At 43.1% G+C, this 576,716-nt stretch overlaps 3 protein-coding genes across 3 annotated transcripts; 2 read left to right on the forward strand and 1 right to left on the reverse strand.

Annotated features, from left to right (window-relative positions):
- The first annotated feature begins 45,920 nt into the window (after nucleotides 1-45,920).
- TTC6 (tetratricopeptide repeat domain 6) lies at nucleotides 45,921-293,085 on the forward strand. Its single transcript, XM_089680254.1, has 31 exons — nucleotides 45,921-47,015; nucleotides 53,832-53,933; nucleotides 72,710-72,907; nucleotides 78,921-79,036; nucleotides 87,486-87,668; nucleotides 106,184-106,343; nucleotides 107,196-107,300; nucleotides 117,177-117,281; nucleotides 125,437-125,511; nucleotides 131,900-132,279; nucleotides 136,676-137,153; nucleotides 138,229-138,358; nucleotides 140,273-140,448; nucleotides 140,561-140,697; nucleotides 144,421-144,590; nucleotides 146,017-146,137; nucleotides 147,361-147,511; nucleotides 149,804-149,886; nucleotides 161,935-162,011; nucleotides 167,037-167,188; nucleotides 177,846-177,977; nucleotides 183,460-183,609; nucleotides 193,516-193,656; nucleotides 202,741-202,854; nucleotides 225,594-225,713; nucleotides 227,768-227,841; nucleotides 235,188-235,398; nucleotides 273,430-273,582; nucleotides 282,656-282,826; nucleotides 290,202-290,427; nucleotides 292,819-293,085. Exons 1-31 carry the CDS (start codon nucleotides 45,921-45,923, stop codon nucleotides 292,956-292,958), a joined length of 5,826 nt encoding a protein of 1,941 aa, XP_089536380.1. The 3' UTR covers nucleotides 292,959-293,085.
- Nucleotides 293,086-440,674: 147,589 nt separating this feature from the next.
- Nucleotides 440,675-443,580, forward strand: SSTR1 (somatostatin receptor 1). Its single transcript, XM_089680255.1, has one exon. The coding sequence runs from the start codon at nucleotides 441,244-441,246 to the stop codon at nucleotides 442,351-442,353; it is 1,110 nt and encodes a 369-aa protein (XP_089536381.1). The 5' UTR covers nucleotides 440,675-441,243; the 3' UTR covers nucleotides 442,354-443,580.
- Nucleotides 443,581-506,466: 62,886 nt separating this feature from the next.
- Nucleotides 506,467-507,588, reverse strand: CLEC14A (C-type lectin domain containing 14A). The gene has a single exon (XM_089680256.1). The coding sequence runs from the start codon at nucleotides 507,547-507,549 to the stop codon at nucleotides 506,593-506,595; it is 957 nt and encodes a 318-aa protein (XP_089536382.1). The 5' UTR covers nucleotides 507,550-507,588; the 3' UTR covers nucleotides 506,467-506,592.
- Between the last annotated feature and the right edge of the window lie 69,128 nt (nucleotides 507,589-576,716).

Consider the following 576,716-nt stretch of genomic DNA (forward strand, 5'->3'; position numbering starts at 1 on the left):
GAGTTTGACTTTTAAGAAAATTGTAATAGCTAGTCATTTCCATTTCATTTAACAGATGTAATGTGAAAATGAGAATTTGTGTTTTTAACTGATTTCCTGTGGTCATTGGGATGTGAATATTTGAACTTGATCTAGAGATTCTTTACCTTTTTTTTATGTTCTGTCTTCAAGCACCAGTGTGCTCTTCTAAGAAAAAACTGAAAACCATACATTTTCAATAGTTTTGAACCCCAGTTATATGTTTTAAAACGGGTCATTACAAAATTTGTATTGCTTCCAAAAACTGGTGGAGGCAACAAAATATATAGCAGACCCCATCTGGGGTCCAAACCCACAAGCTTTGCTGATAGGATAAACATCCCTAGGATAGAGATTTTTGACCAGCTCTAAGAAATAGGACTATACAATTGGGGAGCAGTAGCAAAGACGTATGGTAGTGAACATTGGTTTTCTTATAGATAGGAAAGTAACATATTTCCAGAGTAGGGGGTGCACAGGCATACTTGTAGGGTTGCACACATTTTCTTTAGGAAAGGAAGAGCACATGGAAGTAGCATTCATTATGATGGTAGCTTAGTAGAAATCGAATATTGGTGGTGGCTCTATATTGGTCTGGAAAAATCTGTAAAATGATATTTTCTATATGTTTAGCATCAATATTTTAGGCAGACCCTTACATGTTTAATGACAATTTCATAATCTTATTATAAACAGACACAGCAGGCCCAATATAGGGAGAATGCCAATTAGCCTACTATTAAGCCTTTTAAGCGTGCATGGAATCAGTGTAGGTGATGTGGATGTCAAAAGTCTGATGTGAAGGCTGTTCTGGTTCCTTCTGTTCATGACAATATGCCAATGCCATCATCTGTCCAGTGGGAGATATGGTTATATCATAGAACATAGTACACAGTAAGGGTTTCCTATGTACTATTATAAGTCCAAAGACAAGTGGGCTTGGAGGGCTTTGAGTGGATGCCATTATCAGTCCCGCAATGGGAGTGAAAGGGGGTAACAAATTACAAGGCACCACTAAATATATTTAGAGAAATGAGGCAATACAGATAGTGGGGCTGACTTACAAAAACTGCAACAAGGTAGACGTGGGGTACCAAATGTAGTTTTGAAGCAACGGGAGACCACAGGTTGTCTGTCTCTGTGACAGAAATGTAAAAACCCACATACCCTGAGGTCTAATGATACTGAAACCCAAGGGATAAACTATATATGGGAACAAGTATAAATATTCAATAATTAAGTCTGTACAATAATTTGTTGCTGAATATTCAGATTCTGAAAAACTTAGTTGTCACTGGTTCTCTTTACAGCTGTTTTTTACAGTTAATTTCTTCAAGTCATTATAATAACTAGAGTATAATTTGCAATAATTTAACTGCGTTTGCTGAGGGCCGGACTTACCCTTGGTGGCCAATGTTTGGGGTCTAAATGACACCACTGATCAAGAGTTTCAGTTTGCATTTACCTATTTAGTTTAATGTTTGCCTTGTTTTTCCACTGCATATTACAGTCACATGCCTGCTGAAGTAATAAATGGTCCTTTCCTTTCTGGTATCTCTAGATTGGAGAGTTGTACAATCCAACAATATCTCTTCAGAAAAAAGTGGACAACATGAAGTATCAAATAGCACATTCTGATTTTACATTTTGCATATAATATAACTGATAACAGAAAGTATGGGATCTATATGAAAAACAATCAAAATGCACATCTGCTAGAGCACCAAAGTCCCCAGTGGCTGTGATCTTCCAGCATTATGCAAGCATCTCTCCATAAAGGATACAATTTTTCAATTTGCACTTCTCAAGTAAAGTCTGAAAGGAAGGTGGAAATATTCTGTCATCGATGAAAAGGTAATTGACTAAAAACAAATCTTTTAGTCATCTAGACTTCATATCAAAGGCTTGCCAGATGGTACACAGAGACATAAGATGATGGTGACCTGTTAAGCCCTTATTTTGTGGACAGTCCGTTGCTGTCTTAGAGAATGAGCTTATAAACCAGTTAGAAAACCCTGACCCAATCATTGTTGTTTCTCATTACAAAGCCAGCTCTAGCAGTGTCTTCTCTTCTTCTTCTTTCCATCTACACTGGCATCAACCTGTATGTGTGGCATAAGCAATATTTTAGCATGAAGGAGGTCTAATCATGTGTGCTCATACACTGCCCGTACATTTAGATCAGACTTACTCTGACCTTTCTGATCATACTTATAACCCACTTAAGGTACCATTGACATGCTGTATGGTACTATTTCATCAGATGATTATCTAATGTCCATGGGAACCTTAAATGTTGCCACAAATGTATTCTGCTCCAGCTGTTTTGGTCAGATTGGAGGAGTTTTAATGTTGTTCCATGTTAATGGCAGCACCTCATCTGTTGACTGCTGTTGTGTTGGAAGATCTATCAGACAAAAGTGAAGATCACGTCTGGCCCTGGGATAGGCCAGCACCTGGAGGGGTCTATCCATGCTACATAATCTCTCTTCCCTTCTCCATTTACTTAAACATGTAGACTTGGGGAGTTGAGCATGCATGGTTATAGAATACCAAGCTGATATACATGACTCTGATTGTTAGGATCATGCTTGGAGTGGCTGATTATGCTGTGGCCATAAACTTGTCATGGGATCAGAAATAACTAAATATATTTATACTTAAAGCCCAACTCCAACTAAACCACCTTGCTTTGTGACAAAGGCTTCCAATCTTGGCTTTTACTGCTGCTCCATGTTCTCAATGGGGAAATCTCCCCTCACTTTCTTCCCCAGGGGTCTCTCCACATTTTTAGAGGGAGGAACAAGCACCCATGGGGCTTTTTATGGCTACCAATGTCTCCTGTCCCAGTAACCCCTGCTTCTCTCATTCTTTTGTCCTGGCATCACAAAGATAAAACATGAGATGAAATTTCCCCAATGGAGTCACAGACAGCAAGAAATGTCTAACAGGCTTTCTAACTATTCCTCATGCTATTAAAACTAAAGAAATTAAAATGTTGGCTAAGGACAGCCTTTAAAGTATTGGCATGAAAGCTCTTGTCTTGAGTTGAAACAAAACATTTAACACATTCAATGGCAGATAAGCCTTACCACAAGTGTTGGACACATGAATTGTGTTCTTTAATGGGTTAAAAGTTCACAAGCTGTGAAATTCCAGTAAGCTCCCATAAAAAAAATGGTTATTCTGTTCCACACAGGAGAGCAAACAAAATGGAAGAGGTTTTCAGAAGGGAGCAGGGTTAAATGTTCCAGATAGATACAGAAGAAGAAGCGGAGAATGTAAATAATGGGAAATAATTGGGGGGGGGGGGGCTGGAATGTGAGCAAACCAGTGGCCTCAAAGCTAAAGTAAACTGCAATGCAAAACAATGCAAACAAGCCCCTCAAACAATGCTGACAGTTATCGAACTGTGGTCTCAGAGGTTACAGATGCTGAGGATTTCTCCCCTTCAGCTGCAATATAATTGAAGAACTGTTGACTCTTGGAGGTAGTAGAAATCCTTGTACGAGTGGAAAGGAAAAATTTGCTATGTCCCAGCGCCTCCTGCTGATCGCCTGCAATCTGTTGACATAAGCTGAAGACACACAGCTATAAGCTGCATTTACCTGCACATGAGCATTACAAAGTCAAATAAATACATTAGAATGTATATAACTTCTATTTGTAGTCTTGTTTATTTTATCATTTTGGCTGACAGATATTCATAGGGGGGAAAAAACAGAGGAATCAGCTTAGGCTTGCTGCAGAGGTGTTAATACAGAAATAAAAAGACCTGGGCCACCGTTGGGCACCCAGACAGCAGTTCCCGGTAAGCAAAGCAAAGGCACTCAGAAGGATTCTCAAAAGGAGACTTCCTCATTACTAGTCCCATCATACCTTATACTACCTACATGTCGTTTAACCAAATAAAAGCACACAGATGCTTGACAATAAATTTCATTGCCATTGGAGGACAGTATTTTTAATATGAAGCCAAGATCATGAAAATGGGGATACAACTTCAAACCAGCAGGAGAAAAGTTCAAAACTAATCTTAGAAAGTATTATTTTACAGAAAGAGTAGTAGGTGTGTGGCATAGACTCCCAGCAGAGGTAGTGAGTCGGTCAACAGTAGGTTGATTCGAAGATGCTTGTGACAAAAATAGGGCAGATTTACAAAAACCAGTGCACTCAGAATCTGGTGCAGCTGTGCACGGTAGCCATTCAGCTTCTAACTTCAGCTTGTTCAATTAAGCTTTGAAAATAATACCTGGAAGCTGATTGGTTTCTATGCAGACTTGCACCAAATTTTTGACTGTCCAGTTTTAGTAAATAACTCCCGCAGATCTTTACTCAGACACAAAACGTTAACAAGAAAAAAACACAAAAAAGACATAAAAAACAAAAATAACAAAAACATGCATAAAAAAATGGAAAGATTGGATGGGCCACTTGATCTTTTTTCTGCCATCACTTTTCTATGTTTCTATGGTATAAAAAAAAATCCTTATTAGATCAGTTCTGTGAATTCAGAAATAGGGTGGCATAACTGAATTAGAAAATCAAATGCATCACATACTTAAAAAAAGGAATAATAAATTAATTTAAAAGAAGATAAACTGCATAATATTCCAAATAATATTGTAGATTGAATGTAAAAAAGAATTGTTCACTGGTGCACAATAATTTATGAAATTAAATATACATTGTGAAGTACAAGTAAATGTAGGAATCCAGCAGTTGATTAAAATAAAAAAAATAAAAGTCCAGATTCCCTAATTCATTAAATTATATACCAAAATAATCCATCACAACTGTGGGGCAACATTTCCTTTTTTAGCACAGGGATGTGAAAAAAAAGGTTTGATATACTTATGTCTATAGAATCATACTTGGGATAATGGAAACAGTTACTATAAATACATCTAGAGCACTCAATAGAAGATCTGGGCATGAGCAACGGATGCAAAAATCTAGTAACACTCCCACCCGCCACCTGACCTATTATCGAAAATTCAGAATGGAAGATTTAAGTCCAACACATTTCTGTTGGTTTTGTTTCTTACATTTTCTCTACTTCCCATTTCTCGGCATTTATAGTGAGATGCACACGACATTCAGCATCTTATAAAAAGATAGATTTCCATTCTCAATGTGTCTCTGCGGGGTATTTTAGGTATCTCTGTTTTACCTGTATATAAAGCAGATAGCATTCTGCCTTTGATACAGTACTCAATTTCACCTACCATGCTTTGTGACAAATGGGGTTAGAGCAAATGAATAAATAGCTTGAAAATGTTAGACTTTATAGAAAGGGGTTAATTTACTAAAACTGGAGAGCGCGAATTCTGGTGCAGCTCTGCATAGAAACCAATCAACTTCCAGGTTTTATTGTCAAAGCTTAAGTGAACAAGCTGAAGTTAGAAGCTAACTGGCTACCATGCACAGCTGGACCAAATTGTGCACTCTCCAGTTTTAGTAAATCAGCCCCACAGTGTCTTGTTGTCAGCATTCTATATGAGTTCTCAGGTGCCCCAAAACTCAGAGCACTGTTTTCTGCACCTTTCAACCTAAGCCTGGCTGGATGGGTCCTCTCTACAAATCAGTAATACCATGTATCCAATTTAACTGCCAGTAAAAAGATGGGGATAAGAACAACCCAGAGTCTGACCTTCTCCTAGTCAAAATTTGCATAATAATTTGCCTTGAGTTTTAAGGCTCCTGGGGCAATATGTAAATGAATAGAAACAGCTAGGTTACCTGCTATAGAGTATGCCATAGGTACAATTTAAAAAACTGTCACAGACCTGAGCAATTCAACCTAAGAATGAGATGAACAAATGGACAAGAAGACGTAACCTTCAGTGTAGTACACATCAAAATTATAAGTAGATCAATAGATACAAGTGGCTGAAATCAAACAAATTCCGCATTTTCCTCTAAAATGGAGCTTGGCCTTTAATTGGGCTTCTATTGGTCATTTAGGCGGCCTCATACATTAAAGGTTTGGAGGGTAGAGCTAAATATCTCTGGATATACTGATCATTTTAAATGCATGTTTAATAAATTAAAATCTACTTACCAATGAAGAGAAAAAAAAACCCAAAAGGTATACCAAATATTGTATGTAGTGAACAATCCTTCATCTATTTGAGAAAGAAGTTGTATATATATATATATATATATATATATATATACATATATATAGATATAGGATTGTAATCCCTGTTGTATTTTTATGCTTTATTACCCCTTGAAATTATCATAGAAAAATGCAATCATAAAAGAAAATCTTATTTTTTTACACTTCTCCGTCTCAATCGCCCAGTTTTGTTACTTTAAAGTGTTTTTCCAGCTTGCAGCTAAATTTGAGAAACCGCCACTATGTGTTTTTTTATGTGTACCTCTTTACAAAGCATACTTTTTTACCTGTCTAGTTGTTTCTGTGGTGCAGTATTACATAGACTTCTATAGGCAGCTTGCATTGTTCAGAAAAATGTGCAAGGGACAGATTTAGACACTGACTAGTTTAAAAGAGTATTAACATGCAATGTATCACCCAAGCAGGGGTGGACTGACAACTCATGGGGCCCTCGGGCAATAGGGGATCATGGGGCCCCTGTGTCCTTGCCAAAACTCAAATAAGCCTATGAAACAGGTACCAGGGGCATCTCATGGAGCCCTCTACTGACCCCGGGCCCTCGGGCAGTGCCCGAGTTTCCAAATAGTCAGTCTGCCCCTGCACCCAAGTCTTGAGATCTCTAAACCTTTGTGAAGACAGAAAGTGTGCCCGTCTAGATTATAGCTGATAATGGGATCTGCCAGCAAAGCGCAAGCAAGGTTTATTATGGTAAGCATAACTCCCCAGCCCCCTCCTTAATATTACATTGAAAGGGAAAACTTCAGCTTTGACATTTTCAGAAAAGAGCAAGCAACAATTTCTAAAACTAATTTCTAAAGCTATGCTATGTGAATAGTAACACATAACAAATATAAAGTAGGTGTTATCCCAATTTGGCTGCAAAAGCTTTTATAAGATGTTCTAGATCAGATCACTTGTGCTTTGGAAAATAAATTAATTGGAATATTAAAAATTAATAAAATCTCTTGTTTTCACAATTTGGATGCTGAATGCGTAAACTAATATCCTAAACTTGCAGATGTAGTCAGTCTTATGAAGTCCTGGCCGTGTAGCAATTTTAATTTTCTGTTCAGAGTGTTTAGTGGAATACGTCATTGGGTTTGTACTTTGAAATTTTATATACTTATACAATAAACTAAATTACATGTTCCTCTTGTATGGATTCCATTCAGGGCTCAGTTACATAAGAGATTTCTCTCTTCGCACTGCTTTGCAAGTGTCCCATGACCAATGGCAGTCTTTGTGAGGCAATTAAAAAAAAACAAAAAAAAACCAAGCATGTCATACTTACCTTCTCTGTGCAGTGGTTTTGCATAGAGCAGCCCCAATCTTCTTCTTCTCTTGTCCCCCACTGGCAGTCCTGGTCCCTAACTCCTGCCAAGTGCAACCAGAGAAATCAGCTTGCTGTGGGGGTATCCACCCAATGAGGAGGGAGAGTCCCCGGAGAGCGAAGGCTTTTGTGCACATCACAGGTTTGCGAAGGGGCTCAGGCAAGTATTGAGGGGGCTGTGGGCACTGCTGCACAAAGAAGATTTTTTTTTTACCTTCCTGCATAGAATGCATGACGATAAAAAACCTTGAGCCTTTACAACCACTTTATTACACAGCTCCTAAGGACCAGCTCTACTTGTAAGCAAGTTCAGGTGCAGTTAGCTAGTCTTCTTCTATATGGCTCTGTCCCAAAATTGTGTGTGGTAACAGGGAATAGTGTAATTGGGTGTTGGGTCATATTTAGCTAGAGCCGTCATGTAGGATGTCATGAGTAAAGTTAATGCATTAGGAGGAGCCAAGGGCAGATGGGGCATGGAAGCCAGATAACCAACCAGCATGTAGATGCAGTCAGCTATGCAGAGGACCTGGACAGGGCAGGGAGGTAAGGTTGAGATAGTTCTCTACCCAGAAGAACCAGCTGTAGTCTTACTGTCTCTTCATGGTTGGTGGAGGCTAAGAGTGGGCTGTAAAAGGCCTTTTAGGCCAGGCCAAGTGTTCTCTGTCATGAGTGCTAATCTCCTGGAAGTCCAGGGAGAAATTTGCTGAGCTAGACGAACAGCTGCAACAGTCCTATTTCAGGAACAACATGCAGGGATTCGTGAGATGGATGCAATGGGCCTATGGCAAGTCATAACCTCTCAGTGAGTACTAATGAACCTGGGGAGCAGAAAGACTATGCCAAAGCAAAGATGGCTTGAGCGTGATGTGTTATGTGCTGCTTTTACATAATGATTGTTACGATACGTCCACCATATGTGTGATTGGCAAAGTAATGGCAAGCAACCCTGGATAATATGTCTATGTGATAAAATGGCATCTTCTGGAGAACACAGTAAAGTGCAGAAACTATATCATTTGTGTGGGCTTTTGAATATAAACTCTAATAGCCAAAGATGGCACATGAAGGCATCTGACAAGGAGATGGGCACAAGATGGTGGATGTATAGGGGCTACCAGCAGGTGGATTGCTGTCCTATCATAGAAAATGTGGGACAGGTACTTGTACCATTTGGCACCAACCATCAGCCAATCACAAGCTCCCAGGCCCGGACTGGCAATAGGGCACACCAGGCATTTGCCTGGTGAGCCAGGGCTGCTGGGCTTAAGATGTCTGGGCCGCACAGGGGGAGGTAAGCAGCGACCACAGTCTGGACGGGGCTAATACAGACTGCAGCCGCCGCTCACCTCCCACTGTGCGGCTATGCCTAAAGCAGGGCCTACAGGAGGAGCAGCAGTGACGGCTCCAGCGACAAGCAGGAAGCGCCGCTGACACATGGACACCTCCTTTGCCTACCGCTGCTCTGAAGGGACAACAGCGGCCTCTCTTCTTCACCAACTGGCACACTGTGACAGCTCTGTAGCAGCGGTGGTTGGGCCTGTCTCTGCTGGATGGGCTGTCTCTTTGCTGGCTGGCTGTTTCTTTGCTGGATGGGGCTGTTTCTTTGCTGGATGAGCTGTCTCTTTGCTGGACAACAAGAAGGGACATTCCCATCCAGCAAAGAGACATCCCTGTCCAGCAAAGAGACATCCCGTCTTTGCTATATGTGGATGTCTCTTTGCTGGATTGAGCCATCTCTTTGAATATATAGGGGGCATTGTGATTAGATCTCTAGGGGTACTGTAATGGAAAGGGGCACTGTGATATAAAGGGGACTGCACTGTAAAAGGGCACTGTAATCAATACAGTGCCCCTTTACAGTGCAGTCCCCTTTATGTCACAGTGCCCCTTTATATTACAGTGCGGAGGACCGACTCCGTGAATATCCTGTCACCAACTGGCCCTGCGAATGCCCTTGCACACATGCCCCCCCCACCCGGAAATTGGCTACTCAGTATAAAATGCCCGGCCTATTTTTTGTTCCAGTCCGGGCCTGCAAGCTCCCTTACATACTCATGATAAAACTCAAGCCTTCTGTAGCCATTCACAATTATCACTGACCACTGCAACTCATGTGCACATTAGTTGAGGGAAAGTAGCTGCAATTTCCAGTTATCACTATAGTAGTAGATTCTGCCATTGCCATTCCATCCTGTCCTTTGCTTGTAGGCTCTTGAAGTTGCAGAATCAACTTGTGGATCTTATTGCATTATGTGAGGGACTGATGCATTTTCTATTTTCTAGATCAGGGGTTCCCATCTTGGGGTGCCTTCAAGATGGAATCTCAAAGCTTGAGACAAAGAGTGTCTTGTGTCCCTTAGTGACAAGTCATGAGTCACTCAAAATTCATAGAATTAAGAACTTCAGAATATCGGGGTGCTGTGAAGAGGCTCTTCAGCTTACACATGTATTTGCAAATGTGTGCTAAATAAACCCCTGTTTTTAACACATACTGTTAGACAGGCAAATTCAGTGTGTTTACAAGCTTGTTGGTAAGTTGAGCTGAGAATTTTTCTCTTTTATTGTTTGACATGCCTCGCCCTTCCAAGTGCTCCTTGCTGTGAAGGCCAGTTATAGACTGCGGCAGTGGCTATTTTTGTACTGTTGACTTGTTGGTAAGGGGGTGCACTGGGCACCTTGGCTGCTATTGTGCTGTATGCTGGGTGTCCAGTTCGCTCCTGTACCTATAAGGAGGGGTGGGCTCCCTCAGGTTCACCTGCCCTTAGTCTATCCATTAAATACATGTGCCTCTACTATGGGGCTCTCAAAATTCATAGAGTTAGGAACTGCAGAATATTGGGGTGCCGTGAAGAGGCTCTGCAGCTTACGCATGTATTTGGAAATGTGTGCTAACTAAACCCCTGTTTTTAACGCATATTGTTAGACAGGCTAATTCGGTTTGTTTGCAGGCTGCTTGGTAAGTTGAGCTGGGAATATTTCTTTTTTATTGTTTGACATGCATCACCCTTCCATGTGCTCCTTGCTGTGAAGGCCAGTTATAGACTGAGGCAGTGGCCATTTTTTGTACGCAAGTCACTCATCCAGCTGCCAGTTTGCCTTGACAAGTGTTAGTAGGTGGTTTTGTTGCATAGTAGTTGTTGTTTAACTTCTTGCCGACCGCGCATAGCCGAATGACGGCTTCACCACGGCCGGCCAGTTCTGAGTGGACGTCATATGACGTCCTCCCAGAACGCGCTCTCCTGCGCGCCCCAGGGGGCGCGCACCCGGCGATCTCCGTGATTGCTGTGTCCTACGGACACAGCTGATCACGTGATGTGGTGAAAGGCCGATCCCACCGGCCTTTTACCACGTGATCAGCGGTGTCCAATGACACGCTGATCACAGGGAAATGCAAGTGCCGGTTCTCGGCTGCACTTTCCTCACGCTGTCAGATCGTGAGGAAAGTACTGCCGAGAACCGGCAGTTGTCAGAGCGGGGATCGGCACCGATCATCAGGGCACTGATGATCAGTGCCCTGATGATCGGTGCCCAGCAGTGACACCGAGAACCGGCAGTTGTAAAGTACTGCCGAGAACCGGCAGTTGTCAGAGCGGGGATCGGCACCGATCATCAGGGCACTGATGATCAGTGCCCTGATGATCGGTGCCCAGCAGTGCGCCCACTAGCCCCACCCACCCATTCCCAGCAGTGCCCCCACCTGTGCCCAGCAGTGCCCCCACCTGTGCCACTCTGCAGTGCCACCTACCTGTGCCCAGAAGTGCCACCTACATGTGCCCAGCAGTGCCACCCACCTGTGCCCACCAGTGCCACCCACCTGTGCCCACCAGTGCCACCCACCTGTGCCCATCCACCAGTGCTGCCCACCAGTGCCACCCACCAGTGCAGCCCAGCAGTGCTGCCAGTCAGTGCCACCAGTCAGTGCCCAGGGGTTGTGCCAGTCAGTGCCGCCAGTCAGTGCCCAGAAGTGATGCCAGTCAGTGCCGTCTATCAGTACCCATCATCAGTGTCACCTATCAGTGCCGCCTATCAGTGCTGCATATCAGTGCCGCCTATCCGTGACCCCTAATTAGTGCTGTCTATCAGTGCCGCCTATCCGTGCCACCTCATTAGTACTGCCTATCAGTGCCCTTTAGTGCTGCCTATCAGTGCCCATCAGTGCCGCCTATCAGTGCCCATCAGTGCCGCCTCATCAACGCAAATCAGTGAAGGAGAAAAAATACCTGTTTGAAAAATTTTATAAAAGAAACAAATAAACTTTTTTTTTTTTTCAAATTTTTTGCACTTTTTTAAATTTATAGCGCAAAAAGTAAAGCGCCCAGTGGCGATTAAATACCACCAAAAGAAAGCTCTATTTGTGCGAAAAAAATGATCAAAATTTCATATGGGTACAATGTTGCATGACCGCGCAATTGTCAATCATAGTGCGGCAGCGCTGAAAGCTGAAAATTGGCCTGGTAAGGAAGGGGGTATAAGTGCCCGGTAGGCAAGTGGTTAATCAAAAGGAGAAAATAACAGAATTAACATAAAAGTAATATAAGTAACTGATTGTCAGAGCATTGCTTTTAAAATCATTATATAACAGCAGCTGATATAATCATTGTAAATTGTTTCACTCATTATTATTATTATTATACAGTATTTATAAAGCGCCAATAGTTCGCTCAGCGCTGTACATTACAAAGGGGGACAGAACATGTGACAGAACAATATTAATACAATGCAAAACATGAGGGGATCGAGGGCCCTGCTCTTTCGAGCTTACAATCTAGGAATAAATTCATAAATGTATATTGTTTCACTTTTAAAATGTGATGGATATTTCCTGCTGGATTTCAGAAGAACAGATCACGAATTCTTAATCTTACAATTAGGAACATATTTTTTAAATTCAGTTTGTTCACCTGCAGTATTATATGTGGTAAACTTTATGGTTCAAAAATTGGGCATTAAACTTCTTCATGATGAATGTGATACTACTTTTTTAACGGGTGAGAGTGTTAATCAAACATTTCCTGGGGGTGTGGGGCATAGAAAGGGTTGGGGATCACTGTTCTAGATTAAGGAAACTCCAGTCTGGGCTTTAAATAAAGACTACAATGAATACATTGCCAACATTCCAGACCACAGCCTGATGAACAGGAGCAAGATGTGCGGTGTGAGTCTGCCATAGCAACAGAGCAAACAGATGCTTCAATCCCAAAGAGAAACTGAAAAACATGAGCATTCAAACTATTTAGGACTAAATACATTGGAGTAAATACACTTAGGTCAGCTAATTGTATTCAGCTAAATTGCTTGTTGTGCTTCTGTTTACTGGAGCATACCGCGACAATTATATTAGGGGTGCCCTTTCATTGTTCAATAGAAAACAAATGGCCATCGCTATATATCATCCAAAGGTTTTTCTTTATTCAAGTATTTCCTTGAATCTTTTGTACATATCTATAGTGTGTATTTACATCTCAGAGCTCTAGGAACAAATGGAAAAAAAAACCTGTCCCAGTTTTCCACTAATGAAATATGATTTATGAGGACCATTCAAACTTAAAGTGTAACTAAACTCTCCTATCCTTTGCAGCCAAGGAAGCTGCCATCTTAGCCTTTCATTGACCTGAAGTTGCCATGGTGCTCAGTTATGACAGTTCAGTTGAGAGCACAAGTAACTGTGACAGTTATCATTCAAGGCATTCCTCAAATGTAACTGTTTGGGGAAACAGTTAAAGTATAATTAATGGCAAAACTTTTAAAACAAATTTTGGATAGTGCGGAGAGGGATTACAACACATGTCAGTTTTTATTGCTGTCTGTGCTCCCGTTAAGGAGATTCATCCACTGTTTGTCCTGTTTACCTTTAACATAGACAGTGAAAGAAAAAAAAATCCCTAATTTTGGGTTGTCCCCAGAAAAATATTAGAGTAGAAAACTTCCAATGGGTCACTAGTTCTGGAGACCTGGGGGTCCCCAAGGATTTCCCTTAATTTGCAGGGATTTACTCTTACTGCCTTTTTGGCTATGGAACAGGAAGTGAAGGGAAATCTCCCCAATGGGACACAAATGGAGAAAAAAAACCTGACAGGGGTTATAACCCTCCTTTGCTCTATCCCAAATGAAAAAAAAAAAGATTTTGTCAAAAGTTCTCCTTTAAATCAATGGGTTCTATTTCAATTTAAAGTATAAACAAGGGCAAAATGTTTCTTTTTGTTTCAGATAGATTGGAGAGGTATTAGAACATCTGTTAGGTTTTTTATTTCTGCCTGTGTCTTCATTAGGGAGATTCGCCCTCTGTATTTGTACTGTTTAGTGTTACTGCTAAGTGTTTAGTGAAAGAAAATCATAAATTTCAGGATGCCACCAATACAGACATAAGGGAAATGTTCCAATGAGGACATTAGTTCCCTTTGGAGGGATTTCCGCTCACTTCTTATTTTGGCTTTGGGCAGGAAGTGAAAAGAACCCTTTCCTTAAAATGGAGTTCAACCTGAAAAAAAAAAATTAAAGTCAGAAGCTACAAATACTGTAGCTGCTGACTTTTAAAATACAGGCACTTACCTGTCCCTCGGTCCATCGGTGTCCTCACCACTGCTGGTTTCACTGGCCGTCTTCTCTCCCTGGTGCCGGCATCTTCAGTGTGGGCACCCGGCTGTGACAGCTTGAGGCTTCACAGCTGGGTGCCCATTGCACATGTGCGAGAAGTTCTGCACTTTGTGAATGGCCCCATAGTCTTCTGGGACCTGTCACGTGTCCCAGAAGACTATGGGGAGGGAGGGGGAGAGGACAACTTCTGCTTCCGATCGACTAGGCGATTGCAGCAGAAGTGGGAGCTGGTACCTGTCAAACTCGGGTCTCGGGTACCACCTCCCCCCTTGCTCCCCAAAGGTGCCAATCCTTAATGGGGAGTGGGGGACAAATGCTTAAAGTGGAACTTCACCCTTTGGGTGGAGCTCTGCTTTAATCTATCCAAAGTAAAAAAAAAGGATTTGCCTATTGTGTTGCCTTAAGAACCACAATTGCACTGAGCTCCAAGGGAACAGTTGACTCAGCTACTACCACCTTCTGGCTGCTTGGCTGCTGGCTTCATAACTTTATTACATTTCTAATTAGTGGTAGCTTGATGGCATTGTAATTAGCACTGTGGCTTTGTAGTACTGGTATCCTGGATTCAGGTGCTGTGAGGTAGGAACTTTCCCTGCTAAAGTTTGTATGTTCCCCTTTCTTGCTTTGAAGTCCTCTGAGTGTTCCAATTTCCTCCCACAATGTAAAAGCACATTCATGGTAAGTTAAATGACTTCCACCCTATCTGTACAGAGTGTATGTGATGTATGATTGATGTACCTTGTATGATTCTGGGTACTGCCTTTAGCCTCAGAGACACAGTGCTATGGACCTACACTCACCATTGCGTAAGACATAACATCACAATTCAGCTTTGGTTTATTGTATATTGAAAACTTCAAAGTGTATATAAACCCAAAAACTAATTTTCAGTATGTTTGGCATCATGCCTCACTCTATGCAATCTTCTTAAGCCAATATTTATTTGAGGATCTGTAGAAAGTTTATTACTTGGAGATCCTGCCAACTACATGTAAGGCTACATCTGCAGGAGCCGCTAAGACTTATCTGGTGCTTTCCCAAGAGTTGGTGCAGAGGCAGCCAGGAACACAACATTTTCTTTTCACTCCAACTCAATAAACAATCTATGGGGAATGTCTTTTATGTGATTTTATTGCTGGAATAACTTGGACGGGGTGAAGGGTTATATGGGATACTCCAGGAACACTAAATAATAAGAGGACTCTTCATCTAGCTCAGTCTCTCTAAACAGACTCTTTGTAAAAGTAGACAGGGTAGCTGGAACCAAGTTCTTCTGTTAAAGCAATTATGGGACCTTCCATTCAAAAAGGGAAAACTGCACACAGCTACTAGGGCTGTCAGGGCTCCCGGGTGTGACCAGAGGTGTGTGACTGACGCAGGGAAACGCAGACTTCAGATATGTTATAAACAACGTAATTTATTAACACTAACCATACAAACATAAACGCAGTGCAATACTAAAACATAACACAGTGCAAACAAACCAACCAACCACCCACAGATAACAGTACATACAATGCAAGCGTCGTCAGGCAGGCCGGGTCAATATCAGTCGGGCAGGTAGGTACAGGGGGAGCAAGCGGAGAATGGTCGGGGTCACAGGCCAGGTTCAGCAGGTAGCGGGCAGCGTGGTACAGAGGGTCAGGCAGAGGAGAATGGTCAGACAAGCCAGGGATCAGAGCAGGGTCAGCAGAGAATAAGACAGGAACAGAGAGCAGGAACAGGATACAGGGCCCAAGAGAAACACAACACCAATGCAGAGTCTGCAGGTCTGAATGTCCCTTAAATACACCAGTATAATTAGTTCCAGGTGTTTGACTGGCTGCAAGGTTGAGTCTCTGATTGCTGGGAGCACCCGCTGGCCAGCCCTGGTACTGCAGCTCATAAGGCAGCTGAGTCCCACTATTGCTGGCCAGTCCATTCCTGACAAGGGCACTGAGTTCAGGTTGGTACTCACAATGCCACAAGTTCACTCGATGCCTCCTTCCACTATCGACCAGGCACTCGTAAGGGAGAAATCAACATTTACAATGCCACAGGACAGCTGAACATACTCCTCCAAGTTCCACTGGACACTCTTCAATGAACTTTCAGGCTGCAATGTTCCAATGATTTGCCCAAATAGGCATAGTCCCCACAGGCTAGAGACTCCACCTGTAGGACTGGACCCTGGACTAACATACACTGCTCCAGGCCTCAGACTATTTTGGGCTCTCAAGCCACTTGCTGTGCTCACTTTCTCAGAGGCTGGCTGAAACCCCAAAAATATTCAGACTGCCCATCTGCCTGCTTCCGCCCACTGTGATTCTAGAACCCTCTAGATTCCAGGGGTAAGTGTGGCAAATAAATGAACAAATCTTGCATTAATGTTATTACTAGGCTGCAGCTAGAGGGAGCTCTAATGATTTGTAATGTGACTTCTGGAGACTGATACCAACAAGGTCACATTAAACTTGGAGGGCAAGTGAGCAACACTTGCTTTGTGCTCTCCTCTTTGATACAGGTTAGTCACACTTTGTTTATGCTATCTTTCTTCGGTTTTGTGTTTGTTCTGTTCACTTTCTCTGTTTAGTATACTATATATTAGTAATGGTAACTCTCTAATACAAATTGATGCACTTTTCCATGTGGCCTCCGCTGCAACTATAAAGATAATAATTATCTGTATAATGGGATCCATGTCTGTTTGATACATTAAACTTGCAAAGCAGGTGAGCAACACGTGTTTTGTGTTCTCCTCTTTGATACAGATACTGCAGTCTGCATCTTTGTCATACCCCGCACTCAGATCACCAATAATCCTGTAACAGAAGCAATCAGACCAGCAGCCTGTGAAGCACTTAACAATCTAAAGCAATCAACAGCTGCTCCACTGGTTAGAGGAGCTAAACTAAAGCAACTGTCAAGTACCGCCCGGCGGTACCTCTAGCGACCCACAGAACAGGATTCCCCAGGGTGCGGGGTCTAAGCCTCAATCTGCTTATTCACCAGAGCCCCTGATGGTGGGGATGGACTTGGAGCAGACTGAAACCAGGTCAAGGTCCCTGAGTACACCCAACTGTGGTAGATGGAACCGCCGGAGGTATGTAATGGAAGAGAGCCTGATGTGAAGAGGCTGGCAGGCCCGGGCAGTAGTGACTGGATCCGTGCAGGATGGATGGATGGATGACAGTGCAAGTATAGTGTAATCAGACAGGCCAGGTCGGTAACAACGGAGGCAGAACGATACAGAGCAGCAGACAGAGAGTAGTCGGGTCACAAGCCAAGTTCAGCAACAGGAGGTCAAGTAATTAGGAGTAGGCAGAAGAGTAGTCAAACGAGCCAGAGGTCAGAGCAGGAGACCGTCAACAGGGATCAGGATCAAGCAGGGTCAGCAACAAGGTATATCTCTTAGGAACAGACGAGCAGGGAACAAAGACCATATGGCAACTTGAGTATGCACAGGGCTGGTTTAAATAGCGCGCTCTGCGCTGTCATTGGTGCCAGGCGTGTGTCCGCGATCGTGAGTGCGCATGTGCGGGTGCCGCTGTTGCCCCGGATGCCTATGTCGTAGTGCCCACCGGCTAATGCGCATCGGCGTTCTGCGCATGCGCCGACCCGTGCACCACCGCGAGCCCTGGGATTCCTGACAGTAACATCCTAATACCCTGACTTTGAGGGTGCTACATATGGCACTTCCTGTTGCAGGCAGACAACGCTAAGCACAGACCTGCAATTAGCAACAGTTTTGCACTTCTTCAGTTGGTAGTGAGCTGCCTATCAAGTCTATCAGGCCAACAGCCAAATGAAAGAGAGCATATGACAGGCTGACAACACTGCTGCTAATTGGGAGGAGGTGTTCTCAGCCTGCAACAGGAAGTACTGTAATTGACAGCTGAAAATAGGAAATTATGTTACTCATAGGATCTCTCTATGTAAATAACTGCTGCTGGTTGATTGAACTCCAAACCTGTGTTGTAAGCCCTACTTTCTGTACTTCAGAATTTCTCCTATCTCAGTCCCTTTCTGCCTCTTCACATGCAAACATTGTTTTTTTTTTCTCAGCAAAACCATTATACTTCCTTGACTCCCAGCAGCCTACCCACACACTTTGTTTAAGGAGAGGGCTTTTTGGGAGATGTAGTTCTGGGTGTGTGTCTATGTCAGTGGTAACTGGCCTCCCAGCAGCTGCCCCTGCTAGAGTTTTCAAATCTTGGTGTTAATGTCACAGATAGTATTAAACGGTTTTCTTTGCTACAGGAACAGTTAAAAGGAAAAGCAAGTAATGCTGGGACATGTTCTGAAGGGAGAGTTTAGGGGGGTAAATTTGAGTAATGCCTTGGACATACACATTCTTTACATACTTTTAAAATGTATTCTGACATCATGTAATAAGAAAAAAAATAATGATGTTGTACCTACTCACTACCACAAAGTGGACACCTCTCATATTTTTCTTCTTCTCAACCAAGGAGGACCACCATAGCTGTGTAATAGCCTGCCCTCATCTACGTTCTCATAAAGAATGCCAGTAGTTGGGTTCAAGCTGGGGAAACGCTGTCTAAGGACCAGTTTTTGTCAAAGGGACTTGCTGAAACACTAGCATCCAATTAGCACTTGCAGCCAATGGCTGCGAGCACTGATCAGTGTATTTTGTATTCTGTTGTGGGAGGGAATCTCCCTGTCAGAATGCAGTGATCTGTCAAGTTTTTTTTTTGTTCAACATGCTGGTGTTCAAAACTTAGAGTGTGTACCCAGCTTTATTATAATGCTATTGCATTTAGTGGCACTTTTAGAGCAGTTAGAACAAAGATGATTTCCAATTGGTTGCTGTTACTATTGGTCATAGTTTACACAATGCTCTTGTCTTATTAAAAAGCCTGAATGATAACCTCTATATGTCTGGTAAGATTTGCATAAAAAGAAAGAATAAGATGACAGTAGAAAGTTTGCTTTAGCAAATAGTAGTTCCTGCATTCTCACAAAAAAGGTTCATGGCCAGGTCTTCACCTGGAGAGATCAGATAAAGCTGAAATGGCTTTTAGGTCCTATGAACATCTGTTTATTGGCTGTCATGAAGCACATTTTATTGAGCATATTTACTAGGAAGCTGTGCAATGCATAATAAAGTTAAAAACTAAGGGAATTCAAGTGATGTAAATTGCAGCTGTCTTTATGGGAAAACTCAGGTAATTACAGCTTTAAGTTTTCTACAACTGTGTGTGTGATCATTATCACTAAGATGACCTCATTTTAGCCATGCAGAACTCTATACCAAATATAACCATTCTATGTTCTATGGCTTACTGTGTGGAGAAGCATTGGTTACAAATTTATATGTGTGTGTACATGTAAGGGTAGGTGGGTTGTGCTTCCTCCATATCCCCCTCCTTGTTGGGTGCCAAGTATGGATAACATAGGAGGCCTACCCTGGGGTGGGTTCTTCTGGGCTGTGCTAGGCACCTGTGACAGGATTGCTCTACTTTACACATGGGGTATCTTTACTCTGTGTTGTTTTCATCAACACCCAGGGACAAGACTGAGTCCGCCATAAGAAAAACTCGACCTTATGGCTGCCAGTTAAACCTCGGGCCCCCATGGCAATGTACACTCTCACTGTTGACTTGCAATTTGGAGGGACATACTGAGCCTTGTCCACATCCACTTCTCCAGCTTTTTCCACTACCTCTCTTGGTAACAGAACAGACCCTGCCATGCACAAATTCCGTACGTGCACTTGACTTAATTCTTGAGCTTCTGTACAGGATGGGGGCCCCTGTGGTGTGAACACTGCTGGCAAAAGTAGTGCCAAAACATCTCCCTCGCTGCTAGAGGCCATTCCACCTGCAACAGGCACATGCTATGGACAGACTGCATTCACTGACTGTAGGCTTCCATTACACATGGCAACCATTTGCTGTCTTCATACCCCAATGTGCTAGTGACCCACAAAATGTAGAAAGGTGCTGGATACTCATTAGGCTCCTTTAAATAACTTCAGAACAGGCAGAAAGCAAAATTTCAATGATTTACTTAAGAAAAACTCTGAGCATACAAAGTCCTTAATAAGAATAGTTCTTGTCCCTGTATCCCTAATCCTAATATGTGCTGCCCGGCATACCTGCAAAGGTAGAGGTTATGTATAAAAAGGTCCATCAGTGGCATTCCCCAAAAGTTGGTGTCTTCAGAGGGGCACCCCGGGTCAAGATGACCTCCTACATCACAACAAGCAACCAGAAATTAGCTTCACACTCTCTCTTCACAACCCTAGGGCTCAGGGCACCCTGCTCTGGACTACTGTCCCTCTTTTATATCACAGGTCCAATAGATTGGACCCAAAGAAACCCACCAAGCAAAAGACCTGGGTAAAACATTAACTCTAACCCTCCTGTCCAGGACAACACCTAACTAGCTCAATTACAACCCTCTTACATGCATGTTCCTAATACCAAACACAGAAAAGGCTCTTCTCCACATTGGTGATCAGTGTAAAAGTTACTCCTTACATTAGATGTCAGTGAAAAATTGCCCCCTTAACATCAGTGGTCACTGTAGATGGGAGATAAATCGACCACTACTCAATAAACCCCTAGCAACCTCTGGAAGAACCATGGTTGAAAATATCTGACCTAGGCTCTGCACTTGCTGCCCAACATATTTTTAATTGCAGTGCATCACAATATACATACTGTATGTAAACTCTCTCTGTAAGGGGGTTAATAATATTTCCACTGACCACCAAAGAAAAGGGGAAGGCTTTAATATTACTATCACTAACCACCAATGCTGGGATTTATTATTCTTCTCACTAACATCAATGCTGGGGAGTACTTTTATTGCCACTGACACCAATGTTGGGGATACTGTTTTGACACTGATACCAAGGTTGGGTATTATTATTACTGCCACTACCACCAAGGTTGAGTGTTAATATTACTGCCATTGACGCTAATGTTGGGGGTTACTTTTAGTACCACTGACACCAATGTAGGGCATTACTATTACTGCCGTTGACACCAAAGTTGGAGGTTACTGTTATTGTCACTAACACCAATGTTGTACATTACTATTACTTTCACTGACACCAATTTTGGGGGTTACTGGCACCAACATTGGGGGTTACTGTTAATGCCACTAACACCAGCAATGAGACTCATTTTACTCAAATTTTCCACACTTATGCTTAGCCTCCATTATTGGAAAAACTAAAATCCAATGAATGAAAGGGGCACGCCAGGGACAGTAACCCCTGGTTCACATATCCGCATTCCTGTGGTCCGTGTTTTGCATGGGCACGTGAGCCCATTCATTTGAATGGACTCCTGTGCCCTGGGACACGCAGGGAAGAAGTCCCTGAACTTCTTCTGAAAACGCAGGCCGCAACCTCAGTTCCCAGTACGGTTGCGAATTTCCAGTGCGGGTGGCGTGCCATTAGAATTAATGGCACCCGCCCACGGGTCAGCATTCCTCTGTGCAGGTGGTGCGGCTGCACTGATTTTTGTGCGGATCCTCAGCGGCACCACCCGCACATATGTGAACCTAGCCTAAAGCTGGGGAGGAAAGTCTAGATAATGGTGGACATTCTCAGCCAGGAAATTAGGTGGGCTCTATCTTACTTCAACTAAATCAGAGTAAGCATTTTCAGTGCAAAAGAGGAACCTGAACATTTGTACAAAACTGAATATAAGACTGGTAATGTATATCTTCTCTTAGACAGTTGCCATTGGAACAAGTATTTCTAATGGAATGTAAGCAGGTGCTTCTAAAATGTTCTGTGTGGTAAAGGTTTTCCTTCAGTTATGCTTTGGGTTGGTTATTTCCACTGTATCAGTGTACAAAAGCCATCTGCTACAATGTAAGCCTATTACACTGTGTCCTTAGTTGACCTGTGAGTTAATGGTTCCTGAGAGGGAAGGACTAACACTACTGGCCAGGTTTTCCAGCTCTTTTCAAGAAGGTTAACACCGCCTACAGATCATATCATATATATATGGGTCATTAGAATTTTGAGGAAGTTGGCTAGGGGCAGGGGTGGACTGACAACTCATGGGGCCCCCGGGCAATAGGGGATCATGGGGCCCCTGTGTCCTTGCCCACACTCAAAGCACACCCAAAAAAGCCTATAAAAGGTACCAGGGGCACTTCATGGGGCCCCCTACTGACCCCGGGCCCTCGGGCAGTGCCCGAGTGCTTGAATGGTCAGTCCGCCCCTGGCTAGGGGAAAGAATGCCAAAATGTAAGCTGTTATGCTGTCAGTCTGAGGGGCAAACCCAGTCGGTGTTCCCAGAGTGGTAGGAAGTCTATGGACTCATACGGACTTGTGCTACTCTATGTTGGACCATTCTTATGGATTATTATTACCACATATGGATCACCGCCAATTATGCACTCTTTCATTGAAAAAGACATTTTTATGGACTTACTACTTAAAGAAGGTATAACAACTTTATGAGGCACTATTCATGGGAACTAAGAATGTGTTCAAGATGCTATCGAATACTGCTCAAATGTCTCATCTAACTACCTTACTAAAGATTTGTATTGTTTATCTATTTGGTTCTGGTTCTATCTGGTTTGTCTCTAAAGGGGTGCATGCATGACTTATCAAAAGAACAGGGCTTACAACAAGGGACTGGAGAGGTTTAGAGAAGATACAGTTCAAATATCTAATGAGCAGGGAAGCTATCCTAAGGAGGCTAAATTGCCATTGCTAATGACTACCATATTTGTGTCACATGCTAAAGCATCCAACCATCCAGGAAACGGGTGACATGGCAGGGGTGACGGATTCTCTGGTAGTGAAGGGGTGTTATGTTTGACCCCTTTACTAGTGACTGGTTTCCCATCTACTGGGACCGATCTTGTGGCACAGAGTACCTAGAGACCTAGCCCAGGAGTAATAGTGGAAGATGAAGTGGGGCTCCAGGGAGAGAAGAAGCATGGATCTATGAAGAAGTGTGTTTCCTCTATCCGCTAGTAACATATGGAACAATGTTACTGGGAGTAAGGTGGCGGAACTGCTGAGTTGGTAGAGCCTGGTAAACGTTCCGTGGTACTGACTCAAAAATGCTGCACAGCTAGGGAGGGATGAACTCTAACAGAAGTTGTGTCCATAATGCAGTATTGCCAACAGTGTGTAAATTATAGCCACGGACTACAAAGTGTTAACTGTGCAAGCCATCTGGCTCGCTTCTGAGTTTGAAGTGCCACCTCAATGCTGAATCCACATGACTGCGCCATGCAGGCATCAGTGTCCCCACTGGGGTGTGTTAAGCCCCGCCCACAGGAAGATTTTCTAGGACAGGCAGAGCATGCAGGACATTACAAGCTCCTTGAACTTATCAAACAGACTTAACCAAATGCTTGAAGCATAACTAAAGACAAACCTTTTTTTTTTGGGTAAAGTGAGGGATGGTTATAATTAGGGTTGCCACCTGTCCGGGTTTTTTTTTTTTCCGGGTTTTTGTCTGCCTGAGACCCAGAACAGACCGTTGGCAGAGGCATGCTAACCTGTGACAAGGTGACAAGTCTGCTCTGCATTTCACAGTATCCCGCTCTTCTATCTCCTGAATGTCTCCCCTCCCCATGGGCAGCCCATCTCAGTCCCAGCAGAACAGACTGAAGCTGCCTCCTCCTCGGCTCTGTTCACACAGGAGGAGGGGAGAGGAGGGACACACACTGATCTGAGGTCTGTAGAAAGTTTATTATATTCTGTAGATGGGGGGGGGGGGGGCGGGGAGTGGATATGTGCTGGGGGGTGCTTTGGTAGGGAAGAGGACCTATGCTAGAAGTGTAGGTTGGATTTGAAATCGGCCCCTTCCTTCTAGCACAAGCCCTCTTCCCTCCCAAAGCATCCCCCAGCGCATACCTGAACCCCCCAATAATCCCCCTTCTGCTAGGACTAGTCCTCTCCCCTCCCAAAGTTCCCCCCCAGCACATACCCAACTCCCTCCGCCCCACTGCTAGCACTAGCCTTCTCCCCTCCCAAAGCACCCCCCCAGCACATATCAGACCTCCACCACTAGCACTAGCCCTGTCCCCTTTCAAAGCACCCCCCAGCACATATCTGACCCCCCTGCTAACACTAGTCTTCTCTCCTCCCAAAGTGCCCTCCCTGTTGACTGTACAGTCTGACGAATTTTATATATTTGATTTACAAGCGTTCATACTGTTACTATTATGACTTCATACAGGGACCTATAGTGGCATCTGCAAAATAGATAATAATTTCACCAATCTATTTGGACAGCCCCTGGTTTGTCTGCATTTGCCTACAGCATATCCAAAGGCTTTGCAAGTACTATTTGATGTGAGCACCTAGATCTGTGGCTGATATATTTACCTGGATCGGAAAGGTGAACAGACAGAGCATCTGGCGCTGAAAGTCTGCCGATTAAAAGCGTTATTGGATCTATGTGGTCTGATCTTGAACTGAGAGGCCACCTAAGAGCACAGTGGGTTTGAGCATGAAGAATTTTTATATTTTTGAGCACTTGGTGCATTTGGAGCTCTTTCACATTCAATACAATGAACCACCTATAAGAATTACAGTGCATAAAATAGACTATTATCACAGATTTTCACTTTGGACTATGTTTTTTTCTATCTGAACATATCTTATTGCTTGATGTTGTTTTTGTTTGTTTGTTTTTTATTCACGTCTATATATATTTATTTTATAGTTATGTACATTCACCATTTGTCGCTTTTGGAACGTTTACACTTACCTAGTTTTGTGTAGGTCACATCAGGTGCGACTTGGCATGTGATTTGCATGTCATGCGACTTGCAAATCGTATGTCAAGTCGCACCCTATTGTCCGCTTTTAGAGCGGTCATATAGGTGCGGTTCGCACAAATTTCTACAGTAGTGCATGCACTACTTTTGTTGCGATTTGCATAGACATCTATGTCAGATGTCTTGCAAATCACAACTGAAATCTGTAAGTCTCACGATTTCAAAATTGGCTTTGATGTGACCGGGATGTTAGATAGGCAGTGCCACACATCTTATTGGATTATTTATTTATTTACTGGTTTGGAAACAGTTTGTGGAGGCAGCAGCTGTGAGGACTTATTTATTTTTGATTCACTTTGTTACATTTTTCATTTGGGGTAGGCATTGTTTACTTAGTTACTATATGCAGCACACTCGTTTATTTTCTATTATAACCCTAGTTATAACCCCCATCATTTTTTTGCCATCTATATCCATTAAAGAGGAGTTCCACTTAAAAAAAAATAAAAGTCAGCAGCTACAAAAACTGTAGCTGCTGACTTTTAAAATACAGCCACTTACCTGTCCCTCGGTCCAGCGGAGGTGAGGTCCGCTGGTTTCACTGGCCGTCTTCTCTCCCTGGTGCCGGCATCTTCAGTATGGGCACCCAGCTGTGACAGCTTGTGGATTCACAGCCAGGTGCCCAATGCGCATGTGCAAGAAGCGCTGCACTTTGTGAATGGCCCCGTAGTCCTCTGGGACCTGTCATGTATACCAGAAGACTACAGGGATGGAGAGGGGAGGACAACTTCCGCTTCTGATCACCTAGGTGATCGCAGCGGAAGTGGGAGTGGGTACCTGTCAAATTCGGGTACCCGCTCCCCAAAGGTGCCAATCCTTAATGGGGAGCGGGGGACAAAGGCTTAAAGTGGAACTTCCCCTTTTGGGTGTAGCTCTGCCTTAAGGAGATTTCACTTCCTGTCCCATAGCCAAAACAGGAAGTGAGAGAAAATCCCTTTAAAGTGAGAGAATCCTGGTGTGTCACCAGAACTAGCATTCTCATTGGAAGATTTCCCCTCTATTAGTGTTCAGATGTCAACCCAAAATTTGACATTTCCTTTTACTTTCACTTTCAATGATAATGGTAAACAGGACAAAAAAGGAGGGTGAATCTCCCTTAACAGGGGTCCAGACGACAGTAAAAAGTGACAGTTGTTCTCAGGGGCAGAATGACAACTCATGGGGCCCCTGGGCAATAGGGGATCATGGGGCCCCTGTGTCCTTGCCCAAACTCAAAAAAGCCTATGAAAAAGGTACCAGGGGCATCTCATGGGGCCCCCTACTGACCTTGGGCCCTCGGGCAGTGCCCGAGTTTCCAAATGACCAGTCTGCCCCTGGTTGTTCTAATCCCTCTCCTCCCTAGCCAAAACTAAAAAAAAAAGTTTTGCCTTTAGTTACATTTTAATAGTCCAAAAGTGAGCAAATAAGAGAAGTGGAATGTTAGTGCTTTCATACCCTCTAATATCTGGATGGAACACTGTGAACTAAGGACAAGCAGTCACTCATTGCAAATATGATGTGCATTGATATGTCCTTCATTTTGACTTCCGTTTTCAAATCCTGCAATTATCGCTATGTACTGAATCTTGTCTACAACCAGGTTGAAAGTTACCCCGGATCTGTAATATCTCACAGGGTACTCCAATGTTGATGTTTCTGACCTGCTAACATAGAACTTGTTCTGTTTTAGGAATTCAAATGTTTTTCTGATTAATGGCCAAATGGCTAAATGTTCTATGACACGTACAACGTTCTAATTTTGCATCTTTTTAGAATTGCAAAGAACAAATTTTACAAACTGTGACAACAAAACATTAATGGTTCTTGTTGTCAGAAGACTTAAGAAATATACTCAGGTAGTTCAGATTTCCTAATGGATTTCATGTTCAGTGCCCAGTTTCTACAAGGACGGTTAGTCTTTTTAAAATGGAAATCTCAGAGCTTGGTTTGAAAAACCAGGTCTAGTTAGAACAGTTCTGTATATTTGCAGCCAGCTGGAAACACCAAACTTTATCCTTTCATAAAATTTCCTTCACCTATTTGATATAAGAATACAGTGGCCCTTTTCAGTATCTAAAGCACTTTAAATTATAAAAACAATATTTTGCATAACTTAGTAAATAGATGATGACTTTACTCACTGTTAGTCTATGCTACTGTATAGAGAAGCACAGACTGACCATCAAACCCTACCTGAATGTATTCCAGAAAATGTTGTATAATCAAGGGGTATTCCTTTTTAAATTAATTGTAAGATTGTCATACTGAACCTTCTATTATGGATGCTTTGCCATTATCTTAATTAATTGAAAATACATTTTTGGTGATTCATTAAAGTGGTTTTACTTTAAGTAATGACATAGAAAAATACCCAACACAGAGTGACAAACTGTAAAGGCATATAACAGGCTCCTATGTACCACGTCCCATAATAATGGATCAAATGAACCACAGAAAAATGAAAAAGACCAATTGATAACTTTAGAGGCACTGCAGCAAAGATATCTTTAAAATCACTTTATTATTTGAATGTAGACCATCACATAGCAATACATACAGATTATTCCGCTAAGAATGCAAGACCCCCAATCCCGGTAAGAGTATCAAAAGACATAGATCAGATGTCAATAATAGTAATCACTCTGTAGTTACTCGACATGTTTCGCGAGAGTATCGCTTCTTTAGGAGTTACTACATAAAGGAAGGGTTAAATGTAAGTATAACATAATATAACATAGTATAATGTTATTAGTTGTTGGTTATATAATCCCATAAATACCTTGAGGTATCAGCTACAAAGCAGAGAGTGTGTTGAGATAGATGGTAATAGTGCATGGAGCAACCACGTGTCAGGCAGGTCAGCAGGGGGATCCCACAAGGATGATAGACCACTAGGTAGTCCCCGAAAGGAGGGTCTCCTGATCTTAAGAATGACAAATTTTGCAGTGTCATTTTTGGAAGGTTAGCACATTTTTTTACCTTTATCACAATTGTTACCTCTATTGGGGAAGGGGTGTATTTATTTCATGGTCTATATACTTCTCTTAAGATCAGGAGACCCTCCTATTGGGGACTACCTAGTGGTCTATCATCCTTGTGGGATCCCCCTGCTGACCTGCCTGACGTGGTTGCTCCATGCGCTATTACCATCTATCCCGACACACTCTCTGCTTTGTAGATGATACCTCAAGGTATTTGAGGTATGTTTGTGTGTTTGTGTGTTTGTGTGATATATACTTTTGGGAATATTGGTATTAGCATATTCATATTCACAGTTTTTTACACTTTTTGGGGGGAAGTGTATCTTTATGCTATTTTTAGCCTTATTGTATTGAATGATTTAAGGAATACCGTAAAATTCACATATATTAAAAAACTGAACTGAACTTATGAAAAAAACAGAACGCCCATGTGAAAGGACCCTAATGCTTATTCCCCCTCCCCCAAACAAATTAGTTTTTTTTATAGGCGTGGGTACCTTTTTATGACAAGTATCGCTCCCACTTCCACAATTCTCACACAGATGAGAATAACATCAACTTGGCTCAGCCTCACCCTCCCGTCCACAACCTCCTGGGACACGTCACATGTCCCAGGAGGCTGCAGGACAGATCCCACAGAGCTGTGCAGTGGGGAGCCGGCTGTGAGACTTCAGAAAGCAACCATGTCCAAGACATTGGCCATGGAGAGCCGAAGCCCAGAGAAGAATTGGCTCTGAGGAAGAGAGAGCTGGACTCCACAGGCCAGTGGGTTTCTATTTCTTAAAAGACAGCAACTACAGTATTTGTAGCTGCTGACTTTTCATTTTTTGAAAGCCAAGCAAAGTTCCCCTTTATCTGATTACAATATTGCAGTTTGATCTATAGGAGAGAGGAGACTGAGGAAATGCTGTCCACAGAAGACTGGTGGCATAATTAGGTAATATCATTTGGCTTGAGCCCATGGATAGCTTTATAAAAAGTATAGCTTAAGCTGGCTATATACTAGCAGAATTGTGTTGCAAATTTTTCATTTTCTGAATGTCTGAATTTCTAATCTAACGAGAAAATTTGAAGAAGCAGGATGGAAACTTTTTTTTTAAGAAACACATTTCTAACAGTGTATGTGTTTTTTGTTTGGGAAATTAGATTAATTCTAAAATTTAATGCAATAAAACATTTTGAAGTACTTTTGAACAATACTCATCAAGTCAAAGAATTGTACATTGTACAAATGTCTCAAATGTGACAAGGAATTTTGGCACAAATGTTGGTATGAATATTTGTACAAATGTGCGTTTGAAAATCTACTAGTGTATAGCTAACTTAAAAAACACTTACAGATATGGTCGGTCATTAATAATCAAAACAGTATACTACATCGCACACATTGAAAACAGTCACATTCCATCGAGTGACGCTTGGAAGAGATTGCTAGGGGTTTCTTGATTAGTGGTGGATTGATTTCTCACTTGCCTGCATTGTTCCAGTCCCAACATCACCCAACAAGAGGCACTTCAGTGGCCAGCAATTAATGGCATGCCTCTCCTACTGTCAATCAAAGTGAAGTAGAACCTTTCCTAGCAACCAGCAATGTAAGGGGCACCACTCTTATTGAAGGGGGGTTTCCAGTGTAAAGGGGTACCTCTCCTACTGACCACGAATGTAAGAGGGCACCTCTCCTACTGACCACGAATGTAAGAGGTCACCTCTGCTACTAACCAGTAATGAATGGGGGCACCTCCCCCTACTGACCACCAATATAAGATGGCACCTCCATCTTATGCTATCTTATACTGACTAACAATGCAAGTGGGCACTGCTCCTACTGTCCACTAATGTAAGGGGGTACTTCTCCTACTGACTATTAAGAGGGCATTGTTCCTACTGATCATTAATGTAAGGGGGTACTTCCCCTACTGATCATCAATGTAAGAGGGCACCTCTCCAATTTACCACCAAAGCAGGGGGCACCTCTGCTAATGATTAGTATTGTAAGGGGGCACCTCTCCTACTGACCACCAGCATAAGGGGGCACCTCCCCTGCTGACTAACAATGTAATGGGGCACTGCTCTTACTGACCACTAATGTAATGGGGCACCTCTTCTACTGACCATTAACGTAAGGAGACATCGTTCTTACTGACCACCAATGTAAGGGCCATCTCTCCTACTGGCCATTAATGTAAGGGGACAACTCTCTTACTGACCACAAATGTGGGGGGGAGTACTCCTGTTGATCACCAGTTTAAGTATACACCTTTCCTACTGACCACTAATGTAAGTGGCATTGCTCCTATTGACCATCAATGTAAAGGTATAATTTTCTTCTAGTTTCCAATGTAAGTGGGACTTTTGGTCATCTTTTTGGATGGAGGGATACTGACCCTTTGGCCTGAATCTGTATAAGTTTAAGGTGTGCTCAAATGCAGGTCTCCTCCCATATATGGGAATGCAAATGTCTGGTTAGCACTCTGTAGAATAGGAGCACTATACCTAATAGTGAAAGGCATGCACTTCCTCTTTTTTCTCTCCTCTTTTCTTGGGAACTTTGTCAAAATTCTTTGGGTCTTCACTTCTCAAAATTCTTTGGGTTCTCTTCACAAGGGGGGCATGCTGTGGATTTGTGGTTCCCAGGCCCTGAATTCCATGTTTGATCATTAATAAAGTTTCAGAGCACCAGGGGAAGCGGGTTTTATGGTACCCACAAAATGTATCCTAACAAATCGGTACCCAGTTAATGCGACCAAAGAAGTCAAGTGTTAATAAGTAGGGTTGAGTTAGAATGAGAGAGTGAGAGATAAAGAGTGATAATGATATATTGCTGTGAAACATTGGGATTCCTTTACTAAAACTGCAGAATGCAAAATCTGGTGCAACTGTGCATGGTAGCCAATCAGCTTCTAATTTCAGCTTGTTCAATTAAGCTTTGACAAAAGAAAAAAAAACTGGAAGCTGATTGGTTTCTCTGCAGAGCTGCACCAGATTATGTACTCTCCAGTTTCAGTAAATTAACCCCATTGCCTACATGTTTGCATTTATAAGGAAATGTTTTTGTAATATGTTGTATACTTTTAATACTTTTATGGCTTTAATAAATACTTTTTAACAGATTTTAACAGATGTGTAGAAATAGTGTATATAGCACTACCCCCTCAGGGGTCGCTTAGTAATTTTTGGATTCCCTGTCTTGCCTGACCCCACTCTGGAAGCCCAACCCCTGCCGACACCACCTTTAAGCTCCAGTCAGAGGAACCCTGTGGCTGAAACCATAAAATAGACTCACACACAGTTTAGAGCGAACTGATATCTTATAATAATAATACTAATAATATTGTATTGAAATCAAATGTAAACACAGTAAAACAACACAGACGTTTGTGCATAAAATAACAGCTATCACTTGTAGTAATTTCAAGTAAAAGTCAAACACAACAAAATCTCAATCAGTTATGGACATCCTGCAATTCAGAATTTAGCCAGTAACTCCTGAGATGTCTTTCAAAGTGAGCAAGAAAAAACTACCAAACAGAGCAGCTAGCTCACTTTGGGCTCTCAGAGGCAGGTGACAGGGTTCAATTCTGAGGCACAGAAAGAACTCTTAATTGAATACGTCAATGTCACTTTAAACTGCAGTATAAAATTTTCTGTGGGCTTGATGGGGCTCGAGTTGGTGCACTTTAAGAATACAAATCTCTTTGAAAGCAAAGATTGAAGTTCCTTAACCACTTCATGTCTGGACACTTTCACTTCCTTCCTGTCCAGGCCAATTTTCAGCTTTCAGTGCTATCACACTTTGAATGACAATTGCGCGGTCATGCAACACTGTACCCATATGAATGTTTTAGCATTTATTTGAGACAGATAAAGCTTTATTTTGGTGGTATTTATTCACCACTGGGATTTTTATTTTTTTTGCTATGTAAATGAAAATGTCCAAAAATGTTGAAAAAAAGTGTTTTTCTTATAAAATTTTGCAAATAAATAATATTTCATCATAAATCTTGGCCAGAATTTATTCCGTTACCTTTTTAGTAAAAAAAAAAACCCAAATTAGTTTATAACCAAAATTTATAATTTTTAAACATTTTTTTTACATTTTTATTTTATTTTTTCTATATTATTATTTATGTTTTTTTTTTTTTACATACTGTCACCCTAGCAGTACAGTGTCAGCATGGTGACACTGTACTACTTGTGGGGGGTGATGAAGATTTTTTTTTTTCTTACACTGATTGCTTTTACACCCATAAAGGCTGTAAAAGCAATCATTTCTCCTTCTCTCTGGCTGCATTCTTGCAGCCATTGAGAAGTACTGTTTGAGCTGTGATTGGTCACAGCTTGTCACATGGTGCAAGGCTGTTGTGAATAGTCTTGTACCATGTGACCTCTGTGATCATTCACAAGTGACATCATTGCTTACTACTCTGCATGTGATCACTGATTGGCCAGTCAGTGATCACACGATCGAGACCATGCAGAGAGGTCCTGTCCGACGATCGGTGTTCCACTGTGTCTGGAGGACACAGCGGGCACCGGATTGTGGTGCTTCACACTTCCAGGGAGCACGCAGAAGCAGGGGGCGGGGTAGCTATTTTTAAACGGCCACCCAACCCTGCACTGCCACCGTCTGGCCGTTTTTATACAACGGCCGGACGGGAGGTGGTTGATAAGGGGTGAACATAAAGGAAAGGAGCTGCCCCTTTAAATGGTAGGTAGCTTAGATAGTACCCCTGCAATGCACAAAGGATACAATGCAGATTTAGTCAGGGGTAAACAAATGTGAGAAACAGCCCTTTCTATAAGGATTAACTCCTCTTAGGATCTCAATAGCAATCTGCAGCAAGGCAGGGGCACTTGTCATGTGGGACCGACTGCGGTGAAAGCAATGATGTGGCTTAGCTTGCAGAGGGCAAGGCATGGCAGTGAGCTCCTTTGATTGGATTATGAAAAAGGTGTAGTAACCAGTAGGCTAGGTGAACTAGGTCTCAAAATGTGTAACTTCTGAACAATGTCAGTTAAATTAGGAAGAAAGCAACAGACTTCAGCAATGTCATTGGCAACTTGAGTGGCTTGAGAATGGATCTCTCTCACATGATCTGTTGCATTTGTCAAGTAGTTGATGGTCTCTCTGCAGATGGGGCTCCCAGTGTTCCTGCGGTTCCTCCTTCAGAGATCACTCCAGATCTCCAGACCTCCTTCTCCATTCACTCTCTGTGCGGCCTAGCCTGGCCTGGTCCTCTGGCGTTCCACACAGCCTTCTACTTCACACCTCTTCTCCAGCTCTCACCCCCCACTTTCTATCCTGGGTTCCTGGGCTTCTGTATTTATTTGCCTCCGCCCACATGCCAGCTTCTCTGGGAAATGTAGTTTGTTAGCTTGCTGTCAAACAGCAAAGTCCTGCAGTCAGGCTACAAATCCCACAAAGCTTTGCAACAGGGACTGTACAATTGGGCTTCAGGACACTGCCATCTTGTGTCCATTTAACATCCTGCAAGCAGTATCATGGCAGGGTGTTACATGTTTTAGTGGGCACCTCAAAAGTCCAATTTTTTGGAAACGTTTGTGTAAGTGGCACTTTTATACTGACCATCAATGTATAGAAGCATTTTCCACTGACCTGTAGAATGAGAGAGTAACTTTTTCAACTGACTACCAATATAAACGGACATTTTCCCACTGGATACCAATATAAAAGGGCTTACTGCACTCTAATTTTTCCACTTAACAGTGGAGGGGGCTCTACGTTTTTCACTGCCTGAGTTTAATTTCTTGTCATTATTATTACTTGTTTAACTGTATGACCACTACTGAAAGTAAAGTTGTAAAGTCAGGTGGTGGTGGAGGTGGTGGGGAATGTGAAGAATGCATGTCTTGCTTGTGGTGCCATTAATTCCTAATTGCACAACAAACATGGCCAGCAGATGTGCGTATTGCCATGTGACAAATGCACCACAAACATGTAAAAATGCATGACAAAAAAAGCGCAAAGCTCTACACCTGAAAAGATGTGGGAGTTTCTTTGGTGCATTTGTCATACATAGGGCAGCCCATTAACGTTGATGGGCTGCCATATGCGTGACATGCAGATATGTGCAAAAAAAAAGTATGCAAAAACACTCACGTTCAAGCTATGCTAGGCGTGAATGGGGCCTAATATACCAAGAGCTGTAAGTATATAAATTATAGTAGGGGTTCCCAGAGACCAGGCATTAGATTATTAGATGATTTCAAGGGTTCCTTGTAAATACAAATGTAAACTATTCCTGAACTTTACTGAAAAGTTGGTGGTCCTCCTTACCTACTTCCACCTTAGGTAAGGACAAGATGATGTGGTTTATGACCAATGAAAAACTTACTGCCAGTCTTCCTGATAAAACCCATACATTTTAGAAAAGCTGGTCTCCTTGGATTGAGTTATACCTCCCAAAAGACTTTGATAAAATCCTTGTTACGCTTATGACCCAAATAGGCTAGGATCACAGGTATGCAGGTTGTGATTGATGCATTTTTCTGGAACATTTTGCCGTGTGTTTTTTGAACACCCATTTTTTATGCATTTTGCACTTTTTTGGCTATTAGGGGTGGACTGACCATTTGGAAACTCGGGCACTGCCCGAGGGCCCGGGGTCAGTATGGGGCCCCATGAGATGCCCCTGGTACCTTTTTCATAGGCTTTTTTGAGTTTGGGCAAGGACACATTGGCCCCATGATCCCCTATTGCCCGGGGGGGCCCATGAGTTGTCAGTCCGCCCCTGAGTATGACACTTCATGTAGTGCAACTTTGATGCGACATTACACTCTCTGGCACTCAAGTAGCATCAAGTCACTTAAAAGTAGTGCAAGAACCTTTATGTGTCCAAAGTTGCATTTTTGTGGCTAATAGGAAAGTATGACAGTTCTGTTCATGTAATGCAACTTTGATGTGACGTTACACTCTCTGGCACTCAAGTAGCATCAAAGTCGCATCAGAGTCACACTACATGAGCACAACTCTTATACTTTCCTACTAGATAAAAAGAATGTGACTTTGGATACATAAAGGTTCCTGCACTACTTTGATGCTGCTTGAATTCCAGAGTGTAAAGCTGCATCAAAGTCTCACTACATGAACATAACTGTCATACTTTCCTATTAGCCCCCCCGAAAAAGTGAAACGTATCAAAAACGTAAGGGAGAATGTCACCAGCACACCGAGGATCACCAATATGGGTCCAAAAGTTCTAAGGAATGATCACATAGTTACAGCAAGGCAACGTTTTGGAGTCTCGTAGCATCCCTTCATCAGGTATGTGACCAAGGGGTTCTGCGAGACTCCAAAACGTTGCCTTGCTGTAACTATGTGATCGTTTATTAAAACTTTTGGACCCATATTGGTGATCCTTGGTGTGCTGGTGACATTCTCCCTTGCTGATTATGTTCGGTTCCAGCCGACGGTCGCTGCAGCACCCACTTACACACACAACCATTTTTAATGCAGGAATGTGTGCGTTTGGATTGTACACTTACGTATCAAAAACGTGACACTTGCTGCGGGTCCATTGAAGTCTATTACCTGCAAAATGCAATCTGCTTGGGGAATAAATGTCCCTGACCCTTTCCAAAAAATGCACCGGCTCAAAAGTGCATAGATGTGAACTAGATCCACAGGAAACTATGTTAAATGGACTGTAGTGTGTTTCTGAAAAAACATAAAATGCACTAAAACACACATAGGTGTTAACCACGGCTTAATTGCTCATATTGATGTCCACTCTCTTGGTCCTTGTTCCCGACTTCCTCTCCGGCCCTTTCCTTCTTTCTCTTTCACTTGTCTTCGATCTTCATATCTATACCACCTTAGCAGAACGATGGGTATACCTTTCTATAATTCTCTATATTATTATTAATGATACTGTATGTTCCTTAATACATTGATTATAATTCCATATGCTTTATATTAATAATCCTTTATGATTGTGTGTGATTCTTTAATTTTCCATTATATACAGTCATGGCCAAAAATATTGGCACCCCTGCATTTCTGTCAGATAATGCACCACTTCACCCAGAAGATTGTTGCAAATGCATTCTCATATCTATTTATTTTGTTTGTATTGGTATGACACAAAAAAGTGGATAAACAAAAATCCAAATCTAACACATTCCATGCAAAACCCTAAAAATTGACTGGACAAAATTATTGGCACCCTCAATTTAATATTTGGTAGCACACCCCTTGGAAAACATAACTGAAATCAATCGCTTCCCGTAACCATCAACCTCTCTACTGGAATTTCGGGCCACTCTTTATTCACCAACTGCTCTCTGAGGCTGGAAGGGTTCCTTTTCCCAACTGCTGTTCTGCGATTTCTCCACAGGTTCTCTATGGGACTAAGATCTGGACTCATTGCTGGCCAGTTCAGTACTTTCCAGTGCTTTGTCCTAAACCATTTCTGGGTGCTTTTGACGTGTGCTTTGGGTCATTGTCCTGCTGTAAGACCCCTGACCTCTGACAGAAACCCAACTTTCTGACACTGGGCTCTACATTGCACCCCAGAATTCTTTGGTAGTCTTAAGATTTCTTAATGCCATGCACCATTCAAGACATCCAGTGCCTGAAGCAGCAAAGCAACCCCAAAACATCAGTGAACCTCCACCATGTTTGACTGTATGGACTGTATTCTTTTCTTTAAAGGCCTCATTGCTTTTTCTGAAAACAGTAGAATGATGGGCTTTACCAAAAAGCTGTAATTTTGTGTCAACTGTCCACAGCACTAGGATTTTGGCTTCCTCAGGTAAGTTTTGGCAAACTCCATTCTGACGTTTTGTTTCTGTGTCAGAAGTGGGGTCCTCATGGGTCTCCAACCATAGTATCCCTTTCCCTTCAGATGGCGACATATAGTGTGAGTTGACACAGTTGTACCCTGTGCCTGAAGGTCAGCTTGAATTTATCTGGAAGTTGATTGAGGTTCTTTATCCACCATTTGAACAATCCTTTGTTGAATTCTTTGATCGAGTTTTGTCTTTCATCCACATCCAGGGAGTTTAGTTACAGTACCATTGGCTATAAACTTCTTGACAATGATGCTCACAGTGGACACAGGAACATTAAGATCTCTGGAGATGGACTTGTAGCTGTGAAATTGCCCATGTTTTCCACAATTTTGTTCTCAAATCCTCCAACAACTCTTTGCTTCTCTCCCTCTTCTCCATGTTCCATGTGACACACAGAGAAGCACAGCAGAAAGGTTGAGTCCATTTTTCACCATTTTAACTGGTTGCAGGAGTGATTTCTATATTGTCAGCACCTGTTAATTAATACAGGTGAGTTTAATTACAAATTACAGGAGCATCACAACCTTGGAATGCAATTATTTCTTACAATTTTGAGAAGGTGTCAATAATTGTGTCCAGACCGCCTTTGGTGGAATGTGTCAGAATTGGCTTTTTGTTTCTTCACGTTGTTGTGGCATACCAATACAAAAGAAATAAATGCTGAAACGTTTGTAATTGAAACAATTTTCTGTGGAACGTGGTCATGGGCGGACTGACCATTTGGAAACTCGGGCACTGTCCGAGGGCCCGGGGTCAGTAGGGGGCCCCATGAGATGCCCCTGGTACCTTTTTCATAGGCTTTTTTGAGTTTGGGCAAGGACACGGGGGCCCCATGATCCCCTATTGCCCAGGGGCCCCATGAGTTGTCAGTCTGCCCCTGTACGCGGTGCATCATCTCACAGACATGCGGGGGTGGCAATGGTTTTTGCCATGAGAGTTTCCATAGTCACATATACGTACCCTTTAGTATGCTGCCAATCGTCTCGCTCATCACATGTAACTACAACAGTCATTATTAACAATGTATAAAGAAGAACAATTCCTAAAGTCGTGTCCGGTGATGTAATCTATGGATCAGTCAATCCTCAGCATACATCGGATGACAGTATACACCTCCCCCACCGCTGGTGATAGCGGGGTCACCCACCACATGCCTATCAGAGGACCGGAGCCCCAAGTAGGACATGAACACCTCCTCTATGTATTCTTATAGCTTGCAAAGAATCGGGGGTGGGGTCACCGTGAAGAGGATCACAAACAGTACCAAAGATCGTCCAGCTGCCCCGCCCACCCCTCCTTACTTCCCCGCCCACCTCTCCTTACTTCCACTGTACATAGACGGCCGGGGGGTGGATTCATCCAGAGGAGGCGGGGTTATCCGCTGCGATGACAGCTATGGGCGGAGCGGGACAAAGTTGGTTGCCAGGCGATAAAGTTTGGGCTGGAAAAGGGTCTCGGATGTTGCTAGGAAACCGACAACACTGCCCGGGAAGGCGAGGGGCTCCGGAACCGGCAGATCGGACAGTCTGTCCTCTCAGGTGACCATCACACACCTAGAACATGAGACACTCTGGTAGTCAGTGAGAAGGACTCCCATACAGCATCACCATTATACGACTTCCTATTACTGGCCATAGTGGTGAGTGGGAGCGGAGGGTGAGGTTCAGGGACATGGGGTGTGTGGGGGGAGGGGCTTCCAGCAGGCACAGGGTAAGGGGGATGGGGGAGGAGTACAGGTGCAGTGTTGAGGGGGAGGGGCATGCAGGGTGCAGGTATAGGGTGGGAGAGGGGTAGGTGGAGGTGCAGTGATGAGAGGAGGGGTACAGGAGTGCAGGGCTGTTTTAATGCATGGGCACCCCTGGGTACTGCCCAAGGGCCCTAGGTGCATAGGGGCCCCATGATAAACTGGCATCACATCATACTTGCCAACTGTCCCAGATTTGCCGGGACAGTCATGTTTTTCATTAAACTTTCCCGGGATGGCACAGGCAACATCCCAGAACCTGTGCTCTGCCCTCCTGATCCCAGTACTGTGCCCTCCTGATCCCATAACTGTGACCTCCTGATCCCATTATTGGGCTTCCTGATCCCAGTACTGTGCCCTCCTGATCCCATTACTGTGCCCTCCTGATCCCATTACTGTGCCCTCCTGATCCCATTACTGTGCCCTCCTGATCCCATTATTGTGCCCTCCTGATCCCAGTACTGTGCCCTCCTGATCCCAGTACTGTGCCCTCCTGATCCCATTATTGTGCCCTCTTGATCCCAGAACTGTGCCCTCCTGATCCCAGTACTGTGCCCTCCTGATCCCAGTACTGTGACCTCCTGATCCCAGTACTGTGCCCTCCTGATCCCATTACTGTGACCTCCTGATCCCATTATTGGGCTTCCTGATCCCAGTACTGTGCCCTCCTGATCCCAGTGCTGTGCCCTTCTGATCCCATTATTGTGCCCTCCTGATCCCATTCTTGTGCCCTCTTGATCCCAGAACTGTGCCCTCCTGATCCAATTATTGTGCCCTCCTGATCCCAGTACTGTGCCCTCCTGATCCCATTATTGTGTCCTCCTGATCCCGTTATTGTGCCCTCCTGATCCCTTTACTGTGCCCTCCTTATCCCATTATTGGGCCCTCCTGATCCCAGTATTGTGCCCTCCTGATCCAAGTATTGTGCCCTTCTGATCCCAGTATTGTGCCCTTCTGATCCCAGTATTGTGCCTTCCTGATCCCAGTATTGTACACTCCTGATCCCAGTATTGTTCCCACGTGATCCAAGTACTATGCCCTCCTGATCCCAGTACTGTGCCCTCCTGATCCCAGTACTGTGCCCTCCTAATTCCAGTACTGTGCTCTCCTGATCCCAGTATTATGCCCTCCTGATCCCAGTATTGTGCCCTCCTGATCCCAGTACTGTGCCCTCTTGATCCCAGTATTATGCCCTCCTGATCCCAGTATTGTGCCCTCCTGATCCCAGTATTATGCCCTCCTGATCCCAGTATTGTGCCCTCCTGATCCCAGTACTGTGCCCTCCTGATCCAAGTATTGTGCCCTCCTGATCCAAGTACTGTGCCCTCCTGATCTAAGTATTGTTCCCTCCTGATCCAAATACTTTGCCCTCCTGATTCCAGTACTGTGCCCTCCTGATTCGAGTATTATGCTTTCCTGAACCCAGTACTGTGGCCCCCTGATCCCAGCATTGTGCCCTCCTGATCCTAGCATTGTGCCCTCCTGATTGCAGTACTGTGCCCTCCTGGTCCCATTACTGTGCCATCCTGATCCAAGTACTGTGCCCTCCTGATCCCAGTACTGTGCCCTCCTTATCCAAGCATTGTGCCCTTCTGATCCCAGTATTGTGCCCTCCTGATCCCAGTATTGTGCCCTCCTGATCCAAGTATTGTGCCCTCCTGATCCCAGTACTGTGCCCTCCTGATCCCAGTACTGTGCCCTCCTGATCCCAGTACTGTGCCCTCCTGATCCAAGTATTATGCCCTCCTGATTCGAGTATTATGCTTTCCTGATCCCAGTATTGTTCCCTCCTAATCCAAATACTGTGCCCTCCTGATCCCAGTACTGTGCCCTCCTGATTCGAGTATTATGCTTTCCTGATCCCAGCATTGTGCCCTCCTGATCCCAGCATTGTTCCCCCCTGATCCCATTATTGTGCCCTCCTGATCCCATTACTGTGCCCTCCTGATCCAAGTACTGTGCCCTCCTGATCCCATTATTGTGCCCTCCTGATCCCAGTATTGTGCCCTCCTGATCCCAGTATTGTGCCCTCCTGATCCCAGTACTGTGCCCCCCTGATCCAAGTATTGTGCACTCCTGATCCCAGTAATGTGCCCTCCTGATTCCAGTACTGTGCCCTCCTGATCCCATTATTGTGCCCTCCTGATCCCATTATTGTGCCCTCCTTATCCCAGTACTGTGCCCTCCTGATCCCTTTACTGTGCCCTCCTTATCCCATTATTGGGCCCTCCTGATCCCAGTACTGTGCCCTCCTGATCCAAGTATTGTGCTCTTCTGATCCCAGTATTGTACCTTCCTGATCCCAGTATTGTGCCCTCCTGATCCCAGTATTGTTCCCACGTGATCCAAGTACTGTGCCCTCCTGATCTCAGTACTGTGCCCTCCTGATCAGAGTACTGTGCCCTCCTAATTCCAGTACTGTGCCCTCCTGATTCCAGTACTGTGCCCTCCTGATCCAAGTATTATGCCCTTCTTATCCCAGTATTGTGCCCTCCTGATCCCAGTACTGTGCCCTCTTGATCCAAGTACTGTGCCCTCTTGATCCAAGTATGGTGCCCTCCTGATCCAAGTACTGTGCCCTTCTGATCCAAGTATTGTTCCCTCCTGATCCAAATACTTTGCCCTCCTGATTCCAGTACTGTGCCCTCCTGATTCGAGTATTATGCTTTCCTGAACCCAGTACTGTACCCCCCTGATCCAAGTATTATGCCCTCCTGATCCCAGTATTGTGCCCTCCTGATCCCAGTACTGTTCCCTCCTGATCCAAGTATTATGCCCTCCTGATTCGAGTATTATGCTTTTCTGATCCCAGTATTGTTCCCTCCTAATCCAAATACTGTGCCCTCCTGATCCCAGTACTGCGCCTCCTGATTCAAGTATTATGCTTTCCTGATTCCAGTATTGTGCCCTCCTGATCCCAGCATTGTTCCCTCCTGATCCCATTACTGTGCCCTCCTGATCCCATTACTGTGCCCTCCTGATCCCAGCATTGTTCCCTCCTGATCTCATTATTGTGCCCTCCTGATCCCAGTATTGTGCCCTCCTGATCCCAATACTGTGCCGACCTGATCCAAGTATTGTGCCCTCCTGATCCAAGTATTGTGCCCTCCTGATCCAAGTATTGTGCCCTCCTGATCCAAGTATTGTGCCCTCCTGATCCAAGTATTATGCCCTCCTGATCCCAATATTGTTCCCTCCTGATCCAGATACTGTGCCCTCCTGATTCCAGTACTGTGCCCTCCTGATTCCAGTACTGTGCCCTCCTGATTCCAGTACTGTGCCCTCCTGATCCCAGTACTGTGCCCTCCTGATTCCAGTACTGTGCCCTCCTGATTCCAGTACTGTGCCCTCCTGATCCCTTTACTGTGCAATCCTTAACCAATTATTGGGCCCTCCTGATCCCATTATTGGGCCCTCCTGATCCCAGTACACTGTGCCCTCCTCATCCAAGTATTGTGCCCTTCTGATCCCAGTATTATGCCTTCCTGATCCCAGTATTGTGCCCTCTTGATCCCAGTATTGTGCCCTCTGATCCCAGTATTGTTCCCACGTGATCCAAGTATTATGCTTTCCTGATTCCAGCATTGTTCCCTCCTGATCCCATTACTGTGCCCTCCTGATCCCATTACTGTGCCCTCCTAATCTAAGTACTGTGCCCTCCTGATCCCATTATTGTGCCCTCCTGATCCCAGCATTGTGCCCTCCTGATCCAAGTATTGTGCCCTCCTGATCCAAGTATTGTGCCCTCCGGATTCCAGTACTGTGCCCTCCTTATCCAAGTATTGTGCCCTCCTGATCCAAGTACTGTGCCCTCCTGATCCAAGTATTGTGCCCTCCTGATCCAAGTATTGTGCCCTCCTGATTCCAGTACTGTGCCCTCCTGATCCAAGTACTGTGCCCTCCTGATCCAAGTACTGTGCCCTCCTGATTCAAGTACTGTGCCCTCCTGATCCAAGTACTGTGCCCTCCTGATCCAAGTATTGTGCCCTCCTGATCCAAGTATTGTGCCCTACTGATCCCAATACTGTGCTCACCTGATTCCAGTTTTGTGCCCTCCTGACCCAAGTATTATGCCCTCCTGATCCCAGTATTGTTCCCTCCTGATTCCAGTACTGTGCCCTCCTGATTCCAGTACTGTGCCCCCCTGATCCCAGTACTGTGCCCTCTTTATCCCAGCATTGTGCCCTCCTGATCCCAGAATTGCCCACCTGATTCCAGTATTGTGCCCTCCTAATCCCAGTGTTTTGCCCTCCTGATCCCAGTACTGTGCCCTTCTGATCCCAGTACTGTGCCCTGCTGATTCGAGTATTATGCCCTCCTGATCTCAGTACTGTGCACTCCTGATCCCAGCACTGTGCCCTCCTGATTCCAGTATTGTGCCTTCCTGATCCCAGTACTGTGCCCTCCTGACTCGAGTATTATGCCCTACTGATCCCAGGATTGTGCCCTCCTGATACCAGTACTGTTCCCTCCTTATCCCTATTATTGTGCCCTCCTGATGTCAGTACTGTGCTCTCCTGATCCCAGTACTGTGCCCTCCTGATCCAAGCATTGTTCCCTTCTGATCCCAGTATTGTGCCCTCCTGATCCCAGTACTGTACCCCCCTGATTCGAGTATTGTACCCTCCTGATCCCAGTACTGTGCCCTCCTGATCCCAGTATTGTGCCCTCCTGATTCCAGTATTGTGCCCTCCTGATTCCAGTACTGTGCCCTCCTGATCCCAGTACTGTGCCCTCCTGATTCCAGTACTGTGCCCTCCTGATTCCAGTACTGTGCCCTCCTGATTCCAGTACTGTGCCCTCCTGATCCCAGTGCTGTGCCCTCCTGATTTGAGTATTATGCCTTCCTGATTCAAGTATTATGCCCTCCTGATTCCAGTACTGTGCCCTCCTGATCCCGGTACTGTGCCCTCCTAACTCCAGTATTATGCCCTCCTGATCCCAGTACTGTGCCCTCCTGATCCCAGTATTGTGCCCTCCTGATCCCAGTATGGTGCCCTCCTGATCCCAGTACTGTGCCCTCCTAATCCCAGTATTCTGCCCTCCTGATGCCAGTACTGTGCCCTCCTGATCCCAGTACTGTGCCCTCCTGATCCCAGTATTGTTCCCTCCTGATCCAAGTACTGTGCTTTCCCGATCCAAGTATTTTGCCCTCCTGATCCCAGTACTGTGCTCTCCTGATCCCAGTATTATGCCCTCCTGATCCCAGGATTGTGCCCTACTGATCCCAGTACTGTGCACTCCTGATCCCAGTATTGTGCCCTCCTGATCCCAGTATTGTGCCCTCCTGATCCCTGTATTGTGCCCTCCTGATCCCAGTACTGTGCCCTCCCGATCCCAGTATTGTGCCCTACTGACCCCAGTAGTGTGCCCTCCTGATCCCAGTATTGTGCCCTCCTTGCTCTGCCTGCACTGTGCCCTTCTGTCTACAACCCCCCCACCATACTGTGCCCTTTGTGTTGGTAAGTCTTTGATTTATGGCATGTTTTCTTATTGTTTAATATCAATTTTATTGAAAGTACTAATAAATATATGTTTAATTATATCAACTATTTATACTTTAATTCTTTAGAGTAGGTGTGTAAATTGGGGCAGGCTGGTAGGGACCCCAGTGAAATACTTTGTCCATGAGCCCATAATACTTTTAAGACAACCCTGCAGGAATGAGAGGCAGCATGCCAAAACTGGAGAAATGAGAAGGTTGGGACAGAGCACTGTCACCCTCAGGGCTGGGACAAGGGGTGGGCAGGAGGGCCAGCTGCCCTGGGCACAGAGGAACAAGGAGGCAGAGAATGGACACAGGAATTGAATCCCATTCTATGGCATGCATTAACAGTGGGGGTAGGGGTACAATTCCACATCCTTGCCCTAGGCACTGGATGAACTTGTCCTGGCACTGGTCACCCTTGTACCAGGAGGGGCCTAAGAAATGAACTTCTTGTCCCCATTACCAGGTGTTATGTTAGCGAAAGCTGCAGACTTATAAAGATTAACATTTATTTTTAAATGAGATGAACAAGATAAAGATTTAGGCCTCATTCACACGTGTTTCTGGCCTTTTGTTTAGAAAGTTTTGAAACCTCTGGCCTAGATGTTGCTGGAGGTCCTCCAGCCAGGGAATGAGGTAGGCTTTATTTAACCTGCTGCAGTTTATAATGCACACTGTGAGAAGCTCAGAGTGTGCAGTGAAATCAGAGTAAAGAATTCCAAGACAAAAGAGGAGCCTTTATACCTACACAAGGTAAGGCTGGAGTTCATCTTTAAGAAGTATTTGAAGTGGTTGTAAAAGTTCAAGGTTTTTTTTACCTTCATGCATTCTATGCATGACAGTAAAAAACCTTCTGTGTGCAGCAACCCAACCCAAAATTTACCTAAGCCCCATCTTAATCCAGCAATGTGCATGAGAGCTTCGGCTCTCCCAGGTCTCTCCCTCCTCATTGGCTAAGACAGCAGTGGTAGCCATTGGCTCCCGCTACTATCAGTCATAGCCAGTGAGCCAATGAGGAGAGAGCTGGGGGTGGGACTGAGCCGTGCTACGTGTGTGAATGAACACACAGAGCAGAAGGTCGGGAGTCAGCCTGCTTGGGTGTCCCCATAGCAAACTGCTTGCTATGAGGGCACTAGGCAGGACAGAGGTGCTAGTAGCGCCAGCAGAAAACCCGAAAAGAAGAGGATTTGGGCTGCTCTGTGCAAAACAACTGCACAGAACAGGTTAGTGTGACATTTTTGTTATTTTTAAACAAAAAAATATCTCCCTTTAATATCACTTTAAGCAAGCATGACAGTTAGGCAGACAAAATATACTTGGTACAACCCTTCTGGGGGTTAGTCTGGCTTGTTACCATTACAAAAGTACTATCAGAAGAATATGACATCACATACAGTACTGACAATGCCACACAATAAAAATCTTTATTGACAATTCAACAGAGATGGAAACTCCTATAAATTTATTGCTTTTAATTTTATGTGCTGTCATTTTCTTCAGATGACAGCACGGTAACTAGCATTTTTTTAAAGGAGAAGTCAGCAGTGGCAGTCTCCATATTTCACATTTTCAGGTCAGGCTTTCTATTTGCATGTATGATCCTAAATTCTGATCATCTACATGGTTAATACACAGGGCAGCAGCAAGTTTCTCTGTACTTGTCAGCTCAAAAGTTGCATTTAAGGAATTTTGTAGTAAATATGTGTGAATTTACAGATATGTTGTGCTTCTTCGGTAAATCAGTCTTTAAAAATGCCCATCCAAGTGAGCAATAAGGCCGTTAAAATTATTCACAAATAGTGAAATAAGATTGACCTACTAAATTGAGAAATCTGTGACTGGAATTAATGCGGAATGAATAGGATTATCCCAACAGGGCAGGTTTCTATGAGATGATCAGCAGTAACTGCGGGGAAAATTAGATTTAACAGTGCATTAAATTGCGTATTTAGGAAGCATCTACCAGTAGATTATTTCCAAATACCGAGTCATGCTTCTGAAAATGAAAAGCAAGCCTGGTAGAAGAAAGCTAATGCTTTTGTTAATTTATTATACAGGAAGAGATAGAAGAGATGTCAGACGGAAGGGGGCATTTGCATTTGAGACTCAATTATGCAGAGGAGTTGAGAATCAAGAAAGAGCTGGAAAGATTGCTTAAGCCTCCTCAGAGGACTGTCAAGCAGGACACGGTGGAATTCAAGAGTAGCTCGCCCCTGTCTCTAATGCAGGGTCCTGCTTTATCCCAAATTAAACAGCTTTATTCTACCTCATGCCCAAGATCTAAGGTCACAGGCAGACTGGCTCAACCCACTTGCCAATCTCCATCAGCCTCTGATTTGCCTCAAGACTCTATGGTTGACAGTACTGAGAAAAAAGATCAGAAAGTTGGTGGATTAGTAAAAAGTTCAGTGCCTAGCTCAAAAGATGCAACACGAGAGTTACAAGAAGAGAAATATTTGCTGATTGACCATTCACCATTCATCCATGAACACTTTGAGAAGACCAACTATCGAGTACAGAAACCTGCAATTGCATCATTGGTTGGAACCACCAAGCCTATACCAATTTTCAAACGGCCAAAACCGCCTGAAAAGCTCAGGTCTACCATGCCTCAGAGTTCCCCCAAGCCACGCCCTTCTGTGAAGCCTACAGCAGTTCAGAAGAAGGTGACACGAATACAGAAGGTGACAGGAACTCCTTCCAACCAGATAAGGAAGGCTGTTGATCAGAGGTCAAGTGAGGGCAGTGATGACAGCAATTCTTCTCCAAGCTCTGACTCAGAGTACAGCGATGACTCAGAGAAAAGAGCAAGAAGTACAAGCAAGAAAAAGAAAAAACTTTCAAAGAAAAAAAATAGGTTGGCTGTACCAGACCAGGAAAATGTTGATGTTGGCAATTTAACCCCTAGTGTGCTGATGCCAGAGAAGCTCAAAGAAGCTACCTCCGCATCTGCTGTATGTGAAAACCATGAACTTGATGCAATCACTCAGCAAATTGCAGAGGGCCTAAATACCCCATACTTAATACCACCGGTGAAGACCACAGCTAGGTCGGTGGATGAAATAATTGCATCACTACATTCTCCACAGACACACACGGAATCAGATATAATGATTAAACAGTTGATGGAGAGTGTTTTGGGCCTTAACTATAGCATCACATTTGGGGTAAGTTCATCAATATCCAAAAACATAGGACTGGTTTTGTAAGAATGTACAAAGAGTAATAATGTTTCATGGCCCATCAAACAAAAATCAGTTTTCACTAAACTAAGTCATTATGTGATAAATCAGAAGTAGAAAATTAAAGAAAGCATTTAGAGGTACCTTGCAGATTTCTCTGGTCATCCCCAAATCCATTATTCTCCATTATGCATATCTCATGTTCGAGCTTAAGCCCAAACTAATATGGGCAGCCAGTGACAAGAAAGTGAGGAGCAGGGGGTGGGAGGGATTTTGGCCATAACATGATCACTGGAGGTGGTCAAGTTTTGCATGATAGAAAGTCCTGGGTTTGGGGAATGCTGAAATTGCTAGGCTAAGATGACTCTTATATGCCTTTCAGAGTCTCCAGGGATCCCTGAAACTTGTGGTTGTCTTGACGAGATGCTGTGGTTGACCTTTGGCCCTGTTCTTCTCAGCTTCTGTTTCTCACTGTTAGCCAGCAACCCATCTTAGTTATGGGCCAATAGTCATGGGAGGATGATGAAGTCAGGAGGTTATGGGGTTTGCATAATAGTGTTTCATGGGTTTTGAAACTCATATGACATTAAGATATGTGAAAGTACATGCAGGCAACTCTAGTTTGTTTCCAGTGTATGCTGCCGACTTGGCATTCTTTTTTTTTTTTCTTTAGTGCAATAATTTTTATTGAAAATGGAAAAGAAATACAACACCAAAATCACCCACACAGGGGGCCATATACAGGCATGCATACATGAAAATCGATTATTCCTGCAAATTAACAAAAAGGTGGGCGTGTGCATGACTGTTTAATGAATAATATGGCAGAGATTGCACAGCTTGCCCACACGGTGTGGGCTGCTGATCTAAACAACTCAAGGTATAAGGCCCAGGTATAAGAACATGTGCAGAAAGTACTGAGAAGGAGCCAGAAGAGAAAAAAAAGAGGAGAGATGGGTACAGAGCAGGAAAATGAGAAAAAAAGGGGAGGGAAATCCGGCAGGTCCGGGTCTTCAGATAACCAAAGTAAGATAGATAACCAAGGGCGTAAGATAGCCAAGGTTCCCATATTATCAAAAATTTAAAGTCATGTAAGATGCTGGACATCTATTTGTTGAGCATCATAGCCAGCTTAGCATTTTTAAAGTGGCCATATGGTCACTTTAAAGCAAATGTGCAGGCAAATATTAAACACTATTTTTTATCTAATTATGTATTTCATAAAAAATCATTGTGCACAGTATGCTGCTAGTATGAAATCTATTGTTATGTTAGCTCCTTAATCAAGCAAGGCTTGCTGCACACTGTTAGCTTATTTTTCGTTCAGCCAGATTCTTCCATCTACACAAACGAGGTGGATGGAGGAACTTTGCCAGGACATTGCATGTTGACAGCGGTGGGTCAGTGGCTGCACCTGCCAATTGATAAAAATTTTCTGTAGAGTGGAGGCGGCTGAACACTGCTCAAAATTCAAGTAGTATATGGCCAGCAGGCGACAGCTGCAGGCTGGGTGACGTACCTGTGGGTTGCAATCTTTCTACGGGGGTTGGTGTGCGCCCCCTGCTGACCTGTGCTGTGATTGGACACAGCATGAGTTTGGCAGCTGGTTTCAGGCAATGATTTTCGCTGAAATCAGCTGATTGCTGTGGCCAGGGGCGGACTGACAGCTCATGGGGTACCTGGGCAATAGGAGCTCATGGGGCCCCATGTGTCCTCATCCACACTCAAGCCAGACCTACATAAAGCTCCACCTACATATTGCACTGCCTACATTACATGTGTTCATGCCAGCCATCCTCCACATATTGCATCCCCGCTGCACAGAAGGGTCCGTCAGCAAACTGCAAAAGCTTTTGGGCCCTCTGGTTCAGGAATGAGCCAATGCTCAATTCTTGTCTGCAGCTTAGGCTCACAGAGATTCCCCTTGCCATTGCTGGGAAGCCACCAAACACACGACATGTTCAAAGGTGGCGGCCATTTGAGAACCTGTAGGTGCCTGTAGGTTTCCCAACCATGCCTCCAGGAATCTCTGTGAGTCTGATTATATGGTTATTATAGCTCAGTTACATAGATGGGGCATTTAAATATCCACTGCAGCATAGCCTGCATGGAAGTTCCTGGCTTCCTTCTGTAGCAGCGGATGGGCACTTTCAAGCTTAAAGAGGAGAGGGGGGAGGGGGAGGAGAGATATGAATAGGAGGGAGGGAGAAAGAGAGAGATGGGGAGATGGGAAAGTAGGAGAGAGAGAGAGGAAGGGGAGGGGCAGAAGGGGGGGAGGGCAGTGAAAGAGAGTGAGAGGTGAGAGAGGGGGGTGATAGAGAGAGGAGGGATGAGGGGACGAGAAAGGAGTGAGAGAGAGAGAGACAGGGTTGAGAGAGCGAAAGGGGGGTTAAGAGAGGGAAGGTGAGAGAGAGGGGAGGTGAGGGGGGGGCAAGAGAGAGGGGGGGAGAGAGATGAGGTGAGAGAGGGAGTAAGGTGGGTGAGAAAGAAAGAGAGGAGGATGTGAGAGAGGGGGTGACAGAGAGAGAGAAAGGAATGGTGGGGGTGTGAGAGAGAGGGGTGAGAAAGGGAAAGGGGGTGTGAGAGAGAGGGGGGTAAGAGAGAGCAGAGAGGTGAGAGAGAGGAAGGGGTGGGAGAGGGGAATCAAGAGCGAGAAGGGGCAGGAGAGATGTGGGGTGAGAGGGAGAGGGGGGGAAAGGGGGTGAGAGGGAGAGGAAAGCAAGAGAGAGAGAGGGGGTGAGAGAGGGGGGAGCGATTGAGAGAGGGGGCGAGAGAGAGAGAGAGAGGGGAGGGTGAGAGAGGGTGGGGGGGGGGGGTGAGAGAGAGGGACAGAGGTGAGCGTGAGGGGGATGAGAGAGAAGAGCAAGATTGGGGGCGGTGTTCAGTATGTCTGCTACTCATAACTATGGCCCCAGGCTGCTCTCAGCTAGTCTCAGGCAGGATCTAGAGCTTCAGTGTTAAATCTACCGCCTTCATAGCCCCTTTCACAACAGCGTGTGCACTGTACTGTGGTCCAATATTCTTTTATGCTCTTGATTTGCAGTCAGAAGAGAAGATTATCCTCCATCCACACACAGGATAATCTCCGAATCATCCCAGCCAGGGACACAACACAATAAAAAAGGAAGATCAGGGCTGCAGATTCGGGGCAGTGAGTGATCCCAGTGACCAGGCTGCAGAGGAGGAGCGGGGCTTGTCATGCATGTGTTGATTGGAGGGTGTGTTCACTGTTCTATGGCCGGACACCGGGCTTTCCGCGCTGTCTGCTTTCGGCTGTCTCCATTCTGTCCTCAGGTTAGGGGATCTGTGTGTGGGGACCATCACGTCACTGATCTTTAGGGATGGACAGGAAACTGCTGAGGGGATCACCGTGTACAGATGATTGGTGCTCTGCTACAAGTAGAAGGGCAGTGACAGAGCCTTTCATGGAGCCCCCTACTGGCCCAGGCCCTCGGGCAGTGCCCGAGAGCCCGTATGGTCAGTCCACCCTTGGCTGTGGCCAATCACACACAGAGCTCTGTGTTTACAAAAACACAGAACTTTGTGTGCTGTGAACAGTGATCTGCCTGTTTCTTCAATCTGCAAACCAGGGAGAAAAAAAGGCAGTAAAAGCAGCACATATTACACATTGTTAGGCACACAGTTAATCCTTTGATTGCCCCTAGATGTTAACCCTGTCCCAGCCAGCGTCATTATTACAATGACAGTGTACAGTATTTACACTGATCACTGTATTAGTGTCATTATTGATGTCAGTTAGTCTGTTGGTATACCTCCCAGCCAGAATCCGCTAGTGTCAGATTGCCAGCTACACTATCACAGTCCCACTATAGGTCATATACAGTTGCAAGAAAAAGTATGTGAACCCCTTGGGATTACGTGGAGTTTTGCATGAATTGGGCATAAAATGTGCTCCGAACGTCATCTAAGTCACAACAATAGAAGAACACAGTCTGCTGAACATAATACAACACAAACATTAGATGTTGCCATGGTTTAATTGCACATAACATGTAAACATTCACAGTGCAGGGAGGAAAAAGTATGTGAACCTTTGGACTTAATAACTGGTTGACCCTCCTTTGGCAGCAATAACCTCAACCAAACGTTTCCTGTAGTTGCAGATCAGACCTGCACAACGATCTGGAGTCATTTTGGACCACTCCTCTTCACAAAACTGTTTCAGTGTAGCAATATTCTTGGGATGTCTGGTGTGAATCGCTCTCTTAAGGTCATGCCACAGCATTTCAATGGGGTTGAGGTCAGGACTCTGACTGGGCCACTCCAGAAGGCGTATTCTGTGCTGTTGCAACCATTCTTTTGTTGAATTACTTGTATGCTTTGGGTCATTGTCCTGTTGCATCACCCATCCTCTGCGGAGCTTCAGTTGGCGGACAGATGGTCGTACGTTTTCCTGCAGAATGTCTTGATAAACTCTGGAATTCATTTTCCCATCAATGACAAAAATCCGTCCAGGCCTTGAGGCAGCAAAGCAGCCCCAAACCATGATGCTCCCTCCGCCATGTTTTACAGTGGGGATGAGGTTTTGATGTTGGTGTGCTGTGCCTTTTTTTCTCCACACATAGTGTTGTGTGTTCTTCCCAAACAACTCAATCTTGGTTTCATCTGTCCGCAGTATATTCTGCCAGTAGTGCTGTAGTCCAGGTGCTCTTTTGCAAACTTCAAACGTGCTGCAATATTCTTTTTGGACAGCAATGGCTTCCTCCGTGGTGTCCTCCCATGTATTCCATTCTTGTTTAATGTTTTCCTTATTATAGATGTGTCAACAAAAATGTTAGCATGTGCCAGAGATTTCTGTAGGTCTTTAGCTGACACTCTGGGATTCTTCTTTACCTCATACAGCATTCTGTGCTGTGCTCTTGCAGTCATTTATACAGGACGACCACGCCTAGGGAGAGTAGTAACAGTGCTAAACTTTCTCCATTTGTAGACAGTCTGTCTTACCGTGGACACAGGAACATCAAGGCTTTTGGAGATACTTTTGTAACCCTTTCCAGCTTCATGCAAGTCAACAATTCTTGATCGTAGGTCTTCTGAGAGCTCTTTTCTGCGAGGCATGGTTCACATCAGACAGTGCTTCTTGAAACCAGTAAACCCAAAACAGGTGTGTGTTTTTTAAGGGCAGGACAGCTGTCAGCAACACATCCAATATCATCACACTGATTGGAGTCAAGGTTGGCTCACTCCTGGCTCCAATTAGCTCTGGAAGAAGTCATTAAGCTAGGGCCTCACATACTTTTTCCTCCCTGCACTGTGAATGTTTACATGTTATGTGCAATTAAACCATGGCAACATCTAATGTTTGTGTAGTATTATGTTCAGCAGACTGTGTTCTTCTATTGTTGTGACTTCGATGACGTCCAGAGCACATTTTATGCCCAATTCATGCAAAACTCCACGTAATCCCAAGGGGTTCACATACTTTTTCTTGCAACTGTATCATCGCCATTACTAGTATAGTGTCATAGCTGCGTAAATTCCAGTATACATAACATAGCTTGTATACACTTTCAAACACAAACCAAATAATACACACTTTTTGAGAGTTTTTTTTATTTACCAAAGCATACATTTTGTCCTACATTATGAAGAAATTAGATTTTTTTATTTTTTTATTGGATATGTTTTATAACAGAATGTAGAAAAATATAGGTTTTTTTTTTTTAAATTTTTGGTCTTTTTTCCATTTATATCACAAAAAAACCCAAAAAACCCACTTAAGAATTGATACCAAACAAAAGCTCTATTTGTGTGAAAAAAAACAATATAAAATTCATTTGTGTACAGTGTGACATGACCGGGCAGTTGCCAGTTAAAGTATCACAGTGCTGAATAGCAAAAATGGTTAAAACCTTCTGGAGCTCAAGTGGTTACAGCAGGTTAAACACTGACAGATTCCCACATCCACGCAAGTATTGTTGATATGGAAATCTTCCCCGCTGCGCTATTGTATTATGAAAGCGGTACTTTCCAACTCCCCAAAAGCTGTATGCGCTGATCGAATGCTGATTTTCCAGCAGGTCCATTCAACAGAAGCCAGTCAATAGACCAGCTTCTGTTGAACAAAGAGAGGTACACACGGTCCAAAATTCGTCTGGTTCTTCCTGAACTGGCTGAATTTTAATATGTGTATAAACAGCTTACGCCAGACTAAGCAGTATACATAAACCAGGCTTTAATCATTGTTCAGTGCTATCATTCTAACATACTGTACTTTAGGCTCTCTAGGTGGAGGGGAGAGCTAGTTATCTGCCTGTCTCCTTTTTTTTAAATATGCAGCAAATGAATTCAGAATTCCCGATCTACATACTTTTTTCTAGTAAACGGTGTAAGAAGTATTTGTGGCACTGGATCATCATGACAACCAGAAAACTAGCATTTTCAGAGGGCATCAGTAGTGACAGCCTCTGTGTTCCCTCACACCCACACAAATTAATGCTGGACCCGGGTGGGTACCATTATTCCTAATGGAATGCTGCCCGCACTGGAAAACGCACCCGTACTGGGAAGCTCATTTCCTGTGCAGGCTGTGCAGGGACTTCTTTACTGTGTGTCCCTGGGCATGGCAGCCCATTCAAATGAGTGGGCTCTAGTGCCCGCGCAGATCGTGCTCTGCCCGGCGCCCACTGGTGTGACCCTAGCCTTTGAGCTTGAAGTCAATTGTCATGGTAATATGCAGAGGATGGAGCAGAATCTCTACCTGCTGGATCTCATGGCTGCCACTCAAGAATTGGAATGTCCAAGTTGCTTAGCAAACCAGATTCTGTTGCATCTTTTCAGATACCAGAAGAAGAAAGGAATGTGACGCATGAGTCAGAGATATCACAACCAGTGCTGGAAGATCAGGAACGGTCATCTGCAGAAAGTCCATCTTCACAGCAGGTAGCAATACTTTGCATTGGGAAAGGTGAACTACAACCAGAATGTGATGGAGTAGGAGTGGATATGTGGTATACATGTGTACACTGTATTGCCAACTGTATTGGGATGCCTGCATTTACATGCACATGAACGTTATTGGCATCCCTACTAGTCCGTAGGGTTCAATATTGAGTTGGCTCACCCTTTACAGCTATAACAGCTTCAACTCTTCTGGGAAGGCTGTCCACAAGGTTTAGGAGTGTGTCTATGGGAATGTTTGACCATGCTTCCAGAAGCGCACTTGTGACGTCAGTTACTGATGTTGGACGAGAAGGCCTGGCTCACAGTCTCCATTCTAATTCATCCCAAAGGGGTTCTGTCGGGTTGAGGTCAGGACTCTATGCAGGCCAGTCAAGTTCCCCCACTCCAAACTCGCTCGTCTTTATGGACCTTACTTTGTGCACTGGTACACAGTTAGAACAGAAAGGAGCCATTCCCAAACTGTTTCCACAAGGTTGGGAGCATGAAATTGTTGAAAATGTCTTGGTATGCTGATGCCTTAAGAGTTCCCCTCACGGGAACTAAGGGGCCAAGCCCAACCACTGAAAAACAACCCCACACCATAATCCCCCCTCCACTAAACTTTACACTTGGCACATTGCAGCCAGGCGAGTTCCGTTCTCCTGGAAACCACCAAACCCAGACAGATTAATCGGATTGCCGGACAGAGAAGTGGGATTCGTCCCTCCAGAGAACACGTCTCCACTGCTCTAGAGTGCAGTGACGGCGTGCTTTACACCACTTCATCTGATGCTTTCCATTGCATTTGGTGATGTAAGGCTTGGATTCAGCTGCACGGCCATGAAAACCCATTCCATGAAGATCTCTGCGCATTGTTGGTGTGCTAAGCTGAAGGCCACACAAAGTTTGGAGATCTTTAGCTATTGACTCTGCAGACGCTGACCCTGCTGTCATTTTACGTGGGCTACCACTTCGTGGCTGAGTTTCTGTTGTTCCCAGTTGTTTCCACTTTGTTATAATACCTCTAACAGTTGACTGTGGAATATTTAGTAGCAAGGAAATTTCATGGATGGACTTATTGCACAGGTGGCAACCTATCACAGGACCATGCTTGAATTCACTGAGCTCCTGAGAGCGATGCATTCTTTCACAGTCTGCATGCCTAGGTACTTTATTTTATACACCCTTGGCCATGGAGGTGATTGGAATACCTGAATCCAATGATTTGGAGGGCTGTCCCAATACTTTTGGCAATATAGTGTATCTACTCTGCCTTTACTGCATGCAAGTGTCTAGGTGGACGGCCATGTCTTGGTAGGTTTGCAGTTGTCCCATTCTCTTTCCATTTTTGGATGATGGATTGAACAGTGCTCCATGACATGTTTAAAGCTTGGTATTTTTTTATAACTTAATCCTGCTTTAAACTTCTCCACAACTTTATCATTGACCTGTCTGGTGTGTTCCTTGGCCTTCATAATGCTGTTTGTTCACTAATGTTCTCTAACATACCTCTGAGGCCTTCACAGAACTGCTGTATTATACTGAGAATAAATTACACACAGGTGGACTCTTTTTACTAATTAGGTGACTTCTGGAGGCAATTGGTTTTACTAGATTTATTTAGGGGTATCAGAGTAAAAGGGGGTGAATACAAATGCACACCACACTTTTCAGATATTTATTTGTAAAAAATGTTGAAAACCATTTATCATTTTACTTCCACTTCACAATTATGTGTCACTTTGTGTTGGTTTATCACATAAAATCCCAATAAAATACGTTTACGTTTTTGGTTGTAACATAACAAAATGTGGAAAATTTCAAGGGGTATGAATACTTTTTCAAAGCACTGTATATATCAGTCATCAAGTCAGTAGAGCATTAGGCACATATTCCGCATTGACACAATGCATTGTAGGAGGGATTGTTTAAACTACTGCCTTTTTAAAAAAAAACAGAGCAAAAAAAAAAAAAATCCCAGCAGAGTGGTAGTTGTTTGTATCTGGAGTGTTGTTTATATTTCTGGGAGAAGTCATTAAGCTAGGGCCTCACATACTTTTTCCTCCCTGCACTGTGAATGTTTACATGTTATGTGCAATTAAACCATGGCAACATCTAATGTTTGTGTAGTATTATGTTCAGCAGACTGTGTTCTTCTATTGTTGTGACTCAGATGACGTTCAGAGCACATTTTATGCCCAATTCATGCAAAACTCCACGTAATCCCAAGGGGTTCACATACTTTTTCTTGCAACTGTACTGCTACAGGGTGGCACGGGTGCACAAATTCACGTATATATATATATGTGATTTTGCAATTCCGGGTAGGAGGCCATCCCCTAGCCACAGCTGTCAATCACTGGGTCCCGGTTGGTGATTACTTGCCGACGCTCGGTGATTCACAAGCATCACCGACGGAGAGAACTGTATGTAAACAATGAAAAATTAAAAAAAAAAATCCCAGTATATATTCCTCCATAAATGCTATAACTTTCATGTAAACCAATTAATTTACAAGTATTGGGATTTTTTTTAATAAAGACATGTAGTAGAATACATTTTGGCCTAAATTTATGACGAAATTTGATTTTTAATTTTTTTTTGCTGGACATGTTCAATAGCAAAAAGTCAAAAATATTGTTTCTCAAAATTGTCGGTCTTTTTTTTTTTTTTTTTTATAGTGCAAAAAAATAATCATCAGTTAAAGTAACGCAGCGGAATGAATGAAAGGGTGTTACAGGCTGGCGCTCTAGTGATTAACCATCTGGGACAAAACTACTTGGAACACCCCAAAATGATATATTTTTCAAGCAGAGGCCCTAGAGAATAAAATGTGGGTGTTGCATATTTGTATGTTACATGGCATTTGCTCAGCGGCTTTTCAAATGCAGGTTTTTTGGAACTTTAATGAATTTTAATACACAAAAACACAATATAATACCCTATATTTTTGGTAAAGTATAAAAGATGATGTTATGCAGAATAAATGTCACACTTTAAAATTGCGTAGGCCTGTGGAACGGTGCAAAACCACGGTAACATCTCCATAGGCGATGTTTTTAAAGCCTTTACGGGTTACCAATTTAGAGTTAAACAGGAGGTCTGGTGCTAGAATTCTTGTTCTTGCTCTGACGTTTGCGTGTGATACATGTGTTTGCCTTTGCATGCAAACACTGTGGGACAGGGGCACTTTAAAATAAAAAAAAAATTATTGTTATATTTTATTTGACTTTTTTACACTGTCCCTTAATTTTTTATTACTTTTATCGCTATCACAAAAGAATGTAAATGTAGCACTACCCCCTTAGGAGTTTCAAAGATTTTGAGTCCCCCTATAGCCCTGCATAGCCAGGCAACACACATTTTCATGCAGACTTGCATCCAGGAGTCAAACATCAGTCCTTGAGCTTTGCTTTTGTGATATTATTAGGTGGATTTGAACTGGGATAGGGTTACGGGTGTACAATATGCCCTATGGAACTGATGAACTGAGGACAATTTCATGGAATTACTTACAAGCCTCCACTGCAACACAGTCTCTGTTGGAGAGCTAGCCAGCGTCTCCTAGTTTACCACCCCAGACCGTAGATAAACTCCTCTTCCTTTACCCAGCTATCTGGAGGTATCCCTGACCTGGGGATTCGGGGTCTGTCACTTTAAGAGATTAGACAGTCCCAGTAGGTGGCAAATCTGGTTTCCCAACAGAGTGCTCCTTCCCCTATCTGACCCAGGGGGTGCAGGTCTACTCTCTGTCTTTCTCCCGTGTGGCTGGTGGGTTAGTGGCTGCTACCAGGCCTTACAGATGGGCCACTTCTTCCCTGCTAAACAGGTGGTCCTCGTTCTGGGGGCTGGTGAGGGTCTGAGTTTTCATCCTTCCCAGCTTCACTGCCTGTAGGTGAGCCCCTCTCTCCATCTGGACCCTCTCCCAGGCTCCTGCCTTCAGCCTCACATCTTCCTCTCTGTCCACCCAAACTCCCCAGCAGCTGAGCAGGCCCACTCACTTTTAAGGGTTGTCCTGGCTCCTTGCCAAGCCTCCTGTTGGGGATTGGCCAGGATCCAAGCCAGCCACTCCTCAGATCCACTCACTGCTTCTAGACCTTTCTAGAGCAGGGGGAAATTCCAGAGGGTCTTGCCTGCAGAGCCTCTCGGCTCTGACCAAAGTATGACCCCTGCTAGCTATCACACCCAGGCTGCTACCCAGTCTTCCTAGCTAACAATCAGGCTCTTAGTTGCCCTCCCTCCTAGATTGTAAGCTCCAAGGAGAAGGGCCCTCAAATCCCTCTTGTATTGACTGTATTGTTGCTGTATTGTCTCCCGTTCGATTGTAAAGCTCTGAGCAAACTGTTGGCGCTATATAAATCCTGTATAATAATAATAGTTCCCCCTAGCTGGCTAGGAGGGTGCTACGTAAACATCCCTTGTGGTAACAAGAAGCAGTTCTATTAGACCCCAGATGTCTCCTCTGGCACCAAGAGCCGTATGATCTGGTGCTTTATCAAGCTGGCAATGGCTTGTTTATGTGAGACCAAATCCGGTAGGGACAAAGTCCTCATCACTTTCGGTTTCTGATGTCATACAGTGGGAGAAAAGACATCCGTTCCTCCCTCAATGCCTCAGGAACAGGATGCCGCAAGTCTCATCCTTACCAGGCTCCACGGCATCTGGGAGTGTCAGAAGTCTTTGTCCCCTTCCACACACTGTGGCTCCATCCTTTAAACTGTAAGTCACTACAGGACTCGGCAGTGGTGGTTTGTGGTGCCTTCAAGTTCCTGTGTTTATTTTGAAAATCAGTTTGGTGTTCATGGGGAGAACCCTGGCTCTTAGGCCAAAAAGCACACTGCACCTAGACACTTATGTCTAAGTTAGTACCATGCTTTGCCCTCTTCTGAAGGTAGGCCCTGCCCCACGCCATTTAAAGGTAGGGAGCACAGCCTACTGTTCATTGGATCAGTTTGTCATCCAGACATCACTGTAGTGCACCAATCCATCCCACTGTCTTTTGTCAGTAATCTTGTGATTCTGGAATGCGCCTGCTAGTGATCGTGGAACACCCTTATTGCTGCTTCTCACCCACAGAAAGCCTGATGTCTTTGTGGGACCTGTAGTTCACAGACTGAAGTATGCAGTGCTGATAATATTATTTATAATTTAAAAGCAACACTGGCAACTTAATCATTATTTTATTGAAACTAATTATTGAACAGATATAACAAAACACACTCTATGCACTTTCAAATAAGAGAAGTGCATTGTTAGGTTTACAGACACCTTCATTATCAAGGCCCTCTTTCATTTTGAACAATATTTTTGTATTACCTTTTTTGTATACACGGCTGTGCATTAGTTGACATATTGTATATGTATTTGGATCTGAATGATTTGAAGCTGGCAGACATTGATTAATGGGCACTTCATTTTAAGTACTTGTCCAGTTTTGACAGGCGATGGAACAGCTCAACACAAAGGCACATTGCTTCCCAGAACCTAATGTGTGTATTTTACATCTAGCCTTCATTGTGACATTTGTATTTCACAGAGGTGAATTTGTATGTTTAGTGAGCAGTGACCTACATTACTAATTAAATGTTATTTTAAAAGCATCTATGTGTGTCTTGTGTAGCTGACAGATCTTTCTCAACATTAAAGGCAAGGAAGTATGTATAAAGTATTTTCTCATATTAGTTTAGTGATAACTTATGTGCTAGGCCACATTTCTGGTGTCAGAAAATAACTGGGCCCAAGTACTACCATGGCATTACAGTGTTTGCCACAATTGCATGATCTTTGGACTTGGATAGCTCCGATTGTCCATTTTAGAATCTCACCCATTATTTACAACTGTAATACCTATGCAGGAGAATCCTTTGGCCTTAGACTGCTTCTCTTAGATCAGACATGATGTTAGACTAGTGTTCTTGAGGGTTGCATGCATCCCATTTAGCCCTTCCTTACAGTACTCTGCCAAGATCTAAAAGTACTGTACAGTATGTTTAAAGTGAAACTAAACGTTCAATGGTTTTGCACAGAGCAGCTCCAATCCTCCTCTTCTCGGGTCCCCCACTGACGCTCCTGGCCCATAACCCCCCTGCTGAGTGCTCCCAGAGCAAACTGCTTACTCTGGGGGTACTCATGCATGCTTGCTCCCAAGCCACCTCTGTGTGTCTATAAGACACACAGAGGATGGCTCGGCCCCGACCCTGCTCCCTCTTCAGCCACTGCTGTGCCCCAGCCAATGAGGAAGGAGAGACCCAGGAGAACCGCTTCTCTGGTGTACAGTACTGGATCGTGATCAGGCTCAGATAAGTATTGGGGGGGGGGGCTGAGTAGAGAATTTCACATTGAAGGCTTTTTATCTTCATGCATAGAATTCAGCCTTTAGAACCACTTTAAAGCTAACGCTTTTTTTAGATAAAGTGCGGAAGAGTTAAAACCACTGTCAGTGAGTTATTGCTTTCTGTGTCCTTCCTGAAAATATTCGCCCTCTGTATTTGTCCTGGTGACTACTATCCTTGAGACAAAATGTAATGCAAAATAAAAAATTTCAGAGTTGGGGGTGCATGCGCTGCCGGCTCCAGGATGACAGCTTGATAGAGAGAGCTCCATCCCGCCGTCAGCCTTAACCGCGGCACACAGCAGACCCAGGGATACTGCATCCTCTCCCCATAAATTCAAGGGGACACAGAAGATCATAGCACCCTCCAGACCATGCCTGACGCCGCAGATCACCAGGGCAGCCAGGAAAGCTGACGAGCTTCTTCCCAGCTCTCAGCCCCTGCATCCAAGATGGCGCCGGCTCCTCACAATACAGTCTCCTCACACAAGCAGAGGGAGACACAGCACAAACCATGGACCCCAGGGTCAAGGCATCACTATACCCAGGAGACCCGGGTGAGTCCTCTCCGCCCCTGTCTCCTTCTACTAGCAGTCCTGCTAAGTCCAGACCCAGGCTGGACATACAATCTGTTTCTGACCTGCAACCTTCATATCCTCATGCATTTACTGCTACTTCTACTCCATCTTTAATTGAAAACTTTCCTGCTTCTGATCATCCTATCACTGAAATCTCAATGAAAAGTATGCTACTATCCCTGCGACAAACACTACATGACGACCTGACAGCAACTATATCGCAAATCTCATCCGCGGTACAAAATCAGGATCAACGCATCCACCACATTGAACAAAATGGGGGAAATGTTCACGGCACACAATGACCTCATAGACGCACATGCAGACCACAGAGCTGACATAGAACAAATTAACGTAAAATTGGCAGACCTAGAAGACCGCTCCAGGTGCACAAATATCATCAAAACACTCCCTCATAACAAATCTCTAGGAAATGACGGTTATACGAACTAATTTTACAAATATTTTGCTCCTAATCTATCACCATACCTATCCAAACTCTTTAACCATGCAGCCACCACTGGGACATTCCCCAAAGATATGCTAGAATCGATAATAACGACAATCCCAAAACCTGGCAAAGACCCGCAACTCATCCAAAATTATAGACCAATTTCCCTACTCAACATGGACATAAAACTTTATGCAAAAATTATAGCTCGCAGACTACGCCCTTATCTTCCTAACTTAATACACCCAGACCAAGTAGGATTCATACCAGGCCGCCAAGCACCCGATGCCACCAGAAGACTTATATCTCTTTTCCACCATTTAGAACACACCAAACAGCCCTCAATACTCTTATCCTTAGACGCAGAAAAAGCATTTGATCGAATACATTGGCTATTTATGAGACTGACATTACAGATTTTTGGTATTACAGGATGGATGTTAACAGCCAATTTATCACTATATTCCCTCCCCTCAGCCAGAGTATTAACAGACGGAACGTTATCAGACCCTTTCGATATCACCAATGGTACTAGACAAGGCTGCCCACTATCTCCCATCATATTTGCATTGCTCATTGAACCCCTAGCCTCTAAACTTAGGGATGTCCCAGCATTCACTGGCATCAAACACCTTAACACTGAACACAAAATTAGTCTATTTGCAGACAACATCATATTGATGATTACCAACCCAACAAAAATTCCTCAAAACAATACGCACGCACCTTCATCAGTATTCAACGGTTTCTTATTATAAACTCAATGAACCCAAATCTTCAATCCTAAATCTCCACACACCACACCAAACCCAAATATTACTTGCTAAACAATTCCCCTTCTCTTGGGAAAAAAACAACATCCCCTAGGTAGGAATCAAACTCACCGCAACAACGGACCAACTATTCTCTTCAAACCACAAAATACTACTCGAAACTATACCCCAAGAAATTGCCAACCTCAGAACTTCCCAAATTAGGCCGAGTTGCGACCTTGAAAATGTACATCCTACCAAAAATCCTGTGCATCTTTCGCACACTCCCCATACCAGTTCCTAACACCTTTTTCTCCAAATTACAATCGATTCTCTAAAAAACCTAGATGCACTACCAATCTCTTAATACGCCCATCTTCCAAAGGGGGCGCAGGCCTCCCACATTTAAAATCCTACTATAATGCCACTCTTCTGGACCAAATATATTTTTGGTGGAATCCAATCAGAGAAAAAAATCTGGTCTGCAATGGAAACCTTCCCTTCCATCCACTAAAACCCCCAAAATTTACTTCTAATTCCACCAATGTCACAAACAAATTACCAATTAAAGCATCCATGTATCCAAGCCGCCCTTCAAGCCTGGCGCAATCTTCCGACCATGGAATACACAGACCCTAAACTAATTCTCACCCCAATTGACTTATTACACTCCATCACACCCTCAATAGACCTATTCCAATGGGAAAAACGAAACATACACAAAATAACAGACCTCTATAAAGATCACGCCCTACAACCATTTCAAAATCTCCAATCGACGTTCAATTTGCCTACCACTGAATACTTCACTTATTTAAGAATTGTCCACTGTATGCGAACAAAGAATATACCGTATTTTTCGCTCCATAAGACGCACCTGACCATAAGACGCACCCTAGGTTTTAGAGGCAGAAAACAGGAAAAAAAAATTCTGAGCTAATGGACTGCAGACATAGTAGAGGAGATGACCAGAGACTGCGGACAGTACAGGGATGACCAGAGACTGCGGACAGTACAGGGATGACCAGAGACTGCGGACAGTACAGGGATGACCAGAGACTGCGGACAGTACAGGGATGACCAGAGACTGCGGACAGCACAAGGATGACCAGAGACTGCGGACAGCACAGGGATGACCAGAGACTGCGGACAGCACAGTGATGACCAGAGACTGCGGACAGCACAGGGATGACCAGAGACTGCGGACAGCACAGGGATGACCAGAGACTGCTGACAGTACAGGGATGACCAGAGACTGCGGACACAGTACAGGAGATGACCAGAGACTGCGGACAGTACAGGAGATGACCAGAGACTGCGGACAGTACAGGAGATGACCAGAGACTGCGGACACAGTACAGGAGATGACCAGAGACTGCGGACACAGTACAGGAGATGACCAGAGACTGCGGACACAGTACAGGAGATGACCAGAGACTGCGGACATAGTACAGGAGATGACCAGAGACTGCGGACACAGTACAGGAGATGACCAGAGACTGCGGACACAGTACAGGAGATGACCAGAGACTGCAGACACAGTACAGGAGATGACCAGAGACTGCAGACACAGTACAGGAGATGACCAGAGACTGCGGACAGCACAGGGATGACCAGAGACTGCGGACACAGTACAGGGATGACCAGAGACTGTGGACAGTACAGGAGATGACCAGAGACTGCGGACAGTACAGGAGATGACCAGAGACTGCGGACACAGTACAGGGATGACCAGAGACTGCGGACACAGTACAGGAGATGACCAGAGACTGCGGACACAGTACAGGAGATGACTGCTGACCTTTGGGGAGGGAGGGGGAGCGGGTACCTGAATTTGACAGATACCCGCTCTTCTGCAGAGTTTTTTTTTTTTATCTTACCTGTTCCTCTATCCAGCCGCGCGCTGTCTTCCCGGCTTCTGTAGTGTGGGCGCTCGTCGGACAGCCGGATGCCCAGTGCGCATGCGCGAGAAGCGCTGCGCTTTGTGATTGGTCCGGCGGCTTCTGGGATCTGTCATGTGTCCCAGGTACCGCCTTACCATTCACAAAGAGCACTGCTTCTTCCGCATGCGCACTTGGGACCCGGCTATCACGCACACTACAGAAGCCGGGAAGACAGCGCGCCGCTGGATAGAGGAACAGGTAAGGTCCCACTGCAGAGCTGAGCGGCCGGCCCGGTATTCTGACACGACGGCGGTGGAAATACCGGACCGGCTGCTCTATATTCGCTCCATAAGACGCACTGACATTTTCCCCCCTTTTTTGGGGGAAAAAAAGTGCGTCTTATGGAGCGAAAAATACGGTACCTCACACCACAAAAATCCATAATACTGCCTACCTTTTCTTTACCAAGCCACAATACCCAGGAAAATGCATCTCCACTTTCTACAAATACATAACGAACCTGCAATTTGCTCTAAAATCTACATCTCTATCCAACTGGGAAAAAATGCTTTCATAAACAATTACAACACACACATGGAGCACAACATTTAATACCACTTACAAATCATCAGCTCGCATTGGGAAGCATATTTAAAAATCCTCCATCAATCGTACCTAACCCCGGTCAAACTAGCTATGTATTACCCAAAACACTCCTCCTCTTGCTGGCGACAATGCGGAGACATAGGCTCAACACTACACATATTATGGTCATGCAAATCAATTAATCCTTTTGTAAAAGTGTCTTCCAACTAATCTCTGAAATAACCCAAACAGTGATAACCCCAAACCCTTCACTCGCACTTTTACACATGGGGATTCAAAAATTCCCCTATACCTCTCGTACCATCATTGTCCACATACTTTTCGCAGCAAAAATCACTCTAACCAGATTATGGAACACCACTACTGCCCCTTCTCTCAAATCACTAATTACAGATCTTAATTTCCAGTGTGAAATGGAAAAAAGATCGGCCTTCAACAACTCCACCCAATCCAAATTTAATTCTCAATGTACTAGCTGGTTACAACATCCTAATTGCTCAGTACAAGCCTGATTTCGTACAAACAATTGAACTACCCACCCATTTTAGACTGGTACTCCTCTCTCCACCCCATTACAATTTCCCCCTCCTCTCCCTACCCTCTTCCTTATCCCCCCTGTTTAACCCCCCTTTACCATTTCCTACACCTCACCAAGGTTCAGTATATATCCAAGTCTACCTCTGATGCTATTGCCTTACTCCTAAGTTTGACCCCAGCCAAATGGTGGGGTAAACCCGTTACAATACTGTATTGTATGACTGCAATTTTTACTGAACTGAACGTCATTATTATGTTACTTTGTTATTGAAAATCTTCAATAAAAATATATTGAAATAAAAAAATTTCAGAGTTGTCACCAGAAAAAGAAGTTGAAGGAACTCCTCCAATGGGAATGCCTTAAGAGATTTCCTCCCACTTTCTGTTTTGTTTCTGGAACACAAAAAAAACCCGATGACGTTTAACCACATCCTAGTTTATCGTACATTAAAGAAAAAGTTTCAGATTTAGATATACTTTAAAATTAGGGAATGTCTCCATGCATGTCTCCATGCATATCATTTTTAAATATATGAAAAATGCTAATCCCTATGAAGATACAAATTTCAGTGTAAGTGAGGTCTTCAGTAGAATTAAAGATGGAACCTTCTTGGGTTATCCTACTTAAAGTTTCACTAAAGGCAAAACAATTTTTAATTTTTAATTTTGGATACAATAAAGGGAGGGTCATAACCCCTGGCAGGTTTCTGTGTCCCATTGGGGAGATTTCACTTCATTTCTTCTTCCATAACCAAACCAAGAAGTGAGAGGAAAGCCCTCCAAAGTGAGGAAAACCCGGGGTGTCCCCGGTGTCACCAGAACTAGTACCCCTATTGGAAGATTTCCCCTTTATTACTGTTCTATGTCAACCCAAAATGTGGGATTTTCTTTTGATTTCACTTTTGATGATAATTGTAACCAGGACAAATAGGGTGAATCTCTCTAATGGGTCTACAGACAGCAATAAAACCTGATGAGCTATAATCCCTGTCCGTTCTGTACAAGACAAAAAAAAATGCCTTTAGCGACTCTAGAAATAAATTTAATTTCAGTGTGACAGCATGGCCTAGGTCAGGGGTGGGCAACTGTTTTTTCCTTTGGAGGTACACAGCATTCTTGGAGGTACACAGTGATTATGAATCAGAACTTGGATGAATAATTTTTGAATTTTTGGAGTTTTTGGAATTTTTTCACTGACACTAAAAAGGTTTCATTTTTACTATACATGAGTTCTTGCTGGAAAAAAATATTTTAAGCAGCAGACAACATGGATTCATGAAAGACAGAAGTTGTCAAACAAATCTGATTTCTTTTTATGAGGAGGGAAGCAAAAGCTTAGACAAAGGAGTGGGTGTGGACATGGTATACCTGGATTTTGCAAAAGCTTTTGACACAGTTCCCCACACACAGCTCCTGTGTAAGGTAATGTCTACAGGCTTGGAAAAACAGATTGTAAATAGATGGAAAACTGGCCTAAAATACCGTATTCAGAGAGTAGTGGTTAATGATTCATACTCTGAATGGCCTAAGGTTGTTAGTGGTGTACCCCAAGGTTCAGTGTTGGGACCCTTACTTTTAATATATTTAGAAATGTCTAGGATTAAAAGTACCATTTCAGTGTTTGCAGATGACACCAAGCTTTGCAGTGGAATAACGTCCTTACAGGATGTCCCCAATTTACAAGCCAACCGCAATGATGTTTAATTGAGCAACTATGTGGCAAGTGAGGTTTAATGTTGATAAATGTAAAGTTATGTACTTGGACGTTATGAATATGCATGCATCATACAGACCAGGGGGAGTACAACTGGGTGAGTCAATGGTGGAGAAGGATTTGGGTGTTCTTGTAGATCAGTGGTCACTAAATACTGGACCACAGTCTGGAACTGGACTGAGGGACAGTCCCATCCGGACTGCAGCCACACCCCTGCCGAGTGCCCTCCCTCGGGCCCAGGGCCCAACTGGCCATAGGGCACACTGGGCCACCGGGCTTAAGATGACCAGGCCGCATAGCAAGAGGTAAGTGGCGACCGCTGTCTGGACATGACTAATACAGACCGCGCCTGCTGCTCACCTCCCGCTGTGCAGTTATGCCTAAAGCAGGGTTGACAGGAGGAGCAGCAGTGACAGCTCCAGATGACAAGAAGGAAGCGCCGCTGACACAGGGACAACTCCTTGGCCGGCCATTGCATTAAAGGGACAACGGCGGCCTCTCTTCTTCACCTGCCCTCACACTGTGACAGCTCTGTAGCTGCCGTGGATGGGGCTGTCAATGCTGGACAGGCTGTCTCTTTGCTGGATGGGCTGTCTCTTTGTTGAACAGGATGCTTTTTGCTGGATTGGGCTGTCTCTTTGCTGGAGGGACTGTTTCTTTGTTGGAGGGGCTGTTTCTTTGCTGGACAAACTGTCTCTTTGCTGGACAAGCTGTCTCTGCTGGACAGGCTGTCTCTTTGCTGGATGGGCTGTCTCTTTGCTGGACGAACTGTCTCTTTGTTGGACAAGCTGTCTCTGTTGGATGGGCTGTCTCTTTGCTGGAGGGGCTGTCTCTTTGCTGGATGATCTGTCTCTTTTCTGGATGGGCTGTCTCTTTGCTGGGCGAGCTGTCTCTTTGCTGGCGGGCTGTCTCTTTGTTGGACGGACTGTCTCTTTGCTGGGCAGCTGTCTCTTTGCTGGATGGGCTATCTCTTTGCTGGATGGACTGTCTCTGCTGGATGGGCTGTCTCTTTGCTGGACGGCAATGTCTCTTTGCTGGACTGGGCTGTCTCTTTGCCCAGTTGGGTCCAGCAAAGAGACATCCCAATCCAGCAAAGAGACAGCCCAGCCCAAGAAGGGACATCCCAATCCAGCAAAGAGACATCCCTGTCCAGCAAAGAGACATGTTAAGGGGCGCTGTGTTGTGTTAAGGGGTGCTGTGTTGTGTTAGGAGACGCTGTGTTTTGTTAAGGGGCGCTGTGATGTAAAGGGGGGCAGTGATGTGAAGGGAAAAGAGGACACTGTGGGACTTCTTTAAAGAAGGGACTGTGATATAGAGGGGTTACAGTGTGAAAGGTACGCTAAAGATCGTAATGTACCAGGGGACTGTGATGTGTTATATCGCTAACAAGATTCAGACCTCTGCTGGAAGGAAATTAAGCTGACCGGACCTCCGTAAATTTTAATTCAAGACCCCTATTGTAGATCATAAGCTTAATAATGGCATGCAATGCCAAGCTGTGTTTTCAAAGCAAGAAAAATCTTTCCTTGTATTAAAAGAGGTGTAGACTTCAGAGACAGAGGCATCATTTTACCACCTGTACAAATCATTAGTAAGACCTCATCTGGATTATGCAGTTCAGTTTTGGGCACCAATTCACAAAAAGAATGTCGGGGAACTGGAGAAAGTACAGAGAAGAGCAACCAAACTGATAAGAGGCATGGAGGAGCTCCGCTATGAGGAAAGATTAGAGGATCTGAATTTATTCTCTCTTGAGAAGAGGAGATTAAGGGGGGATATGATCAACATGTATACAGTGCCTTGAAAAAGTATTCATACCCCTTGAACTTTTCCACATTTTGTCATGTTACAACCAAAAATGTAAATGTATTTTATTGGGATTTTATGTGATAGACCAACACAAAGTGGCACATAACTGTAAAGTGGAAGGAAAATGATAAATGGTTTTCAAAATTTGTTACAAATAAATATCTGATAAGTGTGGCGTGCATATTGGATTTTCTGGCATTTGTTTGTTTGCCTTCCTCTGGATCAACTGTGGGTATAGGATTGTGTATATAGGATTGTATAAATTTAAAAAATAAGTCCTTCTTTTTATTGGTTGAACTAGATGGAGTTTTTTCTGGTTCAATAATGTTTTTTTCTGCAAAGAACTTACAGTAGATCACCCATGCAGGGAGAATACAATAAAAATTGAGGTAAGCAAGCGAGATGACGTGCAACAATTGTTTTACTTTAAATTCACTAAAGGACGACTGCACGAACAAAGTTGTCAGACTACACATGTTCCTCGTGCCCTAGGGTCCAGGGGTATACCAAAAAATAATAGGAAAAGTAAAGGATGAGAAGGGGGAGGGTAGTGAAACGGCGTGCCAGTCCATAGGGGGGATAGAGAAGAAGGAGAGAAGGAAAAAGATTTTAGTGGGGAGAAGGCGAGGGGAGGAGGGGGGTTACTGCAGGCTTGAGCGATGGCGTCAGCAAATAAAGGCCACCAAGTCTAGATGGGTGCAAGGTAGGCAAGGCATACAACCACCAGGGAGTCCAAACTTTCAGGAATGCAAGATGCTGGACACCTTTTCATTTATCATCAGGGTGGTCAGGTAGCCTTTCACCGCTGCAAGCGATATGAAGGGTGCCTTCCAAGCCCTGGCTATGTCACGCTTTGTGGCGATAAACAAATAGGTAGCACATTTTTGTTGATATGAAAATAAGCCAGGGATTTGACAGTGCAGTAGTGCTTGCTTAGCATCTTTTCGAACAGGTACATGGAATAACGTATGTAGGAGCCAGAAGACCCGAGACCAAAATCTTGTTAGGCGTGGACAGGACCACCAGGTATGGACCACATCCCCATGTTGGCCGCATCCTCTGAAGCATCTATTACTGTAAGAAGGGTTTAAACCTGTAATGTGTGCTGGAACCTAATACCACCTCAGAAGGACTTTTATAAGCCACTTCCAACGTAGTCGTGTTGAAAGAACATTTAGCTATGAACAACCAGACCTTGCTCCACTCCTCAGGATCGATAGAAGTCTCTAAATCCCATTCCCAACTTAGCTTATAAAATGTGGAAGAGGGACGGTCTATAGCATTCAGGGATGAGTAGATCAATGAGATAGTGCTTGAAGTGCCCAGGGAGTGGCGACAGATGTGTTCAAAAGTCGTAGATTGAAAAGGGAATGTGGAATTGCATCTCAGGGAAGTCATCCAATGGCAAAGCTGTAGGTGTCGAAAACCGTTTGTAGGTGGGGCCTCATGGTCCTCCTGAATAGAGGGCCAGGAAGGGAAAGTACATAAAGTGAGAAATTTTCGGACCTGCGTAAAGCCATGGGATAACCACCATGAGAACACCCTTGGGTGTTCTAAACCTGGAGGGAAAAGGGGGTTATTGAATAGAAGAAGAAGGGGCAGGAAGGGGTACATAAGATTGCCTGAGTAATGGACCGAGTCCCAACATCACAAGCTGTGGAGCATAAGGGGAATAAGTGGCGAAGAGCGAAGCCTATGAGGGAGCCAGAGAAGAGCAGTCATGGGGATCGAAGCACAATTAGGTAGCTCCAGGAGAACTCAAACATGGATGTCAGTTGTGGCATGAAGAAAGGTGAGCTAAGAACTTTGCGCTGTCATGTAATATTTAAGGATATTAGGAACCCCTAACCCTCCACGCAATCTGTGGGCGTATAGGGTGCAGCGTGAGACTCTGGGACTCTTGTATGCCCAAATGAAGGAGAGGATTCTCCTCTGCATAAAAATAACAAACAAGGTATAGAGTTTCAGAATTTCTCCTCTGCATAAGGCGCAGGTGAAAGGAGGTAAATTGGACTGGAAGGGTTCTAAAGTAGTATAAGACTTTAGGTAGAGAGGTAATTTTGACCGCATGTATACGTCCATCCACGATAAGGAAGGGAACTGCCAAGATTGCATAAGAGTGGTAATAGTTTTCAGAAGTGGGTAGCAGTTGGTCGCAAAAAGAGTAAAATAGGAAGGGGTCAACTTGACCCCAAGACAAACCAGGGAGGAAGTAGCCCAAAGATATGGAAATTATGTCTGGAGGTGCATCACTGTAGGGGTAAGTCAGGGAGATATTCAGCGCAGTTGTTTCCTGAGGACTGATACGCAGACCCGACAATTAAGAAAAATGTGGGAGGAGGAGTTGTAGATTAGGGAGGGTAGTGAGAGGGTTAGTTAGAGTCAAGAGCGCATCATCCCTAAATAGGTTCACCTTGAAATGCATGCCTGCATAGCTGACCCCAGAGATATTAGGGCTCTCCCTAAGTGCTATGGCTAGAGGCTTGAGTGCTAAAATGAATAAGACCGGGGACAGAGGGCATCCCTGCCTCGTGCCTCGGTGTATAGGGAACGGGGCTGAAAGGTGGCCAGCATATTTGACCTGGGCTGTGGGGGAAGAGTAGAGGGCCGTGATACATGCTAAGATTGAGTCCCCAAAGCCCCATTTCTCCAGGATGTAACATAAGTAATCCCAAGAGAGAGAGTCAAAGGCTTTATAAATGTTCCTTAGAAGGAAGCTTGGTATCTTGCATTGGTTCAGTATATGGATCAAGTAGATCACTTTCCTGATATTGTCGTTTGCTTGACGATCAGGCACAAGACCTACCTGGTCTCTGTGAAGCAGAGAGCTCAGGTACCTATTGATACGGAAACTTTAAAATTTCCTCAGGATCTTAACATTCAATAAAGAGAGTGGCCTGAAAGCTTGGGGATCAAACGCATTCTCAGAAGATTTTGGGGATCATAGTAACATGTGTCCGCAAAGAGTCCAAGGAGGGCAGGGAGCCACGCTTTAAGGCATTAAAATATGAGGTCAGGTGTGGAGTTAAAATGAATGAAAATTTCTGATAATAAAGGCCCAAGAAGCCATCGGGGACTGGGGGCCTTTGAAGCACGAATGGATTTAATGGCCCAGGCCACCTCTAGATCAGAGATTTTAGCGTTTAGAGCCTCCTGGGCAGTCTTGGTGAGAGAGGGTAGGCGAAGGCTTTGGAAAAATTGGTCTGCAAGGTCAACCAAGAAGGAGGCCAGTTTGTCATATAATGAGGATAGAAAGTTAGCAAAGGAGGAAGAAATCTTAATAGGGTAAGAAATTTAAATCACCCTTAGCTGTACACAGGCGAATCAAAGTGTGAGCATGTCTTGTTGCATTTAGTTTCCTGGCCAGCATTGTCCGTGGTTTGTTGGCACAGGTATAGAATTTGTGCTTGGCCCATCTGTGGGCTTTTTCAGCTTGTTCAGTGGGCAAAAATTCTAGCTCCACCGCTAAGGAGCTTTTCCCAGTTGGAGGTCATATTGTGGGATTTCCATACTTCATCCGCTGAGGCTAGTTGTCGGGATTGCTCTGCGAGTCATTGCATTCTTTCTTGCTTCCTCTCATAAGTTAGCTGAATCAAGTGGCTCCGGAGGGTAGCTTTATGGGCCTCCCACAGAGTGACTGCTGAGGAGACAAGCCAACATTATCAATAAAAAGGTATTTGATGCGAGACTGAATCTCGGAACAAGAATCCTTAGGGGTTAAGGAGGGATTTGTTGAGCCTCCACTGAAAAGATGGATGGATGAGGCCCGAAAGTATAAGAGAGAAAATGATGGGATCATGATGTGACCGCGGAGAGGCGGGTATGGTGATAGCATCAACCAGGGAACGTAAATGCATAAAGATGTGATCGATTCTACAGAAGCTATGGTGCGGGTTTGAGTAAAAATGTATTCACGGCCCCTGGGAGACATGTGTCTTTTTTCAACTAGACTAACTGTAACTATGTAATTACATAGAGCTAAAAAAAACAAATAATGTCCTCTACAGAATTTCCAACCTGGTCTTTAAAATAAAGCCCTGGGTATGTTTGAAATCACCATAGAGCTCCTACAGCCTGAAAATTATATAATTAATAGATTGATCTTTTCTTTGCAGCAGAGACTCCTCAATCCAGGCCCAGATGTCACATTAACTGATAGCAAGCTGTCTATAGAATTTTCTTTCACAGATGAGGATGAGGAAGAGACAGTTCAACAAATATCTATCTGGACTCAAGAGAACCCTACCACACCAGCACTGGAAGAGGAAATGACAGATGAAGAAGCTAAACAAGTACTAAAATCTGCTGCACAGGTATGAGACTTTATGACCTCAAGTTGGACATACACATGAAGATTGCTCAAAAGCCAGATTCATGTCCTCTGGAAAGCTTGGAATATAAGAATGACAAGTTGTAATGTCTGCTGATTTATAAAAACAAAGTGAGGATATATGTTGACAAGTGGGATATATGTTTTAAATTCATCTGTATGACATTATTGCATAATATGGGTGGGATGTGGAAACAGAGAGCAGTCAGTGTATCCCTGACATGACTGAGGCATGTTCAGTTGTAGCTAAAGAATTTGTAAAGCAGCACAATAACATACAATAATGGGGTGGGAATTTGTGCAGGAGAAATTATTCAAGAAATACTTTATTGAAGACATTTGCCACTGAACCCATCTCAAGTGATTCACCCAGCAATGGTAAAGAAGTTGCCAAATTGTCCATATTCCATAATAGGTGGATCCATGATTCGGTCAAATATGTATAGTATAATTGAATAGGATGTCATCTGCACTCTGTATTATCTATTTGGACAGTTAACTATAAACACCTAAAGTCATGTAGTCAATGCATCATTCTAAGAAAAGACAGTAATAATGTCAGAGTACACAAGCAACAAAAAAATGGGGGAGATTTACTAAAACTGGAGTACTCAGAATTTGGTGCAGCTGTGCATTGTAGAATGTCAGCTTCTAACTTCAGTTTGTTCAATTATGATTTGAAAATAAAACCTGGAAGCTGATTGGTTTCTATGCAGAGCTTCGCCAGATTTTGCATCATGCAGTAGTAAATAACCCCCACTATATTTTGAATGGAGGGAATAATCACTAAGCACTAGCAATGCTCTATTCTAGCAATATGCAGCTGTATGGGTAGCCTATACTTAGTACCATGAGGAAAAAAAAAGATAAATATAGCGGCTAAACAGTCCCTTCCTCACTGGCCAGTGTGTGAGATAGACATGTTGGCCAGCAGCAGTGGGGCCCTTTAAAAAATATCACAGTCTCTACAGAGAAGAAAGTCAGCTTGCTAAAGTTTGAGCTTTAACCAATCCCATGCTCATTCTATGTGTTCACACAGACTCAGCTCGGTATAACTTTGGCCATCGTCAGGGGAAGGGGAGGTTGTCTCAGGCAGTCCAGTCACACATAATGTTAATTTCCAAGTCAAAGTTCCAAACAGGAGCTTGGCCTTTGGCTTCCTGGAAGTGTCCTTGGGTGACAGCCATTCACAACAGGGTCCTGGGCACACAAGGCTACTGTCTCCTGCAGCGGAATTTTAAATTCACGCAGGGATTATTTCCAGGGGTGGCGTACCTTGCAGATGGACTACTCAATCCCCCCACGCTCCTGCACCTGCTCCTCTACCCCCATCAAACTCCTCCTCTTCTCTTTTTACTTCCAAAATGGTTGCCCCACATAGCCCATAGATAGCCACCACATTCCTGTGTTATTGAATGTTCAACTATTGGTCTTCGTTAAGATGGCTGCTGCATTTGTACCAAAACAAATGTTCTACTGAACTCTATCAATTCCACAGAAGAAGAAAACAGTAACGAAAGGAGGGAAATTAAAAGTCTGCAGCAACTATAGTCCTGGCTACATACATATTTTTAACAAACCGTAAACAACTTTAAAACAAACCTTCCCTGACCATTGAAGGTGCTCTTAATGTGAAGGTGTTCATTCTCCAAGATCCTCAAAGATCACAACAATGATTCTAAAGTTGGGTTTCAGTTGGGTTTCTAACAGCTTAGAATTTTAGCACTTTAACCTCCTTGGCGGTATTCCCGAGTGTAGCTCGGGGTAAAATTTCAGTACCAAGAGCGGTAACCCCGAGCTACACTCGGGCTTACCATGCGGCGTTGCTCAGGGAGTCCCTGCAGAGCTTACCTTGTCCTTTGCTCCCGCGATGTGTCCCCTGCAGCGTCCCCGGCCATCTCCTCCGGCCGATGCCGGCATCCGGCTTCCGGCTTCCGTGTTCCGGTCCCTGTGACGTCGGGACGTCCGGGCGGCAAATTTTTAAAAAATGTCATTTTTTAAAAAATGATTATTATATAGTAAAACATTGCTGTTTCAATGCATTTCACATATATTTTGTCCCTACTGCTTTGTCCTGTGCCCTGCCTGCATTTTGACTGTTCTTTCTGCCTGGAAACTTATAAAAGTCCATGGCGTCCAAAAAGCGTCCCTTTATGTCAAAAGTGGTTTTAGACCGGCTAGAGAACAGCGATAGTAAATCAGAACCACTTGCAGAATTGAGTGATAATGATTTGTGGGGAAATTCGTCATCAGACACTGAAAACGATTTTACGACTTTGCTCAGCGATGTCCGAATTTGCCTCTGTATTTCAAATTTCAGTGTTTTTGGTTTGATTTATATTATTGAATTAAATATATTATTATTATATTATTATTTTTTATGATTATTTATTAAATTATAATTTATGATTTCGTGTTTCAAGTTTTATCATATCCGGAATGTTTACTAAACTCTTGTTCGGACAGATTTCAGTGAGTTATTCCTAAAAATTACAGCCTACAATAAAAAACTACATATTTCCATGCAAAAAAATGGTACCGCTTTCAGCACAAAAAATCGGAAATAATCATACCGCCGAGGAGGTTAAAGTGGTTGTACACTTCTGAAATGAAATATGAACAAAGCATATTCCTCTATAGTGTGTACTTGTCTGAATCCAGAGCACTAAGTGTAATTTCTGTCTGCTGTCGCATTCCTGTTTTTTCTGCATGAGTCACTTCTGACAAATTTTCCTGACACCAAGACAAAAAAGGTGACAGGTTGGCGCAGACTATGATTGACAGCCTCAGCTCTGTTCCTGTGTGCTGTGTGAAGGGGGGGGGGGGTCAACTCTCAGAGTCCCCTCACTGATTTAACTTCTGAGCTGAGAGATCCTGTATAGATTCTGCACTTTGAATGGCTGGAGGGGAAAGATGCTGTGGATAAACATGTACAACTTATGTAGGAGGATTTGTTTCTTCTCTGTGTATCACCTGAGGCCAGTCACTTTGCTGGGTAAGGGTTTACAACCACTTTAAGGGCTATGGCAAATTAGTAAGATGCAGTTGTCAAATTGTGGAAGTCACTCCTTCATTTGCCACTGTGCTGCAAAAAACTCAATCACTAGTAAGGGAAAAGACATCTTGATACTGGCAAGCATGTGTGCGGTGCAATAGGAAAAGATGAGTGGACTCATAGCAGTCCTTTTACTGGTCATTTGTTTCCAGTGGCAAAAATCTCTAGTGTGATATGGATGGCCTGAATGAAGATCACCAATTATGAACAGAGAGGAAAACTACAAAAAAACTTTTGTGGAGCCTGCAGTAAACTGTGTGTAATGGTGATTTAGGTTGTGTACTTTTTTATAATGTTAGTGCTGTTATCATGTGATTCATTCATTGTGGTGATTACCAGTTATTCTATAAGTCTGATCATTCTGGGTGCCACATCCCATATGTAGAATAGTATACAATTGGTCAGGATTAGGGACTTTTTAGGCACTTACACACTAAATATCATAAAAGTGCAACTTTATTAATACAATTTCATTAAAAATGTCATATAAAATCTGCAGCTGATCAGCCACAAAGATATTTATATATAAGAAGACCATCCTCACATCTACAGGAAACAATCACATGTGAGTAGATGAAGTGTTTAAATTTTTCAGAAAATCTTCATCAGGGAGACTTGATGGTCCATGAATTGTAAATAGAAGACTTTCTTTACAGTAAGATACAGCTGAATACCATAATGTGTCAAAGGAGAGCAATGTCCCAAGGGAGTGTTTAGCCAGAGGAGAAAAAGGGGACACTATAGGTTCCCACAGCTGGTTTGTGGAATGCTATAGATCAGGGGTGTCGAACTCAATTTCACAATGTCGCGTATCAGCATTATGGTTGTCCTCAAAACGTCAGTTGTATCTGTAGGACTAGATGTCCAGAGCTCCATCAGAAGTTTAGTCAAGAGTCCTCCACCTTCCCTTACATCACATTGCACCCCCCTTATTTTGTGAGGCTGCCAGGAAAAAACTGGGGGTGGAGCTGGGAAGAAGAAAGTGTTGGGTCTGCCGGAGTCTGTTGGATGCCGAGACCAGGGGAGGTGGAAATGAGGGGGTGTATCAGCTGCACAGAGAACCGCAGGATCTGTAGGTGGAGTTCTGTCCGTCTCTCTGCTGATGACTGCTGAGACAAGGTGGGGGCTGAGAAGAGGGAGGTTCTGCAGCTGCAGGAGAGGTGTGAGGGCCACATGTAATGGCCTAGTGGGCCGGATTCAGCCCGCAGGCCTTGTGTTTGATACATGTGCTATAGATGGTGGATGAAAACAGTGTGAACAAGCCTATTTGAAATCCATAAATACCTTTGTGTTGGAAATTGGGCTTGTTGGACCCTCTAGAATCCCAATTAGTGGACAGTCCTGTTGGGACCTATAGCGCTCTCTTGTGCTCCCCTGGTTAAACACTCAAACCTCAACTTTGCTCAACTTTGAAACATTGTGGCATTTAGCTGTTACTGTAAAGAAATTCCTCTATGTACAAGTTACTGATCACTATGTTTCCCTGATGAAGATTTTCTGAAAAATTGAAACGCTTTGAGGTTTCATCTACTTGCATGTGGTTGTTTCCTGTAGATGTGAGCATGATCTCTGTGCATATGCACCTGTGTGGTTGATCATCTGTTGATTGTATATGATGTTTTTAATGAAATTGTATTGATATCAGGGGCGGACTGACCATTTGGAAACTCAGGCACTGCCCGAGGGCCCGGGGTCAGTAGGGGGCCCCATGAGATGCCCCTGGTACCTTTCTCATAGGCTTTTTTGAGTTTGGGCAAGGACACAGGAGCCCCATGATCCCCTATTGCCTGGGGGGCCCCATGAGTTGTCAGTCCGCCCCTGATTGATACATTTGTACTTTTATAATATTTTGTGTGTAAATGCCTAAAAAGTCCCTAATTCTAGCCAACTGTATACTGTGGTGAATACTACTCAGCTGCAAATGAATACAAAATCCATACAGAGACACAAAGGGTTATCTACTAAACCTGGAGGGGGCAAAATCTGGTGAAGCTCTGCAAAGAAACCAATCCGCTTGCCAAAGCTTAACTGAACAAGCTGAAGTTAGATTAGCTGTATATGTGAAATATTTTTATAACTGAATTGATGTCCCTTTTCTATGAAAACCAAATAAAAGTTTAAATTAAAAAAAAAAAAGAAACTGATTGGCTACCATGCACAGCTGCACCAGATTCTGATTGCTTCAGTTTTAGTAAATAAACCCCACAGCCTACAAAAAGGTAATTCTGGATGCATCTGTGGTGCTGTGATGAACCCCAGTAGTGTGAATATATCAAACAGTGAACAATACTTTCAATATAGTGCTTCTACAGTCATATCAGAGGAAATGTTATGGGCAGCACAGTGGCTAAATGGTTAGCACTTCCGCCTGGCAGTACTAGGGTCGCTGGTTCAAATCCCAACCATGGCACCACCTGCCTGGAGTTTGCATGTTCTCCCTGTGAGTGCGTGGGTTTCCTCCGGGTACTCTGGTTTCCTCCCACACTCCAAAGACATGCTGGTAGGTTTATTGGCTCCTGTCTAAATTGGCCCTAGTATGTGTATGTATGAATGTGAGTTAGGGACTTTAGATTGTACGCCCCTTGAGGGTTAGGGACTGATGTGAATGTGCAATATATGTGTAAAGCGTAAATTGACAGCGCTATATAAGTTCCTGAAATAAATAATGTACAGCACACCGATGATTTAAATTATGTTCAATGCAATAAACACTTCTATTCCACTGCATACAATCGTCATTAGACTGTTAAGCTGACACTGAGGGTCAGATAGCTTTTGTGAGTAGTGGCGACTGCCTGGCTGTGTTCAGCGGGAGGGGCAGGGGCTAGTAATCACCAGGTGTTGAAAGAACAACTGTTTGTATTTTTACTGATTGGAAAATTCTTGTTTTCCCTTTTTAAACCCCTGAATCCTTTGTCTTGACTGCATTGTGTTTCTCCAGGTCACCATCTCGGACATCATTAATGTGAAAGGGGATGCAGTGCCACTGACAAGACGGGAGACAGCAAAGACACGCCCTCCTGTGGCTCTTCTTGCCACCTGGAAACCAAGAACCAAGTAATTATTACAAGTGGGCTAAGGATGAGGGATAAGTAGATCTTCTGACTCGTTTCTTCATTTCTACACTGTTTAGTGATCTTACCTTTCCTTACAAAATGCTTTGCCCTATCCTTGGCAGGCTAAGCTGGAACTTTTTGTATATTATTGGAAGTCAAATCAGGGACAGGTACCTATGCAGTCAATGACTTAAATCAGAGTTTCTGTATAGGTGTATAATTAAGGTTAGTAAAATAGAAACTTTGGTCTTTTTACAGCTTTATCTACTAGAGTACAAATGTAGTTGTTTTCCATGGGAAATGTATGCAAATGAGCCCTACAGAGGAATCTCAGTGTTGGTCTATGGATTGGCGTCTATGACCAGTAATGAGCCTAGGAAGGTAGGGCTGGGGTTATTATTATTATTATACAGGATTTATATAGCGCCAACAGTTATCTCAGCGCTTTACAATATAATGGGAGACAATACGGCAACAATACAGTTCAATACAAGAGGGTTAGGAGGGCCCTGCTCCTTTGGAGCTTACAATCTAAGAGTTAGACTAATGATGAGGAAATGTAGTTAATATTTGCATGTTATTACTTTTGAGGATTTAGGACATCTTGGTTTCTGAATAATAAAAGGGTCTTGACATGCAGGTGCTTGGAGGTGCCTTCTACATGGGGCAACTATTTTATCAGATATTCTTTGCCACTTCAGGTTCACTTTTCTCATTCAAGGGCTTTTATTAAGTACAGAAGAGATACATCCAAAACATAACAGTTTATAAGGCATCTGTACATTTTAGTAAATAAACGTAAGGCACTGCGAACCAGAAACTTGATGAGTATAGATAGCTCTTGACAGCTAAAGGGATCTAACTGGGTTGCTGGGGGTAACAGCCAGAGGTGGCGATTATAGTGGTGGCAGAGATTGACTTTGAAAGAATAATCTTTGTGTAACTAGGGTAGAGAGGAGGGTAAGCTAGGGGAGGGGTTGGGGGGATCCCTGGGGAGCAACTATGTATTATATGGGAGATTCACAATTTAAGTAACTTACAGTACAGGGTTCTCAGGCTCACTTTTATTGAAATCTGCTCTGATGAGTGTATGGAGGTTATCAATACTGACCTTTTACTGAACACGGAGGTTGTCTGGCTGTCTCAGGCTTGAAGTCGTTGTAAACCCCAGAGATGAAATATGAACAAAACATATTCTTCTATAGTGTGTACTTATTTTGATTGAAAGTGCTAAGTGTCATTTCCGTCTGCTGCTTCGTTCCTCTGCTATCAGCATGAATCACCATTGACAAGTGTTCCTGACACCAAGAGAAAAATTGTGACGGGGAGGGAGCTACAGCAGATTGACAGCCTCAGCTCTGTTCCTATGAGCTGTGTGGAAGTAGTCCCTTTCCTCCAATCAGCTCTCAGAGCTGTCCTCACTGAGCTCTGCAGAGCATATTTTCAGCTCTCGGCCCCTTTTTTTCTGCACTGTCAGAAAAGCGTTATGAATTCTGGACTTAGAAAGGGTGTAGAGAAGAGAGGACTGCAGATAAACAGGTACAACAGGTGATGGGTTGGCACAGACTATGATTGACAGCCTCAGCTCTGTTCCTGTGTGCTGTGTGAAGGGGCTGTTTCTTCCCTCCAATCAACTCTCAGAGTCTCCTCACTGATTTAATGTCTGAGCTGAGAGATCCTGTATAAATTCGGCACTTTGAATGTATGTAGGGAAAAGACTGTCGTTGTAGATAAACAGGTACAACTTATGTAGGAGGATTTGCTTCATCTCTGTGTATCACATGAGGTCAGTCACTTCACTGGATATGTAAGGGTTTACAACCACTTTAAATATATTCTGAGTCACTGACCCGAAATTTGCAAGCAGTATTCATCATTTAAGGTGCATGTGAGCAAAAACAAAAATAGTAGATTTTTGCAATACATTCACATTTACCCCTGTTTTTTGTCTTTAAAAAATCAGAAAATACTTTTTGCCCTTGTGATAGAGCCCCTTGAGCAGTGTAAATATTTGGCAGCACATCACAGCCAAAGTCTGAGCTGTCTTTTATTAAAGAAAGATCACATCACAACATAAGAGTGCAATGTTTCGGAGCTGAGCAGGATCATCACATGCCTGACGAGGCGGTCTTGAGCGGCTGTGAAAGCTGCACTCATATGTTGAGATGTGATCTTTCTTTAATAAATGACCATTCAGACTTTGGCTTAAGATCCGTGGTGTGCTGGCAAATATTTACACTACAGTGCCTTGAAAAAGTATTCATACCCCTTGAAATTTTCCACATTTTGTCATGTTACAACCAAAAACGTAAATGTATTTTATTGGGATTTTATGTGATAAACCAACACAAAGTGACACATAATTGTGAAGTGGAAGGAAAATGATAAACGTTTTTCAACATTTTTTACAAATAAATATCTGAAAAGTGTGGTGTGCATATGTATCAGCCCCCCGAATCAATACTTTCTAGAACCACTTTTTGCTGCAATTACAGCTGCAAGTATTTTTTGGGTATTTCTCTACCAGCTTTGTACTTCTAGAGAGGGACATTTTTGCCTATTCTTCTTTGCAAAATAGCTCAAGCTCTGTCAGATTGGATGGAGAGCATCTGTGAACAGTAATTTTCAAGTCTTGCCACAGATTGCCAATTGGATTTAGGTCTGGACTTTGACTGGGCCATTCTAACACATGAATATGCTTTGAGCCAAACCAGTCCATTGTAGCTCTGGCTTTATATTTAGGATCATTGTCCTGCTGGGAGGTGAACCTCCGCACCAGTCTCAAGTCTTTTGCTGACTCTAACAGGTTTTCTTCTAAGACTACCTGTATTTGGCTCCATCCACCTTCCCATTAACTCAGACCAGTTTCCCTGTCCCTGTTGAAGAAAATTATCCTTACAACATGATGCTGCCACCACCATGTTTCACGGTGGGGATGGTGTTTTCAGGGCCAAAAAGTTCAATTTTGGTCTCATCTGACCAGAGCACCTTCTTTCACATGTTTGCTGTATGCCCCACATGGCTTCTTGCAAACTACAAACAGGACTTCTTATGGCTTTCTTTCAACAATGGCTTTCTTCTTGCCACTCTTCCATAAAGGCCAGATTTGTGGAATGCATGACTAATAGTTGTCCTGTGGACAGATTCTCCCACCTGAGCTGTGGATCTCTGCAGCTGCTCCAGAGTTACCATGGGCCTCTTGGCTACATCTCTGATTAATGCTCTCCTTGTCTGGCTTGTCAGTTTAGGTAGACGGCCATGTCCTGGTAGGTTTGCAGTTGTGCCATACTCTTTCCATGTTCATATGATTGATTGAACAGTCCTCCGTGAGATATTCAAAGCCTGGGATATTTATTTTTTATAGCCTAACACTGCTTTAAACATCTCCACAACTTTATCCCTGACCTGTCTGGTGTGTTCCTTGGCCTTCATGATGCTGTTTGTCCTCTAATGTTCTCTAACAAACCTCTGAGGGCTTCACAGAACAGCTGTATTTATACTGAGATTAAATTACACACAGATGGACTCTATTTACTAATTATGTAACTTCTGAAGGCAATTGTTTTCACTAGATTTTAGTTAGGGGTATCAGAGTAAAAGGGGCTGAATACAAATGCACACCACACTTTTCAGATATTTATTTGTAAAAAATTTCGAACACCATTTATCATTTTCCTTCTACTTCACATTTATGTGCCACTTTGTGTTGGTCTATCACATAAAATCCCAATAAAATACCTTTACGTTTTTAGTTGTAACATGACAAAATGTGGAAAATTTCAAGGGGTATGAATACTTTTTTAAGGCACTGTATTCTGTGCATGTTCCAGTCTCCAGCTGGCGGTTGCTGCAGCACCCATTACTTTAGAGCCTATTTCAGGAACTTGTGGATGGGAACATGGACAAGAGCCCCTACAGCAACTTAGAGAACACTCGGATATACCTGGTCCGACTATAGCAGGACACCAACATATACTGAGTCATGCTATTCATCACCAACCCAACTATCAATCCTCCCTTTCAGGACATTTTATTCTCACAGTGGGCCTTGCCACTGTTTGAATACACTAATCAGCTGTTGCAGATGCAGATTGAAAAATGTTTTCTGGTACTGTGTGTACCTTTTGACAGAAGTCAATCAAATAATCGACTTATGCCGAGCAGGGATGGCCACACACTGATGAAATTTGTTCAGTGTATGGTCAGCTTAAAGAGGAACTACAGTCTTTGAAAAAAATAAAAGTCAGCAGCTACAAATACTGCAGATGCTGACTTTTAAGCAGAAACTCATCAGCCCAGGAATCTAGCTCTGTTTTCACCCAGACCAATTCTTTGATGATCTTCGGATCCCTAGTGCTGCCATCTTGACTGTGGAAAGCTGGCTGTGACTTTCTGCTGTTTCATAGCCAGCTCTTCACTCTGCATGCATGACATTACGCTGACAGATTGGTCTTGCAGAAGGTTGCTGGTGGGGGCAGAGTGAGTACCTGTTAGAGAAAGGTAACCCCCCTGCCCCCCCCCCAAAAAAAAAAAACTTCCAAAAAAGTTAGAGAAGGAGGAGGAGGGGGCACATTAGCAGTTCTATCACTTTTAAGTCTCATCAGCTATTGGCATATCTTGTAATCACTTGAAATAATTTTTGAGAAGTTTTCTGCAGTGTCCTTTTGTGGGATAATTGAAGAGGAAGTCATAAGTTCGGGAAATACTTAGACCTTTATTTTATTCACCTCCAGTTTTAATACATTATTGTCATTTCACATATAGATCAGGAATTGTTTTAAAATATCTCTTCTATAAAATGAATTATAATCCAGATATATTTACCCTTTAACGTCATTACGTCATTACCTAGTAAGAGATGAATTCCAGATATTTCCTGACTTAAGTAGAAGAGGATGTTTGACCCTTACGGACCAATAAAATGCTTTCATTGAGTCACTCCAAGACAATAAGATAGCAGGCCTGCTTTTCTAAAGCAGTCACCTTGGCATGTAGGTGACCCCGTGCATGTCCTTACTTATCTGCAGTCCTATGGGGTGGTTTCAGCAAGGTCAGATTTTACACAAATATCAGCAGAGACAATGGAAGCCCCTTCCATATACTTGCTGTCATATTATCAATGCACTGACATTTCTATCTCTCCCCTCCGCACTCACAAAGCAAAAACAATTTTTCTGCTGAGCATTATGGAGAGATCGGCCACACACAGAGTTACAGCACTCCTCTGTCTCCACACATAAAGAATGATAAATAGCTGGAGCGAGGAGACGTGAGACTGTAAAAACATGCACCTTTTTACCTGCAACATACCAAAAACAACTTTTTTTTTCTGTTGATAGACTTCTGGGAATGTTTACCAATGAGGAAAGTTCCCGGGGCATCTGTCAGGCTGACTATGCCAAAGGGAGACGCTCCTGCCTTGTCATTAAAAGAAAGGACGGAGGTGACAGGGTGACATCCCAACTGGGGTCAGCTACATGGTTTCTACTAGAGGGAAAACACTAGACATTAGTGGAATGCTTCAGGCTCCGTAAATGCTATTCACTATTCATCTTTAAAATTGATTGTTTTTATGGCACCATCCCTTTTATTGGTCAGTTCAGAGGTCCTAGCCATTAGCTTTATTGCCTGAAAAATGTCAGATTGTAGTCTAAATTGCACTTCTAACAAATACATAAAAATAAGCATTTTCTTTTTGCTCCAAAAATGGGCAATTTTAACCACTTACGGCCAGCGCTGTGTTCAATATACAGCCTCGCAGCCGTTTTGTAGTTCTGGGGGGGCAACCCTGGACATCCTTCCATGTGCGTGCTTCCTGTTCAACTCCTGAGGCATGCATTCGGAAATCTCCGTGAGCACTGTGTGCCTTGGACACAGTGCATCACAGAACGGGGTAAAGGGCCAATCACAGGGGCCCTTTATCATGTGTGAACTGCTAAAAACCTTTTCTCATCAGCAGTTAGAGCAGTCTTGTGACTTCTATCAGTATCCAGCAGAGCATTGGTTAAAGCTTGTAGGATGAGTTTTCATTCTCTCTGACTGTGCTAAGAGGCCGCATAACCCCTGACCTTCTGCCTGGACAGTGCTGATTGGCCCTGTGCTAATCACATGCACTCTCCCAAGAAAAAAAAACCTCTCTAGTGATACACACCAAACTTAGCATGTGCAGCATGTCCCCAAGGCTCTGTTCTATCAGCTGATGGATTTGGGGGGACAGTAGAAGAAGGGGAGGACCAGAGAAGACAGAATCAAACATCCTTTTTACACAATGTAGAGGATTAACCCCTTAGGTTCCACAGTGAGTATAACAAGCATGCTTTACTGCATATACAGACTGATTTTACTGTTTGGGTTTAGTAACACTTCAATCACTCCCCTTCCTTCACACAGAGACCATGTGAAGGAAGGAGAGCTAGATCTGTGAGGGGAGCAGTGAGTACAGTGTTTTACAGTGCTACACAATGTCCTGATTATCAGTGCAGCCACATCAGTGCCAATCAGTACAGCTTATCAGTGCCTAACAGTGAAGCTTATCAGTGCAGCCTCATCAGTGCATACCAGTGCTGCTTATCTGTGCCTATCCGTGTCCATCAGTGCAGCCTCATCAGTGCACATTAGTGCGTCATCTTCAGCGCCCATCAGTGAAGAAGAAAAATTACTTTTTTGCAAAATTTGATAACAGAAACTAAGAAAAACATTTTAGTTTTTTTTTCTAAATTTTTGGTCTTTTTTTCACTTATTTAGAAAGAATTAAAAAACCCAGTGGAGATTGCACACCACCAAAAGAAAGCTCTGTCTCAAAAAATGATAAAAATGTCATTTTGTTACAGTGCTGCATGACTGAGTATTTGTCATTCAAAGTGTGTCAGCACTGAAAACTGAAAATTGGTCTGGGCAGGAAGGGGGGAAAGTGTCTGGTATTGAAATAGATAATATCTTGCTACTGGGAGATTTGAAGTGTACCTGAATCTTAAAAGTGAAGATGTGCTATGTCATAGGAAACATAGAAAGGATAACTGTCTTTAAGCAATACCCCGAAGAATGTATTTTGTGTCCTAAATTCCTCCTGAAAAATGGCACTTCATTTCCTGATATGTATCAGTGCCTGTGCCTAAAGCCTCACAGCTGTATGTTTATTATAGGTACTTATATAGCGCTGTCAATTTACGCAGTGCTTTACATATATATTGTACATTCACATCAGTCTCTAACCCTCAAGGGCTGTACATTCTAAAGTCCCTAACTTACATTCATACACATACTAGGGACAATTTAGACAGGATCCAATTAACCTACAAGCATGTCTTTGGAGTGTGGGAGGAGACTGGAGTACCCAGAGGAAACCCACACAGGCACAGGGAGAACATGCAAACTCCAGGCAGGTGGTGCCGTGGCTGGGATTTGAACCAATGACCTTAGTACTGCCAGGCGGAAGTGCTAACCATTTAGCCACCGTGCTGCCCATATATATCTACAGTACTGCTGCCTCTGACTGTGATTTGGAGTGATTTTTATAGATACCGTAACCCTACTCTGCCATTCACTATTCCCCCAACTGAAAGCTCTGACATAAGAAAAGCCCTACCTCTACTAAGATTTCTTCTTCCACAAAGAGACAAGGTGCAGAGCAAATCATGTATATCAGTAATGGGGAAAGAACAGCTGTCCTTTGCCCTCTGTCTGACTTTGTGTTTGGTCAGATCTTCCAGAATTCAGTTCCTTTTTAACCAGTTGGGGGTCAGTCACCTGATTATGGCTGTAGAGTAGATTATTGGAAGCTCAGTTGTGCTGCTAAATTTTCTTGCAATTAATCATTATACATATGGAACAAATAGTTATTTATGAAGTTAGCTAGATAAGTTGCATGTACAGTTGTAGCATCTTGTAGTGATTGGAGCATTATGCGACCATGCAAGATTGATTGCTATTACATGCTACTTGTGTGTAAATTTCAGCATAAGCTATTGGGCTCTGTAAAAACAGGCTTTTTTACAACAGGAAGTAAGGAGACTGAGAAAAAGGAGCCTAGTGCTCCACCCACTTGCATTTGTAAATACAATATATTAATATGAAATATTTTATATTTACTTGACTGATGTACACATCCTAATAAGAAAAATATTTTTAAATGGTATATTTTAGCCCTGCCCATATTAAAGATAAATATACAGGAATATAAAAAAACTACTATATATTCCCTTGAATACAGTTGCAGTAGAGGTAGTGGTGCTTACTAATTTTGCATGTGATGACCTTGTTATTCCAGCAAACTGAATGTAGGAAAATGCCTTGTAAGGAAGCACATTTGTTTGCTTAGCTATAAAATTAAAACCGCGGGATAAAAGGGACCTCAGAAAGTGATCACAAAAAACGTGTCATTGTATTTACATTTAAAAAATAATGTTCTCTTCAACTTATATATTTTTTAAACTTTTATTTCTCATTTCCAGATTTGCTGCCCGTCAAACAATCCATCATCTCTGCACAGTGTCTCCCAGCTATGTCCTACCAAGCACCCTGCAGCTGGCATCACGAGTGCAGCACACGATGAACAGAAGAGGCCATTGGACTGACCTTGAGTTCTTAGCAGAAAAAGACAACTCCTTACCAGATGATTCCAAAGACAGGATTCGGTAATGTCTACTTATCCTACGCTTATACTGTAATCATTTTGGGTCGATTGCATTTGTCTATTTTGTTAAGTGAAAAAAATGTCAGGTTTTTACTTTTTACTATGCTTACACAACTTTGGTAGGGCAGACACAAGTAATTGACATAATCGATTATAATCGATAATAAAAATACTTGTCAACAATTTTCATTATCGATTAGTTGGTCAGCCGATTAGTTGGCCTGCATACAGAATGCATTATTTGTGCACATGTCAGTATACACAATGCAGCAGACATACAGTTCAGTACAACGTCCATACATGTCAGTAAATGCATGAGAATGTGAATGTGTGAGGAGTAATTCCTCATCGGACATGTAGTCATGGCCAGGAGAAGGAAGTGATTTAAAGTGATTCTAAAAGCAGATACTGGCCTGATAACAATCTCGAACAAGCACTGTGCCCGAGAACAGCAGCACTACTCTCTCCCTCACAAGACTCACAGATCCTGCAGCTGTCAATCAAATCTTGTGAGGACGGAGCAAGGGGCGGTCCTGAGCTGCACTGTGTGTGTGAACAGAAGCACACAGTGTGTCTAGGGATCAAACCTGCACAAGTGACCCCATAGAAAGCAGCTTGCTATGTTAGCACTCTGAAGGCAGGTGGAGCTAGGAGCACTGACAGGGGACCCCAGAAGAGAAGAATTGGGGCTGCTCTGTGCAAAACAATTTCACAGAGCAGGTAACGGTGACATGTTTGGTATTAAAAAAAGTCTGTTTACAATCACTTTAAGGACTCTATGCAGGGAAGGTCAGTATCTGAACCCAGAGAAGCTGGTGGCTGGTTGACTGGAGGTAAATTAAGGCATTACAATTCTTTTTAAAGTATATACAGTTAGGTCCATATATATTTGGACACAGGCACAATTTTAGATTTTTCAGGTATTCACCAAAACATATTCAAGCTATAGTTATAAAATGGATATGGGCTGAAAGTGCACACTCTCAGGTATAATTTGAGGATATGTACATCCAAATTGGAGGAGGGGTTCAGGAACTACAGCTCTTAAGAGTAGCCATCCCCCCTTTTTCAAGGGACCAAAAGTAACTGGACAATTGAATCAGAAGCTGTTTCATGGCCAGGTGTGGGCTACGCCTTCGTTATTTCTTCATCAATGAAGCAGGTAATAGGTCTGGAGTTGATTCTAAGTGTGGTATTTGCATTTAGAATCTATTGTTGTGAACCTAAATCATGCGTTCAAAGGAGCTGCCCATGCAAGTGGAACAGGCCATTGTAAGGCTTCAAAAACTAAACAAATCCATCAGAGAGATAGCAGCAACACTAGGAGTGTCCAAATCAACAGTTTGGTACATTCTGAGGAAAAAAGAATGCACTGGTTACCTCAGCAACATAAAAAGGCATGGACCTCCATGGAAGACAACAGTGGTGGATGATCACAGGATCCTCTCTATGGCAAAGAAAAACCCATTCACATCATTCACACAAGTGAAGGACACTCTCCAAGAGGTGGGCGTATCATTGTCAAAGTCTACAATCAAGAGAAGGCTTTAAGAGAGCAAATACAGAGGGTTCACCACAAGGTGCTAACCACTCATAAGCCTGAAGAATAGAAAAGATAAGATTAGACTTTTCCAAAAAACATTTAAAAAAGCCAGACCAGTTTTGGAAAAGCATTTTTTGGACAAATGAAACTAAGACTAATCTGTATCAGAATGACGGGAAGAAAAAAGTGCGGAGAAAGCTTGGAACAGTTCATGATCCAAAGCACACAACATCATCTGTAAACCGTGGTGGAGGCAGTGTGATGGCATGGGCATGCGTGGCTTCCAGTGGCACTGGGTCATTGGTGTTTATTGATGATGTGACAGAAGACAGAAGCAGCCAGATGAATTCTGCAATGTTTAGAGATATACTGTCAGCCCAGATTCAGCCAAATGCAGCAAAGTTGATTGGACGGCACTTCACAGTACAAATGGACAATGATTCAAAACACACTGCAAAAGCAATCCAGGAGCTTTTGAAGAAAAAGAAGTGGAATCTTCTGCAATGGCCGAGTCAATCACCTGATCTCAACCTAACTGAGCATTCATTTCACTTGCTGAAGGCAAAACTAAGGGCAGAAAGACCCACAAACAAAGAACAACTGAAGACAGCTGCAGTTAGAGCCTGGCAAAGCATCAGAAAGGAGGAAACCCAGTCTGTGGTAATGTCCACGGGTTCCAGACTTCAGGCAGTCATTGCCAGTTAAGGATTCTCAACAAAATATGAACATTTTATTTATGATTATATTCATTTGTCCAATTACATTTGAGCCCCTGAAAATGGAGGGACTGTGTATGAAAATGGTTGCAGTTCCTAAAATTTGTACTTGATATTTATGTTCAACACCTTGAATTAAAGCTGAATGTCTGCACTTCAAATTCATTGGATTGTTTTCTTAATTTATTCTGGTGGCATACAGAGCCACAAGTATGAAAATTGTGCCTGTGTACAAATATATATGGACCTAATGGTATAAAAATGATTATATCCATGCAAAAAAAGTCTCAGTCTTTAGTACAACTTTAATAGAAAACGATTTATATCCCCCCCCACCTTTCATGTAGAAATATTTTTTTTATACTTTAAAGGACTAATTTTTGTTTTTTAACTCCATGATGGGAGGTGATACAAAAAGCATTCTGCTGCTACTAAATATCTTAGTGACAGCAGGCACAGGTAACTTGTATCAAGCTACCTGCCAAAGACAGGGGAGTCTGTCATGCATAATATTATACTGTATTACAGTCCTGCCTGAAAATCTGCAAAATGGTGTTTTAGGTTTGTTTTTGTTTTTTTTCTTCAAATAAAACTTGAGATCTTTGAGTCTGATGATATGTACCAGAATAACCCTCTCAGATGAGTTGCTCTGTGACTGCATGGAGACGCGTAGTTCTGTCACCCTCTCTGCAACTGACTGAGGAGACGAGGGGGATGCTACAGCGGCATGAGAGGTACGAGGGCCACATAAAATGGCCTGCCGGCTGGATTCAGCCACGGGTCTTGTGTTTGACACATGTGAGTTACAGGGAGGAGTCACTGTAACGAGTCATCCACTTCTGTGGGACCATTTTAGCTTCAAATACTGAGATCTCAAACTAGTAGGAGGAAAGTTCAACACTAACCTTATAAAGTATTTTTTGCTGAAAGAGTAGTTACTGCTTGGAACATTCTTCCCTCAGAGGTAGTGAGTCAGTCAACAGAAAAATTTTAAGTTAATTCTTCTTCTGCTTTCTTTTGTCTTTTTATTTTTCTACTTTATTTGACCTTTTTTTTTTTTTTTTTTTTACTGTTTTACTATGTGACCTTAGAAATGGCAATAGTGAGGGATAGGTTCGTAAACTCCAAGCATGTAATAGTTCTGCATTGACTTATTTAAGACAGGGATGCTCAACCTTTTTGAAGAGTGCAGGCTACTTAAAGCGACATTAAAGCTTCCTTTTTTTAAATCAAAATAACAAACATGTCTATACTTATCTGCTCTGTGCACTGGTTTTGCACAGAGCAGCTCCAGTTCTCCTATTCTCGGGTTCCAAGCTCCTTCTCTTCGGCAAGTGCCCCCATGGAAAGCTGCTTTCCATGGGGGCACCTGTGTGGGCTCTCTCACAAGCTGCCCTGTCTGCGTCCATTGACACAGACTAGGCGGCTCAGCCCCGCCCGTCTGCTCACTCGGCACAGCATTCGCTTGACAGCAGCGGGAGCCAATGCAGCAAAGCTGGTATCAGTCTGTCTAGAGAGGAGGGAGACGGCAGCAAGGGCCGCTGATCAAATGCACATTGCTGGATTGGATGGGGCTCAGGTAAAAATAAGTGGGGGCTAGGGAGGATTCTGCAGTACAGAATGTTTTTTTCACCTTTATGCAAAGAATGCATTAAGGTGAAAAACTTTAAGGCTTTAGAACCACTTTAAGTGATTTGGTAATCGGTCTCGGGCCACAATGAAATTAAATGGTTCAGAATATTTCATTTTTTTTTTTGAATAGCATAATGAAGATTTTTAAAAACAATCAGGATCATTGTTTTCCGTGGGACCAATTGCTGTTGGATTTTTAGCCTCTGTTTAATCACAATCACAAAAATCGCATTTTTTAATTATCCAGATCACCATTAACCCCACTCGTGCTCAGGTGTGAGCAGCCAAAAAAGCTCCGAACCAGTGTTGCAGCCTTCACTATATCAGGGTCTTTTGAACCGTCTCTTGAATTGCCAAAACAAGGACTGTGGACAATCTAAACAAAAATAACAGACCAGGAAAGCCCACGCCCTAGTAGAGTAATAAACAAATCCATACTTCTTAGATTGTAAGCTCCAAGGAGCAGGGCCCTCCAATCCCCCTTGTATTGAACTGTATTGTTGCTGTATTGTCTCCCGTTATATTGCAAAGTGCTGAGCAAACTGTTGGCGCTATATAAATCCTGTATAATAATAATAAAACAGTACAGTGCACTACAGGTCCCAGCCTTAATGTCCAAAGTTCAATGTACCAGCAGAGTTTGGGATGTATAACTCAGGGCCACGCAAACAAAGAAACAAAAGAACAGCAATGTAGTATAAATGTTTTTGATAAAACAAAAGAGGACACTCACATGTAAGTATCTTGACAGTCAGCTTAGGTAGTGAATCCAACAGGATAGAGGTACCGTCAAGCTGTACTGAAGCAACAGCTAATCTTGCTCCCTGGCCATCACAAAAGGGACCCCAGATCTGACAGCTGTCAAAGACCGCCAATGTACGGTGTCCAGCACCGCTATCACTCCCTCGTGGAAACCTCTATAGCCTGATGGGAAAGCGAGGGAGAGGGCGATAATGCGTTTCAAAGGACACTCCTTCTTTTTCAGATGAGGAGTGTCCTTTGAAACGCATGTGCTCTCCTGTTTCTCCTCCACCAGCTCTTATGCAGCTGAGAACAGGGGAATTGTGATAAAAAAGGGTAAAAATAAAGGTATTTATAATTTTTTTTAAATATCTATACACAAATGTTTTGCCTCTCATTTCTATCTTAAACTGAATGGGTTGTTTTACAAGGTGAGGGTTTACAATCTCTTTAAGGGTGGAGGAGGGATTCAGAGTTTCTTATACCATAAAACTATACATGCTTACATTTTTCATTTTTTTGAGTTAACATGGTTTTGCTTTAATGATCAGAAATGTGGCTTCCACTGTGCAAGAGTGTGTTTTCATCCATTGCTACATGTCGATGTTGATTTGTTGGGTACATTATTGATTGTTAAAGGGAACCTTTGCTGAGGGAAATATACTATATATGGACAGCCATTGTTGACCTTTTAAATATACAAATTCCCTGGCTGTCATAGCAATCGATACTTGCTGAGATACCAACCCAGAACAAGTCCTGCCGCTTCAACCTCCGGAACATTTCCAAAATCCGCCCCTTCCTGACCAATGACACCACAAAACAACTTATCCACGCCTTGGTTATATCCCGCCTCGATTACTGCAACTCCCTCCTCACTGGTCTACTGTTACACAGGCTATCCCCTCTTCAGTCTATTATGAATGCTGCTGCTAGACTCATACACCTTACCAACCGATCAGCGACTGCTGCCCCTCTCTGCCAATCCCTTCACTGGCTTCCACTAACCCAACGTATAAAATTCAAAATACTAACCACAGCTAACAAAACCATCCACAACACTGCCCCTAGCTACATCACCAATCTCATCCACAGATACCGCCCAAATCGCCCACTCCGCTCCTCCCAAGATATCTTCCTCTCTAGCTCCCTCATCACCTCCTCCCACGCTTGCCTCCAGGACTTCTCCAGAGCCTCTCTCATCCTCTGGAACTCCCTACCACAGCATGTCTGGTCAGCCCCCATCCTGTCTGCCTTTAGGCAATCTTTGAAAACTCACCTCTTCAGGGAAGCCTACCCCACCTCCACCTCCACCTAAGAACTGTACTTTAATCACCTCCACCAGATCATCCCCCGCAACTATCACCATTTGTATCACCTCCCCCTTCCTTTAGATTGTAAGCTCCATGAGCAGGGCCTTCACATTCCTTCTGTACTGAAATGTATTGTAATGTACTGTCTCCCTTATATTGTAAAGCGCTGCGCAAACTGTTGGCGCTATATAAATCCTGTATATTAATAATAGCAATCGATCCTTGCTGAGATACCAACCCAGAACAAGTATGCAGATGAGTCTAAAATCCACTCTCTCTTTTCACTTGCTGCATACTTGTTCCAGGTCAATCACTCAGAATGTGTTAAGTCATTGGATCAGTGTGACACTTGGGCAACTAGCATTTTCAGAAGCAGGTCAGCAATGGCATCCTAGCCTGTATTTTAAGCAAAGGTAATCTTTAATGAAACCTTACAGTACCAAGTTTGATCCTTGCAGTTATGGTGCAGGCTGACCCCACTGCAAGATCATATCACAAAGGCCCCTAGAAGTGATTAGCAGTCAGTGCTGAAGACAGGTGTAATTGGTTGACAATCCTTATCTCTCCTGTAGGAATGTGGTCTCTCTTAAGAAATCACTTATCCATGACTGCCCCTCCCTGACAGACAAAGGGCCCCTTACAGAAAGCGTGTGCAGGGGATGCTCAGGTCCCAGTGTGTGAAGAACTGCCATCAGCTGGCTGGCCCACACATGTCCTCGCTCCAGTGAGTGATGAGTGTTTACTTTCACCAGCCACTATGTCCAGCTAGGATCCCTCCATAACAAAGTGGTGAGGATTAGGAATGCCTCTTCACTCACCTGCTACTCCGTGCTATATGCTCTGATCTTTCCAGCTTTCTATAGCAATATGCCCAGATCTTAACATTATGAAGAAGACCGGCTTTCCATTGTTTTATATAAAGTACTGTTGAAGTTTACAGAATGATTCCAATTAACAGCTTTACCATTTTGGACATAGAAAAAGGGAGGATAGGTAGGGAGTTCACCATGATTTTTAAATGGCATAGCATCTAATAATGAATAAAATAATAGGCAGGCTGCTTTTATGCACCCACAACACCACGTCAGTCTGGATCAGATCTGGGAAATAATATGTTATTTCATAGGAGCAGGGGCGGACTGACCATTCGGGTACTCGGGCACTGCCCAAGGGCCCGGGGTCAGTAGGGGGCCCCATGAGATACCTTTTTATAGGCTTTTTTGGGTGTGGTGTGAGTGTGGGCGAGGACACAGGGGACCCATGATCCCCTATTGCCCGGAGGCCCCCTGAGTTGTAAGTCCGCCCCTGCATAGGAGTTGCTAATTTTTCGGTTAAGGTGTATGTAAGCTAGACATGGCCAATTTGTTTCATTAGGAATCGAAATTCAAAGTTTTCGTTATGTGGGGATTCGGATGTATCCAAATTTACAAATCACAACTGTAACAAATCTTTAAAATAACTTCTAGCGAAACTAATCCAAATTTGAAAATTAATTTGAAATGGAAACATTTTGCAATAAATACAGTAAGGAATGAAAGGGAAATAAGGTGATGATTCCTACTTAGGCTGCTGAATAGAATAGAATAGAAAATAAAAGAATAGAATAGAAACAGAATATAACAGAATAAAACAGAATAGAATAAAAAAGAATAGAATAAAAACTAAGGGAATAGAATAGAATATAAAACAAAGGCATAGAATATAAAATAAAGGCATAGAATAGAATATAAAATAATAGAATGAAACAGAATAGAATAAAAGAATAGAATAGACTAAAACAGAGTAGAATAGAAATAAAAGAGTAGAATAGAATAACATAGAATAGAAAAATTAGAATAGAATAGAACAAATATAGCCATTTTCTGAAATTCGAATTTTGAAAATCGAATTTCAAGTCAATTTGCAATTAAGAAACATACAAAATGAATCTGAATATACAAAACAAATTCCAAAACGAATCATTCCAACATAACAAATATGACAAAACAAATTTATTAACTTAATGAATGAATCCGAAATTAAACATTTAAACATCCGTTAGCCATATGGATTGTGAATAACAATCTGTTCATATATTGCAGCATTGAAATAATTATAAATACCATTTTTTAAATCTTTATTTCTCAAGTCAGGTGATTTGTCTTTTTTTCCTCCATGCTGCCTGGTTTAATATGTGGGTGAGGCTCAGCCACAGTGTATGATTCAACACGTACTGCTCTGTTTTCCTGTCCTTTGCCCAGCTCAGCACAGAGCCAGTTGGATCTAATGCGGTCATGCAGGGCTGTGTTAAACTGGCCATACATTATACAATTCAGTTTCTTTTATATTTACCTTCACCTATGTAGTGCAAGGGCTTGCCTGATTGCATACAAATTGCAAGTTCGTAGGTTTGAACTCATATTATATGGTTTTGGTAAATCTAAAGGAAAATTGTATAATGTATGACCAACCTTAGATAAGGGAAACAGGGCAATCCATGAATGCATGGCTGATTGGAAGAAAAAACAGGTGGATGTGCAAAGAGGGGCGGCAACACTGCAGAGTGTAGATCAGTCAGAAAAGTGTTAACAATGGGATTGAGGATAGCTAGGTTCACATCTATGCAGATTAAGGTTGATGCATTTTCTTGGTGCACTTTGCATTTTTTTCACACCAGTTTTTGATGCATCTTTTTATGCATTTTGCGTTTTGTGTGACTTTACCTGATTGCCATGGTGCGGGCGGCCGCCGGCATCCTTAACATCCAGTAAACCACATGGTTGTTAAAGAGCGAGCTGTCGCTATGTCCTTAAAGCAGTGCTCCACCCAAAAGGGGAAGTTCTGCTTAAGGGCTTCGTCCCGCTCTCCCCATTAAGGATGGGCATCTTTGGGGAGCGGGTACCCAATTTTGACAGGTACCCGCTCCCACTTGCACTGTGCTCGCCTAGGCGATCGGAAACGGAAGTTGTCCTCCCCCCTCGTAGTCTTCTAGCACATGTGACAGGTCCCAGAAGACTATGGGATCATTCGCAATGTAAAACGCTACTCGCAGTGGGCACCCAGTTGTGAAGCTATCACAGCCAGGTGCCCACACTTAGGATGTCGGTGATGGGTAGAGAGGACGGCCAGTGAAACCCGCTGAATCGAGAGACACGTGAGTGTCTATTTTTTAAAAGTCAGCAGCTACAGTTTTTGTAGCTGTTGACTTTTTTTTTTTGACTGGACATTTTGACTGGAGCAACTGTTTAGTCATCAGCTGTCAGCTGAATATAAACAAACCTATTGCTGGCAAATAAAAAAAAAAAATGGAAAAAACCAGCGTGGGGTCCCCCCAATCCATACCAGGTCTGGTATGGATTTTAAGGGAAATGCCACACTAAAAAAAAAATTAAAAATTGTGTGAGGTCCCCCCCAAATTCAACACCAGACCCTTATCCGAGTATGCAGCCCAGCAGGTCAGGAAATGGGGGGGAGGCAAGTGAGCGATCCAACTCCTAAACCATACCATGCCACATCGCCTCAATATAGGGTGGTGCTATTGGCCAGCGGGGCTCCCCTCCCAAAGCAGCTTGTCCCCATGTTGATGAGGACAAGTCCTCTTCCCCACAACCCTGGGCTGTGATTGTGGGGGTCTTCGGAGGGTGACTTATCAGAATCTGGAAGCCCCCTTTAGCAAGGGGGCCCCCAGATCCTGGCCCCCCAATGTGAATGAGTATGGGGTACATAGTCCCCCTACTTATTCAGTGTCAAAAGTGAATAAAATTCAACAACAATTTTTGGCAAGTCCTTTATTTAAAAAGTAACAAAAAATTAAAAATTGTTCCCTGAAGTAGATCCAATGTCAGTCACGATGAACACCGCCTCCCAATGCATCTTGTTCCCGTGTTGATGAGGACAGAGGCCTCTACTCAACCCTGGGCTGTGGTTGGGGGGGTCTGCGGGGGGTGACTTATCAGAATCTGAAAGCCTCCTTTAACAAGGGGGCTCCCAGATCCCCCTTCTCCCATATGAATCAGTATGGGGTACATAGTACCCCTACTCATTCAGCAAAAAAGTGTCAAAAATTAATAAAATTCAAAGACAGTTTTTGACAAGCCCTTTAAAAAGTTAAAAAAAGTTGTCCCACGAAGTAGATCCAGTGTCACTCATGATGAACACTGCCACGGCCACCAACCTGAAGAAAAAAAAAAAGATCTTCATTCAAGATGAATTCTCCCGCCGTCTGACAGCTCTTAAATAAGCCAAGGGGCAGAGCCACCCAGTAATGTCATCGGGTGACCCCCGCCCCTCACAACGTCATCAACCCAGCATGCCCCAGTCAATGGTATCACAAGGGGGTGGGGTAAAAAGCTGCAGTTGAGTTTTTATTCACTTTTGACACTTTTGTGGTGAATGAGGGTACTCAATACTCATTCACATGGGGGGGGGGGGGGGGTGTGTGGCCGGGAATAAGTCTGTTTATATTCAGCTGTCAGCGGGTAACCCCGCTGACAGCTGTTGACTCATCGATTCTTAAGGACATGGCGGGCAACTGCTCCTTATCAACCATGTTGTTTACTGGTTGTTAAGGATACTGGTGGCCACCTGCTCCTTAACAACAAGCTTAAAGTCACACAAAGCACAACAGCAAAATGCTTCAAAAAGTATCAAAAACGCAATACTTGCATTTTTGATGCGGTTCTATTGAAGTCTGTTACACACAAAACGCAATTTGCTGTGGGAAAAAAGGCCCTGACTATTTCAAAAATCCGCACCAGCACAAAAAGCAAAGATGTGAACTAGATCCATAGGAAATCATGGTTAATGAACTGTAGTACATTTCTGCAAACTGGAAATCGCACTGAAATCCGCATAAGTGTGAGCCTAGAGGAAGTACTAGTGCTTGGCAGAATTGCAAGGTATTTATTAATAAATGAATGTGTTTATACAAAAAAAGGAGAGCATGCATAATCAGAGAAATGTGTTTGTGATCCTCTGAGAAAAAAATAATATTTTGGATTTACTGACACTTTAAGACCTAATCAGATAGACACACTGAGAAGGTGGGGTTGTCCACACGGGAACAAAGATTCAAGCTTATACACAGCCTCCTGAGGTTAGAGACAGAGGGACGTCATAAAATGAGTTTTTATTCCTGAAAAGGCTGTAGATTTTATTATTATGTATTTTATTTTACTTTACATACAAACAATGCTATGCAAGTTGCGTTTTTTACTTATTGAAAACTTCCTATGAAGATTAAATACAGGCGTACCTCGGTTTACGAATTAATTTGTTCTGAGGGACCTTTTGTATTGTGAAAAATTTGTGAACCGAAACGCGGTTTCCCATAGGAATGCATTGAAAACCAAATAATCCGGAGGTCAGAAAAAAGTAAAGAAAAAGTTTTTTTATCTGTACAAAACTCTTTATAAAGTGCACTTTAAAGTCATAAATACTTTACAGGGACATGATTAAAAATGAATTCATAAATGCATTGAAAAGAAATTAATCCGTTCCGGAGGTCAGAAAAAAGTCAAAAAAGTTTTATCTGTTCAAAACTCTTTTTAAAGTGCACTTTAAAGGCATGAAGGGACACGATTAGAAAAAAAATTGGTAAATGCATTGAAAACCAATTAATCCGTTCCGGAGGTCAGAAAAAAGTAAAAAACAGTCTTATCTGTACAAAAAACTCTTTATAAAGTGCACTTTAAAGGCATAGTACTGTACAGGGACATGATTAAAAAAAATTGTAAATGCACTGCAAACCAATTAATCCGTTTGTATTGTGAAACAAATTCGTAAACCGAGCCATTATTTTTAATGGATTTTCATTTGTAAACTGAAAATTACGTTAATCGAGGTGTCTGTAAACCGAGGTACGCCTGTAGTTTATTAAAGATATCAACAAAAGGATTGTAAGTAGCAAAAGTCAAGCTAAAGACAGTTCTTTGAGATTTCAGTGTTATATAGGTCCTTATATAGATGGCTTCTGCCATTGTTTAGGAATAGTCACTCTTTTAGAGTGTAGTCTTCATTTGTATCATTATCTGTGAATCCTGCTGCTGCTAGCTTATCATTCCACTTCCAGCAGCAAGCAATGTGCTCGTGCTGTTAGGTCCGACTGTCATACAGTTATGTTGCAATCATTGATATAAAGCAGTACCTTAAAGCCGTATTAAAGTGTTAAACCCACAACAGTAAAATCAATCTGTATATGCTTTAAAGCATGCTTGTTATACTTACTATGGAACCTAAGGGGTTAATTTCCTGTATTGTGTAAAAAAAGCTGTTTGAGCCTGACTTCTCTGATCCTCCCCTTCTTCCAGTGTCCCCCTCTTATCTCCTGATAAGACATATGGTGTGGAGACACTCTGCACATGCTCAGTTTAGTTTGTATTGCTTGAGAGGTTTTTTTTTTCTTGGGAGAGTGCATGTGATCAGCACATGGCCAATCAGCACTGTCCAGACAGAGGTCAGGGGTCTGAATTCTCGTAGAGCAGAAAGAAAATTCCTCCTACAAGCTTTAACCAGTGCTCTGCTGAACATTGATATAAGTCACAAGACTGCTATAACTGCTGATGAGAAATGGTATTTAGCATTTTATATTTACTAAATTATTGCATTTCCACATTTCCAAGTAGTGTGTACTGTGGGAGACCAGATAGCGTGAATGCAGTATCCTGGGTTTAGTAACACTTTAAACTCAAAAACAAATATTTAATATATTGCAGCTTACCAATCATTAGATGTACTGGCTGCATTAATTCAATTTTTTTAGGCTTTTCTTCCATTTTTTACCTAGGATTCTGGCCAGTAACCCACCTCCTGTATTAGAGTACCTCCACTGTAGATGAAGGGGCACAGGGGGCACAGGGGGCACAGCAGACAGCAGCATTGTCAATCTGGGGAGGAGGGCAATGTTATATGTACTAGCTTGGAATTCACTGCTAAGTAGACTTATAATATAGATTCAGTCTACCAGCATGCTGGATCATTTATACATATCACTAGTAATATGCAACACCCATCATTTTATTCTCTAGGGCGGGGGTCGGCAACCTGATGATCGTGATTGACCGGTAGACCACGGAGAGGCAACAGGTCGATTGTGACTGCGGTTCTGCCTCCCCCCAGCCTCCGCTGCTTTCATGTTACTGGCAAAGTGGAGGCAGGAGCAGAAGGCAGCATAGTGCTGGATGGAGGGCCGGGGGTGGGGAGCGCAAACTGCTCAGTGATTGCTAAGCTGTCCTAGCAACCAATCACCAGCTTGGTATTATGAACTCCGGCAGCTCCTGCTCCCACCTTCCACCCAGCACTGTGTTGTCTTCTGATCTCCACTTTGCTGTACACACACTGACAGGTAGGAAGTGCTATCTGTGCATGTGTGATATGTAAGGGACACAAGAGACACTGTAGGGGGGGCAGAGGAGACACTGTAGGGAGGGGGAACACAGGAGACTCTGTGGGAGAGGGGCTTAGGAGACACTGTGGCAAGGGGGACACAGGAGACATTGTTGGAGTGGGGACAGAGTAAACTTCAGTGGGGAGGGATTTTGATGAGAAAAGGACAGGGGACACTGCTTTGGGGGATGGGGAGTCAGAGGACACTTTGTGGGGGGCAGTGAACACTGCTATAGGGTAGGGTAGAAGACACTGCACAGTGGGGGGTTATGTGAAAGGGGGCAGATGACACTAGTTTGGGGGGGTACAGGACACTACTGGGGGGAAGGGGGCAGGGGATATGACAGTGGAGGGGAGGTGGTGTGAAGGGGGGCAGAGGACACTGCTTTGGGGGGTAAAGGACACTACTCGGGGGGAGGGGGGCAGAGGACACAGCATTGGGGGGTACAGGACACTACTGTGGAGGGGAGGGGGTAGAAGACACTACAGTGGTGGGGGAGTGATGTAAAGAGGGCAGAGGACACTGCACTGGGGGGTACAGGACACTACAGTGGGGGGTGATGTAAAGTGATACAGAGGATACTACTGTGGGGGGTCGGGGGGGATTTTTTTTTAAGGGTGCCGCCTAGTAATCCCTCCTCAGTGGATCTTTGCTTTACGCCATGTTGTCCAGGTAGACCTCAACCTCTGAAAGGTTGCCTAACCCTGCTCTAGGGCCTCTGCTTTAAATAAATTATATAATGTTTGGGTGTTCTAAGTAATTTTCTAGCAAAAACACTGACGTTTCCATGTGAACAAAAGTGTCAGAGAAGGCCAGGTCTTAAAGTGACTATACATATCACTAGTAAATATCGCCATATCGATCTACCTGACATCTCCCTTCACATTCTTGGTATGGATCTACCATCCACTGAGATTTTGCCAAATGCCTGCATTGCACTGGAGAGAATTTGAATTAGTCGTAAAAGAGCTACAAACATGCTTTATTGCTCATGTGGCAGCTCTTGATCGGACTATATTTTTTTATTTCAGGTACTTATATAGCGCTGTCAATTTACGCAGTGCTTTACATATATATTGTACATTCACATCAGTCCCTAACCCTCAAGGGGCGTACAATCTAAGGTCCCTAACTCACATTCATATACAAGGGCCAATTTAGACAGGATCCAATTAACCTACCAGCATGTCTTTGGAGTGTGAGAGGAAACTGGAGTACCTGGAGGAAACCCACACAGGCACAGTGAGAACATGCAAACTCCAGGCAGGTGGTGCCGTGATTGGGATTCAAACCAACGACCCTAGTACTGCCAGGCGGAAGTGCTAACCAAGTAGCCACTGTGCTGCCCCTATATCCTTGAGAAATGAGGGGAGACACATGCAGAGATAAATTACTGGAATTAAAATAATTTTTCTCTGTTAATACTTGTGGTGCTGAGTCCATGTTACCTGTATGACATCAGAGTGTGGTCTGGGTGAAGACCTTCCAAATGACAGGCTTTAATTACACTTGTGCCCAGCTATCAGTCACATTGTCTGTGTCCACAGTGCAAACCAATGGAACAATGGCTTTAAATGACAGTCCTCAGTGATCCTTAACCTCCCAGGGTTTATTACCATCTCTGTCCAAATACAGTGCAATCCAAGTGGCTGATACTGGTCTGCTTATCTCTGGATGTTATCCAAACTACTAAAACAATGGTTTCCAGTTACAAAGCTCTCTGCTGTGATCCGTAACAAGCCAGGTTTAAATGACCCCTTAATAAAATGCATTCTGCACCCATAAATCACTGGAAGGGTTTGACTATCACTTCAATTGGCCATAGACTTTGTGAATTGCGTCTGATTCCTAATAAACCAGCTTAAATTCGCACAGTGGGCAACCCTGACACCACCCTCCAGCCCAACATCCTTCAATTGAAAAATTAAAGGAACCAAAGTGGTCGAGCAGTGAACGGCTGCATCGAATCAGATGCTGTCGCTGTTCATGTATCCTGACAGCCGCTGGCTGTCAATATACAATAGGTTCAGCAAGAGATTCGTCCATTTGCATTGTATAGCGTGGATGAAGGAATCTTTTAGATTTTTTTTTTTCTGTTCAGCCTACACAGAAATTAAATCCTGACAGGGTTGATAACCCTTACCTATCCAAAACTAAATTAGCTTTTGATATATTTTAAGCTCTGGTTCACACATATTCGTTTTTGGAGCCGTTTTGAACAGCAGGATTCGCATGACCAGAGAAATAACATGTGCTCCTATGGAGGGCGTTCAAATATATGCATTTCAGCTGAAGTGCGGTTTTGGAATAAGGTCATGTGTGAGTTTGGAGCTGTGAAATCTGATTTTGCAGCCTATAAAGTTCAATTGAAAGAGATAGAGAATGAAAATCCAATTTGTTTTTCATAGCAGTTCCCTGACATGGAGAGAGAGAAAATCACAGCTCTATGAAAATCATATTCAAAAACACATTAGTATTTGAACTGAATTGCAGTTAATCCGACTGCACCTACTTTTTGCATGGTTTACATTTATGAGTGAAGTGGATTGCCCTGTTTTTGCTTTGTTTCTCAGTCGTTACTGCTCACCTTCACCATCACAGGAATGAGCTCTCAAACCCCCGCCCCACATATGTTGTCCACTATTATTATTTTACAAAGAATTTACTGACATTTTTTAATATAGTGCAACGAACCACTATTCAAGGCATAAACAAGAGAGCATATTACACCAAAGAGAGCAGAGCACCTCACAATCTGCAATGAAGGGAATGCAAGTATGAAGACCGATTAGACGTATCATAAATACACAGAATAAGACATTAATGAGAGACTTGTAGACTCATGAGTAGTCCTCTGTTAGCCGACAGACCAATGTCACCATGTAAACGGGAAAGGGGAGCTCACTAACTAGCAGTTTGGTGAGGCATTATGGGCAAAATGATTAGAAACTAGATAGGAGAAGGAAATATATTTATAAACAATATAGGGTCTGGGATTAAAAATCCTATTTCAGTCTTTGTAGATGACACCAAGCTGTGCAGTGGTCCTTACAGGATGTCTTCAAATTACAAGCTGACCTCAATGCACTGCTTAATTGGGCAACTATGTGGCAAATGAGGTTTAATGTTGATAAATGATAAATGTAAGGTTATGCACTTGGGGGCTAAGAATATGCATGCATCATACATACTAGGGGGAGTACAACTGGGGGAATCAATGGTGGAGAAGGATCTGGAAGTTCTGATAGATCACAAGCTTAATAATGGCATGCAATGCCAAGCTGCGGTTTCTAAAGCGAGCAAAATCCTCTCTTGTATTAAAAGAGGTATAGACTCCAGAGAGAGAGATATCATATTACCCCTGTACAAATCATTAGTAACACCTCATCTGGAATATGCAGTTCAGTTTTGGGCACCAATTCACAAAAAGAACATTGGGGAACTGGGGAAAGTACAGAGAAGGGCAACCAAACTGATAAGAGGCATGAAGGAGCTCAGCTATGAGGAAAGATTAGAGGAACTGAATTTATTCTCTCTTGAGAAGAGGAGATTAAGGGGGAACATGAGCAACATGCATAAATACATCAGTGGTTCATATAGTGAACTCGGTGTAGAGCTATTCACCCTGAGGTCATCACAGAGGACAAGGGGGCACTCTTTACGTCTGGAGGAAAAGAAATGTAATCTCTAAACACGGAAAGGTTTCTTCACAGTGAGAGCTGTGAAAATATGGAATAGACTCCCTCAAGAGTTGGTTCTGGCCAGCTCAGTGGATTGCTTTAAAAAAGGCCTGGATTGTTTCTTAGATACACAGAATATAACTGGATACTAACATTTATAGGTAAAGTTGATCCAGGGAATATCCGATTGTCTCTCGGGAGATCAGGAAGGAGTTTTTGTCCATGCCGGAGCAAATTGGTTCCTGTTTTTCTGGGTTTTTTTTGCCTTCCTTTGGATCAACTGTGGGTATAGGATTGTAAATTTTTTTTTTTAATGGTTGAACTGGATGGACTTTTGTCTTTTTTTCAGCCAGACTATGTAACTATATATGAAAAGAGGAGAGAAAGTGGGGAAGGTAAGCGGTGTAGATGGTAGTAGTGGTTCGGGATCGATATTGTGCCTACAATTTGTGCATTCTTTACAAAATGAAGGAAGACAGTATAGTTACCATACAGTTCAGTACAAAAGAAATCAGAAGGCCCCCTGTTGCAGCATCACTGAGCTCAGCGCTTGTCAAGGTCCTACCTTTTCCCAGAGGTTAGGCTGCTCCATGTGCTGGCATCCATCTTGGGTTTCTGCAAAGCACGGTGGGAGCCTTTTATGCTTTTACCCAGAGGGGTGTGGATGATCACATTTAAGCCTGTTGTCTGCACTTGCTCTTTGCATTCGTGTCCTGTATGATAGTGTTGTTGCAAGCTCTTGTTCTACTCTCGTGGCTCTCCTGGAAACTGACTCGGCTTTGACTAAGACTATTCTCATCCTTATCCCTGTATCTGACCTCCCGTTGCTGAACCCGGCTTGTGACCTGTGTATTCTTGTCTACCGTTCTGTACTGTCTGTCCCGCTGTTATCGACCTGGCCTGTCCAACTACGCTATCGTTCTTATCTGGTTCCTACCAGCTACACGCCATTGGCGGCGACCATTACCACAGCTGGGGTTACTCGGGGGCCGCGACCTGGTCCCTGGCTGCGTCAAGTCCATCCCCACCATCAGGGGCCCTGGTGAAGGGCAGCCTGGGGCTTAGACTCCGCGCCCTGAGGGACTCTGGTCTGTGGGTGGTGGCTGTTGTCAGTCGGTACATGACCCTACCATTAGGCCTGCCTGTCCATTCCACAGCTCCTGCCCTGACAGCGCTACGGTAACAGGAGAGAGAGAAGGCATGTCAGGAGGTTTGAATCAGCGGAGACATCCTAGCAACAAGAAAGGATGGGAAAATGCCACCTCGTGCAATTTTTCAGCCAGGCTTTGGGAGGTGTGTAAATATAGCAAAAGAATTATTTGACTTTTGGTGAGAGCTGCACAGTTTTTTTTTTTAAATACAGACACTCCCTACCTGCATAGGCAGTTTTTTGGTAAAGGTAACATAACCCTTTAAAGAGTATAAAACAAACCATAAACACAGAAAGTAAGAGTTTACTTTTCAGAAGAGAAACACATGTGATGCATTGTGTACATGTTTTAACTAACTTAATATTTTATTGTTAAAGAATTTTGCAGGACGGAATCCCTACTTCAACACTTCGGTCACAGGACCAGAGCGGTGGTGTTGTCACTTTGCCCCCTCATAGTGCACGTAGCTTAGAGGAGTGGCAGAGAATTGCCGAGTATTATGTGGAAGGACCTCGTATGGAGCTCATGGGAGAGCAGGTAACTTTCAGAGGAAAACCTTGTTCAAACATATCACAGATTTGGACTGCCATTTTTGGGAGCTAGGGAGCTCTTTGGAGGTTGGGCGAGCAAACTGTATTAAAAGCCTGTGAGAAAGGAGTATTCAAATCAAAATTCTACCAAGCTCCAATTATACACTTTACATTGCCTCATTATAATTTTAAGTAAAACTCAAGCTTTCCTGTGAACCGGTTATAGTGTCTTGACTCTTAACTGCAGTGCACATAATAACATTGAATTGGTTCAACTCTTCGATGACTTTTCAGCAGGGCAATATTGCTGAGCAGGTCTGAACATTGAAGAAAAACCCGTAAGATGCAGGGCTATCGGGAGTAAGAAGCATCATATAGATGAGCTGGCGCATGCAAATACGGTTAGGTTGATTTACTTTAGGCAGTAAGAGACTTTTCTCCAGAGATTAGCGAATGAGGTGAAGTTCTGCTGATTAACATCATCCAATCATGTTATTTTCCCTTGCATGTGATTCTGTATTGTTTGCAATGTGAATTTTTACCACATTCTCTTAGCTAAGAGAGAAAATTCCCTTGCAAAGTGAACAGTCTATTTGCCTTTCATAATTCAGCCCCAGTGTATATAAGAGCATCATGTAACAGACAGTGTACTGGTTAATTGTTTATTAGTTGTTTTAACAGTTTTTCATTTTACATAGTTTTGTGAAGCACTCATACTTTATTCTCTAATGACCGTAAATGTTAAGACGTGTAAGACATTGGACATGTATAGCTGTTGGGATATTGGTTTGTTGATGGAACCTTATAATTTGCTGTCATAATGTATTAATCCGTGACAGTATGTTTTGTTATTTTACAGGCATCTCTGAACCCTGAAACCTTGAAGATGTTTTGGGCGCCAGCTCCTCCAAAATTCTCTGCCCCTCTGTCTCTAATGCAGGAAACCTTGTTCTCCAAATATGAGGTAATACTAAGAAAATAATAATGTAGATTGCTGGAATGAGATCTGCAGAATAATTCCAGTGATAGCAACCATGTTTTCTGAGGAAGACCACTAGGTGTGCGAAACTATCAACCTTCTCCTTTTTGGACCCTGGTACAAAGGCATGTAGGTCTGTTCTAGCTACTTATGTTTGCTATGATGAATAAGAGCAGAGGAGTGTTACGTTTATAGGTAGATAAGACCCACCCATCTCCAGTCAGTCTTCTCTCTTGGGATATCTGTACCAATTTTTCATGGATACTTTCACTGCTGAAACAGGCTCCCTCCCTGTCACTTACTACGTCTCCACAGCTCCACAGTAACAACCAATACTTTTATCACAAATTTTATTTATATATATATATATATATATATATATATATATATCGCTACCCCTAAGGAGCTACTGGATCTTGGGTCCCCCTTTGTCTGCACAGCCAGGCAACATGCATTGTCAGCAGGCACATGTAGTCAGAAAACCTGTCATTGGACTTGTTTTTATGTTTTATTGGGGGGGGGATATACCTTGAATAGGGATATGGGGTTATGGGATGCTCAAACAATTTGGAGGTCAACCTCTCTATGTACAATTTGCAGAAAAAAATGGATCCTAGACTGTGCTCCCTCTGGAATAAGCTCAGTCCTTAATGGATCAGTAACGAATATGCTTTTTGCTTTTAGGAGCTCTATGTCTCCTTAGTAGAAAATAACAAAGTTTCAACTGTATGCAGGAGCTCTGTGTCCCCTTAGTAGAGAATGCCAGCGCCCCAGGCTTCAACTGAGAATTCCCCAAGCAAGGGTAAATGATAAACGTATGCTGTCCCTTTGAAATCTAGCTGAATATTGCACTCAGCTGTAATCTCCCTTTTGTAGGCTTTGGGGGGTGAAAAGTGCAGAAAACATTTGAGGACCACTGTGGCTACACTGTCTTCTTGGCACAAATTCTCCTATAGACTTTGGGTGCTGAAGTTAGAGGTACTCAATCTGTCCCTTGAAATCCTGCTGCTATGTAAAGACTGCTGTTCAGGTCTCCTGCTGCACAAGTCCTTCCCTTGCAATACACGGTGTCTCCTGGATGAGACTGAAGGTGTTGAAGATCACTCTGCTCAAACTGCTCCTTTCCTTACTTCCTCAGCTCCTGCCTAGAGGCAAAGCCCCCAGCCCCGGGGTCTCCTCCAGGCTTTACGAACCTCGACTCAGCACTCCATCCTCTCAACCAGCAATCAACCCCTGCTGGCCAGGCTCTTCAATATTTATGGGGAGATCTTACCACCATGCCAGGCCTCCTGCCCAGGGATTGGTCAAACTCTCATGAATATTCAGATTCCTGCCCCTGTACCTCTGCCCACTAGCTTCTAGAAGTTTCTAGGAAACTTCCAGAACCAGGGGGAGCTGACAGAGGCCTGACCTGCAGAGCACTCCAGCTGACCTGAGCTTGAACCCCACAGACATGCGTGCTTTAGCTACTCTGTGAGCAAAACTAAATTACCTAACTATGCACACTAGAGGATGCTACATATTTACTGTTTTACTTGCCAAATTATTTTTATTATGTTCAGTCAGTCTTGTGATAAGCAACCAGGCTTGTTGCCACCTGTCACCCGACTGTTATTGGACAGTGGAATAGAAGCACCACACTGCTCTCTCCTCCCCTAAGCATCTTAAAACTGTTAACTGAGAGTCCTGTGCAAATCAATAGATTGCTGTTTGGCTGAGAGTGCTGCCCCCCCAGTCTGCCAGTCATGTTTACAGGAGGTTGATATGAAAACGGATTTAGATATTTATCATAGTTCTTTGTAAAAATGCATATATTGCTTTATAATGAAATTATAACTGGATGAAATTGTGGCTTTTATATCTGCCTGAAATGTAGCTCTAAATAAACCATGTTATGTGCAATACCACTAATGTCCACATGATGTCCCCACTGCATTGGAAATATTTTAGCTAGTTTAGAGCAGCCTTTCTCAACCAAAGTTCTATGGAGCTCTAGAGATCCTTCAGAGATCACTAGGAGATCCTTGAGCAGTGGGCAGTGGTGGATGGATTTTCCATCTGACAGTGCCTGCATAGTTCTGGTACTGATGACACTCAGCAGAAAGTACTACTCTGAACAGGTTCCATAAGTCAACAGATTGGAACTCTGCTTACATATAATTGCCAGTGAAGTGCTCTATAGGATTTGATTAAATTACTGCAGCAGCATGTGTGCCAGAAGTAAAAAAAAATCCTTACTGAATTCAGAACAAATAACAACAGCACTAGCTCTGATTTAAAAGAATAAAAAATAAACATAAACAGTGGCTAAATGGTTAGCACTTCTGCCTAGCAGAAACAGTGGCTAAATGGTTAGCACTTCTACCTAGCAGTGCTAGGGTCATTGTCTCAAACCCCAGCCACAGCACTACCTGCCTGGAGTTTGCATGTTCTTCCTGTGCCTGTATGGGTTTCCTCTGGGTACTCCAGTTTCCTTCCACACTCCGAAGACATGCTGGCAGGTTAATTGGATCCTGTCTAAATTGGTCCTAGTATGTGTATGTATGAATGTGAGTTAGGGACCTCACATTGCACCCCCTTGAGGATTAGGGACTGATGTGAATGTGTGTGTGTGTGTGTGTATATATATATATATATATATATGTAAATGTATATATATATACATTCACATATATACATCTGTTCCTGTCTGATAAAAAAAGGAAGGGAATCCGTTGCTCTTCCATCCAGTGGATTGGATCAGATGTTTGAGTGTAAATGGGCAGGCGGTCCGTTTACATCCAACCGCCCATAGAAGAGAGCAGGCTATGTCTATGAGCTTTGCATAAGTGGAGCAGACACGGACCTGTCATCTGCCTGCTCAGCGGGAGTCAACAGACCGATCCCCTCCTGAGCAGGCGGATCGCAGGCAGAGTACATCTGTTCCTGTCTGATAAAAAAAGGAAGGGAATCCGTTGCTCTTCCATCCAGTGGATTGGATCAGATGTTTGAGTGTAAATGGGCAGGCGGTCCGTTTACATCCAACCGCCCATAGAAGAGAGCAGGCTATGTCTATGAGCTTTGCATAAGTGGAGCAGACACGGACCTGTCATCTGCCTGCTCAGCGGGAGTCAACAGACCGATCCCCTGCTGAGCAGGCGGATCGCAGGCAGAGTACGCCACATGTGAAACGGGCCTTCATCTGTGTCAGAAAAATCTATTTTCTTCAATAAAATGCCTTGTGCAAAACTTAAATCTTGCGTCTGATCCTTTATTTAACTCCACCAAGTGTTCATGACCACCTCATGTTCAAACACTCACCAAACAAATTTACTGGTATGAATCAAAACACCAGCAAACATCACATGTGGATGGAAATCACTCTAAAAGATCCTCCGAAGGCTCTCTCAGCATTGGACAACAACACTGATTATTCTCCAATTAATATACAAATATAAAATGCAGCGCTGTGCAATATTGCTCTAGTATAGGTAACAGTAATATAGACATAAAACCAAACATGGAATGTGGAATTTATATCATAGGCGGATAAAATGCAGTCCTGTAATAGTGCTCGCTGTTCTCCAGTGCAAATGATAGAAATGCGCACTAACCAGAAGCATATTGGTAAAACCCATGTATATAAATGATCCTGAAGAATCCCCTCTCTTTCTGGTCAGAAACTGGATAGGAGCTGGAAGATGTGGAGATGAAGCGCCCTCGTGTGGTAAAGATGAAGTCCCACAGGCCAGAGATATCCTTGCAAAGATGTGTGGAGTAGATAATCCCCCTTCTCTGGAACTGGTGCAAAGGTCACTCTAAGGCTGCAAAAATGGAAAGCTCCTTGAACAGATAAAACTTATGGTGGTCTTGTTGTCCTATTTTTTCTTGCAATCTTAGTAAGAGTTGTTTTACTTGCTGGGTACGGGAGGCAGTAATGAGAGGCTCAGCTTTCTGTATTTCATCCACCAGCAGATCCACATTAGTGTCAGGAGAAAGTTTCAGTAAATCAATAGACTTGGTCTTCAGCTCTCCACCTCTTTCATACTCCAAAATGATCCCTGGCGGATAATACCGGAGCAGAAACCTCTTCAACCGCATCTCGCCGAGATGCGGTTGAAGAGGTTTCTGCTCCGGTATTATCCGCCAGGGATGAAATACAGAAAGCTGAGCCTCTCATTACTGCCTCCCGTACCCAGCAAGTAAAACAACTCTTACTAAGATTGCAAGAAAAAATAGGACAACAAGACCACCATAAGTTTTATCTGTTCAAGGAGCTTTCCATTTTTGCAGCCTTAGAGTGACCTTTGCACAAGTTCCAGAGAAGGGGGATTATCTACTCCACACATCTTTGCAAGGATGTCTCTGGCCTGTGGGACTTCATCTTTACCACACGAGGGCGCTTCATCTCCACATCTTCCAGCTCCTATCCAGTTTCTGACCAGAAAGAGAGGGGATTCTTCAGGATCATTTATATACATGCGTATTACCAATACGCTTCTGGTTAGTGCGCATTTCTATCATTTGCACTGGAGAACAGCGAGCACTATTACAGGACTGCATTTTATCCGCCTATGATATAAATTCCACATTCCATGTTTGGTTTTATGTCTATATTACTGTTACCTATACTAGAGCAATATTGCACAGCGCTGCATTTTATATTTGTATATCCATTTTGGGACTTTTTATGCGTTTTTCCTTGAATGTTCAGCTGCTGACACTTTGGAGCGCTCACTGTAACCTTTCTATTTTACATATTCTCCAATTAAGCCAGCAAATCTTTTCGGCTTCAGAAAGGAAGAAAAAGAAAGGCCTAAATAGTGTAAAACTCTTTTTATTTGAAAACAGGAATTATACCAACCACTTACATTAAAAAGTGTCGCATCAGACATAGGTATATCTCACATTCATTTGTCACTAGGTGAGCTCCAGCTGCTCTCCCTGGCTGCAAGCACAGACCCGAAACACCATGGTGATGTAAGTCCAAAAACCAGGGGATCTCTCGTGAAGATGTCAACAGACAAAACGAGCATAGGGTGTAGCTTGTAGATCACTGTGTTTTGGGCTCTCTGGCTTTTCTGCTTAGGCCAAACAGGCTCCAATCCAGACACACACTCCTCAAGTGTCTGCAGCCAAACTGCTCCCACAGCTCATAGGAGCACTTACATATTTGTGGGTAAGTATCACCTGTTTCCAATCAGTCTTCTTTCTTGGGACATCTGTTCCAGTCTTTCAGCGACACTTTCACTGCTGAAACAGTCTCCCTCCTTGTCATTTACTGCATCTCCACAGTGACAGTCAATACTTTTATCACAAATCATATATATATACTGTACATTTTAGCCACCACATTCTATGTTTGAGATAAATGCCAAGGTGCTCACCCACAAAGAAATCCATATAAATCCAAAACTGTTTAGAGGCACTCACAGGTCTTGCAGAGGAGGAAGATCAAAAACAGCAGTGTTTTTATTGTCAACGTTTTGATGAAGCTCAGTCCATCTTTCTCAAGTCTTACCCCTCTGCAAGACCCATGAGTGCCTCTAAATCAGCTTTGGATTTATAGATACAGTGCTCGCAATAAATGAGTACACCCTTTTTGAAAAGTAAGATTTGAATCAATATCTCAATGAACACAAGAACAATATCCAAAAGTTTGACAAAACTGAGTTTTATAGAACATTTGTTTAGCTCATTACATGAAAGTAATGTTAATAATATAACTTAGATTACAAAATCTTCAGTTTTACTTAAATTAGTTGATGCAAAAGTGAATACACCCCACAACAAAAACTACTCCATCTAGTATTTTGTATGACCTCCATGATTTGTAAGGACTTCACCAAGTCTTCTAGGCATGGAATGAACAAGTCGGCGACATATTGAAACATCTCTCTTTTTCCATTCTTCAAGAACTACCTCTTTTAGAGCCTGGATGCTGGATGGAGAGTGATGCTCAACTTGTCTCTTCCAAATTCCCCATTGATGTTCGATTGGGTTCAGATCAGGAGACATACTTAGCCACTGAATCACTTTTACCCTCTTCTTCTTCAGAAATGCAGCAGTGGTCTTAGATGTGTGTTTTGGATAATTGTCATGTTGGAAAAGTGCACAACGACCAAGGGCACGGAGTGATGGTAGCATCTTCTCTTTCAATCTAGAGAAGTACATCTGTGAATTCATAATACTATCAATGAAATGCAGCTCCCCGACACCAGCAGCACTCATGCAGCCCCATAGAAGGACACTGCCACCACCATGTTTTACAGTGGGCGCCATACATTTTTCTTTGTACTTCTCAGCTTTGTGATGCCATACAGTTTTGAAGCCATCAGTTCCAAAAACATTTATCTTGGTCTCATCACTCTAGAGTACAGAGTTCTTCTTTTTCAGCATGAGCCCTGGCAAATTCTAGGCGAGCTTTTTTGTGCATGGGATTTAGGAGAGGCTTCCTTTGTGGACGACACTCATGCCATTCCTCTGCAGTGTACGCCGTATTGTGTCACAGGAAACAGTTACCTCAGTTTGGCTTTCTACTTCTTTAGCTAACTGCAGTGAACTTGTATAGAGATTTTCTTCAACTCTTCTCATCAGAAGACACTGCTGTTGTGGTGACAACTTCTCTGGATGGCCTGGACGTCTTTCTGAAATGGTTGCAATTCCATCTTTGTTAAATTTTTGTATCACTCTTGCTACAGTATCCTGACTGATAAGTAAAGCTTTGCTGATGTTCATGTAGCCTTCAACTTTCTTGTGTAAAGAAATTATTTTCTTTCCCAGGCCTTGTGACATTTCTCTTCCATGTGGTGCCATTGCTGACAGCATGATATGGGAAGAAGTTTTCTTTGTTAAGTAACACCCTTTTATAATCAACTGTCTGCTGGAAACCAGTTTCATGAATAATCAGACTCAGCTGTAGTTGATTTCTTGGGATTAGGATTTTGTTGTCTAAAATTTAGCTTTGTTCTTAATGCAGGCCATAGATGGGGAGAAAAACGGCAGATTTTTCTTTTAAAAAACGAAAATTCGGTCGTTCAAGCGGCCGACGTTACCATCAATGGTAAAAAAAATCGGCCGATTTTCATCCCTTCTACAGCCGGCAAAAAGTGTCCCTGCAGAGAGCTCCACTATTTCTGACAGTTCTCTGACAGTTCCTTCACATTTACAGCGGTTGAAACATTGTATCTATTTGTTTCCATTTAGGATACAGATGTTTTTATTCGGAAACAAATAGATACATTTTTGCAACTGCTGTAAATGTCAAAGAACTGTCAGAGAACTGTCAGAAATAGCGGAGCTCTCTGCAGAGACACTTTTTGCTGGACTGGAATTCTTCTTATTTTCATCCTACTTCTTCTTCTTCTTCTTCTTCATCCTCATCCTCTTCTTCTTCTTCTTCTTCATCCTCATCCTCTTCTTCATCATCATCATCCTCATCCTCTTCTTCTTCTTCATCCTCATCCTCTTCTTCATCCTCTTCTTCTTCTTCTTCTACATCCTCATCCTCTTCTTCTTCTTCTTCCTCATCCTCATCCTCTTCTTCATCCTCATCCTCTTCTTCTTCATCCTCATCCTCTTCTTCTTCTTCTTCTTCTTCCTCACCCTCATCCTCTTCTTCTTCTTCTTCTTCATCCTCATCCTCATCCTCTTCTTCTTCATCCTCATCCTCTTCTTCATCCTCATCCTCTTCTTCATCCTCATCCTCTTCTTCTTCATCCTCATCCTCTTCTTCTTCTTCCTCATCCTCATCCTCTTCTTCTCCTTCTTCTTCATCCTCATCCTCTTCTTCTTCTTCATCCTCATCCTCATCCTCTTCTTCTTCTTCCTCATCCTCTTCTTCTTCTTCTTCCTCTTCATCCTCATCCTCTTCTTCTTCTTCCTCTTCCTCATCCTCTTCTTCTTCATCCTCTTCTTCTTCCTCTTCTTCTTCTTCATCCTCTTCTTCATCCTCTTCCTCTTCTTCTTTTTCTTCTTTTTGTCTTCCTCTTGCAGGTCACTGCTCATGCGCAGATTTTTTATCGGCAAAAAATCGGCCGATTTGCCCACTAATTGCCGTGAAAATCGGCCGATCGGCAAAATCGGCCAATTTTTTTCCAACTTTACAGAAAAAAAAAAAACGGCCAAAATACCGAAAAACGGCCGACCAAATAGCCCACTAACGATCCGAAAATCGGCCGGTTTTATTTTCGGCCGAAAAATCGGCCGATTTTCGACCCATCTATGGCCTGCATAAGACTTTCATTGGGGTGTATTCATTTTTGCAACATGGTCTTGAATGAATTTGTAGGAAAAATACTTTTTTGTGTGCAAATTAATAAATCTTGTTTGCAATCAATGGCCCACATTTGTGGGAGTATTTTGTAGTATAGTGTCCCATAGAAAATATTGATTCTGAAAGTAAAGTAAAGTTTTTCTGACAAATCTGTTGGGGGTGTACACATTTATGCTGCGCACTGTGTGTGTGTGTGTGTGTGTATATATATATATATATATATATATAGTTACATAGTTAGAATGACTGAAAAAAGACAAACGTTCATCCAGTTCAACCATAAAAAGAAAAAAAGTTATAATCCTATACCCACAGTTGATCCAGAGGAAGGCAAAAAAATATATATACACACATACACACTATATTGCCAAAAGTATTGGGAAATTCCTCCAAATCATTGGAATCAGGTTTTCCAATCACCTCCATGGGCACAGGTGTATAAAAACAAGTACCTAGCCATGCAGACTGCTTCTAAAAACACTTGTGGAAGAATGGGTTGCTCTCAGGAGCTCATTGAATTCAAGCGTGGCACCGCGATAGGTTGCCACCTGTGCAAGAAGTCCATCCGTGAAATTTCCTTGCTACTAAATATTCCACAGTCAAATAATAGTATTATAACAAATTGGAAGCAACTGGGAACAACAGCAACTCAACCAACCAAGAAGTGGTAGGCCACATAAAATGACAGAGCAGGGTCAGTGCGCAGAAGTCACCAACTGTCTGCAAAGTCAATAGCTAAAGACCTCCAAACTTCGTGTGGCCTTCAGATTAGTACAACAACAGTGCATAGAGAGCTTCATGGAATTGGTTTCCATGGCCGAGCAGCTGCATCCAAGCCTTACATCACCAAGTGCTATGCAAAGCGTCGGATGCAGTGGTGTAAAGCATGCCACCACTGGACTTTAGAGCAGTGGAGACCTGTTCTCTGGAGTGACGAATCACGTTTCTCTGTCTGGCAATCTGATAGACGTGTCTGGGTTTTGTGATTGCCAGGAGAATGATACTTGCCTGACTGCATTGTGTCAAGTGTAATGTTTGCTGGAGGGGGGATTATGGTGTGGAGTTGTTTTTCAGGGGTTGGGCTTGGCTCCTTTGTTCCAGTGAAAGGAACTTTTAAAGTGTCAGCATAGAAGACATTTTGGACAATTTCATACTGCAGTGACAGTTTGGGGATGTCCCTTTCCTGTTCCGACATGATTGTGCACCAGTGCACAAAGCAATTTCCATAAAGACATAGATGAGTGAGTTTGAGGTGGAGGAACTTGGCTGGCCTGCACAGAGTCCTGACTTCAACCCGGTAGAACACCTTTGGGATGAATTAGAGTGGAGACTGCAAATGATCAAACATTCCCATAGACACACTCCTAAACCTTGTGGACAGCCTTCCCAGAAGAGTTGAAGCTGTTATAACTGCAAAGGGTGGGCCAACTCAATATTGAACCCTATGGATTAAGACGGATGCCTTTAAAGTTCATGTGCGTGTAAAGGCAGGTGTCCCAATACTTTTGGCAATATAGTGTGTGTGTGTGTGTATATATATTTATACATACATACACTCTGTATATATATTTGTTGCATGATATTTCATGATGTTGCATATATTTCAGAGCTGCTTGGATGAAGAGGAAGTCATGGAAGGATTACTGTTGATGGAGACTGAAAGTGAGTCATCAGAGGAAGAGAATATGGACCCGGAAGACCTTGCAAAGCTGGTAATTCCATGGTGTGAGAATTGTATTAATAATACTATGTGGTCATTCCAAAAGAACACTGAAAGACAAGTTCTTACAGGCCTTGTTATCTTCAAATTTGTACATACTCAGACATGTGGCTGCTTAGAAGCTTTTTGTACAAGGATATGAACATATGATATGATGTGAAGTTATTCATCCAGCTGTAAATCATGGGTATTTAATCATACTGTACATTCTTTGTTGTGTCAGTCATTGTTTCTCCTGCTCACGGTGATTGTAGCTGTATTAGTGCCTTTGCGACAGGAACAATTGAGTACTGTCCGTGATACTGCTTAGACCTGAAGAAGGGGACATTCCCCGAAAGCTTGCTCTCAAAATTGTATGTTAGTGCAAATAAAAAAAGTATCACGGACAGTACTCAATTGTTTCTTTCTCCTGCTCAGAATGAGAAATTTTAGCTTATGCTTAGAGTATCTATAACCAAAATGTTTCTTTATTAATGATATTGGCCATCAGTTCAAATAGAAGCAGTGAACTCCCCAGCAGGGACAGACAGTAGTATAAACTTGACAGGGGTTCTAACCCTTCACACTTCATTCAAGAGAAAAAAGTAAGGTTTGGCTGTAGACATACGTTAAAGTGTGAATTCACCTTTCCGGAAGATTTTCAGAAAATCCAGGAATCTTTCAGGCAGGTTTAAAAAAAAAAATCCCCCCATTACAATTATATATCCAATGAATGGTACACACTATAGCTCCTCCTGTTAGAAATAGTGAAAGCCCATCAACTGCTGATGCAGCTGTTTGGGGTCCTCTCCTGAAAAAGCCCAGGGCAAGAGAAGGAGACCACGGACAATCACAGATTGAATGCCCCAGTGTAGCCCCTAGGGGGCACATTTTTGTTAATTTCAGCTTGTCCTGTAAACGGCACGATGGAGATGAATGAAGAGCCAAGGGGCGAATCTCCAACAGTTGCATCTGTAATGGAAGGACCCTCATCATTCCACTAGAAGGCATTATGTTTTATACTCTTGTTTGCATATACACTGGTAAGAAAACATATTGCAATTAACTGGTTTTCTGCAGTAATTTACCATAAAATATGACCTGATCCTACTAAGTCACAACACCAGACAACCACAATGTGCTTAAGCTAATAACACACAAACAATTCTAATTTCTCGTATTTTATTGAACATCAATTAGAACATTCAAGTGCTGGAGGAAAACATTATTGAACCCGCAGACTAATTACTTCAATGAAATGTAATTGGATTCAGTTTTTTGCACACCTGGAGTCCACTTAATATAATGAGTTTGGAGGTGTGGTTTAGAGCTTTAGAGTTGATCTGCATAAGGCTGGAAAGTGGTACAGAGCAATCTCAAAATGTTTAGGCATCCATCATTTGATGGTTAGACAAATTGTCTCTAAATTGAGACAGTTTAGTAATGTGGCTACACTTCCTAGAAGTGGGCGCCCAGCCAAGATGTCTCCCAAGGAAGAGCACAGGCTGCTCATTGAGGTAAAGAAGAACCCACAAGTAACAGCTAAAGGCTTGAAGATACCACTGGAACTGGCAAACATCCCTGTTCAGGAGTCTACCATACGTAAGTCTTTCAATAGGCAGGGTGTCCATGACAGAGCACCATGGAGAAGAAAAAAAAAAAAGATTGCTGTGTGCCCGAAGTCTGCCATAGAGCACCTTGGCAAACCACAATTCGGGGGAAAAATGGGAAAAAGCTCTGTGGATTGATGAAAAAAAATGTAATTATTTGGGAAGAATACTCAGCACTATGTATGGCACAAAAAGAGCACAGCTAACCAACATCAAACATCATCCCAACTGAAGTATTGTGGAGGGAACATCATGATTTGGGTTTGCCTCAGGGGAAATTATTGCAGAAAACCAGTTAATTCCAAGGGGTTCACATAATTTTTCTTGCCACTTCAGTGTTGTTTACTTTGACTGTGTAGTGATGTCACGAGTGACATTACAGCGTTTCCTCTGAGTACACAAGATTGAGATAGAGCTAATAAATATAGTGTATAAACACTGCCCAAGAAAATTAAATGAACCCTTTTTTAATCAGAGTATAGCATCAAGTCAGGTAAATTCCTGGGATATTGATCTGGTCAGTTAAGTAGCAGAGGGGGTTGTTAATCAGTTTCAGCTGCTTTGGTGTTCATGGAATTAACAACAGGTGTGCTAGATGGGCAAAAATGAGATGATCTCCAAAACAGGAATGGTTTTACAAATGAAGGCCACTGACATTTTTTTTCTCTACTCATCTTTCCTGACTTGTTTTCACTAGTTTTACATTTGGCTTGGGTCAGTGTCACTACTGGTAGCATGAGGCGATACTTGGACCCTACAGAGGTTACGCAGGCAGTCCAACTCTTCCAGGATGGTACATCAATATGTGCTATTGCCAGAAGGTTTGCTGAGTCACCCAGCACAGTCTCAAGAGCATGGAGAAGATTCCAGGAGACAGGCAGTTACTCTAGGAGAGCTGGACAGGGCCGTAGAAGGTCCTTAACCCATCAGCAGTAACGGTATCTGCTACTTTGTGCAAGGAGGAACAGGATGAGTACTGCCAGAGCCCTACAAAATGACCTCCAGCAGGCCACTGGTGTGAATGTCTCTGACTAAACAATCAGAAACAGACTTCATGAGGGTGGCCTGAGGGCCCGACATCCTCTAGTGGGCCCTGTGCTCACTGCTGGAAACCTTAGAGCTCGATTGGCATTTGCCATTGGTCACCAGAATTGGCAGGTTCTCTACTGGCACCCTGTGCTTTTCACAGATGAGAGCAGGTTCACCCTGAGCACATGTGACAAACGTGAAACAGTCTGGAGAAGCCTGTAACATCATTCAGCATGACCTTTTTGGTGATGGGTCATTGATGGTCTGGGGAGTCATATCCATTGGAGGGATGCACAGACCTCTACAGGCTAGAGAATGGCACCCTGGCTTCCATTAGGTATCGGGATTAAATCCTTGGACCCATTGTCAGACCCTACGCTGGTGTAGTGGGTCTTGGGTTCCTCCTGGTGCACGATAATGCCCGGCCTCATGTGGCTAGAGTATGCAGGTAGTTCCTGGAGGGTGAAGGAATTGATATCATTGAATAGTCCCCATGCTCGCTTGACCCATATCCAATAGACCACCTCTGGGATATCATGTTTTGTTCCATCCGATGCCACTAAGTTCCACCTCAGAATGTCCAGGAGCTCAGTGATGCCGTGGTCCAGATCTGGGAGGAAATACCCCATGACACTATCTGTTGTCTCATTTGGTGCATGCTCCGACATTGTCAGGCATGCATACAAGCACATGGGGGCCATACAAACTACTGTCTTTGAATTCAGTTCTCTGTAGGTTGTAGGTTGATAATTTTCATTTCCATCAAAACATGGGGCATCCTTACATTCCCAACACATTATCCAGTCCATATCAGTATAGATATCCAGCATATTTTTCCCCATTGAGATCTGAGGTGTTTTCAAAGTGTTCCTTTAATTGTTTTGAGCAGTGTAAATATATATAGATATATATATTAAAAATGAATAAAAGTATCCATTCTCTAGATTAATCTCTAGGTGGCAACAGTGGCATCAAATGTTGTAGATGACAGCTGAGTTCATTGTACAACTATCAAATGCTTATGTAAGTGAACACATTGTGAGGTTGATTTAATGAAACTGGAGAATGCAAAATCTGGTATTCCTCTGCATAGAAACCAATCAGCTTCCAGTTACATAGTTACATAGTTAGTCTGGCTGAAAAAAAGACAAAAGTCCATCCTGTTCAACCATAAAAAAAAAAAAAAAAAAAAAAAAAATAGTTGTAATCCAATACCCACAGTTGATCCAGAGGAAGGCAACCCCCCCCCCCCAGGCAAGCATGATTCAATTTGCTTCTGCAGGGAAAAAAATTATTTCCTGATCCCCCGAGAGGCAATCGGATATTCCCTGGATCAACTTTACCTATAAATGTTAGTATCCAGTTATATTCTGTGTATCTAGGAAAGAATCCAGACCTTTTTTAAAGCCATCCACTGAGCTGACCAGAACCAACTCTTGAGGGAGTCTATTCCACATTTTCACAGCTCTCACTGTGAAGAAACTTTTCTGTGTTTGGAGATTAAATTTCTTTTCCTCCAGACGTAAAGACTGCGCCCTTGTCCTCTGTGTTGACCTCACGGTGAATAACTCTACACCGAGTTCACTATATGAATGTATTTATACATGGTGATCATATCCCCCCTTAATCTCCTATTCTCAAGAGAGAGTAAATTCAGTTCCTCTAATATTTCCTCATAGCTGAGCTCCTCCATGCCTCTTATCAGTTTGGTTGCCCTTCTCTGTACTTTCTCCAGTTCCCCAATGTTCTTTTTGTGAATTGGTGCCCAAAACTGAACTACATATTCCAGATGAGGTCTTACTAATGATTTGTACAGGGGTAATATGATATCTCTCTCTGGAGTCTATACCTCTTTTAATACAACAGAGGATTTTGCTCGCTTTAAAAACCGCAGGTTGGCATTGCATGCCGTTATTAAGCTTGTGATCTACCAGAACTGCCAGATCCTTCTCCGCCATTGATTACCCCAGTTGTACCCCCCCTAGTATGTATAATGCATGCATATTCTTAGCCCCCAAGTGCATAACCTTACATTTATCAACATTAAACCTCATTTGCCACATAGTTGCCCAATTAAACAGTGCATTGAGGTCAGCTTGTTAGTTGGAGACATCCTCTAAGGACCTTATTCCACTGCAAAGCTTGGTGTCATCTGCAAAGACTGAAATGGTATTTTTAATCCCAGACCGTATATCGTTTATAAATATATTAAAAAGTAAGGGTCCCAACACTGAACCCTAGGGTACACCACTGACAACCCTAGACCATTCAGAGTATGAATCATTAACCACTACTCTCTGAATACGATTGTTTAGCCAGTTTTCTAGCCATTTACATATGGATTTTTCCAAGCCCGTAGACTTATCTTACACATTAGTCGTGTGTGGGGGAACAGTGCTCACCTCCTCATAAAAAGAAATCAGATTTGTTTGACAACTTCTGTCTTTCATGAATCCATGCTGTCTGTTGCTTAAAATATTTTTTTTCCAGCAAGAACTCATCTGTGTGGTCTTTTATTAAACTCTCCAGTATCTTCCCAACTATACAAGTTAAACTAACAGGTCTATAATTACTTGGTAAAGATTTTGACCCCTTTTTAAATATTGGCACCACATTGGCCTTACGCCAATCCAGTGATACTATGTCAGTCATTAAAGAGTCCTTAAAAATGAGAAACAATGGCTTTGAAATGACAGAGCTCAATTCTTTAAGGACTCGTGGGTGTCTGCCATCCGGTCCAGGTGCTTTATTCACCTTTATTCTGTCTAAATATTTTTGGATCATATCAATTGTGAGCCAATATGGATCATCTGGAGCTGTGTCAATACCATGCTTATTATGGACAAGAACTCCCCCATGCTCCTTTCTATATATAGAGCTGAAGAAGGTATTTAATGAATTTGCCTTCTCTTTGTCCCCAGTCACCCACTCTAGATTATTTTGTAAAGGTATAAATATATTAAATACTCTAAATTTCCCTTACGAAAAGTATCACTCTCACCCTTGAAAGTGCAAACAAAATGTACTGTAAATAATATCTTTTCGATACTCCCTCACCTCCCACCAGTGCAAAACAAATACCAACAAATGTCCACATATAAGTCCAAAAATGAAAGTCCAAAAATACAGTGCTTTCCAATAAGTAGTGTTTTTCAAACGTTAAGGAACCCTCCACTTTGCTGAATTCCAATCCAGGACCTCAAAATCAGGATACCTCAAAAAAATATAAACTCAATATAGTGCATTATCATTACAACAAAAAGAAACACTCGTGAAAACTAAAAGTGATTCCTCCAAGACTCCCACCCGTGATAAAACAGCACTCCAAAAAAAGTGATAAGGTGCAGCACTCCACACCAGTGTTACCATCCAAATAAACTAAAAACCATTACCCTCTAATAAACAAAATGGTGCCATCTCTCTTGTGGAATAAATACTATTACCCTCTTGCAATGCAGACCAAGCAGAATTCCTTCAAAGCAATCCAGAGTTTCCCCCTCTTCGGAAGCTTCTATTTGCTTCCAATCCACCTTCCCAGTTCCTCAAAAGGGGCAGATAGTACACAACTCAGTGAAGTATATATAAAAGGATTTCACAATTTATTCGTATCTTACATAAAAAACGCCAGCGTCCATCCTCTCCCACAGTCCATGTATCTGAATTCCAGTGTTCAAGATGGCCGTGCCGCTACTTCCGGTTTGAAATCGTATAGTACGTCCTTACGTCCTTGACGCGTTTCGTCACTTCCGACTTGTTCACAAGGGTCCTTGTGAACAAGTCGGAAGTGACGAAACGCGTCAAGGACGTAAGGACGTACTATACGATTTCAAACCGGAAGTAGCGGCACGGCCATCTTGAACACTGGAATTCAGATACATGGACTGTGGGAGAGGATGGACGCTGGCGTTTTTTATGTAAGATACGAATAAATTGTGAAATCCTTTTATATATACTTCACTGAGTTGTGTACTATCTGCCCCTTTTGAGGAACTGGGAAGGTGGATTGGAAGCAAATAGAAGCTTCCGAAGAGGGGGAAACTCTGGATTGCTTTGAAGGAATTCTGCTTGGTCTGCATTGCAAGAGGGTAATAGTATTTATTCCACAAGAGAGATGGCACCATTTTGTTTATTAGAGGGTAATGGTTTTTAGTTTATTTGGATGGTAACACTGGTGTGGAGTGCTGCACCTTATCACTTTTTTTGGAGTGCTGTTTTATCACGGGTGGGAGTCTTGGAGGAATCACTTTTAGTTTTCACGAGTGTTTCTTTTTGTTGTAATGATAATGCACTATATTGAGTTTATATTTTTTTGAGGTATCCTGATTTTGAGGTCCTGGATTGGAATTCAGCAAAGTGGAGGGTTCCTTAACGTTTGAAAAACACTACTTATTGGAAAGCACTGTATTTTTGGACTTTCATTTTTGGACTTATATGTGGACATTTGTTGGTATTTGTTTTGCACTGGTGGGAGGTGAGGGAGTATCGAAAAGATATTATTTACAGTACATTTTATTTTGTAAAGGGCCCACATGCTCAGACCTGACCTTTTTACTATTAATATATTTTGCAATCTGTCGTTCGTTTTCAATTTTTGCGGCCTTTATTTCCTTTTTGCATATTCTGTTATATTCTTTGTAATGTTTAAATGATGATAGTGTTTTTTTCATTTTTAGATTTAATAAAAGATCTTTTCTTATTGTGTATAGCTTTAACTTTGGCCGTGAGCCACATAGGTTTTTATTGTCAAAGCTTAATGAACAAGCTGACGTTAGAAGCTGATTGGCTACCATGTACAGTTGTACCAGATTTTGTGCTCTCCAGTGTTAGTATATCAACCCCAATGTCGTTTCAATTGTTAGCAATTTCAAACCCATGGAAAAGGTTTGCTAATCTGTGTCTTCGTCAACCCATCTTAATCTTATCTTAATGTTACACTAACAGTTTGAAATGAAAATGCTTTTTTCCACATGTGCACCACAGTGTAGTGTTGAAAGGGAAATATAGCCCTCCTACAGTAAAACACCTACCTTTTCTTTGAACCTTACCATTCTGCTATGTAACATAAAAGTCACATTAATGTACAATCATTTTAATTAGCAGACGTTTTCGATTATATTTTGCAATAAATATATGGGGTTTTACAACTTACATAAAAGTCGCACTGGGAAAAATTATGGGAACATGCAATCTTTTTTTTATACATTTTTCTCTATTTATTTACCATTAAAAACAAGGAAATAAAAATATACATATCCAAATATGCTACCAAATTAAAACCCTGAAACAGTGCCAATGCATATTGCCGAAGCAATTTTACTTTGTGTAACCAAGTGAATAATAACATGGATAACCATGTACTGTATGTGAAAATAGGTTGGGATATTACCCCATGTGTCATATGGCAGTGTTCTGCCCTAGGGATTAGCACAAACTCTCACTTTGTCCTGAAAGGGTAGGGTGACAGTACCTCTTTGAGGAGCACCTGTATTGTAGTAATAAGCTAACACTTGTGTTTTTCTCGATGAATAGGAGAGAATTTTATCTCGAAGACATAATTCCTTACCAGACATTGGTTTTCCAGCGTTATTTACTCCAAAGCTTAAGGTAAATGATATCAAGGGAATGTGACAGCTATTTTATTTTCAGCTATACAAGGGTGACTATACCTTTTTTTTTTAATTAACATTTTCTACTTGTTTCAACCGGATCCTCCAGTCTGTATGGACACACATATGGCAAGCTTGTGTTTGCACATTTGGACTTTTTTGTAATTTCAGGTTGAATTTTTGAGAAAATTGCCTTTGCAGTTTAGCAACCAATCAGCTTTTCCCTTTCTCTACCTAGAGAAAGTTAGAAGATGTAAAGGAGACACTGACTGGTTGCTAAAAGAGAAAGACAGACTGTCCTTTAGTCAGACACTTCACACGAGAGGCCGTTTGTATGTACAGTATCAAAAGTATTCTGTTTCTAAATACAATCAGGCAAACAAAATTATGACCACGTCCAAGTGCCAAGTGTATTAGGTCACAGATGATATGTTCATTTCATATCCACATGGGATACTTTGATTACTGCTGGAAGAAGCCAAGCTGTTACACATTACATTATTTTAATTTAGAGAGGATTAATTAGTTCAATGTGCACTGTCAATGATAGAAGCTGGCCTTTGAGTTGTTTAATGTATCTTTCCTAAAGAGATAAGTTAATCAATCCGTGTATAAAAATAAAAAAAAAATAAAATATATATATATATATATTAGTGAAGTAAATAAGTATTTGATCCCCTGCTGATTTTGAATGTTTGCTCACTCACAAAGAAATTATCAGTTTAAAAATCAAATGGTAGGTGTATTGTAACACTGAGAGACAGAATAGCAACGAAAAATTCAAAAGAAATGCATGTCTAACAATTTATGTATATATATGGTGTGTCAAGAATATAATGAGAATGAAGATTCTATGTGTGAGCTGAGAAGGGCTCTGTGAAGGGAGAAGCTGACCAAGGTCACTTGGGGTGGGGTGCCACCAGGTATATATTAGAAACACTGATCAGTTGCACTCCAGCCCTGTCAGAGCTGAGACATTGTTTTTTGTGACACTCAGTTCAAGTGCCTTGTATTAGGAAAATTGCAAGTGAGTTTGGAATAGCAGTACACAATAAAATTTTGTGTGAAAAAGTGCATCAGAAATTTTGGAAATTGTGAGGAAAGGTTATGGAGAAGCTGCGCCATCATCTGCACAAGTGTACCGATTGCACAAGGAAGGATGAGAAGGTGTTGAAGACGAACAACGGTCAGGATGCCCTTCTTCGTGAAAAATGGAACATAATGTGGATGAAGTGATGTCTGTTCTCAATCGTGACTGACGGCTCACTATCAGAATGATTGCAGAGGATCGGGGAACTACCAAGTCAATTGTTCATGAAATCGTCTATCACGATTTGAACATGAGTAAAGTGTGTGCAAAACTTGTTCCAAATAACTTGTCACCTGATCAGAAGGAACACCGTCAACTCCTTTGTCAGGACCTATTTCGCCTGTTTGGGAAGAGAGCCTGATTTTCTGAGTCAAGTCCTGGGTGTTTGAGTATGATTCTGAGACGAAGAGACAAAGTTCAGAATGGCACACACCCGTGATTTTTTTTTATTCATGTGGAATTTGTACCTACTGGTCAAACTGTGAATCAAAGATTTTACCTGGAAGTTCTTGGTCTCTTTAAACAAAGAGTTTTTTGTGTGCATCCTAAGATTGTCTTAATTTGAATCCTTCATCACGACAATGCACCGAGTCGAGTTGGTTTGGTGGGGAAGCACCGTGATATGTGTTTCAGCCTAAAACTGTCAAAAAGTTTTAGGCTAAAACACATATCACGGTGCTTCCCCATCTACCTTACAGCCCTGACTTGGCTCCTTGCAACTTTTTCACATTCCCAAAGATGAAGAAGGATTTGAAAAGATGCCTTTTTGGCAGTGTGGTTAATATCCAATGAACTAAAACAAGGATGTTGAAGTGATGTTACAAAATATTCCAGTAAATCATACAGGGGTAGTAAACCGCCAAATTTCGCTAAAACACTTTAGGGGACATTGAACATATTAGAAAAAAAACTAAGAGATTAACCAATGTCAAAAGAAGGGTAGAAAGAAAGAGCAAGGAAGGGGGGATAGGGAGAAGGGAGAGGGTCTTGTCTCTAGTGCATGTAACCTGCTCATAAGGTTGTGGGAAACATGAAGTTTGGCAGGGGTGGGCGTGATGCTAGCGGGAAAGCAGATTGTAATTTACTTTGGCCATCCTTGAGGAGATGGATGATCCCTGGGAAACATGTAGTATTGTACATTTCTGATCTTCTGTTAACTGGGTTTGCCAAACAGTTTCCCACGCGTATAGATAGGCTGGGTATGTAGGAGAGTCCAGACTTAATAGGGCTTGATAAAATTAAGAGACATCTTTGGTTAGTGAAGTGGTCGATGAGGAAATATGTTCAACAGGATTTAAATCTGACAAGGATCTGTTTTTGGAAGAGATCTTATGAATTGGGACAATTGCATGTGCCAGATATCCATGAACATGATCTAGAAAAGACTTTAAGTGTCTCAAGTGGCAGGATTGCTGATGTTCCCTTGGTGTAATAATAAAGCATCGAGTAGCATGCCAAGTTTCGAAATGGATGTCAAAAAATCCTGGCGAGATGTAAGAGTGACTAAACAGTGGTATTATTGGGGAGTTATGTTTCCTGCCATGTTTCAGGTGAAGAGATGAGATTGTTAAAGGAGAAGAGAGCGGAGATAGGTTTCTGTGTTTCTTAGGTATCCATGGTGCTGCTACAAGAGATGAATTACAGAGAGCACTTTCCAATTGTACCCATAGTTCGTTGTTGTGGGAAAATTTGCCATGATCCGCCATGTTGCCATGTTTCTTTAGTCTTGTTGGCACAGATCGAAACAATTGTGGGCGAGAGTGATTCTAATCTTATTTGGACTCTAAAGAATGCAGCAGGGAAAAGAAGCCTATGTAGACCCCATATAATAACATCTGGAAGTAAAATAAAACTCTAGGGAGTACGTTCATCTTTACAATGTTAATCCTTCCTAACCAGGAATGTGATAGCAAGGTCCACCTTTGTAAGTCATGTTTAATAGTGTTCAGGAGCATGATGTAGTTAGACCTGAAGAGGCTAGATTGTTTTGTTTTGAGGAATATTCCCCGGTATTTTAAAGGTGTGGGCTGTCATGTGAAAGGGACAGATGGCTTTAACTGGTTACTTTCCTCAGTCGTTAGGAATCTCAGATTTCGTGAGATTAATTTTGAAATTTGAGATGTTTCCAAGAATGGTAAAGGGTGACATTAAATTTGGGAGGGATATTAAAGGTTGTTGGATACAGAATAAAATATCGTCTGTGTATGCAGAGTATTTGTGAACAGTGTATTTAACTGTAATTCCATGAATATTCGGATCATGGCAAATGGTAGAGAGGAAAGGTTTGAGAGATATTGCAAATAAAAGGGGAAAGAGCAGGAAGACCAGGCTAGGGCCTTTGTGCAAAGTGAAGGGCATGCTCAGAGTTCCATTAATGTGTCCATTTTCCAGCACGTTTGCCAGATTTAATAAAGAAACTGGCCTGTAGCTATTGCAGGCGGTTGGGTCTTTCCCCAGCCTGGGAAGGATGGTGATATGAGTGCAGAGTGTTTTGGGCCTGAAATTCCCACCCCCAGAAACATAGTTTAAGTTGGAAGTGAGATGAGGTATAAGGATGTTCCGAAAGTTGCGATAATATGTAAGAGAAAAGCCATCTGGGCCAGGGGCCTTGCCCATGGCCATGGATCTGAAGGCCAAGAAAAATTAGTTTTCTGAAATGGCTACTTCCTAGGGTACTCAATGTTTTGGAGGGTAAAGAGGGAAGTCCAGCCTGAGAAAAATTGTCCTGTATAAGTTGGTTTTGTAGTTTTATAGTCCTGTGTAAGTACAGTGTGAGTATCAGGGGGAGCCTCAGGGTTTTCTTTCCTGACGTTATATAAATGCTGTTAAAAACTCCCTCCTAATCTAAACTGACACTGTTGTTACAGGTGAAGTATTGCAGTAACTGTAAGGCATGCTTCTCAGCAGCTGGTTGTTTCAGCCAGTGTAGGGTTCGAATTGAATGAAATTGCTTTGGACTCAAACCTTTCGCGAGTGGTGCTTCTAACATTTGTTACAGTTCCTGTCTGAAGTGTTCTTACTTTTTGGTTCTTTTTACCACTTTGTGTTTAGGCCATTTTAAATTATCATGGATTTGAAGTGATTAAATAAGCTCATGGGTGTAGGCACAGCCATGAGATTGGTGTCGCTTTTTAAGCCAGCGTTCAGTAAAAGTGATCCAGGTGGCTCTACAGCCACCTGATCACTTCTACAGTAGTGACAAGGGCCAGTGGTAGTGGGTGGTTCATTCACTCTCCTATTCCTCAGAAACTTCCGTAAAGCATCCCATTCCCTGATCTCCTTTGTGACAAATGAATGGCAAGAGTTTTGTTAATTCTAGTTTCAACTCTGTCATTCCTTGGCTACTGCATTTGGGGAAACAACTAATCAAGCAAGATCTTGCTACGGGGAGACATCTGGGGCCTAACGGAAAAAAAGAAAGTTAATTGTATAAAAAAATGTAAAAGCACCCTGTCCCGCCTTCGTATACACCTGAATGCAAACACGTGCATAGGTTCCCACATGTGTATGAACACAGTGATTGCACCATACATGTGAGGTATCACCACAAACATTGAATCCTGTAAAAGCTTTTAAAGCTTCAACCATGAAAAATTTTAGGTACCATAGTTTTTCACATTTCACGCGTGCAGTTTTCAGTCTTGACATGTTTGGTATCTGTTTACTCGATGCTATCATATCTTTTAAATTTAACCAGAAAATTGAGCATTATATTGTGTTTGTGTGCACTAAAATTCATGTTGGTGTATTTTTTCCTGAAAATATGGGTGTGAAAAACAGCTGCATAAATATTATGCAACATAAAAAATTGCAACTGCCACCAATTTATTCTCCACAGCCTCTGCTCTGCGGATCTAAATAATTTTCTAGCAAAATTGCTGATTTTAACATGTGTTAAAAATAAAAGTTTTGCTTTGGAAACAAAGTGGTTAACAGACCCTTCTGTGTAAGGAAGCTTCTTGCTCAATGCAAACGAATCTAAGTGATCCTTTGCAAACCAATTGTTGAATTACACAGCAGTAAAACATGGCAGATGGACTAACCTTTCTCTATCCAGAGCAAAATATGTTTTGCTTTTACATACACATTTAATCCGTTAGAAAAAAAACCTTCTAAAAAAAGAGACTGGCAAAGACATAATTATACATCATAAACTGTAATCTTTAAAAGGAAAAGTTATGTCTGATGACCAGGTCTCTTTAAAATGGTTATAAAGGCCATGTTTCCCTCCTAGAATAAAGAAGTTAGGCCCCTTTCACATGGGAGATCTGATCAAGACCACTTGTCAATTTTTCTGGACCTGATCGGCTGGTCCATATATTCCTCTGATCCCCCACTGAGCAGAGCAGAGCGGGCTGCGTCTGTGCCTACTCTGTATAAACAGGGCGGATATGGACCTGTCATCCACCTGCTCTACTCTGCTCAGTGCGGAATCAGAGGACTGATCCCCCGCTGAGTAAAGCGAAGTCCACCCTGTGTGAAAGGGACCTGATACTTACCTGCTCTGTGCAAAGGTATTGCACAAAGCAGCCCTTTATCTCTTCCTCTGGGGTACCCACCAGTGTTCTGTACTCCCATAGTAAGCTGGCTGCTATGTGGTGAACTCATGCAGGTACGCTCCCAAGCTAGGTTGTGCACCTCCGTAGACACACACAGCTCTGCTTGGCCACACCTCACGCTATTGCCTCATAGTATTTGAGTGACAGCAGCAGGAGCCAATTGTTCCCACTGCTGCCTCTGTGTTCTGTGAGAAAAGGAAGAGGGGAGAGCACTACTGCAGACCGGCACAGTGCTGTATCGGGAAAGGACTCCGGGGAAAATGCAACTGGGGCATTTTATACCTTAATTCAAGAAATTCATTAAAGTAAAACATGTCTAGACTTTAGAACTTTATATCAAAGGAAAGCCACAAGTATTTGAATTGTTTGCATTAGGCTGTACAACCTGTGGGTCAGATAATGTAAGGGTGGGTCAAGGGGAGGCTCTACTTGTATGCTACGTGTGTCCAATATTTATGACAATAAGTGGGAGAGTCTTTTCTGCTTCATTGTTTCTTAAAATGAAAGGTGAGCTCTTTATATGATTGCTGTTGGCATAAACTCCTCTTTAGTGCTCAGTTCATTTTCTCCAGTTCTATTGACCAATAAAAATGAAAGCATAACCGTCTTTGGTGTCTTCAGGTATATGATTAAGAATGAAAGGGAAAATATAACTGGTTGCTATGACCAGTAGTGTTCCCCATTGCATAATAGAATCTATGCAATCAGATTTTATACTTTTGTCTTTTTCCCAACAGAAAACACACTCTGCATCTACTCCAAATATATTGATGTCAAGGGAAAGCAAATTCAATTTTATAGCTGATTTTCAGACAAGCATGAAGGAGCTTGCAGCATGGAAGAAGCAACATTTCAAGCCATTAGAATCAATATCTGTCTGTCTAGGTAAAGAAACAGAGGAGCAAAAACCAAAAATAATGCCAAGCATCTCTGCACAGACAGCCTTGGTTATTGACCAAGACAAAGAGTTGATTCATACAGAAGTGGGGGCAGTTCCACAACCGACTTTGAAGCATGTCAAGAGGAAGAAATATAAGAAGAAGAAAGGACACATAGATCCAAAGAAGCTGAAAATGATATTACAGGAGCTAAAACGACCGCCACAGACCCTTAGAAGGTAAATTATTATGATGTACAGAATAGGACTATGGTTAGGTGATGGGTTATGGGTTATAGATTTTTCTTCCAAGTTCCTTTCTGGTATTTGTATTTCCTAAAATTTCCCCAGCAGGGTTCTATGAACTCTTTGTGCAATTATGTTGTAAAGCGCTGAGCAAACTGTTGATGCTATATAAATCCTGTATAATAATAATAATAATGTTATAGTGGGTACTGGACTCCTACTTACCAAAAGTGTGTGTTTACTCTGTGTCCCTCATTCTGAGAAGATACAGCATAGCTCTTTAAGCCCAATTCCAGGCAGAACATGTTTCATTTTGGATAGAATGGGCAGAGTAACCATTATGATTTAGGCTCTGATGGAAAATCTCTCCAAAGGGGACAAAGATAAAAACCAGAAGAGTGGGGAGATGTTAGACCTTCTGACAATGTTTTTATTGCTGTCTGTGCTTTTTCGTTCCAATAACAACTACTCTGCACAGAGCTCTTCAGGGACTTACAGTCACTCTACTTGTCTACTCCTTGGTTAAACATTTAATGTTGCACAGTCTCCCTTTTAAACGGAACTGTATGCTTCACTTTAACCACTTTCCCTCCACCCTATAGCAGTTTTACTTCTACAGGGTGGCATTTCTGTGCAAAATCACACATATATATGTGAGTTTTCACTTCCACCACAGGGGGGCGCATGGCTGAAATCGTCTGCTATGAACTGTCACAGCACAAAACGATCTACAAGCTCCGGCGAGCAACTGCAGATTGTCAGTTAGGGAGGAAGAACAGGGCTATGGCTATGTTTACATAGCTTTCACTCTGTTGTGACAGGAGGGAGTTATGAATTGAGTCTCTCTGCAGAGCTGAGAACACGATCCATCATTTCCCCTAGTAAAAGCACCACCTAGTGTACACCAAGCACATAGCTAGGCATACACTCAACCCTTTGATCACCCTAGCAGTTAACCCTTTCCCAACCAGTGTCATTAGTACAGTGATTAGTGCATATTTTTAGCATTGATCACTGTATTAGTGTCACTGGTTCCCACAAAGTGTCCGTTAGTGTAAAAATGTCTTCCGCAATATCGCAGTCCCACTATAAGTCACTGATTGCTGCCATTAGTATAAAAATAAAAAAAATGCCAGTATATGTACCATAGTTTGTAGACGTTATAACTTTTGTGCAAACAAATCAATATACAATTATTGGGATTTTTTTTAACCAAAAAAATCTAGCAGAATACATTTTGGTCTAAATTTCTGAAGAAATTAGATTTAAAATTTTTTTTTCATTGGATATGTTTTATAGCAGAAAAAAATATATATTTTTTTCAAAATTGTCGGTCTTTTCTTGTTTATAGCGCAAAAAGTAAACCTGCAGAGGTGATCAACGATCACCAAAAGAAAGCTCTATTTATGGGAAAAAGGGACATGAATTTAATTTGGGTACAGCATTGCATGACCGTGCAATTGTCAGTTAAAGTAACTCAGCGCTGTATCGCAAAAAATGGCCTGGTCAGGAAGGGCGGTAAATCCTCCGGAGGGCAAGTGGTTAAATTTAGAGGGTTCCTGTTACAGTGTCTAGGCTCAATGTTTATAAACCTGATTCTCCAACTGAGGTTATTCCTCTGCACTCAGTCTTTGATTGATTGATTGATTGATTGGGAATTTCCAGACAAGCAACTCCTTGTCCCTAAATTTTTCAAGACACTCTGTTCCTTTCCAGAAGGTTTTATAAAAAAAAACAGGGCTACACCTCCTGATTGATTTTCCAGTCTCTCTTCCTGAAAAGGCCTTACCATCTCTATTATTAAGGCATTGTCCTTTAAGGACCCCACTGACAAAAAAATAAGAAGCTCTTGCTCCTACATTCTATTCCTTAGCAGGATCACCCTTAAACATTTATTAGTCACTGTTCTTCCCAGACTTTAGCTACTTGGTCTATATCACTAAGGTCTCTTGCACATTGGCATCATGCAGTACTGATACTTACTCAGGAACTTGAGAACCCTGTGTGCCAGGGGCCAGAAACTGGGTGTAAAGACCTGAGTAATGTTGAGTATAAGCGAGTAAAGGTGCATAAGCGTATAGACGAATAAGTACAATTCTTCTTCACTGTCAGTATTGTGATATGCTCATTTATACTTACATAAACATGCTTAGAGATGAGTAAACATGCCTCTAATTTCAGATCAGTAAAATACCATTTTTAACTCCCGTGTGCAAGAGGCCTAAGTGTAAATTAAGAGGCTGCTGACGTTAATCCACATTTTATTGATCTCATTGACCAGACGACCATCGCTTCACATTTTATGTATGATGCAGTACTGGATGCTTGCCATCTGTTACCACGGATATCCTTTTCTTCAGTTCAGATTCACATAGCAATCTGGCAAAAGTGCTGGTCAGAGGATAAAATTGTCAAAAAAGCAACAATCGCTTACATCAGATGTGCAAGCATAGGGATTTCAGCAAAGTATTCATGTCCTGCATCCATCAAAATGTTCATTTTGCTTCTCAAGGGTGCATTCAGCCTGCCCATACACGGTTTGAATCTTGGTCGGTCTCTGCTGAACCGGCCAAGATTCGAACTGTCTATGGCCAGCTTTAGGACCCTTGCTCTGAGACCCCTCCAGAGTGGGCATGTGACATTAAGGGCCAGATTTCCTATTAGGCACTGTAGGCATGTGCCTACAGGCTCCTTCATAGAGGGGCATCATGCCCGTCTGGAGAGAGAGAGAGAATTCTGCTCCTCTCTCTTTTTCCATAGCTTCAGGGGTGCAAGCAGCTGCAGGCAGTTTAGTTATGCTACTAGCAAAGTGGGATGTGTACCAACTGAGGAATTGCTCTCCTCCATGACAGCTGCCTCTGGATGGAATGTAGTGCCATAAAACTGTGATCCTGTGACAGGACATCACCCAGCAATCCCCACACCGAGAGCTGGCTAATCAGTCTACCTCTTCTGCGTAGGGGTTGTAAATTTCTACTGGATGCCTTCATCTCCTACCTCTGACTCCTCAGAGGAGTCTACCTCTGACTGACTCAGCATCACTCTTCCTCCATTCCCATCCAGCAGCCTCCTCTATCCCATCTGATCAGTTACTGCAGATTACAGGAGTCTTCCATCTATGGACTGATTGCATACACTACACTACCTCCCTGACAGGGCTATCTGTCACAGTCATCCCCAGCTGTCATCCCATCCAAGTCCCAGGCTGACATTGCTTGTATGGATCGGATGGAGAAGTCCTGCCATCATTAGCAAGTTTTGTCCCTTCTAGAGAGGTTTTTCACCTTGCCAAGGCAAGGTCCCTTCCAGGATACCCCTGCCTCCTATGCTGTCTATGACCCCTGCTTTCTGATCCCCTCCTTGGTGGACCTTTAAATTAAATAAACAGTGTCATGATGTTCCATTTTTATTGGATTGCACCAGTTAAGCGCTGGTGAGGATTCCCTTATGTGGATGTTGCAGCCTGTTTAGTGTGAGATCAATCACCCATGAAAGTGATCACGCAGCAGGTTGTTTATGAGAAGTAGTGACTGGGGACTCTGATACAAGAGGGAACACTATGGATCCTGATGTAAAGGGGAGCACTGCTGACTGTGATGTAAGGATGGGGGGTGGGGACGCTTTGGTGACCAGAGACCACCTTACATCAGAGTTCCCCTTTACCATGATGGTCCACAGTGCTCCCATTACATCTGAGTTCCCCTTTACATCAGGATCCAAAGAGATCCCCCTTGCACTGTAAGGAGGAACCTTGCAGATTCTGATGTAAATGAGAACTCTAAGGACTCTTGTGTAAGGGGGGGCTCTGGTAAGTAGAGACTCTTATATCAGAGTTTTCCTTTACATCACAGCCCTCAGTGTTACCCTTTACATCAAAGTCAGCAGCATTCCCCTTTACACATATAGAAAGATTTATATTGAAATATTTTATCAAGAAAAAAAGGGTGAGGGGAGGGGGCGCAGCGGTGTGCTTTAGAATCCTATGCCTATGGGCTCCTGAGATGTAAGTCCAGCCCTGGAGACATTATATTACTCAGTTGTATATTACTCTGTTGTACTCCCAGTAGAACACTTGGTCCAAGAATTAACTTTGCAACAACAATTCTGAGGGCAGTGTGTGGGAATGCAGAGTTTGTTTTTATTAATGTGGTTCAGTTATTACTAAGATTTTAAAGAGCATTCTTTCAAATTTGGTTTGTATGTGAGAGTTCGCTTTAAACATACCATTTAAACCATCTACACATTACAGGCTATCCACTGCAAGTCTTAGAATACACCATGCAGTATGAAACAGCAATGCCCGTACTATGGGATTATATTGTACTTGCACATAAAATACAAATATTTCTAATTAAAATTACAGCCCTGGTTTATATTTATATCCATACAGATCTGTGTCAGTTGAAAGACTGCCCATTGGTTCAAGACCCACTCAGCATCTGCGGAGCTCCAGTCTTCCTCGCCAGTTAGACTTTTCATCCTTCATGAGAATACATGGGGGTGCCCAGACTGGTCAGGATCTTCGAGAATGGGTGAGAGATATTTGGAATAATTGGTTTGATGACGTTTTTCCACCAAGTCGGGCATCTATGGAAGATGAAACACAGTACTTTGATATAGCTGGTCCTTTGATTCAACCTGATCCTGAAAAGAAGGAGGAGACACCATGGACAGCAGGTCTGGATTCAGTACCACCTGTCCTTGTAGAGGACCCAGCAGCATCTGTGCAAGATGTGGAGAGAGAGATTTCCTATCTTACCAGTTTAATAGAGAAGCAAGAGAGACCATCTGTATTCCACTACTGCAGAAGAGGTGCCCTGCACAGAAAACTAGGGAATCTACGTCTCGCCTTACAAGATTTAGATATGGTAAGAAGCTGAAAAAAGCTTTAAAACTTTCCTAAAATCTATTTGTGAAAGTTAGCCTGTGAGGATGGAAATGTGGACGCAGCTCTTGCTGACTTGTTTTATGTGCAGACTGGGAGCTGTTATCTGATCCTCACATTAGTGTGCTGCTGTTTCTCCTCCCTGAGCTCCTTATGCATCTGAGAACAGTGTATGTGATCACTTATAAAAAAGGTACTCATAATATTTTTTTATATGTATACAGTGCCTTGAAAAAGTATTCATACCCCTTGAAATTTTCCACATTTTGTCATGTTACAACCAAAAACGCAAATGTATTTTATTGGGATTTTATGTGATAGACCAACACAAAGTGGCACATAATTGTGAAGTGGAAGGAAAATGATAACTGGTTTTTAAAATTGTTTACAAATGCTGTAAATATCTGAATGTCTGCTGGGGAAACCAAAACATCTGGGAGCATCAATCTTCTCTTTCCCTGCATTAAGGTAATAAATGTCCTCTGTATCTGTACTCATTCCTCATCTCATCCCCCCTTACACTTACCTGAGCTTGATCTTGATTCAGTGCTGTGTCCGTCTGCATCAGTTTATCTTCTCACGGGGCAGCATCTGGAGCCAGTGTCTCCTGCTGCTGTCAATCAAAATCTGTGATCAGAGAATGGGGAGCAGAACCAAGACACACTGTCTGTGTCGGGATCAAGCCCACAAGAAACTTCCTGTTGGAAGCTGTTTCCTATGGGGGTGCACCAAGAAGAGAAGAAACAGAGAAAGCCAGGAGGTGACTCAAGAAGAGGAGAGTCAGGCAGCTCCATGCAAAACCATTGAACAGAAGAGGTAAGTATAACATGTTTGTTTAAAAAAAAAATTTAAGCTTTACAGTCACTCTAATACTAATTAGTCAGATAAGGTAGGCTTATGACCAGATGTTATTTCCAAATAATCATTTTCTCTGTCCAGTAAATCCAATTCTATTGCCACATGGATCTGATCTAGAAAAATACATCATCATCCCATAAAAAATTTGTGTATGTATATATAAAATTGGAACACATAACCCACTTATGTTTTCTTCACAGGTTATAAAACAGGAGCCGCAATTTCTGGATGCATATTGGCATAGACATCTGATTTTCTTGCTGCAAGGGAAAACAGATGAGGCTCTAGATGACTTGAACTTCATTATTAAATATAATAAAACACATGCAGGTAAGCCTTTTGCTCAGCTGAGTACCTTGTATGGGACTGTATACTGAGAATGGAGCCACTTGGGAGACAGGGAGAGAGAGAGAGGGAGATGTTGTACGATTGTTACCCTCACCTGGCAGTCATAGAGAAGGATGAGCTGCCAGGATCCACTCCTCCAGCTACAGCCTCTTCTTAAACTCCTGTCATAGGAGCTGTGCTGTGCCCGGATATCTGCTTTCCAGCTCCTTGGTGATCTCACTGCAAGCAGAGGTGGGGCTGGAGCATGGGGCAGCCGTGGGGGGAAAAAAAATCACAGATCACCCAGGGGGATAGGAGTGGAGGACAAGTGACATCTGGACGGTTGGAAGCAAAGGATCGGGAAGAGATCAGCAGATATTGTGTGCTGGAGTTCCCGCACTTCACCAATTTGTGTATGTGAGCTCTCCCCGCTCCCTGCCATGGTCAGCTGTCTGCTATAAGATGATCACTCCTTGGCTGGCTGCTTGTTCTCTCTCCCTCCATGTGCACTCTCCCTGAAGATCGACCCTGGAACCAGCCCTGGTCACCTGTTACATGAGTCCCCCCTTAAAAATTCCACCCTAGGCAAATGCCTTGTTTGGCTAGCGGTAAATATGCCCCTGAAGACCTGTTACATCTTTGTGAGGTGTGTTTTGTTCCTGAACATACTGTATTTTCTGGGTGGCGTCAAAAGGGGATTGCTTATCAACAGTGAGTTGCTTTGAAGTACCTATTAAGGAGATCAGGAAAAGGAATGTCTTTAAAGGTAGGGAGCAATCAGATGTGGGAACCCAGGATCTTTCTTCAGAGTCGAAGCCCTCACAGCCAATCAAATACTGAGGATTTCCACAAGATGTCTTGGAATCCAGGAGGACTCCAGGAGGAGTCAGGGAGTCTGACAGGATATACCCAACCTCTAAGGGAATTAAATACCAGCATTAGATCGCTGACATAATCATAAAGATAATGCAGTAGCAACTGATCTGCATTGTGCTTGAAGAAGACATCCCGGTATTTCGCATAATGAGTCGGAATAGGGGAGGTAAGCTTGGAGATAGCTAAAGAGAGAGGTTTGGCTGGCAAGACCTTGATGAGGCATGTAAAATGACAGAAGACCCACAGGTGAGGAACCGGGAGGTGGGTTGTTGGAGCAAAGGAAGGCCCAGAGTGAGCATAGACTTGTGATGAGTGGGGATGAGCTTGGGCATGTGCGGATCCTAGTCCAAATCCATATGAGCAGCCCACCAGAAAGCTGCCACCTGCACTTGGAAAATTATCTGCGGGGAATTCCTTATCCTGCAGCCACATGTATGCAAGGGGTGTGTATACATGCGTCTATAAGGTGGGGAATGCTTGGGACACAGATGATTGGCCCAGCACATCAAGAGCTTGGCGGTGGGCTTTTTCATGTGGGTTCAGTCTAGGGTCCTAATACACTATATTGCCAAAAGTATTGGGATGCCTGCCTTTCCACACACATAAACTTTAATGGCATCTCAGTCTTAGTCTTTAGGGTTCAATATTGAGTTGGCCCACCCTTTGCAGCTATAACAGCTTCAACTTCTGGGAAGGCTGTCCACAAGGTTTAGGAGGGTGTCTATGGGAATGTTTGACCGTTCTTCCAGAAGCGCATTTGTGAGGTCAGGCAATGATGTCGGACGAAAAGGCCTAGCTCATAGTCTCCGTTGTAAGAGAACAACAATTTTCACAACCAGCCAGCCAGGGGGTGGCCTTTGCAGATGGGTGACTATTTCTCTGCTGTGCCCTGCATAGTTGTCACCAGTAACAAGCTTGTCAGTGTGACATTGTCCCCAGTGATGTTTTTTTACTATAAACTGTTCTGGAATATCAAGAGAAATGCCAAAAGATAAAAAGCACTTAATATTGCTCTTTTCTGCTATACTGTATACAAATCAGATGCATACCTGTCCAAAGCTGAGATATACAAGCAGAAGAAGGATTACACTTTGGCTATAGTGAACTATACACAAGCTCTTAAGTGTCAGCCAATGAATGATGACATCTATTTCCGTCGAGCACAGATGTACGAAGCTCAGGATGAACTTATTATAGCCATGGATGATTATGCCCAGGTATTTATATGCAATAAATATAATCATCTACTGCTTCCAAAAACATCCTATATGATGACCTATATGATAAAGACATGAACTGGCAAACAGAGGTTTTTTTTAATTCTTCCAGTGCTTTTCTCATAATCCCAGTCGGACAGATGCTCTTATGAAGCATGGAATGTACTATTTTGAGAACAGCAACTGGAATGCAGCAGTACAGGACTTCACAGCTGCCACCAAACAGGACTTTACTAATGTGGAGGCCAGGTAAGGACCTGTGCTTGCTGATTGTGACTTTTCCAACATAGAGAGCTTCAGAATTTTTGCTGTCAACAAAATCATGCAGCAGAGAGTCTTATTTAAATCCCCCATTCAGATTTGCTTTTTATGAAATTTACATTTTCATTTTTGGCCAAATTTTTCTCATTCCCTGTGGCAGACAAAAAAATTATAATTTTTGTTACACACATGGCACAGCGAAATTCTTCTGAAGGGGAGAGTGAATATCTGCAATACCTTCCAAAGTTTTATGAAACTAGACACCCTTAGATTATTCCAAATCACAATCTTTATATATATATATCTATATATCCACATTCCATATAAGTTCTGTTATCTGCTTTGCAGTGTTGCAGAGTGGTTGTCGTTTACTACTTATTCTCCCTTGTAATGTCAGTGAGTCAACCATCCTTTTGAAAACAATGAATTTCATTAATTTTTATATTATTATACAGGATTTATTTAGCGCCAACAGTTTGCGCAGCGCTTTACAAAATGAAGGTAGACAATACAGTTGTAAATACATATAAATGGTGCCACAGAAAAAAATATATAACTCTCACTAAACCAAACACAAAAAGAAAATATATTCTACCAGCTGAAAAATACGCCCTATATACCCCAAAAATATATGTATATAAATTTATCCAAAAATATATAAAGTTTATCCTTAACGGACTAATAAAACAAATGAATAAATAAAAGAAAAAGACTCATGACCATATGATGTCTTAACAATAATAACATAAAAATGTGCAAAAAATATAAACTTAAAATCTTGATATATTAAAAATTTGTGAGAAAACAATTAAGGTCAATGTCAATATTTAACCCATATGGTTTCAAGGAATTCAACTCATAAACCTAGTACGTCTCTTTCCTTGAAATTTCATTTATCAAATCGGATCCTCTCCAATGGGGTTTGGCAATATCTATCCCGTAAAAGGTTAACAAGCTGGGATCGCAATCATGTACCAGTTTAAAATGTCTTGATATGCTGTGCTTATCGAAACCCTTTTTTATATTACCTATGTGTTCACCTTTTCTAGTTTTCAAACATCTCCCTGTTCTACCAATATATTGAAGGTGACATGGACATTCCAAAATATAGATAACGTGTGGAATTGCATGTAATCAAAGAATTGATTTTGTATTCCTTATTAGAGAATGAGGAGTAAAAGGATTTCCTTTTTTATCTTAGATTTGTTTTTCACTGTCTTACATACTTTACACTTGTTACAGTGGAAAAACCTTTTTAAATTTGGAAATAAATCAACTGTTTTAGGGGGGTCAATCACGTTATGGGCTATTCTTGTCCTTAAAGACCTATTTTTTCTGTAAACAAATTTCGGTGTTACAGGTATAATATTTTTAACATATTATCTTTTAATAAATAGGCCAGTATTTTTTAAAAATAAGTTCAATGCTTTTATACTGCATATTATAATTGGTAATGAAGGAAATAATATTGTCATATCTTATAAGATCCTTCTTATTACTTAGAAACATCTCTCTATCCTTTTTAATGATTGAATCTCTTTCATTAACAAGAAACCTTTTCTCATACCCTTTTTCAATGAATCTTTCAATTAATATATCAGTTTGATCCAAAAAAATCTTTATTTTCACTGCAATTTCTTTTTATTCTGGTGAATTGGCTTCTTGGTGTGCTTTAAAGCCACCTTGGATGATGCCCACTAGACACAGGTATATAACTATTTTTATCAACATCCTTAAAGTAAGTCTTAGTAACAATATTTTACATAGCATAAGGTTTAGAAAATCTATTTGATAAAAATTGCTGGTGACAGTAAACCTCAGGCCATATTTATTGTTATTAATGTATTCCATAAAGCCATCAAGATCTTTTTGGGTCCCACTCCATACAACAAGGATGTCATCAATGTACCTCTTATACAGCGCCATCTCTGGCCATTTGTTGTATATACGCCTTTACGTTGTTGTTAAGAAGTATTTTTATACCAAAAAAAAGTTATTATTCATGGCCAATTCCAATAATTCAATAATTAGGTTTCTTTGAGCTCTTTTTAAATGTGATTTCTGTTTTAGGGCCCATTTTACTGCCTTAATCCCATCTCTCTGATTGATATTAGTATATAATGACTCTACGTCTATTGTTACCAATATAAAATCATTGCCATTACAATACAATTTGAACTTACAATCTCGGATTGTGCCTGTTCCTTAACAGTGGTTAAAAGAGAAGTATGGGTTTAACAAAAAAAATTATGCTCACCTAGGTGGATACAGCAATGATCAGATTCATCTTTCCCCCGCCGCCTCTAAGACTGAGAACTGAGCATTCAAAGACCTCTGAACACTCGGTTCTTGCTCTTCATTGAGCAGAGACACAGTGACTGTCCATCTCCAGCTCTGTGCTCTGCCCCTCCAACACACCAGGATGTGGACGGGGTGGGAACTGGTGGCTTAGTCTCCCAGCGGCTCACTGAGAGGCTGAGCCAGCTGCTGGTCCGGGGGGGGGGGGGTTGGGGGTGTCTCTTATGTAGAGACGAAGATCCTAAAAATATCAGGCTTTTTGCCAGGGACCTGAAGAGCTTCTTAAAAATTGTTGCTGTTATTGATGTCTTCTTTCCTATCTAATCATCTAAGACTATATGAGTGACAAAAGTGAAACCACTTTCTTAGGAATTGACATTTTTCTGAGGTTTTTCATTAATGATAAAAATGTACGTTCCTGCTGGTCCTCTGTTTGGTGCATTTCTTGGATGAACAAGAAAAGCCCCCTTCACTCCAATGCCTTTTATGCCAATAATAAAACAATTGAAGCAACCAAAAATAACTGATCATCTATCATAAAGTCAGAGTAAATGAAAATGGTTGCCAGTTGGTTGCTATAGGTTCCTGAATTTTGCTTTTTGTATCTTAGAGTAGGCATACGACCCAATAATTGCAGGATATGGTCCTAAAGTCAAGCATTGATTATGATTTCCAGGCTGTTTTTAAGCTGCTAGGCAGTAATGAGTGCCTCTGTCAGACAATGGTGATCACTATTGCCAAATAATTGTTTTCTGATTTGTTGGCAAAAACTCATTGCAAGTGAGCCATAGAACACAAGCAATGATCAAAGTACTTTGCTATCAATGGTGTCTATTTCAGGAAAGCATTGCATCTGGTTTGGGTGCTAGAGCCTGAAATGACTTGAGCATTGATGGACGGACAGATATCTCCTTGTCCATTGCTCTCCAGGAGATATCTGCTCACCTATTGACAGTTTTAATAAATAATTCAGTGGCAGCACATATTTCCACGAGGAAACAAAAATTTAGATTGCAAGCTCCATGAGCAGGGCCCTCTTATTTCTTCTGTATTGAACTGTATTGTAATTGCACTTCCCCCGTTAAATTGTAAAGTGCTGCCTAAACTGCTGGTGCTATATACATAATTTTTATAATGATAATAATGTAGGCTGTTCATTAGGGAAACTTAGATTACTTCACTTTTGTTCAGAAATTGCAGAACTGCATACATAGTAAATGTATCTGCGAACAGCTAATCCTATATTTATTCATAGCAATAGTATCTACTAAAATGTAAAATCATCAATTGAATATTCTGGTATTTGGGTACATTCTCCTGTAACACTTTTTACTCTTTTTTTGATGAGATTATTTTTAAACGTGTGACCAAAGCAGATGAATGTGATTTGTAAAGTGTACTTCCATATAACAGAACTTACCGTGGAAGAGCTTATACCAAGCTTTCCCGCTACAATGAGGCAGCAGAAGACTTTTCAGCCGTCATTCATTTGGATCCTAAGAACTGGATGGCTTTTTATTACCGAGGATGTTTGCTGCGCAAGTGCTATCCACACCATGCCCTGCAAGACTTCAGCATCTCTGGTAAAAAAAAAATGTTCAGAGGGAGAGCTTAGCAATGACAGTCTCCATGTTTCTCTCATTTAACTTCCCCCAACTCTAAATATGAATCCTCCTTAATCTAACCCTAACACTTAACCTCAACCTAATACTTTCTATTCACCCTTACCCTAATATGTAATATATCATAATATCATTTAATTCTCTAAATCATAACCATAACCTTAAAGTATAACTAAAGGCAGAACTTTTTTAGTTTTGGATAGAGTAGAGCGGGCTTAGAATGCTTGTCAGTTTTTGTTTCTGTCTGTGCCCCCGTTAAGGAGATTGACCTTATCGAAAATGAAAGAAAAGAAAATCCCCTCAAAAGTAATAGGGGGGAAATCTTGCAATGGAGACACTGGTCCTGGTGATCTGGGGTTTCCCAAGGATTTCCTTTAATTTACAGGGATTTCCTCTCACTTCCTGTTTTGGCTATGGGACAGGAAGTGAATGTAAACTCCCCAATGGGACACAGATGATGAAAACATATTTGACAGGCGTTATACTGTAACCCTCCCTTGCTCTATCCAAAATAAAAAAAAAAAGTTTTGCCTATAGTTCAACTTTAACCCTTGTAACCAAATCAAATTATTGGCTCTGAAAGCCACCTCTTGTGCTAGATTCTTGGCACAAACAGAAATATAGGCATCCAAAGCTTCATAAAAACTGTGACTTTAAAGCGGGACTAAACTCTGCAATTTACTCATCTCCCCCTTCCAGCAATGCGGCAGTTACATCCTTCGCAGGCTGCTGTAATCTTCTCTCCAGGTTGTCAGCCTCTTGATTGACTGGCAGGGGGTGGCGTCATCTCATGTATGTGCACAGGAGTCAATCATTCTAAAACAGCCAAACTGTGCCAGGAATGCACACTGAGCTGCGGAACTTTAAAAGTAAACTTCAAGCGTTGTCCCAGCTACATTTGCCTTTCGGGTTTCCCTATTGGCTAGAGGCCATACATTTTAGTTAAAGACCAATAGAGAGGCAGTAGAGTTGAGAGGGATTGGGTCCAATTTGAGAGACAAGCAGAATAAAGATGGCACATGGATTTGGCATTTAGAGTATTACAGCAGCAAGCCATGGTTGTGGTCAGTGACACGGCTTACGGTCAGATTTCATCAGGATCATGCTCACAAGCAAAGAGCAGGTGCCTGGTTCTTTACAGGAGTATACAAACAGTTGGGAAATCTGAATATAAGCTGTTCCATTGGTCAAGGGCCCTGGGCTGCTGCTGTAATTCTCCAAGCCAACTCCTGTGCTGCTTCCACCATCAGTTTTTCAGCAAAAGAAACCTCTACACTTTTTCTTCATATGCTCAGTTTGAACCACCTAAATGTTAGTGTTTTTTGAACACTGAATGCCTAAATTTATCCTACCCAGTGTCAGAATTATTTATTTTTATCCTCTGCAGTGCTTCTTTATGATGAATATGAAAATCTGAATGCTTTTCTTCAGCGTGGTATTCTGTACACAGACCTAGGACTGTGGTCTGAGGCTGCGTTTGACTTTGAACATGTACTGACTTTGGACAGGTGTGTAGTGGTCTTCTTTGATCTATTTTATAACATCATGTGTGATATTGTATATGTATGAGGTTATATTATATATTATTATAGTTTGTAACACATCTAAATATGATCATGATGAAAAAGTGATTTAATTTATACTACTCATTTATTTTTTACACTTCCTGATGTTATTGCATAATTAAAGGAAATTTAAACTAAAAAATGCAGCATATCATAAAGTGCCCTTTACCTTTTTGTATAGATATCGGCTATATGCTAAGTCTTATTCCCATATTTCCATTCTGCCTTTGTTTTAAAACTGATGTAAACTAGCACAGTGGCTAAATGGTTAGCACTTATTTATTTATTATTTCAGGTACTTATATAGCGCTGTCAATTTACGCAGCACTTTACATATATATTGTACATTCACATCAGTCCCTAACCCTCAAGGCATGCAATCTAAGCTACATTTGCCTTTTTCGGGTTTCCCTATTGGCTAGAGGCCATACATTTAGTTAAAGACCAATAGAGAGGCAGCAGAGTTGAGAGGGATTGGGTCCAATTTGAGAGACAAGCAGAATATACAAGGGCCAATTTAGACAGAATCCAATTAACCTACCAGCATGTCTTTGGAGTGTGGGAGGAAACTGGAGTACCCAGAGGAAACCCATGCAGGCACAGAAAGCACATGCAAACTCCAGGCAGGAAGTGCCGTGGCTGGGATTTGAACCAACGACCCTAGTACTGCCAGGCGGAAGTGCTAACCATTTAGCCACTGTGCAGTCCACACTTCTGCCTGACAGTACTAGGGTCATTGGTTTGAATCCCAACCACAGCACCATCTGCCTGGAGTTTGCATGTTCTCCCTGTGCCTGCGTGGGTTTCCTCACACACTCCAAAGACATGCTGGTAGGTTAATTGGATCCTGCCTAAATTGGCCCTAGTATGTGTATATATATGAATGTAAGTTAGGGACTTTAGATTGTATGCCCCTTGAGCGTTAGAGACTGATGTGTATGTACAATATATACTGTATATGTAAACTGATGGCACTATGTAAGTACCTGTAATAATAACTATGAAAGTCATAAGTTTAATCCTGAGTGTGTAGGTGTCTGTTTTCTGGATAGTGACTACCAGGCATGGCAAACCTTTTGTTTTGCACTGGTACATGGTAGCTTAGGTCTGGCCTTGAGCCAGGGTCATGTTATACTGTTTCTGAAGCTCTTGTTGGTTTTTCTCAGGACTGTGGCTGTGGCGCATGTGAATTTGGGCCTGATCTGCCTTCTACACCGAGGACAGTATTCCCAAGCAGTCCATCATTTCTCTGCAGCTATTAAAGTTGACCCTCTCTGTATTAGAGCATATCTCTGCAGGGCACAAGCTTTCAGACAGGTACCTGTTGTATCTTTTGTTACTTTGTAATTGACCCTGTACTTTAGTGCAAGAACTATAGAAGAATTGAGAAAGCACCCTGAGAAAAGAAATAATATGCATGAAACGGCGAATGGTGGATGTGGCCAAATGGTACTAAGAGTGGGAGGTGCTCAAAGAGGTATGGTTAAATAAAACCTGTGCTGACACACTGTATAAACTACATACATATAACACATTTGTTTCGTACCCACAAAATATGTTATAATTATTGTGCCACAAGCAAGAGTCTTACAGCCATTACTCTAACCTCAGCACTTCCAACCTGCAAAGCAGAAAATATGCAGGGGGCATCACAGCAAAGAGTTGGTGTGGTCTACAGGAACGTGGTCAAATATAGCCTATCTGTAAGCCTACTCGAAGTGCACCCTACACACATGCTGCAGTTCTTGCACTTACAAAATATTCCTTACTTACTGCACCACATTGTTGGTTGGCTTCTGTGTCCCTCATACATTGGTGGTCAGTATCTGTGCCCCCTTATTGGTGCTCAGTATGTGCGAGTATCATTCACTGAAGCCCCTCATCTTCTCTTCCTGGTCCAGAAGTTCCTGCTAACTGAACACTGGCTCCTCTGCCACAAGTCCTGGAGAGTAGCACTCCACACCTCCGGAAGCAGTGGTATATACCAGTGTTCTACATACTGCACTTATGACTGTCATACAGGAAAAGTCCTGAAGGTGGGCAGAATAAATGCTGGCTGCTGATGAAGTTGCTAGCTGGCTGCTAAAAAAATTAAGGCATTCACAGAATTGAGACCTGAGGCACCCAGCAAGAGATTCAGATCTCCTTAGGTGCCTGCAGCTAGAGACACCCCTAGGAAGAGAGTGACAGCAGATGACCTCATCACTGTTCAGCTTCTCCTTTCACTGTCCAGTAAAAGGCTGAGGTGGGTCCAGGATGACCTGGGTGCAGAGGAAATGGGTTGAATGAGAATGATGCTGGACATAAGACTAAGGACACCTAGTGGCAGCACAAAAGTACTGTTGGGAAAATCCCTGGGTTGAAGCTGAATATTGCCGTAAAGTTGATGTTGTTAGCTTTATCTTTTGATTATGAATATAAATAAACAGCGCAAATTTAGATGATTAATCAATATAGTAAAAAATATAAAATAGGTGCATAAACTAATTGTGTTTGTCCTTAATCTTAAACAAAAACACCCAAAAGTCCATGTGCTGAAAACATAATTAAATTGTTGAAATAAAAGTGCAAACTTCTTTTCTTCCAAAAAATACTTTCACCTTCCACCCGTGCACAAACCAACATCGAATACACTCACCAGAACTTGGTGAGTAAAGGACCTTTAAGGAATTTTTAGGGATCCTAAACCCTCTTTGGTGCCACGCTAGGGAAAATCTTCACCCTCCGAATAGACTCCACCATCCAACCAAAAGAAAAAAAACTCACATAGCATAATATTGTCACACAATAGTAACTTTTTCTAAATGGAGATTAAGGCCACTCACATGTTAAACACTTGCTAAAGGCATGTTTATTATGTATAATAGACTTCAGTTCCAGCAAATATACAAACTTTTCCTTCTAGGAATCTCACATCCACAGTAGAACAAAGACAGGACTCCTCTTAGACCAAACAGTGAACCAAGATGGCCGCTGGAACGCACCGCTCAGCGTGCGTTCCACTCACCGGAAATGACGTCAGGCGCATGGAGTGTGGACCGGAAATGCGTCAACGTGTTTCGCCCCTCCCATAGGGCGTTATCAACCGCTGAGCGGTGCGTTCCAGCGGCCATCTTGGTTATTTATATGTGTAACTTCCTAAACAGGGGGGTAGGGCTCAAGCAAGCCTGTACTAGACCCTCTGGGGTTGTATCATAAGGATACGATTATTGGTTGGTCGCTCTGACAATACCTGTGTGCACCACATTTAAAAAATGGCAATATACAGCATTTTTATGTGGTTGGGGAGTGAAAGGTAAGAAGGGAAGGAAATGGAAAGAGAGGAGATGAGGAAAGGAGCATAAAAGGAAGAGAAAGAAGGAGAAAAAGGTGAAATAAAGAAAATGTTTACATATTTCTTTCTTTTTCTCTCCCAAAAATTTATAATACGGGTAGATGTAATTAGCGGACAAGGGGAGGGGTATCATGGAGGAGGTGAGCGGGAAAAAGCCTGATCAGCCATCTCAAGGGGGATGGTGCATTTAGCACATTTGTATTGTTATTTTTAGAATATTTCTTTGATTTATTATATATTGGATGGTTGAGATTCGCCCTTGTTCTACTCCACAGCAAAAAGATTTGCAGAATGCTTTAAAGGATATAACCCGCGCCATCCATCTGCATCCAGACTCCCCGGAACCGTACATAATCCGGTTAGTATGTCTTATATGCATAACCTAACTTAATTACTGTGCAAATATGCAAAATAAAGCAGTGTAATCATTTCAAAATAATTTTGATATCTCACTGTGAAATGGATTTTACTAGGACCCTTCGCTTAAATACACCTTAAGAAATATGGGGTAAATAGACGGAATTTCATCCTGGTGGACAGGTTGTCACTTGATGGCCAAGAGCTTACCCAGTACAAACAGTTGGATATTTAATGTGTGTTAAATAACAGAGGAATGCTGCACCATGTGGCACCACATCATTACATCCCACTGTTCCATGCAGCATTTAGGACCTGTTCACTGCCAAAGGACGAGGATCTGTGACATCCTGTGACCCCGTAAAGATCCATTTAAAAAAAGGTAAGTATACAAAAATAAAAAAACGATGAAATAATAAAGATTCTTGATTACTAGCTGTTGCTAGAAGTGTGCGGATTATATAAATGTAGTTATGATGAATTGCCGCTAGATGGTGCAAGAAGTCTATTAACTTCGATAGTTAATCAGAATCAGAAATGGGCTTTTAAATCATAAAATCACAGGGAAGCCACAAACTTCACTTTATAGAAATCATATAGCATTTAGGATGTGTGCAGTTAAGCATCAATACAGTTAATTGAAAACTATATAAAAGTGACGATATTAAACTGATCTGCTGCTGATGTTTCCACTAGAAACATGGAGCATGTTAGATGAAAGTAGATTATTTGTATATGTCTATATTTTCATATTTAACTGCTTGTTTGTGCATTAGTAACCACACAATAAAAAGGCTGTAAGTAGTCCAGTTTATTACATTTCAATTAGTCATCTAACAAAGGCAACAAATGGGACAAGCCCATTCTAACTTACTCAGTCACTTTTCTGTGTAAAACCGCAGTCTACAGCAGTGTTCTGTTTGGCCTTCATATGGATAGGAATATACTGGGGTCTGTTGTGGGAATATGCCCCAAATAGACCCCAAGGAATACAATGATCCCCTAAGCATTTGGGTATTTTATTTTTAGGGGTTAAAGGTCCCTAATTTATGGAAGTCATAGGGGCATGGTGACTTTTGAGGGTGGCCTTGTGTGTGTGTGTGTGTGTGTGTGTATATATTTTACTGGGCTGCCCAGCAGTGACATGGGAAGGAGAGAACACTAGACTCACTAGACTCACTTGCTCTAACTACACAAAGTATCAGGTCCCTACTATTACAATCTTGGCAGACTGACAACACCAGAAATCTTAAGAGACAGCCGTGCACTGGAGCAATTGTGGTGTAAAACCAAATCCCAGTCAGCATTCACCCTATATAAATCTGCTTTCCTGAAATACAATTCCTCCCCTCATGCTGCCAAACAAGCCTACTTAGTCATTCTTAGTAATACCTTGTCATCCAGTCCTCATCATCTCTTCTCTACTTTTTACTCTGTACTTTCTCCACCGCCACCTCCACCTTCACCCAGTAACTCACTCACTGCTTATGAGATTACCAATAATTTCAAATACAAGATTGATGCAATTCGTGATGGCATTTCCACTACACAGACATCTATCCTACTTAGCTTACCTTATACTAAACCTCCCTCAACACTTTCCTCTTTTGTCCTTGCTACCACCGAAGAGGTCACAAAAGTTTTCTCAGAAGCCCTCCTCATCGCCTGCCCCCTGGATTCTGTTCCCTCACAACTACTACGGTCATCCTCTTCTTCTGTCCTATGCTCCCTCACTCACATCTTCAAGCTCTACCTCTCTACTGGCACCTTCCCCTTCCCTCTAAAGCACTACAGATCACTCCCATACTTAAAAAGCTCTCACTGGATCCCACCAACCTGAACAACTTAAGACCCATCTCCCTGATCCCGTTTACCTCTAAACTCTTATTACGCCTAGTCTACAATCGCCTGAGCTCCTACCTCACTGACAACAACCTTCTTGACCCTTTACAGTCTGGCTTTTGCTCACTCCACTCCACTGAAACTGCCCTACTAAAACTCACAAATGATTTACTAACTGCTAAAACCAATGGCCACTACTCCATACTCTTACTACTTGACCTTTCTACAGCTTTTGATACTATTCACCATCCCCTCCTCCTCAAAAAACTCCACTGTCTTGGCCTCCGAGACTCGTCCTCTATCTGTAGGGGGTCTCTCAAGATTCTGTCTTTGAACCCCTTCTCTTCTCCATCTACACCTCCTCCCTTGGTCACCTGATAAACTCCCATGGCTTCAAGTACCATCTTTATGCTGATGTCACACAAATCTATCTCTCTACTCCTCATCTCACCCCTTTAGTCTCCTCTCACATTACTAACCTACTAAGTGACATATTAACATGGATGTCACTCCACTTTCTCAAACTCAATCTGTCTAAAACTGAGCTCATAATATTCCCTCCAGCCTGTGCCCCCTCCCCTGACTTCTCCATCAAGATAAATAATACAACCATCAGTCCCTCCCCTCATGCCAGGGTACTAGGTGTAATCCTGGACTCCCATCTGTCCTTTCAGCCCCAAATCCAATCACTGTCCAAATTTTGTAGACTTCACCTCCGTAAAATCTCCAAGAAACGCCCGTTTTTAATCACCAAAACCACTAAACAACTTATTCACTCCCTTGTTATCTCTCGCCTTGACTATTGTAACTCCCTCCTCATTGGCCTACCTAATCACAGCCTATCCCCTCTTCAGTCTATCATGAATGCTGCTGGCAGACTCATCCCCCTTACCAACTGTTCCATGTCTGCCATCCCTCTCTGCCAATCCCTCCACTGGCTTCCCATTGTGCAATAAATAAAATAAAAAATATTAACAATAACATATAAAGCCATTTATAACTCTGCCCCAAATTACATCAAATGACATCACCAGCCTTGTCTCCAAATATCACCCAAACCATCCTCTCCGCTTCTCCCACCACCTCCTGCTCTCTAGCTCCTCTTTCTCCTCTTCGCATGCTTGTCTCCAGGACTTCTGCAGAGCCTCCCCCATCCACTGGAACTCTCTATCCCAATCTATCAGACTATTGCCTACTCTGCTCATTTTTTGCCGATCTCTGAAAACCTATGTCTTCAGGGAAGCCTATCCTGCCTTCAGATAATAACCAAATCTTCTATTTCTCCCATCGGTTCATCCCTCAGTTATCACCTTTTATACCACTAGCCCCTCCCTATTAGATTGTAAGCTCCAAGGAGCAGGACCCTCCTAACCTTCTTCTATTGAACAATATTGTTGCTGTATTGTCTCCCTTTATGTTGTAAAGCACTGAGCAAACTGTTGGCGCTATATAAATGCTGTGCAAAAATAATATCTACTTACTTCCTCTTCATAGGGCTCTCTTCTCTCCCTGCCATTGCAGGAGGGAGAAAATAGACCCCAGATCTCTCCTGCCACTGCCCATGCTATCACAATGGATCTTGTTTATCTTTTGTGATAGCAATAATGTTGAAAAAAGCAATAATAAAGAAACAGCATAAAAAATTAATTTTAATAAAATAAATACTTTTTTTTTTTAAAGCACCCCTGCCACATGCACGTAGGTCCCAGACAAATATGTATACGTTGATCGAACCACACATGTGAGGTATCATTGAGAATGAGTGAGAGCATACCTCCTGTATAACTCCTGTATTTTAGCAGACCTCCTGTATAACTCAAAACTAGTAACCTGTAAAGGCCTTTAAAGCATCGTTTATGGTTAATTTAATGTGCTGTAGTTTGTTGTCATTCCACACATATGCACAATTTTAAAGTGTGACATGTTAAGTATCTGTTTACTCGGTGTAACATCTTCTTTTACATTTTACCAACAAATTTGGCATTATTGGGTTTGTGTGCATTAAAATTCATTAAAGTGTATTTTATCCTGAAATCTTGTAAGTGATAACTGCTCGAATATCGTGGGACATAAAAATTGCAACTGCCCCCATTTGCTTTCAGAAAATAGATAAAGATTGGGCACTTGAAGTAATTTTCTGGCACAAAACATGCATGTATGCATGTGAGAAATGTCAGAATTGGCCAGGACAGCAAGTAAACAGACTAAAATATGTTCCTAAAACACACAGTGTAGTAATGTTTATATATTTGACCATAGTTGCACACATTTTTGCATAGAGGCCATTTTGTTTTTTATATTGGGTTATTTACTAAAACTGGAGAATGCAAAAGCTGTTGTAGCTCTGCAGAGAAACCAACCAGCTTCCAGGTTTTATTGCCAAAGCTTAATTGAACAAGCTAAAGTTAGAAGCTGATTGACCCCTATAAAGTCTGCAGGACAGTTATCTGGCCCTTTGTTTATAAAATTTGGAGACCCCTGTTAAAGATCCTTATGTGTCCCCAAACAGCCAATGATAATTGATAATAAACTCTGTACTTCAGGCGTCTGTGTGTCTACAGAGATCCACATATAAGGATTCTGAATAATACAATTCAGGACAGCCAGAAGAGAGTATTGTAAATGAAGAACTGAGGGACAAGTGAGCATTACAAAGCTCTAATTCTGTCTCTGTATGATTTTGTTGTTGTATTTTTTGGTTCATAAAACAGCAGATAATACCAATGTGATCTCTGACACCACTACATCCAATATTCATCTTCACACCCATCCATGGGATAGCGTATTGGTTGATTTACAGATAGCACCATATTGCTTTTCTACATCTTAGTGCTTGTTTGTATGTAGAATATGGTTGGAACATTGTGTACAGTTTTTGGTCCATGAAACATTTAGCCTATATTTCCAAGCTAGATTCCTTACTTATTGTATATCTGCCACTGCTTTTGAGACTTCTGGGGATTCCTTATGTATGTATGTTATTGCTTTTAGACCAGGAATCTCCAGAAATCTCTGTCATAGTTTGCTCCTAGTGTGCCTCCTCCTTCTGACATCAGCCTAAAGATCTTGTGCAGACATTTCTAGGCTTTTCTTTTTTACTCTTGTTATAAGGGGCTGTTGGTCAAAACCTGTCTGGTGATGTTTGTTACAGGTTTGTGGAATAGGTGACCAATTCATTCCCAGTGTTGTTTGATATGTTTTCTGCCAAAACTGCAGTCACTGATTATGGTGTCCTTTTATCATGCAGTGGTAAATGACCGCTGCTCAGTTCTATTGCATTCTCAAAGGAGACAGTTCTCCTCTGAATGCCTTTTCATGAAGCGGTGTAGATCGCTTCTCCGAATGAAGAGAGAAGTGATGTACAAACGCTTTGAACGCTAGAAAATGGCTGCTTTTACTGCAGTCTCGCAAAATTACAGTAAGAGATCAGTCAAACACCGTTTACTAAGCAGCAGTAAATAATCGCTGCTTCGTTAGCGGTTCCCCCCATTCTTCAGCTCTGTGCTGGAGAATCTGGAGGGAGAACACAGATCACCAGTGAAGGGCAGACATCGCTCCTTCATACATTGGCAGTCTGTGTGCTGAGATGTTATCCGCTGATCGCCTTGGTTTCCTAAACCACTAATGATCTGAGATCAGCAATGATCCTTAGGATCACCGCTGATCTCTGTTTCATAAAAGGACACCAGTGTCAGATCATTCTATCTGGAAATCTGCCCAAAGTGTTTTTGACATTGCCAGGCTTTGTTGGTCTACCATTCCTGACATGCTTGATTGTATTCTTGATTTCTTCTTTAGTTGACTTATCAATGTCTTACTTGATCTGTAGGCAGTAAAGAAAACTTAGATGCACACCAAGTTCCTTCCAGTGTAGAAAGTAGTGGGTGGTGGGCAGGTAACATGCTTGCACTCATAATGGTTGAAGAAACATATATTCAGTAAGAAGAAAGTAAATAATATGCAAACATTCCAACCAATTTCTACAGATAATTTTACTTTATCTAACGTTATTCTTGAACTGATTTTGTTGTATTGACATAACTAAATTCATAGCCCTGATGAAAGGGATATGTTATTGCCCTGAAACAGTTGGATAATTTACACTTTATAAAGTCTCTTTGAAAGTGATTCACCTGCTTCTTTGTCTATTCGTGGTTTGTGCCTCCTGGTTGAGTGCTCTCTCCAACTGCATTTTATTTAGCAAGATCTGTGCTAGCCAGATTGATGTTCGATGAATGTAATGTCACTGGACCCAATGTCTGACACTTCTCCCATCGCATCTTGACTTGCCATTGTTCATAGGGAAATTTTTCCCTAGATGAAACATCATTAAAAATATGTTATAGGGGCAAAGTATATAGACACCTTCATACCCTCTAGATCAGTGTTTCTCAAGCTTTTTTCAGTCAAGGCACCCTTTAAAATTATGGACAGTCCCGAGGCACCCTTTAAAATAATGGACAGTCTTGAGGCACCCCATTCTAAAATGGAGTGCCTCAAGACTGTCCATAATTTTAAAAGGGCACCCCATTCTAAAATGTGAAAACCTATTCTAATTGTTTTATATAACACATCCATAGCCACACATGTAGGACACCCAATGTTAGAGGTGATTTACTCTTCCAAAGCCAATTCACTTTTGCACACTGGTACTGACTAGTATTCCATTGTTTCTCTTCTCCCTCCCTGAGCTAATGTGACCCCAGCACTGACAGAGAGGGGCAGGGGAGGGTCAAACTAGGATGGTGTGCAGGCAGCTGACATCCTCCTTATCAACTGATGATGTCATTGGTTGTCAGGATGCCGGCAGCAAGACTGTTGTAATGGTGCTCAATGAAAACCTGTGGCTTTGTGTAACTAAAAGGCAGGCTTAAATAGAGGGTGGGTAAGTGAGCGCAAAACAGATCAGGTGAGCAGCTAACATACAGGGTAATCCTCAATACCTTGGAATATAAAAATGTAAATGGGGTATGTAGCGCTAAGGAATGAATAACAAGCAAGGAGGGTGTCGCCATATATAGTAAAAATTCAATAGTTCATATAGTGTAGCAAAAAGGAAGCTGGATATGATCCAATGGTGTTTCCAAATCCCATTCAGTAGAATAAGAAAAGAATTTAGTGAGGTTGTGCGCTTACCACAAGTACACACAATGAGAGCATTGTATGCAAATAACTGGGCGTCACGGTCTGGTCAGCAGCCTGGGCAACATCTGGTCATATGAGGACATCTGGGTCACAGGTCCAACGCTGTCCAGGCCCCCTCTGGCTCTCAACTCCAAATCGCCACCTTACAAAGCTCATTAACAAACGAGCCGGGAGGCAAGAAAGTGCTAATAGTGAAGTACGTTTATTAAGAGCATAAAAAGTGAGCTAAAACAGCAACAACTCACATCGATAAAGTATACAACCAGGCCCAATAGATAGGCACCCTGGTGGCTAGTAGTTCAGTCAGCATGCAAAAGTATACACCTCCAGGTCCAATAGATAAGTCCCTGGTGGCTAGTGGTATCATCAGCATAAAGATATAAAGTTTAAATTTTTTGTGATGACAAACAGATACTCATCCAGGTCTGGTGAAGGTATTCCCTGGTGGCTAGTGGTTCCCTAATAGCAAGGCGTCAATAGGGTGGATCCACTTTTGCATGCTGACTGAACTACTAGCCACCAGGGTGCCTATCTATTGGGCCTGGTTGTATACTTTATCGATGTGAGTTGTTGCTGTTTTAGCTCACTTCTTATGCTCTTAATAAACGTACTTCACTATTAGCACTTTTTTGCCTCCCGGCTCGTTTGTTAATGAGCTTTGTAAGGTGGCGATTTGGAGTTGAGAGCCAGAGGGGGCCTGGACAGCGTTGGACCTGTGACCCAGATGTCCTCATATGACCAGATGTTGCCCAGGCTGCTGACCAGACCGTGACGCCCAGTTATTTGCATACAATGCTCACATTGTGTGTACTTGTGGTAAGCGCACAACCTCACTAAATTCTTTTCTTATTCTACTGAATGGGATTTGGAAACACCATTGGATCATATCCAGCTTCCTTTTTGCTACACTATATGAACTATTGAATTTTTACTATATATGGTGACACCCTCCTTGCTTGTTATTCATTCCTTAGCGCTACATACCCCATTTACATTTTTAAAAGGCAGGCTTGTTTCACCCGCTGGCTTGTATACAAGTTTTGGGCAATTTTCAGACATTTTGCCAAGGTACCCCTGAAGAAAACTCAAGGCACCCCAGGGTGCCTGGGCACCCTGGTTGAGAAAGGCTGCTCTAGATTATGTATTTCAGCTGTTTCAGTTAAAAGGTATGGTTATTGTGACAGCTTATAAAGACAAGCTTATGTAAATGAAGTAGCCAGGTGACCACACACACTTTTGGCCATCTACTGTATGCATTCATGTCACTGTAGTGGCATCAGTCACATTATTCATTCCACCTGGAAGCTATGTGCTATATCTCTGGCATATATTAAAAGGGGACATTTTGAGAGTTTTGAGAACCTAAACATGGAAGAATGCATATACACCGTGTTCCAAATAATTCTGCAAATGATATTTTTCTCATTTACCTAAATAATTGATGTAAATAACAGTCAGCATAATTCTCGTGTTATCAACTATTAAGGGTACAATTCACATTTTATTGAACAAACCTCCTAATGATAACAGGATTTTTGTTAAACATAAAACACTTCCAATGCACTGTTCCAAATTATTACGCACAGTAAGTTTCAAAACACTTTATAGGTTGTATAGAACTGAAAATTGTCATTTGTTGTGTTTGCAGCATATTTACTGAAATCAAAAGCTATTTCAATCCAACTTTTAACAACATTTTAACTTTTTAAACATTTTAACAGGTCACGTTACATTTTATCATAAGTCCCCTTATTTGATAGTAGCTTCACAAGTCTTGCATCCATTGAACTTGTGAGTTTTTGGACAGTTTCTGCTTGAATTTGTTTGCAAGATGTCAGAATAGGCTCCCAGAGCTTCTGTTTGGATGTAAACTTCCTCCCACCCTCATAGATCTTTTGCTTGAGGATGCTCCAAAGGTTCTCAATAGGATTGAGGTCAGGGGAGGATGGAGGCCACACCATGACTTTCTCTCCTTTTATCCCCATAACAGCCATTGATGCAGAGATATTATTTGCAGCATGAGATGGTGCATTGTCATGCATGAAGATGATTTTATTACAGAAAGCATAGTTCTTCCTTCTGTACCAGGGAAGAAAGTGGTCAGTCATAAACTCCACATACTTTGCAGAGGTCGTCTTTTCACATTCGGGGGCTCTAAAGGGGCCGGCCCGCTCTGTTCCCATGATTCTGGCCCAAAACATTACTCCACCACCGCCTTGCTGATGTCGCAGCCTTGTTGGAACAGGGTGGCCGTCCACCAACCATCCACTACTCCATCCATCGGGACCATCCAGGGTTGCACGGCACTCATCATCTGTTTGAAAATTAGTCTTCATGTATTTTTCTGCCCAATGCAGCCGTTTCTGCTTGTGAGCATTGGTTAGTGGTGGCCGAATAGAAGGTTTATGCACAGTTGCAAGACTCTGGAGGACTCTACACCTTGATGTCCGTGGGACTCCAGAGGCACCAGCAGCTTCAAATATCTGTTTGCTGCTATGTAATGGTACTTTAGCAGCTGCTCTCTTGACCTGATGCATGGATCTGGCAGAAATCTTCCTCAATGTGCCTTTATCTGCACAAACTCGTCTGTGCTCTGAATCAGCCACAAATCTGTTAATACTGCGATGATCACGCTTAAGTTTTCGTGAAATATCTAATGTTTTCATACCTCGTCCAAGGCATTGAACTATTTCACTCTTTTCGGCAGCAGAGAGATCCTTTTTCTTCCCCATATTGCTTGAAAATGGTGCTTTGCTTAATAATATGGAACACCCTCTTTTAGTACCGTATTTTTCGCCGTATAAGACGCACTTTTTCTTCCCCAAAACGGGGGGGGGGAAAGTTGGTGCGTCTTATACGACGAATAGAGAGAGAATCCGTGAGGCACGGCCACGGCCGTAGGAAAGGCCGCGGCTTTGGCCTATCTCTGGAGCGGTCAGCCATCTTAGTACACCCGGCGGTGCGCGCTGACGTCATCACCCCCTCTGCTCGTAGATCAGCCCTGAAGACCGGAACGGCACGGGAACACGGCGAGAGGAACGCTCGGAACAAAGGTAAGTGAATTGACACAATATGGGGAATGAATTACTATAGGGGGGATGAATTACTATAGGGGGATGAATTACTATAGGGGGGATGAATTACTATAGGGGGGATGAATTACTATATGGGGGATTAATTACTATGGGGGATGAATTACTATATGGGGGATGAATTACTATGGGGGATGAATTACTATATGGGGGTTGAATTACTATGGGGGATGAATTACTATGGGGGATGAATTACTATGGGGGATGAATTACTATATGGGGGATGAATTACTATGGGGGATGAATTACTATATGGGGGATGAATTACTATATGTATTAGGTTCAGAATCTTTTTTTTCTAGATTTTCCTCCTTTAAAATTGGGTGCGTCTTATATTCCGGAGCGTCTTATATGGCGAAAAATACGGTAGTTTTCCCTTAAATTGGGCTCACCTGCCAATCTAGTTATCACAGGTGTCCGAAATTGTTTTCAGTGATCAAAAGAGCCCTGACACACAATGCCATCCATGAGTTAAACTGAAAAACAAAATATTTCATCTTTGTGACACTTAAATAGAATTTGCATAATAATTTGGAACGTGGTGTAGTATAATTTATTAAGACGTATTATCACTTAAAGTAGATAAGATAATTATGGTTGAAGCATTATTGGCCCTTTTTAACAAGCAATTTAAAAAAATATCAACTTTAAAGTGTAATTTTTTTTGCTACTTAACACAATTATGAGTCAGTGCCTTGATCGTATTTCTTCATCTCCTGATGGTGGACAGGTTTTTTTGAGGAGGATAGGGGAGAAGATGATCGTGTTCATAACTGACAGCAGGGTAGAGTGCTGGGTACTGGGGCAATGATGGCATTCATTTACAGGTATATGGAGATGGATTGGTGGGCCAACTAAGCAGATTGCAATTCAGAGGTGATGTGTCACTTTTCATGGCCCTCTACTGGAAATGAAGCACTATAAAAGGAACTGGTAGGATGAACAGGTAAGAATCTTGAATACAAGGAGACCTTTAGAATGATACTGTAAACTTTTTTTTTTTACTGAAAGAGGGTGTATTTGTAGTATAAAGCCTCATTCACACCATTTGTGCAGCAAAATGTATGGAAAATGAATTGCAGATTTCACTTATTTATTTTTTTCAGGTACTTATATAGCGCCATCAATTTACGCAGTGCTTTACATATATATTGTACATTCACATGAGTCCCTAACCATCAAGGGGTGTACAATCTAAGGTCCCTAACTTTCATTCATACATACACATACTAGGGCCAATTTACACAGGATCCAATTAACCTACCAGCATGTCTTTTGGATTGTGGGAGGAAACCGGAGTACCCGGAAGAAACCCATGCAGGCACAGGGAGAACATGCAAACTCCAGGCAGGTGGTGCCGTGGTTGGGATTTGAACCAACGACCCTAGTAGACATCAGTTTAGATCAGTTTTCATGTGCGCTACCGTGAGTTTTATACACGTTGCAGACTCATGCACAGAAGAAATATGCATATGATACTAGTGTTGTGGTGTGAATAGGACACAGAGAGGACAATTGATTTTGTTGTGGCCTTGCAGAACATGTGCAGAAAAACTGACGTCTCTGCAATTGGTGTGAAGTAGCCCTAAATGTTGAAATATCTGCAGAGGTTTAAAACATGAGTAGTGCTATCACTAGGTACATAAAATAAAGATTGTAGCATTAGAATAATATGAACTAGAAAGCAGATTATAATGAATTTACTAGATTTTGCTTATTTTCTCAAATAAACATCAGACATAGACACAATGAGAAGGTCAAAAGTTCTTTTTTTTCCCCATCAGGTTGCTGTAAATCATGTACAAAATTGATAATTATCTGTTTTTATATATATATTTGGTTTTAATGAGAGCCACAGGGTATAGCCAGCATAATCAGCTGAGAAAGGTCACATTTCATTATGACTCTGCCGATATTAACAAATAAAGGTCATGTTGGTCATTAGCGATTATAATGTCTGTCTCCTGCAGGGGACAGTATCTGTATGAGATGAAGAGATATGATCTTGCCAGCTTCTGCATTTACCATGCAGCTGAGATGACTCAAGGTAGGCAGTATTATCATTAACTTTACATAGGTATACTGCATATGTACAGAGCCTATATGGCTGCAAAATGTACCTCTGAGGTATACTGTATAAAAGGGAGCTGTTTTACCTGCCAAATTATTTGTACTTCTGTCTGTCCATGTTTACAGATCTCTGCTTACCTATTTGGCAGGACTGGTGACCTGACTTTTTCCTACTGCAGTTAGGTAACAATTAAAGATCTTGTCCCTCCCCTAGCCTGTAACTGGACTGTGAAGTAGAAACTGAAACACTGATCAGCTCATCTCTCTGTCACTCTGCTCTTTCCTCCTATCAGCATATCCCCTGTTAGCACACTGTATTTATGTCTAAACCATTCCCGTAACAAAATAACATTGCAATAGCAGGTAAACAATAATTCTTTCTGTGAAAAACCATTTTGAAACCCACTGAGACACAGATCCAGCATTCCCGTGTGTGTGCCCTAATCTTCTGCAATACTAGCAGGACTGGGCCCTACAAAAATACATGTCTGTCATCCAGGCCTAGGCTGGCCACTATGTGGCTATGCCTAAAGCAGGGCTGGCAGGAGGTGCAGCAGAGATGGCACTAGTGTCAGCAGGAAGTGCCTGCAAGGTACACACACCTCCCGAGCCGGCCGCTGCAGATACATTGGCACTGAAGGGACAATGGCGGCCTCTCTCCTTCAATGGCCAGCACACTGTGACAGCTGCACAGGGGAGGAGAGGGCCGTCACTCTTTGGGAGAAAGGTGAGCGCGCTGAACCCTACGCCGATCTAGTGTTACAGCCAAACGGTCCCGCTCTGTAGCAGCAGTATGAGGGTGGATTGAGCTGTCTCTTTGCTGCATTGGGATGTCTCTTTGTTGGATAGGGATGTCTCTTTGCTGGATTGGGATGTCTCTTTGCTATATGAGGGTGTCTCTTTTCTGGATTTGGATGTATTTTTGTTGTATGAGGATAACTCTTTGCTGGATGGGGATGTCTCTTTTCTGGATGGAGATGTCTCTTTGTTAAATTGGGATGTCTCTTTGTTGGATAGGGATGTCTCTTTGCTGGATTGGGATGTCTCCTTGCTGGATTGGGCTGTCTCTTTGCTAAATGAGGGTGTCTCTTTTCTGGATTGGGATGTTTATGTTATATAGGGATGTCTCTTTGCAGGATGGGGATGTCTCTTTGCTGGATGGGGATGTCTCTATGTTATATTGGGATGTCTCTTTGCTGGATTTGGATGTCTCTTTGCTGGATTGGGCTGTCTCTTTGCTATATTAGGATGTCATAGGGATTTCTCTTTGCTGGATTGGGATTTCTCTTTACTGGACTGAGCTGTTTCTTTTCTATACGTGTGTTGCACCCTCTTAGTTTAGCTAGGGGGAGCTAGATCCTAACTGTTAGACAAGAACTGAGTAGCAGCTCAGGTGCAATAGCCAGAAGGGTCAAATTGTGGTCAGGGCTGAAAGGTCAGCCCCTCTGGGGCAGTGACCATTTTTTGTACTGTGGAATTGTTGGTCGAGGGGGCACACTGAACTCCTTACCTTCCATCGTTCTACATGCTGGTTGTCCAGTGCGTTCCTCTACCTTTAGGGAGGGCTTCCTCAGGTCCATCTGCCCTTGGTCTATCCATTAAATACATGTGCCTCTACTATGGGGGCTCTTAAAATTGGAACTCCAGAATACTGGGGGGCCGTGACGAGGCTCTGTAGCTTACGTATGTATTTGCAAATGTGTGCTAACTAAACCACTGTTTTTAACGCATACTATTAGGTTAATATGGTTTGTTTACAGGCTGGCTGGCAAGTTAGAGCTGGGAATTTTTCTTTTTTGTTGTTTGACATGCGTTGCCCTTTCATGTGCTTCTTGCTGTGAAGGCCAGTTATAGACTGGGGCAGTGGCCATTTTTTGTACCTCTGGAATTCCCCCCCCTGCTTTGAGGCTTTTGGAGGAAAGCATTGGAGGCAGTGATTGGATCTGATTATTGGCTGGCTGCACTCTTGAGGGACCTCCGCCAATCCCCAACAGAAGGCTTTGCAAGGGGTTAGACTCCCGTAAAAAGTGTTGGAGCCTGCTCAGTAGCAGGAGTAGGGTGGAAGAAGGAGAGGCATGTGAAGAGGAAGATGTGAGGCTATGAGGAAGAAGGCTGCCAGGAGGCCCATTGGGATGGGGCCTGCCTGTGAGCCTGGAGCTGGAAAGGGGGAAAACTCAGAACTCACTGGCCCCGTGAGCAAGGACCACCTGTATGGCAGGGAAGGAGCAGCCAGCTGATAGGCCTGGTAGAAGCAGCTAACCTGCAAGCGGTACAGGAGAGGGTCGGAGTGAGTACACCTGCACCCCTAGGGGAAGGAGCATTCTGGTGTGAAACCAGATTATCCCCCTACTAGTGACTGTTCACCCATTTAAATTTAAAGGAGCCAGATCCCCTGCTCAGGAAAACCACCAGATTGCTGGGTGAAGAGAAGAATTTCATCGAGAGTCTGTGGTGGTACATCAAGGAGATGCTGGCTATCTCTCCAGCACAGACTGTGTTGCAGAAGAGAAGCTTGTAAACAATTCCAGGAAGTTTGTCCTCAGTTTTCGGTTCCCTTGAGCATCCTACAACCCTCTACCCTATCCCAGTTCTAAATCCCCTCAATAAACAACAAAACAAATGCTCAAGTACTGATTTCTGACTTTGAATGCAAGCTTGTGTGGAGGATGCAGATTGCCTGGCTGTGCAGGACTATAGGGGAACCCAAATCAAGAGCAACCCCCAAGGGGGTAGTGCAACATAGGGATGTGCGTTTGCTGGATGGGGATATCTCTTTGCTGGACTGGGCTGTCTCTTTGCTATATGGGGATGTTCTTTTTGCTATATGGGGATTTTTCTTTCCTGGATTGGGCTGTCTCTTTGCTATATGTGGATTTTTCTTTGCTGGATTGGGATGTCTCTCTGCTATATGGGGATGTCTCTTTGCTGGATTGGGATGTCTCTTTGCTGGATTGGGCCATCTCTTTACTGAATATATAAGGGGAACTGTGATTCGAGAGAAAAGGAGGGGACAAGACTGCAAGGGGCACTGTGATGGGGGGATGTGGTTGCTATGGGCACCGTAATGTAAAGGGACAATGTGATAAAAAGGGGACTGCACTGTAAAAGGGCACTATAATCAATACAGTGCCCCTTTACAGTGCAGACTCCTTTATATCACAGTGCCCCGTTACGTTACAATGCGGAGGACTGCATCTGTGAATATTCTGTCACCAATGCCCTTATAGCCCCGCCCCCCCATCCCCAGAAACTTTGGCTGCTCAGTCTAAAATGCCTGGGCCTATTTTTTGTCCCAGTCCAGGCCTGCTGCCATCTTAGTAAAGGGTAAAATCATCAGCTTCTCTGTTCAGCAAAAATAAAGGCATAAAACAGGAGCATTTCAGATTCCATTATTCTGATCATGTGTGAAGATCGTAAATCTACTTCACGCAAACTTTATTATCGAACATGGAAAAACTTTTCGCTTGCATGAGTCTGCGGTTTTCCCCACGTGACTTTTTGATGGACTGGGTTTATTCTTTCCTTCATCTGGGGGTAGAACAACACCTGATCCTTAGTAACATTAAGCATTACAGTAGGTGTCTGCCTGTTTTTTTTTTTTTAGTCCTCTTTCTAATTGTTGATTCAGTTAATCCAAGGGGTTGTACTTATTGCTCCCCCTGTTGAGCCCCCACTGCAACCATTGGAGTTAAATCGCGTGTTGTCGGTGTCATTAGGACCACTGTTTAAGCCTATTCAGAATATTTCCTTGACTTTGTTATTCCATATTGTAACCTTTTTGTGGCCCTGACCACTGCTAAAATGTATCATTGCCCTGTAAGGAGCTCTGTTGTTATTGTATTACCTTTCCTGTATTTGGCATTGGTTCACTCAGGTACATCTCTATTTATTGCCTTGATGTGAGGGTTGTCAGTTTACTTTTTACCCACAGCTTCTTTTAGGGCTCATGTACACTGCAGCTGATAAATTCACGTTTAGGAGCTGTTCATCAATTTTTTCAGCAGCCCCTGAACTCACCCTAATGTTTTCTTATGTGTCCATGTACACATCTTTGTTTACAGTCGTTTACAGGCAGTTGAATTTACAGTAATTTTTTTGAACGCAGAAAACTTGCGTTCAGCAGTAGATTTTATCAGCATTTCAATGGCTAACTGCGTTTGAAAATCTTTTTTAACTCTTCCATTTCCAGATGCTGTCCAGAGCCTTTTTTTCATCATGAAAAATGCATGCAAAGCATTTTCCCAGTACTCAAATGGATCTAGCACACTATACTTTGAGGTTTTGCATGAAAAAAAATATGTTAGACACTGCTGCAATAATTTCTGTACAGAAATGAGCTGGAACACATCCAAACACCACAAAAAAAAAGACTGCTAATCTCAACAAATACTGCTCTCTCTGCTTCTGCTCTCTCTATTTCTCTCAAAATGTCTGAAATAGTTAATTTTTTACTGTTTTTCAGTGCATTCTGGGCATTTTGGAAGGTCTCCTGAGGTTATCTTTAAAAAACACTTCTAAATGCAAACACTCATAAACGCGCTTAAAAGTTTTCCAGCAGTCAGTTTCCATCATTCAGAAGTTTCCCATGTACATGGGGCCTTAGACAGGCGGATTCCCTTTTTGTTGTTCTGGGTGGTCCTAAATAAGGTTCTCTGGCTTCCAGATGAAAAGATTGGATGAGATATTCTGACTAGTGAGATATAGTGCCTCCTTTTCTCTTTAAATCCCGCTCCACGAGGGCAGTGATTCATTGTTGTTTTTTTTTTTTGTGAACAGGCCCCCGTGTCTTCGGTTGCAATCTGATTTTCTTTACAAAAGTTTTTACAATGTCGTATCTGCCTCTGCAAATACTGGTTCATTAAATAGGTTCACAAGCAGCTGTTTAATGCCCTTGGGTTCTCTTTGCTTTGGCTTTTTTTTCATATTGGGCTGGTTCACCTGTGTTGTGTAGATATGCCTGTCCCTCAGTTTGGAGTACATATGATATATATTTATTTATCAGGTTCCTCGCCGGTTCAGCAAGCCTTGGTCCAGTCCTTCCGCAGGCAATACAACAATGCCATTGAATGCTTGGTTTCTGCCAATAAAGAGAAGCCAGTTCCGGCCCTAATGATCCTCTTGGGAAAAATACAAATGAAGGCAAAGAAAAACAAGGTGAATATGATTAAACACTTCATTTAAATGCAATAGAATACTGAATGTGAAAACAAAGTAAAATTATTTACATTTGGAGCTAGAATACTTAATTATTTATTGCATTACACTAACTTTTTATTTCCTTATGTTTTATTTTCTTTAAGGGTCATTAGCATGCATGAAAGAGTGTAAATATGGTGATGACCTTACAGTATTATTGTTACATTGTTGTGGTAAAGCCCAGTTCTGGTCAAAACATAAAACTTTAAACCTGAGCTGCAAGCAACACGCTACACAGTTGAAATGCATACATGGTTTTTCTTTATGACCATCCGGTTGTAAGATTTACACAGCTCTGCCACACAGCACAAACCTGGCAGATTTTTATGTGCTGCAGTTCACTAAAACTTCAAGGTGTCCTCTCCAAGACCATCACTCTGGTCTCTCTTTCTATCCACATTCTACTTGCACTGTAGTACAATTGATTGGCTTCTTGTGCTTCTTTTCACTTCTGTCGTCTGAGCTCTGCTGTTTAGGGATTAAAGAGGGTAATGCCAAGTCAAATTCAGGTGCTTACAATGCATGCTTTCAAAAACATTTAGGCTGTATTAATAAATACAGAGCTGCATTATTTTTATGCACTTTATCTGCGTACAAGGAAAAGAAGGAAAATTAAAACTTTGCAAGATGAAGAAGCAGTATACACAGACAGTCTTTATATAAGCAATGGATATGGCTAAAAGAAATCAAGTCTTTAATATTACTTAAAGCTGAATGCCAGGTAAAGTTTTTTTTTTTTTTGTGTAGTTGCATTGGTCCACATTGGATTAATGTGCCATAATTATGCATATGCAATACCAAGGGACCACTATGAAGGTGGTGCTGTAGTAGTTGCTGAAACTACAGTGTTAGTATCTGTCTTCCATGTGTTGTACTGAGTATCTGTACTGTTGCAGTGAACACAGGAGGTAGTACATTTGGCACAGAACACTTTGACTTTGTCTTAATATTCATAGAATGCATTGAATTTGTCTTAATAAATGCAGAGCATTCTCTGACTACTTGAAGCACCATAGAACTCCATTGGCATTTGCCATTGAACAACAGAATTGGCAGGTCCGCCACTGGCACCCTGTGATTTTCACAGATGAGATCAGGTTCACCCTGAGCACATGTGACAGACACGAAAGGGTCTGGAGAAGCCATGGAGAACATTATGCTGCCTGTAACATCATTCAGCATGACCGTTTTGGTGGTGGCTCAGTGACAGTCTAGGGAGGCATATCCATGAAGGGACACACAGATCTCTACAGGCTAGACAATGGCACCTTGATTGCCATTAGGTATCGGGATGAAATCCTTGGACCCATTGTCAGGCCCTACGCTGGTGCAGAGGGTCCTTGGCTCCTCCTGGTGCACAACAATGCCACAAATTTTAAGGTGTATGAACACTCTTTCAAGGCACTGTATGTACGTATGTATATATGTGTGTGTGTATATATATATATATATATATATATATATATATATAGTTAGTTCCCCAATAGTGGTTCCTCAGATATTGCCTCTACATCCCAGCTTTTGAACTTGCGAAAGAGGGACACCCTGGAGGTAGGGGAACATGTAGCTGTTTCAAAAAGTCGATATGGCTACATTTTGCTAGTTAAAAATAATCTTAGCCTACTCACAGTATACAGTGCAGATATTCACCAAAGACCTTGCATCTACAAAATACTTTGTGACTACTGTGATGAGTGAGAATCTACCATAACACTAACCATCACACTACCCTTCCTGTAACCCTAAAACGAATACTCCCTTAAACCCAAGCCCTCACACTAGCCCCATCCTGTACCCCTAATACTAACACCAAGGTACCCGTTAAACTAACGATCCCTGCAACACTAATCCCCCCTGTAACCCTTACACTTACACTAAACGCTCCCTGTAACCCTGACACATACACTAAATGCTCCCTGTAACCCTGACACATACACTAAATGCTCCCTGTAACCCTAACACTTACACTAAATGCTCCCTGTAACCCTAACACTTACACTAAATGCTCCCTGTAACCCTAACTCACAAAATGCTCCCTGTAACCCTAACATACTCAATGCTCCCTGTAACCCTAACACTTACATGAAACGCTCCTTGTAACCCTAACACACTAAACGCTCCCTGTAACCTTAACATTAACCATCCCCATAACCCTAACACTAATCTTCCCTGTAACCTTAACACTTATGCTCCCTATACCCAACTCTTACACTAGAGCCTTTCTGTATCTCCAATACTAACAAACACTCACAGTAACCCTCTATGTACCCTAACACTTACTCTCACACCAGCCCTTCTTGGAAACATATCACTACCCCTCTCACTAACTCTCATTCTATCCCTCACACTAACCATCACACAACCCCTCCCTGTAACCCTCCATCATAATAACCCTCACTTTATTATTACCGTTGCAGAGAGCATAAACCAAAACCAAGGCCCCCCATAAACTAACTATCCCTGTAGTACTAATCCTCCTGATAACTGTAACACTTACAATAACCTGCCTAGTAACAGTAGTACTAAAATTCAATGTAACCCTAACAATAACCATCACACTAACCCTCCCTGTATACCTAATATTAACACTCTCTGTATGCCTAACCCTCACAGTAACCCTTCCTGTAACTCTAACACTATCAGCTTAACCCTCTCAATGACTCTAATGCTAACATTCCCTATAACCCAAACCCTTACAATAAACTCTTCCTGTATCTGTAATACTAATGCACACGCTAACTCTCACTGTAACCCTCTCTCAAAATAACCCGCACTTTAATCCTCCCACTAATTCTTCTTGTATTCCTAACACCTTTTTTGTAACCCTCATACTAACACTCCCTGTATAAAAACAGATGCCTAGCGCATTACACTCATAGGCATGAATTCAATTAAACAATGACTACATACTACAAACATAAGTAATAGCAGGCATATCAAACAGCAGCAAATCCAGCCATAGGCGTGAAGGCTAACATGTTTTGGAGTTACAAACTCTTCTTCAGAGCTGAATTAGCTCCCGAAACATTAGCCTTCCAACTGTGTGGTATACTATTAGATGACTGTTAGGGATCCGGGTATGACCAGAAATGTGTGGACTGACACAGGGAAACACAGGCTCCGGGTATAGTATAAACAATACAATTTATTAAAGACTAAACAATACATAAATGCAGTGCAAGACTAAACATAAACACAGTGCAACCAAACCTCCAACAGATAATAAGAACAATACTAAACGTAGTTGGGCAGGCTGGGTCGGTAGCAAACGGGCAGGCAAGGTACAAGGAGCAGGCGGAAGCGTAGTCAGGAATAGCCGAGGTCAGGACAGGCAGAGTTCATGCAGAGTCAGGATTAAAGCAGAATCAGGATCAGGCAGGAAGCAGACAGAATGCACAGGGTACAGGGGCTCATGGGAAACATACACCAAGGCACTGATCACAGGCCTGGCCATTCCTTAAATACACCTGCTGTAATCAGCCTCAGGTGATGGCTCATTGCAGGAGTGCGCCTCTGGTTGCTGAGAGCACCCGCTGGCCAGCCCTGGTACTGCAGCCCACAAGGCAGGTGAGTCCCACCACCACTGGCAAGTCCATTCCTGACAATGACATTTCCTACGGCTGGAGTTGTTGCTGCTTGATATGCCTGCTGTTATTTATGTTTGTGAATATGTAATAATTTTTTTATTGAATAAATGTCTATGGTGGTAATGCTCTAGGCGTGTGCACCCTCTTGTGTGTTTTTGTAGTTTTTTTGAAGATGATCTGATCTGAGGAGGGCTGCATCAAGTGAGCATTACATGCTAAGTTATTGTGAGGAGCACCTTGGTTTGAGCTTGAGAGTGTTTGGATAACACTCCCTATATACCTAACACTAACTCTTACACAACACGTCCTATAACCCTAACAGCAGTATTTAGATTAACCCTTCCTGTAACTCTAACACTAGCCTTCAAAATAACCCTCCCTGTAATCCCAACACCAACCCTCACATGTGATTGTGCAGAAGGGAGCTTTCCTTCACAAAGGCTTAGTCTGTACATTTGAAGCAACAGCTGCGTAGAGGCTGGAACTTCCAACTTCCACCATCCTGTGTCCCTTCTGGATTTCTTGCTGTACCATATTGCTGCTTTGTGACTCCAGCTGGATTAGCTCTTGCTACACCTCAAGCTACTAAAAAAAACAAAAAAAAAAAAAAATTTACTTGCAAAGTTATAATCTTCTGTAAAATGTCACAGCTCACTTTCCATTTTCATCGCTGGAATGAATGAACTCCTGTGCACATGCACAGCAGTTACATCATTCTGGCCCAGCCAATAAAAGAGGCTGAAGATCTCAGTCTTCTTTAACTCCAGCTTGCACTTTTTAAGTTACTTTTTTAGTTACAGCAGCTGTTTTCTTCTTTTGGAAAATATTTAAGTCACACATATATAAGCTCAGCATTGAAAAAAAAAAAAAATAAAACTGGTTTTATTCATCATACAGTATATATATATATATATTTTTTATTTTAGTTATAGTTCAACTTTAAGGAATACCCTTCTACATGAAATTGTCAAGTTTCATGACTGATACAGACGGCAATTCTGACATTGCAGACATTAATATCTAATGACACATCATGCATGTCTACAGCAACCAGGGGTCTACCCTACAGTGCAGGCTTGAAATGTCACATGCAATAAATGTGAAGGTGTTTTTAGCAGTGGCATAGTGTCATATACATTTTGATAAGATTGTGACACAATAACAGTTGTAGCTTGTATGAAATGTTTTACAGTGTAACAGTATTTCCTTAAAGTGGAAATAAACCTCTGCATAAATTTTTTTTTAAAAATGGCCCCTTGGGAGCTCTATGCCATTGTGTACAAGTATGCACCATATAGACACATATTATGACAGACTGACCTGACAAGCAATCCCCTCCAGCACTGCGGTGTAAGAACAATCACCTGTCACGGGCGCTTCCATCGTCTCCCAGTCTGTCTTCTTGGTTTGGACACATTGGCTGCTTGATTGGCCGGGTTGCAGTGACGTCACTCCTGTGTATGCGCATAGGAGTCACATTGTCATGGCATGGAGTGGTGCTGCAAATGTAAGCTGACCTATGCAAGTGTGGCTCGGTGTAAATTACTGCTGACAGGCAGGGAGAAGCACTTATGACAGAAAAGACCAATAGGGTCTCACCTGTCCTAAAAATCCTACCTGTCTGCATTGTTTTTTATTTTTTTGCGTTTAAAGTGGAAGTTTACTCTCTCAGTCAACATTGACTATTTTTAATCCTTATGATGCTAGTATTAGTAATAGATAGGATAGTATATCATGTTTATTTGTTTTAAACTTATTTACATTTCTTCAGTTACTTCCTGGTTTTCAGGCCTAGGCTGTCAGGGCTCCGGGTATGACCGGAGGTATGTGAACTGACGCAGGGAAACGCAGGCTTCAGATATGTTATAAACAATACGATTTATTAACACTAACAATACATAAACGCAGTGCAATACTAAAACATAACACAGTGCAAACGAACCAAACCACCCACAGATAACAATACATACAATGCAAGCGTCGTCAGGCAGGCCGGGTCAATAACAATCGGGCAGGTAGGAACAGGAGGAGCAGGCAGAGAGTAGTCGGGGTCACAAGCCAGGGATCGAACAGGAGAAGTCAGCAGAGGTCCGGATCAGGCAGGGTCAGCAACGAATCAGTCAGACAGGGACAGGGACAGGAACAGGAACAGGGATGCAGGTAACAAGATACAGGGGCCCAGGAAAAACACACACCAAGGCCCAGACTGCAGGTCTGGCCATCCCTTAAATCAGTGTTTCTCAACTCCAGTCCTCATGGACCCCCAACAGGTCATGTTTTCAGGATTTCCCTCAGATGAAACAGCTGTGGTAATTACTAAGGCAGTGAAACTGATCAAATCACCTGTGCAAAATAATGGAAATCCTGAAAACATGACCTGTTGGGGGTCCATGAGGACTGGAGTTGAGAAACACTGCCTTAAATACACCTGCATAATCAGCTTCAGGTGTTTGGCTGGCTGCAGGGTTGAGTCTCTGATTGCTGGGAGCACCCGCTGGCCAGCCCTGGTACTGCAGCCCACAAGGAAGGTGAGTCCCACCATTACTGGCAAGTCCATTCCTGACAGTACCCCCCCCTCAAGGAGCGGCCTCAGGGCGCTCCAAACAGTCCTAGCTGGGCAAAATGTTCCACCGCCCGGGTCTGGTAACTGGCGGGATATCAAAGACTGGCACATCGGGCTGGACTCCGGGCAGCGGCACATCGGGCTGGACTCCGGGCAGCGGCACATCGGGCTGGACTCCGGGCAGCGGCACATCGGGCTGGACTCCGGGCAGCGGCACATCGGGCTGGACTCCGGGCAGCGGCACATCGGGCTGGACTCCGGGCAGTGGCACATCGGGCTGGACTCCGGGCAGCGGCACATCGGGCTGGACTCAGGGCAGCGGCACATCGGGCTGGACTCCGGGCAGCGGCACATCGGGCTGGACACCGGATCACCAGGCGGAGCAGCAGGCACCGGGCCACCAGGCCGAGCAGCAGGCACCGGGCCACCAGGCGGAGCAGCAGGCACCGGGCCACCAGGCGGAGCAGCAGGCCCCGGGCCACCAGGCGGAGCGACGGGCATCGGGCCCCCAGGCGGAGCGGCGGGCACCAGGCCCCCAGGAGGGGCGACAGGCATCGGGCCCCCAGGCGGAGCGACAGGCATCGGGCCCCCAGGCGGAGCGACAGGCATCGGGCCCCCAGGCGGGGCGGCGGGCGCCGGGACCCCAGGCGGGGTGGCGGGCCCCCAGGAGGGGCGGCGGGCATCGGGCCCCCAGGCGGAGCGACAGGCATCGGGCCCCCAGGCGGAGCAACAGGCATCGGGCCCCCAGGCGGAGCGACGGGCATCGGGCCCCCAGGCGGAGCGGCGGGCACCGGGCCCCCAGGTGGAGCGGCGGGCACCGGGTCCCCAGGAGGGGCGACAGGAATCAGGCCATTTGGCTCGCCAGCGGGCACCGCGTCATCTGGCAAGGCAGTGGGCACCAAGTCACCAGGCACGACAGTGGGCACTGGGTCATCAGGCATGGGATTGTCTGGCTCGACAGCAGGCATCGGAGTCAACTGGCATAATAGGATCATCAGGCTGGATCAGTTCATCAGGCTGGGTAGAAACATCATGCTGGGTAGAGGCATCAGGCTGAATGGAGGCATCAGGCTGGGTGGAGGCATCAGGCTGGGTGGAGGCATCAGGCTGAATTGTGGGCGCCGAAGCACCAGGCTGCACCACGGAAGGCAGGTTCTCAGATGGGAGGCTGACCGGTTTGGATACTGGCAGGATGGTATTGGTTGGAAAGAACTTTCGCCTTTTCCTGGTGTTAGTTACTGGAGCACTGTAAGTAAGCGCAGGTTTGTAAACGGATGGAGCAGCTGGAGACAGAGAAGAGCTGGAGGATGGAACAGGGGAGGGAACAGTTGCTACAGAGGGCTTCTTTACAGGGTTAAAGGCAGGATAGGTGCAGCAAGTGGGAACAGGGGACTGACATGCGGTAGATAGCAGAGTATACTGGGCTGTAACTGGAGGTGCTGTTGGGAATGCAGGAATAGAGCTTTGAAGAAATAGATTAGAAGCAGGACTGGGTTTTTGCAAGCTGACTGAGGCTGGGTGCAACAAGTCTGACCATGTCTGCAGTATGGGTTGAACAAAGCTCAGCTTACACAAAGCCTGTCTGACCAAAGACTGCACTGCGTTTATACAATCTCTTAGTATCTGTGGTGAACATGCAGCATAATGCTCCAAGAAGCAATCCACATCATCCTCTAATAACCATACCAGGGACTCTATCTGGTCTGCACTAAATGGTGGCAAAAAGTCATTCCTGCTTTCAGGGGTACCAGATGAAGCCAACTCTACACAAACCTGAATCAAAGGTTGCACCTCAGAGAACTCTGTGCCCTGATCTACTAGGACATGAGCGATCCGTATGCATTCTAGCAGTTGATCCCGGGTATACTCCCTCAGAGCCTGATAAGCATATTCTCTGTCATCAAAAACCAGAAGCGACAAATACACAACCTCATCAAGATCCATCCTTCCCAGCAACAAGCCAAGATGGCTTCCCTGTGCAGCCACTTCTGGTCAGGATTGGCCTTGGTGTAATGTCAGGGCTCCGGGTATGACCAGAGGTATGTGAACTGACGCAGGGAAACGCAGGCTTCAGATATGTTATAAACAATACGATTCATTAACACTAACAATACATAAACGCAGTGCAATGCTAAAACATAACACAGTGCAAACGAACCAAACCACCCACAGATAACAATACATACAATGCAAGCGTCGTCAGGCAGGCCGGGTCAATAACAATCGGGCAGGTAGGAACAGGAGGAGCAGGCAGAGAGTAGTCGGGGTCACAAGCCAGGGATCGAACAGGAGAAGTCAGCAGAGGTCCGGATCAGGCAGGGTCAGCAACGAATCAGTCAGACAGGGACAGGGACAGGGACAGGAACAGGAACAGGAACAGGGATGCAGGTAACAAGATACAGGGGCCCAGGAAAAACACACACCAAGGCCCAGACTGCAGGTCTGGCCATCCCTTAAATACACCTGCATAATCAGCTTCAGGTGTTTGGCTGGCTGCAAGGTTGAGTCTCTGATTGCTGGGAGCACCCGCTGGCCAGCCCTGGTACTGCAGCCCACAAGGAAGGTGAGTCCCACCATTACTGGCAAGTCCATTCCTGACAGTACCCCCCCCCCCTCAAGGAGCGGCCTCAGGGCGCTCCAAACAGTCCTAGCTGGGCAAAATGTTCCACCGCCCGGGTCTGGTAACTGGCGGGATATCAAAGACTGGCACATCGGGCAGGTGAGTCCCACCATTACTGGCAAGTCCATTCCTGACATAGGCAAATTATATCAAATATCCCAGGAGTCTTCGGAAGGGGGGGGGTTCTCAGCTAAGTATACCTTCCTATCTGCCTGTAGAGTTAAGGGCAGATGGATCCCAGGAAGTGAATGCTACATGAATCATCTTCCCTTACTCAAGATGGCCATGGGCAGAAATTTCCAGGGGGGGGGGAGGGTTCAAAGTGATTTCTTAGCAAAATAAAGCATAGAGACATGTATGGATGGGGGAGTTTGCTTTGCATATTAAAAATTAGTTAAATTGTGTTTCTGATTTGTGGTGCTCAGGTGCAGTGTAGTTTTTTTTTATACATGTTGAATAGAATCTGTAGTTGTACATATTATAAATCAATGATATAGAAGAGGTGCTGTGAGCGTAATAAATCTTAAGAAATAAGTGACATTAGGGTTGTTATTTAGGTAACAGTAATATATTTGTCAGGTTTCATGGCTGTCTGTGTGCCCTCTGGAAAGACTTACAGTACCGTTTCTAATTGTTTTGTTGTCAGGACCTGGATCACCTGCTAGTGGAACTGTGGTTCCCCGGAAGGTTTGTAATTTCAGTGTCTACCAGGGAGTATCTCCCAGCAGCCAGTATCAGTTTCCACCTGATACTGGCTCCTGGGAGGGTATTTAGGTTGTGCCCTATTAGTTCCCTTTTGCTCCAGTGTTTTGCTTTGCTCACTGTCTGATACTGCTAGCTGTTATCCTGTTCCTGCTCCTGCCCCTGTCCTGTATGCTGCTCCATTCACCGCCAGTTTTCCCTGCTCTTTTGTGTTTCCCCGTTTTGTATATATTGTATATAGTTAGTTGTTAGGCTTTCTGCTTGTTAGTTATTAGTCAGGTATTCTGCCACTGGGTTCACTTGTATTTTTATGCTTGCTGTGTGCTGGTGTTTGGAAGGATTTGTACTGTAAATGAATCTCACTTTAAGCATGCTCAGTCAGGTTGCAGTTTCCTGAGTGTAGTCAAATAGATCTGGCCATCTCTACTACTGATCCATGACACTTGGGGAGAGATTAACTAAAACCGGTGCACTCAGAATCTGGTGCAGCTGTGCATGGCAGCCAATCAGCTTCTAACCTCAGCTTGTTCAATTAAGCTTTGGTAGTAAAACCTGGAAGCTGATTGATTTATCTGCAGAGCTGCATCAGATTTTGCACTCATTTTAGCAAATAACCCTCTTGGTGACCTTTGGTGATCATATTTGTTAAGACAGAAAGAAATGGAAAATTCAAGATTTGTTGTCACCAAAACAGGAAGAGAGGAAAAAACTCCAACTACTAAAAGAGAGTGCAAAATCTGGTGCAGCTATGGATAGAAACCAATCAGCTTCCAGGTTTTATTGTCAAAGCTTAATGGAACAAGCTAAAGTTAGAAACTGATTGGCTACCATGCACAGCTGCACCAATTTTGCACTCTCCAGTTTTAGTAAATCGACCCAATGCCCCCTCCCTTTGGAAGGGTTATTTCTCACTTCCAGTTGTGTCTTCAGAAAAGGAAGTGAGGAAAAGCATATCAATGGGACACAGCAAAAAAGCTTATAGTTGCCTTTCAACATAGTTTACATTAGTGGCAAGACACTATAATCTGCTGTAGAGATACACAGAGTTACTTATTGCTGAAGATGAACAGACTTGAGTCTTTATGCTTCATTTAATATCTATTCTCTGTTCCATAACATTCATTGATTTGCATAATTTAATAGGATGCAGCAGAAAGCTTCAGACAGGCTCTGGAAATAATGGGTCTTTCAGATGAGAGGTCATCCACCTCTGACAGGGCAGAAATCTTCTACCTATTGGGTCTTTGCTATATGGAGCAGTTCAAATTCTTACAGGTGAGTAGATTGTAGAGACACTGCCAGATTTTGTCTACTGTTTTTTGCCTTGTACAAATCACTATGATGCTGTTGCATAACTACATACGTCACACACTGTGAGGAATAGCACTTGCATTACACTTACACCTCAAGTGTTTTTTGGAACACATTAACACTGCTGAGAAAAGTTTGAAAAGTGTGTTATAAGGTTCAGTAAAACTCTACTTAGCTGATGTTATTAATTCATAGAGAAAACTCAGCTGAATATTATGACATGCTTAGCAGCCTTTTGGGTAAAAGTTAAAGATGCATTATAATCATAAAGTTAGAAAAGGAATAACCTGCCCTTAAAATACGCCTGACAATCCTCTGGTGACCTAGATTTTAGGAAGCACAAACCAGACCTATGCAACGCAGCAGGTTAAATTTAATGCCTACCCACCAACAGCACTTACCTTTCTATCACTTAGCCAGTAGAGGTGGAGAGAGTAAACTTGTGTAAGCACTGACTTGTTCTAGTTGGTGCTTACACAGGGCTGAGGAACTCTTTCATGTGACAGTTCAGGGTCAAAAACCAAGCACCAACTCTGACATATGAAAGGAAGATGAGTGGGTCACATGTTCCTCCATACCTGGAAGTACAGGCTTGCTTCATGCTTGAATCTGTGATTAGGCCTGGAATTCCCAAATCGGGCCATCAAAATGTCTCGTCGGTTCAAATATGTACACTCATGATCATTAAAAGATAAATGACTCCCTTTCATAATGAAACTAGACAGGGGTGTCTTCTTTCACCCCTTTTATTCGTTTTAGTGGTGGAGGTCTTTCTCCTTAAAAATAGGTTGAATACTGCAATTGTTGGTGTATGTTTTGGTTATCACCAGCATAAAATCTCATTTTATGGGAATTATATTCTCTTTTATATTTCAAACCCACAATTACTGTCTCTAATGTAATGGCAGAACTGACCTTTTAATCTTTTGTCTAATTTTTTAGATTCTAAACTATTCTAAATCTGAAATCCTTCCCATCAGCATGACTTCAAGTTTGGCCACAAATTTAAAAACCTCCTTCCCATTCACCTGGAAGTTCCAGTCCCTGAAATACACAGACATCAATCTAACCCTTCATTTAAAATCAATGTACGCTGAGAATAATGAACCGTTACTTTTCTCTATAACATCTGACCACTCCAACTGGGACAAAACCTGTTTCACATGACTTGTTAGAATTAATAATATAATGATTAATATCTTACCTAGAATTTTATGTGCACCTATCAGACTCTTGAAAAAACAGTTTTTCCCACCTCCATAAACTCTTTTTTTTAGCTGGTCAAATGAAACTCCAAAATTAGCAAGCTTAATCCTTACATGTACCAATTCCAATGGAGGGGTTAGGCCTATCTGATATTACCCTATATTAAAAAGCCATAACCGTATCTAAAAAATATGTAAAAATCTTTTCGCGCTGCTACTAGAAAAGATGGGACTATTGGGACAGCAACACACACCTGGCTGTACCACTAGCAAAAAACAACACACAGAAAATTGATGTTGTGCTAATCACAATAATGCCACAGACATTCCAAAACAAATAATGAGATGAAAATACAATAGATAATACACCATAACATAATCTGTAAATGGAAGGAATATGGGAGTAAAGGGAAAGGTGAAATAATAAAGGTCCAAAATGAGGACTAAAAGGTGTAACAGACAATAAACCGTGACCGTGGGCAAAACACACGGAAATGATCAGGGAGAAATAAAATATTAAACTAAATCACAGTAATAGTGGGACATATGAGTCTGTCATAACATAAATGAAATAACGTGAATACAACTGATGAGAAAGTGGAGCAAAATGTGAAAAATACAAAATGAATACAATATGTCCTACTATTACTGTGAATTAGTTTAATATTTTATTTTTAATTTTTTAATATTTTATTTTTCCCTGATCATAATGCACCTTGGGTTCCCAGACAGCACAGAGGACTCTCAAAATGTACATTCTTTGTAACACAACACACCCTCAAAATTTGGGACTGTTTTAATAAATTATCACTGCCTCTGCAGCTTGTCGAATCAGAGAATGCTTTGTATTCATTCCGAAAATTAAATGCATTCTCTGAATGGCTCATATGCCCAACGATCGGCCTCCAGTGTTTAGAATGCAGCAGGCCAGCCGCTCAGCACAGGACCACCCACCTGTTTATCTACAGTGGCCAGGCAGGAGTTGGTTAATATGGGACACCCCTGTAAATGCAAAGTTACCTATACCATTTCAATATTTTGTCCATTTCTATATCATTGTAACATACTGTGCATATCTGTGTGTGTGTGTGTGTGTTGTGTGTGTATAGGCCTTTCGTTGGCAGGAGCTGCTTTTTCAGGAGTATTTCAAGGAGTCTTCAATCTAAATGGTTATAAAAGAGACAAAAAAGTTTCCAATACTTGCAAATATGTATACACAGTATACTGTATATGCAGAATATCATACATTATGATTGACTGTATAATTATTTTACTCACTGGATTCATGGCATCTCTTACTTAAAGTGCCAACAACAGGTCCCCTGGGGGATAAGTGCAGGGACAACCTACTGGCAAAAAAGGGATGTGGTTCTTCAATACTGACCCCTCTTATTTCTCAAAAAAAGTAACTCTCTCTCTCTCTCTCTCTCTCTCTCTCTCTCTCTCTATATATATATATATATATATATATATATATTCATACCTGGAATTTCTATTTAACTCAAAAAAAAAATTGATTTTCCCTGTGTGTGTGGCATATTGATTGAAGGGATTGTTGACTATAGATTAATCTTCCTATCGGAAAGGATCGATCAGAAGATAAATTGTTAATTTATCAAGGTTTGTATGGCCACCATTAAAGGGAGGGAATAGTGGTCAAATGCAGTATTTCTTTCTTTATTAATTATAGTAAGGGCTTAAATAGAACCCTGTGTCTAGGTGAGAGCCTTCTCTGGTGACAGAGAGGTACCAGAGGACATTTAGTGATGCGTGAATTGAATCTTAGAGGGTCAGGCAAAATGAGTTTTCATTATGTTTTAATTAAACCCCCTTTGTACCGCTCATGTTGAACACATACTTGCTTCGAGATCAGGTGGCACATAAATCAGTTTAGGGATAATCACTGCCACTAGATAAAATACAATTCCCAGTCCTGTAAATACATTTAATATAAATATACAAACATTGCTTTCAGATGTATGAGAGAGAAGTAGTAGTCTTTGCAAGTAACTGAAATAACTAAAAGAGAAAGTGGTTGACATTCTGACTGTAGCGTATATACATTATGCTAAGTTGTTCTGTATATATTTTGTACATAATGGTAAGACAATATTAAAGTGCGAATAAAGGTGCAAATCAAAATGTCACCTATTGGTGACTATAGGTGATTGGACACTAAACCACAACACAGTCTATGACGTGATCAAGAAAGATCCCAAAAAGATCTTCAAAAAATCCAATGGCTGGATCCGTGGATGAGGTGATAAATATGTAAAGATTGCGCACTCACCAGATACGCAATCACAATGCGCATTCAAAGCAGATACTCTCAGGACATCCAGGATCCTTATATGAGTCTGGTCAGATCTGGTCAGATCTGGTCAAATGCCCCTCGCCACTTGATAGTATTGCCACACTTGAAAAAGGCTGCTCTGCAGATGTGAATGGCTCCCACGGGAGCTCTCACCAGCTCCGCGTGTGACAGCAGCCAGCAAGGTGAAAAATCCTGGGTACAGTCAGTGTACAGAGCAAGACAAAAGCCCGGTCTCCCGGTAACTCCCACCTCCGCCAACTCCACGCTCCCCTGCAGGTTGTGGTGCAGTCAGGCAGGGGAGCGCAGAGTTGGCGGAGGTGGGAGTTACCGGGAGACCGGGCTTTTGTCTTGCTCTGTACACTGACTGTACCCAGGATTTTTCACCTTGCTGGCTGCTGTCACACGCAGAGCTGGTGAGAGCTCCGGTGGGAGCCATTCACATCTACAGAGCGGCCTTTTTCAAGTGTGGCAATACTATCAAGTGGCGAGGGGCATTTGACCAGACTCATATAAGGATCCTGGATGTCCTGAGAGTATCTGCTTTGAATGCGCATTGTGATTGCGTATCTGGTGAGTGCGCAATCTTTACATATTTATCACCTCATCCACGGATCCAGCCATTGGATTTTTTGAAGATCTTTTTGGGATCTTTCTTGATCACGTCATAGACTGTGTTGTAGTTTAGTGTCCAATCACCTATAGTCACCAATAGGTGACATTTTGATTTGCACCTTTATTCGCACTTTAATATTGTCTTACCATGCTGTTTTCCTTGCATGAACATGTTTATATGCTTTAAGCACAATAATTTAGCGCTGCACCCCCCCCTTTTATGTATTTTGACTATTTTGGAGGTTTATATGGTACTTTTTTTGGTGTTCAGCTGCTATTATCTCATTTTATTAATTTTTATCATTTTATTTTAAGCGCTCACTTACCCTGTGATTTAATATTTTGTACATAAACTCTAGCTGTTCGTGACATGCAGTATATCTATTAAATCATTAATTTCTATCAAGCATAAGTCCTGGGCTATCTAGAGGCTGTAAAAACGATTTCAGCACCATGGACAGCAAAACCATTTTACTCCTACTATTGCACTGTCTGGGATGATCTCAACAGTCTATGGAATGTAGAATTCTGTACATCATAAATGCCTTACCCTATGTAATGATTTGTTCACAAAATAAATGACCAGGGAAGGATACAAGTTATCTTGTATGTATACGTTTTCATATTGTGTCTACATAAGGGCTTGTTCACATGTATGTTGATTATGAAGAACAAAGCAATGCTCATTAACATGCCTATAGCATTTATGATGTATTTATGATGTGGTTTTGTGTTTATGAACTGTTGAAAAAGCTTCAGGAATGCTCAATAAATGTCCATGATAAGTCCATTCACACTCAGAGCCGAGGCTCGTCCCCGCCCCTCTCTCTCCTCATTGGCTCACTGGTTGTGATTGCCATTGGCTCCCACTGCTGTCTTAGCCAATGAGAAGGGAGAGTCTCCAGCGTTGAGGCTCTTGTGCACATTGCTGGATCTGGCTCGGGCTCAGGTAAGTATTGGGGGAGTGAGGGGGCTGCTGCACACAGAAGGGTTTTTACCTTTGTGCATAGAATGCAGGAAGATAAAAAAATCTTGAGCCTTTATGACCACTTTGAATGTGTTAGAAACAAAAATACAAAAATGTTATTATGCAACAGTTAGTCAGTTTTGACACATACACTGGTCTGTCTCTCAACACGATTATTTACAATCCACATACAAAAGGCAGTTTTAAAATTCTCTGCATTTTTTTCAGTGAAATCTTACTTTGTTTGACTGTCTAGTGCTCCTTTATCTTAATTAAACTAGGAATAAGGTATCACTTATTGAGTATCCTGTATTGCTAGCAACTGACATCACCTTCCTGGGGTTTCAGGCACTTGAGGCTTTGACTAGCGCAGTGAAAACTCGTTCAGGTTATTGTGATGCTTATTATCAGCGAGGATTGTGCCGTATGCGTCTACAGCAAGCCAACTGTGTGCAGGACTTCAACAGGGCTCTTGACATCAACCCAAGACATTTCCAGGTAAAATAGCCCTAATAAGGCGATACATAAGAAACCTTCTGTTCTGTAAGTTTCTGTAAGCCATTATCTGGCACTTTGTAGAAATAGTCTTGACTTCTAGATGGCTGAAAATACTCCAGGTATCAATATAGGCAGCAGGGGTGAAGAGAGAAAATGAAGGTAGAAGAAGACATTTACAGCATGTACAGATAAAGATAACAGTTAAAGATAAAGGACAAGTGCACTTTTAGTAGTACATTGGTGGCCCACTTGGTCCTCTAACCTAGAAAATTCGAACAGCTTACTGCTTCTCTACAGCCTCCAGGTGGAAATATTCAGCACTGGCCACACTTGCTTAGTGAGCTTCCATAGAATTGAATGGGGCCTTAATCCAATTGTCTCCAATTTTTCTCATCAACTAATGTACTTTTAGCACATGTCATCAGCAAACCAAATATAAAATAACCTCCTGCAGCATGGCATAACCCTTTACTGCCGTAACATACAAGTAGTGTTTCTGTACACTCCCTCTATCTGCTCTGAAGCTAAATTAAAATCCTAGATTCAGGGCATGCATATTGTAAGGGACCGCCCGGCGGTACCACTAGCACTCCACTGGTCGGATGTTCCCAGCGCACGGAGTCTAAGCCCCAGGGTACTTGTTCACCAGGGCCCCTGATGGTGGGGATGGACTTGGAGTACCCCAGGACCAGGTCGTGACTACTGAGGACACCCGTCAGTGGTAGGGGTATTCGCCAGGGGCTCCCACGGGAGAGAGCCAGGTATGAGGAGGTCTGGAGACCCCGTAGAGAGGGACGGATGGATGGATGGCTGAGCAGGAGCAGGGTCATACAAGCCGGGTCGGTAACTATGGGGACGGTGCGGTACAGAGCAGCGGGCAGAGAATAGTCGGGTCACACGCCAGGTCAGCAACAGCAGGTCAGATCCAATAGGGGGCATACAGGAGAGAGGTCAGGCAAGCAAGGGTCAAAACAGGAGAAAACAGCAAGGTCAGGGCACAATCCGGGTCAGCAACTTACTTCAGACAGGTTCACAGGTTCACAGGAAACAAAAGACCAAAAGGCACTGAATGACAGCTCAGGGCCGTTTAAATATCCCGCCCTGCGCTGTCATTGGTGCCAGGCACGCGCCCGCGGTCACTACTGCGCATGCGCGAACCTGATTGCCGCGGTCGGCCAAGTCCCGGCGCTCGCGTACAGGGAGGTGTACTGCGCCTGCGCCGGGACTAGCGGCGCGACGATCCCCGACATTGCCCCCCCCCTACGGGCAACCTCCGGATGCCCACCCGATCTCTCCACCACGGGTGATCACGAAGAAACTCCCGGACTAGTCTAGGTGCGTGGACATTATGAGCCGGTTCCCAGGAATTGTCCTCAGGACCATAGCCCTTCCACTTAATTAGGAATTGGGTCTGGCCCCCCCTTCTTCGGCACTTAAGGATCGTTTCCACCTCAAATTCCTCTTGTCCTTCGACCGTTATGGCCTCAGGGGGTCTGGATTCTCGTTCTGGGAAGGCATCTGGGATCACTGGCTTCAGCAGAGATACATGGAAAACTGGATGAATTCTGAACGTGGCCGGAAGGATCAGCTCATATGCCACTTCGTTGACCATCCGCTTTACCTGAAAAGGCCCCACAAATTTAGGTCCCAATTTTTTCGAGGAACAAAGCATCTTTAAGTTGGTTGTGGCCAACCACACCTTCTGCCCAGGCCGCAACGCCAAATCCCCTCTTCGTTTCTTGTTAAACTCCTTCTTATTGTCCTCTTGGGCCCGAGCGATGGCTTCCTGGAGTAATTTGTTATGGACGGAGAAGAAGGTCAACGCTTCCTGCGTGGCTGGAACTGGGCATTCAGAGACCAAGTCAGGGAGAAAGACAGGGTGAAACCCATAATTCGAAAAGAATGGGGACTGCCCCGTTGCCGAATGGCTTGCGTTGTTATAAGCGAACTCCGCCAGGGGTAAAAGAGACAGCCAATCATCCTGCAGGAAAGACGTGTAGCAACGCAAGTATTGCTCCAGGGTCTGGTTCGTCCTCTCGGTCTGACCGTTGGTCTGAGGGTGGAACGCGGAGGAGAGGGACAACTTGATGTCCAGGGCCTTGCACAGAGCCCTCCAAAACTTAGATGTAAACTGGACCCCTCGATCAGAGACGATGTCCTCGGGTACTCCATGAAGTCTAACGATCTCCCGGATAAATATTCGCGCCGTCTCGGTTGCTGACAGAGTCTTCCTTAGTGGCACGAAGTGAGCCATCTTGGATAGGCGATCAATAACCACCAGAATTGCTGTGTGGTCTTGTGACGGTGGGAGCTCGACTATGAAGTCCATCGCGATCTTCTGCCAAGGCCGTTCGGGAATCGGCAAAGGTCGCAACAGCCCCCAGGCTTTGCTCCTTGACGGTTTGCTCTTCTGGCAGATGGTACAGGATCTCACGTAGCGCTTGCAATCCTTAGCCATGTTTGGCCACCAAAACGAGCGCCGGAGAAGCTCCAGAGTCTTGACTGGGCCAAAGTGACCCGCCAGCGGATGATCGTGGCAATGCCCCAAAACCAGGGTCCGGACTTCCTCAGGTACCATGATAGAATCCTCCTTCCACAGGAGTCCCCCTTTGTTCTGGAGGGATACCCCAACTGGGGTTGGTGTGGCCGTAGATGCTTCTATTAACTTGGAGCGAAGGTCCGACTGGAGCGCCAAGAAGTTCCCTGAGGACAAGATAGTGTCGGGTACCAGTTCTTCTTCGGAGTCCTCAAACATACGAGATAGCGCGTCAGGCTTCGTATTTTTAGATCCGGGCCTGTAAGTAATATGAAAATTGAATCTGGAAAAGAACAGGGCCCATCTTGCCTGCCGTGGGCGTAGACGCTTGGCAGTCCTCAGATATTCCAGATTCTTGTGGTCTGTGAAAATCAATATAGGGTGTGAGGCACCTTCCAGCAGGTATCTCCATTCTTCTAGCGCTGCTTTGATAGCCAGCAGCTCTCGATCCCCGATATCGTAATTCTTCTCTGCTGGGGTGAGTTTCCTCGAGAAGAATGCTACGGGATGGAGTAACTCTTTGGTGCCTTTCCGCTGAGACAGGATGGATCCTACCGCATTCTCCGATGCATCTACCTCCAAGATGTAGGGCAGGGCCGCGTCCGGGTGGCCCAGGATGGGTGCCGAGGTAAACCGCTTTTTCAGAGCTTCGAAAGCTTTTTGAGCCTCTGGTGTCCATTTGAACCGGGTTCCAAGTTTGGTTAGTTGGGTAATGGGGGAGACCAGACCCGAGAAGTTTTTGATGAACTTCCGATAAAAGTTTGCGAACCCTATAAACCGTTGGACACCTTTTTTGTCCGTGGGTTCAGGCCAATCTAAAATTGCAGAGACCTTCTGGGGGTCCATCGTGACCCCCGCAGTGGAGATAATCAGGCCTAGAAACGTGATGCTAGATTGCTCAAAGCAACATTTCTCCGCCTTAGCATATAACCCATGCTGCCGCAATCGCCCCAAAACTTTCGCCACATGTATCCTATGATCCTCTAGAGAGGGTGAAAAAATTAGTATGTCGTCCAAGTAGACGATAACGAAGACATCCAAAAAATCCCTGAAGATGTCGTTCACAAAGTGTTGGAAGGTGGCTGGTGCATTGCACAGCCCAAATGGCATGACCAAGTATTCAAAGTGGCCAAACCGGGTACGGAAAGCAGTTTTCCACTCGTCCCCCTCTCTTATGCGTACCAGGTTATAGGCCCCCCTTAAATCAAGCTTTGTGAAAATAGCCGCAGCCTTTAGGCTCTGAAACAGTTCTGGTACCAATGGCAATGGGTAACGATTTTTTATCGTGACCCTGTTCAGCTCCCGGTAGTCAATACAAGGTCTCAGGGTTTTGTCTTTTTTCTCCACGAAGAAGATTCCCGCTCCTGCTGGAGAAGTGGAGGGGCGGATGAATCCCTTCTGGAGGCTGTCCTCGATATATTCCTTCAGGGCCCCCAATTCAAGCTCAGATAGGGGGAAAATACGCCCAAAAGGGATTTCAGAGCCTGGTAACAGGTCGATTGGACAGTCATACGGGCGGTGGGGGGGCAGAGTGTCGGCTCCCCGCTTACTGAACACATCCAGGAACCCATGATAGGCTGCGGGAATAACCTGTTTCAAGTCGGAGTCTCCTTCGGAGCAAAGGAGAACTCGGGGCCCCGCGGGGCCCGAAGTGCGACAATGTTCCCGACAGTATGGGGAAGGGAACGAGATTGACCCGGTCTCCCAGTCAATCTGGGGGTTATGGGCCCGTAACCATGGGAGCCCCAGAATGACTGGGAAAAGAGGTGATGCAATAGCGTCCAGGCGGAGGAACTCCTGGTGCTGGTTGGCAATGATAGTGGCAATGGGGGGAGTTTCCTGATTAACTACCCCCGATTTTATCTGGGAACCATCAGCCAAAAAGATGTTGAAGCCCTTCTGTCTGTGTTGGAGAGGGATACCCTGTTGGTGAGCAAACTCTAGATCCAGGAAACAGCTGCATGCCCCCGAATCAACTATGGCTGTCACCTCCACGATCTTTCCTGGAAGCTGAAAGGAGAGGGGCACTACTAAGTATTGCGAAGGACAGGTATTGCTAATAGACAAGGAAGAAAAACGGGTGCACTTACTCATTTTTTGAGGGCAGGATCGCACCATATGACCAGCTTCACCGCAGTAAAGGCAGAGGTTCTGGGCTCATCTGCGCTGGCGTTCCTCCGGTGATAATTTAGGCCGTGCCAGACCTAGCTGCATAGGTTCCGGAACATCTCCTGGTGGTGGGTTCTGGATGCTTTGTCGGGTTGGTGGGCTGGGGCCTAGGAATGGACCCCAGGTATTTCCGCGACCCTGGCCGGACCTCTCAAGCCTGCGTTCCCGCAGTCTTCGGTCAATCTTAATTGTCAGGGCAATATGGTCTTCTAGAGACTCGGGAACCTCCACCCGGGCCAGCTCATCTTTCAAGGGATCGGAGAGTCCCATACGGAACTGGTGCAATAGAGCGAACTCATTCCAGCGTGTGTCCCCCATCCACCGCCTGAAATCAGAGGCGTATTCCTCTGCCGCCCGCCGGCCCTGTCGGAGCGCATATAAGGTCGCTTCGGCAGAGGCTGCCCGCTGTGGGTCATCATACAAGATGGCCATTGCTTCAAAGAAACTATTGACCGATCCCAGGTGAGGATCATTGTTTCCCCTTAGCCGGTGGGCCCAATCCTGGGGTTCACCCTGTAGTAGTGAAATAATGAATCCTACCTTCACATTTTCGGTCAGGAAGGTACGGGGTTGTAGCTCAAAGAACAAGAGACAGGAGTCGCGGAATGACCGGAAGCGTGTGCGGTCCCCGTGAAAACGCTCCGGTAGGGGTACTCGGGGTTCTACCATAGGGAGCGGGGCGGAAGCCCCTGAGGCTGGCTCCTGAGCTACCAGGGCTGGGGGTGCAGAAACCGGGGCCTGTGGGGCAGGATCAGAAATAGAGCCAGTCTGGATGCGATTCTCCAGCTGCATGCATCTGTCCTGCAGGACCGTTACGGCCTGCGTCAAAGTAGCTAGGTGCCTGCAAATTTCCTCTAACGGAGAGGGCCCTCCTCTAGGCTCAGTCATGGCCTTTTGGTACTGTAAGGGACCGCCCGGCGGTACCACTAGCACTCCACTGGTCGGATGTTCCCAGCGCACGGAGTCTAAGCCCCAGGGTACTTGTTCACCAGGGCCCCTGATGGTGGGGATGGACTTGGAGTACCCCAGGACCAGGTCGTGACTACTGAGGACACCCGTCAGTGGTAGGGGTATTCGCCAGGGGCTCCCACGGGAGAGAGCCAGGTATGAGGAGGTCTGGAGACCCCGTAGAGAGGGACGGATGGATGGATGGATGGCTGAGCAGGAGCAGGGTCATACAAGCCGGGTCGGTAACTATGGGGACGGTGCGGTACAGAGCAGCGGGCAGAGAATAGTCGGGTCACACGCCAGGTCAGCAACAGCAGGTCAGATCCAATAGGGGGCATACAGGAGAGAGGTCAGGCAAGCAAGGGTCAAAACAGGAGAAAACAGCAAGGTCAGGGCACAATCCGGGTCAGCAACTTACTTCAGACAGGTTCACAGGTTCACAGGAAACAAAAGACCAAAAGGCACTGAATGACAGCTCAGGGCCGTTTAAATATCCCGCCCTGCGCTGTCATTGGTGCCAGGCACGCGCCCGCGGTCACTACTGCGCATGCGCGAACCTGATTGCCGCGGTCGGCCAAGTCCCGGCGCTCGCGTACAGGGAGGTGTACTGCGCCTGCGCCGGGACCAGCGGCGCGACGATCCCCGACACATATATAGACTCCCTAGACTTCCATGGTGCATTGCCTAATGCTTGTGAAGTCAAGGGCCAGGTCTCATCACAGACACAAGGGACAAAGTATGCCATGCAGCATACAAACATCCACTTTTGCAAATTATGATATTTTCATAGGATGTATATGATGGATTTTAACATGCATCAGACTATGGACTGATTCTCTTATTAGAAAGATAAGACAGTGGAGGACAACTTTATGGAGTGGAAAGGTATTTTGTGTTTAATTTTCTGATTAAAGGTGGGAATACACGTTTAGAAAATCGACTGATCGGTCATCCGACTACCGAGAGGCGTTCGTTCATTGGTCAAAATCGTGGCCCACATTAACCAATCTAAAAAAATCATTCGTTGGGCAATATGTAGTGTGGAACTGATGCAGTACGTGTGTGACCTTGTGGCCACGCCCTTTCGGCCAGAACGAGTGATATACACAACAATTAACAGCAATGAGTATAATATAGTTTATTACATTATCTATATACATAAATAGTGATACATAAAATATAATATGCAGAATTTGGTTTCATTATCTCATTAGGCCAATCTACTTTTAACATTTGGATTTTTCGTTCGTGTTTATGAAGATTCCTTGGACATAAGCATCTGGGTCATCTTCAGTTTCCACTCATGCGTGATAGCGCTTGATAGATTTTTTTTTTTCGTATGACCGTCATACCACCGCATAGAAAATCGGTCGTCCGTATGTGAAATGACAAGATTTTTCACTGTTGTTCAACCGTATTTTTTCGTTCACAATATCGTTATCGGTTAAAACATCCTGCTCATCAACAAAGAGAAGATCGTTCGATCAGTGGTTCCACAAAATTTTTCGTACAATTTTCTTATTGTGTGTACGGGGCATTAGGTATTTGCTGAAAGATAAGATAGTGGAGGACAAGTTTATGGAGTGGAAAGGTATTTTGTGCTTAATTTTTGTGATTTAGGTATTTGCTGATTATAGACATATAGACAGACATATAAACTTTCCACTTTTTCCTGGCTTTAATTGTGTTCCAAGTCAGTGACTCATTAGGTAGTGAACTGCAAATCAAGTTGATAGACTTGGATCCAACACCTTTCATGAACAAGTCAGAAATAGATACTGGCAAATTTATTTCTAAACAGTTTTTTTTTTTTTTTGTAAAATTGAATAAAAATACTAGTCACAGTTTTTATTAACTACTTGCCAACCGCAGATAGCCGAATGACGGCTACACTGCGGCCGGCCAGTTCTTGGAGGGCGTCGTATGACGTCCTCCCTGAACGCGCTCTCCTGCGCGTCCCCGGGGGCATGCACCGGGGGATCTCCGTGATCGCTGTGTCCTACGTACACAGCTGATCACATGATGTGGTAAAAGGCCAATCACAGCGGCCTTTTACCACGTGACCAGCCGTGTCCAATGACACGCTGATCACCGGGAAATGCAATTGCCGGTTCTCGGCTGCACTTTCCTCACGCTGTCAGAGCGTGAGGAAAGTACTGCCGAGAACCAGCAGTTATCAGAGCAGGGATCGACACTGATGATCAGTGCCCTGATGATCGGTGCCCAGCAGTGCCACCCACCAGTTCCGCCCACCTGTGCCCAGCAGTGCACCCTCCTGTATCCAGCAGTGCACCCACCTGTGCCACCCAGCAGTGCCATCTACCTGTGCCGAGCAGTGCCACCCACCTGTGCCCACCAGTGCCACCCACCAGTGCAGCCCAGCAGTGCTGCCCAGCAGTGCTGCCAGTCAGTTCCACCAGTCAGTGCCCAGCGGTTGTGCCAGTCAGTGCCCAGCAGTTGCGCCAGTCAATGCCTAACAGTGCTGCCAGTCAGTGCCCAGCAGTGATGCCAGTCAGTGCCACCTATTAGTGCTGTCTATCCGTGCTGCCTATCCGTGCCACCTCATTAGTGCTGCCTATCAGTGCTGCCTATCAGCGCTGCCTATCAGTGCCCATCAGTGCCGCCTATTAGTGCCCATCAGTGCTGCCTCATCAACACACATCAGTGAAGGAGAAAAATTATTTGTTTGAAAAATTTTATAATAGAAACAAAGAAACTTTTTTTTTTTTTTTTAATTTTTTGCAATTTTTTTGTTTATAGCGCAAAAAGTAAAGTGCCCAGCAGCAATTAAATACCACCAAAAAAAAGCTCTATTTGTGAGAAAAAAATGATAAAAATTTCATATGGGTACAATCTTGCATGACCGCGCAATTGTCAAAGTGCGACAGTGCTTAAAGCTGAAAATTGGCCTGGTAAAGAAGGGGGTATAAGTGCCCAGTAGGCAAGTGGTTAATATACATTTTGTAGCAGTCCAATAGCCTGTTTGATAAACAAGGACTAATAAGGCCCTGTGGATTATAGATTAGAGGAATTTTACTGTACAGATATACATGAATTTATTTATCTAGATATTGTTCTCTGGCCATACGGGAGGCAAAGTAACACTCTGCACGTAATTCTGTTATCAACTGTGCTATATATGTAAGTGGATATTGTTGTGACTGTAGAATGCGTAAATTATGTCAGAATGTCACATGTGTGCTTTGTATATACAGTATATATATATAAAAAATACAAGATATCATCCTAGGTGGTTTTCTAGCTCACCTACCATGGATGCTAACTAAACAGTCCTTTTTCCAACTTTCCAAATTCAGAAAGTGCTGCACACCATCCATGTCTTTCTTTTTTCCTTCTCCTCAGAATGCTGTATTGGATGCATCCCCAACATCAAGTCTAAGCAGATTGCCCTCCACCAGACTCTGCATGATCATAGATTCAGCTCCTGCTCTGGTGAAATGCATTAGAGAAGAAGGAGCAGGGTCTGGAGGAGGACAGTGTACTTCAGACATGTGCTATTTGTTTCCTTACAAATCGAAATTCATACAAAATTTGCATTCTTCAGAGGTTCGTATGTATCAAAATTTTCTGAATCACAATAGTAACTACTTTCAGTGAATCCAAAATAAATAACAAAAACAAAGTATCTGAACTTCAAAATGACTTTGAATTCGAAAATTAATTTGAAATGGAAACATATTGCAATAAATACAGTAAGGTATAAAAGTGAAATAAGATGATGGGATAGAACAGGAAAGAATAGAATAAAACAGAACAGAATAGAATAGAAAAGAAAAGAATATAATAGAATACAACAGAATAGAATGGAAAAGAATATAATATAAAAATAGAATAGTGTAAAATGGAACAAATGTCTTCTGAAATTCGAATTTCAAAACTTGATTTTTGAATTCAAAACAATTTGAAAAAACCACAGTTATGAAGGAATCCAAATATACGATACTAATTCTGAAAACAAATCATTGTAACATAACGAATATGACGGAAAAAAGTTATTAATTTAAGGAACGTTTCTGAAAACCTTTTTTTTTGTACACATAGTGTGCTTAGTTTTGATGTTGAGAACTCATCCATGTTACAAGCATCTGAAAAAAAGTGTGGGCGGCTTTTGCTTTGTATATTAGTTCTATGTGTAGTTGGAGCACAGTTAGTTCATCCATTGATAAGTGCCAGGATCTAAGTGCCAGTTGTTCACTGTCCACTAACCTTGATAATGTACTTCCCTAATGCAGGCCTATTTGTGTCGAGCAGCTTTCTATGGATTCAGAAAGAGATACTCAAAAGCCATCATGAATTGCAATGCTGCAATCAAAGTTCAGCCGCACAGCGTAAGAGCTTATCTCTACAGAGGGGCATTAAAGTACTACATAAAGGTGAGTCATTGTATCTTCACAACACCCTTTTACCAGCTCAGAAGCCCTGAAACTTTCCATCTAAGTAATTGTGACACATGGAGTTTTATTTAATTTTTCCCTTTTATACTCACTGAGGCTCCGAAGTCCTGAGTTTCAGTTAATGAATTGTGTGTTCTAGAATCATTTTAACATTTTGTGGTGTTCATTATGTGTTCTCACTTGCTAGGTTGTTCTCCTAACCCAATATATGAGTGTGCTGGTTCTGCACTAAATTGCTTTTCTTGCTGGGTATTTGACATGGCTGGCACAAACAGGAGCCGCACTGCTGTGCTATAGAAAGTCTGCACAGTACACTTATTCAGGTACTATAGATCTAATACTGCAGCAGTAATCTATTTCTGTATGGAAAAGGATGCTAAAACCTTTTTTCTGATTTCTATGTAATATATTACTTGATTTTTCTGGATTTTTTCAGCAATAGGTTAGTGTGTACAATAAAGGAAAGTGCTACAGAGGTCTTTCCTAGACCAATATCAAGTATGCTTAAAAGCAATCACTACATTCTCATATCGGCTTTAAAACGTTAATTTAACTTAGTTATTAGGGAGTTATTTTCAAATTATTAAATCTGCAACTTTAATTAAAACTTGTAACTGTGAGATTGTCCATGTTTTCCACAATTTTTTGTTCATTGTGGTCCTACTGTGAAGGCCTTTGTTCAGACACTTGCTGTTAAATAATGACAAAACTCCCTCCAAGTCACCCAATTTTGCTCAAGTCACCTTGTCACATGACATTCTAATAGTGACTGCAAGTGTCCATTACGCAAGCAAGTTACTATACTGTCAAAATAGGAAACCTATAGTTATAGTAGTACCATTCTGTTTAAGTTTGGATCTACTTTAATGATGTGCTTATGTGCAAAGATAAGTTAGTTCCAGAGTTATATGGAGCTGTAACACAGCTTTAGGTTTTGGGGTTTTTTTTTGCTAGATTGTATCCTGTGCACCAACTTGTGGGACTCTGTCTGGATGGAAATATGGGAGTGCCCACTGTTAACTTGCTTTTTAAGGTGCAGGTTCTAGAGCTGTCACCTTTATTTTATTCTTCCTATGACACCGACCCACAGCAAGCATGTGGATATCAACTGTCTGACAATTTATATGCACATGCTTTTTGCAGGTCAGGGACTCTCCAAGTAGTGAAGAAAGTGTAAGGGCCCTGGAATCTGCACCTTTAGAAACAAGTCAACAGTAAAATCTCTCAAATTTCTATCCTAAATCCAATAATCATTTCTGTTTCAATAATTTTTTCATTAAAAGAGTTTTACATGACCTAGGTACAAAACTTAGATGAACTTCAAACATGAGAGTACACATCTAGACATAGGGTACAAAATATAAATCCAGGTGCAAGCAAATCAAAGTGTCCCACATGTTAAGAAAATGCAAGGCACCTGTCACAACATAAAGTAATGGCCAAAAATATTGGCACTTCTGCATTTTTGTCATATAATGTACCACTTCACCCAGAAAATTGTTGCAATTACAAATGTTTAGGCATTCTCATGTTTATTTCTTTTGTTAGTATTGGTATGACAATATAGAAAATCACACCGGTAATCAGTTAAAATAGTGAAAAATTGACTCAACCTTTCTGTTGTGTGTTTCTGTGTGCCACATGGAGCATGAGGAAGAGAAAGAGCAGTAAAGAATTGTCTGAGGATCTGAGAACAAAACATTTTGGAAAACATGGACAATTTCACAGTTACAAGTCCATCTCTAGAGATTTTAATGTTACTGTGTCTAATGTGAGCAACATTGTCAAGAAGTTTACATCCCATGGCACTGTAGCCAATCTTTGTGGATGTGGACAAAAAAAAAAAATTGATCAAAGATTTCAAGAAAGGATTGTTTGAATGGTGGATAAAGAACCTCGATCAAGTTCCAAACAAATTCAAGCTGACCTTCAGGCACAGGGTACAGCTGTGTTGGCTCACACTTAACATTGCCATATGAATGAATAGGGACACTATGGTAGGAGACCCAGGAGGATCCCATTGCTGACACAGAAACATAAAAAAGCCTGATTGGAGTTTGCCAAAACATACCCCAGCAAGCCAAAATCCTTTTGGAAGAATGTGCTGTGGACAGACGAAACAAAACTACAGCTTTTTGGCCATCATTCTACTGTTTTCAGAAAAAGCAATGAGGCCTTTAAAGAAAAGAATACAGTCCATACAGTCAAACATGGTGGAGGTTCACTGATGTTTTGGGTTTGTTTTGCTGCTTCAGGAACTGGATGTCTTGACCGGTGCATGGCATTATCTCAAGGCTACCAAAGAATTCTGGGGTGCAGTTTAGAGCCTGGTGTCAGAATGTTGGGTCTCCTTCAGAGGTCATGGGTCCTACAGCAGGACAATCACCCAAAACACATCAAAAAGCACCCAGAAATGGTTTAAGACAAAGCGCTGGAGAGTACTGAACTGGCCAGCAATGAGTCCGGATCTCAATCCCATAGAGCATATGTGGAGAGATCTCAAAACAGCAGTTAGGAAAAAGGAACCCTTCTAATCTGAGACAGCTGGTGCAGTTGACGAAAGAAGAGTGGTCCAAAATTCCAGTAGAGAGCTGTAGGAAACTCATTGATGGTTACAGGAAGTGATTGATTTCAGTTATTTTTTCCAAGGGGAGTGCTACCAAATATTAAATTGAGGGTGCTAATAATTTTGTCCAGTCCATTTTAGGGGTTTTGCGTGAAATGTGTTAGATTTGGCTTTTTGTTTCTCTTTTTTTTGTGTCATACCAATACAAACAAAAGAAATAAACATGAGAATGCCTAAACATTTGTAATTGCAACAATTTTCTGGGCTAAATGGTGCATTATCTGACAGAAATGCAAGGATGCCAATATTTTTGGCCAAGACTGTAAAAAGTTGAAAGCTTAAATTGTTTCATAGTGCATTCAGATTGTTTGAGATTCAGCAGAGCTTCATAGGGGTTCTTAGTTTATACTCTTCTAGGCTTTAGTATTGCTGACTGATAAACCCTGGTCCAGTGCCAGTTGCTCCACAAACCATTAAGCAATGGTCTGGGGTGCCCTGGACAAATCTAGCCAGTCTGTGAGGTACCACGAACCACCTTAGCAAATGCTTATAACTGGCCTCATTAGATGAACAGTTCAGTGATTCGTGTCCTTATTCGTGTGGCTCCAGAGAACCTCCCAGATCTTTTTTCCATTTGGAGACATAAGGCAGATGGCACATCAGGTTGCCTCCCAGGTGAATGTTGTATATTAAGGATATTATACCTTTTAGAATGAGCATGGTGTGAACATACTATGACGGTGCCAGAGACAAATCTGCTGCACCTTGAAGTTGACTATTTCATGGTGAAGAAGGGAAGCGTAGGCAGTCTCACGAAAATAACTTGTTGGAGTCTCCTAGAATTTAAAGAAGCCAGTGATTAATACAATTTATGAGCATCCACTGATGACCAAAAGATGAATTGGTTTTCCATGAAATGAGCCTTCAGGGCCAGTTCACACCATGCCTGCATCTGAATCGCATTCCTGTCCAATTCAAGCCACATGCACAATGCATTGCTTTTGCAATTTGCAGAGGATATCATTGACAACCAAAAGCACCTGCTGCCCTCCCCTGATGGCATGGTACTTTTGTATCATACGATCCGGTTACAGTGTGTTTTAAAAAGGTAAAGCATGCACTACTTTTAGTGCGGTGCAGTGCGATGTAAGCCCAATCACAATGAATGTGCTTGAAATTGCACCGCACAGTGCCGCATGTGAATTGCGGGAACACACAACGTTTCTGTGTGATTCAGCTCCAGGCATGGTATGAACTAGCTCTTAACCTGGACAACTTGATTAGATTTGATTGTATTTGGCCAACTGAGGCCTTGTTTACACTTGTAGTTGGGGGGGGGGGGGAGTAGAATTCAAGGTTGAGCCACATTTTTCTGCCCCTCCCCCCCAACGGTTCCCCCTTAAGCTGCAAAGTCATCAGACAGGATTTACACATGAAGCAACCATGGTGCTTTGCAAAATAATTCCTCTTGTGCTCATTGGGCAGTACCACCCCCTGAGTGCGATCCATTCACCGGAACGCACTGTGGTGCAGTGATGCAGATTTTTAGAGGTCAAAACAGGCAAACATATTGTCTCCTCACTGACTGTCAAAACACCCTCTGAAGAGCAATCCACTGTTGATCACTTTTCAGAGAGCACCAAGTGTGCTAACAAGCTCTTATGCTTATTTTAATGCTATCTGAATTTCAAACGCCTTTTGAGCAACACATATGTCACTTTGCCCATTTAGGTCAAAGTGACAGATTCTATTGATACATTGATACCCCCCCAACTCACCTTGCTGATACTTACTCATAGTGCTCCTGTGTTGCACTTATAGCTTTTGGAAATTGACTTGTGGTATTAAACCCAAAACCAAAATGTATTATATTGCAGCTTACCAATCATTAGATGTGGTGGCTGCATCAGTTTTCTTCTCTTTTGCTTCTTTGACCTGTTTTCACCTGGTGATCTGGCCAATAACACACCTCCAGTATTAGTGAGACACCACTTTGGATGAGGCAGGACTCAGCAAACAGTATTGTCAGTCTGGGAGGGAGGGGCATGTCCAATGTATTAGCAGATTGGAATACAAATAACACATTTAAGCCAAACTCCAGCTAGTATTTAATAATCGGATACAGCAAACATTTTTTTCCTTTTAAGGATAAAAATTTTACCTGAATTTATAATAGCTGATAATTTTAATCACCCTTGTCAGTGGTAAATGGGTGGTCCATCCATGTAAGCTGATACATTCTGCTGGAGAGCTTCTAAAAAACAGCAGAGTTGCTGGCTGAATCACCAGATAAAAATAGAAAAAAGTAATATATCTAAGAATTGGTAAGCTGCATTATAAGAAATGTTTGCATTTGGGTTTCATACTACTTTAAAAGTCCTGTGCAGTGAACTTTTGAAGGAGAAGGTCACACACTCCCCCATACCAAGAGGTATATCCAAAGGTCCCATCAGGCAAACAAAATTGTACATTCTGTATCTCAGGGCTTGACAAATCCCAGGTGTCAGGTCGCCATGGCGACTAGAAATTGCGTGCTGGCGCTTAGGTTCACACACTGCCTCCCGTTAACTTCAATGCAAAATTGCATCCCATTGACTTCAATGCAAAATCGTGTCTTATCAACCTTAATGCAAAAGCACATCCCATTGATTTTGATCCAAAAAAAAAGCATCCTATTGACTTCAATGCAAAATCATGTCCCATTGACTTCAACGCAAAAAGCCTCCCATTGATTTGAATACCTCCCACTTTCTTCAATGCAAAATTGCCTCCCATTAATTTCAATGCAAAATAACCTCCCATTGACTTCAATGAAAAAACATCTCACATTCACTTCATTGCAAAAACTGTCAATAGCAATCCTATGTGAACAATTATCTCCACATGCCACTCTTCTCTATCACTTCTATCACTTACAAGTCTGAAATGCACCTCTACAAACTCCCACAGGACCCAACACAATGCAGTTGATTTACTAAAGGTAAATAACTGCACTTCAAGTGCAGTTGCTTTAAATCCAAGGGGAAGCTGTGAAATGAAGCGAAGCTCTGCTGATTTCTTTCATCCAATCATGTGCAAGCAAAAATGTTGTTTTTTTTATTTTCCTTGCATTTTTCCCATCAGATCTAGAGCAACTGCACTTTCAGTGCACTTAAAATACACTTTCAAGTGCACTTGGAGTGCAGTTGCAGTGCACAGCCTATTTGCCTTTAGCAAATCAACCCCAATGTGTGTGGATCACATCTGTTTGATCCACCTCAATCGGAACACATAATATCTAGCCTGTCATGTGAATCTGTAAGTTTAAAAAAACATCCAGAATCGCATACAGTATGTGTGAACCAGAGCAGCTCCAGTCACACCAGGGCATTTTGGGATTGCTGCAAATTTGCTGTGATCACAAAACGCAGGTTCTGGTGCCATTATTTTCAATGACACCTAAAATGTGGTACGGTCCGTGATTGGTGCACGACAAATGGCATCGTAAAGATTGTCGCCCAAAGGTTGCCTTGCCCCAGGTGCTGACAACCCACGCTACACTAAAAAAAAAAAAAAACAAACAACTTTTTAGCTGACTCCTGCTGTATATTGTTGTTTCTTTAATATTAGTAAAAAAGGCAGTAGCAAATACTAAAATCTATATTTATATTTTTGTGAACAAGATATGCTTGTAATGTATCACATAATTTGCACCTGACACACCTGCTGTAGATCATTCTGCTATTATGCAAATATCTTTGAGTAGTTAAAAAATGCAAACTAAAAAAAAGAATCTGAATGGAATTGTTGCTGTTGGAAATAATGCAGGCCATAGACGGGTCGTTTATCGGCCAAATTTTTTTCCGTATGATAATCACGCTGTTAGTGGGGCCAGCCCGTTGGCCGGTTTTTGTGGATCTCTTCATTTATTTTTATTGGTCATGCTGGAAAATCCGCAAAAAAACTGAAGTTTTTTCGTGGACATGGGTGGCAGCATCGGCCGATAAACGGCTCATCTATGACCTGCCTTAGGCTTGAAAAAAAACATTGTTTTGTCGTTTACACTTGCTTCAAAATATGGCATTGGACATGCTTTTTTAAAGCACTCTGAATGTCAATCAAAGCCCATGTCACTAAATAAAACGATAAGCTTACTGTCCTGTTCACATGTTGTTTGCTTTGCTTCAAAAATGATACCCCATGTTGTTGTTTGTGCTTCAGAGGGTCTCTAGTGCCTCCATTGAAGTCTATGACAAAGCTCGCTTACAGCACTTGCAGCTTTTGAGAAGCTTCTATTAGGCCCCTTTCACACAGGCAGTTAGATTTGAGCTTTTAGTTGCCGTTAGAGGAACTTATTTACCGCAGCTAAATGCAGACAATGCATCCCTATGGCTCCATTCACACACTGCGTTTAGCAACGTTTTCATAAGATACGGTTTTATGCGTTTAGGAAAAATAAAGTTGACTGCATCCAGAAGCGATGTGCGGCAGCTATTTGTACATAAACGCAGTTAATTGCAGTACAAAGAAAAAATAAGTAAACAGTTGCTATAGAAAAGGCAAGAATTTACTACTGCTAAATGCAGCCACATGTAAACGCACGTAATCACAGATAAACGCAATGTACAAGCGCAAGTGATCTCTGTGCCAGGAGTGTTGGAATTTAAAAAAAAAAAACTGCATTTACAAGCGGAAGAACAACCGCCCGTGTGAAAGAGGCCTTAAGCTTTAGCTTTGCTTTGTTTTGTAGGTATTGCTGGTTTGAGATATCCCAGGATGCACTGGGAAACCAGCAAGCCAAACAAACAACCAAAAAGACATCTTCAGCAGTCACTTCAAGTTCATGTGTATATATTCTGGAAGTGTCTGGTGCAGACTCACATCCTGTGTGCAGTATGGAGCAGCAGGAAGGTGAGCGGGGTCCGGACTGGAGCAGAGAAACTAGCAGACAGCACACATGGTGTGTACCTTGGGAAATCTATAGCAGAAGGTGAGCTGGGGGTACTACTGATTGGGGCATCAGCAGAGCGAGGGGTACTGCTGAGCAGGGGATCTGCTGAACGAGGGTACTAATGAGTTGGGGATCTGCTGAACGAGGGTACTAATGAGTTGGGGATCTGCTGAACGAGGGTACTAATGAGTTGGGGATCTGCTGAACGAGGGTACTAATGAGTTGGGGATCTGCTGAACGAGGGTACTGATGAGTTGGGGGTCTGCTGAATGAGGGTACTAATGAGTTGGGGATCTGCTGAACGAGGCTACTAATGAGTTGGGGATCTGCTGAACGAGGCTACTAATGAGTTGGGGATCTGCTGAACGAGGCTATTAATGAGTTGGGGATCTGCTGAACGAGGGTACTGATGAGTTGGGGGTCTGCTGAATGAGGGTACTAATGAGTTGGGGATCTGCTGAACGAGGCTACTAATGAGTTGGGGATCTGCTGAACGAGGCTACTAATGAGTTGGGGATCTGCTGAACGAGGCTACTAATGAGTTGGGGATCTGCTGAACGAGGCTACTAATGAGTTGGGGATCTGCTTAACAGTGGTACTAATGAGTTGGGGATCTGCTGAACGGGGGTACTAATGAGTTGGGGGTCTGCTGAACAGTGGTACTAATGAGTTGGGGATCTGCTGAACATTGGTACTAATGAGCTGGGGATCTGCTGAGTAGGGGTACTACTGAGCTGGGGTTTTATTGGGCCCTCTTAAAACAAATTGAAAATGAACACACGCACAAGGCATTTGCCAAGCTTCAAAAAAGCATCACTGAAGCATCATCGAAGCATCACAGAAGCATCATAAACACATCAAAAACGTATGTTGAAGCATTAGGTGCTTCAATGTGTGTTAAAGTCGAAGCACGTGTAAATGAACCCTTAGGTCTAGTACACACGATCAGAAAATTGTACAAAAAATATCGCTTTCTAAGCAATCATATGATAATCTGATCGTTAGTACACAGCTTTCGTCGGAAACTATTTGAAGGGACAAGCACGAAAATGTTTCTCATACGATACCAGATCGCACGATTTTGATTTCATCCGAAAATACAATACAAATACATTACATCACTTCCGAATTTTCTTCCTGCAATAATTTTCATAACTATAGTAGCCTCTTCACTTTTGACATGTGACTAACATGCAAAAAAAATTTTTCTCATCATGTGTACAGGGCTTTACTGTTTCCTGCTTAACACCTGTTGAGATAAGATATCAGCCCTATTAATCAGCAGTGCTCTTGCTACCTGATAAGTGCTGTTGATTGCTATATGGTATTGTGTTGGACTGCTGGAGAGCCATAAAAAAAACATTATTAGTATATGTGAAGCCTGGCTGCATTACACGAATAAATACTGTAGTGACGGTTCAATTGGGCTTTAACTTCTGATAAGATTGCTTACATAAAGATTATCTGTTTTATATGTGTATCTGAAAAAACACTGAACAGAATATATTATACACTTTATCTGATAGATTTCCTGAGTAAAAAGGACTTTATATTTTCTTCTTTCCAGGCATATAAACTGGCCATTCTGGATTTAACAAAAGCTGCAGATTTGGATCCATCATGCTCTCTTGTATATTACAACAGAGGAGTTTGTTACCATCAGATGAAGATGTATGAGGAGGTATGGAACCGAATCTGGGCTGAGAGCTTATCTCATAAGTGACGGACCTATACAGTATGTGTAAGACTTAATGTGGCCATACATTATACAATTTTCTTATTCAATTTTATGTAGATTTACCTTTAAATATGTACTGCAAGGGCCTGCCTGACTGCATACAAATTGAAAGTGTTTAGGTTTGACCTCATGTTATATGGTTTTGGTAAATCTAAGGGAAATTTGTACAAGAAAATAGTATTATGTTTGGCCAGTCTTATACAGTCTTATACAGTATGACTAAAAGTAACAGCCATAGTGGCTCAGCAATGTAAAAATTGATTTAACAGGAGCTGCAGGGTCTGTTGTGTAAAAAGAAATATACTAAAAACACAAAGACATTACATAGTTAGTCTGGCTGAAAAAAAGACAAAAGTCCATCCAGTTCAACCATAGAAAAAAAAAAGTTATATTCCTATACCCACAGTTGATTCAGAGGAAGGCAAAAAAAAACCCCAGCAAAGCATGATCCAATTTGCTCCTGCTGGGAATAAAATTCCTTCCTGATACCCCGAGAGACAATCGGATATTCCCTGGATCAACTTTACCTATAAATGTTAGTATCCAGTTATATTCTGTGTATCAAAGAAAGAATCCAGGCCTTTTTTGAAGCAATCCACTGAGCTGGCCAGAACCAACCCTTGAGGGAGTCTATTCCACATTTTCACAGCTCTCACTGTGAAGAAACCTTTCAGTGTTTGGAGATTACATTTCTTTTCCTCCAGACGTAAAGAGTGCCCCCTTGTCCTCTGTGATGACCTCAGGGTGAATAGCTCCACACAGAGTTCACTATATGAACCACTGATGTATTTATACATGTTGATCATATCCCCCCTTAATCTCCTCTTCTCAAGAGACAATAAAATCAGTTCCTCTAATCTTTCCTCATAGCTGAGCTCCTCCATGCCTCTTATCAGTTTGGTTGCCCTTGTCTGTACTTTCTCCAGTTCCCCAATGTTCTTTTTGTGAATTGGTGCCCAAAACTGAACTGCATATTCCAGATGAGGTCTTACTAGTGATTTGTACTGGGGTAATATATCTCTCTCTCTGGAGTCTATACCTCTTTTAATACAAGAGAGGATTTTGCTCGCTTTAGAAACCGCTGCTTGGCATTGCATGCCATTATTAAGCTTGTGATCTACCAGAACTCCCAGATCCTTCTCCACTATTGATTCCCCCAGTTGTACCCCCCTAGTATGTATGATGCATGCATATTCTTAGCCCCCAAGTGCATAACCTTACATTTATCAACATTAAACCTCATTTGCCACATAGTTGCCCAATTACACAGTGCATTGAGGTCGGCTTGTAAGTTGAAGACATCCTGTAAGGACGTTATTCCACTGCACAGCTTGGTGTCATCTGCAAAGACGGAAATGGGATTTTTAATATCAGACCCTATATCGTTTATAAATATATTAAAAAGTAAGGGCCCCAACACTGAAACCTGGGGTACACCACTGATGACCCTAGACCATTCAGAGTATGAATCATTAACCACTACTCTTTGAATACGATCTTTGAGCCAGTTTTCTATCTATTTACATATGGATTTTTCCAAGCCTGTAGACTTTACCATACACATTAGCTGTGTGTGGGGAACTGTGTCAAACGCTTTTGCAAAATTCAAGTATACTATGTCCACGCCACCCCTCTCTCCAAGATCTTGCTCACCCCTTCATAAAAAGAAATCAGATTTGTTTGACAACTTCTGTCTTTCATGAATCCATGTGGTCTGTTGGTCAAAATATTTTTTATCAGCAAGAACTCATCTATGTGGTCTTTCATTAAACTCTCCAATATCTTCCCAACTATAGATGTTAAACTAACAGGTCTATAATTACTTGGTAAAGATTTTGACCCCTTTTTAAATATTGGCACCACATTGGCCTTACACCAATCCAGTGGTACTATGGCAGTCTTTAGGGAACCCCTAAAAATTAGAAACAATGGCTTTGAAATGACAGAGCTCAATTCTTTAAGGACCCGTGGGTGTATGCCATCAGGTCAAAATGCTTTATTCACCTTTATACTATCTAAATATTTTTGGATCATATCAATTGTGAGCCAATGTGGATCATCTGGAGCTGTGTCAATACCATGCCCATTATGGACAAGAGCTCCCCCATGCTTCTTTGTATACATAGAGCTGAAGAAGGTATTAAATAAATTTGCCTTCTCTTTGTCCCCAGTCACCCACTCTAGATTATTTTGTAAAGGGCCTACAAGCTCAGTCTGAACCTTTTTGCTATTAATATATTTGAAGAATTTTTTGGGGTTGGTCCTGCTATCTTTTGCAATCTGTCGTTCGTTTTCACTTTTTGCGGCCTTTATTTAATTTTTGCATATTCTGTTATATTCTTTGTAATGTTTAAATGATGATAGCGTTCCTTCATTTTAAATTTAATAAAAGCTCTTTTCCTATTATCTATGGCCTTTTTAACTTTGGCCGTAAGCCACATAGGTTTGATTTTTAGCCTTTTAAACTTGTTGCCCATGGGAATATGTTTTGCAGTGTGTTCACATACAGTGTGTTCACATACAGTCTTTTTGAAGAACTCCCACATCTGTGTTTTCATGTGTGTTCATCAATGCCAATATTCCCTCCCAGTTTAAGGCTTGGAGAGCAGCTCTCAGCCTTGGAAAATTAGCTCTCTTGAAATTGAGCATTTTTATTTTTCCCGTATGTGCTTGCAGTTTACAGCTAACAATAAATGAAATCATGTTATGGTTACTGCTACCCAGATGTTCTTTTATATGGACATTAGTAATAAGCTCTGCATGGTTTGAGATTACCTGGTCTAGTAGTGTTCCTGCAGTGCCATTACTCCAATTTCCGGGTAGTTGCAGCCCTTTTGATCTGTGCAAGGAGCTGAGTTTCCACCTGCTCATTAACAATGGGAGGCCTATAACAAATTAACATTAACATCCACATTACAGCTGGAAAGTAAATGCTAAAATGAGGTGTTGTCCAGGTCTTTAAAGTAAACCCTGCCCTCACAGGGCACATCAACAAAATAAAAGGTTCACTTAAAGTGGTTGTAAATCTTTATATACAGTAAAAAGGGAAAATAATTACTTGATCCCCTGCAGACTTTGTAAGTTTGCCCACTTACAAAGAAATGAAGGGTCTATAATTTTTATCATAGGTGTATTTTAAAGGATAGAGACAGACTATCAACCAGAAATCCAGAAAAAAACACATGATAAAATGTTATAAAGTGAGTTGAGTACTCAGTGAGTAAAATAAGTATTTTTTTTTTTATAAATATTTATTAGTTTTCAATCCACATACAAGTCATTTCAACATATCTCTTAAAATATTTATCAAAAACATATTTTCTCCTTATAAAATTTATTCCTATATATGACTTTCTTTTCATACCATCCCCCCCTCCCAAACACCCCCCCCTCCTTCTCCCCGTCCCCTCCCTTCCCTCCCTCACCTTCCCACGCTCTATATTCTCTCTTCTCTCATTTACTCCATATAATTCTATTATTCCTAAATCCAATTCTGAACCGACTACCCAGGACCTTATTTCTTCACCTTTTTCGCCATTTCTTTATATTCTCCCCATCCTTTCCATTTTTTATTGTACATCTCCAGCTTATCCTCTGGTGCAGCTGTGCATGGTAGCTTGTTCAATTAAGCTTTAGCAATCAAACAGGAAGGAGGGGCAGAGCCTGACTATGGCGGCGGCGGAGAGCTCGTGGTAGGAGCTCCCGCACGGGCCTCTTCCGACCGACCCCCCCTTGGACTCTAAAATTCCCCCCTAGCAGATGGAGCTCTAGAGGGTAGAGACCTACCTCGACCGGGCGGGTTCCTCTGGCTGAGCGGCTCCCCGGAGTTGAGAGCGGAGACCAGCGGAGTGTGGCAGGGACGCTGAGCCTGGACGCCGAGCCTGGTTGCCGGGTGACAGGGAGGCGCGGCCGGGACATGTGACCGGCCGCAGTGCACCTCTGGGAGGCAAGAAAGCCGGCCGCCCGGCCGGAGGCTGACAGGGAGCAGGAGAGATTCTGCTCTGCCGGACGACCTGCAATCCAGGGAGCCCTAACAGGCGGTCGATGGTGAGCCTCCCTAACAAAGACAAGGAAGAAGAGCATGGAGGAAAGTCCTGGAGGGTCCCCCTGAGAGGAAGAGAGCGGACCTGCTGAAAAGAATTGGTGGAAGGAGCCTGGAGCCGTCTCACGAGTTGGAGGGGTGAGTGAGTCTGGCGGTGGTCCCAAACACAAAAATTGTATAGAGTTGGAGGAAAGCAGGGAGAGAAAGAAAAGGGGGGGACCCCCAGAGAATAAGAATAAAAAATAAGGAGAAGAACGCAAGGTGCAGGCAAAGGCATACAGAAGGGTGGGAAGACAAAGCTGGGAATTCTATTTCTACACCTTATTAATTTCTTCGTTTTGCAAAGTATAAGTTTATAAGAGAAAATAAAGGTTACAGAAGAAATGAAAAATAAAAGTGCAAAGGGAACCGGGCCTAAAGGGACACAAACGGGGACAATTAAAAAGTACGTATCCCAGGGAAATGTGACCCCAGAAAGGCCCCAGAGCAGAGAAGATAAAGGAGAGTGTCAGGGCTCCCAGGTATGACCAGAGGTGTGTGACTGAAGCAGGGAAACGCAGACCTCAGATATGTTATAAACAATATAATTTATTAACACTAACAGTACAAACATAAACGCAGTGAAATACTAAAACATAATACAGTGCAAACAAACCCGGACCATCCCTCTGCCTGACCCTCTGTACTATGCTGCTTGCTACCTGCTGAACCTGGCCTGCGACCCCGACCATTCTCCGCTTGCTCCCCCTGTACCTACCTGCCCAATTGATATTGACCCGGCCTGCCTGACGACGCTTGCTTGTATGTACTGTTATCTGTGGGTGGTTTGGTTTGGTTTGTTTGCACTGTATTATGTTTTAGTATTTCACTGCGTTTATGTTTGTACTGTTAGTGTTAATAAATTATATTGTTTATAACATATCTGAGGTCTGCGTTTCCCTGCTTCAGTCACACACCTCTGGTCATACCTGGGAGCCCTGACATTACACCAAGGCCAATCCTGACCAGAAGTGGCTGCACAGGGAAGCCATCTTGGCTTGTTGATGGGAAGGATGGATCTTGATGAGGTTGAGTATTTATATCTGCTAGTGTTTGATGACAGGGAGTATGCTTATCAAACTCTGAAGGAGTATACCCGGGATGAATTGCTAGAATGTATACGGCTCGCTCATGTTCTAGTAGATCAGGGCACAGTGTTCTCTGAGGTGCAGCCATTGATTGAGGTTTGTGCAGAGTTGGTTTCATCTGGTTCCCCCGAATGCAGGGATGAATTTTTGCCACCATTTAGTGCAGACCAGGTAGAGTCCCTGGTGTGGTTATTAGAGGATGATGTGGGTTACTTTCTGGAGCGTTATTCCACATGTTCACCACAGACACTGAGAGATTGTATAAACGCAGTGCAGTCATTGACCAGACAGGCTTTGTGTAAGCTCAGCTTTGTTCAACCCCTACTGCAGACATGGACAGATTTGTTGCACCCAGTCTCAGTCAGCTTACAAAAACCCAGTCCTGCTTCTAACTCTACTCCTGTATTCCCACCAGCTCCTCCAGTTACAGCCCAGTATACTTGGCTATCTACCGCATGTCAGTACCCTGTTCCCACTCGCTGCACCTATCCTGCCTTTAACCCTGTAAAAAAGCCCTCTGTAGCAACTGCTCCCTCTCCTGTTCCATCCTCCAGTTCTTCTCTGTCTCCAGCTGCTCCATTCGTTTGCAGACCTGCGTTTACTTGCAGTGCTCCAGTAGTTAAAACCAGAAAAAAGCGAAAATTCTTTCCAACCAATACCATCCTGCCAGTATCCAAACCGGTGAGCCTGCCTTCCGTGGTTCAGACTGATGCCTGTACGCAGCCTGATGCCTCTACTCGGCCTGAAGCCTCTCCGCGGCCTGAAGCCTCTCCTCGGCCTGAAGCCTCTCCTCGGCCTGAAGCCTCTCCTCGGCCTGATGCCTCTACTCGGCCTGATGCCTCTACTCGGCCTGAAGCCTCTACGCGGCCTGAAGCCTCTCCTCGGCCTGAAGCCTCTACTCGGCCTGAAGCCTCTACTCGGCCTGATGCCTGTACTCGGCCTGATGCCTGTACTCGGCCTGATGCCTCTCTTCAGCCTGAAGCCTCTACTCGGCCTGATGCCTCTACTCGGCCTGATGCCTCTACTCGGCCTGAAGCCTCTACTCGGCCTAATGCCTCTACCCAGCATGATGAACTGATCCAGCCTGACGATCCTATTAGGCCAGTTGACTCGATGCCCGCTGTTGATCCAGATGATCCGGTACCTGATCCGGTGCCCGCTGTCGTGCCAATTGACTCAGAGCCCGCTGTCGTACCTGGTGACTCGGTGCCCACTGCCTTGCCAGATGACGCGGTGCCCGCTGGCAAGCCAAATGACCTGATGCCTGGTGACCTAGTGTCCGCTGTCATACCTGATGACCCGATGCCCGCTGTCGAGCCAGACAATCCGGTACATGATGACCCGGTGCCCACTGTCGTGCCAGTTGACTCGGAGCCCACTGCCTTGCCAGATGACGCGGTGCTCGCTGTCGAGCCAAATGACTTGATGCCTGGTGACCCGATGCCCGCTGTCCAGTCAGACGATCCAATGTCTGACCCAGTGCCCGCGGTCATACCAGTTGACTCGGAGCCCACTGCCTTGCCAGATGACGCGGTGCCCGCGGTCGAGCCAAATGACCTGATGCCTGGTGACCCGATGCCCGCTGTCCGGTCAGACGATCCAATCTCTGACCCAGTGCCCGCGGTCATACCAGTTGACTCGGAGCCCACTGCCTTGCCAGATGACGCGGTGCCCGCTGTCGAGCCAAATGACCTGATGCCTGGTGACCCGATGCCCGCTGTCCAGCCAGACCATCCAATGTCTGACCCAGTGCCTGCGGTCATACCAGTTGACTCGGAGCCCACTGTCGTGCCTGGTGACTCGGTGCCCGCCGCTCCGCCTGGGGGCCCGAGACCTGTTGCTCCGCTTGAAGGTCCAGCGCCCGCCGCTCCGCCTGGGGATCCGGCGCCCGCCGCCCCGCCTGAGGGCCCGAGACCTGTCGCTCCGCCTGGGGGTCCGGCACCTGCCACTCCGCTTGAGGGCCCGAGACCTGTCGCTCCTCCTGGGGGTCCGGCGCCCGCCGCTCCGCCTGAGGGCCCGAGACCTGTCGCTCCACCTGGGGGTCCGGCGCCCGCCGCTCCGCCTGAGGGCCCGAGACCTGTCGCTCCATCTGGGGGTCCGGCGCCCGCCGCTCCGCCTGAGGGCCCGAGACCTGTCGCTCCTCCTGGGGGTCCGGCGCCCGCCGCCCCGCCCGAGGGCCCGAGACCTGTCGCTCCGCCTGGGGGTCCGGCGCCTGCCGCTCCGCCTGAGGGCCCGAGACCTGTCGCTCCACCTGGGGGTCCGGCGCCCGCCGCTCCGCCTGAGGGCCCGAGACTTGTCGCTCCGCCTGGGGGTCCGGCGCCTGCCGCTCCGCCTGAGGGCCCGAGACCTGTCGCTCCACCTGGGGGTCCGGCGCCCGCCGCTCCGCCTGAGGGCCCGAGACCTGTCGCTCCATCTGGAGGTCCGGCGCCCGCCGCTCCGCCTGAGGGCCCGAGACCTGTCGCTCCGCCTGGGGGTCCGGCGCCCGCCGCTCCGCCTGGGGGCACGATGCCTGTCGCCCCGCCTGGGGGCACGGTGCCTGTCGCCCCGCCTGGGGGCACGGTGCCTGTCGCCCCGCCTGGGGGCACGGTGCCTGTCGCCCCTCCTGGGGGCCCGGTGCCTGCCGCCCCTCCTGGGGGTACGGTGCCTGCCGCCCCTCCTGGGGGCACGGTGCCTGTCGCCCCTCCTGGGGGCCCGGTGCCTGTCGCCCCTCCTGGGGGCCCGGTGCCTGTCGCCCCTCCTGGGGGCCCGGTGCCTGCCGCCCCGCCTGGGGGCCCGGTGCCTGCCGCCCCGCCTGGGGGCCCGGTGCCTGCCGCCCCGCCTGGGGGCCCGGTGCCTGTCGCCCCGCCTGGGGGCCCGGTGCCTGCTGCTCCGCCCGGGGGCCCGGTGCCTGCTGCTCCGCCCGGGGGCCCGGTGCCTGCTGCTCCGCCCGGGGGCCCGGTGCCTGCTGCTCCGCCCGGGGGCCCGGTGCCTGCCGCTCCGCCCGGGGGCCCGCTGCCTGCCGCTCCACCTGGTGGCCCGCTGCCTGCTGCTTCGCCTGGTAATCCGATGAGCCTCTGCCCGGAGTCCTGCCCGATGTGCCTCTGCCCGGAGTCCTGCCCGATGTGCCTCTGCCCGGAGTCCTGCCCGATGTGCCTCTGCCCGGTGTGCCTCTGCCCGATGTGCCGCTGCCCGGAGTCCAGCCCGGTGTGCCGCTGCCCGGAGTCCTGCCCGGTGTGCCAGTCTTTGATATCCCGCCAGTTGCCAGACCCGGGCGGTGGAACATTTTGCCCAGCTAGGACTGTTTGGAGCGTCCTGAGGCCGCTCCTTGAGGGGGGGGTACTGTTAGGAATGGACTGGCCAGCAATGGTGGGACTCACCTGCCTTTTGATCTGCAGTACCAGGGCTGGCCAGCGGGTGCTCCCAGCAATCAGAGACTCAACCTTTCAGCCAGCTAACACCTGGAACTGATGATACTGGTGTATTTAAGGGATGGCCAGACTTGCAGACTCTGCCTTGGTGTTGTGTTTGTCCTGGGCCCTGTATCTGTCCTGCATCCTGTTTCTGTTCCTTTGCTGACTTCTCCTGCTCTGATCCTGGCTTGTGACCCTGACCATCCCTCTGTCTGACCCTCTGTACTACGCTGCTTGCTACCTGTTCTGATCCCTGGCTTGTGACCCGGACCATCCCTCTGCCTGACCCTCTGTACTATGCTGCTTGCTACCTGCTGAACCTGGCCTGCGACCCCGACCATTCTCCGCTTGCTCCCCCTGTACCTACCTGCCCAATTGATATTGACCCGGCCTGCCTGACGACGCTTGCTTGTATGTACTGTTATCTGTGGGTGGTTTGGTTTGTTTGCACTGTATTATGTTTTAGTATTTCACTGCGTTTATGTTTGTACTGTTAGTGTTAATAAATTATATTGTTTATAACATATCTGAGGTCTGCGTTTCCCTGCTTCAGTCACACACCTCTGGTCATACCTGGGAGCCCTGACACTCTCCTTTATCTTCTCTGCTCTGGGGCCTTTCTGGGGTCACATTTCCCTGGGATACGTACTTTTTAATTGTCCCCGTTTGTGTCCCTTTAGGCCCGGTTCCCTTTGCACTTTTATTTTTCATTTCTTCTGTAACCTTTATTTTCTCTTATAAACTTATACTTTGCAAAACGAAGAAATTAATAAGGTGTAGAAATAGAATTCCCAGCTTTGTCTTCCCACCCTTCTGTATGCCTTTGCCTGCACCTTGCGTTCTTCTCCTTATTTTTTATTCTTATTCTCTGGGGGTCCCTCTACCCTCTAGAGCTCCATCTGCTAGGGGGGAATTTTAGAGTCCAAGGGGGGGTCGGTCGGAAGAGGCCCGTGCGGGAGCTCCTACCACGAGCTCTCCGCCGCCGCCATAGTCAGGCTCTGCCCCTCCTTCCTGTTTGATTGCTAAAGCTTAATTGAACAAGCTACCATGCACAGCTGCACCAGAGGATAAGCTGGAGATGTACAATAAAAAATGGAAAGGATGGGGAGAATATAAAGAAATGGCGAAAAAGGTGAAGAAATAAGGTCCTGGGTAGTCGGTTCAGAATTGGATTTAGGAATAATAGAATTATATGGAGTAAATGAGAGAAGAGAGAATATAGAGCGTGGGAAGGTGAGGGAGGGAAGGGAGGGGACGGGGAGAAGGAGGGGGGGGTGTTTGGGAGGGGGGGATGGTATGAAAAGAAAGTCATATATAGGAATAAATTTTATAAGGAGAAAATATGTTTTTGATAAATATTTTAAGAGATATGTTGAAATGACTTGTATGTGGATTGAAAACTAATAAATATTTATAAAAAAAAAAATACTTATTTTACTCACTGAGTACTCAACTCACTTTATAACATTTTATCATGTGTTTTTTTCTGGATTTCTGGTTGATAGTCTGTCTCTATCCTTTAAAATACACCTATGATAAAAATTATAGACCCTTCATTTCTTTGTAAGTGGGCAAACTTACAAAGTCTGCAGGGGATCAAGTAATTATTTTCCCTTTTTACTGTATATAAAGATTTACAACCACTTTAAGTGAACCTTTTATTTTGTTGATGTGCCCTGTGAGGGCAGGGTTTACTTTAAAGACCTGGACAACACCTCATTTTAGCATTTACTTTCCAGCTGTAATGTGGATGTTAATGTTAATTTGTTATAGGCCTCCCATTGTTAATGAGCAGGTGGAAACTCAGCTCCTTGCACAGATCAAAAGGGCTGCAACTACCCGGAAATTGGAGTAATGGCACTGCAGGAACACTACTAGACCAGGTAATCTCAAACCATGCAGAGCTTATTACTAATGTCCATATAAAAGAACATCTGGGTAGCAGTAACCATAACATGATTTAATTTATTGTTAGCTGTAAACTGCAAGCACATACGGGAAAAATAAAAATGCTCAATTTCAAGAGAGCTAATTTTCCAAGGCTGAGAGCTGCTCTCCAAGCCTTAAACTGGGAGGGAATATTGGCATTGATGAACACACATGAAAACACAGATGTGGGAGTTCTTCAAAAAGACTGTATGTGAACACACTGTATGTGAACACACTGCAAAACATATTCCCATGGGCAACAAGTTTAAAAGGCTAAAAATCAAACCTATGTGGCTTACGGCCAAAGTTAAAAAGGCCATAGATAATAGGAAAAGAGCTTTTATTAAATTTAAAATGAAGGAACGCTATCATCATTTAAACATTACAAAGAATATAACAGAATATGCAAAAATTAAATAAAGGCCGCAAAAAGTGAAAACGAACGACAGATTGCAAAAGATAGCAGGACCAACCCCAAAAAATTCTTCAAATATATTAATAGCAAAAAGGTTCAGTCTGAGCTTGTAGGCCCTTTACAAAATAATCTAGAGTGGGTGACTGGGGACAAAGAGAAGGCAAATTTATTTAATACCTTCTTCAGCTCTATGTATACAAAGAAGCATGGGGGAGCTCTTGTCCATAATGGGCATGGTATTGACACAGCTCCAGATGATCCACATTGGCTCACAATTGATATGATCCAAAAATATTTAGATAGTATAAAGGTGAATAAAGCATTTTGACCTGATGGCATACACCCACGGGTCCTTAAAGAATTGAGCTCTGTCATTTCAAAGCCATTGTTTCTAATTTTTAGGGGTTCCCTAAAGACTGCCATAGTACCACTGGATTGGTGTAAGGCCAATGTGGTGCCAATATTTAAAAAGGGGTCAAAATCTTTACCAAGTAATTATAGACCTGTTAGTTTAACATCTATAGTTGGGAAGATATTGGAGAGTTTAATGAAAGACCACATAGATGAGTTCTTGCTGATAAAAAATATTTTGACCAACAGACCACATGGATTCATGAAAGACAGAAGTTGTCAAACAAATCTGATTTCTTTTTATGAAGGGGTGAGCAAGATCTTGGAGAGAGGGGTGGCGTGGACATAGTATACTTGAATTTTGCAAAAGCGTTTGACACAGTTCCCCACACACAGCTAATGTGTATGGTAAAGTCTACAGGCTTGGAAAAATCCAAGCGGAGTGGCAGGTGCCGGACCCCCAGGCGGAGCGACAGGTCTCGGGCCCTCAGGCGGGGCGGCGGGCGCCGGATCCCCAGGCGGAGCGGCGGGCGCTGGACCTTCAAGCGGAGCAACAGGTCTCGGGCCCCCAGGCGGAGCGGCGGGCACCGAGTCACCAGGCACGACAGTGGGCTCCGAGTCAACTGGTATGACCGCAGGCACTGGGTCAGACATTGGATGGTCTGGCTGGACAGCGGGCATCGGGTCACCAGGCATCAGGTCATTTGGCTCGACAGCGGGCACCGCGTCATCTGGCAAGGCAGTGGGCTCCGAGTCAACTGGTATGACCGCGGGCACTGGGTCAGACATTGGATCGTCTGACCGGACAGCGGGCATCGGGTCACCAGGCATCAGGTCATTTGGCTCGACCGCGGGCACCGCGTCATCTGGCAAGGCAGTGGGCTCCGAGTCAACTGGTATGACCGCGGGCACTGGGTCAGACATTGGATCGTCTGACTGGACAGCGGGCATCGGGTCACCAGGCATCAAGTCATTTGGCTCGACAGCGAGCACCGCGTCATCTGGCAAGGCAGTGGGCTCCGAGTCAACTGGCACGACAGTGGGCACCGGGTCATCATGTACCGGATTGTCTGGCTCGACAGCGGGCATCGGGTCATCAGGTATGACAGCGGACACTAGGTCACCAGGCATCAGGTCATTTGGCTTGCCAGCGGGCACCGCGTCATCTGGCAAGGCAGTGGGCACCGAGTCACCAGGTACGACAGCGGGCTCTGAGTCAATTGGCACGACAGCGGGCACCGGATCAGGTACCGGATCATCTGGATCAACAGCGGGCATCGAGTCAACTGGCCTAATAGGATCGTCAGGCTGGATCAGTTCATCATGCTGGGTAGAGGCATTAGGCCGAGTAGAGGCTTCAGGCCGAGTAGAGGCATCAGGCCGAGTAGAGGCATCAGGCCGAGTAGAGGCTTCAGGCTGAAGAGAGGCATCAGGCCGAGTACAGGCATCAGGCCGAGTACAGGCATCAGGCCGAGTAGAGGCTTCAGGCCGAGTAGAGGCTTCAGGCCGAGGAGAGGCTTCAGGCTGAGGAGAGGCTTCAGGCCGCGTAGAGGCTTCAGGCCGAGTAGAGGCATCAGGCCGAGGAGAGGCATCAGGCCGAGGAGAGGCATCAGGCCGAGGAGAGGCTTCAGGCCGAGGAGAGGCTTCAGGCCGAGGAGAGGCTTCAGGCCGCGGAGAGGCTTCAGGCCGAGTAGAGGCATCAGGCTGCGTACAGGCATCAGTCTGAACCACGGAAGGCAGGCTCACCGGTTTGGATACTGGCAGGATGGTATTGGTTGGAAAGAATTTTCGCTTTTTTCTGGTTTTAACTACTGGAGCACTGCAAGTAAACGCAGGTCTGCAAACGAATGGAGCAGCTGGAGACAGAGAAGAACTGGAGGATGGAACAGGAGAGGGAGCAGTTGCTACAGAGGGCTTTTTTACAGGGTTAAAGGCAGGATAGGTGCAGCGAGTGGGAACAGGGTACTGACATGCGGTAGATAGCCAAGTATACTGGGCTGTAACTGGAGGAGCTGGTGGGAATACAGGAGTAGAGTTAGAAGCAGGACTGGGTTTTTGTAAGCTGACGGAGACTGGGTGCAACAAATCTGTCCATGTCTGCAGTAGGGGTTGAACAAAGCTGAGCTTACACAAAGCCTGTCTGGTCAATGACTGCACTGCGTTTATACAATCTCTCAGTGTCTGTGGTGAACATGTGGAATAACGCTCCAGAAAGTAACCCACATCATCCTCTAATAACCACACCAGGGACTCTACCTGGTCTGCACTAAATGGTGGCAAAAATTCATCCCTGCATTCGGGGGAACCAGATGAAACCAACTCTGCACAAACCTCAATCAATGGCTGCACCTCAGAGAACACTGTGCCCTGATCTACTAGAACATGAGCGAGCCGTATACATTCTAGCAATTCATCCCGGGTATACTCCTTCAGAGTTTGATAAGCATACTCCCTGTCATCAAACACTAGCAGATATAAATACTCAACCTCATCAAGATCCATCCTTCCCATCAACAAGCCAAGATGGCTTCCCTGTGCAGCCACTTCTGGTCAGGATTGGCCTTGGTGTAATGTCAGGGCTCCCAGGTATGACCAGAGGTGTGTGACTGAAGCAGGGAAACGCAGACCTCAGATATGTTATAAACAATATAATTTATTAACACTAACAGTACAAACATAAACGCAGTGAAATACTAAAACATAATACAGTGCAAACAAACCAAACCAAACCACCCACAGATAACAGTACATACAAGCAAGCGTCGTCAGGCAGGCCGGGTCAATATCAATTGGGCAGGTAGGTACAGGGGGAGCAAGCGGAGAATGGTCGGGGTCGCAGGCCAGGTTCAGCAGGTAGCAAGCAGCATAGTACAGAGGGTCAGGCAGAGGGATGGTCCGGGTCACAAGCCAGGGATCAGAACAGGTAGCAAGCAGCGTAGTACAGAGGGTCAGACAGAGGGATGGTCAGGGTCACAAGCCAGGATCAGAGCAGGAGAAGTCAGCAAAGGAACAGAAACAGGATGCAGGACAGATACAGGGCCCAGGACAAACACAACACCAAGGCAGAGTCTGCAAGTCTGGCCATCCCTTAAATACACCAGTATCATCAGTTCCAGGTGTTAGCTGGCTGAAAGGTTGAGTCTCTGATTGCTGGGAGCACCCGCTGGCCAGCCCTGGTACTGCAGATCAAAAGGCAGGTGAGTCCCACCATTGCTGGCCAGTCCATTCCTAACAGAGAGTCTGATTTAAGTATGCAAAATAGTCCTAAACAGTCAATGGAATTGGATATCAGTAATCAACAAATATCAGAGACAGAAAAAGAACTACAAATCCCAAATAAAAGAGAGATGACAGAAATGTTCAAAGATCTGGAGAGAACAATAAAGCAAGAAATGGTAAAAATTCGGAATGATCTGGGGCAGTTGTTGTTAAGAGTGGAAGAAACGGAGCAGAAAGTTAAAAGCCAGACCCAGATTATTTCCGAATTAGAGAAGAAGATAATTAATATGGAAAAAGCTCAGGAAAAATTGCAGTACAAGGTGGAAATTCAAGAAAATAGAGAAAGAAGGAGAAATATAAGGATAAGAGGGGTACCGGAAAGTTTAAAAGGAGAAATACTAGAAGAGATGGTTTGTAAAATACTGAACTTTATAATGGGAAACTCTGAAATCGAAAGGACTATTATAGAAGGAATCTCTAGAAACTGGAAACTCCAGGGGAATCATGAGAAAGACAGGCCGAGAGACATACTTGTAAAATTTTATGAATTACAACAAAGGGAAAAAATCTGGAGGAACACTAAGGGAAAACCAGTAATAAAGTATGGATAAATGGATATTCAAATATATGCGGACTTGTCATCAGAGACTCTCCGGAGGAGGAGAGCTCTGAGGCCTTTGCTGGAGCAGATGAAAAAACAGAAGGTGCAATATAGATGGGGAGTTCCGGAGTGTTTGATAGGATGGAGAAATGGAATAATAGCCCATTTGAGGTTCCCAGAGGACTTGAGAAATTTTTGTAATAGACTTGAAATGCAGAAAATTGAAATAAAGGGTTGGGAAGAAGAATCTGGGGAAGAAAGAGCAGAAAGAGGGGAGGGGTGGAGACGGATGGGGGAGAGGGGGAGGGGCGGGGAAGGAGAGTGAAGGGGAGAGAAGTGTGTGTTTTTTTGTTTTTTTGTTTTTTTTTTCTTTCTCTCTCCTTGCTCCCATTTCATCGCCTCTTTTTTTTTTTTTTTTTCCCCCTTGTCCCTCCAGCTTGACTCCTTTTTCCTCCTATAGAAAGATGAGTAGAGAGGGGGTCAAAGGGGGGATCTGGATGGAGGGGAGGCTGTCCATGGGAAGAGTGAAGCCCTATGGTTTAAGTCAAAGGTGGATGCTACTTCCACAAATGAGGGTTAGGCAAAGTAAAAGCCTAAAAAGAGGGGGGAGGGAGGGGGGGAGAGGTGGTGTGGGAGGGGGAGGGGGGGGGAGAGGAAAGGGAATGGGGGGAGTATTGGGAGAGGGGGGGAGGGAGAGGGAGAGAGAAAAGGGTAGAGGGATAAAAACGCTCTATAGCAATAAGAAAGAGGAAGGGAAGGAGGAAGAGGGAGACGGTAGGAAAAGAGTAAGATGGAAGAAATCCCATATATATAATTATAATGTAAAAGGGTTAAGCTGCCCAGGAAAGAGATTCAGGTTATTTAAAGAACTTCAACATAGAAAATCCTCAGTGGTATTCTTGCAGGAAACACATCTAGAGATAGAGTCAAAGGTTAGACTGAAGACTAGACATTTTCCAACATGGTTCTATGCGGATTCACCAACTAAAAGAGCAAAAGGAGTTGCTATAGGCTTTGCAAAGAATATAAGGTTCGAGGTGGAGGAGAGATTAACGGATCCGGAGGGGAGGTTTTTATTTTTGAGAGGTAAACTACAGGGAATTGAGTGTACAATAGCAAATATATACAGCCCAAATAAGAGACCAGAGAGGTTTATGAGAGAAATGCTGAAGAGATTGATGGATTTTAAAAGTGGGTGTATGATAGTAGCGGGAGACTTTAACATCTGCATGGACCCACGGATAGATACCACTTCCTCTGTGAGGAGGGAGGAAAACAAATCCTTGAGAATGTTAAAGAAATTGATGCATGAGTGTCAGTTGGTGGACATCTGGAGAATTAGGAATATGAAGGAGAGAGATTATACTTTCTTTTCGCACGTTCATGAGACTTATTCTAGACTAGATTACATATTAGTAGAACATCGAGTGATAGAGTGGGTGGTAGAAGTGAAAATTGAAGGAAGCACCCTGTCGGATCATGCCCCAGTTGCTATGAAGTTAAGATGGGGTAGAGAAGGGAGAGAAGGTTATGTATGGCGGTTGAATGAGGCACTTCTCATGGAGGAAGAGATTGGTCAAAGGATTGAGAGAGAAATTGAATGGTTTTTTGATGAGAATGAAACAGAGGATGTGTCGGTTGCAACGGTGTGGGAAGCACATAAAGCTTACATCAGAGGCCTACTTATTGCAATGGGGGCAAAAAAGAAAAAAGAAAGGAGAGAAAAGATAAATAGATTATTAAATGAAATATATGATCTTGAACAGGTGCATAAAAGGGAAAGAACTAAGGAGATAATGCAGAGGTTAATAAAGAAGAAAGAAGAATTAGAGAATGTAATGGAGGAGGAAAAAAGAAGAGTCTTTAATAAAATAACAAGTGAAAGGTACAGATGGGGAGATAGGCCGGGAAAGTATTTAATGCGAACTCTAAGAAAGAAGAAAAATAGAAATTATATTGAGAAAATAAGAAACCCCAAGGGGGAATTTGTACACCCAACCAAGGATATTGCTAGAATATTTAAAGAGTATTACAATGAGTTGTATAATATCATACCTCAGGATACGTTTAGGAAAACGGAAACAGTAAATAGAGAGAAAAGAAAGATATACCTAGAGGAGGCAGGCCTACCGAAACTAAGCGAAACACAACTGGACTCTCTAGAGGCAGAAATAACCACAGAGGAAATAAAATCAGCATTAGAAAGCATGGCGGGAGGGAAAAGCCCAGGTCCGGATGGATATACGGCCAAATACTATAAAAAATATAAAGAGCTTTTAATTCCCAAAATGAAGATTTATATGAACGCCTTGGGGAACGGGATGAAGATAAGGGAAGAGTCTTTACAGGCGAATATAGTATTGATACAGAAAGAAGATAAAGATCCCTCACAATGTGCGAGTTATCGTCCCATAGCGCTGTTGAATGTAGACACTAAAATATATGCAAAGGTTCTGGCAAATAGACTGAAAGAGCTGATGCCGGAGTAAAATAAGTATTTGATTCCCTACCAACCAACAATAATTCTGGCTCCCACAGACTGGCTATGTGCTCATGTGGTGCACAGATTAGTCCTGTCAATTTAAGAAGGTGCTGCTATCGACAACTCATTATGTGTATAAAAGACACCTGTCCACATAATCTCTTTCTTGGGCACCACCATGGACAAGACCAAAGAGCTGTCAAAGGATGTCAGGGACAAGATTGTAAACCTGCACATGGAATGGGCTACAAGATCATCAGCAAGAAGCTTGGTGAAAAGGAGACAACTGTTGGAGCGATTATTTGCAAATGGAAGAAATAGAAAATACTCATCAATCACCCACGGTCTGGAGCTCCATGCAAGATTTTCCTCATGGGGTAAGTTTGAGCATGAGAAAAGTGCGGGATCATCCCAAAACTACACAAAAGGAGCTTCTGAATGATCTCAAGGCAGTTGGGATCACAGTCACCAAACAAACCATTGGTAACACAATACGCTGCCGTGGATTGAAATCCTGCAGTGCCTGCAAGGCCCCCTCCTCTAGAAGGCACATCTGAACTTTGCCATTGAACATCTAAATGATTCAGACAAGGATTGGAAAACAGTGCTGTGGTCAGATGAGACCAAAATTTAGCTCTTTGGCTGTAACTCAGCTTGCCATATGTGGAGGAAGAAAAATGCTGACTATGACCCTAAGAACACCATCCCTACAGTCAAAAACAGAGGTGGAAACATTACAGTATGCTTTGGGGCTGTTTATCTGCTAAAGGTACAGGCCAACTTTGTTGCATTGAGGGTCCAATGAATCTTGGGTGAGAACCTTCTTCCCTCAGCCAGAACATTGAAGATGGGTTGTGGATGGGTCTTCCAGCATGACAATGACCCAAAACATACCGTCAAGACAACAAAGGAGTGGCTCAAGAAGGAGCACACTAAGGACATGGAGTAGCCCAGCCAGTCTCCAGACCATAGTTCTATAGAAAGTTTATGGAGGGAGCTGAAACTTCGAGTTGCCAAGTGACAGCCAAGAAACCTTAAGGATTTAGAGATCTGTAATGAAGAGTGGACCAAAACGTCTTACGTCTTGCTTGCCAACAAGGGTTTCTCAAGCAAGTACTTAGTCATGTTTTACTTGGGGATCAAATACCTATTTTACTCACTGAACTGCAATTCAATTTATAACCTTTATATTATGTGTTTTGTCTGGATTTTTGGTTGATATTCTGTCTCTATCTTTTAAAATACACCTATGATAAAAATTGTAGACCCTTAATTTCTTTGTAAGTGGGCAAACTTACTAAATTTGCAGGGGATCAGATTATTTTCTCCACTGTATACTCAGTCCTCTCTTCTTAACATCCATTCAAAGTCTAGAATGTATAAATCTTGTCTAAGCTGTCATAAAAAAGGAGAGCTGAAATTACACTACTCAGATGCTGCTCTGGTAATGTAAGCCTTATTAGAGTGACAACCTTATTTCTGGGACTACTCCAATGTGCCGCTAACATTGCTGAGAACTTCCGCACCTGTGTTGGCTGTGTTATAAAGACACTGATACTATAGTAATTTAAATATTTAGAATATTGTGGCGCCTAAATAGCCAAACTATAAAATGTGTTGCCCGCATTAAACCAGGCAAAAAAGTTGTCTGCTGCCCCTGAAAAGTGAGACACACTTTAACATTAAAATACGTGAATAGGTAGGCTCTATAACAATTGCATATAATAAATTATTAAAAAACATGAATGATGCAGTGAACTCTTTACATCATCTTTCAGATGATGTTCCTATACAAAAAACAATATATAGTGAACATAGTGACAGTCCCATGAAGATGCAGTCCTGTAGACCGAAAATGTGCTCTTTCACCACGTGCAGGCAATAAGTGAATGGCTCACTCACCAGAAATATAGACTTCAGTTAAGGTGGTCAGATAGGCTTTGTAGATACTGTAGATGTGGATTACCAACAACATGATCTCCTAAATCAGACCTCCCCAGTCTCCTAGTAGGGGATAAGGATCCAAGAAATCAAGGATAACTGCCCCCCAGTTGGATGGTCATATACTTCTGGATATTTCAATAGTAGATAGATTCTCCTCAAAAGGGAAGGTAGTGCTCCAAGTATCTTTTTTCATACCGCTTCAAAGTAGAATAAAAAGAGTGCCGCAGATCAGTCCTACACAATCTGCTTCCAGAGCATCTACCAAAACCTGTCAATAGATGTTTTTCCACACCTCATCCCTATGAGCCTGTATACTTTTTAAAAGATGTGAGTTGCCTAACTTACATTTTAACAATAAATTGTTATACAGTTTACACTTAGAGGCGCTGTGTCCTCTATCCCTCTACTCTAGAGCATGCTTCACTCTATCACAGCTTGCCCAATTGTCAACTGGATTACCCTCTGCCAGATCTCGAACATATTCCATTTTACAATAATCTACATGGACTGCATGATATATGCATCTCATACAATTGAGCGCAGAGTGGCCACTCCAGGTGCAAACATGTGAACAGTTAATCATGAGCTCACCACTGCTGCCTTGTTAATCATTTGCATGATGAAGAGAACTGAAAAAAATAAGCGCTGTGGAAAATGCTCTCAGACAAGCACCTTAATGAAGGTGCATCTTTATTGGGTGAGACAAAGTAGCAAATATAATAAAATTTGACCAGCCTGAAGTGGACAGTGTGACTCCAATGGACAGCCTGTCTGCTCTGAAGGGAGCTGAGATCGGAGCTGAGATTGGAGCACCCTATAAAGATGCACCTTCATTAAGGTGCTTGTCTGAGAGCATTTTCCACAGCGCCTATTTTTTTCAGTTCTCTTCATGATATATGCACCTGCCTACTCTCCCTTTACTCGACATCATGGCAATGTTAACACTCTTTCTTGGTTCAAGAAGCTGGTCCTAGAACAACTCAAAGATTTAGCTGATGATGACGCCCTTGAGATGCTGCCATGACCAGGGGACCAGGTGTTATTTAAAAATCCAAAGTTTGAGAGGCAGCAAATTGGAAACCAATCAGGTGATCCCCTTGACAACATCTATTGAGACAAAATGTATGCCTGGGTGGAGATTGTGCTGATGTCACCCATGCCTGTCTGGAACTGGCACCAGTGGTGTTTATGACTTACATGCTCATGTGTCTTTCAAGTTTGTAAGTGTTTAAATAAATCATTTGTATGATATCACACTATCTGGAGTATTATCCTTTTTGACCAAGTACACAGCTGATCATAATAAGGGAGGAAGAGAGGAGGAGAGATACCAAAGTCTGTGACACCTCTTTTCCATCTAGGATGTTACAAGCAAGATATGTTCAGCATCATGCTCTGTTAGACCACCTATAATCTGGGGTCTAACTATTCAGTAAGAAGCAGTGTGTTTTTTGTGGTGGTGGGCACGAGAGCCTCTATTTTACTACACACATGGAGGATTATTGTGGACACAGCTTTTTCATTGTTTGGTGATTCATGTATTTTGACTTAATAATATTATTGGTAGGAGCACATTTAAAGTATAAGTGACTCACTACTAGTATATTTATTATCAATAGCTCAACAGCAACTGGATATCACTTACTGAGTATTTGTATTGGTATTTGTGAGTGCGGCTATTGTTTCATAGTTTGTTTAGGTTTATGGTTCACAATGTGGATTTTTTTGGCACTCAGCACAGTTACATATTTTTCACATTAATGTTAATAAATAACGGTGTCCCGCTGCAGCTGGCATGCAGTTGTGAGGTGGATAGAGTAGGGACACGATCAGTGCTGGATAGGGACAGCTTATTTAGCCCTAGGGACAGGTTCCAGACAAGGAGGGACATACTAGGGACACTACTGTCTTGGACTCCAGTGCTGTGATAAAGGTTTTGGATTAGTTTCTTCAAGTGCGCCACACTGCTACAGTGTTACTTAGACTCTGATACCATAGCGTTTGGAACTGTTAAGACAAGCACCTTACTGCTGTTCTCCATGTGTTACTTGTTACTTTAATCTATCCAAATAATAATTGTGCCAATTTACTTGGTCTCTGTGTGCCATTCTTCCATATTGGGTACCAACTAACTGGCCCCGCCCACAAGTTTTCAACTTTATGAGTTCTATGCTTGTGCTGCAAAAAAAGCTTTGGCCATTCTTATCTTTAAACTAATAATTATGTGTATAAATACAATTAGTATAAGTTCTAGAATTTGGTTAATATTAGTCTTCTTCAATCCCCTGCATGACAGCATGAGAGAGAATCAGTAGTAGGGAGCAACCGAGTCTACTGCACAGCACATGCTAACAGGGAACAGGATGACAGGAGGGAATGGGTGGAATGTGTTTTGACTTTTCATTGCACTGTTGCTCCTTTATTGTCCAGTCAGCAGCATGGGAGGTGTTCTTTACAACGCTGGACTGCTGCTGCAGTGCAGGTCAAGCAGCTGGCTATGCATCTAAAATCTGGCTGCAAAAAAACTACAAATCCTATGGCAGGTACAACAGCTCCCATTCAGTATATGTATTATAACTGTGCCCTAAAAGAGAAGTATGGGACTTTTTTAAAATTATACCTACCTAGGTGGATGCAGCATAAATATAATGCTGCATCTGTCCCCACCGGCTCTAAGGGGGAGAACTGAGTGATCAGACACACAGCTGATCATTCAGTTTTCCCTGCCGCTGTGACTGTCAGTCACCGCTATCTGCTTTGTCCCCCCCCAACACTCACTGGAGCGCTGGGTTGTGGAGGGGGTGGGAGTGACTGGCTCAGGCTCTCAGTGGATCACTGAGAGGCTGAGCCAGCTGCCGGTCCAGAAATATGGGTAGACCCCGACTTTACAGTCAGAATCTTTCCTCAGCCTGGACCGGCTGAGTGGACTTTAGCCCGCTGTCAGCTGAAAATGGGTCACAGGAGTGCAGAACAAACTGTACTACTGGGATCCACAGGAGAACAGCCAACCAAGCTTTGGCTGTACTTCTCCTTTAAGCTGCTTCCCTGGAGTTTAGCTTTAGGTGCACTCCTGACTTTTTTTGAGGAGATATACTGTATTTTTATTTCCTGATTCATACATTCAGATATATAATAAAAAAAAGTAGCAATAATGTTTGATTCATCTGTCCTGCATGTTTCTAGGCTTTGAAAGATTATGCTATTGTACTTCTTCTGGGAGGATGGAAAGAAGCTGATGTTAAAGTTCTTGTTAATCGCGGATTGCTGTACCTTGAGCTTCATGACTATGCCAATTCATTGGAGGTACCGAGTCAGAAAGTGTTGACTGATTGCTGTGGAATGTTAATGTATTTCTTTGTGAATGGAGATGTATGGAAGATTCTGTCAAAGAGTGTTAATGGGTAATTATTTTATGTATAGCTGGTATTACGTGTTTTATGTGGCACACATTATCTATATCTAGCAGAAGACCTCCAGACAAATATTTTAAAAATCCATATAGCAGTTGGTATAAAAAATACTTGTATGTGCTATCTATTCATTATTGTAATCCAATCTGTAGTTTTTCCCACAGTGATAGTCTTTGTTTTTCAATGAAGAACACTCAAAATCATTAAACATTGATGGTGAGCTTAATGAAGAAAACCCACTCAGTTTACCGTAGGATCAATTCAGTTGGGTCCGGACTGTGCTGCTCTCGGCATCACCTGCTCTCCCTATTGACAGCGGAAGGCGGTGGCTGTGCACAAAGGCACATGGGGGCGAATAGCTGCAGATCTTGAGAAGGAGGAGGCTGCACAGACGCAGCGTAGAGAAGAAGAAATGTGCTAAAGAATTGCATCATTAGTGTAATGGCATGTCCTTCAACCTACCTGGCCCATACCCCGGAGGTTTTTTTTTAATGTGATCTTTATTTTCAAACAAAAGTTTTCATGTACGAAAACAAGGAAGCAAGAACAAGGAAAAACATGCATTAGGGTTTGAGTTACAGTTGCATCATGCATTATGGCTAACACTAACTTCCATATACGTAGGTGGAAAACAAGAATCTCCATGTACCTAAATGCCATGTGCAATAAAGTGTAGGCATGACAATACAACAAAAAAAATAATGAAAATAATAAAAGGGGAAGGGAAAATACAAAACTCCCATCAGCCACTCTGGCAGGTAAGGAATCTATTGCAGGGGCTAGGTTGCAGGTCCGACTCAAACGCGGACACACTAGGGTTGAAGTTTAGATGGCGTATAGCTTTAGGTAGTCAGGGGCTTACATAAAGGTGCTCTGAGAGCGTGTGGCATTTGAAGGTCCCGAAACCTCTACCCCTTAGGATCAGGAAGGTCCCGAAGGAGGAGCCTGCAACATCCCCAAGGACCCTGAAGACCTAGAGGTGTAGTGAATCCATGTAGCCCAGATGGAGTAAAACTTACTATAGCAGTCTTTGCATGTAGCCATCCATTGCACCGCCTCCATTACAGTGTTAACCAGTTTAACCAACAAATCACGAGTAGGAAGCTGGGGCTTTTTCCAATACATTTTGATCAAGCGGCATGCTGCATTCAGATGTGGAAGAGCACTTTTTTTTATAGTGGCTAAAAGGGATGCAAGGCACATGGAGCAAGACTTGCAGAGGGGAGTCAGAAATGTCAGTATTGAGAATTGTTTTAATTTGGGCTCTGATTGTGGCCAGTGGGAGTAGAAAATGCCCTAGGCTTGGTGGACAGTGGGAGGAACAGTGTCTCGTCACTGGTGTCAGTTGGAGGAACAGTTCCCCATTGCTGATGTCAGTGGGAGTAACAGTGCCCTGTTGCTGGTGTCAGTGGGAGGAATAGTGTCCCATCGTTGGGGTCAGTTGGAGGAACAGTGCCCTATCATTGGTGTCAGTGTAGTGCCCAGTCATTCGTGTCAGTGGGAGGAATAGCGCCGCATCGTTGGGGTCAGTGGGAAGAATAGTGCCCCATCATTGGTGTCAATGGATGGAATAGCATCCCATCGTTGGTGTCAGTGGGAGGAATAGCATCCCATCGCTGGTCTTAATGGGAAGAATAGCACCCTATTGTTGGTGTCAATAGAAGGAATAGTGCTTCATATCAGAAAAAGTGCCCCACAGGTGGGATAAAAGCAAGCAAAGGGCAACATCCGTCCTGCGGGCTGCAGTGTGGAGACCCCTGGTTTAAACCATGCTTTTCTGTTATGTTATTTACTAAACTTAAAAGTAAACATACCTGCCTCAGTGGGTACTTTTTGGCAAATATATGAAGAGAGAGAGGGAGATCAAGGGGATCAAGTTGGCTGCCATTAACATTACAGAGGTTATGATACTTATGGAGTTTACTAATCAGCACCTTTTGTTAACAGGACTTCAAAGCTGTGGCTAGGAAAACTCCAGGAGACATAAAGATCCATCAGGTGATAGGAGACTGCCATCACAGGTATTAACATCCTAAAAAGTTTGTTTATTACGTAATATTTAATGATAAATAAAAAGTGTTTTAAATACTTATCCACCTTTGATCTACTCTTCCTGGTACAACATTATCTGTTATTGTTCCAGGTGATTTGCAGCTATATGTGGCTGTAAGGGCCCTTTCGCTCTTGTGGAACTTGTCATGCGACTTTGGACATGGCAAGTCACATGACAGTCGCAGCCTATTGTTTTGTAACGGCACTTGTTCAGATCGGTGTGCCTTAAAGTCACAGCAATTTTTTCAAAGGTGCCTGCACCATTTTTGTGCGACTCTTAATGCAACTTTGGTCCAGAGAGTGTGAAAACAAATCAAAGCCTTGCTCCAAAGTCGCACTGGAAATTATGTGACTTTGGAGATGTGCTAATGTGATCTAGCTTTGTTTTGGACACCAGATATAATTGGTATCCGCCCTCTGAAGAAGTGCGTGCGCATGAAACACGTTAGAGGTGATGTCACGCCGCCGGAGCCATGTGGAGGCCCGGCGGCCATCTTTATGCCTGGACGGTTAGTCCATTTACACATCAGATGTCATTTTGATGATTTACCTGCTTTTACCTGCTGATTTTAAGCCTTGGAATTTGCAAATCCTTTTATACCACTTTAATATACCTAGTATCATTTACCATACTATACTATGGGCATTTTTTATGACCTCCTTTTTGGAGCCATTTTTTTTTAGAGCCCATCCTGATCCAGCCACCTACCAGTATCCAGAGAGGGAGTTCCTTAAAGCTGACATCAACACCCGTCCATCCCTTTATGGGATCTCTGGGCAGCTGGATCCATTTTTCCTGTTTACTCCACCATACCTAGAGGGAGGACTATTCCTGGAGGGGATCATTTCCAGTACCTTAAGGGGACCTCTACATATAATTTTACACAATGTGTATTTACGTTACGCATCTGGTGAGTGCGTAATTCTGCTATTTCTTTGGAGCACCATCAGTTGGATTCTGCTAGTCACCTTACATTTTGATCTACTTTTTCTGGCACTTTATGTTTTTATGGACATTTTGAAAGTGATTTTGTTGTTTTAAGCTCTGCACCTTTTTATTTGATATATTACTTGAAGGTTTTATTTATTTATTTATTTTTGGTTTTATTTTTTTTTCATTCATCTTTTTATTATATAATTATACAAACAACATTAAAACATCTTCCTATACAACGTATGCTTTTCTCATTTTCCCATAGTATAAATACATTCTTTAGGCCTCCTATTTGCCCATATGAACTTAGTAATCATCTTTCTGATTATTACGAAAAAAGCTCCAGGTAATGATATCGGAAGCATTTGAAATTTTTACAGAATTTTTGGGAGTATCACCATCCTAACTAGGTTAATTCTTCCAATCCAAGAGGCCCTTCCTTTTACTAGTCTTTACAGCTCGTCTTTTATTTTGTTTATCAGGGGCATGTAGTTCGTTTGATATAAACTTTTTACCGATATCGTTCATTTTATTTCAAGGTGTCTGATTTCATTTTTCCTCCAGGAAAAAGGGAACGCTCCTTGCAGCCTTTTCTTTTCTATGTCTGTGAGGTTGATGTTTAGGATTTTCAATTTAACCGGAATTATCTTCAAGTTTGATACCCCTCCATATTGTTTAAGTTGTCCTAGGGTTGGCCACATAGAACAGCATGTCGTCTGAGTATGCAGCGACTTTGTGTTCCCTGTCTCCTATTTTTATCCCTCTTATATCCTTACTTCTCCTTACCCTCTCCAACAATGGTTCTAATGACAACACAAACAGCATGGGGGATAAAGGACAACCCTGCCTAATTCCGTTATCCATCCCAAAAAACTGAGAGAAGGTTCCATTTACTTTTATCGCCGCTGATGGGTTCTTATATAATCCTTTTATCCAATTTAACATTTTAGGTCCCATTCCCAGTTTTCCCAATACAGCAAACATGAACCCCCAATTGACCTTGTCAAATGCCTTTTCTGCATCGATCGACAATAAAATCACAGATGTTTTATATTTTTTAGCTTTTTGAACCAAAATCAAGGATCTCAAACCATTGTCCCTCCCTTCTCTTCCGGGTATAAGCCCCACCTGGTCCAAGTGCACCCAATCGAACATCAGGTCTTTCAACCTTGTTGCCAATACTTTTGCGTACAGTTTAGTATCTACATTTAACAGTGAGATCGGTCTGTAACTTGCACATTGGGAACTATCCTTCCCCTCCTTCAAAATGAGGGTGATGTATGCCTTGAGGGATTCTTCCCTCATTTCTAATCCCTCTCCTATCGCATTCATGTATTTACAAATTTTGAGAACCAATATCTCTTTAAATTTTTTCAAGTATCTTACTGTATACCCATCTGGCCCAGGGCTTTTACCTACTTTCATACTTTTTAAGGCAACATTAATCTCCTTTGGGGTAATGGGGCTTTCCAGATTTTCTAATTTTTTCTTTGCCACTCGTGTAAGGTCCACCTCACTTAGGTAGTCCTGTCTTCTTTTTCTCTCCTCCTCTCTTCCCCAATCTTTACCCCTTCTTACATTATATAGGTCACTGTAATAGTTGTGAAACCGCCTAGCTATATCTGATGTTTTAAACAGATACTCTCCCTTTCTATCACTAATTTTTTCAATAAAGTTCTTCACTTTTTTATTTCTGAGTCTTCTCATTAAGTAATTTCCTGGTTTATTTTTCCATTGGTATCTTTCTTTTGCCATTCTACTAAATATCCTCCTAGAATCCTGTTCCATTAGATCTTTCAACTCCTCTCTTTTTAGTATTATCCTCTGATTCTTATCCATCCCCTTTTCCTTTTTATGCATTTGTTCCAGTTTTTGTAGTTCTTCTATAGCCTGTTTTATTTTTTCCCCTTTCCTTCTTCTTCTCTATACCTATAGCGATCAGTAATCCTCTAATATAAGCTTTATGTGACTCCCAAACAGTTGCCTCGGACATTCCCTCGGTCTCATTTATCTCAAATTGTTCAATTTCCCTTTTTATCTACTTCTCAACTTCAGGGTAAAAGCGAATCATTAAATTTCCAAGATAATGTTTTATCTTCACCCATCCCTATTTGGAGCCTCATCGTGACTGGGGCGTGATCTGATAATGACATAACTTCTATCTTTGATCCCTTTACTATCTCCAAATGTCTATGCTCTACCATAATATAATATAATCTTGAATATGAGCCATGAGCTTGGGAGAAGGTGTAATCTCTTTCTCTAGGATGATTTATCCTCCACACATCTACCAACTGGTATCTATACAATATCCTCTTCAATGATTTGAGACTCCTCTCTCCTTCCCTCCTCCCCCCGGATGAAACATCACATCTAGGATCCAAACACATATTAAATCCCCCCCACCACCAGACTCCCCCTTTTAAACTCCATAAGTTTCCTTATGGTCCCTTCCAGGAATCCCGCTGAGTTTTTATTTGGGCAAGATATGTTAGCCAGTGTATATTCCTTTCCTTGCAGTTTTCCCCTGATAAACAAAAACCGACCTTCCAAGTCTTCCATTCTATCCTCCAGTTAGAAGTCAATTTTTGCTGAAAGACCAATTGCTACCCCTTTTGTTACCTTTCACAGGTGAATCTGCATATATCCAAGTTTGATAATACTTTGAATATAGTTTCACATTACTATTTCTGGATAGATGGGTCTCTTGGAAAAAAACAATATCTATCAAATATTGTTGTACTTCCCTGAGTATCTTATGTCTTTTTCCAGGTGAATTTAGCCCTTTCACGTTATAGGTCATAAACCTAATATCAATCATATTCTCTGATGTTATTTTGACCTGTTCCCTTCCACTCGTTTCCACTTGGATACAGATAGCTTCTACCAAACCCCATCCTTACCCCTTCCCCCCCTCTCCCCCCTCCCTCTTCCCACCCTGGCTTACATTAAGCCTAATAATTTGACTAGAAAGATCCTCCCTAGTAATTCCTTGATTGGGGTGAAACTCACTACATGACCACCTCCTTTTCATCTGTACTGATGTAATCTCTATCAAATAATCTTGTGCTGAGCCTACTGGAAATGCCAGCCCGCTCTAACCCTCCTCTACCCCCTTGATCTTCCGTCTAAGGGGATATCAACCAATGAGGGACTCCAAGGTTCTGATGCGACCCAGTTGGGCCACAGGACAGAGAGGGGGGGAAAAAAACATTTAATCTCTATCCCGTGACCCCACCCCTGTGCTCATCTTCTATAATCTACCTCCTATCTAATTGTTGCCGTCTACCTGGGACCCGGGTGTTCCTTTCTCTAGCCCCCTCAAACCATCCCTCTATATTCACTTTCTGTAAATCTAATTTTTCACAAAAGTCATTATATTCTTCTGGGAATCTCAGTCTTGCCGATCTTCCATCTTTCCACCCCACTAAGCAAGAAGTAAAACCCCAATTATATCTGACTTTTTTTCTCTCATGTGGTCTAGAAGTGGTTTCAGAGCTCTCCTTCTCGCCAATGTCTCTGGGGAAATTTCAGCAAAGATTTGTATAACAGAGTCTTCAAATTTTTTTCAGAAAAGTCCCGCAACCCTTTCCATATCTGGTCCCGATCTCCAATATCCTGTAATCTAGCTATCACGTCTCTGGGACTTTCTGCTGATATACCCTTTGGCCTTCTGACCCTATATACTCTGTCCATTTTTAAGCAATCTGTCTCTGGTCTTCCCATGATTGGATTGCAGATTCTTTTCATTTTCCCCATTAAGTCTTCCTCTTGTCCTTTTTCCTCCGGAATGCTTCTAAACCTCAGGTTATTCCTTCTACTGTGGTTCTCCCGATCTTCCATTTTAAAAAATAATTCTCTCATTTCTAGTCGCCTCTCTTCTATTTGCCTTTCTAATTTCTCAATTCATAATGTATGTTTCTCTACTTTTTTCTCCGACTCCTCCAATCGAGACAGAACATGACCCAGATCGCTTCGAAGGTTTCCAATCTCCTACTTTACAACCGTTTCCAATTTTGTAAAAATTTCTACCAAGTCCTTTTTTAAAAGGATATGTACTGGAGGCCCTTCCTGTTCCACTTTTCTTTGTGCCCCTCTACTTTCAAAAGTTGGACTTCCTTTTTCTTGGGCTTCCTCCATATTACCAAGTGACAATCTGGATTGTTCACCCCTAGAATTAATAGTGCATTCGCCCTGATTCTCTTGGTTTTGCGGTTCTAGACTTTTTTTCCCTTGTGTCGGCATGTATTTTATTATCGTGAGGAGGTTTGCGCTTGCCTGGTGTTTTAGGGCCACCGCCTTTAGTAGGTTTACTTCTCATTTTCCTTGGGAGAATCCCATTTGCAGGCTTATCTGTTATATATAACTATACGAGTCTGCTGTATAGTGCTTGACATGAATCGACTGTATAGAACTTGATACAGGTCTGCTGTATAAGATTTAATATAGTTCAGAGCTTAGTGCGGGTCTGCTGTATAGTACTTGACAACAGTCAGATGTATAGAACTTTAGTGTAAATCTACTGTTTAAGATTTAGATTTGGTATGAGCCTGCTGTTTGGAGCTTGGCACGGGTCCGCTGTATAAAATTTAATATAGGTCTGCAGTTCAGAGCTTGGTTCAGGTCTGCTGTATAGTGCTTGACAAGAGTCAGATGTATAGAACTTGGTGCAAGTCTGCTGTTTAAGATATAGGTTTGACATGGGTCTACTGTTTGGAGCTTGGCACAAGTCTGTTGTGTAGTGCTTGACATGAGTCAGCTGTATAGAACTTAGTACGGGTCTGCTGTATATTGCTGACAATAGTCCTCTGTACAGAACTTGCAGCAGCTCTGCTGTATAAGACTTGGAATGAGTCTGCTGTTTTAAAGTTTGGTGCAGGTCTGTTATTTAAGGTTTGGTGTGCGTCTACTATATCAGACTTAGTGTAGGTCTACTGTATAATATTTAGTCTGGATCTGCAGCATAATACCTGACGTGATTTACTCATCACATGCTATATCTTTACTTCCCGTGCATTAGTACTTTTCAGCCAGACATAAACAAAAAAAATTTCCACTTCCCTGATACGACTCTTCTTACCCAGAGCCCCTCAAAACTGAGGCTTCCCTCTATGGGCACTTCACCACAGCTGGCCTGCACCACGTAAACAAGACAATCTCCAACCTGTCTTCTTATATCCCCCAACCCATACACCGGGTGGTTTTACTAAGTATCAAGCACTAGCCTACAACCGGCCAACAACAGTCATTAAATGGTTCTGCTCTCTTAATTATGTCCAGTGTGCTGGATAATATCTGTGACACACCTTTAAAGGTGAGAGACGTGATGTAATGTATCAGGGGACTCACCTAAGATCCCCAGGCTCTAGACCCACTGCTGCTGCTCCCTTCCCCTTCTGACCTGTATCCACTGCCCCTACGGTTCTCAGGCAGTATCCGGGGCAGCTACGGGTCCTTCCATGCCTCTCCGGGTCCTTGCTTCGTCTCTCTCCTTCCTCTGTCCTCCATCACTTCCCCTCTTGCTCCAACTCCAGCTTCAGACTCCCTTGGGACCGGACTCTCACTCCGGTCCCATCTTGCACCAACACCACTCCCAGGTCACGCCCCAGGCACCAAAAGCTCCGCTGTAAGAAACACCCGGACCCCGCGCCTTCTCACTCAGGGTCGAGGTAGGCTCCCTCCAGGATTAGGGCATCACTTTTCCCCGCTAGTAGGCCGGCGTCCGTAGCCTCCCGTCATGGTGCTACGGCGTCATGCTGCAGCTCCTCCCCCCATTATTTGAAGGTTTTATTTGGTTCCTTTGGTGTTTTAGCTGCTTCTTTTAAGATCGCTCACTTTCTTTTAGACTTTTGCTATAATTACACAAACTAGTTCTTTTTTCTGTACCTCTGATTACTCTGTGGACTGAGATCTGCAGTGTTTGTAGCAGTACTTACTGGCTTACTGGTGAACTTCGGTGTTTTACGGCAATCATAAAGTACAATGCTTCTCTAAGGAAACCACTGTCATTTTCTGGATGGACTTCAATTTTCCAAGTAGAATAAGCCACAACGAGACATTGGATTTAAGGAATCATGTATAATAATACACAATAGAGTCCCAATTTTTTTTTAAATTCAACACAAGACAACTGAGTTTTTTTGCAGCTGAATCTATTTTTCTGATCAGGCGCCAGTTAAAAAGGTAATATTACTTTAGAATAACATTTTGGGGTGTGTGCTCAGAAATCAAATGTTTGTTGATGACAAAGTGTGCTATAAAAAGCAGTGTTACATTGCAGGGACCTAACATACTGTATTTGAAAATTACTCAGTAAATGGTATCTTTTTCAAATTGCTTTCATCATTCAGAGATGTAACATTTACACACTTATTGCGACAGATTGCAGCAATATGAAGAGGCTGTTCAGGCATTTAACCAGGTGTTGCAGCTAAACCCCTTGTCTCCGGAAGGATACATTGGCCGTGGCAATGCTTACATGGAATATGGCCATAAAGAGGGATTCAGATATGCTCTGATGGATTTTGTAAAGGCTCTTCACTTGAATCCTATGTGCATTCCTGCTCGGATTTGCCTGGGTTATAATTTACAGGTAAGATATACAGTGTATCTATATGGCTGTTATTCCCTAATGTAGTCTTTTGTGAAGGCAGGTGCATTTCAAGTATCACTGTTTGCCTTATTAAAATGCACAGTATATGCTGATGTCTAACTGGAACCAATCAGATTCAAACTATAATCTGTGTAAAGCAGTCTAGGAGACAAAAAATAAAAACTTGATTGCCCCCTGTAGACATCACTTACATTTGTTTGGATAAGTCACCAATTAATTTATATGTGACATTTACAGTTTAACATAGGAAGAATAATCATTAGCTAACCGTTTAACACCATTGATGTCTCATCTAATACATCAGGAACAGGTGGGGATTATCACATGTAGAGGAGCTGGGGATAACACCAAGAGAACTATTTCTTTGATACATTATGCCCAAACACATTCAATTCCATTTTGTTTAATATCTGTCTATGCTGAAAAAGCTTTTGACAGAGTTAATTGGTGTTTCTTACATTCTATATTGTTACATGCAGACTTCCCTACTGAGTTTTTTTTTTTTAAATAATTGGCTCTATACACAACACAAAACAGGGCTGGAGTGAATGGAGCCATGTCGGCACCATTGGAGGTTAAAAATGGGACTAGACAAAGATGACAATTGTCTCCTAACTTATATATTTTGGCAATGGAGCATCTGGCAAACTCCATACGCCAAAATAATTCTATTCCGGGTATTGCAATTGGAGAGCACACACATAAGGTAGGATTGTTTGCTGCTGATTTATTGATATATTTGTCTAACCCTAGGGTAGTCCGCCCTTCTCTCGTGCAAGAATTTAACCACTTGCCTACCAGGAACTTATACCCCCTTCCTGCCCAGGCCAATTTTCAGCTTTCAGTGCTGTCACACTTTGAATGAAAATTGTGCGGTCATGCAACATTGTACCCATATGAAATTTTTATCATTTTTTTCACACAAATAGAGCTTTCTTTTGGTGGTATTTACTTGCCACTGTGTGTTTTATTTTTTGCGCTATAAACAAAAAAGAGCAAAAAAAAGCACTGTGACAGCGCGAGGAAGGTGCGGCCAATAACCGGCAACTGTATTTACCCAGTGATCTGCTGTGTCATTGGACACAGCTGATCACGTGGTAAAAGGCCACTGTTGTAACGTAACCGGACCTAGACTGCACTAGGGCATTTCCGTTAGCCTCCCGATTCCGTGTCTGAACACAGATCCACGGATACCACCGCTGGCCATACAAGAGGAGACAGCACCAGACTTGTATGAAAGACAGGAAATAGACTGCTTTATTTTAACATAGATACAAGATATATACACAGGGCAATACATCCAGTAACAGGAAACACATCAGCAGGCCGTCCCATCAGGGGGAAGGACTTCCGGAAACATTACATCCCATAATAGTTTGCTTCCAAGCAAGACACACAATAGAACAATGGGATGCACCACCTGGCAGTGAACAATGAACAACCCCCACACCAATACACAAACATTACATCCCATAATAGTTTGCTAGAACAATGGGATACAGCCGCATGGCAGTGAACAATGAACAACCCCCCACCCCAATATTAGAACATTTCACCCTGTACCCCTAACAGGCACAAGGTGACTTACACATAATAGGATCATGGGGAGCTGAGGCAGGGGTCCCCCCACCCCCAAAAGTCACTCCCATCACAACTGTGATTGGTCGTTTACCGTATCACGTGATCATCTGTGTCCATAGAACACAGCGATCACCGGCAGAGCCGGGTGTGCACCACTGGGGGCGTGTTCTGGAATGATGTCCATGGACGCCGTCCCAAGATTACACAACTGCGCTGTAGCCGTGCTTGTAGCCGTGACCTCTCCTGCACCTGTCCCCTTGGCGGCAGTGGGCAGAAGCTGAAAACCGGAAGTTGTAAACCGGAACTCGGCTTCACAATGAGGCTTGGAGCGCAGGTGCAGTCTCTTCATGCTTCATCTGTGCTCACCGCTCGCAGCCGCTCGCCACAGAGGAATTTCTCCTCGCATTTGGCGAGCAGGCGAGTGGCTTTTTCAAGCCCTGTCATAAAATATTACATTTAGCACACATATTGAATTGGTTTGATGCTTTCCACACTAAGTTGGGGGTTGCAATACAACGCGAGCACAATAACTACGTGACCCTAGTTGCCCTCTTCAGTAGTGCCCCCTCCTATAAAGTTATCCTTTTTTACACCAATGGTTTTGATGACATGGAAATGGCTTTCCAGTGATTACCATCTGTTAAATGGGCCCTATACTATACTAGGGAATCCAGAATCTCCCCCAGCATGTGAAACTGCATCTTTTTTGCACTGGCAAATAATCGAACCTTCAGACATATTTCAATGCTTACAAGGGAGGGATCTACAATCACTCTCCTAATTATTCCAAATATAGCATTCTACAATGGTGCCGAGAAGAGCTTGGATGCAATATTTCCAGTGAAAACATTTTGTTGACTTTATTGCGATTCATGAGCAATTATATCACTCACCTACTTAATATGAGCAGATATGTATTTCAAGTGAAATCCCAGCACATACACTCTCTTTTTTACATAACCTCCTTCAGTCTAACCAACAAAACAAGGAATTTCCTCCAGTGGACTTTTATGCAGCAATACACAACATCTTTCATAAAATCCTTATGTTTTTGTGCACAGAGCATAAAAGAAGTACATATATGTATGAATTAAAATCGTCACAAAAGCACCAGGAAAAAAAAACTGAGTGTAAGGCAGAGAAATATTATGTACTGTATTCTACCGATCAATCTCCAACACGTTTCAGTTGTACTTAACAATCTTCATCAGGGGCAGCAGGAGTACTTCTACAAAAATGATGAACATCAAATAATGACAAAGCATATACACAAATGAAAATCAAAACACAATAGTATAATATTGGTCCCAAGACTTGCAGAGTCACCCAAAATTACATTCAGGAGGCAGTGTTCCAGGGTCACCAGAGGGCATCCACCAGGCAGTATATCCCCACAGCCAAGCCCATAAGGGGTCACTGTATTTGATTGCTGGGGTCCCTGTAGGCCAAAACTCACAGCAGAAAGACCTATAATTGATGATACATAGTTACAATTAACCCAACCCACTATATTCATAGGTCAAAGAAAGCAATTTCATTCAAAATATTTGACCAAAATGTTTTCTTAGACCTCCAGGTACAAAGGGGGGACCCATGTGTGGTTTGAACATATAACCCCATCGATGTCCCTAGGGGGGACCCGAAAGCCGACTGGCGATTTGGCCAGCAATAATACACTAGTGTGGTGACGCAGCCACGCACGTGTGGTGCCACATCAGTAACGCACAGACCGAAATCCAAAGACGCCACAGCTGCGGCAACAGTATCGCCCTGCACACATTCAAGACAAGAAAGCTCCTAATAAAAGGGGCAACTCTACCATCATGGAGGAGCGGAACGGTATCAGGAGAGAATAAGAGCAGGCAGATGCCCAACCACCGTCGCAGGGCAGGAACACAGGGAACAGGACTCGGGTGACCCCCAAAGCAACCCGCAAATGAAAAAACCCCTCCTGAAAAGAAAAAACAAACCAAAAGTTATATTATTGTCAAATAAAGTAATAGAACAAAACATGATAACAAATAATGACAACAAGAAAACAAACAAGTATAACATAAGAGGATAGAGAAAAATGGGAAAACGCAATACACTTTAATCTGTTTTGCCAGATAAAAAACCTTTTAGAAATGGTTTATATGTGATAGTATTATTTAGGCCTGGGAAAAGGTGGCCTTTAGCCTGGAAATCCTTTCCTGTTCTAAATGAAGAAGAGATTTGCTCCCATCTCCATTCTTTAAAGGAATGTGTATTTGATCCAAATCTGTGAATTTCACCTTGGGGAATTGATAATTGTGGGAATGGGCAACATGTCTACCAATGGGAACATATAAATATTAAATTTTCATACTTTGAATGTGTTTATACATGCGACGTCAACATTCTTGTTTCATTTTACCGACATAAAAATTCACATGACAGTAAATAAACCACTCTCCTCATTTGACAATTGGTAAAGTGGCATAATTTAATGGTCTCCCCATTGGGTAGTGTTATTACTCTTCTTCCAACCATATAAGGGCAGTATGAACAGCTACCACAGGGATACATGCCTGGATACAAACAGGGTTCCTGACATTTTTTCCCCCCTAAATTCACTTTCAATTAATCTAATATTTTAAGGAGTTAGATCCCCTAACTGTGATGGATGGAATTGCACTGATAAATTGGTTAAGAGTGGGGTCATCAGTTAGAATTGAACAATGTTTCTTTAAAATCTTTCCTCTTTGAGAAGCTATTTTTATTCTCTACCAGCAAGTTTCTACAGTTGCTGCAGAGCCATTGGGGCTCATTTTTGCAGCTTACAGATTGGCTAATCCTTGGCTTAGTCTTGGAGACTGTACATGCTGTGGTGGGTCAGGGATCTGGCCATTATTTGAGCCTAGTTTTGCTTGTTAGAGGTTAATATCAGGAGCAACGACTGCACCGCTTTCTGACGCAGTCTGGCAGCAGGTGAGGGTGCAGTGCCACATTTGCCTCCATTGGACGTCTCATTGCCCTGAGAACAGACACCTTCCCCCCCACTCCACACAACCCTATCCCTCACCATGTTTCCTGGACACCATGGGTCCTGGACTGGAATGGTGAGTGTCACTGTATAGAAGTAAAGGAAGACTGGAAAATGTCCATTTGTTGATCTCCCTTAGCTAGTAAGAACCTGGATTACCTGGCTTTGAGTTTCAGGTGTCTGCTTTGGTAGAGGGCAAGGAGACTCAATGGCCTAATAGACCCTTGATGTTTCAAGAAAGGGAAGCTGTCACTATAATACTATCACATAGGGGGCTTGTTAGCCTCACATTTGTGATAGTAGTAAAGTGGAAAAAAAAGTTTAAAAAAATTACACTCAAACACTTAACCCTACCCCCAAACATATGAAGGTCACCCCCAACACACACATACATACATACATACACGCACATGTTGGGGGGTGCCTACATATGTAAAAGTTGTTTACACTACACATAGTGTAGTGTGAGTGACAATTTTGGGGCCATTTTCCCAAAAAATTGGTAATACATTGTGTTTGTGTGCACTAATAATGTTTGATTTCTTTTTTACAAAAAAAAAATGCATTTAATAAATATGTGCACTCTTATCATGTGATGTTTAAAATTGCAGCTAACACCATTTTATTCTCCAGGATCTTTGCTTTCAGAAAATGTATAATGTTTGGGGGTTTCAGCTGACCTTCTGACCTTGGATGTGCATTTTAACGTGTGCAAATAACACAAAAGCTGCCGTAATGCAGGCCATAGATGGGTCGAAAATCGGCCGATTTTTCAGCCGAAAATAAAACCGGCCGATTTTCGGATCGTTAGTGGGCTATTTGGTCGGCCGTTTTTCGGTATTTTGGCCGTTTTTTTTTTCTGTAAAGTTGGAAAAAAATCGGCCGATTTTGCCGATCGGCCGATTTTCGCGGCAATTAGTGGGCAAATCGGCCGATTTTTTGCCGATAAAAAATCTGCGCATGAGCAGTGACCTGCAAGAGGAAGACAAAAAGAAGAAAAAGAAGAAGAGGAAGAGGATGAAGAAGAGGATGAAGAAGAAGAAGTAGAAGAAGAGGAAGAAGAAGAGGATGAAGAAGAAGAAGAAGAGGATGAGGAAGAGGATGAGGAAGAAGAAGAAGAAGAGGATGAGGATGAAGAAGAGGATGAGGATGAAGAAGAAGAAGAAGAAGAGGATGAGGATGATGAAGAAGAAGAGGATGAGGATGATGAAGAAGAGGACGAGTATGAGGAAGAAGAAGAAGAGGATGAGGATGTAGAAGAAGAAGAAGAGGATGAGGATGAAGAAGAAGAAGAAGAAGAGGAGGAGGATGAGGATGAAGAAGAAGAGGATGAGGATGAAGAAGAAGAGGATGAGGATGAAGAAGAAGAAAATGAGGATGATGAAGAAGAAGAGGATGAGGATGAAGAAGAAGAAGTAGGATGAAAATAAGAAGAATTCCAGTCCAGCAAAAAGTGTCTCTGCAGAGAGCTCCGCTATTTCTGACAGTTCTCTGACAGTTCTTTGACATTTACAGCGGTTGCAACAATGTATCTATTTGTTTCCGAATAAAAACATCTGTATCCTAAATGGAAACAAATAGATACAATGTTTCAACCGCTGTAAATGTGAAGGAACTGTCAGAGAACTGTCAGAAATAGCGGAGCTCTCTGCAGGGACACTTTTTGCCAGCTGTAGAAGGGATGAAAATCGGCCAATTTTTTTTACCATTGATGGTAACGTTGGCCGCTTGAACGACCGAATTTTCGTTTTTTAAAAGAAAAATCTGCCGTTTTTCTCCCCATCTATGGCCTGCATTAGCTTATGATCAAGCAACAGTTCTGGGAGGGGAGTTTGCAGCTTAACCCCTAGGGTTTCTGGCACCTAAAGCCTGGACCATCGTCCCCTGCCAGAGTCACTACTGCCCGTCAAAGCCTCTATAAGCCCATCTGGGGTGGCCTTCTTCTTCCTTTTAAAAAAAAAAATTATTTATTGGCATGAGTCAAAATAACACAACATGGCAAAAAAGTATAAGTGGGTACAAATAGGCCATAAGGAACAGTCGTCAAACAAACAAAAATAGAAAACCATAAAACAAGAGTGTACAGAAGTCTTCACCGCAATAATAATTAGTCACTAGCACCACAAAGGCACACTTCCCAATCAAAACTACCAGAGAGATGAAAGATGCTACACATCATTAAATTCCATGTACGTTTATGCAATTACCTCACTCATTCGTTGCCAACATCCCAAGAGAAATGTACAAAGTTGTTTTTCCTCATAGATAAATGGGACTTTTAAGGCAACTCAATTCATAAAGAAAATCTTTTATTACAATTATCTAAAAAATAGTTCCATTACAAAAAACACAAGACAGTTTAAAACGATTTGTGGTGGCTAAAAACTTAGTGCAAGCTGGATGTATACATAAGTCCTCCTTAATAAAAAGAGAGAAGATGTTGATTCAGCAAAATACTCGATGGATTTCAGAACATCTGAATTCTTTCACCAATGGTAGACTAAAGGAGAAGGATGGCTGAATAGATCTACAAATACAATCTAAGATGATAAGGATCCATACATGGATTAGCCTGTCATATATTCAATGCATTACGTACCATCCAACATAAATATTAATCTACAGTATGCAGACCACCAAGGAACTAAAAACTTCTTAGTTGTTATCCGCTGATACCACCCGATGGAAGTACCGTGCTGGGTACCCCAAGTAGCAGGGGTCATGGAGATCTTACAGTTTAAAACCTATTGTGGTGGCTAAAAACATAGTGCAAGCTGGATGTATACATAAGTCCTCCTTAATAAACAGAGAGAAGATGTTGATTCAGCAAAATACTCGATGGATTTCAGAACATCTTAATTCTTTCACCAGGGGTAGACTAAAGGAGAAGGATGGCTGAATAGATCTACAAATACAATATAAGATGATAAGGATCCATATATGGATTAGCCTGTCATATTCAATGCATTATGTACCATCCAACATAAATATTAATCTATAGTATACAGATCACCAAGGAACTAAAAATGTCTTAGTTGTTATCCGCTGATACCACCAGATGGAAGCACCGTGCTGGGTACCCCAAGTAGCAGGGGTCATGGAGATCTCACACTAAGGTCACCCCACAACATGGTAGGCCATACCAGGGACTATGTTTGAAGGAAAAAATATAAATACAATTACTAAATAGATTTAATATCTGGATTCAATAAATTTCATTAAAAAAAAAAAATATATATATATATATATATATATCTAAAAAGAGCAATCTTTTTAAGATTCATGGCTCACTTAAAACTACAGACAATCAACAAATATTAAAGACTCCTACACAACAAAAAAAATGTAGAGCAGAAGGGAAAGCTAAAGTAACTGTCACAGGTAATGGCTCATAGGTAGTATTCATACAAATAGAGCCAAACATTTCCACAAGGTTAATAACAAAGGATCAGAGTGAGCGCACTAAAATCAAAAATCAGAAAAGCTGCTAGCATAAAGGATAAAACCTTAATCGTCAAAATAGATAATAAAACAAATTTGCAGCGCTTAGCATAAAATTAAAAAAAAATACAAGGCAGAAATTTGATATATAAAAGCTCTCATAAGAGATGATAGTGCATGAGGTAATAAAGTGATAAGCGGAATGGTGAATGGATGATGATGTCTAAAGTGATAATCCAGCTGGTTATGATTAACTCTTAGTTACAAACATCATCACAGTAAAAGTATATGCAAAAAATGCTAATAAATATCAGTCCAGTTAAATGATAAATGTATGAGATCCAAAAACCAACAAACTCAGGAATGCAGGTATTCACGGTGAAGACAGGATAAAGTGCAGGTGACTTCTTTGTGAAATATAAATGAAGTGTGCTTGCACTTACTAGAAGCCCAAAAATTATGCGCATATAGTGAATCTGTCAACAGTAGTCTGGATCATGGTAGTCATCAAGGATCTGGTCACAGAGGGGGTAGAGGGGGGCACCAATGGTTATTAGATGGTCTAGTAGTCTTGAGTTTATTGATCACTTTCATTGTAGAGTTAGAAATGCTACTATGTTTGGATTTGTGTTAGGGGACATAAATTTGTGAGATTTTTTTCGGAGGATGGAAGATTTAAATTCAGGCTCCTCAGCGTCTAATTGTTGGTTTAATAAAGATTCAATGTCCAAACGATTGATCAAATCGATCGCCTGTTCCTCATTTAGTAGGGTTATTAAATTGTCAGGGGCTTCATCTTGTTTATTATTAATGGGTTTCTTTTGAGAGTGCTCTTTTGAAAGCTTACCTTTGAAAAGTAGTTTGCGTGCAAAAACTTGTAGATCCTTAAGGATTTCAAACCTATTAACATTTTGGTCCGTACAAAAACTTAAACCTTTAGTCTGCATTCACACCTGAGCGTTTTGTAGCGCGAAGCTTGAAGCTCCAAAATGCTCAGGGGAAAAAAAATCTATATTACTGTATGGAGATGGTTCACATCTCCACTCCAAGTTGCCTGAAACAGAACGCCTGAAGCTCAAAGTTTTGTAGCTACTTTTGTAGCTCAATTTGGGCAGAATGTGCACGGTTTTGGTGCGTTTTTATCCGCATAGAAAATTATTCATTAATACCTAGTATTTACTTATGATTTTTTTTTTACTTATGTATTTATTTTACATGTATTTATTCATATTATTATTAAGTGTTCTTGCATGGCAAGACCACTTACTGTTATCTCACATATATATTCTTATTATTATAGCCATATTTACCACCCTAACTCCTCCCACAGTTTTTACATTACATAGACAGTAATATACCGAAACGCGCGGATTATTCCCGATTGGTGTGCTATTACTTTGTGGAACGTTTCGCCAAATGGTTCACGAAATATCGGCGTTTTTGTGGTGAAATTGGTTCTATAGAAATGAATGGCGGAATGTTCAAAACTAGAGTGGGAGCTGACAAAAGCTAGAGTGTGAGCTGAAAAATCAGGACATGATTTCTAAACTGCCATCACTCCCTCATTTTCAAGCCCACCTACACAAATCTTATACATCCCTGCTGCCACTAATAATGTCCACGGCTAAGCCACAGTCCTGATAGTTTTCACAATATGACCATTTGTTTGCAACTCACGCCGCCCATTGACATTCATTGAAACTCCACTCTAGCCACCTCAAATTTGAAGGGCAATTTCTAAACTGCGACTGTGCCTTCATTTTTAATATTTCAGAGACATACTAGGCATCAAAATGTAGGTCTGGGTCTTGTGATTCTCAATATAAAGCTCTTCGGTGTATGATTTATAATTTTTAAACTACAACCGTTTGAAGATGGCAACCGCCAGTGAAGTGAGCAAGTTGGAGCAGTTTGTTTTTAACCGCTCTTCTCTGCCCTTGCTGGAGAGTGAGTTGCCATAGGAACCCAGGTCTGTGAGCAGGCAGCAGAGTGACAAAAGCTAGAGTGTGAGCTGAAAAATAAAAGTTGAAATGCATTTCTCACTCTATCAAGCTTGCCATGTGCACTTTTTAAATTTGATCAATCAATTGGTTAGTGTAATGTTTACTATCTTTACTTACTCCAAACACTCCACACAGTTACTCTGCCCACTCCATAAAGTTACTCTGCCCAGTCCAACCTTTTCACAGTTACTCCAGCCACTCCAACCACACAACAGTTACTCAAGCCACTCCACCCAGTTACTCCGCCCACTCCAGTTGTAGACTACTGGTGGAGGCAAGAACACTTCACACAATTTCCCCAGAAATTGTAGCTTTTCTAGTTATTATTATTATTATTACTACCCTAACAATAAATAACTAAATGAGAAAATAATCCTAACCCTAACCTTAACTCTAACCCCTTATCCTAACAAAAAACAAAATAATAAAAAATTGAATAATAATAACTAAAAAAAAGAAAAACCTAGCAACAAATTATATTTTTCAAATACGTCTAAAAATGCTGTATGAAAACGCACCAAAAATGCTGAAAACCGCTACGCTCAGATGTGAAGTGTATGTTGTGAGAGATTGATTATACTAAGTTCCTGTTCTCGACCCTCTCAGTCCCATCTGTTAAATTGGCTCCTACAGTTCTTTGAAAAAGTATTCATACCCCTTGAAATTTTCCACATTTTGCCATGTTACAACCAAAACGTAAATATATTTTATTGGGATTTTATGTGATAGACCAACACAAAATGGCACATAATTGTGAAGTGAAGGAAAATCTTAAATGGTTTTCAAAATTTTTTACAAATAAATATCCGAAAAGTGTGGCGTGCATTTTTATTAAGCACCCCTGAGTCATTACTTTGTAGATCCACCTTTTGCTGAAATTACAGCTGCAAGTCTTTTTGGGTATGACTCTACCAGCTTTGCACACCTAGAGAGTGAAATTTTTGCCCATTCTTCTTTGCAAAATAGCTCTAGCTCTGTCAGATTGGATGGAGAGCATCTGTGAACAGCAATATTCAAGTCTTGCTACAGATTTTCAATTTAATTTAGGTCTGGACTTTGACTGGGCCATTCTAAACACATGAATATGTTTTGATATAAACCATTCCGTTGTAGCTCTGGCTGTATGTTTAGGGTTGTTGTCCTGCTGAAAGGTGAACCTCCGCCCCAGTTTAAAGTCTTTTGCAGACTATAACAGGTTTTCTTCTAAGATTGCCCTGTATTTGTCTCTATCCATCTTCCTATCAACTCTGACCAGCTTCCCTGTCCCTGCTGAAGAAAAGCATCCCCACACAACATGATGCTGCCACCACCATATTTCATGTTAGGGATGGTGTGTTCATGGTGATGTGCAGTGTGTCAAAGCTAACCTAACCCTGCTTTAAACTTCTCCACAACTTTATCCCTGACCTGTCTGTGTTTCTTGGCCTTCAAAAAACCACTGAGGGCTTTACAGAACAGCTGTATTTATACTGAGATTAAATTGCACACAGGTGGACTTCATTTACTAATTAGGTGACTTCTGAAGGCAACTGGCTCCACTAGATTTTAGTTAAGGGTATCAGAGTAAAGGGGTCTGAATGCAAATGCACGTACACTTTTCAGATATTTGTAGAAAAGTTTGAAAACCATTTATCATTTTCCTTCCACTTCACAAGTATGTGCCACTTTGTGTTGGTCTATCAAATAAAATCCCAATAAAATATATTTACATTTTTGGTTGTAACGTGACAAAATGTGGAAAATTTCAAGGGGTATGAATACTTTTTCAAGGCACTGTATATTTGCCCATTGTTGGGAGCTACATGGGAGCTAAAAAAAAAGTCTCAGTGGAGCTAGAGGCAGTAGCAGTAGAGGCCATAGTGTATAATTGTGAAGAATTAATTCCTACATTACTATCGTTAAAGCGTGGAAAACCCTTCACCTCCATATCGAAGAGGTCAAACACAGGGTTACAAGGGCCATGATTCACGCTAAGGTTGAAGCAGTTCTTCAAGACAAAGTGAACTTATATGAACGGCTTTGGAAACCCTGGGTAGAACATTTCTTGCCACCTGATTTCAATTATTCCTTACTCCTCCCATGCTCAGATCTGCACCGGTCTGCACCGGTCCTGGTTTCTACACAACAATAAGGCTGCACTTGCCCTCGGGGCTATTCTACTGCTCTCTATGGCTCCCCATTGTCCACTCATACCTTCTTCCCCTCCTGTTATTCCCTACCTATTCATGCTTTTCATTTATACCCTCATACTGCGCCCCTTCCCCCCCTCCTAGCCTCAGTCCTTGTTCTTTCCTGCTCTTTTATACCCTCTTTCCTCTCTCCCGATAATCTTCCCCTCTCTTAGGCACCACGCTTATTTCTAGGTTGGTCATTAACGGTATGTTTTTTATCATGTCAATCAAGGTGATCACCGCCTACTCCCTATCACCATTACATGGATGACCGCACTAGTACTGTGATCCCCTTATGTAGTGGATTGTTTCACAAAATTATACAAGCCACATTTCACACTTGCGCCTATCGGTGCCAACTCCTTATTGATCAATGTTCGTTTTTTTTTTTTTTTGGAATGTGTTTATTGGTACAGCCTCTTGTGTAAGGATAATGCTTGTCACCGCATTGGTTAAGGTTGGACACAGGACATTCCTGTACCCCTCCTAGATGTATGATGTATGTTGTATCTTTTCTACCATACGGTCTTCACCCGCTGACCCCTACACTTTGACTTTTTGATCTGTAACCCTTAATGTTGTTAAGCTGTAATACTAGCTTGTTGCCTTACAATAAAATATTTCAACAAGAATTCCTATATTGTGAGAACTAGAGATGAGCGAATCGAAGTAGGCGAAGTGGAATTCGTTTCGAATATTAGGAAAATTTCGATTCGCGTCGAATCCGAAAATAAGCAGACTTCGGATGCGCGAATCAAAATTTTTCCTAAAATGGCGGCGACATGTGCGGCGACGGAGCGGGGATGTCTGGGAAGGCGCGCAGACAAGGCGCGCTGACCCATAATGCATTCATTCATGACATGTGATTGCATTAGCCAATCAGCAGCCAGCCAGCCAGCACAGTGTAATGGTCGAGCTATAAATGGCGGCCATTTTAGAATTCTCCATTTGCCTCCAGTCATTCAACAGAGGCAGACCTGGCTGTATGCAGGGAGAGAGTTAGGGACAGAGAAACGTTACTTAGGGACACAGAAACGTTAGTTAGGGCCACAGAATCGTTACTTAGGGCCATAGAAACGTTACATAGGGCCACAGAAACGTTACATAGGGCCACAGAAACGTTACTTAGGGCCACAGAATCGTTAGTTAGGGCCACAGAAACGTTACTTAGGGACACAGAATTGTTACTCAGGGACAGACAGAATTGTTACTGAGGGATACAGAATTGTTACTGAGGGCCACAGAATCGTTACTTAGGGCCACAGAAACATTACTTAGGGCCACAGAATTGTTACTCAGGGACAGACAGAATTGTTACTGAGGGACACAGATTTGTTACTGAGGGCCACAGAATCGTTACTTAGGGCCACAGAATTGTTACTTAGGGACAGACACAGAATTGTTACTGAGGGACACAGATTTGTTACTGAGGGCCACAGAATCGTTACTTAGGGCCACAGAAACATTACTTAGGGCCACAGAATTGTTACTTAGGGAAAGACACAGAATTGTTATTGAGGGACACAGAATTGTTACTGAGGGCCACAGAACCGTTACTTAGGGCCACAGAAACGTTACTTAGGGCCACAGAATTGTTACTTAGGGACAGACACAGAATTGTTACTGAGGGACACAGATTTGTTACTGAGGGCCACAGAATCGTTACTTAGGGCCACAGAATTGTTACTTAGGGACAGACACAGAATTGTTACTGAGGGACACAGATTTGTTACTGAGGGCCACAGAATCGTTACTTAGGGCCACAGAAACGTTACTTAGGGCCACAGAAACGTTACTTAGGGCCACAGAATTGTTACTTAGGGACAGACACAGAATTGTTACTGAGGGACACAGATTTGTTACTGAGGGCCACAGAATCGTTACTTAGGGCCACAGAATTGTTACTTAGGGACAGACACAGAATTGTTACTGAGGGACACAGATTTGTTTCTGAGGGCCACAGAATCATTACTTAGGGCCACAGAAACGTTACTTAGGGCCACAGAAACGTTACTTAGGGCCACAGAATTGTTACTTAGGGACAGACACAGAATTGTTATTGAGGGACACAGAATTGTTACTGAGGGCCACAGAACCGTTACTTAGGGCCACAGAAACGTTACTTAGGGCCACAGAATTGTTACTTAGGGACAGACACAGAATTGTTACTGAGGGACACAGATTTGTTACTGAGGGCCACAGAAATGTTACTTAGGGCCACAGAAACGTTACTTAGGGCCACAGAATCGTTAGTTAGGGCCACAGAAACGTTACTTAGGGACACAGAATTGTTACTCAGGGACAGACACAGAATTGTTACTGAGGGATACAGAATTGTTACTGAGGGCCACAGAATCGTTACTTAGGGCCACAGAAACGTTAATTAGGGCCACAGAAACGTTACTTAGGGCCACAGAATTGTTACTTAGGGACAGACACAGAATTGTTATTGAGGGACACAGAATTGTTACTGAGGGCCACAGAACCGTTACTTAGGGCCACAGAAACGTTACTTAGGGCCACAGAATTGTTACTTAGGGACAGACACAGAATTGTTACTGAGGGACACAGATTTGTTACTGAGGGCCACAGAAACATTACTTAGGGCCACAGAATCGTTACTTAGGGCCACAGAAACGTTACTTAGGGCCACAGAATTGTTACTCAGGGACAGACACAGAATTGTTACTGAGGGATACAGAATTGTTACTGAGGGACACAGAACCGTTACTTAGGGCCACAGAAACGTTACTTAGGGCCACAGAATTGTTACTTAGGAACAGACACAGAATTGTTACTGGGGGACACAGATTTGTTACTGAGGGCCACAGAAACGTTACTTAGGGCCACAGAAACGTTACTTAGGGCCACAGAAACGTTACTTAGGGCCACAGAATCGTTACTTAGGGACACAGAATTGTTACTCAGGGACAGACACAGAATTGTTACTGAGGGACACAGAATTGTTACTGAGGGCCACAGAACTGTTACTGAGGGCCACAGAACTGTTACTTAGGGCCACAGAAACGTTACTTAGGGCCACAGAAACGTTACTTAGGGCCACAGAATTGTTACTTAGGGACAGACACAGAATTGTTATTGAGGGACACAGAATTGTTACTGAGGGCCACAGAACCGTTACTTAGGGCCACAGAAACGTTACTTAGGGCCACAGAATTGTTACTTAGGGACAGACACAGAATTGTTACTTAGGGACACAGATTTGTTACTGAGGGCCACAGAAACGTTACTTAGGGCCACAGAAACGTTACTTAGGGCCACAGAATCGTTAGTTAGGGCCACAGAAACGTTACTTAGGGACACAGAATTGTTACTCAGGGACAGACACAGAATTGTTACTGAGGGATACAGAATTGTTACTGAGGGCCACAGAATCGTTACTTAGGGCCACAGAAACGTTAATTAGGGCCACAGAAACGTTACTTAGGGCCACAGAATTGTTACTTAGGGACAGACACAGAATTGTTATTGAGGGACACAGAATTGTTACTGAGGGCCACAGAACCGTTACTTAGGGCCACAGAAACGTTACTTAGGGCCACAGAATTGTTACTTAGGGACAGACACAGAATTGTTACTGAGGGACACAGATTTGTTACTGAGGGCCACAGAAACGTTACTTAGGGCCACAGAAACGTTACTTAGGGCCACAGAATCGTTACTTATGGCCACAGAAACGTTACTTAGGGCCACAGAATTGTTACTCAGGGACAGACACAGAATTGTTACTGAGGGATACAGAATTGTTACTGAGGGCCACAGAACCGTTACTTAGGGCCACAGAAACGTTACTTAGGGCCACAGAATTGTTACTTAGGGACAGACACAGAATTGTTACTGAGGGACACAGATTTGTTACTGAGGGCCACAGAAATGTTACTTAGGGCCACAGAAACGTTACTTAGGGCCACAGAATCGTTAGTTAGGGCCACAGAAACGTTACTTAGGGACACAGAATTGTTACTCAGGGACAGACACAGAATTGTTACTGAGGGATACAGAATTGTTACTGAGGGCCACAGAATCGTTACTTAGGGCCACAGAAACGTTAATTAGGGCCACAGAAACGTTACTTAGGGCCACAGAATTGTTACTTAGGGACAGACACAGAATTGTTATTGAGGGACACAGAATTGTTACTGAGGGCCACAGAACCGTTACTTAGGGCCACAGAAACGTTACTTAGGGCCACAGAATTGTTACTTAGGGACAGACACAGAATTGTTACTGAGGGACACAGATTTGTTACTGAGGGCCACAGAAACATTACTTAGGGCCACAGAATCGTTACTTAGGGCCACAGAAACGTTACTTAGGGCCACAGAATTGTTACTCAGGGACAGACACAGAATTGTTACTGAGGGATACAGAATTGTTACTGAGGGACACAGAACCGTTACTTAGGGCCACAGAAACGTTACTTAGGGCCACAGAATTGTTACTTAGGAACAGACACAGAATTGTTACTGGGGGACACAGATTTGTTACTGAGGGCCACAGAAACGTTACTTAGGGCCACAGAAACGTTACTTAGGGCCACAGAAACGTTACTTAGGGCCACAGAATCGTTACTTAGGGACACAGAATTGTTACTCAGGGACAGACACAGAATTGTTACTGAGGGACACAGAATTGTTACTGAGGGCCACAGAACTGTTACTGAGGGCCACAGAACTGTTACTTAGGGCCACAGAAACGTTACTTAGGGCCACAGAAACGTTACTTAGGGCCACAGAAACGTTACTTAGGGCCACAGAATTGTTACTTAGGGACAGACACAGAATTGTTATTGAGGGACACAGAATTGTTACTGAGGGCCACAGAACCGTTACTTAGGGCCACAGAAACGTTACTTAGGGCCACAGAATTGTTACTTAGGGACAGACACAGAATTGTTACTGAGGGACACAGATTTGTTACTGAGGGCCACAGAAACGTTACTTAGGGCCACAGAAACGTTACTTAGGGCCACAGAATCGTTAGTTAGGGCCACAGAAACGTTACTTAGGGACACAGAATTGTTACTCAGGGACAGACACAGAATTGTTACTGAGGGATACAGAATTGTTACTGAGGGCCACAGAATCGTTACTTAGGGCCACAGAAACGTTAATTAGGGCCACAGAAACGTTACTTAGGGCCACAGAATTGTTACTTAGGGACAGACACAGAATTGTTATTGAGGGACACAGAATTGTTACTGAGGGCCACAGAACCGTTACTTAGGGCCACAGAAACGTTACTTAGGGCCACAGAATTGTTACTTAGGGACAGACACAGAATTGTTACTGAGGGACACAGATTTGTTACTGAGGGCCACAGAAACGTTACTTAGGGCCACAGAAACGTTACTTAGGGCCACAGAATCGTTACTTATGGCCACAGAAACGTTACTTAGGGCCACAGAATTGTTACTCAGGGACAGACACAGAATTGTTACTGAGGGATACAGAATTGTTACTGAGGGACACAGAACCGTTACTTAGGGCCACAGAAACGTTACTTAGGGCCACAGAATTGTTACTTAGGAACAGACACAGAATTGTTACTGAGGGACACAGATTTGTTACTGAGGGCCACAGAAACGTTACTGAGGGCCACAGAAACGTTACTTAGGGCCACAGAAACGTTACTTAGGGCCACAGAAACGTTACTTAGGGCCACAGAATTGTTACTTAGGGACACAGAATTGTTACTCAGGGACAGACACAGAATTGTTACTGAGGGCCACAGAACTGTTACTGAGGGCCACAGAACTGTTACTGAGGGCCACAGAACTGTTACTTAGGGCCACAGAAACGTTACTTAGGGCCACAGAAACGTTACTTAGGGCCACAGAAACGTTACTTAGGGCCACAGAATTGTTACTTAGGGACAGACACAGAATTGTTATTGAGGGACACAGAATTGTTACTGAGGGCCACAGAACCGTTACTTAGGGCCACAGAAACGTTACTTAGGGCCACAGAAACGTTACTTAGGGCCACAGAATTGTTACTTAGGGACAGACACAGAATTGTTACTGAGGGACACAGATTTGTTACTGAGGGCCACAGAATCGTTACTTAGGGCCACAGAATTGTTACTTAGGGACAGACACAGAATTGTTACTGAGGGACACAGATTTGTTACTGAGGGCCACAGAATCATTACTTAGGGCCACAGAAACGTTACTTAGGGCCACAGAATTGTTACTTAGGGACAGACACAGAATTGTTATTGAGGGACACAGAATTGTTACTGAGGGCCACAGAACCATTACTTAGGGCCACAGAAACGTTACTTAGGGCCACAGAATTGTTACTTAGGGACAGACACAGAATTGTTACTGAGGGACACAGATTTGTTACTGAGGGCCACATAAACGTTACTTAGGGCCACAGAAACGTTACTTAGGGCCACAGAATCGTTACTTAGGGCCACAGAAACGTTACTTAGGGCCACAGAAACGTTACTTAGGGCCACAGAATTGTTACTCAGGGACAGACACAGAATTGTTACTCAGGGATACAGAATTGTTACTGAGGGACACAGAAACGTTACTTAGGGCCACAGAAACGTTACTTAGGGCCACAGAAACGTTACTTAGGGCCACAGAATTGTTACTTAGGGACAGACACAGAATTGTTACTGAGGGACACAGAATTGTTACTGAGGGCCACAGAACCGTTACTTAGGGCCACAGAAACGTTACTTAGGGACACAGATTTGTTACTCAGGGACAGACACAGAATTGTTACTGAGGGACACAGAATTGTTACTGAGGGACACAGAATTGTTACTGAGGGACACAGAATTGTTACTGAGGGCCACAGAACTGTTACTTAGCGCCACAGAAACGTTACTCAGGGACACAGAATTGTTACTCAGGGACAGACACAGAATTGTCACTCAGGGACAGACACAGAATTGTTACTCAGGGACACAGAATCGTTTAATTAAAGAGTATGTCAGACAACATGCAGAGGAGTGGCAGAGGAGGCAATGTTTTAGGAGTGAGCAGACGTGGCATCAGAGGAAGGGGTCGAGGCAGCACTATTCGCAGCCAGAGGCCAGTGCTCCCGGTGTCATCCAGCGGTCGTGTCTCCACCGACAACCCTGCCGTCATCGATTGGTTGGCTCGGTCGTCTTCCTCTTCCCAGGTCACCTCTGACACCTACAGCCAACGGTCGGTGGGTACGTCAGACACAACCGTTAGTTGGCATGGCCCGGGAGCAAGCCCACTGAAATCACGTGTCCTCTACCTGCCCCTGTCCTTTGGTGTTCCCTCACCAAGCGAAGTATCGCATGCTGTGGGCTCAGCCCCACTGTACAGTGAGGAAGAGCTAACAGAGGGCGGTCAGGAACGGGGGGAGACATCCGCCTCTTCAGCAGCCAGGCGAAGAAGTAGTGGCGAGGAGAGTGGCTCGGTAGCCGGTCTAGAGACAGGTCTGTCTCCTGACCCACACGCAGCCGAGGGGGCTAGTAGTGAGGCGGAGACCCTAATTGATGATGATGAGGCTGATCGCACTTGGCAGCCTCGTCGTCATCAGGCTATTGCTTCCGCATCATCAGGAGAAGAGGGTGGCAGCTTGGCAGCGAGCAAAACAGTCGGTGGGTTGCCCAGGAGGCAGCAGGGTCGCAGCAGTGTCAGTGGAGGCAAACGGCCACGGAGTACAGCACCAGCTCCACTGCAGCCTACCACCACGGCCAGTAGTGGTGCCGGCGTGCACGGAGGAAGCAGCAGTCAGCCAGTGAGGAGTATCGGGGGCAAAGTTTCCTACTCGGCGGTGTGGCAATTTTTTGTCAAGCCGCCCGAGGAAGTAAACGTAGCCGTATGTCGACTATGTGGCCAGAAAGTCAAGCGTGGCCAGGGGGCCCATGTTGGGACTACAGCGTTGCGGCAGCATATGCAGCGTCGCCATTTGGTGGCCTGGGAAAACCGTGATAAAGATACGGCGGTTCTGTCCGCCCCAGCCCCCGCTCCATCACCCGCTCCGTTACTTGCTCCGTCACCCGACGTCAATCGCCCTCTATCAGCCAGTCAAGGCTCCAACACCTCTGCTGAGGGGAGTTGTCGCTCGTTGCCATCTTCCGCTCGTTCAGATGCTCCTTCTCCTGCTACTCCTCTTCACGGATTCCGTCAGCAGTCTTTCTTGGAATCCGTTTCCAAGAGACAACAGTTTGCGAGCACGCACCCGACGGTGCAAAAGCTGAACGTCCTCCTGTCCAAGTTGCTGGTGCTGCAGTCCCTCCCTTTCCAAGTGGTGGACTCAGCACCTTTCCGAGAAATGATGGCTTGTGCCGCGCCGCGGTGGAGAGTGCCAAGCCGTCATTTCTTCGCCAAAAAGGCAGTGCCAGCCCTGCATTCACATGTAGAAGAGATGGTGGGCCAGTCTTTGAGCATGTCGGTCTCTGCCAAAGTGCACGGCAGCGCCGACGTGTGGAGCTGTAACTACGGTCAGGGACAGTACATGTCATTTACGGCCCACTGGGTGAACGTGGTGCCGTCACAGCCGCACCAGCAACTTGGACAGGTCACGCCGCTTTTGCCTCCACGTTTGCACGTCCTTGGTCCACAAAAGATGTCCGCCTCTACCACCTCTTCTTCCGCCGTGTCCTCAGCCGCCACCCCCGTGCCAAGTCCCATTACCCGACCGGCATATCACATGTGCAGGGCGCAACGGTGTCACGCTGTGCTGCACCTGGTATGCCTTGGCGAACGTAGTCACACAGGGGAGGAACTTCTGAGTGTAATGAACAGAGAAATCGACAGATGGCTGTCTCCGCGCAAACTGAAAATCGGAACCATGTTGACCGACAACGGAAAGAACATGGTGTCTGCTTTGCGTCAAGGAAGGTTGTGCCATGCGCCATGCATGGCTCACGTGTTCAATCTGGTTGTCAAGCGGTTCCTAAAATCCACCATCCCACTGCAAGACATCCTTAAAATGTCACGTAAACTTTGCATGCATTTCAGCCATTCCTACACCGCAAAGCACACCCTCCTTGAGCTGCAGCGGCAGAACGGAATTCCACAGCATCGCCTGATCTGCGACGTTGCAACAAGGTGTAATTCAACCCTACACATGTTAGACCGCCTTTACGAACAGCGAAAGGCCATCACCGATTTCCTGATGTTACAAGCGGATAAAGGTACTCCCCTGTGTAACTTCGATGTCAGCCATTGGCAGCTCATGCGTGACACCTGCCGCTTGCTCAGGCCCTTTGAGGAGGCCACGCTATTCGTGAGTCGGCAGGACTATGGGATGAACGACGTCATTCCTTTGTTGCACGTCCTGGAACAAATGCTGTTAACAATGGCTGGTCAGGGTGCGGTAGACGTGGCGCACAGATCTCAATGCCACATGACCCCTGTGGGGGCAGGACAGGAAGAAGAGGAGGAGGTAGAGGAGGACATTTGTGCTCAGGAATTATTGAGTGAAATGGGTGGTTTTTCCACTCAGCGGACAGGAGTGGAGGAGTAGGAGCATCTGCTAGAGGAGGAGGAGGAGGAGACAGAGGACCCAGACACACCGTGGCAGTATGCTGTGGAGATGGAGGCAGGGAGTCCCTCGCATTCCTTGGCACAAATGGCCCATAGCATGCTCGGTTGCTTGCGTAGCGACAGCCGAATAATAACCATCAGACAGAGGGATGACTTTTGGCTGTCCACCTTGTTGGACCCTCGCTACCGTTCAAAAATGGTGGCCTTTTTCACACCTGCTGAGAGGGAGGCCAAAATAACGTACTATAAAAACCACCTATGTAGTCAGTTGGTCTCTGCCTTTGTGCGCCAACGTCCATCCTCAGACACTGTGGGCCCTGTGCGCTCGCGTTCCACTGCCATGGCAGCAGGGGAGGGGTGGGGTGGTAGGAGCAGTGGTAGCTCCACCAGCAAAGCTGCCTCAGTCTGCCGTCGATGATGAGTAGCTTTCTTCACCAGCGCAGTGAGGAAACTACTAACCAGCCGCAGCAGCAGCAGCATCAGGTGGACCTGGAGCAGGACCTCAAACAACAGGCTTGGGCCTACTTGTACAGCACCCTGCCAACCGAGGTAGACAATCCCCTTGACTACTGGGCAACGAAACTTGACCTTTGGCCCCAACTAGCTGAATTTGCCCTTGAAAGGCTGTCATGCCCGGCCAGTAGCGTGGCATCGGAGCGCGTGTTTAGTGCGGCAGGAGGTATTGTAACTCCGCGGAGGACACGACTGTCCACCCAAAGTGTGGAGAGACTCACGTTTGTGAAAATTAATCAGGCGTGGATTAGTCTGGATTTCAAACCACCAGTTCCTGACACAACTGACTAAATCCGCCATGAATCATGCCCCAAACATGTGCCACTTTCAGGTCTCCTCACACTGCTGGTGTGTTCCATTTTTTGTCATAGGGTGCTGGCAGATTACGGGCCTCCCATAGCTGCTGCCAGGCCCCTGATCTGCCATGGGCCCCTATACCGCCTCCTCATGCTGCTGCGAAGACCAGAGTCTCTCATGGGTCCCTGTACGGCCTCCCATTGCTGCTGTCTCCATCGCCACACTCTGCCATGTGCCACTTTCAGGTCTCCTCACACACTGCTGGTGTGTTCAATTTTTTGACATAGGGTGCTGGCAGATTACGGGCCTCCCATAGCTGCTGCCAGGCCCCTAATCTGCCATGGGCCCCTATACCGCCTCCTCATGCTGCTGCCAAGTCCAGAGTCTGTCATGGGTCCCTGTACGGCCTCCCATTGCTGCTGTCTCCATCGCCACACTCTGCCATGTGCCACTTTCAGGTCTCCTCACACACTGCTGGTGTGTTCAATTTTTTGACATAGGGTGCTGGCAGATTACGGGCCTCCCATAGCTGCTGCCAGGCCCCTAATCTGCCATGGGCCCCTATACCGCCTCCTCATGCTGCTGCCAAGTCCAGAGTCTCTCATTGGTCCCTGTACGGCCTCCCATTGCTGCTGTCTCCATCGCCACACTCTGCCATGTGCCACTTTCAGGTCTCCTCACACTGCTGGTGTGTTCAATTTTTTGACATAGGGTGCTGGCAGATTACGGGCCTCCCATAGCTGCTGCCAGGCCCCTAATCTGCCATGGGCCCCTATACCGCCTCCTCATGCTGCTGCCAAGTCCAGAGTCTGTCATGGGTCCCTGTACGGCCTCCCATTACTGCTGTCTCCATCGCCACACTCTGCCATGTGCCACTTTCAGGTCTCCTCACACACTGCTGGTGTGTTCAATTTTTTGACATAGGGTGCTGGCAGATTACGGGCCTCCCATAGCTGCTGCCAGGCCCCTAATCTGCCATGGGCCCCTATACCGCCTCCTCATGCTGCTGCCAAGTCCAGAGTCTGTCATGGGTCCCTGTACGGCCTCCCATTGCTGCTGTCTCCATCGCCACACTCTGCCATGTGCCACTTTCAGGTCTCCTCACACACTGCTGGTGTGTTCAATTTTTTGACATAGGGTGCTGGCAGATTACGGGCCTCCCATAGCTGCTGCCAGGCCCCTAATCTGCCATGGGCCCCTGTACTGCCTCCTCATGCTGCTGCCAGGTCCACAGTGTCTCATGCCATGTGCCACTTTCAGGTCTCCTCACACTGCTGGTGTGTTCAATTTTTTGACATAGGGTGCTGGCAGATTACGGGCCTCCCATAGCTGCTGCCAGGCCCCTAATCTGCCATGGGCCCCTATACCGCCTCCTCATGCTGCTTCCAAGTCCAGAGTCTCTCATGGGTCCCTGTACGGCCTCCCATTGCTGCTGTCTCCATCGCCACACTCTGCCATGTGCCACTTTCAGGTCTCCTCACACACTGCTGGTGTGTTCAATTTTTTGACATAGGGTGCTGGCAGATTACGGGCCTCCCATAGCTGCTGCCAGGCCCCTAATCTGCCATGGGCCCCTATACCGCCTCCTCATGCTGCTGCCAAGTCCAGAGTCTGTCATGGGTCCCTGTACGGCCTCCCATTGCTGCTGTCTCCATCGCCACACTCTGCCATGTGCCACTTTCAGGTCTCCTCACACACTGCTGGTGTGTTCAATTTTTTGACATAGGGTGCTGGCAGATTACGGGCCTCCCATAGCTGCTGCCAGGCCCCTAATCTGCCATGGGCCCCTGTACCGCCTCCTCATGCTGCTGCCAGGTCCACAGTGTCTCATGCCATGTGCCACTTTCAGGTCTCCTCACACTGCTGGTGTGTTCAATTTTTTGACATAGGGTGCTGGCAGATTACGGGCCTCCCGTAGCTGCTGCCAGGCCCGTAATCTGCCATGGGCCCCTATACCGCCTCCTCATGCTGCTGCCAAGTCCAGAGTCTGTCATGGGTCCCATTACGGCCTCCCATTGCTGCTGTCTCCATCGCCACACTCTGCCATGTGCCACTTTCAGGTCTCCTCACACACTGCTGGTGTGTTCAATTTTTTGACATAGGGTGCTGGCAGATTACGGGCCTCCCATAGCTGCTGCCAGGCCCCTAATGTGCCATGGGCCCCTGTACCGCCTCCTCATGCTGCTGCCAGGTCCACAGTGTCTCATGCCATGTGCCACTTTCAGGTCTCCTCACACTGCTGGTGTGTTCAATTTTTTGACATAGGGTGCTGGCAGATTACGGGCCTCCCATAGCTGCTGCCAGGCCCCTAATCTGCCATGGGCCCCTATACCGCCTCCTCATGCTGCTGCGAAGTCCAGAGTCTCTCATGGGTCCCTGTACGGCCTCCCATTGCTGCTGTCTCCATCGCCACACTCTGCCATGTGCCACTTTCAGGTCTCCTCACACTGCTGGTGTGTTCAATTTTTTGACATAGGGTGCTGGCAGATTACGGGCCTCCCATAGCTGCTGCCAGGCCCCTAATCTGCCATGGGCCCCTATACCGCCTCCTCATGCTGCTGCCAAGTCCAGAGTCTGTCATGGGTCCCTGTACGGCCTCCCATTGCTGCTGTCTCCATCGCCACACTCTGCCATGTGCCACTTTCAGGTCTCCTCACACACTGCTGGTGTGTTCAATTTTTTGACATAGGGTGCTGGCAGATTACGGGCCTCCCATAGCTGCTGCCAGGCCCCTAATCTGCCATGGGCCCCTGTACTGCCTCCTCATGCTGCTGCCAGGTCCACAGTGTCTCATGCCATGTGCCACTTTCAGGTCTCCTCACACTGCTGGTGTGTTCAATTTTTTGACATAGGGTGCTGGCAGATTACGGGCCTCCCATAGCTGCTGCCAGGCCCCTAATCTGCCATGGGCCCCTATACCGCCTCCTCATGCTGCTTCCAAGTCCAGAGTCTCTCATGGGTCCCTGTACGGCCTCCCATTGCTGCTGTCTCCATCGCCACACTCTGCCATGTGCCACTTTCAGGTCTCCTCACACACTGCTGGTGTGTTCAATTTTTTGACATAGGGTGCTGGCAGATTACGGGCCTCCCATAGCTGCTGCCAGGCCCCTAATCTGCCATGGGCCCCTATACCGCCTCCTCATGCTGCTGCCAAGTCCAGAGTCTGTCATGGGTCCCTGTACGGCCTCCCATTGCTGCTGTCTCCATCGCCACACTCTGCCATGTGCCACTTTCAGGTCTCCTCACACACTGCTGGTGTGTTCAATTTTTTGACATAGGGTGCTGGCAGATTACGGGCCTCCCATAGCTGCTGCCAGGCCCCTAATGTGCCATGGGCCCCTGTACCGCCTCCTCATGCTGCTGCCAGGTCCACAGTGTCTCATGCCATGTGCCACTTTCAGGTCTCCTCACACTGCTGGTGTGTTCAATTTTTTGACATAGGGTGCTGGCAGATTACGGGTCTCCCATAGCTGCTGCCAGGCCCCTAATCTGCCATGGGCCCCTATACCGCCTCCTCATGCTGCTGCGAAGTCCAGAGTCTCTCATGGGTCCCTGTACGGCCTCCCATTGCTGCTGTCTCCATCGCCACACTCTGCCATGTGCCACTTTCAGGTCTCCTCACACTGCTGGTGTGTTCAATTTTTTGACATAGGGTGCTGGCAGATTACGGGCCTCCCATAGCTGCTGCCAGGCCCCTAATCTGCCATGGGCCCCTATACCGCCTCCTCATGCTGCTGCCAAGTCCAGAGTCTGTCATGGGTCCCTGTACGGCCTCCCATTGCTGCTGTCTCCATCGCCACACTCTGCCATGTGCCACTTTCAGGTCTCCTCACACACTGCTGGTGTGTTCAATTTTTTGACATAGGGTGCTGGCAGATTACGGGCCTCCCATAGCTGCTGCCAGGCCCCTAATCTGCCATTGGCCCCTGTACCGCCTCCTCATGCTGCTGCCAGGTCCACAGTGTCTCATGCCATGTGCCACTTTCAGGTCTCCTCACACTGCTGGTGTGTTCAATTTTTTGACATAGGGTGCTGGCAGATTACGGGCCTCCCATAGCTGCTGCCAGGCCCCTAATCTGCCATGGGCCCCTATACCGCCTCCTCATGCTACTGCCAAGTCCAGAGTCTCTCATGGGTCCCTGTACGGCCTCCCATTGCTGCTGTCTCCATCGCCACACTCTGCCATGTGCCACTTTCAGGTCTCCTCACACTGCTGGTGTGTTCAATTTTTTGACATAGGGTGCTGGCAGATTACGGGCATCCCATAGCTGCTGCCAGGCCCCTAATCTGCCATGGGCCCCTATACCGCCTCCTCATGCTGCTGCCAAGTCCAGAGTCTGTCATGGGTCCCTGTACGGCCTCCCATTGCTGCTGTCTCCATCGCCACACTCTGCCATGTGCCACTTTCAGGTCTCCTCACACACTGCTGGTGTGTTCAATTTTTTGACATAGGGTGCTGGCAGATTACGGGCCTCCCATAGCTGCTGCCAGGCCCCTAATCTGCCATGGGCCCCTATACCGCCTCCTCATGCTGCTGCCAAGTCCAGAGTCTCTCATGGGTCCCTGTACGGCCTCCCATTGCTGCTGTCTCCATCGCCACACTCTGCCATGTGCCACTTTCAGGTCTCCTCACACACTGCTGGTGTGTTCAATTTTTTGACATAGGGTGCTGGCAGATTACGGGCCTTCCATAGCTGCTGCCAGGCCCCTAATCTGCCATGGGCCCCTGTACCGCCTCCTCATGCTGCTGCCAGGTCCACAGTGTCTCATGCCATGTGCCACTTTCAGGTCTCCTCACACTGCTGGTGTGTTCAATTTTTTGACATAGGGTGCTGGCAGATTACGGGCCTCCCATAGCTGCTGCCAGGCCCCTAATCTGCCATGGGCCCCTATACCGCCTCCTCATGCTGCTGCCAAGTCCAGAGTCTGTCATGGGTCCCTGTACGGCCTCCCATTGCTGCTGTCTCCATCGCCACACTCTGCCATGTGCCACTTTCAGGTCTCCTCACACACTGCTGGTGTGTTCCATTTTTTGTCATAGGGTGCTGGCAGATTACGGGCCTCCCATTGCTGCTTCCAGGCCCGTAATCTGCCATGGGCCCCTGTACCGCCTCTTCATGCTGCTGCCAGGTCCAGAGTGTGTCATGGGTCCCTGTACGGCCTCCCATTGCTGCTGTCTCCATCGCCACACTCTGCCATGTGCCACTTTCAGATCTCCTCACACTGCTGGTGTGTTACATTTTTTGTCATAGGGTGCTGGCAGATTACGGGCCTCCCATTGATGCTGCCAGGCCCGTAATCTGCCATGGGCCCCCGTACCGACTGCTCATGCTGTGACGTTGCAACAAGGTGGAATTCAACCCTACATATGTTAGACCGCCTTTACGAACATCAAAAGGCCATCACAGATTTCCTGATGTTAAAAGCGGATAAAGGTACTCCCTGTGTAACTTAGATGTCAGCCATTGGCAGCTCATGCGTGACACCTGCGCTTGCTCAGGCCCTTTGAGGAGGCCACGCTATTCGTGAGTCGGCAGGACTATGGGATGAACGACGTCATTCCTCTGTTGCACGTCCTGGAACAAATGCTGTTAACAATGGCTGGTCAGGGTGCTGTAGACGTGGCGCACAGATCTCAACGCCACATGACCCCTGTGGGGGCAGGACAGGAAGAAGAGGAGGAGGTAGAGGAGGACATTGGTGCTCAGGAATTATTGAGTGAAATGGGTGGTTTTTCCACTCAGCGGACAGGAGTGGAGGAGCAGGAGCATCTGGTAGAGGAGGAGGAAGAGGAGACAGAGGACCCAGACGCACCGTGGCACTATGCTGTGGAGATGGAGGCAGGGAGTCCCTCGCATTCCTTGGCACAAATGGCCCATAGCATGCTCGCTTGCTTGCGTACCGACAGCCGAATAATAACCATCAGACAGAGGGATGACTTTTGGCTGTCCACCTTGTTGGACCCTCGCTACCGTTCAAAAATGGTGGCCTTTTTCACACCTGCGGAGAGGGAGACCAAAATAACGTACTATAAAAACCACCTATGTAGTCAGCTGGTCTCTGCCTGTCTGTGCCAACATCCATCCTCAGACACTGTGGGCCCTGTGCGCTCGCGTTCCCCTGCCATGGCAGCAGGGGAGGGGTGGGGTGGTAGGAGCAGTGGCAGCTCCACCAGCAGCAGCTGCCTCAGTCTGCAGTCGATGATGAGTAGCTTTCTTCACCAGCGCAGTGAGGAAACTACTAACCAGCCGCAGCAGCAGCAGCAGCAGCATCATCAGGTGGACCTGGAGCAGGACCTCAAACAACAGGCTTAGGCCTACTTGGACAGCACCCTGCCAACCGAGGTAGACAATCCCCTTGACTACTGGGCAACGAAACTTGACCTTTGGCCCCAACTAGCTGAATTTGCCCTTGAAAGGCTGTCATGCCCGGCCAGTAGCGTGGCATCGGAGCGCGTGTTTAGTGCGGCAGGAGGTATTGCAACTCCGCGGAGGACACGACTGTCCACCCAAAGTGTGGAGAGACTCATGTTTGTGAAAATGAATCAGGCGTGGATTAGTCTGGATTTCAAACCACCAGTTCCTGACACAACTGACTAAATCCGCCATGAATCATGCCCCAAACATGTGCCACTTTCAGGTCTCCTCACACTGCTGGTGTGTTCCATTTTTTGTCATAGGGTGCTGGCAGATTACGGGCCTCCCATAGCTGCTGCCAGGCCCCTAATCTGCCATGGGCCCCTATACCGCCTCCTCATGCTGCTGCGAAGTCCAGAGTCTCTCATGGGTCCCTGTACGGCCTCCCATTGCTGCTGTCTCCATCGCCACACTCTGCCATGTGCCACTTTCAGGTCTCCTCACACTGCTGGTGTGTTCCATTTTTTGTCATAGGGTGCTGGCAGATTACGGGCCTCACATAGCTGCTGCCAGGCCCCTAATCTGCCATGGGCCCCTATACCGCCTCCTCATGCTGCTGCCAGGTCCAGAGTCTCTCATGGGTCCCTGTACGGCCTCCCATTGCTGCTGTCTCCATCGCCACACTCTGCCATGTGCCACTTTCAGGTCTCCTCACACTGCTGGTGTGTTCCATTTTTTTGTCATAGGGTGCTGGCAGATTACGGGCCTCCCATAGCTGCTGCCAGGCCCCTAATCTGCCATGGGCCCCCGTACCGACTCCTCATGCTGCTGCCAGGCCCGTAATCTGTCATGGGCCCCTGTACCGCCTCCTCATGCTGCTGCCAGGTCCAGAGTGTGTCATGGGTCCCTGTACGGCCTCCCATTGCTGCTGTCTCCATCGCCACACTCTGCCATGTGCCACTTTCAGGTCTCCTCACACTGCTGGTGGTTTCCATTTTTGTCATAGGGTGCTGTATGGCCTCCCATTGCTGCTGCCTCCACCGCCACACTGTGGCTCCACACTCTGGTTTTGGCCCCGTGACTGCCCAAATGAGTGAAGTGTGCAGTGATTCTAAGATCGACGGCACTCATCTGCATGTCATACTGACTGTCAGTATTATTTCTCTTCCCCAGCAGACTCCAAGGGCATTTAAATTAAAGGTACAGTGTTCTGCACTAATATAAAGGCTCTCTGAAGCCTAGAAACACCCTTTTATAAGTTAAATTCGCAGCGAATATATTCGACTCGAATCAAAATTTTTCCACGAATTCGCCGAATCAGTCGAATCGAATTTTTGAATACTTCGCTCATCTCTAGTGAGAAACATTACCAGGAAGCCCCAAAGGGCGAGAAACAGAGTCATCACGTAAGTTACCTGTACCCATAGCAGAAAAAGACCCAGAAGACCGATTGTCTAAAGTGTGAGATGAGGGAGTGGCCTCAGTAGTACATTTTTTGACATGTGTCATGCCTGTTATCGGGCAGCAGTCACTTGAAGAAAGTAGAAGTAGCCTGTGAAGAAGCGGATCTACAATGCTCAGCATAAGTGAGTACACCCCAACAGATTTGTCAGTAAACCTTTACTTTCCTTTCAGAATCAGTATTTTCTGTGGGACACTATACTACAAAATGCTCACACAAATGCGGGCTATTGATTGCAAACAAGATTTGTTAATTTGCACACACAAAGTATTTTTCCTAACAAATTCATTCAAAACCATGTTGCAAAAATGAATACACCCCAATGAATGTCTTAGGAGCTAAGCTAAAGTTTAGACAACAAAATCCTAATTAACAAGAATTCAACTACAGGTGAGTCTAATTATTCATGAAACAGGTTTCCAGTAGGCAGTTGAAAAAAAAAAGGGTGTTACTTAACAAAAAAAAAACCCTTCCCATTTCATGCTGTCAGAAATGGCACCACATGAAAGAGAAATGTCACAAGGCCTGAGAAAGAAATACTTTCTTTACATAGGAAAGATGAAGGCTACAAGAAAATCAGAAAAGCTTATCAGTCAGAATACTGTAGCAAAAGTGGTACAAAAATTAACAAAAATGGAATTGCAACCATCTCACAGAGACCAGGCCATCCACAGAAGTCAACACCTCGTCAGGAGCGTCTTCTGATGAGAAAGTCTGAAGAAAATCGCCATGCAAGTTCACTACAGTTAGCTAAAGAAGTAGAAAACAAAACTGGGGTAATTGCTTCCCATGACACAATACGGCATACACTGCAGAGGAATGGCATGCATGGGTGCCATCCACAAAGAAAGCCTCTCCTAAAGCCTATGCACAAAAAAGTCCACCTAGAATTTGCCAGGGCCCATGCTTAAAAAGAAGACTACTGGGACTCTGTACTCTGGAGTGATGAGACCAAGATACATGTTTTTGGAACTGATGGCTTCAAAACTGTATGGTACAGAGAAAAATGCATGGTGCTTACAGTGAAACATGGTGGTGGCAGTGTCCTTCTGTAGGGCTGCATGAGTGCTGCTAGTGTAGGGGAGCTGTATTTCATTGATGGTATCATGAATTCACAGATGTACTCCTCTGTATTGAAAGAGAAGATGCTACCAACAATCCGTGCTCTTGGTCATTTGTGTATTTTTCCAACATGACAATGATCCAATACACACATCTAAGGCCACTGTTGCATTTCTGGAGAACAGGGTGAAAGTGATTCAGTGGCCAAGTATGTCTCCTTTTCTGAACCCAATCAAACACCTATGGAGAATTCTGAAGAGACAAGTTGAGCATCACTCTCCATCCAGCATCCAGGCTCTAAAAGAGGTCGTTCTTGAAGAATGGAAAAAGATAGATGTTGCAATGTGTCACCAACTTGTCCATTCCATGCCTAGAAGACTTGGTGCTGTCTTCACAAATCATGGAGGTCATTCAAAATACTAGATGTAGTAGTTTTTGTTGTGGGGTGTATTCATTTTTGCATCAACTAATTTGACTAGAACTGAAGATTTTGTAGTCTAGGTTATATTTTTAACCTTACTTTCATGTAATTAGCTAAACAAATGTTCTATAAAACTCAGTTTTGTGAACATTTTGGAAATTGTTCTTGTGTTCATTGAGATATTGATTAAAATCTTGCCTTTCAAAAGGGGTGTACTCATTTATACTGAGCACTGTAGATGAGTTAAGAGATGATAAAGAACCTCTATCTCCTTCATTGCTCTGCATAGTTCTGATATATCCCCTACATATCTATTTCGTGTGTTCCATTTATATGCTCTTCACTCCTGGAAGGCCAATTTGTCCTTCCAGAATTTCTTCTCCTTTGCCACTAGTTTATCCTTCATAAATTTATCTAAGTGGCTCTTAAGTGGAGCTTGATATTGTTCTCATGTTCAGCAAGCTGAGGAGAGGATTTAAAAGGTGAGAGCTTGTTGTAATTAAATCTCTCTCATTATCTAATCAGATCAGACATTTTCTGTGTTCATTAATCAGCAAATTCATCATCGTTCGAGTACATTGTTTTAAGTTACTTACCCATTTCTTTTTAAAACCTATCATCTAATTCATACAGGGTTGGTAAAATGTGTACTCAAAGACCCATAGGATTAATATCCCCTTTGATGTAAAGCTAAAAAGTTTGAATATGACAAAATTTAATGTACATACACCTTAAAATAGCGGCTAGTGTACGGAGTTCAGGTAAAGTACAAGATTCAGAACCTGTACATACAGTACGGCCTCCGTGTAGTCATACTAGTGGTATCAACGCACACCAGAAAACATTTTGAAATATTTTTAATGGGAAGAATGACCCTAGGGTGTCTGATGGGGGAGGGAAGATGAGAAAAGGAGGAAGGGGGAAGGGGAGAATGGAAAGGGCAGGGGTCCACGGCGGGGCAATGGATCCTCAAATCAGTTCCAATGCAGAAAATGCTTGCAGGTTAGGAAAAAGATAAGTATTTATCTGAATAGTAAAACAAGTCACAATAAAGTCATCACGTGTTGTGCAGCATTCAAATGCTCCATGTGTTGGATGTCATTCCCCCTTGTGAACCATTGAGAGATGGTAGGTGGATATTGTTGTTTCCACATGCTTGGGATGCAGGCCATGGCAGCATTCAGTCAATGCTTTAGTAGTGACTTGTGGTATCTCTTACTGGACATAGGGGTTAAGTTAAGAAGCACTGCAGCAGGTTTGTAAAAAATGAAGACATCCGTTACTTTGTGAAGGCCAAATATTGGGACAGTCCCAAAAGGTATGAAATATTGTACCAACCTGGCCTCCGCATTGCCAACGCGAATGGCTGGCTGTGTCCAGGAAACATGGGTGCTAAAACAGAGAGGGTCCTGTACTACCGTGATAGGATTTTATATGCAGTTTCTTGGTATTTGCTACAAAAGAAAGATTTGTATGCAAAGAAAAGTATATGGTTCTTCTGATCGTCTGTAAATGTGATATTCAGGTCCTTTTCCCATTTGGAAAGATATGGAGGATCCTGTTGGGATGATAAGTCAAGCACGATACTATATGAGGATAACAGTGATTTACAAATAGCCTGGGGCGAAATGTGGGTGGCTTATAATGGGCGTCGTTGTGTAAGGAAAACTGATTATATCTACTAATTTAAAATACCCGTTAAGTTCTAATAATATCAGTTCTATCAAAGAATGGGATTGATGGAGACGAGTGAGTTTAACTCCTGCCTAGGGAAGGCCAACTATGGGAAATGGTACTGATTCCTGTTCCAGAGAGATGCAAAGCTTGTAGAAGTGCCTGCACCAACCGATCATGTGTACCGCAGTACAGTATAAGGCAGGATCTAGGAGGCCTATTCTGCCTTTTAGTTTGGGTCTCTGTAGAAGAGTCCTTTTGGAGGCAAGATGATTTTCTCTGCCAGATGTATTTAATGAAGGCTGATCGGATTGTAATATTTTATTGGGTGAAAGCTGCAGGAGATATAGAAGTTGTGACATGATGTTCATTTTAAGAACATTGCAGCTACCAGACCAGGAGATGGCTAAAGATTTCCATTTCTCCAGGTCTGATGACAAGGTAGATAGTAAAGGATGAAAGTTTAACTTAAAAATGCATTGGAGATTGGATGGGATTTTAGTGCCCAGATATTGAATGGGTTGTGGGGCCCGGTGAAATGGAAAATTACTAGAAAGGTTAGTGAGTGCCTGCAAGGTGAGGGTGACATTAAGTGCCTCCTGATTTTTTTGCATGTTTACTTTAAAATTGTCCATAGGTGCGGAGTTCTATTAAGTAAGACAGGTAATGAAATAATTGGGTCAGAGATATAAAAAAGCAGATCTCAGAGTATGCTGCGATTTTATGATGATACTTGTTGGTTTTCCAAACCTTTAATATTCGGGTTATTCTGGACATGCTGTAATAAGCTTTCCAATTAGAGAACAAATAAGAGCAGAGAAATGGGACAACCCTGTCTTGTGCCAATGCCAATGGCGAAAGGTTTAGAATAAAAACCATTCACTTTGACCATGGCAGTGGGAGTTGAATAGAGTCAGGAATGAGTCAGGAATGCCGATAGAGTCTCGAGTAGGAAAGTCCAATTTACACAGTCAAAAGCCTTTTCGGCATCAGTGGACGGAAGGATTAGTGGTGTCTTCTTCTTCTTATCAAAAGAGGAGTTTTTGCTGCAGTGTCTGAGTTTAAGGGGAAACCATGTTACCTGTCATAGAACACAGTGGCTGAAAGCCTAACCCTCACACGTCCATCTTTAATTTTCCTCAATCTGCAGCTACTTCTGCGCATTCCACTGAGAAGGATGAGGATTGTCTGTTCTTGACCTGGTACTGTCTCTTTCTACTGACATAGCTCCTAAACTTAAGGATACCATTTTGATCCTTATTGATGCATGAGTGTCGTGTCTATGGCGAGACCAGGTCATTAGTGATAGGAAAAAAGAAGGAAGGAAAGATAGGGAAAAGGAGAGATGCACAAAAATAGCAATCAAACAAATCAACCCCATATCCAAAAAAAAATAAAAATTATTCATTAAAACTTACCGACAATCTTGTATATATACTTACATATCATCAATGCCAAAGATAATTTGGCATTGGTGATTTGTAATTATATATACAAGATTGTCGGTAATTTTTAAATTTTTTTTTGTTTGTGTGTATGTGCAAGAAACACATACAGTGTATGTCTTTTTCAAAATCCACAAGCCATTCCTCCTCAGAATGAGGGGACTCCCTTTTTGTCAAAGTTGTCAGAGTAGAAGGAAGTCTGCTGGCCCTAGCATCCAATCAGGTCATCAGGTGCCATCAGGTTTAGAGTATTGTATACAGAGACTGCAAACTGAAATTTTAATCTCTTCCTCCACCCTCCTTCATGTTGTTAAACTGTACAACTCTCCCACAAAAAAATTGGGGGACTTACACACTGATGTAGCTCCTCTCTCACAGGTTCATAGTCATTGTCACTGAAAATAAGATGATGCAAGTTTTCCTATTCAAACCTAATCATTGTCCACATTCAGACTCTGCTGTCCAGGAGCCACCTGGCTTTTGCATGATGGTTTTGTGGCTGATGTTGGCCTTCTTCAAGGCAATTCAATGCAAGGCATGGTTTGCCGCTTCCCTGTTGAAGTGCACTTCACCATACTGGTTAGTGCTTCTTCGGCTTTGAAGAATCAGGCATCTATTTCTCATATTTGCAAGCCTGTCACCTGTTCATTAAGTTTTACCAGGTGGAAGTCCAGGCCTCCGCTGATGTTGGCTTTGGTTGTAAAGTTGTTCAAATGGTACTGTAATTTGTAGAGCCCTCTCTGGTAACCTGTTGGTTCTTGCTGGCCGGTTAGCTTTTGTTTTCTGTGTAGCCCACTCCTGTGTTGGATGTAACTGAGTACTTGTCACATATCCTGTAATATACGATTACGAAAATAGGATTTTTTACTTTTCTTGGAGTTCATTACAGAGCACAGCTCCGTCTTCTCTGTTTCTTATGACCCACTTCTACTACTGCTAGTTATAAAACTGAGAAATGGGAGGGATTCTACTAGGCTGTTCTTACAACTCATGTTTGCCAGTGACAATCTCCTACAGACAGCAGCATAGCCCTAGTACCTTAATACTTCAAATGTGTTCCATAATGTACTCAAAAAAAAAAGATTTTTACAGTAAGCCAAAAACTATTTTTTCACCCCCTCCTGAATGTTACATTTGAGAGGAGATCTTTGCATGATCTATCTTCTATAATTTACACCAGAAGCCATTGCATTGGGACTGTTCATGTCCTGGCATCCATCCTAAGCTTAGGAATAAATTAAGGAAGCTTCTTGACTCAAAAAAAAGCAGCCCAGTAGGGATCACTGTTTCGTGGTTGTGGTTGGGAGGAGTAAATTTCTCTCTGATCTGGAGAGCTATGCTTGTGCATTTGAGTCCACCCTTGCAAGACAGGTCAAATGAGGAAAGGCCAGAATAAGAGAGGTCCACTGTTCCTTCAGGTTTTCATAGTTAGGACTGACAACATTAAGCTATAAATAATGAAATGGTTATAGAAATGATCAGTGATGTGATGATGCATTAGGAGAAGACGGGCAACTAACGACATGAGTCTTGCTTTAAATTTAGGCTACATAAGTAGGAGCAAAATAGGGTTAATCCAGTAAAAATCAGAGTATCAGTGTGCCACCTCCACAGTATCAAAGCCTTTACTTTTCAGATATTTCTATTCTCTTATAGTCAGTAGCTCCAGGGTGTTTCTCTTCTGCAGATTTCCATTTCCACATCATTTAAACCATGTTTCGCTTGAAAGTTGTAATTACATTGCAGAGCACTTGTTGACAAGTATTTCATAGAAACCCAGTGACCTGAAAGAAGGACCATTTGTCTGCATTCTCTACGTAGTGTAAATAAGATGTCTTTTAATGCACCACAAATTGTCAGTAAATGTCTTTTAAAGCCATCTACTATTCATTGTAATTTATATTCCAAAGTTGTAGGAACTCATGCTGTGCAGAATGATTAAAGATGAGAGCTGCAAATCTATTATTTTTCATTCAAATTCATATCCCTGCAGTTAATATCTACCACAGTGTGTATACATTGTTACATGTATCAGACATAACCCCTGTTCCTCTGGTCTTCAGGCAACACCAGCCAGTTAGACAATCCACATGAACTCCCAATTTCCCATCAGCAGAGATCATGTGACCAAATGATAATTTCCAGCACAGTGAAAGAATTGTGATCTTTTACTGTTTAATGCTTGACAATAATACCCTGAGTATTGGACCATATTATCCCTTGCACACCGTCAGTATAGTCAGGTCTTTTTAGTTTTTAGGCAGATCTGATCGGAAGCTCCATGTAAGTCTTTGGGCAGGTGGGTGTAAATAAATATGTGTCTGTTCACATGAAACTACTTCTGAGACTGTCCAGTAAAACAAAATAGAAGGGGTCTGTGGCCTTTTCAGTTTTTTTCCTGGACCTAAATGTGATGGATCAGAGTCATTCTGATGTAAATGGAGGCAAATCTGTTTTCATTTGGGTCACGAGTCCAATATGGGTCTGCAACTCTCCAGTTTGTGAATGCATAAAAAAATGGCGCTGACGGTATGATGTGTGAAGGTAGAATTACCACCCTCCTTGTCGCCAAATGTTTCTAAACCTCATCCTCCCCTGCTTTCACCATCACACCTACAGCTCCCTATACTCTCACAGCCCCAACATTGCCGTTCTGAAACACGCATACTTTTGCTAATATAAGATATATGATTTATATAAATAGCATAACATTCTAAACTTTTACCAGACACAAAAAAGCATGAATGTAAAGCTGCCTTACATATAGAAATAAACAGATATGGTGATGAAGCAAGGATTCATTTTACTTTCTTTATTTTAGCACCACTAACAATGAGACATTACTACAGTAAAACTTTGAGGTGTAACATGCACTTTTGCCACCTTAGAAAGTTGCTCCCAAAATACATATTTTTTTATGTCAACAGTGATGAAAGTTAACAATGTTCCTTTAAAGAAAATCCCTGATTGGTTGTGATGAGAAATTCCTCTTTGTACATTGCCTTTGACCTTGTAGAGCCTTTGAGTTATTTCTCTACATTTGTCAAAACCAACTCTGTGCTTACCTTGTAGGCCCTGGGATCCTGTCAGAAAGCCTGGAACCAGTTTACGATAGCATTGGATATTAATCCACAGAGCTTGCTAGGATTTGAAGGCCGTGCGATTGTGAACTTACAGATGGGGGACACATTTGCTGCCCTGCAAGACATGAATGCTGCAATAAAGGTATATTCAGTTGTCCTTTTGTCATTTGCTTAATTTGTTGTTTTATATTGTTAGGTGTATTTATATATAGTATATAGTATGTATAGCCAAAACAATTTTTGTTTTGAACAGAGCTGGGAAGAATTAGAAACCCTGTCAAGATTTTGTTGCTGTCTATGTCCTTATTAGATAGGTTTACTCTCTGACAATGGTCACTAGGAAAAATTCAGATGGTGAGTGTAGCTAGTGGAGACATTGACACCAAAAAAAAAAACCTGTCTGGTGAATTTCTAGTTTTATGCAGGCCAAACATGGGTTGAATTCCAAACAGATTTTCTTTAGAAAATCAGAAATTTCTTGCATTTTGTAATCCGATGGTGCCACCATTGAGTTTCGAAATTTGACCAACCAAGCCTTTCATTTCACTTCATGTTGCTAAAGAAAAAAATTTTCATGGTCAAGAAGTTTCTTTTCTTTCCAGGTCACAGCTCATGCGCATTTCTTCTTCGATTACATTTCTGGCATGATTCTCCCATCATTGATTAGAAATTTGTTTTGAAAGAAATTTCCAACATTCCCGATCACTTAAATTTGATAGGCGCTCGAAAATTGGCCATTGCTGTGGCCCACTAATAGTGCGAAATTCTAAGAAAAGATTTTCGAAAGAATTCAACCCATACATGGCCAGCATTAAGGCCTCATTCACATGGCTGTCCAAGGCCACACACCTGTCAGATCAGCCTATTTCTGCAGTGAAGATAACCAGGTTTTTGCAATCCACTGCAGCAGATTGCAAACACCTGTCTGAACCCACTGCAGAAATATGCTGAGTGGTGTATGGCCCTGGACAGCAGTGTGAATGGGGCCTATAGTGTATGTATAACCAGAACGTTTTCTTTTTTTTTTTTTTGATAGAGTAGAACTCTTGATAGGTGTAGAACTTTTGTGAGGTGTTTATTGATGTCTGTTGTTCAGTTAGATAGATATCTGCATTTACCCTGGACAAGGGAAGGACTTGTTCTGGTAGCAAATGTCTAAGACGGAATTCCCTTCATTTGTAGGGATTTTCTGTCACTGTTGCATCTTCAGGACAGAAAGTGAGGAGATATATCCATAATGGATCCATAATGGATCACAGTGGACAAGCCATTTTTTCTTTTTTACAAATATGAAAATGTATTGATAAAGCAAGGTGCCAGCAATTTACAAATAGAGCCAACGTGAGCAACGCAGCGTACATACAACCAAAAAAGCCATAGACATAGCTATAGAAAGGAGCATCAGAGAGTAAGACATAAATTTCATATCCATTTAGAAGGAATTAAGCCATTCAAAGCCCTTTTTTTGGTGAAATGCGTTAATGATAGGTGACCTCTGAGCAGGGAGATTGTTACCAGCTGTACAAAAGATAATTCAATAGAAAGGATTTTGGAGTACAAGATGTTGCTGTGCGGCTCTTCATTCATCAATGCTTATGCGATCTGATTGGAATAAATTGAAAAATGATTGGCTGTCACAGGTTACTGCAAATCATGATTGAACTTTTTCATTGCCATACTGAATGAAGCCAACAATCCAAGAAAGAGAAGGCAGATTTACAGTATTATTCATTATGAAGAGTGTATACTTTACAAGGGTCACCTTTTCCATAGATATGCTCCAGCAAAGGATGGAAATACAATGAAATGTCATGGGCGTTAGGCCAAATTAACAATGCTGTGATGCTACTGCAAATTGTTAGGTGTCAAATTGTAATTGTTAATTAGTTTGGTCTATAATTTTGTTGAAGGTCATTTGTGCCTGTTACACTGCACATTGCAACACTGTAGTTTCATTAATATGATGTTTTGACATCAAGCCTGTAGGGTATACAGTTATTGTATTTAGCCTCCCTAGCAGTCTGATTATGCCAGTATTTCTGTTTCAAAGCGGTACATTTTTTTGCATGGAAATATGTAGTTTTTTTACTGTAGGCCTGTAATTTTTAGGAATAACTCCCTGAAATCTGTCCGAACAAGAGTCTAGTAAACATCCCGGGTATGATAAAATTTGAAACACGAAATCATAAATTATAATTTATTAAATAATTATAAAAAATAATTATATAATAATGAATTTAATTTAATAATATAATCAAACCAAAAACACTGAAATTTGAAATATGGTGCCATGTTCGCACATCACTGAGTAAAGTCGCAAAATCGTTTTCAGTGTCTGATGACGAATTTCCCCACGAATCATCACTCAATTCTGCAAGTAATTCTAATTTACTATCGCTGTTCTCTAGCTGGTCTAAAACCGCTTTTGACCTAAAGGGACGCTTTTTGGACGCCATGGACATTTCTCAGTTTCATGGCAGAAAGAACAGTAAAAATGCAGGCAGGGCACAGGACAAAGCACTAGGGATAAAATGTATGTGAAATAGTTTGATACAATAATGTAATACTATGTGATTTTAGTGTATTTAGTGAATGTCACTTTTTCACATTTTCAAATGTCCCGCCGTTCCGTCCCCGTACGTCCTGACGTCGCAGGGAACGGAACCCGGAAGACAGATGCCGGCCGGAGGACATTGCAGGGGACACTGCAGGGGGGACATTGCGGGAGTGAAGGACAAGGTAAGTGCAGAAGAAATCCCGGAGCAGCACTGCAGGGTATTCCCGAGTGGGAATACCTCCAGGGAGGTTAAAGATGAACTCCATCCAGTAAGTTCTTATATTCCCCCCGCCCCCCCCCCGTACTATACAGAATTCCTTGTAAAAAACATTTTATCTGATTCCCAGAACAGCAGTGACAGGCTAGCCAAGGCTGTTTAGGGAAACTAGAACAGGGGTTCTTAACTGGCAGTACCTATACCTCTTGGGAAAACGGCAACCAAATAATAGGGTATCGGACTGGATCTTTAAAAAATTAAAGTGTTTGTAAACCTTAGACATGGAATATGAACAAGGCATATCCCTCTATAATGTGTACATAGCAATGATCCCCGGACCAATTTGAGCCACGATCCGCTGTGTCCGAGCCCGTGCCCTCCTTAGCCTGAGCAGGCAAAATTATGTACATGTGCATTTTTCTGCTTGCACGTGCCACCCCACCGCGGTATATGCACTGTGGTGGGTCGGAAAGTGGTTAAGGGGGGCATTCTTTCAACAAACCACCAATGACAGGGGCAGTTTACCCACTGACCACTAAGTAATTGGTTTTAGCAGGTGTTCCCGAGACCTAAAAATAATTTTGTGGGTTGCATTGGGGTAAAAAGGTAAAGAAGGGCTAATCTGGGGCATCACAGTGATCTGTATTTGGTGCTGGGAGGCAGTCCTGGTAATATTTCTTCAGAAGTTTTAGGCAATATGAAAATGCTATCTGGCATATTTGAAAAAGCACGGAAGGGCAAGGAAAGCGCAGGCTTTGTGCATAATGGGGTTTATTAGATAAAGGTAAATGGGCTGTTCACTTTGCAATGGAATTTTCCCAAGAACATAGTGAATGAGGTGGCTTCCATCAGCCAATCATGTACAAGAAAAATGCTGTTTTATTTTCTTTGATTGTGATTGGATATTCTTTGCAAAGCGAAATTTCATCACATTTACTAAGCTCTGGGGAAAGTTCACTTGCAAAGTGTAACAGCCTATTTGCCTTTAGTATATCCATCCCAATATGTATTACTTATTTTGATCTCTTATGTTTTCACATGCTTTTATGCTCACTGTTCCCAGGGGAACTGTAAAACAGCAGTTTCTACAGAATGTTCTAATAAGAGCATTTATGTTCAAAAACAATTGCAATTTAGGCACAGCTGCATCAAATTTTCACCATTTACTATACAATAAGAACAAAATCAAACACACTGGTACACTTCTGGAAACCTTTTTTTTTCTTGCAAAACTTTTTGTACATTTTAAATGACCCCTATTATACTGCTGATGTGTTGGATTTTGAGCTAGCATTAATCTACTTTGTAACTTAGTCCAATTTCAGTACACTGAGGATGATGTTTCACCTTTGAAGCCATCCTTAGAAAATAGAGTGTGACAAATGTGTCATAGAAATGAATTAAAATAACCTCACAGTAATATCATTTATAAGAGAAAATATTTTTGTTCAAGGTGAATTGCTTGGGGCAGAGCCAAAAGTCACATGCATATAATAATCCTTTAAATTGTGTTTAAAATTTATACAGTGAAATCTTTCAAGCAGTAATGACATTTTCTACAATGCTAAGAAGTAAAATTGGTCAAACTGCATAAGTTCTTATAACACTCTAGAAGAGTCTCTGCAAAAGATCATATGTATTGGGTTATTCTGAAGTTTGAACATTAATGCAGAACAAAACCCTCCTATCCTTTACAACCAAAGAAGATGCCATCTTAACCTACAGTGGGTATAGAAAAGAATCACCCCCTTTATAATAATCACATTTTGTTGGCCGAGAGGCAATCAGATATTCCCTGGATCAACTTTACCTATAAATGTTAGTATCCAGTTATATTATGTGTATCTAGGAAAGAATCCAGGCCTTTTTTTAAAGCAATCTATTGAGCTGGCCAGAACCAACTCTTGAGGGAGTCTATTCCACAGTTTCACAGCCACTGTGAAGAAATCTTTCCATATTTGAAGATTAAATCTCTTTTCCTCCAGATGTAAAGAGTGCCCCCTTGTCCTCTGTGATGACCTCAGGGTGAATAACTCTACACCGAGTTCACTATATGAATCATTGATGTATTTATACTGCACATGTTGATCATATCCCCCCTAATCTCCTCTTCTCAAGAGAGAATAAATTCAGTTCCTCTAATCATTCCTCATAGCTGAGCTCCTCCTTGCCACTTATCAGTTTGGTTGCCCTTCTCTTTCCTTCTCTGAAAGATATAACGCCAACATGTTGGAAAAGAAATGAAAAAAAAATCAGAATCACCGAGTTGGAAAAAGGGATCACCCCCTCCTAAAAATGACTAAACTTAATCAGGTGTAGCCAATCACCTTCTCAATGGCACACAAAGCCACCTGACTTTCAGCTGTGATCAGTTGTGGTCTTTTTCATTAGCTCAGCATAAAAATAGCTTTCCTGAAGCATTTCAGTCCCTGGTAGTGCAACTGAAGTAAACGATCAATTATGAGTGGCAAGGCACTGTCAGACGATCTCTGGGATAAATTGTGGAGAGGCACAATCAGGAGATGGATACAATACATTTTGAAGGCTTTATCAATGCCTAGTGCCAGTGAAGTCTATTATTAAGAAGTGGAAGGTATTTTGTACAACACAGACCCTCCCTGGATCAGGACATTGCTCCAAACTGGATGAAAGCGCCAGGATGAAACTGGTCAGAGAGGTTTCTAAGAGGCCTACAGCAACTCTGAAGCAATTGCAGGAATTTATGACAAAGAGTGGTCATTGTGTCCATGTGACAACAATATCATAAATTCTCTGCAAATGTGGCTTGCATGAGAGGACTGCAAGAAAAAAACACTCCTTAAGAAAGGCCACATGCAGTCAGGTCTGAGTTTTGCCAAAATGCACCTGGAAAGGCCACATGGAAAAGGGTGTTATGGTCAAATGAGACTAAAATTGAATTTTCTCTTACCTTCATTGCGGGCACAGCTCTTTTATTCTTGACCATAGGGTTATATCGCCACCTACGGGAGTAGGACACTAGGCAGAAAAAAGAACTCAGCATGGCCTATGGGCAGTCATAGCTGGTATAAACCCCCTCTCTGCTATAGCAATCCAGTCATCTCTGCCTGGTGTTTCCGAAGTAAGGACCTGGCTTCTGGACCTTTTAGTTCCTTAGTTTCCTTTTTTCTTTCTCCCTTTTTTAGGATTTTTGCCTGTGGAGATCTTCAATCAACAGCCGAGCCGGGCTGGATAATCTAGATCCAGTGGTCAACCCAGTCTGGCAAAGAAGCACATGCAGACCTTTAGCCAAGCGCTGGGTCGGCTGAGACAATGTTCCATCTTGGACCAGGTGGCCAGCAAGTTAAATGTCTCGCGGGGACACATATGACCAGGCGCCTGAGTCCGTGTAACAGTGTTACCCTGGCTGATAGTCCCCCCCACTGTGTTGAAGATGAGGCTGTGTATCGGGAGTGCAGTAAGTAGCAAGTCCACTCCCTTCCCTCCCTGGATGCGGTGTAGGGCTCAGCTGCTCCCTGGAGTGGTCCATCCCTGTGGGTTATCTTCCTCCCATCCTACAGGCCTTGGCCTCATGCTACTCCTGCAGGGAAGTGTGCTCATCCCTAACCAGCCTGTGTTGACTGTGGGCATCTGCTTTTAGTTTTGGTCTCTTCTGCCCGCATTCTGTTCCTTAGAGCTGGATTGGTGGTGCTGTAATGCTGATGGGCAGAGTAGTGGGTGGTCAAATACTGGGATCATGCCACCATTTTCACTGAGAGTGCTTGGCTGTTCTGTCATGCTATGAGCAGTGTGAGGGAGCTACACCACAGACAGCATAAGGGCCAGAGTTGGCACTGTCACCCCCCCCCCCCCCCCCGGCTGCGAAATTGTGATGCCAGTCCTGAGCTGAAGAAGCTCAATGCCATGGCCAGAGTTCTGCTGTGACCGGCCAGGGCAGCTGCAGGTGGTGGATGGCACTGGACCAACCACATGTCCACTGCATACTTCATCCTTGCCCACCAACATACTAATGTCCTGGGAGTGGGCCAGTGGGGCTGAAGCCTGAGAGCAACTCTCACCCTGCCAGTCATTTCACTGCCTATGCCTATTGTTCCCAATACTCTCCCCACATTGTAGGTGGCTCTGTCAGCCCAGCTGGTAGCTGGCTGAGAAAGGCACACGTTCATCATCTGCTCTGTCCCACCATTCTGCCCCTTTGCGCAACTTGTTTTAGCGTGATATGGGGTGATCTGAGTTTTTTATGGCAATCTTGCCCTGTTGGGCAGCTCTGGGATGATGATCCAGGGAGTTTTGACCTGTAGTGGACCCTGGGGCTCTTTTGGACCTCTGCTGGCTGCTACTTGCATGTGGAGGTGGATGTAGTTGTTCTTGTGAAGATCCATTCCCTGCCCCCATTAGGAAATTACGCTGGTGGCCTCCCCTATTCAGGCGGTGCTGGAACTCCCTGATTATATATTTGCTGGGCAGGGACACTCAGCAGGGCTGGCCCTTTTTGGTGTCCTCAGTCCAGCTTATTCGACTGTGGGTTGTTGTTATGCTGCGTGCCTGGTTGCCTTTGTCTATAAGAAAGAGGACGTTGGACATGTCCTTTCAGGGATCCTCCTGGTTGCTGATGGGAAAATTCCCCTCTTTTTTGGACCCTCTGGACCATGCGGCGGCTTCAGATGCCTGTAATATGTTTACCATTGCCTGGTCGGCGTTACGGCCTGTGTTGGGTTTGGCCATGGTGCCTCAGATGCTTACCACATGGGCCTAGCTTCTGAGGCTGGGTTTGAACTTCTGATATGTGAATCAGGGGTGTTTGTGGCTGTAGCAGGCCAGTTGGTCCAGGACCTGGCATGTGTGGCTGTTGGTTCTATAGCTGCTGCTTCCTTCCATTACTATCTCTTTGTTTGGGCAGTGGTGCTTGGTAGGGATTTTGGCTCATGTGCTGGCTGTGGACCAGACTCCTGCAAGGCCCTTTTGGACCTTGTTACATTAACCACCAGCTACTACTAACATGACTAGTAACTGTGTTCTATTTTATTTCATTAAGCTACTAATGTTCTTCAGTAAATACAGCAAAAGTCAAAAGGCCCCTTTTACTTTAATGCCCAATTTTAGTCTGTAGCAATCCCCTTTAATACATATTTTTTTTTTAGATAGTTTCAGTCTTGTCAAGTAATACAGGGAGGTCCTTTCTATTCCATCTCTAAGTGCTGCAGAGAATAACATTCCCGTAATAAGCACTGTTCCCTGCATCACTCTTCTGTAAGCCCAAGGCAGTTTGGTATCACATTCCCCAGTGGCAGGTCCTTGATGTCCTGGATTCATGTGAAGTCGGTTGAATGATGTTGGGCGTCATTCAACTGGAATCCAGACCCTGGATATTATTATTCCTACAACCAGCTGTAGAACCTCAAAGGGTCAATTGTAGCCTGCCTAGCGGTCTGATTATGTCAGTATTTCTGTGCTCAAAGCGGTACATTTTTTGCATGGAAATATGTAGTTTTTTATTGTAGGCTTGTCATTTTTAGGAATAACTCACTGAAATCTGTCCGAACAAGAGTCTAGTAAACATCCCGGGTATGTTAAAATTTTCAACATGAAATCATAAAATATAATTTAATAAATAATCATAAAAAATAATAAATTTAATTCAATAATATAATCAAACCAAAGACACTGAAATTTGAAATAGAGCGCCAAGTTCGCACATCACTGAGCAAAGTCGCAAAATTGTTTTCAGTGTCTGATGACAAATTTCCCCACGAATCATTATCACTCAATGCTGCAAGTAGTTCTGATTTACTATCGCTGTTCTCTAGCTGGTCTAAAACCGCTTTTGACCTAAAGGGACGCTTTTTGGACGCCATGGACATTTCTTATTTTGCAGACAGAAAGAACGGTAAACATGCAGGCAGGGCACAGGACAAAGCACTAGGGATAAAATGTATGTGAAATGCTTTGATACAGTAATGTTTTACTATGTGATTTTAGTGTATTTAGTGAATGTCACTTTTTCACATTTTTAAATTTCCCGCCGTTCCGTCCCCGCACATCCTGACGTCACAGGGAACGGAACCCGGAAGACGGATGCCGGCATCGGCTGGAGGACATTTCCGGGGATTGGTGCTGAAACTTTACCCCAAGCTACACTCGGGAATACCTCCAGGGAGGTTAAATCTGAGTAAGGGTAGGGAAAATCCTCTTAGTACTATCATCATAAATTCTAACCTACTTCACCTAAAAGTGAAAATAGGTTTAGGATGGAGTTACCCTTTATTGAGGGAGATAGGAAACACATACAAAATTATTTGTTTGACATGGCTTAATGTATTAAATTATGTTACCAATATGCTGTGTCTTCAAATACTTATAATTGTTTTGGACATTTTATAAATTATATGCTCGATTTCCACAATAATCCAACACAAGCTGCTTATACAGTAAATATATAACTTTCTGCTCTTCTATCCACAGCTTGGTGCAACGGCACAGCTACTAACCAACCGAGGTGTTATCCACCAGTTCATGGGGAAGTTGCCCAATGCCATGAGAGATTATCAATCAGCAATTGCAGCCAATCAAAAATACTCACTGGCTTATTTCAATGCAGCTAATCTATATCTTCACAACCGTCAGTTCTCACAGGTAATGACTCAAAATTAAACTGTTAAAGGACTTTAATAAAACCTTGGTTGTTAACCAAACTGGTTTATTTTGAGAATTTTGCAATTCACTAATGAAGGATTAGTGAAAAAATTCCCTGATGAAGTTGTCGTATGCTTGATTCACCCAACATGCACCATATATTTCTTGACTATTTATCTGTCTTATATAGCATATTTCCTAGCATTTGGATTTGCTTTTGTTTTCACAGTGTATCAGTACTCCAATAAAAAGACAGTTGAGTTCCTTCAGAGCACGGTTATACTCTTCAAAGTACCTTTGCTCTGTCCCAGGAGCCCCAAGTCAGCTTTACAGAAGGCCCAGCATAGGCCGTTCTCCACCAAGTCATACAGTGCAACATGCATGCTTCTCCGTTTGTTGCCAAGACAATTGCATTGCATTGTTGCATGTGCTGTCTCCAGAAAATCAGGAAACTGGTTCTTAGGAATTGAAGACTCCCAGTAGAGGCATGTTAAAACTACTGTGGTCTGCAGGCATTGAACCTTACATGTTAAAAAAAAAAGGAATGCTCATGCCTTTATTTCCCTATACACAGTTTTCCATTTAATGATGATTTCTTTTAGACCAGCCAGTGTAATGAAGATTGCCTGTTAATATTTACAACTGGCAAATTCATTGAATTCCATTGATTTCATAGGAAGACCCACACTGTTCTTTTACCAAAGTGTACATACACCATACATTTTCCCTAGATTTACTACCCCAAACCTTAATTTTGATTTTTTCCTGCAACATTCACAACAAAGCTTTATAAGCTTTATAAATGAAGTGTATTCACATTCACATGCAAGCAAATCAAGGCAATTCAATTCATCTGGATTTGTCAAGCCTTTACAAAACACTAGCAAAGTGTGTCTTGATTTTAGCACAGTTTTCTTTGCACTGTGTTTTTTGTGCACTTTTATTTAGGACGTGTGTGACGGAGCGTAGACAGGACAGAACACACAGAGCAGATGATAAACACACAAAGCTTTATTTAATTATGACAGTCACTCAATTTGGGTCTGAACGTAGCGTCCAAGTACCCGGGGCAGGGGAAGAGCAGGGATGGGGCCCAAAACAATTGTAATCCGGCCCCAGGAAGGTTGAACTTGGAGACTCTGGTAAATTGTAGTCCAGGCAGGGAAGGATAAGGGGGGGAAAGTTCACGGACAGTCCGTACAAGGGGGGAAAACAGGGGCACAGACACTCACAGTTCCGGCAGGGGTTTCTCCTGGCTCACAGCAGCCGACAACAGGGGGCGACACTTCTCAGCACACAGCAGAGGGTCCACACAGTGGGTAATAGTCCTGATTCTCCAGCACACAGCAACACGGGCAATCCTGGCCCCACAGTATTAGGCAGGGTAGCAGCGGGCGCTCCTCCTGAGCCCCAAGTATTAGCAGAGTGTTCAGCGGGTAATAATCCTGAGTCTCCCCGAGTATTATGCAGAGTGCTCAGTGGGTAATAGTCCTGGTATCCCTGGAGTATTATGCAGAGTGGCAGCGGGTAATAGTCCCGGTATTCCTGGAGTATTATGCAGAGTGGCAGCAGGTAATAGTCCCGGTATTCCTGGAGTATTATGCAGAGTGGCTGCGGGGGTCTCGCCTCAGCGCAGACCTCCCAGCAGCTTCACAGCGGATGGAGCACACCCCGGAGAGTCCTGCGCCTGCCTGCTTAAGGCCGACGCTTCTGGTTGCCCTGGCTACGTTTGGCCCAGCACTGCATTGTCCGGGCAACGAAGCACGCCCCCTTGACACAGGCCATGCTCTCGAGAGCGCAGCCTTTGTCTCCGGCGGGTGCACGGGTGCAGGGCCCGCGGGGGGGCGCGCGGCGACAGGTCGGCGGCCCCGCGCCGGAACCCCCGGTGGGGGTCCTGGCTATATGACTGAGAGAGGTGTGAGTCCCGCCGCAGGGGTCACTTTTCTCCAATCCTGCGCAGCCTGTCTTCAAAGGCTGAGTCAGGATGTGAGGAGGTGACAAGAGGCAGGGGGGAGAGGTGACACTTCTCATCCTCTGCAGTCTAACTTCAAATGCTGCGACAGGAGGAGAAGAGGGTGAGGGGACACTGGGAAGACACAGGCACGGGGGGGGGGGGGCGGGGGGTGTTTGCAGACGAGGAGCAGGTACTCTGTGACAACGTGTTAGTCCTATTATGTTGAATACATTATTTATGTGCACTTGGTGACTATTGTTCAAGTTGTATTTCATCACAATTGCACTTAATTTGGTCTGGGTTCAGGCCTTTACATTTTTATGTATTTATTTCAGGTACTTATATAGCGCTGTCAATTTACGCAGTGCTTTACATATATATTGTACATTCACATCAGTCCCTAACCCTCAAGGGGTGTACAATCTAAGGTCCCTAACTTACATTCATACATACACATATTAGGGCCAATTTATACAGGAGCCAATTAACCTACCAGCATGTCTTTGGAGTGTGGGAGGAAACCGGAGCACCCGGAGAAAACCCACGCAGGCACAGGGAGAACATGCAAACTCCAGGCAGGTGGTGCCGTGGCTGGGATTCGAACCAACAACCCTAATACTGCCAGGCGGAAGTGCTGACCATTTAGCCACTGTGCTGCCCCTATGTATTATTTTTGTTCACTTGCTGTTTATTACTCACGTTGTCTTTGTTACAGTCCATATTGGACCTAATTAGGTCTGGATTCAGGCCTTTAAACTTATCACCTGTTTTGTGGTTATATTTCTGTCTCCCCATTCTTCGAATTATTGTATCCTTAGTACTATTGATATTAGCGCAACACCGTATTATTTGTTTTGTTTCCTTGCTAGTGGTGTCTAGGTCTAGGTGTTTGCAGCTTTTTTCAATAGTCCTATCTATACCTATAGCAGCGCAGAAGGTTTTTTCTATTATACTCAGGCAAATACCTTGCCTTATTTCTGAACTCTAGCCTGAATGCTGGCCACAGCAAATTTAATTAACACCTGCCAGAGGCTGGTTTTAATCACTTCCTGTCCGCTCTATAGCAGAAGTACTGCTACAGGGTGGCACAAGTGCGCAAGATCACGTGTATATATATGTGATTTTGCATTTCCTGGTAGGGGGCGTGCCCGGTGATTGCTGAGCAACGCCAATGGGAAGGAGACCTGTTTGTAAACATTAGTTCCCTCCCCTGTCAGCTCCTGCACATTGCTTTGCGAAGCAGTGTGCTTACAGTGAAGCACTAACACAGGACACAGTGTAAAACGACACAGAGTTAAACCTTTGATTGCCCCACATGTTAACCCCTTCCTGCCCAGTGCCATTAGTACAGTGTCAGTGCTTTTTATTAGCACTGATCACTGTATTGGTGTCACTGGGGATGTCAGTGACACCAAGTCAGTTCCCCCCAGTGTCAGAATGCCGCCGCAGTCCTGCTATAAATCACTGATCGCCACCATTAGTAGAAAAAATAAATACAAAGAATCCCAGTATATATACTGCCTTTTTGTAAATGTTATAATTTTTTGGCTTTTTAAATAAATGCCTTTTTTTTTAGCCAAGACATGTAGCAGAATACATGTTGGCCTAAATTTATGAAGAAATTTTATTTTTTAAATTTTTTTACTGGACACATTTAATAGAAAAAAGTCAAAAATATTGTATTTTTCTCAAAATTGTTGGCCTTTTTTTATAGCGCAAAAAAATAAAAAACGCATAGGCGATCAAATACCACTGAAAGAAAGCTCTATTTGTGGGGAAAAAAGGACTTAAATTTCATTTGGGTGCAGCGTTGCATGACCGCACAATTGTCAGTTAAAGTAACGTAGTGCCGTAGCGCAAAAGATGGCCTGGTCAGGAAGGGGGGAAAATCCTCAGGAGGGCAACAGATTACTATACTAACAATATACTGTATATATTATATTGTATTATTGTATTATATTATGCTGAAATATGTAATGTTGGTATGGTATTCATTTCTAACATGCCTTCACCATACATTTTGTAAGTTCATTAATATATCCCTCTGTTTTTGATGGCCCTTGGCAGTGGTGGAGGGCTTCACCACATTTGGCTTTCAGTAATACTGCTTTCCATCCACCCACTATCTGTCGACCCCTCAATTTGGGCTGTGTGTGTGTGTGTGTGTGTGTGGGGGGGGGGGGGGGGTGGGGTGGATTGGTGGCTGGCTAATTCTGGCTAATAAGGTTGTGAATTTTGCCATTAAAAATACTAATAGAAAAGGTAAAAAAAATGTAGAAAATAAAACTACAAAAAAGGAAATAGTTAAAAGCATACAATTTTATTAGAAATCTAAAACTAATAACCCATTTTCTTTTTGCCAATAGGGAGACATTGCATAAAATATTATTCTCATGCATATGCAAAATCCTGTTCCCACATAGAAAAGAATAACATTCCTTTTAAAATTCTCAACATTCCTAGTCAGAGGGTAAATCTGCTTAGGAAATTATATTTATCCAAACATCTAAAGTATATATGGTCCATGTAGAGGCTCATACAGCAACCAACCAGAGTGATGGGTGATCACTTGTCTACACTTCATAGTTGGGCTGGGGAACTTACTTCATAAGAAGGTATCACAGTTTTGAGGCACTTTTGCTCAATCTGTATAGATACAGTTGTGCTAAAAAGTTTGCATACCCTTGGAGAATAAGTAATATACAGTACCTTTTTAAAGAAAACATGAGTGAGCAGGCAAAACACATTTCTTTTATTTTTCTTGGGACTCATATTTAACTGCAAGTGATAACAGAAAGGCACAATCATAAAACAAAACATGGCAACAATTAAACAACTTTCTTGGTCTACCTGAGCTTTGCTTGGTATCAAGAGATCTCTGAATTTTCCACTTCTAAATAAGTGATTGAACAGTACTGACTGGCATATTTAAGGCTTTGGATATCTTTTTATATCCTTTTTCATTTTTATAAAGTTCCATTACCTTCTGCAGGTCTTTTGACCTTTTCTGTTCCCCATGGCTCAGTATCTAGCCTGCTCAGTACATGCTTGTGAGACTTAACAAACTCATTGACTATTTATACACAGACACGAATTGCAATTTGAAAAGCCACAGACGTGGGAACTTAACCTTTACTTGCCATTTAACCTGTGTGTTGCCTTGTGTTTCTGTGCCAAGGCCAAACATTCCAGGGTATGTAAACTTTAGATCAGGGCTATTTGGATGATTTCTGTTATTATGATTTAAAAAGGAGCTAAACAACTATGTGATAATAAATGGCTCCATATGATCAATATCTTTAAATAAAAGACAGTTTTTTGGCATGATCAGTCATTTTCTCAATATCAGTGCCAACATTTCATGATTTCTGCCAGGGTATGCAAACTTTTGAGCATAACTGTACACATGTAAGCAGGTTATAATGCTAGGTTTAGTAGGTTAGCGGCTGGCCCAGGGTAGGGGGAAAGTGTTAAGTTATTTGTGCTCAGTTCCTGGGCTTTTGAGTCTAATGCAGCTCACCTGTGATAAAATAAAAGTGGACGTTTCTTGCTCTTGGTTCAAGTCGTAGGAGGGGCCTCTGTGCCTTGCAGTCCACTGAAGATATTGGGATTCAATAGGACAGCCAGCAATGGAGACTACCTGCATGGACTATAACCTCACAGAGGTATGCTTGGGCAGCCACACACCTTTAGTTAGGATTAGGGAATGGGACCTGTTCGTGTTGGACTGTAATGTTGAAGTTTCTCTAGTACCAATACATTAAATGTTCTGAGCCTGGTCTGAAGTTATTTGGAAGGGTGCATGTTGGTAATGGTGTATCTGAAGAACCAAGGTCTGGTAAAGCACATTTAAGGTATGAAGCTACATTACACAAACAGGGGTTTAACTCAGCAAGTCAAGGAAGAGTAATGCTATTGCTAAGAGTAACCAAGCACAGTTTCAAGACAAGAAACAACCAGTCGTAGGCATGGTACCTGGTATGGTGGCAGGTCTTCCAGTAGCAAGGGGCCGTTGTTTGCTTCCCTCCCAAGCGGTCCATCTCCCATATCAACCAAGATCAGACCAGCATTACACAAGTCCATGACCTTGTCACAGGGTACGGGAAGCGAAGCTATGCCATGCTATGTGCTTGGCAGGACCCCATTCTGTTACTGGGAGTTAGGTAACAGAGGTACGCTAGGCTGCTGGAGTGGGCGCAGGCTCAGCACGTCCCTGCTAATGCAACCACTACCAAAGTTACAGCGTGTAGTGATATGGGCACCATCTTTTCAGAGGAAATTTTGTAATTTTTCTGTACACATTGAAAGCTCATCTCTAAGTTGGGGAACAGCCTTAATGTTATATTTTTCACATGTATGCAGTCTCCGCCTGGTCCTGGGTATTGATGGCCGTGCTCCGAACGAAAGGGTACCCCCGAGAATATTACCCTGCCCACACACATTCAGTCCATTGGGCCCTTCAGCTACCTACAATTTTCCATGCCTATATACTAGTGCAGGTTGGTTGTTGTCTGAGCCATTACATGACTATACGCTTTAAATATTCAACTTCAATAAACTTAATGATTTTATGTCCTTGATGGTGGCGCTGAATCTCCATAAATGTCATAAAAATTTAATTTTTTGCCTAAAGAATTATTATTGGTTTTCTATGCATAGACAAGGTTTTGCTACTGCATGAAAAAAAATATTTGACGCAATTATTAATGAAGAGAATATGGGTAACTATTTTCTCTAATAAAAGAACTGTATATCTTTTAAGTTTGTCCTTTATTGTGGCTATGACTTTCTAAAAGTTTTTGCAATGATTCAATTTCAACAATAAAAATCTAACAGAGGTTCTAACAGTTCCCGTTCTAACCACCAAAAATGTTTGGGCTTTAGATACACTTAAAATATCCACAAAATCCCCCAAAAATCAATTTGTCATCACTTTGGAGCAGCTAGAAAAATAAATGATTGGTTGTAATAGTTAATTTGTAGATTGTATTTGCATTATTCAGAAAGCCTGAATATCACTTCAAGACAGAGCTCTTTGGCAGTCTTCCAGCAAACTTACATAGTTTTAGCTAACTGACTTTAATATTTCATAGTATTTATAATAATTTCCAGTGATATATTTTGAGTTATATTCATTAAAGATTTTCTGTACAAGAGAGTATTCGCCTATCGTGAATAATTCCTTAGAGCTGTTTTATATTTTAACATACATCTTCTTTTTGTCAGTCAGTGATAAGAGATTTGAAGGGGGCTGGCATTGCCCACACACATCTGTTTTATGTTTAACTAATTTGTAAAATCAATTATTCTCTTCCATTTTTGTGCTACTTGAATAATTTAACAGTGAGATGGTTCTCTATCAGTCATCCTTGGCTCATTTGTTTTAACACAATTCAAAGATTTATTATGTGTATTTTGCAGGCAAAAGAATACTACTCTCGAGCCATGGAGCTAGATCCCAGCAATGAATCAGCCACTCTGAACAGAGGCATTACTAACATGCTTTTACAAGATGTGCAAGGAGCTCTTCAAGACTTCCACGTGGTCATTGATCTGTGCCCAGTATCCTCCGCTGCATACTTCAATCGTGCTAGCCTATATAAAACTTTACAGCAGTATGAAGAAGCTGAGAGTGACATATCTCAGGGTAAGCCCATTCCTTATTAATTGCTAGTTAATTATTGTTCCTCAACCACAAAAAGCATGGCCTTACATACAGTAGCTGTCTGAGCCAATCAGAAAAATGGTCTGGAAGTTGGAATGCCCTGTGTGGGGTGGATGCCAGTGAGGGCAACACTCCCCCAACTTGGTTTTTCATTCAGTGCAGTTCACAGGATATTGAGTAAAAGATTTAGGTGTAGGGGGTAGCAGAACCAGGAATGTATCAAGCGAGAGCTCATTAGTGGGGTCATCATGGAACAAAATACAGCAATTGAACTTTTCCATGCTAAACAATAGCAGATCCCTTCAAATACAAGGCTAAAACATTTTCTGTCTCATAAAGACTTGGCAGTGTGCTCTCAGGATACTTAAAGTACAACTTGAGATTTATTATTAAAGCGGAGCGCCACCCAAAAGGGGAAGTTCAGCTTTAAGGCTTCATCCCCCACTCCCCGTTAAGGATTGGCATTTTTGGGGAGTGAGTACCCGATTTTGACAGGTACCCATTCCCACTTCTGATCAGAAGCAGAAGTTCTCCTCCCCCCCTCCGCCCCCTGCAGTCCTTTGTGAATGGTCCCACAGTTCTCTGGGACCTGTCACGTGTCCCAATGTGCAGTGCTGCATGTGCAGTGGGCACCCAGCTGTGAAGCCGCAAGCTGTCACAGCCAGGTGCCCACACTTGAGATGCTGGCGCTAGGGAGAAAGGACAGTCGATGAAACCGGCTGTGGTGAGGACACCGCTGAATCGAGGGACAGGTGAGTGGCTGTTTTTTAAAAGTCAGCAGCTACAATTTTTATTTTTTTCAGCAGAGACTAGAGCTCTGCTTAAATTACAAGAACCCAGTAACCCTGGCCCTCCTCAACTAATCTACCTAACCCCCCCCCATCCCAGCTGCTTACTTACTTTGCTGTCCATGTTGCATTTTCATCCTTTCTTGCTTGTGCAGTGAACCCTTACAGACTTGTATAGGACCATCTTTTTAGAAACTTCAGTTTCTTCATTCAACATTAAACAATTCTATGAGTGCTCACTGCACTTATACATGAGCAGAGGGGTTGTCTACTTATAAAGAGAAAATAAAGGAAAGCTGTAGTGGGAGACAGATGCATTGCTGACTTCTCACTTTACATTGCTGTACCTGGTTTTTATGTTTACTCCGAGACTTTACACTCCTACATGCTTGTTTTGGCTCAGTGACTCAGTATTGAAACCAGATACGACCAGACAAATATAATTTCCAGAGAGGGTCAGCAGTGGCAGTTGGCATAATGCTTTCAGTATAGGTTTCATTTAAAGGGTTTATATAGTGGTTTGGTACATTCATTCTTTATTTATTATAGTCAGGATAAAAAAACATTAAAAAACGTTTTTTAAATATTTTTTGTTTTAAAGTCTGGTAAGTATAAAATATTTTTTTTTCATCCAGAAGGAGCTTTGTACTTCTTATCCCTTTACAGGTTGTTGAAAAACACCTGTTACCCACAGACTTTCACAGCTCAATCTGAATTTTACACACAGCTTACAGAACAAGCAGTGCCGCCAAGCAGGCAGTTACTGCTGGGCTCTTTGATAACCCATAGTGCCCTAGCAACCCTTTGTCATGTATTAAATGTTTATTTGTAAGACAATGAGTGTGTACTTAAAAAATATATATAAAATAACAGTTTAAAATGTTTAAACTTAAAAAATAAGAACCTGTTGGAAAAAAACATTAAATAAAGACAAGTGACATAATTGAATTAATATAATTAAAGTGTTATTAAACCCAATACCCTGCATTCACTATATCTGGTCTCCTACAGTACTCAGAATATGGAAAGGCAATGATTTTAGTAAATATTAACTGCTAAATACTTTTTCTTATCAGCTGTTAGAGCAGACTTGTGACTGCTATCAGTGCCCTGCAGAGCACTGTTTAAAGCTTGTAGGAGGAGTTTACATTCTGCCCTGATTGTCCTATGAGGCTGCAAAACCCTTGATCCTCTGTCTGGACAGCGCTGATTGGCCCTGTGCTGATCACATGCACCCTCAGAAGAAAAAAAAACTCTCTAGCAATACACACCAAACTGAGCATGTGCAGCTTGCCCCCACGGCTCTGTTTTATCAGCAGATGGATTGGGGACAGTAGAAGAAGGAAAGGATCAGAAAAGACAGGATCAAATATCCTTTTTACACAATGCGGAGGATTAACCCCTTAGGCTCCACAATGAGTATAACAAGCATGCTTTACTGCATATACAGACTGATTTTGCTGTTGTGGGTTTAGCAACACTTTATTACATTCTTTACAGGTATGAGCAGCATTAAGTTACCAGGATGAAATATTTTAAGACAACTATTTAAACCCTCCTCACTATTGTAATTTGTGGTTCACAGCTATGTTTCTTCAACCGGGAGATCCCCTGATGTTTAAACTGCGAGCAGATATCAGAGGAAAAATGGGAATGACTAAAGAAGCCATTGAAGATTATGAGCAAGCAATATACTTCCTGCAGCAAAGTGAAAAGGCTCATTAGTACTACGACTGATAAAATGACAGTATGCGAGAGCTGTGTTCCTATCTCTCCGTGCAAAGAGCCCATCAAGCCCTAAATTGTAACTTTTATTCCAACTCAAATAAAAATAATACAAGTTGGCCAAAACGGAATCATGGTCCTACAGGTGGGTGTAAGGAGTAAAAAATATATAAAGAGAAGGAGCGCTCAAAATTAAACCTCCATAAAAGGAGATAGATATACCGTATTTGCCGGCGTATAAGACGACTTTTTACCCCTTGAAAATCTTCTCAAAAGTCGGGGGCCGTCTTATACGCCAGTATACGGCATACTGACACTTTTTACGGGGGTGGCGTGGTGCCGCCACCGCCCCCCCTTCCAACGGAAGGGACACTAAGTACAGGGGTGGGCAGGGGCTGTTTCTTACCTGGCTCCGGTCCCACGACGATCCGGTCCAGGAAGCGCGGCTGCTCCTTCAGTTCGGCCACTGGATGTTCACGCGGCTGCTCGGCTCCGCCTCCTCACCGGTGATTGGCCGTTAGAACTGTAGCTCAGGAAAGGCACACAGGCGTCCAATCACCGGCGAGGGGGCGGAGCCAAGCGGCCCCGCGAAAATCGAGTGCAGGAGCAGCAGGTAAGTGTTCAGTGTAGAGGTGCTGCTGCTGCAACCACATATGCTGGCTGCAGCAGCACCATACTAGAACAGGGTCAGCAAGTGTAATTGGTGTCAGTGGGAGGAATAGTGCCCCATCATTGGTGTCACTGATACCAATGATGGGGCATTATTCCTCCCACTGACACCAATGATGGGGCACTATTCCTCCCACTGACACCAATGATGGGGCACTATTCCTCCCCCCACTGACACCAACGATGGGGCACTATTCCCCCCCCCCCACTGACACCAATGATGGGGCACTATTCCACCCCCCACTGACACCAATGATGGGACACCATTCCTCCCACTGGCACCAATGTTGGGACACTATTCCTCCCACTGACACCAATGATGGGGCACTATTCCCCCCACTGATACTAATGATGGGGCACTATTCCTGCCACTGATACCAATGATGGGACACTATTCCTGCCACTGATACCAATGATGGGGCACCTATTCCCCCCACTGATACCAATGATGGGGCACTATTCCTCCCACTGACACCAATGATGGGGCACTATTCCTGCCACTGATACCAATGATGGGGCACCTATTCCCCCCACTGATACTAATGATGGGGCACTATTCCTGCCACTAATGCCAATGATGGGGCACTATTCCTGCCACTAATACCAATGATGGGGCACTATTCCTCCCACTGACACCGATGATGGGGCACTATTCCTCCCACTGGTGTGCATTGGAAGAGGGGTAGTCTTATACGGCGAGTATAGCCCAAACACTACATTTTAGCAGGAAAAGTAGGGGGTCATCTTATACGTCCAGTCGTCTTATACGCCGGCAAATACGGTATATATATATATATATTGTATTTTTTCCCAACTGGCCATACTAATCAATCCCACCCTAAGCTCATCTAACAACTTGTGCCCTGAATCTGCCAATAATATAAAGCCCATCAAATGGTAAAAACCCAGACCTTAAAACTCAAAATTTATCACCCATAAAAGAGCTTAATCAGGAGTGAAAAATTGCCATAAATAAAATAATAAATGCTCAAACACAAATAATCAAAATACCATATGCATAATGGCGGCTGTCCTTTTTTTTTCCTTATTTATGTATTTATAATGACACTTCTCATTTGAGTAAGACATGTGTGCACCCAGCAGTTCTATTGTGTGGTTGCTCTGCCAGCATTACTCATTATATCACTGGGGGCAAGCATCAATAGGACCCACCAGAGTTTTTTCATGCCATACCACAGTACACCATCGAGAGCAAGCACCATCAGAATCCCCCAGACATTTTCTTGTTCAAATATTTTATTGATAAACAAAATGAACAAAGTTCACAGATAGTAAACCAAATAAGGTCAAACAACAAAGGCTCCTCGCAGGGAACTTAATCATGCAGTGGGTAGATAAATGGAGTAGGCAATACAAGGATTGACATCCAAAGAATTATATTCCCAAACTGCAAATTGCGAGAAACAACACTTTATAGGACGTTTCCAAAGCTACAACATTTTGTGACAATTTATATGTGGCTTGCCAAATGTCAGTTCTGAATCCAGAGTGAGACTCAATCTGATGTCTATTAAGCCACGAGGGTTGAGGGGGAAACCGTTGGGTTAGAACAGAGGAGGATCCTATACAACTGTGAAATTACCCCTTTTGTATGTAGGTCAGTGAGGCATAGAACAATGCCCTCATGGACAAATCCAATGATGTGTGTGAGAATACATTTGATAAATGTCATATCTGCAGATAATAGAAGATTTGTAGTTTTGTAGTTTATAGTGTTCCTGCAGTAGGAGGAAAAGTTAACCAATCGGTAGTCTCATTAGTCAAGCTTGTGACCATGGATGAAGCAACGCTGGAGATATGTAAGTGGGATAAAATGGTGTGTTGCAAAGAAAAGAAAGCATGGGAGCATGTGAGGAGAGTAGGCCCAATTTATGTTTAGTCCTATCCCAAAGTGAAAGGGAATGCTGGGTCACGTGTTTGAACTGTACCCCAAAGAAAGTGTGAAACTTCAAGTTGCAATATTCTAAAAAAAAAATAAGGGATGGAGATGTTTAGGACCCTAAACAGGTAGAGAATGTTTGGCAATAACACCTGTTTTCTGCCAAGATCCATCCCATCCTGGATAAATGAAGTGGCGACCATTTAGCCATGAGGGTTTTTAGTTTAGCAAGCATTGAAGAATAGTTGACTCAGAACAATTGGTCCGGGTAGCCTGGAAGCTAAATACCTAAGTACTTTCAACTGTGGTCCAACCAGGAAAACTGTGGTTCCAAAAGGAAAGGATGCTCGTAGAGTTCAACATTCCTGGTTTGACAACGTAACGTTCATTGTTTTCGATTTGACATGAGATTAACCTCTATGCTGGAAATCTGTAAGAGCTTAGGGGTGATAACAGATTCAGGATGGAAATGTGGGGGGAGGTGAAAAAGAGTATCATCATCTGCAGACATGCAGAATTTGTTGTGTTCTGGCTGCTTTCACACCCCATATGTCTTGATTTTCGTGGATGAGCTGGGCGAAGGGCTTGATGGCCAACGTGAACCGTAGGGGTGACAGAAGACAACCTTGTCAGGGGCCTCTGGTTATTGTAAACGTTAATGACCTGTAACACACGTAGAGTACATAGGCCCTAGGGCTTGCTTACATCTCTAGGACCCAGTGCAAAAGCCTTGTGGATCTCAAGCAAGAGAAGGTATGTTGGGATTCTATGTGAGTGTAATAGAAATATCTACGCAGGTTTTCTTGGGCTTGCCTATTGGGTATGAATCCAACTTGGTCTCTATGTACTAAGGAGCTACAAATGGTGTGGCAATACTTTCACCATATGTTTCACATCATGATAGAGAAGCCAACTGGGCGATAAGCGGACCAATGAATATCATCGGTTCCCGTGTTTGCAATCATTAATATGATTGTAATAAGCATTTTGGGATGGAACGCATGGCCCTTTAAAAGTGCATTAAACAAGTATGCCAAGAGGGGGGGCAGATGGCCTACCATCCCATAGTACAAGAAGTTTGTAGAGTACCTACTCTACAAACTTCTTGTACTATGGGCAGGTAGGCCATCTGATCCTGGGCGTTTGCACTCATGGCCTTAATGGCACACAACACTTCAGTAGTCGTGATAGGCCTGTCCAATCTTCATTGTGTGACAGAAAGTGTGGGAGGACTAGCCCTGCAAACAATAGGCCAGCCTGTTCCTGGTGAAAAGTTCCAGAAGCCAAGTAGAGGGATGCAAGGTTATGCTGACATTCCGTTAACATTTTAAGTGGGTTGCTGGAATGGATGCCATCTGTTGAGTCAGACAGGTTTCTGTGTCTAATCCAGGAGCTGAAGGACATTCGCTAGGTGCAAATCAGGCTTATTGGCTTTGACATAGTGCATATGTATCAAGCGGTGCATTGTTTTCTCGGCCTCCTCCACAAGAAGCAGGTCTAGTTCTGTTTTTTTCCATCAGAACGCGATTGGCCATCATGGGGTTGTTTTGGAATTTAGAGTGGTGAGCCCAAAAGTGCACCACAACTGCAAAATGTAATAGAAGTCTATGGCAAAGTGCAGCTAATCTAGCAGAAAAAAAAAGACACAATACGCTCCTAATCTCTGCTAAATGCTACTAAAACGCTTCTAACAGCTTTTTTTCTAGCTTCTTAATTTTTTTTCCTCTACATGTACTGTAAAAACACTAACAAACCGCTAATACTCCTAAATGCTTATGAACGCTACTAAAACGCTAATAAAAAATGCTGTTACCGGTACCAGTGTTCTTTAGCCAGCATTTTTTAAGCTTAAAATGCTAGTGTGCATGGAACCATAATGAGCTTGGATAACGGCTTGTAGCAGATGTCGTTTTATTTTTAGTTTTTTTGGGGAAGTGCATACAAAAATAAACAATTCTAAAAAAATGTGTCAATGCTTTTTTTGTTCAAATCTTGTTGTATGACAATTTTAATAATAGGGTCCAAGTTGGGGTTGAGCAGTAAAAAGTCTATCTTCTGGTTGTGTGTCAAAGTGTGGAATAAAAGATCCACTCATTAGTCCAAGGCATTTACCAGATATAAGGCCCTTCATAGTATCTCATATTCAAAGCAATCATTATACACTATATACAATATGGGAAAAGAGCAGACAGGTGGTGCAAACACCTAGTGCATTATCCAATATTTATTCAAAGGTGTAAAAGACAAAACATACAAACATAGCATGTATAAAAAGCTTTGCATAATGGAGATGGCTCCATTGTAGCTTTGAGGAAAGGAATATGTCCCCAAAACATGTCAGCCACCTGACCACACTGACAGCCAGAACACCTTGCCTGCTGTTGCGGCCATCTCCATTATGCAAAGCTTTTTATACATGCTATGTTTGTGAGTATGTTTTGTCTTTTTCACCTTTGAATAAATATTGGATAATGCACTAGGTGTTTGTGCCAACTGTCTGCACTTTTCCCAGTGGTTGATTTACCCCATCTGAGGAGGGCTGCATCCCTGAAGCATTATCTGTAGGCCACTCCTGTCCTGGTTCCCTTGGCCTTCCTTTGGCAATTTATTTCCTGGAGTGCTGGAGAGTACACACTATATTACAATATGTTTCTTTATAATTTATCAGCATTGAAATGCAAAAAGAAAAAACATACCTGTCCACTACTACTGTAACCACTTGAGCTCCAGAAGGTTTTAACCCCCTTCATGACCAGGGCAATTTTTGCTATTCACTACTATGCTAATTTAACTGGTAATTGCATGATCATGCAGCACTGTAGATTAGACTTAGATCTTTTTTTATACTGTATACAGAAAAAGGGTTGGTAAACAATACTACTAGGGATGAGCTTCAGGTTTGAGTCAACCATATGTTCTGCTCACAGTTCACCAAATGGGCAAACCTAATGGTCAGATTTTTCCAGTTTGTCTACCTGCTGTAACCTCTATCTGCTGTAGCAAGTTATTCATTCAGTGGCAGCATTGAGCTTCTGGCCTCCTTCCTGCCATCTTGTTTCAAATTGTAAACAAGCCAGTTGGCATGCTGGGTGACATAATTGACCAAATAATCTAAAATCTTTTTTTACCCCAACATTCACTGGGCTAGAGATGTTGAGATGAGGTCCTTGTACTCATCAACTGAAAAAGAACACCCAGGGGGCGCAAACGTCTAGTGTGTAACCCTTGATTTATTAAGAGAAAAATACAAAGCCAATTTCAAACTCACAAAAGACAAAAGTATTGTGCATGTATAAAACAACTGATGGTCAACCAACATGGTAGCAGATTCCCAACTGTTAGTGATGTTGACACGCTGACACTTTTCAGGGGTATATCCCCTTCCTCAGAGCTAAAGCTGATAAACCTTTTCGCCTTGTACCCATCAACATGTTGAGGGCATGTGGCTTAGTATTGTTTGAGAATAGGGGCTGCACACTTGCTGCCCCACCCTTTCCTGGCCAGTCAGGCTCCATGTCTGGAGAAGAGTGGGTCTGTTATAGATTTTGGGGGAACCCCACAACCTTTTTTGGGCATTTTTGCATAGGGCCCCCTAAAAATCTATGCCAAACCCCTATTTAGAATAAGAGGTGGGTATGGACTTAGGGGGGGGGGACAACAAACCATTTTTTGTTTTTGTTTCTTGCATGAGTTCCCCCTGAAAAATCCATAAGACTCTTATGCAGGATAGGAACCTGATATGAATTTTAAGAGGGACCCTATACAAACATGCCTCCAACCCCTCCTAAACCATACCAGGCCACATGCTCTCAACATGGGGAGAGTGCCTCTTTCCCTAGCAAGGCACCCTGTTCCCATGTTGATCACCTCACCCCTGGCCTGGTGGATATAAGGGTCTAAGGAATGGGGGGTTAAATAAAAATCTGTAAGATTAGGGGCCGCCAGATATCCAGTCTCTACATGAAAGAGTAAGGGTGTTGGAAGGCAACATGTTTTTATATCAGACTTTTATGGATTCTTACTGCCTGGTTATCAAAGAACCATTTGGCCTGTTGGATATCATCTTAGAGTGTCAGTATAAGAGTTTACAACAGGGTGTAACAAAAGACTGCATACCAAAATCCTGGTCCTGGGAGTTCACACATACCCCCTAGCGGTGGGGCATGGAGATAAGAGAGCCTCAGCCCAGATTCCCTGGTGACACAAAGATTAAAAGGATTACATGGCTTCTAGCCAGAAGGAAGAATCTGGATATGGACTGGAATATTGACCTGGGGCATAGCCTTTTTAGCAATATAGCAATGCCCCCTGGTGGAGACAACGACATACTTCCATACTTATATATATATATATATATATTATACTTCCTAATGTAAAGGGAGGACAGCTCCTTACGAGTTGTGGACTGTCGCACATTGGATGGAGAACTACATCAGGCAGGTCAAGGGTGTGTGTGGGTGGTGCCTGAGATGCGCTCCAAGAAAATGGCCGCTCCGTGTAAATGAGGAAGGGGGTGGACCGACAATTAACTATCAGAGGAGGTCCGCTACTTAAGGGAGGATAGACGTGCTTAGGGCAAAGCCCAGAGGAAGTCACGAGTAACAGTGACGTAACACGTAGGCACGCTAGCACGCCAAACTTCCGGTACGCGGTGACGCACTTCCGGTGCTAACCGCCATCTTGGTATACCCAGGAAGTCCTTCTAATTACATGCAGCACACCCACATGTCGAGTCAAGAGGAATGAGAAAACATGTGAGTGGCTATATGTCTGTGTAAACACTGTCATTAAAGTGTCGTTTGGCTCTAAAAATACTGCACTTAGAGGATCTCTTTCTTTCTTGCTCACTGGATGGTGAGTAATTATCCTATAGAAGCTTCTGAGTGGGGGTAATGGAAATACCCTCAAAGTGATCCAGGACGGCAGGAGAAGTGCTGATCTCCAGGAGATAAGGATCCAGAGAGATCCTGAATGCTGAGTGGCCCTTAGGGGTCGATGTAAGGAGGTGAGGAGGCAATTTAGCCGTAGGAGGGGAAGAATTGCACTGCTGTGGAACAAGGACACATTTGTTTTGCACAATTTTTAACATTTTTTGCACTTTTTTCACTTTGCATGTGTTTGTCACTATTTTTTATGGACAAAATTTTTTTGTTTGATTTTTTGAGGATAAATTTGATTGAATGTGGTTACATCACCACACTTGGAGCACTTTATAAATTATTTAAAATTATCTTCCATTGAGGATTTTCTTTATATATGTGTTTTTCATATTTATGCGTTTTTATATATGCGCTCTTACACGTTGTTTATATATATGTGTTTCTCGTATATTTATATGATTATGTGGGCACCTTAGATCATCATTAAGTGGCACTTGTTATTGAGGTTATTTCACTACATGTGTGTCACCATTGCATGTGAGCACAGTTATTTGTGTATATAGGTTAGTTTTTGAGCGCTGCACTATCTATGTAATTTTAGTAGGGTTTGGGTACTATGTTCAGGGTTTGCAAATGTTATCACTTTTAATTAAATTTTACTGAAGTTTGTTTGGCTTGCTTGTGACATTGTCATATATAGATAATGTGTTAACATCAAGCCGATCTGATATTTGTCTAAAAAACGTCTCTCATGATAGATTTACTGTAACTAGTAAAACTCATCAGCCAATATTACATTATTCTGAACCCTCCCCCAACCAAAGTATAATTCATTATTTGTGTGATAATGCAAAATTACTCGCTACATGTATATTATCTTTTTTTTTAAAAAGCAGATAAGTTTAAACCTTTGGGGCATTATTTGCTTCTGAAAATTGTGTGTCTTAAAAGTAGATTTTCAATTTACAGTTTAAAGGGCATTTGCACCTACCCCTTTTTGGAACAATTGTAATTAGGGAGATTTGAAATAATTTTTCCAGAACAAGGGATTTCCCTAAGAACGCTTCCATTGGAAGTGCACTATTTTCAGTTACAGGTCTTTATTTACAAAGCGAATCGAATTACGCACAGACATAAGCAACACTACCCAGGATGGATTCATTTTTTTCTATTGAGGGCACCCCCAGAATCTACAGGAAATATTTTTTTAACGGGATGCATGGTTTAGAAGGTATTTGGGAGTATGTTTGAATAATTTGCAATAGTCATCTGAAAACTCACTCTGGGTCATGTATGAACTGTCAGTCACCTTTGGGTTAGAACAATAGTTCATATACACTATCTCTCTGGGTTGGAAATGGCTGTTCAGCCAACCAAGGCTTAGCAAGAAGGGGCAGGGCTTAGAAGGTATATTTATGTAATTTAAGGAATATTTCCTGTGTGCTGGGGAGCTTGCCTCAGCTATGGCCATCAATGTAGAGAAGCTGTGTAGTGGTACTCATATGAGTGAAGAGTCATAAGGTTTTGAATCCATGTGACTGTGGCAGCCTTGTGTACTTAAAATGTAGGTCACAAGAACTGGAATATTCATACATGAGATGGATGTTTGTATATATTTTGTAACAAGTCCTGTTTTTATTAATATGTAAAAACAATGTTGCGCTACTCACGCAGATGCCCCTTGATAATGCTTGTCCCTAGTGGTTTCCATGACCTTGCAAGCCTCCCAACACCTCTGATACTCTGGGGTTTATTTACTAAACCTGGTTGACTCAGAATCTTGTCCACTTCTGCATAAAAAACAATCAGCTTCCAGGTTTTATTGCTGAAGCTTAACTGAACATGCTGAGGTTAGAAGCTGATTGGCTACCATGCACAGTTGCCCAAGATTCTGAGTCAACCAGGTTTAGTAAATAAACCCCTATGGGTTCAGACATATTTCAACAGCATAGGATAATAATGCAAAAGACACAATTCTTTAGTGACACTTCTATATTAGACTTGTTCAAAATAATAGACCACAAAAATAATGGGTTTAGCATTCCCATGGATAGCATGGACTTCTAGGGACAAGAATTCTTGCACAGGCTATTGGCTGTTTCCAGGGATGTGCAGGGTTGCCGCCTGATGGCCTGTCAGTTCAGTGAGTAGGGATGTCTGTTTGAAGACCGGATAGTGACAGTCCTGATGCAGAGAAGTGGATGGAATTCCAATTTTGGTGGTCGGCGTCACCGCTGTGCTGAACTGATATGCAGAGTCCCGCAGCAGTAGGCCAAGAATCTGTCTCAAGAGGAGAACGACGATCATCCTGTGCTCAGACCTATATCTTGAGCCAAGAGACTGAGCCAGTCCCTTGCTGTCGAATATATATGCTCTCCCATCATCCTTCTGATTAGCAGCTCTCTTGTAGCTGTAGTTCAATCAGCACTCAAAAATACAGTATGTAATAGCTATAGGAATACAGGTCCCAAGATCCTCTGCTAACAGGAATGATGTAGCAGTCCCAGTACTGGGCCTTAGGGGAAAAAGGATTAATCATAGTCTCCTCTGTAAATGTCCCTGAATGGCATAATGATATAGCACCTGGCTACACAAGAGAGTAGGAAAATTAAGGTATTGCTCACAGCCACAAGTATATGGTCAAAGGTTTGTGGACTCCACTTCAAATGTTGGGGTCCTCAGTGAAGAGTACTATTAATACTAAAGCATACAAGGACTTTTTAGACAATTGAGCAATTTTGTAGCAACAAATTGGGGAAGGTCCTTTTCTGTTCCAACATGACTGTGCACTTGTTGCTCAAAACCAGCTCCAAGGCATGGTTTGACAAGTTTAGTGTGGAGAACCTCAAATGGCCTTCCCAGAAACCTGACCTGAATGCTATTGAACACCTTTGAGATAAACTGGGACACCGATTGCAAGTCTTCTCATACAATATCACCATCTAATATCACAAATGCATTTTGGCTGAATGGGCACACACACAATCCAAAGCATTTTGGGAAGCCTCTCCAGAAGAATGGAGTCTATTATAGCCATAAAGGGACAGAAACAACTTCATATAAATGCCCATGGTTTTGTAATAGGATGTCCAACAACCTTATATACTATAGGCGTGGTGGTTGGGTGTCTACATACTTTTAGTCATATACAATATGTAAAAATGTCAGCTGTGGGGCTCTCCTATTGTATTGGCATATCTATCTGTGTGATCAAAACATGCCAAGGCCAAAAGAGCAACTTGTTTATGATCTGGTGCCACAGTCAGTGCAGTGAACTGAGATGTTTTATGGAAAAAGGAACTTTAGATGTTGAGCAACCCACAGAAGCTCCCATAGGCCTTGCTATCCTCTTAGGCACATCAGACCTTCTGGCAACTTCCAGACTAGCTAGGTAAGTAGTCCAGGCCCTCAATGTAATATGCTCAGTAAGCTTTTTGTATGTGGTTGTGAAATCTTTATGTATTTATGTCTGGTAGCCTTGTCATGAGACATAGAACCAATAGATTTGGAAGAAAGGGTTAGCTATTACTCTCTGCAGTGAATATAGTGGTGGCTCAGTACATGCTTGGATGATATAAACATACATGTCTGTACCCCTATAGACAAGACAAAAGACTATCTTGTGGCCAGTTCTATTTGCCGAAACTCACTACAGCAACACAAGGACATACAGTGGCTACATTAATCTAAGCACCACTGGAACATTTGGGCCACAGCCCACAAGATGTGTTGCTCATTAACAACTGTCATAACACAGTACCCATAATATGGCATTACAGATGCTAAGGATATAGTTGAATAACTTGTGTGGCAGGAACTTTTATTTTTAGCATAAAATCTTCTGATAATTGGATATTGACATTGAAAAGGGACAAAAGATTATATATCCCAACTGTTTATTGTTTGGAGAAATAGAGCTACAAATCTGTTCCAAAAATAAGGCTGTATTTGGGTAACTAGGAATTGAATACAAATCACTGGAAGGCTAATAAAAAGGAAACTCTGAGGCACATTAATACATGGACGAAACTGCTGCTACTCTAACAGTGGTACTAAAGGCAAAATAAAAAATGACATACATGATGCATAAATGACGCAATTTGTCACTAGCTTTAATCAAGCAGCCTTTGTTTTTTTTTAGTCCATTTGTTTTTCTGAGCATAAGTGGCAGTTAGAGGGTTGAGACAATTCAAAATAAAAAATGATATACGTGATGCAATCTGTCACTAGCATTAATCAAGCAGTCTTTGTTTTCTTTTTAGTCCATTTGTGTTTCTGAGCATAAGTGGCAGTTAGAGGGTTGAGACAAAAGCATTTAATACTGACAGGGTTCTTACTATGGTTAACCTGTATTCATTTAGTTGCAAACTTCAAAAAGGAAAAAAACTGTTGCTGTAACTGCTCAGCCTGGGTTCACACTGATGCGGTGTGGAATTCGCAGCTTTTTCTGTGCTAATTCCGCACCGCATCAGAATCACACCCCGTTCATGCAAACTGATGCGGGTGTGTATGTTAAGTTAACAACACCCTGAAATTGGTCCACAAAATGCGGTGTGATGTGCAGAATTGGATAGCATATGTGTGAATACCCAAAAAAGGGTCTTGCACCTTTTTGGTGCAGGCGCAGTGCGATTTGAGCCATACAAAATGTACGGCTCCGAATGCACAGCACACAAATCGCATGTGATTTGCACAGGAATGCGGTGCGGTTCCTGTGCGAATCACATGTGATGTACTGCATCGTATTAGTGCGAACCTAGCCTAAAAGCTCTTTTGGTCATACTTCGTGTGTAAGTCACAGGAGTGCACTTGTCAGCTGATGTCACAAACCGGCTCCAGACTGGACATTATTGTCGGGATCCACCCCCATGCCTTTATAGGCAGGTGGCTCAGCCTTTCAACGTGCTAAGCCAGCTGACCCTGCCTCTTCCTCCTGCCTCCTGCCCAGCTCTCCAATGGGTGTGAGAGTGGCGAAGCACAGAGCGGTGACAGACAATCATTACTCTCTGCTCAGTGAAGACCAAGTATGTGTGTTTATTTCTTTTTTTTAAATCCTGCACGTCTCCGTTAATAAGTGTTAGATGAAGTTAAGCTTTCATTTTCTAGTCAGTTTGAAATTGTATGTTAGTCCATCTAAGTCTAGTAGTCCAGCTAAAACTAGCCTCTGCAGACACTGCAAAGGTGGCTCTTCCATAGAAAGTGGAGACATCCTAAGACAAGAAGTGTGTTACTGGCAGGATCACCAGGTAAAAATAAAGGAAAATAAAGCCCAAAAAAGTAAAATTGCGCAGCCACCACATTTAACCACATGCCGCCCAGTCACTGTAGAAATACGGCGGCAGGGCGGCATGGCTGGGCAAAACCATGTTTTAAAACGTGTGTTTTCAAAACAGGTAGGGGGCGCGCACGAGGCGCACCGCCGCCCTACCTGTCCCGCCGATCACGGCCGCGGATGTCAGTCGCCGGGTCACAGCCGATTGTTACCGGCTGTGTCTCGGCGATTAGCGGCAATCACTGACAGAGAGCAGGGCTGCAGTAGCTCTGCTCTCTGTCAGTTCCCTGACAACTCCTGACATGCTGATTGGGACAGAAGAGTTTATCTGTCCGGATCAGTGTGTTTCTGTGCAGTACACACCCCCGCCCCCTAGTAAAACACTCCCCTCACACAGTTAACCCTTTCACTGAATAATAAAGTTAACCCCTTCCTCCCCAGTGCCATTAGTACAGTGTCAGTGTTTTTTTTTTTGCACTGATCACTGTATTGGTATCACTGGGTATGTCAGTGACCCCAAGTCAGTTTCCCCCCCAGTGTCAGAATGTCCGCCGCAGTCCCGCCATAAGTTGCTGATCGCCGCCATAAGTCCCTGATCGCCGCCATAAGTCGCTGATCGCCGCCATTATTAGTATAAAAAAAATTTAAAAATCCCAGTATCTTTCCCGCCATTTGTAAACGCTATAACTTTTACATAAACCAATTAATTTACACGTATTGGGTTTTTTTTTTTTTAGCAAAGACATGTCGCAGAATGCATTTTGGCAGAAATTTATGACTAAATTAGATTTTTAAATTTTTTTTTACTGGACATGTTTTATAGCAAAAGGTCTAAAATATTGTTTTTTTTTCCTCAAAATTGTCAGCCTTTTTTTTTTATAGCGCAAAAAATAAAAACTGCACAGGCGATCAAATACCACCAAAAGAAAGCTCAATTTGTGGGAAAAAAAGGATGTAAATTTCATTTATGTACCGTATTGCATGACCGCGCAATTGTCCGTTAAACTAGCGCAGCGCTGTATAGCAAAAAAATGGCGTAAATTGCAGTATCTATACCATAGTTTGTAGACGCTATAACTTTCACACAAAGCAATCAATATACACTTATTCTGATTTTTTTTACCAAAAACGTAGCAGAATACATTTTGGCCTAAATTTATACCTAACTTTGAGTTCACTATATATTTTTTATAGCTGGAAGTAAAAAATATTGTTTTTCTTCAAAATTTTTGGTATTTTTTTTGTTTATAGCGTGAAAAATAAAAAGCGCACAGGTGAGCAAATACCACCGAAAGAAATCTCTGTTTGTGTGAAAAAAAGGATGTAAATTTTGTTTGGGTGCAGCATTGTATGACCGCGCAATTATCAGTTGAATTAGTGGAGCGCCGAGTAGCAAAAAGAGGCCTGGTCATTAAGGGGGGTAAATCCTTAGGAGGGCAAGTGGTTAATCATTTTACTGCCACCATTGGACAGGGGTGGCATTGGGGGGGGGGCCCGGAGGGCCTTTACACACACTCCTTGTGGCTGCTGCCCACAAGCCAACTATTAACATTCTCATGAAAATGATGCCACGGCTGTACAGCCTCCTAACTGCTTTCTGTCACTCAGGATTGCACCCTCTCATGGCTCGACTTCCCCGCCATGCTTTCTGGGCTTCATATGATGGGTGTCGCTGGGTGGAGGGAATGTAGACCAGCGAACATCTGTTTGCTGATCTATCTTAGCTAGAATGAACTTGAAAGTGACATGTAACGCGTCAGTTGTGGTTTCTGTTGTCACATTAGTTTCAAGGGAAGGCAGGTGAGACATCAGGGGACTTAAAAATGTTAAATCACAAAGAAGATTTTTCCCCTTTATGATATATGCTATAATAATAATTTAATATAAGTAAAAAAAAGTAAAAAAAAAAGTTACACACAAGCACCTAAACCCCACCAAAAATGTTTAACCTGCCCCCATGTACGTGCATTTAAAAACGTGGACACACCCATGGGGGCCACCTACATACAAAAATGTTGCTTTCAATATACATGTTACATATTGCCACACATGCCAGAGTTCAGGGGGAATTATTCATGGTTAAGTCTAAACTGGTAACCTGTAGGGGCTTTTCAAGCATTGCCTATGGAAAATATGGGGTACTAAAGCTTGTTGTGGCTTTGCAGGCGTCTACAAATTTAAAGCTTGACATGCTGAGTATCCATTAATTTGTTGCAACCACACCTTTTATATTTTACCAAAAATGTGGGTAATATATTTTTTGTGCCCCAAAATATGTTTAGTATATTTTTTAGTGAAATTTCACATTTGATAAACCATTGCGTAAATATCGTGTAGCATAAAAATTGGAATTTCCACCATTTTATTCTCCAGGGTCTCTGCTTTCAGAAAATATGAAATGTTTGTGGGTTTTAACCAATCTTCAGGCCTGACATGTTTTTTTTTAATGTGTGCAAAAAATGCAAAAACTGCCCAGGCAGGTTTCAGACACAGAGCAATGAAAACATAGGTCTAAATTTTGCCTGCCAGTAAAACGGGTGAAACCTAAATCCAAATCAGTGGAAATATATTGTAACCACTATAGCATTCTCAATTCACAATTAGTGTACTACAGTTGCAAGAAAAAGTATGTGAACCTCTTGGGATTATGTGGAGTTTTGCATGAACTGGGCATAAAATGTGCTCTGAACGTCATCTAAGTCACAACAATAGAAGAACACAGTCTGCTGAACATAATACTACACAAACATTAGATGTTGCCATGGTTTAATTGCACATAACATGTAAACATTCACAGTGCAGGGAGGAAAAAGTATGTGAGGCCCTAGCTTAATGACTTCTCCCAGAGCTAATTGGAGCCAGGAGTGAGCCAACCTTGACTCCAATCAGTGTGATGATATTGGATGTGTTGCTGACAGCTGTCCTGCCCTTAAAAAACACACACCTGTTTTGGGTTTACTGGTTTCAAGAAGCACTGTCTGATGTGAACCATGCCTCGCAGAAAAGAGCTCTCAGAAGACCTACGATCAAGAATTGTTGACTTGCATGAAGCTGGAAAGGGTTACAAAAGTATCTCCAAAAGCCTTGATGTTCATGTGTCCACGGTAAGACAGACTGTCTACAAATGGAGAAAGTTTAGCACTGTTGCTACCCTCCCTAGGCGTGGTCGTCCTGTAAAATAGACTGCAAGAGCACAGCGCAGAATGCTGCATGAGGTAAAGAAGAATCCCAGAGTGTCAGCTAAAGACCTACAGAAATCTCTGGCACATGCTAACATTTTTGTTGACACATCTACAATAAGGAGAACATTAAACAAGAATGGAGTACATGTGAGGACACCACGGTGGAAGCCATTGCTGTCCAAAAAGAATATTGCAGCACGTTTGAAGTTTGCAAAAGAGCACCTGGATGTTCCACAGCACTACTGGCAAAATATACTGTGGACAGATGAAACCAAGATTGAGTTGTTTGGGAAGAACACACAACACTATGTGTGGAGAAAAAAAGGCACAGCACACCAACATCAAAACCTCATCCCCACTGTAAAACATGGTGGAGGGAGCATCATGGTTTGGGGCTGCTTTGCTGCCTCAGGGCCTGGACGGATTGCTGTCATTGATGGGAAAATGAATTTCAGAGTTTATCAAGACATTTTTCAGGAAAACGTGCGACCATCTGTCCGCCAACTGAAGCTCCGCAGAGGATGGGTGATGCAACAGGACAATGACCCAAAGCATACAAGTAATTCAACAAAACAATGGCTGCAACAGCACAGAATATGCCTTCTGGAGTGGCCCAGTCAGAGTCCTGACCTCAACCCGATTGAAATGCTGTGGCATGACCTTAAGAGAGCGATTCACACCAGACATCCCAAGAATATTGCTACACTGAAACAGTTTTGTGAAGAGGAATGGTCCAAAATTACTCCAGATCGTTGTGCAGGTCTTATCTGCAACTACAGGAAACGTTTGGTTGAGGTTATTGCTGCCAAAGGAGGGTCAACCAGTTATTAAGTCTAAAGGTTCACATACTTTTTCCTCCCTGCACTGTGAATGTTTACATGTTATGTGCAATTGAACCATGGCAACATCTAATGTTTGTGTAGTATTATGTTCAGCAGACTGTGTTCTTCTATTGTTGTGACTTAGATGACGTTCAGAGCACATTTTATGCCCAATTCATGCAAAACTCCACGTAATCCCAAGGGGTTCACATACTTTTTCTTGCAACTGTACATGTTGCTTTAGTAATACATTTTATATTTTATATTTTTTTTTTCTATTTAAATAGCACAACAGATTGGAGTATATATTTGATTTGGTCATACAAGGACAAAGACATACTCCTATCAGTTATGAAAATGTGCCATTTAAATGGATAAAATCTACCCTTGTGCAGGGGCGGACTGACCATTTGGAAACTGGGGCACTGCCCAGGGTCAGTAGGGGGCCCCATGAGATGCCCCTGGTACCTTTTCCATAGACTTTTTTGAGTTTGGGCAAGGACACAGGGGCCCCATGATCCCCTATTGCCCGGGGGCCCCATGAGTTGTCAGTCCACCCCTGCTCTTGTGAAAAGCCTATTCTAAGTACAGTATATGTGTCCCTGACTGTAAGAAAGAAATTATTCAAACTATTATTTTGTAGTCTCTTAACATAGGAAGGTTGCATAGAGCAGCTGGAACGAGGCTGCAGTTTTCTCCCCATATTTCTTCTGATAACCTTTGTAAATTAAATTCAGGAAACCTGACTTGGCCCTTTAACCTAATTATGTGATCAATCCCTCCTAAAATGCTAACATTCCCTCTGTACCGTCACACTGACAATTCAGTATAGTCCATACCAGGGGTGGACTGACCATTTGAGCACTCGGGCACTGCCCGAGGGCCCAGGGTCAGTAGGGGGCCCCATGAAATGCCCCTGGTACCTTTTATAGGCTTTTTTGGGTGTGCTATGAGTGTGGGCAAGGACACAGGGGCCCCATGATCTCCTATTGCCCTGGGGCCCCATGAGTTGTCAGTCCGCCCCTGGTCCATACACCAAAAGAATAACACCCAGTGACGGGATTGTCTTAAAGGAACTTTAACTGTGAAGTGGTGTCTTATGGGGAGTGGTGATGGAGGATTAGAAGATTCACACAACTATAGCGGTGTAATTGAAGGAAGAATATTAACTGTCACATTGAATGATTTATGGAATTTTGAAGATATTATTGATGAATACAAGCATTGATTGTTGAATTGTTTTATATCACACACATTATATTGTTTTCAATCACAGCAGGTCACATGACAGTTGTAAACAATGAATGGCTTCCTTTCATGTCATCCATTGTATACAAGTGTGTCTAACTGTGAGTGTTCACAGCGATCACATGCACAAGCTGGGCCAATCACAGCCGTGGCTAATCACAGCTAATCACAGCAAAAAAACCTGAATTAATTGATTTCATTCAGTTAAATGCTTCCTTTAGCAAAGAAATTATCTGCTATAAGCAATCACATTGTGTAAAAAAAAAAAAAAAATATATATACCGTATTTTCCGGCGTATAAGACGACTTTTTAGCCCATGAAAATCTTCTGAAAAGTCGGGGGTCGTCTTATACGCCGGTATACGGCGTGCCGGTGTCAGGGCGGCACTTTTTCGAGGGGCGTCGCGGTGGCGGAAGGGACACTAAGTACAGGGGCGGGCAGGGGGCTGCTGTACCTTACCTGGCTCCAGTCCCGGTCCCACGACGATCCGGTCCAGGAAGCGCGGCTGCTCCTTCTTTCAGTTCGGCCACTCGATGGTCGCGTGGCCGCTCGGCTCCGCCTCCTCACCGCTGATTGGGCGCCAGCACTGGAAAGGCACACAGGCGACCAATCACTGGCGAGGAGGCGGAGCCGAGTGGCCCCGTGAAAATCGAGTGAGGGAGTGGCCAGTAAGTGTGCAGCAGCACCATGCTGTGGCATTCGGCACTATTCCTCTCCCCCACTGACACTAATGATGGGGCACTATTCCTCCCCCACTCACACCAACGATGAGGCACTATTCCTCCTCCCCACTGACACCAACGATGAGGCACTATTCCTCCTCCACACTGACACCAACGATGAGGCACTGTTCCTCCTCCCCACTGACACCAACGATGGGGCACTATTCCCCCCCCCACTGACACCAACGATGAGGCACTATTCCCACCCCCACTGACACCAATGATGGCGCACTATTCCTCCTCCCCACTGACACCAATGATGGGGCACTATTCCCCCCCCCATTGACACCAATGATGGGGCACTATTCCTCCCCCACTGACACCAACGATGGGGCACTATTCCTCCTCCCCACTGACACCAACGATGGGGCACTATTCCCCCCCCCACTGACACCAATGATGGGGCACTATTCTCCCCACTGATACCAATGATGGGGCACTTTTCCCGCCACTGATACCAACGATGGGGCGCTATTCCTCCCACTGACACCAATGATGGGGCGCAATTCCTGCCACTGCTACCAATGATGGGGCGCTATTCCTCCCACTGACACCAATGATGGGGCACTATTTCTCCCACTGACTAATGATGGGGCACTATTCCTCCCACTGACACCAATGATGGGGCACTATTCCTCCCACTGACACCAATGATGGTGCACTATTTCTCCCACTGACACCAATGATGGAGCACTATTCCTCCCACTGACACTAATGATGGGACACTATTACTCCCACTGACACCAATGATGGGGCAAGATTCTTCCCACTGACACCAATGATGGGGCACTATTCCTCCCACTGACACTAATGATGGGGCACTATTCCTCACACAATGACACTAATGATGGGGCACCATCATTGGTGTCAGTGGGAGGAATAGTGTCCCATCATTGGTGTAAGTAGGAGGAATAGTGCCCCATCATTGGTGTCAGAGCGAGGAATCGTGCCCCATCATTGGTGTCAGTGGGAGGAATAGTGCCCCATCATTGGTGTCAGTGGGAGGAGTAGTGCCTCATCATTGGTATCAGTGGGAGGAATAGCATCCCATCATTGGAATACCATACTGAAATAGCATACCATATTGAAATCAAATCTGATGTTTTTTCATTTTTATTTGGTGTGCGTTGGAAGAGGGGTAGTCTTATACGGCGAGTATAGCTCAAACCCTATATTTTAAAAGGAAAAGTAGGGGGTCGTCTTATACGCCCAGTCGTCTTATACGCCGGAAAATACGGTATATATACTGATCACTTCCCCAAAGTAGTGCAATATTACTATGGTAACATTATACTACTTTGGTCATAGTGTAATATGAAAAAAATCTTAAAAAAAGAGAAAAAATGTAATAAAAAATAAAAAAATAATAATAAAATAAAAATTATCAATTTTTTTTTTGTACTCTCACTAGTCAGTGCCTCTGATCACCACCACATCAGTTATATGCTGTACTGCACTGGTGGACAATAAAAAAAAATTGTGAAAATAATTTTTTTAATTTCTTCGTTTTCCAAAAAATTATGACAAAAGAATTACAACTTCAAAAAACTCGCCATGACTCTTATGAAATACGTCAGACTGTCTACTTTGCAAAACGGGGTCATACTAAATAATAAATACTGATTTGGGTTATTTTCACCAAAGAAATGCAGAATACATCTTGGCCTAAATTTATGAAGAACAATTATTTATTTGCAAACTTTTATAACAGAAACAAAGAAAAACGTGGGTTTTTTTTTCAACATTTTCTGTATATTTTTGTTACTTTAGCAAAAAATAACCCCAGAGGTGATTAAATACCACCAAAAGAAAGCTCTAGTTGTGTGCACAAAATGATAAAAATTTAGTTTGGGTACAGTGTTGCATGACCACGCAATTGTCATTCAAGGTGTGAGAGCACTAAAACCTGATAATTGGCCTGGGCAGGAAGGGGGTAAAAGTGCCCGGTATTGAAGTGGTTAAACTGGAAGATAAGGGTAACTGTAGTTATTCTTAGCAACATTCCCTCCCTGCCCTTCTTACCTATACTGCATACCCTATATCTCTAAGATCTCCATGTAGCGCTTCCCTCTTGAGAGCTACTGGTTTTGGGTCCCTTTTACTCCCTGCACAGCCTGGCATCCACAAACATGAAACAGTCCATGAACCTGTCTTTTTTTGTTTTATTAAGGAATTTAACTTAGATAAGGGTTATGGGATGCCCAATTTGATTGCAGAATAACAATTTGAGGAACACTATCTTCTCTAGAAAATGCTTCAAAAATAGCCGATGAATGACTGCGGTCCAACTGTAACCCTGACAGTCTCTTTAGCACAGTACAGCAGCTTGCAGGAGCTCTGAGTCCCTTTGACTGGATTTTTGCAAAGTCCCCAACTTGTAGGAGCTCTATGTCCTTTAACCTCCCTAGCGGTCTGATTATTTCAGATTTTTGGTGCTGAAAGCGGTACCATTATTCTGCATGGAAATATGTAGTTTTTTTTATTGTAGGCTGTAATATTTAGGAATAACTCACTGAAATCTGTCCGAACAAGAGTCTATTAAACATCCCGGGTATGATAAAATTTGAAACACAAAATCATAAATTATAATTTAATAAATAATCATAAAAAATAATAATATAATAATATTACATTTAATTCAATGATATAATCAAACCAAAAACACTGAAATTTGAAATATAGCGCCAAGTTCGCACATCACTGAGCAAAGTCGCAAAATCGTTTTCAGTGTCTGATGACGAATTTCCCCACGAATCATTATCACTCAATTCTGCAAGTGGTTCTGATTTACTATCGCTGTTCTCTAGGTGGTCTAAACCCACTTTTGACCTAAAGGGACACTTTTTGGACGCCGTGGACTTTTCTAAGTTTCCAGGCAGAAAGAACAGTCAAAATGCAGACAGGGGACAGGACAGAGCACTAGGGACAAAATGTATGTGAAATGGGTTGAAACAGCAATGTTTTACTATGAAAAATCGTTCTGAAAAAAATGACATTTTTTTTAAATTTTCAAATTTCCCGCCGCCGCCGGCCCCTCTGCCTGGGATTGATCAGACTACAATAAATATGCAGATCAATACCTCCTCATCTCAGCCTACTGGCGTCTAGAAGCTTCTTCTAGTTTCTAGAGCAGGGAGAGTTACCAGAGGACTGACTTGTAGAGCCCTCTAGCTGTGACCTGAAGTAAACCCTCTAAACACAGGCTTCTAGCAAGCCTCTAGCTATATTAAACTATGTACACCAGAGGGTGCTACATCTGTATACCCTTTTTTTAATCCTGTCTGGTCACATGATTTAGCAGCTCCAGCTCCCCTGTGTCAGAGAGCAACTGCTGCAGGGGACAGAAGGTAGTGCCGACAACAGGTGGGTATATAAGTGATGTCATAACTAGCCCTGACTGCTCTTTTGTTCTGTATATATTGGGTGAAGATTTCTGATTATTTGGTTTTTACTTGCACGGTGCGTTTGTATATTGGTGTGTCGCACAAATAAACTATATTATTATTACATTACTCCTGAAGCCTGCTATTCCCTGTGTTTCATAGTCCTTATCGAGTTCTCCCTTACAAAGTAGAGCCAGAACTACTGATTATTGATGAATTTCATTGATATAACTAGCATTTTACTTTTTATTTTTTCACATTTTTTTTTACATACTGTCACCAATGCAGTAGTGTCATCATATAACTGGTGTGTCAGTGATCAGAGACACTGACTGGTGACAGTATGAAATAAAAATAAATTTTTTTCAAATTAAAAAAAAAAAATGTTAATATATATATTTTCCTTTTTCATGATTTTTTTTCTAACACACTGTGACCAGAGTAATGTAATGTTACTACAGTAACATTGTGCTGTTCTGGGGAAGTGATCAGTATTTTTTTTTTGCACATTATGATTGCTTATAGCAATGAATGCCATTGGAAAGGACTCATCGCTGCTGGTGCTGATGGGCTGCAGTACCAGTTCTTGCCAGCGGGTACTTTTCAGCAGCCAGAATCTCACCTCCTGCAATCAAGCCATCACCTGAGGCTGATTGCAGGAGGTGTATTTAAGCAGCAATCATGCCTGTAACCAGTGCCTTGGTGTTTTGTTCCCATGTGCCTGTGATAACCTGTTTTCCTGAACCAGAACAGTGCAATGTTACTGTAGTAACATTACATTACTCTGGTCACAGTGTGTTAGAAAAAAAATCACGAAAAAGGAAAATATATATATTAACCTTTTTTTTTTTAATTTGAAAAACATTTATTTTTATTTCATACTGTCACCAGTCAGTGTCTCTGATCACTGATACAACAGTTATATGATGACACTACTGCATTTGTAACAGTATGTAAAAAAAAAATGTGAAAAAATAAGAAGTAAAATGCTGGTTATATCAATGAAATTCATCAATAATCAGTAGTTCTGGCTCTACTTTGTAAGGGAGAACTCGATAAGGACTATGAAACACAGGGAATAGCAGGCTTCAGGAGTAATGTAATAATAATATAGTTTATTTGTGCGACACACCAATATACAAACGCACCGTGCAAGTAAAAACCAAATAATCAGAAATCTTCACCCAATATATACAGAACAAAAGAGCAGTCAGGGCTAGCCGTGGTCATACACAGTTGATCAAGCATGGGGTAGGGAGAGGCAGACAGGACACAGAGCAGATCACAGGACCGGGGGCAGGGAGCAGGTTCAGGAAAACAGGTTATCACAGGCACATGGGAACAAAACACCAGGCACTGGTTACAAGCATGATTGCTGCTTAAATACACCTCCTGCAATCAGCCTCAGGTGATGGCTTGATTGCAGGAGGTGAGACCCTGGCTGCTGAAAAGCACCCGCTGGCAAGAACTGGTACTGCAGCCCATCAGCACCAGCAGCGATGAGTCCTTTCCTGACAATCTCACTGCAGTACTGCCCTGTGGGCGTGTGTGAGGTGGCAACAGGAGGACGTCATATAATTTCCACCTGGATCGACAAAAGGCCCGCCCTGCTGTCATTTTACTATAGGCCGAGAGGGGAAGAGTTACACAAGTGTGAAAAAATGCTGTGAATTAAGAAAGCCTTCAGAAATAGAAGTGTTAATAGTTTAATTTTATCAGTTAACAAAAGTAAATGAACACAAGAAAAATCCAAATCAAAATGTGGTGTGACCACCCATTGCCTTTAAAACAGCATCAGTTCTTCTAGGTTCATTTGCACACTTTTGAAGGAACTTGGCAGGTAGGCTGTTCCTAGACTTTTGAAGAACTAACCACAGATCTGTGGATGTAGGCTGCCTCAGATCCTTATGTATCTTCATATAATCCCAGACAGACTCAATGATGTTGAGATCAGGGCTCTGTGGGGCCCAAAGCATCACTGCCAGCACTCCTTGTTCTTCTTTACACTGAAGATAGAAGAAGACAAACACAAAATAAAGAAAATCCCACCTTTCTTGAGAAAAGTGGCTAGATTGTGATGTTTTCATCAACTGAAGACCAATAAAAAAATACTGAGCAAGTTGGTGTCTGATCCATTGTTCCAATAAAGTTCCTAAAGAAACAGTTTAGCATTGATGTGTCTATTGCAGGAGGCTGCATTATGCAAGTTTCTGTGCAATGGGATGTGAATTGAGTGTGGTTGGTGGAAGAAAGCTAGGCCATAACTGCATTATCTGGTTACTGCTACAGAATTTTCAGTTGCTAGTTTGAGTGATGGTGGTGATTAGAGAATTGTGGTCAAGAACTTCAAGTGGCTGATACTGAGACCATTGGATAAAGTCTGGTTGAAATCTGCAGTGACTGGGGCCAAGTTAGACATCCCTGTTCAAAGAGCTCATTAGTGTGTGTAGAAGGAAGTTGGGGCACTGGCTTGTCTTGCATCCTAATTTATTGTTGTGGATCTCAGAATGTGAACTGTAATAGAAGAATATATGTCGGTAGAAAATGTGAGTTATTACTTCCTGACTCACATAAGGCTATCTGGGCTTGACCTTGAGAGATCTCTTGAAATTTCAGAAAGGACCTTACAGACTGAATCTTGGAAAGAAAAAAAATTTAACCCCAGCCATACCTGTAATAAAACACAGGGCATGCTTATGTTTTCTTTCTGCCAAGATGCCAAACCTTCCTCTGAATTGTATTGTGTAATAGAAGGAGGTCAGAGGGAAGAACCACTGAAAGTTGCAGTAAACTTTGTTGACCAACACTCCCAAAAGTATGAGTTTCCCTTTGGACTTTGACAGGAGATTTCTCAGCATCGTACCAACATTTGTCAGTGTGGCAGCAGGAAAGGTAAGTATTTCCTTTGTTCTTTTACAGGTATGGCTGGGTTTTCAAGTTTTTCTGTAGTGACAGGGACTCTCAAACCCCTTACCATGTCCAGTGGCTATTTACACAGGTTAAGAGTAACCAGCACTGCATAAGTGAGTAGCCCTCTTTGTGTGTGTGTGTGTGTGGGGGGGGGGATATAGTAAGTGGAATTCCCCAGACAGTATATTGGATTAAACCTGTAGGTAAATAAGTGAGTTAGAACCTTCACTAAGTGAAAGAGTGGGTTTCAATATAAAGTTGGCAGTGCCTCAACCCAGGACAGGGCCTTTGTGAGCTGAGGGGATTCCCTTCCTTGAAAATTAACAAGTATTTTAATCAAAGTTATTGGGAGCAAAGGACCTACTGCAGCCAGCATGTAACATTAACCATAAGTGTATAGATGCACACCAGCATGGACATAATACAAGATTTATATAATAAAAGATTAATAACAGTACCTACATCCAGTGTATAAACAGGTAATACCAACAAAAGACCCTACAGGAGTCCTGGTGGAATTGTGCACATATAGTACACCCGGGTATGTATAATCATTCCAAATGAATGTTGCTGAAAAGTCCAGTGAGAGGATCCCCTGAGAATAACTATAAGGCGTCTGTCTTCGTGTCGAAGACCTGAAAACAGGATCTATGATGAAGGGGAGATTCTCCAATTTTTGTCCAACCAGTCTGGAACGCAGCTTCTCACAAGCAAAAACTGTGGTGTGACATTAAAACTCAAAGTCAGTCTATCTGCCCTGATTCTTAGCCCTTAATAGCTTCTAATCTGCCAAACAACTGGATCTCTAATTACCTATGGACCATCAGATGCCTAACCTGGCTCTAGCCTATGTTGATAACTGAGGCTTGAACTAACACTAGCTATCGAATCCCAGACCAGAAGGGGCAGGGTTACCTAGAATAACAGGCACTTCATATAAACACTATTGCAATAAACAAGTTTACTTACTAACATAAAGTATGGTGACCATTAAACATGCACACTTTGTCACGGACTGAACTATCTGGTATGGTGCATTTGGGATAACAATGGGACAGATATACTTCTGTCACCAGTCTTTAAATATTTATATAGCACTATCCTCTTGAGGGCCGCTGAGTTTTTGGGTCCCCCTAAGCTCTGCATAGTCAGGCAACATGCATTTTCATCAGTCAGTAAAGAGTCCATGAGCTTGGTTTTTGTTGTTTTATTAAGGGTTAATAACTTGGATGGGATCTAGGGATAGATGGGATGCCCAATGGGACTGAAATAATTTGAAGGACAAATCCTTGGGCACAAAAAGGACAAAATCCATCAAAATCACGAAGGAACAGATCCTAGGTTATCCACTCCTTCAAGAGTGGCTCTAATCTTCTGAAGAATCAGCATAAAGTCTTTGAAAGGAGCACTTGGTCCCCTTAGATGAACTTCTGCAGACCCCAGATGAAAATCTCTTCATCCACCTGACTGTCTTGAGAGTATTCCAGGACAAGGGATTCTGATACACACAAGTAATGAAGTCCCAGGGAGAACTAGTTGCGTATTGCACCTGACCGCCCTCTCCTTTCTTTGGCCCAGGGGGAGTAGAAGTACTCAAGCTGTCCTGTTCCTGTAACTTTAAAGGTTGAAGCTGCTTTCAGGCCTTAAGCTGGGCTGGCTTCTTCCCTGCTGACAGGCTGTCCTTCCCCGGTAAAGTGTGGAATAGGGGAGTTCCCTCTCCTCTGGGGTCCCCTCCCAGGCTCCACATCAGCAGCGCTTCCTCACTCAATATCCCACTCGACTCCCCTTGCTTACCAGGCTCTCTCATATTTAAGGGCTGACCTAGCCACCATGCCAGGCCTCCTGCCTGGACATTGGCCAGATTCCCCTTGGTATGTACATCAGCCCCTCCTCACCCTCCAAGTTTCTTGAGCAGGGGGAAGTATCAGAGAACTGACCTGTTGTCAGGGCAGGGCTGTAGCATGGACAAGTAGGCCTAGTGGCAGGGTAATGCACTGACTGACGACAACCACCACCAACAGACCGAAGTCCCTCAGGGCGTGGAGTCTAAGTCCCAGGCTGCCCTTCACCAGGGCCCCTGATGGTGGGGATGGACTTGACGCAGCCAGGAACCAGGTCGCGGCCCCCGAGACACCCCGGCTGCGGTAATGGCCACCGCCAATGGCGTGTAACTGGTAAGAATGACAATAGCGTAGTCAGGCAGGCCGGGTCAACAACAACGGGACAAAACGGTACAGAACAGTAGACAGAGAATCACAGGTCACGGGCCGGGTTCAGCAATGGAAGGTCAGATCGAAGGAAAACACAGAGAATGGTCTAGTCACAAGCCGAGTCAGATACCAGAAGAGTCACGAGAGTATACACAGAGCTGTAGCAAGACAAAGACACAAGACACAAGTGCAAAGAGCATGTGCGGATCACAGGCTTATATGTACTCAGCCACACCCCTCTGGGGGATGGACCTCAGAGACCTGAAGGCATAAAAGATTCCCACCATGCTCAGCAGAAATCCAAGATGGATGCCAGCACATGGAGTAACATAACCTCTGGGAAAAGGTAGGACCTTGACACCTGTAGAGCCCTTCAGCCTTAACGTCAAATAACCTTGCTGACTCACTCCCAGGCGGACTTATACCCAGGCTTCTAGCAATATTCTAACTGTAGAAAAAACCCTTACACTAGAGGGCATTTCATTTACATACATACTGTACATACCCAGAAACTATGGGCAACAATAGCAAACTATTAAACATAATAATGCCTAATAAACCCTGTGGGTAGGCTGGATTAGTAGCAGCTCCTCCAAAGTAGGATATGTGGTCCCAGACTATCCCTTCCTACTTCTTCCTTTCCTTTTGGGATTTCTAACCCAGGCACTCAGAGACAAGAAGTGATTGTACATAATAACTAACTAATATAATGTGATTTTAGGCAGTACGGGTATTTATAAATACAGACAGCAAATGGCAGTAGATCCCTGCAAGTGTATGATTGTCTTGATTTTTAATATAATCACAGTCAACTGAGTCTGAACAGCACAAAGCAGTTTATACCTAACCTTTCTGAAACACTATTTCTTTTCGCAAATGACAGCATTGAAGTCAGGGCCTGGACAGATATTTAAAGCACGGGCAAGAGTGACATTATTTTGCCATTGTGGTAAATAAATCTCTTGGACAAAAAGGAGATCATTGAAGGCTCACTGTCTATCTGGAAAGTTCTTCTTTAGCACACACAACAAAATGACTAAGAAAGTCAGAACTAAAAAGAGGATATCGCTTTAATATCATCAGCAAATAGAGCTGACTAATTGTCTGAGTCATTTTCTCCATTAAACAGACTGTTTCCAAATCTAGCAGATAATTACCAGCCACAAGTCAGTTTTTAGAACATCGCATAGACACTCAGAATGTAAAAGTAACCAGTATATTAACAGATGTTTATTGCCTATTTTAGGGTTTCTCCAATGACATGGGCCAGTGAGGTCAGATGTGGAATGTAGATAATGAGATTATATCAGCTCAGAACAGAAGTGTTTACAGCACCTGCTGCAACTCCCAATTAAGATTCCAATTAGGAAAAAAATAACCCCAAACCTGCACAATATTGCCTTATGTGCACTTGGTATTTCATAATATAATCTTGAGAAGTTCATACGCTGAATGTTCTGTGCTTTTTTTGCAATCAATTGCACGTAGGAGTATTTACTGTTGAGGTCTGCTCACACTGTTTGAAATGTCTAGCGGACCTCACAATTTCCAGTTACAAAGAGTTTTTTGGAAAAAAAACATGAAAAATCCAAGTTTGAAAATACATGTCCTTTACTTCCAAGTACACAAAAGTATGCCTCTGAACTTTTCACAAGGGATGGGTATACAAGTAATGTAAAATAAGATGACTGTAATTAAACAACAGGTCACTATGCGGAACGGACTGTCAAGCAGCAATAAATTCCATTAACCAATTTGGTGTGGATGTAATCAAACTCACAAGATATACGTGGGGTGACTGAAAAGTTCTCGGCCTACCCATGAAGCATTTGTCTTAGCCCAGTTTTATTTTTGCTGCTCATAGTACATATCTTTGCAAGGCTTCATACCAAATTTCTCACAAATAGCTTTTTCTTTGTTTCAGTTATTGAAGATTGAAGCGCAGAAGGTCATCATTGTCTGAAAGATGGAGAACGTGAGCAAACATGCTGTTATCCAATACCTGCTGTCTGTCACATTTGTTTTCAACAGCCAACATTCTCTGGACCCACCAACTTGACACCTTGTGCATGTCCTGCAATACTGTTAAAATGTGTCCAACACGTTCCTGGGATATGTCCACTTTCTCTGTGATGAAACGTTCTGTCACACGTCTGTCTGCCATTACGAGATCCTGGATTGCTGTGATGTTTTTTTCCTCCTTACAGGCAGTTGCTGGTCTTCCACTGTGAGGGGCATCTTGGACAGAGGGGTTCCCCCTCTTGAATTCCGCCACCCACTTTTTAACCACTTGCCGCCCAGCCACTGTATATATACGGCGGCAGGGCGGCACTCACAGGCAAAACCACGATTTAAAACGTGTGTTTTGTAAACAAATAGGGGGCACGCGTGAGGCGCGCCGCCGCCCTATCTGTCCCACAGATCACCGCCGCAGATGTCAGTCGCCGGGTCACAGCTGTTCCTTAGTGGCTGTTTCCCGGCGATTGGCGGCAAACAGTGACAGACAGCACAGCTGCAGTAGCTGTGCTGTCTGTCACTTCCCTGTCAGCTCGAGGTTGAGCTGATCGAGAAAGAACAGTTTCTCTTTCTCGATCAGCCTTGTCCCGTGCAGTACACCCCCCCGCCCCCTAGTAAAACACTCCCCTCACTCCTATAACCCTTCCCTGCAAAATAAAGTTAACCCCTTCCTCCCCAGTGCCATTATTACAGTGTCAGTGTTTTTTTTTTTGCACTGATCACTGTATTAGTGTTTTTGGGGATGTCAGTGACTCCAAGTCAGTACCCCCCAATGTCAGAATGTCTGCCGCAGTCCTGCAGTTCCGCCATAAGTCGCTGGTCGCTGCCATAAGTCCCTGATCGCCGCCATTATTAGTATAAAAAAAACCCCTAAAAATCCCAGTATCTTTCCCGCCATTTGTAAACGCTATAACTTTCACGTAAACCAATTAATTTACACGTACTGGGGTTTTTTTTTAGCAAAGACATGTCGCAGAATGCATTTTGGCAGAAATTTATGACTAAATTTGATTTTTGCATTTTTTTTTACTGGACATGTTTTATAGCAAAAAGTCCAAAATATTGTTTTTTTTTTCTCAAAATTGTCAGCCTTTTTTTTTATAGCGCAAAAAATAAAAACCGCACAGGCGATCAAATACCACCGAAAGAAAGCTCAATTTGTGGGGAAAAAAAGGATGTAAATTTCATTTATGTACCGTATTGCATGACCGCACAATTGTCCGTTAAACTAGCGCAGCACTGTATAGCAGAAAAATGGCGTAAATTGCAGTATTTATACCATAGTTTGTAGACGCTATAACTTTCACACAAAGCAATCAATATACACTTATTGGTTTTTTTTTTACCAAAAACATGTAGCAGAATACATTTTGGCCTAAATTTATAACCAAATTTGAGTTTACTATATATTTTTTATAGCTGAAAGTAAAAAATATTGTTTTTCTTCAAAATTTTTGGCCTTTTTTTGTTTATAGCGTGAAAAATAAAAAGCGCACAGGTGATCAAATACCACCGAAAGAAAGCTCTATTTATGTGAAAAAAAGGACGTAAATTAAGTTTGGGTGCAGCATTGCATGACCGCGCAATTATCAGTTGAATTAGTGCAGCGCCGAGTAGCAAAAAGTGGCCTGGTCATTAAGGGGGGTAAATCCTCTGGAGCTCAAGTGGTTAATAGTGGAATAGGAAGGGGCATCCTCACCTAATGTTTCCATCATGTCCTTGTGGATGTCCTGTCCACTCATTCCCTTTTTCAGCAGGTATTGGATAACAGCACGTTTGCTCACTTTCTCCATCTTTCAGACAATGACCTTCTGCGCTTCAGTCTTCAATAACTGAAACAAAGAAAAAGCTATTTGTGAGAAATTTGGTAGAGCCTTGCAAAGATATGTACTATGAGTAGCAAAAATAAAATTGGGCTAAGACAAATGCTTCATAGGTAGGCTGAGAACTTTTCAGTCACCCCACGTATAGCAAAAGCAAAGTTTCAAATCAACTAAGGGTTAGGAAGGTTGACACCACTATGTCCGGTATGAGAATGAATATCATTTTATAGCAATGAAGTACTCATATTTGATGCATCGACTTCAGAATCAGGTTTCTAATCTTTACGGGACTGAGATTCAGCTCTGCAGTAGTTGTTTTCTTATTCCAGGTCACAAACCTGCACAATGTCCTTTTGTCTCTTTTGGTCAGTTGACCATGTTGACTTATCAGACGACGTTTTCCCAGAAACTGTATATACCATCATAACCTTCGATACTGGCAACTTTTGTTACAAAGGCACCAGGTAAGCGGGCACCAACAATTCGCCATCTTTGAAGCTCAGTAAGATCTGACACAACTCTGTATTATTAGAAGAACATGCAGTGAAAGTGACACTTCACACCTGTAGGCTAGGTGTCTCATCAGACAGCGGAAGCAAAGAAAATGCTACATCACTTCCACTATCAACACAAAGCATGTTGTCACTTTCACACCTGTAAATCATGTAGTGTTTCCATTTTTTTGTCTAACCCCTGTATATATCCAGTTCAACCATTATTAAACAAGGGCATGAAGTGGATGGACTGCTAGGGAATCAATTATCTATCTGTGTGGATGTTATATTGTGAAGGTTATCTCTCACAGCAGATGAAGGTGGTTCAGAGAAGGAATGTTGCCAAAGGACATTGTTGGAGGGCACATTACACTAAAAATATAAAGATTGAAATAAGTGGTCAGCATCATTCAGTATTACATTCTTATTATATATAAGGAGAAATATGGAGCAGGTTAAGCCAAGGTCCAATTTTATTCTGTTTGTTTCAGGTTTTCTGTGGATGGCTCCCACTACACAGTAATGTTTAGGATATTAAGACCTCGTGGGGTACTCTTCTTTTGAAAATTTGAATTAACAAGTGTTTTTTATTGTTTGCTATATAAAGAAAAAAATAAAAATGTGGAAAAAAAAGTTTTCCTTAGGTGCTTTTATAAAACTTTGCAAATGAATAATATTTCGTTATACATTTTGCTACATTTCGTTGGTGAAGAGAATTGGTGTATATTTTTTAAACCATGTGAAAGTTCTAGGGTCAGCAAACTATGGTATATTGTGTATATTTGAAAATTGATTAGTCCTCATACACTGACTGTCTATCTCATTTCTTGAGGCTCCAAAATGTCAAGATAAAACAAATATCCCAAAATGACCCCTTTTAGGAAAGTAGACAGTCCAAGGTATTTAGAAAGAGCCATGGTGAGTTTTTTTAAGTCATAGTTTTTGTCATAATTTTTGGGAAAATGAAACAAAATAATTTTTTTTTCACAAAGTTGTCATTTTAACAAGCTATTTCTCACACACAACAAGAAATAAACCCAATTAAACCCATAATACATTCTGCTACTTCTCCCAAGTACGGCATCACCACATGTGGGAGACTTTACAATGTTTTAGGCGATCTCTGAAAACCCATCTCTTCAGGGAAGCCTATCCTGCCCTCAGCTAATAATGGAATCTTCTACTCTTCCAACCAACCCATCCCCCACAGTTACTACCTTTTGTACCACTAGCCCCTCCCTCCTAGATTGTAAGCTCCAAGGAGCAGGGCCCTCCTATCCCTCTTGTATTGAACTGTATTGTTGCTGTATTGTCTCCCGTTATATTGTAAAGTGCTGAGCAAACTGTTGGCGCTATATAAATCCTGTATAATAATAATACTGTGGGCACATCAACATACAAGCCTGCAGTCTTGTATGAGGACCGTGGTTTCTCCAGGTAGTTCCAGAATTGAGCTGTCATCTAAACAGTTGCAGTATGGCTGGGACTGGTGAGAGGACACTGCTGCCATTAATCTGTTGCTGCTAGCAGAGACTGAGCACACAGGAAATTGCCATCTAGAACATTTTGTACAAATTTCAGATCAGAATAAAATGAACTGCACATATCTAGTCCTTTGGATTAAAAAAAGTAGCAATTTTTCCAAAAGTTTCCTATATATATTTGTTTTTGGTTTCGATATTATATACCGTATTTTTCGCTCCATAAGACGCACTTTTTTGCCCCCAATAAAGTGGGGAAAATGTCAGTGCGTCTTATGAATATGGAGCGGCCGGTCCGGTATTTCCATCGACGCCACCGTGTCAGAATACAGGGCCGGCCGCTCAGCTCTTCCCTGATGCAGGACCTTACCTGTTCCTCGGTCCAGCGCTGTACAGTCTTCCCGTGCCGGCATCTTTAGTGTGGGAACCCAACTGTGACAGATGACAGGTCCCAGAAGACGCCGGGCCATTCACAAGGCGCAGCGCTTCTCACGCATGCGCAGTGGGCACCCGGCTGTCAGTCGCGTGCCCACACTAAAGGGAGGACAACTCCGCGGAAGTGGAAGCGGGTACCTGTCAAATTCAGGTACCCGCTCCCCTCCCTCCCCAAAGGTCTGCAGTCTCATGGTCATCCCCTGTACTGTCTGCAGTCTCTGATCATCCCCTGTACTGTCTGCAGTTTCTTGGTCATCCCCTGCACTGCCTGCAGTCTCTTGGTCATCCCCTGTACTGTCTGCAGTCTCGGGTCATCTCCTGTAGTATGTCCGCAGTCTCTAGTCATCCCCTGTACTGTCCGTAGTCTCTGGTCATCCCCTGTACTGTCTGCAGTCTTTGGTCATCCCCTGTACTGTGCGCAGTCTCTGGTCATCCCCTGTACTGTCTGCAGTCTCTGGCCATCTCCTGTACTATGTCCGCAGTCTCTAGTCATCCCCTGTACTGTCTGCAGTCTCTGGTCATCTCCTGTACTGTTCGCAGTCTCTGGTCATCCCCTGTACTGTCTGCAGTCTTTGGTCATCCCCTGTACTGTGCGCAGTCTCTGGTCATCCCCTGTACTGTCTGCAGTCTCACGTCATCTCGTGTGCTATGTCCGCAGTCTATAGTCATCCCCTGTACTGTCCGCAGTCTCTGGTCATCCCCTGTACTGTCTGCAGTCTCTGGCCATCTCCTGTACTATGTCCGCAGTCTATAGTCATCTCCTGTACTGTCCGCAGTCTCTGGTCATCCCCTGTACTGTCTGCAGTCTTTGGTCATCCCCTGTACTGTCCACAGTCTCTGGTCATCCCCTGTACTGTCTGCAGTCTCTGGTCATCCCCTGTACTGTGTCCGCAGTCTCTGGTTATCTCCTGTACTATGTCCGCAGTCTCTGGTCATCTCCTGTACTATGTCCGCAGTCTCTGGTCATCTCCTGTACTGTGTCCGCAGTCTCTGGTCATCTCCTGTACTATGTCTGCAGTCTCTGGTCATCTCCTGTACTGTGTCCGCAGTCTCTGGTCATCTCCTGTACTGTGTCTGCAGTTTCTGGTCATCTCATGTACTATGTCCGTAGTCTCTGGTCATCTCCTGTAGTAGGTCTGCAGTCTCTGATCATCTCCTGTACTATGTCCGCAGTCTCTGATCATCTCCTGTACTATGTCCGCAGTCTCTGGTCATCTCCTGTACTATGCCTGCAGTCTCTGATCATCTCCTGTACTATGTCTGCAGTCTCTGGTCATCTCCTGTAGTAGGTCTGCAGTCTCTGGTCATCTCCTGTACTGTGTCTGCAGCCTCTGGTCATTTTCTGTGCTATGTCTGCAGTCCATTGGTTCAGAATAGGCGTGTCTTATGGTCAGGTGCGTCTTATGGAGCGAAAAATACGATATATATTTCGAACTATTGGATATTTTCAAATGCAACAGAATAAATAATGCAAAATTTAGCGGCAAACCTAAGAATTAGATTAGACTGTGGAACTGAACTTACTAATTGTGGCAATTACAAATTCAATTTAAATCACAAATTAACTTGAATCTGAATTACCAAACAAATTCAAAAATGTTATTAATTTCCCCATGGTTCCGAACTAGTATCGCATTATGTGCTGTCATCCTAATGAAACAAGTATATTCGTTAATTTTGTTATAACTTTTTTTTGATTAATTGACAATTGTTACTATGTCTATTTAAATTTTTGTCTGAAAAATTGATTTGTTACCAAATGAAACACATATGTCTACTGCTTTCTAAAGTCATTACTTATTGCTGATTTTGTGGATTACCAGGTTTACTCTAATTGAACAGCATTTATTGATGATTAAAAAGGCACTCACAAAAGAAGAACTTGTGCAAAGCGGAAAGAGTCAAAGCTGCTGCCTCTGGAGCCCAGAGCCTCTGTGGAGTTCCCCTGCCTTGGCCGTCAGCAGGGGTAGAAGAGCACTGACAGGAGGGGAGCTGCCGCTGCAGGGAGACCACCTGACCAGTGATGAAAGCTAGAGCCTGGAGAGATCACCTGACACCGCTGGGAGTGTGGTGGGAGATAGGGACTTTGTGAACTGAAACATTTTTAAACACGTCCCACATCTCCCAGTGTGCTCTGGGCTCCAGAGGCTGCAGCTTTGCACAAGCTCTTTTTTTGTGAGTACATTTTTAGGCTTCATCTGTTTTAATAACACTGGTAATGTTAGCTGTGTGAATTCACACTAAAAAAAAAACGTGAGTTTTTCAGTGTTTTTGTATTAGTGTTTAGCGGCGTTTTGCAGCGTTTTTTCGAGTTTGTTTTTTTTACCAAAAAAAAATTTTTGGGGTCAAAAAAAGTCCAAAAATGCTGGTTTGCTGCAATTTACTATGGGTTACCATGATTTACCGCATTTTGTTGCGTTTTTCAGCGTTAGAGCATTTTTTACAGCTAAAAAACTCCTCTAGAAACCCACTAGTCCTGGGTTTTTTTTCCAGCCAAAAAACATCCATGCCAAAAATCGTTGATTATTGCAAGGAGGAATGTAGCGCTACTCACATGAACTACTAAATAGAAGTGCATAAATAATAACAATATTAAATAGTGTATCAAAATAAGTGAACAAATATTGAAACAAATATTGAACTAATATAATGCCAAATCAAGTGGAATCATGCAAAATAAATCATATCAAGTGACACTACTATATGTGGACAAGCCTAAGAGCTCAGCAGTGATAGTGAGAAATATTAATTCATGCTTCCAACTGTAAAGAATACAATATATATGCTCACATTCCAAAAAATTATTGACTCATAAATTACCGTATTTGCCGGCATATAAGACGACTGGGCGTATAAGACGACCCCCAACATTTCCACTCAAAATATAGAGTTTGTTATATACTCGCCGTATAAGACTACCCCCTCTTCCGCACACCTTCCACACACCAAATAAAACGTAAAAGAACATCAGATTTGATTTCAACATCTTAATTTATATTCGCAGTATACCCCTGTGTGCATTTATTGTTACCGGTTTCACATGAGTGCCATTAGTATTAGTGCCACTACAGTACCTGTCATTGTCACCATTGTACGTGACCGCAGCGCCTCCGGCCAGTCCCTGCATCTCCCTGTAATTGGCACTAGGGCGCATGTGCGAGCTCTGCATAGACAAGTAGCGGGCCGGAGCGCCGCTGCTTCCCGCCGAGCAGAAAAGGCTGGCACCCCTGTATCGCACGCTGATGACCCGCTGCGGCCGCACTGGATGGTATGTAGAATGAGGTGGGCGGGCGGGTATCGGGAGGCCACTATGGCAGCTATATCTATCCCAACTGAAGTGCACCCGGCGTATAAGACGACCCCCCCACTTGGAGGCATGTTTTTCAGGGCAACAAAGTCTTCTTATACGCCGGCAAATACGGTAATTATATAAATATCCAAAAAGTGAGCAAATGTGTACATCAACACACACATGTAACTACAAATACCCCATTAAGTGAACAAACAATGAATACAATCAATGTGTATAATAGTGAACAGCAAAAGTGCAACCGCACACAACACAAAAAATATCTATTTCTGTGCTCGTAAAGTCCAAAAACACATAGATGACCACACTCGGATGAAACACTCGTGCTGATATTTGTGTGAACAAGTGGGTAGATGGTTGACAGACGATAATTCGACCACCGGCTAGATCAGCCTCTCACCTCAAAACTTCAACCCTTGCAGGTCAAAGCGCTCAATCGGATCCCTCTCGAAGATCCTCCACGTCTGCTGTCACTCCAAACAGATCAGCTCCCACCGCACACAAATCTCCCTTTAGGGGTCAGCACACCAATATTGGCTCCTCTCCAGGCAAGGTCAAATGCTGCACTAGCATCTCATTCTAAAATACCAATACCAGCAGAGACAGTTAAGACAGGTTCTTTGTGCCAACCATTTTTCAGGAATGTTCCAATTTTAAAAAGTCCTGCCATCTTGCTTTTGACCTGGTCCAGGAAGTGAAATGCCGGCATCCAGCTTCCGTGTTCTGGTCCCTGCGAGCGTCGGGACGTACGGGGTCCGAAAGCGGCGGCAAATTTCAAAATTTTAGAAACTGTCATTTTCTAATAAACGAATATGACATAGTAAAACATTACTGTTTCAAACCATTTCACATACATTTTGTCCCGAGTGCTTTGTCCTGTGCCCTGCCTGCATTTTGACTGTTCTTTCTGCCTAGAAACTTAGAAAAGTCCATGGCGTCCAAAAAGCGTCGCTTTAGGTCAAAAGCGGTTTTAGACCACCTAGAGAACAGCGATAGTAAATTAGAACCACTTGCAGAATTGAGTGATAATGATTTGTGTGGAAATTCGTCATCAGACACTGAAAACGATTCTGGGACTGAGCTCAGTGATGTGCGAACTTGGCGCTATATTTAAAATTTCAGTGTTATTGCTTTGATTATATTATTGAATTAAATGTATTATTATTATATTATTGTTTTTTATGATTATTTATTAAATTATAATTTATGATTTTGTGTTTCAAGTTTTATCCTACCTGGAATGTTTACTAGACTCTTGCTCGAACAGATTTTAGTGAGTTATTCCTAAAAATTACAGGCCTACAATAAAAAAATACATATTTCCATGCAAAAAAAATGTACCGCTTTCAGCACAGAAATATGGACATAATCAGACCGCTAGGGAGGTTAATAGTGAACTGTCCCTTGAAATCTTAACTATCATCACGAGATCTTGTGTGGTATATATCCTATAGATCAGTGGTTAAAATTTCACGTCCAGACCTACTAGCTGGTCACAAAACGTACTCTCCACCAGTTGCCCCACCCAACCTTGCCCAGTTAGGCCCACAACCCCACCCCTGGTCCGCCCCCAACCACGCCCCCTTAAAGCTTATGAAATTACATTTTTCTTCAGAATAAATAGTCCAAAATATAAAACTGTACACAGTAATGTATATCCCAGCTCCCCTATACTCCATTATAGTGATATGACATGTATACAGTAATGTATATCCCAGCTCCCCTGTACTCCATTATAGTGATATGACATGTATACAGTAATGTATATCCCAGCTCCCCTGTACTCCATTATAGTGATATGACATGTATACAGTAATGTATATCCCAGCTCCCCTGTACTCCATTATAGTGATATGACATGTATACAGTAATGTATATCCCAGCTCCCCTGTACTCCATTATAGTGATATGACATGTATACAGTATGTATATCCCCCCTCCCCTGTACTCCATTATAGTGATGTGACATGTATACAGTAATGTATATCCCAGCTCCCCTGTACTCCATTATAGTGATATGACATGTATACAGTAATGTATATCCCAGCTCCCCTGTACTCCATTATAGTGATATGACATGTATACAGTATGTATATCCCAGCTCCCCTGTACTCCATTATAGTGATATGACATGTATACAGTAATGTATATCCCAGCTCCCCTGTACTCCATTATAGTGATATGACATGTATACAGTATGTATATCCCCCTCCCCTGTACTCCATTGTAGTGATATGACATGTATACAGTAATGTATATCCCAGCTCCCCTGTACTCCGTTATAGTGATATGACTTGTATACAGTATGTATATCCCAGCTCCCCTGTACTCCATTATAGTGATATGAGATGTATACAGTAATCATTACTGTATACATGTCATCACTATAATGGAGTACAGGGGAGCTGGGATATACTGAGTAATGTATATACCAGCTCCCCTGTACTCCATTATAGTTATAGAACATGTTGTATACAGTACTTACTGTCCCCCCGAGTCCCCCGCGGCGGTGGAGAGGGTGTCTCCTCTCAGCGGAGGAGAGGGGACCTCTCCTGCACCTGTCCCCTCGGCGGCAGTGCCGCAGAAGCCAAAAACTGGAAGTTGTAAACCGGAACTCGGCTTCACAATGAGGCTTGGAGCGCAGGTGCAGTCGCTCCATGCTTCATCTGTGCTCACCACTCGCAGCCGCTCGCCGCTCGCCACAGAGGAATTTCTCCTCACATTTGGCAAGCGGGTGAGTGGCTTTTTCAAGCCCTGCTTTAGATCGTGATCCAAATACACCAGCAACAAGTGTCATACGATTATGGTCTCATAAAATGGTGAACCGTGGTACTACCACTGTACTTCAAGTAGATCAGTGTAACACACTACTGTATACACTTGTACGGTGCTCCTGTGTCACCCCTTAGTGCTTATTCACCTCCAACACTCTATTGCGCTCACCTCCAAGGTTGCCCCGTAATAACAGGTCAAACTGCGCTTTTCCCTTTAACCTGGGAGGGTATACTGGTACACAGATCTTCACCACCATTAGCCAGCACTTTTACACAGCTCCAGATCCATGTGAAAATAATGCTCAATAAAGTGAAGTATTGCCACTAAAAACAGCCTTTAATAAAATAATATAGTTCAACTCACATTAAAATGTGTCCTCCTGGGACACTACAGGGTTAAAAACTCACTATACAGTGTTTGCTGTAAGAAGTGTGCAGAAATCCCTTTTCTAAAATGGTGGCACGTGCACTTCGGTTTGCGGCCTAACGTCATCGGCGTACCCTACGTGTTACGTCACGTGAATTCATCAGCGATGGTTGATAAGCCAGATCCCGCACTAGGGGCTTACATTATTAAATGGCAGCAAAGATGGTTGAAAAAGATTTAAATAGTGCTGCGCTGCCAATTCTCCTCCTAATTAACGGTAATAGAAAACCGCAACGGTGTCCCGGAACACATTGGCTGCTAAAGCTCCAATACTACATGTAATTTATAATTGCAATATTATTTATCCTTTTGTATATTAAATGGTATAAGGATATTTCCTTCTAATTATTTCTACTGCATGACCTGGGTGGAGGAGAATAGAGAGAGGACATGCATTACTGTAAGGGATCCACTGAAATGGAGGAATTTTCCTAATGACGATGGAAGGCAGAGTAGAAGGAAGATCTCACTCAAAAAACACATTTGACCTGGCTAAAACAGGAGATCAGTGTATTCACTCATAAACAAGGATTGGGCACTGATTTATTAGTTCAATTTCATAGTCACATATGGTTGATTTAATATTTATACATGTGATATTATCGTTTGATTTCACTTGATGTATATAGGCTGAGATTCACTCATTTGCACATTACCTATCACATATGGGAGTGGAAGGTATATTGTAGTACACCTATTATTTATTTACTCAGTTATCTTTCTGACACGTACGGTTGTCTATTACCTTTAATTAAGAGGAGGATTACTTAATTCTTAATCTATCACACTATTTGTGTTAGGTGTTAGTAGCAGTCTACATATCCATTGCAGGATTTCTCTATCTATCTAAAAAGATGGTTGAAATCCTATGACTCAAGCACTGACTCGCACTCTGTGCCCTAATAGACCTTTTTCAGGTGGCATACATATTATTTCACATCTTAGTTCTAGGAACCTTGTTCATGTGATTCCTTGTTGGGTTTTTTAGGGGCTGTGCCACACAACCTGTCCAAATACACAAACAAGGGTTTCCTGATGCGAGATCTAGACTGGGGACCTGTCAACACCCCCCTGACTGGCCTGCTTACCTTCATCCAACCTCGACCAGCAACCTGGACTGAGTCTGCACCCTTATTTCTTGTTTTCCAGGTATATACCATTCACATCACTAAATAAAGGAGAATCAGTCTTCCTCTACTAGAACTTGATTTTACTTCTGCAATGTGCATAATAAGAGTTCATTTCAACGGGGTTAGCAACAGTTAAAGTGGTTGTAAAGGCTGAAGGCTTTCTAACTTCATACATTCTATCCTTGAAGGCAAAAATTGTTCTGTGTACTGCTCCCACCACAGCACCCCTTAATACTCACCTGAGCCCCCTCTTGATCCAGCAATGTGCCATTGGCTTCCACTGATGGCAATCACAGCCAACGAGCCAATGAGGAGAAACTGGGGGGGTGGAGCCGAGCCAAGCTGAAGCTCTATGTGTCCTTTAGACACATAGAGCAGGGCTCAGGAGTGAGCATGCACCAGCGCCCCCATAGCAAGGGGCTTGCTATTAGGGGCACTAGTCAAGGGGAAAGAGCCAGGAGCACTAGAGGGGGACCCGAGAAAAAGAGGATTGGAGCTACTCTGTGCAAAACCATTACACAGAGCAGGAAAGTATGACATAAAAAAACCCCTTCAGTATCACTTTAAGCATTGTTGGCATAACTCCATTACAGCATGGATCCATTATATGTGGTGTGGTTAGTCCAGTTCAGTGCTAAACCCACTTTTAGGGTGTCCTTCATTTTCCTGACACTCTCCTTTGGCACCATTTCTCCTTCTGTTATATGTCTGCAACTAAGAAGGCGATGAAGACTCCTAGAGGAAAAAACTAGAATAAACTAACATGGGCACCAAAATGGGTCCCACATGCATTTCAGATATGTTATGAGTGTTATTTACCTGCAAAAGCCTCCTTTCTGTAGACAACGAAAAGGTCTAAAACTGCTGCTTGCAAGTGATATCCACAGCCCCAGCAGACTCAGAGCTATCACTTAAGTGACACTCCATATTATTTCCCTTGGCTCTTCTTCCAGCAGCTACATCAGAGTTATGTAGGGAGGTGGAGGGAGGGGTGCCAGAAAAACTATGATGTGCAAGGAATGAAGAGGATGTGCTAGGGAACTGTCTCTTCCTGCAGTAGTCACATTTTCTATCAAGCTGAAATCCACATTGCAAAGTGAATAAAAAAAGGTCTAGAAAGAAAAAACACTGCATGTTAGCACTTATAGAAGAACTCTCAAAACTGTTTAATCTCCCAGGGGAACAAGTACATACAGTGAAAGAAATAAGTATTTTAACCCCTGCTGATTTTGAATGTTTGCCCACTCACAAAGAAATGATCAGTCAAAAAATCGAATGGTAGGTGTATTGTAACACTGAGAGACAGAATAGCAACAAAAAATTCAAAAGAAATGCATGTCTAACAAATTATGCACTGATTTGCATGTTCATGAGGGAAATAAGTATTTGATCCCCTATCATTCAGCAGGATTTCTGGCTACCAGGTGTCTTTCATACAGGTAACAAGCTTAGAAGAGATTAGAAGCAGTCTCTTAAAGGGAGTGCTGCTAATCTAATTGTTTTATTGCATGAATGATCAGCGCTGTCAGGACTTGTTACATAGTTAGTCTGGCTGAAAAAAGACAAAAGTACATCCAGTTCAACCGTAGAAAAAAAAAAAAAATTATAATCCTATACCCACAGTTGATCTAGAGGAAGGCAAAGAAAACCCCAGCAAAGCATGATCAAATTTGCACCTGCTGGGAAAAAAATTCCTTCCTGATCCCCCGAGAGGCAATCGGATGTTCCCTGGACCAACTTTACCTATAAATGTTAGTATCCAGTTATATTCTGTGTATCTAAGAAAGAATCCAGGCCTTTTTTGAAGCAATCCACTGAGCTGGCCAACACCAACTCTTGAGGGAGTCTACTCCACATTTTCACAACTCTCACTGTGAAGAAACCTTTCCGTGTTTGGAGATTAAATTTCTTTTCCTCCAGACGTAAAGAGTGCCCCCTTGTCCTCTGTGATGACCTCAGGGTGAATAGCTCCACACAAGAGTTCACCACATGAACCACTGATGTATTTATACATGTTGATCATATCCCCCCTTAATCTCCTCTTCTCAAGAGAGAATAAATTCAGTTCCTCTAATCTTTCCTTCATAGCTGAGCTCCTCCATGCCTCGTATCAATTTGGTTGCACTTCTCTGCACTTTCTCCAGTTCCCCAATTTTCTTTTTGTGAATTGGTGCCCAAAACTGAACTGCATATTCCATATGAGGTCTTACTAATGATTTGTACCGGGGTAATATGATATCTCTCTCTGGAGTCTATACCTCTTTTAATACAAGAGAGGATTTTGCTCGCTTTAGAAACCGCAGCTTGGCATTGCATGCCATTATTAAGCTTGTGATCTACCAGAACTCCCAGATCCTTCTCTGCCATTGATTCCCCCAGTTGTACCCCCCCTAGTATGTATGATGCATGCATATTCTTAGCCCCCAAGTGCATAACCTTACATTTATCAACATTAAACTTCATTTGCCACATAGTTGCCCAATTACACAGTGCATTGAGGTCGGCTTGTAAGTTGAAGACATCCTGTAAGGACGTTATTCCACTGCACAGCTTGGTGTCATCTGCAAAACCTGAAATGGGATTTTTAATCCCAGACCCTATATTATTTATAAATATATTAAAAAGTAAGTGTGCCAACATTGAACCTTGGGGTACACCACTGACAACCCTAGACCATTCAGAGTATGAATCATTAACCACTACTCTCTGAATATGATCTTTTAGCCAGTTGTCTACCCATTTACATACAGATTTTTCCAAGACCATAGACTTTACCTTACACATTAGCAGTGTGTGGGGAACTGTGTCAAACGCTTTTGCAAAATCCAAGTATACCACGTCCACCACCACCCCTTTGTCCAAGGTTTTGCTTGCCTCCTCATAAAAAGAAATCAGATTTGTTTGACAACTTCTGTCTTTCATGAATCCATGCTGTCTGTTGCTTAAAATATTTTTTATCAGCAAGAACTCCTCTATGTGGTCTTTTATTAAACTCTCCAATATCTTCCCAACTATAGAAGTTAAACTAACAGGTCTGTAATTACTTGGTAAAGATTTTGACCCCTTTTTAAATATTGGCACCACATTGGTCTTACGCCAATCCAGGGGTACTATGCCAGTCATTCAAGAGTCCCAAAAAATTAGAAAAAATGGCTTTGAAATGACAGAGCTCAATTCTTTAAGGACCCGTGGGTGTATGCCATCCAGTCCAGGTGCTTTATTCACCTTTATTCTGTCTAAATATTTTTGGATCATATCAATTGTGAGCCAATGTGGATCATCTGAAGCTGTGTCAATACCATGCCCATTATGGACAAGAGCTCCCCCATGCTCCTTTGTATATACAGAGCTGAAGAAGGTATTAAATAAATTTGCCTTCTCTTTGTCCCCAGTCACCCACTCTAGATTATTTTGTAAAGGTCCTACATGCTTGGAGCTGACCTTTTTACTATTAATATATCTGAAGAATTTTTTGGGGTTGGTCCTGCTATATTTTGCAATCTGTCGTTCGTTTTCAATTTTTGCGGCCTTTATTTCTTTTTTGCATATTCTGTTATATTTGTTGTAATATTTAAACGATGATAGTGTTCCTTCATTTTTATATTGAATAAAAGCTATTTTCTTATTATCTATAGCCTTTTTAACTTAGGCCGTAAGCCACATAGGTTTGATTTTTAGCCTTTTAAACTTGTTGTCCATGGGAATATATTCTGCAGTGTTCACATACTTGTGCCTTGCGTGATACAGCCCCTCAGTGTCGCCTGTTCATTAATATTAATAAAAGCTCACACATCCTGCGGCTCTGTGTGATTCACCTACTGGGGCTGTGTGTCTACAAACAGCCTGTGTGAAATTTTACTAATATGAAAAAAACAGCAGTGCTGCAGAGCTGTGTCATACATGGTACCGGTACCATATGTGCTGATTGTTCAGTCATGAAAAAATCAGATAGGCACACAGCCCCGTAGCTCTGACTGGCAGTGCTAGTTTCCAAAACAGCTCCTGCTGACAGAGACCAGCACTGTCAATCACAAAATCTGTCTCTTTCCTGGCAGTATGGTTGGACAGACAAGGGAGAACTGTTTGACCACGCTGCAATGGCTAGAAGAATCCAAATGCTACAGAATATCTTGTGAGACATCTTTATAATATTGATTTCTCTGTGCTTTTACCTTTTTTAAAACAAAGATGGCCGCTGGCCTTGCTCGTGGCTTGTGCGGCGTGACGTCACCAGCCGTGCTCTTCACTAACGCGTTTCGTGCCTGTGCACGTTTTGTAAAGTCTAGTGTGCCAGATGTGAGTTCATTCCTTCGATGTGTGTTTGTTTATACTATAATAAAAATTACTATACTATCAGAGCTTTTTGCTTGGGCTTGTTCATTGTGAGCCCCCCCAAGGTGGATTCCTGTTACTCCGTATTTACCATTGAGAGTGGTCCCCCTGCTGGATGGATGTGCATCCCCGGAGCCTGGAGATTGATGATATGCTGAGTACCAGTCTTGCGGTGGTTTGCCAGATGATCCCCTGATTTTCACCTTTCCAGATCCAGATGACCAGGAGTGGTCTGATGTACTCAAATGCGCATTATATTGCGCTGTCTAGTTAGTGCAATATACACTCATTCTTAGCCACTGGAGTCTCGGAATTCACTTAATGATTTATTTTGAACTTGCAACCTATTTATTATTTATATCACCTTTACACTTTAAACGTCATAATTAAGATGTTTTTTAAAGTTAATGACTCCAGCGTTCTACAGCGCATGTACTTACGTTATTCATACCATACATTTTTTCAGGTTGATATTTATACGATATTAAGCGCTGCATTTATTCACTGGTTTATGAGAAGGTTTAGAGGTTTTGCCTTTATGCTAGCTGCTCGCTATATATTATACCTAGCGCTCGTATACTCATTTCTATTTATTTACTGAAATTTTCATTGATGACAGATTCTCTTAAAATCTCTCACTAAAATATTAACTCAAAATTATACACTTACTGAAATAGTATATTCTTTCCCTTTAATAAAAGGGAAAATATTTTTAACTACTTGCTGACCTCCCACAGTAATTTTACTGCGGGCTGAAGGTACAGACACAATCATGTACATGTACGTCATTGTGCCTGGTCCAGTTTAGAGCACCACTGGACACAACAGATTGGGGCTCCTGGTACCTGTGAGCAACCCAGGCATAGTGTGATCGCTACCCAATCACATGATCACAAGGTCTTCAAAGCTGTTATGAATGAATTTCACAACTACTTTCTATGCCAGTGATCTGTGATTGGCCCACAGCTATCACATGGTACCTGGGCCAATCACAGCACCCTATACCATGAAAATAGCTGTAGCCAAGCACAGATCACAGCTGTTATGAAACTCATTCATGATGGTCCAAAGCACTACTGTTATAATGATCATCACTGTAACAGCAATCAAAGTGTAAAAGAAAAATAAACCCTGATCACCCCCACCCCCAGAGTAGTACAGTGTTACTATGGTGACACTGAACTAGTCTGAAGAAAGTATGTAAAAAAAAAAAAGTGAAAAAAAAACCAAAATTGTAATACAAAATTATTAAAAGACAATTTTGTGTTTTTTTTAACATAGTGTCATCCGTCAGTGTACCTGATCACCACCACGCCAGTCATATGATGATGCTGTACTGCGCTGATGACAGTGTGTAAAAAAAAACCCATTTTATTTAATTTCTTCATTTTTCCAAAACTTGTGGCAAAAAAATTTCAACTTCAAAAAACTTACCATGCCTCTTACTAAATCCCTTAAACTGTCTACTTTCTGAAAAGGGGTCATCTGGGGGGTGCATGTAATGTCCTGGCATTTTAAGGGCCTTGAGAAATGAGATTGGCAATCAATATAACAGGACTGATACATTTTCAAATACTGCAGAATTCATTTTGGCTTAAATTTATGAAGAAATTTGAATTATTTATTGGATATGTTTTATAACAGAACGTAGAAAATAAATTTTTTCTCAAAAAAATATTTTTTTCATTTATATAATAAAAAATAAAAAAAACCCAGTGGTGATCAAATACAGGAGTACCTCAGTTTACGAACACCTTGGTTAACATAATTTTCGGTTTACAAATGAAAATCCATTGAAAATAATGCCTCGGTTTATGAATGTTTTTCGCAATATGAACGAATTAATTGGTTTTCAATGCATTTACAATTTTTTTCAATCATGTCCCTGTACAGTACTATGCCTTTAAAGTGCACTTTATAAAGAGTTTTGAACAGATAAGACCTTTTTTTTTACTTTTTTCTGACATCTGGAAAGGATTAATTGCTTTTCAATGCATTTATGAATTTTTTCCGCAATACAAACAGATTAATTGGTTTTCAATGCATTTGCAAATTCATTTTTAATCATGTCCCTGTACAGTATTTATGCCTTTAAAGTGCATTTTATAAAGAGTTTTGAACAGATAAAACACTTTTTTTAAATTGCTGTCTGACCTCTGAACGGATTAATTGGTTTTCAATGCATTCCTATGGGAAACCACATTTCGGTTTACAAATTTTTCGCAATATGAAAAGTCCTGCAGAACGCATTAAATTCGTAAACCGAGGTATGCCTGCACCACAAATAGAGAGCTCTATTTGTGTGCAAAAAAATTATATAAATTGCATTTGTGTACAGCGTTGTATGATTGTGCAATTGCCAGTTAAAGTAGCACAGTGCAGAATAGCAAAAAATGGCCTGGAAGAAAGTAAAACCTTCCGGAGCCTCAGTGGTTAAAGAATCAATCCACCAGAAGCTAATACTTTAGTTATAGGGAATGCTGATAGGCAGAACTGTTGACTTTTATATTTATATCTCTCAAGGACTTCCGCAGGGACTGCCTCTGATTTCCCAGCTTCGTATCTCACCACCATGGAGGCACTCTGGCTTCTGCAGGAAATTTCTTTGCCTGCATATTATCAAAAACAGAAAATAGAAATGGAAAATAAAAGAAACAATAGAGAGAAAGTAGAGTGCAAACGTCCCCTGTAATGGTGGAAGGTGAACGTATAAACTCTAATGACATCCTTGAAGTCCCAGAGATATAAAAAAACCTACTGATCCATCAGAGCTCACTGGCAGGGTATTTCAATTCTGGGTGAAGTGACCCCATTTTAATGATATTCCCTGCACAATATAATGAAGGAAATAAAAAATGATACAGGTGAATTAACACTGTAACTGAATGATTTAAACAGAGCTACTGATAATGATGGGCAGCACTAGGCAAACACATATTAGGTAATAGCACAATGAAGCGGCAAATTTAATCTATATTTTGTTTGTTTTTGTTGGCTGATGTGAACACCTTATGTCTGATTGCCATAGCAGCCAGATATGTGTGACCTACGGAGTCACAGCTCCCCGCAGCTTGTGCAAACTCAACTTGGCAGGAAAGGGTTAATCTCTCGTGGAGCATCATTAGGCCAGCTGGCTAACAACTAGATAAACCATCTTAGCAACCAGTTGACATATTTAGACCTGAAAAGAACATCAAATATAGAAAAAATATTTCCACTCATTGAGAGAACAGAAAACAGTATTAATATTATATATGAAGGAAGAGTGGCCACCTGTAACCTGTAAGACTGGTCTGATGTACAATTTTCAATGTTCTCTTCAGCAGTGAAAGGGAGCAATGAAGAGATGTGTACGTGTGTTAGGCCTCTTGCATACTAGACGTTAGCCCATGTGCCTGAGATTCTGGCATTTTAGTGTGGGAAGAAGCAGAGGTGAATTGTCTAGCGGCTAGACAATTCACCTCTGCTTCTTCCCACACTAAAATGCCAGAATCTCAGCCATCAGTGGTTTAGACAGTTTAGTGCCTTGGTTTCTTTTTTGTAAGTTCTGGCAGGAAAAGGACTGTGTGCTGCAGAGGAGACTTTTAATCAGGCATGACCACAGGAGGAGACTGGAGAACATAGAGCAGCAAGTGTTAAGCTGTCCTCCATCCACTAGAGGGTGCACTGAGGATGTGGACTGCTAAGGATTCTACAGAGAAGTATGGAGAACTGTGGGAAGTGTTGTTTTCTACAAACCGAAGTGGCTTTAGATTCTAAGAGAAAAAGACTTGAGCTACCAGTGGTACCAGAGTGGAGAGGAGGGAGAGGTTGTAACTGTCCCGGGCTGAGGAGCGGAAGGAAATACTGCTTGCAGAGAAACTGAGGCTGCAAGGGGACCACTGCACCTCAGTTAAAGGGAAACACACTGGCAGCCATTCTGGAATGTTGGAGGACACCATGACTGAGTCTGCTGCTTGACTGAGGAGCTGGATATTGAGGACACTGACCAGGGTCCACTTTGCCAGTGAGCAGAAGGGAGCAGAGTGGTGAGAGGCTGCTAGCCAACCCTGTATTACACCTTCATAAAAGAGGGAGAACAGAGCAAGAAACACATTGCCAGTGCTGGCATACAATTTTAAAGGGAGATTACCTTGATATATATATATATATATATACGGTATACACACATCTCCCCCTTGTTAGGGTTGCCCAGTTCAGGGTTCAGGAGGGGTTGTACTTTATATCAATAATTGTTTCTGCAGCATATTACTCCTATTCCCTAGTCATTGCAGTAAAATGCTATTACAGTTTATTTCTTCTTTTGTGTATCCTTTCGCAATATACGTCTTGCTATTACTTACCTATTTGCTGGGTCATTCCTGGGTCATTCCTGGTATCTACGCACCTTGAGCCTTTGGGGTGTATATACAGGTACCTGTAATAAACATTCCCCGCTGAGCCAGGTGTGTCAGAGCATGTGGCAATGTTCACAAATTTCAAATATAAGCAAAATCAAAACTCAAAGCAAAAATATATGTGGACCAAGAGGAAAGAGAAGCTAAGAATGGATAGGGAGAAAAAGAAAAAGGAAAGAAAGTGGAAAGACGCCAATAAACTGTATGTGCCACCTGAACCCTTCCTCACAAATAGAGCAGATCAAATCTTTTAAGACCTCTCATTGCCAAAACATAAAAGGGAACATAGAGAGCTCTTGAAGGGAGATTTTCTGGAGATGAAAATGCAGATAGCCATCAAACAAATGAATCCATGAAAGGCAGCAGGTCCTGATGAATTCTCAGGACATTATTATAAAAAATACATTATTAGTCCCCACACATGTAAATTCTTTAACATCTGGACAGGACTTAACCTACTTCCGCATGAAAATAGAGCATTTATTCATATAAATGAAATGTGTTGTGCTAATCATTAAAACTTATCAATACATTTCCACAAATACCAATGTTAAGAAAAGAAATGTACCTGAGATAAAAATGTGAAAAGTCCACAATATGTGTAAATAAATAGGTTTTTATTATTTTACACATACTGTGTGTATTATTATCTCTGGGGAATTTATTTTCTTATCTTTGGTATTTGTTGAAACTTATTGATATATTTTATTGATTAGCGCAACACAGTTGTATAAACGATTTTTGTCTATGAAAGATATCTCAGAGTGCGCTTGCTGCTTTTATATTCACTTGAAATTATTTGCTACATGAGCATGGTTTTCTTTTCACTTGTACAAAAGCTTTTATTCATGTCATCGCAAAACTGGGAAAAGATCATAATGACTGTAAGAATTATCGTACCATATCCATAACAGAAGTCAATCTTAAATATTTTACTAAATTCTGGCAATGTGGATAGATTCCTTTTTATCACAAAATATTAATTCTTATTAAATGAAATTTGTTCCCTTTAGACAAGCTTCAGACCAAATGAGGAGGATTATAGATATTATATCAGCTTTCAACATGAATTGAGATAAGGGAGGTAGAAGGGAAGGTATTCTTCTCTCAAAAGACTTACAAAAAGGTTTGGATTCCCTACCTTGGGTTTATTTATTTTATGCCCTGAAAAATATGGATTTAGCTCTCATTTTAATAGTCATTATGCATGCACTATATCATGAGCCCATGGTATCTTTCATAGTTAAGAGCTAGAGTACAAATCACAGCCTTTTCAAATACTCCAGGGCAGTTATCAGGGATAGCCACTATTTCCGATTCCTTTCCTTTTTTTTAGCATTAGAACCCTTGGTGATGAAGATTAGAGATCATTTGGATATTAGGGGCATTGTGTGTTGGGGATAGGATCACAAATGTTTTCCTTTTGCCAATGATATCCTCATGTTAATCTACTATCCTACCATTACCTTCTCTAATTTACTTAGTATTCTTCATCAGTTCTCCATAATCTCAGGCTTTAAAGTGAACCAATACAAATCCCAAGTACTAAATATCTCTCTGGATGCCCAGACCCTTTCCATTGTCAGGAGGAGTTTTCCATTTAAATGGCTAACAGGCAACCCCCCTTACTAATGTAGCACTACCCCCACAGGGGGTTGTGCCCAATGGTTGCCCTGACCTTGCAAGCCTCCTGACACCTCTGACACTCAGAGTACAGACGTATTTCAACAGTATAGAATAATAATACAAGAGACAATTTTTTTTGTAACACCTCTATATTAGACTTGTTCAAAAGAGTAGGATACAGAAATAATAGGTTTATGATATACAACCCAAATTAATGCATAAAAGCAGAACACTGGTAAAGTAAAAATAATCAATTAGCAACATTTACCAGATTATACAGTCATGAGTTGCAAGCTTCAAACATTTGATTGCAACACCAGAAGCAAGAGGGGGAAAAAACGTATCTGCTCCCTCCAGGCTACTGGTGCCGCAATGGGGAATAAAGAGAATTAGGTAAACATAGACTCCAGCATGTATAGATATACAGTAAGTACCCTAATTTGAATAGCAATTGTTTTAAAAGAGAAGAGATTGCAGCTTAAGTCCTGTGATGTTTTATGCTCCTGATATGGTAGTATCCGTTGTCTTCTGCTAGCAGTTGTGAGGCCCATATTATTAGTAAATACTGGTAACTCAATTAGGTAGTTTAACCACTTCAATACCGGGCACTTTTACCCCCTTCCTGCCCAGGCCATTTTTCAGGTTTCAGCGCTGTCACACTTTGAATGACAATTGAGCGGTCATACAACACTGTACCCAAACTAAAATTTTATTATTTTCTTCACACAACTAGAGATTTCTTTTGGTGGTATTTAATCACCGCTGGGGTTTTTATTTTTTGCTAAATTAACAAACAAAGACCGAAAATTTAGAAAAAAAAAAAGTTTTTCTTTGTTTCTGTTATAAATTTAGGACAAGATGTGTTCTGCTACATTTCTTTGGTGAAAATAACCCAAATTAGGATTTATTATTTAGTCTGTAGGAAAGTTATAGAGTTCACAAACTATGGGATATATCTAAAATCGATCAATCCTGAAGTACTGACAGCCAATCTAATTTATTGAGGTCCAAGAATGTCAGAACAATACAGATATCCTCCAAATGACCCCTTTTTGCAAAATAGACAGTCCGACATATTTCATAACAGGCATAGCGAGTTATTTGAAGTTGTAATTTTTTTGTCATAAGTTTTTGGAAATTAAGAAATTAAAAAAATGATTTTCACAATTTTTTTTTTACATACTGCCACCAGTTCAGTACAGTGTCATCATATAACTGGCATGGCGGTGATCAGGGACACTGACTGGTGACAGTACGAAAAAAATGTTTACATGTTTTTATTATTTTTAATTTTTTATTAAATTTTTTTCTCTTTTTTAAGATTTGTTTTCATATTTCACTATGACCAAAGTAATCTGTATTTTTTTTTTTTTTTTACACAATTAGCTTATAGCAAAGAATTTCTTTGCTATAAACAAGCATTTACCTGAATGAAATCGATTCATTCAGGGATTTTTTTTTTGTGCTTAGCTGTGATTTGGCCATGGCTAATCACATGGCACAGCTGGGCTGTGATTGGCCCAGCTCGTGCATGTGATTGCTGTGACCATTCACAGCTAGACACACTTGTATACAACAGATGGCATGAAAGGAAGCCATGCATTGTATACAACTGTCAAGTGGTCTGCTGTGATTGTTCACAGCAGGTCACATGGTACTGGCAATGGGGCCAGTACACAGATCTGTCATCGGCCGTGTCTGAGGTACACGGCCGGTGACAGATTGCGCCGCAGCGCGGCCCTGTGGGCATGCGCAATGCGCATGCCTGAAAGGATGCCATATGGCGTCCACCCGGAGGGACGAGCTGTTTGCCCGGCCGTCATCTGGCTATAGGCTGGGCAGCAACTGGTTAAAAAGGTAGACTGCAGTACTGGTCAAAGCAAAGATCTCCTGGTAATGTGGTGTAAAGTTGTCTGCATGCAATGTGACTGAAAGAGGTTGGACATCTGCCCACTTACCAATCCTATGGATAGCATGGCCTCCTAGGAACAGTGAAGAGTTCTTGTCCAGGCTCTTGGCTGTTTGTAGGAATGTTCAAAGTTATCACCTTATGGCCAGTCAAGTAATGCCTGTGTGAAGACTGGACAGTGACAGTCCCAATGCAGAGAAGCTGATGAGAGCTCGGCGTGGCAATCAGCGTCACTGTTGTGCTCAACTGATATGCAGAGTCCTGCAGCAGTAGACCCACAATCTATCTTTGCAGGAAAACAGCAATCTCCCTGTGTTCAGCTCTGAATCCCTTGCCAGGAGAGCGTGCCGGTCCCTTGCCATAGAATATATCTGTTCTCCCACCATCCTTATCATTCACCAGCTCTCTGGTAGTTGTAGTTCAATCAGCACTCAGGAGTACAAGATGTATTGGCTATAGGACTACAGGTCCCAGGATCCTCTGCTATCAGAAAAACTGACAGCAGAGGATCAGGACACTAGGGGAAAAATAATTAATCAAAGCCTCATCTGTAAATGTCCCTAAATGGCATAATGATATAGCCAGCACCTGGCTTCAACTAGAATCCCCCCATCCCGATTTGGTAGAATACACGCTGTAAAAATTAACATTTTTGCCAATTATCTTTACCAATAGGGATATCAGCTCAAGACCTTAAAGTTGTACAGAATAAGTTATTTAAATGTATCTAGGGTGAACAAAAGAACACTACATACTCCCAAGGCTTTTTTTCTCAGAGAATAGGTGCAGGAACTCTCCCCTTCTAAGTCACTTCTTGTCTCCGCTCCCTTCTAACCTCTGAGCACTGCCCCTTGGTTCTGTCTCCTACATAACTGCCAGTACTGCTTCTTTTAGAGAATTCAGAGCCAAGTATCATTTTGTGGTGCTAACTATTATTGATAGCAAGAAAAGCAGTAAAAGCCAGCAACAACAAATTTCGCCAGCAACAATGGACACCCACAACAAAATACCACCCCAGTAACAATAGACCCTCAGCAACAACAACAGATCATCCAGCAGCCTGCATCAATAGACTCTCCAGCAGCCAGCAACAATAGACCCCTCCCTTAGCAGCAGATCCCTTCCAGCAACGATTGACCCCCCACCGGGAACAATAGACTGCTATGAAAAAATACATCCTCTCCAATGACAATAGATCCCCTAGCAGCCGGCATCATTAGATCCTCCAGCACACCGAGGCACCCCTTGCCATTACATATATTCAGTGCTGGAGGTGCTTGAATTGTGTTCCCCCGCGTTGCCACTGAAAAAAGCCCTGCATACTCCTAAACAAAATTGGGGGGGCTGGGAGTACCTGACTTGCTAAAATACTTCCATGCAGCAGAGTGTTTCCATCTTATTAAATATCATTCGGAGCATTCAAAGCTTGCATGGATGTCAGTTAAATCTTGACATCTCCAAAAAGATTTGCCCACCTTATACGGTTGCCAATCAGAGATAGACCTACAATCTTACCCCTGTCCCTGTCATTTTCCTTGGGTCTTTGGGACCGCCTCCTCATAGTCCTTTAGCCCCAATATTAAATACCTCCACCTACATCTCAGGATTTACCCCTGGTAACTTTAAGTGGTAGACAAAGAAAGGATTTCTCAGGATAGCAGATTTTTGTAATACATTTTTACAACGGCTGTTTTTGGCTTTTGATGTTTTTTTTACAGCCAGTAAACCCCCCAACATGTTATACTATGTGTCCATGCACACATTGACTGTAACACAGGCCTGCGATTAAAAAGCTGTTTGATTATTTTCATCTAATTTCCATGTATTTTGGTGTGCTGAAAACAAATAAAATATTGAAAAAACTCCTAGACGTCATGATTTGCCACAAAATGCAAAATTGTCTTCAAATTTATCAAATTTTTTTAATTTTTGGTATTTTTTTTATATTATGGGTTTTTAACCAAATTTAAAGTCCAAATTACTATTAATGAATTCACATAAGTGCATTTAAGATATAAAATGCCCAAAAAACCTTAAAGGGGTTGTCCGAGTTATGTAAAAAAAATATAGCACTGTAAATCTGATGGTCAGCAATATACACATAAGCTAAGCAAGTTTTAGGGGGAAAAAATCTATTTCCTAATTTCCCTAGTTCTCTTGTGGCCCTTTGTTGTTATTTGCAGGTAAACATTCTCTGCCCCTCCCCCCCTGCAAAGGGGGTGAATACAAGTGCTGCTCTGAGTGACATGTCTGACTACTGGAATACTCAGCAGCATGCTGTATGTGTAAGCCTCATGTCAGGGAGCGAGGAGCCAGACACACAAGAAGGTGCAATAAAAGGTAGGTTTATTGTACAAAAACAAGACAGAGTCTATGCAAGTACAACAGCAACAGCGGATAACTGGATAGGACAGTAGCCAGGACGGATGGTCGCCAGAGCCGGGGTCAGAAGCCAGGAAGGATGATTGCCAGTGCCGGGGTCAGAAGCCAGGAAGGATGATCGCCAGAGCCGAGGTCAGAAGCCAGGAAGGATGATCGCCAGAGCCGGGGTCAGAAGCCAGGAAGGATGGTCGCCAGAGCCTGGGTCAGAAGCCAGGAAGGATGATCGCCAGAGCCGGGGTCAGAAGCCAGGAAGGAGTCTTGCCAAAACCGAGTCGATATCCAGGAGAGCACTGAGACACTAACAGGAGCTTGTTGCAATTCAACAGACAGGACACGAATGCAAAGAGCAGCTGCAGACAGCAGGCTTAAATGTGATAAGCCACCACCTCCTGGAGGAGGAGCTGCAGAGGTTTGAAAGCATAGAGGATCCCACATTGCTTTGCAGAAACCTAAGATGGATGCCAGCACATGGAGTAGCACAAGCTCTGAGGAAAGGTAGGACCTTGACACCTCAGCCCTGAGTCTGTGCTTCTAATGGTAGAAGGGGTTAATCTTTCCTGAAGAATCCAGTGGGAGGGAGACACAGGGCAGATAGCAGCAGCTCCTGTCAGTGCAGGGAGGCGTGGCTAGCACTGTGCCGTTTCCTACAGACACAGAGCTGCTCTCTCCTGCAGTCCACACTTGTGCACGAATCATCATCAGGTTCTTGGTTCTAGGCTGTTCACACTTTTTCATCGCAGTTCGTGTTAGCTCATCATTCTTCAACCGTTATGTTATGGCTCCGCGAAAGTGTATTCATTTGCCAGTTTCTGTTTCATCTGTGGTGAATTTACAGTGTTGAAGCAACAGCAGAATATTACAGACTTTGTGAAAAAATTATACTTTGCATACTTTGGACTAAAAATTGGAGATCAAGATAAAGTTTGGGTGCCTCATAAAGTGTGCAAACGGTGTGTTGAGGACCTCCGAAACTGGTTCAAGGGTAAGAAACAAATCTTTCCGTTATGGGATTCCTATGGTATGGCGAGAACAAAAGAACCATAGTGATGACTGTTACTTTTGTTCATGCGATGTGAAAGGGTTTAATTCCAAATGGAAGCATTCCATTTCATACCCCAATCTTCACTCAGCAATTCGTCCCATCCCCCATGGCACAGATATACCAGTACCCAAGCCCCCTGCTACCTTGGAAGAGATACCTAGCTCCAATGAAGATGAAGTCATACCTGAACCAGATGACGAATCAAGTTCTGACTTTGAAAATGCTACAAGACCAAAATTGTTTTCTCAGGAGGAGATGAATGATTTGGCAAGAGACTTGAATCTTCCCAAAGATGCCGCTGAGTTACTCGGATCAAGGCTGAAAAGCAGGAATTTATTGTTGCCAGGAGTGTCATCTTCATGGTTCAGACATCGTGAAAAGGAGTTCGTTCCTTACTTCACCCAGGAAGACAAGTTGGTTTATTGCATCGATGTCGAAGGTCTGATGGGTCAATTTAAAATCCAGTATGATTCAGAGCAATGGCGTCTTTTTATAGATTCTTTAAAAAGAAGTCTCAAAGTAGTTTTACTCCACAACGGTCGTTTTTACGCTTCCATACCTGTAGGTAATTCCGTACACTAGAAGGAAACCTATGAGAACTTTGGAATTGGTTCTTCGTAAACTTAGATATGAAGACCATGGTTGGCAAGTGTGTGGGGACTTGAAGGTCTTGCGCATGCTGCTCAGGAAACAAGCTGGGTATACCAAATGCCCTTGTTTTCTGTGTCTATGGGACAGTCGAGACCGACAAAATCACTGGACCAAGAAGAGTTGACAGCCGAGGGTGCTAACAGTCGGTGAAAAAAATGTCCTCTTAGAAACTTTGGTACCTTCCCATAAAGTTCTTCTACCACCTCTCCACATAAAATTGGGATTGATGAAGCAATCACTTCCAAGAGATGGAGAATGCTTCAAATACTTGGTCACCAAGTTTCCAGGCCTGTCGGAGGCAAAAATGAAGGAAGGTGTGTTCATCAGACCAGACATTAGAAGGCTTATAGTTGATCAGGAGTTTGTCAATACCATGACGGATCCTCAAAAAGAAGGGTGGATTGCATTTAAAGAAGTCGTACAGAAATTTTTAGGCAATAACAAAGATCCTCACTACAAAAAGATCATTGGACGAATGCTGAAAGCATTTCAGGCTTTAGGTTGCCTGATGAGTTTGAAAGTGCATTTCCTCCAGTCCCACCTTGACTACTTTCCGGAAAATTTGGGAGCTGTGAGTGAGGAACAAGGTGAACGATTCCACCAAGACATTAAAGAGATGGAAAGAAGATACTAGGGAAAATGGAGCATTACAATGATGGCAGACTACTGTTGGATGCTTCAGAGAGACATTCCAGATGCTACTCATAAGCGTAAATGCACCAAAAGGAACCTCACAGGGAAGAAGAATTGAGTTTAGTGTGTGTAGGTGAGCTCATTTCAGTTCAAAAAAGGATTTTCATGAAAAAAATGTAATAAAACTTTAATTTTATAAGTCTATTTCCATTTTATTTTGAGGTATTGCCTTATTTGACATAGTTACCTAAATTGTCAGAAAACGTGATGTGCTATGACAAAGTGGAGTTCATTTTCGGATTCAGCGCACCAAAAAACATAAAAATTATGTGGAATAACCAAAACCGCTCTTGAAAAACATTTTTTTGCAGGCCTGTGTAATCAATGTTTTTTGGATGGGAAAAAAAGCCAGGACTAGTGGGTTTCTAGAGGAGTTTTTTAGCTGTAAAGACACTCTAACGCTGAAAAATGCAGCATAAAGCTGTAAAATGCCGCAAACCGGCGTTTTTGGATTTTTTGTGACCCAAAAATTTTTTTATTTTTTGTCACGAAAAAAACCTAAAACGCATACACGGCAAAACACAGATAAACAGGGCAAAACGCTGGTAAACACCAATGCAAAAACGCTAAAAAAAGCTGAAAAACTCTTTACACAGCTAACGTTACCAGGGTTATCAAAACGTCCAGTGTGCATGAGCACTTATAATCAGGGTATCTTGTTGAAACAATTTTTATGTGACAAATTTTAGCTTTCACAAGCTGAATACTATTGTTATGCAGGCTCTAGCACAATATTCAGATACAGCTACCATGACATCAATGGAGCATCTCTGCAAAAATGTTAAGAAGATTCCCAGGCACATATCTGCAATATACTCTACTCTTAACTCAAAAATGATAAAGTACCATACATGGTAAAATGGGAACAAGACTTAGACGAAGACCTAGATCCTGTTGAGTGAAACAAACTAGCCCTTCTGCCTTCTAAGTCTTACATACACACTTCTATTATTGAAGCCAGTTACAGTATAAGGTGCTTTTAACATGGTGCATGGTGCTTACAAAAATAACCTCCTATGTCCCAGGTGCCTCCAGTACGTACTTTAGGGGCTGTCGGTAAGATGGCACAGACTGCCACATCTGGTGGACTTGCCTGAAAGTCAAAATTTTTTGGTATAAATTTATAACTCAATTCAACCTAAAAAAAATCCCCTTGGCAAAATCTATCAGGTCAACCAAAAGAGGAAGCACCAAAGCATATAAAATACAAATCTCCTTTATATTCCTATCTGCCAGGATAGCAATTACCAGATCATGTAGGTCCTTCTCTATTCTGTTTGGATTGATAAACACAAACCTATCATGGAAAATGGTAAATGAAAAAATATCAGCCACATTGAATGAAAAATGCCAATAGATCTGGGACCCTTGGATGCATTACATTTCAGAAGAACATGAATAATGCTGTAAGCTGGACCTATGAGACAAAAGTAGAAGTGAAGCACACCTCTTCACACCTCATTTCTTCTCTTCTTTTTTTTCTTCTTCTTCACTTTGGATTTATCTCCTTATTTCATGTGGATTCTTTTATGAGCATTATCACTTTGCAGGTTTCCCTGTACCAAGGACGTCATTGCTGTAAGGACATATGGAATGTTCTGCTAAAGCTAGAACCAGGGGCAGACTGACAACTCATGGGGCCCCCGGGCAATAGGAAATCATGGGGCCCCTGTGTCCTCACCCACACTCAAACCACACCCAAAAAAGCCTATGAAATGTACCAGGGGCCTCTCATGGGGCCCCCTACTGACCCTGGGCCCTCAGGCAGTGCCCGAGTGGCTAAATGGTCAGTCCGCCCCTGGCTAGAACATACTCAGACATGAATTTCCACTTTTATTCTGGAAACTTTGTGACACATTTATACATGTTGTGTAACTGTGAAGCTCTACATATCTAATTTTGGAAATTAATCTTTGTTTTCAAATCAATACAAATTATTGGAAAAGAAGGTGCAGAAATGCAAGAAGAGAAGTAGAAGAATGTAACAAAGAAAGCAAACTGCAGAGAAATCCAGAAAGACAGATAAGAGAGGAAAGAGGACCCAAAAGAGACCATGCACAATACGGTTTATATTGATAAATTAAATAATGTTTATCTGGGGTGGCAGAAGGAGTAAGTATTAATTTTTTGTAGGTTACGTTTTGTTTGGGATTTGTTAAATAGTGACTGGATCTCTATAAAGCATATTGTGAATTCTGTTGTTAAAACAGGGAAGTATTTTATATCTTTTTTACAATATATATAATATTGTCTTTAAATTGTTATGGAAAAACAGGCATCTCAAAATTCCCCAGTCCTCAACTTACTATACTATCATTTACTGAAGTGGTTTTAATTCATTGTGAGAAAGCAATTCAGGAGAGCCCTTAGTTTGGCAGGAAAAATGGTACTGTGCTTTAAGACTGCCATGGGAAAACCTTTGAGCTGAGATCATACATAAAACTTTGAAGTGTAGTCATCCAGGGTATTCAGTAATGGATATAATACAGTGTATACAACAAAGAACTGCAATAGAACAGATGTGTCAGAAGATTTCATGGTGGAAGTGCCATTCACTGTTTATTGGTGATCCCAGTATAGTGTGGAATATAAAGTACTCTGCTAACAGCATTGTTATAGTTGCCAACTGTCTCTGGAAATGTCCCTGACAATGAACACTGTCCAAATAAATTAAAAGTAAAATGTCTATTTCTCTGTGTTTAGACTATTTTATTAATTTCTTGCTATTAATTATTTTTTGTAGCACTTTAGTTAATTAACCTCCCTGGCGGTATGATTATTTCAGATTTTTGGTGCTGAAAGCGGTACCATTATTTTGCATGGAAATATGTTTTTTTTTATTGTAGGGCTGTCATTTTTAGGAATAACTCACTGAAATCTGTCCGAACAAGAGTCTAGTAAACATCCCGGGTATGTTAAAATTTGAAACACGAAATCATAAATTATAATTTAATAAATAATCATAAAAATAATAATATAATAATAATAAATTTAATTTAATAATATAATCAAACCAAAAACACTTACATTTGAAATATAGCGCCAAGTTCGCACATCACTGAGCAAAGTCGCAAAATCGTTTTCACTGTTTGATGACGAATTTCCCCACAAATCATTATCACTCAATTCTGCAAGTGGTTCTGATTTACTATCGCTGTTCTCTAGCTGGTCTAAAACTGCTTTTGACCTAAAGTGACGCTTTTTGGACACCATGGACATTTCTCAGTTTCCAGGCAATAAGAACAGTAAAAATGCAGGCAGAGCACAGGACAAAGCACTCGGGACAAACTGTATGTGAAATGGTTTGATACAGTAATGTAATACTATGTGATTTTAGTGATTTTAATGAATGTCACTTTTTGTCATTTTTGAATTTCCCGCCGTTCCGTCCCCCGTACGTCTCGACGCTCACAGGGGACGGAACCCAGATGACAGATGCCGGCATCCGCCGGATTACATTGTCAGGGACACTGCAGGAGGGACATCGTGGGAGCGCAGGACAAGGTAAGTGATACAGAGATCGTGGAGCAGCGCCGCATGGTATTCCCGAGTGTAGCTCAGGGTTACCGCTTGTGGTACTGAAACTTTACCCCGAGCTACACTCGGGAATACCGCCAGGGAGGTTAAGTAAAATCAGTCTGTATATGCAGTAACGCATGCTTGTTATACTCACTGTGGAACCTAAGGGGTTAATCCCCTGCATTGTGTAAAAAGGATGTTTGATCCTGTCTTTTCTGCCCCGCCTCTTGTTCAAATGTCCACACTGATAAGACAGACTGAGCCCAAAAGTCTTCTGCTCAGGCTCAGTTTAGTTTGTATTGCTAGAGAGGTTTTTTTTCTTGGGAGAGTGCATGTGATCAGCATAGGGCTAATCAGCATTGTCCAGACAGAGGTCAGGGGTTCTGCATCCTCCTAGAGAAAACTCCTCCTACAAGCTTTAACCAGTGCTGTGCTGGACACTGATAGATGTCACAAGAGTGCTCTAACTACTGATAGGAAAAGGTATTTAGCAGTTTATATTTACTAAAATAATTGCATTTCCACGTTCTGTGTACTGTGGGAGATCAGATACAGTGAATCCTGGGTCCTAGGTTTAGTAACACTTTAAAGCCTAAGTGCAGTCAAAATAAAAACACAAAAATCACACAAGAGACATAACTTACAGTCAGTACGATTGTCCCTTGTGTTGATGTCTTTTCTATTAGGTGAAATCATCTTTTATTCTTGGAAAGCAATCTACACATGGAGGCCCTTGTGCTGATTTTTAGGTTTTTATTTTGGCTCCACTTAGGTTTTAGAGGAATATTAAAATGTCAAGAAAAGGAGAAAATATAATATACATATATTGTGACAGAGTCTGGGCTAAAATGGCACAAAAGGTGGTGGATGGGAAGTGTTTGTCGCCCAGAATATAGATTGGGGAGGTTGTATGCCCTCGTGAAGCATGGTGAGAAATAAAGGTCAGTCTCAATTTAAAAAGGAATTAAACTCTGATTTATTTTTTGTATTAAATGGGCTACCAGGTGATTTATGCCATAATGTGCCTGTATGCACCACATATTAGCACATTATAACAACCTTACCTGTCACATGAAACCCTCCATCACTGTGCTGTCAGCAATTCTGCTGATCCTGGGTTGGTCCCAGTCTTCCTTCTCGGTTGAGTCTGTTTGGCCGCTTGAATGGCAGGAGCCAAAGGAGTCAAATCATCATGGCACAGAGCAGTTTTGTTAATACACACTGAGCTGAGCACGAGTAGCTCAATGTGCATTTACACTGACAGACAGAGGGAAGTATTTAAGACCAATAGGCTCTCTTCTGTCATAAAAACTATACCTGTCATTGATATTTTCATAAAACTGACTTTAATTCTGCTTTAAGAGGCTGATTGTCAGATTCCTCTGTCGTTGAGGAAAAGTTTGGGTGGATCTGCAGCCTGGCCTCCCTGATCCACCTACCAGGATAGTTACATAGCTAGTCTGGCTGAAAAAAGACAAAAGTCCATCCAGTTCAACCATTAAAAAAAAAAGTTATAATCCTACACCCACAGTTGATCCAGAGGAAGGCAAAAAACCCCAAGCAAACCATGATGCAATTTGCTCCTGCAAGGAAAAACAATCCTTCCAGGATAGTTACATAGTTAGTCTGGCTGAAAAAAGACAAAAGTACATGCAGTTCAACCATAGAAAAAAAATTATAATCCTATACCCACAGTTGATCGAGAGGAAGGCAAAAAAAAACCCAGCAAAGCATGATCCAATCAGATATTCCCTGGATCAACTTTACCTATAAATGTTAGTATCCAGTTATATTCTGTGTATCTATGAAAGAATCCAGGCCTTTTTTAAAGCAATCCACTTAGCTGGCCAGAACCAACTCTTGAGGGAGTCTATTCCACATTTTCACAGCTCTCACTATGAAGAAACCTTTCCGTGTTTGGAGATTAAATTTCTTTTCCTCCAGATGTAAAGAGTGCCCCCTTGTCCTCTGTGATGACCTCAGGGTGAATAACTCTACACCGAGTTCACTATATGAACCACTGATGTATTTATACATGTTGATCATATCCCCCCTGGCTTATTAAAAGAGCTCTAAGATTGACTTTACAGTAAGAGACTCTGTGTTTGAGAATATTTGCAAGTAGCTGTGTTCTAAACTAATATACTGAAGTATTGATTCTAAGTTTGAGTCTTCTAGTCTTCTAGTGTCATCTAGTCGAATCACTATACTATACATGTATATGATATCAGGGGCGGACTGACCATTTGGAAACTTGGGCACTGCCCGAGGGCCCGGGATCAGTAGGGGGCCCCATGAGATGCCCCTGGTACCTTTTTCATAGGCTTTTTCGAGTTTGGGCAAGGACACAGGGGCCCCATGATCCCCTATTGCCCGGGGGCCCCATGAGTTGTCAGTCCGCCCCTGTATGATATACAATACTATCATCTTCAAGTCTTATGCCATTCAGCCACCTTACCCCAATGGAGTCACAGAGACATTGCTGTAAAGAGTCCGATTATACAGCTTCCATTGTTCTTCAGTGTATGCATGTTTTTTTTGCCATCCTGAACCTGTTTTCCATTATTACGTCTAACTTTGTACTTGTTTAGTAAACAGCAAGTTACATTTACTCCATGTCTGATCCCTAGTGTAGAACAGTCTGCAAGCTTGTAATAAATGCATTTAGGTCAATGGTCAATTCAAACTGATGTATGTAGCTCTGGAAGACAAATACAGGCTTCTCTAAGCACATCTGCCTGTTTTGTAGTAGCCTCCCTAGCGGTCTGATTATTTCAGTATTTCTGTGCTCAAAGCGGTACATTTTTTTGCATGGAAATATGTTGTTTTTTTATTGTAGGCCTGTAATTCTTAGGAATAACTCACTGAAATCTGTCCGAACAAGAGTCTAGTAAACATCCCGGGTATGTTAAAATTTGAAACACAAAATCATAAATTATAATTTAATAAATAATCATAAAAAATGATAATTTAATAATAAATTTAATTCAATAATGTAATCAAACCAAAAACACTGAAATTTGAAATATAGCGCCAAGTTCGCACATCACTGAGCTTACTCGCAAAATCGTTTTCAGAGTCTGATGACGAATTTCCCCACGAATCATTATCACTCAATTCTGCAAGTAGTTCTAATTTACTATCGCTGTTCTCTAGCTGGTCTAAAACCGCTTTTGACCTACAGGGACGCTTTTTGGACGCCATGGACGTTTCTCAGTTTCCAGGCAGAAAGAACAGTAAAAATGCAGGCAGAGCACAGGACAAAGCACTAGGGACAAAATGTATGTGAAATAGTTTGATACAGTAATGTAATACTATCAGATTTTAGTGTATTGAGTGAATGTCACTTTTTAAAATTTTTGAATTTCCCGCTGGTTCCGTCCCCGTATGTCCTGACGTTGCAGGGAATAGAACCCGGAAGACTGATGCATCGGCCGGAGGACATTGCCAGGGACACTGCAGGGGGAACATCGCGGGAGCGCAGGACAAGGTAAGTGCAGAAGGGATGCCGGAGCAACGCTGCAGAGTATTCCTGAGTGTAGCTCGGGGTTACCGCATGTGGTGCTGAAACTTTACCCGAGCTACACTTGGGAGTACCTCCAGGGAGGTTAATGAGACCATGATACCAAGGAAAGACTTCCCTCTTCAAGCTGACAGGTAGTTATGCAATAAATAAAAAAGTAACAATTATATATTTTTTTCATTTATATTTTTGTTATATTTTTGTTGAGGTTTATTATCATACCCATAATCATAACATGAGAACATGATATGTAGGTGTTTGACATTCTTAGTTGTGCATGGGTACCTTATTGGCTGCCCAGCGTTCCATTTAGTTACTGGGGGAATTAGTATTAGGAATATGGTGTTAATAAGGCATTCATTATTGGTTTCCTGGATCCCTATATTGTTTATTTATACTTTTTTATGGAATTGTATTTATTCACAGACCCTAGTGTGGGGGACATAAAGTAAGGAAGATTTATTCAAATGTGGAATGCATGATTTCCTACCTTGTTGCTGTCCAGATGTTTTAAGGCCTCCTTTTTGCCTTTTTTCCCCCTCCCTCTTTTCATCTTTTAGGTAGGTGTATATTTTTGGACATAATTAGGAATCATTATATATATATATTTTTTTTTCTTTTGTAAAATGTAAAAAATGTATATCCTTAATTTTTCTATAGATCTTATCATATTGTATGCAGAGTTACCCCTGAAGATGGAGCTTTGTCTTCCGAAACGCGTCAGTACTCAGTCAAGAGTCTCTGCTTGCATAATACAAAGTTGTACATCAGTTTCCTGTAACAATTGACTGCTATCTGGAAATTATTATGTGTTATCTTTTAAATATTATGTAATAAAAAAAATGAATTGTTTTTTAAGAAAAACTTTGTCCTTATATTGCCTAAAAAAATCCCAATCCCAGGGGGAGTGTTTGTCATAAGCGAATCTGATAATAGGGATGTTGGCAATGCGGAAAACCTCCTATAACTTTCATGATATGTAGGTGGTACCTATCGCGTACATATGATAGCACAAAATTTACCATATTTTTTAGAGTGGTTTTTATGTTATGTGAATAAAGAGATTTTTTTTCTGATGAATTTTTATAAAGCCTACCTCCCTTTAATTGTTTTGTTTTTGTGCTGCCCCTTGAGGAACCACTAGATTGTTTAAGTCCTTCTGCCCTACTCAAGTAATGACCTGCTCTGTGCCTGGGCTTGAGTGACACTGACATCCTGGAACTGTTAGAACCAGGGGCGGATTGACAACACATGGGGCTCCCGGGCAATAGGGGATCATGGGGCCCCCGTGTCCTCGCCCACACCCAAAAAAGCCTATAAAAAGGTACCAGGGGCATCTCATGGGGCCCCCTTCTGACCCTGGACCCTCAGGCAGTGCCCAAGTGCTCAAATGGTTAGTCCGCCCCTGGTTAGAACAGGCTTCATTAAACAGGAAAAGCCTGTAAAATAATTTTGGTCAGGCAAAATTAGAAATTGCAGTGAACTTGATGAGGACACAAGCAATCATAAAACACAGTACCATATACAGAAGAATGGCCTAACAAGAATTTAAAGTGTTACTAAACGCAGGACCCTGCATTCACTATATCTGGTCTCCCACAGTACACAGAACATGGAAATGCAGTTATTTTAGTAACTATAAACTGCTAAATACCTTTTCACATCAGCAGTTAGAGCAATTTTATGACTTCTATCTTTGTCCAGCCCACCACTAGCTAAAGCTTGTGGGAGCAGTTTTCTTTCTGCTGTGGGAGGATGGAAATCCCCTGACCTCTGTCTGGACAGTGCTGATTGGCCCTGTGCTGATCACATGTACTCTCCCAAGAAAAGAAAAAAAACCTCTCTAGCAATACACACTAAACTGGTCCCTGCTAAGATCAGGTGTACCTGACCCTGTTCCCAGGTTGCTGAGATGTCACCAGCACCAGCGCCCTAGTACATCCTGGTCTTCCACATACCAGCACTGCAGTATCACTTGGTGATGTGGCAAGTCCCATAAGTGCAGTACAAGCTGGTGTGATGGAAAGCACAAGTAGTGTCCTGCAATCACCAAGAATTCGCACACAGGCCCGTAGAGCCCCTAGTTTTCTTCCGGCTGTGCTTGCAAATCCAGTAGCCCACAAATTCTGCAGCACCTGTACTTCACCCAATCACTGCCCAACCCTGAATTCGGGTGGAAACAGCAAATTTAAATACTCCCCTTGATTTTTTGGAGCTGTTTTTACAGATCGTATGCATTGATTATGGATCAAATCAATTTATATGCACAACAGTTTATCTCCACCAACCCAAAGTCAAACCTTGCCAGACCAGTCGCATGGAAACCCATTAGGATTTCCGAATTTAACGTTTTTTTGGGCCTAACCCTCAGCATGGGCATTACTAATATAATAATACTGTATAATAATAATAATACTAAAAAAAAATGAATTGCAGTTGTATTCGTCCACAGACCCAATTCATCATATGCCCGTGTTCTCTGCTGCCATGGCCAGGCATAGATATGAGAGTATAATGTGTTTTATGCATTTCAATGACAACATACTCCGTTCTCAGGGTGACCCTGAATTTGACCAGCTCCACAAAATTCGGCCCCTCACCTTAACCAAAAATTTGCAGATGTCTATACTCTCCAGCAAAACATCTGTGTTGATGAGTCCCTCATTAATTATTCTGGCTTTCTTGCATTCAAACAATTTCTCCCCAGCAAGCATGCCAGATATGGGATCAAGATGTATAAGACCTATGAGAGGGCAACAGGCTATACAAATACGTTTTGGATTTACGAGGGAAAAGATAGTCACGTGGAGCCCCCTGGATGCCCAGGCTACATGGGGAGCAGTGGCAAGATAGTTTGGGACTTGGTGTCATCCTTTTTCCATATGAGATACCACTTATACGTGGACAATTTTTATTCAAGCGTGCCACTATTTAGACATTTGTACAATCTTGGAATTGGTGCATGTGGCACCGTGCGATCTAATCGCCGGGGCTTCCCCCAACGGTTTGTAAATACGTGTCTTAGAAAGGGGGAAAAGCCTGCTTGAGAAATGAGGATGTCATTCAGCTGACTTGTTTATTCTGACAGCAACAGGGTCTTGCTCTCAGAATTTACATAACTAAGTGTATGTAGTGCTGTTGGATGAGATTTTTCATCCGCAGTTAAAAAAAGAGCATATATGCCGAAGCATGGGGGCCTGGGGTGGCCAGTGGGTGGATGGTCGCTATGTTTTGCCATATTAATTTTATGATATTTTTTGGCACATTTCATGTATGCCCTCCATTAGAAGTGGGTGGATGCAGGGCAGTATATTCTAATGGTGGGCATACCACACTCTTTTTCTGACAGATATTTCTTCTCTTTTTTTCCATTCAGCCCACAGGCTGCATAAAAAAAGAACATACAGTATCATATACACCCAACAAGGACCAGCGACATACTGGTACATCACTGGACTTTGAGTGGTTATACCAGGATGATGCCTACAGCTGCAGGCATCATCCTGGTATCGTTTTTTTTCAGTCGGCGATCGACTTTCATGTAAAAGCAATCCTAGTGGCTAATTAGCTGCAGGATTGCTCTTACAAGCAGTGGGAGATGATGCCCCCCTCCCCCGCTGCCTTCCACGGCCTTCTCGAGCATTCCCATGCCATTGGGGGAATGCAGCCGGTGTTTCTGCCAGCTGACCATAGAGCTGATTGGAGACTAGAATGGTGCCAATCATCTCTATAGACTAAGAAATCGGAAGCTACGAGCATTTCATCACTTCAGTTTTGCAGGATATAAACAGCGCCATTTGTAATTTGGGAAAGCATCTGATCACACCAATCTTGGTGAGATTAGATAATGTAAGGGCAGTGGAGATATCCAGAGTCTGATAGACCCCAGATTTCTTAAAAATGAATATATGACAATGCAAGTTATAGGAGATATTTGCATTCCCTGTGATAGCATTAAAAGTGTTAAAAAAAATGAAAGAGACAGTGTAAAAATAATTAAAAAAAATCAAAATAACTTGGAAAAAAAAGTACCCTCGTCCCCCTGCGCTCGCACCTGTGTACGCGAGTGTTGACCCTGCACCAGTATGTAAACAGCAGTTGCACCATGCATGTGAGGTATCGTCGTGAACTTCAGATAAACAGCAGTAATTGTAGCACTAGATCTCCTCTGTAAATCTAAAATGGCAACTTGTAAAGGCTTTTAAAGCGTTGCCTATGGATATTAAAAATGTATGCAGTTTGTCGCCATTGCACGGGGCATGTGCAGTTTTAAAGTATGTCATGTTTGGTATCTATTTACTTGGCATACCATCATCTTTTATATTTTATCAAATAATTGGCCAGTATATTGTGTTTTTGTGCATTAAAAGTAAACAAAGTGTATATTTTAAAAAACATTTGCTTTTTAAAAATCGTGACATGAAAACTTGCAGCACCCACCATTTTATTCACTAGGGTGTCTGCTTTAAAAAAATATATAATGTTTGGGGATTCAAAGTAATTTCCTAGCAAAAAATACTGATTTTTTTTCATGTGGAAAAAAAAAGTGGCAGAAAAGTCCACTTTTTCAGTTGGTTATAAGAGTGAGTGAAGAGTGAATGATGTGTGGCATAAACTTCTAATGCTGGGCATAAAATGCCCCCACCCCCCATACCGACCCCTTTTGGGAAAGTAGACACCCCAAACTATTTGCTGAGAGGCATGCTGAGTCAATAGAATATTTTATTTTTTTACCACAAGTTTTTGGAAAGTGACAATTTTTTTTTACACAAAATTGTCACTTAAATGATTTTTTTCACACACGCCATGGGTATATGTGGAATTACTCCAGAAAATACATTCTGCTACTTCTCCCAAGTATGGGGATACCACACATTTTTTGGCAGTTTAGCCAAGTACAGGATCCCAAAATCCAATAAGCACCTTCAGGCTTTTAAAAAAGGGCTTTATTTCCTCATTACACTTCCCGACTACCTATCACAGTTTTGGAGGCCCTGAAATGCCAGGATAGCACCAACCCCCCCCCCCCCCCCACCAAATGACCCCTTTTTGGAAAGTAGACACCCCAAGGAATTTGATATGAAGCATGGTGAGTATTTTGCAGATCTTGTTTGTTGCCACAAGTTTTTGGAAAATGAAGAAAGAAAACAAAAACATATTTTTTTCTTTTTTATATTTCAAAACCTTGTGAGAAAAAATAAGATCTGCAAAATACTCACCATGCCTCTTTTTAAATTCCTTGGGGTGTGTACTTTCCAAAAAGAGGTCATGGGGGGGGGGGGATGAGGACTTTATGCACCTTGTTGTATCCCCATATGCGGTAGAAGTAGCAGAATGTATTTTGGGGTGTAATTCCACATATACCCATGGCTTGTATGAGCAATATATCATTTAAGTGACAACTTTGTGTAAAAAAAATGTTTTTGTCAGTTTCCAAAAACTTGTGGATAAAAAATAAATCTTCCATGGACTCAATATGCCTTTCAGCCGATAGCTTAGGGTGTCTACTTTCCGAAAAGGTGTCATTTAAGGGTGTTTGTACGGTCCTGGTATTTTAGCACCTAAAGAAATGTGATGGGCAGTCAGAAAGTAAAAGCTGTGTAAATTTCATTATCTATACCATAGTTTGTAGACGTTATAATTTTCACACAAAGCAATCAATATACACTTATTGGGATTTTTTTTACCAAAAACATGTAGCAGAATACATTTTGGCCTCAATTTATGACTAGCTTTCAGTTTACTATATATTTTTTATAGCCGAAAGTAAAAAATATTGTTTTTCTTCAAAGTTTTTGGTCTTTTTTGTTTATAGTGTGAAAAATAAAAAGCGCACTGGTGATCAAATACCACCAAAAGAAAGCTCTATTTGTGTGGAAAAAAAAGGACATAAATTTAATTTATGTATAGCATTGCATGACCGCGCAATTTTCAGTTAAACTAGTCCAGTGCTGTATAGCAAAAATGGCGTAAATTGCAGTATCTATACCAGGGGTAGGAAACCTGTGGCTCTCTAGCTGTTGTGGAACTACATTTCTCATGAGACCTTGCAAAACTGACAGTTACAGTTATGACTTGCAGAGGCATGATGGAACTTGCAGTCCTGCAACAGCTGGAGAGCTGCAGGTTGCCTACCCCTGATCTATACCATAGTTTGTAGACGCTATAACTTTCACACGAAGCAATCAATATACACTTATTGGGATTTTATTTACCAAAAACATAGCAGAATACATTGTGGCCTAAATTTACGACAAACTTTGAGCTTACAATATATTTTTTATAGCCGAAAGTAAAAAATATAGTTTTTTGTCCAAATTTTTGGTGTTTTTTTTGTTTATAGCGCAAAAAATAAAAAGTGCACAGGTGATCAAATACCACTGAAAGAAATCTCTATTCATGTGAAAAAAAGGATGTAAATTTTGTTTGGGTACAGCATTGCATGACAGCGCAATTACCAGTTGAAATAGTGCAGCGCCGAATAAATAAAAAAAGGCCTGGTCAGGAAGGACAGTAAATCCTCAGGAGTGCAAGCTGTTAAAGTGCTGGATTGTTAGGTGTGTTATGGTTTGTGATGGATGATTGGAAGAGATTTGTAGGCAGCTTTACAATCCTAAGGACACTTTGGAGGGATCTTTATGAAGTCGTGAAGAAGACTTTGAAGTGTGAAAGCTCCACTTCACTGGTAGATGTCCAGATTACATTTTATATGTATCTGATTAAATAAATCAGCATGTTTTGGGGATCACAATGGTGCCCCTTTATCAGGGCTGAGAAGTTGGCAAATTAAACAATTGCGGATTGACTAGTGTAACAATTGTTCCAACCCTAATTTGGCAGTCAAAGCATAGCTGGGACAGGTGTTACTCTAGTCAGTCTACAAATTGAACAGGTTTATGGGCTAGTGTAAAGGCTCTTCCAGCTTCAGTTTTGCAGTTAGTTATTTAATTAACTGACTTTTAAGCATATACCAGCCCCTTTATCTTCTAATTTTTTCTGCCCTGATGAAGGGGGTCATTGTAGCCCCTGAAACATGGTGGCTTATCCAGTCAAATAGAAGTGTAGCACCCTCTAGTGTGCTACTAGAATAGTGTAAAGTATTATAGGCAAAAACATTATGGATGACTCATGGTAGTTGTGAGAGTCATTTGATTGGGGCCGGGTTATTGCTTGTCAGCTGGATGACTTAACAGGTTGTGGCTCTATCACCTCCTCCTGTCTCTGGTGGACCACGGAACTTTCTGGAAATTGGTAAGAAGGGAGGGGTGGAGGCTCAATTCGCATATTCATGGATGGTCCAGCCAATCCCAAGTTTGGAGACCCTAGTAGAGTGGTGGACTGGCCTATAAATATGGGGGAGTAAGGCCGAGAGAGAAGTCGGGTGGAAGATGGAGTGCTGAGGAGACTGTCGGTGTACACCAGCACACTTGGGATCTACAAGGGGAATGACCACCAAACATAGCAAGCTTTCAAAGGACAGCATTGAACTCAATCCTTTATCCTTGTCCCGGGAGATCTTCCGAGAAGCCAGGAGGGCTAGCAGTGCTTGCAGGCTGTGGAGTGGAAGCAGCTCTGTAAGTGGGAGAGAAGATGTCTCTGCATGTAGCTATAAGAAGTGAAGTGATTTTTGAGGGGCTGCTAGTTCCTCACCCGTAAGGGTCAGCTACAAATGATCCACAACGACTGAAGGCTTTCAAATTGGGTCACCCATAATCCCTATTTCCTTATCTAAGTTGACATCCCCTAATAAAACAACAAAATCAAGTTCATGGACTGGTCACTGTTTGCATGCAAGTCTTTGTGAAAAGTACCTGTTGCCTGGCTGTGCAGAGGAAAGCTTACGGATACCCACAACACAGCAGCCCTCATGAGGGTAGCACTACACAAATAAAACTTGTTCTGGACATCAACTAGTGGAGTGACACTTTCTTTCTTCCTGACAGCATACAGCCAATATTCATCTCACGCATAAGCCTGTTAATTTATGCTTTTATATATGACTGATATAAATGTGTTTCAGTCACATTCACTAGTCATTGATACAATGCATTAGTGTAGTACCACTGTGCAGATATTGTGAATGAATGTCTTTAGATCATTTTGATCCACATTATTTGCAGAAAGCCACATTCAGTTATTGTTTGCACAGAATATATAAAAAAAGATCTGCCCATGTTGCAGCACGTCATAACAAATAGTCAGCGACCATGAACTACTTATCTTACGCAATGAGGGAGATTTATTAAAATTGTAGCACACAGAATCTGGTGCAGCTGTACATGGTAGCCAATCACCTTCTAACTTCAGCTTGTTCAACTATTATTATTATTATTATACAGTAAGCACACTTGGGATCTACAAGGGGAAAGACCACCAAACGTAACAAGCTTTCAAAGGACAGCATTGAACTCATACCTTTATCCTTGTCCCGGGAGATTTTCCGAGAAGCCAGGAGGGCTAGCAGTGCTTGCAGGCTGTGGAGTGGAAGCAGCTACATAGCTACAAAACTAAGCTTTGACAATAAAACCTGGAAGCTGATTGGTTTCTAAAAGAAGAAGGGATGGCTGCACACCGAAGGAATGATGAAAGAAATTATAGATTTATTGTTCCATGAAATACAAATAGCACCGGGACATATGCAGAGCTGTTAATGCGTTTCACACGATCATGTGCTTATTCATAACCTATCGTTGTGATTAAGCACGTGATCATGTGAAACGCGTTAACAGCTCTGCTTATGTCCTGGTGCTATTTGTATTTCATGGAACAATAAATCTATAATCTCTTTCATCATTCCTTGGGTGTGTAGCCAACCCTTCTTCTTTTGCAACATGTGTGGTGGCGAGCCAGGGTCTGCACCTGTTTTGGTTTGATGTGGATTGTTGGCCTGGCACAGTAATTTCCTTGTTGATTGGTTTCTATGCAGAACTGCACCATGAAGTTTTAAAAAATAACCCCCAATGTTCTTTGGAGTTGAGAATCCAGAATGTCCTAGAAGTTCTATTGTTGCACAGACTGTCTATGCCACAATTTAATGTCCTTCAAGAGCAGACCACAATCCTTACAAGTTTAGTCAGCCATGCATCCTACAGGTTAAAGTATAACTAAAAGCAAAACTTTTTTTTTAAGATTTGGATAGGGTAGAGAGGGTTAGAACACCCGTCAATTTTTTATTGCTGTCTGTGCTCCTTTTAGGGAGATTCACTCTCTCTATTTTTTCTTTGCCATTATCACTGAAAGTGAAAGGAAAAGGAAATTCCACATTTTGGGTTGTCCCAAGAAAAGTGATACACTAGTTCTGGTAACCTGTTGGTCCTCAAGGTAGTCCCTTAATTTGTAAGGATTTCCTCTCACTTCAGGTTTGGCTATGGGACAGGAAATGAAGGGAAATATCTGCAATGGGATACAGATGGCAAAAAACAAAAAATCTGACGGGGGTTATAACTTTTCCTTACTCTTTCCAAAATGGAAAAAAAGTTTTGTCTATAGTTCCATTTTAAGGTTTATAATGTATAATAAAAAATATACCTATTCTTCCTAGCAGTGAATTGTTTCAGGAGGGCTGGAGATGTTAGGCAGCCCAGTATATAATGACACACAACCTTCTTAGATGACCTTGGAACTTAGTTTACATGCACTTAAAGTGTACATATAGCCAATGTAGCACTACCCGCAGAGGAGCTACTTGAAAGATGCCCAGAGTTTTTTTCCCAGTGGTTGTCCTGCACCCAGGCACACGATCAGAGTCACTCTTTGGCTCAATGAACAGTCCAGGGGTATTATTTTCTGTTTTTTTTTTTTAATTTTTGGGTAACTTGGATGGGGGTAGGGAATTGAGTAGGATACTCCAAAGCTACGTACAAATAGGAGGACACTTTCTCTTCTGGAGAACTATGAGCCAAGTCCTTGCACAAATAAAGAAATGGACTAAGTGTTGTAGCAGCAACTTGAGGAGATTAATATTCCTCTCTGGACAGGCCAGGCAAAGTCCTTTCACTACGAATTAAACAGACTGAGAACTTCACTTTGTCCCCTTTCAACACACGAATGACTCTCTAACACCAGGGTGGTGGCAACAACACACGGTTTCTAGGATCTCTCATAACTGACTGTACTCACATTGTCTTCAGATGATTGGCTGCTTCCTTCCAATGCCTTCCAGATACTTTCAACCTGTGATACCTGTCCAGATCCACAGACGACAGACCTCTCAGTCAGCTTCAACAACTTCTAACAAAACCTGGGTCCACAGCTCACCTAGCAAACACGTGGCAGGTGAACTGGGGGGAAATCCACCCCCCCCAGGCTGTGATCTCCTCCTCAGGGGCAAGACAATTCTGTTTCAGGTCTCAAACTATATATAAGGTTTCCAAGGCATTTTTGGGCAATCTTCCTACAGGGATAGGCTGAGACAGTATACATATTCATGTTGCTTATTCGCCTTGTGGGAAGGTGCAGCGTGGTGCTGTAGTAGTAGAGACACAGAGTCCAGTTGGAGCAAACATGAAGTAAAGACACAGAGTCAGGTTGGAACAAACATGGAACTTGCATTGAAGAGAATGCAAAAGAGAGGTAGCGGGAGATGGTGTGCCGACAGCATCTGTTTCAGAGGGCTGAGTGCATCCTAGCTGGTCCGGTCCCTACGGGGACACTTCCTTGATGGATAGCAGAGCCCTATCCTGTCCTTTCTTGTCTGGAACCATTCCCTACTGCTAATCACTTTCCCACACAGACGTGGTCTCTTTCCCTGCACTAACTACTTTACAAAAGTGTGCCCAAAACCAGGGGACAGGGACCTGTAATGGCTCTGTTGACCCAAGATGGCCACCATTGGTCACCTGGATGCAGTGTAACCAGAATGCTGCTTCTAAGACCCAGGAAACCATAGAGAAATCCTGTTTCTTCTGACTTCCTCTCCACTTGTGGTACCACTCGGTTCGAGCGCCACCTATAGTGGAGAACACAGACTGCACCTGCATACGGCCTTACTCCATACCTATATTCCAGAACCATCCAGAGGGTTCTAAAAGGCAGGAGGAGTAATAAAACCTGCAGCTTGTGAAACATAGAACATACATAAACAATCACAACAGCCACACTGATCACAGTGTGCCAAAACTAAATTTACCTAACAACAAGAATACAGCTCCACTGGATGCAGTAAACCACAACTAAATTTAACTAATCCTAGCACCTATCTAGGAGGGTGCTACACTTTTTTTTTTTTTTTTTTTAATAAAATAGGGAAGGATTAGAACTCATATCAGGTTTTTATTGTTGACTGTGTCTCTGATAAAGTGATCCTCTATTAGTCCGGTTGACAATCCCTCTTGAAAGTGACGTGAAATAAAAAATGTTATAGCTGCCACCAGAACAAGAGGCAAGGTGGAATCTTTTAATGGAAACATCTGTTCTGGTGACAACTGTCTAAGAGAGGAATTCCCTTCAGTTTGTAGAGATTTCCTCTCGTATTCGGTTGCGTCTTTGGGACAAGATGCAAAGAAAAGTCTCCTGAACTGAAATTAATCAGCAAACGATAAATCAACAGGGGTTGTACCTTTCCTTACTCTATGCAAAACGGAAAAAAATGTTGGTCTATACATACACTTTAAGGAAGAGGGGGTGAAGCATTTGTAAATTAGATATTAAGAACGTAGATAGAATTGAGGATGTATTTTATACCTGTACTGGAAGAGACAGGTTGATGTACTTGTACTATAGTTCAGTCACAGGTGTTCTAGGACAGACAGGAAAATATCAGTGCTGGGAAGATGAAGACATTATCTTGACTGTACTATGGTGATCACCACAAACATGATAAAATGTACAGGGCTGTGTGTTTGCTCAGCCATCATCTGCCGCCACACTGCTCTGCTCAGAAAAGCATCAAAAGACAGACTTATTAGAGAATTTAAAGCAAAGATCTCATGCCCCGATAAACACCAGTACGAAATAGCTCAGTAGACACAGAACAGTGATAATAATAGTGTGCCTGAGCCTTTTGAAGGCCATAAGGAAATTGATTCCCACATAGACTGCTGCCACAACGGTTGCACAAGTAGTTTTTATAATTAAGGAAAACAGCAGGATAAATTTTTTACTTATGTTAAAGTAACAAATAATCCTTCAAAATGCAAAAAAATCACATAATTAAAAATCAAATACTGATTGAGTAACTAGAGGCTCTTTATAAAGCAGGTAAACAGACAAGTATATACAGAAGCTGTAAAGTTTTCCATAGATAGACAGATATCTTCCCAAGATTGGTGTAAGCCTGTCTTTCTCAGATCTGTGGATGAGAAAAATGTGTTTGGTGAGTTCTGCTATCTGATAAAGACTGTGATTGTATCTGCTTTTACAGACCAGGCATAGAGGTCTCTCAGCAAGGAATAAGTCACTAATACAACAGTTGGAGTCAGAATACTTGGTGTAAGCAGATATTTGCCCATCCTCACATACTTACCAGGAGCTACCACAAACATATACTGTATCATTCTTCTTCATGGAAAAGAGAAGGATTGTGACCAGGGGTGGACTGACAGCTCATGGGGCCCCCGGGCAATAGGGGATCATGGGGCCCCTGTGTCCTTGGCCAAACTCAAAAAAAGTTACCAGGGGCATCTCATGGGGACCCCTACTGACCCCGGGCCCTCGGGCAGTGCCCGAGTTTCCAAATGGTCAGTCCGCCCCTGATTGTGACCCACTCTGAAGTTGGACAATGTTCCTGTAGGATAACCAAGTGCCTCTAACTGACACTAGGGAAAGAATATTGATCTTCTGGGCATTTCCATTTCAGAACAAGGATTTTTTTTTATGTGAGAATGGTCAGAGGGGAGAGGATAGCAGAGATTGCAGTGTGCATAGACATCTGATAATTCCCAGATTAAATCATTACCAAAAGGATAAGGTGGCATCATCTCTTGTTTATGTGTAGCCTCAATCATTTTTAACCAGGATCCTTGTTTTATATCTCACAATAGCAAGTTCCTTCATTTCACTAAGAGCTCAATGTGTCCTGCTGGGACATTATTTGTCTTCTGTGGGCCCTGATGCAAAATGTAGACCAGTGTCCCATGACATATGACAATGCCTGTCAGGGATCTCCTCGATCCCCGCTGCGATGGTCCCGGCGCAGGCGCAGTGCACCGCCCTGTGTAGGGACACGGGCACTAGGTCCGGGCCGGCCGCGGCGTTCGAGTTCGCGCATGCGCAGTAGAAGCCGCGGCCGCCCGCTGGGCACCAATGGCAGCGCAGGGCGGGATATTTAAATGGCCCTGAGCTGTCATTCAGTGCCTTCTGGTCTTTCCTGCATCCTGTGATTCTGCGAACCTGTACCCTGTTAGTTATTGACCCGGATTGTACCTGACCTTGCTGTTTTCTCCTATTCTGACCCTTGCTTTGCCTGACCTCTCTCCTGGATGCCCCCTATTAGATTTTACCTGCTGTTGCTGACCTGGTGTGTGACCCGACCATTCTCTGCCCGCTGCCTTGTACCTTACCGTCCTCTCTGTTACCGACCCGGCCCGTCTGACCTTGCTCATCCATCCATCCATCCTCCCATCCCTCGCAGTGGGGTCTTCTGACCTCCTCATATCAGACTCTTTCCCGTGGGAGCCCTTGGCGCATACCACTACCACTGACAGACGCACCCAGTAGCCACGACCTGGTCTCGGGGGGCTCCAAGTCCATCCCCACCATCAGGGGCCCTGGTGAACAAGCACCCTGGGACTTAGACTCCGTGCGCTGGGGACGCCTATTCAGTGGAGTGCTAGTGGTACCGCCGGGCGGTCCCTTACAATGCCATCCATTCCTCTTAGAACAGGATATATCAGTGTTTCCTAATGATCACAAATTCCCAATGATCAATAAGACAATGATCATATCCTCAGTATAGGTGGTACACAACAGTTTAAGTGTTATTATGGGGGAATGTGATCATTCTAGTGTTCAGTAGTACAGTCAGACATTAAATGGAAATTGCATATGTAGCTATCAGACTGGATGTAGAACTACAGAAGTAGGTGAAAATTTTACAGTGAGCAGCAGTATTTAGGAAAGTGTCTCAGACTCCTTTCTGAATGCTAATTTAACTTGGAGGAGGCCAATTGAAAGCATACAGTACATCTATATTCAGTGGAGATGAAATTGTTATTGAGTAATGTTGTTTTGGTTCCCTTTTCCTGGAAACAAATCAAAATGAACTCCTGACATACCATAAATAAAATGCCCCTAAATTCTCCCCTCTCAGCTGCCCTTAAATCAAGCCTCTAGCGGTGTTGTTTTAATTTCTAGTACCCCAAAAAGCACCTCACTGATTCCGCCACTGGGAACAAAGAAAATACTCCGTACTTCTGAGTATGGAGGAGCATATCACTCACATCTCTTCTTGTGTGACAGAGCTGATGTTGAATGATTAGTCCAAGACTTTTACATAAGGGCACAGAGTCTGTGAGCCTTGTATCAGTTCCAGTTATGCAGGACATTACGAAATTACACACAATGTTACATATGGTGTTACACAATTGCACATGGCATTACATTGGGGTAACTTAGTGGTTAGCACTTCAACCCTGCAACATTAAAGTGTTACTAAACCCACAACAGTAAAATCAGTCTGTATATGCAGTAAAGCATGCTTGTTATACTCAATGTGGAACCTAAGGGGTTAATCCTCTGCATTTTGTAAAAAGGATGTTTGATCCTGTCTTGTCTGATCTTCCCCTTCCTCCACTGTCCCCAATCCATCTGCTGATAGAACAGATCCTTAGGGGCAAGCTGCACATGCTCAATTTAGTGTGCATTGCTTGAGAGTTTTTTTTTTTTGGGAGAGTGCATGTTTTCAGCACAGGCAGGGTCAATCAGCGCTGTCCATACAGAGGGTCAGTGGTCCTGCAGCCTCATAGGACAAGCAGGGGAGAATGAAAACTCCTTCTACAAGCTTTAGCCAGTGCTCTGCTGGACACTGATAGAAGTCACAAGGCTGCTCTAACTGCTGATGAGAAAAGGTATTCAGCAGTTTATATCTACTAAAATAATTGTATTTCCATGTTCTGTATACTGTGGGAGACCAGATATAGTGAATGTGGGGTCCTGGGGTTTAGCAACACTGCCAGGTGGAAGTACTAACCATTTAGCCACTGTGCTGCCCATGGATTGTGAGTGCCTTTAGGGCAGGGACAGACATAAATGCACAATATGTATATTTATATAAAGCACTGTGTAAATTGTTGGTGCTATATAAATGTCTACAATAAATACATAACTTACACAGGGAATTAAAGCACAGCTGTTTCTTTGCCCTATGTATATATCTCTAGCCCAGGGGTGGACTGACAACTCATGGGGCCCTCGGGCAATAGGGGATCATGGGGCCCCTGTGTCCTTCCCAAACTCAAAAAAGCCTATGAAAAAGGTACCAGGGGCATCTCATGGGGCCCCCTATTGACCCCGGGCCCTCGGGCAGTGCCCGAGTTTCCAAATGGTCAGTCCGCCCCTGCTCAAGCCCGTTTCTTGGTGTAGAAAAGAGCAGGGAAGAGTTAAAATTAGCGTAAAGTTTTTATTTCTTTTTGTGTCTGGTAAACTGCCAGCAAACTAATTTTACTGCAGCGCAGAATTAATAATTATTAAATGGCAGACAATATTTTAGCAAGTTATGCCATGATAAAGGTGACTGTGTTTACCCTAAACCAGCTGATATTAAATTATTATTTGCCCTTTTGCTGGAATGACATTCACATTTTTACAGACGTGAATTACATTGAAAGCTCTTTAATTATTACTTCCACCCTTAGCTCCTATTTAAGCTAAAGGAATGTGAAAGAATATGATCTATAATAATTAATTGGCATAAACGACTTTTAGCACAGAAGGACAATGTAGCCATTGTTCAAATCATCATCCTGAAGTCTATTGTGTCACCTGACAGGAAATTGGTTTAACTGATGAACAAATTATGGCTGAGTAGATGTAATCAAAATCCATCAAGTGCAGCGGGAGCCTCGAGTGCTTGCCATGAAATGGGTAGCTTGCACCTGCAAAGCCTTTAAATGTTAAATCTAATGTAGCATTCAACACGTTAAGGTTGAGGAAAATCATCTAAACTGCATGTGTAAGTGGTTTTGTTTATTTTACAGAAGAAAGGTTGTATTTATATAATAGATCCCTGAAGGTCTACAAATTCAATGCAGAATATATTTTTAATGCCTAGTCTCCTGCAAAAGCTTCATAGTGGAGATCATACAAGGTTCAGCTCTACAAAAAACTGTTTTAAAAGGTGCATCTCCAGCTATAACACTTCACTGTCTAGTATGTCCAATCCGCCAGTGCTCTCTACCTGTCTGAGCTAACTTCATTCTTTGTTCTGTGCCTGATTTCATGCTAGACCTGGTAGGTCAAGGCCTAAACCACAGGTGTCAAACTGGTGGCCCTCCAGCTGTTGCCAGACTACAAGTCCCATAAGGCATTGACAGTTACAAGCATGATTCCCAAAGACAGAAGCATGATGGAACTTGCAGTTTTGCAACAGCTGGAGGGCAGCTGGTTTGACACCCCTGGCCTAAACCAACAAAGCAGACAGGTGTGAGGGTTGATCATGCAGGCAAGTGTGAAATCTGGACACTGCTAAAATATTATATTTTAGATGAATTAACTTTTGCAACTGGGGCATGGGTGCTCACTGTGGGTAGGAGCCAGCTTCCAAGCACAATGACAAAGCATGTTTGCCGGATGACTGCACACATTTTCTAGGACATGACACACAATGCAAACAACAGGTTCGCTTTAAACTAGTTCTAAAGGCAAGACTTTATATATATATATATATATATATATATATATATATATCTTAATGCATTTCTTACATTAGGGTAAAAAATATCTCTGTAAGCATATCACCCCTTCACCTTGCTATACACTTACCTATATTGATCCAGTGCTGTGCCCATCTGCAGCCAGCGTTGCTCTTTTCCCTCTTCACACAGGCATAAAGGCAGCAGCAGGAGCCAAGGGCTCCTGCTGCTGTCAATCAAATCCTGTGAGGAGGGCGGGGCAGATCCACATTCTGTGTGTCAATAGATGCACACAACCTGGTTCAGGAGCAATCCCACAGGGGTGCCCCCATAGAAAGCAGCTTCCTATGGTGGGGCAACAAGAGGAGGAGCCTAGAGAGCCAGTGGGCAACCCTAGGAGGAGAGCACATTCCACAGAGCAGGTAGGTATAACATGTTTACTATTAAAAAAAAACTAGGAGCCTTTACAATCACTTTAATCCCTCCCTTTCTCCCACCATTGCACAACAGTACATGCTTACCTTCCATAATATCAGTACGATACTGGTAATGTATCTGTGGACATGTTTCTGGCTGTGTCAGTACATTACTGATCGTGTCTGTGGACGTTACTGATTGTATCAGTAAAGTACTGATTGTGTCTCTGTAGACATGTTTCTGGTTGCATCAGTACAGTACTGAATGTGTCTGAAGACGTTACTGGTTGTGTCAGTACGATACTAATTGCATTTCTGCAGACATGTTTCTTGTTGTGTCAGTATAATATTGAATATGTCTGAAGACATTTTCCTGGTTGTGTGAGTATGATAGGCATATGGGGTTTGTTTAGTGTTGAATTGGAATTTGGACAACATTTTCATTATTCGGAGATGTATCTGAATTTCTGAATTACAATAAAAAACTAATTTAAACAAATTTGAAATAATGAACCAAAATTACATCCAAAATAATGAATGATCCGAATTCAAATCTAATTTGAAAACGAATGTGAAATGTAAACATATTGCTGACTATTGCTGATTTCCTTCATGACTGTGTGTACCTAGAAGAATTGATGCTGTTTTGAAGCCAATGTGTATCAAATATTGTTTTGATTTTGATCTTTTCTTTTGTTCGCTCACTTTGCATTTTCTATCTATAGCCGGCTTTACTTGTTTATTTAACAAGTAAAGCCGGCTATAGATAGATAGAAAGCAAAGGTTTCAGGAAAGAACATCGCTCAATTCTTCCATCAACACAATTAGTGTTGATGAGGGAATCCCTCCCGCAGAGCTATTGTGCCTGCCAGGAGAACACCCAGTGACTATCCTTAGCGGCTATAATAGCCATTAGCAATAATTGCATGTAAATTCTGACAGGCTGCTTGTACCCAAGTTGATCAATCAATCAACTTGGATACTCAATTTGGGTACATTCTGACTGCCCATACATGGTCCCTGCTGAACCAGCCAAGATTCGATCTATGGCCAGCTTAAAATATATATTTTTGAAAGCATTCATACTTTACAATATTTCTTCATACCTGTTTAAAACCTTTATACATTACTTTACATAGAGGTATCAAAATGTTAAAGTCAGATATTGCTCTTATAACTCAGAACATTTCACGTATTCTGAATAAACCTTACTATTAAAACAAAGAAGATTAAGATGTCAAAAGTCAAATGGTCAATATTCCTGGTGAATGAATAATTTAGCCTCATTTGTGTCCAGATCAAAATATATGCCATATAACCTAGGACCCTTTCATTTTATTATGTTACTTCCAATCCTTTTATTAAAGGTTTAAGCCAGTCAGAGATGGTGCGATTTTCTTTTTGGCAACCATGGGTTGCAGGAAAGAAAAGCACTCGATTCCCCCATCAACACAGTCAGTGTTGATGGGGCTATCCCTCCTGTGGAGCTATTGTGTTCTCCCAGCAGGGGGGACACCCATTGATTATTGCTAGGAACTATAGCCACTGGCAATAATCGAATGAAAAATCTGTAATGCTGGTTGTACACAAGTCAATTGATCCCCCCCAACCCTATTCTGGTGGCAGTGGATGGTGTGCAAAAGTGAAGGCATAACAGGCTTTTAATGACTATACGCAACATAATTTTTATGTATGTGTGTCTTAGGTATACAAAAAGATAGCATCTTCAATCACATGAGTTTCATATTAGTAACAGACTAGTATTTACATTTTTATACATGGCATAAAGTTGCCTCCATAATTTCCTATAGCAGAATTTAGTGGTATTTCATGAATAGCATCATGGTGTTTGGGATCCAGCATATGTTGTTATTCTTGTAGTTCCACTTTGTATATGTGATAATGATGATAACTTACCTATAATTTCATGTCACATTTTCTGTGGGTCCTATAATGGAGGCTGTCATGTTGTGAAAACTTTTTTTTATCTGATAAAATCGCAAATATGTAAACAATATATGAACGAGTAGTACCTAACTAAATTTTGGATATTCGATGTGAATTAGAATAGATATTTTTAATTTGATTTGAATACTCCCGAACATTCAAATCCATTAAAAAATGAATAAACAAGATGAAACGAATTAAGAAAACATCCAAATGTAACCAATGCAACAAAATAAAATTGGTAACTTAACGAATCCATCTGAAACAAAACTAAACACATTTTTTTTGTTCTGCACATGTCTAGAGTATAACACTGATTATGTCTGCAAACATGTTCCAGGTTGTGTCAGTACGGTAATCATTATGTACTGACATGTCAATACATTACTTAACTGACATGTTGCTAGTTGTCTGTACAGTAATGATAAGGTCTTCAGATATGTTTCTGATTGTGCCAACATGGTGCTGATTGTGTCTGCGGACATGTTTCTGGTTGTGTCAGTACTGTACTGACTGTGTCCATGCCAATGCTGAAAGGTCCATACATGATTTTATTCCAGTAACCGTCAGAGACACAATTGAGGGAGTTTTCAACGTGTTTTAGATCTCAAAATAAAAACTCTTCATCAGGGTTTGAGATAGAAAACAATGCATATAAACTAAACGTCAACTGGACCATTATTGGTATTTTCTGCAGAGTGATTATTTGCATAGATCAGGCCAGAAGCTAGTTTGGGCTGTCCAACCAGCTCATGACAAGACCTGTGCAGATAATCACACTGGAAGAAATACTAATAAAGGTCCAGGTAACATCTAGCCTGTATACCTTGTGTTTTATTTCAAGCCCTGATGAAGGGGGCAATTTTGGACCCCTGAAACCAGTTAGCTACTCTTTTATTGATACCCCCCAAACCCTACTATTAGAGATGAGCGAATCGAAGTATCCGAAGTGGAATTCGAGTCGAATATCGGAAAAATTTTTCAGAAAATGGCGGCTGACATGTGCGGCGACGGAGCGGGGATGTCTGGGAAGGCGCGCAGACAAGGCGCGCTGACCCATAATGCATTCCTCAACTACATGTGATCGCATCAGCCAATCAGCAGCCAGCCAGCCAGCACTGTGTAATGGTCGAGCTATAAATAGCGGCCATTTTGGAATTCTTCATTTGCCTGCAGTCATTGAACAGAGGCAGACCGCTCTGTACTAGGGACAGGGACAGAGTTAGGGCCACAGAAACGATAATTGGGGACAGAGAAAAGTTACTTAGGGACAGAGAACCATTACTCAGGGACACAGACTTGTTAATGAGGGCCACAGAATCGTTATTTAGGGACAAAGAAACGCTAGTTAGGGCCACAGAATTCATACTCAGGGACAGACAGAATTGTTACTCAGTGCCAGAGAATTGTTACTTAGGGCCACAGAAACGTTATTAGGGCCACAGAATTTTTACTCAGGGACAGACAGAATTGTTACTGAGTGCCAGAGAATTGTTACTCAGGGAAAGACAGAATTGTTACTGAGTGCCAGAGAATTGTTACTTAGGGCCACAGAAACTTTAATTAGGGCCACAGAATTTTTACTCAGGGACAGACAGAATTGTTACTGAGTGCCAGAGAATTGTTACTCAGGGACAGACAGAATTGTTACTGAGTGCCAGAGAATTGTTACTTAGGGCCACAGAAACTTTACTTAGGGCCACAGAATTTTTACTCAGGGACAGACAGAATTGTTACTGAGTGCCAGAGAATTGTTACTCAGGGACAGACAGAATTGTTACTGAGTGCCAGAGAATTGTTACTCAGGGCCCCAGAAACTTTACTTAGGGCCACAGAATTTTTACTCAGGGACAGACATAATTGTTACTGAGTGCCAGAGAATTGTTACTCAGGGACAGACAGAATTGTTACTGAGTGCCAGAGAATTGTTACTTAGGGCCACAGAAACTTTACTTAGGGCCACAGAATTGTTACTCGCACAGACACAGAATTGTTACTCGCACAGACACAGAATTGTTACTGAAGGCCACAGAACTGTTACTTAGGGCCACAGAATTGTTACTCGCACAGACACAGAATTGTTACTTGCACAGACACAGAACTGTTACTGAGGGCCACAGAACTGTTACTTAGGGCCACAGAATTGTTACTCGCACAGACACAGAATTGTTACTCAGGGCCACAGAACTGTTACTTAGGGACAAAGAAACGCTAGTTAGGGCCACAGAATTCATACTCAGGGACAGACAGAATTGTTACGGAGTGCCAGAGAATTGTTACTCAGGGCCACAGAAACTTTACTTAGGGCCACAGAATTTTTACTCAGGGACAGACAGAATTGTTACTGAGTGCCAGAGAATTGTTACTCAGGGACAGACAGAATTGTTACGGAGTGCCAGAGAATTGTTACTCAGGGCCACAGAAACTTTACTTAGGGCCACAGAATTTTTACTCAGGGACAGACAGAATTGTTACTGAGTGCCAGAGAATTGTTACTCAGGGACAGACAGAATTGTTACTGAGTGCCAGAGAATTGTTACTTAGGGCCACAGAAACTTTACTTAGGGCCACAGAATTGTTACTCGCACAGACACAGAATTGTTACTCGCACAGACACAGAACTGTTACTGAGGGCCACAGAAACTTTACTTAGGGCCACAGAATTGTTACTCGCACAGACACAGAATTGTTACTCGCACAGACACAGAACTGTTACTGAGGGCCACAGAACTGTTACTTAGGGCCACAAAATTGTTACTCGCACAGACACAGAATTGTTACTCAGGGCCACAGAACTGTTACTTAGGGACAAAGAAACGCTAGTTAGGGCCACAGAATTCATACTCAGGGACAGACAGAATTGTTACGGAGTGCCAGAGAATTGTTACTCAGGGCCACAGAAACTTTACTTAGGGCCACAGAATTTTTACTCAGGGACAGACAGAATTGTTACTGAGTGCCAGAGAATTGTTACTCAGGGCCACAGAAACTTTACTTAGGGCCACAGAATTTTTACTCAGGGACAGACAGAATTGTTACTGAGTGCCAGAGAATTGTTACTCAGGGACAGACAGAATTGTTACGGAGTGCCAGAGAATTGTTACTCAGGGACAGACAGAATTGTTACGGAGTGCCAGAGAATTGTTACTCAGGGACAGACAGAATTGTTACTGAGTGCCAGAGAATTGTTACTTAGGGCCACAGAAACTTTAATTAGGGCCACAGAATTTTTACTCAGGGACAGACAGAATTGTTACTGAGTGCCAGAGAATTGTTACTCAGGGACAGACAGAATTGTTACGGAGTGCCAGAGAATTGTTACTCAGGGCCACAGAAACTTTACTTAGGGCCACAGAATTTTTACTCAGGGACAGACAGAATTGTTACTGAGTGCCAGAGAATTGTTACTCAGGGACAGACAGAATTGTTACTGAGTGCCAGAGAATTGTTACTTAGGGCCACAGAAACTTTACTTAGGGCCACAGAATTGTTACTCGCACAGACACAGAATTGTTACTCGCACAGACACAGAATTGTTACTGAAGGCCACAGAACTGTTACTTAGGGCCACAGAATTGTTACTCGCACAGACACAGAATTGTTACTTGCACAGACACAGAACTGTTACTGAGGGCCACAGAACTGTTACTTAGGGCCACAGAATTGTTACTCGCACAGACACAGAATTGTTACTCAGGGCCACAGAACTGTTACTTAGGGACAAAGAAACGCTAGTTAGGGCCACAGAATTCATACTCAGGGACAGACAGAATAGTTACGGAGTGCCAGAGAATTGTTACTCAGGGCCACAGAAACTTTACTTAGGGCCACAGAATTTTTACTCAGGGACAGACAGAATTGTTACTGAGTGCCAGAGAATTGTTACTCAGGGACAGACAGAATTGTTACGGAGTGCCAGAGAATTGTTACTCAGGGCCACAGAAACTTTACTTAGGGCCACAGAATTTTTACTCAGGGACAGACAGAATTGTTACTGAGTGCCAGAGAATTGTTACTCAGGGCCCCAGAAACTTTACTTAGGGCCACAGAATTTTTACTCAGGGACAGACAGAATTGTTACTGAGTGCCAGAGAATTGTTACTCAGGGACAGACAGAATTGTTACTGAGTGCCAGAGAATTGTTACTTAGGGCCACAGAAACTTTACTTAGGGCCACAGAATTGTTACTCGCACAGACACAGAATTGTTACTCGCACAGACACAGAATTGTTACTGAAGGCCACAGAACTTTTACTTAGGGCCACAGAATTGTTACTCGCACAGACACAGAATTGTTACTCGCACAGACACAGAACTGTTACTGAGGGCCACAGAACTGTTACTTAGGGCCACAGAATTGTTACTCGCACAGACACAGAATTGTTACTCAGGGCCACAGAACTGTTACTTAGGGCCACAGAATTGTTACTCGCACAGACACAGAATTGTTACTCGCACAGACACAGAACTGTTACTGAGGGCCACAGAAACTTTACTTAGGGCCACAGAATTGTTACTCGCACAGACACAGAATTGTTACTCGCACAGACACAGAACTGTTACTGAGGGCCACAGAACTGTTACTTAGGGCCACAAAATTGTTACTCGCACAGACACAGAATTGTTACTCAGGGCCACAGAACTGTTACTTAGGGACAAAGAAACGCTAGTTAGGGCCACAGAATTCATACTCAGGGACAGACAGAATTGTTACGGAGTGCCAGAGAATTGTTACTCAGGGCCACAGAAACTTTACTTAGGGCCACAGAATTTTTACTCAGGGACAGACAGAATTGTTACTGAGTGCCAGAGAATTGTTACTCAGGGCCACAGAAACTTTACTTAGGGCCACAGAATTTTTACTCAGGGACAGACAGAATTGTTACTGAGTGCCAGAGAATTGTTACTCAGGGACAGACAGAATTGTTACGGGGTGCCAGAGAATTGTTACTCAGGGACAGACAGAATTGTTACGGAGTGCCAGAGAATTGTTTCTCAGGGACAGACAGAATTGTTACTGAGTGCCAGAGAATTGTTACTTAGGGCCACAGAAACTTTAATTAGGGCCACAGAATTTTTACTCAGGGACAGACAGAATTGTTACTGAGTGCCAGAGAATTGTTACTCAGGGACAGACAGAATTGTTACGGAGTGCCAGAGAATTGTTACTCAGGGCCACAGAAACTTTACTTAGGGCCACAGAATTTTTACTCAGGGACAGACAGAATTGTTACTGAGTGCCAGAGAATTGTTACTCAGGGACAGACAGAATTGTTACTGAGTGCCAGAGAATTGTTACTTAGGGCCACAGAAACTTTACTTAGGGCCACAGAATTGTTACTCGCACAGACACAGAATTGTTACTCGCACAGACACAGAATTGTTACTGAAGGCCACAGAACTGTTACTTAGGGCCACAGAATTGTTACTCGCACAGACACAGAATTGTTACTTGCACAGACACAGAACTGTTACTGAGGGCCACAGAACTGTTACTTAGGGCCACAGAATTGTTACTCGCACAGACACAGAATTGTTACTCAGGGCCACAGAACTGTTACTTAGGGACAAAGAAACGCTAGTTAGGGCCACAGAATTCATACTCAGGGACAGACAGAATTGTTACGGAGTGCCAGAGAATTGTTACTCAGGGCCACAGAAACTTTACTTAGGGCCACAGAATTTTTACTCAGGGACAGACAGAATTGTTACTGAGTGCCAGAGAATTGTTACTCAGGGACAGACAGAATTGTTACGGAGTGCCAGAGAATTGTTACTCAGGGCCACAGAAACTTTACTTAGGGCCACAGAATTTTTACTCAGGGACAGACAGAATTGTTACTGAGTGCCAGAGAATTGTTACTCAGGGCCCCAAAAACTTTACTTAGGGCCACAGAATTTTTACTCAGGGACAGACAGAATTGTTACTGAGTGCCAGAGAATTGTTACTCAGGGACAGACAGAATTGTTACTGAGTGCCAGAGAATTGTTACTTAGGGCCACAGAAACTTTACTTAGGGCCACAGAATTGTTACTCGCACAGACACAGAATTGTTACTCGCACAGACACAGAATTGTTACTGAAGGCCACAGAACTTTTACTTAGGGCCACAGAATTGTTACTCGCACAGACACAGAATTGTTACTCGCACAGACACAGAACTGTTACTGAGGGCCACAGAACTGTTACTTAGGGCCACAGAATTGTTACTCGCACAGACACAGAGTTGTTACTCAGGGCCACAGAACTGTTACTTAGGGACAAAGAAACGCTAGTTAGGGCCACAGAATTCATACTCAGGGACAGACAGAATTGTTACGGAGTGCCAGAGAATTGTTACTCAGGGCCACAGAAACTTTAATTAGGGCCACAGAATTTTTACTCAGGGACAGACAGAATTGTTACTGAGTGCCAGAGAATTGTTACTCAGGGACAGACAGAATTGTTACGGAGTGCCAGAGAATTGTTACTCAGGGCCACAGAAACTTTACTTAGGGCCACAGAATTTTTACTCAGGGACAGACAGAATTGTTACTGAGTGCCAGAGAATTGTTACTCAGGGACAGACAGAATTGTTACTGAGTGCCAGAGAATTGTTACTCAGGGACAGACAGAATTGTTACGGAGTGCCAGAGAATTGTTACTCAGGGACAGACAGAATTGTTACTGAGTGCCAGAGAATTGTTACTTAGGGCCACAGAAACTTTAATTAGGGCCACAGAATTTTTACTCAGGGACAGACAGAATTGTTACTGAGTGCCAGAGAATTGTTACTCAGGGACAGACAGAATTGTTACGGAGTGCCAGAGAATTGTTACTCAGGGCCACAGAAACTTTACTTAGGGCCACAGAATTTTTACTCAGGGACAGACAGAATTGTTACTGAGTGCCAGAGAATTGTTACTCAGGGACAGACAGAATTGTTACTGAGTGCCAGAGAATTGTTACTCAGGGCCACAGAAACTTTACTTAGGGCCACAGAATTTTTACTCAGGGACAGACAGAATTGTTACGGAGTGCCAGAGAATTGTTACTCAGGGCCACAGAAACTTTAATTAGGGCCACAGAATTTTTACTCAGGGACAGACAGAATTGTTACTGAGTGCCAGAGAATTGTTACTCAGGGGCAGACAGAATTGTTACTGAGTGCCAGAGAATTGTTACTCAGGGCCACAGAAACTTTACTTAGGGCCACAGAATTTTTACTCAGGGACAGACAGAATTGTTACTGAGTGCCAGAGAATTGTTACTCAGGGACAGACAGAATTGTTACTGAGTGCCAGAGAATTGTTACTCAGGGACAGACAGAATTGTTACGGAGTGCCAGAGAATTGTTACTCAGGGCCACAGAAACTTTACTTAGGGCCACAGAATTTTTACTCAGGGACAGACAGAATTGTTACTGAGTGCCAGAGAATTGTTACTCAGGGCCCCAGAAACTTTACTTAGGGCCACAGAATTTTTACTCAGGGACAGACAGAATTGTTACTGAGTGCCAGAGAATTGTTACTCAGGGACAGACAGAATTGTTACTGAGTGCCAGAGAATTGTTACTTAGGGCCACAGAAACTTTACTTAGGGCCACAGAATTGTTACTCGCACAGACACAGAATTGTTACTCGCACAGACACAGAATTGTTACTGAAGGCCACAGAACTTTTACTTAGGGCCACAGAATTGTTACTCGCACAGACACAGAATTGTTACTCGCACAGACACAGAACTGTTACTGAGGGCCACAGAACTGTTACTTAGGGCCACAGAATTGTTACTCGCACAGACACAGAATTGTTACTCAGGGCCACAGAACTGTTACTTAGGGACAAAGAAACGCTAGTTAGGGCCACAGAATTCATACTCAGGGACAGACAGAATTGTTACGGAGTGCCAGAGAATTGTTACTCAGGGCCACAGAAACTTTATTAGGGCCACAGAATTTTTACTCAGGGACAGACAGAATTGTTACTGAGTGCCAGAGAATTGTTACTCAGGGACAGACAGAATTGTTACGGAGTGCCAGAGAATTGTTACTCAGGGCCACAGAAACTTTACTTAGGGCCACAGAATTTTTACTCAGGGACAGACAGAATTGTTACTGAGTGCCAGAGAATTGTTACTCAGGGACAGACAGAATTGTTACTGAGTGCCAGAGAATTGTTACTCAGGGCCACAGAAACTTTACTTAGGGCCACAGAATTTTTACTCAGGGACAGACAGAATTGTTACGGAGTGCCAGAGAATTGTTACTCAGGGCCACAGAAACTTTAATTAGGGCCACAGAATTTTTACTCAGGGACAGACAGAATTGTTACTGAGTGCCAGAGAATTGTTACTCAGGGACAGACAGAATTGTTACTGAGTGCCAGAGAATTGTTACTCAGGGCCACAGAAACTTTACTTAGGGCCACAGAATTTTTACTCAGGGACAGACAGAATTGTTACTGAGTGCCAGAGAATTGTTACTCAGGGACAGACAGAATTGTTACTGAGTGCCAGAGAATTGTTACTCAGGGACAGACAGAATTGTTACGGAGTGCCAGAGAATTGTTACTCAGGGCCACAGAAACTTTACTTAGGGCCACAGAATTTTTACTCAGGGACAGACAGAATTGTTACTGAGTGCCAGAGAATTGTTACTCAGGGCCCCAGAAACTTTACTTAGGGCCACAGAATTTTTACTCAGGGACAGAGAGAATTGTTACTGAGTGCCAGAGAATTGTTACTCAGGGACAGACAGAATTGTTACTGAGTGCCAGAGAATTGTTACTTAGGGCCACAGAAACTTTACTTAGGGCCACAGAATTGTTACTCGCACAGACACAGAATTGTTACTCGCACAGACACAGAATTGTTACTGAAGGCCACAGAACTTTTACTTAGGGCCACAGAATTGTTACTCGCACAGACACAGAATTGTTACTCGCACAGACACAGAACTGTTACTGAGGGCCACAGAACTGTTACTTAGGGCCACAGAATTGTTACTCGCACAGACACAGAATTGTTACTCAGGGCCACAGAACTGTTACTTAGGGACAAAGAAACGCTAGTTAGGGCCACAGAATTCATACTCAGGGACAGACAGAATTGTTACGGAGTGCCAGAGAATTGTTACTCAGGGCCACAGAAACTTTATTAGGGCCACAGAATTTTTACTCAGGGACAGACAGAATTGTTACTGAGTGCCAGAGAATTGTTACTCAGGGACAGACAGAATTGTTACGGAGTGCCAGAGAATTGTTACTCAGGGCCACAGAAACTTTACTTAGGGCCACAGAATTTTTACTCAGGGACAGACAGAATTGTTACTGAGTGCCAGAGAATTGTTACTCAGGGACAGACAGAATTGTTACTGAGTGCCAGAGAATTGTTACTCAGGGACAGACAGAATTGTTACGGAGTGCCAGAGAATTGTTACTCAGGGACAGACAGAATTGTTACTGAGTGCCAGAGAATTGTTACTTAGGGCCACAGAAACTTTAATTAGGGCCACAGAATTTTTACTCAGGGACAGACAGAATTGTTACTGAGTGCCAGAGAATTGTTACTCAGGGACAGACAGAATTGTTACGGAGTGCCAGAGAATTGTTACTCAGGGCCACAGAAACTTTACTTAGGGCCACAGAATTTTTACTCAGGGACAGACAGAATTGTTACTGAGTGCCAGAGAATTGTTACTCAGGGACAGACAGAATTGTTACTGAGTGCCAGAGAATTGTTACTCAGGGCCACAGAAACTTTACTTAGGGCCACAGAATTTTTACTCAGGGACAGACAGAATTGTTACGGAGTGCCAGAGAATTGTTACTCAGGGCCACAGAAACTTTAATTAGGGCCACAGAATTTTTACTCAGGGACAGACAGAATTGTTACTGAGTGCCAGAGAATTGTTACTCAGGGACAGACAGAATTGTTACGGAGTGCCAGAGAATTGTTACTCAGGGCCACAGAAACTTTACTTAGGGCCACAGAATTTTTACTCAGGGACAGACAGAATTGTTACTGAGTGCCAGAGAATTGTTACTCAGGGCCCCAGAAACTTTACTTAGGGCCACAGAATTTTTACTCAGGGACAGACAGAATTGTTACTGAGTGCCAGAGAATTGTTACTCAGGGACAGACAGAATTGTTACTGAGTGCCAGAGAATTGTTACTTAGGGCCACAGAAACTTTACTTAGGGCCACAGAATTGTTACTCGCACAGACACAGAATTGTTACTCGCACAGACACAGAATTGTTACTGAAGGCCACAGAACTTTTACTTAGGGCCACAGAATTGTTACTCGCACAGACACAGAATTGTTACTCGCACAGACACAGAACTGTTACTGAGGGCCACAGAACTGTTACTTAGGGCCACAGAATTGTTACTCGCACAGACACAGAATTGTTACTCAGGGCCACAGAACTGTTACTTAGGGACAAAGAAACGCTAGTTAGGGCCACAGAATTCATACTCAGGGACAGACAGAATTGTTACGGAGTGCCAGAGAATTGTTACTCAGGGCCACAGAAACTTTATTAGGGCCACAGAATTTTTACTCAGGGACAGACAGAATTGTTACTGAGTGCCAGAGAATTGTTACTCAGGGACAGACAGAATTGTTACGGAGTGCCAGAGAATTGTTACTCAGGGCCACAGAAACTTTACTTAGGGCCACAGAATTTTTACTCAGGGACAGACAGAATTGTTACTGAGTGCCAGAGAATTGTTACTCAGGGACAGACAGAATTGTTACTGAGTGCCAGAGAATTGTTACTCAGGGCCACAGAAACTTTACTTAGGGCCACAGAATTTTTACTCAGGGACAGACAGAATTGTTACGGAGTGCCAGAGAATTGTTACTCAGGGCCACAGAAACTTTAATTAGGGCCACAGAATTTTTACTCAGGGACAGACAGAATTGTTACTGAGTGCCAGAGAATTGTTACTCAGGGACAGACAGAATTGTTACTGAGTGCCAGAGAATTGTTACTCAGGGCCACAGAAACTTTACTTAGGGCCACAGAATTTTTACTCAGGGACAGACAGAATTGTTACTGAGTGCCAGAGAATTGTTACTCAGGGACAGACAGAATTGTTACTGAGTGCCAGAGAATTGTTACTCAGGGACAGACAGAATTGTTACGGAGTGCCAGAGAATTGTTACTCAGGGCCACAGAAACTTTACTTAGGGCCACAGAATTTTTACTCAGGGACAGACAGAATTGTTACTGAGTGCCAGAGAATTGTTACTCAGGGCCCCAGAAACTTTACTTAGGGCCACAGAATTTTTACTCAGGGACAGAGAGAATTGTTACTGAGTGCCAGAGAATTGTTACTCAGGGACAGACAGAATTGTTACTGAGTGCCAGAGAATTGTTACTTAGGGCCACAGAAACTTTACTTAGGGCCACAGAATTGTTACTCGCACAGACACAGAATTGTTACTCGCACAGACACAGAATTGTTACTGAAGGCCACAGAACTTTTACTTAGGGCCACAGAATTGTTACTCGCACAGACACAGAATTGTTACTCGCACAGACACAGAACTGTTACTGAGGGCCACAGAACTGTTACTTAGGGCCACAGAATTGTTACTCGCACAGACACAGAATTGTTACTCAGGGCCACAGAACTGTTACTTAGGGACAAAGAAACGCTAGTTAGGGCCACAGAATTCATACTCAGGGACAGACAGAATTGTTACGGAGTGCCAGAGAATTGTTACTCAGGGCCACAGAAACTTTATTAGGGCCACAGAATTTTTACTCAGGGACAGACAGAATTGTTACTGAGTGCCAGAGAATTGTTACTCAGGGACAGACAGAATTGTTACGGAGTGCCAGAGAATTGTTACTCAGGGCCACAGAAACTTTACTTAGGGCCACAGAATTTTTACTCAGGGACAGACAGAATTGTTACTGAGTGCCAGAGAATTGTTACTCAGGGACAGACAGAATTGTTACTGAGTGCCAGAGAATTGTTACTCAGGGACAGACAGAATTGTTACGGAGTGCCAGAGAATTGTTACTCAGGGACAGACAGAATTGTTACTGAGTGCCAGAGAATTGTTACTTAGGGCCACAGAAACTTTAATTAGGGCCACAGAATTTTTACTCAGGGACAGACAGAATTGTTACTGAGTGCCAGAGAATTGTTACTCAGGGACAGACAGAATTGTTACGGAGTGCCAGAGAATTGTTACTCAGGGCCACAGAAACTTTACTTAGGGCCACAGAATTTTTACTCAGGGACAGACAGAATTGTTACTGAGTGCCAGAGAATTGTTACTCAGGGACAGACAGAATTGTTACTGAGTGCCAGAGAATTGTTACTCAGGGCCACAGAAACTTTACTTAGGGCCACAGAATTTTTACTCAGGGACAGACAGAATTGTTACGGAGTGCCAGAGAATTGTTACTCAGGGCCACAGAAACTTTAATTAGGGCCACAGAATTTTTACTCAGGGACAGACAGAATTGTTACTGAGTGCCAGAGAATTGTTACTCAGGGACAGACAGAATTGTTACTGAGTGCCAGAGAATTGTTACTCAGGGCCACAGAAACTTTACTTAGGGCCACAGAATTTTTACTCAGGGACAGACAGAATTGTTACTGAGTGCCAGAGAATTGTTACTCAGGGACAGACAGAATTGTTACTGAGTGCCAGAGAATTGTTACTCAGGGACAGATAGAATTGTTACGGAGTGCCAGAGAATTGTTACTCAGGGCCACAGAAACTTTACTTAGGGCCACAGAATTTTTACTCAGGGACAGACAGAATTGTTACTGAGTGCCAGAGAATTGTTACTCAGGGCCACAGAAACTTTACTTAGGGCCACAGAATTTTTACTCAGGGACAGACAGAATTGTTACTGAGTGCCAGAGAATTGTTACTCAGGGACAGACAGAATTGTTACGGAGTGCCAGAGAATTGTTACTCAGGGCCACAGAAACTTTACTTAGGGCCACAGAATTTTTACTCAGGGACAGACAGAATTGTTACTGAGTGCCAGAGAATTGTTACTCAGGGACAGACAGAATTGTTACTGAGTGCCAGAGAATTGTTACTCAGGGACAGACAGAATTGTTACGGAGTGCCAGAGAATTGTTACTCAGGGACAGACAGAATTGTTACTGAGTGCCAGAGAATTGTTACTTAGGGCCACAGAAACTTTAATTAGGGCCACAGAATTTTTACTCAGGGACAGACAGAATTGTTACTGAGTGCCAGAGAATTGTTACTCAGGGACAGACAGAATTGTTACGGAGTGCCAGAGAATTGTTACTCAGGGCCACAGAAACTTTACTTAGGGCCACAGAATTTTTACTCAGGGACAGACAGAATTGTTACTGAGTGCCAGAGAATTGTTACTCAGGGACAGACAGAATTGTTACTGAGTGCCAGAGAATTGTTACTCAGGGCCACAGAAACTTTACTTAGGGCCACAGAATTTTTACTCAGGGACAGACAGAATTGTTACGGAGTGCCAGAGAATTGTTACTCAGGGCCACAGAAACTTTAATTAGGGCCACAGAATTTTTACTCAGGGACAGACAGAATTGTTACTGAGTGCCAGAGAATTGTTACTCAGGGACAGACAGAATTGTTACTGAGTGCCAGAGAATTGTTACTCAGGGCCACAGAAACTTTACTTAGGGCCACAGAATTTTTACTCAGGGACAGACAGAATTGTTACTGAGTGCCAGAGAATTGTTACTCAGGGACAGACAGAATTGTTACTGAGTGCCAGAGAATTGTTACTCAGGGACAGATAGAATTGTTACGGAGTGCCAGAGAATTGTTACTCAGGGCCACAGAAACTTTACTTAGGGCCACAGAATTTTTACTCAGGGACAGACAGAATTGTTACTGAGTGCCAGAGAATTGTTACTCAGGGCCACAGAAACTTTACTTAGGGCCACAGAATTTTTACTCAGGGACAGACAGAATTGTTACTGAGTGCCAGAGAATTGTTACTCAGGGACAGACAGAATTGTTACTGAGTGCCAGAGAATTGTTACTCAGGGCCACAGAAACTTTACTTAGGGCCACAGAATTTTTACTCAGGGACAGACAGAATTGTTACTGAGTGCCAGAGAATTGTTACTCAGGGACACATAATCGTTGAATTAAAGAGTATGTCAGACAACATGCAGAGGAGTGGCAGAGGAGGCAATTTTTTAGGAGCGAGCAGACGTGGCAGCAGAGGAAGGGGTCGAGGCAGCACTATTCGCAGCCAGAGGTCAGTGCTCCCGGTGTCATCCAGCGGTCGTGTCTCCACCGACAACCCTGCCGTAATTGATTGGTTGGCTCGGTCGTCTTCCTCTTCCCAGGTCACCTCTGACACCTACAGCCAACGGTCGGTGGGTACGTCAGACACAACCGTTAGTTGGCATGGCCCGGGAGCAAGCCCACTGAAATCACATGTCCTCTACCTGCCCCTGTCCTTTGCTGTTCCCTCACCAAGCGCAGTATCGCATGCTGTGGGCTCAGCCCCACTGTACAGTGAGGAAGAGCTAACAGAGGGCGGTCAGGAACGGGGGGAGACATCGGCCTTTTCAGCAGCCAGGCGAAGAAGTACTGGCGAGGAGAGTGACATAGGGTGCTGGCAGATTACGGACCTCCCATAGCTGCTGCCAGGCCCCTAATCTGCCATGGGCCCCTATATACCGCCTCCTCATGCTGCTGCCAAGTCCAGAGTCTCTCATGGGTCCCTGTACGGCCTCCCATTGCTGCTGTCTCCATCGCCACACTCTGCCATGTGCCACTTTCAGGTCTCCTCACACACTGCTGGTGTGTTGAATTTTTTGACATAGGGTGCTGGCAGATTACGGACCTCCCATAGCTGCTGCCAGGCCCCTAATCTGCCATGGGCCCCTATATACCGCCTCCTCATGCTGCTGCCAAGTCCAGAGTCTCTCATGGGTCCCTATACGGCCTCCCATTGCTGCTGTCTCCATCGCCACACTCTGCCATGTGCCACTTTCAGGTCTCCTCACACACTGCTGGTGTGTTGAATTTTTTGACATAGGGTGCTGCCAGATTACGGGCCCCCTATAGCTGCTGCCAGGCCCCTAATCTGCCATGGGCCCCTATATACCGCCTCCTCATGCTGCTGCCAGTTCCAGAGTCTCTCATGGGTCCCTGTACGGCCTCCCATTGCTGCTGTCTCCATCGCCACACTCTGCCATGTGCCACTTTCAGGTCTCCTCACACTGCTGGTGTGTTGAATTTTTTGACATAGGGTGCTGGCAGATTACGGGCCCCCTATAGCTGCTGCCAGGCCCCTAATCTGCCATGGGCCCCTATATACCGCCTCCTCATGCTGCTGCCAGTTCCAGAGTCTCTCATGGGTCCCTGTACGGCCTCCCATTGCTGCTGTCTCCATCGCCACACTCTGCCATGTGCCACTTTCAGGTCTCCTCACACACTGCTGGTGTGTTGAATTTTTTGACATAGGGTGCTGGCAGATTACGGACCTCCCATAGCTGCTGCCAGGCCCCTAATCTGCCATGGGCCCCTATATACCGCCTCCTCATGCTGCTGCCAAGTCCAGAGTCTCTCATGGGTCCCTATACGGCCTCCCATTGCTGCTGTCTCCATCGCCACACTCTGCCATGTGCCACTTTCAGGTCTCCTCACACACTGCTGGTGTGTTGAATTTTTTGACATAGGGTGCTGCCAGATTACGGGCCCCCTATAGCTGCTGCCAGGCCCCTAATCTGCCATGGGCCCCTATATACCGCCTCCTCATGCTGCTGCCAGTTCCAGAGTCTCTCATGGGTCCCTGTACGGCCTCCCATTGCTGCTGTCTCCATCGCCACACTCTGCCATGTGCCACTTTCAGGTCTCCTCACACTGCTGGTGTGTTGAATTTTTTGACATAGGGTGCTGGCAGATTACGGGCCCCCTATAGCTGCTGCCAGGCCCCTAATCTGCCATGGGCCCCTATATACCGCCTCCTCATGCTGCTGCCAGTTCCAGAGTCTCTCATGGGTCCCTGTACGGCCTCCCATTGCTGCTGTCTCCATCGCCACACTCTGCCATGTGCCACTTTCAGATCTCCTCACACACTGCTGGTGTGTTGAATTTTTTGACATAGGGTGCTGCCAGATTACGGGCCCCCTATAGCTGCTGCCAGGCCCCTAATCTGCCATGGGCCCCTATATACCGCCTCCTCATGCTGCTGCCAGTTCCAGAGTCTCTCATGGGTCCCTGTACGGCCTCCCATTGCTGCTGTCTCCATCGCCACACTCTGCCATGTGCCACTTTCAGGTCTCCTCACACTGCTGGTGTGTAGAATTTTTTGACATAGGGTGCTGGCAGATTACGGGCCCCCTATAGCTGCTGCCAGGCCCCTAATCTGCCATGGGCCCCTATATACCGCCTCCTCATGCTGCTGCCAGTTCCAGAGTCTCTCATGGGTCCCTGTACGGCCTCCCATTGCTGCTGTCTCCATCGCCACACTCTGCCATGTGCCACTTTCAGGTCTCCTCACACTGCTGGTGTGTTGAATTTTTTGACATAGGGTGCTGGCAGATTACGGGCCCCCTATAGCTGCTGCCAGGCCCCTAATCTGCCATGGGCCCCTATATACCGCCTCCTCATGCTGCTGCCAGTTCCAGAGTCTCTCATGGGTCCCTGTACGGCCTCCCATTGCTGCTGTCTCCATCGCCACACTCTGCCATGTGCCACTTTCAGGTCTCCTCACACACTGCTGGTGTGTAGAATTTTTTGACATAGGGTGCTGGCAGATTACGGGCCCCCTATAGCTGCTGCCAGGCCCCTAATCTGCCATAGGCCCCTATATACCGCCTCCTCATGCTGCTGCCAGGTCCAGAGTCTCTCATGGGTCCCTATACGGCCTCCCATTGCTGCTGTCTCCATCGCCACACTCTGCCATGTGCCACTTTCAGGTCTCCTCACACACTGCTGGTGTGTTGAATTTTTTGACATAGGGTGCTGCCAGATTACGGGCCCCCTATAGCTGCTGCCAGGCCCCTAATCTGCCATGGGCCCCTATATACCGCCTCCTCATGCTGCTGCCAGTTCCAGAGTCTCTCATGGGTCCCTGTACGGCCTCCCATTGCTGCTGTCTCCATCGCCACACTCTGCCATGTGCCACTTTCAGGTCTCCTCACACACTGCTGGTGTGTTGAATTTTTTGACATAGGGTGCTGGCAGATTACGGACCTCCCATAGCTGCTGCCAGGCCCCTAATCTGCCATGGGCCCCTATATACCGCCTCCTCATGCTGCTGCCAGGTCCAGAGTCTCTCATGGGTCCCTGTACGGCCTCCCATTGCTGCTGTCTCCATCGCCACACTCTGCCATGTGCCACTTTCAGGTCTCCTCACACACTGCTGGTGTGTTGAATTTTTTGACATAGGGTGCTGGCAGATTACGGACCTCCCATAGCTGCTGCCAGGCCCCTAATCTGCCATGGGCCCCTATATACCGCCTCCTCATGCTGCTGCCAAGTCCAGAGTCTCTCATGGGTCCCTATACGGCCTCCCATTGCTGCTGTCTCCATCGCCACACTCTGCCATGTGCCACTTTCAGGTCTCCTCACACACTGCTGGTGTGTTGAATTTTTTGACATAGGGTGCTGCCAGATTACGGGCCCCCTATAGCTGCTGCCAGGCCCCTAATCTGCCATGGGCCCCTATATACCGCCTCCTCATGCTGCTGCCAGTTCCAGAGTCTCTCATGGGTCCCTGTACGGCCTCCCATTGCTGCTGTCTCCATCGCCACACTCTGCCATGTGCCACTTTCAGCTCTCCTCACACTGCTGGTGTGTTGAATTTTTTGACATAGGTTGCTGGCAGATTACGGGCCCCCTATAGCTGCTGCCAGGCCCCTAATCTGCCATGGGCCCCTATATACCGCCTCCTCATGCTGCTGCCAGTTCCAGAGTCTCTCATGGGTCCCTGTACGGCCTCCCATTGCTGCTGTCTCCATCGCCACACTCTGCCATGTGCCACTTTCAGGTCTCCTCACACACTGCTGGTGTGTAGAATTTTTTGACATAGGGTGCTGGCAGATTACGGGCCCCCTATAGCTGCTGCCAGGCCCCTAATCTGCCATAGGCCCCTATATACCGCCTCCTCATGCTGCTGCCAGTTCCAGAGTCTCTCATGGGTCCCTGTACGGCCTCCCATTGCTGCTGTCTCCATCGCCACACTCTGCCATGTGCCACTTTCAGGTCTCCTCACACACTGCTGGTGTGTTGAATTTTTTGACATAGGGTGCTGGCAGATTACGGACCTCCCATAGCTGCTGCCAGGCCCCTAATCTGCCATGGGCCCCTATATACCGCCTCCTCATGCTGCTGCCAAGTCCAGAGTCTCTCATGGGTCCCTATACGGCCTCCCATTGCTGCTGTCTCCATCGCCACACTCTGCCATGTGCCACTTTCAGGTCTCCTCACACACTGCTGGTGTGTTGAATTTTTTGACATAGGGTGCTGCCAGATTACGGGCCCCCTATAGCTGCTGCCAGGCCCCTAATCTGCCATGGGCCCCTATATACCGCCTCCTCATGCTGCTGCCAGTTCCAGAGTCTCTCATGGGTCCCTGTACGGCCTCCCATTGCTGCTGTCTCCATCACCACACTCTGCCATGTGCCACTTTCAGGTCTCCTCACACACTGCTGGTGTGTTGAATTTTTTGACATAGGGTGCTGCCAGATTACGGGCCCCCTATAGCTGCTGCCAGGCCCCTAATCTGCCATGGGCCCCTATATACCGCCTCCTCATGCTGCTGCCAGTTCCAGAGTCTCTCATGGGTCCCTGTACGGCCTCCCATTGCTGCTGTCTCCATCGCCACACTCTGCCATGTGCCACTTTCAGGTCTCCTCACACTGCTGGTGTGTTGAATTTTTTGACATAGGGTGCTGGCAGATTACGGGCCCCCTATAGCTGCTGCCAGGCCCCTAATCTGCCATGGGCCCCTATATACCGCCTCCTCATGCTGCTGCCAGTTCCAGAGTCTCTCATGGGTCCCTGTACGGCCTCCCATTGCTGCTGTCTCCATCGCCACACTCTGCCATGTGCCACTTTCAGGTCTCCTCACACTGCTGGTGTGTTGAATTTTTTGACATAGGGTGCTGGCAGATTACGGGCCCCCTATAGCTGCTGCCAGGCCCCTAATCTGCCATGGGCCCCTATATACCGCCTCCTCATGCTGCTGCCAGTTCCAGAGTCTCTCATGGGTCCCTGTACGGCCTCCCATTGCTGCTGTCTCCATCGCCACACTCTGCCATGTGCCAATTTCAGGTCTCCTCACACACTGCTGGTGTGTAGAATTTTTTGACATAGGGTGCTGGCAGATTACGGGCCTCCTATAGCTGCTGCCAGGCCCCTAATCTGCCATAGGCCCCTATATACCGCCTCCTCATGCTGCTGCTAGGTCCAGAGTCTCTCATGGGTCCCTATACGGCCTCCCATTGCTGCTGTCTCCATCGCCACACTCTGCCATGTGCCACTTTCAGGTCTCCTCACACTGCTGGTGTGTTACATTTTTTGTCATAGGGTGCTGGCAGATTACGGGCCTCCCATAGCTGCTGCCAGGCCCCTAATCTGCCATGGGCCCCTATACCGCCTCCTCATGCTGCTGCCAAGTCCAGAGTGTGTCATGGGTCCCTGTACGGCCTCCCATTGCTGCTGTCTCCATAGCCACACTCTGCCATGTGCCACTTTCAGGTCTCCTCACACTGCTGGTGTGTTCAATTTTTTGACATAGGGTGCTGGCAGATTACGGGCCTCCCATTGCTGCTGCCAGGCACGTAATCTGCCATGGGCCCCCGTACCGACTCCTCATGCTTTGACGTTGCAACAAGGTGGAATTTAACCCTACATATGTTAGACCGCCTTTACGAACAGCGAAAGGCCATCACAGATTTCCTGATGTTACAAGCGGATAAAGGTACTCCCTGTGTAACTTAGATGTCAGCCATTGGCAGCTCATGCGTGACACCTGCCGCTTGCTCAGGCCCTTTGAGGAGGCCACGCTATTCGTGAGTCGGCAGGACTATGGGATGAACGACGTCATTCCTCTGTTGCACGTCCTGGAACAAATGCTGTTAACAATGGCTGGTCAGGGTGCGGTAGACGTGGCGCACAGATCTCAACGCCACATGACCCCTGTGGGGGCAGGACAGGAAGAAGAGGAGGAGGTAGAGGAGGACATTGGTGCTCAGGAATTATTGAGTGAAATGGGTGGTTTTTCCACTCAGCGGACAGGAGTGGAGGAGCAGGAGCATCTGGTAGAGGAGGAGGAGGAGGAGACAGAGGACCCAGACGCACCGTGGCAGTATGCTGTGGAGATGGAGGCAGGGAGTCCCTCGCATTCCTTGGCACAAATGGCCCATAGCATGCTCGCTTGCTTGCGTAGCGACAGCCGAATAATAACCATCAGACAGAGGGATGACTTTTGGCTGTCCACCTTGTTGGACCCTCGCTACCGTTCCAAAATGGTGGCCTTTTTCACACCTGCTGAGAGGGAGGCCAAAATTACGTACTATAAAAACCACCTATGTAGTCAGTTGGTCTCTGCCTTTGTGCGCCAACGTCCATCCTCAGACACTGTGGGCCCTGTGCGCTCGCGTTCCGCTGGCATGGCAGCAGGGGAGGGGTGGGGTGGTAGGAGCAGTGGCAGCTCCACCAGCAGCGGCTGCCTCAGTCTGCAGTCGATGATGAGTAGCTTTCTTCACCAGCGCAGTGAGGAAACTACTAACCAGCCGCAGCAGCAGCAGCAGCATCAGGTGGACCTGGAGCAGGAGCTCAAACAACAGGCTTGGGCCTACTTGGACAGCACCCTGCCAACCGAGGTAGACAATCCCCTTGACTACTGGGCAACGAAACTTGACCTTTGGCCCCAACTAGCTGAATTTGCCCTTGAAAGGCTGTCATGCCCGGCCAGTAGCGTGGCATCGGAGCGCGTGTTTAGTGCGGCAGGAGGTATTGCAACTCCGCGGAGGACACGACTGTCCACCCAAAGTGTGGAGAGACTCACGTTTGTGAAAATGAATCAGGCGTGGATTAGTCTGGATTTCAAACCACCAGTTCCTGACACAACTGACTAAATCCACCATGAATCATGCCCCAAACATGTGCCACTTTCAGGTCTCCTCACACACTGCTTGTGTTTTCAATTTTTTGACATAGGGTGCTGGCAGATTACGGGCCTCCCATAGCTGCTGCCAGGCCCCTAATCTGCCATGGGCCCCTATATACCGCCTCCTCATGCTGCTGCCAGGTCCAGAGTCTCTCATGCCATGTGCCACTTTCAGGTCTCCTCACACACTGCTGGTGTGTTCAATTTTTTGTCATAGGGTGCTGCCAGATTACGGGCCTCCTATAGCTGCTACCAGGCCCCTAATCTGCCATGGGCCCCTATACCGCCTCCTCATGCTGCTGCCAGGTCCACAGTCTCTCATGGGTCCCTGTACGGCCTCCCATTGCTGCTGTCTCCATCGCCACACTCTGCCATGTGCCACTTTCAGGTCTCCTCACACACTGCTGGTGTGTTCCATTTTTTGTCATAGGGTGCTGGCAGATTACGGGCCTCCCATTGCTGCTGCGAGGCCTGTAATCTGCCATGGGCCCCCGTACCGCCTGGTCACGCTGCTGCTGGGTCCACAGTGTGACATGGGTCCCTGTACCGCCTCCCATTGCTCCCACTCTGCCATGTGCCACTTTCAGGTCTCCTCACACTCCTGCTGGTTTCCATTTTGTCATAGGTTGCTGGCAGATTACAGGCCTCCCATAGGTGCTGCCAGGCCCCAAATCTGCCATGGGCCCCCGTACCGCCTCGTCACGCTGCTGCTGGGTCCACAGTGTGACATGGGTCTTTGTACCGCCTCCCATTGCTCCCACTCTGCCATGTGCCACTTTCAGGTCTCCTCACACTCCTGCTGGTTTCCATTTTGTCATAGGTTGCTGTATGGCCTCCCATTGCTGCTGCCTCCACCGCCACACTGTGGCTCCAAACACTGGTTTTGGCCCCGTGACTGGCCAAATGAGTGAAGTGTGCGGTGATTCTAAGATCGACGGCACTCATCTGCATGTCATACTGAGTGACAGTATTATTTCTCTTCCCCAGCAGACTCCAAGGGCATTTAAATTAAAGGTACAGTGTTCTGCACTAATATTAAGTCTCTCTGAAGCCTAGAAACACCCTTTTTTAAGTTAAATTCACAGCGAATTTATTCGACTCAAATCGAATATTGTCCACGAATTCGCCGAATCAGTCGAATCGAATTTTTCATTTCTTCGCTCATCTCTACCTACTATAATAAAGTCACATCTGAACCTTTCAGTAGTGTTGTGATGCTTCAATTCACATTGTTGTTACATTACATTGCAAGCCAGAAAAGTTGTGCAGATCCTCTGAGATATGGAAAATGCCTGCCCAGGAACCAGATCACTTATATCAACATCATTACATTAGGATAGAATAGCAATACTAATAAGATAACCTCACAGGTTCAGCACATTTTTTTCTGGTTGTATCAGCAAGGTACTGATTATCTCTGCGGACATATTTCTAGTTTTGCCAGATTGGTGCTTATTGCTTCTCTGCAAGCAAAATTCTGATTGTTTCTGCAGGCATGTTACTGGTTGTGGCAGTATTGTGTCTCTGCAGACATGTTTTTGGTTGGTTATGTCAGTACTGTACTGATTACATCTCTGCAGACATATTTCTGGCTGTGCCAGTACTTGCTGATTGCCTCTGAGGATGTGTTTCTGATTGTATCAGTGTGGCAATGATTGTGTCTGCTGAGAAGGGTTTGGGGTGAAGTAGCTTCTTGGATTCTTTTTTCATTGGTGGAAAATAAAAACAGCAATGGGTGGGTGATTCTACAACTGTGGCTATTGTATTTTGAATGGTGGGGTGAGAGGGGGCCAATAAGGCCACCCACTAAGCAAATTTCCTCTGGCTCATCTGGAACTAGCTAATATTCAAACATTTGTATAAGCAGCTTTAGTAATGGTAGTTTATTTTATCAAGCCTTCTGGGAATTGGAGATCCTCCAGTATATTCGAGCATCAATAACAGGTGTGCTACAAGATGACAAGATTACTGACAAAAGGGAGAGAGGTGGACTAGTGCACTACACCAATGGCTGGATAACTCAGGTACTGCACAGAAGGGCTCAGTTCTATGTATGTATCTCTAATGTAAGGTTTTGAATTTTGACTGGTGGGTTCTTAAAAAATGTACTGCAATCTCAATTTTACATGTCTAGTTAAAGGCGATCACTTCTTGGTTCTTCTTATGACTATAATTAGTAATCATACTTGGCAATCACACTGTGCAATGTTTTCTGCTCTCACTTTTCTTTATTCTCACATCACAGTTACAATGCAATAGCTAAACTGCAGTGTTAACTAGAGCTGTCAAAAGTTCTTAGCAACTTCTTCATACATTATTTTAAGTCATTTCTGGAGAGCAGCTAGTCACAAAGTAACAAGAGTTTAACGTAATTAACTGGGCAGATTGTTTATTGTCACAGTCTAAGCTTTGTGATAAATCTGCTTCTTTGACTTTCAGGCATTGTATTGCTGTTGCTCAATCCATTAAAGCACTCTTCCACTCAGCACACATTTATCATCATCTCAGTCTCTTTCAGTTCATAGATGTATTGCTTCTTTTGTATTCCACAGTAGCACTGATGTTGGCATCTTGTGGCTTTTTTTCCAAATTGAAGTAAGGCAGAGTTGACAGAGGTATAAAACTCTGAACACCTACAATGTGACGAGAAAGAAGAATGTGAGGAATTAGAAAACACTGAAAGTCCAGTGTGGACAGGGCACCCATAGCATCTTATCTTATGCTTTCTAGTAATACTGTCTATGACTTATCTGACAAGGGAGACAATGATGTACTAATGGATAATACTGATGCAACCTCATGAGGAAAGAAGCCCTGAAATAAAAAAAACATATGGTCACACAGTAGCTTATCTTCTGCACTTGGCCAGCATCACTGCCACCAAGCGCCAGGATGTTGTCCCCTCCCCTCTTTTTCTCCCTTTCAAAATTCTTGCAATGCCATCGCTACTGTACCAGTCAGCCAATTTAAACTCCTTTAGAACCAAGTAGGGTGCATTTAAAGCACCTTGAGCTTCCACTGGTCTTCAAAAGCATACTTTGCTGTGGCCCCTCCTTACCCCAGAAAAGAATGCTAAAAAATGTCTTTATCAATTCAATATTTTTATTAAATCATCTACTAAATCATCTGCTGATACCTGCCTAATTGCTGCAAAGATCGGGACAGACTAAAACATTTAATGTGAAAATGGCTTAATGTAGCTTAATGTGTAATAAACTGTCTAAATATTAATCAATTGACTTGAAACTTTGCACAGCCCAAGTTCTCAACGTCCCAAACATGTCCTAGAAGTTTCATAGATTTCAGCCTTCCACAAAGAAAATGGGGGACATTAAGCTTGTTTTTTGGGGAGCTTAATGTAGCTTAACGTACAAAAAAGAGCTTAGATGTTGACCAATTTCCCCCAAACTTCACACATTAGAAGACTCTATCTATGGCAACATATTCTGCAAATTGCAGGTCATTTGGTAAATCACACCAAAAGTTATTCACATTAAGCTATATTTTACAGTGCTAAAACATTTAATGTGAAGAGCTTAATGTAAAAAGAGCTTAACGTACCATAGTGTACCTAAACCTCAATCGATTGACTTGACACTTAGCACAGCCCAAGTTCTCAATGTCCCAAACATGTCCTAGAAGTGTCATAGATTTCAGCATTCCACAAAGAAAATGGGGGACATTAAGCTTGTTTTTTGGGGAGCTTAATGTAGCTTAATGTACAAAAAACTTTATACATTAGAAGACCCTATCTATGGCAACATATTCTGAAAATTTCAGATCATTTGGTAAATCACACCAAAAGTTATTCACATTAAGCTATATTTTACAGTGCTAAAACACTTAATTAGAGATGAGCGAATCGAACATGATGAAGTGGAATTCGTTCCGAAGATTTGGAAAAATTCGATTCGCGACGAATCCGAAGATTAGCAAACTTCGGATGCACGAATCGAATTTTCCCAAAAATGGCGGCGACATGTGTGGCGACAGGAGAAAATGGACAGAGAAGATGGGGCGGGGATCTCTGGGAAGGCGCGCAGACAAGGCGCGCTGACCCATAATGCACTCATGAGTCATGAATCATGACATGTGATCGCATTAGCCAATCAGCAGCCAGCCAGCACTGTGTAATGGTGGAGCTATAAATCGCGGCCATCTTAGAATTCTCCATTAGCCTCCGGTCATTCAAGAGAGACAGACCTGTCTGTATTAAGGGACAGAGTTAGGGCCACAGAGACTTTAGGGCCACAGAATCGTTACTCAGGGACACAGAATCGTTACTCAGGGACACAGAATCGTTACTCAGGGACACAGAATCGTTACTCGGGGACACAGAATTGTTACTCAGGGACACAGAACTGTTACTCAGGGACACAGAATCGTTACTCAGGGACACAGAATCGTTACTCAGGGACACAGAATCGTTACTCAGGGCCACAGCTATCAAAGAATCGAAAATTTAAAGTGACATACACCCTTTTTTTTTTTGGTGGCTGTCGTGCACAGTTGGTGCTGCAGTTTGCCGATTGTGCAAAATAAACTGACTTTCTGCTTCACAACCACTATTGTACGTTCAAAGAGTTAAATCCATTTACACGCCGGCTGGCGGTAATATTTTTTGGGTGATTAGTGCATTCCAGTGACACAAACGTACAGTTTCCAGCCAACGGCAAACTGCAATTGACCGATTGTGTACAATAAACTGACTTTCTGCTTCACAACCACTATTGTACGTTCAAAGAGTTAGATCCATTTACATGCCGGGTGGCGGTAATATTTTTTGGGTGATTAGTGCATTCCAGTGACATAAACGTACAGTTTCCAGCCAACGGCAAGCTGCAATTGACCAATTGTGCTAAATAAACTGACTTTCTGCTTCACAACCACCATTGTACGTTCAAAGAGTTAAATCCATATACACGCCGGGTGGCGGTAATATTTTTTGGGTGATTAGTGCATTCCAGTGACATAAACGTACAGTTTCCAGCCAACGGCAAGCTGCAATTGACCGATTGTGCTAAATAAACTGACTTTCTGCTTCACAACCACTATTGTACGTTCAAAGAGTTAGATCCATTTACACGCCGGGTGGCGGTAATATTTTTTGGGTGATTAGTGCATTCCAGTGACATAAACGTACAGTTTCCAGCCAGCGGCAAGCTGCAATTGACCGATTGTGCTAAATAAACTGACTTTCTGCTTTACAACCACTATTGTACGTTCAAAGAGTTAGATCCATTTACACTCCGGGTGGCGGTAATATTTTTTGGGTGATTAGTGCATTCCAGTGACAGAAACGTACAGTTTCCAGCCAACGGCAAGCTGCAATTGACCGATTGTGTACAATAAACTGACTTTCTGCTTCACAACCACCATTGTACGTTCAAAGAGTTAGATCCATTTACACGCCGGGTGGCGGTAATATTTTTTGGGTGATTAGTGCATTCCAGTGACATAAACGTACAGTTTCCAGCCAACGGCAAGCTGCAATTGACCGATTGTGCTAAATAAACTGACTTTCTAATTCACAACCACTATTGTACGTTCAAAGAGTTAAATCCATTTACACGCCGGCTGGCGGTAATATTTTTTGGGTGATTAGTGCATTCCAGTGACAGAAACGTACAGTTTCCAGCCAACGGCAAGCTGCAATTGACCGATTGTGTACAATAAACTGACTTTCTGCTTCACAACCACCATTGTACGTTCAAAGAGTTAGATCCATTTACACGCCGGGTGGCGGTAATATTTTTTGGGTGATTAGTGCATTCCAGTGACATAAACGTACAGTTTCCAGCCAACGGCAAGCTGCAATTGCCCGATTGTGCTAAATAAACGGACTTTCTGCTTCACAACCACTATTGTACGTTCAAAGAGTTAAATCCATTTACACGCCGGCTGGCGGTAATATTTTTTGGGTGATTAGTGCATTCCAGTGACATAAACGTACAGTTTCCAGCCAACGGCAAGCTGCAATTGACCGATGGTGTACAATAAACTGACTTTCTGCTTCACAACCACCATTGTACGTTCAAAGAGTTAGATCCATTTACACGCCGGGTGGCGGTAATATTTTTTGGGTGATTAGTGCATTCCAGTGACATAAACGTACAGTTTCCAGCCAACGGCAAGCTGCAATTGACCGATTGTGCTAAATAAACTGACTTTCTGCTTCACAACCACTATTGTACGTTCAAAGAGTTAAATCCATTTACACGCCGGCTGGCGGTAATATTTTTTGGGTGATTAGTGCATTCCAGTGACAGAAACGTACAGTTTCCAGCCAACGGCAAGCTGCAATTGACCCATTGTGTACAATAAACTGACTTTCTGCTTCACAACCACCATTGTACGTTCAAAGAGTTAGATCCATTTACACGCCGGGTGGCGGTAATATTTTTTGGGTGATTAGTGCATTCCAGTGACATAAACGTACAGTTTCCAGCCAACGGCAAGCTGCAATTGACCGATTGTGCTAAATAAACTGACTTTCTGCTTCACAACCACTATTGTACGTTCAAAGAGTTAAATCCATTTACACGCCGGCTGGCGGTAATATTTTTGGGTGATTAGTGCATTCCAGTGACAGAAACGTACAGTTTCCAGCCAACGGCAAGCTGCAATTGACCGATTGTGTACAATAAACTGACTTTCTGCTTCACAACCACCATTGTACGTTCAAAGAGTTAGATCCATTTACACGCCGGGTGGCGGTAATATTTTTTGGGTGATTAGTGCATTCCAGTGACATAAACGTACAGTTTCCAGCCAACGGCAAGCTGCAATTGCCCGATTGTGCTAAATAAACTGACTTTCTGCTTCACAACCACTATTGTACGTTCAAAGAGTTAAATCCATTTACACGCCGGCTGGCGGTAATATTTTTTGGGTGATTAGTGCATTCCAGTGACAGAAACGTACAGTTTCCAGCCAACGGCAAGCTGCAATTGACCGATTGTGTACAATAAACTGACTTTCTGTTTCACAACCACCATTGTACGTTCAAAGAGTTAGATCCATTTACACGCCGGGTGGCGGTAATATTTTTTGGGTGATTAGTGCATTCCAGTGACATAAACGTACAGTTTCCAGCCAACGGCAAGCTGCAATTGACCGATTGTGCTAAATAAACTGACTTTCTGCTTCACAACCACTATTGTACGTTCAAAGAGTTAAATCCATTTACACGCCGGCTGGCGGTATTATTTTTTGGGTGATTAGTGCATTCCAGTGACAGAAACGTACAGTTTCCAGCCAACGGCAAGCTGCAATTGACCGATTGTGTACAATAAACTGACTTTCTGCTTCACAACCACCATTGTACGTTCAAAGAGTTAGATCCATTTACACGCCGGGTGGCGGTAATATTTTTTGGGTGATTAGTGCATTCCAGTGACATAAACGTACAGTTTCCAGCCAACGGCAAGCTGCAATTGACCGATTGTGTACAATAAACTGACTTTCTGCTTCACAACCACAATTGTACGTTCAAAGAGTTAGATCCATTTACACGCCGGGTGGCGGTAATATTTTTTGGGTGATTAGTGCATTCCAGTGACATAAACGTACAGTTTCCAGCCAACGGCAAGCTGCAATTGACCGATTGTGCTAAATAAACTGACTTTCTGCTTCACAACCACTATTGTACGTTCAAAGAGTTAAATCCATTTACACGCCGGCTGGCGGTAATATTTTTGGGTGATTAGTGCATTCCAGTGACAGAAACGTACAGTTTCCAGCCAACGGCAAGCTGCAATTGACCGATTGTGTACAATAAACTGACTTTCTGCTTCACAACCACCATTGTACGTTCAAAGAGTTAGATCCATTTACACGCCGGGTGGCGGTAATATTTTTTGGGTGATTAGTGCATTCCAGTGACATAAACGTACAGTTTCCAGCCAACGGCAAGCTGCAATTGCCCGATTGTGCTAAATAAACTGACTTTCTGCTTCACAACCACTATTGTACGTTCAAAGAGTTAAATCCATTTACACGCCGGCTGGCGGTAATATTTTTTGGGTGATTAGTGCATTCCAGTGACAGAAACGTACAGTTTCCAGCCAACGGCAAGCTGCAATTGACCGATTGTGTACAATAAACTGACTTTCTGTTTCACAACCACCATTGTACGTTCAAAGAGTTAGATCCATTTACACGCCGGGTGGCGGTAATATTTTTTGGGTGATTAGTGCATTCCAGTGACATAAACGTACAGTTTCCAGCCAACGGCAAGCTGCAATTGACCGATTGTGCTAAATAAACTGACTTTCTGCTTCACAACCACTATTGTACGTTCAAAGAGTTAAATCCATTTACACGCCGGCTGGCGGTAATATTTTTTGGGTGATTAGTGCATTCCAGTGACAGAAACGTACAGTTTCCAGCCAACGGCAAGCTGCAATTGACCGATTGTGTACAATAAACTGACTTTCTGTTTCACAACCACCATTGTACGTTCAAAGAGTTAAATCCATTTTCACGCCGGGTGGCGGTAATATTTTTTGGGTGATTAGTGCATTCTAGTGACATAAACGTACAGTTTCCAGCCAACGGCAAGCTGCAATTGACCGATTGTGCTAAATAAACTGACTTTCTGCTTCACAACCACTATTGTACGTTCAAAGAGTTAAATCCATTTACACGCCGGCTGGCGGTAATATTTTTTGGGTGATTAGTGCATTCCAGTGACAGAAACGTACAGTTTCCAGCCAACGGCAAGCTGCAATTGACCGATTGTGTACAATAAACTGACTTTCTGCTTCACAACCACCATTGTACGTTCAAAGAGTTAGATCCATTTACACGCCAGCTGGCGGTAATATTTTTTGGGTGATTAGTGCATTCCAGTGACAGAAACGTACAGTTTCCAGCCAACGGCAAGCTGCAATTGACCGATTGTGTACAATAAACTGACTTTCTGCTTCACAACCACCATTGTACGTTCAAAGAGTTAGATCCATTTACACGCCGGGTGGCGGTAATATTTTTTGGGTGATTAGTGCATTCCAGTGACAGAAACGTACAGTTTCTAGCCAACGGCAAGCTGCAATTGACCGATTGTGTACAATAAACTGACTTTCTGTTTCACAACCACCATTGTACGTTCAAAGAGTTAGATCCATTTACACGCCGGTTGGCGGTAATATTTTTTGGGTGATTAGTGCATTCCAGTGACATAAACGTACAGTTTCCAGCCAACGGCAAGCTGCAATTGACCGATTGTGCTAAATAAACTGACTTTCTGCTTCACAACCACTATTGTACGTTCAAAGAGTTAAATCCATTTACACGCCGGCTGGCGGTAATATTTTTTGGGTGATTAGTGCATTCCAGTGACAGAAACGTACAGTTTCCAGCCAATGGCAAGCTGCAATTGACCGATTGTGTACAATAAACTGACTTTCTGCTTCACAACCACCATTGTACGTTCAAAGAGTTAGATCCATTTACACGCCGGCTGGCGGTAATATTTTTTGGGTGATTAGTGCATTCCAGTGACATAAACGTACAGTTTCCAGCCAACGGCAAGCTGCAATTGACCGATTGTGCTAAATAAACTGACTTTCTGCTTCACAACCACTATTGTACGTTCAAAGAGTTAAATCCATATACACGCCGGGTGGCGGTAATATTTTTTGGGTGATTAGTGCATTCCAGTGACATAAACGTACAGTTTCCAGCCAACGGCAAGCTGCAATTGACCGATTGTGTACAATAAACTGACTTTCTGCTTCACAACCACTATTGTACGTTCAAAGAGTTAGATCCATTTACACGCCGGCTGGCGGTAATATTTTTTGGGTGATTAGTGCATTCCAGTGACATAAACGTACAGTTTCCAGCCAACAGCAAGCTGCAATTGACCGATTGTGCTAAATAAACTGACTTTCTGCTTCACAACCACTATTGTACGTTCAAAGAGTTAGATCCATTTACACGCCGGGTGGCGGTAATATTTTTTGGGTGATTAGTGCATTCCAGTGACATAAACGTACAGTTTCCAGCCAACGGCAAGCTGCAATTGACCGATTGTGCTAAATAAACTGACTTTCTGCTTCACAACCACTATTGTACGTTCAAAGAGTTAAATCCGGTTTTATTTTTGGGGTGCTTATTGAATTAAAGATTATGTCAGACAACATGCAGAGGAGTGGCAGAGGAGGCAATGTTTCAGGAGCAAGCAGACGTGGCAGCAGAGGAAGGGGTCGAGGCAGCACTAGTCGCAGCCAGAGGCCAGTGCTCCCGGTGTCATCCAGCGGTCGTGTCTCCACCGACAACCCTGCCGTCATCGATTGGTTGACTCGGTCGTCTTCCTCTTCCCAGGTCACCTCTGACACCTACAGCCAACGGTCGGTGGGTACGTCAGACACAACCGTTAGTTGGCATGGCCTGGGAGCAAGCCCACTGAAATCACGTGTCCTCGACCTGCCCCTGTCCTTTGGTGTTCCCTCACCAAGCGAAGTATCGCATGCTGTGGGCTCAGCCCCACTGTACAGTGAGGAAGAGCTAACAGAGGGCGGTCAGGAACGGGGGGAGACATCCGCCTCTTCAGCAGCCAGGCGAAGAAGTACTGGCGAGGAGAGTGGCTTGGTAGCCGGTCTAGAGACAGGTCTGTCTCCTGACCCACACGCAGCCGAGGGGGCTAGTAGTGACGCGGAGACCCTAATTGATGATGATGAGGCTGATCGCACTTGGCAGCCTCGTCGTCATCAGGCTATTGCTTCCGCATCATCAGGAGAAGAGGGTGCCAGCTTGCCAGCGAGCAAAACAGTCGGTGGGTTGCCCAGGAGGCAGCAGGGTCGCAGCAGTGTCAGTGGAGCCAAACGGCCACGGAGTAGAGCACCAGCTCCACTGCAGCCTACCACCACGGCCAGTAGTGGTGCCGGTGTGCACGGAGGAAGTAGCAGTCAGCCAGTGAGGAGTAGCGGGGGCAAAGTTTCCTACTTGGCGGTGTGGCAATTTTTCGTCACGCCGCCCGAGGAAGTAAACGTAGCCGTATGTCGACTATGTGACCAGAAAGTCAAGCGTGGCCAGGGGGCCCATGTTGGGACTACAGCGTTGCGTCAGCATATGCAGTGTCGCCATTCGGTGGCCTGGGAAAACCGTGATAAAGATACGGCGGTTCTGCCTGCCCCAGCCCCCGCTCCATCACCCGCTCTGTTACTTGCTCCGTCACCCGACGTCAATCGCCCTCTATCAGCCAGTCAAGGCTCCAACACCTCTGCTGAGGGGAGTTGTCGCTCGTTGGCATCTTCCGCTCGTTCAGATGCTCCTTCTCCTGCTACTCCTCTTCACGGATTCCGTCAGCAGTCTTTCTTGGAATCTGTTTCCAAGAGACAACAGTTTGCGAGCACGCACCCGACGGTGCAGAAGCTGAACGTCCTCCTGTCCAAGTTGCTGGTGCTGCAGTCCCTCCCTTTCCAAGTGGTGGACTCAGCACCTTTCCGAGAAATGATGGCTTGTGCTGAGCCGCGGTGGAGAGTGCCAAGCCGGCATTTCTTCGCCAAAAAGGCAGTGCCAGCCCTGCATACACATGTAGAAGAGATGGTGGGCCAGTCTTTGAGCATGTCGGTCTCTGCCAAAGTGCACGGCAGCGCCGACGTGTGGAGCTGTAACTACGGTCAGGGACAGTACATGTCATTTACGGCCCACTGGGTGAACGTGGTGCCGGCACAGCCGCACCAGCAACTTGGACAGGTCACGCCGCTTTTGCCTCCACGTTTGCACGTCCTTGGTCCAGCAAAGATGTCCGCCTCTACCACCTCTTCTTCCGCCGTGTCCTCAGCTGCCACCCCCGTGCCAAGTCCCATTACCCGACCGGCATACCACATGTGCAGGGCGCAACGGTGTCACGCTGTGCTGCACCTGGTATGCCTTGGCGAACGTAGTCACACAGGGGAGGAACTTCTGAGTGTAATGAACAGAGAAATCGACAGATGGCTGTCTCCGCGCAAACTGAAAATCGGAACCATGTTGACCGACAACGGAAAGAACATGGTGTCTGCTCTGCGTCAAGGAAGGTTGTGCCATGCGCCATGCATGGCTCACGTGTTCAATCTGGTTGTCAAGCGGTTCCTAAAATCCACCATCCCACTGCAAGACATCCTTAAAATGTCACGTAAACTTTGCATGCATTTCAGCCATTCCTACACCGCAAAGCACACCCTCCTTGAGCTGCAGCGGCAGAACGGAATTCCACAGCATCGCCTGATCTGCGACGTTGCAACAAGGTGGAATTCAACCCTACATATGTTAGACCGCCTTTACGAACAGCGAAAGGCCATCACCGATTTCCTGATGTTACAAGCGGATAAAGGTACTCCCCTGTGTAACTTAGATGTCAGCCATTGGCAGCTCATGCGTGACACCTGCCGCTTCAGGCCCTTTGAGGAGGCCACGCTATTCGTGAGTCGGCAGGACTATGGGATGAACGACGTCATTCCTCTGTTGCACGTCCTGGAACAAATGCTGTTAACAATGGCTGGTCAGGGTGCGGTAGACGTGGCGCACAGATCTCAACGCCACATGACCCCTGTGGGGGCAGGACAGGAAGAAGAGGAGGAGGTAGAGTAGGACATTGGTGCTCAGGAATTATTGAGTGAAATGGGTGGTTTTTCCACTCAGCGGACAGGAGTGGAGGAGCAGGAGCATCTGGTAGAGGAGGAGGAGGAGACAGAGGACCCAGACGCACCGTGGCAGTATGCTGTGGAGATGGAGGCAGGGAGTCCCTCGCATTCCTTGGCACAAATGGCCCATAGCATGCTCGGTTGCTTGCGTAGCGACAGCCGAATAATAACCATCAGACAGAGGGATGACTTTTGGCTGTCCACCTTGTTGGACCCTCGCTACCGTTCAAAAATGGTGGCCTTTTTCACACCTGCTGAGAGGGAGGCCAAAATAAAGTACTATAAAAACCACCTATGTAGTCATGCAGTATATAGCCCTATCGGCCACTATCTGGCATCCAGTTGCTGTAGCCCCCAACACCACACTGTGCCACGGGCCCCTGTACCGCCTTCTCATACTGCTGCCAGATCCATCCTCTGCCATGTGCGTCTTTGTCGTCTGCTCACGCTGCTGGGTTCCAGTTTTAAACCTAGGCCTGTGTATGGCTTCCGAATACTGCTGCCTCCACCGCCACCCTGCGCCATGTGCCTCTGTCGTCTGCTCACGCTGCTGACGGCTTCCGCTTTTTAACCTAGGCCTGTGTATGGCTTCCGAATACTGCTGCCTCCACCGCCACCCTGCGCCATGTGCCTCTGTCGTCTGCTCACGCTGCTGACGGCTTCCGCTTTTTAAACTAGTCCTGTGTATGTCTTCCGAATACTGCTGCCTCCACCGCCACCCTGCGATATGTGCCACTTTCAGGTCTCCTTACACTGTTGGTGGGTTCCATTTTGTGATAGGGTGCTGTATGGCCTTCCATTGCTGCTGCCTCCACCGCCACCCTGCGCCATGTGCCTCTGTCGTCTGCTCACGCTGCTGACGGCTTCCGCTTTTTAACCGAGGCCTGTGTTTGGCTTCCGAATACTGCTGCATCCACCGCCACCCTGCGCCATGTGTCTCTGTCGTCTGCTCACGCTGCTGACGGCTTCCGCTTTTTAACCTAGGCCTGTGTATGGCTTCCGAATACTGCTGCCTCCACCGCCACCCTGCGCCATGTGCCTCTGTCGCCTGCTCACGCTGCTGACGGCTTCCGCTTTTTAAACTAGTCCTGTGTATGTCTTCCGAATACTGCTGCCTCCACCGCCACCCTGCGCCATGTGCCACTTTCAGGTCTCCTTACACTGTTGGTGGGTTCCATTTTGTGATAGGGTGCTGTATGGCCTTCCATTGCTGCTGCCTCAACCGCCACCCTGCGCCATGTGCCTCTGTCGTCTGCTCACGCTGCTGACGGCTTCCGCTTTTTAACCGAGGCCTGTGTTTGGCTTCCGAATACTGCTGCATCCACCGCCACCCTGCGCCATGTGTCTCTGTCGTCTGCTCACGCTGCTGACGGCTTCCGCTTTTTAACCTAGGCCTGTGTATGGCTTCCGAATACTGCTGCCTCCACCGCCACCCTGCGCGATGTGCCTCTGTCGTCTGCTCACGCTGCTGACGGCTTCCGCTTTTTAAACTAGTCCTGTGTATGTCTTCCGAATACTGCTGCCTCCACCGCCACCCTGTGCCATGTGCCACTTTCAGGTCTCCTTACACTGTTGGTGGGTTCCATTTTGTGATAGGGTGCTGTATGGCCTTCCATTGCTGCTGCCTCCACCGCCACCCTGCGCCATGTGCCTCTGTCGTCTGCTCACGCTGCTGACGGCTTCCGCTTTTTAACCGAGGCCTGTGTTTGGCTTCCGAATACTGCTGCATCCACCGCCACCCTGCGCCATGTGTCTGTCGTCTGCTCACGCTGCTGACGGCTTCCGCTTTTTAACCTAGGCCTGTGTATGGCTTCTGAATACTGCTGCCTCCACCGCCACCCTGCGCCATGTGCCTCTGTCGTCTGCTCATGCTGCTGACGGCTTCCGCTTTTTAACCTAGGCCTTTTTAAACTAGTCCTGTGTATGTCTTCCGAATACTGCTGCCTCCACCGCCACCCTGCGCCATGTGCCACTTTCAGGTCTCCTTACACTGTTGGTGGGTTCCATTTTGTGATAGGGTGCTGTATGGCCTTCCATTGCTGCTGCCTCCACCGCCACCCTGCGCCATGTGCCTCTGTCGTCTGCTCACGCTGCTGCCGGCTTCCGCTTTTTAACCGAGGCCTGTGTTTGGCTTCCGAATACTGCTGCATCCACCGCCACCCTGCGCCATGTGTCTCTGTCGTCTGCTCACGCTGCTGACGGCTTCCGCTTTTTAACCTAGGCCTGTGTATGGCTTCCGAATACTGCTGCCTCCACCGCCACCCTGCGCCATGTGCCACTTTCAGGTCTCCTTACACTGTTGGTGGGTTCCATTTTGTGATAGGGTGCTGTATGGCCTTCCATTGCTGCTGCCTCCACCGCCACCCTGCGCCATGTGCCTCTGTCATCTGCTCACGCTGCTGACGGCTTTCCGCTTTTTAACCGAGGCCTGTGTTTGGCTTCCGAATACTGCTGCATCCACCGCCACCCTGCGCCATGTGTCTCTGTCGTCTGCTCACGCTGCTGACGGCTTCCGCTTTTTAACCTAGGCCTGTGTATGGCCTTCAATTGAAACTGCTTCTGCTCCGCCACTCTGCCATTGGACTCTTGATAGTCGTCTCCCCACGCTGCTGCTGGGGGAACTTTTTAACATAGGCCTCTGTATGGCCTTCAATTTTAGCTGCTTACGCTCCGCCACTCTGCCATGGGCCCCTGTACCGCCTCCTCATGCTGCTGCCAGGCCCGTAATCTGCCATGGGCCCCCGTACCGACTCCTCATGCTGCTGCCAGGCCCGTAATCTGTCATGGGCCCCTGTACCGCCTCCTCATGCTGTTACCAGGTCCAGAGTGTGTCATGGGTCCCTGTACGGCCTCCCATTGCTGCTGTCTCCATCACCACACTCTGCTATGTGCCACTTTCAGGTCTCCTCACACTGCTGGTGGGTTCCATTTTGTCATAGGGTGCTGTATGGCCTCCCATTGCTGCTGCCTCCACCGCCACACTGTGGCTCCACACTCTGGTTTTGGCCCCGTGACTGCCCAAATGAGTGAAGTGTGCGGTGATTCTAAGATCGACGGCACTCATCTGCATGTCATACTGACTGACAGTATTATTTCTCTTCCCCAGCAGACTCCAAGGGCATTTAAATTAAAGGTACAGTGTTCTGCACTAATATAAAGGCTCTCTGAAGCCTAGAAACACCCTTTTTATAAGTTAAATTCGCAGCGAATATATTCGGCACGAAGCGAATTTAATCGGCGAATTCGGCGAATCAGCCGAACCGAATTTTTGAATAATTCGCTCATCTCTACACTTAATGTGAACAGCTTAATGTAAAAAGAGCTTAACGTACCATAATGTGCCTAAAACTCAATCAATTGACTTGAAACTTTGCACAGCCCAAGTTCTCAGCATCCCAAACTTGCCCTAGAGGTTTCATAGATTTTGAACTTCCACAAAGAAAATGGGGGACATTAAGCTTGTTTTTTGGGGAACTTAATGTAGCTTAACGTACAAAAAAGAGCTAAGATGTTGACCAATTTCCCCCAAACTTCACTCGTTAGAAGACTCTATCTATGGCAACATATTCTGAAAATTTCAGGTCATTTGGTAAATCACACCAAAAGTTATTCACATTAAGCTATATTTTACAGTGCTAAAACACTTAATGTGAACAGCTTAATGTAAAAAGAGCTTAACGTACCATAATGTGTCTAAACCTCAATCAATTGACTTGACACTTAGCAGAGCCCAAGTTATTAACGTCCCAAACATGTCCTAGAAGTGTCATAGATTTCAGCCTTCCACAAAGAAAATGGGGGACATTAAGCTTGTTTTTTGGGGAGCTTAATGTAGCTTAACGTACAATAAAGAGCTTAGATGTATGGCAACAAATTCTGAAAATTTACCTCAATCAATTGACTTGAAACTTTGCACATCCCAAGTTCTCAACTTCCCAAACATTTCCTAGAAGTTTCATAGATTTTGAACTTCCACAAAGAAAGTGAGTGATATTAAACTTGTGTAGACCCTACCACCTTGTGTAGTGGCTGTAGCGTGGGACAGCCAATGGGCGAATATTATGAGTGTGTGTTTGTAGCTCACCAGCCAATCACTGGGGATTTCTGGCTTGTGGTGCATGCTTGGGAAGTGCATTCTTCCAAGTTCCAAATACCAGTCAATATTGGCACAAAACCTTTAGGCTTCTGCTAGAAAGCTGAACATGAAGAGGAACTTCATCTTTCAGCATGACAACGACCCAAAGCATACATCCAAATCAACAAAGGAATGGCTTCACCAGAAGAGGATTAAAGTTTTAGAATGGCCCAGCCAGAGCCCAGACCTGAATCTGATTGAAAATCTGTGGGGTGATCTGAAGAGGGCTGTGCACAGGAGATGTCCTCGCAATCTGACAGAGTTGAAGAGTTTTTGCAAGGAAGAGTGGGCAAATATTGCAAAGTCAAGATGTGCCATGCTGATAGACTCATACCCAAAAAGACAGAGTGATGTAATAAAATCAAAAGGTGCTTCAACAAAGTATTAGTTTAAGGGGGTGCACACTTATGCAACCATATTATTTTAGTCTTTTATTTTTACTTCCCTCCACCAAAAAGATTTCAATATGTTTTTCAACTGAGTTGTACAGTTTATAGGTCACATTAAAGGTAGAAATTTTTCTGAAATTATTTTTCTTTGTCTCATTTTCTTACATCACAGAAACCTGACTTTTTTAATAGTGGTATGTCGACTTTTTATATCCACTGTATATATTCATGAGAATTGCTATGTGCTCAATCTTAGTACAGTCTACCTCCAGGCTTGGCCTGGGGAGGTAATGCTTATGTGCGGGAAAGGTTTGACTAGGCCTCAAGCCTAGAAGGGGCCTCACATGCTGATTGAGGAGGAGAATGAGAGAAGCTGGATGGCTACTGGAGGTACCTGGTACTAGAATGGACCTAAGGGGCAAGTCTGTCTGACCTATTGAAGATCACATGACTATCCATATTTAGCTGTTCCTCTAATAATCAGTGCCGGCTTGTGCTCCTATTGATTCTGCACTGTGCAATACTGAAAGGGTCTGGTGAGTCTGAAGTTCTTTTCTAATATAGTTTTGACATGAATGTTCTAAACCCTATGTCCTATCTCCCAGTTATGAAGTTCCCCAATAAAGAATTCAAAGATGTACTTAAACTGACTGGCGCCTAACTTTTCTTTGATCGCACATCCCTTCGCTGACCTAGGATCTGCACGAAAACAAGATGTCATCCGTCCCTGACTTTGAGGGTCCACGCTACGCCTCTGGGGGTCAAGGGGGTGCTGTACTTATTTTAAGGGGAACTAATTGTGGCTTAAAGTACAAAAGAGAGCTTGGATGTTATCCAATTTCCTCAAAATGTATACAATAGAAGACTCTATCTATGGCAACATATTATAAAAATCTCAGGTTGTTTGGTAAAACAGACTAAAGATTATTAACATTTAAAGGAGAACTCTGGGCAAAATCTTTTTTTACATGTTCTTGTTGCTTATCTCCTGCCTTCCCTGAATATGTAATCCATATTCTTGTTATCTGAGTAGTTGTTCTAGTAAGACCGATCACTGCTATGCCACCTATTCCCACAGACACCGGTCTTGGTACATCCCATCTGTAGTTCTGTTCTCCAGCAAGCAGGGATGTATTTCCATCTCTGCTTGTTGCAGTGGGTGGACCAGGATACACAGACCGCCGGTCTGTACCATCCATGGAGGTGGTGTCCTAGGAATGACAGCCCCCCTGGGCTGCTCTGAAGGCTGCATCCAAGGGAGTCTGTAACCCATGCTGCCTGCACATTGGGATAGCATAACAGCTGGCTCAAAATCCTCTGTTTGCTGTACCATCCAAAGACCAGCTTTCGGAAGACCAGCTTTCTGGTTCTGGTAGCCGCTGCCCAATGTCCCCCAGTGAAATCACTGGTTGCTAGGACCGCCTGGTATCTAGCAACCAGTGATGTATATGCAAAGCCGCAGAATTCACAGCCAGGAGGCTCCAACTTTATTCTATTGAGCTGCTCCACCTCCTCCATTGTCTGTCCTGCTTACCATGACTATGGAAGAGTCTGAGAGCTGTGATTGATTAGGGGAGCCAGGAATAGAGAGACAGAGGAAGGCATTCTGTGCTGGAGGAACAAGAGAGTGTAACTAGAGATGGGTGGGGGGGGGGGGCAGAGTAAGCAGCTGGAGAAAGCAGCTGAACATCCTACACTGGCAGACCTGCAATATCCTCTGTGAAAATTCTGCCTCTGCTGCTGTTCTGCACCAACAGCCCTTCTCTGCCTTTACTGACAACTGAGAGTACGGGAAAGGCTGATGGGCTTTAGTGATCACTTTGCTTCGTCTCCTTGTGCTGTGAGCTGAGCAATTGGAGCCAGTCAAGCCTTGATATGTAGTGGCATTGAGAGTCTCCCCCCCCCCTTTTTTCTCTCTCCCTCTCCCTCTGAATAACTTTTGGCATGTTTTATGAAACAACCTGAAATTTTCACAATTTGTTGGTACATGTAGAGCAGGCTTCACTAAATGGCGGACTGCGGTCTGTACACAGACCAAGTGATAGTTTAGTCTGGACCTCAGCCGTACCACCTAGCAGCCTGAGCGGACTCATTTCCTCCCACCACTGCAGATGTTAAGGATTACTGTCCTGCAGAGGGTGGGAGAAATGGCAAGGTGGACGGGGACCTGGACCCCCCATGCACCCGCCCACCGCAGCAGAGCGGGCGGAAGGAATGGAAGGTCTACAGGGGGAGCAGCAGTAGCCCGACCCTTCCCCCTGAATACACTTGTCGCCACTGAACCCACAGCAAGGAGGACCTGAATCCCCTCCCCCCCACATTCACTCACCTGCCACCGCTGTTGAAGTCACAGCAGAGTGGGCTGGAGGAAAGTAAGGTCTACAGGAGTATGCCCAACCTCTTCCCCCCAATGCACTCATCCACCACTGAACTCACAGTAAGGAGGAGTGCAGGAGGCACGGAGCCTAGTGGCAGCAGCAGGTGTGCGCACCCAGAAGAGGAGTCTAACTTGCCACTCTCCCAGCCCTCCACAACACTGAGTTAAGCTAGGGGGAGATTATGGGGGGGGGGGTCTGTGATGTCAGAGAGGGAGCTGTGATATGGGGGTCTGGGAAGTGAGAGGAGGGAGCTGTGAGGGGTGAGCTCTGATATGAGTGGCTGTGAGAGAGGGGAATTGTAATACTTGGAGAGCTGTGATGTGATAGGGAGAATCTGTGATATGGGGGCTGTGATATGGGGGGCTGTGATGTTATATAGGGGGCTGTGATGTGAGAATGGGGAGTCGTGATATAAGGAGCTGTGATGAGAATGGGGGGGGGGGGGGCGCTGTAATATAAAGTTTTGTGAGAGTGGGGCAATAATGTGAGAGGGAGAAGCTGTGGTATGGGGGGCTGTGATGTGAGAAGGGGGAGCTTTGATGCGAGATGTGGAGCTGTGATATGGCGGGCTGTGATGTAAGATGGGAGAGCTGTATTATGGGTGGTCTGTGATGTGATGTGGGTGGCTGTAATGTGAAAGGGGGGCTGTGATATGAAGGGTTTGTGATGTGAGGAGGAGGGCTGTGATGTCAAGAGGGGGTGAGCTGTTATGTGGGGGGTTGTGATTGCAAAGGTGACTGTGATGTGAGGGAGGGGTCTATGATTGCAAGGGAATGTGATGTAAGTGTGGCTGTAATGTTGGGGCTCTGATGTGAAAGGGAGTTGTGATATATAGAGGGGTGTGATTGGAAAAGGGGGACTGAGGACATTAATTGAAAAGGGGCTGTGACGTTAATGACCTGAGTCATAGAATAAAAATGAGATTCGGAACTCTGCAGAAAAAAAGGATTAAAAACTGGACCTCCATGAATTTTAATTCAGTACCCATGATGTAGATTCTTGTATTGTGTGAAGTTTGGGGGAAATTGGTCAGTATCTAAGCTCTTTTTTGTATGTTAAGCTACATTAAGCTCTCCAAAAAACAAGCTTAATGTCCCCCATTTTCTTTGTGGAAGGCAGAAATCTATGACACTTCTAGGACATGTTTGGGACATTGAGAACTTGGCCTGTGCTAAGTGTCAAGTCAATTGATTGAGATTTAGGCACATTATGGTACGTTAAGCTCTTTTTACATTAAGCGGTTCACATTAAATGTTTTAGCACTGTAAAATATAGCTTAATGTGAATAACTTTTGGTGTGATTTACCAAAAGATCTGAAATTTTTAGAATATGTTGCCATAGATAGCGTCTTCTACTGTGTGAAGTTTGGGGGAGATTGGTAAACATCTAAGCTGTTTTTTGTACGTTAAGCTACATCAAGCTCCCCAAAAAACAAGCTTAATGTCCCCCATTTTCTTTGTGGAAGTTCAAACTCTATGAAACTTCTAGGACAAGTTTGGGACTCTGAGAACTTGGGCTGTGCAAAGTTTCAAGTCAATTGATTGAGGTTTAGGCACATTATGGTACGTTAAGCTCTTTTTACATTAAGCTCTTCACATTAAATGTTTTAGCACTGTAAAATATAGCTTAATGTAAATAACTTTTGGTGTGATTTACCAAATGATCTGAAATGTTCAGAATATGTTGCCATAGATAGAGTCTTCTAATGTGTGAAGTTTGGGTGAAATTGGTCAACATCTAAGCTCTTTATTGTACGTTAAGCTACATTAAGCTCCCCAAAAAACAAGCTTAATGTCCCCCATTTTCTTTGTGGAAGTTCAAAATCTATGAAACTTCTAGGACATGTTTGGGACGTTGAGAACTTGGGCTGTGCAAAGTTTCAAGTCAATTGATTGAGGTTTAGGTACATTATGGTACGTTAAGCTCTTTTTACATTAAGCTGTTCACATTAATTGTTTTAGCACTGTAAAATATAGCTTAATGTGAATAACTTTTGGTGTGATTTACCAAATGACCTGAAATTTTCAGAATATGTTGAGATAGATAGAGTCTTGTATTGTGTGAAGTTTGGGGGAAATTGGTCAACATCTAAGCTCTTTTTTGTACATTAAGCTACATTAAGCTCCCAAAAAACAAGCTTAATGTCCCCCATTTTTTTTGTGGAAGGCCAAAATCTATGAAATGTCTACGAAATGTTTGGGATGTTGTGAACTTGGGCTGTGCAAAGTTTCAAGTCAATCAATTGAGAATAAGGCACATTATGGTACGTTAAGCTCTTTTTACATTAAGGTGTTCACATTAAATGTTTTAGCACTGTAAAATATAGCTTAATGTGAATAACGTTTGGTGTGATTTACCAAATGACCTGAAATTTTCAGAATATGTTGACATAGATAGAGTCTTGTATTGTGTGAAGTTTGGGGGAAATTGGTCAACATATAAGCTCTTTTTTGTACGTTAAGCCACATTAAGCTCCCCAAAAAGCAAGCTTAATGTCCCCCATTTTCTTTGTGGAAGTCCAAAATCTATGAAACTTCTAGGACATGTTTGGGACGTTGAGAACTTGGGCTGTGCAAAGTTTCAAGTCAATTGATTGAGACTTAGGCACATTATGGTATGTTAAGCTACATTAAGCCATTTTCACATTAAATGTTTTAGTCTGTCCTCAAAGATCTCACTTCTATACCATCTGTAATTTCAACATAATATTTTGCTTTTTGATGCTGTCTCATGCTATAAAAATGTATTAGAAACAAATATGGCATATGCACACCTGTGTTTTAAGGTCACTGTCACCAGAAGGAAAAGGATAGCAGTCAACTATACTCCTACAATAACCACACTCACTCACTCACACAACCCTTTAATCACATACAACTGCTCCCCTAAAATCAAGATCAACTAAACCATGACCTCACCTAAAAATCCTTAGTGTCAGACACCTACAACCCCCCTAGGGATCACAATCACACACTATAGGATCACAATCATCCACACTCAGGCTTGGTATCACAGTTACCATTCAGTTGCAACCCACTCCACCTCTTAACAATGCTCACATCCTGCAAGTCTCCTGGAACATATCAGCTGCATCCTTTTTCCCGAACTCACCATTGCGTTCCATATCCACTGCCTTGGATATACACATTCCATGTATTCTCCTACTTGAACTAATTCTTTTCCCATCCACAACTGATGGCCATCCCTATACTAAATGTTATACTTCTTTGGACTAATGACCAATCATACCAAATGCACTTACCAAATTTCTGAAACTAAAGATCACTGCGTGCCCTGGACTGATGACAACTTCCTGCTCTCCCTTGACCCAAAGAACATCTCCATTCTAGAATGATATTCAAAGACAACAGGCAACACAGATAGCTCCTATTTTGGACACTGTAAAATAAGGACCAAGTGCAATTTGACAATTTTCGAATGTTGTCAACTAAATAATAACAATTCTATGAGAAGAGGAAGGAAATACGGCACTGGTTTACTCGATGCTGATTACATTTTGTTTAGCTTGTACCAATTCTGCTTGAAGAACTAATTAATATAGATGTTGAATATATACAGATAATCACGGGTGAAGGTGTGCCGCAATCAACTGGGAAATACCTTATTAAAATAATTTAACATGTAGGACAGTAATGGTTTTAATTGATTTGAAAGTGAAATGTACAAATGATGATTATATGAGCCTAAATCATTAAAAACAAATAAGAAAAGAACAAGTGGAATCATTACTTCAATTAGCACTTTCTTTTATTTTCTTAGCATATACCTATGTCAGACAGAGAAAATAGCAATAAGAGAATTTGGTCTCTTGGCTCCTCTATAGCAGGGGTTCTTAACTGGTTGTATTTATACCACTTGGGAGAATGGAAACCAAATTACAGAAGCACGAGACTGAAAGGAATTTCTGCATTATTGAACCCCAAATCACAGTGGATAAATTGTTGACTCATTGGGGGGATTTACTAAAACTGCTGCACATATATTTTGGTGCAACTCTCCAGAGTAACCAAACAGCTTCTAGGTTTTTATTGTCAAAGCTTAATTGAACAAGCTGAAGTTAGGAGCTGATTGGTTTATATACACAACTGTACCATATTCTGTGTGCACCAGTTTTAATAAATCCCCCCCATTGAGTCAGATGATATCTGAATAGCATTGTCAGTAACTGTACCTCCATTCCTTGTTTTGATTGCACAACAGCAAAAATAACACTAGAGTTTACATATCTTTTTAGGAATAGTGTCTCCAGTTTATTTCTGTGTCTGCTTAAAATAGCTAGACAGTAGCCAGCCTAAGCTTTGGTAACTTTTCTGTTTTGCAAACGTTCCTAGGCTTCAGTTATATTTGCTCCTGCCAGCTACTGTTAAGTAGGCTACAGAGGTGCCATGAGTTAACTGTGAGCAGGGGGAAAGTGATAAATGTTTGGATCAATCTTTCAGTGTTCTATTCTCCTCTGGTCTCTGCCCCAGTGGGAGTTGTGCTAATGCTGCAATGTCTGTTTAGTAAAGTATTGTGCCACATTTAACTGTCACATTGTGGCAATGACTCCACAATAGACATGTGCATTTAGTTTCGTAACGAATCAATTTTTGTTACTAAAATTTAATCTTCAGAGATTCTGATGTATAAGAATCTCTGAATGGACATAGTAACAAATGTAAACAAATCCAAAAAAGTTTTAACAAAATTAACAAATACAGTAGTTTAATTTGGATGATTTCACATGAATCGATAGTGGTTCCCACACATGGGGAAAATGAACTCAATTTTCAAATTTACTTCAGATTCAAGTAAATTTGTGAATTAAGTTAAATTTGTAATTGTCAAAGTCATTCAGATCAATTCCAGTCTAATGCAACTCTTAGGTTTGAAAAATTTGAGACCGTCAAATTTTGCATTAAAAAACATGCATTCAAAAATAGTGAATCCTACTGAATAGTTTTGATATATAAATAACGAATCTGCCTGAAATATCATATTAGAAAATTAATATAATTTTTCGAATCCATCTGGACCAATGAATATACAAAGCAAATGCCGAAAACGAATCGGTTCAACTTAACGAGTATGATGAAATAAATTCTTCGAAGAACGAATTCATCTGAAACATGAAACAAAAATGTGTGCATATGTCTACTCCACAATCAACAATGCATCATGTAATTGCATAAATGTTTCCGTCTATAGATAATATTATAGAGTAATTGATCCTGTGCCATGTTCCTTAGCCCAATGGAAATGATTTCAGTTGTTTACCATAAATAGAAAGATTATCATGTGTGGTCATCTTTGATAAAGCCAACAGTCAGATTCCATTATGCATTCTGATATTGATAGAATTTCTTTCCAATAGAGTTGTGATTTTGATGGTTTTAAAATGGACTTCTGTTTTGCTAATATGATCTGAGCCACCTGATGTATCCACGATGGCTTCTGAGTTTTATTGTAGTCCATTCTCTTCAACATTTTAAAGTGACCTTGTTGCCACTGAAGCAAACATTAAACAGTTGCACCCTGTAGGAGAACACGGTTTATACTTACCTTTTTTGGTGGGTGGTGTGCTGCGTCTCTATTATCCTGAAGAGCTCTGGGTGTCACTGCTATCTGACATTCCTGGAGGTGTCAGATAGTGTGTTTATTGCTATGTGTGCCTACACCAGAGAGGACAGAGCCCATGAGGACCATAGCTGAGAGACTGAGCCTTGTGTGGACACTGCTTGTGAGGACTTAGCGCTTTAGAACAGAAGACCACCAAATGGACTGGACCAGGTCTGTTGCCTCAAGAGCGTTGAGCAGAACAACCATGTTTAACCTCTCACTGTCCTCAGTTACTACCAATAGAGACTGCTCCTTACTTAGCAGCTCATCAGCCATCCTTTGTGTACCTTCTTAAAGGGACAGCTTCATGTGCACCACCTTCTAGACATGTCCCAATGATTGCCAAAACTGACCATTAGATGCCACGCACTTTGTAGCCAATTACAGGGGTGCCCTTTGTCAGAAACACGTACACCTACCTACTAAAGGGCTGTGTGTAAAGAGTGCATTCAAGGACATCTTTTAGGGCCATGATTAATTTGCACTGTTTATATGGTAACTTTTTTTTTAACAATAGCATTTTATTGCAAACAAAATGCAAAGTACAAAGTGCATAGTTTAAGGGTAGAAGAAAAAAAGAATAGACATTACATGTGAAGAAAAACAAATTATGACAATGAAGGTGGTGACCAATATCTTGAGTGATCATGATGAAGAATCATATAGGTGCACACATATACAATGACAAAATAATAACAAGTAATTAAATAACTCTAGGCAGTATGAAAGGGTTATTTCAGGGCAGTAAACTGTATAGCAAAGGAGTTACAAGGTATTAAATAAATATACATTATCCAGCAACCTACTGATCATATTCATCAGAGTATCGAAACAAAAACCAGGCAGTCCACAGCTTATGGTTCTTCTCAGTCGATTCGGTGGCCATAGCTACCATTTCTTCCATGTCACAAACATTTTCTATCTCATAGCCATTCCCTAATAGTTGGGGATCATGCAGATTTCCAGTGGTGAGGTATTTTGGCCTTAGCTGCATTCAGTAGATGTCTAAGCAAAGAATGTTTGTAGCGTTTCAGGGGACAATCAGAAATGTGTAATAAGCAGCACGCTGGTTTAAGAGGAAGATTTGTGTCTGTGCTGTGAACAATCAGTTGACATACATATGTAAGGTTTAATCATGGGACAGTCCCACCAAATATGCAAAAGATCACCAACAACCTGCCCACATCTCCAACAGAGATCCGAGGCCTGTGGGAACCATTTTTTGAGTTTGAAGGGGGAATTCAGTGATTTATAAGACGTTTCTTGGGATCTTATGTTTATAGAGCATTTATGTGCCATTATACAAGCATTGGTCCATTGATCATCAGAAAATTCGGTGTTAAGTCTAGTTTCCCACTGTGCTCGGAATCTGTGGGTATTATGTTTAGTGGAACATTGCAAAATAGTGTATATCAAGGAGGTAATTTTTTTCGACCGGTTCCCCCCGCAAGCAGAGAGTTTCCAATTAAGAAACCGACCCAAAGAAATACATTCTATGAGAGGATGAATAAAGATAATCATGCAATTGGAGGTAAGTCCAGAATGGGAAATTTCGGTGTCCCAGTTCAGTGTTCAACCCATTCTAGGACGTCATTTTCCCTGCTGAAACACAATGTGTCACTAGCAGAAGATGTGTGTTTTCCTTTATTGGTATGGCCCTAGTCTCCATCCTGGGAGGAAAGGCTGGGTTTTCTGTAATGAGGGTAAGGGGGCTCAGGGAAGTTGAGATGTCATGATCCTTAATTACTTTTTGAAAACTAACTAAAGTGGCTCCAATTAAAGGGTGTTGTTTAACTTGCAGTGGGCATTTATTCCATGGAATCCAGGGTAGAAATCTAATAGGTAGCGTTGAGGAGTTGCTTTCGATCCCCACCCAATCTTTTTTTCCAGCATGACAGCTCCAATCAACAATCCTAGCCAGGTGGGTGGCATAATAATAGTGTTTAATATTTGGGAATCCTATGCAACCATTGACTTTTGAGTGTGATAACAATTGCAAACTAATACGGGTTTGTCCTTTATCCATATGAAGTTGCGAAGCAATGATTGGATTTGTTTGAAGAAGCTGTCTGGAAGCAAAATTGGTAACATATGTAAAAAGTACAACACTCTAGGTTAAATTGTCATTTTAACTATGGCGGCCTGTCCAATCCACAAAATTTGTTTTTTTTGTCCTTAGATCCATATCTCTTTGGATACCTTGAAGTAGGGGGTGGAAATTGTGTTTAAAAAGTTCTGAAAGGGTTGGGGTCAACCAGATTCCTAAATATTTGAGGGTGCTATGTTCCCCTTTAAAGGGACAAATACTTTGTGTCAGGGCCAATGTTTCAGTGGACAACAATATATTCAAGGCCTCCAATTTATCATAATTTATCTTTGAAATGTAACTGTTATGTAAGAAGGCTTGTAGCAGGTTTGGGATAGAAGTATGAGGATGGGTTAGAAAAAAACAAAAGATCATCTATGTAAGCTACCATCTTTTAAGACCTGTTCCCTATTGGGAAGCCTTTAACAGAAGTGAGTTGGTTTACTGTACGGATAAAGGGTTCTAAGGTAAGAATAAATAAAATGGGAGACAAAGGGAATCCTTGCCTGGTCCCATTTCTTATTAGCACTGCATCAGAGAGAGTGCTATTGATTTTCAATTTGGCCATGGGGTTGAAATAAATTGAGGAGATCCATGACATCATGTTAGACGGGAGGCCTATGTGTCTGCAGACTACTAGTAAAAAGTCCCAGGCAACTCTGCATCTGTGGACAGAAGGCTTTTGAATGTACCCCTACCAGCTCTTTGGATCTAGTTAAAAACATAAGCTACATTATCTTTAGCTTTCCTTCCCAGCATAAATCCCACTTGCTCAGGGCCAATGAGTTTAAGTAGAAATTCTCTCAATCTAGTAGCCATAATCTTGGCTATCAGTTTTAAATCCAAATTTAAAAGCGAGATTGGCCTATAGTTAGAGCAACTCGTTGGGTCTCTCCCAGGTTTAGGGGTAATGTTATATATGCCATAGAGAAAGTATCTCTTTCAAAAAGTTCAAAGCTTCTTTGAGTGGGGTAACAAGTAAATTTGCAAACGCTTTATAGTAATGTGCTGTAAAACCATCTGGGCTTTTCCCTGATCTTAAGGACCTAATGGCTGCCAGAAGTTCATCCTCAGAAATGAGTTGGCTTAAAGAATTTGTCACCTCCTTAGTGAGTGTGGGCATATTGCATTGATGAAGGTATTATTACAATATCTTGGCTCTGGATCCCTGTAAACTGGCGGGTTTATGATTAGGGGGTAGGTTATAAGGTTTAGTGTAGTATTTGTGGAATTCCCTAGCTATTTCCTCTGTAACATGCACATGCATTTCCCATTCTGGGTCTGGCCTTTAGATCTAATATAGATTGCAATTTATGGCGTCCCTCTAACAATTCAGTAGCCGAAATTTGCACTAGCTATTGTTTTTGCTGCTGTTCTAAATGAGTGATTACATCAATCAATTTTGAGATCTCATGTTCAGAGTCTCCCTTACGTTTATTTCCTGGGCTAATTAGTTCTCCCTGATAACACATTTGTGTGCTTCCCATATTGTTACTGGGAACAGTTCTTCGGAAGAGTTTAGATTAAAATATGACTGGATGGAGCCTGAAATGTGAGGAAGAGTAGAAGGGTCTGTGAGCAAAGAAGGGTTTAATCTCCAATTGCATGTTCTGGAGGGAAGGTTTGAAAACTGCAGGGAAACAGACACAGGGGCATGGTCAGACATAGTTTGAAGGCCTATAGATGCCGATTTCAGTATAGAAAAGTCTCTTGGGTAATAAAAATATAATCAATGCGGGAGTATTTCTTATGTGATGGTGAGGAAAAAGTGAAATCTCTGCCTGCAGGATTAACCATGCACCATGCATTAAGCAAGGTTAAGGAGCTCAGTAAGGATTTAAGTCTGTTAAGAATTCTGTAAGTTACGTAAGATTTGCCATTGGAGGTAACATGAATATGGTTTAGCGGTACATTAAAGTCACCCCCTAGCAAGATACAACCTGTAGCAAAACTCTTTAGTTCCTTCACTGCTTTGTGACAAAAGAAGATGTGAGCTGAATTAGGAAAGTAGACGTTAGCTAGAGTTATGGGAGTATTGTGGATCTTGCCTTTGACAAATGAGAATCTGCCTTCAGGATCAGCTAGATGTTGTGTTACCTCAAAGTCTGCGTGTTTGCTAACTAGTATGGAGAAGCCCTTAGATTTAGTGTGGGCATTGGAGGCATGAAAAACTGTAGGAAATAATTTATTCAAAAGGTTTGGTATAGCACATGTGTCAGGAATGGACTCGCCAATAGTGGTGGGACTTACGTGCCTTGTGGGTTGCAGTACCAGGACTGGCCAGCGGGTGCTCTCAGCAACCAGAGGCTCACTCCTGCAGTCAGCCAAAACACCTGAGGCTGATTGCAGAAGGTGCATATAAGGAATGACCAGGCCTGTGATCTGGGCCTTGGTGTATGTTTCCCATGAGCCCCCTGTACCTGCATCCTGTCTGCTTCCTGCCTGATTCTGCATGAACTCTGCCTGTCCTGACCTCGGCTATTCCTCACTACGCTTCCGCCTGCTCCTTGTACCTCGCTGCCCGCACGATACCGACCCGACCTGCCTGACTACGCTCACTTCACCCGACGATCCATCCATCCCGCACGGATCACTTCAGTAAGTCTGCCTGCCTCTTCCCATCAGACTCCGTTCCCGCACTCCCCTGCCAGTACTCTTTACCACAGCCGGACGCACTCAGGGGTCGCGACCTGGTTCCAGTCTGCACCAAGTCCATCCCCACCATCAGGGGCCCTGGTGAACAGCAGGCTAGGACTTAGACCCCGCGTCCTGAGGAAATTCGTGCTGTGGGCTCGGCCTGCCTGACCACTCCACCTCACCAGCCCTGACTGCCCTTGTCTGTGTACATTCTGTTATCAGTTGGAGGTTTGGTTTTGTTATATTGTGCGTTTTGTATTTGTGTTGTACCTTTAATAAATTATATTGTTTACTATACCTGACGCCTGCGTTTCCCTGTGTCAGTCCACACACTTCTGGTCATACCTAGAATCTTGACAACATGTAATGAAGTGGGTCTCTTGTAGAAAGACAAAGGAGGGTTTGACTTTCTTAAGCTCACTGAGAACCTTTTTCTGGAACATTTAGACCCCTGACATTGTGGGAAATTAACGTAGGGTGTTTCCCTAGAGAGGTATATGCCATCGTGTAATATTGCACAAATGTCAGCCCAAGAAAAGAAGGGGGGAAAAATGGGGGGTGAGAAGGAAGGGGAAAAGAAGGTGAAAAAGGAGGGAGAGGGGGAAAAAAAGTGAAAGAGATAGAGAAACAGTACCCCTCAGCCTAGGAGGTCTGATGAGAAAATGGGTATACAACCTCTAACACATACTGCATGAGGTTCAATCAGTTAGGATATTAATACTATAACAACTTAAATAAACTATGAATATGTTGTGTAATCCACCTGCGGGAGCAATTCAACAACAATATCCTAGAGTCATTGGTAAGCCAGAGTCTTCATAGAAATATAACCTTGAGATGTTATCATTGAAAGAATCTTGTATAAACAAACTGAACAGTGACAAGAGGGAAAGGGCAGAAATACCCTTATCAGCTGCAAAACCCATAGGACTGGCCAATACAAGGGTTGGACACCAGAAAGAAGATATCCAGGAGACACCTGATCTTCCTTATTTGGTCTGGAATATGTTTACCAATGGGTAGTGCTAAGGAAAAGCTATATTTTACCATTCAGACTATTGAACACTAAATATGACTATACAGTATATACTTAGCAAATAAGACAGGCTTAGTCAAGGGTCTATACCAGGGGTAGGCATTCTGCAGCTCTCCAGCTGTTGCAGGACTACAAGTTCCATCATGCCTCTGCAAGTCATAGCTGTAACTGTCAAGTTTTGTAATGTTGCAATGCCTCATGGGAACTGTAGTTCCACAACAGCTAGAGAGCCACAGGTTGCCTACCCCTGTTCTATACCATTTGCAATAGGTGAAAGATGAGATAATAATTCAATTCAATTTGGCCCATTGGGCTATAGAAAGGATATGACCCTTTAATATGTCATCGTTGCGTGACTACTTCTGACACCACCAAGTGCAACCCAGTAGCTACCTAATATTACCATCAAGGTCTTTGTGATCTTCCGGACTGAGTATCTAGATGAATTCAGGCACAGTGCATAGGGTGTTTCCTGAGCAAGTGTTGTCATACATAGAGTTCAAGGTTGAATATAGAGTCTATTGGGACCAGCTGAAGTAACCCCTTTAATGTGGAAATGACTGGGTTCAGAAAGTTTGCCAAAACTTGGATAAGTTCGCCAGTCAATAGTTTTAGATAAAGAAAAAGCCAGATGGCTAATGTTGTCTCCCAAAAATCAGACATTTTCCAGAGTCAGGTGTTCCCAAGTGCTTGAAGAAGCTTGATTGATGGAGAGGGATGGGTGGAACCTGACCCACGCTGTTTGCTGAAAGGGCCTTTTTTTTGGTCAGTGTGGAGGTTTGGTCTTTGTAGACAATGGAGATCTCTGTGGGGTTTGAGGCTCAGAAGGGGTGCGAAATTCCCTATACCACTCAGGGAGATCCACCAGTGAGAGTTGCAGGTTGTCACAAAATGTTGGTAAGTCATCTGGTGTTTACAAGATGCATTGTCTCCCATCATAAGTTGCATTCAAAGCGAGGGGAAAGCGCCAGGAGTATGTGATGTTTCTTTCTCGCAGCAGCTCCAAAAGGGGACGTACAGTAACACCCTGCTATTTTCCAGTAGGGGAAAAATCTTGGAAAAGGCAGATTGTATGTTCATTAAACTAGTTTTGTCTAGCAGATTTCAAGATTTCCTCCTTAAGAGGGAAACTAGTCAGGCAGCATATTATGTCTTTAGGTGGAGCTAGATCTGTTGGACCTGTTGGACCTGAGTGTAAAGCTCTCTGTGCCCGTACAAATTCTATTGGTGTGTCTGTAGGCCGTTCCAAGATCCCATTCAAGATGGAGGTTAATGCTGCCTGAATTTGATCATGTTTGATTGATTCTGGAACGCCTTGCACTCTAATATTTTGTTGCCTGCCTCTGTTGTCCAAATCTTCTAAGTGGCGATTAATAGCAATCAGATGGGCTGTATGTGTGTCAGCTATTTCCTCTAACCGCAATATGGCCTTGTCCCATTTAACACCCACTCGCTCTTTAACAGCTAACTTTTCAGACAGGGCCACCACATCAGCCTTAAGTTCTGTACTAGCGGAGGAGAGGGTGTTTTTAATGTCTGCAGCAATCACAGTCATGACAGAGTATGTGAGAGGGTGATCAGGGATGTCTGCCTCTCTTACCAGTGCTTCAGAAGCGGATTTAGACCTGGCATCCTCCTCATGGCATGTCTGCACCATCTTGCCTGGAGTTTCCCTGTGCCTTGCTGTCAGCTGGAATTTAAAGATTTCCGAGATGTTCTGGGCACTGGAAAATGTTGAGGGGGTTCGAGAGTGGGACCCCAAAGAGTAGTGAGACAGTTTGCCCATAATCCAAGCAGGTATGATCAGGATTTTTAGCTTAGAAGCCTTGGACTGCACAGGGCTCCCCTAATGTGCAGCCGTCTTCTTCGAGCACCAAGCCACGCCCCCCATATGGTAACGTTTAAGGTTATAAAGTCAAAATTTGCTAATCAATGCCGCAGTCCATTTGATTTTTTTACGGTAAAAAAATGTGCAGTTATTACTATTATTATTTTTTAGGAGCCTGAAGAGTATTGCACCCGTGATCAGCAGATCGCGGGTGCAGTGTCAGACTCTTGCAGAATGTCAGTATGAATGTAACATGTAATGTGTTACTAAAGGTATTCTTATGTCTGTATGAGTGTAACATGTTACTAAAGGTGAACTTATCCTTTAAACATGTTCAGTGCCTGTTTACTGATTCATGCATTTAGAGAAGAGAGACATCGGCGCTACTCTAAGTGTATAAGGTTTAAAAACAGACAAATTTAATGGTAAAATGCGATGACAATGGTAGGTAGCAAGTAGGCATGTCATAAGAATGTAGTTCCAGTGGAGCATGAAGTCCTGGGTGTATCTCCACCACTCCAGTGGAGTCCAGGGCTTGGGGAGTAGCAGAGAGGTGCAGGGAGGCTCACTGAGATGGCGTCACAGCAAGGACTGGGTTTCCAAGATGACGCGTGTTCGGAGTATGTGTGCTCCTTCGTCAGGCCAATCCGGCCACCATCTTAGTGGTAGTTAATAAGAGCAATGCAAGTGGGTGGGGCAATTATGCCGATCGAGCCACACTGCCAACAGGAGGGCCGTTGTTAACACTAAGGGCGCTGGATACAGAGCAATCCAGGGCTAATGACATAAGAAAATATATACATAATTAAACATTGGGGCATTCTCATCAAGGATCCCCACCTCAAAACATCCATCCCGCAGACTCTCAAATTCTCCTATAGACGAGCTTGCAACATTAAAAACAAATTAGCCCCCAGCAAACTAAAAGCTGCACAAAAACCCACTAACCCCATGCCCACTTTTCTATCAGTCAAAGGCGTGTATCAGTGTAGAAAACCTAAATGCCTTACCTGCAAACACGTCCTACATGGACAAAAACAATTCTCTATCCAAGGTAAAACCTACAACTTAGAGGAATTCTACAACTGTTCCTCTGAATTCCTAATCTATTGCATATCCTGTCCTTGTGAACTTCTGTACGTTGGTTGCACCATCCGTACACTTTGCCAAAGATTCTGTTAACATAGACGCTCAGTAGATGATGGCAAAACCAAACTGAGCATCCCCAAACATTTTTCTGAATTTCTCTCCCAATTCTCAGATCACATCATAAGAGTATGGGTAATAGAAACCATCCCCAGGGGTCCCTCCCAAGCAGAACGCTTCAAACACCTCTGCCAAAGAGAGACCTTCTGGATCTATACCCTTAACACCCTGGCACCTGGAGGCCTTAACGAGGAACTTGAATTGTCTACCATACTATAATCCATCACCACACTCTTTTACCCCCACCCACCTACCCACTCTCCTACATATCTGAATTTACCACAATATAGTCCACTTTCTCTCTCCATTTATCATACACTATTATCATGCCAATATTTATAGGTCCATACTCATTTCTTATTTCTCATTATGCCCACATTCTCCATACTCAACTATTGTCTCATTACTTTATATTGTTGCATCTTATCTATCTTCATTATTATCCTTCACCTCTTTCTATATTTATAATTTTCTTATTTATATTCAATGATTTACTTTTCATACTTTCAGGATTTTTATTTATCCATATTTTCTTATATTTATGTTCCTTTTTTTATTTTTTATATTTTTAATTTTATTATTTTATTTTATTTTTCCATCCCCAAATTCATTATTCATAATATTGCCAATAATTTGATAGTCTTATCATGTTTGTTTTTCAATTCTTTAAGGTCTAATATGTTTTTGACACTCCTTCTTAGCCACCAGCTTCCCTTGTGAGTATCCCTGGCATATCCTTTTATTTGTGTACACATTTTCTTATGTTGCTGCATGTCATTAGCCCTGTATTGCTCTGTATCTGGCGCCCTTAGTGTTAACAACGGCCCTCCCGTTTGCAGTGTGGCTCGATCAGCATGATTGCCACGCCCACTTGCATTGTCCTTAGTAATCACCATTAAGATGGTGGCGGGATTGGCTTGACAAAGGAGCGCGCATGCTCCGAACGAGCGCCATCTTGGAAACCCCATAAAATTTGTCTGTTTTTAAACCTTTTACACTTAGAGTGGCGCTGCTGTCTCTCTTCTCTATAAGGACATAGGAGTATCTACAAGCTCTCACAGCTGGCTGCCCTCTCTCACCAGTCCATATATCTACAAGCCTTCCATCAAAGATGGACTTGGACAGTATTTCCACAAGGACCTTGCATTAACCTTTACCATCCATGGTCCACCCCCTACCCCTCACAAAGTAGATGATCTAGAGGTCCCTATCCTTATTTATACTGATTCATGCATTGGCCAACTTGCCTTGCTTTAATAGATCTAATTAATCTACCACCAAGTTGCTTATATCGTATTTTTGTGTATTATTACAAAGTGGTAGTATACTATCGCTTAAGTTACAATGGTGTGAGCGGCCTCCAACTATAACCAGATGTGTCAGTGGGGACTGAGCAGCTTAAAGAGTCATGGCAGAACAGAGAACCAGTCATATCAAGAGGCTCCTGCAGCTGTCCTCCAGCTGCCAGTGCTGAATGGGTGCATTAAGCTGGTTGTCTCAATAGTCATGGGCATTTAGTGCATCGGTATTAATTTACAAGTATTGCTAAAAACATTTAAAACCCTGTCTTTCACAGCACGTTTGTCATACAGATATAAAATAACAGAAATGTAGCTCATCAGACCGGAAAATAATTCATTCAGATTAAAAAGTTAATTTCTTACCTGGTGTCATACCCTTGTAACACCACAGATTTTAGCTCATTATAGTTACAGCTGAGTGATCTGGTCAGAATTTGCAGACCTGCCAAATTAGATTAGAAAAAGAATTGTCTAGTAGGAAGAAAGAAAAAATGTGTTGATATACAGCCCTTCATGGAAATTAAATGCACTGGAGTGCGCTGGAAATGATATATTAATTGATTTGAGTAATGGTTGAGTCTGTAGCTGCAGACCTGTTACATTTGCAATTTAAGATGCAGTTAAACAGAAGCATTGGTGTTAGTGTTGCCAACTCCATGAAGTGAAATTTACTGACAAGACCCCCAAAATTTACTAGCAGCAGCAATTTTTTTACTGGAAAAAATCATGAAATTTACTGACAGCCACATTTTGACAGCTGACATTTCCAAAAAGTACATAAAATGTCAGTTTTAACTGCAAAACAGTGAAAATATCAATATTTACAGTCAGGGGTGGACTGACAACTCATGGGGCCCTCGGGCAATAGGGGATCATGGGGCCCCTGTGTCCTTCCCAAACTCAAAAAAGCCAATGAAAAAGGTACCAGGGGCATCTCATGGGGCCCCCTACTGACCCCGGGCCCTCGGGCAGTGCCCGAGTTTCCAAATTGTCAGTCCGCCCCTGTTTACAGTGCATCCAGAAAGTATTCACAGAGCTTAACTTTTGCCACATTTTGTTATGTTACAGCCTTATTCCAAAATGGATTAAATTCATCTTTTCCTCAACATTCTACAAACAACACCCCATAATGACCACATGAAAGAAGTTTGTTTTAAAATTTTTGCAATTTATTAAAAATACAAAACTAAAAAAAAACCCATGTACATAAGTATTTACAGCCTTTCTCAATACTTTGTTGAAGCACCTTTAGCACCAATTACAGCTGCAAGTCGTTTTGAGTATGATGCTACAAGCTTGGCACACCTATTGTTGGGCAATTTCTCCCATTCTTCCTTGCAATACCTCTCAAGCTCCATCAGGTTGGATGGTGAGCTTTGGTGCACAGCCATTTTCAGATCTCTCCAGAGATATTCAATCGGGTTCAAGTCTGGCCTTTCTGCTTTGACTCCTGCGCTGGACAATGGACTCCACAGTAACAGTAACCACACGTCGGATGCCTGTAGAATGCATGCCTTGCTGCCCTCAACGGACCAGGGAAATCCAAATGAACTGCATACAAAGAAACAAACAAAGGGTGCATAGGCCTAGTGCAATACCAAAGAAAATTGGTTTATTGTATAAAAAGTGGTATACTCACAAAAGGATAAAAATCAAAGGCACATCAAATGAAATACAGCATGGTCCAAACTCCCTAGAAGGTGTCTGTAATGGACCACCTGACAGCACCTCTATCAGTCCCCTGATAGAGCCTCTCGAGAGTGCGAAGTCTAAGTTCCGGAGCACTTGTTCAACAGGGCACCTGATGGTGGGGAGGCTAGTGTGATCATTCCGCCTACACCGATGCCATGGTAACCACACAGTGACAGTGCATGTAAGTTGTAAGTAAGTTGCACCTCCTGTTGAAGGTACACATATGGAAAAATGTTCTGTGTTTGTATATGAAGTGATGTCCTGTGGGTAGAGAGAGGAACATGATGAAAAATGTATGTATATAAATATATACGTATAAAATTAGTATATAGTGTGTCTAAATGAGTCACTCTGGAAAGAGGTATTTTAAATCATAAAATGGTGCTAATTTCTATTTCTTCATTTAAGCCACCAGGGGTTAATGTCTCCAAAGTGTATATCCAGTAGGTTTCTCTTTTACAAAGATGTTTGAAATGCTCTGCTGTGGGAAAATGTGGGGGTATGGACTCAATGATCCAAACTTTCAATCTTTGAGAGGATTGGTTGGGTAGATCTGAAAAGTGTCGGGGGACACTATGTTTGTCTGAGCCATCTTCTACCAAATGCCTGTGTTTTCCAAATCTTTTGCAGAGAGTATGGATAGTGCGTCCAGCATAGAGCAATTCGCATGGGCAAGTAAGGCAGTAGATGACGTATTCAGTTGAACAATTGAAGAAATCTGATATTGCCTTTGGTTATGAATTCTTTTTGACCATGGTTGATGTGTTCGTAAGTGAGGCACTTGGGTTTATGACATTGGAGCATACCCTTAATGTTGAGAAAAGTTAAAGTCTTTGGCTCGGGGTCATTTAATTTTCCTGGGTGCTATTTTTGCCTTGATGTTTTTGGCACACCTATAGGAAACTTTGATTTAGTGGTCAAGGAAGGAGTAAGGTGTGGATCTTCTTTCAGTATGGACCAATGTCTTTAAAATATGCGTTCCATCCTACGGAACTGGGTATGGAACTGCGTAGTGAATCTCAGGGGTGGCGATTCCTGAGTGGATGAGTGTTTTTTATTGGTTTGGATTACAGGCAGATGGGTGGAGAAAAGGGAACGCTCTTCATCAATTAACGCGTTGGGATATCCCTTTTCTAGAAATTTTTCTTTGAGCAGCTGGCTATGACTCATATAGTCTTGTTCTCTAGTGCAATTGTGTTTCAACCAGCAAAATTGGCTTTCTGGAACGTTGTTTATCTGTTATAATGTAAGCAAGAATTGCCAGCTGTGATTTTACCCAAGATGGTATTGCCCAAGTGACAAAGTTCCAGATCTAAAAATGACAATTTTTCTGTATCACAAACTGATGTGAAGGATAATCCCATGTGATTGGTGTTACAGTGTTGGACAAAGGTTGGGATTAATGTAGAGGGGCCATCCCAAATGATGACGATGCCATCTATGTAATGTCCATAGAAAACTAGATGACTGGCGTACGGGTTGTTGCTTCAGATAAATGATTGCTCCCATTGTCCCATCATTAGGTTGCATAACTGCAAGCATCCCATGGCAGTCCTGTGTATCTGCAGGTAAAAATCACCTTGGAATTAACCACTTAACAACCGCTATATAGCCAAATGATGGCTACAGTGCAGTTATCCAGTTCTGGGAGGACATCATATGCCGTCCTCCCAGAACGTGCTCTCCCTCAAGCCCCCAGCAGCATGCATCAAGCGCTCTCTGTGATTGCTGTGTCCTATGGACCCAGCTGATCACAGGATGAGGTAAAAGGCCAAGGTAAATACAGTTGCCAGTTATTGGCAGCACTTTCCTCATGCTGTCACAGCCTGAGGAAAATACTACTGTTAACAGGCAGATGTCACAGAACAGTGCCCAGCAGAGCCACCCAGCTGTGCCACCCACCAGTGCCCAGCAGTGCCACCCAGCAGTGCCCTGCAGTGCCACCCCCTCAGTACCCCCCATCAGTGCCACCCAGCATTTGCGCCCATAAGTGCCCAGCAGTACCACCAGTCAGTGCCGTCAGTCAGTGCTGTCAGTCAGTGCCGCCAGTCAGCGCCACCAGTCAGTGTCACCCATAAGTACCCATCAATGTCACCTATCAGTGCCCATCAGTGCATATCAGTGCAACAGAATCACTGCCTCCTCATCAATGCCCACCAGTGCCGCCTCATCAGTGCCACCTCATCAATGCAGCCTATCAGTGCCGATCAGTGCTGCCTATCCGTGTCACCTCATCAGTGCCCACCAGTGCTGCCTATCAGTGCCCATCAGTGCTGCCTATCAGTGCAGTCTCATCAACGCACATCAGTGAATGAGAAAAATTACCTGTTTACAAAATTGTATAATAGAAACAAAGAAAAACTTTTTTTTTAATCTTTTTTAGTTTATAGTGCAAAAAATAAAACACCCGGTGGCGATTAAATACCACCAAAAGTAATCTCTATTTGTGTGAAAAGAATGATAAAAATTTCATATTACCCAGTTTTGCATGACTGCGCAATTGTCATTCAAAGTGCAACAGCACTGAAAGCTGAAAATTGGCCTAGGCACGAAGGTGGTAAAAGTGCCTGGTAGGCATGTGGTTAAAAATAGATGTTGGTTAAACAGTATTCTGTGACTTCCAAAACTAACTAAGCCTGTCATAGATTGAGTAATGGGTCAGTGGTGAGATAAAGTTGAACAGCTTGAAGACCTATGTCATGGGGTATCAATGTGTATAAAGAGTTTAAATCTAGGGAAAGCCAGAGGTATGAGGGTTCCCAAGTATATGTCTTCAAAATTTGTATAAGATGTGAACTGTCGATAACAGGAAGGGAGGCTTTGGGCTAATGGTTGCAAGAAGTGGTCGATGTAAACTGAAAAAAAAGCTGGTGATGCTACCCATGACTGCTATAATCGGGCGACCAGGTGGATTTGAGGGGTCTTTCTGAAACTGAGGTTTCAGTTTTGTCAATACCCCATCTCGAAATGCTCTCTCGATGAGATTATGTGCTTCCTCTTTAAATTGTGGTAGTGGGTCCTTCTTGAGTTTACTATAAATGTGGGAATCTGAAAACAGTCTCATGGATTTTTTAAGGAAGTCATAATGATTTTGAATACCAATACCCCCACCTTTGCTGATTTGATAATTAAATTATGATTGTGTGAGAGGTTGTGAAGTGCTGCGACTTCCCTCACTGAGAGATTGGATGGAGAGTGTGAAGAATTGAAAGTGTCTTTAAATATGCGTAAAATTTCTGTGTATAATACTTGGTAAAAACTTTGAATGTAGGATCCTTTTGCATATGTGAGATACAAAATGGATCTTGGATGAAAATTGGAGGATTAGAACCACCAGGCAGGGAGTGCACCCATAGTGTAGTACTAATGTTAACAGAAATCAAAGTAAGGATAAAAAAAAAACACAAACGGAGAAAACGTTATATTTAATCCCTTATCTATGGCTCAGGATGGTGGCCCTTATCCAGTCCAGAAGCCCCTTCAGCTGTGGCCAGCGGTGGGGGTTGGCGCTAAAAGATACAAATACTTTATTATTTTTTAATGTGAATTGCTACTGAATACAATTTTCTGTTCTCCATCATGTGTTCATGTGGGTGCAGATTATCCTATTTTCTATAGCAATGTTTTCAGTAACGTTCATGTGCCTGTTCTTGCTCTAGTTTTGTAGTATTGACATGTTCAAACATACTCGTAAGCTTGTGATGAAGAGCTTTAAGTTGCAAAACACTAAAGCAGTGTTTCTCAACTTTTTTTCAGTCTAGGCACCCTTTAAAATGATGTACACTTTCAAGGCACACTCTAAAATGATGGACAGATCCCAAGGCACCCTTTAAAATTATGGTCAGCCTTGAGGCACCCCATTGTAAAATGCAAAAAGCTATTCTAATAGTTTTATATAACACAGCAGCATCCAGAGGCGGACTGACCATTTGGAAACTCAGGCACTGCCCGAGGGCCCAGGGTCAGTAGGGGGCCCCATGAGATGCCCCTGGTACCTTTTTCATAGGCTTTTTGGGCAAGGACACAGGGGCCCCATGATCCCCTATTGCCCGGGGGCCCCATGAGTTGTCAGTCCGCCCCTGGCAGCATCCACACATGTAGGACACCCAACGCTAGAGGTGATTTATTCTTCCACATCAAATACACTTTTGCACTAATATTACAGTGTTTCTCTCCGTTTTGCTCCATCACTGAGCTAATGTGACCTCAGCACTGATGGAGAGGGGCAGGGGAGAGTCAAACAGGGATGCTGTGCAGGCAACTAACATTCTCCTTATCAACTGATGATGTCATTGGTTGTCAGGACGCCGATGGCTAGAAGGTTGTAAAGGTGCACAATGAAGACCTGTGGCTTTGTGTAACTAAAAGGCAGGCTTCTTCCACCTGCTGGCTTGTAGACAAGTTTTGGGCAACTTTTAGACATTTTACCAAGGCACCCCTGAAGGAACCTCGAGGCACCCCAGGGTGCTTGGGCACCCTGGTTGAGAAAGGCTGCACTACAGTATGAGGAACAACAAGTTGGTCCGTTTACATCACATGATATCAGAAGTGGATAGAGCAACTAAACCGTAAGCAGCCCAAGAATCCAAGTAATTTTTTACTTCAATGAGTGACCATAGATAACCCTTTTTAATAAGTAATGCTCAAATCTTTGAACCTTTTCCTCCAAGAAGTAAGAACTGAAGTAAAATTCTCTTGGCAGTAGTCGGTATTCACCATGATGATATTCACAATTACCCTGAGGCTAAGACCAGGTCCACATCTGTGTGGTTCATTATAGATGAGTTATGTTCTGGGTGCATTACTGTTGATCCTTCAATAATGTACAATTTGGTGAAAGGATTTTTTTTAGCATCTAAAACACAATTAAACAGTTGTGAATAGAGCCTAAAGCCGCAGTTTTCTTTAGTTCTGACCATGGACCTGCAAAACTCACCACAAAACAGCAACATCTGAAATGAAGAATGTCTTTTAACATGTCAAATCATCCTCTTCATTTAAACTGGCAGCTCTGTGCATAAGTGGTGTTTGTTGAATGACACCCACAAATGAAAATGTTAATGAGATAAAGATATTGTAAGTCACGCAGGGAAAGAGTGAGCATCACGCAGGACCAGAATAGAACATGGAACTGTGAGCGGAAACAAAAGAAGGTCCTACTTCATTGATCTTAAGCTTGGCAGTTCACCTAATGCTTTGAAACATTAAACATGGTAGGGGTTAAGCAAAAGAGAACGCTATAAAGATAAAAAAGACAAATACACCCCCTAGAGAAGAGACAACATATTGTGTGGGAGATTTGCTCCCCTCCCTACACAGCAAGGAGCAGGTCCTCCTCATTTCAACCTTCAGCATCTTGCACCCCCTGCATCCTCACATTCTGCAGTGTTAGATATTTCAGCTGTGCCCCAGAGCTACGCTTTCTTGCGCTTTTGTTACTGTGTAATAACTGTTTCTGGTGCTTTCTGATCAGTGAATCACTCAGGCACTGCTCCTCCTTCAGCCCCTGCTTTTCATCTACAGTCTGTAACAAATATTGCAGCTCCAGAGATTTCATGCTACTCTTTGCTGGAGAAAGGATTGCTGCAGACTTCAAGAGCTTCTTCTTTTTTTGCATGTTACCTAAGTGAAGGAAGAATGTGATTCCTATATCTTGGACCAAATGTGATGTGATCCGACTTGTAACTGGAGCGTTAACCTGCTGAATTGGCTGACATGGACAGAAAAAGCAAACAAAATGACATATTTAAAATCTATGCTGAGAGGATTTGAACTGAGTATTGTGTGCTTCTATCAAGAACTCAACTCTATTGCAGCAAAGCTAGCTTTAAAGCAAGAACGGATTGTGTCTACCTGCAACCTGTATAACTCTGAAAGACAAGACTGATTTTTTTTATTATTTTACCCTGTTTAGCTAAATTTCAAGATGCTGCAGAACAATACATCCACAGTGTTGATAGAATTACTGGACAGTGCAGGACAGTTGACTTTGGGCAACAGCTCCCGAAATAGCACTTCTACAGAGTCCCCTGGAATTGCAATCTTTATTTCATTTGTCTATTCTTTAGTTTGTATTGTGGGATTGTGCGGTAACTCTATGGTGATTTATGTCATCTTGCGTTATGCCAAAATGAAGACTGCCACAAACATCTATATTTTAAATCTGGCCATTGCCGATGAACTTCTCATGCTGAGTGTACCTTTTTTGGTGACATCTACTCTCCTCCGGCACTGGCCATTTGGTTCTCTTCTCTGTAGGCTGGTTCTGAGTTTGGATGCTATGAACATGTTTACAAGTGTCTACTGCTTGGCGGTTCTTAGTTTGGACAGGTATGTGGCAGTAGTCCATCCCATAAGTGCTGCTCGCTACAGACGTCCGAGTGTGGCAAAGATGGTAAACCTTGGAGTTTGGCTCTTTTCGATTCTTATTATTATGCCCATTGTAATCTTCTCCAGTACAGCACCTAACAGTGACGGGACAGTGGCTTGCAATGTACATATGCCTGAACCTTCTCAACGATGGGTTGTGGTCTTTGTACTCTATACATTTCTGATGGGCTTCCTCCTACCTATGGCTGCCATCTGTCTCTGCTATATTCTCATTATCACTAAAATGAGAGTCGTGGCTCTAAAGGCTGGTTGGCAGCAACGACGCAGATCTGAGCGTAAGCTGACACTTATGGTAACTGTAGTGGTGACAGTTTTCGTGGTATGCTGGATGCCTTTCTATGTAGTGCAGTTGGTGGGGGTCTTTGCCAGGAGGGGGGACACTACAATCAGTCAACTCTCTGTTGCACTTGGTTATGCCAACAGTTGTGCCAATCCATTTCTCTATGGTGTCCTATCTGACAATTTCAGACGGTCCTTTCAGAAGGTCTTGTGCCTTAGTTGGATGGAAAATGCCACAGAAGAACCAGTGGACTACTATGCCACGGCATTGAAAAGCAGAGCTTACAGTGCTGAGGATCTCCAGAATGGCATGTTGACAACAGGCAGCACATATCGCAATGGGACCTGCAGCTCCAGGACTCATTAGAGGAAATACACTTACACCTAAATGAAGTTATTGATTCATTTACTCTATGCCTTTCATGAAAATGACAATGGACAGTCATAGGAATAACAACTCTAGTGCAAACAGATGAACTGCAGTTAAGAAGGGACTTATTTTCATGCATTTTATAGTGTTACCAAAATACCATTTTGCACTGATAGCTTAAGATTGCAATCATTTTAATAATACCATCAGGCTAATTAATAAGCCAGTGCAAACCGCAGTAACCCATAACAACCAATTAATGATTACCTTTAAAACTTTAGAGCAGTCAGAACAACAAAAGGTGAATTTGCAAATGGTTGCTTTGGGTAACTAAATGTTGCCTTATTCAACTCTGTTTACTGTTCTATTTTAGAGCATTTTCTGTAATTATGGTTGTGATACTGTATTTAGCATAATTTTCATCCAAGACAAATTACAATAGTACTAATAATTTTGTAATATGGCTGTTTGACACTGGGCTTAGGCATGAACAGACACTGTTTCTAAGGGTGGGAAAACACTTTAGAATTCAGAAAGTAAAGCTTTTGGCATTACCAGTAAATGGCGTGTGACCCAGAAATATCAGGATAACGAGAGTATCATCTGTATTCTTGACTTGACATACATTAGCATCTCAGTTTTGGGGGTTTATGTCCTCGGTATGTGCAGCACAAAATCCTCATGAATATTTAGCATGTGTAAAATTGATTTCTCTGTCATTTTGTTTGTCTACAATGGAATTTGGATCATTGTTTTGCTGTAAGCTAAATTACTAAATGTTGCAGACAAATCTAGTTGATGTTTGCAAAGCTCATAAGGCTCAGCCAAAGGTTTTATCTGTAGTCTTAACACCGAACACAGGAAAAATGATAATTTGTTCAGAAAAATAAACCCATTAGGCATTAAGGCAGTTTTCATAATGCACATAAATTAGCTGCTGCTATCTAGAGATTTATACAAAGTTTTTGCTGGTGCTTGGTCATAGAGCTGATGCTCCAATGGCAGAAAATGTATTCTGATGTTTGGTCTTAAAAGGTTAAGTGGTTTGATGTGCCACATGCATTGTGCCAATGCCAGCCCTTTTCGTTACACCTGTGTTGATGCTGCTGCAGGATTATAGAAAGTCTGAAAATCTATATGCAAACAAATGCTTTTTCTTGCAATTACATAGCTGAAGTATTGACATGCTATTCATTATTAAACATAAATTGATTTTGCATACTCGATTTTGTCTAGATTCATTTATAAAGCTTCATTTTAGAATTGTGATTGTCATTTCCATAATAATCACAGCAAACATTTTGCAAGCCAAAACATAACAATGTTGCATTAAAAGCAAAACTGCTTGAATATAATATATGTATATATGTAAATTTAAAAAGTGTTCTCTACAGGTACTAGATCAGAAAATGGCTTAATGATCCCTCCTGTTCTAAGTAACATCACATAACCTACGTTTATGAGTTCAAATAAGGAATCTTGCCTGTTGTTTCCTGGACACCGGAGAATTTATTTTGTTTTGTATCAGTCTGACTGCTTTCGCTTCTAGGTAGATCGAAGACCATTCAGGTTGAAATGCCTTTTATTTTATTTACAAGTAATGGGGATATTAAAGTAATGTAAACCCTATCCCTAAAATCTCATATATGTTTTAATGCGTGAAATACTTTTTTCTTCATTTTCTTTATTGGAAAAATGTGGCATTTACAATCTCGTTAACAAAGTGCTGTAAGATCAGTTGTATATAGATAAGCAATAACAATATCCTCAAAGAATGGCAAGACAGATAACATAAGAATATACCACGATGATCAAGGGATTAAATAAGAAAATGGATCGATGACAGGCTCGAGAGGCCACTTTTCAAATGGGAACTACAGGGGTGGGAATGAGCGGCCAGGTCAAGTGTCTACATGGGCTCCCGGCCAGTAAAGCATGAGAAGTCATTCCGTGTAAGAGTAACCTGAGCTAGGTAGTAGAAGAACATTTCTCATACAGCCACCTTTTTTAATTATAAATTTAAAGATAGAGGGGGTCTAAAGAACAGAAAAGGTAAAGACAGAAGAGGAGGGGTGCAGAAGGACAAGTGAGGAGGAGGAGAGGGTAGAGCATCCAACAACACATGAAGTAATTTCAAAAGTATTGTTTCAAAAGTAAAGCATTGCCATTGATATGCCCATGAATCATGTTCACCAAGTGAGTGTATAATGTTTCTAACCCTTTATGTTTTCACAAAATGCTACACTTAGGTGTCCTTTTATCATGCAGTGGTAAATGACCGCTGCTCTGTTCTCTGGCATTCTCAGAGGAGACAGTTCTTCTCTGAATGCCTTTTTATGAAGCGGTGTAGATCACTTCTCCGAAAGAGTTGAGAAGCAATCTACAAACGCTTTCAACTCTGGAAAACAGCTGCTTTTACTATCATCTCGCGAGATTACAGTAAGAGATCAGTCAAACAGTTTACTAAGCAGCGGTAAATTATCGCTGCTTCGTTTGCGGTTCCCCCGATTCTTCAGCTCTGAGCTGGAGAATCTGGAGGGAGAACACAGATCACCAGTGAAGGGCTGACATCGCTCCTTCATACAATGGCCGTCTGTGTGCTGAGATGATCAGCAGAGAACATGTTCTCCACTGATCATCTCTGTTTCCTAAACCACCAATGATCTGAGATCAGCAACAATCCTCAGGATTGTCGCTGATCTCTGTTTCATAAAAGGACACCTTACATGGTGTTGTGTGTTACTCTTATCACAAAGAAGGCTGCCGGCATGTTAGCAAACAAGGATTCAGGTCACACTCAACTGACAGTGGGCAGAACCTGATGGGGAACTCTGAGGCAATGGGTGGATTTCACAGCCAATATTCAGTCCAATAGCAGTTTTCAGAGGCATTTGGCAGGCAGCTTAGAGGATGCTTCCTCACTGCACTGGTTAACTGAGATAACAATGAAACGTTTGCCATACCCTGCCACAAACTTGTGTACATACAACAGACTTGTAGTATATATTTTGCTGTACCCAGGGGCGGACTGACAACTCATGGGGCCCCCGGGCAATAGGGGACCATGGGGCCCCTGTGTCCTTGCCCAAACTTAAAAAAGCCTATGAAAAAGGTACCAGGTGCATCTCATGGGGCCCCCTACTGACCCCAGGCCCTCGGCAGTGCCCGAGTTTCCAAATGGTCAGTCCGCCCCTGGCTGTACCACGACCACAGCAGTGTGTATTAACATGTACTAACTTGTGGTGAGGTGTGGTCTGGTATGGGGGGCATCAAAACCGTGGTTCCATCACCTTTTTTACAGCCTCCTGTCTGCTTCTGTAAACAAGACATACAAGGGGATTTCTGTTAAAGTAGCTGTAAAAGCTGAAAGTTTTTTACCTCCATGTATTCTATGAATGAAGGTAAAATACCTTCTGTGTGCTGCCCCCCCCCCCCCCACAGCCCCCCTAATACTCACCTGAGCCCCCTCTTGATTCAGCGATGTGTACATGAACCTTTGCTGTCCTGGGTCTCTCTCCCCACAATGATTGAGACACAGCCATTGGCTCCCACTTCTGTCAATTGCAGTCAGTGAGTCAATGAGGAGAGAGTGGGGCTGAGCCGCGGCTCTATGTGTCTTATGGATGCATAGAGCAGGGCTAGGGAGCGAGCATGCACCAGTGCCCCCATAGCAAGAGTCTTGCTATGGGGGCACCAGTCAAGGGGGAGGAGCCAGAAGCGCCAGCAAGGGATCCAAAAAGAAGTGAATTGGGACTGCTCTGTGCAAAACCACTGCACAGAGCAGGTAAGTATGTATTTGTTATTGTTATTTTTTATTGTTTTTTTTTAAACGAGCCTTTAGAGTAACTTTAACTTTAAAGAAGATTCTTCTCACATTTCGTTGTGTCTTTCTGGGATAGGAAATAATGGCAAAATGTTTGTAAAAGCACAAATTCTAGGTTGGTGGGGGAAGGGGGCACAGGAGTTTTAACCATTCCCTATTTTTTAAATATACTAATCAGGGGCAGACTGACCATTTGGAAACTCGGGCACTGCCCAAGGGCCCGGGGTCAGTAGGGGGCCCCATGAGATGCCTCTGGTACCTTTTTCATAGGCTTTTTTGAGTTTGGGCAAGGACACAGGGGCCCCATGATCCCCTATTGCCCAGGGGCCCCATGAGTTGTCATTCCGCCCCTGATACTAATGTTCAATTTCAATAAAACATCTTCACAAATATTGCTTTTTATACTTGCAAGGAGCTTGAGGTATTTGCCATTTCATTTGCTTTGGCTGTGTCTAAGAGAATCTGTTGCACAGTTTCCCTCATTTATTCATGTAAACCAAAGAAGGCGTGACACCATCTACCTATGATGAAGTCCTGCATTAAGTCAGTTTTTAAGTGAACAGGAAACATCACTGCCAGGTATAGCTCTCATATAGAATTGTTTGAATGTGTAAATAGGATAATGACATATTTGACAGGGAGCCAGCTGCGTTTTGGAAAAAATCCCGCCTACCATTTACACAACCTTAACGTGCATTGTATCAGGCAGCCAGTTTATTTAACTGGGCTGTCTAACGCACCACAAAAGGTCCATGTAGCATTTTTGGCAGTGCACCACAACCCATGTTAGTGGGTGGGGGGGCCATTCAATAAATAGTAACATATCACTTAACATGTGTGTTACTGAAGCATAATAGTGTAAATGAGCTCTAAGTTTAACTAAAGAGTAACTTCAACATTTTTTTAGCTTTGGATCATGGGAGGGAAGGTACAACCTTTATCATGTTTTTACTGTTATCAGTGTCCCTTATGGGAAATTTCCCCTCAATTCTTGCCCTGTATAACAGCACATAAATTTGAAAACGTGTAAAAATTAAGTTGGTTTTTAAATGTTCTTAAATGTATTTGCTTCCATATCAGTTCAAATTTGCAAATAACTCATTGATGTTTTAAACTTTATTTGTTTTGACAAGATTTATATATATATATATATATATATATATATATATAGATATATAAAGACTACACTGCTTTCAGTAATATCCTAACTGCGCACTGCAAACAGTGGTAAGTTCTAGTAAAGGACTGCACAGGTTAAGATAAATGCTAAAGATTTAGTGGTGGAGGTAGGGGACTCACTAAAAATAATGTATTTTTGGAATTATCTCCTGTTTTGATTGCCATTGAGCTTTAGGGTATTCATTTCTGTAATTATATAATCAGGATTATGTTCCAGTCGGTTAATAAGGGTGTGGTTTGTGCGATAAACTGCTTATCTTCCAAATCCTCACTTGTTAATGCTGTTTTCTAGCAATTAATATTTAAATGTTTAGAACTTCCAGTAACATTTGGATAAATGCTCCCTACGTGCCATGTACATTTAATTTGCTTGCTAACCACCATGTTTTGAGATGGCATGGTTTTGCCCTTTGGCACCAGAAGTGGACAAATTGGGAAGTTTACTCCCACCTCATATATGAAAGTTAATTTAGATCCTATTCAATGTTCTATAAATATAAAAAAGTGGCAACTGAGACTGCAAAATTGGGTCTTAATGAATCTACCATAAAGCTAGTGAGTGGTCTGAAGTCTGATTGCTATAAATAATGCTTTCTCGCTAACATATTTCTTTGATTATTAGATACTTCAGATTGACTGTGTGGATTTTGGAACACGCATACATTTTTGGGGCTAAACAAAGAGCTTCAAGGGAAGTGTAGTGTGCTAAGTTGGTGTTGTCATCTACATTTTTAAAAAATTTTTGGTTTGTTCAAAGTGGTATGCGAAGGAATGACCTATGGTTCTGCAAAACTTATATGGATATTATTTGTCAGATAAAATTAGATTTTTTTAAACTTGCACCTCACTTGCCCTAACACAATTTTGTTTTTTTTTCAGTTTTTTTTCAGTTTTTCAGAAATGGTGCCAGATATAACTTGGCTGGCTTTACAGGAAACTGATACATTTGGATAAAATATGTAAGTGTGATAATAGGTCTATTTGTAACTTTATCCTATCCATTAATGGTTTGTCTTGTAGACATATGGAGCTCAAAAGGGGTTTGCCAGATTAATTTTGCTTTGATGGAGTTAATTTATCTGACATTGGAATAACTATTGCTAATTTGTATAATCAAAAGTATACAATTGCCTGTAGTGCGGGTGGAGTGCCAGGTTCATTGTTGATGAGCCTGGCATTTGGGGTATTTCTTTAATTTGTTGATGGTTCCCTTGGTTAGCTCCAGCTGTAATTGCTGATCTAAGTATATGGCTAAGTAAAACCTTTTTAAATATAAGTGTGGTAGTTGATGTTTATCTTAATATTATTATTATACAGGATTTATATAGCGCCAACAGTTTGCGCAGTGCTTTACAATATAAGGGAGAAAGTACAATTACAATACATTTCAGTACAGAAGGGATAGGAGGGCCCTGCTTGTGGAGCTTACAATCTAAAGAAAGGGGGAGATGATACAAAAGGTGATAGCTGTTGGGGGTGATCTGGTGGAGGTGAGTCAAGTACAGTTCTTAGGTGGAGGTGGGGTAGGCTTCCTAGAAGAAGTGATTTTTCAAAGATCGCCTAAAGGCAGATAGGGTGGGGGCTGACTGGACATGCTGTGGTAGGGAGTTCCAGAGAATGGGAGAGGCCTGGAGGCGAGCCTGGGAGGAGGTGATGAGGGAGCTAGAGAGGAAGATATCTTGGGAGGAGCGGAGCGGGCGATTTGGACGATATCTGCGGATGAGGTTGGTGATGTAGCTAGGGGCAGTGTTGTGGATGGCTTTGTATTCTGTGGTTAGTATTTTTAATTTTATACGTTGGGTTAGTGGAAGCCAGTGAAGGGATTGGCAGAGAGGGGCAGCAGTCGCTGATCGGTTGGTAAGGTGCATGAGTCTAGCAGCAGCTTTCATAATATACTGAAGGGGGCATAGCTTGTGTAATGGTAGACCAGTGAGGAGGGAGTTGCAGTAATCGAGGCGGGATATAAACAAGGAGTGGATTCGTTGTTTTGTGGTGTCATTGGTCAGGAATGGGCAGATTTTGGAAATGTTCTGGAGGTTGAGGCGGCAGGATTTAGCCAGTGAGTGGATGTGGGGCCCAAAGGAGAGGTCAGAGTCTAGGATTACGCCTAGCACCTTGGCATGAGGGGAAGGACCAATGGTTGTGCTGTTGATCTTAATGGTAAAGTTGTGAGTGGGAGATCGGGGAGGAGGAAATATTACAAGCTCAGTTTTTGAAAGATTGAGTTTAAGGTAGTGATGTGACATCCATGCTGATATGTCTCTTAGTAGATTTGTGATACGTGAGGAGATTGAGGGGGTGAGCTGGGGAATGGAGAGATAGATCTGGATGTCATCAGCATAGAGCTGGTATTGGAAGCCATGGGAGGTTATCAGTTGGCCCAGAGAGGAGGTATAGAGAGAGGAAAGGAGGGGCCCAAGAACAGAACCTTGGGGTACCCCAACAGAAAGGGGAAGAGGAGCGGAGGAGGAGGAGGAGGAGGAGTTGTATGTAACACTGAAATTGCATTGAGAAAGGTAAGAGGAGAACCAGGAGAGAGCAGAGTCATGGAGGCCGATGGAATGGAGTTTAGTGAGGAGGAGTGGGTGGTCGACTGTGTCAAAGGCAGCGGAAAGGTCAAGGAGTATGAGTATGGAGTAATGGCCATTGGTTTTTGCAGTTAGTAGGTCGTTAGTGAGTTTTAGTAGGGCAATTTCTGTGGAATGTTGTCGGCGGAAGCCAGTCTGTCGGGGATCAAGAAGGTTGTTGTCAGTGAGGTAGCAGTTTATATGGTTGTGAACAAGGCACTCGAGAAGCTTGGAGGCAAACGGGAGCAGGGAGATGGGTCTTAAGTTATTCAGACAGGTGGGGTCCAGCGAGGGTTTTTTGAGAATGGGGGTAACCAGTGCATGTTTGAGTGGGGAGGGAAGGGTGCTCATGGAGAGTGAGAGGTTGAAGATGTGGGTTAGAGAGTTTAGGATAGAGCAGGAAGGAGGCTGCAACAGTCGTGAGGGGACAGGATCCAGGGGACAGGTGGTGAAGTGGGCCTTGGAAAGGAGTTCGGTAACTTCCTTGGTGGTAACAGGGTCGAAGGAGGAGAGTGTTGAGTTTGGTGTTGGGCCTGGTATGTTGGTTAGAGGAGGAAGCTTGACACTGGAGATCTCATCACGAATTGTGTCGATCTTCTTCTTGAAGTGACTGGCAATCTCCTGTGCAGTAAGTAAGTTGGTGGGCGGAGGCAGTGGGGGGTGGAGTAAGGAATTAAGAGTAGAGAAGAGTTGATGAGGATTGGATGAGAGGGTCTTGATGAGAGTGTTATAGTTATAGTAGGTTTGCTTAGCAACGTGGAGGCTGGAGTTGTATTTAAGAAGAGCGGATTTGTAAAGGGTAAAGTCTTTCAGGGATTTCGTTTTACGCCATGCTTGCTCAAGAGTGCGGCTGCATCTCTTGGGACTTCAGGTGTCATCTGTTTGCCAGGGCTGAGAGAGGCGAGGCTTGCTTCTGCGTGTAGAAAGAGGAACAAGAGCGTCCAGGGAGGATGATAGATAGCTGTTGTAGGCAGATGTGGCCAGCTCTGGGCAGGACAGGGGTGCAATTTCATCATAGAGGCGCTCAGTAGCAGAGTGAAGAAGGTCAGGGCTGAGGTGATGGAGGTTTCTACAGGTGAAGGTTTGCTGGTTGGAGGGATGGGGGTAGGAGGCAGGGAGAGTGTGAAGCATAGGTGGGTGAATACAAGGTCAAGGGTGTTGGCATTCCAGTGGGTGGTAGATTGTGACCATTGTGTTAGGTTAAAAGAGGAAGTTAGGTTGAGTAGTTGAGAGGTGGCAGGGGTGTGAGCATTGACTGGGATGTTAAAGTCACTGAGGATGATGGCAGGCACCTCAGAGGAGAGAAAGTATGGTAGCCATGCTGAAAAGTAATCGAGAAAGCGTGAAACTGGGCCCGGGGTCCGGTAGCTAACTGCGATCCTCAGACAAACGGGAGAAAAGAGAAGAATACAGTGCACTTCGAAAGAGACTTCTTAATAAAACTGAATGACTTTCTTTTTATAAACCAATTATAAAGGAATGTTCTTTCATAAATTTGTATCGTATTGTGTTTATTTATTTGTGGTTTCACTGTTACTGCCTATGGTCCCAAGTAAGGGGGGGAGCAAATCAATTTGCATCACCACCACACATGGGACCATTGCAGACCTAAGTAGGTCGTTTGGTCAAACTGTTCCCCTTTAAATTTATGCGTACCTGAGTCCAACAGTCTTTGCTATAAGGAGGACTGGTGTAACAGTCTTCCTGTGTGCTGGTCAGGACCTATCAAAGTGAATGGAGGAGAATCAGCAGTCAGTTGTGAACGATCAGCAGCTACAAAAGCATCCAGCGCTCCCATCCTTGTTATGGCTCTTGGTACTGAAGGGGTAATTCCTTAATTTGTTGATGGTACAGATGGTTAGCCCAAGCTGTCATGGCTGAGCTAATTTTATGGCCAAAAAAATGTTATAAAATATAGGTTTGGTAGTTGATAGTTTTCCCAATAAAATGTAATTACTAAGTTACTTATAAAGCAATAATAAAGGACCATGGCCACTTTTTCTTAATAGATGTGTGTATTGTATTTAGTTATTTGTAACTTTATTGGTTCTGTCTATTGTCCCATAAGAATAAAGTAAAGGAATAAAAGGGATGGGACATAAGAGAGAGAGGGAACCAGGATAAAATGGGAGGTGTGGGGGGATTTTGCTGTCTACTTTAAATTGGTTATATACAGTAGTTACCAAAGATCAATTAAAATTAAAATGGTTGATTTAGGGGACCCAAATGTTGTGAAAATGTGAGATTTTTTCTCTTTGTATAACAGTCACTTGCTGCATGCTTAAATGGATAAAACATGGCAAAATATGCATGTATTGCAGAGATGTGCTAAACATATTTTTTTGTGTTGCCTACAATTTAAAGCACAGTTGAAGTCTTGCAGCTTTTTATCTCTTTATATTACTGTATCCAAGCATGTAATGATTTGTGATGGAATTTTTTCTTGGAAAAGATTCAAATACTTTTCTTTTTCTTAGTGAAAAGTCGACTTCCTCCCATCACACTGCAGTATCCTGTGCTGACAGAGCTGAGTAACAGAGACATCCCTCAGAACACATGTAATCATACTGTATTTCAGAGAAGGGGTGAGGGTGTGTCTGACCGGGTCTGTGAGAAATACAGAACATACTAGGTCTTTTTGGGTGCCTATTAGACTGCACAGTCATATTTAGACATGTGGAACAATTGCTGTAACAGAAAGGTGGAGGTAAGCCTATGAAATTGGGTTTTTAGTACAATGTCTATCTGACTGCATACAGTTTTCAATTCTTCAATTGTGAATTTAAAGGTAAGTATCTGAGCTGTTGAGCAGTGAGGGGGAGGAAGGAGATCAAATTAGGGAGATTGTTAAGCATATGCTTTAACAAGGTACAACAAAGATGATGTGCAAAGTCCAGTAACTTAAACAGCCAAACATATTTCATTTTATTTTGTCCAACAAATGGAATATAAATTCAGATTCACTACAATAATCATGGCTGGATTTACCATTAGACACAGTAGTCATGTGCCTAGAGGCATCAGTGGAAGGGAGGCTGATTTTCCTTGTACAGTTATCAGCCTCACATTTTTCTCCTTCCTTCCCAGAAATACATAAAATCTTATGTACATGTAGGGATCTGCTACCCTTTACTGTCTGAATTAGTAAATACAGTGCCTTGAATAAGTATTCATACCCCTTGAAATTTTCCATATTTTGTCATGATAGATCAACACAAAGTGGCACATAATTGTGAATTGGAAGGAAAATGGTTTTCAAAAGTTTTTAAAAAGAAATATCTGAAAAGTGTGACATGCATTTGTATTCAGCCTTCTTTACTCTGATACCCCTAACTAAAATCTAGTGGAACCAATTACCTTCAAAGGTCACCTAATTAGTAAATAGTCCATCTGTGTGTAATTTAATCTCAGTATAAATACAGCTGTTCTGTGAAGCCCCCTGAGGTTTGTTAGAGAACATTAGTGAATAAACAGCATCAAGAAGGCCAAGGAACACACCAGGCAGGTCAGGGATAAAGTTGTGAAGACGTTTAAAGCAGGGCTAGGTTATAAAAAAAATTCCAATCTTTGAACATCTTACTAAGCACTGTTCAATTCATCATCTGAAAATGGATAGAGTATGGCACAACTGCAAACCTGCCAAGACATGGCCGTCCACCTAAACTGACAGGCCGTTCAAGGATAGCATTTATCAGAGAAGCAGCCAAGAGGCCCATGGTAACTCTGGAGGAGCTGCAGAGATCCACAGCTCAGGTGGGAGAATGTGTCCACAAGACAACTATTAGTTGCGCACTCCACAAATCTGGCCTTTATGGAAGAGTGGCAAGAAGAAAGCCATTGTTGAAAGAAAGCCATATGAAGTTTGCTGTTTGCAAGAAGCCATGTAGGGGACACAGCAAATATGTGGAAGAAGGTGCTCTGGTCAGATGAGACCAAAATTGAACTTTCTTGCCTAAAAGCAAAATGATGTGTGTGGCAGAAAACCAACACTGCACATTACCCTGAACACACCATCCCCACTGTGAAACATGGTGGTGGTGGCAGCATCATGTTGTGGGGATTCTTTTCTTCAGCAGGGACAGGAAAGCTGGTCAGAGTTGATGGGAAGATGAGTGGAGCCAAATACAGGGCAATCTTAAAAGAAAACCTGTTAGAGTCTGCAAAAGACTTGAAACTGGGGTGGAGGTTCACCTTCCAGTAGGACAACGACCTTAAACATACAGCCAAAGCTACAATGGAATGGTTTACATCAAAGCATATTCATGTGTTAGAATGGCCCAGTCAAAGTCCAGACCTAAATGGAGACTCTGTGGCAAGACTTGAAAATTATAGAGGTCTAGGCGGACCACACATTGATATTGTACATATGATTAACTGCACATGATTCAAACATTACAGTATTACAAAATAAATTGCCATAATAAAAGTCCCAGATGGTGAAACAAGTGCCCGTGCTTGTGCTCCAACTTGGCTGAAGTGTTTATCTTAGCTGCTTCAAAGTGCTCCACAGTGCTCAAAAGTGATGCCCCATATGGACTAAAACTCACTCTTAGCCAATGACCATCTATTTCTAGAGTGGTCTACAACACTTGTGGGGCATAACCCAATAAAATTGGTTCTCGCCAGATCACTGCAATTTCGGGTTGGACATATCACAAAAAGAGAAAGAAGGGGTATCAATTTTAACTTGAAAATTGCTGTTCACAGATGCTTTCCATTCAATCTAGCAGAGCTTGAGCTATTTTGCAATTTTCACTCTCTAGATGTGCAAACCTTGTAGAGAGATACCAAAAAGACTTGCAGCTGTAGTTGCAGTGAAAGGTGGTCCAACAAAGTATTGACTCAGGGAGCTGAATGCAAATGCAGACCACGCTTTTCAGATATTTATTTATAAAAAATGTTGAAAACAATTTATCATTTTTCTTTGGTCTATCACAAAAAATCCCAATAAAATACATTTACGTTTTTGGTTGTAACATGACAAAATGTGGAACATTTCAAGTAGAGATGAGCGAATTATTCAAAAATTCGATTAGACTGATTTGGCGAATTCGTGAAAAAATTTTGATTCGAGTCGAATATATTCGCTGCGAATTTAACTTATAAAAGGGTGTTTCTAGGCTTCAGAGAGCCTTTATATTAGTGCAGAACACTGTACCTTTAATTTAAATGCCCTTGGAGTCTGCTGGGGAAGAGAAATAATACTGACAGTCAGTATGACATGCAGATGAGTGCCGTCGATCTTAGAATCACCGCACACTTCACTCATTTGGGCAGTCACGGGGCCAAAAGCAGAGTGTGGAGCCACAGTGTGGCGGTGGAGGCAGCAGCAATGGGAGGCCATACAGCACCCTATGACAAAAATGGAAACCACCAGCAGTGTGAGGAGACCTGAAAGTGGCACATGGCAGAGTGTGGCGATGGAGACAGCAGCAATGGGAGGCCGTACAGGGACCCATGAGAGACTCTGGACCTGGCAGCAGCATGAGGAGGCGGTAAAGGGGCCCATGACAGATTACGGGCCTGGCAGCAGCATGAGGAGTTGGTATGGGGGCCCATGGCAGATTACGGGCCTGGCAGCAGCAATGGGAGGCCGTACAGGGACCCATGACACACTCTGGACCTGGCAGCAGCATGAGGAGGCGGTACAGGGGCCCATGACAGATTACGGGCCTGGCAGCAGCATGAGGAGTCGGTACGGGGGCCCATGACACACTCTGGACCTGGCAGCAGCATGAGGAGGCGGTACAGGGGCGCATGACAGATTACGAGCCTGGCAGCAGCAACTTGGACAGGAGGACGTTCAGCTTCTGCACCGTCGGGTGCGTGCTCGCAAACTGTTGTCTCTTGGAAACGGATTCCAAGAAAGACTGCTGACGGAATCCGTGAAGAGGAGTAGCAGGAGAAGGAGCATCTGAACGAGCGGAATATGCCAACAAGCGACAACAGGGGCCCATGACAGATTACGGGCCTGGCAGCAGCATGAGGAGTCGGTACGGGGGCCCATGGCAGATTACGGGCCTGGCAGCAGCAATGGGAGGCCCGTAATCTGCCAGCACCCTATGACAAAAAATGGAACACACCAGCAGTGTGTGAGGAGACCTGAAAGTGGCACATGGCAGAGTCTGGCAATGGAGACAGCAGCAATGGGAGGCCGTACAGGGACCCATGAGAGACTCTGGACCTGGCAGCAGCATGAGGAGGCGGTACAGGGGCCCATGGCAGATTAGGGGCCTGGCAGCAGCTATGGGAGGCCCGTAATCTGCCAGCACCCTATGACAAAAAATGGAACACACCAGCAGTGTGAGGAGACCTGAAAGTGGAACATGGCAGAGTGTGGCGATGGAGACAGCAGCAATGGGAGGCCGTATAGGGACCCATGAGAGACTGTGGACCTGGCAGCAGCATGAGGAGGCGGTACTGGGGCCCATGGCAGATTAGGGGCTTGGCAGCAGCAATGGGAGGCCCGTAATCTGCCAGCACCCTATGACAAAAAATGGAACACACCAGCAGTGTGTGAGGAGACCTGAAAGTGGCACATGGCAGAGTGTGGCGATGGAGACAGCAGCAAAGGGAGGCCGTACAGGGACCCATGAGAGACTCTGGACCTGGCAGCAGCATGAGGAGGCGGTACAGGGGCCCATGGCAGATTAGGGGCCTGGCAGCAGCTATGGGAGGCCCGTAATCTGCCAGCACCCTATGACAAAATGGAACCCTGGGCTGGGACAGGCAGAACCGCCGTATCTTTATCATGGTTTTCCCAGGCCACTGAATGGCGACGCTGCATATGCTGACGCAACGCTGTAGTCCCAACATGGGCCCCCTGGCCACGCTTGACTTTCTGGCCACATAGTCGACATACGGCTACGTTTACTTCCTCGGGCGGCTTGACGAAAAATTGCCACACCGCCGAGTAGGAAACTTTGCCCCCGCTACTCCTCACTGGCTGACTGCTACTTCCTCCGTGCACACCGGCACCACTACTGGCCGTGGTGGTAGGCTGCAGTGGAGCTTGTGCTCTACTCCGTGGCCGTTTGCCTCCACTGACACTGCTGCGACCCTGCTGCCTCCTGGCAGCAGCAATGGGAGGCCGTACAGGGACCCATGACACACTCTGGACCTGGCAGCAGCATGAAGAGGCGGTACAGGGGCCCATGGCAGATTAGGGGCCTGGCAGCAGCAATGGGAGGCCCGTAATCTGCCAGCACCCTATGACAAAAAAATGGAACACACCAGCAGTGTGAGGAGACCTGAAAGTGGCACATGGCATAAGACATTGTGGACCTGGCAGCAGCATGAGGAGGCGGTACAGGGGCCCATGGCAGATTAGGGGCCTGGCAGCAGCTATGGGAGGCCCGTAATCTGCCAGCACCCTATGACAAAAAATGGAACACACCAGCAGTGTGTGAGGAGACCTGAAAGTGGCACATGGCAGAGTGTGGCGATGGAGACAGCAGCAATGGGAGGCCGTACAGGGACCCATGAGAGACTCTGGACCTGGCAGCAGCATGAGGAGGCGGTACAGGGGCCCATGGCAGATTAGGGGCCTGGCAGCAGCTATGGGAGGCCCGTAATCTGCCAGCACCCTATGACAAAAATGGAACACACCAGCAGTGTGTGAGGAGACCTGAAAGTGGCACATGGCAGAGTGTCGCGATGGAGACAGCAGCAATGGGAGGCCGTACAGGGACCCATGAGACACTGTGGACCTGGCAGCAGCATGAGGAGGCGGTACAGGGGCCCATGGCAGATTAGGGGCCTGGCAGCAGCAATGGGAGGCCCGTAATCTGCCAGCACCCTATGACAAAAAATGGAACACACCAGCAGTGTGAGGAGACCTGAAAGTGGCACATGGCATGAGACACTGTGGACCTGGCAGCAGCATGAGGAGGCGGTACAGGGGCCCATGGCAGATTAGGGGCCTGGCAGCAGCTATGGGAGGCCCGTAATCTGCCAGCACCCTATGACAAAAAATGGAACACACCAGCAGTGTGTGAGGAGACCTGAAAGTGGCACATGGCAGAGTGTGGCGATGGAGACAGCAGCAATGGGAGGCCGTACAGGGACCCATGAGAGACTCTGGACCTGGCAGCAGCATGAGGAGGCGGTATAGGGGCCCATGGCAGATTAGGGGCCTGGCAGCAGCTATGGGAGGCCCGTAATCTGCCAGCACCCTATGACAAAAAATGGAACACACCAGCAGTGTGAGGAGACCTGAAAGTGGCACATGTTTGGGGCATGATTCATGGCGGATTTAGTCAGTTGTGTCAGGAACTGGTGGTTTGAAATCCAGACTAATCCACGCCTGATTCATTTTCACAAACATGAGTCTCTCCACACTTTGGGTGGACAGTCGTGTCCTCCGCGGAGTTACAATACCTCCTGCCGCACTAAACACGCGCTCCGATGCCACGCTACTGGCCGGGCATGACAGCCTTTCAAGGGCAAATTCAGCTAGTTGGGGCCAAAGGTCAAGTTTTGTTGCCCAGTAGTCAAGGGGATTGTCTACCTCGGTTGGCAGGGTGCTGTCCAAGTAGGCCTAAGCCTGTTGTTTGAGGTCCTGCTCCAGGTCCACCTGATGCTGCTGCTGCTGCGGCTGGTTAGTAGTTTCCTCACTGCGCTGGTGAAGAAAGCTACTCATCATCGACTGCAGACTGAGGCAGCCGCTGCTGGTGGAGCTGCCACTGCTCCTACCACCCCACCCCTCCCCTGCTGCCATGGCAGCGGAACGCGAGCGCACAGGGCCCACAGTGTCTGAGGATGGACGTTGGCGCAGAAAGGCAGAGACCAGCTGACTACATAGGTGGTTTTTATAGTACGTTATTTTGGCCTCCCTCTCAGCAGGTGTGAAAAAGGCCACCATTTTTGAACGGTAGCGAGGGTCCAACAAGGTGGACAGCCAAAAGTCATCCCTCTGTTTGATGGTTATTATTCGGCTGTCGCTACGCAAGCAAGCGAGCATGCTATGGGCCATTTGTGCCAAGGAATGCGAGGGACTCCCTGCCTCCATCTCCACAGCATACTGCCACGGTGCGTCTGGGTCCTCTGTCTCCTCCTCCTCCTCCTCTACCAGATGCTCCTGCTCCTCCACTCCTGTCCGCTGAGTGGAAAAACCACCCATTTCACTCAATAATTCCTGAGCACCAATGTCCTCCTCTACCTCCTCCTCTTCTTCCTGTCCTGCCCCCACAAGGGTCATGTGGCGTTGAGATCTGTGCGCCACGTCTACCACACCCTGACCAGCCATTGTTAACAGCATTTGTTCCAGGACGTGCAACAGAGGAATGACGTCGTTCATCCCATAGTCCTGCCGACTCACGAATAGCGTGGCCTCCTCAAAGGGCCTGAGCAAGCGCAGGTGTCACGCATGAGCTGCCAATGGCTGACATCTAAGTTACACAGGGAGTATCTTTATCCGCTTGTAACATCAGGAAATCGGTGATGGCCTTTCGCTGTTCGTAAAGGCGGTCTAACATATGTAGGGTTGAATTCCACCTTGTTGCAACGTCACAGCATGAGGAGTCGGTACAGGGGCCCATGGCAGATTAGGGGCCTGGCAGCAGCAATGGGAGGCCCGTAATCTGCCAGCACCCTATGACAAAAAATGGAACACACCAGCAGTGTGTGAGGAGACCTGAAAGTGGCACATGGCAGAATGTGGCGATGGAGACAGCAGCAATGGGAGGCCGTACAGGGACCCATGAGAGACTCTGGACCTGGCAGCAGCATGAGGAGGCGGTATAGGAGCCCATGGCAGATTAGGGGCCTGGCAGCAGCTATGGGAGGCCCGTAATCTGCCAGCACCCTATGATAAAAAATGGAACACACCAGCAGTGTGAGGAGACCTGAAAGTGGCACATGGCATGAGACACTGTGGACCTGGCAGCAGCATGAGGAGGCGGTATAGGGGCCCATGGCAGATTAGCGGCCTGGCAGCAGCTATGGGAGGCCCGTAATCTGCCAGCACCCTATGACAAAAAATGTAACACACCAGCAGTGTGAGGAGACCTGAAAGTGGCACATGGCAGAGTGTGGCGATGGAGACAGCAGCAATGGGAGGCCGTACAGGGACCCATGAGAGACTCTGGACCTGGCAGCAGCATGAGGAGGCGATATAGGGGCCCATGGCAGATTAGGGGCCTGGCAGCAGCTATGGGAGGCCCGTAATCTGTCAGCACCCTATGACAAAAAATGGAACACACCAGCAGTGTGAGGAGACCTGAAAGTGGCACATGGCATGAGACACTGTGGACCTGGCAGCAGCATGAGGAGGCGGTACAGGGGCCCATGGCAGATTTGGGGCCTGGAAGCAGCAATGGGAGGCCCGTAATCTGCCAGCACCCTATGACAAAAAATGGAACACACCAGCAGTGTGTGAGGAGACCTGAAAGTGGCACATGGCAGAGTGTGGCGATGGAGACAGCAGCAATGGGAGGCCGTACAGGGACCCATGAGAGACTCTGGACCTAGCAGCAGCATGAGGAGGCAGTATAGGGGCCCATGGCAGATTAGTTGCCTGGCAGCAGCTATGGGAGTCCCGTAATCTGCCAGCACCCTATGACAAAAAAATGGAACACACCAGCAGTGTGAGGAGACCTGAAAGTGGCACATGGCATGAGACACTGTGGACCTGGCAGCAGCATGAGGAGGCGGTACAGGGGCCCACGGCAGATTAGGGGCCTGGCAGCAGCAATGGGAGGCCCGTAATCTGCCAGCACCCTATGACAAGAAATGGAACACACCAGCAGTGTGTGAGGAGACCTGAAAGTGGCACATGGCAGAGTGTGGCGATGGAGACAGCAGCAATGGGAGGCCGTACAGGGACCCATGAGAGACTCTGGACCTGGCAGCAGCATGAGGAGGCGGTACAGGGGCCCATGGCAGATTAGGGGCCTGGCAGCAGCTATGGGAGGCCCATAATCTGCCAGCACCCTATGACAAAAAATGGAACACACCAGCAGTGTGAGGAGACCTGAAAGTGGCACATGGCATGAGACACTGTGGACCTGGCAGCAGCATGAGGAGGCGGTACAGGGGCCCATGGAAGATTAGGGGCCTGGCAGCAGCTATGGGAGGCCCGTAATCTGCCAGCACCCTATGACAAAAAATGGAACACACCAGCAGTGTGAGGAGACCTGAAAGTGGCACATGGCATGAGACACTGTGGACCTGGCAGCAGCATGAGGAGGCGGTACAGGGGCCCATGGCAGATTAGGGGCCTGGCAGCAGCAATGGGAGGCCCGTAATCTGCCAGCACCCTATGACAAAAAATGGAACACACCAGCAGTGTGAGGAGACCTGAAAGTGGCACATGGCAGAGTGTGGCGATGGAGACAGCAGCAATGGGAAGCCGTACATGGACCCATGAGAGACTCTGGACCTGGCAGCAGCATGAGGAGGCGGTATAGGGGCCCATGGCAGATTAGGGGCCTGGCAGCAGCTATGGGAGGCCCGTAATCTGCCAGCACCCTATGACAAAAAATGGAACACACCAGCAGTGTGAGGAGACCTGAAAGTGGCACATGGCATGAGACACTGTGGACCTGGCAGCAGCATGAGGAGGTGGTACAGGGGCCCATGGCAGATTAGGGGCCTGGCAGCAGCAATGGGAGGCCCGTAATCTGCCAGCACCCTATGACAAAAAATGGAAAACACCAGCAGTGTGTGAGGAGACCTGAACGTGGCACATGGCAGAGTATGGCGATGCAGACAGCAGCAATGGGAGGCCGTACAGGGACCCATGAGAGACTCTGGACCTGGCAGCAGCATGAGGAGGCGGTATAGGGGCCCATGGCAGATTAGGGGCCTGGCAGCAGTTATGGGAGGCCCGTAATCTGCCAGCACCCTATGACAAAAAATGGAACACACCAGCAGTGTGAGGAGACCTGAAAGTGGCACATGGCATGAGACACTGTGGACCTGGCAGCAGCATGAGGAGGCGGTACAGGGGACCATGGCAGATTAGGGGCCTGGCAGCAGCAATGGGAGGCCCGTAATCTGCCAGCACCCTATGACAAAAAATGGAACACACCAGCAGTGTGTGAGGAGACCTGAAAGTGGCACATGGCAGAGTATGGCGATGCAGACAGCAGCAATGGGAGGCCGTACAGGGACCCATGAGAGACTCTGGACCTGGCAGCAGCATGAGGAGGCGGTATAGGGGCCCATGGCAGATTAGGGGCCTGGCAGCAGCTATGGGAGGCCCGTAATCTGCCAGCACCCTATGACAAAAAATGGAACACACCAGCAGTGTGAGGAGACCTGAAAGTGGCACATGGCATGAGACACTGTGGACCTGGCAGCAGCATGAGGAGGCGGTACAGGGGCCTATGGCAGATTAGGGGCCTGGCAGCAGCAATGGGAGGCCGTAATCTGCCAGCACCCTATGACAAAAAATGGAACACACCAGCAGTGTGTGAGGAGACCTGAAAGTGGCACATGGCAGAGTGTGGCGATGGAGACAGCAGCAATGGGAGGCCGTACATGGACCCATGAGAGACTCTGGACCTGGCAGCAGCATGAGGAGGCGGTATAGGGGCCCATGGCAGATTAGGGGCCTGGCAGCAGCTATGGGAGGCCCGTAATCTGCCAGCACCCTATGACAAAAAATGGAACACACCAGCAGTGTGAGGAGACCTGAAAGTGGCACATGGCATGAGACACTGTGGACCTGGCAGCAGCATGAGGAGGCGGTACAGGGGCCCATGGCAGATTAGGGGCCTGGCAGCAGCTATGGGAGGCCCGTAATCTGCCAGCACCCTATGACAAAAAATGGAACACACCAGCAGTGTGAGGAGACCTGAAAGTGGCACATGGCATGAGACACTGTGGACCTGGCAGCAGCATGAGGAGGCGGTACAGGGGCCCATGGCAGATTAGGGGCCTGGCAGCAGCTATGGGAGGCCCGTAATCTGCCAGCACCCTATGACAAAAAATGGAACACACCAGCAGTGTAAGGAGACCTGAAAGTGGCACATGGCATGAGACACTGTGGACCTGGCAGCAGCATGAGGAGGCGGTACTGGGGCCCATGGCAGATTAGGGGCCTGGCAGCAACAATGGGAGGCCCGTAATCTGCCAGCACCCTATGACAAAAAATGGAACACACCAGCAGTGTGAGGAGACCTGAAAGTGGCACATGGCAGAGTGTGGCGATGGAGACAGCAGCAATGGGAGGCCGTACAGGGACCCATGAGAGACTCTGGACCTGGCAGCAGCATGAGGAGGCGGTATAGGGGCCCATGGCAGATTAGGGGCCTGGCAGCAGCAATGGGAGGCCCGTAATCTGCCAGCACCCTATGACAAAAAATGGAACACACCAGCAGTGTGAGGAGACCTGAAAGTGGCACATGGCATGAGACACTGTGGACCTGGCAGCAGCATGAGGAGGCGGTACAGGGGCCCATGGCAGATTAGGGGCCTGGCAGCAGCTATGGGAGGCCCGTAATCTGCCAGCACCCTATGACAAAAAATGGAACACACCAGCAGTGTGAGGAGACCTGAAAGTGGCACATGTTTGGGGCATGATTCATGGCGGATTTAGTCAGTTGTGTCAGGAACTGGTGGTTTGAAATCCAGACTAATCCACGCCTGATTCATTTTCACAAATGTGAGTCTCTCCACCTTTTGGGTGGACAGTCGTGTCCTCCGCGGAGTTACAATACCTCCTGCCGCACTAAACACGCGCTCCGATGCCACGCTACTGGCCGGGCATGACAGCCTTTCAAGGGCAAATTCAGCTAGTTGGGGCCAAAGGTCAAGTTTCGTTGCCCAGTAGTCAAGGGGATTGTCTACCTCGGTTGGCAGGGTGCTGTCCAAGTAGGCCCAAGCCTATTGTTTGAGGTCCTGCTCCAGGTACACCTGATGCTGCTGCTGCTGCGGCTGGTTAGTAGTTTCCTCACTGCGCTGGTGAAGAAAGCTACTCATCATCGACTGCAGACTGAGGCAGCCGCTGCTGGTGGAGCTGCCACTGCTCCTACCACCCCACCCCTCCCCTGCTGCCATGGCAGCGGAATGCGAGCGCACAGGGCCCACAGTGTCTGAGGATGGACGTTGGCGCACAAAGGCAGAGACCAACTGACTACATAGGTGGTTTTTAAAGTACGTTATTTTGGCCTCCTTCTCAGCAGGTGTGAAAAAGGCCACCATTTTTGAACGGTAGCGAGGGTCCAACAAGGTGGACAGCCAAAAGTCATCCCTCTGTCTGATGGTTATTATTCGGCTGTCGCTACGCAAGCAACCGAGCATGCTATGGGCCATTTGTGCCAAGGAATGCGAGGGACTCCCTGCCTCCATCTCCACAGCATACTGCCACGGTGCGTCTGGGTCCTCTGTCTCCTCCTCCTCCTCCTCCTCCTCTACCAGATGCTCCTGCTCCTCCACTCCTGTCCGCTGAGTGGAAAAACCACCCATTTCACTCAATAATTCCTGAGCACAAATGTCCCCCTCTACCTCCTCCTCTTCTTCCTGTCCTGCCCCCACAGGGGTCATGTGGCATTGAGATCTGTGCGCCACGTCTACCGCACCCTGACCAGCCATTGTTAACAGCATTTGTTCCAGGACGTTCAACAGAGGAATGACGTCGTTCATCCCATAGTCCTGCCGACTCACGAATAGCGTGGCCTCCTCAAAGGGCCTGAGCAAGCGGCAGGTGTCACGCATGAGCTGCCAATGGCTGACATCGAAGTTACACAGGGAGTACCTTTATCCGCTTGTAACATCAGGAAATCGGTGATGGCCTTTCGCTGTTCGTAAAGGCGGTCTAACATGTGTAGGGTTGAATTCCACCTTGTTGCAACGTCGCAGATCAGGCGATGCTGTGGAATTCCGTTCTGCCGCTGCAGCTCAAGGAGGGTGTGCTTTGCGGTGTAGGAATGGCTGAAATGCATGCAAAGTTTACGTGACATTTTAAGGATGTCTTGCAGTGGGATGGTGGATTTTAGGAACCGCTTGACAACCAGATTGAACACGTGAGCCATGCATGGCGCATGGCACAACCTTCCTTGACGCAGAGCAGACACCATGTTCTTTCCGTTGTCGGTCAACATGGTTCCGATTTTCAGTTTGCGCGGAGACAGCCATCTGTCGATTTCTCTGTTCATTACACTCAGAAGTTCCTCCCCTGTGTGACTACGTTCGCCAAGGCATACCAGGTGCAGCACAGCGTGACACCGTTGCGCCCTGCACATGTGATATGCCGGTCGGGTAATGGGATTTGGCACGGGGGTGGCGGCTGAGGACACGGTGGAAGAAGAGGTGGTAGAGGCGGACATCTTTGCCGGACCAAGGACGTGCAAACGTGGAGGCAAAAGCGGCGTGACCTGTCCAAGTTGCTGGTGCGGCTGTGACGGCACCACGTTCACCCAGTGGGCCGTAAATGACATGTACTGTCCCTGACCGTAGTTACAGCTCCACACGTCGGCGCTGCCGTGCACTTTGGCAGAGACCGACATGCTCAAAGACTGGCCCACCATCTCTTCTACATGTGAATGCAGAGCTGGCACTGCCTTTTTGGCGAAGAAATGACGGCTTGGCACTCTCCACCGCGGCGCGGCACAAGCCATCATTTCTCGGAAAGGTGCTGAGTCCACCACTTGGAAAGGGAGGGACTGCAGCACCAGCAACTTGGACAGGAGGACGTTCAGCTTTTGCACTGTCGGGTGCGTGCTCGCAAACTGTTGTCTCTTGGAAACGGATTCCAAGAAAGACTGCTGACGGAATCCGTGAAGAGGAGTAGCAGGAGAAGGAGCATCAGAACGAGTGGAAGATGCCAACGAGCGAAAACTCCCCTCAGCAGAGGTGTTGGAGCCTTGACTGGCTGATAGAGGGCGATTGACGTCGGGTGACGGAGCAAGTAACGGAGCGGGTGATGGAGCGGGGGCTGGGGCAGGCAGAACCGCCGTATCTTTATCACGGTTTTCCCAGGCCACCAAATGGCGACGCTGCATATGCTGACGCAACGCTGTAGTCCCAACATGGGCCCCCTGGCCACGCTTGACTTTCTGGCCACATAGTCGACATACGGCTACGTTTACTTCCTCGGGCGGCTTGACAAAAAATTGCCACACCGCCGAGTAGGAAACTTTGCCCCCGATACTCCTCACTGGCTGACTGCTGCTTCCTCCGTGCACACCGGCACCACTACTGGCCGTGGTGGTAGGCTGCAGTGGAGCTGGTGCTCTACTCCGTGGCCGTTTGCCTCCACTGACACTGCTGCGACCCTGCTGCCTCCTGGGCAACCCACCGACTGTTTTGCTCGCTGCCAAGCTACCACCCTCTTCTCCTGATGATGCGGAAGCAATAGCCTGATGACGACGAGGCTGCCAAGTACGATCAGCCTCATCATCATCAATTAGGGTCTCCGCCTCACTACTAGCCCCCTCGGCTGCGTGTGGGTCAGGAGACAGACCTGTCTCTAGACCGGCTACCGAGCCACTCTCCTCGCCACTACTTCTTCGCCTGACTGCTGAAGAGGCGGATGTCTCCCCCCGTTCCTGACCGCCCTCTGTTAGCTCTTCCTCACTGTACAGTGGGGCTGAGCCCACAGCATGCGATACTTCGCTTGGTGAGGGAACACCAAAGGACAGGGGCAGGTCGAGGACACGTGATTTCAGTGGGCTTGCTCCCGGGCCATGCCAACTAACGGTTGTGTCTGACGTACCCACCGACCGTTGGCTGTAGGTGTCAGAGGTGACCTGGGAAGAGGAAGACGACCGAGCCAACCAATCGATGACGGCAGGGTTGTAGGTGGAGACACGACCGCTGGATGATACCGGGAGCACTGGCCTCTGGCTGCGACTAGTGCTGCCTCGACCCCTTCCTCTGCTGCCACGTCTGCTCGCTCCTAAAACATTGCCTCCTCTGCCACTCCTCTGCATGTTGTCTGACATACTCTTTAATTAAACGATTCTGTGTCCCTCAGTAACAATTCTGTGTCTGTCCCTGAGTAACAATTCTGTATCCCTGAGTAACAATTCTGTGTCCCTCAGTAACAATTCTGTGTCCCTCAGTAACAATTCTGTGTCCCTGAGTAACAATTCTGTGTCCCTGAGTAACAATTCTCTGTCCCTCAGTAACAATTCTGTGTCTGTCCCTGAGTAACAATTCTGTGTCTGTCGCTGAGTAACAATTCTGTGTCCCTCAGTAACAATTCTGTGTCCCTCAGTAACAATTCTGTGTCTGTCCCTGAGTAACAATTCTGTGTCTGTCGCTGAGTAACAATTCTGTGTCCCTCAGTAACAATTCTGTGTCCCTCAGTAACAATTCTGTGTCTGTCCCTGAGTAACAATTCTGTGTCTGTCCCTGAGTAACAATTCTATGTCCCTCAGTAACAATTCTGTGTCCCTCAGTAACAATTCTGTGTCCCTCAGTAACAATTCTGTGTCCCTGAGTAACAATTCTGTGTCCCTCAGTAACAATTCTGTGTCCCTCAGTAACAATTCTGTGTCCCTCAGTAACAATTCTGTGTCTGTCCCTGAGTAACAATTCTGTGTCTGTCCCTGAGTAACAATTCTGTGTCCCTAAGTAACAATTCTGTGGCCCTAAGTAACGTTTCTGAAGCCCTAAGTAACGTTTCTGTGGCCCTAAGTAACGTTTCTGTGGCCCTAAGTAACGGTTCTGTGTCCCTCAGTAACAATTCTGTATCCCTCAGTAACAATTCTGTGTCTGTCCCTGAGTAATAATTCTGTGTCCCTAAGTAACAATTCTGTGTCTGTCCCTGAGTAACAATTCTGTGTCCCTAAGTAACGTTTCTGTGGCCCTAAGTAACGGTTCTCTGGCCCTCAGTAACAAATCTGTGTCCCTCAGTAACAATTCTGTGTCTGTCCCTAAGTAACAATTCTGTGGCCCTAAGTAACGTTTCTGTGGCCCTAAGTAACGTTTCTGTGGACCTAAGTAACGATTCTGTGGCCCTAAGTAACGATTCTGTGGCCCTAAGTAACGTTTCTGTAGCCCTAAGTAACGTTTCTGTGGCCCTAAGTAACGTTTCTGTGGCCCTAAGTAACGTTTCTGTGGCCCTAAGTAACAGTTCTGTGGCCCTCAGTAACAATTCTGTGTTATTCCCTGAGTAACAATTCTGTGTCATTCCCTGAGTAACAATTCTGTGTCCCTCAGTAACAATTCTGTGTCTGTCCCTGAGTAACAATTCTGTGTCTGTCTCTGAGTAACAATTCTGTGTCCCTCAGTAACAATTCTGTGTCCCTCAGTATCAATTCTGTGTCTGTCCCTGAGTAACAATTCTGTGTCTGTCGCTGAGTAAAAATTCTGTGTCCCTCAGTAACAATTCTGTGTCCCTCAGTAACAATTCTGTGTCTGTCCCTGAGTAACAATTCTGTGTCCCTCAGTAACAATTCTGTGTCCCTCAGTAACAATTCTGTGTCCCTCAGTAACAATTCTGTGTCTGTCCCTGAGTAACAATTCTGTGTCTGTCCCTGAGTAACAATTCTATGTCCCTAAGTAACGTTTCTGTGGCCCTAAGTAACGGTTCTGTGGCCCTCAGTAACAAATCTGTGTCCCTCAGTAACAATTCTGTGTCCCTCAGTAACAATTCTGTGTCGCTCAGTAACAATTCTGTGTCTGTCCCTGAGTAACAATTCTGTGTCTGTCCCTGAGTAACAATTCTGTGTCTGTCCCTGAGTAACAATTCTGTGTCCCTCAGTAACAATTCTGTGTCCCTGCGTAACAATTCTGTGTCCCTGAGTAACAATTCTGTGTCCCTCAGTAACAATTCTGTGTCCCTTAGTAACAATTCTGTGTCTGTCCCTGAGTAACAATTCTGTGTCTGTCGCTGAGTAACAATTCTGTGTCCCTCAGTAACAATTCTGTGTCCCTCAGTAACAATTCTGTGTCCTTCAGTAACAATTCTGTGTCTGTCCCTGAGTAACAATTCTGTGTCTGTCCCTGAGTAACAATTCTGTGTCCCTGAGTAACAATTCTGTGTCCCTCAGTAACAATTCTGTGTCCCTCAGTAACAATTCTGTGTCTGTCCCTGAGTAACAATTCTGTGTCTGTCGCTGAGTAACAATTCTGTGTCCCTCAGTAACAATTCTGTGTCTGTCCCTGAGTAACAATTCTGTGTCTGTCGCTGAGTAACAATTCTGTGTCCCTCAGTAACAATTCTGTGTCCCTCAGTACCAATTCTGTGTCCCTCAGTAACAATTCTGTGTCTGTCCCTGAGTAACAATTCTGTGTCTGTCCCTGAGTAACAATTCTGTGTCCCTCAGTAACAATTCTGTGTCCCTGAGTAACAATTCTGTGTCCCTCAGTAACAATTCTGTGTCCCTCAGTAACAATTCTGTGTCCCTCAGTAACAATTCTGTGTCTGTCCCTGAGTAACAATTCTGTGTCCCTAAGTAACGTTTCTGTGGCCCTAAGTAACGGTTCTGTGGCCCTCAGTAACAAATCTGTGTCCCTCAGTAACAATTCTGTGTCTGTCCCTAAGTAACAATTCTGTGGCCCTAAGTAACGTTTCTGTGGCCCTAAGTAACGATTCTGTGGCCCTAAGTAACGTTTCTGTAGCCCTAAGTAACGTTTCTGTGGCCCTAAGTAATGTTTCTGTGGCCCTAAGTAACGTTTCTGTGGCCCTAAGTAACGGTTCTGTGTCCCTCAGTAACAATTCTGTATCCCTCAGTAACAATTCTGTGTCTGTCCCTGAGTAACAATTCTGTGTCCCTAAGTAACATTTCTGTGTCTGTCCCTGAGTAACAATTCTGTGTCCCTAAGTAACGTTTCTGTGGCCCTAAGTATTGGTTCTGTGGCCCTCAGTAACAAATCTGTGTCCCTCAGTAACAATTCTGTGTCTGTCCCTAAGTAACGTTTCTGTGGCCCTAAGTAACGTTTCTGTGTCCCTAAGTAACGTTTCTGTGTCCCTAAGTAACGATTCTGTGGCCCTAAGTAACGTTTCTGTAGCCCTAAGTAACGTTTCTGTGGCCCTAAGTAACGGTTCTGTGTCCCTCAGTAACAATTCTGTATCCCTCAGTAACAATTCTGTGTCTGTCCCTGAGTAATAATTCTGTGTCCCTAAGTAACAATTCTGTGTCTGTCCCTGAGTAACAATTCTGTGTCCCTAAGTAACGTTTCTGTGGCCGAAAGTAACGGTTCTGTGGCCCTCAGTAACAAATCTGTGTCCCTCAGTAACAATTCTGTGTCTGTCCCTAAGTAACAATTCTGTGGCCCTAAGTAACGTTTCTGTGGCCCTAAGTAACGATTCTGTGGCCCTAAGTAACAATTCTGTGGCCCTAAGTAACGTTTCTGTGGCCCTAAGTAACAGTTCTGTGGCCCTCAGTAACAATTCTGTGTCCCTCAGTAACAATTCTGTGTCTGTCCCTAAGTAACAATTCTGTGTCTGTCCCTAAGTAACGTTTCTGTGGCCCTAAGTAACGTTTCTGTGGCCCTAAGTAACGATTCTGTGGCCCTAAGTAACGATTCTGTGGCCCTAAGTAACGTTTCTGTAACCCTAAGTAACGTTTCTGTGGCCCTAAGTAACGTTTCTGTGGCCCTAAGTAACAGTTCTGTGGCCCTCAGTAACAATTCTGTGTCTGTCCCTGAGTAACAATTCTGTGTCCCTAAGTAACGTTTCTGTGGCCCTAAGTAACGGTTCTGTGGCCCTCAGTAACAAATCTGTGTCCCTCAGTAACAATTCTGTGTCTGTCCCTAAGTAACAATTCTGTGTCTGTCCCTGAGTAACAATTCTGTGTCCCTAAGTAACGTTTCTGTGGCCCTAAGTAACAGTTCTGTGGCCCTCAGTAACAATTCTGTGTCTGTCCCTAAGTAACAATTCTGTGGCCCTAAGTAACGTTTCTGGGGCCCTAAGTAACGTTTCTGTGGCCCTAAGTAACGATTCTGTGGCCCTAAGTAACGATTCTGTGGCCCTAAGTAACGTTTCTGTGGCCCTAAGTAACGTTTCTGTGGCCCTAAGTAACGATTCTGTGGCCCTAAGTAACGTTTCTGTGTCCCTAAGTAACGTTTCTGTGTCCCTAAGTAAAGTTTCTGTGGCCCTAAGTAACGTTTCTGTGTCCCTAAGTAACGTTTCTGTGGCCCTAAGTAACGTTTCTGTGTCCCTAACTAACGTTTCTGTGTCCCTAAGTAACGTTTCTATGTCCCTAACTCTCTCCCTGAATACAGCGAGGTCTGCCTCTGTTGAATGACTGGAGGCAAAACGAGAATTCTAAAATGGCCGCCATTTATAGCTCGACCATTACACAGTGCTGGCTGGCTGGCTGGCTGCTGATTGGCTAATGCGATCACATGTCATGAATGAATGCATTATGGGTCAGCGCGCCTTGTCTGCGCGCCTTCCCAGACATACCCGCTCCGTCGCCGCACATGTCGCCGCCATTTTAGGAAAAATTTCGATTCGCGCATCCGAAGTCTGCTTATTTTCGGATCGAAATTTTCCTAATATTCGAAACGAATTCCACTTCGCCTAGTTCGATTCGCTCATCTCTAATTTCAAGGGGTATGAATACTTTTTCAAGGCACTGTAGCTGTTGTTTGTCACAGAGATAGCTGGTTATAGACAGGTAATTTCTGGGTAAGAAACACCAGAAGAGGAACTGAGCAACATGATCTTACACAAACAGGAGCTGCTGTACTTCAGCCAGACCAGAAGCAAAACTATTATGGAAGTATTCCTTTGTTCTAATAGTTTAACTGCATCTGTCCATGGCTCATTTAATGTGTATCTGAATCCTTGTCACAGACATATCCCTGGACTCTTCATATGCACAGTCCCAGAAAGCCAAGCCTTTGTTACTGTATGTGTGTAGTAGTTCCTTTCCAGTGTATTAGTAGGTGAAGCTGTTTATTACAACAGAGTTTATATGCAGCTCCTGTTATTTTATTTGACTCTGTCCCTTCTGTTCTGGGACTCTATAGCAAGTTTTAGCTCAGGGTTCAATCAACAGCATAGGTTTTAAGGGATTTCCGGCAAGACGAATCACGATCGGAAATGCGCATGCGCATTGGAATTCCCACAGGAGAATTGCCGATTGTGCGCATGCGTGCAGAAATGCGTGATCGCGCACACGCACGTGCACATGCACGGCGAAGATTGGCGCCAGACGGCCTATTTATGGAGTGTCTCTGCTCATGTTCAGTGCTGACTGGTCTTCAGCTCCCCCGTGTCCTGCTTGTTCCTGTGTGATTCTTTTGTTGCTGACCCGGCTTGTTCCTCACCTGACTCTGATTGCTCTCCTGATTGATACTGGTTCCTGACTTTGGCTCTGCTCCTGACCTTGGCTTTTCCTTCTGATTCTGTACTGTGCTGCCCGACTGTTGATGACCCTGGCTATTCCATGACACTGCTCCTGTCTCTTGTCCTCACTACCTGCCTTGCTCTGGTGCACGCCTGGCAATCTACAAAACCTGCTCTGCCTACTACTACTGTGCCAAAATCAGAGGACCATCAGCCTTCCAAGGTCATCATCTGCAAGAGCTGCAAACAATAACTACTGGCGCTTTTGTTCCCCTGGGTCCTAGACTCCCTCTGTTCCAACTCCAGCGGGGTCAGGGCTAGTGACACAAGTGAAGCTGACCTCGTCATTTCAGTCTCCCATCAGGTACATGACATAGGCTAGAGCCAGGTTAGGCATCCAACAGTTGCTTTGTGTTTAGAGGTCTGTTACATGACAGATTAGAATCTTCTAGGGAGTAGATAGGCTGACTCTGATTTCCACTCTTACACCACAGTTTCTGCTGCTGAGAAGCTGCATTCCAGTCTGGTTGGACAATGGGTAGATGATCTCCCCATCATCACTGATCCGGTCTTCAGGTCTCCAACTGAAACAGACACCACATCAGGATCATCCTACATCCTACAATCCTGCAATCCTGCAAATGGCCCCTACAACTGGACTTTGCTGCAACATTCATCTGGAGGTTTCTTTATTATATATATATATATATATATATATATATATATATTTATATATATATTTACTCTCCTAGATTGTAAGCTCCAAGGAGCAGGGCCCTCCTATTCCTCTTGTAATGAACTGTATTGTTGCTGTATTGTCTCCCGTTATATTGTAAAGCGCTGAGCAAACTGTTGGCGCTACATAAATCCTGTATAATAATAATAATAATACTGTTTATAGGTATATGTGCACAATTCCGCCAGGACTCCTGCTCTGCCCTCTGCTGATAATACATTTTTGTACATTGGATGTATGCACAGTTATTAATATTTTCTTATATTAAGTTTGTATTATTTGCATACTGGTGTGCATTTATATACTTATGGTTAATGTTATATGCTGGAAGTAGTAGTAGCAGTAGCAGTAGTTTCTCTGCTCCCAATTACTTTGTCTAGATCGGCAGTCCCCAAACTTTCAATATAAAGGGCCAGTTTACTGTCCTTCAAACTGTGGCCTGTGGGAGTAGAAAATACCCCAACATTAGTGAGATAAACAATGGCCCAAGATTGCTTTTAGTGGGATGAATAGTGCCTCATGATTGGTGTTAGTAGAAAGGATTGGTGCCCAATCACTGGTTTTAGTGGGAGGAATAGTGCCCCATCATTGGTTTTAGTGGGAGAAATAGTGCCCCATCATTGGTTTTAGTGGGATGAATATTGCCTCATCTTTGGTTTTTGTGGGAGGAATAGTGCCCCATCTTTGGTTTTAGTGAGATGAATATTGCCTCATCTTTGGTTTTTGTGGGAGAAATAGTGCCCCATCTTTGGTTTTAGTGGGAGGAATAGTGCCCCATCATTGGTATCAGTAGGAGAAATAGTGCAGCATCAATTTAGTCAGTGGAAGGAATAGTGCTCCTAGTGCCGGATAAAGGCAGGCAAAGGGCCACATCTGGGCTGAAGTTTGGAGACCACTGGCCTGTTCACAGAGGCCTTTCCCTGGGTGGAGGCATTGCAGTCTTTTCCATGATTTACCTTCATGTTTAGCACAGTATCCTGTTTGGGGAGGTCATTTCTAATACCCCCCCCCCACACACACACACACACGTGCATTGTTACATATATTCTATGCTAGGTTAGGACCAGTAAAACAAAGCAGTGTTCTGTGGAAAAGGTGTGCTCCTAGCAGATTGTTGGTATTTTGGGTGCCAGTGGTAGAGTACCTAAACACTCCAAGGGTGGCCCTTGACTGCAAAACTGCACTTTGCATTTTTGAAAACATAAGTTTGAATCAGCTTTCTTCCTGTGGGTAACAGTATGATTTTTCTTTACCAGTTGTTTGCAAACAGAAGCATGATATTAAATATAGCATTTCATCCATATAACTTGGGAATGGGATTATAAATTATAGGTAGACCTCTTCTCCAGGTTGAAGACAAGAAACCTTAAAAGAACTATTGGGATTCTGGGGATCTCTTCTACCATTTGCTGCTGCTTTGTTTTAGTACAATAATATACAGAGATGCATGTTTTTATTACATTTTCTAATATCGCACACATATTAAAATATATACATCTTCATGATTACTCTCTATTGTTTAATGGTTATTAAATATTTATTGGTATTTTGAGCTAAATAAACATTTGATATTTGTTATTTTTTTATGCTTTTCTCAAAATAACACCTCTATTGCTTCTTGTAAGAAAGCATCTTATGGTAAAAAGATTTTGCTTCTACTATCCAATAATATTATTCAATTCATTTGCAGAATCTGGCTAAAATAGGAAATACAACAGTTCTTCCTACAGATACTATTGACAAAAACATGTGTTTCCACAGGTCAAGCTGCTACTCATGCTGAATAAAAGACATCTCCAGGTGCCTGCATGCTGGACACTCCAAGAGCCACCTCCCATTGTGATGTCTTTAACTCCCTCCCACCTTTTGCAGCCCATTATTGGCCCATAGCTTTGATGGTTGGCCACACTGACCAAACTCAGCTACAAGATACAGGAGAAGACAGTGCAGAGGGAAGCTCAAAGTCTAGAAAATAAAGGATTCTGTGCACACATTAGGCATGAAGGCATACTGACATTCTTGTGCCAGCATCTTGAGCCAGGTAGTAGATGCTCAGCATGGATCAACAAAGAAGAGAAAAGCATTGTCACGAGGGGTAATGTTATCTCTTTGAGGGATAATAAATATCTCCACACTATGAACACAATGGTAGTTGAATCTCTCATGCTTCACCTTTAGGATGGCTACTCTACTGGAGCCAACATGGGAACAGGAAATCAGTAAAGAAGCACAAAGGATGACAGCAGGCCTTGGCACCTACAAAGTACACCAAAACCTATATTAGTGGTTCAGGCAATAGATATTCAGCAACACAGCAAATATAACACTGAGAATGAGTAGGTGTTCTCTTCTTGCATACTGACAGACCATTGTGTTGTGTCACAATAAGTTATATTGTTTATTTCTGTGCTTTGAAAGATGCATTTTTAGGAAACCATGAATAGAAATGTTTTAAGTATTTACACAATATCTGATTTAATTCGGTGGATTTCAACCTTTCAGAAACACTTAAAATACACATTAAAATTTTTTGAAGCATATCTATTTACTGTTCCACCATCCTTATAGTCTTTAATTAAATAGAACATAAGCACTGTATAGAAATGTTTGCAGGAATGCAATTATGATGCTTTCAATTCTTTGATAAAAATAACAATGTAAATCCAGAGGTGTAAAACGTCTTCAACCTCTGTTTCATACAAAGAATGAGGTCAATGTGTATTTATAACTGAATAAAATATACTCAGCATACAAAGATTTTGTTTTAAAATGTCTGCATGTAAGTGTTAACAAAACTAACAGAATTATTGGGTCATTTTAAATGTAAAACTGTCTAATTTTATGTTATATACAGTATGTTGTATCTTTTTTTTATTATATTCATTTATATACTGTAGGTCTTACATTTTCCACAGCTGTTTAACAAAGAACATTGAGATGTTTCTCTTTCCTTAAATAAAATGTGATCATCTTGAAATCTGTGAGGGTACCCAGAGGAATTTCATGCCTTTATAGAGATAACATATCTGGATAGAGACCTGGTGGGAACTAGTTTCGGGTCCTTTAGTGCTTAAAAGCCACAATATTAACCTACCTTCTTGAAGAAAATCGAAGATGAGAAGTCACCATGTGATTGTCACAGGGACTTTTATACCTTCCTTCCTGATGGAGTTGAAATGAGGAAGAAGAGTTTTGGAGCTCCATGTGGAGTGCATGGCCTGAGAGAGAGTACACCTGTTGCTGTCACCAATTGTGATGCAAGTTTAATGCCTGAATTGTCAGGTTCAAAGAATGTTATGATTATATCAGAAAAGAGACTTTACATAAATATATATATATATATATATATATACTTTTTTGTCAGTATCTATTCGCATGGTCTCCCATTACTCTTTCCACACCATGAAACCATGGAGAGGATCTGTTTAGGGACCATAGATTGCTATATGAATAGGGGTTGATGGTGGAGGTGAAAGGGAGTGCAGAGACTGGCAAGTTTTGAAAAGATGAAGTAAGTTAGGCAGAACTTGGAGCTAGAGTTGATCATAGTTGGTGACTTTCAGTCTTATCTAACCTAGTCTAAAATCATACTGTAGTCTCATGGCCCCAGAAGTATTATGGATGTTTCATGTATATTAAGCATCACCTTTTCAATTACATGTTTAAAATACAGTATTCAAAAATTGTATTTTGTTAATAATATATGATCATATTGCCTATGTTTTTAGCACAGGAGTGACTTTTGCCAAAGCATCATCCACCAGCATGGCACCCAGGGCCGTGGATAAGGGGGTAATACCAGTCCTCCTGTACGGGACCCAGGACAGCAGGGGGGCCCAGGCAGCTGAATGGATTGGATATGGGCAGGGAGGGTGATTAGTACAGCGGGGGGCAATTACTGGAACCGATCCCCTGTATAGCTCTCTCTGCAGCAGCTGAAATCTGGCTTCTTCTCCTCCACTTCCCGCTGGCTTTTAGCTGCTGCAGGGAGAGCCATACAGGGGATTAGTTACAATAATCCCCCCCAAGTGCACCATACACTCCCCCCTGCTGCCCAGGCCCCCTTTTGTGCCCTCACCCCCAAAGTGTTTTCCCATCTCTCCTTCCCACTGGCAGCTGCAAGCACACAATAAGATTCTTCAGGATGGAGAGTGGGGGAAGGGTCCAATAAACATCACATTTACCAGGCTCTTCCTTTAATAAACACAATGAGTGATTGGTACTGATCAATCACTTTGTTCATTCATAACTGAAGCATAGTAAACTGTGTTTTTTTTTGTTGAGGAGGCCCTGTCATGTTGGCTGTAGGGGGGCTCCGTTGTTTCTAACAGCAGCCCTGATGGCACCCATGCATCTATGTAAATGCCTACAAAATATACCTCTTCCTTACACAGCACCCCTACACACTGAGCCGAATGCACTGAGCTTACTCTCTCAGCCAAATACATGTTAGACAGCTGGAGAAATAACCCTGCATCTTCCCTCTCTAATTCAAATTCCTTTTTAAGAATTGAAGGGTGATGCATAAGGTGACCACCTTCAAACCTATTAGGATCAAATTCACCTATGCCACCATTGCCACACCAGGGCTCATAGGTATCTGCTCTACCAATAGCATCCTGGGACAAACACAAGTGCGCGCACACATACAAAGACACACACAAAAACACACACCCATATTAGCACCCCCCCCCCCCTTTTAAGAAACACATCTGACAAAAGGGTCACAGTCAACTGAAACCCCATGATACCACTATGATCTGCTCCAAAAGCATCACACTCACCTGTCTCTATGGTCACAATAACCTACATCTCCCTCATTAAATACCGTATATACTCGAGTATAAGCCGAGTTTTTCAGCACATTTTTTGTGCTGAAAAACGGCCCCCTCGGCTGATACTCGAGTCAACATATGCAGATAGTGGGGTGCGCCCCCCCTGGCTCCGTCAAGGGGGGCACGTACAGGGGTGGGCAGAGGGCTGCTGTCTCTTACCTGGCTCCGGTCCCACGATGATCCATCCAGGAAGCACTGCTCCTTCCGTCACTCCGGCCACTCCCTCACTCCTGCCGCTCGGCTCCGCCTCCTCACCGGTGATTGTCCGCCAGAACTGTAGCTCAGGAAAGGTACACAGGCGGCCAATCACGGGCGAGGAGGCAGAGCCGAGCGGACCCGCGAAAATCGAGTGAGGGAAAAGCCGGTAAGTGTGCAGTGCAGAGGTGCTGCTGCAACCACATATGCTGGCTGCAGCAGCACCATACTGCAACAGGGGTCAGCAAGTGTCATTGGTGTCAGTGGGAGGAATAGTGCCGCATCATTGGTGTCACTGATACTAATGATGGGGCATTATTCCTCCCACTGACACCAACGATGGGGCACTATTCCTCCCACTGACACCAATGATGGGGCACTATTCCTCCCACTGATACTAATGATGGGGCACTATTCCTCCCACTGACACCAACGATGGGGCACTATTCCTCCCACTGACACCAATGATGGGGCTCTATTCCTCCCACTGATACTAATGATGGGGCATTATTCCTCCCACTGACACCAACGATGGGGCACTATTCCTCCCACTGACACCAATTATGGGGCACTATTCCTCCCACTGATACCAATGATGGGGCATTATTCCTCCCACTGACACCAACGATGGGGCACTATTCCTCCCAGTGATACCAATGATGGGGCACTATTCCTCCCACTGATACTAATGATGGAGCATTATTCCTCCCACTGACACCAACGATGGGGCACTATTCCTCCCACTGACACCAATGATGGGGCACTATTCCTCCCATTGATACCAATGATGGGGCATTATTCCTCCCACTGACACCAACGATGGGGCACTATTCCTCCCACTGACACCAATGATGGGGCACTATTCCTCCCACTGATACTAATGATGGGGCATTATTCCTCCCACTGATACTAATGATGGGGCATTATTCCTCCCACTGACACCAATGATGGGGCACTATTCCTCCCACTGATACCAATGATGGGGCATTATTCCTCCCACTGACACCAACGATGGGGCACTATTCCTCCCAGTGATACCAATGATGGGGCACTATTCCTCCCACTGACACCAATTTTTTACATTGACTAGTAGGTGCCTCATTTCCCACCCTCGGCTTATACTCGAGTCAATAGTTTTTCCCAGTTTTTTGTGGTAAAATTAGGTACCTCGGCTTATATTCGGGTCGGCTTATACTCGAGTATATACGGTACATATATTTTCAGCTCTCTGGGATTACAATCACACCAGAACCACACTCACTCAAACCTCTGAAGTCACAGTCACCCACACCACCCTGGCATGTGAGTTACCTGAATCTCCTTCCTGGAGAACACACTTGATTCAGGATCAGAAAAACCCACAAAAAAGAAAATGGCACACATTTGACTCCCCCTTTTCCCCAGAATTCACATAGAGTCAACCACAGAGTCTCAAGCAGTAAACCAGTTATGCTAGCTCACTCCCTAGGACCACAGTCACAGATCAAAGCTCCTGTATTCCAGTGACTAGTCCTCCACTCCCATCAAATATCATATTTGATTGCACCTCAAGGATTACAGTCAATAACACCTGCTCAGCAATTTTAAACAATCACATCTACTGGAAACACTGTCACCCCCAACGCTCCTTCATTCCAGCAACCAAAAGGCACCCACAAGCAAACTTATAGCAATGACTTCCCATATTCCTTTGCCTGACAGCACCCTGCATACCACCTGTATGAGAGCTCTTTCATATTGATCTCATAAGTTGTAGCCAGATCACACACCCAATTACCTGCTGACTGATTTCCATTTCCCCTAAGCTAATGGACTCAAATACCCTGTAGACTAAAAGATGCCAGCTACCTTTTTTTGATGCTAAACGCCTATACACCCCAGTAATCACATACCCCAAAACAACATCCTAGAATAATGGCCAAACACAACTTTCTGGTACTTACTGACACCCACCTGCACCTAGAATAATGTATTTTGTTGACTAGCCACTCACACCTCTCTTACCAATAGCACTATTAATCACACACACACTGGTATGTGGCCTACCCCTGAACTTGCAGTCACCTATACTCCTCTCTTCAAATTTATAGCTACCTTGCTTCAAAAGACTGATGTTCATACTCACCACCCAAATAGACAGGTGGCTGTTTGCACCCATCTGATTTGCTACATCAATCTTTCTCCAGAATTACAGCAATCACATCATCCCCCAAGTTCACAAGCAAAACTGTTGCTCACCAAAGCCCTTGAAACCAACTGTATGCATTAGTGTCACCTATCTAGCTGCAACCTTTAGTGCTGATGGCTACATCCTGCATATCTCCTAGGTCTGATAACCAGCTGCACCCAACCCCAGACTGATGACCACATTTCATACTGCTGCAACGCCAGACTGACATTATATTGACAAAAGTATTGGGAAACCTGCCTTTACATGCACATGAACTTTAATGACATCTCAGTCTTAGTCCGTAGGGACTCCCTTTGCAGCTATAACAGCTTCAACTCTTTGGGAAGGCTGTCCACAAGGTTTAGGAGTGGGTCTATGGGAATGTTTGACTATTCTTCCGGAAGCGCATTTGTGAGGTCAGGCACTAATGTCGGATGAGAAGGCCTGGCTCACTGTCTCTGCTCTAATTCATCCCAAAGGTGTTCTATCAGGTTGGGGTGAGGACTCTGTGCAGGCCAGTCAAGTTCCTCCACCCCAAACTCGCTCATCCATGTCTTTATGGACCTTGCTTTATGCACTGGGTTGCAGTCATGTTGAAACAGGAAGGGGCCATGCCCAAACTGTTCCCACAAAGTTGGGAGCATGAAATTGCCCAAAATGTCTTGGTAAGCTGACTCCTTAATAGTTCCCTTCATTGGAACTAAGGGGCCAAGCTCAACCCCTCAAAAACATCCCCACACCAAATCCCCCCTCCACCAAACTTTACACTTGGCACAATGCAGTCAGGCAAATACTGCAGATATTTTCAATATCTTTGTTCTCTTGGCAACTGCCAAATCCGGACACATCCATCGGATTGTCAGAGAAGCATGATTTGTCACTCCAGAAAGCATGTCTCTACTGCTGTAGAGTCCAGTGGCGGCCTGCTTTGCATTGCACTTGGTGTTGTAAAGCTTGGATGCAGCTGCTTGGCCATGGAAATCCATTCCATGAAGCTCTCTAAACACTGTTGTTTTCTTAATCTGAAGGCCACCCGAAGTTTGCAGGTCTTTAGCTATTGACTCTGCAGAGAATTGGGAACTTTTGCGCACTGTGCGCTTCAGCATGCGCTGAACCCACTCTGTCATTTTACGTGTCCTACCACTTTTTGGTTGAGTTGCTGTTGTTCCCTGTTGCTTCCACTTTGTTATAATACCACTAACAGTTGACTGTGGAATATTTAGTAGCAAGGGAATTTCAAGGATGGACTTATTGCACAGGTGGCAACCTATCATGGTACCACGCTTGAATTCACTGAGCTCCTGAGAGCGACCCATTCTTTCACAAATGTTTGTAGAAGCAGTCTGCATGCCTAGGTGCTTGATTTTATACACCTGTGGCCATGGAGGTGATTGAAACACCTGAATCCAATGATTTGGAGGAGTTTGACAATATAGTGTATTTTTACAACCCTTTTAAACAAACGTATGCCTATTTGTAATTTAAAAATGTCATATGTGTTACAGTTTTCTTTTATGTTTTAGTGGGCACACATTTATATAGTTTATACAAGTGAAATTACACAAGTAGAGATGTTACATGGTATTTCCATGAGTTCAGCCAGTTCTTACAAAGCTTTTTCTGTGTTATCAGTTATTGCAAAAAGAAAGGGTAATCAGTATCACCATGCACACCTGAGATTTTTTTAAATACTAATTTGTTCCAGCTATGATGTGAAATATATCACACATTGCTGAGCAACTACTAATCTGTGTGCTGACATCACAGAGGAAATGTGCTCCATTAGTTGATATGTCTATGTGGGAATAGTAAAGGTCTCTGTTTTTAGTAGTCTAGTCCGTAAAGCCTTCAGGGCTTGACAGAGTTCAGTTCATCTACTATAGGAAGCCAAGCCAGCTCCCTACTGAAAATCTGGCCATGTTGTCATTGGCCCATAAATGGGAGAATGTCTGTGTTATACTGAGATCCTGAGGGATGTGCACATTTAAATGATATGCAATTCAAATCACTAAAATATATTAGATTTTTTTTTTCGCAGTTTCAAAAGTAATTTTCAATATCTTTAAATCAGCAGCTTTCAATTATTATTATTATTATTACTACGAGTTTATATATAAAATATTACCTAGTGATCAGGGCCGGTGCTTCCACTAGGCAAACCAGGCAGCCGCCTAGGGCGCACTGCCACCTAGGGGTGCCTGGAAGAAGCACTGGCCATCACTCCCTCTGTGTGGGATGCCGCCACATCATGAATGATCCTTTAACTGAGAGGAGGGGTGGCAGAGGGAAGGAAGAAAAGACAAAGGAAGATGCTGGGTGTCTGGGTAAAGTGTAGCAGCTGATCTGCCGATCCTTCGAGTGTTCCTCTCAGACTCAGTCCCTTACTGCAAGCCGGCTGGCAGCTGATCACTGTGGATTTCTAGCCCTTTTCTTCCCATTCATCAGCAGAGGCGAAGCTGCACCTGCGGAGAAAGGTAATGTCTGAATCTTATGCTTTGTGTCTGCGTGAGTGTGACCTGATCAGCCGCACATCCATCACATGTGCAATGTGTCACTGAGTGATGATATCATCATGATCCCACAGCCTGCTCTTCTAGTGCCTGCTGATCTGTATCAGTGTTGGTGGTGGTGTGTTATGTTGGATCTGTCACTGTGTAAGATTGTTCAGTTCAGCTGCCTACTGTCACAGTGATGTATCTCCCCCGTTGCCTGGGATTTCCAGCTTGGGATTTGTCAGGGGGGGATTCATCATCCTTCAGTCACTGCAACTGCCACCCTGCCACTGCCAGCCACAGTCCGTGCATGACACTGATTTTGTCTCTAATATCAGTGCTGGTGACATCTTATGGCACTTATTTTTGCAAATTAAAAGAAATTTAGCAGTTTTATGTTTTGTTGACTGTTTAATATTTTCTACTGGTTTTAAAATTATTTGTTTATTTATTGGGGGGGGGGGGGCACAAGTAGCTGGTTTTGCCTAGGGTGCTAAATAGTCTAGCACCGGCCCTGCTAGTGATCCTGTCATGAAACACCTTGTTCAAATACGTCCTGTTATAGGGTAACAACACTCCCTATTTCCATTAGCACTCTCATGCTATCACCCTGTCACACAGTCTTCCAATAAAGACTACAAGTGTCTGTTTTAACACACACTATACAGGTATGGTCTAATGTTGCCACCATTAGGAAACCTACTGAAGGGACACAGCCCTAAGCAGGAGTGTCCCTAGCTCAAAGTAACTGCTGTTGGGCTGCAGTCAGCCTATGTCTGGTTTGATAGTTCTTCTTCCTGTAGTTTTCCCCTAAGCTTTGGTCATTCACTATTTCTATCTCATTTTGGGAAGAGTCTCTGGCAATAATGTAAGAGGATCCAATCATGATATCTGACACCTGCTGACCCGCCAAAAGAAAAAACCCATTGTCTGCCAACATACAACTGTTGCTTGACACGAGGGACCATTTCTGGCCTTTTAGGCTGCATACTCAGAGGTTTGGTTTGGACTTTTTTTGGGCAGACCTCACACTTTTTTCAATTTAGCATAATTTATTTATTTATTTCAGGTACTTATATAGCGCTGTCAATTTACGCAGCGCTTTACATATGTATATACATATATATTGTACATTTACATCAGTCCCTAACCCTCAAGGGGTGTACAATCTAAGGTCATGGTTTTAGCATGGTGTTTGTGGCATCATTGATTTAGCATGGCCACATAACAATATTTGGACAATGTCGTTGACTAAACATTGTCATGTGACCATATTAGGCCAATGATGTCACAAACATCACCACTCCTTTCTTACCTATGGATACTGGGTTAGGAATGTGCTGGCTCTGACTGATCAGGAACTGATTTGATTGGAGTGACAGCTTGATTCTGGGTTCAGTACACCTAAGTTCGGACCAAAACCCATGTTTTTTCTTAGCCTGACATATGGGCATGTGTTCACATAAGAGCACTGACATCAACAGCATACATTACTTTACTTTAGCGGCAGGGCGGTGAAAGACCTGGCCAACACTTAATTTTACTAACAAAGATTGCAACTTTTAAGTTTGGACAGAGGTGAGTTTGGAGAACACCTAAGCTCATCTCTTGTGCCTCCAAGCTCTACACTCCATTATATGTTATATACTGCACACTTATCCGCTGTAAGAACTCTACAGTATATTATTTAAACTAACACTGTTTATTGTACCCCCTCAGACTCACAAGACATCAGATTCCATTTATTGATTCAAGGATTTAAGGTTTGCACACCCTTCTGTTCTCTGATAAAATCTCTATAAAATAATAAAATGGACTAAAGCATTGTGTTATGTGTATGCATACTTGGCCGACCATCTAGTACAGGCCGTGTAAAAAATATATATAACTGGGTATCATGAACACAATGAGATATGACTCACATATAGGTAAATAAACCAAAGAGAACAAAACAAAGTGATATAATAATCAATAGAATATAAAGTGACATAATCATGTCCACAAAAAATTCAATGTGAATCTTGCCCTTGGTACACCGCTGTGCCCACCATCCAACAGGTCTCCGGCATAGGGGTGTACTCAAATATAAAAGAAAAGGGGCTGTCACAGTGTCACCTCAGTACTGTATCTGTCTCACATCTCCCCGATGTCTCCAGTCTGCTGTGATCTCTGGTGTCTCCCCTCAGCTCTAGCAGATTTCTCCTGTCTGCTTCCCAGACTACACAGCTCTGCCTGGGTGTTACAGGTGATTATTAATTGCCCAAAACCCAGAGTGTAAAATGGCAGCAGGTGCTCTGGACTGGTGAGCAAAAATTTGAAATATTTGGCTGTAGCAGGTGGCAGTTTGCTGAAGGGCTAGAGAGTGCCACAATAATGAGCATCTGCAGACAACAGGGAAGCATGGTAGCGGTTCCTTGCAAATTTGGGGCTGCATTTCTTCAAATGTAGTTGGAGATTTGGTCAGGATCAATAGTGTCCTTAATGCTTAGAAATACAGACAGATACTTATCCATCATGCCATACCATCAGAGAGATGTGTGTTTGGCCCCCAAATGTATTCTGCGGCAGGACAACGACCCTAAACACACAGCCAATGTCATTAAGAACTATCTTCAGTTTAAAGAACAAGGAGTCCTGCAAGTGATGGTTTGGCTGCCACAGAGCCCTGATCTCAATATCATTAAGTCTATCTGGGATTAAATGAAGAGACCGAAGCATTTGAGGCCACTTACATCCACATAAGATCTGTGGTTAGTTTTCCAGGATGTTTGGAACCACCTACCTGCTGAGTTCTTTCAAAAACTGTGCAAGTGTACCTAGAAGAATTGATGCTGTTTTGAAGGCAAAGAGTGATCACAAAAAATATTGATTTGATTTGGATTTCGCTTCTGTCCACTTACTTTCCTTTTTAATAAACTCAACACTTCTGTTTCTGAAAGCATTCTTAAAGTAATTCTAAAGGTTGTAATTATAATATTTTTTAATTATAATTTTTTTAAATAGCGGTTTTCCACAGCCCCAATCCTCTTCTTATTGGCTCCTCCCCTCCTGTTGATTGCCCCCCAATAGCAAGTCCCTTTCTATGAGGGCACTCAAGCAGGCTTGCTCCTGACCCGCACTCCTGTGAATGCACATTGAGATCTGGGAGAGCCGCTGCTCCCATGCACATTGTTGGATCAAGATGAGGCTCAGGTAGGTATGTGGGGAGGGGTGAGTTGCACTCAGAAGGTTTTTTACTTTAATGCATAGAATGAATTAAGTAAAAAAAAAACCTTTTGCCTTTAGAATCACTTTTAATTTAACTTAATTTAATTTACAGTATTCTTCACACCTGCCTACCTGCCTAAAACATTTGCGCAGCAGTATGCGTGTGTGTGTATATATATATATATATATATATATATATATATACAGGGCTTAAAATTTCAACTCCTGAGCTACTAGCCAGGCCTTAGAGTCATTCGCCACCAACAAACACACATAAACAGAGACACCTGTACACACACACAGACATGTACATACACACAGAAACATGTACACAAACGCACAGAGACACATGTACATACAGACACATGTATACACACACAGGCACGTACAGACATGCATACACACAGATACATGTACATACACAGAAATACATATGCACAGACACATGTACATACATACACAGACACATGTACACACAGACACACAAACACACACACATGTACATGCACACACACACAGACACATGTACACACACACAGACACATGTACCCACACACATACATGTACATACACGCAGACACATGTACAGATACACACATGTACATACACACAGACACATGTACAATTGTACATGCAGACACACACAAACACACACACACACCACCCCCCCCCCATAAAAAGTTGCAGTACTTTGTTGTTCACTCACAGATCCGGGTACTGCACTCTAGGGGGAGGCAGAGAACACAGCACACACTCCTTGCTTTGCTTTCACTGCGCTCAGCTATTGAGCAGTCTGACGGCTCCCAGTGCCAATGACCGATCCGGCCTGTGCTCCGAGCCTGCTCAGCAAGACTGCCCTGGGGGACACACTTGCCCCCACCATAATTTCCACTCACAATTGGCGAGCAGGCGAGTGGAAGTTTCAAGCCCTGTATACATATATATATATATATATATATATATATATATTCACTCAGAGTTCCCATTCAGGCAGATTGAGAGACTCTAGGCTGTACGTCTTATAAAGGGGAAAGTGGATTTCCTGATTCCTCAGAGGATGGTAAAACTCGGTTCAAGACCTAAAGTCTGGAGGCTTTGTAGAGACTTGGAAAGGATGAAGTCTTGGGTCCATATTTTGCAGATAACCAGCACACTGATTGTGCAGGTGTATGTGGGCTTACAGGAGAGACATTTTCAGTTTGAGGTTTTTATGAACTTTATTTAAGCAGCATCTCTGGCCTTTTGCAATTTTTTTTGCAGATATTACAAAATATTTGCTTTATTTATTTTAACACAGGGAACTTGCTACCTGGTGCCTCACTTGTTAGAAAAGCCTCCTCTGCCCTCATTTCACTATGGAGATAACTTTTTGACTCAGCCTCACCGACTAGTAGTACCAATCCCTCCTGTGCTGAGACTGCCTTACTGATTATTTAGGTTCTCTCATTGGACAGGAGGCCAGCAGATAAATGGGGTGCAGTGTCATGAGTTGATGGGGCACAGAGGAGGCTTGATAGTAGGTTGTACTTTTAGTTTTCATTTTAACCATCAGTTTCTAGGTGATCAAACCCAACATAGGTTAAATTTGGCTCTTATTCTGGACCCAGAATCCACATTGGTGGACAAGACTTACAATAAAAAACACAGTATTTTTTTTCTTTTTTAAATCTTGTTACATAAATTCTAAATAATCATATAGCTGCAAAAATATCTATTATATTTCAAACAGTAACTTTAGTGATTTTTACAGAGAGGTTTACTTTAAATACAGGAAAACGTTTTTCGCTGTTTTCTTGCAGTACATGTACATATTATGCGACTGCACAGAAATAGTACTAAGAACATCTGGCTGCAGGAACAACCTGGTGACCTGTATAATACGACTAAGACAACATGCTCTGTTTTGTGATTCATTCCAGCATCCTGTGTTTCTTTGTTACATCTGTGTGTTTGCGGTTGCTTTACCACATTCTATTTTCCCCTTTATTTGAATATTATATTCACCTCATTCCAGAATCAGCATGAAAATCGGTGCTTACCAGTGTGTAGCAATGTATTAGAATACTAACTTTGCTTATGTAGGAAAGCCCAGCTGTGGTTTTCTCATTGTTTTTTCTCATATGTATGCATTTCTGTTATAATGTTTAATCATTTATGCCTATCAATAGTAAACAAACTAGTTAACCAAAATTTAAAGCTGAAATCCAGGAATTTAGCCACTTGAAAAGTACAATGTGCTAGAATACTGGAGGTTAAATTCAATGAGGTGCATGCCACCTTGTGGACTTATCTCTTTAAAGTGGTTCTAAAGGCTCAAGGTTTTATACCTTCATGTATTCTATCCATGAAGGTAAAAAACCTTCTGTGTGCAGCGCCCCCCCAAATCCTTACCTGAATCCCCCTCCTATCTAGCGACATTCTCAACAGTCTCTGCTGTCTGGGGGCTCTTCCTCCTCATTTGCTGAGACAGCAGTGAGAGCCCATTGACTTCTGCTGCTGTCAATCACAGCCAGTGAGCCAATGGGGAGAAAGTGGGGGGCAGGGTCGAACTGCGGCTCTAAGAGCTCGTGGACGAGCATGCAGCGGTGCCCCCCGGGCAAGCAGCTTTCCTTGGGAGTACTGCTTGAGAGGGAGGAGCCAGGAGCACCAACGGGGACCTGAAAAGAAGAGGATCGGGGCTGCTTTGTGCAAAACCACTGCCCAGAGCAGGTAAGTATAGACTTTTTTTTTTTAAACAAAGCTTTAGTGTCACTGTAATTTTCAAGTTATATTTTTACTGAGTATCTGTAGCATCGCTATATTTCTGTCTGCTGCCTCATTCCTCTGCTATCTGCGTTACTTCTGACAAGTTTTCCTGACACCAAGAGAAAAACAGTGACAGGGGAGGGACCTCCAGCAGATTGACAGCCTCAGCTCTGTTCCTGTGTGATGTGTGAAGGGGGGGTATTTCTTCCCTCCGATCAGCTCTCAGCTGTCCTTACTGAACTCTGCATTTTGAACAGATATAGAGGAGAGAAGGCTACAAAGAAACAATTACAACTTATGCAGGAGGATTTGTTTCATCTCTGTGTATCACTCTAGGCCAGTCACTTGGGTATATGTGAGGGTTTACAACCACTTTAATTTTTTTTTACTTATTCACCTACCTGTTGCTTTGCCATTAGCTGGGTCTTTCAACATGTATTGCACACCAACCTCTTTTCAGCATTGCTGCCTCAGTTCTACAAACCTGTAGAGTCCTACAGGATTTTAACATGCATTGTTATTTATTGGATATGCATGCTATTTAACTTCTGGCAAAATTTGAAGGAACAAGATGGATTGCCATAGGGAGGAACTTTCCCAGCTGAATCTCTGAGCTATACAAATTTATTCCAGAATTTGAATAAGTACAGCTACTTATGTTGTACTTCTGCCACTATAGGTCTATGAATTCAATTAGTAATACTCAAGGCAAGAGTTGACTGATACTCTTTTATTAAATTTTCATATGTAATGAGCAAATATGTCTACCCCCATGTGCAGTGCATCCAGAATGTATTCGCAGAGAATAACGTTTGCCACAGTTTGTTATGTTACAGCCTTATTCCAAATGGATTAAATTTGTTTTTTTCCTCAATATTCTACAAACAATACCCCATAATGACAACGTGAAAGACGTTTTGAAATCTTTGCAATTTATTAAAAAAACAAAACAAAAAAAAACCACATGTACATAAGTATTCACAGCCTGTCATGACACTCAAAATTGAGCTCTGGTGCATCCTGTTCCCACTGTTCATCCTTGGGATGTTTCCACAATTTGATTGGAGTCCACCTGTGGGAAATTCAGTTGATTGGACATGATTAGGCAAGCCATAAACCTGTCTATATAAGGTCCCACAGTTAACAGTGCATTTCAGAGCACAAACCAAGCCATGAAATCCAAGGAATTCTCCGTAGATGTCAGAGATAGGATTGTATCAAGGCACAGATCTGGAGAAGGGTACAGAAAAATTTCTGCAGCATTCAAGGTCCCAATGAGCACAGTGGCCTCCATCATCCATAAATGGAAGAAGTTTGGAACCACCAGGAATTTTCCTAGAGTGGGACGCCCTGCCAAAATGAGCGATCGAGGGAGAAGGGCCTTAGCCAGCGAGGTAATTAAGCACCCTATGGTCACTCTGAAAGAGCTGAAAGAGCTCCAGTGCTTCTCTGTGGAGAGAACAGAACCTTCCAGAACAACAACCATCTCTGCAACACTCCACCAAGCAGGCCTGTATGATAGAGTGGCCAGACGGAAGCCACTCCTCAGTAAAAAGAAAATGGCAGCTCGCCTGGAGTTTGCCAAATGGCACCTGAGGGACAAGGTGCCTCAAAACCCTCTGGTCTGATGGAACAAAGATTGAACTCTTTGGCCTGAATGCCAAGCGTCATGTCTGGAGGAAAGCAGACACCGCTCACCATCTGGCCAATACCATCCCTACAGTGAAGCATGGTGGTGGCAGCATCATGCTGTGGGGATGTTTTTCAGCAGCAGGAACTGGGAGACTAGTCAGGATCAAAGGAAAGATGAATGCAGCAATGTACAGAGGCATCTTTGATGAAAACCTGTTCCAGAATGCTCTGGACCTTAGACTGGGGCGACGGTTCATCTTTCAACATGACAACGACCCAAAGCACACAGCCCACATCACAAAGTAGTGGGTACGGGCCAACTCTGCGAATGTCCTGGAGTAGCCCAGCCAGAGGTCAGACTTGAACCCGATTGAACATCTCTGGAAAGATCTGAAAATGGCTGCGCATCAAAGCTCCCCATCCAACCTGATGGAGCTTGAGAGATACTGCAAAGAAGAATGAGAGAAATTGCCCAAAAATAGGTGTGCCAAGCTTGTAGCATCATACTCAAAATGACTTTAGACTGTAATTGGTGCTAAAGGGGCTTCAAGAAAGTATTGAGCAAAGGCTGTGAATACTTAAGTACATGTGGTGTTTTATTTCGTTTTTATTTTTAATAAATTGCAAAGATTTCAAAACTTCTTTCACGTTTTCATTATGGGGTATTGTTTGTAGAATGTTGAGGGAAAAAAATGAATTTAATCCATTTTGGAATAAGGCCGTAACATGACAAAATGTGGCAAAAGTTATGCTCTGTGAATACATTCTGAATGCACTGCACATATAGAATTACAAGCTAGACACAGAAACAAGGTTTTCAAAACATGAACACACACTAATAAAACTACCTACATCAAGGTAAACTTTTTACATATAAATATAAAAAAAGAAAATTTAAAATCTGTGCATTCCCTTTACCGAAAATGACCTGGTCAAAATGTTGATCTAAATTTTGCTCATATCCCACCTGTAATGGTTATAATGCTTGCCTCTGAAAAAATTTGCCATTTCATTTTAATAAATACTTTCATTTTATTTTTAATAAAGTATACCTAAACATCAGATCATTCAGTAAACATATACTCAGTGCAGGGGCGTTTTATGAAAGCAGCAGGCCTGTGTGCAACATCATACCTTGGGCCCTCCTGCCAGAGGAAAAGAAAATGTGACATGCACAGTGCTGCACTTTGGCTCCATTCTGACAGGGTTGCCAACAACTTTTTTTACTGACAAAACATGGAAAATGAAGAGTGCATTTTTTGCTGAGAACATGAAATATGACAAAAATTCCTACTAGACACGAACAGAACTGATATATAAAAAATAATTAATCTAAACAGAGTTCTTCTTCCACCCACAGAGTGGTGTAGCTACAAAATACATTGTGTGGGGAGTGAAGAGTGCAGGCTGCTGCCCCCAGACTAGTGCTGCTGGGCCCATCCTCTGCCCCCTCTTCTACTCTCATAGAGATGTACAGGGCAGGGTGGGTTCTATGCAAGCAGCCGGGTGCACTGCTCTGCTTGATGCACAGTGCCAACTGAAGGTCGCACATTCTGGATCAAAACAAGCCCTGATCTTACTTATAGGGTTCCTGTGAGTGAGATATTGAGTAACAGCATTGACACAACACAGTGCACCTGCCCCAGCTCTCATGCAGAAGCACCTGGGGCCAGCAATGACAGAAAGGGTTTAGTAGTTGCAGATGCAGCGCTGCTGAAATATTAGGATGGATTACTACATGTGTACATGTGTGCAGTATGTGACAGGGAACAGTGGGCCCCCCTTCGCTTGGGACCCATGTGTGCCTCTCACAGGCCACTTTATAGAGTACAACTAAAATGACCCCCTCTTCTGAGTACAAATTACCAATCCCCCAAATCCGCCACAGTACAGATCTCTCCTAACATCTCTGAATCCAGTTTCCCCAACACAAACCCCTCAGTAGAGACTCCCCTCCCAGCATGAACCCCTCAGTACAGGCTCCTGTCCCAGCACAGACCGACCCCCCAACACAGACCCCTCCATACAGATGGAGCCCCCCCAACACAAACCCCTCAGTACAGGCTCTTCCCCAAGCACAGACCAACCCCAGCAAAGATTCCTCAGTAGAGACGACCCACCACCACAGACTCTTCAGCACAGACCAACCCCCCCACCACCATAGACCCCTATGTAGAGGTCAACCCCCCAGCACAGACACCTCAGTATAGATGTTCTCCCCAGCACAGACTGACCCCCCCCCGCAGCATAGACCCCTCAGTATTAATGGAACCCCCAGCGCAAACCCCTTTTCTAAATTCCCTCCTTTTATCCCACTTCCTAAGTACCCTTCCACAGCCCCCTCAGTACAGAAACCCCCCTTACCCCCCTTACCAACCACTCATTTGCCTCCAGTATGGACCGCTCAGTACAGACAACCCCCATCTCTAGTACAGACCTCTCAGTACAGACCCCTCATTAGGAGAACCTCCCCTTCTCCCCAGTACAGACCCCTCAGTACAGGCAACCTCTCTTTTCAGTACAGACCATTTAGTACAGACACCCCATCACCCCTCAGTACAGACACCTCCCATCCCCCCTCCAGTACAGATCCCTCAGTAATAGAATCCCCCTTACCCCAGTACAGACCCTTAGTACAGCATCCCCTACTACATGCCTCTGGGTACAGACACCCCCCATACCCCTTCCCCTAGTACAGATCCTTCAGATCCTTCCCCTCCCCTAATACAGACCCCCCAGTACAGACACCCCCTCCCCCCTCCAGTACAGAACTCTAAGTACAAGCAACCCCTATCCCTCTCCAGTACAGACACCATAAGACACCATAGTACAGCACCCTCAGTATAGACCTCTCAGTACAGACCCCTTTGTAGTAAACATCCCCCATCCCCTTTCTCCCAGTACAGACCCCTCAGTACAGACAACCCCTCGTCCAGTTGAGATCTCCATCTCCCCTCCAGTAAAGACGCCTCAATAGTAGAACCCATTTATATATATATATATATACAGTCATGGCCGAAATTGTTGGCACCCTTGATATTTTTCCTGAAAATCAAGTATTTCACACAAAAAAGGTATTGCATTAACACATGTTTTGCTATACACATGTTTATTCCCTTTGTATGTATTGGAACAAATATAAAACAGAGGCAGAAAAGCAAATATGACATAATGTCACACAAAACCCCAAAAATGGGCTGGACAAAAGTATTGGCACCCTTAACTTAATATTTGGTTGCACACCCTTTGGAAAACATAACTGAAATCAGTCGCTTCCTATAACCATCAATAAGCTTCTGACACCTCTCACCCGGAATTTTGGACCACTCTTCCTTTGCAAACAGCTCCAGGTCTCTCTTATTGGAAGGACACCTTTTCCCAACAGCAATTTTAAGATCTCTCCACAGGTGTTCAATGGGATTTAGATCTGGGCTCATTGCTGGCCACTTCAGAACTCTCCAGCGCTTCTTTGCCATCCATTTCTGAGTGCTTTTTGACGTATGTTTGGGGTCATTGTCCTGCTGGAAGACCCAGGATCTTGGACGCAAACCCAGCTTTCTGACACTGGGCCCTACAGTGCGACCCAAAATCCTTTGGTAATCCTCAGATTTCATGATGCCTTGCACACAGTCAAGGCACCCAGTGCCAGAGGCAGCAAAACAACCCCAAAACATCATTGAACCTCCACCATATTTTACCGTAGGTACTGTGTTTTGTTCTTTGTAGGCCTCATTCCGTTTTCGGTAAACAGTAGAATGATGTGCTTTACCGAAAAGCTCTATCTTGGTCTCATCTGTCCACAAGACGTTTTCCCAGAAGGCTTTTGGCTTACTCAAGTACATTTTGGCAAACTGTAGTCTTGCTTTTTTATGTCTCTGTGTCAGCAGTGGGGTCCTCCTGGGTCTCCTGCCATAGCGTTTCATTTCATTTAAATGTCGACGGATAGTTCGCGCTGACACTGATGCTCCCTGAGCCTGCAGGACAGCTTGAATGTCTTTGGAACATGTTTGGGGCTGCTTATCCACCATCCGGACTATTCTGCGTTGCAATCTTTCATCAATTTTCCTCATCCGTCCACGACCAGGGAGATTAGCTACAGTGCCATGGGTTGCAAACTTCTTGATAATGTTGCGCACTGTGGACAAAGGCAAATCTAGTTCTCTGGAGATGGACTTGTAACCTTGAGATTGTTGATATTTTGCCACAATTTTGGTTCTCAGGTCCTCAGACAGTTCTCGTCTCCTCTTTCTGTTGTCCATGCTTAGTGTGGCACAGACAGACACACAATGCAAAGGTTAAGTGAACGTCTCTCCTTTTTATCTGCTTTCAGGTGTGATTTCTATATTGCCCACACCTGTTACTTGCCCCAGGTGAGTTTACAGGAGCATCACATGCTTGTAACATTCTTATTTATCCGCAGTTGTGAAAGGGTGCCAATACTTTTGTCCAGCCCATTTTTGGAGGTTTGTGTGACATTATGTCGAATTTGCTTTCTTTCCTCCCTTTTTTTGTTTTGTCCCAATACACACAAAGGGAATAAACATGTGTATAGCAAAACATGTGTTAATGCAATACGTTTCGTGAGAAATACATGATTTCCTGGAGAAATATCAAGGGTGCCAACAATTTCGGCCATGACTGTATATATATTTTTTTTTTTTTTTTAAACATAGTACAAACAGTGGCTTGAAGAAACCCATGGTGTGACAAATCCAATAATAATGCAAGGTTGTGTTGTATTTGATGCAACTTTTAACCTCTTCCCACTACACACTGCCATAATGCCATATGGAGCACCAAATATGCATCCATGGGGTTCCCAGAACAGCCAACAACTCTCAGTCTCTGTTTGTCCTCAGAAGCTAGCAGGATGTACTCCTGATTACTTGACCACTAACAGATATAATCACAGTGATTGTGTGAACGGAACACCGCCTCTGCCTCCTGACATTAAGAACCACTTAAAGGGCAACTGGGAATTAGCAGGAAGGTGTTAACATTGCTTCTTCCTTACCACATAATGTAGACCTAATGCTTGCTTATCTGATGGGATACTTGGCATTAGACATTCACTGACCTACATGCAACCACACATGGCACCAATCAGAAAACAACTTATAGCATCTAAAGTGATTGTTAAAGTACACTGCTCCAAAAAATTAAAGGAACACTTTTTAATCAGAGTATAGCATCAAGTCAATTACACTCCTGGGATATTGAGCTGGTCAGTTCAGTAGCAGAGGGGGTTGTTAATCAGTTTCAGCTGCTTTGGTGTTAATGAAATTAACAATAGGTGCACTAGATGGGCAGCAATGAAATGATCCCCAAAACAGGAATGGTTTTACAGGTGGAGGCCACTAACATTTTTTCCTACTTATCTTTTCTGACTGTTTTTCACTAGTTTTGCATTTGGCTAGGGCCGGTGTCACTACTGGTAGCATGAGGTGATACATGGACCCTACAGAGGTTGCACAAGCAGTCCAACTCCTCCAGGATGGCACATCAATACATACCATTGCCAGAATGTTTGCTGTGTCACCCAGTACGGTCTCAAGAGCATGGAGGAGAGCTGGAGAGGGCTGTAGAAGATCCTGAATCCATGAGCAGGACTCTTATCTGCTCCTTTGTGCAAGAAGGAACAGGATGATCACTGCCAGAGCCCTAGAAAATGAGCTCCAGCAAGCAACTGGTGGGAATGTCTCTGACCAAACAATCTGAAACATACTTCATGAGGGTGGCCTGAGGGCCCAACGTCTTCTAGTGGAGCTCGATTGGCATTTTCTGTTGAACACCAGAATTAGCAGGTCCACCACTGGCACCCTGTGCTGTTCACAGATGAGAGCAGGTTCACCCTGAGCACATGTGATAGATGTGAAAGGGTCTGGAGAAGCCATGGAGAATGTTATGCTGACGGTAACATCATTCAACATATCCATGGAGGGATATCCATGGAGGGAAACACAGATCTCTACAGGCTAGAAAATGGCACCCTTACTGCCATTAGGTATTGGGATGAAATTCTTGGACCCATTGTCAGACCCTACGTTGGTGCAGTGGGTCCTGGGTTCCTCCTCCTGCAACAACAATACCTGGCCTCATGTGGTGAGCGCATGCAGGTAGTTCCTGGAGGATGAAGGAATTGATATCATCGAATGGTCCCCTTACCTAAATCTAATAGAACACCTCTGGGAAATCATGTTTCGATCCATCTGATGCCGCCAGGTTGCACCTCAGACTGTCCAGGAGCTCAGTGATGCCCTGGTCCAGATCTGGGAGGAAATACCCTATGAAACCATCCATCATCTCATTAGGAGCATACCCCAACATTGTCAGGCATGCATACAAGCACATGGGGGCCATACAAACTGCTGAGTACCATTTTGAGTTATTGCAATGATATTTCGGCAAAATGGACTAGCCTGCTGCATCATTTTTTCACTTTGATTATCGGGGTGTCCTTGAATTCAGTCCTCTGTAGGTTGATCATTTTCATTTCCATCAAACGATGGGGCATCCTTACGTTCCTAACACATTACCCAGTCCAGGGGCGGACTGACAACTCATGGGGCCCCCGGGCAATAGGGGATCATGGGGCCCCTGTTTCCTTGCCCAAACTCAAAAAAGCCTATGAAAAAGGTACCAGGGGCATCTCATGGGGCCCCCTACTGACCCCGGGCCCTCGGGCTGTGCCCGAGTTTTCAAATGGTCAGTCCACCCCTGACCCAGTCCATATCAGTATAGATATCCAGCATGATATTTTCCCCCATTGAGATCTGATGTGTTTTCAAAGTGTTCTTTTTTATTAGTTTTATTAGTTTTTTCTTTTCTTTACACCTTATCGATGTGTGTGGGAGATCTTTTTGGAGTTTTTTCTGAGCAGTGAAAATCGCCATTGTGGAGGATATTTAATATCCACAAAGCATGTTTGACTCTTAATCCAACAGAGTCTAATATATTTGGTGAGTTTCTTTATACAACACCGTTTTGCTGAGTTTGGAGCGTGTTGATTTTGAACATCTCTTATTTTCTTGGATTGGGATTTTTATTTTGCTACGCATATTTAATTGGACACTTTTTTATTTTTTGACAAGACAAATTCTCACGTACTTTATTTATTAATTTGTGCTCTGTGTTTTCACTTTATATTATTTGTTTGATGTTTTGTCATCAATGAGCAGCAGCATTCAATAAAGGTTTATATTTCTATTTTTTTGGGCGCAGGTTTTTTTATTCACATTAGGTTTTTATTGTTGTCTGTATGCCCATTGACCCTCTCTATTTGTCCTGATGACCCAAACCGTACTCTCCGCTCCTCACAAGACCTCCTGCTCTCTAGCTCCCTTGTCTCCTCCTCCCATGCTCATCTCCAGGACTTCTCCAGGAGCTTCATCCACCCTCTGGAACTCTCTACCCCAATTTATCAGACTATCGCCTACTCTGCTCACTTTTAGGCGATCTCTGAAAACCTCTTCAGGGAAGCCTATCCTGCCCTCAGCTAATAATGGAATCTTCTACTCTTCCTATCAGTCCATCCCCCACAGTTATTACCTTTTGTAACACTAACCCCTCCCTCCTAGATTGTAAGCTCCAAGGAGCAGGGCCCTCCTATCCCTCTTGTATTAAACTGTATTGTTGCTGTATTGTCTCCCTTTATATTGTAAAGCACTGAGCAAACTGTTGGCGCTATATAAATCCTGTATTATAATAATAAAATAATAATGACCATTGTCACTGGGACTAAAGGTGGTGGAAAATCCCAAATTTTACATTGACACCAGAACAAGAATAGAGGGGGAAATCTTTCAGTGGGGACACTTGTTGTAGTGCCAGGAAAACATATGCCACAGTCCTTGTACTCACAAAATACTCTCTAACTACTGTACCACAAGTGAGAGTTTCACAGACACCCATAAACCTAAAGGATCATCTTTAAAAAATAAACAAAATTTGCACAAAGAGCTAACACTTTGTCTGAGCCTACTGTAAAGCAGAGCTTCAACACAATAGTCAAAAACTACTTCGCATACAGCAACTGTTGAGACAATAGTGGTAAGCACTTTGTTATGTACAACACAATGTATAGAGTGCAGTGGTCAGCGGCATGTGTTATAGTGTCCCTTATTTTTCTGATCAATGGGAAGAAAAAAATGGTGGTCAGTGGGGGAAAAAAGTCTGACACCATTGGTCAAGTGAGAAAAATATCTGTCATCAATGGTCATTGGGCGGAAAAATATCTGTCATTGGTGGTCACTGGGAGGAAAAAATGCCCAGCAATGATGGTCAGGGAGAAGAAAAATATCTGTCATCAGTGGTCAAAGGGAGGAAAAAAATCCCCACAGTTGGTGCAATAATGGACTCCTCAAGCAGTACTGCTTCACATCAGCATGTACCAACAACCCATTACACATACAAAGCAGGACTATCTTTAACGGGGCAAAATGGGCTGCTGCCCTGGGGCCTGTCATTGTTGTGGAGCCCAAAGTAGCTACCCCTTCACTCCACAAATAGCGTACTTACAGTGTCAGGACAGTCCCACTAATTGGTCCATTGTCCCGGGATGCCTGTGTTCTGCCAGGCTGTAATGTGTAGCATGTCTCTTTGCTGTTTGCCCTGGTCACTATGGTGACCGGACACTGAAGCCGTGACTCGCAGCATTAGGATCTGATCTTTTTCACTGTGGGGAGACAGCAGGTGGGTCTGTAGACAGGCTCCAATCCCTGCAAGGAGCCTGCAGAAAACTACGCCCTGGTCCCACCTCCTCCTCAGCAGCACAGCTTGTTTTTTTATGTATGGTATGCTGCTGGACGGTTTGGGTGTGGAAAAAAGATTAGTGAACTGTGAGTTCCAAAGTAATTGTGGGCAATATATGTGGTGATACCACACCGAAGACCTGGATGGTGGGAAAAAATGGTGCTGGGGGTACTGTGGTGACAAAGATTATGGTTGAGAAATCTTAGTGGTACAGAGTTATGCAAGAGGAGCATTGATGGCAGTAGTACAGAGGCAAAGTGCAGTGGTGGCAGGGGGCACTAGGTTGGAAAGGAGTGCAGGTGTGGGATGGGGTACAGTGGTGGTAAAGGTGTGGGATAAATAGTAGTGATCTGCTGTAATCTATTGCAACCAGTCAGTGAGTGGTAATAATATGCAGTAACCAGTCAGTGAGCAGTAACATGCAGTAACCTCTAGGAAGCAATCAGCAAGCAGAAATGATGTGCAGTAACCTCTAGCAACAACTCAGTGAGCAGTAATAATGTGTAGTAATCTCTAGCAACCAATCAGTTAGTGGTAGTGATGTGCAGTAATCTCTAGCAACCAATGGTAATGTGCAGTAACCTCTATAAACAAATCAGTGACCGGTAAGGATGTGCAGTAACCTCTAGCAACCAATCAGTGAGCAGTAATAATGTTCAGTATATATGATAAACCACACCCACCTACAAATTAGAATCCCTTTGACCGTATAATATATCCTTCCACCCTGGAAGTGAACAATAATGTAAACAATTACCGGTCACCCTATATATAAACAGTGTCAGTCACCCTGAGTATGAACCAACAATGTTCAATAAATGTTGCTTTTCTATATAAGTCCATGCACCCTACAAGATCTTCGTATAGTCCCCCAGTACTTGGTGTTCTTTCACTTCTTTATATACATCAAACCAATACGTCCTCTTCTATTCACAGTACCTCAAAGAAAGTAAACTAAACATAGTGCATTATCCTTAAATGCAAATATTATAAGTGCGTGTGTATCACAGTCAATATCACCGTGATCATTTATATCCAGTGTTAATTTCCTCCCCTAACCCAAATTCGTGAACAATAACTTTATGCTCCACACTCCTCGAAACACAGTGAGTATGTGCCATGCCACACTGCAAATGGTGATCAAACAGTCAAGTGTGTCTCCTGTCAATCCATATACTTTATCAAATCGACAGGTGGTGCAAGCTAAATAAACCAAAAAATAAATTGCTCCAGGAATCTGCTGCCGCTGTCGGGTCATCTGTCCTTCATGTAGTGTGAACCTGTGCTACACCAAAAAAGTGGTCAATATCCTCCGTGGTCTGAATAGTAAGGCACCTGTCAACCCATATACCTTACCAGAAAGACAGGTAATGCAGGCTTGACTCAGACCCAATATCAACCCCAGGCTCTTGCTACCAGTACTCCAAATCAGTGTTGACAATGCCCAGAAAGAATGTACAGTATCATCGTGCAAAACCTTTTTAAAAGTGTTGTGAATGTTTATTAAAAGCGCTTACATCAAATGCACAGTATATGCAGCTTTAAAAAGAGCCTAATAGCTCACTATCTCCTTATGGAAGTCTGGACCTCATCCTAGATGGCTGCTGTGATACTTCTGGTTACATCCTCCTGACGCGTTTCGTCATCACGACTTTATCAAAGGATGCGTCCATCAGACTGCGGCCGGCCATATATACCCTTCAGCTCCTCCCAACCTGGGTAGTCATTGCCATCTTGGAGAAGGGAAGGATGCTCACCTCTCTGTATGTAAATCCATCTACTCTGCCTCAATTAAGGTGACCGAATCAACTACATAGGATTGCCGATCCTCCATACCCACTCCTGCCATCTTGTGGAGGAAAAGAATATCCTATGTTCCCTAGATGTAAAACTCTGCGGTGCAATAGCATATTCCTACAATACATCAATATTAAATACATATTAAATCTATTAAAAGGACATGAGAAGGTGTCATAGGGAATAATAAATGAATGAATAAATAAATAAATAATTAAACACAGACCTCCCTAAACTTAGCAAACCCCAAAGAATATAGTCAATATAATTTTTTTTTTTTATAAAATCAGATCCCTTAAAGCAACATACAAAAAGTAGAACCATATATAAGGGTTCCAGGACTTCTCCAGGGTGTCACCCATCCTCTGGAACTCCTTGCCCCAACCCATCAGATTATCACCTACTCTCCTCTCCTTTAGGCGCACCCTGAAAACCCACCTCTTCGGGGAAGCCTACCCGACCCCCTGCTAACTTGCCGACCTCCTCCACTCTTCCTACCACTCCATCCCCCACAGCTTTCTCCTCCTATGCCACCATCCCCTCCCTCCTAGATTGTAAACTCGAAAGAGCAGGGCCCTCAATCCCCTCATGTTTTGCATTGTATTGTTATTGTTCTGTCACATGTTCTGTCCCCCTTTGTAATGTACAGTGCTGAGCGAACTATTGGCACTTTATAAATACTGTATAATAATAATAATAATACTATTAATAGTTATTGTAATTTTTCTCACCTAAGGCTACAAGGAGAAAGCTAACAGAGGTGGATAAATCCATGGACTAAATTCTTATTGAATAAACTATCAGAATTGACATAAGAAGGGAACGTGGGATAGAAAACCTCTCATAGGTAGACCTCTATATACTAAATATCAGGAAACGATATGGAGATAAACAATACTAGATATACAATGGATCATATAAGAAAACCATGAAGAATACTATTAGACAAATAATAAACCCGTATTGAATAAATAATTCTCAGGGTGACTGACACCGTTTATATATAGGGTGACCGGTAATTGTTTACATTTAAATAATGTGCAGTAACCTCTAGCAACCAATCAGTGAGCAGTAATAATCTGCAGTAACCTAAAGCAACCAATCAGCAAGCAGAAATGATGTGCTGTAACCTTTAGCAACTAGTCAGTGAGTGGTAATGATATGCTGTAACCAATTGCAATAGCTGCCTGATCAGCTGCAGTAAACTGATTTTGAGTCTAGCTGCTATTTATTGAATATCTCAGAACAGGGTGTTGTGGGCGGGTTAGGCCAAGAAAATCTTTGCCCAGGGTCCAATCAATATTAAAGATGGCTCTGATGCAAAGAATGCAGAAACAACCAAATTGCAGGACTTTTTAGGTAAACATACAATACCATTACATATATGTATTAAAAATATCATTTTATTAATTTATCAGCCTAAAGAGGCATATTTTCTTAAGACAATTAAACAAACAACTGACTATACTATGCCTTTTAAAATGTTTCCTTTAAGATGGAAACTTCTCAATGTGTTTTGTGAACCAAAGTCCACTTCCTCAGAGAACATGAAAAAGATGGTATGTACAACGTAAATCAGCCAATGTTAAAGCATTCTTAAACCCAAAGGCAAACATTTATTATATTGCAGCTTACCAATTATTAGATGTGATGGCTGCATTAGTTTTCTTTTTTTGGATTTCTTTCTTCTATTTTCATATGGTGATTCAGCAAGCAACTCTGCTGTTGTTTCAGAAGTTCAAGCTCTTCAGCAGAATGTATCAGTTTTCATGGATGAGACCAGGCATATACCACTGGCCTGGGTGATTAAAATGATCGGCTTTTATTTATTCAGGTAAAACCTTTGACCCTAAAGGAAATACATGTTTGTTGTAACTGATTATAAAGTGTGAGCTGGAGTTTAGCTTCAATTTGTTATTTGTATTCAAATCTGCTAATACATTTAACACTCCCCCCCCCCCAGTCTGACAGTTCTGCTGTCTGCTGTGTCCTGGCTTATTCTTCCTGGCTGGTGTCTCGCTAATGCAGGATGTGTGTTACTGGCCACATTATCAAGTGGAAAGAGAAAGAAAAAAGCCAAAGAAAAGAAAACCACATACAATGATTGGTAAGCTGTGATATAAAACATTTTTGGTTTTTGATTTAATACCTCTTTAAAGTGGAACTAAACTCTCTCAATCAACATGAACTATTTTTAATTCCCATGCTGTTAGCCATAGTAAATAGAAAAGGAAGGTAATTTATATTTACTTGTTTTAAACTTTTTTTTTTTTACTTCTTCAGTTGCTTTCTAGATTCTGGCCTAGGCCAAATTATATCATTCATCCTGGAAGTCTTCATGGGCAATTTGTTTTCTTTAAACTGGAGTGGAGGGGAGGGGGGGATTTCTCAGCTATGCACACCCTCCTACCTGTGTGTCTGGGCTAAAGGCGGATGGATTCCAGGAAGTAAATGCTACATGAATCATCTGCCCATTCTTAACCATTAGCCGCCCGGCCAATGGCCGTTTGGCGGCTTCAGATGTGCCTCTTTATTCCGGGTGCACGCCATTTGGCGTGCTCCCGCACACGCGCCGTTTGCGGTAATGCAGAGCGGCGCAGCAGCGGGATCTGTCACGGGCCGTGCACCTCGGACACGGCCGATGACAGATCCGAGTACCGGCTCCCGTTGCTGGTACCATGTGACCTGCTGTGACCAATCACAGCAGGTCACATGACAGTTGTATACAATGGATGGCTTCATTCATGATGCCATCCATTGTATACTAGTGCCTAGCTGTGAATGGTCACAGCTAATCACATGCACATGTCATGTGATTAGCTGTGACCAAATCACAGCTAAGCACAAAAAAAAAAAAAAAAAGCTGAATGAATCGATTTCATTCAGGCAAATGCTTGCTTATAGCAAAGTAATTCTTTGCTATAAGCAAATTGTGTAAAAAAAAAAAAAAAATACTGATCACTTCCCCAAAGTAGTACAGTGTTACTATGGTAACATTGTACTACTTTGGTCATAGTAAAATATGAAAAAAAAATCTTAAAAAAAATAAAAAAAATTTAATAAAAAATTAAATATAATAAAAAAATAAAAAAAAAATAAAAAAAAAAATATATATATTTTTTTTTCATACTGTCACCAGTCAGTGTCCCTGTTAACCGCCATGCCAGTTATATGATGACGCTGTACTGCACTGGTGACAGTATGTAAAAAAAAAATAGTGAAAATAATTTTTTTAATTTTTTAATTTTCCGAAAAATTATGACATAAAAATACAACTTCAAAAAACTCGCCATGCCTCTTATGAAGTACGTCGGACTGTCTACTCTGCAAAAAGGGGTTATTTGTGGGATATCTGTACTGTTCTGACATTCTTGGACCTCAAGAAATTAGATTGGCTGTCAGTACTTCAGGATTGATCAATATTCAGATCTATACCATAGTTTGTGAACTCTATAACTTTCCTACAAACTAAAAAATACATCCTAATTTGGGTTATTTTCACCAAAGACATGTAGCAGAATACATCTCGGCCTAAATTTATGAAGAACAATTATTTATTTGTAAACTTTTATAACAGAAACAAAGAAAAATTTGTTTTTTTTCAAAATTTTTGGTCTTTTTTTGTTAATTTAGCATAAAATAAAAACCCCAGCGGTGATTAAATACCACCAAAAGAAAGCTCTAGTTGTGTGAAGAAAATGATAAAATTTTAGTTTGGGTACAGTGTTGTATGACCGCGCAATTGTCATTCAAAGTGTGAGAGCGCTGAAACCTGAAATATGGCCTGGGCAGGAAGGTGTAAAATTGCACGGTATTGAAATGGTTAAGATGGCTGTGGCTAGAAATGTTAGGGGGGGTGTTTTTCAAAGTAACTTCTCAACAAAATAAAGCATTGAGACATTGATGGATGGGTGAATTTGCTTTAAATATTAAAAATGAATTAACAACATTTTTAGTTTAGTTCCACTTTAATCAAACGCATTTACAAGCGTTTACACGTGTTTACAAGCATTTGGCATTTGAAACGCCGGTAAAATCTACTACTGAAAGTTTGCCGCATTCAAAAAACAACTGTAATCTCAACTGCCTGTAAACGACTGTGAATAACATAGTGTACCTGGACACATATGAAAACATTAGGGAGAGTTCAGGGGCTGCGGAAAAATACGCTGAACAGCTTCTGAACATCAGTTTAGCATCTGAAGTGTACATGAGCCCTTACTTCTTAGCCTCCCCCACTCTCAGTTGCTTGCAAGCTGCACATTGGTTGGCTACCGGGCTGGAAATAATGGCCAGCTCAGACACAGCACTTCTGCATACTCTAAATCTAAGGTGGCTGTCATTTCTACAGTTAGCTTTGCCCATTCAGGTGCTGGAATGTGCATTCCAGCATCTGACCGCTAGAAGAACACAGATGGGATCCACAGGAAGCTACCTTTAAGGCATACTTTTCCTTAATTCATCCATTTTTATATATGCCCCAACATGGAGGTGCTCATAGAATAGTTGGGAGTTGGGACAGCACTAAGCTTTTAACACAAATTATTTGTGTATTTCTACTACATTTATTGGGAATTTTTTTCTTTTGTTTGATAACATCTCCAAGCAGTCCTGAGGGTGTTGTAAGCAGCTAGGCAAAACTGGAACTGGAACGTCAAGGCTTTTCCAACGACTACAAACCTAAGATTACACATCATTATAACTACACATCATCAATGACACATCAATATCCTCCAAAATAAAGATTCTAAGTTAGTTTAGCTTGTTTTAATGTAAGGTCACCATTAACAATGACTAAAGTTCTTAGTTCTTTATAATTCACAGGTTGAAACACCTGCAGTAGCATCAGCATTCTGTTTTGAAAGCAGCTTATACACTTTCACCCCAAGCTCAGATTGAATTCAGTGCCGTAACTACGGTTGATTTGGTCCCATAGCAAAACTATTAACTTTTCTGCTTATTAGACCTGTTAGGCAGCCCATAGTCTAACTGAAGGAAGTCTCATGGCAGGCTGCCGATACTGCTGCCAATTGCAAGGCAAAGGCTTCATTTTTTCAGCCTATTTTTTAAGTTAGTTTAGCTAGTTTTAATGTGAGGTCATCGAAAACAGAGACTAAAGGTCTTAGTTCTTTGTAATTCACAGGTTGAAATATCTGCATTATCATCAGTATTCTGTTTTAAAAGCAGCTTATAAACTTTCACCGACAGCTCACATTGAATTGAGAACTGTAATTATGGATGATGTGGCCCCATAGCAAAACTATTAACATTTTAATCTGATAGACCTGATAGGCAGCCCATAGGCTAACCAAAAGAGGTTACATGGCAGACTGACAACACGGCTGCCAATAACAAGACAATGGCTTAGTTTTTTCAGCCTATTACAGGATCTCCAAGTAAAACAGCTTTGCAATCTTTTCCCAAAAAAACATTTGATCAAGAAAACTGTATACAGTATGATACCATGCTGAACATGATGAAAAATACATTTTGGTTTTACATATACTTTAAGGGGCCCACTATCTTTTTAATTTCTTTCTCAAACTAAAAGTCCTTTAGTGATACGAAATACTGTTTTATAGCAATTGTATAATGTTTACCTAACATTATATTCAAAAATGTCATCCAAAGTATTTGTCAAATGCTATTGTTACCTGCATAAATCACTGTCTGCCAGGCAGTCCAGGGCCTCATGCACTTCTGGTCCCCATTATAGTCACATTGTCCACCATGACTACAGTTATACCCTTGATTAAACACACACACACACATGTCAACTCACCTATATCTTTAGAACAAAAATGCATTCATTTATTCAAATAGTGTAAAAGTTTTTGACGATATGTACAAGCATTTATGTATTCACACTCCGAATTCACAACTGTATCAAGCATGATTGCAGTTGTGTTCCATTGTCATGGGTCCTCTGTCCTGTCCTGTGATTCCCCTTCTCCTTCTTCATCATCCTCTTCTTCACTAGATGAGTGGTCTGTAGAATCGGTCTCACTGCCCTCTGGTGGGGCTGGTGCTATTGATTTTCTCCTCTTTGGTTTTCTTTTCCGAATACACATTTGCACTCCACCCCATACAAGCATTACTAAAATCCCAAAAGCAACCAATCCAAGAATTAAAGGAATTATCAGTCGGTCCAGTAAGTTGTCATCATCAGGAGCAGATGTACTGCTAGCCGAGTGCAGCTCTGTACTTGGGGATAGAGAATACCCTGAAGAACTAGATAAGTCACTTGGCACTTTTATGGAAGAAGATATCTCTGCATATTGGGCTGTGATTGAAGTATGTGTCCTATATGGATCTGTAGATGACTGGGTTACCACTTCCACGTCTTGTGTTGCCAAAATATGCCTCGATTCTCTAAATCTGCAAATGGATGGAAACCTTTTTTGACATTTGACATCTTTCCAAACTAAGGTGACAGATGAAGGTCTGATGTTGGAGATATTTTTCTTGCTTTGCAGAACGACACATTTCTTCTTTGTACATGTTGGTTTTGGGGGGCTATTCCATTCAGTAACCTCTGTAGCATCTCCTCCAGAAACCCAGACAAAGCCATATAGTTCCTTGTCGATAACAACACATGTTGGTAGGTATAGTCCAAGCCAAAAGGTGCTTATGTTTTGCTGGTCTTGAACTCGAGCAACAATATTCAAGATCTCCTCCTTCTCCTGTTGATTTTTCATTGTTGCTAGAAATCCTTTGGAGCCACATGTCATGTTCGCTTTATCGAATGTCAGTGCAGTAGTGTTGACAGTGTAGCAATTACCTGTCTTCTGGATACAAAAATTACCATCCCCAAAAATGACAGGTACCAAGCCCAGCGACAAGGCAAACAGTAGAAGCCAAGAGTGCCACATCCCTGGCTTTTCTCATATGCACACTAGCTCAACTCCCTTTCTGCATCCCTTGATATGCACTTTCCTGGAAGCCAGAGAGGATATGACTGCTTCGCTCGGGAACAAAACACAGAAACAGGAAATATGATGTAGTAACATGCCAAATGTAGTTTAGTTCACATTATTTGCATGCATGTTCTCTTCCTGTATATGTCGCATTAGGTGACTTTAGGAGAAATGATATCTATTTTGGTGAAAAAGTGAGAGCTGTATCTTTTTAGTGGAGAACTACAATACACACCAGGTCAGATAAATAGGAAATCTCAAGTATGGATGATGCTTGATCAGCTTTTCCTAACTCCTGGCTTATAGTCTCCCATAGTAATAAACTGCTTGAGCCCTGGTTCACTAATTTTATTGCAGCATAGCTTTGAGGTTTGCATCTACAGTATCTTGTTTAAACAAATGAAAGTTTAAAATAAACACATTCATACACTTGTAGGATATTGTATTTTGATATATATATATATATATATATATACAGTTGCAAGAAAAAGTATGTGAACCCCTTGGGATTACGTGGAGTTTTGCATGAATTGGGCATAAAACGTGCTCTGAACGTCATCTAAGTCACAACAATTGAAGAACACAGTCTGCTGAACATAATACTACACAAACATTAGATGTTGCCATGGTTTTATTGCACATAACATGTAAACATTCACAGTGCAAGGAGGAAAAAGTATGTGAACCTTTGGACTTAATAACTGGTTGACCCTCCTTTGGCAGCAATAACCTCAACCAAACGTTTCCTGTAGTTGCAGATCAGACCTGCACAACGATCTGGAGTAATTTTGGACCACTCCTCTTCATAAAACTGTTTCAGTGTAGCAATATTCTTGGGATGTCTGGTGTGAATCGCTCTCCTAAGGTCATGCCACAGCATTTCAATCGGGTTGAGGTCAGGACTCTGACTGGGCCACTCCAGAAGGCGTATTCTGTGCTGTTGCAGCCATTGTTTTGTTGAATTACTTGTATGCTTTGGGTCATTGTCATGTTGCATCACCCATCCTCTGCGGAGCTTCAGTTGGCGTACGTTTTCCTGCAAAATGTCTTCATAAACTCTGGAATTCATTTTCCCATCAATGACAACAATCCGTCCAGGCCCTGAGGCAGCAAAGCAGCCCCAAACCATGATGCTCCCTCCGCCATGTTTTACAGTGGGGATGAGGTTTTGATGTTGGTGTGCTGTGCCTTTTTTTCTCCACACATAGTGTTGTGTGTTCTTCCCAAACAACTCAATCTTGGTTTCATCTGTCCACAGTATATTTTGCCAGTAGTGCTGTGGAACATCCAGGTGCTCTTTTGCAAACTTCAAAGGTGCTGCAATATTCTTTTTGGACAGCAATGGCTTCCTCCGTGGTGTCCTCCCATGTACTCCATTCTTGTTTAATGTTTTCCTTATTGTAGATGTGTCAACAAAAATGTTAGCATGTGCCAGAGATTTCTGTAGGTCTTTAGCTGACACTCTGGGATTCTTCTTTACCTCATGCAGCATTCTGCGCTGTGCTCTTGCAGTCATTTTTACAGGATGACCATGCCTAGGGAGAGTAGCAACAGTGCTAAACTTTCTCCATTTGTAGACAGTCTGACTTACCGTGGACACATGAACATCAAGGCTTTTGGAGATACTTTTGTAACCCTTTCCAGCTTCATGCAAGTCAACAATTCTTGATCGTAGGTCTTCTGAAAGCTCTTTTCTGCGAGGCATGGTTCACATCAGACAGTGCTTCTTGAAACCAGTAAACCTAAAACATGTGTGTGTTTTTTAAGGGCAGGACAGCTGTCAGCAACACATCCAATATCATTACACTGATTGGAGTCAAGGTTGGCTCACTCCTGGCTCCAATTAGCTCTGGGAGAAGTCATGAAGCTAGGGCCTCACATACTTTTTCCTCCCTGCACTGTGAATGTTTACATGTAATGTGCAATTAAACCATGGCAACATCTAATGTTTGTGTAGTATTATGTTCAACAGACTGTGTTCTTCTATTGTTGTGACTTAGATGACGTTCAGAGCACATTTTATGCCCAATTCATGCAAAACTCCACGTAATCCCAAGGGGTTCACATACTTTTTCTTGCAACTGTATATATATATATATGTATTTTACACAACAAAAGGATACCCAAAGACTCTTTGCTATGTTAATTTTATGCAACATCACCCTGGCACTGGGGGGGGGGGGGGTTGGGGCATTTTAAAGGAGGTAGTTTGCAAACTTGCAATGGTGATAAAATGCAGATTGCACAGTCAGACTTGAAAGAACTTTGCCAGCATCTACTATCTAATAACATGAAAAGGGGTAATAAGTATGGTAAATAGCATTCTTTTTAATCTAATGGTAAAATAATGCAGTTTAGGAAATATCTAGACAACTTTTATTAGAATTTATGACTGCATCTGTCCACACCCAAAAGGCATTACCCTTCACCCTGAATATCAAAGGGGCTACTAAAAGTGGCCAGTCAGAGTACTTGTCGTTCTACTGAATTGGGAGAATGTGTATATTAGGGAAGGTTCTTTTGGTTAAGTGGTGAGAGGAGAAAGTGGGTGCTATGAGGGTTTCTGATGATTGCATGAGTATTCTGTGTACCCTGTGATCTGCCTTGTCTGTACCTCTGTTTTATGGATTGTCGCTGAGCTGATTAATTGCATCTCTCTGGAAAAGAACTGTTGGATTAGTTGCTGCGGGAAAATACATTTATAAATACACTCGTCATCTGTCCTCCAATTAATAGAAGACAACAACACTGTTGCCAAAACCATTGGGACACCCCTCTAAATCACTGGATTCATGTGTTCCAATCACCTCCATGGTCACAGGTGTATAAAATCAATCACCTAGCCATGAAGACTACTTCTACAAACATTTCTGAAAGAATGAGTTGCTCCCAGGAGCTCAAGCGTGGTACTGTGATAGGTTGCCACCTGTGCAATAAGTCCATCCATAAAATTTCCTTGTTACTTAATATTCCAAGGTCAACTGTTAGTGGTATTATAACAAAGTGGAAGCAACTGAGAAAGACAGCAACTCATCCACGAAGTGGCAGGTCATGTAAAATGACAAATCAGGGTCAGCACATGCTGAAGCACACAGTGCACAGAAGTTGCCAACTATCTGCAGAGTCAATATCTAAAGAACTCCAAACTTCATGTGGCCTTCAGATTAGCACAACAACAGTGTATAGAGAGCTTCATGGAATGGGTTTCCATGGCTGAGCAGATGCATCCAAGCCTTACATCACCAAGTGCAATGCAAAGAGTTGGATGCAGTGGTGTAAAGCACGCCACCACTGGACTCTAGAGCAGTGGAGACGTGTTCTCTAGAGTGATAAATCTCACTTCTGTGTCTGAATCCGATGGATGTGTCTGGGTTTGGCAGTTGCCAGGAGAACGGTACTTGCCTGACTGCCAAGTGTAAAGTTTGGTGGAGGGGAGATTATTGCGAGAAGTTGTTTTTCAGGGGTCGAGTTTGGTCCCTTAGTTCCAGTGAACAGAACTCTTAAGGCATCAGCATACCAAGACATTTTGGGCAATTTCCTTTTCCCAACTTTATGGGAACAGTTTGGGGATGGCCCCTTCCTGTTCCAACATGACTGCGCACATGTGCGACCATAAAGACATGGATGAGCAAGTTTGGGGTGGAGGAACTTGATTGACCTGCACAGAGTCCTGACTTCGACCCAATAAAACACCTTTGGGATGAATTAGAGCGGAGACTGCGAGCCAGGCCTTCTAATCCAGCATCAGTGCCTGACCTCACAACTGTGCTTCAGGAAGAATGGTCAAACATTCCCATAGACACACTCCTAAACCTTGCGGACAGCCTTCCCAGACGAGTTGAAGCTGTGATAGGTACAAAGGGTGGGCCAAATCAATATTGCACCCTACAGACTAAGACTGGATGCCATTAAAGTTAATGTGTGTGTAAAGGGAGGCCGACCAATACTTTTAGCATTATAGTGGATCATTATGCTTCTAGGTGGTAAATATTATTACAGAGAATGCAATATTTCATTTAACCCATTTAAAAGATGTGTTTACAAGGAGAATATTTCTCCTTCATTGCTGTTCCCTAATGGGCATAAAGCATAAAGCATGTTGATAGGGATGGAGTTCGAGTTCACAGCTACCATGAGTTTGGAGCAAATCCTGCAGGATCAAGATTCACAATCCCAGCAATCTTTTGTGCAATTTTTCTTTTAAATCACAGTGCACTGAATGGCCTTTGATCTATGGCCAGCAGGCCTAGAAGGACCAATAAAGTGGCTTTTATATAAGCCAACACTATAAAATGCAGGACACAGAGCAGCCATTAAGTGGGTGGCATTTTTGGATTTTATTTTATTTTTGCTATACATTGGGTTTTACGTTATGTTTTCAGGGTCTCTTTAAGCATTATTATTTGCAGCCTACAGCTGCATCATTTGAAAGGAAAAAATTAGGTGCAAAAACAATGTGCACCTAAACCACTTCACATTCTCTACACCCCTCATCACCATAGATAAAATAAAAATTAGGCATACATCGGTTAGACCTCTTATCCCTAATTCAAACTGTTCTGCTGTCAGCCAAATCTACACTACTTTGTCATCTACGGTCTCTAATACCTGTAATAAAACACCTGCATGTACACGTTTTTCTAATGCATTGTGGCCAGTTCTCCCTTATTAATAATATCTTGTTGTGCACCAATTTTACACTGTTGTATCATATCTGGTGCTTTAAAGTGATCGTAAATATTTTTTAATGGTTTTGCACAGAGCAGCCCCGATCCTCCCCTCTCGGGCCCTCCGCCAGCGCTCCTGACTCCTCCTCTTCTAGGTTTGCCACCATTGGAAGTCACTTCCTACTGTGGCACACCCGCAGCACCCCTTCCTAGCTGACACACACACAGAGTACTGCTGAGCCCCCCCCCCCCGCTCTCTCCTCATTGGCTGTGATTGACATCAGTGAGAGCCAATGGCTGCTGTGTCTGAGCCATTGAGGAAAGAGAGTGAGCCCAGGGAGCCTCTGTTCTTGTGCACATCGCTGGATCAAGATCTGGCTCAAGTAAGTATAAGGGAGGAACTGCATACAGAAGGTTTTTTTACCTTTATACACAGAATGCACAAAGGAAAAAAAACTTCTTCCTTTACAGCCACAACACTCTGAATGAAAGGCATACGTATAATGAAAGCCACAGTGAATAAAGACATCTAAAGTGAACTCCAGGCCTATTGCTGTCAGCCTTTCAAAGTGCATCCATTGCCATTTGAGGAAAAAGCATCTATCTCTGGTAAAACTACCTGAAAAAAAAGCCTTTTTTCCAAAGTGAAATGAATAGGTTTGGGGTGCTGCTGCTGCTGTATGTAAGTAAATTGTAAAAGAAAAAAATACATTCCACAGTGAAATATATGCTGCCAGTGTAAGCTGCTGGTGAGACTGTCTGTTAAAATCGTAGTTTTCTTTAACACCACATACAGCTTGGAGGGATCCCCCAAGCATGTTATTTTAAGGATTTGGGTATTTTCAATGGTGCCCTTGAAGCTGCTTGAAAAGATTGTCTCCCTGTTGTACAGTATTTTCAAAAAATATTTTTTTTTACATTGGTACATGTCCCCCATGGCAGTGCCCATGTCTTTTTTGACAGTAGTTTGCCTATTAGTCCTAAAATGGCCAGAATTTAACAACAAGATTTGCTGTTCATAAATTAAAAAAAACCCTCTTATATTAGTGGGATTTTTAAGGCACAAAAAATATATGGTTTAGTTTGTATAAAAAAGGTTTAATCAATTTTTATTTGTGTAAAACATTAAAAATTCCCATAGACCCAAAAGTACAGGCATATCAATCACAAATTATATACAAACACAAAGCTGGGTTCAAGTTCAAGTTGTATATAATTTGTGATTGATGTGTATGTAAAATTTTAATTTTTTCATAAGCATCAAAGGGCTCTATGTTTGGGTTGGCTGAATTTTAAACAAGATCCATTGAACCCTTGGCACATCGAACCTGGGAAAATTTGCCCTTTGCTAGTTCTACACAACTTTATTTTTGTATCCACACAAAAAATCATTAAACTGGATGTTGAAAGAACTTGTTTTAAGTTTCAGAACATCTAGATAACATGTAAAAATAGTTGAGAAGAAACTGTGGAACTGCTGGCCATGGCAGCAGGACCCAACTTTAATTGTTTTTTCCCTAGATCAAGCCAGAAATTCCAAACAGTTCTTTGATCATTGAGATCATTCTTTTATCTCTGTAGTCTCATGCTTGTTCTTAATGTGCATCAGATATATGTTGTGAGCTGTAATACGTCAGTGTAACAATTTCAGGTACTTGTTGCCTTTCACAGATTTCACAGTAGTACTCCTAACAATCCATGCATCTGCTTTCTCTCCAGAAGGACAGATCCATCTTTGTTCAGTCATCATCAGCAATCAGCATTTACTTCCTTGTCAGCTCAGAGATGCCAGAATCAAATCCTGTAAGTAGTGATGCCTATGCAGTTCCTGGCTGTGTTTACAAATGTCGGCCCCTCTTGCAGCCTCTCACCTTGTGACTTGCTACAAAGTTGCAATGTTGCAGTCTGATTGCTAGGGAGAGGAAATGCTTTCTCCTGTCTGCACAAGACTGATGGAACATTCTTAGCCTAGGCAAAGTCACTCACTGGAGCTCATGGATAACTTTTTATTATTAAAAGTTGGAACTTTTGTAAACAAATTATATTGCTGTTGTGTACTCACAACACAGCAGTCTCCAAAATGCAGCCCAGGGGCCTTGGAACACTTTTATCTGGCCCTTGGAACACTATTTCATCCACTGATACCAGCAATGGGGCATAATTCCCTCCACTGACACCAGTGAAGGGAATCAATACCTCCCAATGACACCAATGATGAGGCACATGCCAATGATGTGGGTGCCACTCCTCCCACTGACACCAAAGAAGGGGCATGGCTTATTCCCACTAACGTGGAACCTTTTCTACTCCAAATGGCCACAGTTCAGCCCCCCTAAAATTTGAAGGACAGTAAACTTGCCTTTTGTTTAGAAAGTTTGGAAACCACTGTTTTAACATGTCAGGAATTTATTCGTGTAGATTTCTGAAGTAACTGACAGCTCTGCTTTATCCTTTTTACTAAGCTTGTACCATTGGTTTTTAATTAACACTGTATTTCTTTTTAATTAAAATGTATGTATAGCCAAAGCTTTGCTTTTAGTGTATAGAGAAAATGGAAGGGTTAGAACCCTTGCCAGATTATTTTTTGCTGTCCATGTACCATTGGAGAAATTTGCTTTCACTTCCTGCCCTGTAAGATGAAACAGGAAAAAAGTCAGTGGAAGTTCCTTTGCGGGGAACAAGAATCCTATATGGAAGTTTTCTCATTGCCACTTGAGCTTGGAAAGGCTCTAAAAACAACTCTAGCATTTCTATTTACTTTTTTGCCAGAGAATGCATTTTGCCCTAGAGAGCAGTGTAGGTAGCCTTATGTAGGTAACTCTATGGTAGATACAGATTCTGATTCTAATATACTGTATAAAAAGGTGAATTCCTCCAAATTATGAGAATGTAGTGTTCACTCTATTCCCTGTATTAAAAATGACACCAATACTCACCTCAGTCATTGCAGATAATCAGTGAATTACACCACTGCCTGAAGTCTCATGGAGGGTAGGGTCAGGATTATAACCTCTGTTATTATAAATGCACAATCCTATTTGTATAAGCCAATATTTTAAAATTTCCGCTAAATGTCATGTACTGTATGTTCTATATCTAATTCCAATATTGTCATTATACACTCACCAGCCACTTTATTAGGTACACCTTGCTAGTACTGGGTTGGACCCCCTTGCCTTCAAAAGTGCCTGAATTCAATGTGGCATAGATTCAATAAGGTGTTGGAAACATTCCTTAGATATCTTGGTCCATATTGACATGATAGCATCACACAGTTGCTGCAGATTTGTCAACTGCACATCCATGAACTGATGATACAAGGCAGGATGGATAAATGCTTTTATGTTGTTTACGCCAAATTGTATCTAGCAGCCCACAGCACAGATTTCCCCAGGGAGTGGGGTCTAAGTACCAGCCTGCTATTCACCAGGGCCCCTGATGGTGGGGATGGACTTGATGCAGGCTGGAACCAGGTCGCGACCCCTGAGTGCATCCGGCTGTGGTAGAGAGTACTGGCAGGGGAGTGCAGGAACGGAGTCTGATGGGAAGAGGCAGGCAGACTTACCAAAGGTGATCCGTGCGGGATGGATGGATCGTCGGGTGAAGTAAGCGTAGTCAGACAGGCCGGGTCGGTATCGTGCGGGCAGCGTGGTACAGGAGGAGCAAGCAGAGAATGCTCGAGGGTCACAAGCCAGGTTCAGCAGGTAGCGGGCAGCGCGGTACCGAGGATCAGGCAGAAGGATGGTCAGGCAAGCCAGGGGTTCAACAGGAGATGGTCAGAAGAGGTCAGGATCAAAGCAGGGTCAGCAACAAGGCAGGAACACAGGATACCAGGTACAGGGGCTCATGGGAAACATACACCAAGGCCCAGATCACAGGCCTGGTCATTCCTTATATGCACCTCCTGCAATCAGCCTCAGGTGTTTTGGCTGATTGCAGGAATGAGCCTCTGGTTGCTGAGAGCACCCGCTGGCCAGCCCTGGTACTGCAACCCACAAGGCAGCTGAGTCCCACCACTATTGGCGAGTCCATTCCTGACACCAGGCAACGGTTTTCCAATCTTCTATTGTCCAATTTTGGTGAGCCTATGCGAATTGTAGCCTCCATTTCTAGTTGTTAGCTGATAGGAGTGGAATCTGGTGCTGTCTTTTGTTGCTGTAGCCCATCTGTTTCAAGATTCCATGTGTTGTGCATTCAGAGATGGTATTCTGCATACCTTGGTTGCAATGAGTGGTTATTTGAATTTCTGTTGCCTTTCTATCATCTTGAAACAGTCTGCTCATTCTCCGCTGACTTCAACAAGGCATTTTTGTCCACACACCTTCTGCTCACTGGATATTTTCTCTTTTTCAGACCATTCTCTGTAAACCCTAGAGAGGTTATGCATGAAAATCCCAGTAGATCAACACTTTTTGAAATACTCAGACCAGCCCGTCTGGCACCAACAACCATGCTACATGCAAAGTCACCTACATCCCCTTTCTTCCCCATTCTGATGCACGGTTTGAACTTCAACAAGTCATCTTTACCACATCTAGATGCCTAAATGCATTGAGTTTATGCCATGTTATTGGCTGATTAGCAATTTGTGTTACTAAGCAATTGAACAGGTGTGCCTAATAAAAGTGGCCAGTGAGTATAATGTCATTATTATTGTCATATCTTTTCCATTATACAAAGATACATAGAGCCCCAATGATCCCATAAATTCATAGAAAAAGTCTGCCTCCATATATATAGGTTGCCAATGTATGATTTGTAAAGTGGGTATAACCTAAATTTGTGGCCTAAAAATAGTTATAAGTGATGCTTACTCTATAGGAATATTGACATTACTATGTTGACAGTGACTATGGTTGTGGTCGCTCACTGTAGTAGTGGTACTGTGGTGTTGTTTCTCTGGCTATAGTGGTATACATGTGATATCATACTCTAGTTTTAGTGGTGTGAATGTGCTATGGATGGATTTCTTACTGTAACACTGATCAGTCCCTGGCTGTAGCACTTTTAACTCCTCAGTTGCTGGTTTTTGGGTTTAATATTGGTGATGGGCCCTAGGTATAGTAGTAGTCAATTTGACTCTAGTGGTCATCAATTCCTAAATGTAACAGCCCATTGATGTTCTGTCCTCATGTCCAGTATTACATAGTTACATAGTTAGTCTGGCTGAAAAAAGACAAAAGTCCATCCAGTTCAACCATAGAAAAAAAAAAAGTTATAATCCTACACCCACAGTTGATCCAGAGGAAGGCAAAAAAAAATCCCCAGCAAAGCATGATCCAATTGGCTCCTGCAGGGAAAAAAATTATTTTCTGATCCTCCGAAAGGCAATTGGATATTCCCTGGATCAACTTTACCAATAATTGTTAGTATCCAGTTATATTCTGTGTATCTAAGAAACAATCCACTGAGCTGGCCAGAACCAACTCTTAAGGGAGTGTATTCCACATTTTCACAGCTCTCACTGTGAAGAAACCTTTCCGTGTTTGGAGATTAAATTTCCAGACGTAAAATTAAATTAAATTTCTTTTCCTCCAGACGTAAAGAGTGCCCCCTTGTCCTCTGTGATGACCTCAGGGTGAATAACTCTACACCGAGTTCACTATATGAACCACTAATGTATTTATACATGTTGATCATATCCCCCCTTAATCTCCTCTTCTCAAGAGAGAATAAATTTAGTTCCTCTAATCTTTCCTCATAGCTGATCTCCTCCATGCCTCGGATCAGTTTAGTTGCCCTTCTCTGTATTTTCTTAAGTTCCCCAATGTTCTGTTTGTGAATTGGTGCCCAAAACTAAACTGCATATTCCAGATGAGGTCTTACTAATGATTTGTACAGGGGTAATATGATATCCCTCTCTCTCGAGTCCATTTACATATGGATTTTTCCAAGCCTGTAGACTTTACCTTACAAATTAGCCATGTGTGGGGAAATGTGTCAAACGTTTTTTCAAAATCCAAGTATATCACGTCCACCGCCACCCCTCTGTCAAAGGTTTTGCTCACCCCCTTATAAAAAGAATTCAGATTTGTTTGACAACTTCTGTCTTTCATGAATCCATGCTGTCTGTTGCTTAAAATATTTTTTCCAGCAAGAACTCATCTATGTGGTCTTTTATTAAACTCTCCAGTATCTTCCGAACTATAGAAGTTAAACTAACAGGTCTGTAATTACTTGGTAAAGATTTTAACCCCCTTTTAAATATTGGCACCACATTGGTCTTACGCCAATCCAGGGGTACTATGCCAGTCATTAAAGAGTCCCTAAAAATTAGAAACAATGGCAAATGACAGAGCTCAATTCTTTAAGGACCCGTGGGTGTATGCCATCCGGTCCAGGTGCTTTTGTCACCTTTGATCTGTCTAAATATATTTGGATCATATTAATTGTGAGCTAATGTGGATCATCTGGAGCTGTGTCAATACCATGCCCATTATGGACAAGAGCTCCCCCATGCCCCTTTGTATATACAGAGCTGAAGAAGGTATTAAATAAATTTGCCTTCTCTTTGTCCCCAGTCACCCACTCTAGATTATTTTGTAAAGGGCCTACATGCTCAGACAGAACCTTCTTACTATTAATATATTTGAAGAATTTCACTTTCTGTATCCATTTGTGGTCCCTGTAAACTTTCTGGGGGTCGTTATTCTTTTGTCCAGGTATGTTGCTCTTTTTGGTGGTTGTCTCTGTACACACTGGTGGTTCTTGTATGTATTGGTGGTCCCTATGTCTACTGCTACTCCTTGCGTCCAGTGTTAACATTCATTTTTAGTGCTAGCCCTTTTGTCCAATATTGGTCACTATCCTTGTGCCCCCTGTGGTGGATGGCCCCCCTGTGTATCTAAACAGCTTGTTACTACATGGAGTTTTGTCTTATGAGGCTTGCTAGTATAAGAGTGAACTATGTATAAAACAAAAACTCGATTTGTGCAAATGTAATTTACAGAGCCCTTTGTTAGAGGTTGCTGTATATCTTCTCTTTTGCAAATATAGCTACATAAAACACTAAAATATGTGCCTATACTGTTTAAAATCCAGTAATACACTGTCGCACCCTGCTCTGCACATGCTCAGTTCTCTATTTTGCAACACTGTGCTGAAGATGTACTGTAGAGGCCGATCTGCTAACAGCCGAAAGGGTTACTGCTGCTCAAGGGCTCTGGGCTTCAGCGAAATGGCATATTTATTTATGTGTAGAATATTTTCCTTGCTAAAGAACATCATTTTTTGTCAAGTTGTTATGGGTAAAGTTCTGCTTTAAATAAAATATTTAACTTTGTGTTGCCTCTTCCTTTTCATGGCTCACAATGATTTATTTCCAATAAATATAAATCAAACTGTACACTTCCAGCATTTTTTTTTCTATTTACTATAACAAGGATCTGAAAGAGAGAAAAATAACCTGTAGCTACGAGATGGGATGTTGCGACTTAACATTAAGGGTTTCATATCTATAAATATCCAGGAGAAATAACCTTTTATCTTCTGGATAGGTGACAGCTCATCAAGCGAAACCTAAGTTGGGAGAGCAATCAATTGATTGATGAGTACATATAATGCACTACTTTGGCTGCCTTACAGTTCTGAAGGAAGGAGAGCATATCTGAGATTAAAGACCATTACTTTTCCAAAGCTCCCTATAGAACTGGTTTTATGAATGATGTACACATGCTTCTGTCAGCTGACTTTGAACCAGCCTATTCATTTCAGGTTTTAATAAATATGAAGTATGGTTTTGGCTTGGTGTATTGACAGGTTTTAAAATGAAGGAAATTGAATACTTTATAGAGTGCAGAAACCATCATTCAGCTATGAAAAAATGATTTTGTTGCTGGTCCATGGGGGGAAAACTAGCTGCTGGCAATTTGTGACAACTCATGGGGACTGCCATTCCCTACTTCCCAGACGGAAAACGGGTCACAGGAGTGCATAACGAACTGGAGAAGTGCAACCAAACAAGCTTTGGCTGTACTTCTCCTTTAAGTGATAGTTCTGAGTCTGCCGGGGCTGCTAACATCACCTCCAACATTGCGGCCCTCATCAGCAGTCTCAGGGCTTTTGGATGTCTAAATGAGTGAGACTTTTACAGATAAATAGCAAAGCACCTAATATACACCCATACTGTACATGCACATTTAATCGTATGTGAAGATTGTTGCTGAAATAAATGATCTTGCAACAGGGTCTCTTTATAGTGAAGCTGTGACCAGGCAATAGACATTCAAATATATACAACAAGCAGTAAATGAGCTTTGACACAAGTACTTACTGACCTCTGTACTGCAGGCACTGTGGTGCAAGCCGCCCTCAAGATTCACAGCAGGAGCATTTAAATTGTTCTCTCATCAGCTCGGCTCCCTCTGCTCATTACTCCCATAACATCTACTCCATGTTTACATTAGACATTATAAAGCTATTGAGCCACTGCTGGGTGGGGGGCTGAATTGCTGAGAAAGTTGCTTTAACACTTATACGTACTCACACACAAGATTCCATAGATCCCAGTGGCACAGGGGGCACAGAAAGAATGGATATATAGCAGCCTGGTAAGGGGATGATTGTAAAAGGAGGCACCAAGGTGGAAATAAAAAAAAAAAATCAAATGTATGCGAGTTATGGAATTTTTATCTGATTTAGGAAAAAAAATGAATTTAATACCAATTTAAGAATGAATTTCTTCAGCAACAGAGGTCAGTGAGGGCTTATTTTAAAGATTTTTTACAGCAATTCCTGATTGCTGATAGTCAGGCTGCAAGTTTAAATACTAAGCTGTGTCTTTGTTTCCTTAACACTTTGAACTATGCCATGAAGTAACATGGTTACACTGTTCTTGCCTCTCAGCATCAACTTCTAAAACATAGCTTGTGCACAGTATAGCATTTTCTCAACAACTATTTATATCTTAATGTAATCTTGGATACAGAATACAGAAAAAATTCACTCCCATATTAAACTAATCTCCTTTCTAAGGAAAGCCTGATAAAGACTTATTCTTGATATATAAAAATGTTCGCTAATTAAATATTTAAAAACTCTGATACTTATAATGCTGGAGAAAACATCAACACATACTTGATTTGATACCCAATTAGCAGACATCAGGAAAAAGCAACTGCTTGTTGGGTTGACACTGTCAAAAAGGTTGCAGTGACATTGGTTGTCAGTGATGCAGAAAAAAAGAGTGCCGTGAATAATAAATAAGCCCAGAGACACAAGAGCGAAAATATTTTAGTCAACTTGATTGTTAAGATGCAAGTGGGCATTCTCTCATTAGAAGGTATGGTGGAATTTGTACATGCAAATTTTATTTTTAAATAGATCTTTCTGTTTTGTATCATATTTGTGCTTCTCTGTGCAATGCTGGTTAGTGGGTTCATCAGGGTGCTGTACATAGCTTCCTGAAAACATCACAGCACCCTACATCAGTACTCTTCTCCAGAGGTCTCAGCCCTGATGCAAGCAGCTGGCTGGCCTGTGGTAGGAGTTTTGCAAATATCAAAATGCCTTCATAGGCAGATGTAAGACCACCATAGGTAATGCCCACATCTGATGCTGAGCCTCCTTGACTGAAAACTGGAAAGGAAAGAGCTGGATAATGCTGGAAAGGGATGGATAATGCTGGACATCCACCAGCCTGGACTTCAGTGGGCTCTCTCTGACTTCTAATGCTCATTGTGACTGTTCTTGATGTTCTTACCATGCAGTGAAATCAGAGTAAGCATTTTTATTACAGAAGAGAAACCTATCCAACTTTACAAAACTGTTTCTCAACCTGTTGTGGTCTAGGCTACTTTGATTCTTACCTTAAAGTGCCTGGGGTACCCGACTGTCGGCTTTGGGTAGAGTGTCCCTCTTCGGAGGGACCCCCTTGCTGCTATTGGCTAAATGCTTAGTCCCTAGGCAACAGGTTGTGATTCCTTACCCAGCCTTTCCTCCTGGATTGGTTGTAGTTATTTAGTGTGGAGGGATTGCTGCCACAGCACCAAATGCCCCAAATACTGTGCAGTTGGTAATTGCAGAGCCAAGATGCGAGTTTGTGGCTCTTTATTTTGTGCAGAGGACGATTGAAGACATTTTTGGTATGCTGCATGCATTTTTTGCATGCCGTGCTACCCAAGTCCTGGTCTGTTTGATGCTAGTTTCTCGAAGCAAGAAGACCTGCAGACATTTTTGGCATGGAAAAATGAGAGGCTTGTGGATGAGGACTTGAAAGGGGTGACCTTCCTCAGTAGCAAGATGAAGCTGTGCCTTCGGTTAACTGTTCACATGTTGAACTCATTTGTTAGAGATGAGGAGATAAGGGTGTTCCTACTTGGTTATTGTGACTGTCTAGGCAGGGACCAACGGTAACAGATATTTTTGAGACTTTTAATGGCTAGTGAAGTTTTGGGTCATACTTAAGCCTAATGAGGAGGGAGAGGAGAGGTGGGGCAGCATTCCCCTTAGACCTTTTCTTTGAGGAGCAATTGGGGTTATCTATGGTAAACCAGACAGCCCTCATTTTGTCAGCAATGCTTTACCTTTGGGCATATAAAAGACAAGTGTGAAACAGCGTCAGCTTTTCAGAACTGTTTCAAGCCTGGGCATAATACATTGGATTGTAAGATGCATAGGAAATGTCATACCTGTAACAGTGGCTGTCATCTTGCCAAGCAATGTTCTAAGATGATGGATGAAGCAGTCCTGGGTGCTCACGATGCTGAGAACAGGGAAGGTGCTGGTAGGACAGGGGTGCCCTTCCCCTCCCAGCATATTGGAGATTTTCCAAGTAGCACTAGTGTCTTGACTGCTGAGATAGAGTCTGATTCATCCATTCAGTCTTTTGCAAGCACAGGGCAAGTTGAGCAGTGGCAAACGGTGATGGATTACCGGTACGTGCAGAAGGGAAAGATTAAAAAGGTGGAGTGGCTGGTGGCATGATAGGCGTCCAGAGTAGTGGAGATACCCCAAAAACATGAAAGGCAAAAGCAAGGGGGAGTGGTCTTAATAAGTTAGGCATAATGTTCTCATTCTCTTTTATTTATGAGGTTTGAATTCTCCTCACTCAATGTCAGGAGTATAAAATCTGCAGGCAGGAGGGCAGCAATATCAAGATACTTGTCTTTGTGTTCCAGCTATGTCATCTACCTACAAGAATGCAACATTTATAAGGAGCTTCCAATGGATGCCTGGAAGGATGGCCCAGTGGTGTGGTCATTTGCCAAGAGGAGGAGTAAGGGCAGGGGCGGACTGACAACTCATGGGGCCCCCGGGCAATAGGGGATCATGGGGCCCCTGTGTCCTTGCCCAAACTCAAAAAAGCCTATGAAAAAGGTACCAGGGGCATCTCATGGGGCCCCCTAATGACCCTGGGCCCTCGGACAGTGCCCGAGTTTCCAAATGGTCAGTCCGCCCCTGAGTAAGGGTGTGGGAATTTTGTTCAGGGTAATAGATTTAAGGTGGCGGAGAGCATACATATTGAAAGAGGGAGGTGTTTATTGGTTAAGGTGGTGGTGAGAGGGACTATATTAAAATGTAATAATGTGTATGCTTCTACTAATAGGGTGGAGCAGGTGAAGTTGTTAGATAAACTTAAGCTTTTTTGGGAGGGATGCTGTGTTAGTAGCTGGATATTTTAGCCAATTAGCGTCTACACTCAGCTTGTGCAATTAAGCTTTGACAATAAACCTGGAAGCTGATTGGTTTCTATGTAGAAGTGGACCTGATTTTGCACTCTTCAGCTTTAGTAGATAAACCCCATTGTGTCATGTTTTTGTCTGCAGGATGTGGGGAAGGATGGTGCATTCACATATCTTGGGGAAAGTATGAATATTTTCTCACGTAGTGATTTTTTGTTTTATCAGAGGTACTGAAGTCTGAATCCTTTTCCTTTTAGTGATTGCCATTCACAGATCATGGCAGGTTCAGATGCGGTGTAAGTATGGAAGTGCAGGAATCTTATGGAAAAAGTGTGTGAAAGCTGAATGCTGAGTTATTGGAGAATGTGTGCAAAAAAGAAGAAACTGTGATGTTGTTTGGTAAGAAAAGAAAAAAGAATTTTAGGAGTGTGATTTAGTGGTGGAAATGGGTGAAGCAAAAAACTAAAGTTTTTTTTCATAAGTTAAAGGGGTGAGAAAGTGAGGAAAGGGAAAGAGGAGTGTGAGTGCTGGCAGAAGAGATTGGAGTATTTGAAGGTTTTAGGAGAATGGGGGGGGGGGGGGGGGGAGATGTGAATGATTAGATACTTTTAGAGTTTTTGGAAGGTAAAGGAAGAGCAATATTGTCACAAGCAAATATGGTAGTGAGAGAGTATTGCATACCTGGTGCTGGAGGCCAATGCAGAGAGGGCTTCCCTTGTGGCTAAGTTCCAGACTCCCATGGAGATGGGAAAGAAGGATTCAGGGCCACAATAGGATCGCCTGCAGGAGTGCTTGTAGAGATGATCTGACTGAGGATGCTTATCAGAAGTACACCCAGGAGCACAGCAGATTCACTTGGATGGTGTTTGCAGACAGGTCGTGCCCGTGAGAGATAGCAGGCCTTCAGAGTAGCAGAGGACAGCAGAGTAGTTGGCTCAGAACCAGGGTCAGATGCCAAGTGGGGATTAGAGCAGACATAGTCAGATGATAGACATGGTCGAACACAGGAGAGCAAGTGAGAATATCTGTTAGCCAAGCCGTGGTCATACTCCGGAGAGCAAGTGAGAATATCCGTTAGCCAAGCCGAGCTCAGATCAGGAGATAGGCAGAGAAGACAGGTCCAGGAACAAGCTGAGTTGGTAACAGCAGATCACAATAGCAAGGGAACATGGGACAAAGGTACTGGGGAGCCAGAGATCAACCAACAATTTGAGAGAGTGACTGGCTTCCTTATGAAGACTGTCTGTTCGCCAGTGTGCATACGTGTTCCAGCTTGCATCCATGCGCAAATGTGAGTAGATATTCACCAGTGTGCATTTCTGCGGCCATGCAAGGTACTGGCAGGAATGCCAGGTCTTCAAATACCTCTGCTATGGACAGAGCTCTGACAAAGAGTTAGATGAGAAGTGTACTAGTTTATTTTTTTAAGGTGTTTGGAGTGAAGCGTGAATTGGTGAGTGTATGTAGATTGTATTCTAAAGGAAGGAAGTATGGAGATTGTATTCAGAACTGTTTTCTGAAAGGAGGAGGGATGTGGACGTGAGAGGGAGGTATTAGAGCAAGTTAGTATATGTTTGGGGGAGGAGGATAGGGTTGGATTGCAGATGCATGTGAGAAAGTGTGAGATGGATGTGAGTTTGAGAAGTAAGAAAAAAGGAAAGATGCCTAGGATGTATGGGATACCATTAGAGTTTTATAATGTTTTTATAAAACTCTAAATAAAGTGATAGGTGAGAGTGTATATGAGGTATGTGTGAAGGTTTTGCAAGAGGGAAAGTTGTCTAAAAGAATGTCGGAAGGGTTGATTGTATTGCCGTATAAAAAGGGAGTGGAGAAGGATTTACAGAATTAGAGGGCAATATCCCTGTTAAATGTGGATTATAAGATGATTGCAAAGGTTATTGCAGATTGTTTGGGGCAGTTGATATGTTTGTTGGGGATGAATAAATATGTACGGTGCCTGGGAGGAAAATTGCAGAAAGTTTGTTTGTGTTGAGAGATGCATTGTGGTATTGTAAAGAGAGGAAGCATGCAGTAGCGGCAGTTGACTTTGAGAAAGTGTATGAGGTTTATTTTTAAAGTGCTAGAGAGAATGGGAATACCAGCAAGAATGATTGAATGAATTAAAGGTATGTATGGGAATGTTGTGAGTAAAGTTTAGGTGAATGGATGTTTAACTGAAGAAGTGTGTTTGGGGTCTGGGGTAATGCAAGGATGTCCATTATCTCCTGTGGAAATTCCTGGGAGTGGAGGATGTTGTCTTAAAGTGATTGGGTATATATGATGTTTTGTGTTTAGATTTGGCAAGTTTGAGGAGTGTGAGGTTGGTGGATATTTTTTGTATGGCGAGTGGGTTTAGTGTAAATGTGAACAAGAGTCAGTGTTTTTGGTGAATGGAGGAAGTTGAGCAAGGTGAGCTGAAGGTGCTTTGGGGAAGTGTGAAAGTATTAGGTGTAAAATTTTGATACTGAGCTGTTTTTCGGAGAGAGTTGGGGGGAGGTGGTGCACAAAGTACAGAAAAAAAAATGTTTTGGTCTCTAAGGACTCTTTCTTTGGAGGGGAAGGTGTTGATTGTAAAAGCTGTGGTGTTACTGATTATGTTGCTCTTGTATTATGTGTTTTATGTGCAAGACAAAGCATTGAGAAGAAATGTGAAATTGTATTTTAATTTTTTTTGTCATAGAATAGAGAAATTTAAGTGATTCTGAAGGTTAATTTTTTTATTTTTGGAAAATAACAAACATGTCTATACTTACCTATTGTGTGCAGTGGTTTTGCACAGAACAGCCCGGATCCTTCTCTTCTCGGGTCCCCCACAGGCTTTCCTAGCCCCTCCCTCCTGTCTGGTGTCCCCACAGCAAGCAGCATGCTATGGGGGTACCTGCTGCTCTGTGTGTCCATTCATACATGGAACCAAAACTTGGCCCCACCCCCTCTCTCTCCTCATTGGCTGAATGACTGTGATTTACAGCAGTGGGAGCTATTGACTCCCGTTTGCTGTCTCAGCCAATGAGGAGACAGAGACCCGAGACAACTGAGGCTATCATGCACAATACTGGATTGTGATGGGGCTCAGGTAAGTATTGAAGGGGATGTGGGCACTACTGCACACAAAACCTTGTGCCTTTACAGCCACTTTAAGATGAAAAAAAGTAATAAAAAGTAAGAGGAATGGTGGAAAGAGAATGGTATGGATTGAAAGCAGGGGCGGACTGACAACTCATGGGGCCCCCGGGCAATAGGGGATCATGGGGCCCCTGTGTCCTTGCCCAAACTCAAAAAAGCCTATGAAAAAGGTACCAGGGGCATCTTAAGGGGCCCCCTTCTGACCCCGGACCCTCGGGCAGTGCCCGAGTTTCCAAATGGTCAGTCCGCCCCTGATTGAAAGGTTTCTGGTTGTGAGATACAGTATGTAAGCATGTGTGTAAAGTTAAATATGAAGGAGAGTTTGACAGGTTGTAAGTTGAGAGTGTATTGAGAAAGTGGAAATTGGGTGATGTAGATTAAAGGAGGCTTGTGTGTTTTGGAGTGCCAGGGTTCTACATGCCTATTGAAAGAAGTATTACAAAGTTTGGTTTGGAAGGGGTGTCAAGAGATGTGTCTGTTGAAAGTAAAAGGTGATAAATTGGTTGGATGACAGGGAGGAAATGGAATGTCCAAGAGGGTTGAGGATGTGTGAGGTGGAAAAGGTGTGAAAAGAATGGGAATGATAAAGAGCTGATGAATCATCAGAAAGATATTACACAGATAATCGTACATAGGTGTATGCCAACAAAAGCATTTCAGAGAAGGGTTTTTTTTATTGTGAAATTTGTTCTAGGGGAGGTTGTATGAGGTTAGAGAGTGTTCAGCAGAATGTATAGAAATGATGGTGAAATGATTGACTGGGACTGATAGACTGAAATATGAGATGGTGGTATATGGTTTGTGTCAGTTGGGTAACAGAAACAATTGAGTACTGTCCATGATACTTTTTTTTATTTGCACTAACATACAATTTTCAGGACAAGCTTTCAGAGTGTCCCCTTCTTCAAGGTCCAAGCAGTGCTACTTCACAAAGAAACATTGTGCTAAAACTGTGTGAAGTAGTACTGCTTATACCTTGAAGAAGAAGACATACTCTGAAAGCTTGTCCTGAAAATTGTATGTTAGTGCAAATAAAAAAAAGTATCATGGACAGTACTCAATTGTTTCTGTCGCAAATGCACTAATACGGTTACAATGACCTCAGTCGGTTGGGTAGGAATGAGTGGAGGGTGTTGTGGATTTTGGTGGACTACTGTATGTGAAGGAGAGTTTGTGGGATTTAAGGAATGTTTTGATTTTTAAGAAATAAATTTTGAGTGTAAGAGAATGTGTGGCTATGATTTGTGGATGGCTTTTTTCCTGATGGTTGCTGTGATAAAATAAAGTTGGGTGCTGAAAAAGAAGAAAGGATTTGGAAAGTTAAAGCCTGCAAGACCTGGAGTGCCTAATTTGTTTTGAGGATGAAGATGGGCATAGTGGTGAGAAAGTTTTGTGAATATGATTATGATAATAATAATGATAATATAAATGTACTAACAATTTTTTTCTGTTTTTTTGTAGAGTACGTTCAGGAGGCGGTGAAGGGACAGCATGGAGGGAGAGGATAGCCATGCTTTTTGTTGGTGTAGGGATAGGGTGGAGGGAGAGTGTTAGGGATAGGTGCTGGAAATTGAACTTTTATTAAGAGGGAGGTTGTGGGTAATTTTGTATTTTTTTTTAATTATGGAGGGTGGGTGTGTGGGGTATTTGGAAATGTTTGAAAGAATAACATCTGAATGTTATCTTTAGCTTATTTATTGCTCATTTGAACTTTTATGATGATTATGTGATAATTTGTTAATTTGTAGTTATTGATGTGTTCTGTTTTTTATGATTGTGGTATTGTAAATTGTATATTATTTTAACATCTTCCCACAGAGCCTAGCTTACTATGATGGCTGGGTGGGATTGCTATATCCAGGGAGAACGTCATATGAAAAAATTATTGTTTTTTTTTTACCTGTATAGTAAATCATAATGTGTAAAAAAAAAGAAAAAAAGAAAATCCTGATCACTTGCCTAGAGTAGTACAATGTTACTATGGTAACATTGTATTGCTCTGGTCACAGGAGTAAAACAAAATCATAAAAAAATAATAAAATTAAAATTATTTCTTTTAAAAATTGAATTTTTATTTATTTGTTTATTGAAGTCAATGTCCCTGATCACCACCACACCAGTTATATGATAACACTGTATTGCATTGGTGACAGTATGAAAAAAAAAACAATTTTGTGAAAATATTATTTTAATTTCTTCATTTTCCACAAAATTATGACAAAAAGTGACAACTTCAAAAAACTCACCATGCCTCTTACTAAATACCTCAGATCCTCTACTTTCTGAAAAGCAGTCATTTGTACTGTCTGGTGTTTTTGGGCCTCAAGAAATGAGATTGGCCGTCAGTACATCAGGACTGATCAATTTTCAGATATACCATAGTTTTTGGACTTTATAACATTCATACCAATTAAAAAATAAACACTGATTTAGGCTATTTTCACCAAAGAAATGTAGCAGAATACATTTTGGGCTAAATTTAGGAAGAACGATTATTTATTTGCAAAATTTTATAACAGAAAAATTCACTTTTTTTTCAAACATTTTGGTCTTGTTCACTTATAGTGCAGAAAATAAAATATCCAAAAGTGATTAGATACCACCAAAAGAAATCTCTATTTGTGTGAAAAGATGCTAAAAATGTTATATGGGTACTGTCATTCAAAGTGCAACAGTGTTGAAATCTGAAAATTGGCATAGGCAGGAAGGGGGTATGGTGCCTGGTATTGAAGTGGTTAATGAAATATTTTAAATAAAATAATTTTTTAAAAATCTGTTCTTATCAGTGTCCAATAGGGTTGCCTCGCAATCATTCTAGCCTTTGGGTAGGAATGACTGCCTGTATGGTATCCCTGCTGGTATTATAGGGGCTCTGAAGCTCTAAACAAGATGGCCACCGTTACATTTCCAGGGGTGCGCGGACACATGCTACTGGTTTGTGCATTTCTGCCAAAAGAGGATGACGCACCTCCGGTGTCTCCATTTTACATTGTATTGAAGAGACCGCCTATAGTAATTGGGGCTATAAAAGGGCTTGGGTTGATCAGCTCCCCACCTAATGTGGAAGCACTGTGAGGGGACACAATGCATCTAGGAGAGAGGAGCCGAGCCTGGGAAGTCACACTGCAACCATCTTGCTAGCGGAGTAGTGAGCTGGATGTGGACTGATTATATGCAATTTTTGGCTTTATATCTGTAAGTGTAATTTTAGTGGGAATACAATAATGTGTTATACGGAGAGCACTATGTGTTGGCCTTTTTGTTAAATGAGACCATCCCTGCTGGATGTATGAGCAAAAGGAGGGCGAGAGAAGTTAGGAGGAAGATTTGGATCTGAATTGGAAGAGGCTGTGAATATCCAGATGAGCGCATATTACCTATGGTAATTTTGAGGTGAGCAGGTCTTTCACCTGGTGTGATGCACTGAACAGTGGAATAGAAGAGGATACTCACAGTGTCACTTATAGACACCAATAGGTGTATTTTATGGACTTTGTGTTGATAGGAATTTTGTGATCACAATTGTTATCACTTTTTACCACTGTTAGTTGCATATGTATTGTTAAGAAAGGGGGTGAATATAGGGAGTTGCACTGCACTTTCTTATGAGGAAAACTGGAGGTAAGACTGGAGTTCAGCTTTAACATAAGACACTCCCCACCAGGGGTGGACTGACCATTTGGAAACTCGGGCACTGCCGAGGGCCCGGGGTCAGTAGGGGGCCCCATGAGATGCCCCTGGTACCTTTTTCATAGGCTTTTTTGAGTTTGGGCAAGGACACAGGGGCCCCATGATCCCTATTGCCCGGGGGCCCCATGAGTTGTCAGTCCACTCCTGCTCCCCACCCCCTTTATAGATACATTTTACCCGATGTCTTGTCATGAGACATCATGGGTTTTTTTTATCCTATTCTTCCTCCAGTGGTGATCATGTCCTGGATGCTGCAGAGAACTGCACCACATAATTACATGGCACCGTTCTGTGCAGCATTCTTCTGTGACAGCACAGATTGATAATGCACCACTGCTTTAAATGTTTATTTGTAAAATGAAACAAACAAAAAAAAAAGACTGTATGTACTGCATATGAAATAAAACATGTAAAAGGTTGGCATTACAACTTATAAACTCCAAAAAAACTAAAATAAATATGACTCAAACCCATTATAGTTTCTCTTAAAAAATAAAGGTATGGTCATTTCTGTTCCCACGCACTCATTTTATTTTATGTATTTGTGCAGATTAGCTGTGGTACCTGTCAACCTTAAACAATGATGTCACCAACAGAAGACAAGCACATGAAGGTATGTGCCATTGCTAGGGTCCATGTTAGAATATTGGTTGGCGGTTTGATCGCATGCACTACAGATCCATGACTCGCTGAATCCTCTCCTTCTCTATTAGTAGCACAGGCAGTAAATCGCGATCGGAAAGTTAAAAATATTAGTAACATCTGTGCCAATTATTATGTCTTACTTTCCTTATACAGTACATCTGTTTTGTTGCACATCTTAATAATGGCCGTATGGGGCTTGGTTTCCATGGTAACAGTGTTATTAACCATATTTACTAGCATAAAATTATTAAGCAAAACAGACCACCTTTAAACATCGGAACCTGGCTTGTGACCAGCAGGAAGCGACAGTATTGTTATCCCTGACCCAACCTTCATAACCTGTAATTTAGTCCTTGCACAAAGAAAATAATTGGAAAAAAAACTTTCACTGTAACCATGTAATAAGAAAATGATTTCGGGAAAGTGTAATTGTTAAAAGGAACGTCCTTTAAAAGTTGATGCAGTGCAATGTGCAGGTAAAATGGAACCAAACTTAAAGAATCCGGTTCTTTGCCCATTCAGGGAGGAGTATGGGACTAATTCCATGTCACAGCATAGGATCATTTAGTGTCGCACACCATCGTGTGTAAAGCTAGCCATGCACTAGTAGAATTTCATTACAACGGTTTAATTTCAAGAACATTCCTTCAATTTTCTAAAGCTAGCAACTAGAGATGAGCGAATCGAACCTGGCGAAGTGGAATTCGTTTCGAATATCAGGAAAAATTTGATTTGCATCGAATCCGAATTTTAGCAAACTTCGGGTGCACGAATCGAATTTTTCCCGATCAGCCGGCAAAAGTGTCACTGCAGAGAGCTCCGCTATTTCTGACAGTTCTGACAGTTCATTTACAGCGGTTGAAACATTGTATCTATTTGTTTCCATTTAGGATACAGATGTTTTTATTCGGAAATAAATAGATACAATGTTTCAACCGCTGTAAATGTGAAGGAACTGTCAGAGAACTGTCAGAAATAGCGGAGCTCTCTGCAGATACACTTTTTGCTGTACTGGAATACTTCTTCTTTTCATTCTTCTTCTTCTTTTCATTCTTCTTCTTCTTCTTCTTTTCATTCTTCTTTTCATTCTTCTTCTTCTTCTTTTCATTCTTCTTCTTCTTTTCATTCTTCTTCTTCTTCTTTTCATTCTTCTTTTCATTCTTCTTCTTCTTCTTTTCATTCTTCTTCTTCTTTTCATTCTTCTTTTCATTCTTCTTCTTCTTCTTTTCATTCCTCTTTTCATTCTTCTTCTTCTTCTTTTCATTCTTCTTTTCTTTCTTCTTCTTCTTCTTTTCATTCTTCTTCTTCTTCTTTTCATTCTTCTTTTCATTCTTCTTCTTTTCATTCTTCTTCTTCTTTTCATTCTTCTTTTCATTCTTCTTCTTCTTCTTTTCATTCTTCTTCTTCTTCTTCTTTTCATTCTTCTTTTCATTCTTCTTCTTCTTCTTTTCATTCTTCTTTTCATTCTTCTTCTTCTTCTTTTCATTCTTCTATTCATTCTTCTTTTCATTCTTCTTCTTCTTCTTTTCATTCTTCTTCTTCTTCTTTTCATTCTTCTTCTTCTTTTCATTCTTCTTTTCATTCTTCTTCTTTTCATTCTTCTTCTTTTCATTCTTCTTCTTCTTCTTTTCATTCTTCTTCTTCTTCTTTTCATTCTTCTTTTCATTCTTCTTCTCATTCTTCTTCTTCTTCTTTTCATTCTTCTTCTTTTCATTCTTCTTCTTTTCATTCTTCTTCTTCTTCTTTTCATTCTTCTTTTCATTCTTCTTCTTCTTCTTTTCATTCTTCTTCTTCTTCTTTTCATTCTTCTTCTTCTTCTTCTTTTCATTCTTCTTCTTCTTTTCATTCTTCTTTTCATTCTTCTTCTTCTTCTTTTCATTCTTCTTCTTCTTTTCATTCTTCTTCTTCTTCTTTTCATTCTTCTTTTCATTCTTCTTCTTCTTTTCATTCTTCTATTCATTCTTCTTTTCATTCTTCTTCTCATTCTTCTTTTCATTCTTCTTCTTCTTCTTTTCATTATTCTTCTTCTTTTCATTCTTCTTCTTCTTCTTTTCATTCTTCTTCTTTTCATTCTTCTTTTCATTCTTCTTCTTCTTCTTTTCATTCTTCTTCTTCTTCTTTTCATTTTTCTTTTCATTCCTCTTCTTCTTTTCATTCTTCTTCTTCTTCTTTTCATTCTTCTTTTCATTCTTCTCATTCTTCTTTTCATTCTTCTTTTCATTCTTCTTCTCATTCTTCTTTTCATTCTTCTTCTTCTTCTTTTCATTCTTCTTTTCATTCTTCTCATTCTTCTTTTCATTCTTCTTCTTCTTCTTTTCATTCTTCTTCTTCTTCTTTTCATTCTTCTTTTCATTCTTCTTCTTCTTCTTTTCATTCTTCTTCTTCTTCTTTTCATTCTTCTTCTTCTTCTTTTCATTCTTCTTTTCATTCTTCTTCTTCTTCTTTTCATTCTTCTTCTTCTTTTCATTCTTCTTCTTCTTCTTTTCATTCTTCTTTTCATTCTTCTTCTTCTTCTTTTCATTCTTCTTTTCATTCTTCTTCTTCTTTTCATTCTTCTTCTTCTTCTTTTCATTCTTCTTCTTCTTCTTTTCATTCTTCTTTTCATTCTTCTTTTCATTCTTCTTTTCATTTTTCTCATTCTTCTTTTCATTCTTCTTCTTCTTCTTTTCATTCTTCTTTTCATTCTTCTTCTTTTCATTCTTCTTTTCATTCTTCTTCTTCTTCTTCTTCTTCGTCGTGCCCCGTGACTGCCCAAATGAGTGAAGTGTGCGGTGATTCTAAGATCGACGGCACTCATCTGCATGTCATACTGACTGTCAGTATTATTTCTCTTCCCCAGCAGACTCCAAGGGCATTTAAATTAAAGGTACAGTGTTCTGCACTAATATAAAGGCTCTCTGAAGCCTAGAAACCCTTTTAATAAGTTAAATTCGCGGCGAATAAATTCGCATCGAATCGAATTTCTCCCGCAAATTCGGCAAATCAGCCGAATCGAATTTTTGAATAATTCGCTCATCTCTACTAGCCACATATAGCCACTTGTTCATGCGAAGTTGATCTATCAATCAACGTCTCTTGAATGGTTCTGCTGGAAAATTTCCATTTGATCAGCACTTGCAGCCAATTGGCTGCAGCACTAATTGGTGTATTCTGATGGTGGGGGAGTTCTGCTATCAGAATACAATGACACAGCAGGGAGGATTTCCCCATCCACATCGAATGTGTAGGTGGGGAAAACGATTCATCTCTCCTGCTGGTTAAAAAAAACCTGAACCATGTATTGCCAGTTTAATTGTTAGTGGGGTCAAAACTGATGGTGTTTTTGACTGCAATGAGATAATTTGAAAGAGAAGAATGACATTTTTTTCTTGAACAAACAAATATCTAACAGCATATGCTATTTTCTTTCCAAAACCGAATGTTATAAGCAAACAACATTTTGAAATACTTTTGAACTACACTGTTAAGTCATCAAATGTAGTAAGAATTTTTGCACAAATGTTTGTACGGCTATTCATTAGAAAATCTACTAGTGTATGACCAGGGTATGACACAACTCTAGTGACTTGCTGCTTACACAGAACTTTCCATTCAGCTGAATGGAATGGCATAGGAGCAAAAGGAGAGCAAGTGATATTTTTTTCTGGTATAGTTACATAGTTAGTCTGGCTGAAAAAAGACAAGTACATCCAGTTCAACCATCAAAAAAAAAAGTTATAATCCTATACCCACAGTTGATCCAGAGGAAGGCAAAAAAAATCCCAGCAAAGCATGATCCAATTTGCTCCTGCAGGGAAAAGAATTCCTTCCTGATCACCCGAGAGGCAATTGGAAATTCCCTGGATCAACTTTACCTATAAATGTTAGTATCCAGTTATATTCTGTGTATCTAAGAAAGAATCCAGGACTTTTTTAAAGCAATCCACAGAGCTGGCCATAATCAACTCTTGGTGGTGTCTTTTCACCATGGATTTGGCTCCATATGCACAGCGGTCATCCCTGAGTGCGAACCCTGAGTGTGAACCATGAGGAAGTGAAGGACACATGACCAGATCTGACCAGACCTATGTGAGGACATCTGATGTTTTTGATATACAAATGCGCATAAAGATTGCGTATCTGGTGAGTGCGCAATCTATACCTTATTTTCTCATCTCATCCACGTTTTCAGTCATTGGACGTCTGAAGATCATCTGTGATCTCACTCACATTGTCACCTTGGACTTACCTTTGATTAAGTACATCTTTCTCACGATACCAGCCACATATTTCAGTGGCACATATATTTGCACTGTGTCACTTTATTATGTATATATGAATTTATTGTTTTTAGTTATTTATTTATCATCTTTGTGAATTTCATTAGCGCTGCACCCCCCCTTTAGTTTACTGTTTACCTGGAGGTCTTATATGGTGCCTTTGGTGCACAGCCGCTTTTACATTACGTTATTTTAGCGCTCACTCATTCCATTTTTTACCATAATCAACTCTTGATGGAGTCTGTTCCACATTTTCACAGCTCTCTGGTAGGAATTTTAATTTATAGTGTGATTAAACCTGAAAACAAAAATGTAATATATTGAAGCTTACTGATTCTTAGATGTGGTGGCTGAATTAGTATCATTTTTTGGCTTTTTCCCTTCCTATTTAAAGTGGAACTTCACACTCTCAATCAACATGGATTATTTTTAATCCTTATACTGCTAGCATTAGTAAACAGATAGGAACGTATTTCAAATTTACTTGTTTTAAACTTTTTTTTTAACATTTCAGTTACTTCCTGCTTTCCATGCCTAGGCAAATGATGTCATACATCCCAGCAGTCTTCAGTAGGGGATGGAGGGTTCTCAGCTCAGCCTATGCCCTTACTCAAGTTGGCCACTGCCAGAAATGCCAGGGAATGATTCCTCAGCAATATAAAGTATGGAGACATGAATGGATGGGTCTGTTTGCTTTGAATATTATAAATGACTTAAATAGGTTTGTGGTGCTCAGATGCAGTGCAGTTCCTCTTTAATGTGGTGATCCTGCCATTAATACACTTCTTATCCTAGAGTGTCTGCGTTCCAGATGTGGTGGTAAAGCAGACACCTTTGGACAGCAGCATTGTCAGTCTGGGGAAAGGGCAGTGTTAAATGCACTAGCAGATTTAGATGGACTTGACTGACAAATCTAAGCTTGTGATCAGGGTCATCTTCGCTCTCCACACAAAGGGACCAAGGGCGGACTGACCATTTGGAAACTCAAAATGGCCCGGGGTCAGTAGGGGGCCCCATGAGATGCCCCTGGTACCTTTTTCATAGGCTTTTTTGAGTTTGGGCAAGGACACAGGGGCCCCATGATCCCCTATTGCCTGGATGCCCCATGAGTTGTCAGTCCACTCCTGAAAGGGACCCTTTCTCGCAGAGCATGCTCATCAATGCCTGGGACCAGGTGGAGGCTGTAGTCATGTAAAAATCTAACAATAAAGCAGCTCCCTGACTTAGATATGAGCTTTCACTGCGTGCAGTAAAAATACAGGGTTCCTCTGTCCCATGCCATTACACATTGTAACTATAGTAGTTGTTGTATTAGGAGGGACGTACTGAGCATGCACCCGCACATAGCATGGATCTGATGTGTGTTCACTGTTGACTCCACTTTCTGTACCTTGTGGCTAGATCATGGATCTCAGTAATGCTGGCTTCCTTCTGGTTGACCACTCAGGAGGGAGCCAAAACAGCGACCCCCTCACTTCCGGAGGACCTGCTACCTTACCAGGTACCACGCCTTTGACTGGTTCTTCGTGTCTTGAACTCGTGCTTAGTTACTTTTTGCAATGGCATTACTCTTCCTTGAGTTGCTGAGTTAACCCCTTTTTGTGTAGTGTGACTTCATACCCCAAATGTGCTTTAAAGACTTTAAATATGCCAACATGCACCCCTTTGAATAACTTCAGACAAGGCTCAAAACAGTTAATGTTTTTAACTTTATTGGAGAAACTTCAACATTGCAGTTCAGTACAAACAAGTCCATTCCTTAATCCTAACTACAGTGTGGCTTCCCAGGCATACCTCTATTAGGTGATAGTCCATGCAGATAGTTTCCATAGCTTGAATGTCCCCTGGAACCCTGGGGTCTTACTTGGACTGCAAGGCTCAGCAGTCCCTCTCATGAGTTGAGCCAGGCTGGTTATAGATTGTGAAAAGTGAGAGCTGTGGGCAGGAGATTAGTACAGGGTTAAGAGAGCTGTGTAAGGAGCTGGGTGTGCAGAGGTGAAAGATGAGGAGTTGTAGAGGTTGAGAGGTGTGGATTGGGATGCAGAAGTGGATGGGGGTGAAGAGATGATTGTGGACTGGGGGTGTAAGCTGTGAATGGGGGATGACATGCTGACAAAGGGTAAAAAGGGGAGTTGTGGATGGGGGGGTTACATTGTATATGGGTCTGACATATAATGGGGGGGATATAAACTGTCTGATGCTTCATTTATACTGTATTCAGAGAAATGGGTCTGGCCAGCCACTCCTGGTTTAATGGGGATTAAAGGTAGAAAATGAACAATATAGCAGATTCTAATGTACAGCCACAATCCCTTGTAAGACTGCCATGGTCATCACTTACAATGAAGAATATACTATGTGACAGTTGTAAAGGTCAGTGTCCTACAGTAAGCAACTCATGTTTGTCACTCATGTACAGCAATGAATCAGACAGCTACTTCTATACAGAGCTTTAGGGACTACGGTATATACAATGCCATCACACAAGGGATATTGAAGGTATCATCACCTCTGGCTCTGATGAGAAGAGCAGTGGTAGGAAATTCTGTTAAAATGTAAAGTATAAGCTTTAGCATGTTAATGTCATAATCATTTAGAAATAAAAAATAATTTTAAATCTATGGTTTTCATTAAAATATTACTGGGTGATCTTGCCATGAAGGTTCTTGTTCAGACACTTCCTGTGATAGGATGACAGCACTGTCCATGTGTGCTAACTTAGCTCCTGTGCGTCCCGTCACCCAAGCTTTCAATAGAGACTGCTAGTGGCTGCTTCAACAAATGAAATGACAATTATCACTATAAGGAAACCCACACTGAAAAATGCTAAGCAAGCATGGTTAGAGGGCATGTAGATAGGAAGTGACTGCAAGGAGGCTGCAGGGTATAGTGTCACCTACGAAAGAGCTACTGATGATTTTGGGTTCTCAACTCCATGAACAACCTCAAACCCCCCCCGAATAGGAATACTGCAAACACAAGTGCAAGAGACTATCAAAAGAATAGCTTTACAAAATGATGCTTTATTAGAGATTATTAATTCAGCAGGAAACAAACAAGATAGGTTAGTTGTGGGTGTTCCCCAACACTAGCAAAATATAGCATCAAACAAAGTCACAAAGATACCAGCAAAAATGACTATGTCAATAGGCTTAAATGTGGGACCAACAAACCTTAAATAAACCTATGCTTCCAGGAGCATGAGGGGAAAGAGGAGACCTTTAGTCAGTCAGCTTCCTCTAAGTCCTGCCACCGCAGGCAAAGAAAGCAATAAAGCACAATTTATGAAGCCTGGGTAGGAGTCCCCCCTTAAAGTACACAAGTGCTAGGTCAACAATAAAAAAAAGGATAGTCAGTGACAGGCTATTTAGTCTGATGGTGTGTTTACTCTGCTCTGAATACTAGAGGGGAAAAAAGGGATTCTTGGTCTGTACAGCTGATTCTCCTTAATTGCAAAAGGACTCAGCCTGAACCTGGCTACATAAGGACCATTGAAATGCAACAAAGAATGAAAACAAAAGGTTGAGAAAAGATTCCACTTGTTTAATGGCAATTGCTTATGGTGCACAGTACTTTAGAAAATAAAAGAATCGCAGTTTGGCAGATGAGTGTTGAATGTCTACTGTTGAGAGCATGTAGAAAACAGGTATTGTGGGTCCTTCATAGTAATCAAAAGTTTCTTTTTCTGGAGAACAATATAGCTATAGGTCAGAAAAAAAGATCTGAGAAACCTTTTCCCGGAAAAGACATTCCCCTCCAAACATAAAATGGCCAGGGACGACAGCTTAATTTTTAGGGGAACAAGTGCCATAGCCCTTAGCTGTCTTTATTACAGTATAATACTTTCATGATACCTGGAGAATCAGGAATAAAAGAGAGTTTATCACAAAAATAGAACAAAAACGAGCCACCCAAAATGACACAAATAGCTAGTGTCATTGTCATATCTCCGACTCACTTATATAAGTGTGGCTCCATGAACCCAGAAAAATGCATACTAAACAATATGGTAGTGTGACAAGAGCACTCCTACCTGGAGAAAGTAGGTTACTAAATGATCCACGCGGAGTAATATGATTCAAAAGAATTTCCAACAATACTTTATTTGATCACATAGATCATAAGGAGGTTAAACATGAGCACAGTGAACATGTCAAACAAATAAAATCATGTTAAAAAGCACTTGGCGTCTTCATTTTTGGGTCATCTTAGCAAATAGAGTACCATATAAGGCAATGTGGGGTAATAGTAAGATAATTATCCTAGATTTCCATGAGTTTCCAACTTGTATTAGAGTGAGCCATGTATTCAGCAGATATGTTCCCAATGTACGTCAGGAGCCTCCTGGTATGTGAAAGCTGGAACACAGAAATACATAGTGTATGTATAAAAATATAGGAGCCGAATCACATCTAAAGCTCACCAGGCCTCCCTCTACAGTAGTCAATGGATACTTCTATTACCTTCTCAATAATGAGGCTATCAAACCCGCTTCTCAAATGTGGGGACTTCCTGGGTAGCCACCCCAAGTGAAACAAGGTCCACAGTACCAAATGATTCTGGGGATATATAAAAAATGAATATATAGATCACAGGCATCAAGTAAACCATGAAAACAAAAAACACAATGTGGGCATATTACCATCAATAAAGATCAAGAGGACTCCCGTCGACTTGAAATAGGATCAGGTCCTTGATGCTTGTTCAAAAGGTGCATATGGGGGTGGAGAGCCAGGTAGTCACAGTACGTAGATTCCAAACATATGTAATATGTATTAGCAGGCCGTAAGTACCTGAGTCTATATACCCAATGAAGGGTTTCCAAAAATTACTCAAATTGAGAAAATTGTTGCGGTTTCATAAGGATATGGCTATGTCACAGCATATAATGCCTGAATAGGATAGCGTATATATACATGTATATTATCCTCCTAAGAGGATTTCCAAAAAATTCCCCGAGTATACAGGGTAAATTAGGCCCATATGACATGCCTTCTTAACACCATTAATGCTCTATAAACTAAACAGCTGTAAGCTTAAATAACTTGCCACCGGTGGAAGGTATGTTCCCCTAGGGGATTGCCGTTTGCGAACCGCTGTAATAGTAGCCTTATGGTAGTTTTCAGAGGGCCTTGTGCCTTCCTAGCAGGGAGCTGTGACACCGCCGTTCCTTCCCGCCTCGTGGGCGCCGCACCCTATGAAGACGCCGAGCGTAGTGACGTCAATACGTTGACGCGTTTTGTCCGCCAATCACCGCAGACTTCGTCAGAACTGGGAGGGGACCTCAATCCTTCGCCTTATATGGTGCACTAATTGCATACCAAAGAGTCTCCACCTCGCCATCTTGTGTTGAAAGAGTATCACTACATTGAAAATATCCAAAGTGAATTAAAACACATATATTGAATTTAAAATGACTGCTGGATATAAAGAGGAGGAACCCTATTGCTATAAATCAGATCATCTCCAGAGAAGATAGCGAAAAAGAATTATTATAATCATAATTATTGTTCAAACAGAGAGACATCAAGACCAGGCTCAATCACCTAATTTCAGTATTAGTCCAATTATTGTAGGAATTTAGATATGTAGTGAGAATAAGAAGAATCACACAATCAAATTCATACTTTGTCCAGATAGATCCATGTTTCATTCATATATATAGTACCCCAATGCAGGTTATAACTCAAGGTATGTTAGAGGTTCCAATAAATTTAATTCAAAAAAATTTGTTTTTTTTTTTAATTCAAAAAAACTCCAAAATTGAGTTCTGTATTTAGTCCATACGGGACAAGTGCACCCAGGGTATAAATCCAGAATTTTTCTTTTTGTAGGAGGACTTTATCGAAGTCCCCCCGACGAGCTGAAATATTCAGCAGGAAAATCCCTTTCACTTGCAAACCTTCTGTTTTACCCCCGTGTACTTCTTTAAAGTGTTGTGCCAATGGGTTCTCTTTTTCTCCCTTTCTTACATTCCTATTTTCATTTCTGATATCTCTCAGATGTTCACCAATCCTAGTCCTGAGGTTCCTTTTCGTTTTTCCTATATACATCTTCTTGCATGGACATTCTATCATGTATATTATTTTACTGCTAGAGCAATTAATAAAGCTTCGTATCTGAAATACCTTAGATTTATCCTTATTAAAGAACTGATTGGACTTATGTACAAATGGACAAATCTGGCAATGGCCACATGGGAACATCCCACACAGGCCGGTCCTCCTAGTTAACCAATTTCTTAGTGGTGCCCTCTGAAATTCTGACTGTACTAATAAATCATTTAGGTTCCGAGCTCTTTTTGCTACCATTTGGGGGCTCTCCCCTACCACTCTCGCTATCTGCGGATTTTGAGTTAGTAAGTACCAGTGGGAGTCCAGGGCCTTCTTAACTTCACCCCATTGTTGTCCAAATTTAGTTATGAATCTTACCGGATGATTTACCGAATTCGCCCCTGCCTCTGATTTTGATTTATTTATAAGTTCCTCTCTTGTTCTACCAAGGGCTCTTCTTTTTGCTCTTCTTAGGGTTCTATGTGAGTAACCTCTTTCTCTAAACCTCTTATAGCGCTGAATGGATTCATTTCTATATTCTACTTCTTCTGTGCAGTTCCTTTTTATTCTCTGAAACTGACCAATGGGTATTCCCTGTTTTAAACTCCTTGGATGATAGCTATTAGCATGTAGAAGTGTATTGGCCGCTGTTTCCTTTCTAAACGTTTTAGTGACTAATTTATTTCCGTAGATAGAGATTGATAGATTCAGGAATGTTATTACCTCTCTTTCTACTGTGTAGGTAAGTTTGATATTCCTATCATTCTCATTTAAGAATTCCATAAACTTTTTTAGCTCATCTATACCTCCATCCCAAACCATCAGGACATCATCAATGTATCGCAACCATTTTATTGCATATTGCTTATAGGGAGTGGAGGGATATACCAACTCTTCCTCCCATAGGACTAAATGTAAGCATGCAAATGCCGGGGCCCAAGGTGCTCCCATGGAGGTACCACATATTTGCTGATAGAAGGAACCCAAAAACTGAAAACAGTTATGGGTCAACATAAACTCCAACAAATCCAATATAAATTCATTTTGAGCCTCCATTTCAGGAAAATATGTCTCCAGAAAGTGGGCCACAGCTCTCCATCCCCAGATGTGTGGAATAGAGGTATATAGTGATTCCACATCAATACCCACTAAAAGTGCACCCTTAGGTACTTTTACATTTAGAATCTTTTTCAGTACGTCTCCCGTATCCCTTACATAGGATCTGAGTTCCAAGACCAGATCTTTGATTAGATCGTCTACAAATTTACCTATTGTTTCCAGAGGACCACCAATAGCAGATACTATAGGGCGTCCCGGTGGTTGAGTGGGATTTTTGTGTATTTTTGGGATTACATAAAAGGTGGGGATGTTATATGTATCAACCGTCAACATGTCACATTCCTGTTTGGTTAATAAGTTTGCTTCACGTGCCAGTTCCACTTTTTTATTTAGAGCAACCACGAGTTTTGGGAAAGGATTATTATGTAGTTTACGATATGTATCCGGGCTCTTCAGCTGTCTAAGTACCTCCTTTTCATATTCCACACTCTCCAGTAATACTACATTTCCCCCTTTATCACTTTTTTTGATCACAATGTTTTTAGCATTCTTAAGTTCCCTAAGGGCTATTCTTTCACCCCTGGTGAGATTATCAGTGTTCCTCATTGTCCAATCTATTTTTCCAAGATCATCATGCACTAAATCTAGAAAAGTACTTAGCCATTTATTTTCCCTAATATTAGGCATTCTTTTAGATGGAGTTTTAAGTCTAGTGTGTCTTTTCCACTTATTAGAAACATCCACCTCCCCAATCTCATTGCTTATGGGAGTCTCCTCAAGAAGACTAATGAGATCACTTAGTGCCTGTTGTTCCCTCTCTGAATTAAGGTCACAGGGATTTTGTTCTTCTCTAGATAGATATGGAATTCTTAGAAGGATCTTTCTCAGAAATAGATTTAGGTCTTTATAGACCTCAAACAGGTCCATTTTGTCCGTAGGAGAAAAGGTTAAGCCTTTCCGTAATAAATCATAATGTCTTTTTTTCAATGCAAAATTGGAAAGGTTTATTACCTTAAGGTCATTGATTCCCTCCTCTAGGTTAGTCTTTACCTCTTGTGGCTTCTGGTTCGGTTTTGATTGGATGGTTTTTGGGCAGCTATGGTACTTCTTTCTTCCTTTGTCCCATTTATTTGTTTGTTTGTCTGTTTTAATATCCCCTGGTTCTCGCCAGCCGTTTTTTCCTCTAAAAAACTGACAGATCTCTTATTACTTTCATCGTCATCTTCGCTCATTGACGAATATCCTCTATTATTCCTAGAAAAATGTTTTTTACGTTTTGATCGGCTCCTTCCTCTGCTATTTGTTAGATCAAATATCTCACCTTTCTCCCAATCCTCTAAATCTCTTCTAAATTTTTGTTGTTTCGTGAATTTCAAATTTTTTTGTATTTTTTCTATCTCTTTTCTAAGGAAATCGTTATGTTTATCAAATTCAGGATCGTTCTTCAGAGGATCAAGTGATTTTGCACTCTCATTAATTTCATTAGAGAGTTCATTCAATTGAACCTTCTCTTCTTCCACAATTAGTCGCATGATCTCTATGCCATGCTTTATACAGACCTCTTTCCACCTTTCCAGAAATCTGGGGGTGTGAAGATGTTCTGCTGGAATTACCCTTTCTCTTAGTCCCCTGGGAACAATCCCTCTCTCTATATACGATTCAAGGGATGTAATATCCCACTTTCTATTCAGATATTTGTTAGTTAGTTTCTTATGCAATTTGAACTTAGTCTTGATGTCTCCCTCATTTCCCTCTACCTGAGGGTCCAAATTCCTTGTAAATGCAGATCTAATTTCAGCATCCATCTCCTCATTGATCTGATAGGCCTTTTCCCCCCTAGATATTCTCCCTTCCCTGAAAGGGGAGGGGAATACAGCCTGTCTTATAGATTTAGTCAAAGAATATTAATTATCCAGCAGTCAATGTACACCGTGCAAATGTTTAAACAGAATCAAAACCTCCAAGGTGGCAGAACAGGTTATAAGAATCTTTAAGAAAGTATATCACAAAAATAGAACAAAAACGAGCCACCCAAAATGACACAAATAGCTAGTGTCATTGTCATATCTCCGACTCACTTGTATAAGTGTGGATCCATGAACCCAGAAAAATGCATACTAAACAATATGGTAGTGTGACAAGAGCACTCCTACCTGGAGAAAGTAGGTTACTAAATGATCCACGCGGAGTAATATGATTCAAAAGAATTTCCAACAATACTTTATTTGATCACATAGATCATAAGGAGGTTAAACATGAGCACGGTGAACATGTCAAACAAATAAAATCATGTTAAAAAGCACTTGGCGTCTTCATTTTAGGGTCATCTTAGCAAATAGAGTACCATATAAGGCAATGTGGGGTAATAGTAAGATAATTATCCTAGATTTCCATGAGTTTCCAACTTGTATTAGAGTGAGCCATGTATTCAGCAGATATGTTCCCAATGTACGTCAGGAGCCTCCTGGTATGTGAAAGCTGGAACACAGAAATACATAGTGTATGTATAAAAATATAGGAGCCGAATCACATCTAAAGCTCACCAGGCCTCCCTCTACAGTAGTCAATGGATACTTCTATTACCTTCTCAATAATGAGGCTATCAAACCCGCTTCTCAAATGTGGGGACTTCCTGGGTAGCCACCCCAAGTGAAACAAGGTCCACAGTACCAAATGATTCTGGGGATATATAAAAAATGAATATATAGATCACAGGCATCAAGTAAACCATGAAAACAAAAAACACAATGTGGGTATATTACCATCAATAAAGATCAAGAGGACTCCCGTCGACTTGAAATAGGATCAGGTCCTTGATGCTTGTTCAAAAGGTGCATATGGGGGTGGAGAGCCAGGTAGTCACAGTACGTAGATTCCAAACATATGTAATATGTATTAGCAGGCCGTAAGTACCTGAGTCTATATACCCAATGAAGGGTTTCCAAAAATTACTCAAATTGAGAAAATTGTTGCGGTTTCATAAGGATATGGCTATGTCACAGCATATAATGCCTGAATAGGATAGCGTATATATACATGTATATTATCCTCCTAAGAGGATTTCCAAAAAATTCCCCGAGTATACAGGGTAAATTAGGCCCATATGACATGCCTTCTTAACACCATTAATGCTCTATAAACTAAACAGCTGTAAGCTTAAATAACTTGCCACCGGTGGAAGGTATGTTCCCCTAGGGGATTGCCGTTTGCGAACCGCTGTAATAGTAGCCTTATGGTAGTTTTCAGAGGGCCTTGTGCCTTCCTAGCAGGGAGCTGTGACACCGCCGTTCCTTCCCGCCTCGTGGGCGCCGCACCCTATGAAGACGCCGAGCGTAGTGACGTCAATACGTTGACGCGTTTCGTCCGCCAATCACCGCAGACTTCGTCAGAACTGGGAGGGGACCTCAATCCTTCGCCTTATATGGTGCACTAATTGCATACCAAAGAGTCTCCACCTCGCCATCTTGTGTTGAAAGAGTATCACTACATTGAAAATATCCAAAGTGAATTAAAACACATATATTGAATTTAAAATGACTGCTGGATATAAAGAGGAGGAACCCTATTGCTATAAATCAGATCATCTCCAGAGAAGATAGCGAAAAAGAAATATTATAATCATAATTATTGTTCAAACAGAGAGACATCAAGACCAGGCTCAATCACCTAATTTCAGTATTAGTCCAATTATTGTAGGAATTTAGATATGTAGTGAGAATAAGAAGAATCACACAATCAAATTCATACTTTGTCCAGATAGATCCATGTTTCATTCATATATATAGTACCCCAATGCAGGTTATAACTCAAGGTATGTTAGAGGTTCCAATAAATTTAATTCAAAAAAATTTTTTTTTTTTTTTTTAATTAAAAAAAACTCCAAAATTGAGTTCTGTATTTAGTCCATACGGGACAAGTGCACCCAGGGTATAAATCCAGAATTTTTCTTTTTGTAGGAGGACTTTATCGAAGTCCCCCCGATGAGCTGAAATATTCAGCAGGAAAATCCCTTTCACTTGCAAACCTTCTGTTTTACCCCCGTGTACTTCTTTAAAGTGTTGTGCCAATGGGTTCTCTTTTTCTCCCTTTCTTACAATCCTATTTTCATTTCTGATATCTCTCAGATGTTCACCAATCCTAGTCCTGAGGTTCCTTTTCGTTTTTCCTATATACATCTTCTTGCATGGACATTCTATCATGTATATTATTTTACTGCTAGAGCAATTAATAAAGCTTCGTATCTGAAATACCTTAGATTTATCCTTATTAAAGAACTGATTGGACTTATGTACAAATGGACAAATCTGGCAATGGCCACATGGGAACATCCCACACAGGCCGGTCCTCCTAGTTAACCAATTTCTTAGTGGTGCCCTCTGAAATTCTGACTGTACTAATAAATCATTTAGGTTCCGAGCTCTTTTTGCTACCATTTGGGGGCTCTCCCCTACCACTCTCGCTATCTGCGGATTTTGAGTTAGTAAGTACCAGTGGGAGTCCAGGGCCTTCTTAACTTCACCCCATTGTTGTCCAAATTTAGTTATGAATCTTACCGGTTGATTTACCGAATTCGCCCCTGCCTCTGATTTTGATTTATTTATAAGTTCCTCTCTTGTTCTACCAAGGGCTCTTCTTTTTGCTCTTCTTAGGGTTCTATGTGAGTAACCTCTTTCTCTAAACCTCTTATAGAGCTGAATGGATTCATTTCTATATTCTACTTCTTCTGTGCAGTTCCTTTTTATTCTCTGAAACTGACCAATGGGTATTCCCTGTTTTAAACTCCTTGGATGATAGCTATTAGCATGTAGAAGTGTATTGGCCGCTGTTTCCTTTCTAAACGTTTTAGTGACTAATTTATTTCCGTAGATAGAGATTGATAGATCCAGGAATGTTATTACCTCTCTTTCTACTGTGTAGGTAAGTTTGATATTCCTATCATTCTCATTTAAGAATTCCATAAACTTTTTTAGCTCATCTATACCTCCATCCGAAACCATCAGGACATCATCAATGTATCGCAACCATTTTATTGCATATTGCTTATAGGGAGTGGAGGGATATACCAACTCTTCCTCCCATAGGCCTAAATGTAAGCATGCAAATGCCGGGGCCCAGGGTGCTCCCATGGAGGTACCACATATTTGCTGATAGAAGGAACCCAAAAACTGAAAACAGTTATGGGTCAACATAAACTCCAACAAATCCAATATAAATTCATTTTGAGCCTCCATTTCAGGAAAATATGTCTCCAGAAAGTGGGCCACAGCTCTCCGTCCCCAGATGTGTGGAATAGAGGTATATAGTGATTCCACATCAATACCCACTAAAAGTGCACCCTTAGGTACTTTTACATTTAGAATCTTTTTCAGTACGTCTCCCGTATCCCTTACATAGGATCTGAGTTCCAAGACCAGATCTTTGATTAGATCGTCTACAAATTTACCTATTGTTTCCAGAGGACCACCAATAGCAGATACTATAGGGCGTCCCGGTGGTTGAGTGGGATTTTTGTGTATTTTTGGGATTACATAAAAGGTGGGGATGTTATATGTATCAACCGTCAACATGTCACATTCCTGTTTGGTTAATAAGTTTGCTTCACGTGCCAGTTCCACTTTTTTATTTAGAGCAACCACGAGTTTTGGGAAAGGATTATTATGTAGTTTACGATATGTATCCGGGCTCTTCAGCTGTCTAAGTACCTCCTTTTCATATTCCACACTCTCCAGTAATACTACATTTCCCCCTTTATCACTTTTTTTGAATTAAATTTATTGGAACCTCTAACATACCTTGAGTTATAACCTGCATTGGGGTACTATATATATGAATGAAACATGGATCTATCTGGACAAAGTATGAATTTGATTGTGTGATTCTTCTTATTCTCACTACATATCTAAATTCCTACAATAATTGGACTAATACTGAAATTAGGTGATTGAGCCTGGTCTTGATGTCTCTCTGTTTGAACAATAATTATGATTATAATAATTATTTTTCGCTATCTTCTCTGGAGATGATCTGATTTATAGCAATAGGGTTCCTCCTCTTTATATCCAGCAGTCATTTTAAATTCAATATATGTGTTTTAATTCACTTTGTATATTTTCAATGTAGTGAAACTCTTTCAACACAAGATGGCGAGGTGGAGACTCTTTGGTATGCAATTAGTGCACCATATAAGGCAAAGGATTGAGGTCCCCTCCCAGTTCTGACGAAGTCTGCGGTGATTGGCGGACGAAACGCGTCAACGTATTGACGTCACTACGCTCGGCGTCTTCATAGGGTGCGGCGCCCACGAGGCGGGAAGGAACGGCGGTGTCACAGCTCCCTGCTAGGAAGGCACAAGGCCCTCTGAAAACTACCATAGGGCTACTATTACAGCGGTTCGCAAACGGCAATCCCCTAGGGGAACATACCTTCCACCGGTGGCAAGTTATTTAAGCTTACAGCTGTTTAGTTTATAGAGCATTAATGGTGTTAAGAAGGCATGTCATATGGGCCTAATTTACCCTGTATACTCGGGGAATTTTTTGGAAATCCTCTTAGGAGGATAATATACATGTATATATACGCTATCCTATTCAGGCATTATATGCTGTGACATAGCCATATCCTTATGAAACCGCAACAATTTTCTCAATTTGAGTAATTTTTGGAAACCCTTCATTGGGTATATAGACTCAGGTACTTACGGCCTGCTAATACATATTACATATGTTTGGAATCTACGTACTGTGACTACCTGGCTCTCCACCCCCATATGCACCTTTTGAACAAGCATCAAGGACCTGATCCTATTTCAAGTCAACGGGAGTCCTCTTGATCTTTATTGATGGTAATATACCCACATTGTGTTTTTTGTTTTCATGGTTTACTTGATGCCTGTGATCTATATATTCATTTTTTATATATCCCCAGAATCATTTGGTACTGTGGACCTTGTTTCACTTGGGGTGGCTACCCAGGAAGTCCCCACATTTGAGAAGCGGGTTTGATAGCCTCATTATTGAGAAGGTAATAGAAGTATCCATTGACTACTGTAGAGGGAGGCCTGGTGAGCTTTAGATGTGATTCGGCTCCTATATTTTTATACATACACTATGTATTTCTGTGTTCCAGCTTTCACATACCAGGAGGCTCCTGACGTACATTGGGAACATATCTGCTGAATACATGGCTCACTCTAATACAAGTTGGAAACTCATGGAAATCTAGGATAATTATCTTACTATTACCCCACATTGCCTTATATGGTACTCTATTTGCTAAGATGACCCTAAAATGAAGACGCCAAGTGCTTTTTAACATGATTTTATTTGTTTGACATGTTCACCGTGCTCATGTTTAACCTCCTTATGATCTATGTGATCAAATAAAGTATTGTTGGAAATTCTTTTGAATCATATTACTCCGCGTGGATCATTTAGTAACCTACTTTCTCCAGGTAGGAGTGCTCTTGTCGCACTACCATATTGTTTAATAAAAGAGAGTTCCCTGTGTACCCTGACAGCCCAGCCCTATATGCTTCCTGTTTAATTTACTGCCAACATATTCTGTGATGCTTTAGGATTTGGGAAATTAATAATTTTATAAAAAGGAACATGCAAAAATTAGGAGTGCCTTGCCCTTGTGAGATTTATTTGGCATCATCCCAGATTGGGTTGGAGCCCTAACAAGTTTTGCACCTTACTACGGTTACTTTTCCTGCATGAGGTGTCCTTTTTTGCTGTGTGTATACACAGAGTACTTTGCTCCTCAGACCAATATATCTTGGGCCATTCATTTGGAGAAATCTCTCAGTCCAGTTTAAGTGCCTAAGATGATGTTGAATGGAATAAGCCATTATTGATTATCATGTGAATTACTTTGCACTTTAGCAGTTTGCAATATCGAGCTGAATACTAGCCCATTTGAGAACTACTACTTAATATACGTTGATCACCTGGATTTAATCTAAGGACTTTGCACAATGCATACATGATCTTGCATTGAGAGGCAATGATGACATAAGTATGTGTGTTTATATTCTTGGCCAAGAGTTTTTAACTTGTGCAGTGCCACCTTCATGAGGACCACTTGTATTTTTGCCCAGGTTTCCCCCCTTTCTTCGGCCCGCAGCCAGGCACCAAGTATTTTTCACAGCCAGGTACACACACTCTTTTGCTCATTTTCTTCAATGACCAGTTTAGGGGATGTTTGTTTTTGGAGTTTTTTTGTAGAACTGGGGATTTAGCAGGATACTGCAAAATCAGAACTATTCACACTAAGGACATCTAGCTGATCTTTAAGTTGACCACTTTTGAAGTCCTAGCTGAATGCAAATAGCCAACTTCTCTTTAGATTGTAGCAGCAAGTAATTCAGGAATGAGCAAAGTCCCTTTTTGCAGTAGTAGTAGTTACAGGGCTGAGCTCCTCTTGTACAAGCCAGTTACAACAGACTGCGACAGCACAAAGGTAACATAGCTGAGCAAAGTCCTTTGAAGTAGCAACAATTGGACAAGCTCTTCAGAGCACTAGCCAGTGTTCCCTTTCCTTTTCAGAACCACTCTGACTAGCAAGCATCAGGGGGGTAGCAAGTACACAGAGTCCCCAAATTCCTCAATGTCTGTACTCACAAAGCCCAAGGACAAAATGGTTGCCTCCTTCCAATCTTTCTAGAGGAACCCTCCAGTGATACCAGACAGAGCTTTGACAGACAGCCCCCCCCTCAGTCAGAATACTGTAGAACCAGGGTCACTCTCTCTAACCTCAGGCCTTCAGGTCAACCACCTGAGGCCCACATGGCAGCCAGTGCCAGGTGAGGCAAGCCTGCCTCCAGCCTAGCTTGGTTCTATCCTCTCCCGAACCCAAACCAATGTGCTCACAGAACATAAATACCACTTCCAGCATGCAATGGGACTGCCCTCCCCTGCAATTGGCCAGGGCTTTATCCATATTCATGCTGCTCATTTGCCTAGTTCCCTCCCAGGTTCTGGAAGGCTCTCATAGCTTTCTGAAGGCAGGCAGAACTCAAGGCAAGCTCAGTAGCACCAGAGCATCATGAGTAGAACTGACTAATCCATCACAGCACTCTGTTAATCAGAGAGCCCAATTAGTATTTCCTAACAGCCTCTCTGTTAAGCAGAGAAACACAGCTATACCTATCCTAACTACACAAATCCTAGCACCTACCTAGGAGGGTGCTACATTTGTTCTTTATTTTAATGAGCATGTTAATAAAATGTGATTTTTAGACCTTCTTTCTATGCCATATGAGTTATGATCATATATGAGATTATGGGGTCTGGATTTTTTTAAATTGAGGCTTTGAACAGACGCATATGGTTATACCAACGGCTACCCCCAATATTTTCTTTTCTCTTTTTGTCATCGTCATGGGATCCTTTTTTGGTTGTTTTGTAGTGATTGAGAGAAGAGTACTGGTTTTAGTATTGTGCAGAGTAGTCCATGTTGTGCCCCCCTACATTTGTCTTGGTCTGCCAGTGGAGCCTGAAAAGGGTAATTATGGGGTTTGTGTATATGTAAATATGCTGGGTGACCACCAATCCCTGCAGTGGATGGTATAATTTTACCAGCTGGTACACAGAGAGTAATATGTTAATTAGCAGAGGCCACAACAGTTGCGTGTACACAGCAGAGTTGCAGGCACAAGCTAAGAGGTGTTACACTGGGCAACAAGAGAGTAGAATGAGCTAACATTAAAACGGAAGCTAGAGCAATCAGAAGGTACACCAAAGCTCGCTAAAATTAGGATATTCTTTGCCACGCCTGTAACATACCTAGTGGCAGAACCAGAAGGCGTCCCTTACAGCTCTGACTCAGGGGCCCTGGTAGAGTAACAGGGAGCGCCGAAGCACAGAGGTACATGAGTGCCTGGTAAGACTTCTGAGGATGGATGATCATGTGCATCAGGAATGCAGGAGCAGCTGGTGGATGGCACACTGGCAGAAGTGCAGGAGCAGCTGGCAAATGGCACGCTGGCAGTAGTGCAGGAACGGCTTGGAAGATGACACTCTGGCAGAGGTGCAGGAGCAGACTGGCAGATGGCATGCAGGCAGAAGTGCAGGAGCAGGATACTGGCAAGGGTAAGCCAATTCAGGTGCAGGAGCAGAGTAAGGCAAGGTCAAACAGTCCGGGTCGGCAACTAGCAGGCAGAGTAAGCATAAACGGCAGGCAGAAGAATAGTCAAAGGGCAGGCCAGGGGTCGGTACAGGCAGCATTCAGGCAGGGTCAATAACGGATCAGATCAGCAATGGAATCACAGGTAACAGGATGCACGGGTGCTCAAAAGGTATTAGACCAAACGGCACTAATGCAAGGCACTAGCCCAGCTTAAATAGCCCACCTGGCGCCAATGCGCGTCACTCATGCGCACTTGCGTGCACCTGTGTGCGCAATCACGCATTCACCAATCAGGCACGAGCAGGGCTAACAGGGTTTCTACACCTGCACATAGATAAACGCATTCCCTGACAACGCCCTCCATATGTATTAAACTTTAGAGTATAAACTAATATACTTGTCTAGCCACAGCAGAGGAAATTAGAGTGCAGATGGATATGTTAAAAGGTAGAAAGAGAGAAGAGAACATAAGGAGCAATACAAAGTAATTAGGTAGAGGAATCAGTGGTTGGGGGTAGAGGGGAAACTGCAGCAGACAAATCATTGGAAACAAGGGGAGGTTACAGTAGACAGCCAACCCTGAGACTAATGAATTTAGACTTGGTGGAGGAACATGTAGGCAGGTGCAGTTTGTTTTCTTAACTGCAGGTGGAACTCAAATAAAGTGGCACCTAAGCCTGTAGAGGAAGTCCAAGAGATACAACATTTCTGTATGGTATCCTGGTCATTGGATCAGTGTTTTGCTTGGCTACGCTGCAGCCATGTGACCCTCAGCAGTCATCTTGGGTCAACAGGGTTTATTTAAGTCCCTGTCTCCATGTTTTGGCTGGCTTCTGGTGTGTGAAAAGTGTAATGAGAGAGACCCCGCTTGTTAGGGAAAGTAACCAGCAATAGGGAAAGGTTACTAATGAGGAGGGAAAGATTAGGGCCTCGCTATCCTGAAAAGGAGCTTCCCTCTTGGGATTAGACTGGCCAGGCCACGCTTCACCCTCTGAAAAAGACACTGTCAGCACCTTTCCTCCTCTACATTGAACTGTGTTATTTTCCACCTGGGTGTTCGTAACATTGGCATTCTGTTTAATACAAGTTCCAAGTTTTACTGCAACTGTGTATTTACTGCCCATGCCATGCTGTACCTCCCTACAAGCCCACTTAGGTAGTTACTTGACAACCAGTTAGCAAGGTGCAACAATAGCCAACCTGATAAATAAAAGCAGCAATAAATTATGAGATTGTAGGAATATAAGGAATTTTTGGGAAAGGTTGAAATAACAGGTTAGCAATAAATGGTCTGATTATGGTGTGAAGGGGAATAAAAGATAATCTATTACCTCAGATTGTAGGTAGGTGCAATCTGTACTCCTCATTGTAGGTGGCCCTTGACCAAAGTGGAAATACAGAATGGGAAGGAAGTCTTGGGGAACGTAATTTTATTATTTCATATGGTCACCAGGGAGCAGCTGCCTGATTGGACACTGGTCTCCTCATGACCTCCGTGGCCATCTTGGGTGAGGGCAGAGCTTATTTAAGCCCCTGGTACCCTGATTTGGCATGCATTTGCAAAGTGGCCAGCATAGGGACAGGCCATTAGGCAACAAATGCCCATGTTCAGGCATGAGTTAGCACACAATTCTAAATGCAAGAACCTGCTGGGGAAGGACCCAGACAAAGACCAGAATTGCTGGCAATGCAGCCCCTAAGGGCATTTTGTAAGGAACTGTGGCCAGTCCAAGATCAAAAAATCCAGAGTCCACCATTAAATTAGAGGCAGGGGAATGACCCCCGGGAACAGCCTTACAAACTCCTAAAAAGTTAGAGACTATGGTTGCCCCAAGTCCAATAGTTAATGCCCTAGTAAAAAATAAAATGGCCCCTTACTTGATCAACACTAGGTTCAAAGTCACCGTCATGTGTACGAGTTCTACGCCCAGAGATTCACAACATGGGAGCAGTTGGACCCCTCTTGGCTGTCCTTTAAAGTGGCCAAGAAATTGTCCATCGTGGTGAAAGGAGTTACCTGGGTGAAGATACTGTATAAATGTATGTCCAGGTTGTAAGACGAGTATGGGTCATGGTGACCCATAACCCAGTAAGTTCAGTGGTACCAATTGTTCTAGGGATGAACCAGGGGCGGACTGACAACTCATAGGGCCCTCGGGCAATAGGGGATCATGGGGCCCCTGTGTCCTTGCCCAAACTCAAAAAAAACCTATGAAAAAAGGTACCAGGGACATCTCATGGGGCCCCCTACTAACACTGGGCCCTCGGGCAGTGCCTGAGTTTCCAAATGGTCAGTCCATCCCTGGGATGAACGTATTGAAGGACTTGGACTTGCCCCGCCTGCTGGTCAAAACAGAGCTATCCAGTTTACTGAACTCTGCCTCTGTGTGTGTTCTCTACCACCTCCACACCTCGCTGGAACTTGTTATGGTAGTATTGTCAACACAACAGTTTTGGGGGTACTAATGTATTGAAATGAAAGAGCATCAGAAGTTCAGAATTAAATGGATTCAATATTAGTTACAATAAAATACATCACTGAGCTGCTAGCAGAGAAGTTCTTGCTAATACAGGTCCTTCTACACTTGTGCTACACACCGCTATATAATTCATGACATCTGTGCAACAGCATAGCATGCACAATCAGGATGTCTACTCCTTTAAGAGGCATACAGAGATGTTATGGTCATCTTTAGTCCATTATAAAGTTTAGGATGAAAAGGGCCCAGGTAATCTGTTTTCTAATTATCTAACCTAGCAGGCAACTCCACCGCTTAGGCATAGATACACAAAGGAGCTTGGTTGAGTTTACACAACTTACTTTGGCTGATGTCATGTTTTTTTTTTTAATTTTAGCTCATTCAGAAGTACATAATAGCCAGGCAATTAATGGGTTCAGCTATTGCAAGAATGAGTATATTTTTTTCCACAGTTTGGCCATTTTTTCAGCAGCAGTTACCTGTGTGGGGTGTAATACGTTCTCATCTATTGAGATAAACTGCATGACATCTGTTTGTGTGTACACAGTGATTACGCAACTATACATGAAATTATTTATGCCTCATTGCTCAGATGACTCAGAAAGATGGGCAGCCGAGATAAGAGGAGGCAATAAAATAAATATTCCTGTTTTGCCTTTTACAGGTAAAGAGTTATATACTGTAAATCCCATCTTGTAGGTGGTAACTGAATCTAGGTTTTACAGTGTATTACTGTGCATGTACTGTGCAAAAATGTCATCAGGTAATGTGGCAAATGTGATTCAACTCAAATGTAACACTTGATTGGCATTGAAGTTAAGATGGGGACATTTTATTGGTCACTTTTGGTCCATTGGAAAGCTGCTAGTCCAGCTATTGACACTCAAATGACCTTAGAAGTTGTGTGAACGTTTGCTAATGCAAAAAATGGGTTTGGGGGTGCTTTTCATACAACTTCAAGGGCAACAGGAAATATTTGGCTGTGGGATTATTTTTTCACAATTAGCTTTGCTTATAGACAGCAGCAGACTCCAAATACTTTCTCTCAAAAACCATGATGGTTCTATAACATCATCTACAGCTTGAAGGAATCCCTCAAACCTGTTTTTTAATGGATTTATTTACCATATCCCCTTCAAACAATAGAAAAAGCCTCAGCCTAAGTAGAAAAGCCTGTCCTCTACCAGCATGCTGTAAAAAGAGACCCTTGCTCTTTGTGGAGAAGCAGTGGTCTCAGTGTACAGGTCCAACACCCCTCTTCTGAGTCAGAGCACAAGCTTTTCAGTTGGAAGGGAGAATAAGCTGTGTTGATTTAGGTCTGACTCAGTAGAGGGCATCTTGGACCTTTGTAATAAGATCACTACTTCTGTTAAGAGAGCAAGGATTCCTCTCTGCAGCTGCTGGCAAAGGAAACTTCTCCCCAGCTTTTTTGGGTACTAGTATTTGGCCATCTTGATTGGCCAGTGCAGGATGGCATACGCAGGAGTGCAGTCATCCCAGCACACATGCACTGTGCTGGAATGTAAACCAAGTTGTGGAAGCGCAGCCCAAAGTACGTTCTACAGGAGGCTGTCAGCAGACTTGTAGGTTTATCTTGTTGCAGGAGAGACATTGCATGTCTTTTCTGAAATAAAGAGCCTGCCCGCTCACATTCTTTTAATATTTGACATCAGTTCCACTTCAGGTTTATGCTTTTTTTTTAACTGACGTTTACTTTGCAGTCGAACACTCGAACCACTCGAAGCTGTTTGCTTTTTTTTGGTATGTACTGTATATAATCTTTGTATTGCAAATAAACATTTAATATATGGCAAAGAATTTCAGAGCACTAAAGGTCATCTAAAGAGAGAGTAGAGATAGAGATATAAGTCATAACTGTCCAGCTAAATTTGATAAAATATGGGCTGGGTGGGTGGAGGCTCAGGGCCTAACGGTCTAATGTTTGGGTTTTTATCTTGCAGGTATGTCCAGTTGTATTGTTTATTGGATTGGCTATTGTTTATGTTTATGGATTGTTTTTCCTCTTTGTCCCCTCCTTTCCCTCCCCCCCCTCCTTTTTTTTTTCTCCTCCTAGATTATATTTGGTAGGTGATGACTATTTACAGTGTAATATATCTGCTTCTCCCAATCTCACTCAGGATGACCGGTTGACTCTGGGATTTATAGCATTGGAATCTCATGTGTATTGTATATTTACTGACTGCCGTAAGCTTGCTTGTTCTTATGTACCTTGATTTGTTATGCTTTTGTACGATTTCAATAAACGCAACTGTTAAGATAAAAGAGAGAGTACAGCAGTAATGATCTCCTTTTAAACATTTGTTCTTTCATGGAAACCTCAGTTGCTCTGGCTCATTCACTTGTGTATTTCAACCTGAACTATTGAGCTATACAAACAAATTACATTTTTGTGATGGGTTAGGTACATTTTGTTTACATCAAACAATGGAATTCCTAATTTCACTTCAAAGATGAAATGTAATTGGTTGTTTTGGACTACAGCTCCATACATCATCCTCCATATGAGATCAGGACATGGATGGAGCAGGGCATGTCTCCATTGTCTTATAAAGCTCTATAGTGGAGTTAGAGAAAAAATATCCGTTTGTATTGTACATGGGCCTGACAGATTATGGGGGGGGGGATATAAACTGTCTGGTGCTTTATTTATCTACATTTATATCCAGTGAATTGAATCTGGCCAACCATTCCTGTTTTTATGGGGATTAAAGGTAGAAAATGAACATTATAGCAGATTCTAATGTACAGCCATAACCCCTTGTGACACTGCCATGGTCATCACTTACTGAGAAATATACTTTGTGACAGTTGTAAAGGTCAGTGTCCTATAGTAAGCAATTGTTTGTCACTCGCGTACAGCAATGAATCAAACAGCAATGTATATACAGATCTTTAGGGTTAATAATATGTACAATGCCATCACACAAAGGATATTGAAGGTATCATCACCTCTTGTTCCAATAGGAATAACAGTGGTAGGAAATGGAAACATGAAACCAGAAGGTAAAATTCTGTTAAAAATATCAAGTATACAGTTGCAAGAAAAAGTATGTGAACCCCTTGGGATTACGTGGAGTTTTGCATGAATTGGGCATAAAATGTGCTCTGAACGTCATCTAAGTCACAACAATAGAAGAACACAGTCTGTTGAACATAATACTACACAAACATTAGATGTTGCCATGGTTTAATTGCACATTACATGTAAACATTCACAGTGCAGGGAGGAAAAAGTATGTGAGGCCCTAGCTTCATGACTTCTCCCAGAGCTAATTGGAGCCAGGAGTGAGCCAACCTTGACTCCAATCAGTGTAATGATATTGGATGTGTTGCTGACAGCTGTCCTGCCCTTAAAAAACACACACATGTTTTAGGTTTACTGGTTTCAAGAAGCACTGTCTGATGTGAACCATGCCTCGCAGAAAAGAGCTTTCAGAAGACCTACGATCAAGAATTGTTGACTTGCATGAAGCTGGAAAGGGTTACAAAAGTATCTCCAAAAGCCTTGATGTTCATGTGTCCACGGTAAGTCAGACTGTCTACAAATGGAGAAAGTTTAGCACTGTTGCTACTCTCCCTAGGCATGGTCATCCTGTAAAAATGACTGCAAGAGCACAGCGCAGAATGCTGCATGAGGTAAAGAAGAATCCCAGAGTGTCAGCTAAAGACCTACAGAAATCTCTGGCACATGCTAACATTTTTGTTGACACATCTACAATAAGGAAAACATTAAACAAGAATGGAGTACATGGGAGGACACCACGGAGGAAGCCATTGCTGTCCAAAAAGAATATTGCAGCACCTTTGAAGTTTGCAAAAGAGCACCTGGATGTTCCACAGCACTACTGGCAAAATATACTGTGGACAGATGAAACCAAGATTGAGTTGTTTGGGAAGAACACACAACACTATGTGTGGAGAAAAAAAGGCACAGCACACCAACATCAAAACCTCATCCCCACTGTAAAACATGGCGGAGGGAGCATCATGGTTTGGGGCTGCTTTGCTGCCTCAGGGCCTGGACGGATTGTTGTCATTGATGGGAAAATGAATTCCAGAGTTTATGAAGACATTTTGCAGGAAAACGTACGCCAACTGAAGCTCCGCAGAGGATGGGTGATGCAACATGACAATGACCCAAAGCATACAAGTAATTCAACAAAACAATGGCTGCAACAGCACAGAATACGCCTTCTGGAGTGGCCCAGTCAGAGTCCTGACCTCAACCCGATTGAAATGCTGTGGCATGACCTTAGGAGAGCGATTCACACCAGACATCCCAAGAATATTGCTACACTGAAACAGTTTTATGAAGAGGAGTGGTCCAAAATTACTCCAGATCGTTGTGCAGGTCTGATCTGCAACTACAGGAAACGTTTGGTTGAGGTTATTGCTGCCAAAGGAGGGTCAACCAGTTATTAAGTCCAAAGGTTCACATACTTTTTCCTCCTTGCACTGTGAATGTTTACATGTTATGTGCAATAAAACCATGGCAACATCTAATGTTTGTGTAGTATTATGTTCAGCAGACTGTGTTCTTCAATTGTTGTGACTTAGATGACGTTCAGAGCACGTTTTATGCCCAATTCATGCAAAACTCCACGTAATCCCAAGGGGTTCACATACTTTTTCTTGCAACTGTATGTAAACCCAACCACTGCACTCTTATATAGGCTTTAAATATAGATAGCCCAATCTGGTTATGAATAGTGCTACATCCCATATATTGAACAAATAAAGGGATAGTCAAAACCGGGATTTTAAGAGCACCAAGAAAAAATATCAAAAAGAAATAAAAGTAGAAAAGTTTATGATCAGTTTTTAAAAACACAGTGCATATAAAAAGGTACATAAAACAGGTGCAAGGTCAAATGTCAAAACCACAATGAGACATAAACATGAACAATGCATGTAGAAACCCCTAGACATCACCGCTAGCTCCACCCAGTTGTTTACATCTGACCAGCAACTGTCAGACCTGTCAGATTACGGCGAATGCTCGATGGGCGTGGACGGGTCAGTAGACATCTGCTTTTTTTTATATTTCGGCGAGTCAGCATCATCGTGACTAACCTGGACGCCATGATTGACAATGGATTACAAGGATGGAACCATTTTTTGGTGTTTTTTTTTAATAAAGGACTTGTCAAAAACTGTTGTTTTTTTTTTTGTTCAATAAAGGATTTTTGATCTGGTGTGTTCATTATTTCACAATTTAGCTACATCCCGACCGCCCTATAGCAGAAATACTGCTACAGGGTGGCAGAGGTGCGCAAAATCATGTATATATATATATGTGATTTTGCATTTCTGGGTAGGGAATGAACGCTTATCCGTGCGTTTGCCCTACCATGTGCTGCCGCGATGTAAATCACTGGGTCCCGGATGGTGATTCCCCACCAGCGCCCGGTGATTACCGAGCATCTCCGATGGGGAGGAGGACTGCTTTGTTTACTAACTGCTTTGTTTACTAACAGTCCTCCTCCCTGTTGGCTCGGGCACAGCACAGCCATCCAGAGCAGTGTGCTTACAGTGAAGCACCAACACACCGCCCCCTAGTAAAACACTCCCAGCACACAGTTAACCCTTTGATCGCCCTTCTTGTTAACCCCTTCCTGCCCAGTGCCATTAGTACAATGTCAGTACTTTTTTTTAGGACTGATCACTATATTGGTGTCACTAGGGATGTCAGTGACACCAAGTCAGTTCCCCCCAGTGTCAGAATGCCCACCGCAGTCCCGCAGTCCCACTATAGGTCGCTAATCGCTATCATTACTAGTAAAAAAAGAAAATTCCAGTATCTATACAACCATTTGTAAATGCTATAACTTTCATGTAAACCAATTAATTTACACGTATTGGGATTTTTTTTAGCAAAGACATGTAGCAGAATATATTTTGGCCTAAATTTATGACAAAATTTGATTTTTAAAAAAATTTTACTGCACATGTTTAATAGTAAAAAGTCAAAAATATAGATTTTTCAAAATTGTCTGTATTTTTTTTTATAGTGTAAAAAAATAAAAAACGCACAGGCAATCAAATACCACCAAAAGAAAGCTCAATTTGTGGGAAAAAAGTACATAAATTTCATTTGGGTGCAGTGTTGCATGACTGCGCAATTGTCAGTTAAAGTAACGCAGCGCCGTAATGCAAAAAATGGCCTGGTCAGGAAGGGAGGTAAATCCTCAGGAGGGGAAGTGGTTAACCCTTTAGTGAATGGGTAGGGGTACAAGTACCCTTTACTCATTAACAAGGGGTGGGCAACATCAGGGTGCCCCCTTATTTAAAGGGGTACCCTGATGCTAATGAGCTCCCCTGCCTGCAGACCACCACAACCACCTGCCCAGGGTTGTGGGGAAGAGGCCCTTGTCCCCATCGGCATGGGGACACTGTCCCTATGCGCAGGGCACGTTTATCCCTCCCCTTTTACTGCACTGCCAGACCTGTGCTTGGATCAAGGGCCTGGTATGACTTTAAGGGGGAACCCCACCCACTTTTTAAAAAAATGTCTTACTGTGGGGTCCCTCTTAACCTAACCCTTTAGGTCTGGTAAGGATTAGGGGGGAACCCCACATTGGTTTTTTTTTTTAATAAAAATTTAATGAAAAGAACAAATAGTCCTGCTGCAGCAGGTTCTATACATTGTACAGATGTGCAACTTTGCAGGTAGTTTAACGGGACCCCCAGGCATGATATTTAAAGGATTTTTTTTTTACTTTAAGCATTAAAAATGACTGTCCCTTTAAAACGATACTTTTTGAAAAAATTGTACTCACTGATTCATGTCCCTCAAGGCAGTACCCGGGTCCCCACACCCATTTTATGACCAATAACTTGCATATAAGCCTTTGAAATGGGTGCTTGTGAATTTACAAGTTTTAGTCCCATAGACTTACATCACGTTTGAAGTTCGCGGTTGAGCATTCATTAGGTTCCAGTGTTCAACTGCAAACCGAACAGGGGAGTGTTTGGCACATCACTAATTACAAAAAGTGCATGAAAGAGATAATCTCAGCACTAAACTGTATTTGTTTAGAAAGCTATACCAAACCAATCTTATGAAAGGCCAGGCAATGCAAGATTACATGAGGCACACCTTGGAAATGGTTGAAAGCCAGAGAGGTATAGGAGAAAAAAATAAAAGATTTTCATGTTGCAGCATCATCATTTAGTGGTTTACCAGAGAGTTATGAAACAGTTGTCACAGCATTTGATGCACGTCCAGATGATGAATTGACATTGGAATATGTTAAGAGCAAGCTTATGGATGAATATAAGCGTGAAACAGAATGCATTAATAGTGGTGGTGCTTCTATCTCAGAGTCTGCTTTAAAGACGAAAAATAGGAGTAAACCCAGCAACATGCAACAAGAAACATATGAATGCTTTGTGTTCAAGAAACAATATAATTAAAAAGAAGATTGCAGAATCTGGTAAGCTAGAATGCAAAAACAAACTAAACTACAAAAGGCCAAAAATGTGAAGGAAAAAAATTATTTTTGTTCAGATAATGAATACATTTTTCAATCCAAAAGTTGCACACCATGTGCATAATGTATGGATTCAGGAGCCTAGAGTCACATGACAAATTTCAGAAATTTCTTTATTCAACTTGACCAGAGAAAAACAGAAAAAAATCACCACAGCTAATGGGCAAATAATGGAATCAGAAGGAGCAGGAGGCAATTTTCTTTACTGTCCTATTTCCTAAAGTGGCACCAAAAAGATATCTGTGAAAAATGTCCTGTATGTCCCTGCTCTTGAAATTAATCTTTTGTCAGTAAAGAAGCTCACAAAACAAGGCAATGTAGTGGCAGGTGATAGTTGTACCATCACAAAAGGGAATATCTTACTTGCAAAGGCTAAAATTACAACAACAAAATAAACTGTATTAGCTGAACTGCAACGAGGTGGTAATACTGCCAAGGAGGAAAAGCTTTCAAACTGCTTTAACACATGGCACAGATGACTTGGGCACAGAAGTCTAGACATAATAAAGAAATTAACTGAGAATGACTATGCAAGCAGAATAAAAATGAGTCCATGTGATCAAACAAAGAAATGCACCAGCTGTATAAAAGGAAAAATGACAAGAAAATCCTTTCCAAAGTAGAACAACATCCGAGATTTAAAAAATCCTCTGGACTTAATTCATTCAGTTCTTTGCAGTCCAATGGAAAAGTTGACTCCAGGAAAGAGGTATTTTTTCACTTTCATAGATGTTTACTGCAGGTATACTACACTATATCTGTTGCACAACAAAAGTAAAGTACCAGAGAAACTTGAACAGTATTTGGCTCGAGTAAGCAACAAATTTGGCAAAATTACGAGTGTATTGCACACAGATAATGGAACTGAATATACAGCTGATAACACACAGGTGATTCTCAGAAAGCATGGCATATTATTTTAAACTACTGTGCCATACAACCCAGAACAAAATGGGGTTGCAGAAAGAATGAACTGTACTCTATATGAGAGTGGAAAAACCATGCTGTTTGATGCAGATATGCCAACCACATACTGGGGGGGAGGCAATTATGACCGCATGCTATCTTCAAAATTGCCTACCAGGAAAATCATCTGAGAAATCTCCATAAGAACTGTGGAATAGAAAGACCACAAATTTTAACTATAAATCTAACATCTAAACATTTTTCAAAGCAAAGCCTATGTGCACGTCCTAAAAGAAAAACATACAAAATTGAATGCACGCACAAAGGAAGGTGTACTTGTAGAGTCCAGTGAATCTCAAAAGGGATACAGAAGTCTACACCAAGGCACAAACATTGTAACCATCAGTAGAGGTGTAATTATCTATGAAACTTCAGTGTGTTCAAAATTTCATGACACAAACGCTTCAAAATGAGGGAAATTCCACATCAGTGTCACATGAAGATAAGCTACAAAGTGACACAGAAATAGAAATGAATGCAGACAATCCAAATACTGTAAAAGAAGAAACCAGGCCACAAGAGCTTCAGTTGCTCGTGTAGCATTAAAACCAGAGCCAGATTCATGGGATGAGGTGCAAAGACATCCAAACCATACAGAGAAGATCAATGCAAGAACAAAGCATATTAAAGTCAGGCATCATTACATTAATGATGTGTAACTAATAACATGATTGCAGATGCTTTGACAAACCACTTACAAGAAACAGATTTTGAGAACTGAGATCCATAATGGCATTAATATAAGGAGTAGTTGTTGAGTGGGGGGGGGTGTAGAAATACAGTATTCATGCATTTTGTGCAACAACTACATCAGTATTCAGTAGAGATTAGAGGATTTATACATTTGTAGCTGCATCTATGGTACTGTATACTCTATGTCTTTTCTCTGCATAAACGTTTCCTGTTTCCTTGTTGCAGTGAAGCAGAAAAGCACATGTGGACTGTGCACTGTCTGTTCTATATACAGAATTTCATGTCTATACTTACCTGCTCTGTGCAGTGGTTTTGCACAGAGCAGCCCCTATCCTTCTCTTCTTGGGTCCGTGGCCAGCACTCCTGGCCCCTCCCTCCTGTTGGATGCCAACAGGTTGCTATGGGGGCTCCCAAGCAGGCGCGATCCTGAGCGGCTGCTCTGTGGGTTCATTCACACACAGAGCCGTGGCTCGGCCCCTCCCCCTCTCTCTCCTCATTGGCTCACTGGCTGTGATTGAACACAGCGAGAGCCAATGGCTTCCTCTGCTGTCTTAGCCAATGAGGAGGGAGGGTCCCTAGCAAGGCAAAGCAAGGCAAGACTATTGTGGACATCGCTGTATCTCGGTGGGGCTCAGGTGAGTATTGGTGGTTGGGGGGGGTCTGGGGGGACTGCTGCACACAGATGTTTTTTTTTACCTTCATGCATAGAATGTATGAAGGTAAAAAACCTTGAGCCTTTAGAATCACTTTAATCTCCTAAAATTTTGCTCTGAAAATACAGTATATATACAGCATAACAACATGTTTGAAAGTGGTTTGGTTTTAAATGTAATTGACTTGGTGTCCTGCAAAGCATGTTTATTGTATTTAACACAGTAATTCCTGTATCCTTCTCTTTTCAAGACAAAGGGGTCCTGTGTATTTTTTTCCATATTTGTACAAAATATGGATCAAACAATGACCCTTGCAGTAAATCTGTAATTATCAAAAACCTTGTGCTTGGAATGACTTCATCACACCTTTACAAACAGGATGTTCAGAATAACTAAACTGTTACTGGAAATAATCTAAATCTGTTGGTTAGTCATATTGTTTACCTTCATGTCTGATCCTTGGATAGTGTTTTCCAGACTTGATACGTTTTGTTCCACCATAACAGTCTTTCCAAAGCAACTGAAGCAATTCTAAATGTTGATACTGTATATGAATGTGCATCCTGCCTACAATGGTAAAGCTGTACTGCCCATCATGTGCCTCCCTCAGTGGCCATATTTATAATCCAGTCAGTGTCCAAATGGTTCCTTGTCCAACGTGGTACTGCTGACCATAGAAGCCAACACAGCTAACCGGCTTGGTAAATCAACATAATCTTTGGACTTGTCTGTCAAGAGGAAATATGTAGGTGGTGTATGTGAAGTATGTGAACTGCTGCTTGATCTTTTCATTTAGCAACTGCCTGTTTTTTAGCCCTTTAGTGATCAAACTTGAAATGCCACCAGCTCATATTGGGGACTGGAAAATATTAATGTTGCATTAGCCCTTTAAATGAAATATATTGCTTGCCAATAGGCATAGACAAATTAATTAATCAACACACCAACATCATAGTGAATAATAAATCCAAAACAATAAACACAATTATATAATCTGGTGAGAGAATAAGTCCAATCAGCATGTATCAAGTGAAAAAACTCCTTGCGAAGATCCACTCTTCAAATGTGCCATATTCTGTGCACCACCATCAAGGGTTAAAAAGCCTCTTACCAGAGGTATATGACTCCTTATCAACCGAGGTGATAAGCACATACTGAATATATCATGAAGGTAAACTTGGTAAGCTTGGATCACAGCTATTGAAAATGTCATGTAGATGAACTCAGCCAGCTTGGAGCTCAAACAAAAACACACAACAGAAGACATGAAACAAAAGCAGAACGGATAGTGTAATACTGTAAAACCAGCTTAATTTATTCAGTACAAAATGGTACTCACAAAGCATAGTACAGAATTATCAGTAAACAAATACAAGGAATCGGGTATATGGTACTATCTAAATGCGGCAGAGGGTTTGATACCCAAGTTTTGGCACAGGTCAGAGGTGCCAAGGGAAGAGGACTGGGTGGATAGAGTGAATCAGATTTGTAGGATAGAGAAATTGTATTATTTGCAGGAAGACAAAATGGGGTTATACTATGTGAAATGGAGAAAATGGGAAGAATTTGTACTTAAGGAGAAATATATGAAGCTGTAGGGAGAGATATGTGAAAGTGCCTTTCACTTTTGTAGGGAAGATGTGGAGAAATGCAGGGTGGGTGGTATTGGGGGGGAGGGGGGGGGAGGGAGGGGATGTTATTTGGGGGGAAGGGAATAGATATAGAAAGGGATATAATTGATGGTTTTGTATGTTGTATGAGATAATGATGGAATATGTATTTTATCTGGAAACGTAATAAATATTTAAATAAAAAAAAAAAAACAAGGTGATAAGCTTACATACTGAATATATCATGAAGGTAAACTTGGTAAGCTTGGATCACAGCTATTGAAAATGTCATGTAGATGAACTCAGCCAGCTTGGAGCTCAAACAAAAACACACAACAGAAGACATTAAACAAAAGCAGAACTCTGTAAGCAATTCTGTAAAACCAGCTAATTTATTCAGTACAAAATGGTACTCACAAAGCAGGAAATGTAAAAGCAAAGTCTGCTCTCAGTATCGACAGACATGATGTTGTCACTAGCCTAAACTCCACCCAACATGTTTCATTACAAAGGACATCTTCAGGGGCCACAAATCATTTTGGGGACTGTCTGTGATATACACGTCGCTTTTCCCTCAACTACCATGGTCAATGTTGAAAAGTGAGGGCTGCAATCTAGGATTTACCTTGTATACATTCCAACAACTTGTATGGGGGAGTAAAAAACTGAAATCTGAGTGTTCTTTAAACTCTGTAACTTCAATAACTTTTGATTTCACACTTCAGATTATTCATTAATTTTCTTCCTCTATTCATCCATATCAGCCTTTTTGCTTAGATTTCTTCCCAACCAAATTCCTACAGGTCCATAATTAAAAATTGTAGATATTGTCTATACTTTTGGTTTTTTTTCCTTTATTGCACTGCTCCACCTCAGTTCCTTTTGTCAGTAATGTGATGATCTTGGAACTTGCCTGCTTCTGATAATGCAACATGCATGAGGCTCATTGCTGCCTCTCATACAAAAATGACAATATTTCTCACAGCCACCAATCAGCTTTAAGAAAAGAAAAAAAACAATTGTTTGCAGTAAAACACTTTATTGAATGATATGAGTGAGATTAAAATAAAAAATAAAATTACACATGTATGCCTTATATGAAGCCTAGAAGCCAAGGGGAACATAGCACTGACCATGTCAGTCTGCCTTCTGTGTTTACAAATGACAGCACACCTCTCCCAGTGGCTCCCACAGAACTGTCCCTTCTAAACTGCAGCCTGGTGGCTGGATGCCCCTGCCAGCTGATCTTGCTGACACTGATGGCCATTGGAAATGGTGTGAGTAAAACAATATGCGGGAGGCACTAGAGCTGGGCTGGTTGCTGAGAAGTGTTTGCAGAGGCAGAAAAGGCAGTGAACGAAGGGGGTGCAAAGATAAGGGCTGCGGGAATGCAGGGGTCAGAGCTGGGAAGGGGTGCAGAAGTGAGATGTGGAGTGTTGGTGCAGAGGTAAGGAGCTGTGAAAGAGGGTTGCAGAACTTAGGTGTTGGTGGGAGGTTACAAAAATAAGCTGTGGAAGAAAAGTGCAGAGGTGAGTTGTGGGCAGGGGTTAGCTATGATTGGAGGTGCAAAGGTGAGCTGTGGAAGGTGGGAAGTGTGTGGAGGTAAGTTGCAGTCAGGGAGTGCAGGGGTAAGCTGTGGAAGGTGGAAAGTATGTGGAGGTAAGTTGCAGTCAGGGAGTGCAGAGGTGAGCTGTGGAAGGTGGAAAGTGTGTGGAGGTAAGTTGCAGTCAGGGAGTGCAGAGGTGAGCTGTGGAAGGTGGAAAGTGTGTGGAGGTAAGTTGCAGTCAGGGAGTGCAGAGGTGAGCTGTGAAAGGTGGAAAGTGTGTGGAGGTAAGTTGCAGTCAGGGAGTGCAGGGGTAAGCTGTGGAAGGTGGAAAGTATGTGGAGGTAAGTTGCAGTCAGGGAGTGCAGGGGTAAGCTGTGGAAGGTGGAAAGTATGTGGAGGTAAGTTGTAGTCAGGGAGTGCAGAGGTGAGCTGTGGAAGGTGGAAAGTGTGTGGAGGTAAGTTGTAGTCAGGGAGTGCAGAGGTGAGCTGTGGAAGGTGGAAAGTGTGTGGAGGTAAGTTGCAGTCAGGGAGTGCAGGGGTAAGCTGTGGAAGGTGGAAAGTATGTGGAGGTAAGTTGTAGTCAGGTAGTGCAGAGGTGAGCTGTGGAAGGTGGAAAGTGTGTGGAGGTAAGTTGCAGTCAGGGAGTGCAGGGGTAAGCTGCAGATAGGGGGTGCAGAGATGAGAGGTGAATTGTGAACAGGGGGTGCATTGATAAGCTGCACATAGAGTGCAGAGGTTATTTGTGGACAGTGATGCAGAGGTAAGCTGCAGACAGTTGTGGAGGGAGGAAGTATGTAGAGGTGAGCTGCGGTCAGGGAATGCAGAGATGAGCTGTGGACAGGGGGTTGAAGAGGTGAGGATATTGTGTAGCAGGAAATAGAGGGAGGGGAACATGACCTGGGACAACCATCTGTGAGAGACAAAGGAAAGAGTTGCTCTGGAAGACAAAGAAGGAACTGTTGTTCTGGAGACAGGAGGAGGACAGAGTTGACTGGAGATTTGGACAAAGAAACAGTGAGTTGGAGGACATTGGGAGAAGCAGGAAACAGGCTGGAAGATCCTGGATCCTAGAAGATGGCTCCATCACAGAGAAAGATCCAAGTTAAGTAAATGTTTTAGTGTATGCCTATCACATAGATAGTCAGCGTGTGCACATTGTAGGCATATTTTGATATACTTTGTTATGATTTGTGTATCCTGCAGTTGTATGTGCTTGTAGTTGTACCACAAAGAACCCTACTAATAGACACAAGCAAATCCATTTGGCTTGTGGCTGGATTTGCGCTAAAGTTCAACTGAAGCAGAGCTGTTTTCTGTGGTGTGTTCTGTTGCTTGTGTTGAGGTAAGATGCTGCGTACACTGTTTAGGAAGAGTAAATTTGCAGAGGTTTCTGGTGTTCAGGAGGAGACATGCACCCTGCCTACCTCGGCCAGAGACAGTCAGTGGATGTCTATTGCAAAGGAGCTTGCTAGGTATGCTTCACCTTTGAACAGAGTTTGGGGTGATGGAGTCTCTAATTTTCCTCAGATATAGAAGTTTTTGGTTCAGTAAGGGATAGATGCGGGTAGTAGCTGTGTTTGTTTTGCACTTCCTACATGTGCTACATACTGAATCTGAAAAGAGGAAGAAAGCAGAGGTAGAAAGAGACTTATTGAAGGAGAAACTTGCAGTGGCACGTATTTGTAAGACACTGTAAGCAAGGTAAAAGATTTAGAAAGTAGGGAACTCAAAGTCAAATCTACAGTGGCTTCGAAGTGTGTTCAAACCCATGTAGGAAATGCTGAAGATTTGAATGAATGGTGTGCAGCCTAATGATTCCATAAAAAGGCCCTAAACCTGTAAGTAGGAGTAGGATATGTGCCACTGTTACTTCCCATAAGCAGAAAGCTGGTAATCTTGTCAACTCATATAGACATGGTCGAGTCGAGTCAGATAAAAGGAAGGCAAGGCCTATGATCTCCAGGAGACATATGTGGACTGATTTACTTAAGGTGGGGTCCCTAGAGAGCAAATAGATGGGATTCCTACATCATCATTGCTTATGAGGTGGAAACAAGTGGTTGGGAACAGTGTTTTTGTTGTCATAGACTGGGGCATAATGCTAGAGAGCGCTATTTTGTAAAGACTGGACAACAGCAGGCCAATGTTCCCAGGACAGCATGGAGAGATATGCAGGTTTATTCTTTCTGCTGGAAATCTATGTCTTTCTGCGAAAGTGTTACAAGGCAGCAGTGGGCACCCTACAAAAGGTTTGCAGTTTACAATGGGCAGATAGAGAAATGTGAGCAGTGAGCTATGGTTTTCTTGGCACAGTTGGAAGGAACATATAATTAACTTTATCTCTTACTCTTTTGAGGTAATGAACATTTGAGAGGTGGTGTAGGCAGAGCAGATGATCAGGACAGATGGGATGAGACAGACTAGAAGAGGAGATGAGAGCATGAAGAAGTTGCAGGTGTTTTCCTGATGGTGGCTGAATTGGACTTGACTTTCACCTGAACATTTCCTTATGGCCTGGAGGACAATGGACTTTCATCTCAAGCTCTCCTTCCATCTATGTTACACAGACTGCCAAGGACATTGCTAACCCTGCTGAAAGGAATGTTGCAGCTTGCACAGGGACAAAAGTCTGATCACCCAGAACATATGGGGGTCAAAAGGGATTTTTCCCTTCCCATTTACAATATGGGGGGTTTATTTTGCTCTTTCCTGGAAAAGGTTATAAAAGCTGTTGAGCTTTTATAGGCTCTCCCTATAAAAGCTCAGCTTTTGTAGGCTCTCCCTATTGATATGCAAATGCTCCTGTTGGACTGGTTTAGAGCTCAGCACAGGAAGTCAGGCTACAGGATATGATGTAGCAGGAAATAGGGGGAGGGGGAAAGGGAATTTGGACAACTATGTAGTGAGATACAAAGCACAGAATTGTTTGGAAGCCAAAGGAGAAGCAGTTCTGGAAGACTTCTGAGGAAATAGATGTTTTGTGCTGGACTCTGAAGGAAGGGACCATGAAGAAGATTCCATCAATGGAAAGTCCACGTTAGGTAGCTGATTTTTTATACTTACAGTGCCGTGAAAAAGTATTCATACCCCTTGAAATTTTCCACATTTTGTCATGTTACAACCGAAAATGTAAATGTATTTTATTGGGATTTTATGTGATAGACCAACACAAAGTGGCACATAATTGTGAAGTGGAGGGAAAAATGATAAATGGTTTTCAAAATTTTTTACAAAGAAATTTCTGAAAAGTGTGGCGTGCATTTGTATTCAACCCCACTTAGTCAATACTTTGTAGAACCATCTTTCTCTGCAAATACAGTTGCAAGTCTTTTTGGGTATGTCTCTACCAGCTTTGCACATCTAGAGAGTGAAATGTTTCCTCATTCTTCTTTGCAAAATAGCTCAAGCTTTGTCAGATTGGATGGAGAGCGTCTGTGAACAGCAATTTTTAAGTCTTGCCACAGATTCTCAATTGAATTTAGGTCTGGACATTTGTGTAGGGGGGGGGAGTGTGCAGAGGTGATCTGCTGTCATGGAGTGCAGATGTGAGCTGCAGATGGGAATGGCAGATGCATGGGGCAGAGTTGAGCTGTGGACAGGGGTGCAGAGAGGAATTGTGGGCTAGGGTGCAGAGGTTGAGCTATGGACAGTGTGTGGAGGGGGGAAATGTGTTGAGGTGAGCTGTGGTCAAGGAGTGCAGAGGTGATCTGCAGACAGGGGAGCAAAAGTGAGTTGCAGAGGGGGGGTAGAGGTGAGTTGTGAATGGATGCAGAGGTGAGCTGTGGACAGGGAGTGCAGAGGTGAACTGCAGACAGTTGTGCAGTGGGTTCAGAGGTGATCATTAGATAGTTATGAATGGGGGTGCAGAGGTGATTTGTGGGTGAGGGTAGAAAGGTCAGCTGTGGACAGTTGTTGAGGGGGTCTTAGATGTGAGCTTCAGACCAAGGGTACAGAAGTGATTTATGGATGGGATGCAGTGGTGAGTTGTGGAAGGAATGTGAAGAGGTGAGCTGTGGATAGGAATGCAGCAGTAAGCTGTGGATGGTGTGGTGCAGAGGAGACCTTTGGACAAGAGGGGAGAGGGGGAGAAGGTATGCTGTGGACAGTGAGGTGCAAAGGTCAAAAATGCCCTTTTAAGTTGCCCCCCACTGTAGTACATTTTAGACAATTTGAAGTGGCGCACAATACCCTATATTGCTTCTCTCCTCTGCATGGTTGGGTGGGGGGAGAGATGGTGAATTCCTGCACCTATTCTCTTACTAAAAAAGCCCTGGCTGAAAATTGCTGTTCTTGCTGATGGATCAAGCAGTATGTTTGGATTTGCCAAATGCAGGTTTCAGAAATTAAATAATTAGTGCCAGGTATGATTAGTTTATGATTGGATTACATATGATTTCTCTCAGAACATCATTACATATGAAGCCTGTACATGTGTCTCACAAGGTTGGCTAGATACTACTGAAGAAAACAGGATTCTGTTTTCAAGCATTGACAAAGATGCTTTGGATAGTTGGAATCTCTTTTAGAGCAGGTAACTGCCATCTGTTTCAGACACACACCCTTGTCGGAGCTGCGCGACAAGATCAGAACACTCCAGAAGGGGAAGGAAGCCGTGATGCAGATTGTCAGCTATTACTACACCAACCTCTATTCCCCTAAAGAAACAAGCACATCAGCAGCCGACGTATTCTTGTCAGATGTCACTAACGTTATTGATCCTGCAGGTTTGTTGGCCACCAACGCTACCTTGACACTGCATTCAATAAAAGATCTTCTTGGATGAGAAAAAGGTGTTTGGTTAATTCAGCTATCTGACAAAGACTGTCTTCAGTGATTGTATCTGCTTAAACCGTTCAGGCATAGAGGTCTCAGCAAGGGATAAGTCACTAATACAATAATTTGAGTGAGAATAACTGTTCTTGCTTGCCTGACGCCCACCTTGACCTCAGCTTTCCTGAATCCTCTTCTGTCTCCTGCTATCTGTACTCTGGATAAGTGAGTGGACTCCATATTGCAGCTTGCTGCAAGACCATTCCCACCAAATTGGCTTTCTACAAGGGCTCACTACCACAGAAACCTTACAGTGCAACGCAAATGATGGGAGACTGATGGAGCTGTGGACTTCACTCCCTAGTATTCTATGCACAAAAGAGGAGAGAGAGGATTTTCTGGGGAGAGATAGGAATTCTGGAGAGACTGGGGTCTTTTGTGAGAGGAAGTCAGGCTGTACAGACCTGTCGCTATGGCTGGGATTGTGCAGAGACCAGGGTGCCATCTCAGAGTGGTGTGCAGGTGATGCCTTTGCTGATCCTGTGCAGAGATTGGGTTCCCTTGCTGTGTCCATAATAGCTGCAGAGAGATCGCTTGCTGAGCCGGGACCAGAGCAAGAATTGCTGTGAGTGTCTACAGAAAGGGAGAACCAACTAGGACCAGAGCTGAGAGATTGTTCATCAAGAATGAGTCACCGGGTCCTGGGTGCCTGAGGACAGCAGACCAGCAAATAATCTGAACCAGATTTCTGTGTACCAGGAGGGGTGTGCTGAGCAAGCTGTGCTTATCTCAACACTTGCACAGTTAATACAATAGAAACTGCTCCTTGTTCAGCTATCCATTGCACACTGTTAAAGGGGCAGCTACATGTGCACCACCTTACAGAAGGGCCCCAACAATAGCTAGCTAATGACAATTAGGCACCAGGTACTTTGCAGTCAACTCCAGAGGTACCCCTTTCTCACTAACACATACACCCACCAATTATTGGGGCTGTATGCTTAGTGTGCACATGAGGGAATTTATTTTTGGGTTAGTTAATGCTGTTACTTTTAACCCTGTTTGCGTTTGTTATAATTTGGTTTAGCATCACTACAGTTTGGTTGATTGCCCTCCTATGGGTCACTCTTCACTTTATCTAGTACAGCATCTTTAAACCTGTTCGATTGCCTGTATATTGATTTGTGCATTGTTGCTTGTGGCTCTATTTTCTGTGCGTTGTTATAGAGTGGTAGCATACTAACATTTAGGTTACACATGCGTGTCAGTGGGGTCCAAGCAGCTTAAAAATTCTTGGGAGAACAGAGAACCCATCATATTCAGTGGCTTCTATGGGGCTAAACACTGGGTAAGGAGATCAAATCCCATGAGCTCTTATTATAAATATGTCTTCAAAACATACAGGGTCAATAGGTAAAAGAGGCAATATATCACAAACTGCCTGAAGAAATATCTTACTATTGGTTTAACCTAAACTCTAGTTATCTGTGTATAAAACCAAATAATGTAGCTGAACACTTGTTAATTACTTTCTAAATACAACCAGCGTAACCACCTAATTTTGACTTGCCACTTATAGTCCCCTGTACAGTAGAAGTCAAGCTGGAAGAAAAAGGCACAGCTGTAGGAGTCAATCATTTATATTTCATGCACATGTGCTAACAAGGAGCATGCTGACTTCCATGGAGTTAGTAATTCTCTATAAGTCCTATGGGCAGAAGGTACATTGCCCCTCACCCCCATTGCCAACATCACACACTAAGCACTAGGGGTACCAAAGAGCGCCACAGCTTGCATTTTATGAATGGGCTCTAAAATGCAGGCCACAATGTGAAATAAAACACTAATACAACACTATATGGAGCCAAAGAGTTTACATTGCATACATGGTGACTATGAGATAAAAAAAGAGACAAAAATAACAACTAATATACTTTCATTTATTTTAATCCAGACAGCACACTTGCCCCAATAATAGGCAAATAAAGAGAAATGTACGTTATCAGATCACAAATGCTGAGCAAATGTGTTTATGTACAGAATGGGTTACTAATTTTCTTCCAAATGCTTTAAATAAAAGGAAGTACTGTCATATGTTACAAAGGAAAATCAAAATGTATTATTGTATTTTTACAAATCCAAAAATGAGTTGGATGAGAGCTGTTAAAATTATTTGTAATTGTTGAAAGAAGGAGCTTTCTATAATTTGCTCTAAAACATAGCTTGCTTTTAAACTATGCAATATTCACGCTTGAGATGATGCATCACCAATAGCGTGTATGGTTACATGACAAGTTTGGAGATCAGGTAATACCAGAAAAGCCCCTCTAGCAATTTTCTATTGATTTTGACAAGAAATGACAGATTTGCTTGCCCTCTTTGTGACTACTGAACCCTCACCATCCTAATAACCTGACTCAGGCTACATTTAACCTTTACACACAGGCAGTGGAAACTCCATTTCCTTTTATATGGGGAAAAGAGCACATTACATGTTCACTGTTATTTCTTAAACCTCCTAGTTAACCTTCAGATTATGCCTAGTGATTCTCTGATCAGTGGAAATTACTACACAGAAATGGAAAATGAAATAGATGAATTGTATTATAACAGTGTAATTGTTTTTCTTTCTCCCCTTACGGACTAGGGACTTCCATTACTGGAATATCTGTTCGGAGCATGATAGTGAGAACATCCATAAAGACAAAAGAGAAGAAAATGCAGCTTCATTTACATGATGAGGATACTTCTAGGTGAATTGAATAAATAATAATTTAAAGCATAGTTGAAGCCTTCTTTTTAGTTTTGGATAGAGTAGGGAATGGTTAACCTGTTTAGAGGGGAGTAGAGGCTGTCGCGTATGTGGAACCTCCAAAGATTTCTGATATAAGTGGCATTGATGCGGCTTCAAGTTCCAGTGTAATAAATAAGTAAATAAGTCTTAGGATGATAATAATATATATATATTAGTCATTTCAAAGTTTGGGTAATAGCGACTCACTGCACATGTAGTGTAAAGGCATACAATCTCCACGCAGGTGAGGTTTGAATGAAGCAACCGTGATGGGAGTCACTTTGGGTGGGGGGCCCATGGAGCCCAGCTCACTTTGGAGAGGTGGGGAGAACCCTGTCTCGGCTCCCCATGTCCCTCTTGTGTGTAGGTCACCCTGTGCCTTCAGGGGGTACAGGGTGATCTGGCCTTATATTGTGTGGGCTTTGTCTCAGACTGTGTAGACATGTTTAGGAGATAGGTGGGGGGTTGTGGATTATTTAATGTTATATGTATTAGCTTAGTGGGGGGGTGTCTCCAGCAGACTTCCCTCCTGATGGGACTGTCTGCTGGTGTGAAGTTTGAATACCTGTGTGTCTCTTGCTACTATATGTAGATTGCCCTGCCCTGTGTAATTATGCAGGGAGGGGGGATTGCCCCCTAAGTGTATATATCTTGTATTTGTGTTCAAATAAACTAGTCTACCTCTGGCTTACTTCAAATCTGGTGTTGTCTGGATCTTGGGGTAGCAATAGCCAGATTCACTGGTCTCGTGTTCCAGAACCTGAGAAGCAGCTTCTTGACGGAGATACCCAGTCGAGGTGTCTGGGGTCTGTTACAGCAACTTCAAACCTCACTTCTGTAATGGCTGT

The sequence above is a fragment of the Staurois parvus genome, unplaced genomic scaffold (genome assembly GCF_062004578.1).
Source record: "Staurois parvus isolate SC_StPar_1 unplaced genomic scaffold, SC_StPar_1.0 ptg000237l, whole genome shotgun sequence".
NCBI lineage: Eukaryota > Metazoa > Chordata > Amphibia > Anura > Ranidae > Staurois > Staurois parvus.

Bases quoted from the DNA above. Each gene is read 5' to 3' on its own strand.
- TTC6 (XM_089680254.1), top strand. From the start codon at position 45,921: ATGTCAGACGGAAGGGGGCATTTGCATTTGAGACTCAATTATGCAGAG. The intron at 47,016-53,831 runs GTAAGTTCATCA...GCATCTTTTCAG, and splicing joins ACTATAGCATCACATTTGGG to ATACCAGAAGAAGAAAGGAA. The intron at 53,934-72,709 runs GTAGCAATACTT...TTTTCTTTGCAG, and splicing joins AAAGTCCATCTTCACAGCAG to CAGAGACTCCTCAATCCAGG.
- CLEC14A (XM_089680256.1), bottom strand. From the start codon at position 507,549: ATGTGGCACTCTTGGCTTCTACTGTTTGCCTTGTCGCTGGGCTTGGTA.
- SSTR1 (XM_089680255.1), top strand. From the start codon at position 441,244: ATGCTGCAGAACAATACATCCACAGTGTTGATAGAATTACTGGACAGT.